The following is a 576716-nucleotide window of genomic DNA, read 5'->3' as shown; positions in this document are numbered from 1 at the left end:
TGATTTCTAGTTTAATTTTATTGTGAGGAGAGAACATAGCTCTACAAATTCAATCATTTAAAATTTACTGGAACTTGCTGATGGTCCAGAATATATTCTATCTTGGTAAATGTATGATGTGCTCTTGAAAAGAACATGTATTCTGCCATTTTAGGATGTAGTGTTCTAGAATATCCATTAGGCCAAGTTGGGTGATAGCATAAAGTAGACTACCTATGTCTTCAGTAATTTTTTGCCAGTTGTTTATATATCTCTTGCTGAGAGAGGTGTTAACATCTCCTACCATTATTATAGAATTGTTGATTCCTGCATTTAGTTCTTTTATTTTTCATAATAAGCATTTATTTATCATGTTCTTGCAGATTGGCTAGGATGGTTTTGCTGACCTCAGCTGGACTTGCTTAAGTGTTTGTGCATAGGCTGCAGGTGGGCTGATCTAGAGTAGGCTTGGCTTGGCTTAGCTGAGTGGCTCTGCTCTGAACTGCAAGTCTCGTGGTCAGCCAAGTCATCCTTCTCTCTGTATCTCTCACTGTATTAGACTAGTGGGCCAGCTAGCTTGTGTTCCACTCATGGGCAAGGCAGAGGCACAAAAGAGCAAGCATGAATAGCTTGAAGAGCAAGCATGCCTGGTAGAGTTTGGGGTTGTATTTAGCACACTGTCTTCTACCTTCATGTTTTTGGTTAAAGCAAGTTGAAGGGCCAGAGCTGAGGTGTGGGGAATTGTATTCAACTCACACCAAGGCCACAGAAAAGTGTGCCTATAAGGGCTCTGCTGTTTTTTTCTTTCTGTTTCTTTACTTTGAAACCCTAATGTTAACATGTTTATGGTTTTATGTCTTCCTAGTGAACTGGTCCTTTGATCATTGTGAGGCATACTTCTTTAACTCTGATAATAATTTTGTCTAGAAGTCTACTTTATCTGATATTAATATGGTTTCTCTAGCCTTCTTATGCTACTATAAATATTGTATCAATATTGTAAATATTTTTCTGTCCATTTACTTTGAATTTAGATGTGTCTTTATATTTAAAGTGCATCTCTTATAGGTAGCATATAGTTGTATCTTACTTTTTTATTCATTCTGATAATCTTTTCCATTTAATTTTAATATTTAGACTGTGAACTTTTATTTTAAAGGATGTTGAGGGCTCAGTATGGGCTAGGTATAGAATAAGAGCTTAATAAACATGAGCACTTATTATATTATTAAAAATTTCACTGAACTTTCATCAATGTATGAGAAAAACAGGGTCATTGGCATTTACCCCCATTGGAGATGCTGTGAGATGTTAATAAAATAAAAGGGTGTAAAGCCCTGACAATTATAAAGAGCCTATATAGACTATTAACATCTGTTTTTATATTTATTTGTTCTAGTGTCTTTTTAAAAAAAATTTAAATTTTATAAAGTATACATCAAGATAAAAATAACAAAAAATTTACCATTTTAACCATTTGCAGTTCAATGGCATTAAATATAATCACGTTGTTGTGGAAACATCACCACCATCCACCTCCAGAACTCTTTTCATCTTGAAACGAAAACTCCCTATCCTTTCCTTCCTCAAGAACCTGGCAATTACCTTTCTACTTTCCATCTCTATGAATTTCACTATTCTAGATACATCATATGAGTGGAAACATACAGTATTTTTTTGTGTGTGTGACTGGCTTATTCCACTTAGCATAATGTCTTCAAGGTTCATCTATGATGAAACAGTGTCAAAATTTCCTTCTTTTTTAGGCTAAATATTCCATTGTATTTATTTACCACATTTTGTTTATTTATTCATCTGCCTTTGGACACTGGGGTTGCTTCCACCATTTGGCTATCATGTACATGGGTGTACGAATATCTATTCATGCCCCTGCTCTCAATTTTTGGGGTGTCATCCAGAAGTAAAATTACTGGATTATATGGTGATTCTACTTCTAATTTTTGGAGGAACCACAGTAATGTTTTCCAAAATGCCCACATGATTTTACATTTTCACCAACATTGCACAAATGTTCCAATTGTCTTACATAAATAGTTACTTTCTGTTTTTTTTTTTTAATAATAGCTATCTTAATGAGTGTGAAGTGATATCTCATTGTAGTTTTGGTTTGCAATTCCCTATTGAATAGTGATATTAAGCATCATTTCATGTGCTTCTTTGCCATTTATATATCTTCTTCGGGAAAAAAGTCTAAGTCCTTTGCCCAAATTTGGTTAGGTTGTTTGATTCTTTGTTGTTGAATTTTAGGATTTCTGTATATATTTTGGATATTAATTTTTAATCAAATATATAACTTGCAAATATTTTCTCATACTAGGTGGATATATTTTTACTTGGTTGATAGTGTCCTTTGATGCACAAAAGTAGCCTATTAACATTTAATATACTTATGAATATGATTAGATTTGGTCTGTAATTTCAATTTTAATATCTTATTTTTCCTTTCCAGATTTTATCTATTTCCTCTTTTCTGCCTTATTTTTAATTATATAAATATTTGTTAGAATTTCATTTTAATTTATTTACTAACTTTTAAACTATAACTCTTTGCATTTTTAAATGGTTAATCTAGGGATTAAAACATACATTCTTAACTTTTTACACTTTATGAAAAGTTAATATAACATTATTCCATGTAAAATGTAGAAATCTTTAAATCCATCTCATTTGCCTATTTTACTGTACTCTATATTGCCATATTTATTACATGCTTATACATTATGAATACCCCAAGATATTTTTTCTTTAAACAGTCATTAATAATTTAAAGAAATTGAGAGAAGTTACTTTTATATTTGCCTAGGCATTTATTATTTTTGATGTTCTTCATTCGTTGCTGAAGTTGTTTCACACTGATATTACATCTCTTCAGCCTGAAAAACTTCTTTAGCATTTCTTATAGTGCAAGCCTGTTAGCAGTGAATTCTCCTGGTTAACATTTTTATTTGAACACACATTTCTTTTGCCTTTATTCTGGGAGCATATTTCTGCTGCACACAGATTTCCAGGTGTATAGTTCTTATTCTTCTTTCAGCCCTTCAAAATATTTTACTTCCATTCTAGCCTCCATGGTTCCTAGTGAAAACTCCTTGGTTTTTGCATTTTAATTCCCCTCTTCGTAATGTATTGCTTTTCTCTGGTATTCAAATCATTTTTCTGTATGTATTGTGTCATTTTTTTTAACTGCTTCACAATTTTTGACTAATCTTTTTAGCAATTTGACTATGATGTGCCTGTGCATGGTTTTCCTTGTATTTATTCTGTTTGGAGTTCGATGAGATTCTTTTTTTTTTTTTTTAAATATACTACTTTTATTCTGCAAATAATTTTGAACACCTACTCATGTTTTAGATACTGGAGCCACAACTTTTAACAAGATAGTCACTGATCTTATTTTTATAAAAAATATTATTTAAGAAAGGAGAAAAATACAAATAAGTAAACGAATGAATAATGAAGACAACAGCAGCTTCTTGTTATTGATTTAATTTAGGGGTGATTGATAGCAATGACCAAAAAAGCAGAAAATTTTCTAACTCCTTACTATTAACTAGAATGTAGAAAGAAACAAAGATTATGAAGGTGTTGAATAGATTGAGTGTAACAGATGAACTATTATTGCTGTTGTTCAGCTGCAATAAGAAAAAGCCAATGATATTTAATTAAGATAAATGTTCATTTTTCTCTCAAATAAAATGAAGTCAGGAGTTCAAGATACCAGGCACCTTTATGATATTATCTTGACTTTACGAAGTCATTCGCTATTTGGGGGAATATTTTGATCAATATTCCATTTAATCATTATTCTGGTTCATTCCCTCTCCATTTCTATCTGGAACTCCAATTATACATGTTTGAAACTTTTAGTATTGCTTCTTTTTTTTAAAAGCGTATTTTATTGATTATACTATTACAGTTGTCACATTTTTTTCTCCCCTTTATCCCCCCTCCGTCCTGCACCCTCCCACCCTCCAGGACCACCCCCCCCCCAAACTTAGTTCATGTCCATGGGTTGTACATACAAGTTCTTTGAATTCTCTATTTCCCATGCTATTCTTAACCTCCCCCTGTCTAGTTTATGATTACAAATTATGCTTCTTATTCCCCATACATCCCCCCGCATTCTTTCCCTCCCTCTCCCCACTGAATAACCCTCCATGTGATCTCCACTTCTGTGATTCTGTTCCTGTTCCAGTTGTTTGCTTGATTTTAGTTTCTGTTTTTTAGGTTCAGGTGTTGATAGTTATGAGTTTGTTGTCATTTTATTGTTCATAGTTTTTGATTTTCTTCTATTTCTTAGGTAAGTCCCTTTAACATTTCACATAATAAGGGCTTGGTGATGATGAACTCCTTTAACTTGACCTTATCTGGGAAGCACTCTCTCTGCCCTTCCATTCTAAATGATAGCTGTGCTGGATAGAGTGATCTTGGACGTAGTTCTTTGCCTTTCATGACTTTGAATACTTCTTTCCAGCCCCTTCCTATTTGTAAGGTTTCTTTGGAGAAATCAGCTGATCGTCTTTTGGGAACTCCTTTGCAGATAACTGTCTCCTTTTCTCTTGCTGCTTTTAAGATTCTTTTCTTATCTTTAATATTGGGTAATTTAATTATGATATATCTTAGTGTGTTCCTCCTTGGGCCCAACTTTGGGACTCTCTGGGCTTCCTGCACTTTCTGGAAGTCTATTTCCTTTGCCAGACTGGGAAGATCTCCTTCATTATTTTTTCAAATAAGTTTTCAATTACTTTCTCTTCCTTTTCTCTTCTAAGAAAAATAAAGCCATCACTTCTTTATTTTGTGACTGTACTCAATCATTTCTGTGAACATCCTGATTACCGGTGTTTTGAACTCTGCATCTGATAGATTGGCTATCTCCTCGTTACTTAGTTTTTTTTCTGGAGCTTTGACCTGTTCTTTCACTTGGGCCATACTTCTTTGTCTTGGCACACCTGTTATGTTGTAAGAGGTGGAGCCTTAGGTATTCACCAGGGCAGAGCAACTCATGTCACTACATTGTGGCACTGTGTGCGGGTGAGGGGTCAGGGAGGGAACAATGCCGCTTGCTCAGCTCTCATCCCACTTTCAGTCACTTCCCAATTGCTCTCAAATGAATTGGGCCCTTCTGGTGCTGATTCCCAGGTGGGTGGGTTTGTGTAAATTCCAAGACTCCACGGGTCACTCCAAGGGACTCTCCTGTGAGACTGGGAGTATCTCCCACTGCTGCAACCCCTAAAGGTTTTTGCAACCAGAGGTTTTAAAGCTTTATTTCCCTGTGTTGGAATCCTTGCACAGTCTGTCTCACTCCACAGTTGTTCCTCTTGGTTTATCCACATGCGAATGTGGGACTCCCTGGTCTCCACCTGTCACCTTCCTGTGTGTTCTCTCTGCCCTGGCTGCCCATCTCTATCCCTCCTACCAGTCTGGATAAATGTTTCTTCTTTAACTCCTTGGTTGTTGGATTCCCCTAAAGTTTGATTTTCTGGTTTGTTTTTTTTTTTAATTGGTTGCTGTCCTTCTTTTGGTTATGCGAGGAGGCAAAGCATATCTACCTATGCCTCCCTCTTGACCAGAAGCTGCAATGTCTCTTTCCTTTGAGTCTAAATGATGGCTTTTCTAGGTAGAATAATTTTGGTTGTAGGTCCTTGCTTTTCATCACTTTGAATATTTCATGCCAATTCCTTCTGGTTTGCGAAGTTTCTTTTGAGAAATCAGCAGTCTTATGGGTGCTTCTTTAGAGGTAACTGTCTTTCTCTTGCTCCTTTTAATATTCTTTCTTTGTCTTTAACCTTGGCATTTTAATTATAATGTGTCTTGGTGTCGGCTTTTTTGGGTTCATCTTGTTTTGGGCTTTCTCCATTTCCTGGACTTGTATGACTATTTCTTTCACTGGATTCTGGAAGTTTTCCGTCGTTATTTCAATAGGTTTCAATTCTTTGCTCTCTCTCTTCTCCTTTTGGTAGTCCTATGATGCCAATGTTGGCACACTTGATGTCCTAGAGGTACCTTAACTCTCCTCATTAAATTTTTTTCTACTTTTATTGTTCTTTTGTTTTTAAGTTTTTATTTATTTTTTAAAATATATATTTTATTGATTGTGCTATTACAGTTGTCCCTTTTTTTCTCCCCATTATTCCCCTCCACCCCACACTGCCCCTCCCTCCCCAGTATTCCTCTCTGCCCTTAGTTCATGTCCATGGTTTGTACATACAAGTTTCTTGCCTTCTTCATCTATACTATTCCTAACCTCCCCTTGCCTATTCTGTACCTACTGTTTATGCTGCTTATTCCCTGTACCTTTCCCCCCAATTTCCCCCTCCCCCTCCCCTCTGATCTCCATTTTGGTTATTCTGTTCCTGTTTTAGTTGTTTGCTTAGTTTTCTTTTGTTTTTTTTTAGGTTCAGTTCTTAATAGCTGTGAGTTTGTTGTCACTTTACTGCTCACAGTGTCTGATCGTCTTCCCCTTCCTAGATAAGTCCCTTTAGCATTTCATACAACAAGGGCTTGGTGATGATGAACTCCCCTAACTTAACCTTACCTGGGAAGCACTCCATCTGCCCCTCCACTCCAAATGATAGCCCTGCTGGACAGAATAACCCTGAGTACAGGTCCCCATCCCTCACAACCCCAAATACCTCTTGCTAGCCCCCTCCTGCCTACAAGGCTTTTTCCAAGAAATCAGCTGACAGTCCCATGGGAACTCTGCTGGAGGTAATGATCTCTCCACCCTCCCACTGCCTCCAAGATTCTCTTCTTATCTTGAACCTTGGGAAATTCAATTATGATGTGCCTTGGTGTGTGCTTCCCTGGGTCCAACTCCTTTGGGACTTTTTGAGCCTCCTGGATCTCCTAGAAGTCTATCCTTGGCCAGACTGGAGAAGTTCTCCTTCATCACTTTTTCAAATAAGTTTTCAATTTCCTGCTCTTCTTCTGGCACCCTTATGATCTGGATGTTGGAATGTTTAAAGTTGTCCCAAAAGTTCCTCAGCCTCTCCTCATTTTTTAAAATTCTTGTTTCTTCATTCTGTTCCAGTTGGATGTTTATCTCTTCCTTCTGCTCAAAATTGTTGATTTGAGTCCTGGGAGTTGAGGGTTTCCTTCTCTTCACTGTTTGTTCCATGTGTATTTTTCTTTATTTTTCTTTGCATAGCCTTCAGTTTTTCCTCTGTTCTGTGACCATACTCAATCAATTCAGTGAGCATCCAAATTACCAGTGTTTTGAAGTGTGCACCTGATACATTGGCTGTCTCTTCTTGGCTTAGTTCTATTTTTGTAGCTTTGATCTGCTCTTTCATTTGGGCCATATTTCTTTATCTCAGCATGCCTGTTATGTTGTAAGGGGTGGAGCCTTAGGTAGTCACCAGGGTGGAGCAGCTCAGGTCAATGCAGTTATGATGCTGTGTGTGGGGGAGGCATCTGAGAGGGAACAATGTCGCTTGCTCTGCTCTCAGTTGGCTTTTAGTCACTTCCCCACTACCCACAAGCAACTTGGGCCCTTCTGGTGCTGATTCCTGGGTGGGTGGGTCTGTGTATGTTCTAGGACGCTGTGTGTCTCTCCAAGGAACTCTTCTGTGAGGCTGAGAGTTTCTCTTGCTGCTGCAACCCCCACAGGTTTTTACCTCAGAGGTTTTTGAGGCTTTCTTTTCCCACACTGGAACTTTCGATTGTGTGGTCTGTCTCACTTGCCAGGTCCTCCTCATGGTTTATCTTCATACAAATGTGGGACCATGTGGTCCGCCAGATGCTGCCTTGCCCACCAGGTTCTCCAGCTGCTGCCTTTCCTCATATCCTCTTCACCCTGGCTGTCCATCTCTGCCCTTCCTATTGGTCTGGATGAATGTTTCCTCTTTAGCTCCTTGGTTGTCCGGCTTACATACAGTTCTATTTTCTGGCAATTCTGGTTATTTTTTGTTTTTAAATTGGTTGTTGTCCTTTTTTGGTTGTGAGAGGAAGCAAAGTGTCTACTTTTGTTGTTCTGATTGGGTGTTTTCTGCTGCCTTATTTTTCAAATTGCTGATTTGATCTTTTGCTGATCTAATCTACTGTTGATTTCCTCTAATGTATTCATTTCAGTTATTGTATTCTTCATTTTTTTAATCCTCACCTGAGGGCATGCTTATTGATTTGAGAGACGGGAAAGGGAAGGAGAGAGAGAGGGAGAGAAACATCAATGTGATAGAGAAACATTGATCGGTTGCCTCTCATACATGCCCTGACCAAGGATCACACCTACAACCTAGGTATGATCCCTGAACTGAGATTGAACCTATGACCTTTCAGTTTATGGGACAATGCTCCAACCAACTGAGCCACACCAACCAGGGCTGTATTATTCATTTCTGACAGGTTCTTTTTATGTTTTCTATCTCCATTTTTATGTTTTCTATTTTTTTGTTTAAGATAGAGCAGGTCATATTTTCTAACCCTAATTTCATTGAACATCCTTATAACCAGTATTTTGAACTTTGTAGGTGTAGATTGCTTGTCTCCATTTTGTTTAGTTTCTTTTTCAAGTTTTGTTTTGTTATTTCATTTGGGACATGTTTCTTTGTCTCCTCACTTTGGCTGCCTCCCTCCCTCAGTTAACCATTGCTCAGTTGCCTCTCTTTGCTTATCTGTAAAATGGGCATATGAATATCAATTCTTAGGATAGTTATGAGAATAAAACAAAATCAAATCTGTAGCTTCTAGAAGAATTTCAGACACATAATAGACATGCCATAAATGTTAATAACCCTGTCAGTGAAACAGGGTGTTTCATGTGAAGGCTCTATCACTCTTTACTCTTTTACCACTCCTCCCCACAATCTGTCTCTTTGCAGGTTCCCAGTCTTCCTCACTGGGGTCAAAATAATTCTATTGCTGAGGGAAGCAGCCTGGGAGTCATAGATTACATTTCTTAGCTTCTCCCATAGCAAAAAAATCTACTCAGACAGAGAATTTGGTGATGAGTAAACAAAGCCCGTATAGGGGTTTTCCTGTTGACATGGCAACCTGACTACCAGCTGTCACACAGTTAGGGTACTTCACCACCAGGACCTGATTAACAATTCTCAGCTGGGGGAAGGGAGTGGTGGATATATAAAAGCACTTCTTCTAGGGGGTCCTTAAACACCCTCCTCAGCTTCACCAAACAAAGTCCCTCTTTGAAGCTTGACTTAGAATATTATCCTCCCCCACCTCAGCAGCTGCTTAACCAAGGGCTGCAAATAATACTTGCTTTAAGGCTTTTTGTCTTCTAGTTTTCCCCTGACTGGCTTTCAAAAGCTTTCCCAGCCAATGCTTCAGCCCATCTTTTGCAGGAATATTCAATATGTAGAACTACAGGAATACACAATAAACAAGAAACAGCCAGTTTTCCAAAGCACAAATGACACAGAGACAGAAATCACTTCCTTAGGGAGCAAGTTTTTGCCCTGGAGTTAGGGACAAATAGTTTGGAGCCCAGTTACTCTGAACACACAGCACAAAGGGACCTAGGCTGTCAGATACAAGTAGATTCAATCTCTTTTTATTCCTTAAACTTCAGACAAAGGGTCTTATTTCTTTTCTGGAGGACCACACAGTTGTCTCAGGATAGCTTTGCATGGTGGTACAGGTTGTACACTGCACAAAGTCACTTGACAGAAGAGCACATTAGGACCTGAAGTCCACAGCAGTTGACAGAGATGGCATAACCTGAAAAGCCTAAAGTATTTACTATCTGGCCTTTTACAGAAAAAGTTTGCAAAACCCTGGAATAAAAGGAATTGTCTAGTTTCAAAAAGTGATCAGAATTGCAGGGTGACAAACGGTGAGACCCTCACTTTAAAAAATTATTTATTGATTTTAGAGAGGAAGGGAGAGAGAAAGAGAGAGCTAGAGGTGTTGTTCCACTTATTTATGCATTCATTGGTTGCTTCTTGTATGTACCCTGACCAGTGATTGGACCTGCAACCTTGGCATATTGTGATGACACTCTAACCAACAGAGCTATCTGGTCAGGGCTGGAAGGACCCTCACTTTGTGTGGTGGTGGTACCTCCCAGGGTAGATAGACATCAAAGAGGTGGCTGGACTGAAGACACCAGGGCTTTCTACTTTAGCAAGATTTGTGTGCCCACAGAAGATGAGAGCTTCTGAGAGTGTGGGCAGGAAACCACTGTCAGCTTGGACAGTGAGGAGGTTGGTGATCATAAGGGATGGGCAGTTACAGCCTTTTTTCTGTTGTCTGGGTGCCAGAAAAGTCTTCTGGATTCTAAAGTGACTCCCAGAGATGGTAACTAAGATGGAATTTCTACCCAGTCTGGAGGAAGTGAGGCTTGAAAACTGATTTAAACTGAGTTCAATGAAAACAAAGAAAGAAATTTCTTACACATCTGAGTGTGGAGGCTAAGACTGATCACTACCTGAACTCTGGAGGATTCTTTTGTAGGAGTAGTAATGTCAGAGAACTGCAGAATCAGAGTGCCTGTAGAATTTAAGAAGTGCACCTGAGCCAGGAGGACTGAAGGGTGAGAAGTAGGAGCTGGGTGAGAGAGAAGCACTGCCAATGTCCACAGGCTTGTCTCTCCTCCATCCTCCAGGGACAAGCGCAAACCTGGGTCATAATTAGTACTAAGTAAATGCATCATGAGTAAGTAGGCAAATTATTTTCTTTCTACTTTCTAGCCCCTCAGAAACTGTTATAAACTTAATGTAAATTTAACTAAACTGCTATCCCTCCTAGATATTTGCATTTAAGCCTCACCTGTAATAGTGGGCAAAAAATACTATTTTGTACTTAAAAGGATTCAATCAGCAAATTAGTAGGGAGAGCAGGTGACTCAGGTGACCTTCCAGGGCCCTTGAAGTCAGAATCCCAGCAATGATGCTAATAACTATGGCGCACCCATTAGGTGTCAGCTTCTAAGACAAGTACTTTAAATGAATTGTCTGGGGTCCTCATGAACTGCTGCAAAGTAGGTATTCTTTTATTTTATTTAAAGATTTTATTCATTTTTATTTTTAGAGAGAGAGGAAGGGAGAGAGGAAGAGAAATATCAATGTGTGGTTTCCTCTCACATGCCCCCTACTAGGGATCTGGCCTGCAAGCCAGGCATGTGCCCTGACTGTGAATTGACCCAGCAACACTTTGATTCACAAGCCGGCACTCAATCCACTGAGCCACACCAGCCAGAGTGCAAGGTAGGTATTTTTATTGAACAGATGGTGAAATAAAGTTCAGAGAGACCAGGAGATGAGCTCAAAGTCACACAGCTACCAGGCATTTTTCTCAGACTTCTAAGTCCTGATGGGAGGGTGGTCCTGGAAGGAAATATTTAACCACCATTTCCTAGAACAGTAACAGGCTGCCAGGACTAGTCTCAGTCTTTTCTTCCACATGTTGAATTTCTGAACATTAGCAGTGGCTATGTAACGGAATGCAATCAAGGCCCCCCCAAAGGGTATTTGTATTGGGGTCCAGAAATTGGGGTGTGCAATAAAAATATATTCTTCTTACCCCAAGACCGGCTTCCATGAGGGATGGGAGACCAGGAGCTGGGCCACTGGGAGTTACTTTTTGTATCAGTAACAGACCAGCTTCTTCTCTGAAGTAGAGCAGGGCCTTTGAGAGTCATTTTGCATGCCAATAACAGGATAGCTTCATTCCTCATATGCAAAAAGCATTATTTTACATCTCAACAAGGCTAACCAAGAAGGTCTGAAAAACTTTTTATACAGAATGGAACGGAGAGGAAGGAGGAAAGACAGGGCCTGCAGAAGAGAGAAAGGGACACAGACTCTGGGGAACAATAAGACCATGTTGGAAGAAAGAAGGAAGAAAGCGGACGGTGCTGAGAAGTACGAGAGGCCTGTCTAGCTGAGCCCCGGACTTCTGTTCTTCTTTTTCTGAAGGATGGTACCCCTGACTGACCTACCTGGGCAAACTGGGGAAGGCAGGACGATGTGTGTGCTGGTGGTTGTTTAAAAGGGATTTTGAGGTTAAAGGGTGACATTTAGCTATTAATCAAACCTGTATAACTTTTGAATAAATAGTTCCTTTCCTTTTCACAAAACTCTGCCATTGAGAGCCATAATTCCAAGGGTGGCGAGCAAAAGAGCTACAACCAAGGGACCCCAGGGAAGAGGGGCACATTGTTTCAGTAATAGCATCTGGGCACCCCCTCCACGGGTCCATTGTTTGGTGACAACTCGGTTACAGAAAACATATTTAGCTTTCTCCCAATTTTTTTCCCAAGTTATTTGAAACGGATTTTTTAATCAATCATCTCAGAAGAAACAGATAAATCTCTGCCTCATTAGGTTTCTCTGAAGCCTGAGGAAATTTAAGAGAACATTATTTTGAATTATCAGCTTTCTACCTTAGGATTTCCCTGCATATAAGAACATATGTAGATTAGAGTCCTGTGGGCTTGTCTGGCTCCTTTATACAATATATGTGAAAGTCTGTGTCATGCAGAGTCTTGTTTGGTGATATTCCCAGCAATAAAATGCAGTATGAATTAGGATTTCTTCTCATCCCCATTACCAGACCTACTGCTGAATGGACTTCAATATCCAATTATAATTCATAATGCAATATAACATACTTCCAATTCTCATAACACCTCAGGGACTTTGACAATTTACCTGGGACTTGTTTACATTTGTAACTTCTTGTTTTCATAATGCCAAATACATCTGTTATTTAAAAAGTCTATATTTTGGAAACAGGAAGTGGGATTGCAAACCTAGGTGCCAGGCCACCTGCAGGTCAGGATGAGGAAGGAACTCTGAGTGCCCTCTCATCAAACTCATGCCGCTGCCTTGCACTGTTGCCTCTGAAGAAAAGTCGTAAGACTATGTCGAATATGGAGAAACACCTATTTAACTTGAAATCCGCTGCCAAAGAGCTTAATAGGAATGCCAAGAAATGCAATAGAAAAGAAAAGAATGAAAACGCCAAGATTTAAAAGGCCATTCAGAAAGGAAATACATAAGTTGCAAGAATACATGCTTGGTGTGCCAGACGAACCAAGCAATTAATTCCTTGAGAATGAATGCTAGGGTGGATGCTGTTGCAGCTAGAATTCAAAGTGCAGTAACAATGAGCAAGGTAACCAAGTCCATGGCAGATGTGGCTAAGTCTATGGATGCTACGTTGAGGAGTATAAATCTTGAAGAGATCTCTGCCCTGATGGATAAATTTGAATACCAGTTTGAAACACTGGTTGTTCAAACACAACAAATGGAAGACACAGTGAGTAGCACTACAACCCTAACAACACTACAAAACCAAGTAGATATGCTGCTTCAAGAAATGGCAGATGAAGCTGGCCTTCACCTCAATATGGAGCTTCCACAGGGTCAGACAGGATCTGTTGGCACCAGTGTTGCTTCCATGGAACAGATGAACTATCACAGAGGTTTGCTCATCTACGTGATCAAGTATAATGTAAAGAACTTGTGTTTCTTTTTACTTCACCTGCTTTTTAACTATTTAGCATGTGTATGTAGATAAGTTGCACTCCAGTAACACTAAGAACACTATGTTACAGAATGCTTAAACACTGTTTATATAGAATGCTTTCTTTTGCCATGCTATACTTTCCAATACTTTAAGAAATTCCAGGGAGTTTCCACCTTGAGAGATTTTACAGTTTGTACATTTGTTGAAAAGTGGGGGGGGGACGGGACTTTTTTTTTGTAAATGGCTTTGACTGAGTTGAATTAATTCATTGTATGTGAAACATCTTCCTCAAAAACTGCATCAAAAATCTAGCAACAAAGCACTACAGAAGAAAGTATAGAATAAAGATTTTGGTTTCTTTTTAATTCAAAGTTGTTCTAAGTCTGCATTCACATATTATGCACAAAAATAAAAGAGAAAACATGTTTACTTAACATGCTTACATAGCCAAAACACCCCATTTAGTGTCATATGATAGACAATGCTATTTTTTGAGTTTTATGTTCTGTGTTTGTTTTTGCTGTTCGAACACAAATGCAATTGACTTTTATTTTGTGTTCATCAGTTTTTAAATTTACATTATCATCATTGGAATTTTTACTCTGTAATTTGATGACTATTACTTGAATTCCTGAAGTTGAAAAAAAATTTAATTGATAATTTTTCAGTATAACTAGAAAAAATCTACAATGTTAAAGAAATCAAGGTTTGCTCAGTTTTTTAATTTTTTTCTTTGCTAAGTATGACTATTGTTAAGACTCAGAGAAATTTAACCTATAATACTTTCAAATAAAATTGAAACGGATTTTAAATGCTATTTCTACTCTACTCTTGGTACACTGTATTTTAAAAGATTAATTTGCAGGGCTTTAATATCATTTACATTTTCCATAAGCTTGTTGATTGCTTTTTTTGAGAATCTAAGCCTACATATTTAAAGCAACCAAAGAAAAATGACAAAGAAAACAAAACTGAATCAACTCAAGTTACAACTACCATAAGCCCTGGTTAAATGTGTTTGTCCTTTTATCTCAAGCAAAAAATGTTTAATAATTGGAAGAAATGAAGTAGAAATAAATGTTAGAATAAAATGTTTTGCTTAGCTATGCTAATAACTTCCAGACCAAAGGAAGTTAGTGTACAGCATAGGAGGCACAGAAAAGTTCTAAGGCCCAAAAACAGACTGGACTCTGGAAGGTCAGGATCCTTGGGGAAAAACATTTGATGGTCTACTGTACTACTTTCTATCTTCCCAGAAATATCTGTTATACCCACCCAAAATAAACAAATGCCTGCAATTTTCTGCTGTAACAGTCTCAAATGTGGAGAAGTGACAAAGATATATTTTAGCTAGTACACTACTAACACGTTAAGTTGGTAAGATGTTTTTCATTACCTAGTACATGATTGATTCATGAAAGGATGTTAATATTTCATTAGTTCTATTGAAGAGATTTATTTAGAATATTTTTCCATTGTTAAATCATGAAGGCATTCAAAGTGCGATTATGGAGACTTTTTGCTAAGTATTCACAATTCATATGTTTCCTATGATAAATGAGAGTATGCATAAATGAAGATGATTTTCACAGGTAAATAAAATGAGAACTTACACTTTTCCTAAGTTTCAGTTAAAACTACTTAACTTTCTTGGTACTTGACTATATGGTATGACCTTGGTGTGGTAATCTTCCATTTTGTCTACAATGGATGTTTTGTCTTTTTTACTGAAAGTGAAAATTTTTCTATATTGGAACATCCTGGGGAGGCATAGAAGAAATTATTACTGACTAAAATATCTATGAAACATTAATCTTATTTTCCATTGGTGGGAATTGTATCTTTTGTTCTTTCGAATTCAATAAAAAGTATTAATTGTGAATATGGCTTACTTATATCTAGAAATATAAATGGTTCTGATTTGAAAATAACTTCATAGTTTTGTTTAACAACCATATCAGACTTGTTTTTAAAAATATTGTTCTTTGATAGACACCAAGTTTTACCTTTGGATTTATGTACTATCATAAATATAATAAAAAATTTATTTTTTACAATTTGTTCTTAAAAAAAGTCTATATTTTACTGAATCTTTGCTCTTATGCTCCCTGTATTATCAGTTCATGGAAACAAGGAGTTTGTTTTCTGTGAAGGAAAGAAAGTGGTTCTCCTAGCAAAGGTGCTTCTCAGAAGGGAGTTTGTAAGGAGCTTACTTTTTGGTCTTATATTATTTTGGCATTAGTGGGACACATAAGACCCAGACTTTTAGAAAATTAGCCTTTTTCTTTGAGCATAAAAAGCAAAACAAACAAATTTGACAAAAAAATAAAATTCCTATTGTCACACCATTCATATTTGGCATATTTATTTATACATGCAGTGTTTCTTAAGTGCCAAGCAGTATGCTTAGTGTTTTACATGAATCTACTTATTTAATTCTTTCACCCACCTTAAGAGATAAATAATGTTATTATCTATATTTTATAGATGACTGACTGAGCACAGAGAGGTTAAGTAATTTTCAGGAAGTTATCCAGAGGGAATAAGAGCTGGATGTGGGATTCAGTTCCTCCAAAACAGTCTGATGCCAGATCTCAGATTCTTTTAACACCCTGCAAGCTGATATTTTCTTGTAACCATTTTATATTAGTGACTATACATATATCACGTTAATGAAGTTTCTTTTTTTTCTTTTCTTTTTTTTACAGTTGTGCTGCTGCATTTGTCTACTATATGTCTAATATTAACAATTATAAACAGAGCAGTGCAACTAGTATTTGGAACAATCCTTACAGTGTTTGCAGTGTCAGGCACAACATTTCACTTCTCTTTGCACCACTGGCTCTCTTTGAGTACCTGGGCTTCCTCTTCCATAAAGTTGTTTTTGATGTTGAAGGTCTTGCGAATCTCTTCAGGAGTTTTCCCCTTGATCATATGGGCAACAGTCTTGCATGTAACATCAAGCAAACCTTTGATATCTAAATAGTTTGCAGCCAGAATAAGCTCAAAAAGTGTTCCTTGGTCAACTTTCAGGAATTCTTGGTCCCATACAGGGATACCATCAGTTCGTTTTTCTATGTTCTTGTCATCCTCTGGAGGAGGAAGGTCATCCTTGTGGTGGGTGCACCACTGAATGAACTTTTTTTAATATTGCTGCATTAACATTTGGTAGAGGGACTGGGTCATCATCACCTTCATCATCCATTCCCAAATCTTCTAACATGGTCTTGATAGTCACAGATTGTTTGGCAATTTCAACATCAACTTCAAATATTGCTCCATCAGAACTCTGTAACTTAATTGAAGGCATGGTGCTCAGTAGAGAGCGGGCCGGAGGCTGGTGAGAGCAGGGCACTGTCAGTAGAGACAAGAAGGAAAGGCTGAGAACAAGGTACCTCTGAAGTTTCTTATATTGTGCATATAGCTCAGTGTTCCCCCTTTTTTTCTACTTAACATATCATAAACATTTCCTCTTGTATTAAATTGTTAAAAAAACATTTTAAGTTGTGAAAGGCCAATTGGTTATATTTATGGAAAACAAAATATTAATGTATTATCACATTATATTTCAAAATAAATTTCATATGGATTAAAGACTTAAAAGTTCTAAAAATATTAAGAAAATATAAGTGAATCAGGATTACCAGAGTTTGAATCAAAGTCCAGTCATTTATCACCTCTATGACCTGGGTAAGTTACTGAACTTCGTCAAGCCTTTGCTTCTTAATCTGTAAAAATGGAAATTATACAGTTTTTAAGCCAGAAGGCTATTAAAAGGTTAAATAAAGGATTTAGCACTGTGACTGACAATATACTATGTTTTCAGTAAATGTTAGATATTGGTACATTATGTAGGGAGAGACAAAATTTTGTCCTAAATTTCAGATTAGCAGCCCCACCTCCTGCTCCAAAGACTGACACTTAATAACCCATTCTATCTAAATAACCAGATTCTCCTGACATCCACCCCATCTTGATAAGAGAGGTATATTCTAATTTGTATCAAAGGAGAAATTACTTTTATTCTAATATGTGTCTCAGAATGAGTTGAATCAGCTTCAAATTAAGTTCAGAAATGGGAATGTTGTCTTCCTCTCAGTTTATTATTATTATTTTTTTATTAATATAGGACCACAAATAAGAGGTTTGGAGTATGAGTCTCCATATTTAGAAGAGGCACAAATCTGATTTCCATAACCAGTCTCCTCTAGTCCCCAAGGAACAAAGCTAGAATAATTGTTAAGCAAAAACAGTGGGTGAATTCTATTCTGGAAACCCAGGTGAGATTTAGTCCTACCCACTCATCCAAATGAAGCAAGAGTTGTTTGCAATTCAGTATGAAGTTGTGGATACAAACATTTTTATTTTGCTCCTCATTCTGGATTGTGAATCTGTACATAAATCCAGCTATATGCTCAGCATGTTTAGGTCTGGATGATAAAGTTGAATGGCAGCATTTCATCAGAAAGCACCAAACAAAATGTGGGGAAATTAATGAAGCAGTCAGCACTTGAAAGAAACTCGAAAGTGAATATTTCAGCATCAGTGAAGTGTGGTATCCTTGGGTTAAAAATTACCTTGGAGAAATAGACAATTTGAACAACAGACTCTTTTTTCCCCCTTTATTTTTATTGTTGACACTAATACAGATGTTGCCATTCCCAACCCCCCCTTTACCTGTCTCCACCCATCCCTTCCTCCTCCTTCCCTCTGGCCATCATCACACTGTTGTCTGTATCTATGGTTATTCATATATGTTCTTTCTCTTATTCCCTCACCTTTTTTTATCCAGTCCCATTCTCTCTCCCCTCTGACAGCTGTCAATCTGTTCCATGTGTCCATGCCTCTGTTTCTATTTTGTTCCTCAGTTTCAATAACCTGACAGTGTATTTGAGGAACTAGGAGAGTCATTTTTGAGAACAGAATAATGTGACAACAATCTAAAATGTGCAGAATATTTGTGTGACAAGGTATAGAAGAAACAAGCCTAAACAAATTGGGATAGATTTTTTTTTAATGTTATTAGTGAAATATTTGGCTAAGAATATATACATATGAATGTATATCTACACATTATATGTACACGGACATAAGAATATATAACTATTAAATGTAATGTATAAAAATATACCCCGCACTGCCATGTCTTAGTTTTATTAATTTATTTTTTCTTTTTATTTATTTATTTATTTATTTATTTATTTCAAATACATTTGTCTCTGCCTTCCCCCCACCATATTCCCCTGCCCCCTCCCCCCACCCCCCTCAATCCTTACCCTTTGGTTTTGTCCATAAGACCTTGCTACATGTTCCCCGACCCTCCTATTTCCTTCATTTTCCCCTGTCCCCCCCTCCATCCCTCTTCTCTCTGTTCGTTTCTTTTCCTTTCAGTGTTGCTGGTCTTATTTTCCTTGCATCTTTGCATTGTTGATTAGGTTCCCCTTATAGGTGAGATCACATAGTATTTGTCTTCGCCCCCCTGGCTTATTTTGCTTAGCATAATGCTCTGTAGTTCCATCCATGCTGTCACAAAGCTTAGTAGTACTATTTTTCTTTCTGCTCCATAGTATTCCATTGCGTAAATGTACGATGATTTTTGATTCACTCTTCTACTGATGGGCATTTAGGTTGTTTCCAACACTTGGCTATTGTAAATTGTGCTGCTATGAACATTGGGGTGCATAGGTTCTTTTGTATTGGCCTTTTGGGATTCTTAGGGTATAGTCCCAGCAGGGGAATCACTGGATCAAAAGGCGGTTCCATTTTCAGCTTTTTGAGGAAATTCCACACTGCTTTCCACAGTGGCTGCACCAGTCTGCATTCCCACCAGTCTGCATTCCCACCAACAGTGTACTAGTGTTCCCTTTTCTCCACAGCCTTGCCAGCACCTGTTGTCTGTTGATCTGTTTATGATGGCCATTCTGACTGGTGTGAGGTGGTACCTCATGGTGGTTTTGATCTGCATTTCTCTGATGGCTAGTGATGCTGAGCATCCTTTCAAATGTCTCTGGGTCCTCTGTATCTATTCCTTGGAAAAGCATCTGCCCAGGTCCTTTGCCCATTTTTTGATTGGATTGTTTGTCTTCCTGGAGTGGAGTCAAGTGAGTTCTTTATATATTTTGGAGCTCAAATCTCTATCTGATGTATCATTAGCAAATATATTTTCCCATACGGTTGGCTCCCTTTTCATTTTTCTTTAGCTGTTTTTTTTTTAGCTGATGTTTTCTTTAGCTGTGCAGAAACTTCTTATTTTGATGAGGTCCCACTTGTTTATTCTTTCCTTTATGTCCCTTGCTTTAGGAGACATATCAGTGAAAAAATTTCTGTCTGGGATATCTGAGAGTTTCCTGCCAATGTTCTCCTCTAGGATTTTTATGGTGTTGCAACTTATATTGAAGTCTTTTATCCATCTTGAGTTTATTTTTGTGTATGGTGTCAGCTGATGATCCAATTTCAATTTTTTGCATGTAGCCGTCCAGCTCTCCCAACACCATTTGTTGAAGAGGCTATTATGGCTCCATTTTATGCTTCTGCCCCCTTTGTCAAATATTAGATGCCCATAGAGACCTGGGCTTATTTCTGGGCTTTCTATTCTGTTCCACTGTTCTATGGGTCTGTTCTTGTGCCAGTACCAGATTGTTTTGAGTATGGTGGCTTGTAGTAGAGTTTGATGTCCGGTATTGTGATCCCTACTACTTTGTGTTTCTTTCTCAAAATTGCTGCGGCTATTCGGGGTCGTTTATGGTTCCATATAAATTTTTGAAATGTCTGTTCTATTTCTGTGAAATACGTCATTGGTATCTTAATAGGGATTGCGTTGAATCTATAAATTGCTTTGGGTAGTATGGACATTTTGATGATATTAATTCTTCCAATCCATGAACACGGTATATGCTTCCATTTATTTGTGTCTTCCTTAATTTCTTTCTTCAACGTTGTATAGTTTTCTGCATACAGATCTTTTACCTCCTTAGTTAAATTTATTCCTAGGTACTTTATTATTGTTTTTGTTTTCTTAATCGAATGGTATTTTTTTTTCTGATTTCTTCTTCTTCTTCTTCTTCTTCTTCTTCTTCTTCTTCTTCTTCTTCTTCTTCTTCTTCTTCTTCTTCTTCTTTTTTCTTCTTCTTCTTCTTATTTCATTGCTGGTGTACAATAATGCCTTTGATTTCTGAATATTGACTTTGTATCCTGCTGTTTTGCCCAATTCACCTATTAGGTTGAGGAGTTTTTTGGAAGAGTCTACAGGGTTCTCTATGTACACTATCATGTCATCTGCAAACAATGATAGCTTTACTTCCTCCTTTCCTATTTGGATGCCTTTTATCTCTTTCTCTTGTCTGACCGCTGTGGCTAGGACTTCCAATATGATATTGAAAAGAAGCGGTGAGAGCGGACATCCTTGTTGTGTTCACAATCTTAGTGGGAAAGCTTTTAGTTTTTCCCTGTTGAGTATGATGTTGGCTGTAGGTTTTTCATATATGGCCTTTATTATGTTGAGGATTGCCCCATGTATTCCCATTTTGCTGAGTGTTTTGATTTTAAATGGGTGCTGTACCTTATCGAATGCTTTTTCTGCATCTATCGAGATGATCATGTGGTTTTTGTCTTTTCTTTTATTTATGTGGTGTATCACGTTTACTGATTTGTGTATATTGAACCATCCCTGCATCCCTGGGATGAATCTCACTTGATTGTGGTGGATAATCTTTTGAATGTATTGCTGGATGTGGTTTGCCAATATTTTATTAAGGATTTTAGCATCTATGTTCATCAGTGAAATTGGCCTATAGTTTCTTTCTTTGCAGGATCTTTATCTGGTTTTGGGATTAGGGTGATGCTGTCCTCATAAAAAGAGTCTGGGAGTCTTCCTTCATCTTGAATTTTGTGGAATAGTCTGAGAAGGACAGGGGTTAGCTCTTCCTTAAATGTTTTGTAAAATTCTCCTGTGAAATCGTCCGGCCCAGGACTTTTGTGTGTCGGGATTTTCTTGATTACTGCTTCAATTTCCCCAGCTGTTTTCAGTCTGTTCAAGCTTTCTTTTTCTTCCTCATTCAGTGTTGGAACATTATACTTTTCTAGAAATTTGTCCATTTCATCCAGGTTTTCAAATTTCTTGGCATATAATTATTCACAGTAGTTTCTGACAATCCTTTGTATTTCTGTGGTATTAGTTGTTATTTCTCCTCTTTCATTTCTGATATTATTAATTTGGGTCCTCTCCCTTTTGTTCTTGCTGAGTCTGCTTAAAGCCTTGTCAATTTTATTTATCTTTTCAAAGAACCAGCTTCTGGATTGGTTGATCCTCTGAATTGTTCCTTTTGTCTCTATGTCATTCAGTTCTGCTCTAATCTTGACTATTTCCTTCCTTCTACTTGCTCTGGGACTTATTTGTTGTTGTTTCTCCAGTTCTTGAAGTTGTAGTGTTAGGTCTTTTATTTGAAATGTGTCTATCTTTTTCAGGTAAGCCTGTATTGCTATGAACTTCCCTCTCAGGACTGCCTTTGCTGTGTCCCATAGGTTTTGGACTGTTGTCTGTTCATTTTCATTTGTTTCCAGAAATTTTTCAACTTCTTCTCTTATTTCATTATTGACCCATTTATTGTTCAATAGTCTACTGTTCAGTTTCCATGAGTTTACAAGTTTTTGAAATTTCTCTTTGAGGTTGATTTCAAGTTTCAAGGCCTTGTGGTCCAAGAAAAATTTTGGTATTATTTCAATTTTCCTGAATTTGCTGAGGTTTGCTTTGTGTCCTATCATGTGGACTATCTTTGAAAAACTGCCATGAACCTTTGAAAAGAATGTGTATTTTTCTTCTTTGAGATGTAAGGTTCTATATATGTCAGTTAAGTCTATTTGAATAAGTTCATCATTCAGCTCCACAATATCCTTATTGATGTTTTGTTTGGATGATCTGTGCATTTTTGACACTGGAGTGTTGGAATCCTCTACTATCAGTGTGTTGCTGTCTATATCTTTTTTGAAGTCGTCCAAGATTTTCCTTATATATTTTGGAGCCCCTATGTTGGGTGCATATGTTTATAATATTCATGTCTTCTTGATAGATTCTTCCTTTTAGTATTATAAAGTGTCCCTCTGGGTCTCTTTTTATGGCCTTTGTTTTGAAATCTATTTTGTTTGATATAAGTATTGCAACTCCTGCTTTCTTCTCTTGCCCATTTGCCTGGAATAATTTTTTCCATCCCTTTACTTTCAATCTGTGTAGGTCTTTTGCTCTGAGGTGGGTCTCTTGTAGGCAGCATCTTTGTGGGTCACGTTTTCTTATCCATTCAGCTCCCCATGTCTTTTGATGGGGGCATTTAGTCCATTTACGTTGAGAGTTATTAATGATAGAAACCTATTCATTTTTTCTCTTTGTACCTGTGTTTATCTCTTCTTCACTCTTTTCCTTCCTCTTCTTAAACCAATCCCTTTAGCATATCTTGTAGTGCTGGTTTCATAGAGATGTATTCCCTTAGCCTTCTTTTGTCTGGGAAACTTCTTATTTCCCCTTCTATTTTAATTGAGAGCCTTGCTGGGTAAAGCAGCCTTGGCTGTAGGCCCTTGCTTTTCATTACTTGGAATGTTCATTGCCATTCCCTTCTGGCTTGCAGTGTTTCTGTTGCGAAGTCAGCTCCTAGGCGAATTGGGGCCCCCTTGTATGTTACTTTCTCCTTCTCCCTTGCTTCCTTGAGGATTGTGTTTGTCTCTTTGTCTTTGATAGTTGCCATTTTAATGATGATGTGTCTTGGAGTGGACCTCCTTGGGTCCCTCTTCAGTGGTGCCCTCTGTGCCTCCTGGATCCATGAGACCTTTTCTCTCCTCAAATTGGGGAAATTTTCCATCATTACTTTTTCAAAGAGGTTCTCTATCCCTTGCTTCTCTTCTTCTCTTTCTGGTATCCCTATTATGTGGATATTATTGTGTTTCAGGTTGTCCTGCATTTCCCTAAATGCCTCTTCATTCTTTTTGAGTCGTTTTTCCATATCTTGTTCTTTCTGGGAGCTTTTTCCACCTTATCCCCCATCTCACTTATCTAATCCTTGACTTCATCTAGCCAGCATTTGATTCTTTCTACTGTGTTCTTCAGTTCAGAAATGGTATTCTTCATATCCTCTTGTGTCTTCTTGATAGTGTCTATGTCCTTTTCCAGGCTGATATAGTTTGCTGTAAGATCCTGATAGTTTCTCTGCAGTTTCTCATAGTTATCTTTGAGCTGGCTGAGCTCATTGATCTTCCTTAGAGCCATTGTTTTGAATTCAATATCTGATAGTTCCCTTGCCTCTATTTCATTTAGCTCACTCTGTGGGGAGTCCCCTTTCCCACTCATTTGTGGGGAACTTTCTTTTCTTCCCATTTTTGTGAGAGTCTGTTAATTAATTAATTAATTTATTTATTTATTTTTGCTTCTGCTTCAATTGATCCTTCTAGATTTCCTGATTTTGTGGATTAAACTTCTATGGTAGTAGGCAGGTCTTTTTATCTATCTATCTATCTATCTATCTATCTATTTATTTATTTATTCTTGCTGCTTTTATTTTTTTCTATACTTTTCTCCCTGGGCCTGCCTCTGATGATGTCAGTTGTTGACCCTGTATGACCTTGAGTCATTTGTTTGAGCCTTCCAGGAGTCTACGTTCTGTGTCTGACTGCTGCTTTGGGCAGCTCTGTGACCCCTTCGGTCAGGGATCCACTATTTCTGTGGATCGCTCTTCACTCTCACACCGGCTCCTTGAGCGTGCTCCCTGGCCGGCAGGATCCCCCACCTGCTTGGGCTCACCCATGCTTGCCCCAGTTCAGAGGCGTTTATTTGCGAACCTGAGCACTCATCTGGCCCGCTGCCGGGCAGGCACCCTAGCACTCGTCAGTTTAGGGTGATCTATTTTGTGCTTTCTCCGCTTTTAGCTCTTTGGGGGTGTTGCCTGTCCCCCGCAAAATGGTGACTATGGAAATGGGAGGAAGTCAGCTCCAGGACTCTCTGGTTAATCCTGTCTCCAGTTTCTCCTCCCAGGTCTCTGAGCAACTCTGTGCCCCCTTCGGCCCAGGATCCACTATTTCTGTGGACAGCTCTGCACTCGCGGATCCTGTGGGCTGGTTTATACCTGCCCTCGGTGATCTGTGCACTGCCTCGCAGGCCCTGTGGGTGCCATCCTGCGGAATCCCTTGCCAGCCCACGTGGGTCTGTAGACTCGCCAACCCTCACTGGCCACTTGTAATGTGTGTGTGCCCCTGTGAGCCTGCACTGGGTGGTTTTGGGCTGTCTATTGTCTGCTTTTCAGTTTTTGGCTCTTTAGGGATGTGGCCTGTCTGTGCACAATGGAGACTATGGAAAGGAGAAGGAGTTGGGATTCCCTGGTTCCCCCTCTTGTTCTTCCCCCAATGCCTCTGTCTCCAGTCTCTCCTCGAGGATCTCTGGGCAGTTCTGTGACCTCTTCGGCCAGGGATCCACTATTTCTGTGGACCATGTTGTATTCGCAGGCCGTCTGACTCCAGCACGCCTGCTTCTGCCTCTTTGGGAGCGCGTCCTGCCTATGCAAAATGGAGACTATGGAATGGGGAGGGAGTCGGGGCTCCCCGGTTTCTCCTCCCATTCGTTCCCCAATGCCTCCATCTCCAGTCTCTCCTCAAGGCTCTATGCAGCTGCGTGGCCCCTTTGGCCAGGGATCCTCTCTTTCTTCCAGCTTGTCTGCACTTAGCCCCTCAGCTCACATGCGCACAAGCTGTGTGCAGAGCGCACAAAAGGCAGGTTAATTGATTCCCTTATGCCTGAGCGAGATGGTAGTTGCAGAGTGGGAGGTGTGTTATCACCGTGGCTCCCCTGGCCACCATCTCAGTTCTCTTCACAAAGTTTTCCCGGCCAATCTTTTCCCAGGCACCAGCCCACTCTGCTGCCGCCTCTACCCAGAGATCAAAGAGGGCAGCTGCCCCTGCAAATTTTTGTTTTGGCCCTTTAAATGTCTCTTTGCATCCCCAGCCACCTGTCTCTGGCAGAGAGCACCCCTAAGCTTTTGGGGGTTGTGTTTTGTCTGTGTGTTTTCCTGGTTTAAGCTGCTGTAGTCTAGGGGTCCCTGTTTATGGTTCAGACCCTGTTCTTCTCAGGAGGATCCAACTGGCCTTTTCAATGTCCCTCTGGTGCTGGTGCCCAAGGGTGCCCAGCCCACCCTCTTGAGCCTCCACTGCACTTCTTACCAGTTGGGATGTGTGAGAGTCAAATCCACTGTCTGCAGCTCCAAGGCTCCTGTTCTGCTATTGTTCCATTGTTTTCCAGGTGATTTCTTCACTATTTAGTTGCAATTCCAGTTTGGTCTTGGGAGGAAGTCAGTGTGACTCCCATTCACTCCTCCACCATCTTCCTCTCCTCAGTTTTATTTACTTTTAAGAGTATTTTATTGATTATGCTATTACAGTTGTCCCATTTTTTCTCTCCTTTATACCCCTCTGCTCTGCGCCACCCCTCTCTCCAGCATTATGCCCCCTTGTTTCGGGTCCATGGGTTGTACATATAAGCTCTTTGATTTCTCCATTTCCTATACTATTCTTAACCTCCCCCCTGTCTGTTTTGTACTACCATTTATGCTTCTTGTTCCCTCTACCTTATCCCCCCACTCTCCCTCCCCCCTCCCCACTGATAATCCTCCACATGTTCTCCACTTCTGAGGTTCTGCTCTTATAATTGCTTGCTTAGTTTGTTCTTTTAGTTCAGCTGTTGATAGTTATGAGTTTGTTGTCATTTTACTGTTCATAGTTTTTGATTTTCTTCTATTTCTTAGATAAGTCCCTTTAACATTTCACATAATAAGGGCTTGGTGATGATGAACTCGTTTAACTTGACCTTATCTGGGAAGCACTTTCTCTACCCTTTCATTCTAAATGATAGCTGTGCTGGATAGAGTGATCTTGGATGTAGGTCCTTGTCTTTCAGACTTTGAACACCTCTTTCCCACCCTTTCTTGCCTGTAAGGTTTCCTTTGAGAAACCAGCTGATCGTCTTATGGGAACTCCTTTGGAGGTAACTGTCTCCTTCTCTCTTGCTGCTTTTAAGATACTCTCCTTATCTTTAATCTTGGGTAAATTAATCATGATGTGCCTTGGTGTGTGTTTCCTTGGGTCCAACTTCTGTGGGGGACTCTCTGAGCTTCCTGGGCTTCCATTTCCTTTCCCAGGTTGGGATGTTCTCCGTTATTTCTTCAAATAAGTTTCCAATTTCTTGATCTTCCTCTTCTTCTGGCACCCTTGTGATTCAGGTGTTAGAATGTTTAAAGTTGTCCGAAAAGTTCCTCAGCCTCTCCTCATTTTTTTTGAATTCTTGCTTCTTCATTCTGTTCTGGTTGGATGTTTATTTCCTCCTTTTGTTCAAACTGTTGATTTGATTCCTGGTTTCCTTCTCTTCATGGTTGGTTCTCTGTATATTTCCTTTTGTTTCACTTTGCATAATCTTCACTTTTTCTTCTATTTTGTGACCATACTCAGCAATTTCTGTGAGCATCCTGATTACCAGTGTTTTGAACTCTGCGTCTGATACGTGGGCTGTCTCCTTATTGCTGAGTTCTTTTTCTGGAGTTTTGATCTGTTCTTTCATTTGGGCCATATTCCTTTGTCTCGGCATACCTGTTATATTGTAAGGGGCTGAGCCTAAGGTATTCGCCAGGGCAGGGCAACCTACTTCACTGCACTGTGGCACAGTCTGAATGAATGTTTCTTCTTTAATTCCTTGGTTGTCAGACTTCCATACAGTTTTATTTTAAGGCAGTTCTTGTGTTTTTTTTTTTAAATTGGTTGTTATCTTTTTTTGGTTATGTGAGGAAGTGAAGCGTATCAATCAATACCTTCATCTTGGCTGGAACTCCATGTTTTAGTTTTAAATTGGCATCCTTAGTAACCTACCTAATTTGGGGAGTTGTGTCGACTCTTTAGAAATTTGGGGGTCTTGTTTTAGATTTCTGTACAATCTTCGCATTCACTGAGTTTTAAGGTTTCCTGCTTGGACACAATGCAAGTCCTCCCTGTCTTCTTTCTTTTAAGAGGTTTCTGTCTTAGTTTTATGTAATATGCAGATTTAAAAAATGACACTTGTTGTTTCAACAATTACAAATATCAAGTGCAATGGAAAAATAGTAGAAAAATAAGTGAGTAAAAAGACAACACCATTACAAAAATTCCCAACGCAAATATCTAGTTTGTGCATCTGCGGCAAACTGTGTGAACTGTCTCCCAGCATCCATTCACCCCTTGCACTTCAGTAGTAGAACTCACTGACTTTTAATTGGACTCATGGCTTGCTAGAATAAAGAATCCATTTTTTATCCTCCCTTGCAATCAGTGTGCCCATATTTAAGTTCTGTTCAATGGATATTAGGAAATATCTTGGGAGTGGCTTCTGGGATGTGTTCCTCAAGGGAGGGGCCTCTCTTCCTTCTTCCTGTTGGCTGAAATGAGGATATGATGACTAGAACTCAAGTGACCAATGTGGATGAGCAACCACCTGGGATAGCCTGGCTCCCTGATGACTGGGACCTGTCAAGCTAACCCTGGACTTCTCAGTACCACACTTCTCTAGGAAAAAGAGAAGTAAATGTCTGTTTTGTTTAAACCATCTTTATTTGTACTTTCTCTCTTGCACAGTTGGACCAACATATCCTTCTTCCTGCCCTTCTCCTTTCCACCTTTCTTCTCTAACTGAACTATTCCAAGTTTTTGGACCAGTTCAGGGTTTGTCTATTTCTGCACTATTGAAATTTTGGGCTACATAACTCTTTATTGTGGAGACCATTCTGGGCATGGTAGGATGCTTAGCAGCATCTTGGCTTCTACCTACTAAATGCCAGTAGTGCTTGCCACCTGAGGCATCCAAAATATGTATAGATATTGCCTGATTTGGGGGAGGGTTGTGAGGAATTTTTCCGACTGAAAACCACTGGACTAATCCAAGCAGAGAGGGTTGCTCCTGGTATAATTTGAGTCTCTGATGCCTTGACCTGTATCTACAAAGAAGTTTTAAAAACTCATAGAAGCATCCAGTGAGATGGGCAGAGATACATCACCCAGGGAAGACAATCTTAACACTTTGTAAGTGTTAAGTCACTGGGTCTCTGTTTTGTATAATATGATGGGATTGTAAAAACCACTAAAGTCTTTGAATCAATCAATGAGATGTTTTTGTTTTTTTGTTTTTTTTTTTGCCTTAGGAAATGCAAGAAATTCATTTGAATAGTAATGTGCAAAAAATACAAGAGAAGGCAGAAAGTGTTACTCTTCCCTGATTTAACCAATTTTTGGATGACTTTCTTTTTTATTACAAATATGTTCCTTGAATACAGGGCTGTGTCTAATTCACATCTGTAACACCAGTACCATGCACTAGGACATATTCATGGAATGAGTGAATAAATGAATGAGAGAGTGAATGTATAAACCAATGAACTGTCATTTCTTCCACCACATTTTAAGTCTTTGATATGTTTCTCCTCAACTCTTCAAAACATTTTCAACTTTGTATATGAAATAATTTTAATTTTATAGAAAAGGTTTCAGGAAAAGCACAAAGAACTCTTAAATATCATATACTCAGAATCACCAGCTGTTAACATATTACTGCAATTGCTTAATTTGCTCTATGATTTTTTTTCTGAACCAAGAGAATAGTTATATATATCATGCCTCTTTATCCTTAAGTACTTCCTAAAAAAGAATATTCTTTTCCAAAAATCACATTAAAGTTAAAATTTCAATAAATTTTGCATTGACATCTTGTATTTAACCCATCATCCACAATTTCATTTTTGTTAATTCTCTATTAATGCCCTTTGTATTAGTTTCCCCCACAAAGGATCCACTCTAGGAACTGGTAGGTATTACATTTAGGTTACATTTAGTTATTTTAACTCTTCTCCTTTATTTGGAATGACTTTACTCTCCTCTTTATTTGCCTTTTATGACATTGAAATTTTTAAATACAACATGACTCCTTTTAGAATATGATATTCATTATTTTGAGTTGTTTTAGTGTTTCCTCATGATTTGGTTCAGGTTATGCATTCCTGGCTAGAATACTATAGAAGTGATGTCGTGTCTTTTCAAGCATCATATCTGGAGGCACATGATGTCTATTTCTCTTCATTGGTGGAATTACTTTTGAACACTAAGTCAAGGTGTTGTCTGCTTTCTCCACTATATACTTCTTATTTTTATCTTATGCCATTTATCAGCAATCTGTAAGGATTTCTCAACTACAGCACTCCTTCAACATTTATCTGCCAGCTCTGGGGATTCTGTTGTAACTAACAGCTCTCCCTTTCCCCATCCATTACTTTTTATCAGTTTATTTTCATTATGGAGTAAAGCATTCTTACTTTCAATTGTTTATAACTAATAACTAGACTTTATGGTTTTGATGCCTAAATCAAAATCACTGGAGCCCCAGCTAGCTAGCTTCTGTGTCCTTGTGAAATGATCCCATTATTATTTTTTTTTGAGCATTTTCTTTCTTTCTGTCACATGATGTACTGGTTTCGTCTTGTACCTTTCCTGGTTGTGCCCTGCAATCAGCCATTTCTCCTACCAGCCCTAGACTCTTATGCTAATAACTGTTAAATTCTCCAGGGTGGACTTTGAGATGCTTGTTAATGCATTTTTGAGCTTTCTCATTTTACTTGAATCCTTAAAATAATGAGCACACATCTTTTTTCTCCCACAAAAGTCATAAAGATATTAGAAAAAAACAGAATTTCCGGGCAAGATGGAGCCATAGATAGATACACTTTGCCTCCTTGCACAAGTAAAAGAAGGACAACAACAAATTTAAAAACAAAAAACAACCAGAACTGCCAGAAAATAAAACCATATGGAAGTTCAACAACCATATGAAGGAGTTAAAGAAGAAACATTCATCCAGACTGGTAGGAGAGGTAGAGATGGACAGCCAGGGTGGAGAGGACTTGTGGCAAGGTGGCAGCTGGAGGACTGGGCAGGTGAGACAGCAGGTGGTGGTCCCACATTTGTGTGTGAGTAAACCAGGTGGGACAACAGGGAAGCAAGACAGACCACGCAACATGGGGTTCCAGTGAGGGAAAAGAAAGCCTTAAAACCTCCAGATGTAAAAACCTGTTGGGGTTGCAGTGAGTGGAGAAACTCCTAGTCTCACAGGAGTGTTCACTGGAGAGGTTCACAGGGTCCTAGAATGTACACAAACCCACCCAACTGGTAATCAGCACCAGAGGGGACCAATTTGCTACTGGGTAGCAGGGGAGGTGACTGAAAGCCAGCCAAGAGCTGAGCAAGTGGCATTGTTTCCTTTCTGACCACTTCCCCATGTACAGCATCACAACATAGTGAAGTGAGTTGCCCTGCCCTGCCCTGGCCAATACCTAAGGCTCAGCCCCTTACAATATAACAGGTATGCCGAGACAAAGGAATATGGCCCAAATGAAAGAACAGATCAAAACTCCAGAAAAAGAACTCAGCAATAAGGAGACAGCCCACGTATCAGACGCAGAGTTCAAAACACTGGTAATCAGGATGCTCACAGAAATTGCTGAGTATGGTCACAAAATAGAAGAAAAAGTGAAGATTATGCAAAGTGAAACAAAAGGAAATATACAGAGAACCAACCATGAAGAGAAGGAAACCAGGAATCAAATCAACAGTTTGAACAAAAGGAGGAAATAAACATCCAACCAGAACAGAATGAAGAAGCAAGAATTCAAAAAAATGAGGAGAGGCTGAGGAACTTTTCGGACAACTTTAAACATTCTAACACCTGAATCACAAGGGTGCCAGAAGAAGAGGAAGATCAAGAAATTGGAAACTTATTTGAAGAAATAACGGAGAACATCCCAACCTGGGAAAGGAAATGGAAGCCCAGGAAGCTCAGAGAGTCCCCCACAGAAGTTGGACCCAAGGAAACACACACCAAGGCACATCATGATTAATTTACCCAAGATTAAAGATAAGGAGAGTATCTTAAAAGCAGCAAGAGAGAAGGAGACAGTTACCTCCAAAGGAGTTCCCATAAGACGATCAGCTGGTTTCTCAAAGGAAACCTTACAGGCAAGAAAGGGTGGGAAAGAGGTGTTCAAAGTCTGAAAGACAAGGACCTACATCCAAGATCACTCTATCCAGCACAGCTATCATTTAGAATGAAAGGGTAGAGAAAGTGCTTCCCAGATAAGGTCAAGTTAAACGAGTTCATCATCACCAAGCCCTTATTATGTGAAATGTTAAAGGGACTTATCTAAGAAATAGAAGAAAATCAAAAACTATGAACAGTAAAATGACAACAAACTCATAACTATCAACAGCTGAACTAAAAGAACAAACTAAGCAAGCAATTATAAGAGCAGAACCTCAGAAGTGGAGAACATGTGGAGGATTATCAGTGGGGAGGGGGGAGGGAGAGTGGGGGGATAAGGTAGAGGGAACAAGAAGCATAAATGGTAGTACAAAACAGACAGGGGGAGGTTAAGAATAGTATAGGAAATGGAGAAATCAAAGAGCTTATATGTACAACCCATGGACCCGAAACAAGGGGGCATAATGCTGGAGAGAGGGGTGGCGCAGAGCAGAGGGGTATAAAGGAGAGAAAAAATGGGACAACTGTAATAGCATAATCAATAAAATATACTTTAAAAAAAATTAAAAAAGACAAACAACCACTCTGAATCACATTGCTGCTGAGGTGAAGCGTCCAAGTGGTACCATCCCCCCACTTCTCATTCTCCTTTCCTGCAGACTGAACTTTGTAGGATAGGCAGAACCAGTTCCTGTGACTCACAGAAGTCCATCGATATTGGCAACCTCATAGGGAAGTTAACACACTGCAAACATGGAAATATGTGATCTAACAGTTAAATGAAAAGGGACATGTTTCCCCCTTCTCAGCGCTGTTGTGTGCTGTGGAAGCCATTCTTGCTGTGTAGATGGTACACAGAGCTGATCTCTCCAGTAGACCACAGATTAAGAGGGCAGCTTCCCAACCACTGGGAGCTTTGGTTCACCCTCCCACTGAAATTCATCCATATAGCACAAAATATAATTACAACCCTTTTGGTTGAAGGGGTAGGGCTTCGAGTACTATGCAGACTAGAAGTAATGAGGACATCCTCACTTGTTCTTCATCTTAGAGGGAAACTTTTCAGTTTTTCACTGTTGGGTGTGATGTTAATTGTGGGCTTTCCATATACGGCCTTTATTATGCTGAGTTAATTTCTCCCTATTCTAGTTTGTTCAGAGTTTTTATCATGATACGGTATTGAATTTGACCTAACACTTTTTCTGCATCTACTTAGATGACTATGTAATGGTTACTTTTTCTTTTATTAATATAGTATATCACATTGATTGTCATATGTTAAATCATTCTGGTATCCTAGGGATAAATCCCACTTGGTCATAGTGCATGATCCTTTTAAAGTGCTGTTGAATTTTGTTTGTCAGTATTTTGTTGAGCGCTTATATGTATTTTTATACTATGTTTTTATATATTGGAATGCAGTTTTCTTTTTTTGTGGTATCTTTGTCTGGGTTTGATATCAGAGTAATGTTAGCCTCATAAAATAAGTTTGGAAGATTCCCTCCTCTTTAATGATTTTGGAAGAGTTTGAGAAGGATTGCTGTTAATTTTTATTTAAAGTGTTGGTAGAATTCACCAGCAAAGCCTTTTAGTCCTGGGCTTTTCTTTGTTGGGAGGTTACCCTGTATATTTTTTTGATAAATCTGGCAACTCTTAACACCAGTGGAGGAAGGAGGATTGAAAGATTTTCTGGAGAGGAGACACCTGTACAAAGCTGTAGATATATCAATATGTATGTTTGGAACAATAGGTAATAGAGTATGGAGTTCTGGGGAACTTTACCTCCCTCTCACCAGGGTCTGGAAATTTTTATCTCTCAGCCACAAGAAAAAGGTAAGGTTTAAATAGTAATTGTAACTACTCCTGCTGGAATATTTACCATGTTCCAGATATCATTAATTTACAATAAGCATGTTAATTTTCTTTCAACATTTATCTGAATCAGGTGTTCTCATTTTACAGATGAAGAAACTGAGGCTGAGACAGTTTATGTGATTTACCCAAAGTTATTCAGGTTATAAAAGATCCAGGATTCAAATGCAGACGTGTTTGGCTTAGAAGCTGTATGCTCATAAGGTGTTTAGGTTGCTTATGGGCACTACAGATGAACTGGACATTTGGAGGAGTCAGCTTAAATGTCTGCAGCAGTCGGTCTCAGGCTTTTGACCTTCTTTAAGCTTCTGAGTTTGAACTTTATGATCCAAGTGCCACCATATCTTTTAACCCCCAAAGTGCTTCTGAACTAGAGAAGATGCTTCGCTGCTATCCCAGCATGAAACCGTGTGGTTGATCAAGTACCAGACCTGGCATGGGAAGGCAGGAGAGGGAAATAAGCTTAGTCCTGTTTCCTTGATTCAAGAGAGGCAGACTCAAGAGGAGCAAGTCAGGATAGCTGTGTTCTTTCAGGAAGGTAGGGAAATAGAAAGAAAGGTTTAGGGGCCATTCTCATGGTGGACAAGAGCATGAACTTCAGAACCAATGGTTGGTATATATCTTATATATATCATTTCTAGCTGTGTGACTTTGGAGAAGTTACTTGAAATCTCTGAACTTTTACTTTCTTACAAACAACATGGTTTAATAAAACAACTTGCTGTGGTGGTTCTGATGATCTGAGATAATGCTTATAAAGCTATTAAAGGCACAGTGCTTAATAAGTGGTAGCCATCATCATCATCATCATCATCATCATAATTATCATTACTGATGATACTAATGATATATTAATTATCATTAATGATGATGATGATTACTATGATAAAAAAGGTAGGAATATTTGTTCTAGTTCTGTGAAATATGTTGTTGGAATCTTGACAGGATTTGCTTTCAATCTATAGATTGCTTTGGGTAGTAAGGGTATTTTAATTATGTTAGTTTTTCCTATCCATGAACATAGTATGTGCTTCTCTTTATTTGTATCTTCAATTTCTTTCTTCAGTGTCTTATAATTTTCCAAGTACAGGTCTTTTATATCCTTGGTTATGTTTATTCCTAGGTATTTTATTCTTTTTGAAGCAATTGTAAATGTGATTGTTTTCTTAATTTCTTTTTCTGTTAGTTTGTTAGTGGCATATAAAAATCCAACTAATTTCTGGATATTTTGTGTCTGGCTACTTTGCTGAATTCATTGATAAGTTCTAGTAGGTTCTTGGCAGAATCTTTGTGATTCTCTATGTACAGTATCATGCCATCTGCAAATAAAGAGAGTTTTACTTCTTCCTTTCCAATTTGGATGCCTTTTATTTCTTCTTCTTGTATGATTGCTATGGCTGGGACTTCCAGTACTACGTTGAATAAGAGATGAAAACAGGTATTCCCATCTTGTTTCTGATTTTAAGGGGAACATTTGTGGTTTTTGTAGTTGAGTATGATGCTGGCAGTGGGTTTGTCATATATGGCCTTCATTATGTTTAAGTGTATTCCCTCTATTCCCATTTTGCTGAGAGTTTTTATCATAAATAGGTGTTGGATTTTATCAAATGCTTTTTCTGCATCTATCAATATGATCATGTGGTTTTCACCCTTCATTTTTTTAATGTGGTGAATCACATCTTTCAAAAATTTATATGGAACCACAAAAGGGCCTGCATAGCAACAACAATCCTGAGAAAGAACAACAAAGTTGGAGTAATCACACTACCGAATATCACACTGCACCATAAAGCCATAGTAATCAAAAGAGTGTGGTACCAGCATAAAAAGAGACACATAAATGAATGGAACAGAATAGAGAGCCCAGAAATAAACCTACACCTTTATAGTCAATTAATGTTCAACAGAGGAAGCAATCACATAACAATGGGTAAAGATAGTTTATTTAATGAATGGTGTTAGGAAAATTGGACAGAGATGTGCAGAAAAATGAAACTAAACCACATTCTTACACCACACACAAGAATAAATTCAAAATTGATCAAAGATTTAAATGTTAGACTCAAACCATAAAAATCCTAGAAGAATACATAGCCAGCAAAATGTCAGAGATAGACACAGCTCTTAGCAATATTTTATCAGATATATATCCTCTGGCAAGGGAAACAAAAGAAAAAGCAAACAAATGGGACTACATCAAACTAGAAAGTTTTTGCACAGAAAAGGAAAATATCAACAAAATAAAAAGACAACCCACACAATGGGAGAACATATTTGCCAATACATCTGATAAGGAGTTAATATCCAAAATTCCAAATAACTTACAAAACTCAACACCAACAGACATACAACACAAATAAAAAATTGGCAAAAGACATATAAACAAACACTTCTCCAAAGAGGACATATGGATGGTCAATAGACATATGGAAATATGTTCAATGTCACTAATCATCAAAAAAATGCAAATTTAAACTACGATGAGGTATCATTTCATGCCTGTCAGAATGGCCATCATCAATACATTATCAAACAACAAGTGCTGGTGAGGATGTAGAGACTGGAGAACACTTTTGCACTGCTGGTGGGTATACAGATTGGTGCAGCCATTGTGGAAAGCAGTATGGCAATATCTCAAAAAATTAAAAACAGACCTGCCTTTTGACCCAGTGATCCCTCTTCTGGGAATATATCTGAAGGAACACAAAACACTAATTTGAAAGAACATAAGCACACCTATGTACATTGCAACATTATTTATAGTCACCAAGATAAGGAAGCTGCCCAAGTGTCCATCAGTGGATGAGTGAATAAAACAACTATGAGACATTTACACAATGAAATACTACTCAGCCATAATATAAGAAGAAAATTTTACCCTTTCTAACAGTATGGATGGACTTGGAAATCATGCTAAGTGAAATAAGCCAATCAGAGTAAGACAAATATCATATAATTTCACTCATATGTGGAATTTAGAGAACAAACGGAACTAACAAGCAAAATAGAGACAGATTTATAGACAGCAGGATGACAGCTAAGAGGGGGAATGTAGGTGTTGGAGGGATTGAGCAAAAGAGTAAGAGGACTCTTGGACATGGACAACAGCATTGTGATTGAAGGGAGGATATAAGGGGACTAAATGGTTATGAAAAATAAACAAAAACATTTTTAAATGCTGGGAATACTGAACTACTTTACTCTGGAACCCTAACTCTTTGTATTGCTTTCTTTCAACACTTACTAATTACTTACTATTTTGTGTCAATCCCTGAACAAAAAAGAAAAGGAGGAACTGGAGTCTAGAGGAAGAGAACAGCAAAATATCAGACCATAAGGTGTGATAGATAGCCCTGGGGGAGGGATTCAGCGGCAGTGAGAGCCCAGGAGAGCAGTAGTGTAGTGATGAAAGTTTCGATTGGTTCAGGCCAAAACATGACATACTGGCTCACATCACTGAGAGGTATGGGCAGAGTCTGGCTTCATGGGTTGCGGCTCTCCAACAAAGCTGAGGCCAGGTGCTCATACAACATTGCTATGAACCTATCTCTCCACATCTCTCAGGTCTAGCTTCTACTGTGCCACTTTCATTCACAAGTTACATTCCACTAGCCTAAAAACCTTTGCTGAAAGAGAATTTCTTCTACTAGAGAGTGATAGCAACATTTTCAACGTTGACTCTGGCCTGAATTGGATGCAAGTCATCCCTAAACCAATCACTGTGATTGTGGACCCACCTCAGATTCAGGGAGTGTGGTAAGCTCACCCAGTACTGATGAACCACTTAGTTCACATTCCAAAGGAAAAGTGAGGTATGGTCATGAAAGGTGACAATGAACAGTAGGTAAGCAAGGACAAGAAATGTATGTCCCTGGAATGGTGGAAATGAAGCTGGTGAAAAGAAGCTTTTTGAACGAGGGGACCTTGTTTGAAACCATGGAGGCACGTGTGTGTTTTGTTTGAAAAACAGCAAACAGAAAGCAAGAGGGGAGCATGTAGTGAAGGAGGTGACAACAAGGAGATGGGAATGTAAAAGTGCAGTAATATGTTTGGAGAATTTCAGGCTTCTAAGTGCTATAAAATGTTTTCTTCTTTGAGCCCCCCTTGGACCACCTGAGTAGGAGAGTGAAGTTCACTTTTCTTGCCTGTAAATTGTAGACACTTATATCTGCTCTAGTAGTAGTTCCAGTAGCTTCCACTCTCACTAGGTCTGAGGTGATACATCATCTCTTATTGGTTTCTCTTCTCCTGTCCACATTGTTGTAAATAGTCCCTTTGTTGATGTCTCCTCAATTGTTTGAGTGTGTTAGCTGTTGTGCGGGGGCCTCAACTGGTACAGCAGCATTTTCAACAGGCTGGTGTGCAATAGAATTGGTTTCCCGAAACCAGTGTCGCTTTGCGCAGAGCCCAGTCTCAGCTTCTCCCAGCATGTAGAAAGGGGCAGCCAAATCACGGTTATGAGGGTCTTGAAGTGCGTGGGCCAGAAGTCAGCAGCAGAAAGGAATGAATTGCATGCTGTCACCAACAGACTTTCCAGTCAAGTCCCTTCAAGATTTGTAACACAAAGTAGGCTTCAACAAGAAACATTTATTTTAGCTTCATCATTCCCTCTTTCTAATGATGTATACCTTGAAAAACACTTCTCATAATTTTCTTTTTCTTTTTTTTTCATGACTGCATCCTCCTGTCAGTTTCCTTTTTTTTTTTTTGTGCCAAGAACACAAACAGCTCAGTTCCTTACATCCTTATTAGAAATGTGACTCTATTAATTAATCTCTGAAAAGAGACTTCTGAAACTTCACTGTGGAATAACTAAATAAGAACCAGAGAAATGTCGCAGGAGGATGAATGAATGATTTTAACCACATAGATTCTAGGAGTCAGTGTCAAGCCACCTTTCTAACAGCAACGGTCAGAGGCCACTGACTGTACCCATCCATCATTCCTTTTGTCCATCAATCCATTATATATTCACTTGATGCTAGGGCATTATACTGTGCTCTAGAGATACAAGAATGAGCAAGACAGATGTGGTCTCTGCTCATAAGAGTTTATGCAGGAGTTTATCCTGCAAAGGAGAGAAAATTGAATAAATAATTACAGTGCAGTGTGATCTGTTCTAAACATGTAGGTTTAAGACATTACAGGAACATATTAGCTATGGGACCTCCAGTAGTCCAGAAGAGGAGGCCAACGAAGACTCCCTGGGAGAAATAATGTTTCAAAAAAACCCCTGGAGGTAAGGAGGAATTAGCCAGGTGAAGGAGGAAAGTTGTACCAGGCAGTAGGAACTGCATGAACCAAAGCTTCAAGTGGGGGTCTGATACAGACAGCTTTCTGTATCTCTCATTACATTTCCAATAGCACCTCCATCCAGCTGGTCTGCATGTTGACCTGGCTCTGACTAGATCACAACAGTAGCCTCAGAGCCCTTCATCCCTTCCCCAGTTTATCTCCAGTCCATCTCTCCTTCTCACTTTTGTCAGGTCAACTTCTCCCTTATACTTCTCTCATCACATCACAGCTCTGTTCAGACACACTGTGGCTCACAGTCCCACTCTGTAGGTTTAGCCATTCAAAGATGTTCATATTTTGATTGTAATCAACCTTTGTGGTTTAAATCCTGATGCTCTTCGTGCACTCTCTGCTCACAATTCTTGTAACAGCTTTGAGCTTGGTGTATGTGTCTTTGGTTGAACTCTTCTCTTCACTGGCATTTTTGTCCCCTTTATGTCTGTGTTAGTCAGCATCCCAGTGCAGTCCAGATGGTACACTCAAACTAGGTAGCTGAGAAGCATTAAAAAAAGACTCCTTATGTCAGTGTGGGCAGAGTTTAGGGAAACCAACATTAGATAGTCCAGTAGCTGTGGCTATACATTACCACCTCTGGACATTAAGGGGCAAGAGATTAAACAGTTACTAGATAGGGAAAGAATAGCCCTATGGAGAAGGCCACTTGGTTCATGCTTTTCTACCCTCTCATCATCTATATGCTCATTTACCTAATCCAAACAAAAAGACAGAGGGAAGGTTGCCTGTTAATGCAGTCCACACAAGTCAGACCTCCTGGAAACAAAGCAAGGTAGACAAAAGTGCAAAGAAGAGCCCTGGCTGGTGTGGCTCAGAGGATTGAGTGCCAGCTTGCAAATAAAAGGGTCTCTGGTTCTATTCCCAGTCTGGGCACATGCCTAGGTTGTGGGCATATATCTTTTTAAAAAGATACTACATTGAAATAAAAAAGAGTGCAGAGAAGACCTGGAGGGATAAACAAAGAATAAGCACAATACTTCTACTGCTTCCACCATTCATCCTAACCTTTTGAAATAATATCCATTAATCAAAACCCAACCCTAATGCCAACTCATCCAAGATTTCTCCCACCAGTGCCACTCACTGCCCTCTAACTGAAAGCACTTTCCCTCATCTCTCATGTGCCTAGTACTTTCTCAGCATCTCTAACATGGCACTTCGCATTTTGAACTTATCCCTCCAAATTTATATGCATGTGTCTTAGGTTGGGTTCCCTCAAAGCGCACCCAGAAATGAAAATTTCACTGAAAATTTTGGTGTCATCGTGATTCAGTAGGAAATGTTCTCATGAGGAACTGATAGGAAGGTGGGAACTATTGTAAGAAGGAAAGGGAGCCAAGCTAGAGTATGACAATGCTGCGGGGAGGTCTGGGATCAGTACACATCTGGCCTCATACTTGACCCCAGCAGGGTCAATGAGCCAACTAGATGGACTCCCACACAAGTCATTCATTGATGAAGACTGTCAGTTCTCTGAGCTTGCAGATAGAGCAGCTCTGGTAGGCTGAGGTCAGATGCTAACAAAGGGATGGGTATAGGTGCTGGCTGTTGAATGTGGGTACTCACAGGGATCTGATGTGGACAAAAATGGTAAAGGAATTGAAAAGATGGGATGAAGCACTGATGTGTTTTATTACACACATGTCTCCTTTTTTGGAAGTAAGCTTCTCTAGGGCAAGGACTGGTGCCCTTTTTGTAATACCATATATATAACATCCACATCAAACAACAAGGCTGGAATTATGAATGTATAACAGATGCAATTGTATAACACTTAGAAGGACCCCATACTTGGTTTAATAACCTTGCTGTCACCATTTTGAAATTCTTAGTAGTTGTTGAAGAAGGAGTCCTGCATTTATGTTTTGCACTGGGCCCCACCAATTATGTAGCCAGTCCTCTCTAACACAGTGTCTAGCACAAAGTAGTCATTCAATATGTGTTTATAGAACAAAGTAATGAATGCCTGGCATTCCTTGGGTGGTTGATAAAAATAGGCTACATAGACATATCGAGAGGAACTACTCTCCTAATGTCTTCAAGTGCAGGACTAAAGGGGCTGGAGTGTGATCTTGGCATCTAACTCCTCTCCTGCTTCCCCCAGTCCTTACACCTCTCTAGGCCCCTCATTACATGTGGGTAAGACTTGTTTATTTTGAGCTGCTATTATTTTTCTCCTCCTGAGACATGGAAAATTCTTGGCATCAGGTAGCCTCAGGGCAACACTATTTTTATTTCCCCAGCAGAATTATTAAATACAGGGTCAGTTGCTTTTCCACAGCAGAGAGACTGTGGGTAAAATTGGATGAAGAGGCTGTTACAGAAGGCTGGTTGGGATGGGTTTCAGAGAGACTAGGCACATCAGTCTGAAACACATTTGCCATGGATTCACGTGGGGAGGAGGGAACAAAGACTGCTAAGATCAGTCAATGAGATGTTTGTACTCTGTAGATGTCACAGTACAGATGTCAACAACTCCAGATATGTATTACAATCCTAGAGCTGGATGGATCTGTAGGAATGATCTAGAACAAGGGTTAGCAAACTATAGCTCACAGGCCAAATCTGTCCTACTGCCTAGTTCTGTAAATAAAGTTTTATTGGAATATAGCCATAGACATCCATTCACATATTGTTTATGGCTTCTTTCATGATACAACAACAAAGCTGAGCTGTTCCATATGGCCCACAGAGGCAAAATTTATTTATTTATTATCTGGTCCTTTATAGGCAAGGTTTGTTGACTGCTGACTGGAACAAGAACTCCCCAAATATGCTATGTGGACCATATTAGTCCTTCTGAATGCTCTATACAAAGAAGTCAAATGTATTTGGCAAAAGCACAAACTTTCTCTCCCTCTTGGAATCTCACAAACCACATTACTGTTCTGAAGCTGACCCTGCCCATGCCCTGCTCATATACTCTGCACACTCTGCTAACTGCCAGCAGCTGTGGCCCTTGCCCTGGGTTCTTGTTTTTTTTTACTTGTTTTCTTTTCCTCCTGGCCCAGGGAGTACACGTGGTGGCTTTCAGGGAAAACTGGAAGTATCTGAGAGTCAATGACCTTGAAAGAAGACTTCAAGCAATGATGGATAGTGGTAGAAAATTCCACACCTCTCTTGCTTATTGGTTGGGACGCTCTGAGGCATGTTCTCTACTATCTTCCAGAGCTTACCTGTGGGACCAAGGCCTTTGCACAAGACAAAAATAGGTGCTATAATTGATATCCTTCTCAGAGGAGTGACTTTTTTTCTGGGGTGAATTTCCAAAAATCTCTTACTTGGAGCCCAGAGGGTTGGAATGGCTTCAAGATTTCCCATCACACTGTTGGCCAGGGTGTCTTTTTTCCTCCTTCACACAGTTTGTATTAAACCTTTTCATTGGTCAACAAGGTTGCCAGATTCAGCTGCTTGTGACTCTGATGGACACCAGCCTACAGAGTTTTATTTGAGGAACGCCAAATGGTTCTCCAGGGCCCAGCTGGTACCACCCTCTCTTTCACAGTGCCTGAAATGTGCACAGCTATTTTTGTTGAGTTGTAATATTATTGTTTCCAACAAAGTCTAATATTGACAAAATTAGCAATGCCTACAGAAAGGACAGAGAACTCTCTTACCTACCAGTTATATGATTTTGGGAAAATCAAAATTTAGTGCTTCAGTTTTGTTATCTGTAGAATGATAATAATACAAGTTATTAAGGGGTTCAATGAGTTAATATTTGTATAATCCCTAAGATAGTGCCTGGTATACAGTATGAACCTTGCTGAACACACATACATCCTTTTAAAATGGTGAGAAAAGGCAAAGTCTGGACTTTCCCTCACGTGGTATGTGAACACTTTCTGTTTATGGTTTGGAAAGGGGGCAGGTCAAAAGGAATTGGGTCTTGTTGGATTTGGGGGCACTACCAGTTGACATAAAACTTCACCAGAGCAAGGATGAAGGTCTCCATCCTGAAAGTTTTTTAACGTATTCATGTGAGACTTGGAGTATCAGGCAGGGAGAAAAGGGGAGGTGAGGGAGGAAAGTTGGAAAGTTACAGTAATTTTAAAATAAATAAAAGTCTTCATGAAAGTTAGTCTCAAATGTTCAGGCATTGACCTCTGTGTATATGTAAATTCATACGTAGATATAATTTAAACTCAGGAATACATGTGTGACCATAGGGGATGAAGGTCCTTAAGACATGGCCACTTTTAGATCATAATCTCAAGGAGCTGTTGGTTAATTTATGGTCACAGATTACAAGGATATTGGTTTTCTGTTATTTTGGTTTTAAGCCATGTTTATTTAAGAATAATTAACATACAATTCACCATTTTTAGAGTACAGTTTTAAAAGTTTGATAAATGCACACAGTCACAAAACCACCACCACCACAGTAAGATACAGAACATTTCCATCTCCCACTAAAAGTTCTCTCATGCCCATTTGTGGACAACTTTGCTGACCACCTACAGCCCCAGAAAACACTGATCTGTTCTGTTTTCCCCCTATAATTTTGTCTTTTGCAGATTGTCAGTAAAGTTTCTTGACTTTTGAGGCCAGGTCAGGAGGTAACAGCACCGCTAGCATCCTGTAGCCCTTATCACAATTATAATTAAGCTGTATATGCAATTGATTAATACAATAATTGGTGTCTGTTAGACTTCCCCGGACATGTGTGAGGGCAAAGACAGTCTGCAAGTTCATTACTGCATCCCCAGCAATTCCATGGAGTACATGCTCAGCAAATGTCGCTTAATGAACGAATGATGAGAGATTCACTTTAAGGAAAGTGCTCTGTCACTGTTGGCTCAGCAAGAACAATGTGATATTCAGTGGTATAAATATTTCATATTCTAAAACACTATGAGATCATGTTATTCAGAAATTCCTGAAGAGTATGTGTGGAGTTTGGAGTTTTATGGGGACAGTATTAGCAATCAGAACCAACCATGCTATCCCAGATGCATGTCAGGATATCAATTAATTGAAAAAAAAACAGGAGACAATCGTTAATTATTTAATACTGTCTCTGGTCATTATGTTGTCTAACTGCATAGATAAAGCTGTTTAGTTGATCACTTTTACATTCCATATATTTTGTAGCAAATCTGACATTACAGTGACGCTTAACAGTAAGATCATGAAATCCTCAAAATCAAGCTTATTTTCTGTATGCTCATCAAGTTCAGAAAGGAGGTCTTTGTATTTTGGGTTGGTTTCTTGTCCCTGTAAGAATAGAGAAAAAGTACAAACCTAATTTATTGTGCCACCTGGGTTTAACAGATAATAAGCAGTGATAAACTTGTGATTAACTAAAGTAACATGTCAAGTTGCTACAGTGTTACTAGATGAGCACTGTGTTAAATCTTTCTGTGGGCTATATTATTAAATCCTTGCAGCGACTTTAGTGAATATGTACTATCATTATCCCCACTCTACAGGTACAGTATCAGAGACTTGGCAAGAGTTAAGTCACTTGCCCAAAGCTAGGCAGCTACTGGTTTGGAGCAAGACAGAGCCTTGGCTACCTATCCCACTTTTAACTGCTAAGCCATCCTGCCTCTCTACAAACACAGATAGTGTTGTGGTTTCAGATTTTCAAAACATAATCTCTTTGGGAGTTACACAGCATGTGTTCCACTGAACAATTAGATTATCCAGAAATATGGAATAAAATATGCTAAAGAAAAATGTGTGCTTTGGAAGATTGTTCAGCATTTAGTTTGAACACAAATCAAATCCAAGTGCATAGTCCTCATAAATGGATTGAAGGAAGAAAGCATATAAATAGTACATAAATTGGGAGGTTTTTCAGTTTCCAACCACAGCTTGTGAAATATCTTCCAAATGGTATTGAAAATGTTAAGGTCATTTGATTTGCTGTTATACTGAGCTATGTTCGCATTTAGCTCAACCCCAAATGCTCACCCTTGTGCTAGCGGTAAAAAACCATCACAGCAAGGATTGAGGCATGTTAGGAATGATGACACATTCCTTTATAGTCTTAGCCCATTATTGCTTCTCTAAACTCATTCTCCTGAAGAGGTCACACCTATTAGTCAGGATCAAAAGAGGTCTCCCAGCCCCTCCAAGAGAGCTGTAGGCTATGTATCTTAAAACTGACACTTTCTAATGGAATTCATCACCTCCTTTCCACCTTCACCTTACTTTAAATCTGCTGATTCTTCAGTCTTTCTCTTCTCTGGTTATGAGACCACCACCCATTTTTTCCCAAAGTCAGACTGGGATATCATAATTCGCTGCTCATGTCCTTAACTCTCAGAGCCAATGAATGATCAAATCCTGTTCATTCCACCTTCCAAATGTCCCTCGTATTCACCACCCTAGTCCAAACCATCACATCGGCTTCTCTTTGGATTGCTTCCCCACAGGTACTCCTTTCTTTTATGTCCCACCCTCACCCCAATCCCAGTATGATATGCAGTTGTTATAATTTATTCTTCCTGGACTTAGAAACTATTCTTGGCTTCCTTCGGCCCTCAGGTTATGCCTCTGTGATATTTGGCTTCTCTCCACTTCCCCATCCTCACCACACACTGCTTCCTACTTTCTTTCCCTTTCTCACCAGTACTTGATGGCTCTCACAGTTATTTCACATGATTCACGGCACTGCATCTGCTATTCCCTCATCTTGGAATACTATCATCCTTACCCCATGACCCTGACTTGTAACTCTTGTTTGTTGTTTAGATCTCAGCAATACCTTCATTTTCCAGGAGCCCTTCTTTGACCACCCACCCCAAGATAGTCCCTCTGTTTTACTGTTTCATGCATGCCCTACTATTTCATCATCCTTTGAATATTCCCAATTACTTTTCAGCATATCTTTCCAGCTTGCCAGATTGTCAGCTTTTCATCACATTAAGTCCAATGCTTAGCTCACCTTGTGACATATGGTCAGTGATCAATAAATATTTGGTGAATGAATCAACATGATGGGGCCTTGAGCCAGAGTTGTAGGCTCTTGAAATAGCCATTATGGTGTTGTGCCTGTTAATACTCTTACCTCTGTGAAATTCCGAAACTGGGTTTGTAGCAGGTTTTTGGCAGTAGCTTTTTCAAGTTTACCGTCAGGGTCAGAAGAATTTCTGAAAATCAGAGCAATTGTGGCAATGGCTTTTTCCAGATCTGAGCCCTTCCCCAGAGCTGTGGGAGAAGACAAGCACAATGATATAGCCTAAATGAGAAATAATCTTTCCCCAGACATGGGATTATATCCTTCATGGAAACTGTGGGGAAGAGGGCTAGAAAATGTATGTTAACATGACCCTGTTTTTGGGCCATTTGTCCCCGTTCTTGGGCCATTTGTCCCCTACTGGGAGTGGAGACATGGGAGAGTTTGATCCTGGATCTTTAAACAATGGAAACAGAAATTCTTTCAGGAATAATAGAATTAGGATGAGATTTACCATCTGCTTGCCATGTGACCTGGGAAAAAAGCCTCATTTCTCTAAGCCTGGGTTTTCTAATCTGTAAAATATTTATGGAGCACCTACTATGGGCTAGGTTCAGTCCCTGGCATTGATGATTACTCATTGAATAAGACAGAGTCCTGCTCTTGTGGAGTTAATATCAAATAGAGCATCATATCATGCCAGTGTGGTAAAGGGGAATGACATTCAGAACAACCTCTTTGATGTCATGATAGATAAACAATCTCTTTGACTCACTGCCTCAAACACAGTGATCTCCCAGCTGGTTTCTGTGGTTTAAATTTCTTTAAAGCTCACTGCTAACTCACTTCTTTCCAGTGGGTAGCAACATTGAGAACTACACAAGGTACAGTGAAAACCATTCTTAAGCTCTCTCCTCTCTTAGTCCCTAATACAACCCCTATTACAGAACTTACATTACAGATATTGAATGTTTAATTGGTTTTCTCCCCAATTGGAATGCAAGCTCCCTGAGGCCAGGGATCATACATTTATTTATCATTATATTTGTAGGATCAGCATAGATGCCAGGTGTTAGTACATGCTGTTGAATAAATAAATAAGAATTAAAAAAAAGAAAAGCAAAATTCTACAGCTTTCAGCCTATGTTATGTGCAATAATTGTCCATTCAAAGGCTGCTGATCAGTCAGAATAATGTGATTTTTGTATTGAGTAGTCACTGTGCTCTTGGTATTCTCTTAAGGAGCTTAGTACATGGAGGTGACACAATCAGCTGTGGCCTCTGTCCTATATATCTTACAGTCTAGTGGAGATACAAATAATACCAAGAGGAACTGTGTATACATATATATTTGTTATATATATTTGATAATTATTTCTCTAGAGACATATGTAATGTGCATATTTGTGACTTGCAATATATGAAGCAAAGAAGGTGCAGAAACAGAAAAAAATAGAAAATTACAGAGTGAGTCTAGGAGAAAAGCTACTTAGATAGCTAGTCTTAGAGTCCTTCATAAGTATATTAATATTTAAGTTAAGACCCATAGGTTTAGAAGGAGCCTGCTGGGTGAGAGTGTGGGCCAGGCTGAGTGTGGGGTCAGGCTGAGGTTAAAGTTGTGCAGAGCATCCCAGGATCAAGGAGGAATATGTGCAAAAGCTCAAATCAGGGAGCAGTTGGAGCAGCTGAAATGAGATGGTTGTGGCTAGAGTCTAAAAGCTGAAAGGTGTTTGGGAAAGGTAGGCAGAGTTAGACCATGCTTCTCACAGACCATGGAAGGAAACCAATCTTTTCTTTAAAGCATAAAGAAAAAACATTGAAAAGTTTTAAGCATAAATTTTTTTTCAATTAAAGGTGAAAGGAAAGAACAAGAGTTAAGAGAAATGGATGAAGAAAGAAGAATGTGGGCCTTCACAGTTTTTACTGTATCTTTGAGTAGAACTCTAGATAAATGGTGCTGTTATAATTTTTGTGTTTGTAAACATTTATAGACAAACAAAATATAACCACAGGCATGGAAACACAGAACAGACTGACAGTGACCAGAGTGGGGGGCGGGGGAGAGAGAGTGGTGGAAAGAAGAGGAAGGGACTAGTTAAAGAGCATGTATGAATGGCCCCCGGACATGGACAACCGTGTGGGAATTGACTGTGTGAGTCAGGGGTAGGATAGATGGAGGAAGGCAAAGGGAGAAAACTGGAACAACTGTAATAGAATAACAATAAAGAAAGTCTTAAAAAAACCTTCCAAGTATTTTAATTAATGTGTTGGCATCTCTCCAGTCGCATGTGTGCCCTCTGTGTTCCCCCCGGACATTTTCCTTACTATTTAGCCTGAAGCTTGACTCTTTTGGACTTCCTGATCTTGCAAATGGATGACCCTTCTCTTTTCTCATCCCTCAGAGTCTCTCACTTATTTACTCCAAGGTAAAGCAAGTTGAGGGCCATGTGTATGCAGCAACCTGGTTTGGACAGAAAGTTGGAGTTGCAGTATGTTGTGCATTTATTATGTACAATGTACTTTAATAATTTGTACAGTATCTTTAATTCTCATAACAACTATAGGAATTATTATTCCATTTAATGTAGTGGTTTATGATATGAATGTATCATAGTTTGTTTAACCATTCACCTTTGAGGGACATTTGAGTGCTTTATAGTTTTGGCTACTATAAATAAAGCTTGTATGAACATTTGTGTACAAGTTACTATACAAAATATAGTTTTTCTTGTCTCTGGAATAAATGCCCAAGAGTATAATTATTGGGTCATATGATAAGCCCATTTTTTAAAAAAGAAACTACAAACTGTTTTTTACAGTGGAGGTACCATTTTACTGTCCCATTAGCTAAGTGTAAGAGATCAAGTTTCTCTCCATCCTTACCAGTCTTTGTATTGTCACTGTTTATTAGTCAGTGTGATAGGTGTGTGACAGTATCTCAGTGTGGCTTTCATTTGTATATCCTACTGGCTAATGATGCTGGACAGCTTTTCATGAACTTAGTTTCCATCTGTATATCTTCCTTGGTGAAATGTCTATTCAGGTCTGTTCATGGATTTTGCCAATTTTATAATTGAATTTAAAAACAATTCTTTGAGGCTTGAGAGTTCTATATCTATTAATAAGATTCAAGTCCTTCATAGGATATGTGATTTGCAAGTATTTTCTCCCAGTCTATAAAGTGCCTTTTTACTTTCTCAATGAGCTCTTCTGTGGAGGAAATGTTTTTAATTTTTATAAAGTCCAAATATAAGTTTATTCTCTTATGAAAGATTTGTCCTATGCATAATTAAGTTTTAAAACTCAATGTTCTATATATTTTTAAAGATTTTATTTATTTATTTTCAGAGGGAGGTGAAAGGAGGGAGAGAGGGAAAGAAACATCGATGTGTGAGAGAAACATCAATTGGTTGCTTCTTGTTCACTCCCAAATGGAGACCTGGCCCACAACTTAGGCATGTGCCCTGACAAGGAATTGAACCAGCAATTGGTTTTCAGGCTGGCTCTCAATCCATTGAGCAACACCAGCCAGGGCTAATGTTCTATATTTTAATTCATAATCCATTTAATTTCTGTGTAATGTGTGGGAGTTAGGTTGAAGTTCATTTTCTTTTTTACCTGTGATGGCCAACTGCTCCAGCACCAGCTGTTGAAAACTCTGTCCTTTCTTCACTGAATTGCTTTTGCCGCTTTGTCAAGAATCAGTTGGGCATACTTGTGCTGGTAAATTGCTTGGTCCCATCTTCTGTTCCATTGACCTGTGTGTCTAACCCTTTGTCACAGTGTTCTGACTTCTGTAGATATATGGTCTAAGTCTTAATATTAGAAAGAGTGATTCCTGACACTTTATTTTTTCTCAAAATTATTTTGGCTATTTTAGGGCCTTTCTCTTTCCATATAAAGTTTAAGATAAGTTTGACTGTTTTTAAAAAAAAACACCTTAAATTTTGATAGAAATTGCATTAAACCTAGGAAGCAAGTTAGGGAGAGTTGATGTTTTTACTACACTGATTCTTCTAGTCCATGAGCCCAGTTTGTTTCTCCAGCATTATAACATTTTATCAGTGATGAAAGGAGATGATCCTCCTGAAATCACAATACTAGTAAGTGACAAAACTTGAATTTGGATCCATGTTGAAAACATAAGACTCATGAAGACAGGGATTTTTTTTTTTTTTTGCCTGTCTTGTTTTTTGTGGCACATAGTAGGTGCTTCACACATGAATGTCCTACTCCTGGGTTTCTCTCTGGTTTCTGATGCTCAATCTCACCGTGACCTATGGCTTGTGCCTTACATTTTCCACTTCTACATGTGTGCCCAGGGGCTGCCTCTCCATGTAACCTAGAAGCCCACCTTTAGAAAATCCCCTGCTTTATGAATTCCATTTTTAGGTCTTTCTCCCCGCATCACTTTACCTTTGCCCCACCTGGAAACCTGCATTAAAATGGGATTTTCCTAAATTACTCAAGATTTCCCAGCTCATCAAAACACAGGGATATGGGCATATTTCTCTTAACTCATGTTTACCTTTCCTAGAGTGTGTGCATTTGAGATGGTGGGGTGCTGTGTGGTGGTAACTATGAATTTAAGTGGCTAATGTTAAGCTATCTTTATAAATAGTACTACCTTTAAAAAACAAATTGCTTAGAGGAAACACTTTAATTCCTTAGGAAGTAAATATTTCTTCTGTAATTTGGACCAGTTTTCTTCTTCACCAAGAATAATTAGAAAGAGAGCTTAGTATAAGCTGCTTTACTGGGGTCTGAAACTTCTCACAGGGGACAGTAGTCTCTTGTCCTGATGGCTGTGCCCTTCTGGCAAGGAAGCGGTGAATTTCCAAGCTGTGAGTGAACTTGCAAACAATAACAGACACCTTCCTTGCTTACTATGTATTAAGTGCCTTACAAACATAATCTTATTTAATGTTTAGTAAAACCCAGGGAGGTAGGCACTGTTCATGTCTCAATTTTGCACATTGGAAACTAACACAGGGAAGGATTAAGAATTTTAAGAACACATTGCTCAGAAATGACAGAGAAAAGATTTGAAAGTCTGTCTAATTTCAAAGCCCATGGACAGATGTGCCACTTTGGAATATCCCCTCGTAAGGGCATCCCTACAAAAGCTGTGGAGTCCAGGCACTTTTCAACCCTCTGTTGAAGTTCAAGTCTGATTGCTCCGTAGATGATGACTCCATCAGAATAGCCAGCTTTCTTCCTTCTCCATTTTTTTTCACATATAACATGCATTTTTCCCTGACTATAAAATAGCATATGTTCATGGTAAAAACAGAACTAGAAAATATTAAAAATAAAAGTTAACAAGGAGCTCTAGTTACCCAACACTGATGCTACTTTGTTAGGCATTTCAGTTTCCTGTTTTTATGGTTGAGTTCTTCACTTAGTAAACTCAGCGTGTTGCCTCCCAAATCCAGCCCTGTCTGATTCACAGAGTTGTGAGCAAATATGTGAAAGCATGTTGTAAGGGGTTAAGTGCTATTAAAAGTGCAAAGGATTGGTGTTTCTCTTTTGGCAACATTTATTGGCTGTCTCGCCTCTGGAATGAGAGTGTGGAGAGGGCATTAAAACAGGCCACTTCATGTCTACCTCTCTTGTCCTTTCTTATCTCACTCTTTATGCTTTAATAATACTGATCTGTGTGTAGCTCCTTAAACACTCTATTCTCCCAACAAGAATTTATTAGTGTCTCTTTCCTTTTGCCTCATTGCATCACAGAGGGCAAGATGGGTCACCAGCAGCTCTACTGGAGCCATTGGAGAAAATTTGACCAGGATTTTCACTCTTGCTGTGTCTGTTCAAATCAGCATTGCATGATTTGGAAGGAGAGCCTCCATATGTGTCACCAGTGTTTCCATCAGTACGTGAAAGATAAAGCCTTTAATTAGTTGGACTAAGTGAACTTTTATGAATGGGTCATTTGAGACATCTGCCTTATTGCAGAATGGCTATATCTGTACATAAAATAAAATTTAAAAATTCAAAATAAGGACTCCTCATCAAAATGGAGGCATAGGTAAACATGCTTCACCTCTTCACATAACCCCAGAAAGAATTACAACTAGACCTCAAAAAAATAATACCCAGAATTGTCAGAAAATCAAGCTGTATGGAAATCCAACAACCAAGGATTTAAAGAAGCTACCCTTCATGACAGCCTGGAGGGAACTGGAGAGCATTACGCTAAGTGAAATAAATCAGGCAGTGAAAGACAAATACCATATGATCTTACCTATAAGTGGAACCCAATCAACAAAACAAACAAGCAAACAAAATATAACCAGAGACATTGAAATAAAGAACAAACTGACATAACCAGAGGGGAGGACAATAATGGGGAAAGAAGAAGAAGGATCATCCAGGAACATGTATAAAGAAAAGACAAAGACAAAGAAAAGATTGAGGGTGGGAGGTGGGGATGAGTGGGGTGGGAGAAAGTGGTGATGGGAAAAGGGAGACAACTGTACTTAAACAACAATAAAAAAATATAAATATAAAGAAGCAACATTTATCCAGACAAGTAGGAAGGGCAGAGAGTAGAGATGGGAGGAAAGGAGTGGAGACATGGTGTGGTGCAGAGCGGCGGCAGCAGTGGAATGGTGGCCCCATATTCATGTGTAGCAGATAAAAATCAGGAGGGATACCTTAGAAGTGAGCAATCCCAACCCCAGGCCTGACCTGATAGCTTAGGTTTCCAGTGCCAGGAAGCTAAATCCCCATAACTTCTGGTTATAATAACCAATGGGGGTTAAGGTGGTGGAAGAAACTGCTGAATTTTCAGGAGACTTCATTTAAAGGGGCTGCACGGACTTAAAATGTACTCAGAACCACCCCTTCTGGGATTCAGCACCAGCGCAACAGCTTTGAGGGCACCAATTATACAAGGCAAGTACCAGGCAAACCTTCAGAAGCTAAGCAGTAGCACTGTCCCCTCTCTGAGCCCTGCCCCTACACAGAGCCCCAAAGCAGTACAGTGAATTGCGCTGCCCTGGAGATTACCTAAGGCTTTGCCCCAAGCAATTTATAGGTGTCTTTTCTACAATAAGCCATGTTACTAAAACAGGGAGTCAAAGTAGCTCTACCCAATACACAGAAACAAACAGAGGGAGGATGCCAAATTAAGGAGACAAAGAAATATGGCCCAAACGAAAGAACAGAACAAAGCCTGAGAAAAAGAACTAAACGAAACGGAGATAGCCAACCTGTCAGATGCAGAGTTCAAAGCACTGGTGATCAGGATGTTCGGAGAACTAATTGAGTATTGCAACAAAATAAAAAAGACCCAGGAAGAAATGAAGTTTATACTAAGTGAAATAAAGAAAAATCTACAGGGAATCAACACTGGAGAGGATGAAGCCAAGATATAAATCAACAATTTGGAACATAAAGAAGAAATAAACATTCAACACGAACAGCAAGAAGAAAAAATAATTTATAAAAACAAGGATAGTGTATGGAGCTTCTGGGACATCTCCAAATATACCAACATCTGAATCATAGGGATGCCTGAAGGAGAAGAGGAAAAGCAAGAAATTGAAAACTTACTTGAAAAAATAGAAAACTTCCCTAATTTGACAAAGTAAAGAGACACACAGGTCAAGGAAGCACAGAGTTCCAAACAAGATGGACCCAAAGAGGACCACACCAAGACACATAATTAAAATGCCAAAGGTTAGAGATGAAGGGGAATTTTAAAAGCAGCATGAGCAAAGCAGAGAGTTACCCACAAAGGAGTTCCCATAAGACTGTCAGCTGATTTCTCCAGTGAAACTTTGCAGGCTAGAAGGGTATTCAAAGTGATGAAAAGCAAGGATCTGCAACCTAGATTACTCTAGCAAAGCTATCATTTAGAATGGAAGGGCAGATAAAGTGCTTCCCAGACAAGGTAAAGCTAAAGGAGTTCACCATCATCAATTCATTATTGTATGAAATATTAAAGGAACTTATTTAAGAAAAAGAAGATGATCGAAACTGTGAACATTAAAATAGCAACAACTGTACAACTATCAACAACTGAATCTAAAAAAATAAATAAATAAAAGCAAATTAAGCAAACCAGAAGAACAGAAACAGAATCATAGATATGGAGATCATTTGGAGGGTTATCTGCTGGGAGGACGAGAGGGGAGAATGGGGGAAAAGGTACAGAGATTAAGAAGCATTATTGGTAGGCACAAAATGGGGGGGGGTGTTAAGAATAGTACAGGAAATGGAGTAGCCAAAGAACTTATATCCATGACCCAGGGGCATGAACTAAGGGAGGGACTGCTGTAAGGAATGGATGAACTGGGCAGAAGGGAGTAAAAGGGGAAAAATTGGGACAAACATAATAGCATAATCAATAAAATATATTACAAAAATAAAAATTAAAAAAAATAAAGAATTTATTAGCATGTATTTATTGCTAGGCCCCATCATCCTAGTTGTGGAGATAGAGCAGTGAGCAATATCAAGAGAATAATTATTGATTTCCTGGAGCTTGGGTTCTGGCAGACAGTAGTAATGAATGATTATGGAGCTCATTCTCTTTGCCAGCCACTCATCCAGGGCATGTACACAAATTAACCCATTTAAATCTTCTATCAGCCTTCTGAGGTAGGGTTCAGCATCATCCCTACATTATAGAGTGGGAAACCAAGGCACAGAGAGGTTAGGTCATTTGCTTAAGTTCACACAACCAGTCTGGTTCATCACCATGAGCATATTGCCTCTAGATGTGTTTTTCAGGCAGTGTATTCTGTAGAACACTTTCCCAAACACTGACATTTGGCTACATGTCCCTCCTTTGTGCTTCTTACTTCTCTAAACCGAAGCTTATCACAACCCCACACTAAAACACTACTGATATGTCTGAATTACTTCTAGAACAGTGCTGTCCAAAAACAATGTAATGTAAGCCATAATAGTAATTTAAACTTTTCAAGTAGCCACATCAAAAAAGTAAAAATGAAACAGATGAAATTATCAAAACTATCAAATTAACATGTGATCAATACAGATGATTGAAATATCTTACCCTATTCTTACTGTCTTCTAAATCTGTCATATGTTGAATATTTTGTACTTACAGCATGTTTCGATTCAAACTAACCATGGTTTAAGTGTTTGATATCTGCATGTGGCTAGTGGCTATCATATTGGACATGAAGTTCTAGACTGTGTGTCCCTGAGAACAATTAGTGCATCTTGTTTATCTTTGCTCATTTCCATGTTCTGGTGTGTTGTGGAACTCAATATATGTGTGCTGAACTGAGCTGACTTGAACTTCAAAATAATTCTCTGCCTCTTTTTCCTCACCCACTCTGGAGTATGGAACCCTAACCATTAAACATTTGATATAATAAGTTTCTGACACTTTAATAGAAACACAACTCATAGTACAGCAAGCTGTCAGAATCACTACATTTTAGAACTTTTTGTAACATTTGTTATTTTTGGAAATGAAGACCTACAGGAGCAAAGTCAAAGTTCACATGGGTAGTATATGTCAGAACTAAAAACTAAACCTCTGCCTTTTTCTTGCTAGATCAATAGTTTATCCAATTCTCTAGTACTTCTCAAACTTTTCTACTATAAAATGACTTTGAATGCTCTAGGCAAATATGTTATTCTTCATTCCCATCCTCCAAGAGATCAAGGGCATAAGCCCATGAACTAGAAAAAATACGGGTTCATATTGGCTTCTGTTCCATGATTTGCCAATGTCTGATATCAATGAATAACATTTAAAATTACTCACAGTTGAATAAAACATTCTACGAAGCTGAGCCATGGTGATCCTGTTTTCTTAGGGTATGGGAATAAATGTGGCACAAATGTAAAGAATCTGGGAGTAGGAAAAATGAGCCTGTGTGTGAGTTGGGAAGGAGGCAGTGAAGGTGATAGACTTACAATCCCCACTTTAGCCTCTCAGAGGGAGGAAGTATTAGAAATGGCATGAATATTTATCATGTCATGGACATGATATTGTCATAGAAATTATCGAAAGTACCTGAAATTGTGTAAATTATAAAACAGAAATCCTGGGTCTCGTGTTGTGATCGTGTAAAAATAATATTTTCATCAAGATGAAGACTTATTTATATAAAAATAAAAGAATCTCTTTTGGTAACACTGACTATCTAGGAGGAAAAATAACTGCAATATAGTAATATCCAGCTGTGCCCATTTCTCTGCAAACATTTTAAGTCACATATTTTGGAATAAGACAATGATCTAAGTATATGAGAGTTTTTTTCTTATATTCTTATTTCCATGGCAATACTGTTAGGTCTAAAGATATTTTACCTATAAAAATGGAATTCTGAGGACAAATATTTACACTTTGGGAGTTGGCCACACTGTTTTCCCTCAATCAACGGAGGTAGTGGGAAGCTGATTCATCCTGAGTTCCACTGAATATTCACAGATTAGATGTTAATGGTCTTGCTCTGGGCTTTGTGAGGATTCCAGCAATGGAGAGATAGCTGGCCCCGGCAGGAATCACATTGCCTTAGGAGTTGGGATCCATCATAACTTGACCTTTAATGGGCTAAGTTTGGGTGAGCTAATTCCTATCACACTTCCCAAATCTTTAAAAAAAGAATCATGAACAGTTGATGAATTATCCACAGTTCCCTTTGGCTGGAAACTGTTGTCCTGTTATTTTTAACTCTTGGTATACTGTAATAGTAGAGAAGAAACACATGCATCTCACACCTTACCTTTTATTGAAGCCAGTTGTTTGGATGTTGAAATGCTGCCAACAAAATGAAAGAAACATAATGATTCTGGGAGTGTGGGTATTGATATTAGCATCTAAAATAGAGCAATACAATGGCTTAAAGATTAATTATGTTCAATAAATAGTCACTGAGCATTCTGCCAGAACACCCATCGATCTCTCCTTTAAAATTCATTCTTCCCTCAACACATTTAGGTAAAGTGCTTAACAATGGCTGGCCCACATATCCTAGTCATTTGTGTATTTATGTGACCATATGACTAAATCTCCCCCCCCCCAATAGAAAAGAGGTAGGAGAGAAGTGATCACCTTCCATGTAAGCTCTTCCACATTATTTTTCCATTTCCAGCTGATTAAAATACAAATTGTCAGAGATATTTCCACAGCCACATGTTGAAGCCACAAGCCCCATAAGCTTGTGTCCCTGTACAGTTTTATAGAGTAAAATGGAAGTGAATGACAGGGACAGGTCCCTGAACTTTTGGGGGCTTAGAGTCTAGTGTAGAAGATAGACATTAAATAGATAGCTCAGTAAAGAATAGTGGCAGAGCACATATGGAAGGTAGGGAAGGACAAACTCAGTCTACGGGTCAGGGTAATGGCATTTTCTCTGAGCCTAATGAGTCAGTAGGTGAAAAAGGAGGAAGAGTGTTCCAAGCAGAAGAAACAGTGTGCTGAGATTCTGACATGGAACAAAGTGTTGCATGAATGAAGAGCCAAAGGAAGTAGAATGTGGCTGAAACCTGGAGAAGGAAGAGGATAGTGGTGGGATGTGAGGCTGCAGTCAGAGACCAGAGCCAAAACATGACCATGGCTGAGCCTTATGAAGAACTCAGGATGTTATCCTAAGGGCACTGGGAAGGAAGGGAATGACATGATCAGATTCCTAATTTGGGAAGTTATTTCACCTGATATGTGAGAAGGAGATTAGAAAGAGGCCAGATGGGAGGTAGGAAGATGACTCTTACTCCTTTAAAAACACCATATAAGTGTTTGCTTGATATTTCAGCCCCAATGGCGGGAGTGGTTTTGAGAAAGCTAATAAGAACAATAGAACTTGGTCATATCTTTAACATATATCCTTAGTTGTATCATATTCTTAAATGGAACGTTTAGGTTCAAGATCTACTTTTGACATCAACTTGTCAAGAGATCATTTTTCTTATTTAAAAAATTAAGATTTCCAGTCAAGATGGAGGCATAGGTAGATACACTTTGCCTCCTCGCACAACCAAAAGAAGGACAACAACCAATTTAAAAACAACAACAAAAAAATAACCAGAACTGCCAGAAATCAAACTGTATGGAAGTCCAATAATCAAGGAATTAAAGAAGAAACATTCATCCAGACTAGTAGGAGGGGTGGAGATGGGCAGCTGGGATGGAGAGGATACACCATAAGGCTTCAGCTGACAGAGCAAGTGGTCCAACATTTGTGTGTGGATAAACCAGGGGGAACAGCTGAGTAGTGAGACAGACTGCCCAATCCAGGGTTCCAGTGTGGGAAAAGAAAGCTTCAAAACCTGTGGCTGTAAAAACCTGTGGGAGATGAGGCAGTGGAAGAAACTCCCAGGCTCACAGGAGAGTTCATCAGAGTGACCCACAGGGTCCTAGAACATACACAAACCCACCCACCTGAGATTCACCACTAGAAGGGCCCCATTTGCTTGTGGGTAGTTGGGGAAGTGACTGAAAGCTGACAAGAGCCAAGCAAGTGGCGTTGTTCCTTTTCTGACCCCTCCCCCACACACAGCATCACAATGCAGCAAAGTGAGTTGCTCCAACCTGGAGAATCCCTAAGGCTCTTCCCCTTCCAATGGGCACACTGAGAAAAAGAAGTATGGCCCAAATGAAAGAACTGATCAAAACTCCAAAAATAGAACTAAGTGATGAAGAGGTAGCCAACCTATTAGATCCACAGTTCAAAACACTGGTAATCAGGGTGCTCATAGAAATGATTGAGTATGGTTGCAAAATGGAGGAAAAAGTGAAGGCTATGCAAAATGAAATAAAGAAAAATGTACAAGGAATCAAGAGTAAAGGGAAGGAAATTGGGGCTCAAATCAATGATTTGGAGAAGAAGGAAGAAATAAACATTCAACCAGGACAGAATGAAGAAAGAAGAATTCAAAAAAATGAGGAAAGGCTTAGGAACCTCCAGGACAACTTTCAACATTCCAACAGTTGAATCATAGGGGTACCAGAAGAAAAGGAAGAGCAAGAAATTGAAAACTTATTTGAAAATATAACAAAGAAGAACTTCTTCAGTCTGGCAAGGGAAATAGACTTCCAGGAGGTCCAGGAAGCTCAGAGAGTACCACAGAAGTTGGACCCCAGGAGGCACACACTAAGGCACATCATAATTAAATTACCCAAGTTTAAAGATAAGAAGGGAATCTTAAAAGCAGTGTGGGAAAAGGAGACAGTTACCTACAAAAAGGTTCCCATAAGACTATCAACTGGTTTCTCAAAAGAAACATTGCAGGCAAGAAGAAGCTAGAAAGAAGTATTCAAAGTCAAGAAAGGCAAAAACCTACATCCAAGATTACTTCAACCAGCAAAGCTATCATTTAGAATGGAAGGGCAGAGAAAGTGTTTCCCAGATAAAGTCAAGTTATATGACTTCATCATCACCAAGCTGTTATTATATGAAATGTTAAAGGGACTTACCTAAGAAATAAAAGAAGATTAAAGACTATGAACAGTAAAATGATTCAAACTCACAACTATCAACAACCGAACCTAAAAAAATAAAAAGAAAAACAGAAACAAACTAAACAAACAATTAGAATAAGAGCAGAATCACAGAACTGGAGATCACATGGAGATCAGCGGGGAGGAGAAGACAGGGAATGGGGGTATTAGGCACAGGAAACAAGAAGGATACATAGTAGGTACAAAATAGATGGGGAGGTTAAGAATAGTATAAGAAATGGAAAAGCCAAAGAGCTTATATGTACGACCCACGGACATGAACTAAGTGGGGGGATGCTGGTCAGAGCGGGATGCAGGGCAGAGAGGAATAGAGGGGAGAAAAATATGGGACAAATGTAATAGCATAATCAATATAATATATATAAAAAATAAAAAATAATATTAGGAAGCTAGATCCTATGGTATCCTGGACCTATTATGATCTTCTTGGGGAACTCCTCTTGATTTTCTAAAAATTCTGTGCAATTATTATCTCCTTCATAAGATATAGGTTGTGTCATCTTTTCACTTTACACAAGGTGCACTTGCCGCATGACTTGTATTATTTTTTATGCCATGGCCATCTCCTTCATTAGCTCATGAGGGTCTTGAAAGCAAACCTATGCAGGTCATCCCATGTTTTCCCCCTGGGGCTGTATTCAAAAACGGTTTTTGAATTAAAGTAGGCCCTCTAAAAGAAATTACATGAGAAAAAATATCTTTCATTTATTAGTCATAATTTTACATATTTGAATAATATAAACAATTTCCTCTGCCACAGATAATTTAAAAGAATATGTTGTGTAGTTAATATCACCAACAGGTTTCAGGAGAAGATGGCGGAGGAGTGAATGGGAGTCATGCTGACCTCCTCCCAAGACCAAACTGAAATTGCAACTAAATAGTGGAGTAATCACCTGGAAAGCAGTGGAGCGATAGTGGGACAGGAGCCTTGGTGCCACAGACAGTGGATTCGACTCTCACACATCCCAATGGGTGAGAATTCCGGTGGAGGCTCAAGAGGGTGGGCTGGGCACCCTTGGGCACTGGCACCAGAGGGACATTGAAACGGCCAGTTAGCTTCCCCCGAGAAGAACAGGGTCTGAATCATAAACAGGGACCCCTAAACTACAGCAGCTAAAACCAGGAAAATACAGACAAAACGCAACCCGGAAAAGCTTAGGGGCACTCTCTGCCAGAGACAGGTGGCTGGGGATGCAAAGAGACATTTAAAGGGCCAACACAAAAATTTGCAGGGGCAGCTGCCCTCCTTGATCTCTGGGTAGAGACAGCAGTGGGGTGGGTTGGTGCCTGGGAAAAGACTGGTGAGGAAAACTTTGTGAAGAGAACTGACACAGCGGCTGGTGGAGCCCGGGTGATGGCGCACCTCCCACTCTGCAGTTACCATCTCGCTCAGGCATAAGGGAATCAATTAACCTGCCTTTTGTGCGCTCCGCACACAGCTTGTACGCATGTGAGCTGCGGGGCTGGGTGCAGACTGGCTGGGAGAGCCTTGAGGAGAGACTGGAGACAGAGGCATTGGGGAAAGAACAGAAGGAGGAACCAGGGAGCCCTGACTCCCTCCCCTTTCTGTAGTCTCCATTGTGGGCTGGAAAGGTGCGCCCCCAAAGAGGCAGAAGAGGGGCGGGCAGGAACCAGACTGCCTGCGATTGAAACGTAGGCTGCACAGGTGGTGGATCCTTGGCCGAAGGGGTCACAGAACTGCCCAGAGACCCCTGAGGAGAGACTAGAAATGGAGGTGTTGGGGAAAGAACGGGAGGAGGAACCGGGGAGTCCCGACTCCTTCTCCTTGCCCTAGTCTCCATTGCGCCAGAAGAGGCCACACCCACAAAGAACCAAAAGACGAAAAGCACACATAGACACCCCCAAAACATACAGTGCAGGCGTGCACACTTGCGCCGAGTAACCGGCAAGGGTTGGCGAGCGTGTGTGGGACCCGCGCGGGCTGGTGAAAGCTTGCACCGGCTGGCAAGGCCTCCCACAGATTGGCACCTATACGGCCTGTGAGGGAGTGCACAGAGCAGCAAGGGCAGACATAAATTGACCCGCCCACCCGCGATTGTGGAGAGGCGCACAAAATTAGTAGAGCTGCCCAGAGTCCCTGGAGGAGAGACCAGAGACAGGATTAACCGGAGAGTCCTGGAGCTGACTTCCTCCCATTTCCATAGTCCCCATTTGGCGAGGGCAAGCAATGCACCCAAAGAGCCAAAAGCGGGGAAAATACACAATAGAAGACCCTAAACTGACCAGTGCCGCGGAACTCACCGGCTAGGGGGCCAGATGAGTATGCGAGGTCCCAAATAAGCCCCTGGTCTGGGGCAAGCACATGTGAGCCCAGGCAGGCAGGGGATCCTGCAGCGCTGGGAGCATGCTCAAGGAGCCTGCGTGAGAGTGCAGAGAGATCCCAAAAAATAGCCTAGCCCTGACCCAAGGGGTCACAGAGCTGCTCCAAGCAGGAGTCAGACACAGGCATTAGACTCCTGAAAGGCTCAAACAAACAACCCAAGGTCCCATAGGGTCAATAACTGACATCATCAGAGGCAGGCCCAGAAAGAAAAGGACAAAAATACTTAACAGACTCTCACAAAAATAGGAAGAAAAAGAAGTTCCCCCAAAATGAGTGGAAAAGGGAACTCCCCACACAGAGAGCTAAATGAAATAGAGGCAAGGGAACTATCAGATACTGAATTCAAAACAATGGTTCTAAGGAATCTCCATGAGCTTAGCCAGCTCAAAGATAAGTATGAGAAACTGCAGAGAAACTATCAGGATCTTACAGCAAACTATATCAGCCTGGAAAAGGATGTAGAAACTATCAAGAAGACACAAGAGGATATGAAGAATACCATTTCTGAATTGAAGCACACAATAGAAGGAATCCAAAGCAGGCTGGATGAAGCCGAGGATCGAATCAGTGAGCTGGAGGATAAGGTAGAAAGAAGCTCCCAGAAAGAACAAGAAATGAAAACCGACTCAAAAAGAATGAAGAAGCATTTAGGGAAATGCAGGACAACCTGAAATGCAATAATATCCACATAATAGGGATACCAGAAGGAGAAGAAGAGGAACAAGGGATAGAGAACCTTCTCGAAAAAGTAATGATGGAAAATTTCCCCAATTTGAGGAGAGAAAGGCTCTCATGGATCCAGGAGGCACAGAGGACCCCACTCAAGAGGGACTCAAAGAGATCCACTCCAAGACACATCATCATTAAAATGGCAAATGTCAAAGACAAAGAGAGAATCCTCAAGGCAGCAAGGGAGAAGGAGAAAGTAACATGCAAGAGGGCCCCAATACGCCTAGGAGCTGACTTCTCAACAGAAACACTACAAGCCAGAAGGGAATGGCAACAAATATTCCAAGCCATGAAAAGCAAGGGCCTACAGCCAAGGCTGCTCTACCCAGCTAGGCTCTCCATTAAAATGGAAGGGGAAATACAGAGTTTCCCAGACAAGAGAAGACTAAAAGAATACATCTCTACCAAACCAGCACTCCAAGATATGCTAAGGGGATTGGTTTAAGCAAATGAAGGAAAAGAATGAAAGAGAGAGGAACACAGGTACAAAGAGAAAAGATGAGTAAGTTTCTATCAGTAATATCTCTCAATGTGAATGGACTCAATGCCCCAATCAAAAGACACAGGGTAGCTGAATGGATAAGAAAACATGACCCACACATATGCTGCCTACAAGAGAGCCACCTCAGAGCAAGAGACCTACACAGATTGAAAGTAAAGGGATGGAAAAAAATAGTCCGAGCAAATGGACATGAGAAAAAGGCCGGGGTTGCCATACTTGTATCAAAGTAGATTTCAAAACAAAGGCCATAAAGAGAGACCCAGAGGGGCACTTTATAATACTAAAAGGAAGAATCTATCAAGAAGACATCAACATTGTAAACTTATGTGCTCCCAATATAGGAGCCCCCAAGTTTATAAGGAAATGGTTGGATGACTTCAAAAAAGATATAGACAGCAACACACTGATAGTTGGGACTTTCAACACCCCACTGTCAAAAATGGACAGATCTTCCAAACAAAACATTAATAAACATATTGTGGTGCTGAATGACACACGGAATCAAAGAGACTTAACTGACATATATAGAACCTTACATCCCAAAGAAGAAGAATACACATTCTTTTCAAATGCTCATGGCAGTTTTTCAAAGGTAGACCACATGATAGGACACAAAGCAAACCTCAGTAAATTCAGGAAAGTTGAAATAATACCAAACTTTTTCTCGGACCACAAGGGTTTGAAACTCGAAATCAACCTCAAAGACAAACTTCAAAAACTTGCAAACTCAGGGACACTCAACAGTAGACTATTAAACAATGAATGAGTCAATAATGAGATAAGAGAAGAAATCAAAAGATTTCTGGAAACAAATGAAAATGAACAGACAACAGTCCAAAACCTATGGGACACAGCAAAGGCGGTCATGAGAGGGAAGTTCATAGCAATACAGGCTTACCTGAAAAAGATAGAAACATTTCAAATAAAAGACCTAACACTACAACTTCAAGAACTGGAGAAACAACAACAAATAAGTCCCAGAGCAAGTAGAAGGAAAGAAATAGTCAAGATTAGAGCAGAACTGAATGACAACAAATAAGTCCCAGAGCAAGTAGAAGGAAAGAAATAGTCAAGATTAGAGCGGAACTGAACTGAAAAGGAACAATTCAGAGGATCAACCAATCCAGAAGCTGGTTCTTTGAAAAGATAAATAAAATTGACAAGGCTTTAAGCAGACTCATCAAGAACAAAAAGGGAGAGGACCCAAATTAATAATATCAGAAATGAAAGAGGAGAAATAACTGATACCACAGAAATACAAATGATCATCAGAAACTACTACGAAATTTTAAAATCTTGATGAAATGGACAAATTTTTAGAAAAGTATAATCTTCCCACACTGAAGGCGGAAGAAACAGAAAGCTTGATCAGACTGATAACAGCTGGGGAAATTGAAGCAGTAAATAAGAAACTCCTAGAACACAAAAGCCCAGGGCTGGACAGTTTCACAGGAGAATTTTACAAAACATTTAAGGAAGAGCTAACCTGTGTCCTTCTCAGACTATTCCAAAAAATCCAAGAGGAGGGAAGACTCTCAGAATCTTTCTATGAGGCCAGGATCACCCTGATCCCAAAACCAGATAAAGACCCTACAAAGAAAGAAAACGACAGGCCAATTTCACTGATGAACATAGATGCTAAAATCCTCAACAAAATATTGGCAAACCGCATCCGGCAATACATTCAAAAGATTATCCACCACGATATAGTGGGATTCATCCCAGGGATGCAGGGATGGTTCAATATATGCAAATCAGTAAATGTGATACATCACATAAATGAAAGAAAAGGCAAAAACCACATGATCATCTCGATAGATGCAGAAAAAGCATTCGATAAGGTACAGTACCCATATGATCAAAGCACTCAGAAAAATGGGAATAAATGGGGCAATCCTCAGTGTAATGAAGGCCATATATGAAAAACCTACAGCCAACATCATTACTCAATGGGCAAAAACTGAAAGCTTCCCACTAAGATCAGGAACACGACAAGGATGTACGCTCTCACCACTTCTTTTCAACATCATATTGGAAGTCCTAGCCACAGCGGTCAGACAAGAGAAAGAGATAAAAGGCATCCAAATAGGAAAGGAGGAAGTAAAGCTATCATTGTTTGCAGATGACATGATAGTGTACATAGAGAACCCTGTAGACTCTTCCAAAAAACTCCTCAACCTAATAGGTGAATTTGGCAAAACAGCAGGATACAAAGTTAACATTCAGAAATCAAAGGCATTTTTGTACACCAGCAATGCAATAGAAGAAGAAGAAATCAGAAAAAAAATACTATTCGATATAGCAAGAAGAAAAATAAAGTACCTAGGCAGCAATTTAACCAAAGACATAAAAGACCTGTACTCAGGAAACTATACAACATTGAAAAAACAAATTAAGGAAGACACAAATAAATGGAAGCATATACCGTGCTCATGGATTGGAAGAATTAATATCATCAAAATGTCCATACTACCCAAAGCAATTTATAGATTCAACGCAATCCTTATTAAGATACCAATGACGTATTTCACAGAAATAGAACAGACATCTCAAAAATTTATATGGAACCATAAACGACCCCGAATAGCCGCAGCAATTTTGAGAAAGAAACACAAAGTAGGAGGGATCACAATACCGGACATCAAACTCTACGACAAAGCCACCATACTCAAAACAATCTGGGACTGGCACAAGAACAGACCCATAGACCAGTGGAACAGAATAGAAAGCCCAGAAATAAGCCCAGGTCTCTATGGGCATCTAATATTTGACAAAGGGGGCAGAAGCATAAAATGGAGCCATAATAGCCTCTTCAACAAATGGTGTTGGGAGAGCTGGACGGCTACATGCAAAAAATTGAAATTGGATCATTAGCTGACACCATACACAAAAATAAACTCAAGATGGATAGAAGACTTAAATATGAGTCACAACACCATCAAAGTCCTAGAGGAGAACATTGGCAGGAAACTCTCAGATATCCCACGCAGCAATTTTTCACTGATATGTCTCCTAAAGCAAGGGACATAAAGGAAAGAATAACAAGTGGGACCTCATCAAAATAAGAAGCTTCTGCACAGCTAAAGAAAACATCAGTAAAATGAAAAGGGAGCCAACCGTATGGGAAAATATATTTGCTAATGATACATCAGATAGAGGTTTGATCTCCAAGATATATAAAGAACTTACTCGACTCCACTCCAAGAAGACAAACGATCCAATCAAAAAATGGGCAAAGGACCTGGGCAGATGCTTTTCTAAGGAGGAGATACAGAGGGCCCAGAGGCATTTGAAAGGGTGCTCAGCATCACTAGCCATCAGAGAAATGCAGATCAAAACCACCATGAGGTACCACCTCACACTGGTCAGAATGGCCATCATAAACAGATTCACAAACAACAGGTGCTGGCGAGGCTGTGGAGAAAAGGGAACCCTAGTTCACTGTTGGTGGGAATACAGACTGGTGCAGCCACTATGGAAGGCAGTCTGGAGTTTCCTCAAAAAGCTGAAAATGGAACTGCCTTTTGATCCAGTGATTCCCATGCTAGGATTATACCCTAAGAACACCAAAATTCCAATACAAAAGAACCTATGTACCCCAATGTTCATAGCAGCACAATTTACAATAGCCAAGTGTTGGAAGCAACCTAAATGCCCATCAGTAGATGATTGGATCAAAAAATTATGGTACATATACACAATGTAATACGATGGAGTAGAAAGAAAAAAGAACTACTAAACTTCGCGACAGCATGGATGGAACTGGAGAGCATCATGCTAAGTGAAAAAAGCCAGGGGGCGAAAGACAAATACCATATGATCTCACCTATAAGCGGAACCTAACCAACAATATAAAGATGCAAGGAAAATAAGACCAGCAATACTGAAAGGAAAAGAAATCAACAGAGACAAGAGTGTGGGGGGGGGAAGGAAGGGAAGGGGAAAGTCAAGGAACATATAGCAAGGACTCATGGACAAAACCAAAGGGGAAGAGCTGAGGGAGGGAAGGAGGGAGGGGGCAAGGGACAAAGTGGTGGGGGGGGGAGGCAGAGACAAATGTATTTGAAAAAATAAATTAAAATAAAATTTAAAAAAATATATCACCAACAATTTTGATTTGCAATATTGTTCAAGAGCAAAGATATTTGAGTTAATATAATCACACTTACAGTTTGCAATTAAAGGCAAAAATTTGTTTACTTTATTTTTCCAGTTCAATTTAAAGATGAACTGGGGCCCTGACTGGAGTAGCTCAGTTGGTTGGGCATCATTCTGCAAAGCAAAGGGTCACCAGCTCCATTCCTTGTCAGGGCATGTGCCTGGGTTGAGGGTTTCATTCCCAGTCGGGTGCATATGAGAGGCAACAGACTGAAGTTCCTCTCTTTGTCTTTCTGCCTCCCTCTCCCTCTCTCTAAAAATAAATAAATACAATATTTTTTAAAAAGCTGGATTAGGGTGTGTAATAGGTATCAAACCTGCAATATCTTGTATATGGAGTTGTTAACATGAACCTTTTGGAAATACACCTGAAAGCTCAAATGAAACTCAACAAAGGAGATCCATGTGCCACTGACCTTTTGGGCATTTTCTTAGGTGCTAAAGTGGATGTTGGAGCTGCAGAAAAATTGGGATCCCCTTCTAAGTGGAGAGTTTGCTCCTGGGTACTTTGCATACAGCCACACATACTCTGTTTTCCTGTTGTGTGTTGGCCCTTCCTAAGTAACAGTCACTTGCCCACTGTTACTATTGTCATTTACTCCATAACAACCATACAATGGCACTTTTAGAGGAGATTTACCCACTGTTATTATACATAGACATTAAGCCATTCATGCATTCAACAAATATTTGAGTGCTTACTGTGGGCCAGGCACCTTACAAAGTACTGGGGAAAGAACAGTGAGGCAAAATCAAACACGGACTTTGATCTCAGAGAGCTTAGTCAGAAAGATTGGCATTAATCAAATAATCACACAAACAGTGACCTTGTTAATAATGCTAGGCAAGGAGGGTGCCATTGAGATTGGTGTCAATCATAGAGGTCAGGAATACTTCCCTGGGGAAGTGATGTTTGATAACAAATAGAAGGTAAGTACGTGAAAGGGCAAGGGATCCAGTTGTAGGCTGATGGAATAGTTTGGGCTAAATTCAGTGGCCGGAAGAAGTGTGATGAACTGGGGGAACTGAAAGGCCAGTGTGGTTGGACCAGAGAGTGGAGGGGGACTGAGGCTCCAGCTGAGGATGAAGAGGAGGCATGGGGGCTAGACAATGCAAGAACTTGTGGGCTACCATAAGGAATTTTCATTCTATGTCAAAAGAATAGTAAATCATTTGTAAGTATTAAGCAAGGAGGTTAAATAAAGTTAGATGGACATTTTTGGAAAAATGACTCCAGCTTCAATGTGCATAATGGTTTAGAAAGGCAGCCAGAATAAATGCAGCAAGACTGGTAGGGAGGCTACTTCACTTGTGTTAGCTTAGATTTTTCTGTGAAAACTGAGGATGTGCCAACTCAGTCATGTTAGTCTGGGCCAGGGAAGGTATGACAGATGATTATTTAGATCACTGGTAGGATGATGAGTGAGAGGAAGTAGATCTCAAAAGAAGCTAAGACTAGTCATTGTTCAGGCTTCAAGCTGGCTCCAGAGACATGCCATCTTATTACTGCATCACTGGTCATGGTTCCACCATATGGCCGTGTCACTCATTGCTTGCTTTTCTCTATGGGTTTTCTTTTTTTTTTTTCCTCCCCCTACCTCCTGACCAATTTCATTAGTGTTTTTCATTTAAATTTGGGAGCAAGAGTTTCATTTGCCTCACTAACTTATGGTTACCCATACTGATCAGAGTTTTAATGCCAGCATACCCCATTCATTGTCAGTTTGCCTATGCAATTATTCACTTTGGATCAGGTCATGACCTTGAACCAACCAAACTACTCAAGTTAAAATCCGGTGCTGGTTACCTCAGCAGAGGGCTCTGGGTATTTTCCTCGGAATCTGATTTTGTAGCAAAAGGTCCAGGATTCTGACATGGACAGGAGAACTGTGAGTAGGGTAAAAGAAGCTCTGAAGTAGAAAGATCTGAGTTTGCATTTTGACTCCACCACTTATGAATTGTGTTACCTGGGGTAAGATCTTTAAAACTGCCAAGTCTACTTTGCCATCTGTAAAATAATACTTTCCTCATAAGTTATAAGGCTAGAAGTTAATGTTTGTGAAGCACTCAGCACAGCATCTTATCTATGAGGAGCAATTAGTACACAACAGTGGTAGAGAAGGTAATGTTACAAATGACTATCATCAAGGTCCTGCAGGACACAGAATCTAACTAATGGCACCAGAGATATCCATGAAAGTCTGACTCCATGGGCAGGGCTAGGAAACTAAACCTGTGTTGAGGCACCTAGAGACTAGTAACAGTGGGGGACTTACCACCCTTTGTCCTAGAAGGACAAGGAGAGGAAGTTGTATAATGGAGCAGAGTGAGAGCTGGAATCATGGAGCAGGGGCCACTCGACAGAAGCTGAGGGTGAAAGGAGGCAATCATGGCTAGAAATCAGGCAAAGTAAAAAGGGAGTGGGGAAGAAATATCCCATGTTCTAATCTTCAGCCTGTGCCTCCCATTGACTGAACAAATCAAGACACAAGTAGGAATGGTGCCTGGGTGGTGGAATATGTAGGAATCAGCCTCCTGGGATATAGAGAAGGGCAGAAAATGGAATGAGGGGTGAACAAATGGGCAAAAATCAGCATGATGAGGAGGATTATAATGATGATGATGTTGATGATGGAAGCAAAATACTGGGAATCAGGTTTATTGATAATCTTCTTGTCAAAACTGAATCAAAGTTAGCATTTTAAAAAAGACAGTAGCATTCACAGACAGTTTGGTGATAATACATAATTTTTTTCTATACAAGAATCTCACAATATCTTGAACCATTTAGGCTATTTATATACAGTGTTAAGCTATCTGGGAAAAAAAAACATTAAAGACCAAAAATCCATATTTTTAGAGATGGCGGCCAAGTAGGTGGAAGCTGAGTCCACTTGTACTTGCAACACTTGGCTGACTTCCAAAAAATAAACTGAGCATTCAATAAAATCTTAGCTGATATGAAGTTTGGAAGCCAAGGAATACAGAAGAAACTTCACAACAGGCAGTAAGGAAATTTTATACATGGAAGGGGAAATACCCCATGCGTGGTGCCTGCAGTGGCAGAGAACCTGGTCAGAGATCTCAGCTTTGAGGCTCCCTCTCCTTCCAGGAAAGGGAACCCCCAGACCTGGTCTGGGAGTGACTTGGAAATACAGTCAGGGAGATCTAGGCTACACACATACACAGTGAGCAGCACACTTATAGCTGCAGCAGCAAACTCCATCTGGGAGAGTACCAGAAAGAGAGTGGGATTCTATCTGCACCTGGGTCAGGCAGAGGAGGCTGGCCAGCTGTGACTGTGAGAGACTTTTTTGGAGAGGTGGTGTGTACAGCAAGCCAGACAGTAACTCAGTGCTGCAGTAGGAGTGCCCAGAGAGACTTTTTAAAAGGCGGGGGCTAAGTCATGCTGGGCAGGGGCCCATGTGCAGCTGCCCTGCCAGCAAGGGGAAACGATTGAGGATGCAATTTTCTTCTACTCAGTATAGCTGGGCAGAAAGATAAGAAAGATGCACAGTGAGGGGATTTCTCAGCCCCAGCCTGGTGCAGCTGGCAAGGCAGAGGCTGCATAAAATGGAGAGTTCAAAATTCTGTCTGCTGTGAGGGCAGTGGTCTGGGTACTGGAGGGATAGGAGGAGAGCACCTGAGATTATTTGCAGCCAGAAAGAGCCCCCTTCCCTGGAGGAGAGTGAACGTCTGGGAAGAGAAGGTTGCACCCAGCCGCCACCTCCTGCACCATGGAAAGCACCACCAGTGGGGAAGATCTGCAAAACAGGCAGGTCAGGCTCAAGAGCCCCTGCAGAGTATATTTCCAGAAGAGAAAGCCAGAAGGAGGAACACCTAAAGAGCCTATTTTGAAGTTCTCAGGGAGACAAAATACACTGGTTCCTAGGCCTCTATTACACTAAGGCCAGCAAAGTAGGGAGATCAGAAATCGGTGCAGCAACAGGAAAGCAGGGCCTCACCCAGCCTCAGCTCCCACACAGAGTTGCCATCATCACCAAGCAGAAAGACCTGACTTTTACACAGACTGGCTCCTCCCTTGAAACGGACAGCTAGTTCATCAGAAACTATGCATTATTGGAAATAAGCTGCAACAGACCAAGACAGGTGGTGCAGGGGCAGGGGGAACATACCCACGATTTTCCCAGAAGACTGAACAGAGAACCCTCCAAGGGGAGACCCAGGGATCCCACCCTCCCAATCACGACATAAGCTCCCTCTAGAGTCAGGTCCAGGTGATACAGACAGTGCTGGCAGAAGTTGGATAACACATCCCAGGACCTTGAGCTGATAAAAAACCAGAGGTGAATCCAGAAAGTGAAGTCAGAAGGCAAACACCAAACTTCTGAGATGAATTTCACCTTGTTCTTCTTCTGAATATGGGTTTTTTCCTCCTTTCACGTGGCCTTTTAATATTTATTTTTTTCTTCAATTGTATTTCAATTAATTTACTATCCTTTGTCTTTTATTTTTTATTCTTTTATTTTGACTTTATATTATTTTTTATGTTATTGTTATTTCAAATCTCACATTGTACCTATCCTTTTTAATCCTCCATTCTGCCTTCATCCTGCCCTTTCTTATTTTCATTGTGAATCCCACATGCTACACCTTGTTTCTATTCCTTACTCTTAATATTTCTCCCCTCTCTATCCTCTCAAAAGCATTCTTCCTTCATTTAGTCAGCTCCCATTCTTTTTACCCTTCTTATAGTATTCTTATTTTCTTTCCACCTTTATAAATTTTGGCTTGTTTGGAATGGATAATATGGTTATTGCTGTTCTTCTTCAATGGTATTCCTATATGTTCATCATTTTTTAAATTCCAAATTTCATAGATTTCTACTCCATTTAGCCTTCTTACTGCCCTTGCTTATTAGAATTAGGAATTCTATTTTATCTCTTTATTAGCCTGGATTCTATTCCTTATTCTTATTATTTTTCCTTCCCTTATCTGTCCAAAATCATTCGTCTGTACTGTAGACATCTCATATTCTCTTTTTCCTTTTGTATAACATTCTTATTCTCTTTCTAGCAAGGCTAGAAATGGAAGGCAAAATAAAGAGCTTCCCAGACAAAAGAAAGCTAATTGAGTACATCTCCACCAAGCCAGCACTGAAAGACATGCTAAAGGGACTGCTATAAAAAGGAAAAGAAAGAGAGAGATACAGAGAGAGGGAGGGAGAGAGAAACACAAGTATGGAAAAATAGTAATGAATAACTACCTATCAATAATAACCTTAAATGTAAATGGATTAAATGCTCCAATCAAAAGACATAGGATAGCTGAATGGATAAGAAAATACAACCTGCATATATGCTGTCTACAAGTGACCCACCTCAGAACAAAAGATCTACACAGGTTGAAAATGAAAGGATGGAAAAAAATATCCCAAGCAAATAAACATGAAAAGAAAGCTAGAGTAGCATACTTTTATCAGACAAAATAGACTTAAAAACAAAAGCCATAAAAAGAGACAAAGGTCACTATATAATACTTAAAGGAACAGTCCAGCAGGAAAATATAACCATTGTAAAAATATATGCATCTAACATAAGAGAACCTAAATATATAAAGAAAATTTTGGAGTACTTCAAGAAAGATATTGACAACAACACAGTCTTCATAGGGGATTTTAATACCCCACTATCATCAATGGATAGATCTTCCAAGCAAAGAATCGGCAAGGATATTATTGTAGTGAATGACACTCTAAACCAAATGGACTTAATTGATATACATGGGACTTTTACCCTGAAGAAGCAAAATATACATTCTTTTCAAATGCAAATGGAAAATTTTCAAGGACAGACCATATGGGAGGATGTAACACAAGCCTCAAAAAATTCAAGAAAATTGAAATCATATCAAACATATGCTCAGATCACAATGGATTGAAACTAGAAAACAACCTTAAGGAAAAAACTCAGAAACATTCAAATACATGGAGACTGAATAACATGCTGTTAAATAAGAGTGGGTCAACAATGAGATCAATTAAGACATAAAAAAGTATTTGGAAACAAGTGAAAAAGAACACGTGACAACCCAAAACCTATGGAACATAGCGAAGACAGTAACGAGAGGGCAGTTCAAGACAATACAAGTCTACCTAAATAAGATAGAAATATATAAAATAAACAACCTAACCCTACATGTACAGGAAATAGAGGAACAACAAACAATGCCCAAAATGAGTAGAAGGAAGAAAATAATCAAGATCGGGGCAGAATTAAATGACATAGAGACTAGAAAAACAATTCAAAGGATCAATGAATACAGCAGCTTGTTCTTTATCAAGATAAACAAAATTGACAAAACTTTAACAAGACTCATCAAGAAAAAAAAAGAGATGATCCAAATAAATAAAATCAGATATGAAAGAGAAGAAATTACAATCAATACCATAGAAATACAAGAGATTGTAAGAAATTACTATGAACAACTATATGCCAAGAAACTGGACAACCTGGGTGAAATGGACAAATTTATAGAAACATATAATCTTTCAAAACTGAATCAAGAAGCAGCAGAATGGCTGAATAGACTGATAATGACTGTGAAATTGAATCAGTAATCAAAAGACTCCTGGCACATAAAAGCCCTGGGTTGGATGGCTTCACAGGTGACTTGTATCAAACATTTAAGGAAGAATTAACTCCTATCCTTCTCAAGCTATTCCAAAAAGTTCAAGAAGGAAGACTCCCAAACTTTTTTTTACGATGCCAGTATCATCCTGCTTACAAAACCAGGTAAAGACGCAAAAAAGAAAGAAAACTACAGGCCAATATCTCTGGCTAAAATCCTCAAAAAAATACTGGCAAATTGGACTCAGAAATACATTAAAAAGATCATACACCATGATCAGGTGGGATTCATCCCAGAGATTCAAGGATGCTATAATATTCGCAAATCAATAAACATAATAAACCAAATAAACAAAATTAAGGGCAAAAATCACATGATCATATCAATGAATGCTAAAAAAGCATTTGATAAAATCTGGCACCCACTTATGATAAAAAACATTCAGCAAAGTGGGAATGGAGGAAACATACATCAACATAATAAAAGCCATATGTGAGAAACCTACAGCCAACATTATACTCAATGGGCGAAAACTAAAAGCTTTCCCCTTAAGATCAGGTACAAGACAAGGGTGTATGTTTTCACCACTTTTATTCAACATAGTACTGGAAATTTTAGCCACAGCAGTCAGACAAGAAAAAGAAATAAAATATCCAAATTGGAAAGGAGGAAATAAAACTGTCCCTTGCAGATGACATGATAGTGTACATAGAAAACTCTGTAGTCCCAACAAAAAAACTGCTCAACCTAATAAGTGAATTTGGCAAAATAGCAAGACACAAAGTCAATGTTCAGAAAATGAAGACATTTTTGAAATACCAGAAAAAGAAACTAGGTGAAAAAATCCCATATGCTATATCAATAAGAAAAATAAAGTACCTAGAAATAAATGTAACCAAGGAGGTAAAAGAACTGTACTAGGAAAACTATAATACACTGAAGAAGGAATTAAGGAAGATACAAATAAATGGAAGCATATACTATGTTCATGGATTGAAAGAATTAACATCATTAAAATCTCCACACTACCCAAAGCAATCTATAGATTCAATGCAATTCCTATTAAGATACCAATGACATATTTCACAGATCAGGAACAAATATTTCAAAAATTTATATGGAACCAAAAAAGACCCCAGATAGCCTCAGCAATCTTGAGAAAGAGTAATAAAGTTGGAGGCATCACAATACCTGATATTAAACTATACTGTAAGGCCAACATAATCAAAACACTCTCATACTGGAAAAGAACAGACACAGATCAATGGAACAGAACAGAGAATTCAGAAATAAACCCAAGTCTCTATGGTCAATGAATAGTTGACAAAGGGGGCATGAGCAAACAATGGAGTAAAGGTAGAGTCTTTAAAAAATGGTATTGGGAGAACTGGACTGTTACGTGCAAAAAAATTAAACTAGATCACCAACTTATACCATACACCAGAATAAACTCAAAATGGATAAAAGACATAAATATAAGTCATGATACCATAAAAGCCCCAGAGGAAAACATAGGCAGTAAAATTTCAGATATCCCACATAGCAATATTTTTACTGATATATCTCTTAGGGCAGGAAAATAAAGGAAAAAATAAACAAACGAGGCTACATAAATCTAAACAGTTTTTGCACAGCTAAAGCAACCATCATCAAAATGAAAAGAGAATCAACTACAGGGGAAAAAACATTTGCCAATGATACCTTGAACAAGGGTTTAATCTCCAAAATATATAAAGAACACATAGGACTCAACACTAGGAAGACAAAAAATCCAATCAAAAAATGGGCAAAAGACCCAAATAGACACTTCCCCAAGGATGACCCATACAGGCCCATAACCATATGAAAAACATGCTCAACATCACTAGCCATCAGAGAAATGAAAATTAAAACCACAATGACATATCACCTCACACCTGTCAGTACGGCCATTATTAACAAATCAACAAAAAACAAGTGCTGGGGAGGATGTGGAGAAAAGGAAGCCCTAGTGCACTGTTGGTAGAAATGCAAACTGACGCAGCCACTGTGGAAAACAGTACAGAATTTCATTAAAAAAACAAAAATGGAACTGCCTTTTGACCCAGTGATTTCACTGCTGGAAATATATCCCAAGAATTCCAAATCACCAATTCAAAGGAACTTATGCACCCCTATTTTCATAGTGGTACTATTTATAATAACCAAGTGCTGGAAAGAGCCTAGGGTGCCCATCAGTAGATGAGTGGATCAAAAAAACTGTGGTAAATTTACACAATGGAGTACTAGGCAGCAGAAAGAAAGAAGGAACTCCTACCTTTTGCAACAGCAAGAATGGAACTGTAGAACATTTTGCTAAGTGAAATAAGCCAGTTAGTGAAAACAAATACCATATGATCTCACCTATAATTATGAGGAACCTAACGAATAAAATTAAGTAAGGAACAAAATAGAATCAGAGACATGGAAACATAGAACAGACTGAAAGTCACAAGAGGGGATGGAGGTAACAATGATGGAAAGAAGAGGAAGGGACAAGAAAAAGAACAGGTATGAATGACCCATAGACATGGACAACAGTATGGGAATTGCCTGGGGGACTGGGGGGTGGGATGGGCAGAGTAGGGCAAAGGGTGAAAAATTGGGACCACTGTAATAGAATAACAATAAAAATGATTTAATAAAAAACAATAAAATTGCAATCATTCTTACATTATTAAAAATAAGAACAAAAATTCTTAGTCAATCTGGTCCTTTGGCAATATGAGGGGTGGCACTTGAGTATACTGAGGCAGGTATCACTTTGGGGAAAGAAAAGGTGTACATGGCAAGCAGAGAGTTGACAAATAAGTCCATGTGACTATTGACAAGCATATAAGACCCCTGCCCAATGTGGCGCAGGATGATGACAATGTTAATAGTGTTTGAAGTTTGGTAAACTGTTCATGTTAGAAAAAATGTAATCACAGATGAGTGTCTTTACCTGCTTTGCTCTCACACTGGTTCACTGCCCTGCTTCCTAGTTAGCAAAACAAAATAGCAGGTATTAGGAGGGTTGTTCTAAGAGACTTGCCTTTGATGGTTTGCCTTGTGTTTTTTTCTGCTGCTAAGTTCTTCACAGGGGGCTCTGGCAGCTCAGCAGCTCCATGAACTATTTTTTTGGAGTCCTAGAACTTGGAATTATGCAAAAATTTTCACATATGTGTTCATTTCCTCATTTGAAAAAACTGCTGGATTCCTCCAAGTGTTTTATTGTTCCTAGTTCAGGACTGGGCCCTGAAAGGGTCTGCCTCCGGCTGGCCAGTAGTGTGTGGGTTCTCGACTTCATGCAAGAAAGATTTCACAACACAAGTCCAAGTAATTTTGAGAGTACATTTATTAAAGCTGGGGACAGCGAAACTAAGCAAGAGCTTAGGGTAGCAAAAGCAACAGGAGAAAGCCTAGGCAGTGCTCTGCTTTGGCTCCCTGGAAATTTTCAGAAAGATGTAAACCAAGGCAGGGTTGCTGTAAGTTCACTGAAAAGTCAGAGAAAAGGAGGCCTTGGACACAGGGTCAAGCAGTAAAGCAAGGAGGACCTGCCACTGGCCGTTGCTATCATGGTTGCAAATGGGGACCCTCAGAGTTTAGGAGAAAGAAAGTAAAAATTCATGCTTGAGAAAAGTGTGGGCATGCTCCAGAGGGAGCCTGTGCCAGCATCCTTTGTGTTGACGGTTTTTATCTTTCTTCTGCAGGGTGAGAATCTTAGGGGAGGGTTTCAGCAGAATATTCATCAGCTTTCCAGGTGCATTTTTAATATGCTGATGCATCAAAATGAGTGTATAGGGGGGTTTGGGATTATTCTCTGGTTAGCTTCACTGCTTTACTTTTATCTTGGGTTGTCTGGCTCTAGTTGCATTATTTGTTATTTGTTCCTCTGGCTTCCTATCTCCTTGAGCTTGGCTGGCATAAATGGCACTAATTGGGCCTCTGTTCTCTATCTTCCTGACCAGGATGATTTAAGGTATTTATTCTCTGGTTAGGGAGGAGAGGTATAAATGATTTGATCTTAAGTGTCCTTGGTTGGGGAAGATCAGGTCTTGTGATTCACTACCTGTCTGTAAGTTACTCAAATTGTTTGGCCTTTTTGACTCTTGCCGCTTTCCCCATTCCACTTGCCCAGGAATTTTTCCAGCTTCTTATCATCCTTCCTCATTATAACCACTGTAAAAGTCATTGTTGTAGGCAAATGCTGCCATGTTGGTCATGATATTGCCCTTTTGGAAAAAAAACCTCAGCCTCACCCCAAGAGGAACAGTGTGTGTGGACCATTAGTTTCTCAGTTAGTGTGATTGTTAAAACATGTGCAGTGGATAACAGGTATTGTACAAGGCTCGATAAATATTTATTTTTATTCTCAATAACCATTAGAAAAAGTTTACATCATTTTTAAATGATAAACTTGAAGTTTAAAGGGATTAAATTACTTGACCAAAATCCTTTGTCTAATAAATGAGAGAACCTAGGCTGAAATGTAAGGCTGCAGGGTTTCAAACTCAGTGCTCTTTGATGACATCAAGTTGCTCTTTCCTGCAGATTTGATCACTAAAATTACAGCTGCACTTCTTATTTTCTAAGCTGACACCCAACTCTCTATGAATCCTGTGAGAAATCTTACCAGAATTTTCTAGCCCAAACTAATCTCTTCTTTCTCTCCATATCCTCAAAGCACATTCAACCTCTGTACTAACACCTATGATCATCTGTTTTGTATACATAGTTAGTTATGATATGTCTTTTCTCCTCACCAGCATGTGAATATTGTAATCATGACAATAACAATAACAAATGGCAGTGATTAAAAACCTCTTAAGTGCCAGATATTATGCTATGTACTTTACTTGCCCCATCTCATTCAGTTCTTGGGACACTCTTTTGGTGGCATTATTATTATTTGTGTCATGCACACGCTTTACATAGACTAAATCAGGGCTTGAGCACATGGCTAATAAGACTTGAGATTTAAAAAAATAAAATATTTGTTCTCAGTGTAAATGAAATATATGCAATACTCCATGCTATAAAAATAGTTTAATTAATTTCAAGTTTGTTAGCTTGCTGAAGTTCCAGATGAAGTTAAAATAAACTGTTATTTTGTTTTAAAAAAACACTTGGGATTCAAGCACTAGTCTTCCTGTCTCCAAAAATCAAGCTCTCAATCACTGTCTCCTCTGCAGACACTACATCTTACTCATGTTTGTATCTTCCTCTCAGGCTCTAGCATCATGCTTGGAAATGTCTCCCTCTTTGGAAGACTCCTCCTCAATAAAAAAATAAATTAATAAACAAACCACAAATACATACAAAAACATGAATTAATTGCAAAAGCAATGTGTTCAATAAAAAATCCAAACAAAAAAGAATGTGTATGCTGTATGATTCCATCTATATGAAGTTCAAGAACAAGAAAAACTAATCTATGGTTACAGAAGGTAAAATAGAAGTTACCCTCTGGAAGGGACAGTGACTATGAAGCAGCATCAAGAGACTTTTGGGGATAATGAAAATGTTTTATATCTTGATCTGGGAGGTGGTCACATGGGTGTATACATAACCAAGTTTTACTTCAATGAAGTTTATTAAAACTTTTGCCAAATGAGCTCACTCAAAGAATGAAGTTCTGGACGCTTGTATCACATCAGTTTGAGGCCACAATCAAGGAGAGCATTGATTATACATCCCCACCAAACACCACTGTGATCCCCCCAGATAAAAGGAAAAATACCGCTCTGCTCACTGATGTGCTAGTGTTCTGATCTTTTCTTTGAGTACTTTCTTCCATTAGGCAAGGATATCCCTTAATCTCAGGAACTTTCTTCTCCAACTAAGTATGTCTTAATTCTATTAGTAAAGATGCTCCTCCCCTCTCCCATGGGAAATTGATAGGCATAATTTAGTTTTCTGAGCTCTTCCTCAATTTGGTTTCCATAAACTACAAAGTCGGGCTTCGGGCATTAGGGTAACTTTATTGATTTTTTTCCAAGTGCTAATCTAATTGCCATACTATAACCAGTTCTGTCCTTTTTTCTGCAGTAAAATAATTCCAGAAACTTACTCCCTTTCTTGCTGAGACAGGGGACTGGCAACGTAACTTCAGAGGATAGTGTCATTGTAGTCATTGACACTGGCCCTTCCCTGCCATTCACTTTTTTCTTGGTTGATCTTGCCAAACTGGTGCAAAAGAATGAGACCTACTTAGATAGCTTGATCCTCTTTACCCAGCCATAATTGTAGGCAAAGAACATTAGGTTGTCTGACATAAGTTTTGTGCTCTGCCTTTTTAATTTACTACTTAATAAATTTCCGCTTTGGTGCTGATATGGTCCAAGTTGTTCTTTAGTTTAAAAAATGATGTAACATAAAATCATGTAACATAAAATTTATCATATTAATCATTTTTCAGTGTACCATTTAGTGACATTGAATACATTCACATTGTTGTGCAGTCATCACTACCATCCACCTTCAGATCTCTTCATCTTGGGAACTGAAACTCTGTACCCATTGAACAATAATTGTTGATTTTCCTTTCTCGCCATTGTGTGTATAGACCATCTTTTGTTTATCCATTCAATTATTAATGGACACTTGGGTTGCTTCCACCTTTTGGATGTTGTGAATAATGCTACTATAGACATGGTGTACAAATATCTGTTGGAATCCTTTTTTTTTCACTTCTTTTGGGTATATAGCAAGAAGTGAAATTTCTGGAGCATATGGTAATTCTATTTTTAATTTTTTGGCCCACCATAATGTTTTCCATTGCAGCTGCACCATTTTGCATTTCCACCTACAGTGCATAAGTGTTTCTATTTCTCTATTTCCTTCCTTCCTCCCTTTCTCTTTCTTTCTTTCTTTCTTTCTTTCTTTCTTTCTTTCTTTCTTTCTTTCTTTCTTTCTTTCTTTCTTTCTTTCTTTCTTTCTTTCTTTCTTTCTTTCTTTCTTTCTTTCTTTCTTTTCTTTCTTTCTTTCTTTCTTTCTTTCTTTCTTTCTTTCTTTCTTTCTTTCTTTCTTTCCTTCTTTCTCTCTTTTTCTTTCTCCCTTCCCTGCTTCCTCCTTTCCTTTCACTTTTTCTTTCTGATAGCAATTCTACTGAGATGGTATCTCATTGCTGCTTTGGTTGGCATTTCCATAAAGATTAGCAATGCTGAACATCTCTTCATGCTCTTCATATGTCTAGTCATCATTTGTATATCTCCTTTGGAGAAATATTTATTCCAGTTCTTTGTTCATTTTTTAATCAGGTTGTAGGAGTTCTTATATATCCTAGGAAAGTTGTATAACATTGTCTAGTTCAATGCTCATATTAATATGAAATAAAAGTATCATTAAGTCAATTTTACAGCTGAGCACCCTGCAATACACAGAGAAAAATTAACTTATAATTCATTCCCTAAACAAATATTTATTGATCACTCACTATGAATCTGACACTACTGAAAGTAATGACGATACAGCATTGAGAAAAAAAACTGACAAAAATCCCTGCCCTCCTGCAGCATACCTTCTAGTGTGGAGATACACAATAAAAAAGACCATCAAATTCAGAATACATTATGTTTAGAAAGCTTCCTTTAACCATTTTTAAAGAGTAGATTTGCTGGCAACAAATTCTCTTAGCAGGGATGGGAAGAGTAACTCATTACTACCAGGTTTGGGTAGAAGGCCAGGCTCCCCACATGGTCTCAACTAACAATATGATAGGTAGGAGGAATCATTACCACCCTTGAAGGATGAATATCCTGACCTTCTTGTCAGTGCTCTCTGACAACACCTTCATTACTATCTGAAAAATTAAAAATAGAATTACCATATGCTCCAGAAATTTCACTTCTTGCTATATGCCCAAAAGAAGTGAAAAAAAAAAGGATTCCAACAGATATTTGCACACCATGTCTATAGTACCATTATTCACAACATTACTAAGCTTATCATTTGACCTTTGTTGATATGGGTGGGGGTGGGCACAGTTGTTTGTAATGGTATTCAGCTGCAGTAGAGTAGTTATTTTCTAAGTTTTCTATCACAGTCGACTGTCCCTTTTCTGTTCCTTTGACTAGAGAGAACAGGCTTTTTATGTTTGTGTCCTTTGATGTTTCAGATAGGTGGTAACTGCCTGGGATATTTGTGGCAAAAGGAAATTCTAGGGAATTGTCTACCATGTTTAGTCTTGAGGTCCTTCACAGCTTTGACCTCTTTTTATCTGTCTGTTAGACTTATGGTTGTTTGATGTACAATGTCCAGGATTTTCAGTTGTACTTCACAGCAGAATTAGGGAAAATATATCTATTCCATCTTCCTAAAAATGGAAGTTCCTGTGTAATTTTAGGAATAGTAGCTTATCTAAATATTTGCAATATGGCTTCTTAGTAAGATGGTGGAGTAGGTAAATCCTGTGTTTGACTTCTTCCACAATCACATCAGAATTATAACTGAACTACAGAACAACCATTGTTGAGAACCACCTGAAGTCTAGCTGTACAGAACTTCTATAACTAAGGATATACAAGAGAAGTCACACTGAGGCAAAAGTATAGAAAATAAATACACATAAATAAAAGTATTTGCACTCTTTTTATGAACAGACTCAGAGAGCTTAAGTAACTTGCTCAAGAGCCTATGTTCTGACCTAACACCATATAGCTTATATGACCTCACCATGTTTCTTTGCCAATAACAGTACCTGCATTTATGAAACTCCACTGCAGTCCTGTCACTGTCCTGGTTGCCTTCATGTACTGTGTAGTCAGATCCTTACTTATTTATTTTTATTTATCCTCTCTAATAAGTCTTCTATCTACATTTTGCTAACCATGTATGGCCCTGCTGTTGTGATATCGGAATGGTCTGCATTAGAATGATCTTGTTTTTATGATGGGACCTTGCTGTTAATTCCCTGTGCTGACAGCCAACACATGCCATCAGGTGTGTAAAGAATCACGCTTCATGGAAATATCGTTAAAACACAACAGAATTTGACTCTCTGATGTTACATATTTTATACAATATTTTTTTTGTTTGTTTTTAATCAAACAGTAGTTTTGGATTTGTTACCCAGAAGCCAGCAGGTAGTGGGGCCCACACATGTGGACACTCCAGCCCTTCTCCTCTCCTTGGCTGGCAAGTGACAAAACCACTTGGAAAGACTGTGGCTTTGTCATAGGCCCACCCAGTGAAGTGGCCAGCAGGTGGCCTACGGCATTTAACTCCCCATCTGATATAGTGAAAATTAAATTTCTGAATAAGAATGCTCAATATTTTATTAGTTTACAGTACAGTGGAAGAAAAAGAGAGAACCTTTAATTTTCCATTGGTGGCTGTCATTATGGAGACCTTTCTGATGCATGTTTGAGAGGGAGAAAGTAATTTAGTCCTCACTAGAGCAGTTTGCGATTTAACCTGGAGAGACTTGCAATCCCAGAATACTAGCATGATCTATTTTTTTTAAAGATTTTATTTATTTTTAGAGAGAGGAAGAGAAAGAGAATGAGAGAGAAACATCAATATGTGGTTGCATTTCACATGTCCCCTGCTGGGGACCTGGTCTGTGACCCAGGCATGTGCCCTACACTGAGAATTGAACTAGTGACCCTTTGGTTTGCAGGCAAGTGTTCCATCCACTGAACCACACCAGCAAGGGCACAAGATCTATTTTTTTTAAACAACTTTTGTTTTTTCTCTGAAGCACATTCTCACAACAGTGTGCATATGGGGTTTAAAAATATTGTGTTGGTAAAATTGGCCTTTCAACACTCAAAACAGCTGGCAACATGTCTTCCTAGTGGGATGCTTCAAATTGGACAGATTCAAATAAAGATAACCAAGTTGTAAACAGAAATATTCAATCTGGAACCCAGCACAGATATTAATACACAGAAGAATCTATCTGGAGGATTCTAATTTCCCTAACAAAACATATTTCCTCCTGAGCTCTGACTTAGGAAAGTAGGGCATCAGCAAGTTGCCTTGAACTCCTCAGCACCTATCATGATGATAAATTGTTACATGGCACATGTGTTGGAGTAATTTGTACCAATTTGAAGTTGCTAAGCCATTTGCGGGTTTCAGGGAACACAGACTACCCCAAAATAGCATCTAAATAACCTCCCGCTGATTATTATTGACACCATTCACTGAGCAGCAAGAATTCCCACCTCTTTTCATGTACCCTGAGATTTCTTCATTCAAATATTTAATTAAGAATACACCACTCTTGGAAGGAACATGGGAATGTATTTTGGAACAATTTCTTCATAGTTGCGTGAGTTGATGTGTCCCCTTGTGTTCCTTCCAAAAGTGACACGTTCTAAATGAGATATTAGATAGTCAGTAACCAACACTGGCTGGGTGCCAACTGTGTACCAGGCACTGTGTCAAGGGCTGAAGGCTACAGATTGGGTCCCCACCCTCATGATGCTTGCATTTTAGCAGGGGAGACAGACAATAAACAAAAATGGAAATTATTGACTGCGGTAAGGAAATCTGATATGACATCATGGAACAGCATGGGGTGGCAAGTTTTGGTGGGGTGCACATTGAGGCTGAAGGATCAGGGATGGCTTCTCTGATGACATTTGAGCTGATTCCTAAGCAATTAAAGAGTCCTTGACAATCACCTGAAATGTTGGGGGAAGAGCATTCCAGGCAGAGAGGAGAATGTGGTGTGGAAAGGAAGCCCTTGGAACTGGAGTACAATGACAAGAAGCTGAAGGGTGGTCTTATCTGCCATGCCCAGTGGGTTGAGGTTTATCCTGAGGGCCATGGGGAGCTATGACAAAGTTTCAGAAAGTGGAGGGTGGATTATGGTGAAAAATGGATCAGGCTGGTGTGAGGAAAGGCTAGATTAAAGACTGCTGAAAGAGTTGATCTTTGATAAGAATCAGAAGTGGGAGGGGATGAGGGAATGAATTTTATACCCTTCTCTAGAGAGACCTTATAGGATGTGGGGATGCCCCTTCTAAAGAAATGACTAAAATGACTCCTGGATTGTTGGCTTGGCTAACTAACAGTGGAATTGTTAGAGGGTCTCTGCCATTTTTAAAAGCAGAGAAAACAGGAAGAGTAACAGACAAGGTGAGAGATGGGGAAGTGAAGAGGAGAAGGAAAATAGGCAAACCAGGCTGAAAGGCCTCAGGGTCTTTCATGGACACCCCAGGAGGCAGAGGACTAAAAACTTTTGACAGTTTCTCCTGATCTATGCAGGAGGCCTGGGGTGGAGACAGATTTCAGAACTCATTCATTCATTACTTCGGAATTTATTCACCTGACCCATGCTGGGTTTCAGGGATGCTAAGGTGAATAAAGCTTTAGTCCTTTCCATCAGGAAACCCTTGTGTGGAGTAGAGGGCTGAGGGAAATAAACAATGACAGAGGTGTGCAGAATCCACAAAGTTCATTCAAAAGGGCACGCTATTCACTCTCTCTGGGGAGGTCCAGGCTGCTTTGTGGAGGACGTACACTTGCAGTTGGATGTCAGAAGAGGAGTCAGGTTTACCAGACAGGAAAAGGCATTCCAAATAAAAGGAACAGTATTTCCAAAGACACAGAGGTATGGAAGTGTAAGGTGTGACTGGAGTGAGGCATGTGGATAAACTATAGGTCGTGTGTGCGTGCGCTCGCACATATTGGGTAAAGTCCTAGGGAAGTGCCTGGAGATGAATGAAAGGCCTAGAGTAGCTATTATAAGGTCACATGGATCCTGGCACCAGGCAGGCATTGGGTGAATGAGGGACGTGATCTGAGGGGAAGACATAGGGAATGGTGGGGACATCATTAGCCTAGAGACAAAAGTTCCCCTCTAAAGGAAACAGAGCCTTCACAGCTGCACCTAGCTACTGTGAGGGGAAAATGTTGTCAGGACTTCTGAATTTTCTAAAGAGGTCTGAAATGTAAAATCTCCTGAATTTTAAATGTTAACCATTAATTCAAAATCATTCAAAAACAATGTGTGGGCCAGATGAAACACTTCTGTGAGCTGGGGAGATTATAGGAGGAGGATCAACAACCAATGCACTAAGGAAAAAGGGATTGCTTTGGGTCCTTTTCTCAGCCGGGTAGTGTGGAACTAGGTATTGCCTGGTTAATTCAGTGAACCAAGCTACTAGGTTATCTGGTACATTTCCAGGGGCATTAGAGCCCAGAAATTCATCTCCCCAGGTATTAAGTGAATATCTATTGTGTTCTCAGTGCTGTTTTTCCTCAGCTCTTAAAAACGTGCACAAAACTTTGAGTGACTCATTAGAGCTGCATTGTCTCAACACAGTGGCCGCTAACCACATGTGGCTATTTATTTTAAAAAGAACTTTAAATTTCATTTTTTAATTACAGTTTACCTTCAATATTATTTTGTATTAGTTTCAGGTATACAACATAGTGGTTAGGCAATCATTTACTTTACAAAATGTTGCCCCAGACTAAGAACTAAAATTTACTAAAAGTAAAAATTTGGTTCCTTGATCACATTGTTTGCATTTTCAGTGCTTAGTAGACTGTTGACTACCATATTGCCCAGTGCAGATATTTAGTGTCTTTATCATTGTAGACATTTCATTGGACTAGACTGTACTTTCTATATGAATAGAGAATATATCAACTTTGTCTGTTGCTATATTTTGGGTATCAGGCACACAGCTCTCAATAAACATGAATTGATTGATTGTTTAATTGGCTGAGATGCTGTTCTGTAAAGAGAGCCAATGCCATTAAAAAAAATAAACTGAGGCAGTATATTTATGTGCAGACACAAAACACTTTAAAAATGTTCTTATGTGTGTCTTTCTACAAGTCAATTCTACACTGCTTGCATTATTTCAGATGGCAATGATCTGAAACACTTGAAGGATTAAATAGTTTTCATATTTCCTTATGTTGAATGGCTTCCTGTTCATGAATTTCTAAACAATTGCCACCAAGCAAGCAGAAACATTTTCAGGCCTGGAGGCCATGGTTCTGTCCTGTGTATTTGTGGTAATGGATAGAATTGGTACTCTTCCTAAAGCCTTTCAGAGTGAGGAAAGGCATAGCTATTCATCCCATGAGTATAAAATGTTGAATAATCATACATTATTACTAAGGGAAATTGCTTAAGTATTTAAGACCTCTATTCCAGATTGTAAAATTTTGGATTCAAACTGCTGCTTCACTACTTAAAACTGATCGCACCAGAGTCCTCATTTATTTCCCACTGTCACACTATGAGTTCAGCACTATCGTTATCCTCATTTAAAAGAGAAAGGAAACTGAGTCATAGAGGGCTTAAATTACTTTCCCAAGGTCACATAGGTAAAATTATGGTGGAGTTCTGATTCAGACCCAGGTAGTCTAACTCTAAGGTCACTTTTCTTAAGCACAGAACCCTCATGTCTCTGATCTTTGCCAAGTTTGCTTAACTTCTCTGTGCTGCAGTTCCTCCTCTATAAAATAGGGATAATGCTGTCTAGCTTGTATGACTTTTCACAAAGATAAAGCTGTTGACGCAGTACCTGTCAGTCACTATAGATAACAGTGAGAGGTACTTACATACACTGCTAGTGGGGGTACAATTGAGAGAACCTCTGAGGAAACAGTTGTCAGTCTCTATGACAATTAACACATATATCATGTGACCCAAGAAACACACTCCCAGGAATTTGTCTTTTAGATATGTTTGCTAAGGTGCTGAAAGATGTGTGTTCAGGACTAGTCATTGCTGTGTTATGTGTTGTAGTAGAAGATTGATCCAACAGTCTACATGTCCTTTAGTAGAGGATTGACTAAACCAGCCATTATCAATAAGGGCCCAGATAGTAACTATTTTAGGGTTTGTGGCCATAGACAATATATAAACAAATGGTCATGGCTGTGTGCCAATAAAACTTGACTTACAAAATAGGTGGCTGACCAGATTTGGCTTGTGCATTATCAGTTGCTCACGACTGGTCTAAGTAAATAAATAATGTTATGTCCATAAAGGGGAATGGGATTTATGTCCAAAAATCCATTAAATGAATATAGAACAATCTCTAAGATAGACAATGAAGTGGACAAATCACAATGAAGCAAGCATTAAAGAGTGCACGCACCCATAAGTGTTTTCCATGCATTAACTCACTAATATTCATGAGTACCTATCAGGCAGCTGCTACTATTACACCATTTCACAGATGAGAAAACTAAAGCAGGGGCATATCAGTAATTTGGTCCACTTCCTACAACTAGGAAATGGTGGAACCAGGATTCAAACCACTATTTGAAACTCAAGACCAAACTTCACCCCCGGCCCCGCCACCACAGGCTTTCTCATAGAACAGAGCACCAGAACGGTGTGTTTCCATTTATGTCTACAAAAGAGTGGGATGATTTTTCATTAAGAGCTCTTCTAAGGAAATATTTTTAGACATTTTTCTAATGCCTCCCAATGAAATTTTAGTATTACAAATAGAGGATGCATCTGTTTATACTGTACTATCTGTGCTTTATACATGAAAACTAGGGTTTTTTCTGCCTTCCCTCTCTACTATACCAATTTTTGCCCCTTTGGGAGCAACACTGCCCCTGAGAATTAATAGATTTTGTTTATGACATCTTCATGGACCATCTCTGGAAGCATCTGTAAGAAAGTGAAAATAATTGCTGCTTCTGAGGTTACAGTCTCAGAGAGTCAGATGTGGGAGACCTCTGATTATCTTTCTACAAAAAATGAGGATAAAAAGAAAGGCCATTGAGTTACCCAAACAAATATCATGTTGTGAAGGAGGAGAGGCCCAAGTGGGAGTACACCCTGAACTCCCTCCTTTGTCTTGGGCTGGCTGTAGCTGTGGTTCAGGACCAGTAATGAAGCTCTCAGTCCCTATCAGAGGAGGGCTCTCATTTCTTATATTTGGTGGGATGGTTGGTTTGGCCTGTCTCAGTAGTTCAATTGACTGCATCTCTTTCTCTTTTCCACACAAGGGGCTTTCCAGATTCTTTGTTTCCCACAAAAAAACTCCAAATTGGGGAAAAAGAAGTCAACTTTTAGTGATTTATTTAGCTCTTTGGTTAGGATGTACCTTGCCCTGTCTTCTTCTTTCCTGGGACCCAGAAATCCCCTCTCAGGTCATCACAACAAAACATACTTTCCATTTATTCTTGGTTTCACAGCAAACAAAGACTTTGCTTGATGATGCAGTGCATATTGGGGGCAGGGAGAGATAGCAAATAGAATTAGTTAGAACCAGGGGAAGAATCTTCTAGAGTCTAATCTTTGCTTGTCTTTGCTAAACCACACCTCTGATCTAGTGTAAGACCCTGCATGTATGTCATGGAGAATTGGGCCCCCTAATGATCCAGATCAACTATTAGTGACTCAGTGCATGTGAATCAATAGGGAGAGGGAAGACCAGTGTTAAAAAACAAGAAGCTCAATGGAATAGCAGAGAGTTGAATCTGGTAGAAAAGAGTGTGTCCCATGTGGTAAAGGTAAGACGTGGGGTGCAGTGGCAGGGGAACACACCCACCTTCTTTTATGAACAGTGAATAGCACTTGCCAGCATGGAGGGTGATCCAGGGGTCCCACCCTCGTGATCACAACAGAGGTATTCTTTGAAGGCAGGTAGAGGTGGTACATGCAGTGTTTTGGTGGTATATGCATGCTAGATGAACCATCTCTGGGCCTTGTACTTATAAAAAAGCAGCAGGAAAGAACTTAAAGGAGCCGCCAAGGCTGAAGGAGACAGTCATAGATTGTGGGTCACTTGTAGCCTTGAACAGACTGCCTAAAGCTAAGCTGGGACACTAGCTGACATCAGGGATGGATCCTGAAGGAGAAGGCAGTAGGCCAGCAAACACTAGACTCTGCAGAAATGAATTCCTCCCTGTTCTTTTTCATTATTTGTGCTATTTTTTCTCCTGCATAGCTTTTTCACACTGTTTATTTGTCTTCATTTTGTTCTCATTATTTCACTATTTTTATTTTTATTTATATATTTTTAATTATTATTATTTTCTCATTTTTATTTCAGTTTTAATTCCAATCTCATATTTTACTCTTTCCCTCTCATTCTATTTTGCCTCCATCCTTCTTTCTCATTTATTTTATTTTATTTGTTCCTTTTCTATACCTTGTTTCTATTCCTCACTCTTACTATTTCTCCTCCCTCCATCCTCTCAAAACCATCTTTCTTTCCATTAGCCATCTCACATTCTTTTCCCCTGTCTTATAATATCCTTATTGCTGTTTCACCTTTATTAATATATGCTTGGTTGTCACTGATATTGGGGTTGTTGTTGTATTTCTTCAATTTTATCCCTAGTTGTTCACTGTTTTTTTTCTATTTTAAACCTCATATTTTACTATTCTGTCCTACTCCACTTCATCTTCTTCCTGCCCTATCCCAATGAAAAATGAAATTCATTTTAAATTTCATCATCCCCCTTTCTTAGCCTGGTTTCTAACCTTTCCATTTATTATTTCTCCTCTCTTTATCTTCTCAAAAAATCATTTTATTCCTTTAGACATTTTGCAATCATTATTTTCTTATAATATTATTATTCTCTTTCCACCTCCTTGAATATTTGATCCTTTTTTGTGGATATTACTGTGGTTGTTTTTCTTCAGTTTGGTTCCTATTTTTTCACTTTTTAAAAAATCCAAACCTCATATTGTACTCTTCCCTTTTCTTACTCCAGTTTGTCCTATCCTCCTCTATTTATTTATGTTGTAAATTTTAGTTTCTTCTTTCTTTTGCCTTGTTTCTATACTCTACCCTTACTATTTCTTCTCCCCCTACCCTTTCAAAATCTTTTTTCTTTTTGATAGTCACCTCATATTTTTTCCCTTTTGTATGATATTCTTACTCTCTTACCACTCTTATTAATCTTAGCTTATTTATTATTGATATAGTGGAGTGGTTGGAGGGTATATTTGATGGTGTAGGTTTTGTTTGCTAGGTTGTTTTGTTTCATTATGGCAGTTCCTGTACAACAGCATACAAGACATGGTGGGGGTTGTGACTCTCTGTCAGCCAGCTGGAGGGGAGAACCCACCAATAAATTAGACAACAACCACCAAAATCCAGTTACAACAAGAGAGCTCACATGAGCTGCATGAAGGGCATCCCTAGAGTATCCAGCTTGGAAGTTCAAGGAGACTGAAACACTGAGTCCCATAGGACTCCTACCGTAGAAGTTCACCCCATGAAGACAGGAAATCAAAGCTGATGAATCTAATATGCAGAAACAAACAAAAGAGCCACCTAAAATGGGGAAACTAAGACACAACCCCCAAACAAAAAGAAAGGAGGAATTCCCAGAAAAAGTGCTAAATGAAATTGAGACAAACAATTAGTAAGACATAGAGTTCAGAATAATGGTTATAAGGATACTAAAGGAAGTCAGTGAGAACTACAAGGAACTTACTGGGAACTACACCAGCATGAAAAAGAATATAGAAATTATGAATAAGAACCAGGAGGAAATGAAGAATATACTATATGAAATGAAGAATGCACACGAGAGAATTAAAAGCTGGCTAGATAAAGCAGAAGATGAAATTAGCGAGTTGGAAGAAAAGATAGAGAAAAAAAACCCAGTCATAGCAAGAAACAAAACAAAACAAGACTCAAGAAGAGTGAAAGTAGTTGAAGGGAACTGTAGAAAAAACATGAAATATTACAATATTTGTACCTTAGGGATTCCAGAATGAGAAGAAAAAGAGCAAGAAAAGAAACTTGTGTGAAAAAAATAATGACAGAAAACATCCCTGCGTAGGTGAGGGAAAAAGTCATGCAAGTTCAGGAAGCACAGAAGACCCCAGTCAAGATGAACCTAAGAGAACCACTCCAAGACATGTCATAATTTAAAAGGCAAAATTTAAAGACAAAGAAAGAATCTTAAAGACAGCAAAGAAGGAACAGCTTGTAAACATACGAGGGAGCTCTGATAAGACTATCAGCTGATTTCTCAACAGAAATGCTACAGTCGAGAAGGGAATGGCACAAAATATTCCAATTAATGAAAAGTAAAGAACTGCAACCAAGGCTACTCTACCCAGAAAGACTCTCATTTAAATTGGAAGGTGAAATAAGGAACTTCCCAGACCAATAAAAGAGGCTAAAAGAGTATATCTCCATCAAACTAGTATTGCAAGAGATGCTAAAGAAACTGCTTTAAGAAGAGGGAGAGAGAGAGAGAAAGAGAGAGAGGAAAACAGGCACAAAGGGGGAAAATGGCAGTGAATAAGTACCTATCATTAATAATCTAAAATGTAAGTGGATTAAATGCTCCACTCAAAAGACAAAGGATAGCTGAATGGATTTAAAAAAAAAAAAAAAAAGGACCTTCATTTATGCTGTCTACAAGACACCCAGTTAGAACAAAATCTACCCAAGCTGAAAGTGAAGGGATAGTAGGACAAAAACAAACCTCAATAAATTTAAGAAAACTGAAATCACATCAAGTATATGCTCAGATCACAATGGATTGAAACTAGAAACCAACCTCAAGGAAGAAACATTCAAATACATGGAGATTGAATAACATATTACTAAATAATGAATGGGTTAATGATAAGATCAAAGAAGAAATCAAAAAGAACCTGGGCACAAGTGAAAATGAACACAAAACAACCCAAAATCAATCTGACACAGCAAAGTCAGTCCTGAGAGGGAAATTCATAGCAATATAGGCCTACCTAAAGCAAATAGAAAAATCTCAAATAAACAAGCTAACTCTACATCTATAAAACTAGAGGAACAACAACCAACAAAGCCCAGAGAGAGTAGAAGGAAGAAAGTAATCAAGAGCAGAGCAGAATTAAATTACATGAGACTAAAAAAACAATTCAAAGAATCAATGAATGCCGGAGCTAGTTCTTTAACAAGATAAACAAAATTTACAAACTTTTATTGAGACTCATCTGGAAAAAAAAAAAGAGAGAGGACCCAAATAAATAAAATCAGAAACAAAGGAGTAGAAATTACAACCAATACAAAAAAAAAATACAAATGATTGTAAGAAATCACTATGAAAAACTGTATGTCAAGGAATTGGACAACCTGGGTGAAACAAATTTCTAGAAACATACAGTTTTCCAAAACTGAATCAAGAAGTAGGAAGCCTGAATAGACCAATAACGACTAGAAAATAGAAGCAGTAATCTAAAAACTCCTGGCACACAAACACCTTGGATTGGATGGCTTCACAGGCAAATTTTACCAAACATTCAAGAAGAGCTAACTCCTATCTTTCTCAAACTATTCCAAAAAATTCAAGAAGGGGGAAGACTTCTAAGCCAGTATTATCCTAATTCCAAAATGAGGTAAGGACATGACAAAGAATGAAAATTACAGGCCAGTATCTCTGATGAACATAGATGCTAAAATTCAACTAAATATTGACAATTTGGATCCAGCAATACGTTAAAAAGATCATGGCCTGTGATCAAGTGCGATTCATTCCAGGGATGCAAGATTGGTATAATATTTTCAAATCAATAAATATAATACACCACATAAACAAAATGAAGGACAAAAGCCACATGATCATAACAACAGATGCTGAAAAAGCATTTAATAAAATCCAGCACCCACTTATGATAAAAACATTCAGCAAAGTGGGAATGGAGGGAGCATACCTCAACATAATAAAAGCCGTATACGAGAAACCTACTGCCAACATCACATTCAATGGGCAAGAACTAAAACCTTTTCCTTTATGATCATGAACAAGACAAGGGTGCCTGCTTTCACCACTTTTTCAACATAGACTAGAAGTTCTAGCCACAGCAATCAGACAAGAAAAAGAAATAAAAGGTATCCAAGTTGGGAAAAAGGAAGTGACCTGTCATTTTTTCAGATGACATGATAGTGTACACAGAAAATGCTGTAGTCTCCACAAAAAAACTACTTGAACTAATCAGTGAACTTGGCAAAGTAGCAGGATACAAAGTCAATGTACAGAAATTAATGGCATTTTTGTACACCAACAGTGACATATTAGTAAGAGAAACCAGGTGAAAAAAATCCCCTTTGCTAGAACGACAGGAAAAACAAAGTACCTAGGAATAGATTTAACCAAAGAGGTAAAAGACCTGTACTCAGAAAATTATAGAACACTGAATAAAGAAATGGAGGAAGATACAAATAAATGGAACCATATACCCTGTTCATAGAATGGAAGTATTAACATTAAAATGTCCACACTACCCCCAAGAAATCTATTGGTATCATGCAATCCCTGTTAAAATACCAATGGCATATTTCATTGATGTAGAACAAAAGCTCCAAGTTATTTTTATTTAAAAGAAATATATATATATAACAAAAATTGAACCCGAATAGCCTCAGTAATTTTGAGAAAGAAGAATAAAGTTGGCGGCATCACAACACCCGATATCAAACTATACTACAAGGCCACTGTAATCAAAACAATAGTACTGGCATAAGAACAGACACATAGATCAATGGAATAGAATAGAGAACCCAGAAATAAACCCATGTCTCTATGTTTAATTAGTATTTGACAAAAGGAGCATAAGCATTCAATGGAGTAAAAGTAATCTCTTCAATAAACAGTGTTGGAAGAACTGGACTGGTACTTCCAGAAAAATTTAAACGAGACCACCAGATACCAGAATAAACACAAAATGGATGAAAGACTTAAATAAGTCATGATACATGAAAGTCCTGGTAGAAAATAGAGGCAGTAAAATTTCAGATATCCCACACAGCGATATTTTTGCTGACATATATCCTAGGGCAAGGGAAATAAAAGAAAAAATAAGCAAATGGGGCTACATCAAACTAAAAAGCTTCTGCACAGCTAAAGTAACCATCATCAAAATGAAAAGAGAACTAATGGGAAAACACATTTGCCAACGATACCTCTGACAAGGGTTTAGTCTCCAACATATATAAAGAATTCATATGACTCAACACCAGGAAGGCAAAAAATCCAATTAAAAAATGGGCAAAGGACCAGAATACATGCTTCTCCAAAATGGATATACAGATGGACAACTGACATATGAAAAGATGCTCAACATCTCTAGCCATCAGAGAGATGCAAATTAAAAGCACAATGAACTTCAAGATGGTGAAGGAGGGAGTGGAAGTCACACTGACCTCCTCCCAGGACCAATCTGGAATTACAACTAAATTGTGGAGAAAGTACCAGGAAAACAACTGAACAATAATGAGAGAGGAGCCTTAAAACCTTGGACATACAGAGAAATCGACTTTAGCACAACCTAACTGGTAAGGAGTGCGGTAGAGTCTCAAGAAGGTGGAATACGCAACCACAGGTGGCAGTGCCAGAAGGATATTGAAATGGCCAGTAGGATGCCCCTGAGAAGAGCAGGGTCTAAACCATGAACAGTGATCTCCAGCCTACAGTACCAGAGCCCAAAAAGCACACAGATAACAGCCAGCTCCGAAAAGCAGAAGTGTACTCTCTACCACAGACAGGTAGCTAGAGATTGAAAGAGCCATTTAAAAGGACAACGCAAAAATTTGTAATGGCAGCCACTACCCTGGGCTCTGGCAGAGGCCAAGGCAGAGTGTACTGGAGCCACTTGAGGAGAGATTGGAGAAGGAGGCTTTGGGGAAAGAATTGAGAAAGTAGATGGCAGAGTCCCAGTGCTAACTCAACCCTTATTCCGCAGCTGCCATTTTGCTCAGGCAGAAACTCCACCAGCAGCAGCAGCATGAAAAGATGTAATAGCCCTGCCTCCAAGAGGCTTGGCCCCAGCCAGGCGTTGCACAGGCATGGGTGCTGAGTACAGAGTGGCAGTCACAGATAGTAGATCCCTGGGTAAAGAGGACGCAGAGTGGTCTAGAGACACTGGAGGAAAGTTTGGGGACAAAATCATTGAGGAGAGAACTGAGGGAGTAGCTGGGGGATCTGGGTGTTGACCCTTCCCCCGTATGGTAGCTACCATCTTGCACAAGCAGACCATTCACCTGAGTGGCACAAGCATGAAAGGACACAATAGCCCCATCACAGGAAGGACTCTGCCCAGCCCTGACTGCTGAGGGCTGGGTGACTAGATTAACTGGTGGAGACAGACACAGACAGTAGTTTCCTGGAAGTCTCTTAAAGACTGTCTAAGGTCAGACGGGGTCAACAGCTGATGTCATCAGAGGCAGATCGAGAAAAAAAGAAAAAAAAATGAGGTTTCCTACTATAGAATTTCATACCACAAAGTCAGGAACTCCAGATAGATCAATTTAAGAAGCAGAAGCAAAAAAGAAGAGTCTAACAAATAATGGGAAGAAAAAGAAACAACTCCCAATAAAAGGGAAAGAAAGATCTCCCAAAAGAGAACTAAATGAAATAGAGTCAAGTAAATGATCAGATATTGAGTTCAAAACAATGGTCCAAAGGAAGCTCAATGAGCATAGTGAGCTTAAAGAGAATTACCAAAAACTACCAGGAAACTATGAGGAACTTATTGCAAACTATGTCAGCATGAAAAAAAAAGACATGGACACTATCAATAAGAGGCAAGAGGAAATTAATAATACAATTTCTAAATTCAAGAACACAGTAGAAGGAATCAAAAGCAGGCTTGATGAGGCAGAAGATCAAGTCAGTGAGGTGGAAGACAAGGTAGGAAAAAGCTCCCAGAAAGAGCAAGAAAATGAAAAAAGATTAAAAAAGAATGAAGAGGCATTGGGGGAAATGCAGGACAACCTGAAACATAATAATATCCATATAATGAAGATACCAGAAGGAGAAGAGGAACAAGGGATAGAGAACCCGTTTGAAAAGGTAATGATGAAAAACTTCCCTAATTGGAGGAGAGAAAAAATCACACAGGTCCAGAAAGCACAGAGAGTCCCATTCAAGAGGAAGCCAATGAGGCCCACTCCAAGATACATCATCATTAAAATGGCAAATATCAAAGACGAATCCTAAACGCAGCAAGGGAGAAACAGGTAGTAACATACAAGGGAGCCCCAATATGGCTCCCAACTGACTTCCCATCAGAAACACTACAAGCCAGAAGGGAGTGGCAAGAAATATTCCAAGTAATGAAAAGTAAGGGCCTGCAGCCAGGCCACTCTACCCAGCAAGGCTTTCAATTAAAATGGAAGGCAAAGTAAGAAGTTTCCCAGACAAAAGGAAGCTTAAAGAACACACCTCCACCAAACCATCATACAATATATGCTAAAGGGACTGGCTTAAGAAGACAATAAAAAGAGAGTGGGAAAGAGAGGAGCACAGGTACAAAGGAAAAAAATGAATAAGTCTCTATCAATAATAACTTTAAATGTAAATAGATTAAAAACCCCAATCAAAAGACATAGGATAGCTTAATGGATAAGAAAACATGAGCCACACATATGCTGCCTACAAGAGACACACTTCAGAACAAAGGACCTACAAAGACTGATAGTAAAGGGATGGAAAAAATATTCCAAGCAACTGCACAGGGTTAAAAAGTACGGGGAGCAGTACTTATATCAGACAAAATAGATTTCAAAACAAAGGCAATAAAAAGAGACCCAGAAGGACACTTCATAATACTCAAAGAAGACTCCATCAAGAGATATAAACATTGTAAACCTATATTCACCCAATATAGGAGCACCCAAATATATAAGGAAAATCTTGGAGGACTTCAAGGAAGATACAGACAGTAACACACTGATAGTAAGTGATGTTAACACCCCACTGTCAAAAATATATAGATCTTCCAAATAAAACATAAACAAGGATATTGTGGAACTGAAAGACACATTAGATCAAAAGGACTTAAATGACATATATAGAACTTTTCATCTCAAAGAATCAAAATACACAGTTTTTTCAAATGCACATGGAACATTTTCAAAGATATGGCACAAAACAAGCCTCAACAAATTCAGGAAAATCAAACTCATAAGAAGCATTTTCTCAGACCACTAGGGCTTGAAACTAAAAACCAATCTCAAGGAAGAAACTGAAAAACATTCAAATTTATGGAGACGGAAGAGCATGCTATTAAACAATGAATGCGTCAGTAAAAAGATCAAAGGAGAAATCAAAAAGTTTCTGGAAACAAATGAAAATGAACACACAGCAGTCCAAAGTCTATGGGACACAGTAAATGCGGTCCTGATGGAAGTTCATAGCAATACAGGCCTACTTCAAAAACATAGAAACATATCAAATAAAAGGCCTAACCCTACAGCTTCAACAACGGGAGAAACAACAATGAATAAAGCCCAGAATGAGTAGAAGGAAATAATCAAGATCAGAGCAGAATTGAATGACATAGATACTAAAAGAACGATTCAACTAATCCAGGAACTAGTTCTTTGAAAAGATAAACAACATCGACAAGTCTTTAAGAAAACTCATCAAGAAAAAAAAGGGAGAGGACCCAAATAAATAATACCAGAAATGAAAGAGGAGAAATTATAATTGACACCACAGAAATACAAAGGATTGAAAGAAATTACTAAGAACAATATATGCCAAGAAATTTGAAAACCTCAATGAAATGGACAAATTTCTAGAAAAATATAACCTTCCAAAACTGAATGAAGAAGAAGCAGGAAGCCTGAACAGACCAATAACGGTGAAATTGAAGCAGTAACCAAAAAACTCCCAGCACACAAAAGCCTTGTATTGGGCAGTTTCACAGGAGAATTTTACAAAACATTTAAGGAAGAGCTAACCCCTGTCTTTCTCAGACTGGTCTAAAAAATTTGAGAAGAGAGAAGACTCCCAAACTCTTTTTATGAGGCCAGCATCATCCTAATCCTAAAACCAGATAAAGACACAACCAAGAAAGAAAACTATAGGCCAATATCTCTGATGAACATAGACGCTAAAATCCTCAACAACATATTGGCAAACTGCATCCAGGAATACATTAAGAAGATCATCCATCATGATCAAGTGGGATTCATCCCAGGGATGCAAGCATGGTTCAATATTCACAAATCAATAAATGTAATATATCACATAAACAAAAGTAAAGACAAAAACCACAAGATCATATCAATATATTCAAAAAAAGCATTTGATAAGGTATGGCATCCATTTATGATAAAGGCACTCAGCAAAATGGGAGTAAAGGGGCAAAGATCAACATAATAAAGGTCATATATGAAAAACCTACAGCCAACATCATACTCAATGGGCAAAAACTAAAAGCTTTCCCACTAAGATTGGGAACAAGACAAGGATGTCCACTGTCACCACTTCTATTCAACATAGTATTGGAAATCCTAACCACAGCAATCAGACAAGAAAAAGAAGTAAAAGGCATCCAAATTGGAACGGAGGAAGTAAAACTGTCATTGTTTGCAAATGACATGGAAAACCCCATAGACTCCACCAAAAAACTACTGGACCTAATAAGTGAATTTGGTAAAGAAGCAGGATACAAAGTCAATATTCAGAAATAGAAGGCATTTTTATACACCAAAAATGAAATATCAGAATCAGAAATCAGGGAGAAATCCCTTTTGCTGTAGCAACAAGAAAAATAAAGTACCTAGGAATAAACTTACCCAAGGAGGTAAAAGACCTTCACACAGGAAACTATACAACACGGAAGAAAGAAATTAAGGAAGACACAAATAAATGGAAGCATATATTGTGTTCATGGATTGGAAGAATTAAAATCAAGAAAATGTTCATACTACCCAAAGCAATTCACAGATTCAATGCAATCCCTATTAATATACCAATAACATATTCCATAGACATAGAACAAATGTTTAAAAAGTTTATATGGAACCAAAAACAACCCTGAATAGCTGTAGCAATGTTGAGAAAGAAAAACATGTAGGAGGGATCACAATACCTGATATCAAACTCTATTACAAGGTGACTGTAATGAAAACAATCTGGTACTGTCATAAGAAAAGAAACGTAGATTAATGGAACAGAATACAGTGCCCAGAAATAAATCCATGTCTCTATGGTCAATTAATATTTGACAAAGGGAGCAGAAACAAAATGAGTAAAAATAGCCTCTTCAACAAATGGTGTTGGAAGAGCTGGACAGCTACATGCAAAATTTGAAATTGGACCACCAACTTACACCATACACAAAAATAAACTTGAGATGGATAAAAGAATTAAATATAAGTCATGACAGTAAGAGGAGAACATAGGCAGGAAACTCTCAGATATCCCACGCAGCAATATTTTCACCGATATGTCCACTAGAGCAAGGGACATAAAGGAAAAAATAAACAAATGGGAATTCATCAAAATAAGAAGATTCTGCATGGCTAAAGAAAACATCAACAAAATGAAAAGAGAACAAATTGTATGGGAGAATATATTTGCCAATGATACCTAAGACAGGGGTTTGATCTCCAAAATTTTATATATATTTTCCCAAAACTCACTTGACTCCATTCTGGGAAGGCAAACAATCCAATTAAAAAATGGGAAAAGGGCTTGAACAGACACTTCTCCAAGAAGGGCATACACAGGTCCCAGAGACATATGAAAGGATGCTCATCATCATTAGCCATCGGTGAAATGCAAATTAAAACCACAATGAGATACCTCTTCATACTGGTCAAAATGGCCAGCATAAATAAATCTATGAACAAGTGTTGGCGAGATTGTGGAGAAAAGGGAACCCTAGTACACTGCTAGTGGGAATGCAGACTGGTGCAGCCACTGTGGAAAACTGTGAAATTTCTTCAAAGAGCTAAAAATGGAACTGTCTTTTGACCCAACAATTCCACTGCTAGGATTATACCCTAAGAATCCCCAAAACAGCAATTCAAAAGAACCTATGCACCCCAATGTTCATAGCAGCACAATTTACAATAGTCAAGTACCATAAACAACCTAAGTGTCCATCAAAAATTAATTGAATCCAAAAACTATGGTACATTTACACAATGGAATACTATGTAGCAGAAAGTAAGAAAGAGCTACTACCATTTGCAACAGTATGGATGGAACTCGAGAGCATTACACTAAGCAAAATAAGCCAGGCAGTGAAAGACAAATACCATATGATCTCACCTGTAAGTGGAACCTAATCAGCAAAGCAAGCAGGCAAGGAAAATATGACCAGCAACATGGAAAGAAAGAAGAAACCAATGGAGATGGGAGGGAGAGAGGGAGGCAGATAGCAGGGAGTGGAAGGAGAAGGGTCAGATCAAGGAACAGGTGTGAAGGACACATGGATGAAGCCAAAGTAGGGAAGGATTGAGGAGGGGAGGTGGGAGTAGGGAGGGGAAAGTGGTGGCAGGTAAATGGAGACAAATGTATTTGAAAAATTAAAAAAGAAAAAATTAAAGAGCACAATGAGATATCACATCATACTTGTCAGAATGGTTATCATTAATAAATCAACAAACAATGGGCGCTGGCAAGGTTGTGGAGAAAAGGGAACCCTAGTACACTGTTGGTAGGAATGTAGACTGGTGCAGCCACTGTGGAAAACAGTATGGAATTTCCTCAAAAAATTAAAAATGGTACTGCTGTTTGACCTAGTGATTCCACTGCTGAGTATATACCGTAAGAATCCCAAATCACCAATTCAAAAGAACTTATGCACCCCTATGTTCATAGCAGCACTATTTCTAATAGCCAAGTGCTAGAAGCAGCGTAAGTCCCCATCAGTAGGTGAGTGGATCAAAAAACTGTGGTACATTTACACAATGGAACACTACACAGCAGAAAGATAGAGGGAATTCCTACCTTTTATGATAGCATGGATGGAACTGGAGAGCACTATGCAAAGTGAAATAAGCCTGTAGGTGAAAGACAAATACCACATGATCTCACTTATAAAGAAACGTAATGAACAAAATATACTAGCGAGCTAAATAGAACCAGATAAATGGAAACAAGGAACAGACTAGTAGCATCCAGAAGTGAAAGGGAGGGGTATAATGTTGGAAAGAAGGGGGAGGCACTAGTCACAGGACATGTATGAATGATCCATGGACATGGGGAGCAGGTGGTGGAATGGGCTGAGGAGGGCAAAGACGGAAAAGAATAACAGTTGAAAAACTATATGAATTCAGGTTTCTCTGAGTTTGAGCTGATGTTTTCACCTTTTGTTTAGAATTCAGATGATCAATTTACATTGATAAAGCTAGTGACAACATTTACCAGTGACTAAAAGTACAACCCAGTTCTCAATCCCAAGAGAGAGAGATCCGTACCTCAAGTCTCATCTGAAGCTGCTGTCTGTGCTGAAAAATGTGATACTCTTGAGTGAATGTGGCACTGTGCTGCTAAGTCCTGTGGAAGCATGTACCATTACCAACTATGAAATTTTAATAGAAGGTCTAGGAGTTTCAAGAGATCCACATTAACAAAGGACTTCTAAAAAGGACAGTAATACTCAAGGCAATGTGTCAGCTATGGAATGTATCAAATTCTACACATAATGTTGACAATGGAGATCAGTCAGAATGATTTTAAATGTCTGAAAAAAACCAGAAGAGAAAATATCCAGGAAAAATATAAGTTCACAGGAAAAAGAGGAAAATGTTTGAAAAAAGAAAAACTTTTGAGTTTGTATTTTGCTTTTCTTGTGTTCACCAAAATGTCATGAAATCACATAACATATCACATGAAATTATTTCTAAAAACCAAGGAGATGACATTAAGTTCATATGAGCCAGGCCAGTGACTTGTTCACAGCACAAGCCAATTAGACCCTCTTAAGCCACAAGAGGTCAGTAATCAAAATGTGAATAAAAGAACACAGGCTGAAAGACAAACCCTTTCCTAACCACCAGGAAACCTATTAGACTTATTATGACCTCCTTCAGTAAACCAGGGCACAGATAATGGGGACCTGCCCTATAAATGAAAATACTCAGCTAGACTTCAAATATTTTTGACAGAAAAACAAGGCTCCCAGGAAGTCTTGCATCCTCATCTTAGCTTTTTATGTCCAGTGTGCATTATTCATGAGTTGAGTTCCAGTGGGTACTGTAGGAGCCAGGGCCATCTGGGAATGACTTGCTGTCAGCCAACAGGATTTGAAGAATATTCAGCTGAGCCCTAAAACCCAGTGAAGCCTCAGACTCCATGCTAAGCATGTCAAGAAATCATTCTTAGATCAACTGGATCTTTAGCAGTCTTAATGACTTAATTAACTTATACAATGAACTGGGTCTGATTTCATTCTTTTTGGCAAATTGTTCTGACAAAAGCTATCCTTCTATTAGGGACCTGGCTTCACTATGGAAGGTCAAATGAAGCACTTGATGGTCTGGGTCTGTGTTAACTGTGGCAGTGGGGCAGACAAAGCACAGTTGGATTAAAATGCAGTAGGGCTGTAAGGTGGCACTGTTGAGGTTTTAGGAAGAGCAAGGAGATTTGGACACAGAAAGACCTGCATTTGAATTTGGTGTCTGCCTACTTCCAGCTCAGTACCTTTGAGCTGACAGGTTACTCGATCTTTATGAATCTCAGTTTTCTCATCTGCTCAATGAGTATGAAAACAATTTTTATCTTGCATTTCCTGTATGCATTGAATAGGAAAATGGATAAGACCATGATGCACAGAGTAGATAGCAGCAATTTAGAACTATTTTAATTAGTGGAGATGATCACAAAGATTTTTGTCATGATCTAACTTCTCTGAACTTTGATTTTCTAAACTTTTATTTGGAGTAATACTAGCACCTATCTCATAGTGCTGTTGTGATTAAATGCAAAATATTTAACTCAGTGGTGGACATTGTAAGTGCTCATTAAAAGTTATTACTTTATAGTTGTTATGAAAAAATGTCATTTTTGGATAACTACATAAAATCACATGACATATTGAGGTTAAGTCATATTTATATGCTAAGTTAACTGGGAGTTAATGGAAAAAAATCTCTTAGGACTAAAAGGGACTTAAGTTCTAGTCATTTTATTGGGATTAAGTTGGTGAAGCTATTTAACATAGCCAGATCTCAGTGTGACAGACACTATCAGGAACCCATATAACCTCTGAATTCACCCTTGCATTCATGCTGCTCTGATGACTCCCAACTTCCAGTGCTTGCTCCACTGAAACTGTGTCTGCTACACAGCTTGAGGAAGCTTCTTTGTCAGCTACAGTCACCTGGCCCATGCACAGTGGGGTCTAAATCATTACTTCCCCAAAGTAGCCATTCAGAGACTGACCAGAGTTTGTAAATAATACTGCAAGTCCTTTGTCCTTTTTGGGGTTAATTTTGAGTGGTAGGTATTTTGCTCTGTATCTCAGATTCTCCAGGGTTTTGAGCCCCAGTTGCCCACAGCTGTAACCTTCTCCATAACACAAGATTTATTGTCTCACTTCTCTTCCTTGGTTCATATCTCCAGGCTCCTATTGGTACTTGGATTTTTGTCTCAGGGTTTACTTCTGGGACAACTGTTTCAAAGGAGGACAATGGCATCTACCTTTTCACTAAAGTTTTGAGAGGATTGATGAAATCATAGCTGTTATATATTACCTTTGAATACCAAAATTTAATCTTACATATTTTTATGCTTACTTATTTATTGTTTGAGTCTTTCAGTCTTGAGGGTTAACTGCAAGATGTCAAAAGCTGTATTTTGCTCATCTAGAAGTTTGACTTATAAAAATTCAGGCTTATACCTTATCATTCAATAGCCAATTTATATTCATAGGGGGTTGTAAAGTTCATCAGCCTTTCCATACATGATCAGGTCAGTGCATGTCATATCCTATGAAGTGGGATTTCTACATTCCCATTTTACAGACGGAGTGGTAATAATAATGTTCATTGATCACTGGAGGGGGTGATTTTGATACTCTCATTCCTTTCCCTTGGCTAGCCTCTGATTGCAGACACAACTGTGAAGGATCATTCCTGCTTATGTTGATGGTGACACTTTCCTGCATGCACCTTCTTGGGCTCCCCCTTTATCCTTTCTAAGGCTGCTGCTACCAGGAATGGACAAGGGAAGGACAGTGATAGTACTCATGCCTCTTTCCCCAGCCCACTGCCCAATAGTTGTTCAGGCTCAAGGCTTATTTCTCTGAAATTTCAGGAGCCAGCTCACTCTACAGGAAGGTACAAACTACAAATGTGAGAAACTTACCACTCCTGTTGGCAAATCTCTGTCAACATGGGCTGAGGATTGGTAGAAAAATACTTCAGCTCCCAGCCATTGATGGAAAATTACTGGAGCCATTGTGAACACTACTCAGATCCCGATGGAACAGAGCTCCTACGGCCCTCAGTAGCAGCACCTCTGATGCAACCTTTTATCAGTTTTTCCTTGTTCCCTGTCTCACTTTCTCCCTCCCTCACTCGCACCTCCTAGAGTCGTCTTCCCCTGTTTTCAGGAGAACCCAAAATCAGACAGTGCCTACTGTGTGCCAGAAGCTGTTCTCATGACTTTACCTGGCTTAACTTTTCCATCTTGATATCAATCCTACCATGCATATATTACCATTATCTGTATTGCAGAGATGGGGCATCTGAGTGAGTGAGAAGTTAAGGATCTTGCCAAAGTCATTAATTGACCTCCCCACATCCCCCAGTGACTGAGGATGCTCCTGGGTTATCAACTATTCTACATTTCAAGTCTGCATTTGCTTTCAAGCTATGGTTTCAAAAAACTCCCAGGGCTTTGATAAAGGCCTTAAGGATGAAAAAGGAAAATTTAGCAAATGGTAATGCAGAGATTCTAGCCTAGCTGGTCAGATTTCAGGACCACCCTTCTTACTTAGGTGCTTTATCTCCTCCAGAGGACAAAGGCTCAGGAAAGTGAAGTCACACTTAAAGTATATAGCTAGTGAACAGAGAAGCTGCCATTCCAAATTAGGTCTCCTGGATGCACAGAACCAGGCGCTCCTCCTGCACTGATTACTTCTGTTCTTAAAAGGCTAGATCTGTTGCTCTTTTCTTGAAACCAAAAGGAATAAAGCCAGCTTAGGGAAGTCCTGGTTGGGTTGCAGCAGTATGTGAATCTGCAGCAGACTGTGGAAGCATGTCTCTATCTCCACCAAGGCAGGGGGTGCTTTCCATTTGAGAGCCCCAGAGTACTTTGAAATTGCTGGTGTTGGTAAAAGAAACTGCTGGTTATGAGGGATTTTCTGCTTTGGAGATTTTGTGACAGTAAAAGAAACAGAGGCCACTATGTTCCTGGACAGTGCTGAAGGAAGCAGTCAAATCCAGACAGTGTCCCAGAAAATGAGAGAAAATGGGGAGAACTCAGGCTGGTTCCCCTCCTCCCATTCCCAACCCACTGCCCAAAAGATGTTAGGAGTCAAGGCTTGTTTTCTTTACCCATGATGTCCTTTATTCTTGCCCTCTTTCAATTCACCTCTACCCTGCAGCCACTGAGATAATTTCAGAATGCATTGTGTTCCTCCTCTGCTTAAAATCCTTCAATACTCTCCCTTACCTTCTTTAAAAAAAAGACAGAGTTCTGGATCATGGCCTCCAAATAGGTTTCACTTGTGCACTGATCAGCAGCCACTCCTCTCACAAAGCCCCCCTCATTCACTATCCTCTGGCAACCCTACGTATCCATCCTGCTTCCAATCATCTGAGAGGTTCAGAAGGCTGCTAGCTGCCTGGGATGTTTCCCCTCCAACTTTCTCCTTATGGAACTTTGTGCCATCTTCAGGGCTGAAGCTCCTTGACCTCTCCTTAACTAGCTCAGGTTCCTTTGATAAATGTTCTCATGGAATATTGTGCCTCTCTTTGTTGCAAAGAGCATAACTGGGACATGATTATTTTTATGTGTGTCTCTTCAAATAGAGTATAAGTTTTTCAAGGTAGGGCATGTTTCTTCTTTTGCTCACTATCCTATCCCCATTGCATAGTGATGGGTATATAGAAGTTTCTAGAATAGTGGAATGACTGACTGAACACTCTTGTGCTCATGAAACAAGGACAGGGTAAGAGATGGGAAACACTGTGCATTTACTCCTTGTTCTTTCATTGTGAAAGCTAAATCAGGTTTTATGGTTATGATTCTCGATTATCCGGCCAGCACTGTATGCAATAACTTTATTAAGGTAAAAAAAATCACAATACAGATTTATCCAACAGAACCCAGAAACTGGTTACAGGTATCAAGACTGTTTTGTGTTAAAATGCTTCCAACATCACAGATCACACAATGAGTTTATACATTGATATCAACTTTTATCTAGAAGTACAGATGCTCAGCTTTCCCTTATTTTTGGGTCCTGGTGTTTCAATTGAGTTAAAACAAAGAGGCAAAGGTTGGCATTTTCTTGATAATGCATACATTATCCAGCCATCATTGTATGCAATAACTTTATTAAGGTCAAAAAGACATCACAATACAAATTTATCCAACAGGATCCAGAAACTAATTACAGATATCAAGATTGTTTTGTGTTAAAATGCTTCCAACATCACAGATCACACAATGAGTTTATACATCGATACCAACTTTTATCTAGAAGTACAGTTGCTCAGCTTTTCCTCACTGTTTGGCCCTGGCATTTCAATCGAGTTAAAACAAAGAGGCAAAGACTGGCATTTTCTTGATAATGTATACATTTTATGGGGTATTTCATGAGAACCCTTTTTTGGGATATGGAGTGACTCATGGAAGTAATTTTTAATTTATGGGTAACATTCAAATTAGAATTGGTAATTAGTAAGTCGAGGTGACGAGAATTTTTAATAACCGAATTGAGGAGCATATTGATTTTATAAATAAATAGGATTTAAAATTTTAGCTTATAGTCTAGGTTCTACAGATTATTCTTTATAAATTAATATGTCAATACAATAGCTTCTTGAATATGGTGTCTGATATCTTCATGTCTATTATTCTAAGAAAACAGTACTCCATAAACACAAACAGTTATTGGGCCTATTGTTCTTGGTGCATAGGATAAGATCCACAAAATACTATAAAAAATTATAAGAATTTAAATATTTAGCTAAGTAAATGGAATAAATACTGAGAAATTACCATATATTAATACTGGATATCTACTAATAGGGAAAAAAGAACCCCAAACCTTAATTATAATTCATTCAGAACTGGTGAAGCCAGAGAGACAAATTTGCAAGTTACAAAGTATGAATATATTTTTAAATGTACATTTAACAAATTCCTGGTGCATACCAGAAAATTTTCATAAATACCATTGAAATGCGGAAAATGTCTATTCATGCACTAAATTATATAAGCATTGTTTCATCAAATAAAAAAAAATACAGGGTAACTGTCTGAAACAAATAATTATAGACTCATAATCCTATAGGGCCTACAACTAAAAAAGAAATACATGCACACCGTAATGCACCAAATAGTCTTATAGAAATATTAAAATGCCTTTTGCATCAAAATGCATAGGAACACTCAGTGCTATTTAACTTACTTTATGCATATTACACACTAGAGACTTTAAGCTACAAAATGTTTCAACTATTTCAACACACATATGAAACACCATGAAAGTATCTGTGTTTATAACAAGGTATGATATCCAATTAGCCACCTATGATGAATAATATATCTTCTCATGTCATCTCATCTCTAAGTACCATTTACCATGACACAGGCTTTTCTGCTTTAATGTGGATTACATATCTCTAGTTTATATTCAACACTCTCTGCATTAATAAGTGACTGAAACGCTTAAAAAATGCTTCTGCCACTGGAAGGTGGTGAGGCTATCTCTAGCAGACTGCAAATATTACCCTGTTAAATTGGATTGGTAAAGGAGGCAGGGCCACTGGACTGTTGGCCAAATTCATCAGAAGATGGCCCCAAACTTGCCTGCTGGCTGTACCCCCCACTAGACCCATAGCTGTCTTGGTTGTACCTGCCTTGGTTATAGCTGCTTGAATGTTTTTCCATTGGGTCTGAAAGATACCTCTGTCCTGAGGAATGCCAACCAGTCTCCTTGAAAACAAACCAGATGTTTCCAGCCCAGAGAATAAAGTTCAAGAATCCAAACACCTAAAGGGGAACCAAAGCAAATGAGTTGATACAAAGGACAGAAACCCAAAGGGAAAAAAAAATCTCAATTTCAGAAAGATCCTTCACAATACAAAAAGTCACTATTCACTTCACAATACAAAAAGTCAGTATTCAATTTTGAGGATATCTGACTGTTCACTTCTTACTACATGTTAGGTACTGCACAAAAGGGTTTATTTGTATCAGTTTAGCTAGTTTAAGAAGAAGGTGCTATTATTATACCCAAATTAAAGATGTGAAAACTGAGGTTAAACAAGGTTATGAATTTTGTTCAACATCACATGATTTGGTAAGTAGTAGATCTCAGAATTCAAAGCCCTGTTCTGTCTGACTCCATAGCCTGAGTATTCTTCTTGGTGTATAAGTTATCTCTAAGGAGTATAGAGTTATTTTCATTTTAATGATGGTGGATTAATTTACAAGGTTGACTTTCCTTTATAGATAGAGATACTATTTTTCCAGTTATTGTAATGATATATAGAAAATGAGTCCACTCAAAAAGAAGTCTGGAATAAACAATGTATGCAGTTAAGATATGCATGATGGTGGCCAGAGAGGTTGCCTACTCTAAATAATTGTATTTTCTGTGCCTCTCACATTCAGAAGGGAAATACTGAAAAAAAAAAAAAAGATTAGGAATGAAGTGCAGGTTTCAGAGAGGAATGAAGTATTTTCTCTGGAACTGGGGGGTAAGACTTTCCTATGGAAATTCCTTTTATTCTCTGGAAGCATGTCATTGAGTGAGTCAGAGGACCAGGTGTTAAGTGTTGAATGGCAGAAGAAGAGTTTGCTGCTGCCAGAGGCCCAGACAGAACAGTGGTTCTGCCACTTTTCCCAAGGCAGACTGGTTGACCTGGGAATTAACCACAGGCAGACCCGTAGGAGATAGCTAACAAAGTAGTATGATACAAAGCTGTGATGACATTAAAGTACATTTAGGAGTCACTCCAAGTCAAAGTGGACTGGAACCATAGCTCTGGAGTATGGCATTGGAAGTTCCACTGGGTCAGAATTTATCCCTTGGTTACTTAACAATAGGGTGGTCCAGAATGCTCTGGGGGTGGGAGTAGAGGCTAGCATGGTCAACAGGAGTGGCTTTGGGGACTTGCTTGCAGCAGGACCTACTTACCAAGGTATTTCAATATTTTAGCAGCAAGTGGATCAGACTGACTGACTGAATATCAGCCTTGGAGTCGTACCCACAGGCTTTGGAATCACAGTGGCCTGGGCTCTGCAATTTCTTGCTCTATAACCATAGACAAGGCAGTTAGCCTCTGAATCTCAGCATTTTTCCTCATATGAAATGAAAACAATTATTCCTTCCTTTGGGGAAGGACATGCATGAAGCAGCTAGACAGTGACGGGCACATCAGTAAGTGCTCACTGATTGCTAAGTTATGCTCTGAATCACTTTCTAAAACATTTCTGTGAATTATTTTCAGTTGACTCTTTTTCTGCAGCATAAATTGAAGTAAGGTTTTGCCAGTGAGGCCATTTCTTCAAGATGTCAATAACTAAAATTGACTATCTAGGACGCTAATTGATCTTACTGAAGATTGGTTATCTAGACCTCTTTCCTCCCTTTCCTTCTTCCCTCTCTCCTCTTCCGTTCTCTTTCCTTTCTTTAATATAAACTGACATATTTTTAACATTATTTTGTGCTGTGCTCTAGGTTCCTTGCTGAGGGAGATACAAAACTATTACACTAGTATAAGGAACTTATACCAGTTGCATTATCAAAATGAACTGGGTAATCATTGATATAACTGTAATTTACATATAGGGCCTATTAACTATGTGTATAGTAACTAGGATATTTACCATCAAAGGGGACTTCTTGATTAAACTGTACCTCTGTAAGAATATGACAATATTACACATGAGTAGAAAAAATTATCAAGGAATATTTTCATATATAAAGGGATAGCTCTGCCAGGAGCTGTCATTTAATATTTTCTATTCCTTGGTCTCTTTCCCCTGATGCTACTTGGTTTCTAAAAAAAAGGAAGCCCAAGAAGAACCTGGACATTAAGGAAATGCAAATTAAATAAAGAATATAAACAAGGCATTGCCATGTGCGTATTTAAGGAAGAGTGATGTCTTGCTCTATTTTTATCACAGAAATACCAGATCCCATAGTTGGCACATTTTAGGGGTACACAGACCCTGGAATGTTTTCTTGCCATTTTGTTGCAACTGAAATTGGAGTCAGAATTTTGATTCAAGCTCAGATGTGAAGACAACAGAAAGAGAGACTCCACATGGCATGAGAAAGCAGGGGAGGATGAAATCTAGATGATCTGAGAAGATGTGTCAAGATCACCTACTGTAAAACCAGAGAAACAGAAGTAGAAATTATGGATAAAAGGGCAGTGAACTTTTGAAAGGAAAATGGAGAAAAGAAAAATTTTCTTTTCTCTCCTTGTGTGGCTCTAATATTACATGAAATTTAAGGAGATAAATGCATTTTTTTTTGTAGCAGCTTTCCTTGGCAATTTATGGAACATCTGCCATATGTTGGGCACTGTTTTAAGCTAAGTACTTATGTATTATTACAATCAAATCCTTTCAACAGTCTTGTTGTGAGGTCTCTTTTATAATATCCCCATTTCATAGATGATGAAAAACTAGACTTTATAGGTGACGAAACTAAGTTTAGAAAGCTTAATTACTTTGCCTAAGAGCAGTCACTTGCTGAGCAATGGAGCCAGAATTTAAAACCTAAGCAGATTAACTGAAGAACAGAGCCCTTCACCACTTTGAGTGGCAATAGCACTAGGAGAACTTGGCTCTAGTCTGGCACTGCTCTAACTACTTGAGAAACCTTATTCAAATCCTTTTACTGGATGGAGTTCCCTACATCTGAAATATCTGGGTGGTTTGCCTACCAGGGTTATTGTGAAATTATAGATACCAAAGTGCTCTGAAAAAAGTGAATTGTTACCCAGGTAGAACATATCATAGTTGTTGCTTGAACTATTAATTTGTACAGGTTATCTCTTAGGGTGTGTGTCTGGCTCCTTCTCCAAAACCTACTCTTGCCCAGGAGGGTGAGTTCTGTGATGCATGTGTCTATTATACCTTTCCTCTGATCCCTGAGACATAACTGATGAGACCAAGGTACACACCTGGCCCAAGAAGGACTAATGAAATTCTTCCAGAAGCCTGGGATTGGACCTGAGTGGTTTTTGTTCTATCCAAGACATTTCATTAAAAAGAAATAGAAACTCTCAGAAATTGTAGGGTGGCTATCTTCTCTTGTATGAGCAGAAAAAAGAGGGAAAGATCGATCTGATAAGAAGAATAATGTAGCAGACATGCAGACAGAATCAGAGATGAAGGAGGGAGGATGAGAACTGTCAAGTTTCCTTGCCTTGCAGGGTCCTGGCCTTGAGTTCTGCCCTTGGAAGACACATTTTTAGTGGTTTTTTTTCAATTATTTTCACTTTTTGTTAAAAGCTAGCTCAATATGATTTGAAGCCAAATGAATTTGTAATAAAAAAAAAATGGTTTTGTTTTAGCAGATTAAATACTTTCTCTCTGCCTTTGGTGATAAAAATTTGATTTCCTTTGTGGGGTTTAGTTGCAGTCAAGTGACCTGAGCTCTCTCCTGGAACTTTGCATTTTGAGCAGTTATGCAAGGTTAGATACAATTTGCCATTAACAGCAACTTGATGACACCATTTTTCAGTATCTGACATCTAGGACCTTGTCCTGCTTTAGACCCTACTTTTTGTAAGGCCGGTTTCTTCAGGCCTCATCAGTTTTCTGAGGGACTTGATTTTTTTTCCTGATGAAGTTGAAGTCAGTTTCTCTTGCTTGCAACGAGGTGGTCTAATGCATAGAAATGTTGGTGCTAGAGTGGGGGTGCAAAAAAACGGACTTTAAGGATATGAGGATTGTTTTACATTAGCCTGTTTGAGCTGAGTTTTCCTGTCACTAGGAACCTTAACTGATATGATCAGTTAACTATATCTTGATCAATACTGTTCATGAAATAATCAATAACTGTAACAGAACCAGTCCTGCCCTTTTTTACCCTATATTTTTGGCTTCCATTATCCTCAGTTTTGGTTTTAAGAAACATATCACATTATGTCTCATTCAAAAATTCCTATCTCTTAGTCTGAAACTTCATAGAGACATCAGAAAGGAAATTAAAAGGACTATGCAGGCCGTCATGACTTTATATAGAAGATTATTCCTTAAACTAAAAAATACATTTTAGCTTTGTTCTCTGAGATTTTTAGATCATAGTTACATTAACTTTTATCAAGTACTGCATATGAAAAAGCTACAGAAGCAGTGGAATATATTTTAATGTACACCTAAAGTTGTCACCCACAGGTGTGGCCAACAATCAATAAAAATGACTGTGAGACACTAATACATAGTCTATTTCCATGTTCAGTATTTTACACAGGCAAGATTCATAGTCAAATAATCAGGAACTCTCTTTCCCTTTTTATAAACCTTCTCAGATTAAATTTCAGAAAGCTGCAGAAAGATAAGTTAACCTTGAAACAAAGATCATTATGTTCAGGGCTTGTTGAAGAATGTCATTCCTTCAGCAAATATTGCTGAGTCATTTATTCTTTGATAACTTAAAAAAAAAATTTTTTTTGCTGCCATTATAGCTTCTGTCTTTCTCAGACATAGTTTCTTTCTTTGGAATAACATGAGTTTTTACACCCATAAAATAAGAATCCAATTTAGCATCCCTACTGTCTGTCAGATTTTCTGTCTTCCCAAAAGACTTTGTTCACTTGATGATAACATTTGACTTTGTTCAGCTTTTATAGCTCAGCTTTTCTGACATATCAAGTAACTAATCTAGTACCATGGAGAAGACAAAAAATAACCATACCAATTACAAGTGTTTTTGAATACATTGTATTTCTTTCTGCATCCTACTAGGTCTGTGTATTTTTCCTCAAAAAAATCAATGTGATGTATTCTATGTGTGGTTTGAACAATCTTTTCTTTCCAGGAAACCTATATGCCATCAAATATTCATTTTTAACTTCTGGCAGGCTTCAACCTTAAAGTTAAATTTTATATCTTCTTCCTGCTTAGAATTTTGACTTGACTGTCATCCAAGCAACAGCTGCTAATACATGCTGAGTTCTTATTAAGAATTTTGTAATTGGTAGCGTTAAAATCTATGGGTTCTAACAATAGAAACTTCAAGACCAAAGAATCATCTTGCATATGGAGTGAAATATCACCTGTTAGAGTGGCCTAGTTTTGGAGGCAGAAATTTCCAAGACAGCTTCTAAGATATTTTATTCACTTGACTGGCAAACAAAGATTTGGGAGGTAAACATAGGTGAAAACGTACCACAGAAGTGTTTAAGCTGGACATTACGGGGCTGTGGACAGCCATGCATTTGTTGGATGACTGTTTGCAAGCTGATATCAGAGACAATACTTCTTTGGGATCAGTTGCGACCTTGACATCAGAGAGTCCTTTCGCCCAAGCTGATGAACCCACCAACCACAAGAATGAAAAGACTACAGTGACGATGAAGTCCTATAGAAACAAACAGAAAGATAAAACTGTGAAAAAAATGTGAATACTAGAAACAAGTCATTTAGTTCATACAACTATTTGTCATTTGGAAAATTCCAGGAGTGCATAGTATTGAAATGGGGAAAAGTTGAAAAACAAATAAAAGCAAGTTTTGTGATATTATATTTATATTTATATAAAAGAAATAATAATAGTAATATTGATTAAAGGCTTACTATATCCCAGGAATGATGTTAAGTACATATAACTCTCATCTAATTGCTCCAATATCCCAGTAAAGAGATTAGAATTATTATCCCACTTGCACATGGCAAAACTCAGGCAGAATGGTTGAGCAGCCTGTCTGAAATCCCTACAGATGATTAGTAATGGTGTCAGGATTCAAACCCCCAATTCCAGAACCCATGTTCTTAACCATCATGTTATGATGATTTCAAATATTTAGAGAGATTTGCTGATTGGTAAAGATTCCTGGATGGGAATATTTGTTCATTCTTCATTTATTCAACAAACCTATGCATTATCTATAGCATACTTACGACTGTGCTAAGTGGGAAACAATAATAGCTATAATTTTTTGAGTGTTTTATTAAGGGTGAGAGGTTTCATATGAAATTATCCTTAAAATATCATGTTAAATAGCATTTTAATGCCCATTTTAAAGATCAGAAAACTGAGGTCCAAAGATATCAGATAACACATGGAAAGTGGCAGAGCCAGAATTTAAATCCAGATCTGTCTGATGTAGAAAACCACCTGATATTAGTTCAGGGGAAAGAAACTCCTTTATTCACAGCAGACAAAATTACTATGATGTAAGGGGAAGAATATTCTAGAGAAACATCTCCAACTTTCTGATGATGGTGGGGAGATATTTCTCATATCCTCCTTCATGACTCAAAGGTGGCAGGGGGTAGGAGTCACTATCCAATACTTAAGCAGACCATGTTCTAATATAGGATAATTTTTCAGATTTACTCTATTTATGTTTGATTATTTTAAAAATGCTCCATCTTGCTTACCAAGAATATCAAAAGCATTGACCTGGAAAAGATAATATGAAATACATCTATGGAAACAGATTTCTTTTTTATTCTAAATGCTTAGCCCCTCAAGAAAAACTCATATGTGTTTCTTTCCCACCTGAGGCCATGCCATATCTAACCTGCTCTGGTTTGCCTTTGCTCATGTTGTGACTAAATGACTTTTCATCAAGATCCAAGAATCTACACTGAGGGAACTCATTCTCTAAAGATGTCATTGTGAATGACATCTGTTAGGTATGACTTTTGTGAATAATATATTAAAAAGTGCACTATTAAGAGTGGCTGAATCTTCTGAGCAACCAGTTTCTTCATCCAGGGCCTGTTGTAAATTATGTAACTCACTAGCTGACCTTTTCATGTTGGCTCTAAAAATTTAGGGCCAATTTATGATTTAGGCAAATTTAGGGCACTCAGGGTTTTTATTGCATGAGTATTCTAACCTTCTTCCTAACTTTGTTTTGTATACCCATCTTTTTTCTCCCTTGTCTTTCCTTATTTTTAGTTAATTCAATCTTGAGTTTCATATATCCTTGTGAGCCATCTTAAATTGTTTCTGGAATAAGGTGGAGATGTAAACAAATAAGCAAACACATATAAAACTACAGTTGATCCAACATCAATAAGAATATCTGGAATAAAAAGACTCAGATATTTGAGGGCAAGATGGCAAAGGAGTGAATGGAAGTCACACTGACCTCTTCCAAGAACCAATCTAGAATTACAACTACATTGTGGATAAATCACCTGGAACAAACAACTGAACAATAGCAAGAGAGGACCCTTGTAACCTCGGACAGACAGAGGAATCAACTTTGGCACAACCTGACTAGTAACGAGTGTGGTAGAGACTTGAAAAGAAGGGCGGGGTGCCCATGGGCAGCAGCGCCAGAGTGCTATTTAAATGGCCAGTTGGATCTCCCTGAGAAGAGTGGGGTCTAAACCATAAGTGAGGATCTCCAGCCTACAGCAGCAGAGCCCCAAAAGTAAACAGATAATAGCCAGCTACAAAAGTGGCAGGGTTGTTCTCTGCCAGAGATGGGCAGCTGGAGATGCAAAGAGCTGTTTAAAGGGCCAACACATACATTTTTATTTCCAGCCACATACCCTGGGGCCTGGCAAAGGCAGGGGCAGACTGGGCTAGAGATGCCTGAGAAAAAACTGGGGAGGTGACTTTGGGGAGAGAATAGCTGGCGAGATCCCAGTGCTGACTCATCCCGCATATGGCAGCAGCCATTGTGCTCAAACAGACCACTCCCGTGAGTGGCAGCAGCATGAGAGGAAACAATAGCCCAGCCCCCAGGAGGCTCTGCCCTGGCCTGGTTGTGCTTAAGTCTAACTGCTGAGTATAGCATGGCAGCCAGAGATAGTAGATCCCTGGCTGAAGGGGGTGCAGAATGGTCTAGAGATATTTGAGGAGACTCTGGAGACAGAGGCTTTGGGGAGAGAACAGAGAGAGTAGCCAGTGGCATCCTGGTGCTGACTCCTCCCCCATATAGCAGCAGCCATCTTGCTGAGGCAGACCACTGCCCTGAACAGCAGCAAAATGAGAGGACACAGTAGCCCTGGCCCCAGGAGGGACTCTGCACAGCCCTGGGGGGCCAAAGCCTGAATACTGAGTGCAGAGTGATTAGATTAACAACTGAAGGAGACAGCCACAAACAGTAGATCCCTGGAAGTCTCGAACACACTGCCTACGGCCAGACAGAGACAACATCTGACATCATCAGAGGCAGAGCCAGAAAGCAAAAACAGCATTCTCTTGCCATAGAAATTTACACCACAAAGTCAGGAAGTCAAGACAGATCAATTTAAGAAGCAGAAGCAAAAAAGGAGTCTCACAAATAATGGGAAGAAAACAGAAACACCCCTCCCCCCAAAATCAAACAGGAATGAGGAATCCCCACAAAGAGAACTGAATGAAGTAGAGGCAAGTAAACTGTCAGATACTGATTTTAAAACAACAGTTCTAAGGAAGCTCAATGAGCTCAGTGAGATCGGAGAGAATTACAAAAACTATAGGGAAACTATGAACAACTTACTGCAAACTATATCAGCATGAAAAAGGACATAGAAACTATCAAAAAGAGGCAAAAGGAAATGAATAATACAATTTCTGAATTGAAGAACACAGTAGAAGGAATCAAAATAAGGTTAGATGAAACAGAGGGTCGAATCAACGAGCTGGAGGATAAGGTAGAAAAATTTCCCAGAAAGAGCAAGAAAATAAAAAAAAGTCTCAAAAAGAATGAAGAGGTGTTTAGGGAAATTCAGGACAACCTGAAACATAATAATATCTGTATAATGAAGACACCAGAAGTAGAAGAGAAGGAAAGGATAGAGAACCTGTTTGAAAAAGTCATGACGGAAAACTTCCCTCATTGGAGGAGAGAAAAAGTCAGACAAGTCCAGGAAGCACAGAGGGTCCCATTCAAGAGGAACCCAATGAGGCCCACTCCAAGTCACATCATCATGAAAATGGCAAATATCAAAGACAGAGAATCCTAAAGGCAGCAAGGGAGAAACAGGTAGTAACATACAAGGGAGCCCCGATATGGCTAGGAGCTGACTTCTCAACAGAAACACTACAAGTCAGAAGGGGATGGCAAGAAATATTCCAAGTAATGAAAAGCAAAGACCTGCAACCAAGACTGCTCTACCAAGCAAAACTCTCAATTAAAATGGAGGATGAAATAAGGAGTTTCCCAGACAAAAGAAGGATAAAAGAATAGACCTCCACCAAATCAGCATGAAAGATATGCTAAATGGACTGCTTAAGAAGATGATAAAAAAAGAGTAGGAAAGAGAGGAGCACAGGTAAAAACAGTAAAATGAATAAGTACTTATCAGTATAACTTTAAATGTAAATGGATTAAATGCTCCAATCAGAAGACATAGGGTTGCTGGATGGATAAGAAAACATTACCTGCACATATGCACCTCCAAGAGACCCACCTCAGAACAAAGAACCTACACAAACTGAAAGTAAAGGGATGGAAAAATATATTCCAAGCAAATGGACAGAAAAAAAAAGCCAGGGTAGCAATAGTTATATCAGATGAAATAGATTTCAAAACAAAGGCCATAAAAAGAGACCCAGAAGGACACTTCATAATACTCAAAGGAAGAATCCATCAAGAAGACATAAACATTGTAAACCTAGATGTACTCAACATAGGAGCACCCCAATATATAAGGAAAGTCTAAGAGGACTTCAAGAAAGATATAGAAAGCAACACACTAGTATAGGGGATTTTAGCACCCCACTGTCAACAACAGGTAGATCTTCCAAACACAATATCAGCAAGGATACTGTGGAACCCAATGACACATTAGATCAAATGGCCTTAACTGACATATATAGACCCTTTTATCTCAAAGAAGCTAAATACACATTCTTTTCAAATGCACATGGAACATTTTCAAAGATAGACCACATGATAAGACACAAAACAAGCCTCAACAAATTCAGGAAAATCAAAATCATAAGAAGCATTTTCTCAGATCAAAAGGGTTTGGAACTAGACACTAACCTCAAGGAAAAAATTCAAAAATATTCAAACTCATGGAGACAAAATAGCAAGTTATTAAACAATGAATGGCTCAATAATGATCAAAGAAGAAATCAGAAAGTTTCTGGAAACAAATGAAAATGAACACACAACAGTCCGAAGCCTATGGTTCACAGTGAAGGCAGTTCTGAGAGGGAAGTTCATAGCCATACAGGCCTACTTCAAAAAGAGAAACATTTCAAATAAACAACTTAACCGTACATCTTCAGGAACTGGAGAAACTACAACAAACAAAGCCCAGAGTGAGTAGAAGGAAGGAAATAATCAACATCAAACATAACTGAATGACATAGAGACCAAAGGAACAATTGAAAGGATCACTAAATCCAGGAGCTGGTCCTTTGAAAAGATAGACAAAATCGACATCTTTAAGCAGACTCATTCAGAAAAAAATGGAGAGGACCCAAATAAATCAGAAACGAAGGAGGAGAAATAACAACTGATACCACAGAAATACAGAGGATTGTTAGAAATTACTTTGAACAATTTTATGCCAAGAAATTTGAAAATGGGTGAAATGGACAAGTTTCTAGAAAAACATTACCTTCCAACATTGAATGAAGAAGTTGCAGAAAGCCTGAACAGACTGATAACAGTTGGTGAAATTGAAGCAGTAATCAAAAAACTCCCAGCACACAAAAGTGCTGGATCAGACAGTTTCACAAAAGAATTTGATGAAACATTTAAGAGCTAACCTCTGTCCTTCTCAGACCATTCCAAAAAAATCCAAGAAGAGGGAAGACTCCCAGACTCTTTTTATGGAACAGCATCTTCCTAATCCCAAAACCAGATAAAGACATAACAAAGAATGAAAACTACAGGCCAATATTGCTGATGAACATAGACGCCAAAATCCTCAACAACATATTGGCAAACCACATCCAGCAATACATTAAAAAGATCATCCACCATGATCAAGTGGGATTCATCCCAAGGATGTAAGGGTGGTTCAATATTCACAAATCAATAAATATAATACATCACACAAACAAAAGGAAAGACCAAAATCACATGATCATCTCAATAGATGTGGAAAAAGCATTTGATAAGGTACAGCACTCATTTGTGATAAAAACACTCAGCAAAGTGGGAGTAAAGGGGGTAAAGCTCAACATCATAAAGGCCATATCTGAAAAACCTACAGCCAACCTCATATTCAATGGGAAAAAACTAAAAGCTTTCCCACTAAGATCAGGAACAAGACATGCTTGTCTGCTTTCACTACTTCTATTCAACATAGTATTAGAAGTCCTAGCCACACCACTCAGAAAAAAAAGAAATAAAAGGCATCCAATTTGGAAAGGAGGAAGTAAAACTGTCATTGTTTGTAGATGACATGATAGTGTACATAGAAAACCCCATAGACTCCTCCTAAATCTACTCGACCTAATAAGTGAATTTGGCAAAACAGCAGGATACAAAGTCAATATTCAGCAATGGGAGGCATTTTTGTACACCAACAATGAAATACCAGCATCAGAAATCAGGTAAAAAATCCCATTGCTGTAGCATAAAGAAAAATAAAGTACCTAGGAATAAACTTACCCAAAGATATAAAAGATCTGTATTCAGAAAACTACACAATAGCGATGTAATTAAGGAAGACACAAATAAATGGAAGCATATATCATGTCCATGGATTGGAAGAATTAACATCATCAAAATGCCCATACTACCCAAAGCAATTTCTAGATTCAATGCAAACCCTATATAAAAACCAATGATGTATTTCTCAGATATAGAACAAACATTTCAAAAATTTATGTGAAATCATAAATGACCCCGAATAGCTGCAGCAATTTTGAGAAAGAAGAAAAAAGTAGGAGGGATCACAATACATGACATCAAACTATATTACAAGGCCACTGTAATCAAGACAGTCTGGTACTGGCGTAAGAACAGACACATAGACCAATGGAACAGAATAAAGATCCCAGAAATAAAGCCATATTTCTATGGTCAATTAATATTCAACAAAAGGGGCAAAAGCTTAAAATGGAGTAAAAAGAGCCTCTTCAACAAATAGTGTTGAGAGATCAGGACAGCCACGTGCAAAAAATTGAAATTCGACTACCAAGTTACACCATACACAAAAATAAACTTGAGATGGACAAAAGACTTAAATATAAGCCATGACACCATAAAAGTCCTAGAAGAGAACATATGCAGGAAACTCTCAGATATTCCAGGCAGCAGTATTTTCACTGCTATGTCCCCGAGAGCAATGGACGTAAAGGAAAGAATAAACAAATGGGACTTCATCAATACTAGGAGCCTTTGCATGGCTAAAGAAAAACACAGCAAAATGAAAAGGGAATCAACCATATGGGAAAATGCATTTGCCAATGATATCTCAGACAGGGGTTTGATCTCTAAAATTATATATCTATATATAGAACTCACTTGATTCCATTCCAGGAAGACAAACAATTCAATTAAAAAATGGGCAAAGGACCTGAACAGACATTTCTCCAAGGAGGACATACACAGGGCTCAGAGACATATGAAAGGATGCTCATCATCACTAGCCATCAGAGAAATGCAAATTAAAACCACAATGAGATACCACTTTACATCGGTCAGAATGGCCATCATAAACAAATCCACAAACAACAAGTGCTGGGGAGGTTGTGGAGAAAAGGGAACCCTAGTGCACTGTTGGTGGGAATGCAGACTGCTGCAGACATTGTGGAAAACAATGTGGAATTTCCTCAAAAGGCTAAAAATGGAACTACCTTTTGACCCAGCAATTCCACTGCTAGGATTATACCCTAAGAATCTCAAAACACCAATTCAAAAGAACCTATGCATCCCAATGTTCTTGTCACACAATTTACAATAGCCAAGTGCCGGAAGCAACCTAAGTGCCTATCAATAAATGAGTGAATTCAAAAACTATGGTACATTTACACAATGGAATACTATGCAGCAGAAAAAAAGAAAGAGCTACTATTCTTCACAACAGCATGGATGGAACTGGAGAGCATTATGCCAAGTGAAATAAGCCAGGAGGTGAAAGACAAATATCATATGATCTCACCTCTAAGTAGAATCTAATCAACAAAATAAACAAGCAAGAAAAACATAACTAGCAACATTGAAAGAAAAAACAAACCAATAGTAATGAGAGAGAAGGAGGGAGATGGGTACAGGGAAAAGAAGGGAAGTGTCAAATCAAGGAACATGTGTAAAGGACCCATTGACAAAGCCACAGTGGGGAAGGATTGAGGGTGGGAATTGGGGGTGGGTCTGGCATGGGAAAGTGGTGGCAGGAAAATGGAGACAAATGTATTTGAACCATAAAATAAAGTAAAAAAAGACTCATATTTGAATTTGAATTAGAAATTGGAGAAATGCTTACAAATAAATAAGCCAGGTTGACTGTGGCAAATGCAACATTCTGTTAATATTCAGTTTAGTACCTGTTTTATTCATTCATTTAAAAAGTATTTTTTTTTTGCATATTATGCCAGGTATTGTGTGCAAATTATGGAATCTGATTTCTTGGTATTAAATATTGTTAGGGGCCATAGATACCTATAATCAAACTATGAGACTGTAGCTGTCTTTATACTCAAAATCTGAAATAGTATAGTTAAAAGGCCATTAGGAAGGGAAACTTGAGGAAAAAAAATCATGTGAAAACCTCTCACTTGAAAATTGGTGAAAATAATATCAAAACTTTTAGTCTTGGTAAAATAATAATTTGTTGAGCATGTATGTGCAGAGTATCATTCTGAATTTGCATGTATTAACTCAATTAATCCTGACAACATCACTGTGAAATAGGTGTTAATCTTGTCCTCATTTTACAGTTGAGAACACTGAATCATGAAAGAGGTTAAAAAAAATTGCTCAGAATCATGACTTAGGTAAGTGAGGGAATCAGGACTGTAAGCCTGGCTGTCTGTTTCCAGAATTTATGAGCTTGACTATTTTCTACTGTCTCTCCTGTCTGCTGTAAGAAATTTTGATCTTATTTAAATCAAGTACGCTAAAAAAGATAAAAAGTTGACCTTGAGGTCCTGCTTAATTTAAGTATGACAAAATAATAACAAATCACTTTTCATAAGTAAACCTCATGATTGAAGTGAAGAAACTATGTCTCTGGAGTAAATATGTTATTTTGGCGTGTTAACTCAACCTTTTAGCCGTTAGTACCATTTTGTAAAGAAAGATCAGCACAAGGTAACTCTCCTGTAAGTTAAAATTTCAGCTTGCTATCAGGTATCAGGGGTTGAATCCTGACTTTGCTACTTATTAGCTGTGTATCCTTAGGCAATTTGCTTGGCTCTTGAAGCCTCAGGTTAGCTCTCTGTAGATTAGGATAATAACAGAGTCTGTCTCAGAGGGTGGTTGTGAGGAGTGACAAAACAAATTTGCTTGCTTCTTTTTCCTAATTAGCTCTCAGCTCCCTGAGGACAGGAACTCATCTACCTTGCTTATTGCTGGGTCTTAGCAGAATAAGAGCCATTAACATTTGTTGATCGAGAAAATACATGCAAGAAAATGGTCCCAATTTTGTTAAAACATTTATATTTATGTAGACGAAATTGTATAAGAGTTTACCACCTGGTACTGATAAGATTAGAGGTGATTTTTTTTTTTTAATTTTATATAACCTTGTATATTTTTAAACATATTTTATAATTAAACCAAATAAAAACAATGTGGCAAGTGATGAGGACACTAATTGGTTATATCAATGGCTCTCCCAGACAGAAACTTCAGATGGTCCTGTTTGTCCTTACTACAACATGAGTATTTATAATTAGAATAAATTATAAATGTCATTAAAATTGAGAGTTTTTACATTGAAGGGTTTCAAAAAGTAGCCTAAAGCCAAGTTTTCTATAACTATGGAAAGTGTGAACATGGGGAGACTATGTCAAAAATTCTAGATAACACATATGTTAGCCTGGACTTTTCTAGTTTTTGGCTTTGGGTGTCAGGCTGAGTCTAATGCTCCTTGCAAGGATTGAGACAGTGAGACAGGAGCCAATCCCCAACCTCACTTCTCTCCCATCCTTTATCCCCTGGGGAGGCTCCCAGTGTCCAGTGATGTGATCCACCTAGGTCACCTCCGGGGCACAGAGAAAGGGGTGGGGGCAGTGTCCATCAGAAGCTGTCATGAACTAATGGTGTAAAGTCTGTCATAGCAGCAGCAGCTGCCACCCACATTTACTGAGCACTTCTTCTGTGCCAGGCCTCTGCTCAGCACTTACAGACATCATTAACCTCACAGCATGGGTACTTACCGTTAGCCTTGCTTTTCTTATGAGGAAATTGAAGCATAGTCAGAGGAAATGCTTTACTTATAATTAATGCGTGACTTGACTACTGTAGTGTATCATGAGCTTTATGAAAAGCTGGGGGAAAAGACGCTTTTTGGTATATCCTATGTGGATAATTATCTTAGTTAATGTTCTCTAAGTTTTAGTCATTTTGGTACTACCAAAACAATTTTGATGGAATCTGCGTATCTCTTGTTATCATTTGATATTTAATTTAAAGCAATCACCCCTTTTTAAAACATAAATATGGTCATCCCAGAAGGAAATCATACATGTACTATAAATGCTAAATCATACAGCTTGAGAAAGATGGAAGAAAACTGCAAACATAAATGTTATACAGTAAAAACAAAATACCTTAAATTATAGCTGGCAATGTTTGCAAAAGGATTTAGAGCTAGTGATCTTCTTTAAAAGAGGAATTAAGTAGTGTTAGAGGCACTTTGTAAAGTATATGATTATCTAACCATTATACTGTACACCTGAAACTAATACAAAATAATATTGAATATAAACAGTAATTGAAAAATATTTTAAAATTTTCAGAAAAAAGGAATGTTAGAGGGATATTAAACAAATACTGGCATAACTTAATCAGAAAGTTTGAAGTTAAATTGGATGTGGAATAATTTTCTCACTCATGTTTTTTAATGCCCTGTTAATGGTCCCTGTAAGTGACTCTTCTGATAGTGCAGGCAGCAGTCTAGTTGTTTACAAATACTACCCCTTGTCTATCAAACAGAGATAGACTGTGCATGGAAGAAACCCAAGACATAAATTTATAATATTTGCTGTTGGGAACCATCCTGCCTGGTTTCAGGGACTGTAGCCTCGCCAACAGGTAAGAGGGGCCCGAGGCTGGAGCTGAGCAAGGAGGCCTTGGGAAAATAGGCCATTGAGGAGACAAAATCTGTCCCCATGGCAGGGGCACAGCCCCTGCCTCCCTCACATCACTCTGCTTGGCCCCCGGAAGACGACTGGTTAGTCAATGATGGGTTAGGCCCCTCGATGTCAGGAGAAACCTAAGACAGGCACAGTTGCATGGGGGCCATCAAGGAAGGACTTGGAGGACATGGAGAAGGGGCAAAAGACCCTCATCCCTCAGATTTTTCATGGCTGGGAGTCCTCATTTCATCTGAAAGAAATCCATCTCTTGGCTGCTCTGCCTGCTGCCTGACCGGGTCAATGAAACAATACTAAAGGCAGGTACAGCCCTAAACTGGATCAGGCTGTTCCTGGAGATAATTAGGCCTGGAAAAGGAATGCATTAAATCCTATGAAACTTACTTTGCTAAGAATGCCTGTGAGTTAATGAGTACTGATGTTTGAGGTCCATCATAGAATGTGATCAGTTTCCCAGGTTTCAGGGCCAAATGGGAGCCACCCTGTTTACCAGACCTTGACTTGAGGCAAATCTCTGTGTTCCTTCAATTGTTATCTATGTTCTCTATCTGTTTTCTGTAAACATAGCCTTTAGACATTGATTGATAAGCTTTGCTGTATATCCCTGTGCATATCCTTCTCAATAAAAGCCCCTTCAAGAGCAGGGCTCAGGGCATTCTCCACTCCAGGGAATCGCCACCCTCTTCCTGGCAGACCGAGAAGTGTCTGGAATGACTTATTTTATTTTCCTCCATCTGTGGAGACCCAGGGGAACTCTGCATGGGATGCAGTACTCCACTCCCACCCCCACTCCCCCCACCCCCGCTGCCACCAACATATCAATTTGCTGCTAAGCTATCGTGGTGCATAGCTTAACTTTTTGAAGATAACTTCCGGGAGCTTTGCTTGTGTTATTTACTCCCACAGAGTGGAAAGGCTACAATTTGGAAGGTGCTTTGATTTTTAAAAAAAAAAAAACTCTCACACTTGGGATCTCCATAAAACGCCAAGAAGTAGCTAGAGGAAGCATTATTAGTCTTATATTACAGATCGGGAAACTGAGGCCAAGTGGGCTAAGTGATTTGCCCATGGTTCATTAAGTGGTTTATAAAATGTGCTCTGAACTATTGGTCTCACTCTGTACCGAAAGAATATTGACACACTATCCGGTTGTGTTTCTGCCATATGTTGTTAGGTAACTGTTCGATGATCCAAGAAAATGCTTCTGGGGAGGGAACAGCTTGGCTTATAGCTGGCTGGGTGCTTTGTTTCCATTTCATTGTTGGGTGTGTTTTGTTGTCTTCATTTCTCCTAACTTACTGTCAGCAAACTCATTTTTACTAGAATGTAATTTAATATATTAAAGATGCTTTTCCTGGATTATTCTGAAGTATACAGAGGGAGTCATCGTTGGTGACAGAAAACTTAATATTTCAGAACCAGGTAAACCTGTCTCCATTTCTGCCTGGTAGTGGAACACTGCACTTCTACTGGCTAGCAGGGAACACAGCAAAGTTCCCATTTCTATTAGCAAATATTCCCAGTGTTTCAATGCCAATGACTTTGTTATCAGTTTTCTTTACTGGATGGCTTTGCACTTTTTTCTGCAACTGACACCTACACAGAGAGCCTACAACAGGAACTGGGCAGTCCAACCAGTCACCCTCAACCCTCAGTTCATTTTGATATGTCAGCTTTCAGGAATCCTAGCAGAAATTATGAATTAGAAAACAAAGAAATCCAATAGCAAGACAGAGAGGTTCATCTCAAAGCTTTGGACTGCTTTGGAAGAGAGGAGAGCTAAGCAGTGGCTGGATGGAATAACTTTCTGTCCACCCACATGTTTATTTTATTACTTCATTTAAAGGACTAATAATATTGACATCTGAATTCTGCAAAATGGTGACAGTTTTTAACACATGATTGCAGAAAATTATTTGATGTTTACAGTAACCATATTAGGGTGAAGATAATTATACCCATTTCACAGACTTAGGGAAGTTAAGTAACATATCCCAGTTGTCAACAAGTGACTGAGAGTTGAATTCAGGACACTGGCTTCATGTTCAGTGAGTGGTTTTCCAATATGCCCAGGTTTTCTGAAGTTGGGGTCAACTACCATTGTGGGAACACAGGCATGGCAATAGAAAACATTGAGCTACACAGGAAGAAAAACATTCTCTCTCACAATTCTTTCAATCCAGTAGTAAAGGAGAGAAAGTCTCAGCTGGGTGCTAATCTGTCTCTAACACCTATTTAACATCTATTTATTTCTGCCCCCCACCCCAAAAAAGCCTCCAGGCTCAGGTAAAATACAGTACTTTTTATTTTCCATTGATTCATTTCTATGTTTATGTTTTAAGTATTTCAAATAATGCCGGATTTCTATAACCAGTAATGGTACAGGATTTTCTTCAAAAATGCATTTTATTGAAGTTTAAGAAAACAATTTAATTTAAAGGACAATAGTAAATAACTCATGGCCCATGTGACAGATGCGGGACAGAGAATGCCTGCAGCTTGGAAAGGGCTGCATGGTTCCCATGGAGTGAAACACTGAGTCTCTGACCCAGTGCTGTCTAGTAGAAATGGAACGCAAGGCAGATCCAAGAAATTACATATGTAATTTAAGTTTTATGGTAGCCATATTTAGAAAAAGAAAAAATAAACTGGTATAATTAATTATATTAATACATTATATGTATTTCTATAAAACCCAATCTATAAAATATCATTTTATAAAATTATTAATAATTTATTTTACTTTTTGTACTAGCCTCTGAAATCTAGTGTGTATTTTACTTGCAGCACATCTTCAATCATATCAGCCACACTTCAAGTGTCCAATGCCGCTATTGTTACCCTATTGGACAATGTAGCTCTAATCCACAATTAACACATGGAAGTACATTTATGGGGTCTATTCAGAAGGTATCCAGCCATGTAATATGAAAAATAGATACATTTATTGAAGAAGATACAAGATACAAGAAACATTGTACATGGGACAATCATGTCTCAGTCCCCTTCAAAGTAGGCAGCTTAGGACCTCATACAGTTCCCCCAATTGCCAGCAGCTGCCCTGTCATATTTTCCTGAATCTCACTGACAGTTTGAAATCTCTTCCTTTTTAAAGGTGACTTTAGTTTTGGGAAAAGCCAGAAGTCACAGGGTGCCAAATCTGGGCTCTAGGGGGCTAAGTTACCTGGGTGATTTGATGTTTCACCAAAAACTCTGCACAAGACTTGGTGCATGAGCAGGTGTGTGGTTGTGATGAAGCTACCAATTTCCAGTTGCCCATAGCTGCGACTTTCTGAGTCATCTGATTAGTTTTTGCAGTGGAATGTTCAAGCTTAACACAAATTTTATGCACATCCATTGCTCTGCTTGCTCAGTTATTTTGATTGCAATGGCCACATGGTACATATGCTCACTCAATGGCACCTACCACCCCCACTGACTAGTACAGTGAAGTTGTCGTTGTTCACACATACACATTCCAGTCCACTCTCCTTGGCTGCCAGGTTATATCAATGTTGCACAAACTGTTCGTGCTATATTAACAATGGCTGTACTTTTTCCGGACAGACCTTCGTATATGCAAGGTCAAAGGAGAGTGATACTCTTTCTCCTGTTTTTGCTCTTTGATGCCACAATTTCTCTTTGTGTTTGAGTCCAAGGTGGCCCTCATAGCCTTCCCTCAGCTTAACTTTTATAAAGCCAGCCTGCCTTTCCCATCCCTCCTGGCCTGATATGGCAGCCCAATGCATCACTCCAGTGGAGGTCTGAAGGCAGATCAGTGTTAACAAAGGAATGCTTTCTCTTCCTTTGCAGAGCCCAAGAGACGAGATGGGCTCTGCATTTCAGGCTAGACGCAGGGTGAAAGTCTTACTTGACCCCTCTATTCCCAGGACCTGTGCCAGGATGGTTGGCTGGTCAAATCGGATGAAATATGCTGTCCCTTTTACCGATGGGATAAATTACTTAACTCCAGCTTGAAAGAGGCAGAGCTAGGATCTGGACTCAAGAAGTTTGGCTCCAGAATCTGTTTTCTTAATCTATTATAGAAAGCACTCTATTCCTTCCAGGGGCCCATGATTTTATTAGCTCATAATAAAAATTAAGTTGCAATATCAATATTTATGGATATCACTTATGGAGCAGTTGCTGTGTCTCAGACATTGTGTGACATACATTTCTCATTTAATTTTCATAATAACACTTTGAGGTGGCTATTATTGACCTCACTTTATAGATGAGAAAATCAAGGTTCAGAAAGATTGGGTTGCTGGAATTCTCAGAGTCACTAGGTGGTTAAGCTTGCAGAAGTTAAATAAGTAGAGGAATTGGGTACCGAACTCAGGTCTGTTTGACTACAAATCTCACTGATTTCTTTATTTGTCCATCATTATGTCTCTTTCCCAGTCATTCATTCAGTACTTATTATCTTTCCATTATAGACTGGGTACTATTCTAAAAATGGGGTAGGTGCAGGGGGATATCAACCAAAGAGGATTTGTTTTTACTTCTCAGGTGGTTTATATCTTTCCTTTTGCTGCACTGTCTGGGTTGTTTTGTGTTATTATTCTACATACACTACAGTTGCACTGTCAATTAATCAAGATTTTGTAAAAAGATGCAGAGGATGCTACTGCTCTTCTGTTACAAGTCTGGTAATACTCAGTCATCTTGTGTCATACCTGAAGAATCTGGCTTATGCTTAAGAATGAATAAGATTTCATTTCTTTTTCTCTTTAGTCAAATTTGATTGTGATTTACATACTGCATTTTCTCTTTTTGAGTTTGTTCCTAGAGAAATTTATCAATAGATTTGTAGTTGCTCAGCTGTGGACCTGAGGCTTCCGGTTTCTTGTTTTTAACTTTTCTTATGAAAATAAAACTTTAAAAATGATCTTCTGCAGCTCTTCCTTTGGTTCATAGACAATGGGTTTCACATTATTGGTGCAAGAGGTGGGTATTCATGGTTGGTTGGACATTTCAGAATGAATGCAAAGTCTTCATTAGTTTGCCACAATGTAATTATAAATCATATTTTTAAAACATTTCCTTACAATTTGATTCAATTTACAATTGGTCCTGCCTAACCTTTACATTACAAATAGCACAAACCTTTAAAACATGGTATGACATTAGAAAATTAATAACTGTTCAAAAGAAATTAATAGTAATAGTAGCAGTGTTACCAATAACGGCTGTTATTGATTCAGTGTTTCCTATGAGCCAGATACTATGCTAAGACCTTTACATACATTGTTCCACTTAACCTTCAACAAGAATTTGTGAGGTAGATTTTATTATACATAGAGTTTTAGAAGAGAAGGTATTACATAATGGTTGTCTACAGTCTTTACAATCAGGCAGCCTTGGGCTCACATCTCTATTCTTATCATCTAGCTCTTAGATCCTATTAAGCCCCTATTTAAAAAAGGGGTGATAGTGACAAATTTTCACAGGATTTTTGCCAAGGATAAATGAGTTAATTCAATAAAAGGCTTAGCCTGACACATAATAAGCCCTCAATAAAATTTCACATACACAATTTTTTATATAAAAATAGAATATACAACAGAATAGAAGCATATATTGACATTATTCAGTGGACTTTGATGGTCAAACAAATCAGGCAGGTTCATTCATTGATTCATATCTCTAGTAAAATTCAACTAGGTTCCAGATCTTAGGAATATAGCAGTCAGTAAAAGCAGAAATGGTCCCAGTATTCATTCTATTGGAGGAGAGAAACCTTACTCAAGTAATCACAGAAGTGTGTAACTGAAAATGGTGATAGTGGCTTTGCAGGAGGAGGATTTGGTGTTTTGAAAACAAACAAAATGTGTGTGAGCACCGGTGAGTCTAGGGAGACAGGAAATTGCACAGATCAGGATTCATCCAGGATCCTTTTGGATTTGTCCCTTGGGTGGTTTTCAAAGGAGACTCATCTTGAATATTAATCTTCCATATAATAGCTTACCTGGAAGGTCTAAGAATTGGCATCTAAAGGAAGTTTGGTTTTCTCTCTACTACCTGCTTCCAACAAGGATGCTTGTTGACCTTGGTCAGGACCAAAAAGATTCACTGGGCAGAAGTTGTTGTTAGCAGAAGGAAGTGCAAGGAGGGAAAGACTGCTTGTCTCCTGGGAAGATTGGTGGCTCTTGTGTCTGTTGAGGCTATCAGCTACCTGAACTTGCATACCTGTAACCCTCTTCTCTTAGAAAGTGAAACAATAAAGTAAAGAGGCAAGGAGTAAAAAAGTCTGGGTGGATCTGTTTATATTTCAAATGTTGGCAGAAAAGTATTCCTGTCTTTCTGAACCCTTGAACTCTGGAAGCTTGTAAGCCTAGAGAAACAACGAGTGTTGTTCAGTGTTTTCAGGTGAATTCTTAGCTTATGCAGAAAACAGCACTCTTTCCAAGTAATTGGTTATTGGTTTGACACATCCACCACTAATTACAGAAACAAGTAAAGATACCCAAGTCCTAGACCAGAAATGAGGCAACTGTTGAAACCAGTTTAGGTGTCTTAAAGATAACTGGGGGAAAATTGCATTTATAGAGTGAGTCAAGGATGAATCTTGAAATTTGAAGATGCTTATTGAAAATATCAATCTTTTTTTATTTTTATGTATTTGTTAGCATATTTTGGAGGCTGCTATTGAATCAACTAGATGAAAATGCTAAAATTTAGACTATTAACCACCAACTCTGTCTACCTGACATGAAACAGTGGGACATTGTAAACAGAGTAAACATGGAAAATACCAGCTGTCAGGCAGTGTACAAATGAGACAACTGTAGGAAGTGTGGCCCATAGCGGACATGGCAAGAGCCTCAAAGCCATAAACAGACAGATTTGCCCTTCACCTTTCACATGTATCCTGGGCTACAATGTTTTCTCATCATGTGAACAAAATTACTCCATGACAGTTTTTTATACATATAAAACTTGGGAGTTAGAGTATGAGGGGAGACACCCCCCAAAACCCTGGAATTTATTTATTAAAAAATTGTGTATTTGTTCTTACATGTTTAAACTTTAGTCACCTTCAAAGTACTCTCCATTCGATGCAATATACCTATCAAGAATTTTTTCCGCTGCTCAAAAGAGTTTTTGAACTTGTTGATTTTGATGCTTTTTAGTGCTTCTCCCATTTATTGTTTCATTTCTTCCACATTGGCAAAATATTTCCCTTTGAGGGCTTTCTTCATCCAGAAAAACAAAAAATATCACTCAGGGAGAGATCGGGTGAATAGGGAGTTTGGGGCACGGGGATCATGCCGTTTTTGTCAAAAACTGCTGAACACTCAGCACAGTGTGGGCAGGTGCTCTTGTAAATCACCATCATGAAATGGTTAAACACAGTGGGTCTTCAAAAAAATTCACTGAAGCCGAATGTACCTTCTCACAACAACACTAGCTGGTACTCTGATACAGATGGGTTCCTAGAACACTCTGGGGGAAGCCTATACTACAAGGGGCCTGCCATCCAGAAGATAATTCCACTTTTTTGGGTCCTCCCTGGAATATGTGATATAACACATACACACAAATGCACACACACACTTTTTAAGAAAGAGATAACACACAGCTACCTTTTTCTTCCATACAATGGCAAATGGTAAAGCCATGGATAATTAAAATATTAGATAATCCAAAGTCATCCCTTAATTTGTACAAATATTTTTAGGTTGTCCACACCACCAATTTATATTTAAAAATTGATGTAAAATCATTTCAAGTAAGCTACACTGGCAAATTTTGACTCAGAAAATACCAGCAGGCCTTTCAGATGCCACCTTCTGAACCTTGCTCTGTGCTCTCTGGCCATCAACTTCCCTGAAAATGAAAAAAAAAAAAAAAAAAGATGTACACATTCTTCCTCTAGAGTTACATAATCTTAGAGTGGGAAGGAACTGCCAAGATAAGTCCAGGCTGTCAAATACTCCTTCAAAAGCATAATTCTGTTAACTTACTATTCTACACTGCTGATTACCTCACAGATAGGACTGGGAAGAGTTGATATGCATGGCTGGAAATAATCCAATAGAACAAAATTCATCATGGATTTAAAAATTCTCTATTCTTCACTCTTCTCATCTATAACAAGAAACAGGACTGCTTAACTTACAGGATTGCTGTGAAAGTTAAATTTAAATAAAAATGTTAAGCATGGAGACTGGAATTTTTAAGCTGTTGAATTAATGGTTGGGACGATGATGGTGATGAATTTTCAAGTGGCATGGCTTGATTTTCTCATGATCAATGATGTTTGACCATAAATTCAGCTGCAATGACTTAATCTTTTTTCAGTCTTTATTCTGATATCTTTTGAAAATAGATTCATCTGCTGAGGTTAAATTCATATGGCCAAAATTTTGTTAATACAGTCCAAATTATTAGCCAGTAGTTCTCTATAAGTAGAGCTTCAAACCTACTTTGCGACAACAAGGTGTGTGCACTTGTGTGTGTGGATATTTCATCTGGTTGCAGTGCATGATTGGAAAAAACAGAGGTGACTCTGTTAAGACATGCAAGGTCATTTGAAGAAGTTTTGTCTGGGAGACTGAGCCACTGCTATGATCAACAAATGATTTGATCATTGCTACATTCAGAAAGTACAGAGTATGTGCTATTTTAATTCTGTTCACAAGTTGGTCTCATTCACTTGCCTCTACTTTCCTTGGGGGTGGGACAGTCTAAGCACTTGTGTCCCTGGTACCTCGCCAAATATCTGCCATATATACAACTTCTAATTTAGATTCCCTGAATGTGAGAATAAAGTGTAGAGACTTCATATTTGGCTGAGTCATTTAGAGGGAAATATCATCTGGATTTAAAAAATTTGCCTGTTTCCTAAGTTATCTCAAAGATATAAGAAACTCATAATACTGGCTGCCTATTAAAAAATGAAATAGCTGAAAGATAGGGATAGAAGAAGGGTTTGGGGGCTTTGTTTTTATTATTTTTCAATATGCATATCTTTCTCTCCCTGTATACCCCTTTAAATGATTGGATTTGAAAACTTTAGCATAATTTTAGAATAGGGTTATTTTACTGGATTTGACCTTTGGCAATTGTGAGAAATCTTCTGTTTAGAGGAATGATTATGATTATGTTTCACACTTCCCTCCAGCAAACATTTTTTTTTTGCAAGTGAATGAGAGGTGTTAGCTCAGTTCATGCTATTTTTCAGCATTCCTTATGCCTTTCTAGAATTGAAGACCTATTATCCTGTCATATATCAAACCATCTGTCAGCCTGCAACAGATGGTTAAAATGAAGAACTTCTAAAATACTGAGAAAATTATTCTACATTTCACCATCCACAGCTTAAATTTAGTGTGATTTCAAAAAATTCCTTTGCCACTCCCCCACTGATCATACAAAGTGAAAGTGAGGAAAATATTACATTTAAATTACAAATTAGAAACCATTCCTCAAAAAGATGGCTATTGGATGCATAGATGCTGGCTTTACTCTGGCAGTTGTAGGAAAGATAGACCTAAGTTCAAGACTCAGTTATACTGCTCCTTGGCTACATGGTCTTTGACAGTTTATTTGACTTTATTGACCTTTGTTTCATCAAGTTAAATAGTAGAGAATTAATAGCTTGTCTTAGAGAGTTATTGCAAAAATGAAATCAAATGGATAACCTGTGAGACCATATGTTATGCAACCAGGCACTTAATAAATGATAGAGATTATTTTCACCATCAGTTCTTTTTGTTATTATCCCATTTCTTGTTACGTTTATCCACTTCAAAGATTCTGCAGTGTCCCTGGCAGCAAGATTTGGGCAGGTGCATCTGACAGAAGGAAAGCAAACATAAAAAAAAGTGGCCAGGTGTGGATAAAGCTGAGGGTGTGTGTTGGTCTCTCTGCAATGCGTGTTGTATACATAGTGTAACTCACCAAGATGTGTTGTTTTTTGGTGTGTGTATGTGATGAGGATGACGATGATGGATGGGCAGATACAGAACTGAGGTGTCATTCACTCTGGGTGGCAGTGAGTGGGGGTCGGTGGTAGTACATGTTTTTATAAGCCTGGTGGTACCTGGAACTTCTGCCAAAACCCTCCAAAAGAGAGTGATCACATGTTTTCTTGGTTTTCATTTCCAGTTTGGATGAAATAAATATTTGTGATTTTTACCCTGTTTAGGCATAAATATTAGTTGAATCATAACTTATGTTTCACACTTTATTTAGCTGATTCCACTTAGTTTTGTCAGTTCTATCTTATTTTCAATATATAACTGTTAGAATTTAACATTCACAGTTTTTTGCAGTGGGAGTTTTTGGGAGTATCATTTCCCTTCCCAGCATTATTTTTTATAAATGCTGATGTCTATGCTAAGAGGTAGCAGTGAGCCTGAAAAGTTTAAGAAGCAAGATGTGTCTGAGAGCAAGGCATCTCAACTTTATGTGTCACAACTCTCCTGACATTTGTTGAAATGCAGATTCCAAATCAGCAGGCCTGGAGTGGGTCTGAGAGTCTGTATTTCTAAAAAGCTTCTGAGTGATACCAAGGCAGCTGATCCAGAGACAAATTGAGAAGCAAATTCCTCGCCTATGAGGAAATGTCCTCCATATAAACATCCTAGTCTACGTCAGCATCCCCTGCTCTCCTTGGCCCCACCCTCAATGGACCTTCCCACACCACTGTGCATACATTGGCATTCTGCCTCATTTTCATGTAGGTCCATCTCATTTTCCCACTTCAATTTTTAGATTAGTCTCTGGCTACTTTGTCTCTTCTAACATTTATTAAGGAATTTATACATACCAGACACTGCACTAAGCATTATCTTCATTTAATGCTTACTGATAAGGTAGGTAGTGTTACGACCATTGACTAACAGGGAAGGCTATAGAGACACAGAGAGGTCAAGTAAGTTGCCCAAGTTAACCCAACTAGCAAGTGGCAGAACCAGGACACAAATGCAGTTGGACTTCAGAGACTGGGCCCTCAATCATTCAGGCTTAGCTAAGATTATGCCTTCCTGGAATGGTGTCCAATATGTTTTTACAACTCCTGCAATACCTATTCCAGTGTTACATCTAACATACCTAAGCAGATGGAGCAAAAATCCCTTGTGTAAATTAAGAAGAAACAGATATGCTGTTTTTATCTTTCTTTTCCTTTTATTTTCCTGAACTGGCTGCTTAATAAAACTAGTGGAGTTGAGTATATGAGGATTAGCGCTAACAGTATCAGACGAAAGTCCAACAATATGCACTCCTCGAAACTGCATATTTTTAGAATCTGGTTGTGAGTGGTTCTGCTGTGTGGGCACCATTTGACCTATGTTCTATTAAAACCTGTTATAATGAGATCTCATTATACACCATGTTGATGAGAAAAAGAAATTAGCTATTAAAAAAGTAAAGGTTCTACATAAGATATTCTTAATCACAATGAGGACCCTGATTCCACACAAATTTGCAGAAATTAGTCAAAGATGTAATAACGTTGTACCAGAGGGCAGAGATGCCCCGATAAGTGCCGCTCATAATAGCACTCTTTTAAAAAAATATCTTTTTCACTATCATCAAAATGAAACTACATGCAAATTTTTGGGGGGGAGGGCATTGTATATTTTTTGTTTTGCTTCGCTTTTTTTGGTTTTGTTTTTTAGCACAAATAAAGATGTACCTTATTCCAAAGGTAAGTAGGCAACATCCTGGTTCCATATGTCAGGAACCACCCCCATTCTATATATGCACCATGCCAAACAGTATTAACAGTATTAAGTTGAAAAACACCTGGGAAATAAACATATCATAAGTACTTTGTTTTGATGATTTTGAGAGAACACAAAAGCAAAATTATTGTACCTGTTAAGGTAACTGTGTATAACTAAAGTTAAAAGGAAATGTACACTTGTATTAATGATAATTTTTCAAAATGTGTCAGAAATATGAGAATTGAATCATATACAAGTGAAGATGGGTTCTAAAATATCTTATAACGAGAAGGTCACCAAGGGTCTAAATAGCAATTGATAAACATTTCAAGGTCTCCCATAGTGAGCAGTGTCCTTGCTGTTGTGCATACCTCAAGTGTGCGCTTGTGCTTAGGAGCCATGGATGGAATACGCGGATCTCTGCACACTGGAACTGTTTCAGTTCAGGGAGATGCTCTTACTGCGAGAACCACAGACAAGCTGAGAGGGCGCAGGTAGCTGTGCTGATGCTTCTCAGTGGAATTACAGACAGATTGCCTGCAGGCTAGAGATGTTCTCTCTCCGTTTTTCTCTATAACTTTTGTGCGTGTGTTGTTAGTTTTTTCTTTTTTTAATAAACACACATCGTTGAATGATCATGCATCAAATGTACACACAGTGCTATGTTGTTGGTTTGGAATGGCCTTGAGGATTTTTTGTTTGGTTTTGTTTTAGTGACATTCTCCCAGCCCACCTTACAGAAGTTTCAAATTATAGTTCTCAACTTAGTATTGTTCCTTTGAAACAATTTATGACGAGTCAATTTGGAATAGAGGCTGGATGAGTCTTTTTTTTTTTTTTTTTTTTTTAGCATGTAGCTTTTCTGACTGCACTCAGGACAGTGGTAGAAACAGCCATTGGAGATCCCTTCTTTACCACTTCCCCATCATGGTTTAGAAGAGCAGGAGAGCACAGGGGTAATTGCTATAGTTCTGAAGTCAGTTCTGGATTCTTCATCACAAACTGCTTGTGCGACTTCAGCCAAGATCTTTAAATGCTCTCAATCTCAGTTCCCTCATCTGTGAAATGGGAGATAACAACTATCTCACAAATTTGTTCTGAGGATTAAATGAAATGTATAAACACTCATTACATGCCTGGCATATGGCAAATACTCAGCAAACACCAACTGTTAACATTATTATTTCTAGTGCACTAGACACAGGGTAGAACTGTTTAACAATGAGAATTAATCACCAAGAGTGAAATTCCAAAGGAGATCTAGAATGAGAATGACCGACTTGCTTTCAGGACCAGAGACTAAGAGTGGTAACTAAATTTCACCAGCTGTGATACCATGTTAATAAAGTCTAACATTTGCATTAGGTTAATGCTTCAGTTTCTGGAAGCCAAGCAGCATCTGCCCTGCTAAGCTCCGCCCTCTGAGGCATTCTTACCACACTGCGTGCCTGGTTTTTGCGGTACTTCCTCCCACTGTATTTTGATCTACACTGAATTTAACTCCCTACAGACCACGCCTGACTCAGGATTTGTATTGCTATGAACAAAGAATAGTTATTAAAGTATTTTTCTGAGTCATATTTTCAGTTGCCCCAGGTCACTTAATTCCATGCATTTTGGCAAAGAAATAATGTAAGTCACCTACATTTTATCAGAACACATATATTTTGCTCAAGACAAGGGGTACTTTCTCAAAACTGTGAGTTCTATTCTAAAGAGGTTTTAATGAACTTTACTTATAAAAAAGTAATAGAGATCTTTGTTTTTCTAATATTCACCAACTTCTTTTTGTTCTAAATGCAAAATAGATATGCGGACTAATTTCTCATTTGCCATTAGAGAGCTCCTAGCTCAACTGGATCATATTAGCTATTTTAAAGTATGAATGGGAATACCTTTCAAATGAAAATTCATAATTCATTTTTAATAATTTTAAAATAGAACAGTCCTCTACCCCACCCCACTCCTGCCATGCTTGGCATTCAAAACTAAGGTGAAATATCAGAATGTTCTTACTTAAAATGACATGTTTTTTGTTTGTTTGTGTAGTTAGTTATGAGAACAAACCTCAAAAAAAAATGTGAAGTTACTTATGTACTTCAAGTGAGAATTAGAAAAATTCAGCTAGATAATTCAGGATGATAAGAAATGCCAAAAGAAACAAACAAAAAATCAGTAAACATCATTGATCATACATCAGTTTTTACCATGTGTCAAGTGAGCGTCTAGACACTGGGAATATAGCAGTGGACAAAAATGGCAAAAATCCCTACCCTGTAGAATGTACTTTCTTATGGATGAAGTAGACAATGAATAGGTACATAAGTGAAGTAAATAGTGATTTGAATAGTGATAAATGTTGCAGAGAAAAAATAACTCAGGGAAAGGATAGGAACTGATATGATGGGGAAGTGGGTGCTGAAATTCTAGGTTAGGTGACCTTGGAAACCTTATTAAGAAGGTAGGTTTTGGTTAAAGACCTGAAAAACAGGAACCAGCCATTGGATATCTGGATAGAACCTTCCAGGCAGAAGGAAGAGACCACACATCTGGTGGGTTTATCAGCCTATAAAAATGAAAGCTTAATTAATTTGCTTGCAATGACTTCAACAGTGGTTCTTTACATTCAGGGTTAGAGGCCCTTTATAGGATGTGATGACAAATGTACTTATGCAGCTTCAAGGAAGCTGGATTTGGGCAAAGGATGGGGAGAGAGGTAGGAAATGGTTGTCACACTTTCAACAAGGAGTGACAGTAGTCTGGATTATGGAAGTGGCAGCTAGATTGGAGACGGATTTAATGGAGTTTAGTCAGGAATTTGATTTAGAGATGGGGAAAAGGTGCTATAGAAAACACTCAGGTTTTTGTCTGGAAAGATGACAGTTCGTTCACTGGAACCCCAACTCTGAGAATCTGTAACTCCGGGACTTCTGACCACAGCACACTCCAGCGGCTCAGCATGTGGGCTTGGTGGGCCTGCCCCCATGAACTCAAGAGGTTCAGGGACCAGGCAAGCCATGCTCTTGGATGATTAGTTTTTCAAGATACAGTTCTGGGCCCACTAAAACTATGCACATTAAAAAAAGTACCACTGTATTTCTACATCTGCTCTTTGACTAGGAATGGTTAAAGGAAACCTCTCATTTGTTCATTTTAAAATCTTTAGATGGAAGATCTTCCGATGACCAGTACAACTACCTTAGTCCTTCAGAGTTCTCTTTGGGGGCCTCTTTCTTGTTTATCCCTTCAGTATTAGAGCTAATGAAACCATGACTTCTCTTTTACTCCTCCCCTCTCTTACATTCTCATCTACCCCTGTGACCTCATCTAAATTTCAGATCCATACACCACCTCTTGGCTACTATCCCCTCATGAATGTCCCCCACTCCTCCAGTTTAACTTGTTTGAAAAGAACTCCTTGTTTTTCCCTGTAGCCTTATTCCTGCATCTGCAGCTATCAGCTTGGCTGAAATAAAATCTCAGGTTCCACTGGGAGCCTTCTTAAGCTCCACCTCTCTTTCTCAACCTTCCAACTTCCTTGTGGAATAGTGTGAGCTGGAGATTACCAGCCCTGGATCAGACAGATCTGGTTTCATTTCTGGCTAAACCATTCACTAGTCATGTTACTGACCTTGGTCCTCATTTGAAATGGGAATAACAATACTTAGCTAATAGAATTTCTGTGAGCTTTAATGATATAATATATTCAAAGCACTTGGTTTCAGGCCTGGCACATAGTAAGTGCTCACGAAAGAGTTTGTGTAACGATTAGAGTCTTATTGTTCTCTCTTTAGATTATTTCAGTCATCTCCTAATTAGTCCCCTTACCATTATTACCAACAAATTATTTAATTAACATGAACTTTTTAAAACACAGGTTTACTAATACCCTTCTCTAATTGAAGACTTCCAAATAAATAAATAAATAAATAAATAAATAAATAAATAAAATAGGTATTCATCTTACCTTTGAATTTCTTTTCTTTTCTTTTGAGGAGGAAGTAACATCAGAGGTCTTTTATAGAATGTAGATCTATACTACACACTTACGCTCTTCTCACCTTTAATAGGTTCATTTTGTAAGTCCTTCTCCTTTAAATTAAACTCACCTTCACACATTCACACCTTCACTTACACACTCACACCCACCCTCACACATAGAAATACACACACACACACACACACATATACTCTCTCTGTCCTCTTCTGCAACTGATCCCTTATTTAACTTTTTCTTTCCTTTTGGAAGAAGCCTCTCCATGTATTTGCATATAGAAGCCAAACCTTTGTTCTCACATTTGACCATCTGTTTCTAAAACAAAATTATCCCAACTTCTCATGTTGAAATCAATCTCTTGTTCTTTTCTTCCTATACAACTATTTGCTTTTCCCACATTCTGGCCCTTAGCACAGTGAAGCAAATAACCCTAAAGCTAGGGCTCTCTATTATCCAACTTGTTCTGGGCCTCAGAGGGTAGCATAGCATTTTCACATGATGATTTCTTAATAAGTGTTTGTTGAATTCAATTAGGAATATTTCAGTCTCTAAAATCTTAATGTATACATGCAGACAGCATGGAAGCATTGCATTTTCCCAGCCACCTGCTGCTCTGGGGTTCACAGTTTACCTTACAGCTGAGTGTGAGAGTTGTATCTGCAGAGCCATCTGTCTTACAAAGTGCCAGCAGGCCCAGAGTTGCCCAGACTTTACATCACTACACCTTATATTTCTTTTTCCTCACCTTTGAGCCTTCTCAGAGATTTAAAAACAGGTACAACCAATTTGAGAAGTTAAAAATGATGGTATTTAGGGGTAGAGTGAATCTGGAAATGGACTATCAATGGCTCAGTAGGTCTCAGGTCTCTGAGGTCTACCTTTGTTCTGATCAATATGTTTACCAATGATTGGAAGAAGATTTAGATAACACAGTTTCCTTGAATGAAATACTGTGGTCTGGCCTGACATACTGTTAAGCAGAATGATGGCACAGTTTAAAAAAAAAATAAAATAAAAGAGAGCTGGTGAAAAAAAAAAAAAAGAAAATCAGCTACTTCTTGAAACTTGGAAAGTCATTCCAACTGAGAATTCCCTTCCTAACTTTGGGTGGGGGAAATGGCCAAGAATTTTCTAAAATTTGCACGAGTTTTCTTATTCTTAGACACATTACCATCTGGTGTTTCTTCCATCTACTTGCAGAAAGCCAAATGGAATAAAGTATATCAAATACCAGCAACATTTTATTCTGAAAGGTTCACTTGGTATAAAACTCACAAAGTTGTGAAATCTCTACATCTACATACAGGTGGTAGATGAAATAGATCTTGAGTTGAGGAGCATGTTCTCAAACTAGCCTAGGAAGAGACTTTATATTCCAGTCTCAGTTGGGAATTTCTCTGCTACAGCAGTATGTAAGATGGGACTGCAGAATAAAGAAAGTTATTTTACTTAAAATTAAAGATAGTAACTTTATTGTCATTAATATTTGCTCCTAATAAAACTATAAGTTGGATCATAAAGAAATTGGCCTTTATTTTCATAATAACTGCCCTAAAATTGATAAACAATTGGTTTTTACTAAAAGGGAGTTTAGTACAAAAGGAAAATAATGTTAACATGAAGGCTTAGTGTCTCTCTTTCAAGGTCTAGGCTTGGAGAACTCGCAACCATACCCTTCGTCTTTACTCTTTAGCAAATTTCTACATAAGATCTTCCTGACCCCCTAACAAAGTATGCTTGCTGCTGAGTGAAGATAGTTCTACCTACCCAGGCAACATGAGGCCCAGAGCTTCCGTTGTGTTTCTATGGGCTCGATGGTTAAATTTCTTTTGAGTAAACTGATAGTCTGAATATTATTTGCTCCGCAAAGCTTTGCTCACAATCCCAGGGAGAATTAACCCGGCCTTTGGTCTGAAGCCACAGCTCTGCAGAAACCACAAGTGTAGCTCAGGGCTGTGAGAACCATATCGGAAAGATTATTTGTGTTTATAATCTTTAACTGGTTTCTATGAGGGGAGTACCCCTTGGTGTGGATATGCAAGCTGAGATAGTGCTACATCTTTGTGATAAGAAAAAAGAGTATGGAAATGATGGAAGAAGGCAGATCTAAGAGGCTAGAGAGGCTGGTGGGCAGAGGTTCAAGAAGCAGTAGAGAAATTTGGGGACTTTGGAGCACTTAGCAGAGGGTGGGCATGAAATGGAGGCTTAGAATGAAGAACAAACCTTTAACAAAGTTTCAGTTATTTATTCTTATTAACTTTTTACGTTGTGATATGCCATGAAACTTCATCAGCTTCCAGTGAAGTCTTCCAGGTGTCTAGTACCTAGGTCACAGCATGCAGTTGAACCCCATGAAACACTGGCATTTCGTTCTGGTGGGTGTCCAGTCACATGTGGGCTGAAGCCAGCGTTTACCAGAAATATGTCCTGACTTGTATAGAGGAGCCCTGCTGCAGGGTTTCACCTGTTTGCCCTGCCTTAATTATTTGAAAGTGCTCACTTTCCTTTCTGAAAGTGTATCTATTTGAATGATAAAGTCTAAGGCCATACAAAATAGCTTTCATGTTACTGTGCTTTGAAGACCGGACATGTTTTATTACTGACTCACCTGTTTCCCTACCTCCCCCCATGAAATCATGGGCTCCCTGAGGGACAGGATATCATCTTCATTAATTCATTCAACACTATCTACAGTGTTCTGTATTATATATGTTAGGTGCTAGGATAGAGCAAAAAACAAGAAGCTGTTCCTGCTCTCACAGATCTTACAATATGGGCTGGCTGATATGTAACCAGGCAATTGTAAACCAAAGAAATAAGTCTTACAACAGGCTTTCTCCACCCCTGCACTATTGAAATTTTGGACTGAAAAATTCTTTGTTGTGCTGTGGTATCCTGGGACCCTAGAACGTTTAGCAGCATTCCAGGACCCTACCACTAGGTGTCAGTAGTACCACCTCCAGTAGTGACAACCAAAATGTCGCCAGACATGGTCAGATTTCATACCTTACTGCCACCCTGTCCTCCCTGTCCCTGCCATTGACAAACATTATTTCTAGTAAGGCTAGATCCAAGGCGTCATGGCAGGAACCCAGATTTAGGCAGATTCTTGTTAATTCGTCATCCCCAACCCATAGCTGATCCTTAGTAAGTGTTTGATGAGGGAATGGAATGCCTAATATTATGCTGTCCTTTTAGGATTCTTGGAACAAAACCTAGTAAACTAGCAGGACATTTAAGTATGAAGCCATAGGCAGAATTTTGCCAATAAATTTCACTCAGAATCACTGGCCCAAACATACTTCCCAGAAGCATCATATGTAGTCCCAAAGGGACTTGTCCCCAAAATATCACAGTTCAGATTTCCTAGCAATTATTTTCATGTTAATAAACACTGACTGTTAAGTGTTTTGGCAAATATTAGCTTCAATAAATGTTGAATAGTTATTATAAACCCACATAAATATTTTAGATTTAATCATATACAGCAGAGAAAGGAAAGAGCACAAACATTCAACTAATGGTTTCACCAACTGATATATCCACCTGGGAACTGGAAACCTAGTGCATGTTGGAAGTAATTGTTCTTTGCAAAATACAGTTAAATCTGTCCCAGCTTTTGTGGAGACATCCTGTTCCTAAGTCAGCTATTGTTTTGATGTAAATGAAGATAAGAAAATTCCCAGCACAATCCATATATTCCTTTCACCCAACCTCTGCCCTGAACCAGACTGACATAAAATAATGAGACAGCAAGGTGGTAACATGAGACTGATCTACTCGTTGGCCTCTCTTCATATACTTGGGTGTGCTGGATGATAATGGAGCTTTCTGGAACAAGCTGTGTGACTTTATGCAAGTGACAACTTCTCTAGGCCTCTACTGGTAAGATAGAGGGTGAAGAAAGTAATGATTTCAAAGCTGCTCACAGCATGATTTTATCTGTAATTCTATATCCTTAAAGATTCATAGAATTGAGGGTTTTACAGCATTAATTTTTATTTTGGCAGTGGGGAAAATGGCATTCAAAAATCAGCCTCTCAACAATCCAGAACTCCTTCTTTAATAGACTCCCTAAAGTGTGGTTAAACCTCATGGAGCAGAGTTCTGAGGATGGCAGCCATGTGGGATAAATGGGCATGAATACTTGCTCTGTCTAAGCTACTTCCCAGATCTTTCCTCACCTGGCTGGTTTTGTGTTGACCACTACTGCAACTCATCACCTGGAACATGATCCAGCTAGTAGCCCTGGGCTCTGGGTTACCAAATCTTTTGACAATTCTCTGAACACTTCCCAAGCTAAGTATTCCCAGCAACTGCATAGAGACCCAGTGATATTATTTATAAGTTGTCATTACTAATAAGATTATTTCTCCCCAATGAATCAGTTGTCTCCCTTATTGTCAAACCATAATGCTGACTCCCCAGAGGGTCATATTTTTGTAGCATTCTTAAAGCATACCCAAAACCCAGAAGAATGGCTGCTTCTTTGTCTTAATGTTGCTGCTTAGCTTAAAAAAAAACTCCTTCATTTAATTCCTTCAGGAAGTGCCTCATTCTCAATACTTACTAAAAATGAGAGAGCAGTCTGGGAGGCTTCTAGAGGTCTAAGTTCATAAAGTGAATATGTATAAAGGCAGCAGGATATCAAGTTTGTATAATTATACCTTTTCATGCATATGGTTCCTGCAGTGAAATCAGCTTTGATTTGGCCTGATTTAATATTGGCCTTTCTAATTTAAAACTATCCCTTCACTTCTACTTAGCTGTTCAGTTTCAAATGGGAAAAAAAATGGTTCCTATTTCCCACTTTCACAAACCAGTAAAAATTCTGTATAATTCTAAATAAGAGTGATAAGATGACATTTAATTTCTGACCTTTTCCCTTAATTCAAGAGCTTTGGGGGAAGGAAGTCCTTCTGTTTTGAAGAGATAAACTATTACAAGAGAGAGCAGAAAAGGATGGAGAGACACAAATTTAGGCGAATATGCCCACCCTAAGGTCTTACTCAGAGTCAGGAAGCATGTAGCTTTACTGTAAAAATAATGCTTAAGGCAGGAGAGGAGGGTTTGAAAAATCTCATAGCAAAAGAGCTAGTTAAGAGGGTATACAAAAAAAAAGCATAGACAGAAGTGGATTTTGATGAAAATGAAGGCCTGTTAGAGCAATCTGGATCAAGAGGTAGAAAAAAATCAATTGGAAAGATTTTAGGTTGAATTACAGCTGAAAGTGAACATATGGTGTAGCATGAAGATCTCTCGGATATATGTATGATTAGCTTAAACTAAAAGTCTTAATTCTAGTTAACAAGCCATGTACATGCAAATTGGAGCTTGGAGTTCATTCCTTTAATAAGCATTTACTGAATTCCTGTTATTTCCTACTTAGTGCTGGTTCTTCAGAAATAACAAATCCAGACCCATTTTCAAGAAGTTCATTTTCAACATACTGACACAAAAATTGAAGATGTGGCATTGTCCTGGGATCATAGATATGGGTTGGGTAACCTTTTCCAGCAAGGAAAATATTTTCCCTCCAGAAAATTTAATTTGTCTTAGAGAAATAAGTTGACTTATCTTCCATTCACTTCAGGTATCCAGTCATAGATAGTCTATAATAAATTATTTTATATCAGCAAGAGTAAAAATTCATCATTAATTAGCTTTATTTTATTAGGCACAGTAGAAAAAAGGTTTTTCTTCTTTTATATGCATTTATATAACATTACTAGTTCTCTACTTCTATCTGGGGGAAATTCATATTTGGGTCCTTAAGTGAATGGTTCTTATCGAAGGGTAATTCTTTAGTTTTCTGATTACGCATTTACCAAATAACCTCCTGCAACCAGGAAACAGATAGACACACATCAGTAACCAGTGGCTGAAATGATGCTTCAGCAATTTATAAATTTAAATTCACCATGATGAAGCATGATTATAAATATCTCTTTTTAGTGAAAGGTGTGAATTAAAAACAAATTTCACATTGTCGAAGAGAAGCAAAGACTATAAAATGCCATGAGTACTATATTTTGTTTCTATTTCCCTTTTACAAAATAATTGATCAGAACAAAGTGCAAAAAGATACACCTTAATATCCTTTGGTTGGGAAGACTACCTTGTACATTGTAGAATGCATGTTGTAGGTAGTATCTGAGAAGAATTAGGGTCCAACATTTTGATATAACAAACTCAGTTTCTTCTGAGATGAGGCATTGTTTTAACAATATTTATTGGGATTCTTGAAGTCCTGTTGCTTAAGTGTAGCAGTCCCAATATCTATAGATCAAGATGTAGGTACTGCATATTCTATATTTTTGGAAGTTCTTCCTGTGTTTCTTTTGGAATATATATTTGCTATGTATAGCCAGTGCTATCCACAACTCCTGACACACAGTAGGAACTCAACAAATCTGTGTTCAGTGATGCTCATGTATAACCTATTCTGATAACTAGCTTGGAAGGTCATTAATTTCACTCTTAATATTGACTTTAGGAAATTAGAGCTGTGTTAGAAATAGTCCTTGTCTTTCAGATATTTAATGTTTAGTGGTGAATCGGACAAAACCATTTAACTAAAGAACAAGGCAAGAATAGTTTTAATACAAAGACTTCCACACAGAGCTATGGAATTTTCAGGAGGAGAAATTCATATGTCTTCAGAAGTAAGGATGTAGACAGTGAAGAAATTCTTCATGGAACAGATAGCATTTGAGATGGGTCTTTGAGGATGAGTCAAATTTTGATAGGCTGAGATGGGGGAAGGAAGGATGACTTCCAGGTGGCAGGTGCTTAATAATTATGCTGAAATAGAAATGTATGCAGCATGTTTAAGGAATGGTAAGTAGTTCAATTTGGCTAAAACATGGGGATGTGAGGAATAGCCAAAGATGGCTCTGGGGAGTAGGTGAAGGGTCATGGATTTGGAGGGTCTTGAATGCTGGAGTGAGGAGTGAGTCTTTTTTTCTGTAAACCAGAAGTGATATAAATACAGCTGTATCTATGATGGTGGAAAAATAAAAGACAGGGGGTGGGAGAATACTCCATTGAAAATCTCCATAAATCTGACCTAATATGAATCATTTCTTTCCACAGTCCCTCACCCAGCCTGTTCCCTGTAACTTTGCCAATCTTAAAAGTATGTGGGTGTCATAAATCCCAGAATGGGGTCCCAAGCAGTTGGCTCTTTTAATCAGGGACATTAATCCCATGTAGTTTGATCTTGGTTTTTTTCAGTACTGAATCAACAATTTATAGAACAAGTAAAAAAAAAATAGTTAGGAAAGGCTGTGGAATATAGCTTAAGTAGGGTTTGAGAGGAGCAACCTGATTTATGCAGAAGCTCTAGGGAGGCCAATTGCAGCAGCCAGGGCTGGACAAAGACGCCCACAACCATTGCTACTCCCCAGCCATCTGCTGGATTGCTGCATGCAGAGCTGTAGGCATTGGAGACAACCAGGGTGAAACTTAGAAAACATTCCAATATTTTAAAATAATCAACACATGGAATTTCTGTATGTTTTCTTCTTCTGTTTGCGGCCAGAGGAGCAGTTAATGTTCTTGAACTTCACTTACTGAGCCTCAGTGAGAAAAGACACTGCCAAATCTAGGGGCATGCAAAGCCCAGCAGTAGGGCTAAGCTATCGCTGCCATGCAGACCAATGGCTGTCTTGGGGATTTCTCGCTGGTGATTAAAGCCTGTGCTGCTGCATACTTAAACATGGCTCAACTGAATTTTTGATGTCCCCTTAGTATATCAAGTTTCAAAGCAAATGTTTCAGTGGCAGCCTTCTTATAAGTTTTTGAAAACTCATTTTCACCCCAGGGAAGTAAATTCTTTGTAGATCTTTTTTTGGGAGATCTCCTCTCTAATAGCACAAGATTGCAGGGTCTAGATTAGAGTCAAAAGTTGAAATCCAAATTTTTCACTCATATTAGAAGTAATCTGGTAGAGATATATTTTATATGGATTTAAAAACAGAAACTTCTGCTTTAAAAATCAGAAAGACCAACTATCTCTGGGTTTTTATTCTAAAGAAATTATTTAAAATGTGTCAAGATTGAAGTGCAAGACTTATCATAACATTGTTTATGAGAGAGAAAAATTCAAAGCCATAAAAATTCAAAGTGCAATGATAAGAAGTTAACTAAACAGTTTGTGTTATCTCACTATAATGTAATATTATGCAGTCATTACAAATGGAAAAAAAAAACCTAGTGTTAAATAATAATGTAATAATTAAAAAAAGTACTTACCAGAGTCATTCATTTCACCTTATTCTTTTATGGTCTTATGATTAAATAAATAAACTGTTATTAAGAATCTACTTTGGCTTAGCACCTAGCAATCATACTAGAGATTTGTTATTTAATCTTAATAATTGTGCTTTCATATATGGGTGAATCCCATATATGGGTTTTTATAACTTTTTTAAAGAGGAGGTAAGAAAGTATATATGGATGAAGATCATTCCATTTGGAAATTATTAGAAACCCCAATCAAACAAGCAAGCACAAAGACAGATTCAGTAGCTCATGTAACTAGAAAGTCTAGAGTGTATGACCAGGTATGGTCAAATCCAGGTGCTTGCTTTTATCTGGGTTTTTTTTTTTTTGTCTCTATCCAGCTTTTTTCCTGTCCATATCTAGGAACTGTTTATCTCTGCTCAGCTTTATTATACAGAGTCTCTTTCCAGATTGTGCACAATGTGGTCACCAACCAGACCATCTTCCTAGCCTAGCAATTCCAGAGGAAGAAGAAATGTACTCCATAGATAAATCCCAGAGGATTCACAGTCCAGCAGGACTATATGAGAGGGAGATGGTTGGTTATTACAAAGAAGGAAACCAGCAGGCAAAAAAAGTGTCTGCTATTATATTATCCCTCTACCCCCCATTCTTGTTTAAGACCTTCCCCCAGTCAAAAGGTGTTGCTTTCCATCCAGCTAGTTTCTATTCTTTGTTAAGTCTTAGGGACTCCATAAACTTTCTTTGACCATACAAGCCAATTACACAGGTTCTTTCCTGTTGATTCCTACATGATGTCTCTATTACTGGTAATAATAAACGTACTTCTATTGTGCTTTTATACCCTGCCTACATCTTTGTTTTGTGTTATTAACTTGACTATCAGCTCCAGCATGGACACTCTTGGATTTTCATTTTCCTTCTTCCAAGTAAAGATGAGGTGGTGACCCAGCAAGGTGGTGAAGAACATATCTCTGGAGGCTCACTCATTCTGCATCATTGAACAAGTTACTCAGTCTTTGTAAATCTGATCCAATGTCTGTAAAATGGGCATAGAATACCTGCCTTAAAGGTATTTGGAGAATTAAGCAAAATTACTTCTGTTTTATTTAATCTATGACCTGTACAAAGTGTTCAAGAGTAAATGACAGCTGAAACAATGACATTTAAGCCTTCTTTCCCTTAGTCTCAACTGCAACTTTCCTAAATTCTTTATTTCAACTCTGTTGTTTTTTTTTCTAGGTTGTCAATATCTGCATACTTTTCTGCTCTTAGGTTTGGCTAGTCAATTTGCCAGTGAACCATTAGGTCTCAAATAAAACCCACAGCACTTCCGGCTTAGCTGTTTACTTCTTGAGACAGTATATGAATCAATTAGATTTTTTTAGACATTTCAAAACATGGAGGCAGATTCAAAGTTGCCCATCTCAAAGGCAGGTGGTTGAGGGAAGGTGAGATCATATCTTGGCCAAGCTCTCAGGTGTTCCCCAAAACCATGTCCTTCACAAGGAATCCAAGCTAGTTTTACTAGAGTCACTTCCTCCATGTTACCTGGGCACATTTTGAAGCACTTTCTTGTGTGGCTCTGTAGCTGTGAGTTGGGTCCTGCTAATAGACAATGGAACTGAAGATGCCCAGCTGGGAGAAAGGGCCAAGAGGGCTGCAAAAAATCCAGGCTCTGAACTTCATGCCAATTATTTGAAAGTTTTATGAACCATAGGTCTTAGAGCAAGCCATCCTTAAACTGCTGAGGGCCCCAGCAAATCCTAACCTGCATGTGTGAGTGCCTGCTTGTTTTTGAATCAAAGACATAAATGTAGCAAATAGGAAAGGTATTTTTGCCATCATGGGTGGGGGGTGGGGTGAGGAATATCTCACGACTTTCAAAACCTGATAGGAGGAGAGGGAATGTCTGAATCAGTTTCTCAGTTAGATGCCTCCAAATAGTCATATTTTCCAGTTTCTTCCTGTTACACAATTATGATCTTCACACTCTTCTGCTATTTTCAGATTTGCCATTAGATAAGGGACTCAGGTTCCTGTTCTCTGTGGCCTGGTTAATTTAATGAAGCTGTGTTCAGTCCCCTCCTTCCCTAAAGCATGAAATCTGAGTGCTAATATGGGGACATGGGAACTGAAGGGAGGGAACTGAGCGGTGGGGGATGGTGTGAGGGGAAATTAAGGGGATGATTGCATTTGTGTGTAATGACAGCCGTTTATGCTAAGTTTGGAGACTCAAAGAATAAAAAATAATAAGAAAGAGTGTTTGATATTAATGGTGCAACAAGCCTTCCAAAGCATTTCTGAACATGAGAAAGTCAATGGAGTTTGTACTTATCCAATTGTTTTTCAGTCATCATTGGGATCAATAAACATCAGCTACATAAAAAAAAAAGCACAGTATGGACACCGGCGTAGATAATAATATCAGGCTGATGAAACTAATGAAGCCAATAAATGAGCACCTGCTGTGTACCCAGTGTAGTTCTAAGTGCTTTAGGTGCAAAAACTCAGATCTGACCACAAATTTATGTTAGCAACCATTGTTATTTCTATTTCAAAGGCAAAGCCTCTCAGAAATGGAAGCACAGAGTGGTTCTATAACCTGTCCAATGTCACACAGATGATATTTGGACCCAGGTTGTCTGGATACAGAGCCTGAACCCTTAACCATTAGACCCTACTGTTTCTCCATAACAGATTTTGCTCCTCTCCCTGCAAAGGTAATAGGAATAAAGCAGGTCTCATGAGGCCAGAAGCCAGGTCTTATTTTGCTATGTGTTTTTGGTGCCTCGCATAGGACCTGGGCCCAGTAGAGCCTAAGCAGCCATGATCATTCTTCTGGAATCTGAGGAAGAGCTTTGTCTTGTGACCAAAAAGGAAGCACACATAAACTTATTTTTTTGGAAAGCAAAAACTAAGAACGAATAATGTCTGAGGGTACTATAAAGAACAATATAAGATACATTTTTAAAAATTATAGATAGCTATTAATTAAATAAGGAAATATCTTTGCCCCTTTCCTTCCCAACTTGATACCACTTTAGGAGTCTTGCTGAAATGTCTTGTAGCCCTAAGTTTAAATGAGTTCCCTGAATTGCTTGGCAACATTCACATTGGCTCAAATTTCACAATTGAAGATGGAGTCAGGAGTGGTATAGAAGTTTTCAAACTCTCCTGGGAAAATACAAGAGTTCTTTCAGGGGTAATATCTAAAGTTGGTTAAAAAATTGGGGTTGGCCCCATTTCCCTCTCCAGTATGTCAGTTAGATCAGAAAGCAGAGCTTTGGAACACAGGCTACACAACTGAGAGGTTTTGATTGTGTGTGTATGTGGGGGGGGGGCGGGGATAAGGAATGAACAAAGAAGGTGGAGAACATGGGAGGTGAGTAGCTAAGACCCAGATGTGACATACAGAGACCAAGAGAAATAAACACAGTAAGAGGTAGAGAGTTCCCCATAAGTGGAAGAATTCAGAAAAAAATGAAGCAGTTTCTGAAGTTAGGTCAGACAGACCTGAACTGCCTCTGGGGCAAGTAACTTAAGTGTGTTCAGCCTCATTTTCTTCATCTCAAGAATGAGAATTAAACACCAAATTCAGCCCTGACCAGCATGGCTCAGCTGGTTGGGTGTCGTCCTGCAAAGCAAAAGGTCATGGTTTGATTCCCAGTCAGGGCATATGCTTGGGTTACAAGATTGGTCCCCAGTTAGGGCGCATATGAGAAACAACTGATCAATGTTCCTCTCTCACATTGATGTTTATCTTCTTCTCTTTCTCTCTCCCTTCTCCTCCCTCTAAAAAATAAAAATAATAATAATAATAATAAAAACACCAAGTTCAGAAGGTTAACTTAAGGATTTAAAGAGAAGACATGTAAAAAATGTTGTGCAGTGCCTAGCATTCAGTAGGTACTCAATAACCGCTGGTTGTTGGTGCAAATCACAGTTTCTCATCCTCAGAACTGTTGACATTTTGGGCTGGATAATTCTTTGTTGTGGGTGTTCTGTGCACTGTAGAAGGCTTAGCCACATCCCTGGCTTCTACCCACTAAATGCCAGAAATATCTGCCCGGTAGTGACAATCAAAAATGTCTCCAGACATTGCCTGCTAAGTGTTACCACACCAGTTGAGAAACACTGCTTTATGTCAGAAAGGAGGCATGGTTTCTTCTGGGTGCACTAGGTCATGGAGTAGGCACATTTCACTTTCATATTACTTCAAATGAGCAAAGAAACACTGAGGAAAGACACATTTGGGGCTTTGCCAACTTTCCACTAGATCTTGATTTTTTCGGGCTAAATGATGAGTTCCCTGAAATAAGAGGGAATCTGACAAAGACAAATGGAGTTCTGACAGAAACTCTCCGTTCTCCCTCTGAGGCAGGACTCCAATGCAGGATGAGAGGAGTGCCCTGAAGAATCACACTAATCCCATAAGCAGTTCACTACCTTGATTAAGGTTATTGTACTCTCTACAGCATATCTCTCTGTTTAACTAGTTATTTGGAGAAACATGGTACCAAATAGGGTGGGAATTAACCCTCATTTATATTGTAATTAACAATCTGCTCATCATAAGGAATCTGGAAAAGGCTGAGGATGTAAAATCTGACAAAACATGTAGGTGGCTTATTCCGCGTAGCATAATATCCTCAAGTTCCATCCATGCAAACAATGATTTAAAAAAAAAACATGTAGATGGTAAGCTGGGAACACTTTAAATGAATCAGTTTATTTGCCTTCATCTGTGGTGCCAATTTTAGAAAAAAAATGTACTTGCTGATGCAAAATGTATAGTAGTTTAGATTAAAAATTCACTTAAGGTTAAGTCCATATCCTTTTGTAATGACAACAGTTCTTGTTTCGAAGAGTGAGAAGGTGGAAACACACACACACACACACACATCACAAGCCAAGTGTCAGATTCTGAGAGGCATGCATGTCTATGACTAACAAGATATATACTTTGGGGGCTTCAAATGATGTCAGTATTCTTAGCATCAGATACACTTTACCTGGAGCAGAATTTCAAAACCAATTTCCTCCACTCCTGGCCAAGCCTCAGGTGCTCTGGTGTTGTCTTTAGTGTCGATATACCCTCTGGAACCTGGGGAGGGAGCACCCTGGCTTCTGGCAGAGTACACTTCCTCCTCTGGATTACCAGAGCCCATCTACATACTTCTAGTAACAGAGTCATAATTGTTAAATCATCAATGTCTACACATTGCTTGGCCTGTGGAAAACTACTCATCACCTATTAAAATAAAATACAGTTAGACATGAAGTAAAACTGACATGATGAGAGAAAGAGGAAGTGAAAGAGAGAGAAGAAAAAGGAGAGGAGAAGTGGGGAAGAGTTCAGAGGGAGAGGAAAGGGAAAAATTCTTCAACAATTTACAAAAAGCTCAGAGACTACAAAATCTGATTTCCTTCTCTGATCACAGGCAAGTAAAGATGCAGCTGAAAGTTAGAAACTAGCATTTGATTCTTTTAGCATCTTTGTGCCTGCCTCCTTTTTCCTCCCTTAGTGATGGTCTTAGCTTATATTTGAAAATGGGGAGCCTTGTTTTGTTTGGGGAGTTAAAATCCCCCTTCCAATGATCTAATGGAGTGGAGCTCCAAACACAGAAAGGTTAAGTGGGTGCTCAGATTAACAACTGTCATCTTAGAAGTAGTCCTGAGTCAAGTTTATCCTTGCAGAACCTGAGGGAGGAGACACATGGGGTGGAGGGACTGAAGGAGAGAAGAACTATGAGGCATGCACTCAGTTAAAGGAGGGTGGCTATACTTTCCCTCTATGGGGCTAAGGCAGTACCCAGTAGGAGAATAATTAAAATTAATGACAACACTAGTGTTACAATTAAATTCCATTAATTTATCACTTCCTGTGCCTTCCCCTGTGCAAAGTGCTTTGCAGGCATTAACTCTTCCTTTGCTTTTGGCAGCCCTGTGAAGTTTTGTATTATTATCATTAACTTCATTCTACAGATGAAGTAATTGGCCTCCAAATGTTAAATAGTAGGTCATACAGGTGGATTAGAATCCCAGACTCAGAGCTTAGCCACTGCCCTTGAAATCATTAGTCTGAGGGTTTGAGCCCTTGCTCTGTGGTTCACTTGTTCTCTGACCACAAGCAGACTTTCTTATTTCCCAAAGTCTCATTTCCCAATGCCTGTGATCCATAAAGATGGGTTAAAGGAATCTGGGGCTGATTCTAGTGGTTCTCCTGCTCTCTCAGAATTATTCTGAGACTGGACAGGAAAGATGAAAAGATTTGGAATGCACAGGGCATGAAGCAAATGAAGGAAAAAATGTGAGCCACCATATATTGCATCACTGTAAAGATAACCACTTCTTATCCCATAAAATGCCTTTGGTCAGCCCATCTCCTTTATGGGAAAAGCAGAGTTTGAATAACACAGCTCTTTCTTTCTCCACAATATCATAAGGTGAATATTGATTCTCAACTCCTGGAGCAGTTACTTTAAACCAAAACTGTCGTGACTAGGATTCACCAAAATATGGGATGGTATGGTGTTTATTGTATACTCATTCTTAGAGCATTTTGTCAGCCCTGTAAGATATTTTTTTAAAGCCTACTTTTGCCTTCCCCTGTATATGTAGTTTGGTATTCTCTTTGGTTTTTCTTTTATGCTATTAAAGTTATTTTTTAAAAATAAAAAAAACGTAAAGCCTTACAGTGTCACTATTTGATATGAGATCTGAAAACAGCACAGAACATCCTTTCACAGACATCTAGGCAGGAGATTGGCTTTAAAACTGTACTCTAAGGAACAAGACAAAATTATGTAACCAGGTATAACATTTCAGTTTCACAATCATGCACCATTCAGGTGGCCTTTCTGCTTCCTGAGAACTGATATATACTCATGTGTACAAAAGACACTTACTGCAGTATGTACAGTGACTGGCTGATACATTTGGCCTGATTTTCTCACTATTGTGTCATTCAGCATCATTAACATTAACTTACTTCCAATGACATTTAGATTTTTACTTAAAGCATGCAATTTTGTTAAGCATAGTCAGTAGAAAATATATTTAAAAAAGTAACCATTGATAAGCTTGGCCCCAATCTGTCTGTAATTGCTCATAACTGCTTGCAAATGTATAGGAATCAGTCCTTGTAATCTATGATTTATAGTACGCATCAATCCTAGGCTCTTTTAAAGCTTGTTTTCTATCATGGGTGTCTTCCCTGTGCAACACAGTAAATTGTAACACAAGCAGGAAATTTCAGTTATCCTAGCATCATCCATAGCTCCACATGGATTTTGCAGGTGAGTAAAAAAAAAGTATAATCATCAAATGCAAAGAAAAGTGTAGAGGTTATAGGGCTTGGTTTTTCTCTATCTAGAATTAGAGAGCATAGGAGAAGTCCAGGTATATAAATAAATTTGTCTCACCCACCTCCACTTCTCTAACTTCATAGAAGATTGCCTATCAGGATTTTGGACGCTCTTTCATGGTAGTTATGAATTTGGGCCCTGGGTTTGGAGGTACCTCAGTTCTAACTCTTTTCCCCTCTAACTATTAGTGATGGATGTGACCTGGGAGAGTTGGGTAATCTCTCTGAGCCTCCCTTTCCTCATCCATAAATGTGAATAATAATATAAGCTATGGTGTTGTAAGTATTAAATCAGCTTGACACAGTAGAAACTCAATCAATACCAGTTGACATTATTGTTGTTCCATCAACACCATGACTATCCTCATCACTTTCTTACATGTTGATCTTATATGTGCATAGTCCGTAATGTCACATAGAGCCAGATAAGAAATTAATTTTTAGCTTATAATGATACCTACCTTGTTTAAGCTGCTTGTAGTAGTTCATGTTAGCATCTTATGGTAAGTTTGTTGTTTCAGACTAAGTTTATTTGACGTAAGAGAATTCAGGATTACAGAATAAAGAAAAAAATGGGTGTTTTGTTAAAAACAAAGCAACAACAAAAAGGAATAGATGATAACAAGAACAGAAACACCCAAGTAATGATCAGTAGGCATCTTTCTGAATAAATATGATTGGTTCATATTGTTAACATGGGAATCAATGCTTTTCTAGTTTTTAAGAGTGTTCTTATGTATAAACCACCTTCTTCCAATCTTGCTTACACTGTGGATTTGCTTTAACCTACTAACTCATAATTAAAGGTAGATATAAGAGCCAACCCTTACTCCTCCAATTACGACCTCCTCACAGTGGGATTAGAATTGATAAGGCTTGCCCTGTGCAGTTGCAATGACATCACTGGTTCTCCACATTCATTCTGCCTCTATGACCCTTAGGAGTCAGGCTCATTTTTAAACTCACTTTTTTTCTGCTAAGTTTCACTGAGGAGACTGTCTTTTTTAATTACTAGAATTAAAACAAAATCTACCCAATGTAGTACACAATTCAGGATTTCATTTTATTCTGCTTGATGAGGAAGATTATGCAGAGATGAAGTAGCATGGCTTCACAAGATTATTTCATATGAGTAGAATGTAGTTTTATATAAGAGAATAGATCTTCTCCCACTTTATGGGCAAACTATCTGAGTCAACTTCTTTTCTCTGAGAAAATTTAGAATTCTGTGAGAATGTCTACAAGTCTCCAGGAATGGATGCAAGCATGGTAGCTTTATGGTATCTATATATATCTTTCTCTATATCAATCTGTTTTGTGTGTCCATCTGCACAGCATAGGAGGAATGAGCCCAAGAAGGTGACTCTGTTAAAAGTATTTTAAAACCAGTTTGACTATTTATTGGCTCCAACTTAAGAGGAAAACTTTTTTAAAAGACCCCGTCCAAAGGTTTAAGTTATGCTGTGTCACTCTTCCTTTTCCAGGATAACTTATTAAAATGCTGCAAATCTGATTTATTCCAGTCCCTTCAAATTTAACCACAAAGTTTACAAACAGAGATTTCTCCCATTTACACTTCAAAATGTTTTTATTTTAAGGTTCAGGTTTCTATAATATGTAGAATTAAATTAGAGATCTGTAAATTTTTTTTTACTCACATACTACCTAGAAGAATTTTTTAAAACTGCATTCCTACTTGTATAAAGCGGACATCTAAATTTGTTTTTATTGTAAGTCTAAATTGCAAAGGATATAATTTATGGCATATGGTAAGTGTTAATATTTAAAAATATATCCATTGCACCTTGGCCAGGAAGCTCAGTTGGTTAGAGAGCTGTCCTGATACACCAAGGTTGCAGTTTGAGCCCAGGTCAGGGTGCATACAAAAATCAACCAGTGAATGCATAGATAAGTGGAACAACAAATCAACGTTTCTCTCTCTCTCTCTCTCTCTCAAAAAAAAGTTAATAAAATAAAAAATTTCACAAAATAAATAAAAATCAAAATATACCTATTGCATTCATTTAAAAATTAATAGAGTATTTTTGATATTCTCTATCATCTATTAAAATTTAATAAATAAATTCCTTTTTAATAGTTGGAAATTTTACATGTTCCTTTTCTTGTCTTTGAACTTGTATTTTCATTACATTTCCCTCACACAGTTATAGCTTAATATGACATTTTTTATATGGGAAGGCATTTATTCCATCAATATTTCTTTGTAACAAAAATATTTATATAAGCGGAACCTAACCAACAGTACAAAGATGCAAGGAAAATATGATCAGCAACACTGAAAGGAAAAGAAATCAACAGAGACAAGACGGAAGCGGGGGTAGGGAAAAGGAAGGGAAGGGGAAAGTCAAGGAACATAGAGCAAGGACTCATGGACAAAACCAAAGGGGAATAGCTGAGGGAGGGAAGGAGGGAGGGAGCAAGGGAAAGTGGTGGGGGAGAGGCAGAGACAAATGTATTTAAAAAAATAAATAAATAAATAAATGGGGGAAAAAAGAAAGAAAAAAATAAATTTACATGATTTTTTTATTTACCAGTGACCCTAATGCTTTAAGTATCAAAATTTTCTTTTGGGTTGGGTGATTATTATAAATATTACAAATGTACTATTGTCCAAAACAACATAAATGTATTATAAATTTTAATAAATAATTTTAAATTTTTTAAAAATTAAACTTTTATTAGAAATGTATGGAGCTGATTTTACTTCAATTAGTTTATATTTTGGAGGATAAATATCATTTACATTTTGAATGGGACATGATTCAACATAAATTCTATTCTCATTTTATAGATGTGTTGAGAGAGCTTGTTCACATAAATGAATAGATAAGAATGGATGAAATTTTGTTATAAAAACATCATTAATTTCCTTAAATTCCATCTAAGCTGTATGACTCAGGTTACCAAAAATTATTTTAATGATCTATTAGCTGACAAGTAGATTGAGACTTTCATTTTTATTGGAAAAAATAAAAAGAAAACCTACTTGTATGCAAAACAGCACATTACCCAGGCATTAGAATCACTCATTTGCTTTTGTCAGCACCAACACTGATATTTCAAATGGTCCTTCCTCTAGTGCTGCAAATGTTTTGTACCCTAGCAATGCACTGTGTAGTAATGTTTGGGATAAAAAAGACACTTTTCTTTCATAAAGTGGCAATAGGTAATTAAGAAAGAAGGCAGAAAGATATTTTTAAATGTAGGGTATTTTCAGTAAGGTAAATTTTAGGCAAATGTACATGTGAAGGTTGAGAAATTTATATTTTATTTCCTTAAAGTTATCCAGGACCATGTGCCCCTGTGAGAGTTGTTGTGTCTTCCTAAGTGCCTGTGTGTCCCTGTTTGCATACGCTGGACTGTATTGGTTTCACCCATGTGAGTTCTTGAATCACTGAATAAGGAAAAAGCGAATAGGAAGGGTTGGTGGAGGGGAGAGAGTGAGAGAGAAACAGTGAGACAAAGATTCAGAGATGGAGAACTCCATTTTCAATCAAAACGGCTCTATGCCCAGTCTGTCATATATTAAGGGAATATGCAATTCAAATAAGCAGAAGTGAGACAAATGGTTTACTATCGCCATAATGCTGGAATTATAAATAAACCTGCAGCAAGCCTCACCACTCTTCCCTTGACCTCATGAGATTTCCAATCATTTATTTTAGAGGAGTTTTAAACAAGTGTTGTGATACTTTTCCAACACAGGGGTACAAAAGAATGACAGGCATCATGTTTTAGTTTTACATAGAAGAGATCTGGATGGAAAAGAATGTGCTTTCTTTTAAAATACTCATCAAGAGGGCTTGGGTAAATCCAAAGCCCTTCAAGAACTGGAAAAATAAATGAAAGGAGACAGAAAAAAGTTATTGCAAAAAGCAAGCCACTTACAATGAGTGGACCCCGGTTGTTCTCACGATACTTGTTCTGGAAGAAAATGTAAACGACAGTGGCAGCCAAGGAGTACAGGAAGGCAAACACAGCGACGGTGACGAAGAACTCTGCTGAAGATGAAGAGTCGCCAATCAGTGCCAGCTTCTCCCGCTCCTTTCCCTCGCAGGTAGGCACCTCAAATGTCACCTGATGCAACCTAAAGTGCCAGATTTGAGACACTCTGTAAATGCTATCGAGAAAAATGTGGATGCCATGTCTACATGTTCTCTAGAGCAAAGTGGGAAGTGATTCAGGAGTGTTTATGGCATGCCTATGAGACAAGTTCATTAATGAAATGACAGCAATTATAACTGTAAACATGGAAGGAAATGTTGCAGTTAAACATCATGCTATTGGGTTTCACACTAACTGTCATTGGAGAGAGAGGGAAGAGGGAAGGGGAGGGGCACCCGAAGTGATGATGAATTAGAGCATGACATCCTCCTGCTTAAATTCTGCAGGGCTTACCCATATTAACCTGGACTCAAAACTTAACTCATAAATGTGACCCACCTGGTCTTACATCATGGTTCTAGCTTAGGATCTTTTCCCTGACTGTTACCTTTTTAAATGTCTCACGGCACCCTGATATTTCCCATGGCTGGCTTGTTCTTGGCATTCAGGCATGAGTTCAAATGCCTTCTCTTGGGATTGTCTTTTCCTGTCCTTTTATCTAAAATAGCTCCTTTCCCTTAGACATTTCTATCACAACACCCTGTTAAATGTCAGTCTTAGCACTCATCGCCAGCGACACTATCTTGGTAACATATTTAACTACTCATATTTTTCTGTCTCTACTGCCCCCTCCACAATAATGGAGATATTAATTTTCTTCTCTGTGTATTCAAATTCTTGACGTTCATTGGTCACTCACTAACTGGACTTGGATAAGTGAATGAACATTCTTGATTCTGTAAGATAACTGATAGATCCTAATTTTATTGAAATTTTAGAACTTCTACTTTAGGCAATCAGTTCTATCAGGAGAACATCCAGGATCAATATATTACTTAAAAGAGAAAAATAAGATTCTGGAGGAGTCAATACTTCCTGCTTAAAAAATGACACCTTAAGGAAGATGTATTATAATCCGTGGTTTAGCTTATGTGTGAACTAGATGGTAAACTGTAATTCAGTACAGGAGCCCAAATTCTGCTTCTTCAGAAATGAACTCATTATTCCTTGAGGCTGAGGGAAGCACTCATAATAGAAATAAACAGGTTTAGCAATATTAGTAAAGTATGTACCACTTGTAAAATTACCTACAAAAGTAACAATGATAATAAAGCCATTGATGAATCTGTTGAATTGCTAACTTATGCTTAGAAAGAATTTTTCTTGCTGAGCAAAACTCAAGCCCTTTAAAAAAGATTTGTTGAGCACATTCTCTTACAATTTATAAAAAATATAATGATAAAATACTAATAACGATGGCAAGTAACATATTGGAGCATTTCATGCATGCCAGATATTGTGTTTTATATGCATTATTTAATTTTCATGGCAACTGTATAACATAGGCACTTTATTGCCTCCTTCCACCTTCCAGATAAAGAAACAGTCTTATAAAAATTATTTGTCTAAGCTACATGGCTAATAAATTGGGCCACAGATTGAAATTTGAGTCAGATGCCAGAGCTTGATTTTTAATCTCTGAATTAACCTACTTCTGTTAAATAATGAGAGTATTAACTAGGATGATGGTTCTTTCTTTTAAAGTGAGGCCTATGGACCACTTAGCTTCAGCATCATAAGGGGCCTTGTTGAAAATATACATTCCAGGGCCTTGTCCCAGACCCACTAAACTGGAATCTTGAGGGGGGTGTAGCCTAAGTGATTGACAGTCAAAGCGGAAAAGTCCAGTCCCCCTGAGTTCCTTATGTCTCGCAAACCTGTTCTTTTTTATCTACTGCTTGACTTGAAAGAGAACTGTTTATACAGTCCACTTGATTTTGCTTGGTCACTGAGCCTCCTCCTCTTTCTTATCAAACAGAAAGGTGTGCACCTCTGGTAAAAATCAGGAAAGTAGAAGCATATGTCAGTTTTCTTGTACAATAGAACCACTTTTCTCCCATGCCAGAGATAATATAATATTTCTCAACAGTTTAGTCTGTGGGAAAGTCGAAGAATGAAATTGATTTTAAAAGTAATCATGCCAATTATTCTAGTATAGGTGATTTTCAGACAGTGTACGCTTTTTTCCTCATTATTTTATAATATGTCATTCATTCAACCAATTTTTAACAAATTGGTCTATAGTTCACACAATAGCTAGATGCTGGAGATAGAGCAGAAAACAAAAATGAGACAGGATGGTCCCGGGCCAAGTTAAACTTCAAGTTTAGAAGGTAAAGAAAGATTTTCTGAGTTGAGCCCTTGGCTAGTCTAGGGATAGGATGGTCAAGATAAAGTTCTCTATGGAAGTGATTTTTAAGCTGCAGCTTGAAAAATGAGTAGAAATTATTGAGATATTGGGGGTTAAAAGTGCAATGAAATGTGCTTTACATCCGCTTTACATCCACTAAAGTGGACTTTACATCCACTAAGGTGGTTGCATTCAAAATGATTATAAAATGGGAATAACAGGTATTATTAGCCAAATTAGATTTGAATAACATGTTTTAGTTGGAAAATGGGAATTTTAAAAAAATTTAAACAGGTAGAAATGGTGTGGCCATGTTGGAAAACAGTCTGGCAGTTCTTTTTGATAGTTAAATGTAGAGTTATTGTATGATCCAGCAATTCCTCTCCTAGATATTTACCCAAGAGAAATAACATTTTTCTCCATAAAAACTTGCACAAGAATGTTCATGGTAGCCCCAAAGTGGAAACAATCCAAATGTCTATCAACTGATGAATGGATAAATCAAATGTAGTATATCCATAGGATGGAATATTATTTCATGCAACAGCACGAATGAACCTTGAAAACTTTATATTAAGTGAAAGAAACCAGACGCAAAGGATCTTTTTAAGATTACATGCATATGAAATGTTCAGAATAGGCAAATTTATGGAGACATATATAGGTTAGGGCAGGGTACGGGGGAGAGTGGGAGAACTGGGGATAATGGGTAAGTGTTATGGATTGTCTTTGGGCTAATAAGAATGTCCTAGAATTGATTTTAGTGATAGATGCACAACTCCACAAATATACTTAATGAGAATTGTATATTTCAAATGAATGAAATGTGTAGTATGTGAATTACATCTCAATAAAGCTGTTAGTCAATAGGTAGGAAATAGTATGTACCAAGATTCTGCATAGGTAAATTGCAGAGCACGTGGGAGCATGAGATGGAGAAGTAGCCATAAATTTCCACTGTGGGGTCCTGAGGATCAGGTTATAGAAATTGGCCTTTATTTTAAGATAAACACTAGAAACACCTTCTTTCACAACAATGTAAAACAAAAATAGCAGGCAGAGCAGTGTCACCTGCCACAACCATTTAGCGACATACGCACTAGCTTTCCAGCTGCTAGGATGCACTTTATAATCAGCCATGCCATTCAACATGCCAGCTCCCTCAGCTAACATGCACAGACTGGGTCTGCAGTCATGTGTGTTGTGGGGGCAGCACACAGGGGGAGAATAAAATAATTGAGTTTTTTCTATGCAATAAACAGAATATCAACATTTTCCCCATTACTAATTAATTGTGTTGGTTTACAGTAAATATTAATTGTGCTTATAAGTACAAGGCAAAAAAAAAAAACCCACTAACAAATCGCTGTGCTTAATACCAATGATCTATAGTTAGTATTTGGTCCATGAGTCACACTGGGCAGAAATCAGGAGGAAGAGGGGAAATGGGAGTGAAGCTCTAAACTAGTGCCTGTTGTGTGGAAGGAAGGAGGGATTATTTATAAAAGAAGAACACGTCAGCTCAAAATAGTCTAAGCATAATAATCCATATCAGTGACCATTTTGAATGCTGTATGAAAGTATATATTACTAAACACACACACATGCACACACATATGTACATATATATTTAAGAGAAAGATTTGTTTAAGCAAGAGTTTCATACATATGGATAAATACATATGTCTTATTTTGGAGGGAAAGATTTTTCAGACAGCATGTGTTTAGCAGCTGTAATAACTTTGGAAGCAAATATCATTCATTTAGAACCTAAACAAGGGAAAAACTCTTCTGTACAGACAGAGCATATCAGTTGACAGAATCTGGAAGCAAACAGGCCCACCTCTGATCTTGTGAGAAATTAGCCAGGGAGCAATTGCTGAGCCTGCAAAAGGGACCAAATCCAATTTGTTGATTTCTAATGCATAATTCCCTTGTTGGCTGGCCTGACTCAATCAAGGGGTAATTGAATGATGCCAGGTTTCATTGCCTTATGGTGATCAAAAAGAGCCTCCATGTTATAGGTTTTATTTTATTTTATTTTTTTAGCTGATGCTTAAGCACAGTACTTTTAATATTTAACTGCTGCTTCATTTAAACTAAAGGAACTGCTTTGTACCCCACAGTTCTAGGAAAATATTAAGTGAATTAGTGTTTTTTAGTCATAAAAATATTTATGATAACGACCCTCATTTTTCGACCTCCAGGCATTATGCTAGGTTCTTTACCAACAGTTTCTCACTTAGTACTCATAATAACTTTCTTAGGTAGGTATTATTACTATAAAATTATACAGATGAGAAAACTGAGGCTTGGTGTGAGCAGTGAACTTGTCTGAGGTCATGTTGGTAATGAAGTGCAGAGATGAGTCTCAAATGTAAGCAGATTAGGAGGAACCTAGTAACTACTGTATATTTCTGTCTCTCTGTTTCAAAGTTATAGCATCCTTACATTTCCAGCTGAATGTGTGTATAAAAATGACCGACCCAGCTTTTCCATGCCATCTGATCTAAGGATAGACTGACAGGTTTTACTAAATAGGATTCTAAACTAACATTCATTTTGCCTCCACCTTGGACATTGCGCAAGGTACCCAGTAATGACATGTTGGAATCCCTGTAGAAAAACCAGTAGGAAGTCATTAAAAGCTCCCTAGTTTCCAAATTTAATTTTGGGTTATTCTGACATTTGTCTCAGACATGAGAAGAGGACCAATGAACCTGACTGCAGCATGTACTGAAATTGGAATTGTCATAGTCATAGTATCTGTAGTTCTTTATGGAAAGTGAGATACTCGGGGAGGAGCACAAATTCATCTCCAGGTAGCACCACAGCATTATGGGCATTTGGTAATAAGACTTTTGAAATTATTAACAATATCTTTCACCAGATGTGGAAGACAACAGGACTAAAGCTCCTAACAATACATCTGGGGGAGACTCAGTGCAAGACAGTAAGAACATGTCCCAAGGGGGTGGTTCTGAACAGGAGCAAATGTGGGGAGCATTCAGGGTGTTGGGAATCAAGCTTATGTCACTGAATTTCTGACAGCCAGAGTTAAAGTGGCCAAGGGAAGATCAGAGGGGCAGATTGTGGTGCTGAGTATATTTCTCTTTACTTGATCATTTTCTACAGCTCCTGTTTAATCCTTTTTTACCAGTTGATAGAGACTTTAATTCTCTTGCTCCATTTTTTCTCTCTCTTCCCAATATGAAATATTGACATTTGTCTGGTTTCAGATTGCCTTTTCTTTTGCTAGCCATATGTGTGTGTATAATAAATATGTTTATGTGTACACACATACATACACCCCTACTTGCTCAGCCTCTGTAATTCACAACATATACAAATCACTACGAAATCCTGGAAGTTTATAAACATTTTCAGACACTACATTTTATTTTTCCCCCAACCTTCCCCATTTTACAGATGAGGAAGTTGGAGCTCAGTTATCTTGAAAGATTCATCAAAGATCACCAGTTGGCACAGAGAAGAGGCAAACTTAGAACCCAGGCTTTCTGATAATCCCCAGCTATATGATTTTTACTTATGACCCAAATTCCATTTCTAAATTTTTCAGACCACTGAATTCTTGGTTTTTAAATTTTTATTTATTTTTAGAAAGAGGGAAGGGAAGGAGAAAGGGAGAAATACATCAATGTATGAGAGAAATACTGATCGGTTGGCCTTTGCCTCTCACACGCCCCAACCACGGACCAGGATTGCAACCCAGGCATGTGCCCCTACTGGGAATGAATCTAAGACATTTTGCTTTGCGGGACAACACTCAGCCAACTGAGTCACACAAGTTAGGGCCGAATTCTCTACTATGCTCAAGTCCTTCATTCATTTGAGAGGGATTTATTGAGACCATGTGCCAATTATCAGAGAAGCTAAGACAGTAAGGCAATGAATTGTGAGAAATAGAAACAGAGATTATCTAGGAGGTTGAAAAGGACAAGCTTCCCTCTGTCTGCCATTTCCCCTGGTTTTCTTGCTGTACCTGAAGCATGACATTTGGTGATGCTTTTTAGGATAATGCCAGTGATTTCACTTCTACTGGATGGCAATCGCCAACTGGTGTTTATTGAGTACATCGTAGGCCAGGTGCCATGCCAAGAGCTTTCACATATATCTCACTTAGATTTTTAAACTTGATCAAATGGGTAATATTACCCTTATTTTAGGGACAAGGAAAGCGAGAACAGAGCAGTTAAGTGACTTGCTGGAATAACAGCTTTGAAACAGAGCCTATCTGACTCCAAATCTAGCTCTTTCCACCTCTCATATGAAAAAACTTTCCTCCATATTTTTTCTTTATTATAATAATTTCATTTTCAAAATTTTGTTCCTTTATGTACATACTTTTTCACATATTAGGATTTTGTGACTAAAGGTTTTTAGGTTACAATGGAGCAGAACAGCAGCAAATATTGAGACTAACAGTGAACTTTGAAAATTGAGCTGAAATTCATATGAAAGGTAAGGGTATAGAAGACTTTTTAGAAGGCCACATATTTTAGACTAAATTCATTAAACAGAAGTAGAGAGTAGACCAATAACTATAGAGATTTCTAATTCATGTTTTGGATAAGAACGCTTGTTTTGCACTTGGAAGCATAAAGAAAATGCCTGAGAATATCAAGCTATTTGTTGGTCAGGACCCACAACAGGGAGCTAGGACAGTAGATGGGAGTTCTGGAATTTCCAAGAAATCCACATTACTTTTTTGGAATGTTTTGCTATAATTCATCCAAAGGTGGCTACCCAACACACTACTCTTCTTCTCAGAGCTCGTACATCATGTAATGAGATTCATTTTAAGACTTCTGTACAAAAATGCATAAGAATCTTCTTTGGGAGGAAGTGCCCTCCACACAGGGTTTCAGAGTAAGTCCCCTTCTGTCAATGACATCTGACACAGCACAAGTGTGCTATGAGATTTAGTATTTCTGTTAATAGCTTCTTCCAGTGACTCAAGTCTGAGATCCTTCTTTTGTAGTCTATCAATTGATTTCTGGAGTCTATTATTTCTGTATTTATTTACGAATCACACTTTCCCTGACTTCTTACACCATTACTGGCTTTTCTGATGACTCTCTTACAGCCAGCTAGCTTGCCGCTTTCCAGCATTTTTCAATAGGGCAGTGAACGTGTATGTGATGACTGTATGGAGACCATGACCATTTGTTCCATTGCTCCCATGGCTCATGGGTGATTTCAAACTGGTTCTAAAGGCACAAACTGATTAGAAGTAGGTTTTCCTTTATGCCACCAGCAGCTCATAAGATATTTTTTATACTATGGTCAAACTCTAGGGAGAGGTTTTAGATCTATTTGGGAGAAAAGGGTGGAAGATGGGGACAAAGTGGAGACTGAGAGCAGGCCTAGGAAATATGCTGGTGAGAAATGAGAGAAGGCTCCAGTAACTGGACACAAGTTGTTAAGGTTGGAAACAAGTTGGAAGACTTCAGCTTGCAAAGGAGAATAGAGAGAGTTTGTCTGAGACGCAGAACTCACTGACTCTGTGTTGACAAAGATCAGTATACCTGGGATGCCTTGTGACAAAAAGGGTCATTACTCAGCTCTATCCACTGTTAAAGCAAGCAGAAATAGAAAATGCTTCAGTTCACAAACATCCTTCTAAGAGCACCTCACAGATTCTAATGGTGCTGCTTGTTCCCAGGAAGGTCTGTGGACAGTGACATTGTACCTGTACTCCCATCCACTAGATTTAAGACGTGACCTCCTCCTTAGTTATTTTCAGATTAGTGGCATTATTTAGGCAGTCAGAATCACTTTTTCCAGACATTTTTTACTTAACCTTGGTTGAATCAAAACTAGCTTCATCTCCCAGGATGGCAATAACAGCATGCATTCGATGAAAATATTTTCTTAAAAAAATAAACACAACTAAGTGAAAGACAAAATGCTGTACTTTTGCTCTTTAACACAGTAGGAGCATTTCTCCGGCATGTGATTATGTACTAAATGTATTAAAGTTTATTGTCTCCAAAGGAAGAATTTTCCATTACTTTTTTGTGCTCTCTACCTTACTATTAGAGAAGATAAATTTTTAAAGGAAAATAATAATAAGTACCAAGCAGGGGGAACTGATTTAGACATTGGAAAACACAGTCGAGGATTCTGCAAACAATACTGTTCCACATTGTTCCTCATATGTGTACATGAGGATAAGACTGGAAAATGGCTGCCCCTCCCCACCTAGTGCGTCACTTTCATCTCGAAGGGCCAGGAAGATATTTATCCAATTGATTCAAAGTATGTTATGCTGAGAAGGATATTTTCAAATTTCGATCTCCCCATAAGTTTGTATTTATGTGAATAAACATTTTTAAAATAAAAAAGTAGACTTCAATGTGATTACAAAGGAATGGGTTGGTGGAAGCCATGGCATGACATTGAGTCAAACCGAGAGAAGGAAAACTCTAGAAAACCCATGCAATGGCTGCAAAGAAGCATTCCCATTCTCACAATGCTAATAATAATGATTTATTAATTTTAGTTCCTATAAGTAGAATTTGAGATATAGGGAACTCAGACTTCCCCTATATAGTTAAATGCAAATAGATGAGGTCATTATTTGTATGGTTTAGGGAAAATTTTTTTTCCTCTCTTGCTGGTCTTCCCTGAACTGTGGTACTCTACTGAAGTGAATCATGAAAAAAATAAACAGTCTTTGAGTTTTTTCTTTTAAAACTCAAATGTACAGATAACTGCCTATCTGTCTCTTTTATCTAATTAGGAAATGCTTCATCAATAAACTACTTAAAATATTTGACTTAAAGATATTTATCACATTCAAAAACATATACAGGTAGCATGAGAGAGAGGGCAGCAAAAATCTGAGCTCAACCTTTGTTTAGAATTTAGATCAAATTGATTAATTCAGTCAAAATATACTATTTGTAAAAATTCAGTCAATATAAAAAGGTTTGGAGGAAAAAATGTAAGTTTCCTTACAATTCCATCTCCAGTATTAACAACTTAAAAAACAGAAATCAAACAGTGTCTTTAGTCTGCTGTTTACTTTCTAATAATGTGACCAATACATATTTTATTATTTTAGGAAGATCTACCTTATTCTTTTCAACATTCATATAATGTATCTTCAGGATATATGAATTATCATGTTGTGCAGAATGTTCTATATGAACTTCTGTCTCCAAATAAATCACCTCAATTTTCCCAATCCTCAAAAAAAGGCAATTTTATACAGTGTCTACCAAGGATTCATTGTAAAGACTGAACTATGTAGTGAGACCAGTGACACCAACCTATTCCTATAAAGATCAAAAAAGTCTTAAAGTGGAAAATGATATTTAATCATTAGAAAGATTTCAAATAAAATAAAACACCCCTCTATGATGTTTTCCCTTGATTCACAGAATATTTAAAGGGGAAAAAAAAACAGAAACAAAATGCAGCTGCTTCTCCTGATCATTAAAAATCATGGTCTAAATCATGTGAATATATTCTACAAATAAGCATTGCAAGTAATTTTATATTCAATAATTTTGTTTAGCATCCTAGAAATATTTAATGTTTCTGAAAATCCTAGATCAGAGCTTTTCAAACTATGGTTCATAGGCATATCTGAAACCCTTCAATGAGGTCCATGATCAAAATTATTTTCATAATAACACTAATAGGTTATTTGTCATTTTCACTCTCATTCTCTCACAAGTGTGCAGTAAGATTTCTAGAAACATGTGTTGTGGATTGATGCCATATGTATGATGGATAATTGGTGTGTACTTGCCTATTCTTATATTTTATAAATTTTCTAATTTTTATTCCTAATTGTTAAATATTCATAGATATAACCCACATAATAAAAAGTTCTTGTGGTCCTCAGTCATTTTTATAACTGTGGCGGCATCTTGGAACCTAACATTTGAGAATTACTGTTCTAGATATTTTTTACTTTCTCCAAAATATTTCTTCTTTCATTTTTTTTGTGATTGTATGCTTCTTTTTTATTGTTCAAATATATTTGTCTCCATTTTCCCACCACTGCTTCCCCCTGCCCCACCCATTCCCACCTCCCACCCTCAATCCTTCCCCACTTTGACTTTGTCCATGGGTTCTTTATACATCTTCCTTGATTAGACACTTCCCCTTCTTTTCCATGGTTACCCAATCCCACCTCCCCTCTCATTACTGTCACTTTTCAGTGATGCTGGTTATATTTTTCTTGCTTGTTTGTTTTGTTCATTAGGCTCCTCTTATAGGCGAGATCATTCGGTATTTGTATTTTGCTGCTGGGCTCATTTCACTTAACGTAATAGTCTCCAGTTTCATCCATGCTGTTGCAAAGGTAGGAGTTTGTTCTTTCTTTCTGCTGCATAGTATTCCATTGTGTTAATGTACCACAGTTTTTGATGCATTCATTTACTGATGGGCACTTAGGTGGCTTCCAGCACTTGATTATTGTAAATTGTGCTGCTATGGACATTGGGGTGCATAGGTTCTTTTGAATTGGTGTTTTGGGATTCTTAGGGTATAATCCCAGCAGTGGAATTGCTGGGTCAACAGGAAGTTCCATTTTTACCCTTTTGAGGAAATTCCACACTGTTTTCCACAGTGGCTGCACCAGTCTGCATTCCCACCAACAGTGTACTAGGGTTCCCTTTTCTCCAACCTTGCCAGCACCCGTTGTTTATTGATTTATTTATGATGGCCATTTGGACTGGTGTGAAAAGATATCTCATTGTGGTTTTAATTTGCATTTCTCTGATGGCTAGTGATGCTGAGCATCCTTTCATATATTTCTGGGCCCTGTGTATGTCCTCCTTGGACCAGTGTCTATTCAGGTCCTTTGCCCATTTTGTAATTGGATTGCTTGTCTTCCTGGAGTGGAGTTGTGTGAGTTCATATATTTCAGAGGTCAAACCCTTGTCTGAGGTATCATTGGCCGGTATATTTTCCCATACAGTTGGTATCCTTTTCATTTTGCTGATGTTTTCTTCAGCTGTCCAGAAGCTTTTCATTTTGATGAAGTCGAATTTGTTTATTCTTTCCTTTATGACCCTTGCTCTAGGGAACATAGCAGTAAAAATAATGCTGCATGGAATATCTGGGAGTTTCCTGCCTATGTTCTCCTCTAGGACTTTTATGGTTTCACAACTTACATTTAAGTCTTTTATCCATCTTGAGTTTATTTTTGTGTATGGTGGAAGCTGGTGATCAAATTTCATTTTCTTTTGCATGTAGCTGTCCAGATCTCCCAACACTATTTTTTGAAGAGACTGTTTTTACTTGATTATATGTTCTTGCCTCCTTGTCAAATATTAATGTCCATAGAGACATGGGTTGTTTCTAGGCTCTCTATTCTGTTCCATTGATCTATGTGTCTGTTCTATGCTAGTGCCAGACTGTTTTTTATTACAGTTGCCTTGTAATATAGTTTGATGTCAGGTATTGTGATCCCTCCTACTTCACTGTTCTTTCTCAAAATTGCTGCAGCTATTCAGGGTCATTTACGGTTCCATGTAATTTTTTGAAATATTTGTTCTATACCTGTTAAATATGTCATTATTATTTTAATAGTCATTGCATTAAACCTAAAAATTGCTTTGGGTAGTATGAACATTTTGATGATGTTAATTCTTCCAATCCATGAACATGGTGTATGCCTCCATTTACTTGTGTCTTCCTAAATTTCTAACTTCATTATTGTGTAGTTTTCTGAGTACAGGTCTTTTACTTCCTTGGGTAAGTTTATTCCTAGGTACTTTTGTTTTTTGTTCCCATAGAAAATGGGATTTTTTTCCTGATTTCTGATTCCGATAGTTCATTGTTGGTATACAAAAATTACTTCCATTTCTGAATACTGACTTTGTATTCTGCTGTTTTGCCAAATACACTTATTAGCTCGAGTAGGTATTTGGTGGAGTCTATAGAGATTTCTACGTACACTACCATGTCATCTGCAAACAATGACAGTTTTACTTCCTCCTTTCCAAATTGGATGCCTTTTATTTCTTTTTCTTGTACTATTATGGTGGCTAGGACTTCTAATACTATGTTGAATAGAAGTGGTGAAAGCAGACAAGCATGTCTTTTTCCTGTTCTTAGTGGGAAAGCTTTAAGTTTTTGCCCATTGCGTATATGGTTGGCTGTAAGACTTTCATATATGGCCTTTATCATGCTGAGCTTTGCTCCCTTTACTCCCACTTTGCTGAATGATTTTTATCATAAAGGGATGCTGTACCTTATCAAATACTTTTTCCACATCTATTGATATGATCATATGGATTTTGCCTTTCCTTTTGTTTATGTGATGTATTATGTTTATTGATTTGTGAATATTCAACCATCCTTGGAATGAATCCCACTTGATCATAGTGGAAAATCTTTTTAATGTATTGCTGGATGCAGTTTGCCAATATGTTGTTGAGAATTTTAGCGTCTATGTTCATCAGCGATATTGGCCTGTAGTTTTCATTCTTTGTTGTATCTTTATCTGGTTTTGGGATTAGGATTATGCTGGCTTCCTGGAAAGAGTTTGGGAGTCTTTCCTCCACTTGAATTTTTTTGGAATAGTCTGAGAAGGAGAGGGGTTAACCCTTCCTCAAATGATTTCTAAAATTCTCCTGTGAGACCATGTGGTCCAGGGCTTTCATGTGCCAGGAGTTTTTTGATTACTGCTTTAATTTCACCAGCTATTATTGGTCTGTTCAGACTACCTGCTTCCTCTTCATTCTGTATTGGAGGGTTATATTTTTCTAAAAATTTGTCCGTTTCACCCAGGTTTTCAAATTTCTTGGCATATAATTGTTCGGAGTAATTTCTTACAACCCTTTGTACTGCTGTGATATCAGTTGTTATTTCTCCTCCTTCATTTATGATTTTATTTATTTGGGTCTTCTCCCTTTTTTTCCTGATGAGTCAGCTTTAAGACTTGTCAATTTTGTTTATCTTTTTAAAGAAACAGCTCCTGGATTTATTGATCCTTTGAAGTGTTCTTTTAGTCTCTATGTCATTCAATTCTGCTCTGATCTTTATTATTTCCTTCCTTCTACTTGCTCAGGGCTTTGTTCTCCATTCTTGAAGCTGTAAGGTTAGGTTGTTCTTTTGAAATGTTTCTATCTTTTTGAAGTAGGCCTATATTGCTATGAACTTCCATTTCAGGGCTGCCTTTGCTGTGCCCTATAGGCTTTGGACTGATGGTGTGTATTTTTTCATTTGTTTCCAGAAACTTTTTTATTTCTTCTTTGATCTCATTATTGACCCATTCATTGTTTAATAGCATGTTATTCAGTCTCTATGAGTTTGAATATTCTTGAGTTTTTTCCTTGAGGTTGGTTTCTAGTCTAAAGCCCTTGTGATCTGAGAAAATGCTTGTTATGATTTCAGTTTTCTTGAATTTGTGAGGCTTCTGTGTCCTATCATGTGGCCTATCTTTGAAAATGTTCCATGTGCATTTGAAAAGAATGTGTATTTTGCTTATTTGGGATGAAAGCTTCTATATATGCCAGTTAAGTCCATTTGATCTAATGTATCATTCAGTTCCACAATATTCTTGTTAATGTTTTGTTTGGAATATCTATTTATTGTTGACAGTGGGGTGTTAAAATCCCCTACTATCAGTGTATTGCTTTCTATATCTTTCTTGAAGACCTCCAAGATTTTCCTTATATATTGGGGTGCACCTATGTTGGGTGCATATATGTTTACAATGTTTATGTCTTCTTGATGGATTCTTCCTTTGAGCATTATGAAGTGTCCTTCTGGGTCTCTTTTTATGGCCAGTGTTTTGAAATCTACTTTGTCTGATATAAGTATTGCTGTCCCAGCTTTTTTTTTTCTGTGCATTTGCTTGGGATATATTTTTTCCTTCCCTTTAATTTCAGTCTGTGAAGGTCTTTTGTTCTGAGGTCTCTTGTAGGCAGCATATGTGCAAGTAATGTTTTCTAATCCATTCAGCTACCCTATGTCTTTTTATTGGAGCATTTAATCCATTGATATTCAAAGTTATTATTGATAGGTACTTATTCATTTTTTCCATTTGTATCTGTGTTTCTCTCTTTCTTACTCTTTCACTTCTTTTTAAGGCAGCCCCTTCAATGTATCGTGCATGTTGGTTCGGTGGAGATGTATTCTTTTAACCTTTTCTTCCTCTGAGAAACTCCTTATTTTGCCTTTCATTCAAATTGAGAGCCTTGCTAGGTAGAGCAGTCTTGGTTGCAGGCCTTTGCTTTTTGTTAGTTGGAATATTTCTTGCCATTCTCTTCTGTCTTGAAGTGTTTCTGTTGAGTCAGCTGCTAGTCTTATTGGGGCACCCTTGTATGTTACTACCTGTTTCTCCCTTGCTGCCTTTAAGATTCTCCTTTTGTCTTTGATATTTGCCATTTTAATTATAATGTCCCTTGGAGTGGGCCTCATTGGATTCATCTTGAATGGGACCCTCTGTGCTTTCTGGACTTGTATGGCTTTTTCTCTCTTCCAATTAGGGAAGTTTTCCATCATTATTTTTTTCAAACAGGTTTTCTACCCATTCCTCCTCTTTTCCTCCTTCTGGTATCCCTATTATATGGATATTATTACATTTCAGGTTATCCTGCATTTACCTGAATGCCTTTTCATTCTTTTTGAGTTTTTTATCATTTTCTTGCTCTTTCTGGGAGCTTTTTTCTATCTTATCCTACACCTAGCTGATTTGATCCTCTGCTTCATCTGGCCTGCTTTTGATTTCTTCTACTGTGTTCTTCAGTTCAGTAATTGTATTCTTCATTTCCTCTTGTCTCTTGTTCATAGTTTCTATGTCCTTTTTCATGCTGATATAATTTGTAGTAAGTTCCCCATAGTTTCCCTGTAGCTTTTGGTAATTCTCTCTGAGCTCACTGAGCTCATTGAGCTTCCTTATAACCATTGTTCTGAACTCAATGTCTGATAACTTTCTTGCCTCACTTTCTTTTAGTTCTCTTTCTGGGGATTCCTCCTTTCTCTTTGATTGGATTTGTCTCTTTGTCTTCCCATTATTTGTGAGACTCTACTTTTGCTTCTGCTTCTTAAGACGATCTGTCTTGATTTCCCAACTTTGTGGTATGAACTTCTATGGTAGGAGACCTGTGAGACTTAGTGGTGCAGTGTCCTTGATCTCCTGAACTTGATGCTCTTTGGATGCCTTTTAAGCTATTTGTGTTGTCTCTCGCTGTTTTTTCTTTCTGGGTCTGCCCCTGATGATGTTGATCCTGTCTGATCTCAGGCAGTCTGTTTGAGACTTCCAGGAATCTACTGTCTGTGGCTGTCTCCTTCAGTTGTTAATCTAGTCAGTCTTCACTCAGCAGTCATGAGTAGGCACCGCAGGGCCAGGGCAGAGTCTTTCCAGGGCATGGGGCTATTGTTTCCTTTCCTGGTGCTGCCACTGGGGGGAGTGGTCTACTTGAGCAAGATGGCTGCTGCCATAATGGAGAGGAGTCAGCACTGGGATACCGCTGGTTACTCTAAGTTCTTTCTCCAAAGCCTCCATCTCCAGTCTCTCAGGTGTCTCTTGCCCACTCTTCCCTGCCTGTGCTGGAGACCAGGGTAAGTGGCTGCAAATAAAAATGTATGTGTTGGCCCTTTAAATGGCTCTTTGTGTCTCCAATCACCTGTTTATGGCAGAGAGCACTCCTGTGGCTTTTCACAGTTGTTCATTATCTATGTACTTTCTGGGCTCTGGTGCTGTAGGCTGAGGATACCCACTGATGGTTTAGACCCCACTCTTCTCAGGGGGATTGAACTGGCCATTTAAATATACCTCTGGCGCCACTGCCTGTTGGTGCCCAGCCAGCCTTCTCAAGTCTCCACTGCACTCCTTATCAGTCAGGTTGTGCTAAAGCTGATTCTTCCATCTGTCTGAGGTAATAAGGTTTCTCTCTCACTATTGTTCAATTGTTTGTTCCTGGTGATCACAGTTTAGTTGTAATTCCAGATTGGTCCTGGGAGGAGGTCAGTGTGACTTCCATTCACTCCTCCACTATCTTGCCCCCGCAAAATCAGCCCTTGTTTCATTTTTCTTATGTCTATTTTTGGTAACTCACATAATATGGGCATACAAGGCCTCATTCACCATTTACATGGGTTTTCCTTTCATTCACCAGATATTTAATGAGTAGTTATTACATGCAAGCCATTACACTAAGCAGTAGTTTTTACTGTCATCAGTCAGAGTTTAAATCTGCTCCCTGTCCTTGACAAACACTGAATAAAGAGCTCTTGCATCTGAACTGTAAATATTCTCCACCCAGCTAATTGTTTATGCTTGTCCAAAAAGGATAAGCCTTTTTATATCAGGTTCATAAGTGCTCCCTGGTCTTTGAAATTTCACTTCTTGTGGTCTCTTCGGCTAAACATAGTAAAAGAGAGATCAGACCTAGATGTTCCATTAATATGAAATTTAATGAAAACTTAATTGGTTTTTCTTCTTTCTCTTCCTCAGTTCCCCCACTTTGTTTATGCCTCATGGGATCACCTCACACATAAGCTACCTGTGTCCAAGTCTTTGTCTCAGGTCTGCCTTGGGGAACCCCAAATTAAGACAAGTCCTGCCCTTGCTGGCATAGCTTAGTCCTGCCAACCAAAATGTTGCAGGTTCAATTCCCAATCAGGGCGCATGCCTGGGTTGTGGGTCATTTCCCTAGTTGAGGGCCTGCAAGAGTCAACCAATTGATGTATCTTTCACACATTGATATTTCTCTCCCTTGCTTCACCTCTCCTTAAGAATTAAATAAAGAAAATTTTAAAAAAGAGACAGGTCTGTATAGTTTAAATTGTTCAAGTCATTCTTTCAGATACATTCATTTAGAACAGGGCCCATGCCCATTTTGGTAGCTCTACATTGCTTGGCATGTTTTGTGGACTGATATTCAATAACTACTTGCTGAATAAATGACATATTTTGAGAAAATTTATAGTACTTAGATTCAAGAGAGGGAAGTCCTATGATATTTCTCACCACAGCTGATGAAATTAATTTTCTAGTTGCATTCCTAAAAGGTTCAGGTTTGGGATAGTCATACATGAATGCCTGAACTCCTCTTGGAAAATTTAGTCTAGGAATGATAACTTATGAAAAACGAACCATAAATTTGGTTTATTTATAAAGATAACTTCACATTTCACTTGGTGGATTTTACTTTGTTGAGGAATCACATATCTATTGAATGACTCACAATGACACACAAATATACCAAAATATAAGTGACAAGCTACAGAAATGTATATTTTTTTTTTTTAGCAATGCAAAAACTTCAAACTATGGAACTGAAAGATCCTATGTCCTAGTGTAGAGGTGGAAACAGAGGTGAGCAAGAGGGAAAGGACCTTTGCTTTTCTTCAACTAAACAAATGGCTAGAAACAATCAGGAAGCCGGTCAGGTGAGATTTACTCTTTCCAAAATAGATATCTAGGCTTGTTTGTTTTATTGATGATTTACAAACAACCTGCTATTTGTAGAAATGATTTGGCAACTGGAGACTGAATGAACAGTAAAATAATGTTTAAAAAGTGAAAAATGGAAAGGTACACAAATATTGGGTAAGACTAGTATTAAAGACTATCAGTTAACTATTGTCATGATAAGGCAGCATAATAAACAACCTCCAAACTCAGTGGCTTAAAAAAGCCCTCATCTATCCTTGCACTTGTGTCTGTGGGTTGGCCTGAATAGCTCTTTTTTGTGCATGTTAATTCTAGGGCTCAGGATGAAGCAGGAGATCTACATGGACAAGGCCCTCTCTTGCTAATGGCAGAGGTGCAGAAAGGCAAATAGGAATGGCCATGTCCCTTAAAGTCCTCCTCTGGGAAATGACACATTATCACTTATGCTTCCATTCATTAACCAAATAAGTCAGTTGCCAGTGCCAAGGGGCTGGGAAATGAACTTCATCTTTACTGGACCATGGCAAAGGTGGCTTTGCAAAGTACCAGTTGGGGGAAGAGGATGAAGAGTTGTGGCCAGTAAGTCTGTCTACCACAGGGAATAATATTAATTGTTATACTGCTGTCTAATGTTCATTATGCTCGTTACCCTGGGCTTCTTCAATTCGCCAAATACATTCTCTCCTTTACACTAATTATTCTCTCTGCTTGGATTTATTTTCCTTTTATCTCTTCCCCTTGTATCTTCTCCTTCTGGAATGTAAAGTATATACTGGCAATTTTTTTTTAACTGATAGTGGTTTCTTATTTCTCGGAGGCCACCCGCAGCTTTTGGGTTTGTGCATCAAAAAAGTCTTACTGAAAGTTCATTGTAAATACTTGTCTTTTGTCCATGATAATGTTGTTCAGATGTTTCAAACCACAGTGTGCGTAAGTAGTACAATAGAACAGGGAGATACTATTTGGGAAGGACAATAATATGGATAAAATTTATTCACCAGGGGCTCTATTTCCACAAAACACTCATGACTCAACTCTTAAAGCATCTTGGGTTTATTGAAAACCAAGACTAGATGGTCCAATGGAGTGTTTTAGGATCCTACAGTGTAGGCAGTTAATTGTGCAAGAGCATTCCATATGACAAGAAGAATTACTTTTTCCTCTTCAGAGGCTCAGCTTATCCCAGGACACTTGAGGAAAGAGCTAGCATCTCACATTAAGAAGGCAAATATTTATTCATTGTAGCATTGATTTCCACAGGTAATTTGAATTCCACATGCAGAAAGTATTTAAGGTTTAAATACAAGACATTTTCTGTGATCAGAAAATACCTTGACATCATAAAAACCTTCAATAGGAGATACTCTTTAGTTTTCTGTCTTTAAGCATTCCTTTATTCATTCCATTCATTCACTTATTCCATTCAATAAACATTTCTAAATCCCCACAGTGTGCCAGACACTGTACCATACCTCAAAACTCAAAGAGAAATGCCTCAAGGAGCTTCTACATTAGTGGGAATACAGACTAATAAACAGATAACTACCACAGTGTATGATCTGTGTTGGAATGAAATGTCTATAATGTTTAACAAAATCTGCAGATAAATGCAGCTCAAGATTGAACTAACAATTCAGGGAGATTTCCTAGTAGAGATGAAGTTTGAGCTCATCATAAGGGAGGAATAAGAAATTTACAAGGCAGAAAAGGGATAAGAGTGGGGATGGTTAATTAAGTGGAGGTTTGTAGACAAAGGGTAGAGTATGTGGATAGTTACAAAAATGTATGAAAATAGCAAGCTTGGGGAACTGTAAGTCATTCTACAAATTAACCATCTCAGATTGATAATGACTGACTGTGGTTTTTATGGTTAAGCACCAGCTGTATTAAAATATAATTACATTATACTTATTAAATGTAATGCAAATTACATTACACTATATTAATATATGTCTTAAAATTGATCCTTTTAAAGTACGAGGTCTGCCCAGAAGATATCCAGCCATGTAATATGAAAAATAGAGAGTTTTTTGAAAGAGATACAGGAAAAATTGTATGTAAGACAATGATGCTTCGGTCCCCTTCAAAGTAAATACTTTGGGACCTCACACAATTCTCCCAGCATCTCTTAAACAGTTCAAAACATTCTGCAAAATCCTTTGTTGGAATTGCCATCATCTGTCCCGTTGTATTTTCCTGAATCTCATCGACAGTCTGAATCTCTTCCTTTTCAAAGGTGATTTTAGTTTTGGGAAAAGCCAGAAATCACAGGGTGCCAAAGCTGGGCTGTAGGGAGGCTGAATCACCTGGGTGATTTGATGTTTTGCCAAAAAACTCTACATAAGATGTGACGTATGAGTAGGCATGTTGTCATAATGAAGCTGCTAATCACTAGTCGCCCATAGCTGCTGCCTTCTGAATCATCCAAATAGCTTCTGTGGGGGAATGTCCAAGCTTAACACAAAATCTGATGCAGATTCATTTCTCTACTTGCTCAGTCATTTTCAATGTGATGGCTACAATGTATACAGATGCTCACTCAATGGCATCTACTGCCCCCACTGACTAGTATAGTGAAGTTGTCATTGTTTACACATGTGCATTCCAGTCCACTCTCCTTTGCTGACAGGTTACATTGATGTCACGCAAACCATTCTTGTTTTTTCAACAATGGCCGGACTTCTTCCAGACATGCCTCATTGTATATAATTCAGTGGTTTTTAGTGTGTTTACAGAGTTTAGTATATTCACAGACCAACCCACACCACTATCTAATTTAAGAACATTTTTTATCACTCCCCCCAAAAGAAATCTCATATTCATTAGCAGTCATATGCCATTTCTCTATCCTGGAAACTACTAATCCCCTTTGTTTCTATTGATTTGTTTATTGAAGATATTTCATACAAATGGCATCACACAGTATGTGACATTTTGTGACTGGCTTCTATTACTTAACAATGTTTTCAAAGTTCATCCATATTGTTAAATGTGTCAGTACTTCATTCCCTTTATATTGTCAAATAATATTCCACTGTGTAGATATACCACATTTTATTTATCTATTCATCAGTCGATGGATATTTGGGTCCTTTCTAATTTGGGGTTATTGTGAACAATGCTGCTAGAAGCATTCATATATAGGTTTTTGTGTGGACATATGTTTTCATCTCTTAAGTATATATCTAGGAGTAGAACTGCTGGATCATATGGTTTATTATTAATATAATAGTATGTTTAACATTTGGAGAAACTACAAACTGTTTTTCAAAGTGGCTGCACCACTTACAATTCTACTGGTATGTAGGAACGATTCAACTTTTCCACATTCTTGTCAATACTTGTTATTGTCTGTCTTTTTTATTTTAGCCATCCTGGTGGGGCGGTATCTAAGCATGGTTTTAATTTGCATTTTCCTAATGACTAGTGGTGTTGAACATTTTTTCATGTGCTTACTGGCTATTTTTCTGTCTTCTTTGAATAAATATTCATTCAAACTCTTAGGCAACTTTAAAACTGAGTTGTCTTTTTATTGTTAAGTTGTTGGAGTTATTTTTGTAATCATTTTTTAATTTTCAATCACAGTTGACATACATTATCATATTAGTTTCAGGTGTATACCCCAGTGGTTAGACATTACATAACTTAATAAGTGATGATCCTGATAAATCACCCATCCATCTGACACCATACATAGTTATTAGACTATTATTTACTATATTCCCTATGCTAGATTTTACATCCCTATGTCTATCCAGTAACAACCAATTTGAATTTCTTAATAACTTCACCGTTTTTGCTCATCTCTTCGACTCCCTCCCATCCAGCAGCCATCAACACACTCCGTATCTGAGATTCTGTTTCTGTTCTGCTTGTTCACTTATTGTTTTTTAGGTTTAATTGTTGATAGATATATATTTATTGCCATTTTATAATTCATTATTTCCACCGCCACCTCCTTCTCCTTTTTCTCCTTTTCCTTCTCCAAGAAAACCATTTAACATTTCATATAATTCTAGTTTTGTGGTGATGAACTCCTTTAGCTTTTTCTTGTATGGGAAGTTCTTTATTTGCCCTTCAATTCTAAATCATAGCTTTGCTGCGTAGAGTAATCTTGGTTGTAGGTCCTTGCTTTTCATCACATTGAATACTTCTTGCCAGGTTCCTGCTGGCCTGCAAAGTTTCTTTTGAGAAATCAGCTGACAGTCTTATGGGAGCTCCCTTGTAGGTAACTAACTGTTTTTCTCCTGCTGCTTGTAAGGTTCTCTCTTTATCTTTAACCTTTGGCATTTTAATTGTGATGTGTCTTGATTTGCAACTCATTGGGTTCATCTTGTTTGGGATTCTCTGCATTTCCTGGACTTGTATGTCTATTTCCTTGTTTTCTGTCATTATTTTTTTGGATAGGTTTTCAATTTCTTGCTCTCTCTCTTCTCCTTGTGTCAATCCCATGATGAGAATGTTGGTATGCTTGAAGTTGTCCCAGAGGCTTCTTACACTATCCTCATTTTTTTGGATTCTATTTTCTTTAGCTCTTCTGATTGGATGTTTTTTGCTTCCTTATATTCCCAATCACTGATTTGATTCTTGGCTTCATCAACTCTACTGTTGATTCCCTGTAAATTATCCTTTATTTCAATTAGCATATATTTTATTTCTGTCTGGTTCTTTTTTATGTGGTCGAGGTCCTCACTAAGCTCATCGAGCATCCTTATAACCAGTGTTTTGAATTCTGTATCTAGTAGATTGCTTACCTCCATTTTGTTTAGTTCTTTTTCTAAAGATTTGTTTTCATTTGGGCCTTGTTTCTTTGCCCCCTCATTTTGGCAGCTTCCCTGTGTTTGTTTCTATGTATTAGGCTGAACTGCTATGTCTCCCTATCTTGACATCATGACTCAATGTAGTAGGTGTCCCATAGGGTCCAGTGGCACAGCCTACCCTATCACCCAAGCTGGGTACTCAAGATGTGCCCCAGTGTGAGCTGTACCCCTCCTCTTGTAGTTAAACTCTGATTGATGTTGGCACATTAATGGGAAGGATTTTCTCAGACCAGTCAGCTGCAAGGACTGGCTACAACCACTGACTACCAACCTCTGACCTCCTTGGAGGATCAGCTGTGTAGGGGCCCCCTTCACAGAGCAGGACTTCCTTCAGCAGGGCGCTGGTGCCTGCTGAGTTGACTCTTTGAGTGTGTGGCTTGTGGAGATGGTGGGTGGTGGTACTTTGATGTGGCCTGAAGCTTCCCATGGTGTGCACTGGCTCCGGAGCCTCCTGGAAGGTGCAGGCCAAAGTCAGCCACCACCTGTGTCCTGCATGGGGCCACCCGGCATAAGCTACAAAGCACTTTGCAGATGGCTGCTATTTGTGCTGGGCTAGAGATCCCAAGGCAGGGCAAAGCTGTGAACTAAAGCAGACTGCTGCTTGTGCCAGGCCAGGGGTGACTTAATGAGAGGAGAGGAATGGGGTCTACTGAGGCCAGATGCTGCTTGTTTGATGGAATTTAGGGAAATCTGAAGTGTGAGCCAAGATATGCCATTCATGTGGAAAAGCCACTCGAAATAGCTTTGGTGGGATCAAAAGTTGTTTGGAGCAGGGTTTTGAGGAATCACCAGGGTGGGGCAAACAATGTGAGTCAGGTTTATATGAGTCTCAGATATGGCACCTGCCTACAGGCTCCGTGGGAGGAGGGGTCAGCAAAGTAACAATGGCCTCTGCCAGTACTTCTGTCTGGGAGAAAGCTGCCCTCCAGCTCATGCCCTGATGCCAGACATTTCAGTTCCTCCCAATATGTCTCTAATGTCTTTAAAGCTGCTGTCCCCTCACTGGAGCCCAGAGGGAGTGATTCTGAGAGTAAGCCTGTGTGTGGCCCTTTAAGAGGAACTGCCTGGGACTTCAAAAGTTTCTGTCTTCCTCAGCCTTAATCCCCGTTGGTTTTTATAACCAAAAGTTAAGGGGACTTCTCTTTCTGGCACTTGAACCCTGAGCAGGGAGTTCTTGTGTGGGGCTGGAAACCCATCCTCCTTGAAGAGCGCAGGGTCCTCCAAAGGTGAGATATCGCTCCCAATTTTTATCTGCTATATGTGGGTGTGAGGCAAGCCCATTCCATGTCTCTGCCCCTCTTACTAGTTTTCATGTGGTTTCCTCTGTAAATTGTACGGTGTCCTTTCAGCTTGATTTCTGGCTGTTTCTAGAGATGGTAGTTCTGTAGTTTAGTTGTAATTTTAATTTAGTTGTAGGAAGTGGTGAGTACCAATTTACCTATTTTTCCATCTTGTTTGGAAGTCTGGAGTTCTTTTTTTATTAAATATTTTATTTTTGTACTATTGCATTGTCCCAATTTTTCTTCCTTTGCTCCCCTTTTCTCATCCTACCCCCAGCTCCCACAGTCAATTCCCACCCTGCTGTCCATGTCCATGGGTCATTCATACATGTTTTTCGACTAGTCCCTTCCCCTTTTTTCCACCCTTATTCCCCTCCCCCACCAGCCTCCCTTCTGGCTGCTGTCAGTCTGTTCCTTGTTTCCATGCCTTTAGTTCTGTTTTGCTCATTTGTTTGTTTTGTTCACTAGGTTCCTCTTATAGGTGAAATCATATGGTATTTGTCTTTCACTACTGGGCTTATTTCACTTAACATAACAGTCTCCAGTTCTATCCATGCTGTTGCAAAGGTAGGAGTCCCTTCTTTCTTTCTGCTCTGTAGTATTCCATTGTGTAAATGTCCCACTGTTTTCTGATCCACTCATTTACTGATGGGCACTTAAGTTGTTTCCAGCACTTGGCTATTGTAAATTGTGCTGCTATGAACATAGGGGTGCGTAGGCTCTTTTGAATTGATGTTTCAGGATTCTTAGGGTATACCCCCAGCAGTAGAATTGCTGGGTCAAAAGGCAGCTCCATTTTTAGTTTTTTGAGGAAATTCCATACTGTTTTCCACAGTGGTGGCATCAGTCTGCATTCAAGTACATTTTAGGAAATATGATTTTCAAGATTTTTCTCCCATTTTATGAGTTGCCTTTTTACTTTCTTGATAGTGTCTTTTGAAGCATAAATTTTTTTTTAATTTTGATGAAATCTAATGCATCCATTTTTCTCTTCTGTTGCTTATGTTTTTGGTATCGTTTTTAAGAAGCCATTGTCTAATTCAAGACTATATTTAGCTCCTATGTTTTCTTCTAAGAATTTTATAGGTTTAGTTTTTACAGGTTCTGTGACCCATTTTGGTTAATATTTGTATATGGTATGAGGTAGGAGTCCACCTTCATTTCTTTGCCATTGCATATTCCCTGCATCATTTGTTGAGAAAACTATTCTTTTTCCATTAATATGGCTGGTACCTTTGATGAAAATCAATTCACCATAAATGTAGAAGTTTATTTCTGGACTTTCAATTTTATTCCTTGGTCTATATGTCTATCCTTATGCCAATATCACTTTCTCTTGATTGCTCTGATTTTTTTTAAAAGTCAAAAGAAATGCACTCCACCACTGCATTTAATAAGTTATTTAAGAGGCAAACAAACCTAAGAGTTAAAAGAAACTTAGTTATTTTTTTCCTCAATATTTTCTCATACTATAACAACTGAAAATCATTTTCCAAGTTAGTAGCATGAATAACAAATCATTATGTTCTACATCAAAAGATCTTTTATGCTGATGGGTCTTTTCTCTACCCACAAAATTCCTGATAGTCATATTTTTAGAATCATATTATAAAGTCCTACCTTTAACATACATTTATTGAGAGCCCGCCATTTGTAAGAATAATCTATTTGCTACAGAAACTAATTTCTAAAATTAATAAACATGTTTGTAATTATATGCATGATGTATGTGTAATGCACTCATTTTCCACATTGGTATTTTCTGTATTTTACTTTAGTTTTTCCCTTTACTGTTTGTGCAGCCTTGGGCAAGTTATATAAATTCTCTGACTGACAGTTTCCTAATACCAAGAGTAGCTACTCTCATTGGATTCTTATAAATATTAAACAAAAATTCATGTAAAGATCTTAGTAGAGCATATGATACACAGGAGCACTAAAAAAGCTTAGACGATTAGTAGGAGATATGTAATTTTCATGAGTTAATTAGAGTGAGAAGCTGGAAATGGACAACAATGTAATTTTTAGAGTTTTATTTCACTAAATAAATTCATTTGTTCATATTTCCTCCTAGCTGCAAGTAGAGGTTCTATACCCACATAAGACTGTAGAAAAGGGTTGACAGAAATTCAGCTGCCTTAATGTTCTCATTAATTCTAATTCCTTTAAAAATTTTTTTTTATTGTTTTTCAAGTACAGTTGTCTCCGTTTTCCTGCCACCACTTTCCCCTGCTCCAACCATCCCCACCTCCCACATTCAACCCTCCCCCTCACTGGCTCTATCCATGGATCCTTTATACATGTTCCTTGATGACCCTTCTAGTTCTTTCCCCCTGTTATCTCCCTCCCCCTTCCCCTCTGGTTACCATCAGTTTGTTCTTTATTTCAATGTCTCTGGTTATATTTTGCTTGCTTGTTTGTTTTGTTGATTAGGTTTCACTTACAGGTGAGATCATATGGTATTTGTCTTTCACTGTCTGACTTATTTCACTTAGCATAATGCTCTCCAGTTCCATCCATGCTGTCACAAAGGATACATGCTGACACACACATGTTAGCTCCTTTTTTCTTTCTGTTGCATAGTATTCCATTGACAAATGTACCATATTAATTCTAATTTCTAATTTAGTCATTGTTTGGTGGTATCTTCCAAAATTGGTCCTTTAATCTTTTTATAAAGAAGATGGCTTTCTAAACAATTTAACAAGATAAAAAAAAAATCTCCTGATATATGTGGGCAACATGAATAGTTGATAAACTATTTGACAGCATTTGTTGAAATGTGTTGTATTTGAATTTCAAGTCTAATCTACTTAATAAATAATTTTTTAGTGTCTTATCTTTCTCAATAGCTATAAGATTATTTTTCTAATTTGGGTATTTTCCGAGGTAAGACTGGAACAGACATAATAGACATTACCTGTGTTTTTGTTGCCAAGCACTCATTCCCCCTTCTCTTAATTTCTTTTTGGGAACTGTATCTCTTGGGAAATTGCTTCCCCTTTATGGAATGGACATTCTTGAAACTAGAGATATGTATATGACCCAACTTAGACCAGCTAGATTATTTTTGTTTTTTTGGACTTTGAGGGACATGATGTAAGGATGGGATGAAGTGTTGAGTTGAATCATTCCTATAGCAATGCTTGCATTTAACTATGAATTGAAGCCATTGCTTAGTTTTTACTGTATACATGTCTTGAACTGCCCCATTTACTGTATTTTTTTGGGGGGGAGCTCAGTTCTTCAATGTTCCTTTTCATTATGTGAACTTCCCTATATCCTTCCAATGAATGACCTCACTTTTGTTACTTGCAACATTAAAAACTCTTAGTGATATAAAGTCTGTCTCCACCCCTGCCCATTTCCAGACTCTCCAAAAGAAGTAGGGCTATGTGAAGTGAGTTTTCCATGTGCATTTGTTTGTTGACTCATTAAATTTCCCAGAAGTCTTACCCCTAAATTTCTTACTCCTTTTAAGTTCCAGAATTTTTTAAGTGTTCTAGCTCTCCTTAAAAGATCTGATTGAGATCATATATGACTGAAGAAAGTAACACTTGATAATAATAGAGAAAACCACAATATCTTTCTTTCACTTCCATCCTTCAGTTCTCCAATAAAAATCTACTGTGGTCATACCATGCTCTGTCATAAATTCTAGAAATGCAAAAATCACTAGGACAAAATCTGGTTCCTTAGGGAGCTTGGAGTCCAGCAGGGGAGATAAGACATGCAGAAATAATGGTTAATACCTCTAAGATTGTAATAATAACTATAATTGAGGTACAGATCAAGTGCTATAGGAGTACAAAGGAGGGGAGATTAATTCTGTCTGGGAGGCTTGGGGAAGATTTCAGGGGAGGAGATGAAACTTCAAGAAGATTAATCATCCTGTAAGTGCCCAGAGGCCAATTATCTCCAGGAAATGGAGTTTGCAAAATTAAGCCTAACCTGTGTACAATAGTTTATTTTCCCTTAGAACAGCATCTTACAATTTCTAAGGTTTCTACCTTCCTGGGCAATGTACTGAATTGCTTAGGACAGGGCTCAGAAATTAAACACATCAGACCTTGTTGATCTGTGCCTAATATGTCTAGAGCCTGGTGTTTGCCTCTTTTTAGTAAGTGGGACTAAGAGAAAACTGGCTTTCATCTGGATTGGGGCCAGTGTCCTTCTTCACAGTCTTTAAATATGGCTTAAAATTAACTACCAGCTCCAACTAGCCTCTTGGGCTTATTTTGTTCAACTGGAGACAGCAGCCTGGACAGAGACCATGACTGGTTCTCAGCCATGTTGAAAATAGATACTTATTTCACTGTCTTTTATTTCCACATCTTCCTTTTTATTTTCTGCTCACAGAGTGAAGCCAACATCTTCATTTTAGCAGAATGAAGGATGCTCTGAGTTAATCTGGGATGGACAATCAGTCTGTCAGAACGGTCTTGAAAAACTTATTGCTCATGGCCATCCTTGAAGAGGGTTTGCATGAAAAGCTCTTTTCATGTCCATGATCCCTAAGACATTAAGAAGCAGTGTTATTTTGAACATAAGATGTTGTGTACCTAGGTGACAATGAATTCATCTGTCTATCCAAAGAACAAATAATTGAAAGAGAGAAAGCCACTTATTTTTTTAAAGTTCCATTTTTTCAAGAGGATAGTTTAATTTGATAAAATAAGTGGCCTGATGTGCCCCTCCATCAACTACAAAATTAACATTCTGGACAGCGTTTCCATAGTCTTTCACTGAGCAAGAACAAAGGAAAGAATGGAAGGCCATTGCTTTTTACAGAGTCTGGGAAGGAAGACATTTTAAGTCATCATTTTATTGAACCTTGCTGTGTGAACACATTAGGGAGGAGCTGTTGCATAGCATTCCCACAGAGGTAGATAGAAAAGAAAAGAACGTTTCAGTGGAAATTCTAATGCTGCTCTGATTTTCCCAGTATGTGTCATCAATGTGTACTCAGTTCAGTGACCCCGGGATGTCCTAAAGATCTTTCATATTTGGAAAAAGATGAGTATATAAAAAGCAGAAGGTCTTCATACCTATGGCCCCTCATTAGTTCCCAGTGCTCATTGGGAAAAGTCTACTTTTGAAGGGCACAGGAGATTGCTTGGGCCCAGTGAGTACATACAGATTTGCTGTTATGGATTGAATTGTGTTCTGAATAAAAAGATGTGCTGAAGTCCTAACTCCATTTTCCTCAGAATGTAACCTAATTTGTAAATAGAATCATTGCAGATGTAACTAGTTAAGATACTGGAATAAGGTAGGCCCCCAGTCCAGTATAACTGGTACTCTTATAGGAAGGTGGCCATGTGAAAACAGAGACACATAGGGAGAACATCATGTGATGACAAGGGCAGAGACTGGAGTTATGCAGCTGTAAACCAAGGAAGGCCAAGGATTGCTGACAATCCCCCAGAAACTAGAAAGATGCAAACAAGGACTCCCGTAGAGTTTATAGAGTGAGCATGGCCCTACTAACACTCTGAACTCAGACTCTTAGCTCTTCCAGACTGTTGTTTTAATCCACCTAGTTTGTGGTAGTTTGTCATTGTAGTTGTAGCAGTCCTGGGAAATGAATATATTTGCTTAAAACTGCCCTAGACAGCTTTGCTGATGATTATGACACAGATATCCAGGTTCATGGTCCACTATACACCTACCTCCTCCCTTTACCACATCTTAGGCTCTGGGCTCCCTGGGGCCTTGGGCATTGCTTAAGTTTCCCATCTCCTTTCTCACCTCCATGAATATGTTTCCTTCCTGGCATACCCAGAACCCTGGGCTCTAGTCTGCCCAAAGTCTACTCATTAGTCAAAGTAAAAACAAATACCTCCATTAAGCCTGGCAAAGAATAACTTTGTCTTCCAAAGTGATTTGTTTGTACTAGCACTCTGCTTGCCATTGAGCTAGCTAACTGAATGTGCAGTTTCTCTTCATATATTAGCACTCTTGAAAAGTGGAGACTGTGTTTTGTTCATTTTGCATCTCTGAGAGGCTCACTTCTCAAAGTATGGCTCTCAAATTGAGAGCATAAGGTCACAGAATCTCAGTATCCATCCTGGAAATTCTGAATCTGAACCTGCATAGTAACAAGTAAGCTCCTATGGGATTATATACACAGTAAAATTTGAGAAGCACTGCCTAGAGGACCTTGAAATACCAGCCACTATTAATTAAATGCATGTCTCACCTCTGCTACTTAACTGAGTATTTTTACTTACATGATTCAAAATTAGCTATCTCAGTGATTCTATGAACAGCTCTGCAAGGTAGAACTTATCAATCCCATTATACACATGAGAAAACTGGAGTGAAGCTAGATCAAAAACTGCAGGGAATCCTCTTACTTCACCTCCCAGTTGAGCACAGCTCTGTGACTGGCCCATGACTGGCCTGCCCAGTGGTTCAGGAACTCCCCTGGGAACTGCAATTTCAGGGAGACATATGAGCATCTACTACAGAGCTAAGCACCTCCCACCATTTTTTTTTTTTTTTTTTTTTGCTATTTTAACACTAGTTGATGAACTCCTGTCTCTCCAGATATCACATCAAAACAGGGTTCCATAGAAACACTAAATTTGGGAAAAACTACAAAAGACACAGCCCTCTAGAGTACTAACAATGCAGAGCCACCGATTAATAAAGCCCTCACATATGACCTCAGTAAATATACTTAACTTAGCTTTGTTTATCTCAGTTTTCCCTAAAGTTTATTTGACTCCAAATTGAAGTTGCATAACAGCCATTAACATTCTGTGAAACACACTTTAGTTTAAAATGAGATGTTAATGACAAAGGGAGATCAAGACAGAGACTCACTGCATGAATTATTTTTTGATTAGTAAAGGGGAAGAGAAGGGGGAGAGAACAAGTGGGGCTGGGGGAAAGAGAGAGAGAGAGAAAGAGAGAAAGAGAGAGAAAGAGACTGATTCTTTCCTGTAGTTATCGTCCAAGCAGAAGTTTTTTCAAAATCAGATATTGGCATGCAGGAAGGGACTAGGGACCAGTAGGAGCTTCTGAGCCACTGGCAAGGGTAGTTCATTTCTCTATGCATTATTAAATATCATTAAGTCCTCCCTAGAATCTTATGTTCCATGCTGTAACTCAAGACAAAAACCTATGATAAAATTAAGTAGGATGTTAACTCTGAAGTGCTTTGGGAAGATAGATTGCACCATTAAATTATACTAACTTTTAATAAATGAACACTAAAGTCATCAGCTTGACACATGGGGGCACAAAATTGCAAAATAGCAAGATAAGGCCATGTAAAGGACATTAATTACACATCAGGGGGATTCTGAGGAGAAGGAGAGCAGAAATTAAATACTTGGCTATCAGGGGAAATCTCTTTTTTCAAGGATCCCTTTCCCTATTGAGATGAAGAACTTCATTAAGAGATTTCCTTTTTGCCTGAGCTGGACTCTTGATAGTTCTGAGGGCAGATTTATTTGGATTCCTGAGCTGAAGGAGAGTAGTTCTCTGTCCACAGAACTAATCAGGGCTCTGGCAAGCAAGACCACCACTGTTCTCCAGAGTTTTTATCTATGTTTGGCATCCCTTTAATTCAAATCTAGGACGTTGGTTGATTGGTGCCTGCTTGCTTATAATGGAAAAGACAGGATGGGACTTTCCAGATGTTTTATTTGCAGTCAGAAAAAGGAGGGGTTCAGGATTTTTTTTTTCTTTTTGGGAGCAGAGACACATTGAAGCTTGGTGAGGACATGGACACAATCATGTGAAATGCCTTTGGATGATGAATGTGAAGTTCTACAAAGATAGACAAAAGCAGGCATGAGAAGTGCTGCATGCGCTTTCTGCTAAGTCCATACATTTGTTTTCCATAGTATCCTGTGATCTCTTTTTCCCCAAATGATTTGCGGCTTTCCTCCTGCATCTCCTTTGTCTGGAATGCTTTGGCGCCCATTTCTGCCTATTGAAATATTACTATCTTCAAGGCCCCATTCAAACTTCTCTTATGAGAAGAGTTCCAATTGCCTCCAGAGACACAAAAGCTGCTCTTCTGTAGACTCTTTGGGCCTTTCTTATAGCAATGATCACATTTTGTGTTCTGCTATTGTGGTGTCCATGGCTATCTCTGAGGTTCATCCTTTGAATATGGGATTAGATTCTGCATCACATTCTCACCTTTCCCCCACAAACACCACTATGAGTTGATGCTCAGTAAATGTGAGTTGATTTGTATCTCAACACTGCAAAAGCTACAATTGGGGACAGGCAAAGTTCATTACTCAGTATTCTGATTTGGATAACTAGATGGTATTCTCTTTACTTCCAGGCCTATTCTACTGTCTTTATTTCATGACTTGTTTCTCAACCAGCATTTTCCAAATGTCAGTCATTTTCATAACTCTCATGAATACATGACACTTATTCTTCTACTTAATATTTTTCTTTAAATGGGTTTCCTTATCTTATTTAAAAAGCAGACCATTTATGTATAATTAGCATTACTTGCCCTTAATAGAAGATAAACATACATATGAATATGAGAATTAAACCTTATTAAATTCAATAACTTAACAAATACTTATAAGGCATCCATTATACACCAGGCACTGTAGCTGGACGCTGGGGCTGCGGCAATGAACAAGGACATGAACCTTCTCTCTTTGAGTTCATGTTCTATTACAAAAAATGATACTTTAACAGTTAAACTATAAGTGTATGATAAATACTGTCAAGCAAATGAAGCAGGGTAAAGAGATGGAGAGGAATTGGCCTACCATTTATATAAAGAGATCAGGTAGGGCCTTCTGGGAGGTGATATTTGAGCAGACTCTGAAAAGGAAATTCGTGTGATCATCTGGAGGCAGGGGGTTATAGGCTCAGGGAGTGGCAGATATCAGGACCCAGAAAAGGGATTTGCTCTTGGTGATATCTCAAGACCTGTAAGGAGGCAAGTGCGGGTGGAGTATCCTGAGGGTAGGGAAGAGTGCTAGGAAATGAAGTCAGAGTTAGAAGCAAGATCAAGACCATGCCGCAGCTCATGGATTAAGGCAATGCCTCTTGTACTCTAAAAGGGGTGCAATTCTGGGGGACTCCTGGTCAAGATGTAGGCATAGGTAAACAATGGCTTGCTTCCTTACACAACCACAGCAAAAATTACAACTAAATTGCAACACAGCTATCACCCAGAATTGCCAGAAAATCAAGCTGTATGGAAGTCTGACATCCAGGGAATAAAAGAAGTCACATTTATCCAAATGGGTAGGAGGGGTGGAGATGCAGAGACATGAAGATGTGGAACAGGTGGTCCCACATCCATATGTGGTGGATAAAAATTGGGAGTGATACCTCAAGAGCAAGGAATCCCAGCCCCATACCAGGCTACCCATCCCAAGGTTCCAGTGACAAGAAGATAAGTTCCCATAACCTCTGGATGTAAAACCAGCAGTGGATAAGGCAGTGGAAGAAATTGTGGGATTCTCAGGGGTCTCCTCTTAAAAATCCCACAATGGTATTACACAGACTCACCCCCTTTAGGATCCAGCACTGGGGCAGCAGCTGGAAGGGCACCAGTGGCATATGGAGAGAAATTGAAGTGTCTGGCATCAGGGCAAGTGGCAGGAGACAGCTTTACCAAGGACAAAACTCCAGAGGCCAGGCAGTGGTCATTGTCCCTTTTCTGAGCCTTCCCAGACACAGAGCCACAGAACAGCAATACCATATCTGAGACACCATCAACCAGGTTCACATAGGTTGCCCTGCTCTGGTGATAACCTAAGACTCAAACTCATCCAACTTACTGGTGCACTTTTCTACAATAGGCCATGCTCCTAAGACAGAAAGTCAAAGCAGCTCTACCTAACACATAGAAACAAACTTAGGGAGGCTGCCAAAATGAGGAGATAAAGAATGATGGTCCAAAAAAAAAAGAACATATCAAAACTCCAGAAAAAGAGCTAAACAAAATGGAGATAAGCAATCTGTCAGATGTAGACTTCAAAACACTGTTTGTAATGATGCTGAAGGAACTTAGAAAGGACCTCAACAGCATAAAAAAGTTCCAGTCACAAATGAAGGATACATTAATCAAAATAAAGGACAATTTACAGGGAAACAACAGTAAAGTGGGTGAAATCAAGAATCAAGTCAATGATTTGGAGCATAAAGAAGCAAAAAACAACCAATTAGAACAAAAAAAAAAAGAAAAAAGAATTAAAAAAAAATGAGGATGGGGTAAAGAGTCTCTGGGAAAATGTCAAACATACCAACATTTGAATCATAGGGGGGCCAGAAGGAGAAGAGAGAGAGCAGGAAATTGAAAACTTATTTGAAAAAATAATACCAGAACACTTTCCTAATTTAGTGAAGGAAATAGACATACAAGTCCAGAAATCGCAGAGTCCCAAACAAGATGAATGCAAAGAGGACCACACCAAAACACACCATACTTAAAATGCCAAAGGTTAAAGATAAAGAGAGAATCTTACAAGCAGCAAGGGAAAAGGAGAGTTACCTACAAAGGAGTTCCCGAATAAGACTGTCTTTGCTGGCAAGAAGTATACAAAGTGATGCAAAGCAAAGACCTACAACCAAGATTACTCTATCAAGCAAAGCTATCATTTATAATTGAAGGACAGATAAAGTGCTTCCCAGGCAAGGTAAAAATAAAGGAGATCATCATCACCTTTATTATATGAAATGTTAAAGGAATTTATTTAAGAAAAAGATCAAAACTATGAACATTAAAATGGCAATAAATTCACAAGTATCATGAATCTAAAAAACACACTAAGTAAGGAAGCAGAACAGGAACAGAATCATAGATATGGAGATTATTTGGGGGGTTACCAGTTGGGAGAGAGAAGGGGGAGAATGGGAGGAAAATGCAGGGATTAAGAAGTACAAATTGGATAGGTATAGAATAGACAGGGGGTTGTTAAGAACAGTGTAGGAAATGGAGTAGCTAGAGAACTTATATGCATGACCCATGGACATGAACTAAGGGGAGGATTGCTGGAGGGAATGGGGGGTACGAGATGGATGGGGGTAAAGGGGGGAAAATCGAGACAACTCTAGTAGCATAATCAATAAACTATATTGAAATAAAAAATAAAAGGGATGCAATTCTAGAACATGTTATTGCACTTGGGGAAATACCACTGGTTGAGTGAGGATCCAAGGAAAGTCTGCTTTGGGCTTCTAATTAGAACATCCTAGTTGGTTCATGACCAAACCCTGCAGTAAAGCAGTCTTGTCTCCAAGAGATGGTTGCAGTTCAGGGGATCCGAAGGGTATAATGCCAACCATTCTGTTTCCCTAAATTCTGAACCCTTTTGGACAGTGCCTGGCACAGAGTAGACATGCCTTAACTCTTCATGTAATGATGAAACGCATATTGCTTTTGTCTTCCATACTGTCTTGTTATTTTTGACCTGGCTAACCCTGTGCTCCCCAAGTCCTGCTACTCACCCCTGATCTGAGAGCAAGCATGGAGGGAAATATTGTCAGTGAAGAGAACTGCCCTTTCCTTCTCCTTCTAAAGCATCCTTTCTCAATCAACGCTGTCCACTAGGCCAATCTAGGGTGCTTTGTAAAGACCTGATACAGTCTGGGCCCCACCTGCAGATATTTGGGCTTAATTGTTCTGGGGTAAGGACTGGGCATCTGTTGTTTCAAAAGCTCCACAAATGATTCTAATGTGAGCCAGGCTGAAAAACATTGCTCAAAGAAAGTTAGCATTTTTACTCTTATTTTTACAGAAAAAGAAATAAAGAGTTTCACTTTCTAGAATCACATGAAAACTAGTATTGTGATACGCTGTGGATACATGGATGAACACGTAATAGAAACAAACTGAGGTGAGATTCTCTGTTCTAGGCATAGAGATTAAACCATATAGTAGGTGACGTGCTATGAAACAAACAAGGATGCTATCATAGTGAACGAATGCTGAGGTATATCTGTGTGAGGGGGGTGGGGGTAACATGAATTGGGTGGTGAGGGAGAGAACCTTACCAGAGAGATCAGACTATCTCTAAGAAGGGTTATTTGAGCTGAGATGTGAATGACAAAACAGAACCAACTAAGCAAACATCTGAGGAATGAGAAAGTACAAAGGCCCTGAGTCAGTACTGTATTGGAGGAATTGTGACAGGAGAAAATCATAAGAAATGAGGTGATAGAGGCTAATTTGACTGATTCCCTACTTATTTCCTCAGTGAATAAGGTAATTTTTCTTTATAAAATGTAACCTTCTTCATAAAGTCTCTTGAACCATATGCTACTCTCCAGTATGTTCTGCATAGCTGGAATGTCCTTCACCCTTCCTGGTTTATCATACCAAGATTCTTTATATTCTTCAAGGTCTTATTCAATTGCCACCACTTTCAGCAACCCTTCCATGGTTATTCTAAGAGGAAGCAATCACTCTCCTCTCTAAACCAGAAAACCAATTGATTATCATTACTTTTCTAGTGGATGGTAGCTCTTTTTTTCTTATACATTTTCCTTAGCCTATGGTGTTTCCCCTATCACTTGCCTCACTCTGAAGAGTATTTCCAGGTCTTCTTTATCTGACAACCCCTTTCTCCTTGACCTGAATTATGCACAAAACAGGGCTCAAACAATATTTCTGGAAGAGTCAGTTATGTACATTAAATTTTCTTCAGTCAGAATAACAGGAATCCAAAAAATCTAAGGACATACACCCATAATATTTAAAGGAGCAAACAAAACTGTATTCTTTCTCTGCCTCTGAGTGTATTTTTGATTTTCTGGCAATAGTTTCTGATCATTCATCTTTGAAAGAATATACTGCAATTGAAATGAAATATAACAGTCCAAACATTATTGGGAAAGCCAGCTCATTGATCGAATGATCAGCACATCCAGAAATGAAGACCACAAGGAAATCAAATGCCATCAAGATGACCCATTTGAAGAGTCAACTGGGAGCAGTGAAAAAGAGAGAAGTCAGGAAGATAAGAAAAAAGAACAGGTAACAAGCATTAATCAATAATAACTTTAAATGTAAATGGAATAAATGCTCCAGTCAAAAGACATTGGATAGCTGAATGGATAAGAAAAGATGACCCAAACATAGGCTGCCTACAAGAGACCCACCTCAGAACAAAGGACCTACATACACTAAAAGGAAAGGGATGGAAAAAAATATTCCAAGAAAATAGACAGGGGAAAAAAGCCGGGGTAGCAATACTTATATCAGACAAAATCGATTTCAAAACAAAGGACATGAAAAGAGACCCAGAAGGACACTTCATAATACTCAAAGGAAGAATCCATCAAGAAGACATAAACATTGTAAACATATATCCACCCAACATAGGTGCACCCCAATATATAAGGAAAATCTTGGAGGACTTCACAAAAGATATAGACAGCAACACACTCATAGTAGGGGATTTTAACACCCCACTGTCAACAATGGATAGATCCTCCAAACAAAACATCAACAAGGATATTGTGGAACTGAATGATGCATTAGATCAAATGAACTTAACTGACATATATAGGACCTTTCATCCCTAAGAAGCAAAATACATTCTTTTCAAATGAACATGGAACATTTTCAAAGATAGACCACATGATAGGACACAAAACAAGCCTCAACAAAACTGAAATCATAACAAGCATTTTCTTGGACCATAGGACTTGAAACTAGAAACAAACCTCAAGGGAAAAACTAAAAAATATTCAAACTCATGGAGACAAAATAGCATGCTATTAATCAATGAATGGGTCAATAACGAGTTCAAAGAAGAAATCAAAAAGTTTCTGGAAACAAATGAAAAGGAACACACAACAGCCCAAAAGTCTGAAACCTATGGGACGGCAGTCCTGAGAGGGAAATTCATAGCAATACAGGCCTACCTCAAAAAGATAGAAACATTTCAAATAAACGACTTAACCCTCCAGCCTCAAAAACTGGAGAAACAACAATCAAAGACCAGAGTGAGTATGAGGAAGAAAATAATCAAGATCAATTCTTTCAAGATCAAGATCAAGAAAGAATTGAATGACATAGAGACTAAAAGAACAATTCAAAGGATCAACAAATCCAGGAGCTGGTTGTCTGAAAAGATAAACAAACTCGGCAAGCTTTTAAGCAGACTCATCAAGACAAAAAGGGAGAGGACCCAAATAAATAAAATCAGAAATGAAAGAGGAGAAATAACAACTGCTACCACAGAAATACAAAGTATTGTAAGAAATTACTGTGAACCATTGTATGCCAAAAAATTGGAAACCTGGGTGAAATGGACAAATTCCTAGAAAAATATAACCTTCTAACACTGAATGAAGAAGCAAAAAGCCTGAATAGACTGATAACAGCTGGTGAAATTGAAGCCGTAATCAAAAAACTCCCGGAACACAAAAGTCCTGAAGTGGATGGTTTCACAGGAGAATTTTATAAATCATTTAAGGAAGAGTTCACCCTGTCCTCCTCAGACTATTCCAAACAATCCAAGAAGAGGTAAGACTCCCAAACTGTATTCTTGAGGCCAGCATCTCCTAATCCAAAAACCAGATGAAGACACAAGCAAGAAAGGAAACTACAGGCCAATATCACTGATGAACATAGACGCCAAAATCCTTAACAACATATTGGCAAACCTCATCCAGCAATACATTAAAAAGATCATCCACCATGATCAAGTGAGATTCATCCCAAGGATGGTTTAATATTCACAATTCAATAAACATAATACATCACATAAACAAAAGTAAAGAGAAAAACCACATGATCATCTCAATAGATGTGGAAAAAGCATTTGATAAGGTACAGCACCCATATATGATAAAAACATGCAGTGAAGTGGGAATAAAGGGGGCATACCTCAACATAATAAAGGCCATATATGAAAAACCTACAGCCAACATCATACGCAATGGGCAAAAACTAAAAGCTTTCCCACTAAGATCAGAAATAAGACAAGGATGTCCACTTTCACCACTTCTATTCAACATAGTATTGGAAGTCCTAGCCACAGCAATCACACAAGAAATAGAAAGCATCCAAATAGGAAAGGAGGAAGTAAAACTAACATTGTTTGTAGATTATATGATCACGTACATAGAAAACCCTATAGACTCCACCAAAAAACTACTCCACCTAATAAGTGAATTTGGCAAAACAGCAGGATACAGTCAACATTCAGAAATGGAAAGGATTTTTCTACACCAACAATGAAATATTAGAATCAGAAATCAGGAAAATAAAATATCCTTTGCTATAGCAATAAGAAAAATTAAGTACCTAGGAACAAACTTAACCAAGGAGGTATAAAAGACCTGTACACAGAAAACTATACAACACTGAAGAAAGAAATTAAGGAAGACACAAATAAATGGAAGCATATACCGTGTTCATGGATTGGAAGAATTAACATCATCAAAATGTCTATACCACCCAAAGCAATTTATAGATTCAAAGCAATCTGAATTAAAATACTAATAATGTATTTCACAGACATAGAACAAATATTTCAGAAATTTATATGTAAACATAAACAACCCTGAATAGCTGCAGCAATTTTGAGAAAAAAGATGAAAGTAGGAGAGATAACATACCTGACATCAAACTATATTACAAGGCCACTGTAATCAAAACAGTCTGGTACTGGCATAAGATCAGACACATAGATCAACGAAACAGAATAGAGAGCCCAGAAATAAACCCATGTTTCTATGGTCAATTACTATGTGACAAAGGGGGCAGAAGCATACAATGGGGTAAAAATAGCTTCTTTCACAAATGGTGTTGGGAGATCTGGACAGCTACATGCAAAAATTGAAATTCAAACACCAACTTACACCATACACCAAAATAAACTCAAGATGGATAAAAGACTTAAATATAAGTTGCAACACCATAAAAGTCCTAGTCAAGAACATAGGCAGGAAACTCTCAGCTATCCTATGCAACAATACTTTCACCGATGTGTCCCCTAGAGCAAGGGACATAAAGGAAAGAATAAACAAATGTACTTCATCAAAATAAGAAGCTTCTGCACGGCTCAAGAGAACATCAGCAAAATGAAAAGAGAGCCCACCAAATGGGAAAACATATTTGCCAATATCTCAGACAGGGGTTTGATCTCCAAAATATATATAGAACTCACATGACTTCAAGAAGACAAACAATCCAATTAAAAAATGGGCACAGGACCTGAACAGACACTTTTCCAAGGAGGATATACACAGGGTCCAGTAACATATGACAGGTTGCTCAGCATCACTAGTCATCACAGAAATGCAAATTAAAACCACAATGAGATATCTCTTCACACCAGTCAGAATGGCCATCATAAATAAATCAGCAAACAACAGGTGCTGGCCAGGTTGTGAAGAAAAGGGAACCCTAGCACACTGTTGGTGGGAATACAGGCTGGTGGAGCCACTGTGGAAAACACCAATTCAGCTTTCCTCAAAAATCTAAAAATGAAACTCCCTTTAGGCCCAGTGATTCCATTGCTGGGACTGTACCCTAAGAATCCCAAAACACCAATTCAAAAGAATCTATGCACCCCAATGTTCATAACTGCACGATTTACAGTAGCCAACTGCTGGAAGCAACCTAAGTGCCCATCAATAAATGGGCACTTAGTTGTTTGTGTGGATCAAACAACTATGGTACATTTACACAATGGAATACTATGCAGCAGAAAGAAAGAAAGAGCTACTACCCTTCACGACAGCATGGATGGCACTGGAGAACATTATGCTAAGTGAAATGAGCCAGGAGATGAAAGACAAATACTGTATGATCTCACCTATAAGTGGAACCTAATCAGCAAAGCAAGCAGGCAAGAAAAACATGACCAGCGACATTGAAAGAAAGAAGAAAACAACAGAGATGGGAGGGAGGGAGTGAAGGAAGGGGAGAGTGGGGAGGGGAAGGGGAAGGGTCAGATCAAGATATAGGTGTGAAAGACACAGACAAAGCCAAGGTGGGGAAGGATTGAGGGTGGGGTGAGTGGGGCAGGGTCAGTTGTGGCGGGTAGATACAGACAAATGTATTTGAATAATTAAAATTAAATAAATAAATAAATATATATATATTTTTTAAACAAGAATTAGTGGTATGGTGGGTTGATTTGCATGCTGTGGTCAGTGGTATGCACCAATGCACTTTTTGTGGCCAACCTGACTTTTCACATGGCTGTGGATTTTTCCAAAAAGATTCCCTTCCTGAGCAGGACCCTTACTATTTATTGATTGCCAAAATCAATCTTATTCAACTGTACTAATGTCCTCAAGAATGGTCAACATTACTCCAATTTTACAAATGTTGAAACTGATCTGTTGTCTGGAGACACCATGGTCTTGCGAGGATACAGGATTTGGGGCTAGATGCCTTGGGCTCTGTTTCCAGTCTATCCATGCAGTATGTGACCCTGAGTAATATACATGGCAATAGTAATAAATACTTCATCATAGAGCTGTTGTGAGATTAGACTGAGTCTACATATATAAAACACTTAGGACAGTACCATGTATACAGTTGAAACTCAGTAGATGTTAACTCACTATTCAAAAGGGTCAGGTAATTTTTCCAGGCCTGGCAGTTAGTAGGGCTGTGATTTGCATTTAGGTGTATCTAAGTTAAAATACTAAGCTAATGGAGTTGTCAAGGTCCTTGGAAGTGAAGAAATCACACTAATTTTGCTCCTATGCTCACTCAGTCATTATCGAATGGCCAGGCTATTTCCTTAGTCCCTTCCCTTTCTTGCTTGTCCCAGTTAGGACCCCTTGCTGAACAAATATGCTTCCAGGCTTGGGACACAGATTCCTCCATAAATAAGGGGTGTGTGTGAGGAAGAGTGTGTCTATTCCCTTTTCTGGATATTTGGAAGCAAGAATTCAAAAATTTCAAGGCTTGGCATGTCTATCATAGGCATTATAGAATATTATGAGTGAGGTAAAACTTGCCAAGGAGAGGAAAAGTATGTCTCCAGATAAGTTCCCATTGATCCCCTTACCCCCACTTCATCTCTCTCATGTAGAGAAAGAGGATGGACTTAGTGGGAGAGAACATGGGTGATTCCTTAAATTATGTGTAATCTGGGAATTTGACTTTGACTTTGATATATTGAATGCCACAGGGTCATAGAAACTCCAAGATTCTGAAAGGCTATGGCTGTCCTGGTAAAATCAGCCTAAGTAGAAGTTGTTCTCGTGATGTTTTCAGCCCTTGTTCCCCAATTGTATCATGAAGTCATTCCTTTCAGCACCCTTGCCACACTGGACTGTATTTACGTATTTCTCTCTTTGTGTTCCTTTCTATATTATGAGTACTACTGGGTACTCCTATGGCAATGATTGGCATCTTTGTCTTTGTAAGTGGGTATACAAAACTGGAGCCCTGAGTTGGCCATAACCTCTTCCTTCTGACCTTGTTCAGCTAAAAAAGAGTGTCTCTTACTAATTCTAGGTTTTTAGTTGGTTTTAACCTGGTATAGGTGGTGTCCCTGAAATTGCACAATGTGATGTGAGTATGGATACATCTATGGAGAATTCAAGGCTTTATGAAATTATCAAATGAGGGAAAGAAACATGGTTCCAAAAGGAAAAAAAATTCTGTTGTCTTGGGTTAAAATTAAACTTATTAGGTAATTCTGGGATCTTTGTAGCACTTCTTGTAATAAAGAAGGGAATATTTTCCTTGATTTTTACATTAGGAGAGTCAGTTTTTATATCTCTTTTATGCTTTTTCCAGTAAAATTCCCTTGATGTATGGTTTCCTCTCCTTCTTAAGATATATTTTCTTCCATTATCATCCACTGAGATCAAACTCATGTGCAAAGCACTCTGCTAAGCACTTGAAAACACATTATCTCCTTTAAACATCACAGTGATTCCCTGAGTCAGCGTTAGTCTCTCTCCATTACACAGAAAAGGAAACAGACTTAGAAGTAAGTTTGGTTCTAAAGCTGCCTGTGCTTATAACCCCTATGACATATTGTCTTCTTTGCTAGAGCCTTCAGTTTGTGGATATAAACTTGTCCAATCCACTGTTTGGTTCATAACCCCTCTGGGTCTAGAGGTGTCAGAATTCTTCTTAATCATTTAGTCGATATCATATGAAGACAGATCACCCTGAGGACCACAGGTTATGTTCCTTTTAAGTCAGAATGTTAACATCCCTGAACAAATAAGTCTTACTTGTATAAATAGAATTTTCAAGGCAAGTTAAATGACATCCCATATACAATACTATTCAAAGGCTTCATGAATATATATTACATTTTTAGATAAAGAGTAAAGAGAATATTTTAATATTTCAAGGATTCTAATGAATCATGAACATGTAAAACAAGAGATGTTGCTTTCTAACTCTTGGAAATACAAATGCATATCAAATTGAAATTTAAAAAGAAAAAAAGTTGACAACATAAATAGAGGTACGTTAGATGCAGGTGGATCGTGTATTTTGGAACTCTGCTCTGAGAAGTTGCAAAGATGTGCTCCAGAGGAAGTGAAAGGCCATGCATCATCTTCAGCATCAAGTAAACGGATTTGAATCTAGCTCAATAAAAATGAAGGTAAGGCTTCATAACTCTTACAAGATTATCAAAAGAATAGAATGTGAACACTATGTAGGTGGTCAATAAGTATTAATATTCTTTTCTTCCTTCCTTAGAATTCTTCTTCTAATTTAGAATAAAACCAGAGTAACTATTTCCAGTGGTCAGTTCTTTCACAATGAAGAACTTGCTTCTGATACAAAATGATGCCCTGAAGATACCAAAGACTTTGCCAGTGAGTCACGAGTCCCAGAGCATCATTTAAAACCACTTTAAGAACCCAACTGGCATTTCCAAAGCATGTCCAGCCAGAAAGAAGATGAATCCAGTGTTCTTCAAGATGAGCAAAGACTGGGAAAGAGCCTCACTGACAGGGGGTATCCTCTTCTAATCCAAACCAAGATGAGCTCACGAATTAGTTCAAACTTCTGGATGTTTTTCTGAATGCCCAATGATCACTAAAATTTAATATCTTTGAATACCAAATCTAACTTCAGAAATTTTTGTTGAAGAAATAATTTTTAAAAATAAAGTTATGGCTATGTAGAAATGAGGTTCATTGAAGCATTGCTTACATTATTAGTTCAATTAATTATTGGACTGATTGTTAATTGTTCAACTCTATAACACTGGTTAAATACGTTGTGGTCCACCTGTGTAAGAGAGGCTCTGTAGTCATGATAATGTGAAGAAAATTTAACTTAAATGTCCACAGTATATTAAACTGTAAGTTAGAAAATATTATGTTCAAGTTGAGACTAAATAAACGTGAATATAATATATGCTCATATACAAAATTTGGAAGGTGAAAACACATGTGATATATCTTTTCATCTGTGTATCCTTCTGAATTATCCAAATTTTTGATAACAATTTTTGTTGGTTTAGTAATAAAAACAGAAGTCATTCACAGTACACATTATCATGCATATCTTCATGTTCCATGTTGCTTCTCCCAGGCTCAAAGCACATGAGTGTGCCTCAGTTTCCATTAACAGGCAACTTGGGGGGAAATAGCTCAGCTATATTTCTATTTTCCATTTGAGGAAAGACTATGTTCCTATTCACAAGTACCCAATTAGGACAGAGAAAAGAATAAGAGAGAAGAAGATGATTACAGTGATTTGAGGCTTTAAGATATTAATTTTAACAGTCATTTTTTAGCACTAGTGAAGACATCTAGTGTCTTCAAAGCTGTCACAGATATTCTCTAATTAAACCAAGTGAGGAGGACAATGACAAGAGTGGAAGATCTAATCTAAGAAGCATGAGGAGGCCTTTGAACACCAAGGTGATGAAAACAACACTGGACAAAAACAAGAGTGGCCAAATAAGAAATTCAGTGCAAAGTCTGAGATATAATAAGCTCACAGAGGTTTTTGAGGGCTGAAAGCATAAATCATAAATTTAAAAGCCAGATAAGGGGGAGAAAAGAAACTAGTAGAAAAAGAGGGAGGGTAAGATGCTGGAGAACTTAACAAAACCATTTTGTTTCTAGAACCCACATCACTAATCCACTTAACTCCTTCGTAGATATTTGAATATAGAACAATTCCTGTGACCCTAGGACTCACATAATTCCAAAGTCTTAAACATTGGGCCTGCCAATCAGAATTAGTGATGATATTTATCTTTGCAACAACGAAAAAATATTAAACATACATCACAGATGCAGGTTCTTGGAGAGAAGCCTTAGAGGACTGCCATTCCTATCCCATGGTCACATTTAAATGTCTTGAGAAAACAAGCACATGAGAGGCTATCAAAAGAGCTGGTTACAGGTACCCTGAGAATGGAAAGTTATTTAAAAGGAGTTCAGAGGAAATACTAAAATATTTTTTTTAAATGCTAACTTGTGAACCTGCAGTACTTGGTTGATCCAATTCTTGTTAACACTGGTTCACTTCTTCACTCAATTGTTAGCTCCAAGTGTCCTCATCCTACAATACATATAAATTATCCCAATTTAGTCAGACATGTGATATGTTCTGTTGAAGATCTTCCCAGGGTAGAAAGAGGGGAGGTTGCATTGGTTATGGGCTTTGATGAAGGGCAGATAATCCAGGAGAGGTAGTGACAGAAGCCAAGGTCATCTATGGGCTGGAAAGCTGAAAGCTGAACACAGGGCTTTATGTTATGTTCCTATGTTCCAGCATGTATAACATGCAGAGATTTCTCAGAGGTCACTTAGATTTCACTTTCCATGACTTTCCTTGCTTTGCTTCATCTCCTTCAGCAAGTTTGAAGATGTGCAGTGAAACACTACCCATTCTGAAAACAAGCAATTCAACATCTGTTTTTTCCCCCCAAAAACATTCAAGTCTGTAGTGAAAATACATCTGCCAACTGCCAATCATGAGCTTCCTGGCCCAGTGGTGATTCACATATGTCAAAAGCCAGGTGAGAAAAAGTCTAGTGCAGTCAACACACATGTGTACTTTGATTATACCCACATGCTTTATTGCCTTTTTTTTTTTTTTGTCCTTTACTGATCAAAAAAAAAATCAGATTTTTGGTCTCTGCTTAGAATATTGCTCACTACATTTCTGACATGTGACTTGTGGTGGCACTGGTGAGAGTGGGGGAATGGCCAGCTTGTGTTATTATAGTGGACACCAAGCACATTTATGAGCATTGCTAACCGTGTCTATGAATTAAATATAAAAAGTTTCATTTTAGCAAGATGCCCTACTGGGCATTCAAAGTTTCCTCACTTGTCATAATTGTAGTCTATTTTATCTGTTCTCCTTTCCACTCTCCTTCATTTGTTTATTTACTCATTCCTCCAGTGTACAACCACTAAAGATCTTTGATGCTGTGAATCACTGGAGAGGAATATTTCATTAAATCTTCATTTTGCCTTGCTACTAGGATCACACTTGTTCTACCTCTCTTCCATATACCCATTGGGAGCTGCTCTGAAGTGTAAACTAATTTTGTCATTTATTTAAGCAAAATGGCACTAGAAAATAAAAACCACAAAGCACATTCACAAATCAATTGGAAATGACTTCTGTATATGACCCGACCTACCATGTCTCTGTCTTCCCAGGTGATGAGGAGTTGGCCACAAGCCAAAGGAAGGAGTAAGGAGAACCAGTTGTTTGAAAAACCTATTATATTAGTTTCTTAGGGATGCCATAACAAATTACCATAAACTGGGCAGCTTACAACAATAGATATTCTATCTCGCTTCTGCAGGCCAGAAATCAGAAATCAAGGTATCAGCAAGGTTCATTCTTTCTAGAGGCTCTGAGAATCCATTCCATGCCTCTCCCCTAGCTTCTAATGGCTGCCAGCAGTTCTTAACATTCCTTGGCTTTGTAGAGGCATCATTCCAAAACAAAACAAAACAAAACAAAAAACTCCACCTTCATCCTCACAGGGTTTTCCCCTCTGTTTCTCTATGTTCTCCTTTTCTGTAGCTTACAAAGACACTCTTTACTGGATCTAGGACCCATCCTAAATCCAGGATTATTTCTTCAAGACCCTTAATTACATCTGCAAAGACCCCGTTTCCAAATAAGGTATCATTCTCAGGTACCAGGGGTTATGACTTAACATATTTTTATGGTAGGGGGAGGCTTATTCAGCTATATTTGTCCTTTCTTACTCTATTCTCTTTATATTACCAATGTTGAGGAAAAATCAAAATAAGTACTATCACACACAAAGGGATATATCGAAGAACATAAATCTTCTTCATAAGCAAAGGGTAGAAACATCCTAAATATCCATCAACAGGAGACTTGGTTAAATTAATTTGGTTCTTCTATACAATGGAATAACAAGCAGCTACTAAAAAGACAAAGTAGGATTTACACAAACTGAAATGAAAATATCTCCAAAATATGCTGTAAAGAGAATTAAGAAATTATAGAACAAAATGTATGTCACAAACCCATTAAAAAATAAACCATGAACAATAAACCAACACAATCTTCCTTCTGGAGAATTCCTCTGTTCCCACACCAGTTATGTAATCCTGAGGAGGGGGCTGCCATAACAACTATTCTGAGCTAGCCAGGTACAGTATCCTCTTCTGCCAATCATTGCAATGGAATGAGATTGAATTGAAAACCTAGCTAGGCTAGGTAGAAACCTTCCAGGGATTTTTAAAATTTGGATTTTGAAGAGAAAAAGTATCTTGCCTTTTATGTTCTGATTAGTTTTCTATGGCGGCTAGAATAAATTAACACAAACTTGGTGGCTTAAAAGAACACAAATTTATTATCTTTCAGTTGTGTATATCAGAAATCTGGCATGTCTCTAGGGGCTCCTTTTCTTTACCTTTTCCAGTTTCTAAAGGGTATGCACATCCCTTGGCTTTTGGTCCCTTCCTCTATCTTCAAATCCAGCAACAGCAGTTTACAGTCATTTTCACATTATAGCCCTCAGATTTTGCTTCCATCATCACATCTCTTTTATGACTTTAAATCTTCTGCCTATTTGGTTAATTGTTAACCTTGTGATTACTTTGGGCACACCCAGATAATCTAGGATATTATCTCTATTTTAAGGTCGGTTGATTAAAAATTTTAATTCCATCTGCAATCTTAATTCTTCATGTCAGGCAATTTATTTATAGGTTTTGGGTATTACAATGCAGATATCAGGTGAGGGGCATTATTCTGTCCTGAATCTGGAACAAATCCAGGTCTTCAGACAGCTATCCTCTCTAATACAGGGAGAATGCCTACTGAGGAGAGAAAATGAAGCAATGCCAAGAGACAGAAAGATGAGAGAAAGAGAATCTACCCTTATGGAGCTTCTGGATCCATCCTTTCTTGAAGCTAAGGCACCTCACTTCAGAAAGATTATGAAAGCCAAGATTCTTCCCATTTACTTAAAACATTTTTTGGATTGAGTTTCTCTTGTTTACAGGTGAAAGAATCCTAAATAGTGGAGTGTGTGTGTGTGTGTGTGTGTGTGTGTGTGTGTGTGTTCATATGTCTAGAAAAATCTAAAAACAAACAAAAAAACAACAAAAAAACAGTAGGGACAGAGATATCCAAGATAGCAGAGGAGTCAATGGAAGCTTCACAAACCTCCTCCCAGGACGAAACTGGAATTGCAACTAAATTATAGAGAAATCATCCCAAATAACCCACTGAACACTAGCTGTAGAGAAGACTTATAACCAGAACAGGCAGAAGAAACCACCCACTTCACCACAAAGAACAGGTAGGGAGTATAGAGAAAGAACAAGAGGGCTGGCTGGGCTCCCATGGGTGGAAGCTGAAGTTCCAGAGGGATATATCAGTGGCTGGGACAGGAGGTACCCCCTGATAAGTGTGGGGTCTAAACCACAAGCTGGGCTCCCCAGACTACAGCACCAGAGACAGGAAAGGAACCTAACCACATCCAGCTGTGAAAAGCAGCAGGGTTTCTGTCCACCAGGGAGAGATGGCTATAGATGCAGAGAGCTTCTTAACTGGCCAATGCACAAAATTCTGTTTGCAGCCAATTACCCTGGGCTCTGTCAGATGGAAAGCAGAGTGGACTAGTGACACATGAGGAGAGCCTGGGACTGGTGGCTTTGAGGAGAGAACTGGAGAAACAGCCACCAGGATCCTCGTGCTGACTCATTTCCCATATTGCAGAAGCCATCTTTCTCAGCAAGAGCATCCTCCTCTAAGTGGCATTAGCCTGAAGGGAAGCAATAGCCCTGTCCACAGGAATCACTCTGCCCCGCTCTGTGGTGCTTAACCTAGATGGCTGAGTACAGCTTGAGGCTATATCATTAAGTTTAACAAATAGGTGGCTCTCTGGAGGCTCTGAGACTTTAGCTGACACTCCACAAGGATCAGAACTGGAAAAAGCTGGCCTTAGTGCACAGCCTGGTTCTTTCTGCACACAAACAGGCCCAGCAGAGGGAGCTACAGGCTGTGGATCACTGAGAGCTACAAACTGATTGCCGTGGGCCAGTCACAGGCAGTTCCTGATAAAGGCCTACGCTAGTCTTTGCAGATCTACCTAATATATAGAAACAAACAAAAGAGGCAGACAAAGAAATAAGCCCCAAATGAAAGAACAAGAGAATCCTCCAGAAGAAGAACTAAAAGAAAGGGAGGCAAGAAATTTATCAGACATAGAGTCAAGAGCAATGATTATAAGGATAGTCAACAGCATGAAAAAAACACAAAAATTAAAAAAAGACCAGTCAAAAATAAATGCAATATTTGAAATAAATAATACAGTGGAAGGAATAAACAGTAGGTTAGATGAAGCAAAGGAATGCATCAGTGATTTGGGTGACAAGGTAGAAAAAACACACAAGCACAGCAGCAAAAGGAAAAAAGAATTAAGAGAATGAGGAGAGCTTAAGAAATCTTTGGGACAACATGAAGTGTAACAACATCCACATAATGGAAATACCAGAAGGAGAAGAAAGTGAGCAATGGATCAAAAACCTACATGAAGAAATAAAGACTGTAACATCCTTAGTCTGGTAAAATAAAAAGACACACAAGTCCAGGAAGCTCAGGGAGTCCCAAACAAGATGGACCCAAAGAGGTCCACACAAAAACACATACTTAAAATGGCAAAGCTTAAAGACAAGGAGAGAATCCTAAAAACCACAAGAGAAAAGCAAATAGTTACTTAAAAGGGAGCTGCAATTACATTGTCATCTGATTTCTCAACAGAAACATTTCAGGCCCCCAAAAACTGGCATGAAATATCCAGTGTTGAAAAGCAAGGACCTACAGCCAAGTATACATCACCCAGCAAGGCTATCATGTAAAGAGGAAGGATAAATAAAGAGCTTCCCAGACAAGAAAAAGCTAAAGGAGTTTGTTAACACCAAACTGGTAGGGCAACAAATGTTAAAGGGCTTGCTTAGAAAAGAAGAAGAAAAAGAAAAACAGGAAAATGGTTCAAAAATAAAATGACAATAAATACATATCTATTAGTAATCACCTTCAATGTAAATGGCTTAAATGCTACAACCAAATGACATAAGGTAGCTGAATGGATCAGAAAATAAGATCAACATATATGCTGTATATGCAATATATGCTGTCTCCAAGAGACTCACCTCAGATCAAAATATACACACAAACTAAAAGAATAGGTATGGAAAAAGACATTTAATGCAAATGGAAAAGAAAAAAATGCTGGGATAGTAATATTTATTTCTAACAAAACAGACTTTAAAACCACAGCTATAGTAAGACACAGAAGGACACTACATAATGATAAGGGGAACGATCCAACAAGAGGGTATAACCCTAGTAAACATTTATGCACCCAACACGGGAGCACCTAAATGTGTAAAGCAAATCTTGATGGACATAAAAGGAGAGATGGATTCAAATATAGTTATAGTTGGAGATTTTAACACCTCTTTGACTTCAAAGGATCTTTCAGACAGAAAATCAACAAGGAGACAGTAGCCTTAAAGGGCACATTGGATCAAATGGATTTAATTTATATCTTCAGAGCATTTCACACCAAAAGCAGCAGAATATACATTCTTTAAAGTGTACATGGAACATTTTCTAGGATAGACCACATGTTAGGACACAAAATAGTCTCAATAAATTTAAGAAGATTGAAATCATATCAAGCATCTTCTCTGACCACAATGCTATGAAACCAGAAATCAATCACAAGAAGAACAGCAAAAACCATACAAAAACACAGAAGCTAAATAATGTTATTAAACAATGAGTGGGTTAACAATGAGATCAAGAAATCAAAAAATACCTTGAAACAAATAAAATTGAGGGCAACAATCCAAAATCTGTGGGACACTGGGGAAGCAATCCCAGGAGGGAAATCCACAGCATTACAGGCCTATATCAAAAATCAAGAAAAATCTCCAGGAAACAATCAACTTCATACTTAAAGGAACTTGAAAAAAAAAATAGACAAATCCCAAAGTAAATAGAAGGAAAGAAATAATAAATATCAGAGCAGAAATAAATGAAATGGAGTCTAAAAAAATGATACAAAAGATCAATGAATCCAAGGGCTGGTTCTTTGAAAAGATAAACTGAATAGACAAATATTTAACTAGACTCATCAAGAAAAAAAGAGAGGACCCAAATAAATAAAATCAGAAATCAAAGAGAAGAAATAACAACTAACACCAAAGAAATACAAAGAATAGTAAGGAAATATTATGAACAACTATATGATGACAAACTGGACAACCTGGGCAAAATGGATAAATTCCTAGAAACATACCATCTTCCAAAACTAAGTCAGGGAGAATCAGAGAATCTGAATAGACAGAATTACACCTAGTAAAATTGAAGCAGTAATCAAAGAACTCCCCAAAACAAAAACAAAAAAAGAGCCCTGAACTAGATGACTTCACAGGTCAACTATATCAAACAACCAGGAAAAACTAATACCTCTCCTTCCCAAAATATTCAAAAAAGTCAAGAGAAGGGAAAGCTGCCAATATCATTTTATGAGGCCAGTATTATCCTAATTCCAAAACTAGAAAAAAACCTACAATGAATGGGTCAATGATGAGATCAAGAAGAAATCAAGAAGTTTCTGGAAAAAATGAGCATGAACGCACAACAGTCCAAAACCTATGGGATACAGTGAAGGCAGTCCCGAGACAAAAGTTCATAGCAATACAGACCTACCTCAAAAAGATAGAAATATTTCAAATAAACCACCTAACCCGACATATTCAAGAACTGGAGAAACAATAACAAACAAAGCCCAGGTCAAGTAGAAGAAAAGAAATAATCAATATCAGAGCAGAACTGAATGATATAGAGACTAAAAGAACAATTCAAAAGATCAACCAATCCAGGAGCATGCTTCTCTGAAAAGTTAAACAAAATTGACAAGACTTTAAGCAGGCTCATCAAGAAAAAAAAGGGAGAGAACTCAAATAAATAAAATCAGATATGAAAGAGGAGAAACTACAACTGATACCACAGAGATACAAAGGATTGTAAGAAATTACTGTGAACAATTATATACCAATAAATTTGAAAACCTGAGTGAAATGGATAAATTTCTAGAAAAATATAACATTCCAACACTGAATGAAGAAGCAGAAAGCCTGAATAGACTAATAACAGCTGGTGAAATTGAATAATAAAAAAAACTCTCAGCACACAAAAGCCATGGACTGGATGGTTTCACAGGAAAATTTTGCAAAACACTTAAGGAAGAGCTAACCGCTTCCTTCTCAGACCATTCCAAAAAATGCAAGGAGGGGAAGACTCCCAAACTCTATTTATGAAGCCAGCATCATCCTAATCCCAAAATTGGATAAAGACACAAGATACAAAGAAAACCAACAATATTGAAAGAAAAAAGAAACTGATACTAATGAGAGGGAAGGAGGGAGGTTGGTAATGGGAAAAAGATGGAGGAGGGTCAAATCAAGGAACATATATAAAGGACCCATGGACAAAGCCAAAGTGGGGAAGGATTGAAGGTGGAAGGAGGGGTAGGGTGGGGCAGGAGAAAGTGGTGGCGGGAAAATGGAGACAAATGTATTTGAACAATAAAAAAAATTAAATAAGTAAAAATTTAAAAACGAAGAAAACTACAGGCCAATATTGCTGATGAGCAAAGACGCTAAAATCCTCAACAAAATATTGGCAAACCACATCCAGCAATACATTAAAAAGATCATCCACCATGATCAAGTGGGATTCATCCCAGGATGGAAGGAAGGTTCAATATTCAAAAATCAATAAGTGTGATGCAGCACATAAACAAAAGGAAAGACCAAAATCACATAAGTATATCAATAGATGTGGGAAAACATTTGATAAGGTACAGCATCCATATATGATAAAAAACATTTAGTAAAGTGGGAGTAAATGGGGCAAAACTCAACATAATAAAGGCTATATATGAAAACCTTACAGCCAACATCATACTCCATGGGCAAAAACTAAAAGCTTTCCCCCTAAGATCAGGAACAAACAAGGTTGTACTCTTTCACCACTTCTATTCAACATGGTATTGGAACTCCTAGCCAGCATGATGGGACAAGAAAAAGAAACAGAACACATCCAAATTGGAAAGGAGGACATAAAGATGTCATTGTTTGCAGATCACGTGATAGTGTACATAGGATACCCTATAGACTCCACCAACAAACTACTCCACCGAATAAGTGAATTTGGCAAAACAGCAGGATACAAAGTCAATATTCAGGAATGGAAGGCATTTTTGTACAATAACAATGAACTATCAGAATCAGAAATCAGGGGAAAAAATCCCATTTGCTACAGCAATAAGAAAAATTAAGTACTTAGGAATAAACTTGCCCAAGGAGATAAAAGACCTGTACACAGAAAACTACACAACACTGAAAAAGGACATTTAGGAAGACACAAGTAAATTGAAGCATATACTGTGCTCATGGATTGGAAGAATTAACATCATCAGAATGTCTATACTACCCAAAGCAATTTATAGATTTAATGCAATCCCTATTAAAATACCAATGACGTATTTCACCGACATAGAACAAACATTTCAAAAATTTATATGGAACCATTAATGACCCAAATAGTTGCAGCAATTTTGAGAAAAAAGAACAAGGGATCACAGAAGGGATCTGATAGTGATAGAAGGGATCACAATATCTGACATCAAACTATATTTCAAGGCAACTTTAATCAAAACAGTCTGGTACTGGCATAAGGACAGACACATAAATTAATGGAACAGAATAGAGAGCTCAGAAACAAACCCATGTTTCTATGGTAAACTACTATTTGACAAAGGGGGCAGGAGCATGCAATGAAGCAAAAATAGCCTCTTCAACAAATGTTGTTGGGAGATCTGGACAGCTACATGCAAAAAAATTAAATTCGACCACCAACTTACACCATACACAAAAATAAACTCTAGGATAAAAGACTTAAATGCAAGTTGCAACACAATAAAAGTTCTGGTCAAGAACATAAGCAGGAAACTCTCAAATATCCTATGCAGCAATATTTTCACCGATGTGTCCCCTAGAGCAAGGGACATAAAGGAAAGAATAAACAAGTGGGACCTCATCAAAATAAGAAGCTTCTGCACGGCTCAAGAGAACATCAGCAAAATGAAAAGGGAGCCCTCCAAATGGGAAAATATATTTCCAATGATACCTCAGACAGAGGTTTGGTCTCCAAAATATATAAATAACTCTCAACTCCACTCCATGAAGATAAGCAATCCAATTAAAAAATGGGCAAAGGACCTGAACAGACACTTCTTCAAGTAGGACATATACAGGGCCCAGAGACTTTTGAAAGGATTCTCAGCATCACTAGCCATAGAAGAAATGAAAACTAAAACTACAGTGAGATTCCACTTCACACTGGTCAAATGGCCAGCATAAATAAATCAACAAACAAGTATTGGCAAGGTTGTAGAGAAAAGTCTATACACTCTTGTTGGTGGAAACCAAGGTTGTAGAGAAAAATCTATACACTGTTTTTGGTGAAAACCATTTGGAATTTCCTCAAAATGCTAAAAATGGAACTTCCTTTTGATCCAGTGATTCCACTGCTGGGACTCTATCCTAAGATACCAAAACACGAATTCAAAAAATCTATGCACCTCAATGGTCACAGCAGCACAACTGACAATAGCCAAGTGCTGTAAGTAACCTAAGTACCCATCAATAAATTAATGGATCAAAAAATGACGGTACATTTACACAATAGACTACAAAGCAGCAGAAAGAAAGAAAGAGCTACTACCCTTAATGACAGCATGGATGGAACTGGAGAGCATTATGCTAAATGAAATAAGGCAGGAGGTTAAAGACAAATACCATATGATCTCACTTATAAGTGGAACCTAATCAACAATAAAGCAAGAAAAATATAACCAGGAACATTGAAAGAAAAAATAAACCAACAGTAACCAGAGGGGACACAGGAGGTGGGTACCAGGGAAAATAAGGGGAAGGGTCAAGTCAAGGAACGTGTATAAAGGACCCATGGACAAAGCCAAAGTGGGGAAGGATTGAGGGTGGGAGTGGCTAGGGCAGGGGAAAGTTGTGGCAGGAAAATAATGCAAATGTATTTGAACAATAAAGAAATTTTTAATAATTAAAAATAATTTTTTAAAAGCCCCAGAAAGAAAGGAAATTATAGGTCATAGTCCCAAATGACATAGACACTAAAATCCTCAACAAAATATTAGCAAACCTAATATAGTAATGCCTCAAAAAGGTCACACCATGATCAACTGGGATTTATTCTGGGAATGCAAGATTGATAAAACATTTGCAAATTAATACACGTGATTCACCATGTAAACAAAATGAAGGGTTAAAAACCATATGCTCATAACAATAGATGCAGAACTAGCATTTGATAAAATCCAGTACCATTTATGATAAAAACTCTCTGCAAAGTGGGATTAGAGGGAACATATCTAAAGAAAATAAAGGCCATATAAAGAAACCCACTGCCAACATCATACTCAACAGGCAAAAACTACAAGCATTCCCCTTAAGATCGGGAACAAGACAGAATTTCTGTTTTCACTTCTCTTATTCAACATAGTACTTGAAGCCCTAGTCACAGCAATCAGACAAGAAAAAGAAATAAAAGTCACCCAGATTGGAAAGGAAGAAGTAAAACTGTCTTTATTTGCAAATACAATGATACTCTACATAGAGAAATTCAAAGTTTCCACCAAAAAACTACTAGAACTGAAAAATAAATTAAGCAAATTACTGGGATACATAATTAATACCCATAAATTAGTTGCATTTTTACATGCCAATAATGACCTAACACAAAGGGAAATTAAGAAAACAATCACATTCACAATTGCTTCAAAGAGAATAAAATTCCTAGGAATAAATCTAACCAAAGATGTAAAAGATCTGTAATTGGAAAATTGGAAGACACTGAAAAAAAATTGAAGAAGAAACAAGTGGAAGAACATACTGTGATCATGGATAAGAAGAATTAACATCATTAAAATATCCATGCTGCCAAAAATGATCTATAGATTCAGTGCAATTTCTATTAAGATTCCAATGTCGTATTTCACAGAAGTAGAAGAAATATTTCAAATATTTATATGGAACCACAAAATGTCCTGCATAGCAACAGCAATCCTGAGAAAGAAGAACAAAGATGGAGGAATCATGCTACTGAATATTAAACTATACTATAAGGCCATAGTAATCAAAACAGTTTGATACTGGCATAAAAACAGATACATAGATCAATGGAACAGAATAGAGAGCTCAGAAATAAACCCATACCTTTATAGTCAATTAATATTGGACAGCAGAAGCAAGCACCCACAATGGGTAAAGATAGCTTATTCAGTAAATGATGTTGGGAAAATTCAACAAATATGTGCAGAAAAATGACACTAGATCACCTTCTTACACCACACACAAGAATAAATTCAAAATGGATTAAAGACTTAAATATTAGATCCAAAACCATAAAGATCCTAAAAGAAAACATAGGCAATAAAATTTTGGACATTACTCATAGCAATATTTTATTTGATTTATCTCCCCAGGTAAGGGAAACAAAAGAAAAAAATAAACAAATGGAACTACATCAAACTGAAATGTTTTTGCACAGCAAAGGAGACCATCAACAAAATAAAAAGACAACCCATAGAATGGGAGAACATATTCACCAATACATCTGATAAGGGATTAATATCCAAAATTTATAAAGAACTTATAAAACTCAACACCAAAAAAACAAATAATCCAATCAAAAAATGGGCAAAGCATCTCAATAAACACTTCTCTAAAGACAAGATACAGCAGGTGAACAGACATATGAAAAGATACCAAATGTCACTAATCATCAGAGAAAAGCAAATTCAAATGACACTGAGATATCACCTCACACTTGTCAGAATGGCTATCATTAATAAACCAATAAACGTGCTGGGGAAGATGTGGAGAAAAAGGAGCCCTCATACACTGTTGGTGGGAATGCAGACTGGTGTAGCCACTGTAGAGAGCAGTGTGGAGATAATTCAAAAAATTAAGAATGGACCTCCCTTTTGACCCAGCAATCTCACTTCTGGGAATATATCCGAATAAATCCAAAACACTAATTCAAAAGAATATAAGAACTGCTGTGTTCATTGCTGCATTATTTACAATCGCCAAGATATGGAAGCAGCCCAAGTGTTCATCAATAGATGAATGGATAAAACAACTGTGGAATATTTACACAATGGAATACTACTTGTCCATAGAAAAGAAGAAAATTTTACCCTTTGTGACAGCATGAATTGACCTGGAGAACATTATGGTAAGTGAAATAAGCCAGCCAGTCAGGTAAGGATGAATACCGTATGATTTCACTCATATGTGGAATCTAATAAACCACCTGAACTAACAAGCAAAATAGAGACAGACTCATAGATAGAGAGCAGGATGACAGCTATGGTGGAGGGGGCAGAGGTTAGGGGCTAGAGGATCAAGCAAAAAGGAAAAAGGACTTACGGACACAGAAAACAGTGTGGTGATTGCAGGGTGAGGGGGTTATAAGGTGGTTAGGTTATAATGAAAGAAATACAATAAAATATTTTTATGAAAGAACAGCAGGGAATAGGAGTGGCTGGTATGGGGCAGCTTTCATTTTTGGTTTAATTGTGTTATGTGGATATTGTATAAAAGCATGTGTTACTTTGTAATTTGAAAATGAAGAAGAGAGACTACAACACAAAAAGTAAGTTCATCCAGGGCTCCAAGTTCTAGTTTAAGTGGCAAAACCTCATAGGCTTCCTTTTATTTGATATTTTAAAATAGTACATGAGTCCACCTGAGAGTCCATAATTACAAGTTGCTTCTTAGTCCCAGGTAACAGGTATTATCCTTTAATAAAGCTACTTAGGTAGGAACACAGATGATAAAAGGCATAGCCCGTTCAGAGGGACGAAGAACTTGATGGCTCATCCTCCCTGTTCAGGTTCACGTGGTAGGCCTGACAGCACAAGTTTGTTCCAGCTCTCTTTCTTGCCTCCTTGGACTAAAAATACATGTATCATAGGAATCCAAGTTAAAAGAAAAGAAGCAGAAATGCATGCCTGCATTTCCCTTAGCAAACAAAAAGATAAAAGGAGCCTCAACTCCAACTGCATTAAAATACGGGAACAGAACATTTTGTTAAAACATCACAATTAAGAGCTCTGCAGAATCCTCCTGCTGGACTCGGCACAGAGGGTGCAGTAGACTGGATCGGAATACCCTACTTTGCTCCTTGTTATTAGGTTCAATACACGCAGAACCCATCAATATGCAGGGGGCAGCTCAGTGTTACTTCCTCAGGAGAAGCCCTCTGAGCATCCCAACCAATGAGAAGAGGCAACAGGATTCAAATCTGGGCCTTTCTGCTGCCAGGGTCCATGGTTCTTGCTATCCAAAGAACTTAAGAATCACTCAGGAAACTTCTGAACCTCCCAGACTCTCAGGTTTCAACCTTCTCCCAAAGATTTGGATTCTGGAGATTTGGGGCTAGGCACGAGAATCTACATTCCAACGAGTACTTGGCATAATTAGATGCAGAACACACACACACAGTTGTACCTCCACACCTCCACTATTTTAACTTGTTTAAGGTATCTCAGACTCTGAAAAGCAGAAGTACAGGATGCTTACACATATTTCTGACCACCACTCTTTTCTCATATCTCAGAGTATAACAAACTGGGATTAGGAGGTATTTCAATGTGAAGCTATTATTGACCAGAAGTTTAAACAACAATTAAGAAAACTCACACTCTATTACAAGGACAGTACATAAAACTCACAATCCTCTAGAAGTACCTTATTTTGCCATATATAACGCACATCTACATTTTTGTGTGCATTATACATAGGATTATGGAATCATTATATCCATGTATAATGTACATCCTTATTTTCCCCTCAAAAATTTGTGCAAAAAGTATGCATTATACATGGCAAAATATGGTGATCAATTCTTAAAATATGTGAAATCCGCCAGGTTGTAGAAAAATATCAAACATTATCGATCAAACCTTTCTGGACTCATGCAAAGAAATTGCAGTGGCTGCATAAATTCAAAACCGTTTTCTGTTTTGATAGTCTCATCCTCACAAGGCAGCTCATTTTTATTTCTGTTTTGCTTAACTGCAGGGGTGGCTGTTCAGAATGCTATCACCTCCTTCAAACCAGACATTGAAAATGGCAGTCATGTCTATGACAGCTAGACTTGACCTTATTAAATACTAAATAAGTAAAACTAGAGCATTGTTCTTATTTTCCCATTGTTCTCTGTTGGGAAATGGCATCTGGTTTCAGGGACTGTAGCCCCCCGACAGGTAAGAGGGCTCCAAGGCTAGAGATAATCAAGGAGGCCTTGGGAAAACAGGCCACTGAGGAGATGAAACTTGTCCCCCTGGCAGGGGCACAGCCCCTGCCCCCTTCACATCACCCTGCTTGGCCCTTTGATGGTTGGTTAGTCAAAGTTGGGTAAGATTCCTCAAGAGGAGGGACCACCATCCAGACACTGCCAGGATGGGCAGCAGACAAGGATTTGGGGGACATGGAGAGAGGGCAAAGGGGCCTGCACCCCTCTGCTTGGCTTAAAAGTGGCTGAGTCCTCATTCTATTGGAAAGAAGTCTCCTTATCTCTTGGTGGCTCTGCCCTGCCCACCTGGCTCAGGCTTGAAAACAACACTAAAGGCAGGTACAGCCCTAAACTGGATCAGGCGCTTCCCAGGGACAATTAGGCGTGGAGAAGGAATGCATTAAATCCTATGAAACTTACTTTGCTAAGAATGCCCTTGAGTTAATGAGTACTGATGTTTGGGGTTGAGCATAGAATGTGTCAGTTTCCCAGATTTTAGGGCCGAATGGATGCCACCCTGTCTACCAGGCCCTAAACTGAGGCAGAACTATTGTGTTCCTTCAATTGTTACCTATTATTTCTGTCTGTTTTCTGTAAACATAGCCTTTTGACATTGATTGATGAGCTTTGCTGTCTACCCCTGTGCATATGGTTCTCAATAAATGCCTTTGGACATGGGGGTTTGCGGCCTTCCCCACTAGAGGGAAGAGCTATGTCCCCTCTCCTGGCAAACCGAGAAGTGTTTGCAACAACTCGTGTTTATTACCCCCATCCATGACACCCCCGGGACAGGCTCTGCAGGATTCAGAGCCCCGCTCTCTCCTCAGCTGGCTCCGGACAGTAACCCTCAGGTCCAGGAGCCCCACGCTCCACTGTGGCACACCCCGCAACACATTGCTCCCCGTGACAGTTCTCTCCATTCAAAAGAGTCTGTTGAAACTAAAGAATGGAAAGAACCATAATGGAGCCTCAGGTAGTCCGGGTTCGAATATCGGTTCTGCCTCTTTTAGCTTCTATCCCACAGCATACCTGAGTTACCTTACCCAGTTCTGTGCCCCACCCCACCACCAGAGCACATACTATTTCCTACTTACTGTATAATTTACTTCTTTACTATAGCTACTGTTTATGTCAATCACACCCTCTTGAGAATGGGAGTTCAGGAGTTGGAGATTTTTGTCAGTTTTGTGCATAGAACAACACCTGGAATATATAAATGCTCATAAGTGAGTGAAGAAAGGAAAGAGGAGGCTATGGTAAAAAAGAACAAAACCTTCATAGAAAGAAGCAGAAATAAAAGATACAGAGAGAATGTGTCTTGGCGGTGGCGGGGGGGGGGGGGGGGGGGGGGGTCATGCTGTCCAGTATGGGAGCTGCTAGCCACTTGTGGGTACTGAGAAGTAGGAAAGTGGCTAGGTCAAATTGAGGCTGGATTTTTTAGACTTAGGACAAAAAGAATGTAAAATATCTCATTAGTAATTTTCTACATTGATTCCACGTTGAAGTGATAATATTTTAGATATTATTAAAATTAATTCTACCCACTTCATTTTAGTCTTTCATTTGGCTACTAGAACATTTAAAATGGCATTAGTGACTCATATTCATGGCTCACATATATTTCAATTGGCCAGTGCAATATTGCAGTTTCTTAATCTCATTTTAATTTGTTCTTCTGCTATCCTTATTTTTTTTTTAACTATTTATTTTGAACTAATTTTGGACTGACAGAAAATTTTCAAAAAATGGTGTAGAGAGTTCATGTATATTCTTCACCCAACTTTTTCTATTGTTAAAATTTCATGAAATTTTATAGATCAATTTAAACTTCAATATTTTTCCTTTTAATGTCCTTTTTTTATTCTAGAATCTAATCCAAATCCCACATTGCATTTATTTATTATGCCTCTTTAGTCACCTTCAATCTGTGACAGTTCCTGGTTTTTCCTGGTCTTATATTTATGACTATGGCACCTCAGATAGGTACAAGTCAGTTTTACAGAATGTCTCATTCTGGGTTTGCCTAATTTTTTCTCATTATTAGATTAAAGTTATACAATTAATAAAATTATTCTTGTAGCGAGAAGACCACAGAGGACTTTTGTGATCACAATGCATCATATAAGGGGCTCCATAATGCCAATATATCCTAATCCTGGTGACATTAAACTTGATCACTTGATTAAGGTGGTATCTTCTGCATTTCTCCACTGTAAAGTTATTTTTTCCTTTTTCAATTTATAAATATCTTGGAAGAGATACTTTGAAGTTATACAAATATCCAGGTTCTCCTAAAACTTTCCAGCACTATTTGGGCATCTGAGTCTGGTTCTTCATAGAGCTGAGTGGCAATGGCTATCTGTCATTCCTTTTGCACTTGAGTATTTTTATACCCTGCCTGCTTCATTAGCAATGGGACATGCATGGCACTGTTGGTATTTAAGCTTGCAAATCTCCTTGGGATTGGCTCATTGTCTATCAAGCCAAGGTTCTCATAGCCCAGTTATCATGAACTGTCACATAGAGGGTGGGAGAAAAGTAGGTTTACAGTTGTGAGTATGTGAAACACAGAGTTTCTTCTTATATTATAATTTATTAATCACTGTACTATTTTCCATACAAACAACTATAAACCTACTTTTGCCCTACCCTGTATAATGTAATATAGCTTAGATCCCAATCATTATATATAATTCTTTTAAACATCAAATGGGTTCTACAACAGCAACTCTTAATACAACTTTCAACCCTCTTTTGCCCTTGGGAAACATTAATTTGACTGCCTCAGAAGAGCTCAAGCTCATCTTCTTTGTTTTGTCTGCACCATCTTGATCACTATTCATGTTCTGTACTTTCTCTCTTCAGAACATAGAGGAAGGAAGCAAGCCAAGCAGGTATGTTTAGTGCTTTCTTACAGGTGAGGTATTGGGGCATAAGACTGAGAATTCCACTCATTAGGAAATTTTGTCTATCCACATATTCATGAATGAAATATTTACAATTTTTAAAGATGGAGCATGATTAGGACACATACAATTTATAATCTGCTAATTACTTAGTCATCCAAGAAATAAAATTATAGGAGTCATTCTTGACCTTTTCCTCTGCATCCATATTCATATGATCAACATTTCTATCTCATTAGACACTAGCTCTCAGAGCTTTATCTCAGTATTAGATTGTCTAAGTCAAGATATCATATACACACATATTGACTGATGAATGAACATACTACATTTAATTGTGTTAATCCATAAAACATCATTTCTACTTCCATCAAAGGTTAATCCATAAATTGGTAAAATATGTGTTGGAAGCAACATGAGAGTTTTTAATTTTTATTTTTAAATGGTCATTTTAAGAGATGTAGCTCTTCTTTTGCAGTTAGAATAAAAATTTGCCAGTGTCTAATTCAACATTTCCAAAATGTATTCTATGGAAGACTACTTATGGTATATTAGTAAATGTTAGATTTTAAGAAAGTTTCTATGATCAAATGACTTTAGGAAATACTAGGTTAACAAAGATAACAGATTTATCTTATCTATGAGGAACTGTTCAGAGCCTCTACTAATACAATGTACATTGTGAAGGTGGACAGTAAATGGTGTTTTTCAACAGTATTTGAATTCTTTTTTCTCAGTCTCTCAGTATAACATTTATTTTTCATCTTTATTGAGATATAATTGACATATAACACTGTAAGTTTAAGGTGTATAACATGATGAGTTGATATTTTATAAAATGATTATCACAATTAGTTTAATTAATACCTCCATCATCTCAAGTTCCTTTTTGTGTGTGGTGATAATATTTAAGATATATTTTGTTAGCAACTTTGAAGTATACAATAAAGTATTGATGACTATAATCACCATGCTGTACATTAGATCCCATAATTTATTCATCTTGTAACTGGAAATGTGTACCTTTTATCAACGACTCCCCATTTGTCCCACACCTAGCCCCGGCAACCACCAGTTGACTTTGTTTCTATGAATTCCTCTGTTTTAGAGTCCACATAAAAATGAGATCATATAAATTATATTTTCTGACTTATTTCATTTTTCATAATACCCTCAAGGTCCCTCCATGTTGTTGTAAATGATAGGAATTTCTTTTTTATGGCTCAACAATATCCCATTACATTCACACAATTACTTTATCCATTCATCTGTCAATGTCTGGGCTACTGGGAATAAGGCTGCAAATAACATAGGAATCTACATGTCTCTGAGACAGTGTGAATAGTTTCTTAAGAAACAGATGGAAAGGGGAGTCGGCACAGGCAGAAGAGGGTAAAGGGGATAAATGGTGATGGAAGGAGACTAGGCTTTGGGTGATGAATACACAATACAATATACAGATGATGTATTATAGAATTGTACACTTGAAACATATATAATTTTATTAACCAATGTCATCCCAGTAAATTCAATAAAAAGAAATGTTAATAATTACATAGAATAAAAGTAAAAAAATAAAAAGCTTTTCATAGGACTAATGTTTTTAAAAAACCATTTTTCAGGTCACTGGACTAACTCATCTACCTAATGGGGACAAAATAGTTTTTCTCTCAGTATTTTAGAAAGGATACTGGGAGATTTAGTAGCATGCAACATAAATTTTGTTTTTATGGCACACTTCCGGGAAGCAGGAATTGCAAACTTGAAAAGAAACATGTCTCCTCTAACAGCAACCTCAGGCCTGTCTAGGGTATTAAGGCCCTGTTCCATCAGCAATTCCTCCCACAGATTTGCTCTGTAAGACTGAAGCAGGAAGAGGGCAAAACAGAAGAAGGGAGGGAGGAAGAAGGAAGGAAGGAAGGAAGGAAGGAAGGAAGGAAGGAAGGAAGGAAGGAAGGAAGGAAGGAAGGAAGGAAGGAAGAGAGGGAGGGAAGGAAGGAAGGAGGGAAGGAGGAAAGGTCTAAGGTTGAGGACAAGAATGTGTATAGGAATGTCTATGTTTTCTTAATATCCAGCAAGAATGACAAACCCAGAACAGATGAAGGGACATTTATTGATGGGTAGAGGTTTCAGGTCAAGGATGAAATCTTTGGGGACATAAAAATATAAAAACTTAATAAAAGCATCTACAAAGGCTCTTTATAAGACATTAATGTCATCTTTTGAACTCATCTCACTGTTAGAATGCTGTTGACTGACACACAGAGCTGACTGAAATGGAGTAATAGACACTAACTACTCACAACCAGTAAAACCACACTTTTATAGGGTGAGGAGAAATTAAATGTCTACCTTGTATCTAAATCATATTATAGTACATTCACGCTATTTTAGAAATGGCTTTCACGATATGGATTAACTTTTTTATACACATAAAGTATTTAAGATAGACAACTTTCAAGCTACAAATAGCAGACAGAAAAAAAAATGCATTCAAATTATTAGTCCGCCTCTGTACCCAAACCTCTACCTTTCTCTGAAAAGCTACCCACCATTCCTTCTCTGTGGCCACTGTCATTACTACAACGGAGGACCTGCCAGATGCAAGTTTCTGCCATAATGCATTTTCCATCATCCCTGCAGTGCTGTTGACAAGTGAGGAAAGTTGGGGAAAGAATTAGTGTTTTAGAGCCAGATATAGTTGCATTTGATACCTCATTTCAAAATTTACTTGCTCTGTATCCTTGGGCAAGATTTTAGTTTGAAACACATGAAATTGTCAATGTTCACCTAGTTTTGATTAATAAAAATAGCAGTTTCATATAGTTCAATATAAACTTCTGAGCTTTGGTTTTCTCATTTATAAATGGGACTAATAGTGCCTTCAATTGTCATGATTCCTTGTGTGTAAAGTATTCGGCAGAGTCCTGGAACAAAGCGGAGGCTCAGTAAATGGGAGCTACTATTACTGATCACTTAGAGCATGTCCCATATATTCTCTCTCCCTCCTTCTGTTCCAAGTTCATTATTGTCTTTAACTCACACTAAATCTCTTTAATAACCTTCCTTTCTCTCACCTCTTTCTCGATTGTCTCAAAAATCTCTTTGCCATCGCACTCTCTTTCTATCTACTTCCCTACAAATTTCTGTCCACATGAGCCACAAAAGGACCTCATTGTGGCTGACTGTCAGATTAATGAGGAGGACATACTCCTGTCAATGAAAAGACAAACACTCAAAAATACTGCAAGATGCTATATGAAACCTTTGCCATTAACTTCAGTGGTCCTTGAAAGTTCCCAAAGCATTGGGAGTTTTCAGGATGTATACAGAAGTCTCTCCCACCCATATTTTGGTTGCTAATTAAAAACTGCTTTTTTTCAGGCATTGATATTCAAGACACATTTGAAAGATTATGTTTAGTTTTGAAGCAATCTCTTTTAATTACTAATCTTGCATCTGTGTTGTTCATTTAAATGTACACCATTTTAGCAGTACATGGAGTTTTAGTGGGCTAGTCTTGGAACCTAATACTGTTCACACTTCAACAGGAAAATGAGTTTTAGAAATCCAATTCTTTCTGAATTTCTAGGACAGATTGAGAAAAACTTGTAAAACAAAGAAGGAAGATACAGGTGACAGGATCACAGAAACACCAATGCTTCATTTTATAAATTACAAATTCTAAGCTAAAGCAAGTTTGTGTTGAATGTCTCTTTATATGCAGTTACTCGGGGTGCTTCAGAAAGTTTCTGGCCTGCTCTTTCCAAGATCTCCATAAAGCATAACAGTTTCTTTCTACTCTTAGTGGACAAGGGTTCTCCATTTTATTACCTTCTCAAAAGCCTAAATACTCAGACCTATGCATGGCCAAAATACACATGTGCATATAAGATTTAAAACATTACCAACACATTATAAAATATTTTTGAACAAAAATAATTTATTAAAAGTCCCTTTGTTATATATACTATTTGATAGAGGTTTGGGGGATTGCATGTTATATAAGATTTTCAGTAAAAATCCAGTGGATTCATAAGTTAGCATGGAATATTACATAGGACATAGTAATCTACAATTGACATTACAGCTGGGCATCTGGATTTACTGAATGCACTATTCTACTCATATACATTAATCGAAATACTATTGATATCTAAATAATCCATGATTTTTTTCAGGCTAATCACTTAATTTGAGCCATTGACTTTCCTTTAAGATTATTTATAGAAATATAATATTATTGGTTTGTATCAGGTACTTTGGTAAGGGATTGTCATTACTTAATTAAACTTCACAAAAACCTTGCAAAAAAAGTGATTGTGAGGCCCATTTACTTTACTTATTGTACATAAAACTGCAGTCAACCAGGGGCACTAATCTTTGCTCATGCCGCATTATATGTTATAATGTATAGCCTATTTCATAATTAACACATTTGACAAAATAGGGTGCCTTCTCTAGGTATTCCATTATTAAATTGGGAAGATGAGGCTTGCTTGCTATAAATAATTGGAAATTATTCTGAACACAGGTCAAATTATGTGTTTTCTGATAAAAAGTGAAGACAAGTTTAGAGAGGATTAAAAGGAGCTGCAGCATTCTGGAACACAACTCAGAGGAGAAAATTTTTTCTTTTGGTTTTTAAATGCCAGCATTGCCCAGCGGGCATTCACATTAGGAACCCACATATACAGTCATTATAGTCCACAATTGCATTCATCATAAGCACTGCCATTTGCTGAGCACTTTTTCTTTTTTAAAGCATTTGGACATACTCTGGCTTATTTGATCCTTATAATCTCCTTTTAAGGTAGGCAGGGAAGATATATACTAACTTTATTGTTGAAAGGAGATGGCATTCACTCACCCAGGATCCAAAAGTAGGTCTTTGGGGGAACCTGAGTCCAAAGTCAGATTTGGTGAATCTGCATTTTTCTGTCTATGTCAGTGTTTGCAAGAATCTGGTAAGTGTATCTCTAGTTGTCATACGATTTTAGCTGCATGCCAGACTGCTCTTTATTTTCAAAGTCGGTAATTATTTTTATGGATTAAAAATATATAAAAAGTAAACAACCCATTATTTCAGTGTTTTATTGCCCAGGATAAGACTACAGCATGTATTTAAGTTAGAAATGTGAGTTTAATCACATGAAAATATTAAGTCAATAATAATCCAAGTGGTATGCACATATAGTAAAAATAATCAAAATATGGGAAATTCCACCTTATATAATGCAGCATATTTCATAATAGAAATTGTCATTTGTACTTTCCATTACTTGATGCAGATGTTTTTTATTGTTGTTCTATTACAGTTGTCCCAGTATTCCCCCATAGCTCTCCCCTGCCGCACCCACCTGCCACTCCAGAGTCAATCTACAGCCTGTTGTCCATGTCCATGGGATATTTATACTTGTTCTTTAAGTAGACACTTAACCGCCTCTCCTCCCTTATCCCCCTACCTCCTCCCCTCTTGTCCCTGCCAGTTTGTTCCTTGTTTCCATGCCTCTGATTTGTTTTGCTCATTTGTTTGTTTTATTCATTAGGTTACTCTTATAGGGTGAGATCATACGGTATATATCTTTCACCACCTGGCTTATTTTGCTTAGCATAATACTCTCCAGTTCCATCCATTCTGTTGCGAAAGGTATGAGTTCCTTCTTTCTGCTGCATAGCATTCCACTGTGTAAATGTACCACAGTTTTTGGATCCACTCATCTACTGATGGGCACTTAGGCTGTTTCCAGCACTTGGCCATTATAAATTGTGCTGCTATGAACATAGGAGTGAACAAGTTCTTCTGAATTAGTGTTTCAAGATTCTTAGGATATAATCCCAGCAGTGTAATTGCTGGGTCAAAAGATAGTTTGAGGAAATTTCATACTGCTTTCCACAGACGTTGCACCAGTCTGCATTCCCACCTACATGTAGTGCATTAGGGTTCCCTTTTCTCCGCATCCTTGAGAGCACTTGTTGTTTGTTGATTTGTTAATGGTAGCTATTCTGACCAGCATGAGGTGGTATCTCATTGTGATTTTAATTTCCATCTCTGATGGCTAGTGATGTTGACCATCTTCCGTATGCCTATGAGCCCTCTGTATGTCCTCCTTGGAGAATTGTCTGTTCAGGTCCTTTGCCCATTTTTTAATTGGATTGTTTGTCTTCCTGGCATTGAGTCCTATGAGTTCTTTACATATTTTGGAGATCAAACCCTTGTCCAAGGTATCATTGGCAAATATGCTTTCCCAGATGGTTGGTTCCCTTTTCATTTTGCTGTTTAGCTGTGCAGAAGCTTTTCAATTCAATAGAGTCCTATTTGTTTATTCTTTCCTTTATTTCCCTTGTCTTAGAGGATGTATCAGTGAAAATATTGCTGTGTGGGATATCTGAAATTTTACTACCTATATTTTCCTCTAGGGCTAATATTAATATTTGTTTATCAGTGTCAGGGCTAATGTTTAAGCCTTTCACCAATTTTGAGTTTATTCTGGTGTATGGTGTAAGCTGGTGGTCTAGTTTCATTTTTTTGAATGTACCATTCCAGATCTCCCAGCACCATTTGTTGAAGAGGCTATTTTTACTCCATTGTATGCTTCTATCCCCTTTGTCGAATATTAATTGATCATAGAGACACAAGTTTATTTATGGGCTCTCTATTGAGCTCCTTTGATCTATGTGTCTGTTCTTATGCCAGTACCAGACTGTTTTGATTATAATGGCCTTCTAGTATATAGTTTGATATCAGTTATTATGATCCCTCCTACTTTGTTCTTCTCAAGATTTCTGAGGCTGTTTGGGGTCTTTGTTGGTTCCATATAAATTTTTGAAATATTTCTTCTATATCTATGAAATATCACTGGTATTTTAGTAGGGATTGCATTGACTCTATAGATTTCTTTGGGTAGTATGGACAATTTTAATGATGTTGCTTCTTTTGATCAATGAACACAGTATATGCTTCCATTTGTATCTTCCTTGATTTCTTTCATCAGTGTTCTGTAATTTTCTGAGTAGTCTTTTTCCTCCTTGGTTGTTAATTCCTAGGTACTTTATTTTTTTTAGTTGCTATTGTAAATGGGCTCTTTTCCTAATTTCTGTTTCTGATATTTCATTGTAGGTGTACAAAAATGTCTTCCATTTCTAAATGTTGACATTATATCTTGCTGTTTTGCCAAATTCGCTTATTAAGTCGAGTAGTTTTTTGATGGAGCCTATAGGGTTTTCTATATACACTATCATGTCATCTACGAATAATGACAATTTTACTTTCTCCTTTCTAATTTGGGTGCACTTTATTTCTGTTTCTTGTCTGATCACTGTGCTAGAACTTCCAATACTGTGTTGAATAAAAGTGGTGAAAGTGGGAATTCTTGTCTTGTTTCTGATCTTAGGGAGAAAGCTTCCAGTATTTGCCCATTGAGTAGGATGATGGCTGTTGGTTTCTTGTACATGTCCTTTGTTATGTTGACATATGTTCCCACTATTTCCACTTTGCTGAGCATTTTTATCATAAATGGGTGCTGTACTTTGTCAAGTGCTTTTTCAACATCTATTGGTAAGATCATGTGATTTTTTTCATTTTGTTTATGTGAAGTATTGTTTATTGATTTATAAATATTATTCCATCCTTGCATCCCCAGGATGAATCCTACTTGACCATGGTGTATGACCTTTTTAATGTATTGCTGGATCTGCTTTGTCAATATTTGGTTGAGGATTTTAGCATCTATGTTCATCAGTAATGTTGGCCTGTAGTTTTCTTTTTCTGTTATGTTTTTACCTGGTTTTGGAATTAGGAGGATGTTGGCCTCATAAAAAGAGTTTGAGAGCCTTCCCTCTTCTTGAACTTTTGGAATTAGTTTGATAAGGATAGTAGTTAGTTCTTCCCTTAATATTTAGTAAAATTTGCCTGTGAAGCCATCTGGTCTGAGGTTTTTGTGTCAGGGATTTTTTGATTCATGCTTCAATTTCACTAATTGTTATCAATCTATTCAGGCTTTCTGCTTCTTCTTGATTCAGTTTTGGAAGGTGATATCTTTTTAGAAATTTGTCTATTTCACCCGGGTGGTCAAAATTCTTGGCATATAATTGTTCATAGTGATTTCTTACAATGCTCTGTATTTCTGTGGTATTGGTTGTAATTTCTCCTCTTTTGTTTCTGACTTTATTTAATTGTACCCTCTCTCTTTTTCTCTGGATGAGTCTGGTTAAAGGCTTGTTGATTTTGTTTATCTTTTCAAAGAACCACCTCCTGGATTTATTAATCCTTTGAATTGTTCTTTTAGTCCCTATGTCATTCAATTCTGCTCTGACCTTGATTATTTCTTTCCTTCTAAGCTTCCTTCTGAGCTTTGTGTGTTGTTGATCCTCCAGTTCTTTTAGATGTAGGGTTATGTTGTTTATTTGAAATGTTTCTATCTATTTGAGGTAGGCCTGTATTGCTATGAACTTCCCTCTCAGGACTGCCTGTGTTCCATACGTTTTGGATTGCTGTGTTCATTTTCATTTGTTTCCTGGTCCTCTTTGATTTCTTCCTTGATCTCATTGTAAATCCATTCACTATTTAATAGTGTATTAGTCAATCTCCATGAATTTGACTCTCCATGTATTTGAAAGTTTTTTCCTTGAGGTTGGTTTCTAGTTTCAAGCCATTGTGATCCAAAAAGATGCTTTATATGATTTCAGTATTCTTGAGTTTGTTGAAGCTTGTTTTGTGACCTACCATGTGGTCTATCTTTGAAAATGTCCCATGTGCTTTGAGCAGAATGTATATTTTGCCTCTTTGGGGTGAAAGGTCTGTATATATCAATGAAGTCCATTTGATCTAGAGTGCTGTTTTGTTTTTTTTTTCAATGACATAATATCCTTGTTGATTCTTTGCTTGGAAGATCTATCCATTGTTGCCAATGGGGGCTAAAATCCCCTACTATGACTGTTTTGCTGGTGATATCTTTCTTGAAGTCTTCCAAGATTCTCCTTATATACTTAGGTGCTCCTATGTTGGGTGCATATATGTTTACAAGGGTTATATCTTCTTTATGGATTGTTCCCTTAAGTATTATACAGTGTCCTCCTTTATTGTCTCTTTTGATGGCCTTTGTTTTGAAATCTATCTTGGTTACAGGCCTTTGCTTTTCATTACTTGGAATATTTCTTGCCATTCCTTTCTGGCTTGTGGTGTTTCTGGTTGAGTAATCAGCTGATAGCCCTATCAGGGCTACCTTGTATGTTACTAGCTGTTTCTCCCTTGCTGCCTTTAACATTTTCTCTTTGTCTTTAAATTGTGCCATTTTCACTATGATGTATCTTGTAGTGGACTTTTCTGGATTCATCTTGACTGGGACCCTCTGGTCTTCCTGGACTTGCATGACTTATTCTCTCATCAAGTTGGGGAAGTTTTCTGTCATTACGTTTTCAAACAGGTCTTCTATGACTTCTTCCTCTTCTTCTCCTTCTGGTATTCCTATATCTGGATATTACTATGTTTCATGTTGTCCTATAGCTCCCTTAGACACTCTTCATTCTTTTTGAGTCTTTTTTTGTTGTTCTGTTGCTCTGTCTGGGAATTTTTTTCTACCTTGTCCTCCAGCTCACTGATTTGATCCCCTGCTTCATCTAGCCTTCTTTTGATTCTTTCTACTGTGTTCCTCAAATCTGAAATTGAATTCTTATAAGAGTCATTTCTTCCTGACTCTTATTGATAGTTCCTATGTCCTTTTTCATGCTGATGTAGTTTGCAGTAAATTCCTTGTAGCTTCCCTGTAATTCTTTGTAGTTCTCACTGAGCTCATTGAGCTCCCTTATAACTATTATTTTGAACTTAGTGCCCAATAGTTTACTTGCCTGTATTTGATTTAGCACTCTTTCTGGGGATTCTTCCTTTCCTTTCAATTGGGGATTGATTCTTTGTCTCCCCATTTTAGGTACTCTTCTTGTTTGTTTCTGCTTCTTAGATTGATCTGCTTTGACTCCCTGTCTTCATGGTGTGACCCACTATGGTAGGAAACCTGTAGGATTCAGTGATGCAGTCTCCTTGATCTCCCGATTTTGATGCTCTTGGGATGTCCTTTATGATATTTATGTTTGCTCTCTGGTTATAGTTTGGTTTTGATTATTATTGGGTCATTCTTTGGTGAGTCCTTCCCTATGGCTGGCTGACTGAGAGTCGCTCTACCTACCACGTCTTATATGCTATTGTGGAGGTGCACTGTTTTTTTCTTTCTGGGTTTGCCTCTGGTGATGTCAGATGGTGTCCCAGTCTGGCTTTAGGCAGCTTGTTTGAAACTACCAGGGATCCACAGTCTATGACTGCCTCCTACTTGATGTAGATTTTGATGGACAAGTTTTACATTTAATATTTTGTTTGACTACAAAAGAACATATAATACCAATGGCAAATAGTGTTTTAACACCCTTATCATTCCATTTGGACTTTATATAACAATTCTTTGTATTATTATCTTTACTTCTTGGGCTGTGGACTCCTTGGGGACAATGACTTCATCTTCCTCATCTTTGTAGCCTTTAGTGTGTTGAGGTATTTATTTCAATTAGTTTAGTTTATCAGAAAGAAACAGACTCATTTCAGTTACATCAAGAAAAGAGCATATTTTTGGAAGGATTCATATGGACAGTACTAGAAAGTAGGAAAAACAGAGGAAGCTCTAGAAATCAGTAATTCACCTCCACCTTCCTTAACCAACATGCACTCTGAGGACTCCTTGAAATATCTTTACTTCTCTCCATCTGATACTCTCTTTCCTCCGACCAGCTTTTTTTTTTTTTAAATTCAGATCTTCTGCTTCCTTTTAATTTTGGTTCAAAGATAGTTCTTCATGGCCACTCTGACTTTGAATGTATTTCATCTGTGATCTTCTGCAACTCCCTTTCTCTCTCCAGCTTCTTAATGCAAATTCCCACAATATAGAATCTTATAGCGTTCTGTAACAGGTGACTCACTTTTTAAAAAGATTTTATTTATTTATTTTTAGAGAAAAAGTGAGAAAGAGGGAGAGAAACATCAATGTGTGGTTGTTTCTCTCATGCCCCCCACTGGGGACCTGGCCTGCAACCCAGGCACGTGCCCTGACTGGGAATTGAATCAGCAATCCTTAGGTTTGCAGGCCAGCACTCAATCCACTGAGTCACACCAGCCAGGGCGATACATTCGTTTTAGAAAATAAACAATTAATACATCTATTAAGTATCTCAATTTTACATGTCCAGTTGATCCATGTCCCACCAACCTCCCACCATCATCTTCTCAATTCTTGGGCCCCAAATCTTAATTTTCTTTACCTTCTCTCCATATATCCTTTTTGTCATCCAATTCTATGGACCAAACTTTTAAGTATATCTTAAACCTATCCAGGTTTCTCCCTCTCAACCAGTAAGACCCTAATTTAAGGCATCATCATCTCTTGCCAAGATTAAATCATAGTCATTAGACATAGTTATTTCTCCTTGTCCCACTAAAAAAATATTTTTTTCCCAGAGCAGCTAAAATATTCTTAAAATATGTAAATCAGATGCTGTCATTCTCCTACTTATAAGCAAAGAATTTCCATTGCACCTAGAATAAAGCTCAAATGCCTTACATGGCTCATGAGGTCCTGTCTGACACTGGCCTTTGCCTGCCTTGTTGTTTCCCACTCTTCTCCTTATGCTGCATTTTGTTGCACAATTATTCCATCTCTTCCTTAACTGCACCCAGTTCATTCCCATCTTTGCAGATACTATTCTATCTGCACAAATCTCTTTCCAGACCTTTGTGTGGTTTACCTTTCTTGTCATTCAGTTCTCAACGCAAATGTCCCCTCCTAAGGGGCACTTCCTTGCCTACCCCTTTTCCAATTTTTTTTCATCATATCACTATTTAATTTTTCTCATTGCTTCTTTCATTTTCTGACATGATCTTGGTATTTTGCTTATTTCCTTTTTTCCCCTCTGTTCCTTCCCCTTGTTATCACCAGCCTATCTTGTCCTCCACTGGATCTCCAGCTAACAAACAGTTCCTTGCACAGGGTAGGCATTCTAAAAAAATGTGTTAAATGAATGAATGAGTCTTTCTTTGCCCCAGCAACCATTCACAGATTGTTGACCAACTAATAATTTGGCCTAATTAGCAAAAATGGGTGGGAACCCTGGGACATATGGCTGAGTACAGGCTGAATCTGTTGCAGAGGGCAACCACCTTATACTTATCTGTTCATGTGCTTGGCACATTTAGTCATCAAATGAGTAAATGGTTAAGTTCATAAGTTCAATAAGTCTCTGAGGACTCCTGCGTGATGTACAGTGAGATTCTGAAGAAATGGCTGAGTGTGCTTTGCTTTTTTTCACACTGTCTGTATTTCTCTTCCAGAAAGCATTATGAAAAGTGCTAGAGACACACTGTTTATTTGACTAGAGGCATTTGATTTAAAATTGGAGTGAATTTTAAAAACATAGAAACACAGTCATCTGGGCACTAGTGATGAGCCTGAGCTAGAATGTAATTCACACTACATTTTCATGTAGTCCTGCAAACATAAAGCATTTCTGTTCATTTTCTTATATAGCACTTTTTCTTTCAATGTGGGATATTTATTCTTCACATATTTGTTCTGCATAAAGGGAACACTAAACTTTTTTATTCTTTAGACAGCATTCACTCTGTAGAGGGAGTGAATTCCATCTATAAAGACCATGGTAATCAGAGTAATAATTTCAGGTCTAAAAATGGTAAAGATCATGTCAGTCTAAGATGATGACAAAAATATCATATTTAATGGTGCATTATCTGCAGCATTTATTCTTAACAATTATTTGTGGTGACTTGCAAAAAGATTGGAGAAAGCAATCCCTTCTCATTTTGGCGAGGAATAAACTAAACAGAGGGATAAATAAAAGTATATTATTAAAAATTAACCCAAAGTCAAGCTCTTTCATGGTATTTTTTATCTGTGAGGAAATACATATTGGCAAATGAGTTCTCTTTGCAATCACTATTGGGCAGATTGTTCTCAATGTCAACATTTAATGAGGGCTTATTATGATGAGCATCATGATGTAAATTAATTTAGCATATGAATTCTTAAAATATTCTATCACACTATAAATATTAATTTGTTAATTTAGGCAATTTGTTATAGGCCTCCTTTTTATTAGTAGAGATTAATGTCCTCATTCTAGTTATCTGCACTGTGACTCTGTGATGGTCATATTGGATAAGGATTTCAAAGGCATTAGTGCAAATTCCTGTATATGAGGACTTGCTGTGGCTCCTGGATGAGCCATGTAAACTCTCTGTGTCTCAATATCATCAGTGTTTAGTATTCTTTAAAAGTCTAAGCTCTATGGAAAGAGAACTTATTCTCTTTTCATTTTTAAATTTCTGTCATTAATAGGCACAGTACCTGGCACCATACTGCATGTTTGTTGCATCAATTAGTAAATTTCATAGGAGTGCATTGAATAATGCTGATTGAATAAAGCAACTGAGGTGGCAGAAAGTAATAAGGTTCATATGCCAGGGATCAGATATTTTACAAAAAATGAGCATACATTTTTTCTTTTTCTTTTTTGTGAGCAATATAAATGTCTAATGATTGTATAACATGTTCATCCTCACTAATAATCAAGTAAGTGCACTTATAGTATTTCATTTTGGGAAGAATGTGGAGAACTACGCATCTTTATACCCTCCTGGTGGGCATATAAATTGTTTTCTGGGGAGGAATTTGGAAAAGTCTATAAAGATTTAAGGCTTGTATACTTTTTGCCCCAGGAACCTGACTTACAAATGAAGTTATGAACCTATGTTAGTGGTAGCATTGTTTGTAATAGCAAAAAACTGAACAACCTAAATGTCCATCAATAGGTAATTAGCTTAATAAATTATGGTCTAGCTATGTAATTAATTATAGTCTAGTTATGAAGCCAATAAAAACATGGTAGATCCAATAAGATTGACAAGGAAAGCTATCTTTAATTTTGTAAAAAATAAGAATTATTTTCAAAATAATATTTATGCCAGAATCAGTTTGCATTAAAAATGAGTACATGCAAAGGAAAAGTCTGAAATGATATACATCTAAATTTTTGATAGTGATCATCTCAGAGAAATTACATTAAGGGGGATTCTGGCATTTTCCTTCATTTGTTTCTGCATAATGGGATTTTTTAGAATAAAAGTATGTTCTTTTTTCTAATAAAAATGTATTTTAAAAAGTGTAACTGCTTTAGATAATGGGATGTAAGGTGGTGAAATAAATAATGGAAAATTAAATTCTTGGTAGGTATGCTAAAATAAAGCATGAATATAGGTTGTTAAGCTTAATTCTCAGCTAGTACCTAAAGAGCCCAAGAGCTAATCGAGTACATCTCAGAAGTCCCAACTCTGCAATTAGAAAAGTGGTTCACTATACCATCACCTTATTTCTGGTATCTCAGTGCTAGATTTGAGCAACTAAACTAAAGCTCTTTCTAATCAAGTCTCCTGATTAGTACCTGGGACCTCTTGACTCCTCAACTCCTGCTTCCCTCCACAATCCACCCCTTGGCCAGGGAAATGAGGATCTTTTGTAGCGCTAAACCCTTTGGAATAACTTTATTCTTAGAAAACCCTGTAATTTATGTGACTCCTTAACATTCAGCCTCCAAGTGACAGCCTGCTTTGGCATAGAGGCTTTCAAAATAAAAAGTAAAGAGTTCTACAAACTGTATCAGCAACAGCTCATTTATTTCAAATTCTGGGCAGCTGCAAAAAGGAAAAAAGAGGGTGATTGTAAAAGATCAAAGCTAAAATTATTTTTTCTTTTTTTTTTTTAATTTATAAATCATGTTTATTCTATTACAGTTGTCGCAATATTTCCCCCTTTACCCCCTTCTACCCATCACCCTCAACCCCGACTCCCACAGTCAATTCCTACTCTGTTGTCCATGTCCATGTGTCATTCATACATGCTCCTTGTCTAGTCCCCTCCCCTTATTTTCACCATTGCCCTCTTTCTCCCTCCCCTCTGGTCACTTTCAAAAACAAACAAATGCCATATAATTTCACTTATATGTGGAAACTAAAAAACAAAATAAATGAACAAACAAAACAGAAACAAACTCAGAAAAAAATAAAATTATTTTTCCTTCACAGTTTATTGCTGGACTTGGGGAATCAACTGGAAAAGCAATTCTGAGTCCCAAGGAACATGATGTCCCTGAGAACCATTCCCTCAATCCCTCTTGCCTGCTCAGTTTGCCTGCCTGTAGGGAATAGGCTATAAATCTAGGAGCTTATGCAATTGTGGGGGTTTGTCAACTCAAAGACGTCACTGCTGTTCTTTGCAGTTCAATGGTGAAGAGCCTGGTTGTAGCCAGGCTCAGATATTCAAAGTCCAGCATTGCCATCTGTCAGATGCATGACCTTGGGCAAGTCATTCAACTTCGATGAGCCTTAGTTTCCTCACCTGTCAAGTGGAGTTCAGAGAATCTATTTTATGGGGATGTTGTCTCACAGAGCTGTTATAGTGTAATAATGTGTGATATACTTAGCACAATTCTTCTTACGTGGTAAAATTATCAATAAATAGTAGCTTTTATTTGATGATGATGTTGATGATGATAATAAAAATCATCAACGTCGTCATTACCATCATTTTTAGAAGGCAGTTTGGGGTGAAAGTAAACAACTCCATTGAAACACCCAAGGAAGTAAGAAGATTTGGATAGGTTTCCAGGTTTAGAATTTGCTAGCTGTATAACCTTGAGTAAAGTTTAAGTCTCTGTGTGTTGATCTGTATAAAGGGAAATAAAAATACTCTGGTTCTGCTTAGTACAGTGTTGCTGTGGTAAGGGGATAATGACCATATTAATAATTGTCAATTGTTACACACACACACACACACACACACAATGAAAGAATCAACATATTCACCCCACTTTCCAGTTTCTACCCTGATTTCCACTGAGCATAGGGGGAAAGGCAACTACCACTTCCACATTGTGGGGGGACATGCTCTAAAGCACATTATGAGTTGGGAGGGGGGTGGTAAAATTGCTGCAGGTTTGTCATTGCTACCAAATTTAATTTACCATTTGCTTTTTTGCCATTTATTGTTTTGGATTGTAAGAATAATATATGCCCCAACAGAAAATTTTGGAATAACAGAAAATAGAAACATTCATTTACTATTCACATTCTTTTCTTTTTTTATTTTATCATGTTAAGTATAATAAATAAGACAAGTGTTTGCTTAAACAAAAATGTAATCTCAAATGTTTTCAAAAATCCATCAATGTTAAAACACAAAATATCAGATAATTGCAGGTTGAAGTTCTACCTATTTATCCTTAGGTCAACAGATCTCCAACTTCTATGCATCTAAGCATCATTTCGGGACTTTGTTTTTTTAAAAGATAATATTTATTTATTTTTAGACAGAGGGGAAGGGAGGGAGAAAGAGAGGGACAGAAACATCAATGTGTGGTTGTCTCTCATGCACCCCAGACTGGGGACCTGGCCTGCAACCCAGGCATGTGCCCTGACCAGCAATCGAACCAGCAACCCTTTGGTTAGCAGGCCAGCACTCAATCTACTGAGTCACACCAGCCAGGGTCATTTGGGGACTTTAGTAATTGCCAATGCTGGGCCCCAGGGCAGTAATGCTGGCTGGGTAGGTCTGGGGTATTATCTTGGCCTCCCGATTTTTAACAAGCTTTCAATGTGATACAAATGCAGGTATCACATTGGGATAGAGTCTAAAGTGCTGATTCAAGTACAGGCCTCTGAATGCCCACAGCGGCAACCCGGAAGGGGAATTAAGAATGTGAACCCCAGCCTTGCAATTGTCACTTCTTGAACCTCAGGCTCTGAAGCTTTGACTTTTCAGTTCTGACTGGAGCATCTGGCAAGCAAGGCAGCAGGAACACTTAGCTCCTTTTTGTATGACCTATGGCCCCTAGAGAATTAGATCTGCCTCATGGCTGACAAAATGCCATTCTCTCAGGAATAGGTCGGGGTGGGAAAACAGAGGGAACACAGGCCTCTGTCACTCAGTTGACACCAGCTTGATAGCTCTCGGGGACACAAAGAGTTCCAAAATTTCTCTGGTCCCAGAAGAGAAAGAAACAGACATGGTGGTTAATAGGACTGAGGATCAGGCACCTAACAGTTTCAAGGAACAGGACATACATATGGATATGAGTGGGATGCTTCCTTCTGACATTCCTGGGCTGTTTATAAAGCTGAATCCCTTTGTCCTCTTCCAGGCAACTCAAAGTCGGTGTCTCTCTTTCTCTTCCTCCCACACCCCCATTCTACAAATTAAAACATATATATAAAGAAGAATGAATTTTTATAACTTTGAAAAAAAGCAGTGTTTGTAGTCTCTGGGGATGTCAAGTTTCTCCAGGTAATGAGGCTCTGCCCACCACACTCACCCATGCCAGCTCTGTAAAATTTTACAGTGTGCCAGACAACTACATAAAAGGCTCACTCATCACACACTGATTTAATCTCTGTCACTTGCCACCTCCCTATGGGAACTCAACAGAAACAACAGCCTTGGTTACATAACCTACAATCATTTTCAATGTGTCCCAGTCCTGGTCTTTAAGAACCTGTCCAGGTTTTACTTAAATAAAACAAATATCAGAAGAAGCCCTATGAAGTTGAAAGTAATTCTGTTGAATTTTTACATTTCCTTCTGTTCTCTCTGAAGTAGCAGTGGCTAGGGTACTGTCAGACTTTCTGCCCAAGGTGAAATACAACTGTTCCCCTGAAAAAGAAATCTATGTATTCCTGTTTTCATATAATTAGAGGTCTAATTCTCTCTTAAGAAAGCTTCAATACAGTTTTCGCATTTTGTAGATGAGGAAACTGATGTTCAAAGAGGAACTCTGCTGGTCATTGCTTGTTTGTTTTCAATTCTATGCTTTGCTCTGCATCTCTGGGGCCTGGTTCCCTTAACAACTGCTTTTCAGCTAGGTCTCCACAATGGGATGCTCCAATGGGAAGACTGGAAGGCAAAAGCAATGGAGAAGCCAGGTTATTTCTCCTTCTTTCTCTTGCTGCTTTGGGCACCATCTCCAGCGGTGGCTGTATCTTACTTTGTTCCTACTTCTGCCTGCTGGAAGCCTCCTTTCTTCATGGTACCAGCTTCTATCACACAAGCCTCATCTTGTGCTCTAATGGGAGCACCTCCTCCCTTTATTGCCTCTTGCTCAGGAGTCAGTGAACTTATTTTTTTAAGGACTGGATAGTAAATACTTTAGGCTTTATGGGTTCCCACAGTTGCTAACCTCTGGATTGCCTCTTGGTTCCCTTTTCAATCATCAAACTGTCTACTAGGTCCTTCTCTGCAGTACTTTAAAAAATTGAACCACCTATGAACCCTTGACTGACAGAAGCAATGTTGCCAGATTCAGACATCAGGCTTCTGCACCTGCTCCCTCCTCTTCTTGGAATATAACACTCTAAGTCTGTGAAGTGTCTACTCTCCCTCTTCCTCTATCTTATTTCTTGCTGTGCTGTAATGTCACTCCATCAGGGAGATATTCGCTAGTTGGCTTGTGCTCCCCCCACTGGTCCCTTGATCTTCTTAATGTCTTCTCAACATTGCCCATGCCCTTCCCTTTGCTTAGGACATTCTTTCTCTTTCTCTTTTGACTGAGTTAAATGCCAACTCCTCAGGGAGTCCCTACCGGAGCATTTTCTATAACTGGGTATCCTTTAACCCTCGCTACTCCCAACAAACTTATTTTCCATCTCTGAACAATGTTCACCCTGTTAGAAATTACCACTACTCTGAGTATGTGTGTGTGTAACCATCATCTTCCCATCCCCATGTGATTATAAATTTTAGAAGGGAAGGGGTCATGTCCACTTTACTAACCAATATAAATCAAGTGGCTACATAGTTCAGGGCCTTGTTCACTGTAGGTGCTCAATAAATATTTATTGAAAGAATGAAGAAATGATCCAATACGGAGTCATTCACAGACATAGGAAAGATGATTAAAGAGTATCCCCATTGTATTATAGACCATCAGTTGATCACCCATATCTCTCTGGCACTCACCACTTTTGTATAACATGATCTTCTAATATAAGTATCCAAGATCTCTGCCTGAAGGTTTTCTTGGGCTGCAAGCCCACGTTTGGTCTGCATGCAGTGTTGGGGAGTTAATACCTGTAGAAATAGCGTTAGACCAATGGCCACCAGGAGTGGGTACATAATCATCCCAGCTTCATCACATGCCTAGTAGAATTCCTCTGAAGCATACCACTCACAGTTTTGAGAACTCCTGGTTGCCTCAGTTAACTACAGTGGTACCTTGCCCATTAATTCATTCTTTATTGCTTTCCTCCCTTCCCTGTCTTACTCTCTACACCTCACTGGTGCTTCCAGGAATCACCTGTCAAGAAAATTACAAACGATTGTCTCAGGGTATGCTTCTGGGAGCGCACAAACCAAGACATCCTTCACCTATTTTTCCCCTACTACTCTCCTTTTGGAGAAATATTGCAACAAAAGAGTTTCAAACAAGTAGTTACATATGTTGGGTGGGGAACAGTGGAGTGGGGTGAAATAGATTAATTCATCATTCATTACTTTTTTTCCATGCCAGCAGTAATTTTGCCCTATTTCCTGTGATCTCTGCAGAAATTTCCTACAAATTATAGCTCTCCTCTATTCACAGCAGAAATTTCCAAATGGGTCTGTCCTTGTCTTTGGTCTACAGTCATACCGTGGTGCCAGCTCCTTGCACTAGCTTCTATTAATAATACCAACCACCAGGATAATACAACTGAGTAACACTTGACGTGTACCAGACTCTGTGGTACACAATTAACTTATATGACTTAGAATGGTCACAACCATACATTGAGGAGAGTGCTACTACTTTCTTAAAATAAGGAGTGCCAAACGTCGGGAGGTTATAATTTGTTCAACCACTAGGTGGCAGAGCTCGTATTTGAAGCGAGAGGTTTGGCTAGTGCTTTGACTGCACTACCTTCAGATCTCCCCAGCTCTCTGCCCCATAGAATCACCAGGTCTCATCACATATAAAATGTATTTTAAGGCATGACATTAAAATGAAATACTGTAGTAATGAAGTTTCTAAAAGTTTAGCCATAAAGAGTGAAATCCTTTTGTTATGAGAAACAATAAACCAATTGCTCTAGTGTAATTGCAAATGGAATATTTAACACAAGACATAAAAAATTGCAGCCCTTAACATTTTTATTTTCCTCTAATTGGCCCTTATGATAAAAAAATTTTTTTAACTGTTTACTATCCCTGCTCTAAGGAGTGGTTCTTAAGGAAAAAATACTTTCCCCCTGACAGAGCCAGCATTAGTAGATAACGGCCCACACTGCCGGCTTTCGTTGAGTCAGCCTCCACCTGTGCCCACGTCCCAAGCAGGTGGAGGGAAAATCTGACTCAGGGCAAGCAGCCTGAGGCATAAAGAAGGGAACTTCGGGCAGGAGCGCTTAGATAAGCAGTCCCAGCTCGTCTTTCCCTTAATACAGAAGCCCATTCTTTCAATTTTCTGTTTCAAGGATCACAAGGATCAGACTCAAGGGTTTCATTCGCTCATCCCACTCGTTCCAAGTAACCGCGGAAGGGTCATGGTAGTGCCACTAAGCATGCTTCGCCCTGTCACTTTGGGGGACTTTCATTCTCCCACTAGTTTAACAAGAAAAACAACAATGTGCCTGATAATAATACCTTCAAGGACAACCCAAATAAACATTAAAGATAATTAATTAAAGATAAGAGTTAAAAGCAAGTTAATAAATGTAAGACAGTTAAATATGTACACATCTTTTAATGTTTGCATATGGGACAGAGAGGGTTGAGAAACTCCCATTTTGGGTAAAGTATAACATAATAAAGGTTTTTGGGGTTTTCTTGTCTTGAGAATAATTTTGCTATTTAAATATATTATCTTTTTTATGTTTTTAATTTTAATTACCCTTTCTTGATTGCATAAGTAAAAATAATATACCAAAAGAGAACTTACTGAATGCTAGACCTTGGGTGAAACATTTTGCATATATTGCTTGCTTAATATAATACTACCATGAAATAGCTAACATTGTCTCTATTTTACAGATAAGGAAAATAAATGGTAAGCAATTTCTCAACATCACACAGCTAAGCTAGTAAGTAGTAGCACTGTGGGAATTTGCACCAAGGCACTTTGACTGCAGAGTTCAAGCTCTACTCTGTTGCCTCAGTACATTAACAGTGTAAAAAATCTTAACAGCTTATTTTAGAAAATCTGGAAAAACTGTATAAATGTAAAAAGAATATTTGATTCTCTCTTAATATTACCACCTAGAAATAAGTTAACATCTTGATGCAATTTGTTTTTGACAATCTCTCTGCACATGGTTTAGTTTTTGTTGTCTGGGCATTCCAATGGGAAAGGTTTATGTGCTTAACCACCAAATTTGGAGAATATAGTTGAAATAGACTGACTTAAAATATGGGCTATGTCTTATACAAAATTCATTTTGAAGGAAGGTCCCATGGAATATCTTCAAAATCTGAGCAGTTATCTAATTTCAGGAAATTTGAAACTGAGGTTAAAGAACATGTTATTGTCAATTGGAAAAGACCTACCACACACACTACCATGGGCAGAGAAAACCTACTGTGGCTTTATATATGAGACTGCAAGGGGACGTTCTAAACCGAAGGTACTAATTTCCAACCAAGCTGGTTTCACATGGTTTCAACATTCTATAACATGATTTAGAGTGAGAGAAAATAGGGATATCTATCTATCCATCTAGCCATCCATCCATCCACCCACCCTCCCATTCATTCATCCATTTTCTTTAATGCTGGTAATTCAAGCAATGCTAGTGCCTTAGGCTGAATTTCCTAGAAGCAGACCCTAATCTCAAAATTTGAGTGCCATTCTTGGAAGGTCATTTGGAGGGTCATTCTTGGAAATACCAACATGGCAGTGGAGAACTGAGGTGGAAAAGACAAGGTAATAAAAGATTTGCTAATGACCAGTTTTCCACTAAGGGTCGAATTATCTGGCTGGGTATGCTGGAAAATGGTATGGAACATGACTTATATTTGTACCCATGAGGGATAGAGAGGTTGGAATATTTATCCTCCAACTCACATTGGTCATTGAATAAGGGTTTCTCCAGGAAACACTAAGTCTCCAGCATTTCTGGCCTGACACGCATAGAGACCAAGCAAGTTCCTGTGGCTAGAGAAAACCCCTGAACTGTCATAGGGCCTTGGAGTAAAAGGTGAAGGCATGAATCATGAGGGACTGGGAAGTGTGGGCAAAAATGGCAGCATCTGCCTCAGCTAGCTGGCAAAAAAAAAAAAAAAAAAAAAATTGGACTCATTAGATACACAGAGTCTTATATTTTGCTCTTTCACCCAAAACAATGCCAGGAGCATTCCACATATCTTTAAATGTTATTGGAGAAAATGACTTTTAGTGGCTGCGTTGCATTTCATTCTAAAGATATAACACAATTTACTTAATTGATTCCCTATTTGGGGACACTAATTTGTTTCTAATTTTGCAGGATTTAAAATAATTCAACAATAAATACTTTTGTACACACTTCTCTCTATATATATCAAGTTGTTTATTTAGGATAAATTAATTAAAGATAATCTTGCTGATTACCTAAAGCAGTAATTACTAATTCCATATCCACAAGAATATTTTAAATTGATGGGGTCTCCAGACATGCAAATGACATAATATTGGGTTGGCCAAAAAAATCTGTTTAGTTTTTTCAATAAAATAAAAGACACATTTTCCATTTTGACCAATAACTTTATTGATTTGGATATTGTGAGTATGTTGGCTATCTCCAGCATTGTATAACATTCATTGTTCTCAATGTCTTGATTTGATTACTATCACTTTCAAATGATTTGCCTCACTGTGGAGCATTGTCTAGAAATATATATCCAGCTCAAAACTTCACAAACCACTTTTGATACCTTAATCAGCCACAGCACCTTCTCCACACATTGCACAAATATTTTCTTATTTTTGCATTTCAGTTGCATATTTATTTCTTGATATAATAAAGCATAATATACCAAAAAAGTTGCATATTTTCTTTTACCTTCAATATCACAATGGCTGCACAAGGATTTACATTTTGATAAGTTTTTTTAAAGAATATCAAAAAGTCATTGAAAACTTTTTAAAAAAACATTTAGTTTCAACAAATAATAAAGTAACAATTAACATATCATTGTCACAATCAGATTAATAAGTATTAAAAATATTGGTAATATCAAGTATTGGTGACTATGAAAGACACTGGGTATTCATAGACTTTTTCTTCATCTTCTTATAGAAGTCCCTTTAGCATATTTTGCAGGGCTGGTTTGGTGGAGGTGTATTCTTTTAGCCTTCTTTTGTCTGGGAAACTCCTTATTTCACCTACCATTGTAATTGAGAGCATTTCTTTTTTTTTTTTTTTTTTTTTTTTTTTAATTTTATTTTATTTTATTTTTTTAATTTATTTACTTTTTAAATACATTTGTCTCTGCCTTCCCCCCCCCTCTTTCCCTTGCCCCCTCCCACCTTCCCTCCCTCAGCTCTTCCCCTTTGGTTTTGTCCATGAGTCCTTGCTATATGTTCCTTGACTTTCCCCTTCCCTTCCCTTTCCCTGAGTAAAGCAGTCTTAGTTGCAGGCCTTTGCTTTTCGTTACTTGGAATATTTCTTGCCACTTCCTTCTGGCTTGTATTTTCTATTGAGAAGTCAGCTGCTAGCCATATCGAAGCTCCCTTACATGTTACTACCTCTTTCTCCCTTGCTGCTTTTAGGATTCTCTGTTTGTCTTTGATATTTGCCATTTTCATCATAATGTGTCTTGGAGTGGGCCTCATTGGGTTCTTCTTGAATGGGACCCACTGTGCTTCCTGAACTTGTGTGAATTTCTCTCCTCAAATTCTGGAAGTTTTCCATCATTATTTTTTCAAACAGGTTTTCTTTTCCTTCCTCCTCTTCTTCTCCTTCTGGTATCCCCATTATATGGATATTACTACGTTTCAGGTTGTTCTACATTTCCCTAAATGTCTCTTCATTCTTTTTGAGTCTTTTTTCATTTTCTCGCTCTTTCTGGGAGCTTATTTCTACCTTGCCCTCTAGCTCACTGATTCGATCCTCAGCTTCATCTAACCTGCTTTTGATTCCTTCTACTGTGTTCTTCATTCAGAAATTGTATTCATTTCCTCTTGTCTCTTATTAATAGTTTCTATGATCTTTTTTATGTTGATATAGTTTGCAGTAAGTTCCTCGTAGTTTCCCTGTAGTTTTTGGTAATTCTCTCTGAGCTAACTGAGCTCATTGAGCTTCTTTAGAACTGTTGTTTTGAATGCAGTATCTAATACTTTATTTGCCTCTATTTCATTTAGTTCTCTTTCTGGGGATTCCTCCTTTCCCTTTGACTGGGGGGTGTTTCTTTGTCTTCCCATTATTAGTGAGACTCTTCTTTTTTGCTTCTGCTTCTTAAATTGATCTGTCTTGCCTTCCTGACTTTGTGGTGTGAACCTCTATGGTAGGAGACGACTGTTATTTCTTTCTGGATCTGCCTCTGCTGATGTCAGATGTTGACCCCGTCTGACCTTAGGCAGTCTGTTCAAGACTTCCAGGAATCTACTGTCTGTGGCTTCAGATGTTAATCTAGTCACTGTGCACTCATCAAGCCAGCTTAGATACCACAAGGTGGGGCAGAGTCCCTCCAGGGGCATGGTTATTGGCTCTTCTCAAGCTGCTGCTACTCAGGGGAGTGGTCTGCCTGAGCCAGATGGCTGCTGCCATATGGGGAGCAGTCAGCACTGGGATCCCACCAGTTACTCTCTCTGATCTCTCCCCAAAGCCTCTGTCTCCAGTCTCTCCTCAAGTTTCTCTAGACCACTCTGCTCCCCCTTTAGCCAGGGATCTACTCTCTGTGGCTGCTACTCTATACTCAGCATTCAGGCTTTAGCACTACCAGGCTAGGGCCCTGTCCCTCTTGGGGGAGGGGCTATTGTGTCCTCTCACACTATTGCCACTCAGGGGAGTGATCTGCCTGAACAACATGGCTGATACCATATGAAGGATAAGTCAGCACCGGGATCCCTCCAGCTACTCTCTCTGCTCTCTCCTCGAAACTTCCTTCCCCAGTCTCTCTTCAGGTATCTCTAGCCCACTCTGTCCCTGCCTTTGCCAGAGAACAGGTTAAGTGGTTGCAAGTAAAAATTTATGCATTGGCCCTTTAAATGATTCTTGCATCTCTAGCTGCCTGTCTCTGGCAGAGAGCAATCCTGCCTCTTTTCACAGCTGGCTGTTATATGTGTACTTTTTGGGCTCTGGTGCTGTAGCCTGGAGATCCCCACTTATGATTTAGACCCTGCTCATATCAGGGGGATCCAACTGGCCATTTCAATATCCTTCTGATGCTGCCACTTGTGGACACCCTGCCCGCCTTCTTGAGTCTCTGCCACATTCCTTACCAGTTAGGTTGTGCTAAAGCTGATTTTTCTGTCTGTCTCAGGTAATAAGGCTCCTCTCTTACTTTTGTTCAGTTGTTTGTTCTGGGTGATTTCTCCACAATTTAGGTTTAATTCCAGATTGGTCCTGGGAGGAGGTCAGTGTGACTTCCACTCACTCTTCTGCCATCTTGATTCTCTGATAAGTTTTTTTTTTTTTTTAATGCACAGTGATATGACAGCTGTCACAATATGACTAACAAAATTGTTTTGAATGAAGTTAAAAACAACTAAGCACTACTGGAGCCATTTTATGGAAAAAAATCAAAACTTTTGGCCAACCCAATAATGCATTTTTCATTGTGAATCTTCTGTTATTTTCTATATTCAGTTCTCAAATTTGGGAAGATTTTTATACACTGGAAATCTTTATTACTGGTTAGCCAAGATGGTAAGTTTATTATCATGTCATCAAGTTACTTTTACAAAGCCAGAGGTGAATACCTTCTCTACACAAGGGTCATGAGGAAAATTAGTCTCTTTCTCCACAAATATCATTTCATGTAGGCTTAATGTAAGATTGATTAGAGTCCTTAGAATTTTGCATTTAACTTACCTGAGGGGAAACGCCTAATTCTATTTCCCCTTCAACAGTCTGGCATGCTTCTTTTCCTGCTGAAATATCTTACAAAGATCCTTAATAACAATTGTTAATTCTATCCACTGGCTTTTTCTTAGTTTTCACTCTTTTATTTCTTTGAAGCATTGAGTAGTACCACTACTAAAGATTTCTTACTTTCTGTGAAGCCTACTCTCTCCTGATTGTCCCATCTCTTGTCCATTTTGCTCCTCTAGGCCCCTCCTTAGTCACTGCTCTCTTTCATTTCTCATAAGTATGGGCTCCTCTAGCTAAGCCCTGTTCTCCATATGGTTTGACTGGTTCATCCTGTTCCTCCAGTTGTGTTGGCAACCACATTTCTTCCAGGACTTACATTTCACTGCATGAGGATGGCTGTTAGAGCTCTATTCAGTTGCACTCTCTCTCTTTATATGGGGTGTACAATAAAACTTCCTGACAGAAAATATTTCACACTGTATGGGATGAAATCTAAATTTATAGCCTCCATTTCAAAATTATTTTCCTTATTATTCTCTTTTTGTAATCTTTAACTCTTTCTCCCTGTTCAATCATTTAGAAACACATGCTCTTCTAAAATCTTGCCAAAAATTATCTTTTTTGCAAGATAATTTCTTGCAAATTATCACTTTCTTCTTCATATTTTTTTTTGCTCTGTTCACCATACTTCCAACAAACTGAACATGGACCTCTTCTGTTTTTATTCAAATTAATAGAAAATATGAAATCCAAAAGTTTGGATTTGATTTTCTATGTGATGTTGACCAAATTTCTCTCAGCTCAGTCTTCTCAATCAGAATAATAAAAATGTTCTTCACAGAAGCTGTATAATAATTACATAATGTAATATACCTGAAAGTGTCGAGCACAGTGTTTAGCATATTGTGGGCTCCATGCATCAAGTATTATAGCAAACTGTTCTTTGGCATTTTTTGAGTAAGCTTTGTCCAAATATATTAAATTCCTTAAAATAAGAAACTCTACTTCACATTTTCTGTATAAAGTGATAAAAATATTAAATCCAAATTCCCACCCATTATCAAAAAGTTTTTACCAGATTAGTACATTCTAGTAGATGAGAAAACAGCTAAATATTATTTGTTCATTTTAACCACAAATCAAAAGGAAGATCAGGTGACAAAGGTTTCATTCCCATACTAAAATGATAAATGTTGAATGTAAATTCCTTTTGCTATCAGTCAAAAATACATACATGTAGTGGTGTGAAGGAGTTACATACTTTGGCATATTAATTGGAAACAGCACATGAATATTTTAAAAAATTATCCAGCATTTTCTAAATTCACATTCTCCTACAATAAATCTGATAATCTGATTTACACAATGGATACTACACAGCAAAAAAGCAAAAAAGAAAAAGAAAAAGAAGGAACTCCTTCCCTTCATGAAAGCATGAATGGAACTGGGTACATTATGCTAAGTGAAATAAGCCAGGAGGTGAAAGACAAATACCATATGATCTCACCTATAAGTGGAACCTAATCCATGAAACAAACAAGTGAGTGAAATAGAACCAGAGACATTAAAATAGAGAACAAATTGACAGTAACCAGAGCAGAGGCAGGAGGGAGATAACGGAGGAAAGAAGGAAAGCGTGGTCAAAGAACAGGTATAAAGAACTCATGGACAAAGACAACGGGGGTGAGGATTGAATGTGGGAGGTGGGTGTGGGTACGGTGGGGGAGAGTAATGGGAGGTTAATGGGGACAACTGTAATTGAAAAACAAAAACTTAAAAAAAAATTTCTTCCACAAAATAAAAAATAAAATAAAAAGTTAAGTAGCTTCCTTTGATGTTATTTACACACTATAGTAGTTGCCCTTTATCTGAAATTTTGCTTTCCACTTTTCCGTTACCTGTTGTCAACTGATGTCTGAAAATATTAAGGAAAATTCCAGAGATAAATAATGCATAAGTTTTAAATTGCATACTGTTTTAGACAGTGTGATGAAATCCCATGCTATTAGTCTCCATCCTGCTCAGAATGTGAATCATCGCTTTGTCCAGCATCTCCACACTGTAGATGACTCAGTAATTAGACTGACTGAAGCAGGGTCACAGAGTGTGTGCTCATCACTCTTACTTTACTTAATAATGCCTCATTTACCTCCCTTCATCTCATCACACAAGCACGTTTTCATCTCACATCATCATAAGAAGGAGGGTGACTAGAGTGCAACTCATGTAACTTTTATTACAGTGCATTGTTACAATCATTCTGTTTTAGTTTTAGCTATTGTTATTAATCTCTTACTCTGTCTTATTTATAAATTAAACTTTACCATAGGTATGTACATATAGCAAAAACATCGTATTTATAGGGTCTAGGACTATCCAGAATTTCATGCATCCACTGGGGGTCTTGGAATATGTCCTCTGAGGATAAAGGGGGACTGCTATTGTTGTTTTCAAATGACTTAGTATTAGAGTTTATTATCTTCCTTGTGTATGCAATAAACTGAATATTTAGAAGCTGCTGAGTGCTCTTATTTTATTTCCAAGATTATGATCAAATCATTGGCATTGACTTGTGAACATTTGGGAGAAAATAATTTTTTCATTATTTACATTACTAGTATCTTGCTAACCCAACTTCTTCTGAAACTAATGACTTTAAAATAATCTGTATAAATTCTAAATGTCATCGCTTATTACTCAAATCTTCCCTAAGAAGATAATGGCACGACACTTAACAATATCCAAATGTATAATTGAAATTGCAACCCTCGTAAAACTGAGCCTCTTCAGAATGGTATGTATATCTCCTAGGTGGACATTAATGGGACAAAACGACAGCGCACTCAGTGGGGTGAATAGACTCCTGAATAGTAGTCAGTAAATGTTGTGAAGATGTGGTAAGCACTGTGGAAAAAGCTTTCTTGCTTTCTTCTAGAACAGTGGTTTTAAATTACTTCTAGGAGATCTAGGGTTCCGAGATTTTATGGGAGTGGTAGAGAGTGGTGGGGTGGGGTGGGGTGTGGTGAGGGAAGAGGAGGTCACAGGGTGGGGGTAATGCATGTGGCAGGGAGAGGGCTGAGAAAGACCAATTGAATGCTTCAAGCCCTTTTCTTCCTGTACTCCAACTTCTTCAATGACTTATATCTGTTTTCTATACAGAGCTTCTAAGCAAAGTGATGTCTGGAAGAAAAGCTATGCTACCTCCTTCCATCCAAGTACTAACCAGGCCTGACTGTGCTTAGCTTCTGAGATCAGACAAGATTGGGTGCATTCAGGGTGGTATGGCCATAGATGAAAAGTTCTGCTACTGAAAAAAACAGTAGTTGATCATCTATGTTTCAGAACCCAGGTAAAATTCTTTTAAATGAGTGAGCCATTATACTTATAAATGGCAATAAACAATTTCATACAGTTACCTTTAATTGGGCAAGTAATATGTCCTGGAAAGAAAATGAAAAAGCCCAGGGTGAAAAGTATGTTCTTGAAGGATTTTAAAAAATTGTACACTTAGCCCAGGATTGCATGAAGTTAAATATTACTCTGTTCTCCATTGCACCTCAATCAAGACATTGGTTTCCTATCTTGAGAGGTCACTTGATTAGTCTTTTCCAGTATGAGAGCCAGAGAGACATTGTTTAGTGATCTGTTGTTCACACCTTAAAAGTTTGACTTTTAAATCACCTGCTCCTACCACATCTCTTGGTGGGAAATCATTGAGGATGGCAGTGCAGATCTCAGAATTTCTTGACTGTTACTAAGCATCTCACCCCTGCTTCCCAAACATTGGCAATTCTTATCTTCAATCCTAGATTCTGTATGTTGGTCAGTAAGCTTGCATTGGCTTGGCCATTCTCCATTAAAGCCAAGGAGCTCGCCCAGAACTCCAAAGTGTTAAGCACCTCTACCTCCATTTTCAGCAGCACAGAAAGCCCTTCTTACCAAATTACCAGGGATTCTGTGCTTAATATTTGCTTAATTTATTTTTAACTTGCTTAAGTAATTAACCTGAACTTTGGATTCTCTTATTAGTTAGAGTACCTACTTGAGCAGAGGTGCTCCCAACTTTTATTACTTTTACTCTTAAAAACTGTTAAGTAGAAATTGTTTAGTATAAATGCCACTTCCCTGTGATTCATTGACTATGAACTGAGGCACTTGTGTTTTGGATTAGGAAAAATTCCGTAGATCAACATACTAAAGATGTGTTCCATGATACACAAATCCTCTGAGATACTCAGTGAGAAAGTGTTTCTGTGGTCAGGCATAGTTGGGAAGCACTGTGATTCTCTTGGAGTTTCAAAATGTGCATTGGAATGGCAAAGTGCTAAGTAGTTCTTATACTTAGTTGATTATATACTTTTTAAATCCTCCCTCCTGTCCCTTTGCCTTCCCTTCTTCTTTTCTTCTTTCTTTTTAGAAACATTAACTATCTAGGGACCCATGGGAAAGATTTTGGAAAGCACTGCACTTGCCTATTTAAGAAAAGTTTTTTGCGGTCAATTTCTGTTTTTCTTTGTAATTCCAGAGCCAGCACAGTGTCTGGCACAAGGTGATTACTCAATACATGTTTGTTCAATTAAACAAAAGTATATGAATAAGATGCCAAACACTGTGTTGCAAACAAGTTGTTTTAAAAAATCACACCAGTTATTTGGTGCCAGGAATTTGGGAATTTTACAGAAATAAATTATTTCAAAATTAGATTTAATTAATCCATATTGGATCTAGATCAGAATCCCAACATGTTCAATTTGGGACAAGTGCTTGTATGTATTTTATAGACAAGGCAAAAATAAAGATAAGTTATTATCTTTCAGACTGAAGATGTTGAAAGAATTATCTCAAGGAAATTAAGTATAGCAATAGATACATGAGCCCTGGTCTCAACCCAGGTGGGTTCAAACCCCAATTCTGCCATTTACTAGGTGAAAGAATGTGAGCAAATATATTTGTGCCTCAGTTTCCTCATTTTAAATGGTGATGGTTATTGTGCTCCTCTCAAAGGCCATTGTGATGACTAAGTAAGATTAACAAGTAAACAGCAAGTAAAGTGTCTGGCACATGGAAATAACATTAAATATTAATATTATTAAATACATTATCAGCCAAGATTGCATAGTCAATATGAAATTAGAGTCGGCACTAATCCTATTTAGAATTTGGGAGACCTTAAGAATGGAAATATGGATGGGGAGAAAGGAACTGTATAACTGAGGTCTCCATGTGGATAGCCCTCAGTACTGGGCCACTTGCAGCATTTTCTTGGAGGAGAGTCTGTTCTGGTTTGAAGGTACAACTTACAAACCTCCCAGGGAGAGGCAGTAGGTGGAGACATTTTACTTATTTGGGTATTTTGTGGATTCAGGCACAATTCTTTTCATTTACCCAGAAGTCCCAGGGAGCTTGCATTATTTTTTGAGAAATGAGAGAAGGAAGAGAGTGCCCTCTCTGTGAGGCTGTTTGTCCCATGCCTTACCTGAAGGGGTAGGCAAATGCTATGTCAATGCTGAGGTTACTGTCTGTCTTGTTGACGCAGTCCACACTCAGCCGCAGACCTCCAGAATAACCACCACATGTTGCAAATGCAAAAATTGCAAAAAGCTGTGAAGAACAAAAACAGAAGAGAAAGTGGCTATTAAAGTGATGCTAATCAAATAAGTGCTCATCAGTAAATGAGTGGAAAAAAAATATGGTAAATTTACACAATGGAATACTACGCAGCAGGAAAAAAAGATGGAATTCCTACCCTTCACAACAGCATGGATGGAACTGGAGAGCATTATGCTAAGTGAATAAGCCAGGCTGTGAAAGACAAATACCATATGATCTCACCTATAATTGGAACCTAATCAACAAAACAAACAAGTGAGCAAAATAGACCCAGAGACATGGAAATAAAGAACAAACTGACATAACAAGAGGGGAGCAGGGAGGAGAACAATGGGGGAAAGAAGGGGAAGGGTGATCAAGGAACACGTATAAAGGACCCATGGACAAAGCCAAAGTGGAGGTAGGATTGAGGGTGGGAGGTTAGCGAGAGTGAGGCAGGGGAAAGTAGTGGTGGGAAAATGGAGACAACTGTACTTGAACAACAATTAAAAAAAAGAAATATCAATAGGAGTTTAGTAGCTGGATTGAGTGAAGTTACGGTTCTTCTAAAGCACAACAGTAAATTTGTTTCAAGCTGGAAGATGGAAGGCCAGAATGATGGAGGAGAATGGAGAGGTGGCTTCTGAAAAAATAATCTGGCAAGCTGGAGTCATTTTGCTTGGAGATAAATTAAACACAGGGACAAAATATATGTATTTGAGTGTGTAAAGAGCTGTCATGCCTCAGAAGGTAGAGATGTCATCTCACATCAAAGGATCTGGAAATCTACCCACACCACAGGATTAATGATGGATATCTCTAGGTGAGAAGAATTTGAGGTGTCTCCTTGCTGTCTTTTTGTTTCTCTGTATTTGTCTTCAATAAACATGCTTGTCTTTTGAAATAAATGGATTATTAAAAAGGTATGATCATAGAATTTTAGAGCTAAAGGGTTGAGGACAAGTAGGTGAGTATCTAAAACATGATATTTCAGAGCACAAGAGACTCAGTATGCATGAGCTTCAAGCTTCCCTTGGTGGTTACATCACTGTGTGAATTGCTCTTTCTAAGCCAACTATTAAAAGTTTCAACTGGTTACCAAGTAATATCATGGTTTAGCCTGGTACAGACATAGAGCTGTAAAAATTAGGCACTAAAAATGAGAAGCAGAAATTCAAAGGTATTTTTAAGAAAGAAGATACGTCTGGGAGGGTGGGCAGAGCTGAAGATGGAAAAGAAAATGCCAAATTTGTCCACATTGTGTAGCTAAATTCAAAAGAATTTCCTCATTTCCAAAGAAAATTGATCAAGTGCACTTAACACTGGTCCATTCTGTAATATTCCCATTTATTTTATTTTAATATTTGGAATTCAGTTTCTTATAGTAGGTTGGGATACATATTAGGAATACTAGCTCACTTTGCATAGCTAGAGGAGTTACTTATTTCCTTACAATAACTATAAGTGTTTAGGCTCTGGAATGTGATCTTGGTATTGTTACTTAATTTCCCCATGCTTTGGTTCCCACATCAATAAAATAGTATTGATAGCAGGTCCTCTGGGTCATTTTACTGTTCATGATATAAGTCAGACAGTCGCTGTAGACAACAAGGCTGTTGAGCCTTGTTGACAACAAGTCACCAGGCCTGTTCAGAAAGTTCAGAAGGCAAAACAAGCATTGTCCATAACACCTACTGCCTCACTAAATCAGTGGTAGAAGAAGAGCCTCAGAGCTATTTGTCTCAATTGTTTATTTAACTGTAATAATAATAATAATAAAAGACTGGTTAATGATAAGACCTTCACAGGGAAAGCAATATTTGGTGGATCATTTTGGTGTGTGTAGCAGTTTTAAGTTGTTAGTTTTTAAAATCAGTGTTTTAAAAATGAAAGTAACTTGTCTTAAAAATATAGTAGATACGGTAAAAAACGAACTGGGTTTCTATGTGTTAATGTATGTAAAACATTTAGAACAGATCTTGGCACAGAATAAGCACTCAATAAATGTTACTGAATGTTATCACTGAAAATAGATGTGGATGAGCTCCTTGGTAAGATGTTCCAGACCACAAAAAATGACATTTAGGCTTACTCATCCCTAGCCAAGTCTGTATGACCATCAGCCCCAGTGAACCAACATCTATGCCCTCTAGAAAAACTGATCATTTTTGCTTTTTCTGCTTTTCCTAGTTTGACTCACTGATGGGAGGTGAGGAGCCATGCAGAAGCTACTCCAACATACTCTTCAGTGGGGATGATGCACAGAGAATGTCAGGGAAGAAGGGAACCTGATCTTTATCCCTGTGGCATGGATTTGTTTACTTCTCATGACCAAATATTCTTTGTGACAGCTCTTTGTATTGGTAGGAAAAAAGAGGAAGTGATTTCAATTGTTCCATACTTAAATCTAGAAAGCATACAATACTGGATGTCTCAGCCTTTGTGCCATGTCATGATAGCACCATTGGAAAGTCTTCTTCCAAAAGAAGGAATGGAGAAATGGAACCTAGAGCTCTATGGTATGCCAGTGGAGAGAGCTCTTTCCTCACCCAAGCTTCCTCACCTGTCAAACAGGGAAATCCCTGCATCTTTCTGAGTCAATGAGAGAATAAAATGAGATGGGAGTATGTATTCATGTGCAGCCCCCTCTCTCAATTCATGAAGAGATTTGTGTGGTATTTACACACAGGTATCTCTCTGGGGCAAGAGCCAAGTGTGTAATTGGCATTATATTCCTTGAATAAAGATGTAGCAGAATAGCACAGCCTTTGAACAGTTGCATTAAAACAAACTACTTGAAACATTAAAGCAAAGTGAGTAAGAGTAGGGGGCAAAGAAAAATCCTGATAATTTTAGCACTTAATGGCTACAAATAAATTACCCTTGGCATTTCATCTTATTTCAAAGTGTATTATATACAGTAATATATTATTAATACTACCACATCATGAACTTAAGATTGAATGATAATTATATTCAACTGTTCAAACTGTTAGATGCATAGAGTCATCATAGTATTGAAACCACACACATCGTTATTTTTTTTCTTTTAACTTCTATTAAGTTCTGAAAACATGACATTGCTCAGGAATTAAATATCATGCCCATGGGCTTTGTGCTTACCTTTCTCCTTTCCCACAGATTAAAGGGAAATCATACTGTGTGACCAATATCAAATTCAATAATATCATGATGTGAGGATTAAACAGACAATAGCTGTATAACACTGTAAGAGTTAGATCCTGCTGAGCGAATATGTTACAATATAGTTGATTCTGGATTTGGGTGAGTGAAATCAACTCCTTCAGGGCGTATTAGCTAAGAGTCTGTTCCTATAATTAGAATACATTAATATAGAATGGGGAGAGAGGACTGGGAGCTCTTTGGGGGACCAAAATTCTCTTGGTGTTATAGGGAAACGTAGAATGGGAGTAAACTTTGGAAACACTCCCGCTGATTTCCCTCCCAGAAGTTCCTGGAGCAGTTCTGGAATCAGACAGACCTGACCTTGAATCCAATTCCCAGCTGTCTGATGCTGAGCAAGTTATTTAACTTCTCAAACCTCACTTCCTACATCTACCACATCAGGGCACATTCACTGGTTCATTTAGCAGACGTTTAATGGTGTGCACTCTTGGTTCCAGATGACAGGGAACAGAAATGTAAAAAAGTTAGAGAAAAGACAAAGAAGAACCCTGCCCACTATAGAGCTTAATGCTGGATGCAGGAGACAGAATCAACAAGAACATCCAAATGAAGTTATTATAACTTGTGCTACATATTTTGAGGGGATGCTCTTCTAGACTGGGAGCTACAGCTGAGGATGTCACAGTTAAGATTGGGGATGACTGAGAAGAGGCCATGCAGAAAGGGGTTGGGGGTAAAGGAAAGAACTCTGGGCAGAGGGAGCAGCACAAAGGAAAGCCCCAGCAAGGAAAAGTCTGACAAATTCAAAGAACCAGTAGAAGTTCAATGGGGCCATTAGATGGTGAAAGAGGTTGAGAATCATTAATATTTCCTCCCATGTGTTTGTGTCCATTAGCTGACAGAACACGTGTTAACACAGCAGGTTCACAGCCTTCCATAAACATTAAAAATACTAACATACTACTGAAGAAACTGAGAACTAAAGAGAAAAATTCACTTCTCCCAACTCAACTGAATGGAGTCGGAACTAGAATCCTGGTCTCTATACTCCCTGAGTCAGCATTCTTATAGAGTAAGAGAAAGAATAATTTTTGGCCGTGTGGGCAGAAGGTATGTCAAATGGTCCAGCCTTCTTTACCCAAAAACACACCATGGTGCTTCTGTGGCCTGAGGCTCTCCGTGTTTCTCCTGAGTGTCTCACAAACATATACCTGTGAGCTCACTAGCTAAGCAGAATGGGTGCTTCGCCTTCCTTCCTTCCTTCCCTCCTTCCTTCTTTCCTTCCTTCCTTCCCTTCCCTTCCTTCCTTCCTTCCTTCCTTCCTTCCTTCCTTCCTTCCTTCCTTCCTTCCTTCCTTCCTTCCTTCCTTCCCTCCCTCCCTCCCCGCCTCTTCTTTCCTCTTTTGACCCTTGATGAGGTGGAGAATTTTAGGAGGATCTTAGAAGATGTAGCAAAGAGAAACTTCCTTAGTTTGACAATCATTGTTCTGAGAGATCGTTATTATTAGCAAGAGGGAAGTTTGTGTGTCTTGTAGGTGTTTGGCTCAACAAGACTCATGTTTTCCTAAGACAGACCATATCCTTTCCTGGGAGATGGAAGAGATGGGAACACTTTGTTATGCGGCCAGGATGCAATGAGAAATGGGTGTGGGTCTTGGAAAGCAAGAAGGGAGAGGAGCCTGAGGGGACCAGGTATGTGGGGTATAGAGAAAGATCAGAGATTGACTGGGAGAAAAATTGTCATCTAAGGCGGATTCTTTAAACAGCTTGATGAGACATGTAAAGGGAGGTATTTTTTGTGCCCACATGCATACATGTGTTATTTTCTCTTGACTTTGGGCTCCATGTGTTCATCCTCAGCTAACACTGTGCTTTCTTTCTGATAAGGCAGTGCACTCATTCACCCTTCTAGACATTGAGGGCACAACCTAGGGGCAAAAGTCCATCTCCCCAAACAAGTGAAATGGTAAAACCTCTATGTTCCCATCTTTCCTAAAGCTCCCAATTCTCCTCAAACAAAGGAGATACGTCACCTCTAACATATTCTAATATATCAGTTCTATAACCACTGGCCCAATCATTCCCATGCCTTGAGTTCAGGAGAACAAAATAGATCTCCTGCAATAAACTCTCATTTTATTACTGTCTTAAATGATGTATGGCTCTATTCTTAACAACAAAAAAATTACTCTCTAAATGGACAAAATTGGCCAGTGGAGGTATCCCCTGCAAGCAGCCCGATTAGAAATACATTCAGGTGAATTAGAATGGAAGAATTGCCTTGCACTTTCTGGCTTAAAAAGAATCCATAAACCAAAATCACCCATAGTAGGAATATCTTTGCAGTTAATGAAACCAAAGGTTTTCCCCTGACAAGAAGGCAAGCAGCTCCCTCCTTGGAACTGATTGAACCATACAAGCAATATCAATGAAAGCTGCTATTAATCCTCCTGGTTAATTTGCAAGGTATAGTTGAAAGCAATAGATTGGAGGAGGACAAGAAATCAAGCTGATTAATAGCTCTCATAAGAATTTGTGGTCTGCAGTGATGTCAGAGAGGGGACATATTCCAAGGCCTGATACACAACCTCAGGAATGAAAAATGCCTTGGAAGAAGTAAGTGAGAGTAAGGATTCTGGTGGGAAAGGTATTAGTAGATTGGGACCTAGTACTGGTACTAATATTATCATCAAGCTGTGTGTGCAGACAATCAGATCTCCAGAGGACAAAGCTTTCATTTATAGAATTTGCCAATTTCCATGGTGTAAGTACACCCACCATGGCCAGTTCCCAGCTACTAACATAATATCTTTGAGCTTTTGCTTGGGAATAGAACTGTAAAATCAACTGGGCTCCAACAGACCACTGCCACCAAGGGACTTTCCCTGACTCTCCTCTAGGGCAAGAACTCTGAGCTGGTTTCATTGAGTCACTCCTCTCCATCCAGTACAATTTTTCATTCTTTGATTCATTTACCTACTCACTCTCTCATTTACTTATTACAGCAGAAGTTGTTGATGTCTTACCTAGATTCCCTTAGCCCACCCTACAAGGCACCAGTAGCTTTAGGGGTAAAGTCTCCCTACACACCAAAGGTTTTGGCTCAGACACCCAAGCCTCTGTGCTGAGTGCTCTCTCAAGGAGCCGGAATGTGCTCAGCCTGTGACTGAGGCAACAGGGAAGTCCCCAGGCAGCTTCCAATAAATGTGAGATGCAAATTGGTGAATAAAACCCAGGTGTCCTTTCACCTCTGTGGGGAAATTTTCAGGTGTGTTCAATACAGTTTCTCACAGGATCCCGCCAAGGTTCAGCCCTAGTTGTCTGCAGCAACATCTGCTCATTCACATGTCCTTAGTTGGCTTCCCTTCTTTTTCTGTCTCATCTCCCCACTCATCATCATGCTTCCTGGCATTGCCTCACTAATAAACCCCTTCAGTCAAAGTTCTCATCTCAGTATCTGCCTTTGGAAAATGCAATAGAGACAGTTATTGAACACTGACAGGCACTGAAATTGGGCTCTTAAGTTATATTAATAAACGGAGGAGTATCTCCTTATCTCATGTCTTTCAGTGTCTAGCTTACCACATTCTCATCTCTCTAGCTCTCTCTCTCTCTGAATAAGCTGATCTCTTTGTAAATAGGATGTCTCCTTTGACTACACTGTCTAGAGTAGACTTCTGATTCCAGTCCACCCACACCCTGGCCCCACTATTTCCTGCTTTGTTTTGTTTTTACATGAGCAGACTTTTTAATATTTGTATTTAGCATTATTTTTTCATCTGTCTGTTTTGTTTGACCACTTCCCTGAAGAAAGATGACATACTTGTCTTTGTTTCTTACTGGCTCTCTGCCATTATGCATAGTGCTTAGTATGAAGTAGGTGTTCCCAAATACTTGTTGACTAAATAAGTACATATATAGTCCCCACACCTCCAGGGAACTTGCTGTCTATTTGGGGATACAAACAAGTGAATGAATAGGCACCATGACAGTCTTTTACTGTGGTGGGAATATTTGGATCATGTTAGAGGAAAACATGGTACATACTTGCAGAAGACTGGAGGGGACATGATGAATAGCTGTCTGAAGAAAGGAACAGCTAAGCAGAAATCAAGAAAGCATGCAAGCTCTATCCAGGTAAGAGGGAGAAAGAAGAGTATTCTAGGCAGAGAGAGTAGTAAGTCAAAAATAGTCAAGTAAGGAAGTAAGGCATATTTAGACTACACATTTGGTACAAGTGAAACAGATATTTGTAAAGTGGGAAGTAATAAGTGCCTCTGTTCAAGAGGCAGGCAGGGATTTGTCGGGTATGATCTAGCAGGGATCTTAATCTATGGACCTTATGCCCTATTAGCCACATACAATGGTCTATGGCACTTTCATGCTACAATGGTAGAGTTGAGTACTGACAGCAGAGACTCTATGGTTCACAAAGCCAAACGTATTTACTATTGGGCCCTTATAGAAAGTTTGTCAATGTGAAGAAACCTGGGTCTCATGGGGGTGCTGAATGTTCAGCAGGGAGGGGCAATATCAAATTTGCATTTCAGAAAGGTCACACTGGGTCCAGTGAAGAGTTGACCAAAAGAGGGTGCAGCAGGGTGCTGGAAGATGAGCAAGCGTCTGGCTTCCCCAGATGGTCTGCAAACCCTCTGCCAACAGGACAGCACCTCAGTAGTCTTTGTGTCCCTTAGTGTGCTGAAATATCATAGATGATTCATAAATTTTAATCAAGTGAATGAATGTAGGGTGGGGCAAATGTAGTTTACAGTCATTCATATGGAAAATAATACAATTAATAAATAATAACAAGAATAAACACCATGTTTTGTGTTCTCACAGCTGTAAACCTACTTTTGTCCACCTTGCCTATAAATGAATAGGCACTGAAGAATAGAATAATAAACATTGTGATGAGGATGATGACGATGATGACAATGATGATAGTAATAACAAAACAACCACATTTGTTTTTTTGTACCAGTCTCTTCAGTAACTACATTATTTACATGACCTCATTTATTCTTCTCAACACTCCCTCAAAATAGAAGCATATCTTCTCATTTTACAAATGGTGAGAAAAATGAGGTTAAACAGCATGTGAAGGTCACAGGGTTTATTGGTTCATGAACTAGTCATGGTTTGAACTCAGATCTGCTTTTCTCTAAAGGTCATCTTCTTTCTTCTCCACTCTTCCAGGGCTGTGAAGGGGTCTCTCTTGGCTGGAGCATGTTATGGAAAAAGTAATACAGAAATGTCAATTGTGGGCTTGTTAAGGCTTTCTCTGTCACATCAATGCTCAGAAAGCCCATTGCACTAAGTGAAGCATCTGTAAGACAAAGTCCTAATTATATAAATGGATGTTAACGGCAGCCTTTGTGTTTTACATCAGCAGCACCAGCCTTCATTCAGCCTGCAGCATCACAGGCCACCATGGGAGGAGAGTTAGTATCTGACCAGACAGCGACCTTGAAGAAGCCTGATTTAAGTTGGCCATTCCAATTTACAAGTCCTTCCTCCTGCCAGCCACTAACAGTGAAGATAGGGTTGGCTTTCTTGCTTTCATATATCTAAAACATTCAACAGTTTATAGGTTAAAGAGACCCAATTTCTGTCCTACCCCTCTGATAAGCTCCTCTTGTCCCATTTCCTTTTATGATTCATCTTGGGCTGATGAGCCATTTGTCCGTAGCACCCCTGAAGAGCATTTCTGGATACACAGCTGTTTGTAGAAACTGATTACCTCAAAAGTAGCCCTAGAAAACTAAGAAATAATTCCCATAAGGATACTTTCTGGTGCAGAAAGAGTTTTTGATTAACTGTGCCTTCCCTCATGCCCCACTCACTCCCTAGGAGGCCCCCAACCTCTAAAACTTAATGTTCCATTTCTATTCATCTTTGCCCAATTCTCCTCTCATTAAATGTTTCTGCTCCTGCTGATTGGATTGGATTCTTCCAAAGAAATTGACCAAGCCCCATCAGTTTATGGTTATTGCAACACTCTGACCCAAAAGGCTTTTGTGAACAATCCTATAAAACATGCGGTGGGATCATTATATGAAGATTAAAAACTGCAAGTCATCCCTGAAGACAATATAAATGTATCTGATTTGGAGGCATTGAAAACCATTGTCAAGAGCTTTCCCTCATAGAGCCATATGTTTCTCCTATCATTGTATGTCATCACCTTGTTCTTAACCAGTTCCAGTACCTTCCACACTGCATTTTATTTCATTCTACCTGCTAAATCTGGGATACTGTGCTATTCCTGCTGCTTTGTGATTTGTGTTACATCTTCCCAGACAAAAGCAGCTTTACTAAAATACTTCACATCATCACCTGAGTAACTCTAAGCACTTCAGAAAAAGAACTTCAAATTACTTACACAGCAAAAAAATGTTCAATTTTCATTTACTGTACCTGCATCTTGGAGACTGGATCAGTAAAGTGTTTATAGGTAACAGCAAGTTTGACCTGTAGTGGCTTAAACAAGGGATTTGTTTTTCATACATATAGAGAATTACAGAACCAGGTGGCTACTGGTATGGATGATGATGAGACCAACATCTCTTTGGTTATTATGGGCTTTGCCTCATAGTCACAAAATGGCTGCTGTGTCCCTGGATGCCCTTAGATGCATGGGAAACTGGTAAATAAACATTAAGTTTTCCTGGGTTTTAGAGGTAGGCAAAGGCACAAAGCCTGGGAATGGTTGTTGAGTCGGTCAGTCTCCACTGTTTGCCACAGGAACTTATGAAAGAAAGGGGCAGATGTAAAATAAGCATCAATGACATTTTATAAAGTCAAGACAGGGCAGTCAAGCCCATTCAATATCTGGCCATTTCCTTTTCCATGGACAGTACCTAGAAATTCCTGTGGCTTTATATGCAATAGCTAAATTTGGCATTTGCCCATAAACTAAAATGAAAATTTCTGCTCAAATTTTACTTTCTAATGTACAGCCTGACCAAAATCTTTAAAGTAAAATGCATGGTTGAAATAGTAAAAATAAATCAGAAACAATATTCATGTCTATAAAAAATATAGAATAATCAAATTCTAAGGCAACCAATGGAACATTATGCAGTATTTAAAAATAACAGAAATATAGAAAGTTATAATCTTTTATAAAGCAAAAGAGCAATTTGCAAATATACATGCATTGCACTTCTGTAAAAGGAAATATTTGTGCATATACATATGTACATTTTTAATAGACTTGATAAGGTCTACAGAGGTATATTGAAGGACTTTGCAGGCACAATCTATTTACAATTATTTTCATATTATTTCAATTCCTTCCAGTAAGCCTGTATAACCTGTGTAACTCAAAAGAGATTTTCTTAAAAATGAAAATTTAGACAACTACTCAGTGACTTGAGCAAAGTAAATTAAGGCCTGTTGATAGACGGCTGTGCTGTTTTTAACTTTCACTTGAATAAAAATTGTAAAATCAAAAAAAATCCACTCCTTTCCAGAATTATCTTCAAAAGTACCTTTGAATTATTTATATTTGCAGAGAATGTAAAGAGAGTAATATTTTCCCTGTTAATTTATTAAAATAGTTTGGCAAAGTCACTCTTTAGAATCATGGTAAAATATATTTCAAAATATGTCATGGGAACATATGTCAATCATAAGTTGGGTAAAAAGTATGACTTATATTTCATCAGGTTCAATGACAGTAATTATTTTTAAATTAATCAACTCCAGTTCTTTCATATCTGTCATAATGGAATAACAAGAAAAAATAAAAATTCATCAGGGCTTCTTGCCTAGAACTGACAACATTTCTCTGATACCTGATTAGAGACTCTTATGAATTAATTTCTTGCCTATCATACTGTTTTTTAACTTGACATTTTTCTAGGGTAAACTTATGATATGGACTTTCTGAATTTTCTTACCTACCATAACCATTTCTTAGGGCATTGAAGAAAATCACTGATGATAAATATCTTAAGGGCATGCTTCTGCTTGAAAGAAAAATTAGAGCAAGGTAAGTTCATGGAACAGAGCCACTTTCTGTAGGTCAATAATACACATTGAATATGCTGGTATGAACTACTTTTTGCCAGAAGCAAGGTTTTCATAATAATGTAGAACAATTGATCTTTTTTACCTGAAACTAAGTTACAACCCTTAAACCCCATTTTTAATTTTTAAAGAGTACGTCTCAGATCACCATGTCCAGTGTTCGCTGAACAGAAAAAAAGTCAAATGGGATTCTATTATGATTGAATTCAGTGTATTTAACATGTCTTCTTTAAGATTTAAATATTTCAAGAACTAGAGTTGTATTTATATCCACAAAGCAAATTAGAATAACATAAGATTACTTTGGAAAAGAATATTGATCAATAACAAATTGGCCATATTCAATTAATGTCTGTTCACTAGACAGCAAGGGCCACTATACAGAGAAGTTTCTATTGTTCTCTATTCTTTTTTAAAAAGTTTTGTTTTGTTTTAAATTTAGTATTATCTTAATGAAAAACAAACACAGGACCATATGAAAAGAGCAGTAAGAATTAGTCATAACTAACTGGACAAAAGCCACTTTCTCAAGCTCTCTTTCCAGGTCCAGCTGGCTGGACCCCATAAAGCATGACTGACCCTAATTGTTTTATGAGCCTTTATCTTTGGGATTAGAAAATTACTGGAAGTGCCCTGAAGGCTTAGAGGCTCCTGGAACTTATGAAACAGGACATAACAGACCACAATGACCACTGGACCCTGCACCCAAAGATAACATTGAAACAAGTTGTAGCCTAACTGGAACCCTGCTCTACAACTGTTCTATTACCCTGTAAAAACTCACAGCTCCAATCCCTCAGGACTGATGCTGGTGCATATCTCCACACATAGCCCCTTCCCTCCCTTGGGAAAGTAAAAATAGAAACCTTTACTCTCTGTACTTTCTTCTCTTTGTGAATTCTTTCACAGCCAGAGTCACCAATCACCCTAACAATAACTATTTATTGTCAGAAGAATTTTGAAACATGCAGTAGCCATGTATAGAGAGTTGAAGGCCTTTCTATATTCTGCTTCCTTTGAATACTGCATTGCCAAGCAGAATCTCTCCACTGCTCATACTTCAAGATGTTCATGGAGTTGTTTTGATCATTCTTATTCTTGACCTGGAAATCAATGCCTGAATCTCTCAAACATGATGCATCAAATCACCTCTGTAATAACAGGAAACTTGCTACCATATATTATTTGATTATGTAAGAAAAAGAAGCAAACCTAAAACAGGTAGTGTATCATCCATACTGAAGAAATTTCCACAGAAAGTTTTAAGTATATGTTAAAGTAATATTTTCTGATTATAATTCTAATCATAAAACAACAGTTGCTGCTACTTAGTGTGTGTTTTACAGATACCTCTATGAAATCTCATTACTCTGTGAGGTAGGTACCATAACCATCACCATTTCAGAGCCAGGTAAACTATGGCATAGTAGGGCTGAGTGATTTGTCCAAGGAAACATAGACACAGAATGAGAGTTTGAGTTCATGAGATCATGACTATATTGAAAGGAATACTAAACATAAAAATCTATTGGTCACTGTTAGAAGTTACCAGTGAACCCACCCATTATTTTAAAAATTAAAAAATAAGATGGGAGAATCAATTATTTATCTTGCCTTTTCTTTAAGAGTGCTACCAGTGAGTGACCAAAGAGTAGAAGAAAGAAGTGTCCCTTTATACAACTACTCATCCTAATAATAAAAAAGAAATGACAGAATTGGAACCTGTTAAGAGCTGAATGGTCCCCCAAATTCATGTGTTGAGGCCCTAACTCCTCCTTCCTTCCCTGCAGTATGGTGCATATTATTAGAGGCTGTATTTGGGAATGTTGCCTCTAAGGAATTAATTAAGATTAAGCAAGGTCATAAGGGTAGGGCCCTGATCCCATAAGATTAGTGTCCTCATGAGAAGAAACAGCAGAGCTCGCTCCCTCTCTATCTCTCTCTCCCCCTCCATCCCTCCTCCCACCATGTTCACTCACCAAGAAAAGGCCATGTAAGCACACAGCAAGGTGGTAGTCCCCTATAAGGTAAGAAAAGAGGCCTCAGAATGAAACTGTCGATGCCTTGAACTTGAACTTCTCAGCCTCAAGACTGTGAGAAACAAATTTCCATTATGTAAGTTACTGAGTTTGTGGTAATTTGTTATGGAAACCCATGCTGACTTAGACACAATCCTTAATTTAAATTCTGATGACTGATACCGCAAAAACAGAGACACCCAACGAGTATGTGCTTCTCAGGGAAGAAGGCCTCACAAAATTTTAAGCATTCTTGGTCAAAAGAAAAAAGCATTTTAAAAAATTTGACCAAGACCCTATGTCCAACTGTCAATTTATAAAAAAATACAGAAGTGAGAGGACCATATAAAATGATACCACAGAGATGAAATCAGCAAAATCCAGATCATGAGAAACTCTCCAGTGAAAGCATCTTGTTTACTGAAAAACAATAACAAACTACAAAAATATATGAAAGAGGAAAATAAGGGGAGGTTGAAAGATAAGAGTTTACAGATTAAAAAGTTTTATGAGATATAGTAATTCAATGATAGATTTTTAAAAAAAATACAGATTCAAGGAAACTAAAAAATTATGAGATTAAATGAGACATTTATTGCTAATTTTTAGAATGTGTGATTTAGCATTGCACTGTTTTTATTTTAATACCTTTGAGAAATACATACCAATTTATTTACTGGAAAAATGATATGATGCCTGGGGAGAGAGTAAAGATGGAAGTATAGAAGACACAGTGTTTGCTAAGAGTTGATTATTTTTGGAGCTAGGCTATAAGGAAACAGAGGCTTATATTACTCAATGTTTCTTTCTATAGGTTTGAAATTATCCATTATTAAAAGTTCTTAAAAATGGAGGCCATATTATAAACAAATCTAGATAAGAGTATATATGTAGAGACAACATTAAAGACTTTTAATTTAATAAATATGTAAACAGTTTTCATGTTTTTAAAAAGGTATTTAAAATGATCTTAATCAAAATTCCTGAGAGAAACACTTTCTAAAAGAGAGGAAGTCTCATTCTGTTATAACATTATAATACTGCAGGACTTAGAGGTATATTCTCTTTACTTTAACCAAAAATTTCTTTCTTAATAATATTTTATTGATTGTTCTAAGAATCCATTTAGTTATGCCTCATTATGAGAGAGAAGCCTTTTCTCATTATGTTTTAACGAGATGAAAGATCACTATAGCCTAAAAGATTATGCATTTCATGTAAAAGGACATTATTTCTTAGACTGTAAGATAAAGATCCCTACCATCATTTGATAAAACGTTACTTAACATTTATTTTTATATATTTATATATTATTACTTAATATTTAATATATTGGTTTTAGTTTCTGAGTATAATGTTGTCAAGTGGAGAGCATATACACTATCCTGATAAACACAGACATAACTATCTACACCATCAACCCCAGCACAGCAGAAGAGACAAAAAATGTGGAGCCATCTAGTGATTTATAAATAAAAGCAGAGTGACCTTTTAAAAAACTTCTGGCTCTCAAATTAAACTTACACTACTGTTCAACACATCTAGCAAGGTTGAAATACTATCAAAATCACCTTATTTGTTTGTGGGAATTAGAGACAACTATGTAAGAAACAGTGATATCATTCTAAAAGAAAGGATTTGCATGGGATAGAGAAAATTGGAAGGTATAGCAAGAAAAACATAAGTGCAAAATGCCTTGCAAATAGTTGACCAACAAAACTGTGTTTAATGAATATGAGGGACAATTCCTCCTCTAAGAGACAAAAAGGAAGTACTTGATGGGGCAGTGAGTCATGTTGATTTCAAAAGGAGGGAAATTGGGAGCCCTATGTGGAAGGGTCTTAATCATCTCAGTGAATAAAAATGTGAAATCACATAATGAATGAAGTGAAGGAGGAGATTAGGAATTTGAGGAACTAAGGAAAAGTTTACATATCTACTGAGGAGGTGGGAAGAAATTAACTAAAGATGAAACCATTAAGAATTACAACAGGGCATAATGCCACTACATTCTTTGCCTTGCTTGGCTGGAAGCCCTTGGAGGGCACAGCCCATCTCTAACTTATCTCCCATTCCCCTTCCTGCAGGAGTGCTCTCATCACTTCTGCAAATTAGTAATCTCCTCGGTGAGTGTAAGCACATCCAGAGCAAACCTCCAGCATCTCAGAAAGGTTATCTTAAAAAGTAGAAAAAATATTAGAGAAAAAGCTCCTTGATGAAGGTAAATAAAGACCAACATGACAGAACTGTCATTAGGGAAAACAAAATGCTTAGCTAGGAATGGGCATTTGATACTACTTTGCTGAACTAATAGAGGTACATCCCTCATCTCCCTCCAAACAAGGCAGAACCCACAAGTTTATATCAAAGTATTTAAGGGATCTACCAGAAGCGGTCCAGGTAAGAGTCTAAAAGAAAATAAGTTGAATTAGAAGCTAGAAGAAAAGACAATGAGATGAAATTTGAAGCCAAGTAAGGGAAAAAAGGGGAGAAACAGTGATAAAAATAGATACTTAAAAGTTAAAATCATTGAATGACAACATTCCAAGGTGTGAGATTATCTTCTATATTGTTTTGGAAGGAATTTGATAGTGGTCATCTAGGGAACCCTGTTGGGATGAGATGGGGAATATCTGAGGGCTGGTGTTTTAACTAAGTTGACCCTTTGGGGAGCTAGGGAAGCCTATGGACTTATTCCATAAAAAATATTTTCAACTCCATATGTATTTTAAAATTGTCGTACAGATTTGGTGGATTCAGAGACTCCTTATGGCTCTCCATAGACTACACCCACTGATGCAGGGACCTCAGGCTAATGAGGTACCACAGCTGAGGAGAGACCATGCTTCCTTCTTAGATTTAGCCCTCACATTCATTCAGCAGATATTTTTCAGGCAAACTATTTTTTCCAAGGTCCTTTCTAGGTCTAACTCTCACTAAAGTTTCCAATGGAATCCTTGTACTTGTCACATATCACTTTCTTTAGAATTATGTCATTACCTAATAATTTCTTTTTTGTTATTTTAATGTACAACAAAAACTCTGTCAAATATGAAAATTCAGGATCTGGATCTTTTTTTTTTTGAGCTGGGCTACTTCTTACAAGGTGCTACATGAATGAAAATCACTTCAGTGTAAAGGTAAACTATACAATGTTTCACAGTAAAGTAAAAGCCAATGGCTTTATCTTGTTCCCTCAACTCTAGACGAAAGTGGCAGATCCTTCTGTAAAACCTACTGGCACGTGGGAGACCTCAATGACTATGTGTGGTATTGACTTGATTTCTAATGGAATAACCAGTCTCTGAGGAATGTGGGTAGCAACCAGGAGAGCTGAACTGTGTGTCTGCAGAGCAGAGGAGCCTGACAGGAACCATGGAGCCCAGCCTCCACTCATTTTTCTGGTGGCCCTGGGTCTGGATGCCGCATACCAGCACACTTCCCCTTACAGGAAACCAAAAGGCATGCCCAGGAGGCCAATTTGAGAGCATCAGAAACCTTATGATGTTTGACTTAGCAGAGTCGGTTAGCAAATGCATATTTTGATGGATACACAAGAAATATGCAGACAATAATTCCCCAGTCTAATGTTTTTATTTATTCCTTGTCATAATAGATGTGAGAAGATACCATCATTTTAAAGCTCACTTTATAACAATACACAATTTAGGAAGGGCACCTTCTGTGACCTGTGTGATCAATGACTCTAGGAAGTAGATATCCTGTTCTGGAAATAAAGTGTAACTCAATGATCTAAATCAAAGGTGAATGAATAATAATTCATACCACTGAATTCAAGGTTTTATTTGACATATGACACTTCCTGGAATAGTCTTTTTATTCAATGTGATTTTATCAGAGGTAGTGTACACTTCCTTAAAATAAAGAAAAATGAACACCTAAATGTAAATATTCATTGCCTGCCAGAAGTGTAGGTGCAGGAGACAATAGATAAATGATAGATAGATAGATAATAGATACTGCTCTCTTGGAGCTTAAACTATGGTGGGAGCAACAAGCAATAAATGAATGAACAAATTTAAACTTGTAATAAAGAAAATGAAAATATGAGCAGATACAATGGTAGAGAATAACAGGTGGGTCTTAGGTAAGGGGAACAGGGAAGGTTTCTTTGAGGTGGGACATTCAGTCCCAAAAGACCAAAAAGAGCTAACCTTGGAGAAGTTAGCCTTGGGTGCAGATTCTGAGGAGGGCAAGTGCTTGGTATGTCTGAGGAAATGATGGGGAACCCTCGAAGTTGCAGTGGGAGAGTAGGATGATAAATAGCATGTGATATGGTTTGAAGCAGGACCAGTCAAGTCCTTAGGAGGAACCTGAATTTAGCACATGAAATCTCTTTGTTACTTAATTATGAGCCACATTTTAGTACTGTTAATAAAATACTCATAATCCAAAAAATGAGTAATGTTTAGGAAGCATTTACAAATGCCAGGCCTCATTAAAATGTTTTACATGCATTAGCTCAAGTGATCTTCCCAATATGCCTGCAAGATCAGTACTATCTTGGTTGTACATTGCAGAAACTGAGGCTCAGAATGTGGCAACTTTTCTAACATCTCACAGCAAGTAAGTCTTATAGCCAGGATGTGAGCCTTAGGTTTAGACTGTCAGACTTGAGTACTTAACCAAATCCAGAGACACCCCCTTCTTTTGAAACATTTGCAGATGAGCAAAATGTGATTTTGAATGAGACTTACAGAGACCTGGGCTCATTTTGATCTCATTCGGCCTTACCATTGTATTTGGCAGATGCTAGGTTGAAACCCAAAGTGCTAACAGAACCAGAGATCTGTGGGGAGAGGACTAGGAGCAGTGCTTTAACACAAGCCCAGAAAACGGCCAGAACAAAGATGTAAGAAAGCGTTAGCCTTGCTCAAGAAAAAGGAGAAAGCTTCTACATTTGGCTTTTCTGGCTTGATGTGTTCATGTTCCCTGGGAAGAACTGGTAGAGAGAGGCCAGAGGGCCTCTGTAGAAAGAGCTGGGTAATGTAGAGCTTGTTTCAGAGGAAGCATATTTAATTAATGATTATGATTATAATGTTCTCATTTCTTAATGCTACAAGTCCAATGAAATATTGGAAATGAAACAATAAGTGGCATTTGGACACTGGGCTTAATGAGCATTTAAAGGTTTTGCTCCTTTTAAGGTGACTCCTAGACCCCAGGGAGCAGCCTCATTTGAGATAAGCTCAGTCTCTGCCCGTGGTACTCCCTCAGTCCATCACCAAAGTCAAAAACCAGAGAGCCACCTCATATTCCTTTCTCTCTCATCTCATTCATTCAAACAGGCACCTCGCTTTCTTCATTCTGCATTTCTAATTTGGATCATAGCTGTGTTTCTTCCCTATGAACCAGTTACTATGCTGGTCCAGGCCACTGTCATCAGTTGACCAGAGTAATAGTTTGGTCTCTATCAGTTATACATGCCTCCATCTTCGCCCCAAAACCTCCAGGCTCCATTCTGCTGCAAGGGTGATAATCCTAGAATGCAAGTTTGACTGTGCTGCCTCCCTTTCCCCACTTACCACCATTCGATGACCCCACCCCCTTCTGCCTACCAGACAGAGTTTAACTGCCTTAGCATGGCATTCAAGACTTTCTGTCTTCAGACTCACTTTTCTCTCTAGTCTCATCTCTCATTGTCCTCAGTGAACAACAAATTACTTACAACCCTACCTTTCCCCAAGCAATCTTGGCCATTCTTTGCCTGGAAGCCCTCCCATGTGCTGCTGTCTTCTCCCGGAGTGCCTTCTCCATCTTTGTGTTTTAAGACTTAGTTCAATTGCCACTTTCTCTGTGAAACTATTCTTATATCATACCATTATAATTTTGTGGTAGATAGTATCGTGACCTGCCCAAAGATGCCCATGTACTAACCTCCTTCCATGGAAATACTACTTTATATGTAAAATGGACCTGGCAGAAGTAATTAAGTTAAGGACCTTGAGCTGGGGAGATTATTTTGGACTACCTGGGTGCACCCAATACACTTAAAAAGGTCCTTAAAAGAGGCAGGTAGATAGGTCAGAGTCAGAATCAGAGAAAGAGATTTGATGACAGAAGTACATGGTGTGGGCAGAGAGAGTGGATATCAAGAAAGAGAAAAGTAGAGGGCAGTGCTAAATAAATTACATAAATACAAGGAAGACTCAACCTAGTTAGATTTTACTAGACTTCATTAATGCAACAAAAAATTACCTTATTATATATTAAAAGCAAACAAATTTTAGTGCCCCAAATACTCTAATTTTCAAGAAAGGTGCATGTATAACTAAGGTTAGGAAGAGAGAGGCCAAAAAAAAAAAAAGAGTTCTTTTTTTTGAGAGGAGAAAATGGTTCCTAAAAAGTAGGTTGAAAAATTCCACCATGTAGAGTGAACAAAGGCAAGAGGAGAAAATCAATGCCAAATGCATCAGGTCTGATGTTATCAATAACACCTAAAACGTCAGCCAGGAGTACGGTTACTTTGTAACCTTCCATGTGCCAGGCACAAGCCCAGTCCAGGTAGTGGAGACTCCCGCCTTACTGCATCAATGCTTGACAAATATTCAGTGTGTCCCTGATAAGGTTTGAGCTCTGTGGGCCTGTCTACTTCTTCAGGGGACCTTTTCCCTCTTTCTCAGGTAACACAAATTAGAATTTGTGCCACCGAGACTTTTGATCTTTTATTAAGTATAGGAGTTTAATAACTCTTATTCAGCAGCTTTTTTTCACCTTTTCTTGTTTCCTAGATAATAAAGCCAGTTTGTGAGATGTTGAAGTACTTGAAGCTCCCTTCAATCCTCTTTTGACCTAATTACTTTTAGCAGATGTAAGAAACATTACTGAAGAGCTCATTAAAATGTTACTTTCTGTGATGTTCATGCTATGCCTGTTGGTGAGTTCTTAGATGTCCTTTAGTTCTAGAAGAAAAGAATGACCTGTTAGGACCTTAAGGAAGAAAAATGAAATGTAAAAAGGATCATTCTAAGTGAAAATATCCATTTAATAGAACAAGTACATAACTAATTAGAATTGAAAAATATCCTCAGGAAGTCAAAATTTACTCAAAGAGAAAGAACCAACTTTGCCAGGAGACTAATTCTTACCTTAGGAGAGGGAACAAAAGAGGATTCTGGGCATGTCATAGCTTCAAGTAATTCCCAGAGTGGTACTTGGAGGTAAGCTAGAGAAGCTATTCTTAGCTTGGGAAGTGATGTCTCCACATAGGGAGAAAAAGGCAAAGGTTTTGGGCTATAAGCAATCCCCTCTTTAACAGCCAGCTGAACTGCTCTGGCAGGAGAGTCGAGAGTGCACCATTGTGGGGGACACTCAGTAAAGAGAGGAGCTCCCCGAGGTCTACTGATTCTGGCAGAAGATAAAAGGCAGTTTTTATTGGTATTGGTGTTTGGTCTCCAATCTTTATAAAAGCCGAGAGGGGTCTTAGGATGGACTTAAGGGAAAGGACTTCAAAACAAAAGAATAAACAAAAACCTAAAACAAATGAACAAAAAACCCAAAAAGAAATTGACCAGATGCAGTGGTTAAAAGCAAGGATGTTAGATTTGGACCACCAGCAGGAAAAGCTCATATCATCACTGCCTAGTTCTTTGTCCTTGAACAATTTCCAAAACCTGTCAAGACCTTGCAATATCACCTCTGTAAAGTGAGGGTGATATCGCCCATCTTACAGGACTGCTGTGAGAATTCAATGATTAAATGTATCTAACATATTCCTCCTCCTGCCTGGTCCACAGTAAGGGCTTGAAGAAATGAGAGCTGTAATTCTTACCACTCTTCTCCCATTCTTATACCCTACCGATAAATTTCATGAAACTATTTACTCTTCATCTGGCTGGTTGGCCTGAGGAGGCCTGAAGGTACTGATTTAACAGAACGTGCCTTCTAAAAAAGCAAATTCTGTCATTTATTCATTCAACGAACATTTACTTTGAGTCTACTCTAAGCCAAGCGCCAAGTCTTAGACAGCAAAAGGAGGAGAGCCTTGATATTTGAGGTCTATTTCAAATTCAACAACTTAATGGGAACAGGATAACAATTGATATTCAGCATTGAGAATATTTGAAAATACACACACACACACACACACATCAAAAACAAAATGTGAGGGAAATGGGAACACGCTTTTGAGGTTTAATATAACCAATGCTGTATAAGCAAATATACTCAACTGGTAGAGTCAGTAGGGTTTGGCTCTACCAACTTTCCATGGGTATTCAATATGTTCTGGGTATTGACAAATTTTTTAAATTTTTTAATTGAACTTACTAGGATGACATTGGCTAACAAAATAACATGGGTTTCAGGTGCACAAGTCTATAATACATCATCTGAATATTGTAATGTATGTTTACCACCCCAAGTCAAGTCTCCTTCCATCACCATTTTCCCCCATACCTTCCTCTATCTCCCATTAACCCCCTTTCCTTCCAGTAACCACCATATTGTTGTGTCTATGACTGGTTTTTTTTCCTTAATCCCTACACCTTTTTTTACCCAGTCCCACAACCTTCCTCCCTGGACCTGGAGAGCATAAGTGAAATAAGCCAGCCAGAGAAAGATAAGTACCATATGATTTCACTCATACATGGAATCTAAGGAACAAAATAGAAACAGACTCATAGACACAGAGAACAGACAAAAATTTTTTAAATAGAGAGACTAAAGAGCAGTGATTAATCCAACACATACAATGAGTAAGGTTTTCAAAAGAACTTCAATTGGCATTTGCAAATAATAAAATATTATTATTTCCTAATGTCATCAGGTCCCTCTACACTTTGTTCTTAATTGTGGAAAGAGCTGTTAATTTGAGATCTACCCACTTAACAACATTTTAAGTGTCCATTATTATTGTTGACTCTAAGAACAATGTGTATAGCTGGTCTCTCGAGCTTATTCATTTCATTCGGCTGAACCTTTATGCCCAGATCCCTCTACTCTTCATATGTTCTTATTTCTAGCTCCCACTCATCTGCACCCATAATGAGCTATAGCTCTTAGCTTTGAGGACCTGAAAGAATGAGGCTAAATAAGGATGTTTTCAGAATGTGATTACTTTAAAAGTAATGATTGCAGGGGAATTGCCCTTGAATCATTTTATATTATTTATGAACTAATTTCTTTTCAATTGATAATCTTAAATTATACTTAAATTGACACATTTCTGGATAAATATCTGCCATGTCAGGACTATGGGGCCATGTACTTTAGAAAACCATTTGTACTTCATCTTCAGCTGCTTGTAATGTGCCATCAAGGACAGCTGAACATCCTAGGGGTTCCTACTGTTTCCAGACTTTTATATTCCAAATGTAGTTGGGGGAGAAATTTAGCACTGTGTGTGTGTGGATCAGAGGCATGGCCAATTATGATAGTAGAAAAGGTCATTATTTCACTATAAAAAATAATTGTAAATGGACTCTGAACAGTGTAATGTGAATTTCAACCTTCATGTTATAAGATAAGAAAATAAATGAGGCTTTTCTAGAGTCTAGGGGTGGACGCAGCTCCATTGGAGCCCAGTTGTGTTCCAATTGTGCTGGAAGAATTACCATAATAATTGGATGCACTACTGATATTCTTCTCATTTAATATATTGCCTCTAATATTTTGATTATTAGATTCTACTATTCTTTTTGGAATATATAAGAACGCAAAAGAATGAAGAGAAATGTTACATCTTCAAGGTACATCTGGACATTTAATTGGTAGATTTCACTAGGGTACAATTCTAATTTTGACCCAGTAAAAATAAAACTGTTCCTAAATTTAAATCAGAAGGTATTTCTTAAAAAGGTATTTAAAGTAAAATGTCTTAAAGTTCTTTCCTAAAACTTAAAGTTGCTTCGGAAAATTCCATAACAGCCTAACAGTTTTTTTTTTCCTTTTACACACACACACAAACACACACACATAAAATTGTTTAGAAGCTGATGTTCCATACCTCATAAATTCCATTTGTCATTATATTATTTTTTCTGTTTTCATCCTCAGCACCATTATATTTGGACAATGGTATAGTTTAAACCTAAAATAATCTCAAATCTCCACAATGCAAAGCATTAACATTCATTATCCTGGAGTCTTGACCTTTCTTTTACGAGGATTTGTAGGGATTGTCAAGTAAGGGAAAGGTCAACAGTTCAGTCCATGTTGAATTTGGAGAGAGAAGACCTGAGTTTGAGTTGTTGCATCACCACTTACCTGAGGTAAAACTTTGTTAAATTAAAAATGACCTTTCTCAGCCACAGTTTCCTTCCCATTATGCAAAACTCAATATATGAAGAATCTGCCCTGACTTGTGTGGCTCAGTTATTTGGGAGTTGTCCCACAAAGCAAAAGGTCACTGGTTTGATTCCTGGTCAGGGCACATACCTAGACCATGGGTTCAGTCTAGCATTGGGACCAAAGACAGCCAATCAATGTTTCTCTCTCACATCAATGTTTCTCTTCCTTTCTTTGTCCCTCCATTCCCCTCTCTCTAAAAAATAAGTAAATAAACATTATATATATGTTTTTATTTATATATATATGTGCATGTGTGTGTGTTTGTGTGTGTGTATATTTATTTATTTATATTTAACCTGTTTGTTTCCTGGAGATAATATTAGTATTACAGGAACATCCACAAACCTGCAATTGTCAAACATACATTCTGTGAGAAGATGAAAAGGCCATTAAACTTTGAATCAATTTGAATTTTTCAAATGGAGTGATTCTTCATTTTAAAGATAATCTAGAGAGAAAATGCTAAAATTCACAATACAGTGAATTTTACAGTACTTGGTTAACACTTGAAAAACTTTTTGGTAGGTTTCTCTTGATAAATTTGTTGTTAAATTCAATTTATAAGAATAAGAGTTTGAAAGAATGGCCAATCCCTTCTACCTGGTTTACATTTATCCATAGCTCTTACCACTAATATTTTCTTTTATTTATGTATTATCCTCCACCCCCACCCCTCTGAGTAACATATCGCTGCTGCATTCCCAGTGCCTGGGAAAGTTGCATTTAGTAGAATTTTAATAAACATTGGCTAAATGAATGACTGAATGAATGAAATGACAAGATCTATTTGGTAAATTAAATTTTAAAACACCTCTAAAATATTCAAAGTATGGACTTCTGATAAAGATGGCAGCATAGGCAGACCTGGCTCACCTCTTTGCACAACCACATCAAAATTACAACTAAGATATAGAACAACCATTGCTTAGAACCAACAGAAACCAACTTGACTGGAAGTCTGACAACTACTGAATTAAAGAAAATACATCCATCCAGACTAGTACGGAGGGCACAGACATGGAACAGGCTTGTCTCACATCCACATATGGAGAATAAAACTTTGGGATGGATATCTCCAAGTGAGGAGAACCAGCCCCACACCCGGCCCTCCAGCCCAGGGTTCCAGTGTCAGTAGATAAGTCCCCACAACTTCTGGCTACAAACACCAGCAGGGATAATAATGCTGGTGGGAGAAACTCCTGGAGCCCTAAGCAGTTCCTCTTAAAGAACTCACACACGAACTCACCTACTCAGACTCACTCCCTCTGGGATCCAGTGCAGGGGAGGCAGCTTAAGGGGCACCAGTGATGTGCAGAGAGAGGCTGAGGTGTCTGGCATCAAGGTAAGCAAATGTCATTGTTTGTTTGTTTTTTTTCTGGGCCCTCTCCCCATGCAACCAGCAGACTTGTGCTGTATCTAAGATTCCATCAACCTGGCTAACACTGTTTGACCCGCCTTGGAAAAACCCAGAGATTCCACCCTACCCAACTTATGGGCCCACCCAAGCTGCTTTTTCATATGAACAAACAAGCAGCAGCTGGCCTTAGTAAACACTGGGCCCAGAACTAGCAGCCTATATTCATAGCTTGGCTTCACCTAGAAATCCCCAAATCCAGCACAAGTAGCAGCCATCTCAGATTGCTTTATAACTCAAGCAGGATGGCACTAGGCAGAACTCAGATGTGGGCTGAACATGACCTGCACCACCCAGGAAACACCAGGGCCAGTACACCTAGTAGATGGCTACATACCACATTGGAACACCACCATCCTCTCCCTGCATGGCTGATCCTGCGTGGAAGGTGGAGGTTTTTGGTCAGTGGTCACACCTAATCCTTGCAGTTGACTGGCCTCAGTAAATCCCTCCCATTCATCTGCCAAGGGCAACCAAGGCTCAACTACAAGAGGAAAGTATACTCAGCCCACATGAAGGGTATACCTTTAGTACCCAGCTTGGGTGATAGGGGAGGCTGTGCCACTGGACCCTGCAGGACACCTACTACTTTAGGCCACACTACTAAGACATAGAGTCAAAGTAGCTCTACCCAATACATAGAAACAAACACAAGGAGGCTGCCAAAATGAGGAGACAAAGAAACATAGCCCAAACAAAAGGACAGATCAAAGCTCCAGAAAAAAGAGCTAAATGAAATAGAGATAAGCAATCTATCAGATGCAGAGTTCAAAACCCTGGTTATAAGGATGCTTAAGGAACTTAGTGAGGATGCCAACAGTATAAAAAATATCCAGTCAGAAACAAAGGATACGCTAATTGAAATAAAGAAAAATTTACAGGGAAACAATAGTAGGGTGGATGAAGCAGAGAATCAAATCCATGATTTGAAACAAATGGAAACAAAAAACAATGACACAGAGCAACAAGAAGAAAAGAAGATCTAAAAAACATGAGGATAGTGTAAGCAGCCTCTGGGACAAATTCAAGTCTTCCAATATTCAATTCATAGGGATGCCAGAAGGAGAAGAGAAAGAGCAAGAAATTGGAAGTCTATCTGAAAATATAATGAAAGAAAACTTTCCTATTTTGGTGAAGGAAATAGACGTGCAAGTACAGGAAGCACAGAGAGTCCCAAACACGATGGACACAAGGAGGCCCACTCCAAGAAACATCATAATTAAAATGCCAAAGGTTAAAGATAAAGATGGGAGGGGGTTTGTGGGAGAATGGGTGAGAGTAGAGAGGATTAAGAAGTACAAATAGATAGTTACGGAATACCCATGGTGATGTAAAATACAGTATAGGAAAGGGAATAGTCAAAGAACTTACATGAATGACCCATGTAACAAGGGTGGGAAGAGTGCCTGAGGGAGAGGGGGGTGCTTGAGGGAGGGGAGCAGAGGAAGAAAAATCAGGACAACTGTAATAGCATAATCAATAAAATATAATTAAAAAGAGAGAACTTATATCTTCTCACAAACAAAGATAAATATGTGAGGTGATGGATGTGTTAATTAACTAGATGAAGAAAGTCTTTTCTCATATATATATATATCTCAAAGCACCATATCAAATATCTTCCAATTTTCTATGTCAACTACGGGAAAAGCCAATTTTTTAAAAATGAGAACTTATTTGTTTAAGGTCATGGGTCAGAAAACTATAATTTCAAATTTGGGCCCACAAATAAAGTTTAATTGGAGAATACAGAAAAAAATATTCAAAGTAGGTTTCTATTTATAGCAGCTGATCTATAATTTCATGATTATGTCATAATAGTGATAATCTGAGACTAATGATTTTGTGAAATTTCATTGTTTAATAGTTAATAATAATGTTATGATTGATTTAGCATAATACAATGTGCCACATATTTACATACACTACTGAGAACCTTACAACAGACCCTCCCTCCTCTTAATGGTGAGAATACTTTCCTCTTTAGCAGATAAGAAAAATTGGGGTTCAAAATATAAATCACTTAATTAAAAGTCACACATCTAGTGGGCAATGGAAGCCAGAACTGGAGCCAAGGTTGGATGGTGCCAAGGTACACATTCCACAGTGATAGTTCCTCCTTAAAAGAGGATTAGTTAAATGTAAAAGTTAAATGTGATTTAATGTTCATCTAATAATATTTTTATTGTGTCCTTGTTCTGGATAAATACACTAGGAAAAATATTCAATTTTAGTCTGACAGTCATTTTCTTTTGATGTTTGAAAACATTATGATACTATATTTTAACTTTTAGTGGTGTTCTAGAAGGTCTGCTTTTAATTGAAACATCATTTTAAATAAATTCCCCAGGTATTTCTGCTGTAGGTGGTCCAGGGACCACCCTAGGAGGATCTGATTCTGGAGGTAAAAGAAATGCTCAGAGTTTCTATAGAATCTTCCTTCCCAACAGCTCTAGGCTCTTCTGGAGAAACCCTTGATTGCATCCAGGGGGAGGATTGAGGTCATCCCCATGAAAAGGCAGAGCCGAGGAAATCTGTGGAGGTCAAATAACCTGTCAATTAGCATTACAGCCAGAGCTGGAAGCCCAATCTTTTAACTTGTTCTCAACCTGAGCTTCTAACACTTAACTGTGCATGTGAATCAGCTGGAGATCATCCGAATGTAGATTCAGGTATTCAGTAGGTTTGGGTTGCAACAGGAGAGTCTGCATTCCTAGCAAGCTCCCAAATGATGTCAGTGCTTCTAGTTCTCAGCCCCCTCTTTGACTGACAAGCTTTAGAAGAAGTTGGTTGTCTCCCTTGACATATGCTTGAAGGTTAAGAGGTGAGCACTCAGGTCCCACGAAGTTCCATTTTACTCCAATAGGGATCATTATAGCTCTTACTCAGATACACATTAAAATGATCCTCTTTTCCTTCATGCTACCAGTACTTTCCAGAAAATAAACCAAGTAAGATGTGTTCTACTTAACTTTTCACAGGTTAACATAGTGTGTAAGAGCCTGGGCTTGGAGTCATACATGCCAATCAGAATCGTCACTTATGAAATACGGGCCCTTGGACAAGTGGTTCAGACTCTCTACCTTCCCCTTCTACAACCTTAAAATAGTAATAGTGATGCCTCATGGTTTCGTTGTGAAGGTATATACCCTGTGAGGTGCAGAGCACAGTGTCTGGTAAACAGTAAGTGACACATAAATGTCAGTTACCTGAACTCTTAGCATCTTGTCCTGTTTTGTGACCCTCATTCCAGTATTTCTAGACTCATTAAAAGATTCGATGCCCTTCAGGATTTTATGGGTTCCAATCCTTTCCTCTTCTAATTCCCTCAAAGCGTTGTTAGGATTAAATGAATTAATATCCTTCAAACACTTGGTACTTGGTATAGTGCCTATCACATAATTAGTACCCAAAATGGTTTAGCTTTTATTTTTAGCACTTACTACAATAATAATTAAATCACTTTTGGGGATTTTTAAACAGACGGTTCCCTTATTAGACTGCAAATCTTATGAAAGCAGGGACTATATCTGCTTCAGACATCTCTATATGCCAAATCTTTACACTGGGCCTGGGACACTTGCTGCTCAATAATACAGCAGGAAGCATAAGTGAATGAACGGATGGATAGATTAATGACGAAATGAATGAGAAAACATTTTTGCCTTCTAGAAGAGATCCTCAGGAGGAAAAATATGTTTTAGAAACTCTCTCTTAGAAAGTAGAGTCAGTAGGAGAAGGAAAAAAATTATATAGAAGAACTAAAAGGTCTAGGGGAGATTTAGAGACAGAGTCTTCCAAATTTCTCAGAGGATGAGGAGTTTATAAATACCAGTTAGACTGAAGTGGTGAGCCAAGTCTGGGAGAGGACTGCCAGTTGATAATGGCCTTGGAAAAAATGTAAGCTAACCATATTTTCTGAACATTTGTGTCAGGAACTGCTTTGAGGTAAATAAAATATGAGAAATGTGAAACCTTTGAATTCCTGCACCAGAGCTAATGAGGGACCCAGGGCAGGTGGAAAGAGGCTTTCCCTGACCTTCAGTCCTCAGGGAGGAAAAATCAGGATTTGCCAATTCCCCTGAGGAGCTTCTGGGATCACGTGGAGAGAGGAGAGGATTAAGGTCACAGTTTAGAATGTGACAGGCTGAGGTTAGAGGCCATGTCAATCCCCCAGCACAACTAATAGTCTATATGCCTGGACAGATGCAGGAGAAAGGGTTCCAAGGAGCAGAAAGCAAAATTGAGGGGCACTCCTACGATGAGTTGATCATAGGGAATTGCTTTACCCATATTACATTTTTTATTATAGTTGCTCTTCCATGAAGCTAGTGTGTCTCTGAAATTTATAATATTGACTGACTTCAATCTCCCCTTGAGATGGAATTACCCATCAAAGCATTTCCAGACTACTTTAGACCCATCCCGTAACGACGGTAATTTTCCTGGTAGACGAGGGAAACACTTCCCCTGACCTCAGGCACTCATGAGGGCATAGAATGAAATCGGATACCAGAATGGACTTTGACTCCAGAGGGAAGGAAATAATTATACTGTTGTCTAGGCTGGCATGGCCTCTAAAGGGTTTTCCCATATCACCTATGACGTAAGACAGCAATTCTCTCTGTAACTCTAGCATGGGGGTTCATCGTTTCCATTTTACAGACAAAGAGACTGAGACCCAGAGAGGACAAATGAATTGTTTAAGGACATGTATACTTGTAAGTGGCAGAGCCAGGATCTGGACCTATTTCCCCTCATTCCAATTCAGTTCTCTAAAACAATGCAGACAGAAGATAGTTTTCTTAATGGGCATTCTGCCAGAGCCAGAATGCCCTTCCTGCTTGGACAGCCTTTTATGTTGGCAAATACACAAGGGTTTTAATAGTTACAGGTACCTTTTTAAAAAAATTTTTTTAATTTATTTTTAGACAGAGGGGAAGGAAGGGAGAAAGAGAGGGAGAGAAGCATCAATGTGTGGTTGCCTCTCACGCACCCCCTACTGGGGACCTGATCCACAACCCAAGCATGTGTCCTGACTGGGGATTGTACTGGCAGTCCTCTGGTTCGCAGGCTGGCACTCAATCCACTGAGCCACACCAGCCAGGCTAATAGTTACAGATATTTTTTAAGAGCTCACCAGATGAAAGGGGGACCGGGGCTTAGGGGAGGGGGTCATAGAGGGGGGAAAAGGGGACATTTGTAATAGTGTCAACAAGAAAAATGAAGAAAAAAAGTAAGAGCTCACCACATGATCAAGGATTGCTATAGTGGGAAAGCTCTGCATCTACCCAGGCTCACAGGCACATGTGATGAGCACCATTCAAACCACCATCAGCCTTTGATGCGTTCTTCATGCTTACCACTCTTCCAAGATCCCTCAAGAAGCCCCATGTCTCTGTAGCCTCTGCATGCACCCAATTAAAAATCTGGGACTTCTGTCAGGTTCCTACACATCTGGCAATAACACAAAGCATGTACATTTCTGGTATGTGCAGATCGGTAAGTTGTCCTTCCTCCATTTAAAATAATGCCTCAGCTCACTGGACTCAAAGAACATCGAGCCCTGCTTTTGTCTTCCTTCTGTACTGAATTCATCATAAGGACTTGGGAAACTCAACTCAACTCTTGGGGCTTCAATTTTCTGACTCACAGAAATTAAGCTTTAATGTTTTATAGTCAGTAGCAAGAAGTCAGATGGCTTGAGGGTATCATCTATTTCCTGCCGAGATGCTGATATATACAGTAGGTCCACTTGACTTCAAATCTGTGCTCTCTCCACTCTAGTAGATTCATCTCTAGGGTTTCCTGTAGCTTTTGCAATGCATCACTCTATGTTCCCTGAACTACCAAGAAAATTCTAAAAGGTAAGTGGGCTGTTCAGAACCATCCAGCTAATATATACTGAGTAAGGAAGCCTAGTCAGTGGACCTCCTATGCTTTGGCCTCCATCCACTGTTACACTGCCTTCTTTTCCAAAGCAGCCTCAAGAGAAAAGGTATGCTTTAAACATACTGACATTTTTTCCTCATTACATATAATTTTGTATAAAAACATCGCATATTTTAATCAGGACATATGAGTGTGATTCCAGGTTCTACCCATTATTAGTTTCAAAACTTTTTACCATTCTAAATGTCCATTTATTCATCTGTCAAAAAGTTATAATAGTTTATTGTTGTTTCATTTGTTATTGTTGTAATCAAATAAGACACTGGAAGCCAAGTGAATGTGGTAAAGTATTATACAGAAGTAAAGAATAATAGTAAAAAAAAAAAAAAAAAAACCACTTGCATTTGGAGAAGCTTAAAAATCCTGGAGTAAACCATGAGGTAGAATATCTGAAAGTAAGAAAAGTATAAATATGATAGGAAGATTTGCTCAAAGATGGCAGTATTATTAAATTTCTCACTGCAGTTCTATTCCAGGAGTTATTTGGCATTGTCTGGAGAGGATTTTGGTTGTCACAACCTGGGGGGAGGTTGCTACTGACATCTAGTGGGTAGAAGCCAGGGATGCTGCTAAACACATTATAATGCATAAAATAGTACCCTACATTAAGTAATTATCTGGGCCAAAATTGTAATAGTGTCAAGGTTGAAAATTCCTGGCTTATTTTAAGTTTCATTAGTTCAGAAGCAAGTATATCTTATGTATTTCTGTCCTAACATCTAACACTGTACCTGGATTAAAGTGGACACCCAATATATAGGTTGGTTGAATAAAAGGACAAGTGAATGAACGCCCACAGAGACCCAGATAATGCAAGTTAGATCTAATTTGGATTGCCAGTGAAAATCTTAAGGTTCTCTCAATTTACTCTGCTATCTTTTTCGTCCTATTGAAATGCATTCCCTTTCTTTCCTCATCCAACATCTAGCGAGAACGAGACCAGCCTTTCAAATCTGTGAATGGCTATGAGCAATAAATAATGCTTATAATACATGAGCACTGCAAGACTTCTTCCAGCCCCCCTTCAGACCACTCCATTTCACCCAGACAGTAATCACAGTAAATAAATGGCTTCACTCTTGTTTCTTCGTTGAGCATGAAGGTAGGACCAAAAGCACATATTTTCTGCAAATGTCTTACTAGAGCAGTTCAGTTATGGCTATAAGAAGACTCATCCTGGGCCATAAAAACTAGTTTTAGGTGAGGAGATGGAAAATGAAGACACTTAGTTTTGGGAATGCAGATATTATCTGTTCATCACTGTATTTCCCATTCCTAGCATAGTGCCTGGCACATATATCATTAAAGAGCTGATGAACATAAGGATAGCCTGGTGAAGTTAAATGCTCCAACCCTTTTCTCAAATGTAGCCTCTATAAAAACTTTTTTTTGTCTCAACTATTCAAATTCATAGGAAGGCTATTTGAATGCGATGAGTTGTGAAGAGCTTGTATACCTTGTCCTCCCTTTTGGAGATCCAAAGCCAGATAAAGATGTATGGGTTTATCATTGAGAGATGGATATAAATGTAATGAATTATAAACTTCTCATAGTAATAATTCATATTGGATACAACATTCTTAAAGCCACATTTTACCAGAAATAAAATGTCTCTAAAATATTTGTCACATCTTTGTCCAGAAAGTCTCCACTGAGACAATGTATGGTAATTTGGGTGGAATAAAAAATTCTATAAACAGGACTAAAGGAGTCACATGGGGACTGTCAATAGAAGCCTTTTATACTCAATGTAACATGAGTCCCCCCAAGGACTATAATGAGATGACTATACGTGTATATTGGCCATGGCAAAGTACCACATTAAATGGTTGCCCTGTGTTGGGAATAAATTTTCTAGAAACTGTAGTGGAATGTATTTGAAGTTGCCCCAGAGCAATTTTCCATTAGTAATTTAAGCTACAATCTGTGATAAAAAATGATCACTGTAAAATATATATCAATTATGCAGATCCATTAATCTGCAGAGTAGAGAGACTGAGGTGTTTCCATTTGCAACTCATCCCTAATCTTTAAACATTTAAAGATATAGCAATGACTAACAGCCTCTTCTAGAGGAGCAATACCTAATGTGTCCATTCCAGTCCTCACTGATTCTATTTTCTTATACAAGTATGGAATAGGACCACCAGTTCTATTTGTACACCAGTTGAGAATGTTTGATAAATTCAAGACTAGTCCAACTCTAATTATGTCTTAATACTAACTGCTTTCTCCATACTTAATAGACCATTTTTATGCTCTTAATGATCAACATGTTTAAGTACACACATCCACAGACAAACAAAAGTCAGAAGGAGACATAGGTAAGATGAAGTACAATTTTTACTGCTATTTATTTTGGATTTGGTCACCTCTCTGAAGAAAACTGTATCTTGTAGATGGGGATTGAAATATGATGCCTTTTATAAAATTGTCTCTAACTTTAGTTTTATAGGATAGACTATATTTGAAGAACACTGTGGCTGAACACAACATATTTCATTAAAGTAAAAGTGCTTTCTTTATGACTCAATATTTCCATCATAAAAGCTGATGGAAAAAGCGGTTGATTTAAATTCTTTGATATGGCTGACTCTAATATCACACTTTCTAATTAAACCACCCAATTATTTTTTTAAGAACAAGAAAAAATAGAGAATCAATGTTTCCAACCTTGCCACTGACAAACATGACTACCATTTTGGAAACATATTTTATTGTTTCCAAAAGTGTACTGCACTTTGAACCCTTTTTAATTAACAGAATGTCTACACTGGGAGTAGTTCAAAAACTATTGCTTATTGGACAGAAAAGAGTACACCAAGAAATCAATATCATGTCAACACTTCAAAACTTGCCTTTAGTGCTCTCAATTTGTGGTGGACCGTGTTTTTGTTTTTTGGGGTTTTTTGTTGTTGTTAGTTTATTCTGTTAATTCCCCCTGGTGTTCAGTGAAATATAGCAAGGGTGTCCTGAGCAAGGCTCTATCAACTAACAACATTTTCATTTCTCATAATCCTTTCTCTGTGTCTGGAGGGAAGAAAAGGCAGCATTTCACCAACGCACCACGACTGGTATGCTTTGCCTGTCATCTGAAAACTACTAGTTGAGGAGAAATTTCAAACATATTGATTCTATGTCAGTTGCATTTTCCTCCTATAAGATTCATCTGAATTTTATTCACTTAAATGGATTTCAAACGGGGAGCTCGGTGCTCAGGTGCAAAAGAATGCATTTGGGGACACCGCATTTCCACTTTGCCACGCTTCTCAGCATGTTTATCGGCAGCTGTGTTCATTTTTCAATTACCCAGGTGGTGTAGGTGCTTTGCAACTATTCTACCTGAGGTGCCACCTCAGCCTTTTCCAGCTAGTCAAAGAGTGAAAGGAAATCAGGCTGGGGGATAGTAAACACAAGGTGAGAATTCCACAAAGTTCTCCACAAATCCACGAATACATTTCTAACTGCTTTTCATGGTTTGCATCAATGACAAACCAGATACCTTGAGACATTGATATTTCTAAGTTATTGTTACCTCTTTATTTTTCACTCTATTTCTTTCAAAATACTGAAAGTTAAAGGGATGGGTCTCTTTTGATCATTTGAAAAAGCTACCTTAATTTAGCCACTTGTGCATGTATCTCTCCCCAGGTTGGCTCCCTTTGGTCATATCCACATCTTTGTAGCCATACAAGTTGAGTAGAAATAAAACACACATTCTCCAGTTTCAAACCATAATTGGCTTGTTGTCACAAAAGCACAGTCTGAGAAGGTTATGTAGAATCAGAAGGAAGAAAAACTAACAAAAATCTGGTGTGTAATTTTAAGGCCCTAATATTGTTCCAGTCTAGGGGTTGGTTGTAGATTGTCCCAATGAGGGGAAATCCTGACAGAGGGGAGAGAAAAAAGCATGACTTTGAAAGGAGCCTGTTTGGCTGAGTTTCACTGTCATCACTGTGTTGCTTCAAGCATGTTACATACTTGCCCTAGGCCTCCATTGTCTCACCTGTAAACTGAGAAGAAGCCTCTCTTCCTCATGGAATGGTTGTGAAGATGAAAGAAAATAAACCATGTAAAATGTTTAGCACAGTGCCAGGCATATAGTAGGTACTTATTTAAATAAACAGCACTGTTGCCGTCTTCATTTTGCTGAAAATAATAAATGATCTCATTGTGAAATAAAAATTCCCTTTATCTTTTTTTCCCAAGTTGGCACAGAATTTTATTGCTTGGAATAGATTACAAGAGTTTTTTGGCTATGACATTCTGGATTTTTCCAAAGTAATGATTTTAAAGACTGCTGTGCACACTAACCCTAAGTCAAACTAAGGGTCCTGACCATTTTAAGATAAAAATGTTCCATTATACTTCCTGTGTCACTGAGTCTGAACATACTTGGAGATAACACTTTTGTAAGTTGGCAACCTGGAAGAAAATATGATGCTTTCATCCATAGGAGGTCGTCCTCCTTGCATCTTCATTAATTTATGTTACTGAACAGCTTCAGATGATCATAAACTCCCTAATGACCCTGACATAACCTGTTACAGCAGCTGTGAAAGGCGAATGATGGCAAAAAACATTAAGGGATATTGGGGAGGGAAAGGGATGATTAGTATTGTTGAATTCACTCTGCAATAATTGCCAACAACCAAATGATAACAGTTTTGTTTGTTTTTTCAACAAACTACCTGCTAAGGAACTCGTTGTTCTGGGGAGGGTTTATGGCATCTAAGGCTATTATTAGGAACATGCTTATTATGACCAGAATGAGGTAGTATTAATAAGCTCATGTGGATTTGGAGGATTTGTCTACTTTTGAGGCTGAACTAGATTAATCAAGATTCGAAATTCTGTTTGTCAGAACGAATAGTTACATTCTGGCATGCAAAGGATGTGTAAAGGGTGGAATGTCCAGAAGGAAGCAGACCTGAGGATCGACCAGAGCATTCCCAAAGCTCATTACCGTCTCCAGGAGCTGCTCTTAGATTACTTCAAGAGCTGAAAAATTGCTCTTCTGAAAAACACGCTATGTCTGAGAGGTCTAGGCATGTGTGATATTCCCAACTTTACTTTCAAAATCTCTGAAAAATATATAGTCAGGCCTGCTCTTGTTTCTCATTCAACGAAGCCTTTAACTTTCATTATAAATAAATATATAATATATATTCTCTAGTTCAGTTCACCATGAAAAAAACTATGCAGATTTGTTGATTGTGTAAATAAAAAAGAAGAGATTAAAGCATCAGTTTGTTTCCATTAGAGCCATTACTTGATCATCTTATCATCTATCTAGGATAATTATATTAAAAGACTTTCGCCCAGACTTCCGAATTAACAACAAAGAACTCAGACCCTCTAATACTGTCTAGGAAAAAAGAAAAAGAGGCAGTTAACCAGGTAGTGCATTTAAATGTCATTACTAGCAGTGGTGACAAGATAGTCATTTTGTACTATTTGGAATTTAATAACAACTTCTCTCTTAATCAGCTTCCAATACAGAAACACGAGATCCAGGGCTGGGCATCTGACAGATGGTGGCACAAATGCAAAGACAGAAGAGAAGTGACAGCCACTTGTGATTACATCTTTTCACGGAATGCTAGAGATTGACTTTAATGATCGGAATACTGTACATAAATTCAGTTCTTTTAAAGGTGCATGCACCCAATCTTAGAGAAGACTCATCTCACTCATTCTATCTGGGGATAAGACCTTATGGAATTAACACACGCCTGTCAGCAAAGCACAAAATATTTGGTAGCTGCTTATGAAGTTTAAGAAATTCTTGCTCTGACACTAACAAAGAAACTTCAATTAAAACAGGAAGCAGGTTGTAGCACAATGAATATACTCAGGGCATTAAACTCTTCAAAGGGAGGAAGGATAGAATGACATTACATTTTTATAAAGCCAAATATAAGTTTGCTTAGTTTGCTTACTATGTTAAAAGAAAACTGTCACATCCCTCAACAACTAAGGTAAGCACCACGCTATCACAGCACAGCCTCTTCAGTTTAAACACATGAACAAAAGAAGGCACACAAAAAAGATGTGATCGCCAAAGATTCACAAATGGTCTTGGAAAGAAAAGTGACTGTACAGCCCAAATGTATCTATGAGACACACACATGCACACACACAGCCAGATGTAAATCAAGAGAGGTAAGAACTTACCGGAGCAAATATCACCATACACATTTACAAAAGAATTGATAATCCAACTTCCCTTTCCTGAAAGAAAATAGAGGTTTTCTCATACTAAAAATAAAGCTTCTCTGTCCACAGCACCAGCCACTTAGCCCTCTTTTTTTATGAAGCAGAGGGGAACAGAAAAATCAATGAGGAGGGAAAGTGAGATGTTATACCAATCAGGTAGCAGCTTCTGCCTTATTTGCAGAGAGATGGCAAAACAGTCATATTATTAGACAGTGACAACCCACAGCCAAAGTACAGCAACCTGATACCTCCCTCTGGAGAAGGCTGCCTGCTTGGCAGGGAGGTGGTTCCCGTCCTGATGAGCGCCCAGCCTGGGCTCTCTGCTCATCACTGGGGCTGCTTTGCGCAGCAGCTGCATCATGAAGAGAGGCTCATCTCCCCTGTCCTCCGCAAGCCCCTTCCTCCCTCAAACATGGAGCTTAAAAACAAACTGGGAAAGAAAAAGCAGCCAGGGTTGTGTGTGTTGGATGTGCGGGTGGGAAGCAGAGGTTTTATAAAATCCTTAGGAATAGATTTGCATAGATTAGGTAAACGTTTACATGTTTGTTAAAAAAAAATTGCCCTCGTTTTTTATGGCAATGCCTGGGTGCTATATCTGATCCCCATTTGGGAAACTGGTACGCAACCCGTATGTAATCCTAATCCTTTGGGTGACAGTAAGGGAAGATGGGCTTTGGGGGCTCTAGCAACTGTAGAAGGAACAAATTGCAACTTGGTTGTTCATCCCTTACAGGAGTGTTACTTAAAGCCTTCTCCTTCAAAATCTTAAAATTGAAAGGTCTCAGAGGTGTAATGTGACCTGAGTCTGCTATAAATGGGCCTCTTAGGAAGGAGCTGAGCTTGACTCACTCAGGGGGTTGATATCCTGACATCCTAAGGTAACCTGTGTTTGAGAGATTGACATCGAAGCATGGAGAGGCTGCCTATGGGCTGGCTATATGCTCCTCACGCCGGCTTCCCGAGGACAAGTTCTCAACACCCTATACCACAACAAAGGTGGAAGAAATCTGTAAGCCTCTTCTCCCCAAGTTACCCGCTTCAAGACCCCACTGGGTCCAGGAATAGTGTTAAGTGGGCTCAGGTGTGTCTGCTTTCTCTTCTGGGCAGCTGGTGATGGCCCAGCTGAAAGCTCACTTTGGCTGGCCATGTTTTCTTATTTGTGCTTATTAGTTCAGATTTGTCCTTGAGTCTGTTTTGGGATCCCTCTCCCTATCTCTCACATACATACACATGCACCACCGCCACCACCACCACACAAATCATTATTATCACTGTCATCTCCCTTACTCCCTTTCTTCCTTCTCCATACACAGAGCAACAACTCAGAGGAACTGAAGGGTGGGAAATGAGTCAGACAACCTGGGGTCGAACGTAGCTCTTCACTTACTAGCCATGTGACTTTGAAAGTCCCTTAAGATCTCTGGGCCTTAGCTTGTCCTCTGTAAACTGGGCATACTAACATCTCATAGAGCTGCTGGTGGGGAGGCCAGAGGAATAAAAGAGATGACTGAGGTAGTGCTTTCAAAGCCACACTAAACACATGTAAACTGGGCTCCCTCTCATCTGCTTTGCTCCAACCCCCCTCCCCCTCCTTACTCCCCTACCCCTCCTCCATCTCTTCCTCCTCCGATATGCTTGCTCCTCACTCATAACCTTTCAGGGTGCTTATGAAAGCTTCAAACCATTTGTACCCTGTGGCCCCTTTGAAATCCTGATAGGAACCTTATTTCCCCCTCCCCCTCCTCTCACCTGCCAATTGGAACATCACTGCATTTCAAGGGGAAAAGTAACTCAAGGAAGTAAATTAGGCTTGCGAAAAAACAGTTAAACAGGGAAAAAAAGGGGGAGGCTTAGAACCACTAGGTGTTTAGTTAACACTCAGTAAGCATTTGTTGAATAAATGAACAAAGGACTGATAAAAGGAATAATGCTCCTGTGCTGAGGCCACAGCTCTTGCCCAGTGTCTGATAAGGAGCAGGGTTAGAGCAGAGTTAAAGAGGTCATGTCCCAGCCACACACCCATAGCAGGGAACCATATTAATAGTTTCTTTAGGGCGGAGAGTGAGTCATTCTCATCAGTCTTGAATATTAACAGCCCCATTTCCAGTAAAAGAAAAAAATTTTTTCTTTCCACATAATAATAGCAAACTTTCCTTGACTATGTGCTCCGTGCCAGTTACTATTTTAAGTCTTCCTTCCTTCTTTCCTTCTTTCCTTCCTTCCTTCCTTCCTTCCTTCCTTCCTTCCTTCCTTCCTTCCTTCCTTCTTTCCTTCCTTCCTTCCTTCTTTCCTTCCTTCCTTTCTCCTTTCTTTCATATAAGTGAATTACCTTATGTGGGCCTCACACAACTAGAAACAGTTGCTATTTTTAGGTCAGTTTACTGAGGAGGGAACCAAGGCCCAAATGGTGAAGTTACATCCAAACGTACATAGTTGATGATTGGTAAAGCCCAGCTTTGAACTTAGCTAGATGGCAGGCTCCAACCTGTTGCTCACTCCACTCTAGATGCAACATAATGCTACTTACACTTTTATTTATCCAGCCTCCAGGGTACAAGTAATCCACCAATAGATATATGGCCCTGCAATAACTCGACAGCTTTTCCCACTGCGCAGATTCACACAGAGAAACTGGGAACCCCCTAGGGTAGACTGAAGGTTTACCAGGCCAACAAGACCCCATGCCTGGGCTCTGCTGCATTCCTTATGGACTTGGGCACCTTATTTAACACTCTGGATGATGGGGAGTGTGAGGTTCAGTCTTGGGATTGCCAGTGGTCTGTTCAGCGACCCTGAGTGTGTCCCTTAATTTTTCCATGTCTCAGTTTTTCCCATGTTTAAACTGAAGGGTTTCCACTTAGTGACCTCAAAAGGACATTTTGGGTCAACTTTCACTAAATAAGGTTCTAAGGCTAGTCTGATTTTTTTCTGATGGTTGGGTTGGCTCTTCCTGCCTCATATTTTGTCCCAGAGAACATGTTAGCATGCTCTATGTCTCTCCTGCTACCACCCTACACCTATCATCTCCCACCTGGACCCTGAAATTGACCCCATCAGGTCTCCTGGCATATAGTTTTATCCTTAGAAATCATTCTCCAAATTGAGCTGGTTAATATATAAATTAGACCATATCACTCATGTGAGAAATACATTCCAACAGTTGTCTAGTAGCCTTAAAGTAAAATTCAAACTCGTAACTATGCCTTCAAAGCCTTATATGACTTGACTGCATCTACTTTTTTTGTTTTCATCTAATTCCAACCTTCTCCCTCCATATTCTTCAACCACACTGGCCTTCTATGCCTTTGCATTTGCTTTTCCTTCCTTCCAGAACATTGTTTCCACTGATTTTGGCTACTGTCTTTTCCTTTGTGATTCAATTATCAGTGCTATTGTCTGTTCTTCCCAGACCATCAACCCTAAAAAAAATCAGAAAAACCTTTCTCTGCCCAGTGACTGCCTTTCACATTACCCTGTGTTTAGTTGCTGCTGCTGTTGGTGGTGGTAGCTTATTCACTTGTTCATTTAATTATTGCTTGTCTTCCTTCACTAGGAGACAACCTCTAGGAGAGTAGGAATCTAGGTTTGCATAATACCATATCTTCAGTGTTTAAGAGAATACTTGGCACACAGTAGATGCTTAATAATATCTCATGAATGAATCAATCAATCAACACAAAACAAATTAGGCTTGAAGCAGAGGCAAAGAAACCTACATTTATCAATGTAGGAGCTTAGTCTTGAAATGCAGGGCAGGTGAACAAGGGTAATTGATTCATTCACCTAACTGGACAGACTGTTTTTACTTCCTTATTCAGGGTTAAAATAAGGAAAGTTGCATCATATTGATTTAAGTGGAGAACATGTCAGAGATAGTGGGGAGTTCCTATTGTAAATCATACAGACCAAACATTTTATAAGAGCTTGGGTTCCCAGGGTTCAATTCACCTGGGCCCATATAGAACAGGTGGTACTTGCACACCTGACTGAACCTTTGTACAAATAGTCTTGTCAGCTAGCCCCTTAGACTGCCTTGCCCTCCAATTTATCAGACAGTTCAGAGAGGTGGCTACCACTTTCTAATATGCCATTGGAACTGACAAAAATAAAGTAATTTGCCATTATTTGATGGTTCTTGTTTGAAAAATGATGTTAGCATTAAGCCTTAAAAAAAACATTTGTCCATTATTAAACCTTTAAAAATAGAAGTACAGTGTTTTCTAGGTTGAGTATTTATAGAGAAGGTTAAGTAGATTAAAATAATCTGTGAGTCTCTGAAAACCTCATTAGCAATGCTAATTTCCAATATAGTCAGATCTTCAACTCTAATCTTTCAACGGAGCATGGCCTTCGGACAGCTTTAAATGATTATTTTTTTCTCTCTGAACTATAAAGCTTTTCCCCACTTTGGTGGACACTTGTCCTGGTAAATGCCATAGTTCCTTTCTGTTACAGCTTCTATTTCTAAACATGTGGCTTCTCGAAAGGGGTTCTTTTAGGCCTGTCTGCTTAGGGGTTGGACAGTGGGAGGCCTAGCTTTCTAAGCATCTGGCAAAGACTGAGAGGAAAATTCCAGTGCCATGAGGATCTCTCTATTGCTGTGGGGGAAGGGAGGTAATTGAAGACAAAGAGCCTATTCTTACCACACTAATAAATGACCAGTGGAGTTAGCTAAGATTCTTCCATTTTGCTGCAAAAAACAATTTCAACTCTTTCAAGTTATAGCAATGAGAGCACTTACATTCAATCCACTTATGGAACAAGCCTGAAACTTTTAATGGTGCCTTCCTTGCTCTGACTGAGCACAGCTTCTAGCAGGGTAAAATGCAATTTACTTTTATTTTGGTAGGTAGGATATATACAGTCAGGGCAGAACTTTCTAGGCATCTTGTCTTATATTTCCCTCAGAGGAGAAAGAATATTTTTCTCCAACTCTGTCTTTTTTTCAAATACCTCATGAGATAGAACAGTATCAGTATTATTTGAAAATTTATTAGATTATTAGCTATCTCAGTAGAATTCAAGGCTGTCCGAAAGAACCTGAACATAGGGGAGACCTTTGTGGAAACAAGAGAATCTAAGATATATTGGGGAATGAGATTTGAGGGGCATTAGGATATTTGGGTGGAAATGTAGCCCTGCCTGAGAGGAAAAAAGAGACAAAATGGTCGTTAAAATAGCAAATCAAAAATGTTCAAGACACATTCTGTGGAGACAATGAGTCTAAGGTCTTCAAGCACAGGTTATATTTTATTTGTCTCCATGTCCTCAGCCCAGAGCAAAGTCCCTGGCACAGAGCAGACAAGCAAAGAAGATTTGTTTAATAAGGGTTAGAAAAACACATTTGGAGGCAGAATGTGTACAGTTAAGGGCACTCTGCTTTAGGCAGACATTGTTCTGGGCAGCTTCTGTTTGTCCCTCTAGATCCCCTTTCCCATTCTCTCTATTGGAGTCTCAACAGGCTGACCTTTGGAACACAAACACATCATCACATGGGACCATATCAGATGACTCACCTCCCACCTTCCCACCACAGGAAGCATCTCAGTGGGAGGTGCAGCCAATGGGAAATAGTCTGCTAGAAGATCAGAGGGTAGGAGGAGACCAAGGTCTGGATGTTCATTCTCTTTGTCTCTCCTAAAGCATCTGCGAATTTGTTATATACCTCTAGTGAAAGCCATAGGTGCTGTGAAGTTGCCTTCTCCATACAGTTTCTCTGCCTCTGTCTCTCTCTTCCCCAACTTGACGCTTCAGGGGTGGGGCGGTAACAGCTCCCCTGGATTACTATCCCAAGGTACTGGACATGCACTACCCCTTTGTGCTTTATTTAAACCCTGCCCTCCCTGTTTAATCTGCCTCTTTTTATACTCCTTCAATTATTCAGGGTTGAATATGCCAGCTCTTTCCTACCTGACTATCCAAACAGGTGGGTGCAAGTTCCACTTCTATCTCTTCCTGCTTATGTTGTCTTGTCTCATGCCCTCACCTATAAAACTGGGTACTTGTAAAGCAGTGCATACAGATTACTAAATTTATAGTAAGCATCAGGCAAGTAATAATAATATGATCATTCTAATCTTGACAGTGATACTCTTTGTCACCTTGTTTGCTTTATAGAGGAAATATGTGGTTCTTTCATTTTTTCCTGGAGGGAAAAGCTTCTCATGTTTTGGAAAAGAAAGGAAAACCTATGTTTTGTTCAGAAAGATTTAGCATTTTCTCCCCTTATTGGAATATGAGCGAATACAGAAAAGACATTGAGGCATATGACTTAAAGCAAATATTTATTGAAAATGGTTTTGAGTGTTGGAATTTCTGAATATTCATAGTACACTGGTCAATCCACTCAGAGCAGGTCTGTGGGAAGGTGATTCTTTCTGACACTTGGTGGAGGGTGATTTATGGATTCCCAGATGTCTATCTCTGATCCCCTGAACTTCAGGCAGTAAGTCCAGAATTATTACATGCAGGAGGTTAACCTCCTGCTTTCATTACTGCTCTAATTAAATACTGCAAACCAATGCCTTTAAAAACCCCCTTTGTATCCCAGAAAGACTTTGACTCTGGAGAGAAGAAGCTCGTATTTTACATATCTCAGCTGAAGCCTAGTTGGAGGCCCAAGTTCTTGATAGGGAAGAACAGTTCTCAGATCCCTGAGAACTTCGTTAATCTCCTATGTGAAAGGACAATCATTCATTAGCCTAAAATTTCAGTTTAACTACTGTTTAGGGAGTGTGTGATATATGCAGGTATGTGCTAAGTTCTGTGGATACAGCAGAGAAAAATATAAACATGGTCCCTGTCCAAAAAGAACTTAGGATGTTTCTGATGTATTTGCTTATATAAGGCAGGAACCAACCAGGGCCTGGTGTATAAATAATGCTCATTATGTATTTTTTGAATTATTGAATGAATAATACTGAATTACTATAATGTATTTCTTAATTATAAAGGTAAACACATGAACATATTGTAGCCTCACGATTTTAAAATGTAAAATACAACCATAAAATAAATATTTCTACATACACATACGCACTACAATATAGATGACACACTCAAATGACCAAATCATCTCACATCCCAGTATAATAAAAGTTAAAAATGGTCTTTAATATCCTAGAACTTAAGTTGAACACCAGGAATTCCACAGAAATGCTCCTTGGCACACAAAGGAGGTAGGGAGATGTGCTAGAGGCCCCACGCCCTTCTGAGGACTTCACCTCACACCACTCCACTCCACACTTGTATACACCAGGCTTCCCTACATAATGGCACTTGAACAGAAAGTTTTATGTCTTATATGAAAAAGAATGGAGAACCACTGATCTAACAGAGGAATGTGGCAACTGCCATTTCCTCCAGAGGATCTTTCTGATACCAATAATATTTATTCCTGGGTATTATTAGCCTAGGCTCTGTTCATGCATTATCTCATTTGATTATTCAACCCAGTTACTTGGAATCTACTGTTATCTTCATTTTACAAATGAGAAAACTAACATTTAGTGTGGTTCTGTAAGTTGCCCACATTTGAACAACTAAAAGGAGCTAGAACTAGGGTTTAAACCTGGGTTGTGTGACTCCAAAGTCCAGGCTGTAAATCTCCATATTACCAACCTTGCTATTGTGTCCAAGGTGTTGTGCATTACCAGGTGGGCAACTGGGCATCGCCTCTCTAACTGATCTTATAGTTATTGGAAAGCAAAAGCCATGATATATTTCAGTTGCATAATTTTTGGTGATTACATTTGCTGTTCTGGTGTAAGGAGTTAAAAGTGGTTCCACCATAAAACTCTGAGCAGTGGAATCAGTCTTCCTGCTCTCTTGCAAAATACCCAATATTGCTTTGCATATCGTAGGCACTAAATAAGTCTTTGCTAAATAATTAAGGAAGAGAAAGTGAATGAACTTTATAAAGCTCACATTCATAATTCTAATAAAAAAAGCAAAGATAGTTCTCTGTGTTCCTCTTATCATTTTTATAATAGAGCTCTCTCTGCAAGTAGATGGCTTGCAAGTTTGGCTGTTTTTGACACATATTTCTTAAAGACTGTTGTGAAATCAGAGATAAATAGTTATTATTTTATGATTAAGGATGAAGACTTTATGTTAGAAAGAATCCCTAAGATCTATTTTTTACATGAATCTTGTTAGTATTGTAAAGAGAGTGAAAGAAGGAAAACATAGGGCTCATTTTCAATAATTTTGCCCCATACACTGAGAAATGAACAGTAAATTTGATCAAGAACTACACGATTTTTTTCCTGGATCATTTCCCCATGAAGGGATGTGTCATATCCAACTGTATGTACTTGTGTGACCCTTTTAGCCTTTCTAAATTTCAGTTTCATCACCTGTAAAATGGGAGTGATAATGCTGAGTTATATAAATAACAAAAGCCTGATTGTAATTATAACAACACAAGTGACATGCATCCTCTCTCCCTGCTAATATGCTTAAGACAAGATAGATTTAAGAATCAAATACTTGTAAAATGCCTTTCTGGTTTGCCTTTTCTTCCCAACAAATTGTGTTCAAATTCCTGTTACACAAGCATGTCTCGAAAACCCAGACCAAATTATGGCTCTTAATAAAACAGGATGTAGGTGGAAAAGAGAATGAAAGTCTTTTTCCTCCCATTAAATTTACAAACTGTAGAATTTTTATAACATTTGAGTGTTTTCATGGAGTTCCAAGGACTCCAGTCCTGGTCTATTTGGTTATGATTCCGTCTGAAGGCATTCTGCCCACTCAGCTCCTAGCCCTAATCTTAGGGATATGTATAGTGTCTGTGCTGTGTCTCAAGAGAATGGATTCGGTCAAAATGACCTGTGGCATTTTCATTTGAGGGCTCGGAGCCCTCAAATCTTTAAAAAACCTACCTCCTTTGTTTGAGTCTGTCTTATGCCAGAGGCGTCTCTGGATTTCTATGATAAGGGGTTTGGCCATCTGGCTTAAAGGAAATCAATCTTTTTTGGCCAATGAAATACATTTGGCCAATCAATTTGGTCAATAAAATCTCTACAGTTTTACTAACAAAAAAATTCCTCCTATCTGAGGGATGCTTCCTGCATTCTTAATTTACATTTTTCCAAACCCTTGGATTCAGAGCTACAAGGAGAGATGCTGCAGCCTCGGCTATATCCCAGGGCAGCTGTGATGCCAACAAGAGACCGCTCCCGTGAAAGTACTATGAGAAGTGAAATTTGCAATACTAAATAGAGTTCCTATTAGTTTCTGTACTCAGTGTCTCTCTCCACAAACATAAGATACAACCATTCTTCCTCTGATAGCTGATCATTTATTATTGTTGGCCTGCTTAGAACAGTTCAAAATGCCACATGCACTCTCACAGAGAGAAGCCAGTTTTCTCATTTAGCTGTGCGTCTATTTTTAAAATAGAATCCTTTACCAGTGTCTTTCTTAAAATGTTAGTTTCTTCTTAAACCATCACCAAGTTGTTAAATGATACAAATTAAGAGAGTGAATCTGAAGAACAGGACATTCTGATATTTGCAGAATGTCACTTATCTCAGAGCCAAGAGCAACCCTTTTCCCCTTGTCTCTTTTAAAGTGGGGAGACAGAAACTCCCTGTAAAAGGCTAAAACATGATTTGTTCTGACATTAGTTGTAATCTAAAGAGAGTGCACCTTAGAATGTGTTTAGAGCAAAAACATCCACCCTCTCTGTTTTGGCACCAAATCAATGCTCTGTGGATCAATGCCACTTAGCGGCATAGTTCTCAAACCTTGCTGCACATTCTGGGGATCAAAGCCATTTAGCAACACGTTTCTCAAACCTGGCTGCACATCCAAATAACCTGGGAAGCTTATAAAAAACCCAAATTGCCAGTTCCAAACCATGACCACCTGAATGATAATCCGGGAGGATCCCCAACTCCCTCTTCTCACTGTAAATTTGGCAAGGCACAAGTGCATGAGGCCAGTGCTTGGATTAAGTTACAGCCAACAAGGCAACCATGGCTTGTCACACAAGGTGAGCTCCATATTCAACAAAGACTCTAAGTAAAGAAAGGAGTGTCATTTACAAGGAGAAAGGTTGCCTTCTGGAATCTGTGCCATGGAGGTAGAAGATTATAATGAGCCCATACAGCCACCTCTCCTTCTGTCTCTGTTGTGTCTTGGGTTTTCCTCTGCTAGTAAGCATGCTCTCACAAAAAGGAGAGCCCTGGCTGGCGTGGCTCAGTGGGTTAAGCACTGGCATGCCAACTCAGAAGTCACTGGTTTGATTCCCAGTCAGGGCACATGCCTGGATTGCAGGCCATATCCCCAGTGGGGGTGTGCAAGAGGCAACCGATCCATGTTTCTCTTGCACATCAATGTCTCTCTCCCTCTTCTTCTTCCTCCATGGCTAATATTTATGTGCCAGGCCCTTGTTTAAACTCTTTATATCAATTAATTCATTTCATCCTCCTTAAAATACAACTAACTAAAATATCAAAGTCCAAAGACTAACAGAAACATACCTTGAACAACTTCCTAGAATCAGCTTTGATTCTGCTGTCTTGCCTCAAACCAACCCCAACTCTTCCCAAGTCAGCTCATCAACTCTGCTGCTCTGGGTACCACCAGTAGCTTAGGCAATGCTGTCTTCGATTGTCCTCCCTAACAAGTTCTTCTTGAGACAAGATATAAGGGCCAGTAGTTTATCTGGAAGGTGAATCCAAAAAAAGAAAGTGGGGGATTGTGACAGGGAAGTGATGGAAGCTAACGAAAAATGTAAGGGAACTAACAAAAAATGTATGAGTGAGCAGGTTACCACGAGGTACAGGAAGCTGGTGCATTTACCCTCCAACTCCCTCCCCTTCTTGGATCCTGCAAACATGAAATCCTCTACATTTCCTGCCTATACTGCTCGACAGCCCAGGATCCTCAGGCTGAGAGAAATGGCCCCAACAGAAGGACGCTGAAGGCCTGTGCAAGAGCCCTGAGTGCTGAGGGGGAAGGGCACACGCCTGACACAGCGTGCTACAGGTACCTTTGAAAGGCCTATGTCACAGCAGGAAAGGAGGAGAGAGAAGAAGGAAACCATTGCATTTTTTTTTAACCACGACTTTTTCATGAGGGCTCCAAGGAAAGATTATGTTGTCTCTAGCCCTATTTCTCCTGCATGATTTTTTTCTTCGTGCTAGTTTTGTTTTTAAAAGGCTTCGTGGTTCATGTAACAGAGAAGGCTTCTCCCTCCAGCCATTAGCTTTCATGCCTCAGCCCCTTTGCTTATGCTTTTCCCTCCAATAGGATCCCTTCACATTCTCCTTGGATAATCATGACCCTACTGGCTCTTCAAAGACCAAGTAAATTCTCACTGCCATCCATTTTAGTTTTTTCTTGTATTAACCCTATTTCCTTCTCTCTGGGTCATAGTTAGCCATCTTCATGTCTGTCTCCCTTTAACCCAATATTTGGCAAGTGATAGGTGTTCAATAAATGGATGGATTAACCACTACTAAACACGGCTGTCCCCTCTTATCCACAATTTCACTTCCTGCAGTTTTAGTTACCCATGGTCAACCATGGCCCAAAAATATTAAGTAAAAAATTCCAGAAATAAACAGTTCTTAAATTTTAAACTATGCACCATTGTAAGTAGTGTGGCAAAATCTCACAAGTCCTATTCCGTCCTGCCCAGGATGTGAATCATCCCTTTGTCCAGCATATCCACGCTGTACATGTATATGCCACCCACCCATTAAGTCACTTAGTAGCTGTCTCTATTATCAGATTTATTGTCCTGGTATCATAATGTTTGTATTCAAGTAGCCCTTACTTTACTTAATAATGGTCCCAAAGTGCTGGCAATTTGGACATGCTAACGAGAAGTCATAAAGTGCTCCCTTTTATTAAAAAGTTGAGTATAGTACAATATTTTCAGAGGGAGGCCACATTCACATAACTTTTATTACAGTACATTGTTCCATTTTACTTAGTTATTGTTGTTATTCTCTTAATGTGCCTAATGTACAAATTAGACTTTCCCACAGGTATGCATTATAGAAAAAACGTAGTATATATATAGTACGGTACTACATGTGGTTTCAGGCACCTACTGGGGGTCTTGGAAGGTAACCCCTGTGGACAAAGTGAGACAACTATAAGTAGATGTCAAGCTTCTTCAATATGACTTTTCATACTCTGGGCATATGACTGTGGAAAGGAAATATTGTTCTTCCTTGTGCATTTAAAAAATTTTGTTAATTCATTCAGTATTATTGATTTCTAGTGTTTTTCTCTCCTTTATAAGTGCCATATTAGTTTTGATTGCAATAAGGGCTCACATACATTTTATCAGTGAGGTGGTACAGGTGAGTTTGCAGATCCACTAGGAACTGGTATTATTGAAGACAAAGAGAAGTTTTATTGGCTCTGCTGGAGAGGGTCAACAGCCTCTCAAATCATCTTCTATTTTTGGAAGCAAATCTCCACATTTTCTTTGTCAAAAAGCCTCTTTTCCTGTTAGGGGTTTATTATTTGGTTTTAGAACTCCTACTCCTTCTCCAAAACCCAGGTCACTTGTCACCTCTGTAAAAAGGCAAAACAAAAAGAAGCTGACATTTGTGGAACACTTACTCTTTTGCAGGCACTGTGTGAGGCACTTTAATTATATTCTTTTATTTTCTTCCCCTAGCAATGCTGCAAGGCAAGAATTAACCCCAGACCCATTTTTTAGAAAAGAAAAGTGGAGCTAAGTAAAAACCTACCTAAAATGTGATGAAATCAAGATCAAGCAGAGTGCACATACTTTCTGCCAGTCCTTACATATAATTTTTTTATATAATAAACTTTTTAAAAAAGTGCATATGTCATTACTCAGGGTCCTAGTACATCCTTACAATAACCCTGTTAGTTAATTTTATCAACCACATTTTACAGAGACAGAAAGTTCTAGGGGTGGGGGTTCTTTTTTTGCCTCCATTTTCTGTTCTTCCATTATGGCAGACACATCTCAGATACAGTATTTGTACTTATTTTTCACAATTAATGTGCTTATATTTCTATCTTCCAAACATCAGTGTTACTTTCCATGAGAACAGGGTTTCTATCATTGTGTGTGTGTTTGTGTGTATGCATATGCATTCTCAATGTCTGAGTAAATGAATGAAGGTGTGGAATGAAGGAACAAACAAATTCAACCTGCACTCTAACTTATAATGTAAAAATAAGTTAGTACTTTGGAAAAAGTCCATTATTTATTTGACAAACTAACCTTTGACAAAATAGAGTTATGAAATTCTTAATATTCTGAGCACAGTTAGCCCATCTAGAATGTATTTATTCTATTTATTAATTCCGGTCACTCATATCTTTACCTCCTTGACACCTGGTGATGTCAAGGCTTTGGATTCCAACAATCCGGCTCTTATCTGTCTCTGGATATTGGCAAGAATCATAATACAATCGGGCAAAGGATGTGTCACCAAGCTTCCATACACTAAAAGTTATGCACCTAACTCAGATTAGAGGCTCCCTGACCCTTTCTTAGAGCATAGTTACTCTTACTTTATAAATAATTTCAATACAATTTGTCTTTCTAGGATGATAACACATGAGAAGAAGCCAAGTAAAATGAACAGACTGTCAGAGGCAGGCACACTTAGAGCTCGTGGGAGAAGAGAGAGCACAGAAACAATAAATAAGAACTTAAAAATATATCATCTTCAGAAAATTTAATGTAAAGGAAAAAGAAAACCTGCTTTGCTGCGTGGGCTCTGACGAGGTCATTGTGTTATGGCAAAGAACATGGTCAAAAATGATTAAAATGTTTTATATCAACTCTATTTTAAAACACAAGGGCATGAACAACTTATAATTTTAAAGAACGACTTCTATTCAAAATAGTTACAATACTTTTTTTAAAAAAAACTAAAATTTTACTTCTTAGATGGACACTTCAACTACTGAAAATCATGGCTATTAAGTAAGATTGCTCCCTAGGGTTTCCAGAGATTGCTGAAGTTTTACAGCCCTGAGATGATGCCTGGTAATATGCAGAGTGTACATAAGTACTAAGAATTATTGAGTATCTCACGATTAAATTCCACCTGAAATCCAAGGACACTGACTATATCTTAGAGAACTATAGCTTTAGCAATTTGAGAATCTTTCCATTTTTTTCCACCTACACACACTACAGAACAGAACAATATCTTGGTTTATGACATACAAATTATTGATACAATTCTTTCAGTTTAGTGACTAATGGAGTTGTTGATCTTATTCTCGAGATGGTTTCCCTTATTGGGTTTTATTTTTGTTTTTTTGCTTTCAATAATTGTTTATTGCACCAACAATGTTATAGCTATCTCCATGAAATAATAAAGGTTAAAAGAAAAAAAATACCGACAGTCTATTACCCTTAGCCATGCCAACACATCAATTCTTTGCATTTTTATATGCTTTCCAGTTCTTATTCATCTATGTGGTACATTAATTAAAAAAATAAATGGACCTCTTATTCTTTTTCCTATATCCACACTCATTCAATGTGACTTTGCCGCTCTTTTTATGTAAGAAGTAGAGTCTACTTCTGTAGTCCTTGCACTTGGGCTCACCTTATATCTTAGTTTGGGCAACAGAATATAGCACACGTGAACTTGTGTCTGTTTTGAGTCTAGGTCTCAAATTGGCTTGCAGTTTCTGTTCTTTCTTGGAACTTTTCCAAGCAAGTGTGAGAATAAGCTTGTACTAACCTACAAAATGACACTGAAAAAGACACATAGTATGAGTTGAGAGTAAATTTACCTGAAAAATTTTGATACATTTTTAAATTAGAATTGCATTGAATTTATAGACTAATTGGAAGAAAATTTACATCTTTACAATATTCTCATATATCTAACCCATTTTTCTTGTCCTCTTTTAGATCTTATAACATTTGACAGTTTTTTTTTTCTCATAAATGTCTCGCACTTTCTTTGATAGATTTATTCCTAGGCAGATATGGTCTTAAGTTTATGCAAACCATCAGAGCTATTTCCCTAGGAAAGTTATAATGTGAAGAAATCGGAATCACACCAAGTAGGCTACTTTCAAAAAAGAAAATGGACCTATCCCTTCTATTGTTTATGTGCTGATGTCTACAGTGATATTTTATCTATTCTATGATTGGAGAGCAGAGCTCACTGTGGTCCCCAACATGAAAGTTTCACAAGCCTTCCCTGGAAAATCACCTTCAGTAATCTGTATTCAGGATACAGATATTCTACCTCCTCCCTGACCAGCTTACTGGGGCCGGCAGCTACTCAGCTCCAGATCATCACAATGAGGAAATCGGGGGACCAAGGCTGTTAGATCTCTCCATTTTTCAAGAAGAGCTGACTATCCAAATTTTATATGAAATTTTCTGACTTCTAAATATTAACAATTTTTCAAAAACTAACATTTTATTGGCCAAATTAAACAGATTTGAGACCTGCTATGCCATGAGGGCTGCCAGTGTTCAATCTTTGCGATAGTCAGTTCAGGTTCACCACACTCCTTCAGCCTATGAATGTGGGTAGGATAGTAATGATGCGCCTCAGATGTACTTTCTAACTCAAAGTGTCTGGTATCACAAGTGTAAACTATAAAAGATGTTAGAGTTAGTCTAATTCTACTTCAGTTGTGATGGTTGTGGCAATTTTGAAGGTGATATAGGAAAGCAGCTAGCCTAGATTGATGCAATGGCCCAGAGACAAGAGCAGGCCCAGAGTCAGGTAGGCTAAGCCCATATCCAGCAGCTTTGCCATTGCGTACATTGTCTGATTATTTACAGAGGCTTTGGCAGACAAGCTGTGACCCTTTTCACACCTGAAATGAATGAGAATTTTACAGATCAGATACTGTTGAGGTACTGTTCCTTTTTAAGATGAATGTAAAGGGACTCTATAGCAAGAGTAAAGAATGTGTACAGGCACATAAATGTTGACCTCCAAGAGGAAATTAAAATGCATACAAACTATTAAGGCTCTATTAAACCATCTACAGTTATGAACTGCATAAAGATGTTTTGGTCATTGACCAACCACATATCCTGTGGTGATAGAGCTGAAAAATCCCTAGCTTAGTGACATCATAGCCATTGAAACATCACAGTGCAATGCAATACTAATGTGTTATGGTGATGCTGGTGTAAACAAACCTACTGTGCTGCTACTCATATAAAAAGTACAACACACACAATTATGTACGGTACAAAATACTAGATAATAATAACTGTTACTGATTTATGTATTTATCACACCTTTAATTATTATTTTAGAGTGTACTCTTACTACTTACAAAAATAAAAAACGCATTTGCTGTAAAACAGTATGCAGGGTTGAGTGAGCAGGAACCTTATCTAGATCTTTAGTGAGTATTTGGATCACATCATTTTCTCTTGCGCTTGATTTAATCTCATGCTGTTTCGTACAGGTTTATAGTTTAGGGGCAACAGGCTATACCATTAATCCTAGGTGTGCAGTTAGCTATACCATCTGGGTTTGTGTAAGTGCACTCTATGATGTTCAGTCGACGTAATCACCTAACTATGCATTTTTCTAAAATATTCCCATCCTTAAGGGGCACATGATGGTATTATATTAATTCTTAGTGACTCATGAACCTAAAATCTGGGAAATTGTGGCCAGACTTTTCAGATCATTGGGAGAGATTAAGCATAGCAATAACAGTTGTGCTTTAGGCTTGCTTGATACAGATCCTGTGTGTGGGTATGTATTCAATTATATGTGGTTACACATAAGAACACTCATCTAAAGTGGAACAAAATACCACTATCTGTAAGACCAACATTCTTAATGCAGACAGCCATGTGAAACTGCAATGTAACATTCACTGATTCAACAGGGAAGAGGCTCAGCAAAGTTAAATGTGCACACCAAACATTTGGCTTCAGATTACTTAATAAACTGAGTAGGTTGAATGAATGTTTCTGTGGGTCTTGCTTGTAAACTTCCATTGCTTCTTGAGAGTTCCCTGTGTGGCTTACTGATTCAGGCAAATTTCAAGGGCTTTAAAACTACAAAGCATCATTTCACAACTGTGATCACATAATTGACCAATGAGCCTTCAGAGATGGAATTGTCCTTTAATGGAACTGCAAAGTAAATCAAATTATCTGTTGCAACTTGCTGCAGGAAAAGGTCATTGATACTTTAATTCTCTAAGGGCATTGCCTAGATTCAAAGACTATTAATACAGTTATTATCTGTTGATTAGAAGGACATTGGCTAAACACGGACTTAATTATTCCTGTTTAGAACTTACACCAGTGGTTGGAAAGCTATGGCCTGTGGGTCAAATCAGGTCTACATGCTGTTTTTGGGAATGCATTTTTATTGGAACACAGCCAGGTGCATTTGTTTACATATTACCTGTGGCTGCTTTGGAGCTAGAATGGCAGAACTGAGTTGTTCTGACAGACTCTCTGGCCCACAAAGCCTCATATACTTACTACCACCCTTTACAGAAAAGTTTGCCACTTACCACATGTCACATATTTTTCCTTTTTAAAAAAATAACCATTTAAAAATATAAAACATTCTTAATTCTTTGGGATAGAATTTTTCTTTTAGGATGCAGTTTGCCAATGTCTTGCCAATGCCAAGACAATCAATACAAGAAATCAAATTCTGATATGTAGCATTTGTCTATTTCCCTGATGTAAAGACTGACCAATTTCAAGCTACCAACATGCATTGTCAAACAATGTGTTGGGAAGAGATATGCACTGGCATGCTTTTTTGGAGTATTTCTACCATACAGATACATACACCCAAATAACATCAGGGGCGTAGATAACAGCAAGATGTAGTAAAATTATTAAAAGATACTGAATTTTAAGTGTTTATTCTTTTAAATATAACTTATTCAATTGTACATTTATATGTTTTACATTTTAATGATGACCATGTTTAACAACCAGCTAACAAAATCTTTGGAAATTTAACAGCTGGCTCTAGTGAGTCATGTACAAGCCTCCTGTAGCACATCACTGAATTTAAAAACTTTTCACTGCTTAGAGATAGAGGGAAAGTACTTTACTATCAAGCTGTAAGTTCAAAAGTGGTAAATTTCAAAATATGCACATATACTACAGGGGGAAAACATATTAGCTAATTAATTTCAATGTGTGTGCAAATGATATTGGTTGTAACTAGAATATACGTAAGCTGAAAAGTTGAAGTTTATGTAGTTACTCAATAATCAGACTCACATATTCTCCACCAACAAATAAAATCTCTTTTAATTTCAAGAAAAATAAGCTCAGTAGCAGGTAGATTAGATCTCAATTGTGTCAAAATATTTAGTGGAAATGTTTTCCAGTCTTCATTAATGCAGGTTGGTTTTGAATGTTTTTGTGATCATTTGAATGTACACAATATTTCTGAATTGTAGTAATGAAGAGGCAGGGCTACGGGGTTTTTTGCAGCATTGCTGGCATCTCGCTATTATTGTTCCCATGGAGAAGGCTCTTAGTCAATTTGCTATGCAAAGTCTCCTTTTAAATTTCTTACAATTCAATAAACTTGGAACCCAGGCTAAGGTGGAACACTCACAACTTAATAACAATCCAAAGAATAAGGAATTCATCAAATGGGTCTCGTGTCTGTGTGTGTGTGTGTGTGTGTGTGTGCACGCGCGCACGCAAGATACCTAACATTTTATGTTTTTAATAAAAAAGAAACACAAAACTAATTACTGTCAACTACATTTTAAGTTTTCAGCTATCTAGCCAGCAGAAAGCTGTTATTAAACCACTATAAGCTTTCTTTGCTGTTCTTCCCACATAAGGATCATTATTTTATTCACAATATGGGCTTCATAACAGAGGTGTCAATCAAGACATGCAAGAAACAACCAAGAGTCTTTTGTTTAAGATATAGATATATATCTTAATTAATCTATAATTATATATATATAATTATATATAGATATATATCTATATCTTAAACAGATCCACTTAGAGTTTCTTAATCTCACCTCCATTGTTACTAAGAAAATAAATGGAGAACTTCAAGATGGTGGAGAAGTTAGTGGAAGTCATACTGATCTCCTCCCAGGACAAAACTGGAATTGCAACTAAATTGTGGAGAAATTACCTAGAAAACAACAGAACAATAGCAAGAGAGGAGACCTAAAACCTCGGACAGACAGAAGAATTTGCTTTAGCACAAACTAACTGGTAAGGAGTGTGGTACAGGCTCCAGAAGGTGGGCAGGGCACCCACAGGTGGCAGCACCAGAAGGATATTAAAATGGCCAATTTGATCCCCCTGAGAAGAGCGGGGTCTAAACCATAGGCGGGGATCTCCAGCCTGCAGCACCAGAGCCCAAAAAAAGCAAACAGACAATGGCCAGCTGCAAAAAGCGTAGGGGTGCTCCCTGCCAGAGACAGGCAGCTGGAGACGCAAAGAGCTGTTTAAACGCAAAAATTTGTAGAGGCAGCCGCTTACTGTGGGCTCTAGCAAAGGTAGGGGCAGAAAGGGCTGGAGCCACCTGAGGAAATACTGGGTAAGGATGCTGTAGGGAAAAAACTGAGAAAGCGGCTGGTAGGGTCCCAGTGCTGACTCACTCCCAATTCCACAACTGCCATCTTGCTCTGGCAGACCACTCCCCTGAGCAGCAGCAGTGTGAAAGGATATGATAGTTCTGCCCTCAGGAGCTTCTGCCCCTGCCTCGCTTTGCACAGGCTTGGATGTTGAGTACAGAGTGGCAGTCACAGATAGTAGATCCCTGGCCGAAGGGGATGCAGAGTGGTCTAGAGCCACTTGGGGAGAGTCTGGAGACAGAGACGTTGGAGAGAGAACTGAAGAAGAAGCTAGGAAGATCGCAGTGCTGCCTCCCCACCCCCGCATACAGCAGCAGCCATCTTGCTCAGGCAGACTGCTACCCTGAGCAGCACCAGCGTGAAAGGACATGAAAACCCCACCCAAAGGAGGGACTCTACCCCTCCCTGAGGTGCCTAAGTCTGACTGCTGAGGACAGAGTGACTAGATTAGCACCTGGAGGAGACAGACACAAACAGTAGATTCCTGGAAGTCTCTCAAAGACTGCCTGAGGTTAGATGCAATCAACAGCTGACATCATCAGAGGAAGAAACAGAAACTGGAAGAAAAAAAATTGGTCCCGTACCAAAGTTCACACCATAAAGTAAGGAAGACAAGACAGATCAATTTAGAAGCAGAAGCAAAAATGAAGAGTCTCACAAATAATGGGAAGACAAAGAAACACCCCACAATTGAAGGGAAAAAAGGAATCCCCACAAAGAGAATTAAATGAAATAGAAGAAAGTAAACTATTAGATATTGAGTTCAAAATAATGGTTCTAAGGAAGCTCAACGAGCTCAGCAAGCTCAAAGATAATTACCAGAAACTACAGGGAAACTACAAGGAACTTATTACAAACTATATCAGCATGAAAAAGGACATAGAAACTATCCATAAGGGGCAAGGGGAAATGCAGAATAAAATTTCTGAATTGAAGAACACAGTAGAAGGTATCAAAAGCAGGCAAGATGAAGCAGAGGAATGAATCAACGAGCTGGAGGATAAGGTAGAAAAAAGCTCCCAGAAAGAGCAAGAAAATGAAAAATAAAAGACAAAAAAAGAATGAAAAGGTGTTTAGGGAAATGCAGGACAACCTGAAACGTAATAATATCCATATAATAAGGATACCAGAAGGAGAAGAAGAGGAGGAAAGGATAGAGAACTTGTTTGAGAAAGTAATGATAAAAAACTTCCCTAATTGGAGGAGAGAAAAGGTCACATGTGTCCAGGAAGCACAGAGGGTCCCATTCAATAGGAACCAAATGAAGTCCACTCAAAGACACATCATGATGAAAATGGCAAATATCAAAGACAAACAGAGAACTTTAAAGGCAACAAGGGAGAACATGTAGTAACATACAAGTGAGCCCCGATTCGGCTAGCAGCTGATTTCTCAACAGAAACACTACAAGCCAGAAGGGAATGGCAAGAAATTTTTCAAACAGAAAAGCAAAGGCCTGCAACCAAGACTGCTCTACCCAGCAAGGCTCTCAATTCAAATGGAAGGTGAAATAAGGAGTTTCCCAGACAAAAGAAGGCTAAAAGAATACACCTCCACCAAACCAGCACTACAAGATATGCCAAAGGGACTGCTTTATGAAGATGGGGGAAAAAAGTGAGAAGAGGAACAGAGGCAAAAAGGGAAGAAATGGATAAGTACCTATCAATAATAACTTTAAATGTAAATGGATTAAGTGCTCCAATTAAAAGACATAGAGTAGCTGAATGGATTAGAAAGCATGATCTGCACATATGCTGCCTACAAGAGACCCACCTCACAACAATGACCTACACAGACTGAAAGTAAAGGCATGGAAGAAAATATTCCAAGAAAATGGACAGGAGAAAAAACAGGCAGCAATACTTACATCAGACAGAATAGATTTCAAAACAGAGGCCACAAAAAGAGACCCAGAAGGATACTTCATAATACTCAAAGGAAGAATCCATCAAGAAGACATAAACATTGTAAACTTATATGCACCCAACATAGGGACACCCAAATATATAAGGAATATCTTTGAGGACTTCAAGAAAGATATAGAGAGCAACACACTAATATAGGGGATTTTAACACCCCACTGTCAACAATGGATAGATCTTCCAAACAAATCATCAACAAATATATTGTGAAACTGAAAGACACATTAGATCAAATGGACTTAAGTGACATATATAGAACCTTTCATCCCAAAGAAGCAAAATACACATTCTTTTCAAATGCACATGGAATATTATCAAAGATAGACCACATGATAGGACACAAAACAAGCCTCAATAAATTCAGGAAAATCGAAATCATAAGAAGCATTTTCTTGGACCACAAGTCTTGAAACTAGAAACCAACCTCAAGGAAAAAACTAAAAAATATTCAAACTCATGGAGACTGAATAGCATCCTATTAAACAACGAATGGGTCAATAACAAGAGCAAAGAAGAAAACAGGAAGTTTCTGGAGAGAAATGAAAATGAACACACAACAGTCCAAAACCTATGGGATACAGTGAAGGCAGTCCTGAGAAGGAACTTCATAGCAATACAGGCCTACCTCAAAAAAGACAAACATTTCAAATAAATGACCTAATCCTACAGCTTCTAAAACTGGAGAAATAATAACAAACAAAGCCCAGAGCAAGTAGAAGAATGAAAATTACCAAGATAAGAGCAGAACTGAATGACATAGAGACTAAAAGAACAATTCAAGGGATGAACCAAATACATAGGCTGTTTCTGTGAAAACATAAACAAAATCGACAAGCCTCTAAGCAGACACATCAGGATAAAAAGGGAGAGGACCCAAATAAATAATACCAGAATCAAAAGAGGAGAAATTATAAATGATACCACAGAAATAAAAAACATTTTAAGAAATCACTATGAACAATCACATGCTCAAAATTTGAAAAGCTCAATGAAATGGACAAATTTCCTGAAAAATATAACCTTCCAACAATGAAAGAAGAAGAAACAGAAAGCCTGAACAGACCAATAACAGCTGGTGAAATTGAAGCAGTAATCAAAAAACTCCCAGCACACAAAAGCCCTGGACTAGATGATTTCACAGGAGAATTTTAAAAAAACACTTAAGGAAGAGCTAACCCCTGTACTTCTCAGATTATTCCAAAAAAATCCAAGAAGAAGGAAGATTCTCAAACTTTTTTTATGAGGCCAGCATCATCCTAATCTCAAAACCAGATAAAGACACAACCAAGAAAGAAAACTACAGGCCAATATTGCTGATGAACATAGACACTAAAATCCTCAGCAAAATATTGGCAAACTGCATCCAGCAGTACATTCATAAGATCACCCACCATGACCAAGTGGGATTCATCCCAACGATCCAAGGATGGGTCAATATTTGCAAATCAATAAACGTGATACATCATATAAACAAAAGGAAAGACAAAAACCACATGATCATATCAATAGATGCAAAAAAAGTTTGATAAGGTACAGCACCTATTTATGATCAAAACACTCAGCAAAGTGGGAATAAAGGGGGCATACCTCAACATAATAAAGGCCATATATGAAAAACCTACAGCCAACATCATACTAAATGGGCAAAAACTAAAAGCTTCCTCACTAAGATCTGTAAAAAGACATGATTGCCTGCTCTCACCCCTTCTATTTAACATAGTATTTTAAGTCCTAGCCACCATGATAGGACAAGAAAATGAAATAAAAGGCATCCACATTCGAAAGGAGGAAGTAAAACTGTTATTGTTAGCAGATGACATCATAGTGTACATAGAAAACTCCATGGACTCCACCAAGAAACTACTCGACCATAAGTGAATTTGGCAAAAACAGCAGGATACAAAGTCAATATTCAGAAGTTGAATGTGTATACTAAAAATGAAGTATCAGAATTAGAAATCAGGAAAAAAATCCGATTTGCTATAGCAACTAGTAAAATAAAGTACCTATGAATACATTTAACCAAAGAGGTAAAAGACCTGTATGCAGAAAACTACAGAACACTGAAGAAAGAAATTAAGGAAGACACAAGTCAATGGAAACATATATCATGCTCATGGATTGGAAGAATTAATATCACCAAAATTTCCCTACTGCCCAAAACAATTTACAGATTCAACACAATCCCTATTAAAATGCCAATGGCATATTTCACAGACATAGAACAAATATTTTAAAAATTTACATGGAACCATAAATGACCCTGAAGAGCCACAGCAATTTTGAGAAAGAAAATAAAAATAAGTAGGAGGGATCACAATACCTGAGATCAAACTATATTACAAGGCCACTTTAATCAAAACAGTCTGGTACTGGCATAAGGACATACACATAGATCAATGGAACAGAATAGAGAGCCCAGAAATAAACCCATGCCTTCTTTGTCAATTAATATTCGGCAAATGGTGCAGAAGCATAAAGTGGAGTAAAAATAGCCTCTTCAACAAATGGTGTTGGGAGAGCTGGACAGCTACATGCAAAAAATTGAAATTTGACCACCACCTTACACTACATACAAAAATAAACGCAAGATGCATAACAAACTTAAATATAAGTTGTGACACCATGAAAGTCCTAGAGGAGAACATAGGCAGTAAACTCAGATATCCCATGCAGCAGTATTTTCACTGATATGTCCCCTAGGGCTAGGGATATAAAAGAAAAAATAAACAAATGGGACTTCATCAAAATAAGAAGCTTCTTCACAGCTGAAGATAACATCAGCAAAATGAAAAGCTAACCAACCAACTGTATGGGAAAATATATTTGCCAGTGATAGCTCAGACAGGAGTTTTATCTCCAAAATACATGAAGAACTCACATGACTCTATTCCAGGAAGACAAACAATCCAGTTAAAAAGTGGGCAAAGGACCTGAACAGACACTTCTCTAAGGAGGGCATACACAGTACCCAGAAATATATGGAAGGATGCTCATCATCACTAGCCATCAGAGAAATGCAAATTAAAAACACAATGAGATACCACTTTACACCAGTCAGAATGGCCATCACAAAGAAGTCAACAAACAACGGGTGCTGGCGAAGTTGTAGAGAAAAGGAAACCCTAGTACATTGTTGGTGGGAATACAGACCGGTGCAGCCACTGTGGAAAACAATGTGGAATTTCCTCAAGAGATTAAAAATGGAACTGCCTTTTGGCTCAGTGATTCCACTGCTGGAACTATACCCTAAGAATCCCAAAACACCAATTCAAAAGAACCTATGCACCCCAATGTTCATAGCAGCACAATTTACAACAGCCAAGTGCTAGAAACAACCTAAGTGTCCATAGTAAATTAGTGGATCAAAAAACTGTGGTACATACACACAGTGGAATACTACACAGCAGAAAAAAGAAAGAGCTATTACCCTTCACAACAGGATGGATGGAACTGGAGAGCATTATGCTAAGTGAAATAAGCCAGGGGTGAAAGATAACTACCATATGACCTCGCCTATAAGTGGAACCTAGTCAACAAAATTAACAAGCACGGAAAATACAGCCAGCAACATTGAAAAAAAAAAAGAAAACAACAGAAACAAGAGAGAAGGAGGGAGGGCGGTAGCGGGGAAAAGAAGGGGAATGGTCAGATCCAGAAATATGTATAAAGGACCCATGGACAATGCCAAGGTGGGGAGGGATTGAGGAAGGGAGGTGGGGGTGGAAGGGCCCTGGGGAAAGTGGTGGCAGGTAAATGGAGACAAATGTATTTGAACAATAAAAATATAAAATTTTTTTAAAAATCAAATAAAAAAAGAAAAGAAATAGAGAAAATTTCCCTATTTGATGAAACCACAGCTCTTAGCTTTCAGATTATTTCTTTTGTTTAAGTTCAACTCACCCATTATTCTTCCATAGCACTGAAAACTTTAGCATCTGGGAAATATTGAAAACAGAGTTGATGGGGATTTTCCTTCCCATTCTCTCTTTCCCAAGCAACCATCACCATTAACAGTGGCTGCCAGCAACTTACACCTAACAGACAATAACTCAGAGTGATTTTGAATAGGGTGAGCCAAAATCATCTAGAGTACCGCTATTTAAAGTTCTAGCTTAGTATAACTGTTCCCTGTGAAGTAGTACTTAGGGCTCTATTTGATCCAAGGATCTTGCCTTAATTTTTTCCTCATCACCTTTATTAATGAAGGAAAATAAAGTGGCTTTAGTCTAACTAGCAAAACTTAATTTTCTATCTTATATTATTTGTGGACCAATACACCATTATATAAGTAAGCCTCAGGGACACTTTTTTAGATTTCTTTCTCAGTTATTTAGTCATTATCTAAATTAAGACCAAACAAACCAAAACTTCTACCTCAACATTCTCATTGACAGTGACTTTCTGAGCCTTTGACAAATTGTGGCAGAAAGATAGAAACCATTTTAGTACAAGTCACCTATAGTTAAGACATGGTGAATCATGGAATATGGCTGAAGGTAATATATATTAATTAAAGAGAGATTAAAGACACACTGTACCTATTCCAAATTTGCTTTGTCATAGGAAAATGCTTCCTTAATGAGGAAGGTTATTTTATGGCTTCCAACAAGTGAGCAAACCAATGCCACTTTGTGATCATTATCTAATTTAACCATGAATGCGTAAAGTGTAATAGCACACTGATCTGTAGCATTTTCCACTGCTGTGCGTCAAAGGGCATAAGATAATGACATGAACACTTGGAACCCTAAAGGCACTAGTAAAGGTAAAATTCACTTATTAAAAATATGCAGATATCAAGTTTGGATATTGGAAATTGATTTCTCATTAAAGCCATCTACCATAACTCTGGCAGAGATATCTATATAAGCACAAATCTGATTCTATTATGTCATGCATAAAATACTTCAGTGACTCCTGAAAATCTTTTTTTCTAATTTAAAGTTTTCAGTTACAGTTGACATTCAATATTATATTAATTTCAGACATTTATACACTTAAGAAGTGATTTCCTAAGAAGTCAAGTATTCACCTATCACCATACCTAGTTATTACAATGCTATTGACTATATTATCTATGCTTTATGCACTTTACATAATAGGGATACCAGAAAGAGAAAACAGGGAGCAAGGGATAGAAAACCTGTTTGAAAAAACAGTGACTAAAAACTTCCCACACTTGGCAAGAAAATAGACATATAAGTCCAGGAAGCACAGGGAGTCACAATCAAGGTGAATCCAAAGTGACCCACTCCAAGACACATCATAACTGAAATGCCAAAGGTTAAAAACAGAGAGAGAATCTTAAAAGCAGCAAGAGAAAAGCAGCTGTATGCCTACAAGGGAGATGATTTCTCAACTGATACTCTGCAGGCCAGAAGGGAAAAGCACTAAATATTCCTGGCAATTTTTAAGTTAAAATTCAAAATGCTTATAGGATTGCCAATCCAGCCTTCTGCCTAAATCTGCAGCTTCATCAACTACTGCCCAGTTCCCAATTCCCTGGCTTCAGCCATATTTAATATTGGTGATTCCTTGTGAACAATGTACTGTTCCATACTGCCCCTAAGCTTTGACGGTACTGCCCCTGCTTCCTAGAACACAATTAACATCTGTACCTCAATCTTAAAATACACCCACCAAAATATGCCTTTTAAAAGAGTCCCAAACATAGCCCCATTGCTTGCAATTTATTCTGTTTGTGTATTCCTCAGCTACACTATAAGCTCCTCTTGGTCAGTGTCCCCTTCTTGACTCTGTATCCCTGGAGTTTGGTGCTAGGTATACATGTGATGAAACTGCATTGAATAAATGGATGAATGCACCAAATTTGGGCTTTTCGGTCTGAATTTAGTCAGATCCCAGCTTCATAAAATTCACTTTTAAGATCAACAGAGGGAAACCTCTAACACAAAACTCTCCATGGAGCTTCAGACCCTCATAACCAACTGTCTACTTATTATCTTCTCTTAAATGCTACAGAGACACCCCAATCTCAGAATGTACAAGACTGAATACATTACCCCCACTTTTTTGTTGCCTAGTTTGATATTATTCCAATGGTCCCTGCATAAGTTGCCCAAGTCAGAGAAGTTGGTGTCACCACACATTCCATATTTTACCTGTGAAGTTCACTGATTTTCCTCCTCTCCATTCTTTCTCATCATACTACTCTCCTTCATCTCTCCTGCCAATGCACCAGTCTGATCTAGCAATCCACTTGTGCCTAGACTCTTGGAACAGCCTCCTAATTCATTTTCTTGTATTCATTCCACTCTCCTACCCCATCCACTGACTCCACTGTAGTTAGCATGGCATTTCAGAATGCAAATCTAACAGTAATTGCCAGGCTTAAAATTATTCAATGATCTTCTATTGATTATAGGGAAAAAATCAAAATCCTTAATAGAGCTCCCAAGCTCTGCATGAGCTTCCCTGACTCCAATTACCCCTGCAGCCTTATTACACTCCATTCTCATCTTTTCTCTTCACTTCAATCTCATCAGCTTTACAGTTCTTTAAATGTGCTGTGTTCACTGTCAGGTCTTTGCACATGCTGTTCACGTCTCCTGGTCTCCAGTACGTGCACATGCTGTTTATGTCACCTGGAAATACTCTTCTGCTCTCTTCCAGCCCCTGCTTCTTTTTCCCCTTCAGTATCAGTTCCAAAACCACTTCCTTAGGAAGGCTTTCCTGATCTCCCACACTTGTTCATGTCATTCTATTATATGCATTTAGAATATGACTTTCTTTTATTATCAATTTGGAATATGTATTTGTTCATTACTGTGATCATTTGATTATGGTAAGACTTTCCATTACATAAAACTACTGCAAGTATGTCTAGCTTATCATTATATCCCCCATGGCTTAGTCTGGGGCCAGGCACACAGTAGGTGCTCTATAAATATCTGTTAATGATTGAGCAAACAGATCTAACAGGACAAGGGCCTGAAGATACATGCTGCCAACACCAATATGTCCAAGGTGGTACTGAAGCTCACCTTCTTCTCAATGCTACTACCTTTGATTTCAGGTTTCCCAGACTTTAATTCTCGACCCATCCACTCACCAACACACACCCCTTTAGATTAGACATTTGCTGTTCTTTTTTCTCAAGATCTGGCTCAAAACTTTCCTGACTCAGATTCTACATTCCATCAGTTGGGGTTCTTACTGGCAAGAAGCAGAACTGACTGTGGGTGGTGAAACAGAAAACATGTTCATTAAAGGAGAGTGGGTAGCTCACAGAATTATTGGAGGTTTAGAGAACTGGGCTTAATGCCAAATTTCCAGGAATAATCCCCAAATCATGTTCTAAAACTAGCCTGATGAGAAGAATGCTGCTCTCTCCCAGCACTGGTACTATTGAACAAGCTACTTTTAACACTACAGCCTCATTACAGATGCCACATGCTTGCCAGGCACTCAGCTCTGCCATCACTGTCCTCCTTAGAGCCAAGGGCCTCTGCTTTCCCTACTAGCTAACGGCACTCAACAGTAAGCCTTTTCCCTCTCATTGCTCATTTCTGAACTGCAGTCTGATCAGCGGAGAGTGGTCACTTCCTGTGCTTAGCTGCAAAGGAGGGTGGAAGTGAGTTTTCAGACTTCCACACTGAGGAAGGAAAACTTATCAAGTGGAAAAATCCTGCAAACATAACAGGGTATTTTAAAATGCTGGGCATCCAGACAACATAAATGAAGCCCATGACTAAAATCATTGCCAACATTTTGGCATCTTGTTTAACCTCTTTTTGGTGGTGAGGCTCAGCCAAGAATCATTGCCCAGTCACAACTGGACTGACAACTCATAAGAAATTTAGCCTGCTATGTTGTCTGAGACAGACCAGATGTAGAACATGCAAGATTTTTAAAACCATTTTAAACTATTCTAGAAATCTCTATTTGAGATCATAGAGTACAGAGTTTCAGAACACAAACTCTGAAATCCAATGGTCTGAATTTCAAAGCTGATTCCATGCACTTTACTTAAGTGCATGATTTTGGCAGACAAGTTACCAGAGGCTTTAAAGACACATATAATGACTTGCTGTTATATTACCTGGTCCACATCTGGTGCATAGCAGATATTTAATAATTATTTGTTGAATAAATAAATGAATAAGTGATTTTATGAGTGAGTGACTTCCGTATTAATTGGAATGAGCAAGGTTAAGCTGTACTAACAAAGCATCAAAACCTGGTGGCTTAAAACAAAGCTTTCTTTCTTGCATGGTGCTACCTGTCCACGAAAGGATGGAAGGGCCTCTGCTCTATGCCACCCTTATTCAAGGATGAAAGCAAATGGAGTATTCAGTATCTGGGACATTACTGAAACACAGGGAAAAAGAGCATGGTGAATTCTGCATTGGTTTTCAGAGCTTCCACCCAGAAGACATGTATCACTTCTACTCACTTTCTTCTACTATCAGTTACTTTGATTTTATTTATCAAAGCAAATTATATGGGCACACAATTCCAAGGGGGCATCAGTGCTGAAAGAGGGAGCTTGAAATATATGATAAATAGCAAATATGACAGCCCCAACTTTTCAGAATCTCAGTTTCCTCATCTGTAATATAAAGACAATAATAACATCTACCTCATTAGGTCATCGTGAAGACTAAATGAGACACACATAGTAAGCACCCAATACACATCTTAGGAACAGTATTGAAACTTTAGAAAACTCATGCAAAGCCCTATGACAGGAAGAATGAGTGTGTTTTTCAGGAGAAGCTCACCAGCACACTCTTCACTTTACACCTTCATAGGGGCAAGACAGAAAGCCCAGGGATCAATGCCAGCAATGAGTTGAGGATAGGAGCCAAGTTGCAAAAACTTTAAAGTAGAATTCACAATGAATGGATGTGATACAAGATATGATCTTGAAGTGTCAACCTTTGTGCTTCTGTTCCTTCTTTGATTAGGACTCTTGCTCCTGTCAGTCAGAAGCACCACGTTGCCTCAAGGAGAACTGGTATGGTTGGTTATAGCAGAAATGTAAAGAGAACAGTAAAATCAACGTTTTGTTATTCTGAATTCCAAAATATGTTGTGGAAGTCCACAACAATAGCTTTGATACCCATGGCCTTTGGTTCATCAGGCAGTTTTTAAAGAAATGAAAGGGCATTTGAGAATCGAAGTGGAAGATCCTGAGGAATAAATGAGGGATTTAGGGTTTATGCTATGATCATATGAGGTCAAGAAGGGGGAAAGCTGCAGGCTGATCAATCTGTAGGGATCAAGCTGTAGATTCACTTACATAATCTGTAGGGAGAAAAGACCAGGATTACCTGGCTCTGTGAGGGCTATAAGAAAGGAAGAGAGTAGGGAGGCTCAAAATCTTGAGGGAGTTTGATTGGGTCAGAGAGGAGAGACCTCATAAAGTGGGGCAGAGGGCAGAGTCCACGTGATTATGAAGGCTCTCTGTGGGCAGCCAAGGAAAAGCCAAACCGAAACCTGAGGACTTAAACTGCCATTTGGGTGAGCACTACATTTTGACATACCAAGGAGATATGTTAGTCATCTAAAGACACCTGTGAATTAATCAATAGAAAGGTGCCTTTTGTATGTCCAGTATTTTTGACGAGCCCCAACCTAGTGGGCATTCTCACTCCTTAAAAATTGGAGACACTCCCTCTGCGTTACAATCTAACTTCTGAGTACTTTTTCTACTCACCCCACTATTTGTCTTTCTCCAAAGAAAGATTGGATTTCACCTCTGGTTCCACTAATCAAAGGAATGATTTCTGGATGGGTATTCTTTTTTCTCTTGAGCAAAGATGTCTTTGGAAAATAATGAGGTAAGACACTTTGTAGGTTATTAATGCTGGTAGGTAAGTAGCAGCTAACACTTATAGAGCACTTACTATACATCAGCCTCTATTAAGTAATTTAAATGGAATATCTTACAATAATATTATCTCCATTTTATATATGAAGAAATTGAAGTTAAGAGAGCTAAATGCAAATATGTAGCTAGGATGATTTGAACCCAGCAGACTGAGCTCAACATTCATAGGCTTGACCACTATACTATATTGCCCCTGCCCCTTTATTATACACAAATGTTTTGCTCATAAGTCTTGTTATCTTTCATTTGTTCAAGCATTTTTTGAGAGTTTACTATAAATTAGACACTGTGTTAATCACAGGGGTAAAGAAGCCAATTGGACACAGTATTATTACTCTGGAACCACTCCTGATCTATCCTGCAATGGCCCATTGTTGCCATAGTCCTAAACTATTCTTGTGATTTCTCCATGAAAAACCAAGATGCAATGGAAATAACTCTGTAAACTTTACTACCAGTACATGTGGGACTCTAGGCAAGTAACTAAATCATTTAAACTGCTTCTGCTTTGTTACCTGATAGATATTTTCAGTCCTCCAATTACATGGTTCTGGGACTATGACAGATGGACTGAGTCCAAGGTATCATCTATCCCAGGAAAATTCAGATGCCAACTAACATTGCTTGGAGTCTCAATTACTCAACATGGACTGATCTGTGATAATCCAAAGAGCAAGAAATCACTTCTACCAATAAAAATATCTAGACTGGAACTTATGTTCTGGTCCTGGCTTCTAATTGTTGTGGAGTTCAAATTGGGGCACTAAAGATAATCAAACGCATTCCTACTAATAATGAACTTGAGGCAATGTGAAGAGAAGAGACTTCTGTTATTCTAATGAAACCTGCTTGTAAGGTTGCCTAGCTCCAAATTTTACACTCAGTGAAGATTTCCTTCTTCTTTCCCACTTTTGAAATCCTGTTTCTTTGTGCCTGAGCACGTGTACCTGCCTTAGGCATCTTTACTTTCCTCTTTATGAGCAGCAGCAGTGCGTTATGGAAAAAAAGCAGGAGCAAGGTTGGGCTCTGCCCAGTCTTAATGAATGACCTTGGGCATCAAGCTAAATCTCGCTCCATCTCAGGTTCTGAATACATCAAATGGAACCATGCCACCTGCCTCCTAGATGATTGGGAGATAAAAAAAAACAATAATAATACATTCCCTGCACACAGCAGGTGAGGAATAAAAATAAAGCACCTAGGAGAGTGTCTGGTATAGAGAAGACACAGGGCAACTCATGATTTTCTGTGAATTATTTTATCACTTCCTACTTTTGTCCCTTTTTACCCCACAACTGTGTTTTCTTGACAGCAAAAGGAACAAATCTCACTGAAAATCTCAGGTGTATGTTGGTCCTGACAAATACACAGTATTTTGGTGATAAAAAGCTGTACTCTTAACCCACACACCTCAAGACTCAGATTCCATGTGAATCCCATTGTTGTCCCCCAACATTCATTTCCAGCAGGAACATGGGCTCCAGGATCAGACTTCCAAGTCTCAGCTTTGCCACCCACTAGCAGTGCGATCCTGGGCAAAAAAATCCAACTTCTCTGATTCCCAGTTTTCTCTATATAAGGCAGTAAGAATAACATGTATATGTCTAATTCATGATGGTGTTGTGCAGATGAAATAGAAGTGCTGATCAAGTGCCTATCTAGAGTAAACATGCAATAAGTGCTATTATTTTGATTGCTGTTATTGTGTTGTTATTGAAAACTGCACATTGAAATGTTCTCCATTAGCACAGAATTCAAGCCACAAAAAAACCACAAAGTATTGTAGATTCTATTACTTAACCTTCTGTTCAATTCCATTTATTCTTTTCTGTCTCCTAGCACAAACCACCCCCATCTCTTACCTTGACTCTTTTTTTTAATTTAATTTTAATTTATTTTTTCAAATACATTTGTCTCTGCCTAGCCCCCACCACTTTCCCTTGCCCCCTCCCTCCTTCCCTCCCTCAGCTCTTCCCCTTTGGTTTTGTCCATGAGTCCTTGCTATATGTTCCTTGATTTTCCCTTACCATGACTCTTACAGAAGGTAGAATCCCAACCACTCTCCCTGCAGCCACTGTCCACATGGCAGCCTGAAGGATCCTTCTCATAGTGTAATCTAATCATTTCACTCTCTTGCTCAATACCCTTTATCTGCTTATGATTGCTTTTACAATAATGTCCTGTGTTTAACATGGTCCACAGGCCCTGAACTGATTTAAATTCAACACTAATTCTACGTATAACCTAAACACTACATACAGTCTTCTCCATCCTTTATGATCCAGCCATACAAAACTATTTACCCTTCCTTGAATGTGTGCTGTACTCTTTTGCCTTCAGCACTCCGCATCTGTTGTTGACTTGTGCCTTACCTCTGCATTTGGTACCATCTTCCTATCAGATTATATGACACTTCTTCTGAGAGGTTTCCCTTAACTTGTGTTGCGTGCTTCCCTAACTAATATGAACTCACAGCTTCATATAGTATTTCTTCTGTTTGATGATCCATCACAATGTTTACTATTTGCCCAATGAACACTAAAGACCTCGCATAGAAAGCTGTGAACAGGGACTGAGCCTATTTTGTTCACCATTGCATGTCAACCAATTTTCTTTTTTGTTGTTGTTATTGTTACAGTTGTTCCGATTTTTGCCCCTTTGCCCTCCTCCACCCAACCCACCCCCAACTCCTGCAGTCAATCCCCAAACCATTGTCCCTGGGTCATTCATACTTGATCTTTGACTAGTCCCTTCCCCTTCTGTCCACCATTATCCCCCTCCCCATCCCCTCTGGCCACTATCCGTCTGTTCAATGTTTCCATGTCTCTGGTTCTGTTTTGCTCAATAGTTTATTTTGTTCACTAGATTCCTCTTATAAGTGAGATCATCTGGTATTTGTCTTTCACCACCTGGCTTATTTCACTTAGCATAATGCTGTCCAGTTCCATCCATGCTGTCAACAAAGGTAGGAGTTCCTTCTTTCTTTCTGCTGCATAGGGTTCCACTGTGTAAATGTACCACAGTTTTTTGGTCCACTCATTTACTGATGGGCACTTAGGCTGTTTCTAGCACTTGGATATAATAAATAGTACTGCTATGAAGACAGGGGTGTGTAAGTTCTTCTGAATTTGTGTTTCAGGATTCATAGGGTATACTCCCAGCAGTGGAATCACTGGGTCAAAAAGCAGTTCCATTTTTCCTTTTTTGAGGAAATCCCATACTGTTTTCCACAGTGGCTGCACCAATCTGCATTCCCACCAACAGTGCACTATGGTTCCCTTTTCTCCACATCCTTGCCAGTACCTGACGTTTGCTGATTTATTAATGATGGCCATTCTGACAGGAGTGAAGTGACATCTCTTTGTGGTTTTAATTTGATCTCTCTGGTGGCTAGTGATATTGAGCATCTTTTCATATGTCTATGGGCCATCTGTATGTCCTCATTGAAGAAGCATATATTCAGATCCTTTGCCTACCTTTTAATTGGATTGTTTTTCTTCCTGATGTTGAGTCCTATGAGTTCTTTACATAGTTTGGAGACTAAACCATTGTCCAATGTGTCATTAGCAAATAAGTCCTCCCATACAGTCAGTTCCCATTTCATTTTCATGATGGTTTCCTTAACCATGCATAAGCTTTTAAATTTGATGTAGTCCCATTTGTTTATTTTTTCCTTCATTTTCCTTACCCTAGGAGAAATGTCAACAAAAATATTGCTGCATGAGATATCTGATATTCTATGGCCTATGTTTTCCTCTAGGACTTTCATGGTGTTATGACATATTTAAGTCTTTTATCCATTTTTAGTTTTTCTGGTGTATGGTACAAGTTGGTGGTCTAGTTTCCTTTTTAGTTTTTTATGTTCTCCCAACATAAATTATTGAAAAGACTACTGTTACTCCATTGCATTCTTGTGCCCCCTTTGTCAAATATTAATTGACCATAGAGTCATGGGTTTATTTCTGGGCTCTCTATTCTGTTCTGTTGATATATGATGATTGTTCTTATATCAGTACCAGACTATTTTGATTACAATGGACTTGTACTATAGTTTGATATCAGGAATTGTAATCCCTCCAACTTTGTTACCCTTCTTTAAGATTGCTGAGACTATTCAGAGTCTTTTCTTGTTCCATGTAAATTTTTGAAATATTTGCTCTAGATCTGTGAAATATGCTACTGGTATTTTAATAGGAATTGTACTGAACCTATAGATTGCTTTGGGTAGTATGGACATTTTAATAATGTTAATTCTTCCAACCCATGCATATAGTATATGCTTCCATTTATTTGTATCTTCCTTGATGTCTTTCTTCTGTGTTCTATAATTTTCTGAGTACAGGTCTTTTACTTCCTTGGTTAAATTTATTGTTAGATGCTTTATTTTTCTTGTTGCTATATAGTAAATGGAATTTTTTTTCCTAGTTTCTCTGATAGCTCATTATTGAGCTATCATTTTGTTCAGTATACAAAAGTGCCATTGATTTCTAAATACTGACTTTGTATCCTGCTATTTTGCCAAATTCACTTATTAGGTCAAGTAGTTTTTTAGTAAAGATTATAGTGTTTTTTATGTACACTATCATGTTATCTGCAAATAATGACAATTTTACTTCCTTCTTTCCAATTTGGATGCCTTTTATTTCTTTTCCTTGTCTGATTGCTGTGACTAGAACTTCCAGTACTATGTTGAATAAGAGTAGTGAAAGCAGACACCCTTGCTTTGTTCCTGATCTTGAGGGGAAAGCTTTTAGTATTTGTCCATTGAGTATGATGTTGGCAGTAGGTTTCTCATGTATGGCCTTTATTATGTTGAGGTATGCTCCCTCTATTTCCACTCAGATGAGTGTTTTCATGGTAAATGAATGCTGAGTTTTATTAACTGCTTTTTCTGCATCTATTCTTAGGATCATGTGGTTTTTGTCCTTCATTTTGTTTATGTATTGTATTATATTTATTGATTTGCAAATATTGTACCATTTTTGTATCCCTGGGATATATACCACTTGATGATGGTGCATGATCTTTTTAATGTATTGCAGGATCCAAATTGTCAATATTTTGTTGAGGGTATTAGCATTTATATTCATCAGAAATACTGGCCTGTAATTTTATATTTTTGTCGTGTCTTTACCTGGTTATGGAATTAGAGTAGTACTGGACTTGTAAAAAAAAAGTCTGGGAGTCTTTCCACTTCTTGAATTTTTTGAAATAGTTTGAGAATAGGACTTAGTTCATTTTGAATGTTTGGTAAAATTCTCCTATGAAGCTGCATGGTCCAAGGTTTTTGTTTGCTAGGAGTTTCTTGATTACTGCTTTGATTTTGCTAACTTTTACTGCTACAATTTTGCTAGTTGTTATTGGTCTATTCAGCCTTTCTGTTTCTTTTTGATTCAGGTTTGGAAGATTGTTTCTAGGAATTTATCCATTTTGCCCAGGTTGTTCAATTTCTTGGCATGTAGTTGTTGATAGTAATTCCTTACAATCCTTTGTATTTCTGTGGTATCAGTTACAGCTTCTCCTCTTTCTTATTTTATTTATCTGGGTTCCCTCTCTTTTTTCATAATGAGTTTGGTTAAAGGTTTGTCAATTTGGTATATCTTTTCAAAGAACCACCTCCTGGATTCTTTGATCCTTTGAATTTTTTTCAGTCCCTATGTCATTTAATTCTACTCTAATCTTGATTATTTACTTCCTTCTATTCACTTTGAGCTTTGTTTGCTGTTGTTCCTCTAGTTCTTGTTGAGTTAGGTTGTATATTTGAGATTTTTCTATCTCCTTTAGGTAGGCCTGTATTGCTATGAACTTTCCTCTAAGAACTGCTTTCACTGTGTCCCATAGGTTTTAGGTTGTTGCGTGTTCCTTTTCATTTGTTTCCAGGAACTTTTTGATATCTTCCTTGATCACATTGTTAACCCATTTATTATTTAATAATGTTATTTAACAACATGTTATTTGAACATTTTTGAGTTTTTTCCTTGAGTTGGTTTTCTATTTTCAAGCCATTATATTCTGAAGAGATGGTTGATATGATTTCAATTTTCTTGAATTTGTTGAGGGTTTTTTGTGTCCTACCACGTGGTCTATCTTTGAAAATGATCCATGTGCATTTGAAAAGACTGTATATTTTGCACCTTTGGGGTGAAATGTTCTGTAAATATCAATTAAGTCCATCTGATCTAGAGTGATGCTCAATGCCATAATGGCCTTGTCGGTTTTTGTTTGGGTGACCTATCCATTTGTCAGAAGATCACCTGAAAATCCATGTTGGGGGCAGAAGAAAGTGCCTCAACTTCCACCCACTTAGCCACCGTCTTCTCTCTTCCTATCAGCCACATTTCTCAGCTGGGCCGGGGGTCAGAAGAGACCACCTGCGCTACAGTGATTGAGGCAGGGAGTCCTAAATACTGATAGAAATATGTCCTTTTTTTAAAGAAGGTCACCAAATAATGGTGTGGATCACTGCCCACTCATCTCATGATATGTGACACATGGTAGATGCTCAATAAATATTTGCTGAATGAATGATTAAATAAACACTAGTATGTTCATGTACACTACTCACTTGTATTTTGTGACTACAAAGAGTTAGTGTAATGCCTCTCCTTCCTGTATATTTTTCAATGCTGGCTTAAGAGGGAAGGATAATCTTGTCTTACCCCTGAGTTTCCATTAAATATGTTAAATACATGAAACAGATGCTCTATTTAGAAGAATCATATGAGTTTTTTATAAAATGAATGGCTCCTTCAATATAAAAAAAGGATAAATATCTGTCTTCAACACTGATACTCCAAATTGTGTCTATTATTATTAAAAAATATATTCAATAAAAATGTCTCATGAAGTACATGATCATACAAATTACTACAGTACCACAGTCCCTGTAATAAATAAAATGCATGTAATTAAAATATCATTAAAATGATAGGTTTATAAAAGCTCTTATCTGACCCAACTCTAAGAAAAATAAGATATTTACATACTAATTCAGTGAAACCTTGAGGCAAAAGTATAAGACAGCTAGTTTTATTTTAAATAAGAGATGCTGTCTCAAAAATTTTTCCATAATTTTCCTCAATCTATATTATATATTTAGGTGTGACTATTATCATTTTTAAGAAACCTATTTTGCTATAATAACTTTATTCACTATAGTTTCCTTAGTAACAGGCTGCTATTTTTTCTTTTAAAAAACTATTAAAATGTCATTCACATCACATTCTAGATGGGAATCCAGCTATTACCAATAGCTATTCAAAAAACATAATCACCATAATTACTGTTGACATCTAATTAACATTCAGCTTCCTTTCTACAGCATCTACAGCTGGACAAACCATCTATTTCAGGATAAAAACTAATGCTCTGTCACCTTTTCTTCAAAAGTTAAAGAAACAAGGATGCTAAAACACCTGGGCTCAGTGTTTTTGTTCTCTTTGTAAATGGTGACTGGAGGTAGAACAGCTACTATGAACAATTCTCTAAATTGTATCAACTGATAAATTGGACCTGGTCACAAGAAATTAAGTCCATCCTATGGTTTATGGGATCACATTTGTTAATTTCCACTTTAAGAACTGTGGTCAATTAAGGATCAGTCCCAGACTTTGCTTATGTGTGGCCAGCTTTTCCCTGATCTGGCTCCTTTCTATCTGACTTACTTCATCACTCATCCTACCCTCTTCTTTATATGCTTTGTATAACACATATTGGACTCCTTCTAGGTTCCCAACCTCATGTTCTCTCTCACCTCTGGGACATTAACCATGCTATTCCTCTGTCTTTCTTCACTAGTGTAATGGTTAGGGGCATTGGTTCTAATACCAGGACATCCTATTTCATACATGGGCTCTCCATACTATGCACAGTATGACCTTGAGCAAGTTAGCTTAGCCTCTGGGTATCTGTGTCTTCCCATTTCTTAAATAGTAAAAGTAATGGTGTTAAATAACAATCCAACAATTTACCCACTTTATGGGGTTATTTTGAGGACTAAATCGGTTAACATATACATTAATAGCATATATGTATGTATGTGTATGTGTGTGTGTGCATATACTCATTGCTTCTCCTGGCCAGAAACTTCTGGTCTCAATTTGAGGCCATTTTTTCCTAGAAAAGCTTCCTTCATGTTCTGGGACAGTTTAGGTTTGCATGCTGTGTGCTCCCATAGCCCCTGTACTTCCACATTCGCACTTCTGTCCCAGTTGTAATGGTTATGTCAAGCACACCATATTTTGTTCATTTGTATAACAAATATTCCTTGAGTTGCCACTACAGCAATGAATGAAAAGGATTAGATCCTTGCCCCAGTTGGGCTCATACTCTGGTGAGTGTCTGGAGATAAAAAATAAGCATGTGCTCAAATTAAGAAAACAAATCAAGAGCTTAATTACTGTAAAGAAAATGTAATAGTATAATGGCATAAGCGTGACTGAGGGGATACACTGTCTTCAGTTGGGTGGTTTCTGAAATAGCAACATTTCAACTGGGCCCTGTTTGATTAAGAAAATAAAAAACAACTAGCCATATCCATATCTGAGGAAAGACAGCTCCAGGCAGAGTGCATGGCTAGAGCAAAGACTTCAAGGTGGGACTGACCTCAGCCTGTGTCCCTACTTGTTCCCTTCTCCTTCAGTGAATGCGCAGTCCACACCCCCACCTGCTTCCACAATCTCAGTTACAATTGGGAAGTGTCTCCCCCAGCTAGGCCCACAAATAGACTGGCCCTTTTTCTCATTAAGGTTTGCCACAAAGAGGGGTGGTAATACACATAAAATGGTAAAAGAACATAATTTTTAGAATCTTTCAAAGTTCTTATCATCATGCTTACTGAGTTATAAAATACTACCTTATATTTTAGAGAAAAATTGGAACTCATGTTGGATTTCTACTCTGTTATTTTTATCATCTAGAGCAGTAGTTATCAACTGAAGGATTCTAAACCATTCCTGCTCCCACATTAGGAAATTTGACAGTGTTTGCAGACATTTTATTGTCACAGAAATCTAGTACCGAGAGAGTAAGATGCTGCTAAATATCCCACAATGCACAGGACAGCTCCCTATTACAAAGAACTATCCAGCCCTAAATGTCAAGATGACCTGATCTAGAAAGTGGTCTTCTTCCAACACCTCCCCCTACTTCTGATTCCATCTTCAATGGGGACAGCAGGGGCCACTTCTTCTGCGATAATATTCTTCCTTTGTGAGCAGATAAGTGTGGATATATGAAATTAAGGAAGAAAAGCAGGAACCTCTTTGTTTTTAGGGAGCAATGTTTGTCTCTAAGGATCAACAAACTGTAGAATACTTTGTTCTCTAAGTGCCCCCTTGCCAAGGACATTGCTTTCCTTCATTTCCTGCTGGCCAAGAATTCCTCAGCCTTCAGAGACTGACCCTAGGAAGGGCAAATTGGGCTCACCCTGTACTATAGCTCTGACCCACTGGTAGCAGATATTTGGAGCTCCATTTTGATTCCCATAAGGATTACCAAGGCTATCTTCAGACTTTGCAAGAATGTGCAGCCAACTAGTGATGTCCACATGAACATAGACACACCAGTTATGTGCTGTCCTTCGTAATAGAATAGCTTTTGTTCTGTAATTAATCTGTAGCACAGTTTGTCTTCTCCTCTGGGCTGGATCATGACTCTCTAAAAATTTGCAGTTAATGATACTCAGTCTTTGCTTTTCACAGAAAAACTGGCTAAATAGTACTCAGATAACAACGCTTCATTGCATTTTCTCCCTACCCTCTTGCTATTTGTCTTTAGGCCAGTTTACCTGCAATATGGTGGGAGATACAAAGCAGATACCTCCATGATACAATTCTACTTGGCAGTAAACATTATGAGCATCACCATCCTTTTCTTCTTACTTCTCAGTGACAAAGATGATTGCATGCTCTCAACTGAATGGCGCTCATCAAGCATTTATTTGATCTGTGGCCATTCTATTGACTGCACACCTGCAGGCCACTCATCAGGAAGTCCAATTATCTTCTTTTGAGCTTGCTTTTCTATTTTACTTGTAGCTCCCTTCATAGATTTCCTCATTATACCTTTATGAGTACATGAATTCCATCTCTCTCTTCCTTTATCCACCTGCATTACAGGTTTCAAAGCACTATGGGTTTTATAAACCTCTGCCTCTCAAACTGGAGCCTTTTCAGGCAGCATTATAATTAAACCTTTTGTGTGTACTATGTCTGGTTTCTGTACCTCCACCTTGTCTCTGCCATTGGTCACTCTGCTGCCAGTTTTGCTCTCCTTCTGGACAATCTTAGCAGCTCTTCCATCATATGCATCAAGCCATTCTGTCTTACTCTAGCTCTTGTACACATTGGCCCTAGTTATTTCCCTTGGGTCATACCAAATGATTTTAAGCCCACTTTATATGACATTTCATGTGGATATTTCTTTTTTTTGTATTTATTTTATTTCGGTTTTTTGACTATTCTGCTTCTACTTTTTCAGCATTTTATTTGGGAAAATTACTCAAGTATGTTACTGGGGGCAATTCCATTATTTTATTTTGGGAAACTACCTTCCCCCCCCATTTTATTCAACTCAAATGATCAATTAATTTAGTACCTCCCTGTAGTGGTTTTAAAATATGCTCATGCATTCTTTAATACTCTTACTTTTGAATGATAGGCCCCAATTCTCCTTCCCTTAAGTGTAAGCTAAACTTAGTGACTCTCTTCAAATGAATAGAAGGTTGCAACAGTGATGGTGTGTGACTTCCCAGGCTATCTCATCAAAGGCACTGGAGCTGCTTCCTTGATCTCTCTCTAATGAAATCTCTTGCTGTGGTCCTGTGGGGGATGCCATCTGCAATATCATGAGGGCACAGAGGCAGTCTGAGGGAGAAGCCCACATGGCAAGGGAATGAGGCATTCAGTCGACAGTTCCTACTTGCCATTCAGTTCCTAAAAGTCATTTGGAAGTGAATTATCCAGCCCTTCAGGTAATCACAGCCCTGGCTGACATCTTGGCTGTGGCCTCATGTGAAACTCCAAAGCAGAACTTCTTAGCTAAGCTGCTTCTGGATTCTTGACCCACAGAAACTGTGAAACATAATAAATACAGGGTGGGGCAATATAAGGTTTACAGTTGCTCCTATGGAAAATACTATAATAATTAATACATAATAATATAAGAATAAACTCTCATGTATTCACAACTGTAAACCTAATTTTGCTGTACCCTATTGTTTTAAGCTTTTAATTTTTACAGTAATTGGTTATGCAACAATAGACAACTAATACACTGCATCTCTTTATGAAAACAAGCTAATGCTGTGTAAGAGCCCCCAAGATCTTATTCACATTTAAATATTAGCATTCCTTTCCTCATACATCTACTGGTCAGTTGGGATGGCTCTGATGATCTTGGCTGAGCTCTCTCATTCTTCTACAGAAATGAGTTGATGGTGGGAATAACTATATGGTTCTGCTTCATGTGACTCATTTCCGTTGAAAAACAGAGTGGCTTAGGAATTTTCTTTTCATGAAAATGGCAGAAGCACAAAAGAATGAGCAAAAATATGAAAAACCTTTTAAGACCTAGACTAAGAACTGATACACTTTCACTTCTATCTCATTTGGCCAAAGCAAATTACATAGTTGAATACAAAACCATGATGCATATATACATATATATAAACTTTAGTGAGAAGAATTACAAAGTCAGATGGCAGAGCCTGTGGATGTATAATTCCATTATCGGGGAGTTGATGAATGGTTGGCACGATAATCTAGTCCACCACAGCTAGATCCTTTTTACTCAACAATGCAGCAGGTTTTGTGCTAAGCTCACCCATTCAAATAGTCTTCTCCAGAGCTCTAAATCTCCGGATGAATGGTGCTAGGTTGGAGAAAATTTCTCCAACATTTTGTATCTCATTCTGGCTGATGATCTTGACAAAACTTTTCTTTCCATGAGAGCAGTCACACGTTTCTATTAGCTAACATTAAGCATCTTAGTTTCTTCCTTGCTTCCTAGCTTGGGTCTCCACACCCTTCAAACATTCCTCCTAGACTCTGTTTTTAATTCCCTCCTCACTTAGTAGCTATCATCTGATAGATTCCTCTGAAAGTATACTCTAAAGTGGTCAGGGTCAAATATATTTCTTTGTGTGCGCTTCGCGTAGCAGAAAGGAGAGAGCTTATCTCTCTGTGATAAAGATCAGACTTCTGTTAATGGAGACTAAGATTCCATTTACTTTTACTACTAACTCAAAATCTGTTTTTAAGGCACTTCTCCTAAGATACTGAACCCAGACTTCATTCATTAAGTCACTTTATTAGCTTTGGAACTGTAGAATCCTTCTATGTTTGGGAGTTGAATTTATTCAAAGATGAACAATCAAATTTGGGGTGAATCATATTCCCAAAAGCAAATTGGCCATTTGATTAGTTTCTTTCCCAGGTTTTTCTAAGAAAACTTTCACCTCTCCTCTTCATGACACCCCCTCAGGATAGTGAAACACTCCTCCCTCCTCCACCCATCTGCAAGAATAATTGCAGATTCTGTTTTCCATTATGTTATGAGTATGCTATATACCCCCAAATAATTTCTTTGCTGAAGCTATCTAAATGCCCATCTCAATGTCGCTTTTTATTTTCTTCAGAGGCAATTCTTGCAACACAGTAGAGAATTAATACCTCTTGTACATTGTTCATGGGCTATTACCATATTCAGAGGAAACTATCATCTTCCTCAAGATGAGAAAAGAATTTTTGTAAAAAGATAACTGTCTTGTCCAAAGTCATGTAGCTAGTCAGAGGCTGAGCTTGGACTGAAAACCAAGTCTACCTAACTTGCCAGCTGATGATCTTTTTTCTTCTGCATGCTAGATGGCCTAGTGCTGACCCGGCTTCTCATACCATAGATCTTCATAATTAGTAGGAATTGCTGAAAGCAGTGATTTTGTAACTGTGATCCTTGGGGCCCAAGTGTTCTTTAAAGGTGCCTCAGAAACATCTAGAAAGAGAATGGGGAAGGGGCTGGAGGGGAAGAATGGATGGGGAGAAATAAGTGAAATGGAGGCCAAGTAGGTAGTGTTTTGAGCTCCTCAGTTCTATTTTAATCAGAGCAGCTCAATATCTATCTCTTTTATACATCAGAGTTTCAACGAAGATTTCTTAAAAGGGCTCTATTGCATTAAGAAGTTTAAAAACTAGCAATTTGAATTAATCCTCTCATTTCCTACACCTGTGATTGTGGAGACAGGTTAGGTGGTTGGCTCCAGGTCTCCATAAGTAGTAGTACCAAGACTCCTACTCCAGCTACCTGGTCACCCAGGAGGGTCTTTCCTCTTCTTTTCCCCCTTTCCAGCCATCCAGAACTAACCTACTCTACCATATTTTCAATGCCAATGTCCTTAAGTCTTCAGACTACTTACTCTCCTTATTCTAGTTCTGGAGAAGCCTGAAATCATAGCAGAGAGTTCCCATAGGAAGTAAAACAAAATAAAGCACAAGTATGAAACATTTAAATTTTACTGCTTGCTTTTTTGTCAGATTTTGAGTATTGATGGTCCCTGAGCTGGATGGAGAACTCAGTCTCCCATGACATGTCTTTTCAAACTAAAGACCTGACAGCCCAGAGACTTACCTGGGAGTGTTATTGACATGTTAAGAAAAAAGGATGTTGGCAATCAGAACTGAAGATATAGGCTGAAAAGTAGGGGATACCTGAACTAATAGAATTTCTGAAAGAGATACTGAAGAGATACTGATTTAGGATATCTTGGAAAGGAGTGATGGAAAACTTCTCCCTCCCTCTCTCCCTCTAGACATTGGATATTGACTTGCCCAGGGTTGGTTTTGTAATTTTCTTCCACAAGTTTTACTTCTATAAACCTTGTTTTGTCAGAAAGGGAGCTCTCAAAGTTTTATTTTTAGGCTAACAGCTTTTCTTAGAAAAAAAGATCTTGAGGAGCCTCATGATATGATTTATCACTGAATTGAAGGGCAATTCATAGGGCACAGTCCTTTCATAGGGCATGCCAGCTCCCGAATTAATCAGTTGTGGAGCTGACATCATATTGTACAAGGGAGGGGCTGTCCAGCGCGCAGGTGTAATCACTCCAAGGAGGGAAGGAGGCAACCAGCAATAAGCTGGTCCTGTCTGCAGAAGTTCAAACATAAATGGTTGGGCATGCTCGTGTGGTTATTATTTATTAGGCGATGGCTATCCTTATTAGACTGGTTAGTATGGTCCAAGAACTGCTCTAATGCTTTATATGCTTTCTACTCATTTAATCCTCACAAGAGATGAGAAAATTGAAGAGAGGTTAAGACAGAGAGCTGGATTTTACATAGATGCAATGCATTTATAGGATTTTATTTCAAGTTGTAAAAAAGAAAGGATGCTCATCTTTACAATTAACAAAAAGAAGTTTTTTAAAAATCCCAACAGATGATTTTGTACCTACTAAATAAGGAAAAAAGGAGAAAAAGAGAAAATTTGAAGTATAACACCCAATGTAGCTAAAGATATAGTGATAAAGCTACATATACTGAAAAATATAATGTGTACATAATATATAAGGGGTGTACATACAATACTTATATACATTAAACAGGAAATACTTGTTATCTGTTGTTGCTAGTTATTACTATTTTTACCTCACATGTAATGGAAAGGAAACACTCATGAGCTGTGTAACCTTTGGCATCTTGCTTAGTCTCTCTGATTCTCTGAATCTCACTATCTCTACCTGGGAATAGGCATAATCATTGTACGTGCTGTGCAGTGTTGTTGTAAGATTCACATAAGAGAATGTGTGTAAAATGTTTAGCACAGTGCTGGGCACACAAAAACCAGTCAAAAAACAGAAGCTAGCCACTTTGTTACTGTTATTATTACTGTGGCATGTATTTTGCCAGTGGCACTGAAAATGTGTGCCACCCTTCTAGAAAAATACTAGAATGAATTCATATATTAAGAGTCATAAAGAGGTTTACTTGTACTTTTGGAAATTTACTGTAAGGAAATAGTTTAACAGAGTCAAGAAGCAATGTGCAAATTGCCGTTGGAAGCATTTTCTCCAATAATTCTGTGGTTTAGGCAAAGAAGGATGGCCATCTATCAACTCTCTGAATCACATGAAAACTAGATCCAGAAACAAGCACCCAGTGTGCTTTTCCCCTCCTGCATCAAAACTGTTTGATAATCAGTGGTCAGTCCCTGAAATGAGCCGATTTAGAGCTTTTAAATCTATTATTATCCACCATGTGGGTTATAATAGCACACTGCTTCTCACATGGTGGAAAAGTCTAATAGATCCATATATTTTGATGGGTGTGCCTATTTATACTGACGATTTTTATTAGATAAATATTACTCATAAATATGAAATAATTGCAAACTATATCTGATTGTAATGTTCAAAATAACTTTAATGGTTAGTAATGGTTTGGGGTTAAAAATTGTTTAAAGCGTGATTTCTTAAGGCATTTTTCCTATTCTCTGAGAGCTAAAATTCTGGAGAAGTGATTCTGAGCAGAGTGAGACTTGGTGTTTCAGCTTATTTGGCTATATGAGGTCTATTCAGAAGAAGTCCAGCCATTGTTAATATAACAAGAATGGTTTGTATGACATCAGTGTTACCTGGCAGCCAAAGAGAGTGGACTGGAATGTGCATGCATGAACAATGACAACTTCACTGTACTACTAGTCAGTGGGGGTGGTAGATGCTGTTGAATAGGCATGTGTACTACTTGGCCATTGCATTCGAAATGACTGAGCTAGTAGAGCAATGAATCTGCATGAAATTCTGTGTTAAGCTTGAACATTCTTCCATGGGAACTATTTGGATGATGCAGAAGGCCTAGTGATTGACAGCTTCATCACAACAACGTGCCCACTCACGCATCATGTACTGTGCAGTTTTTTAGTGAAACATCAAATCACCCAGGTGACTCAGCCCCACTACAGCCTACCTTTGGCACCCTGCGACTCCTGGCTTTTCCCAAAATTAAAATCACCTTTGAAAGGGAAGAAATTTCAGACTGTCAATGAGACTCAGAAAAATGTTACAGGACAGCTGACGGCGAGTGGGAGAGCTGTGTGAGGTCCCAAGGTGCCTATTTTGAAGGGGACTGAGATGTCATTGTCCTATGTACCATGTTTCTTGTATCGTCTTCAATAAATGCCTTTTTCATAGTACATGGCTGGATACTTTCTGGACAGACCTCATATCTTGGCAGTGTGGCCCATAAGCATTTAACATACTTACTACCCAGTGAAATCTGGGAGCATTTTCTCTATGGAGGAAAGATAAATGGCTTCGTTGATCCAGAAAGGTTGAGAATGGTTTGCTTTAAAGGTAAGAGATTTTACCATGATATAGAAAAATTGTAAATGCAATTGCTCAACTTTTAAGAAAGCAAGAATATAAAGTTAAGTACACTTACAATCTTATTTAATACTATCTTCAAGGGCCAAACCAGGAGATCCTCAATGTAACATTGTTTTTCTAGTAATAATCCAGATTTAATAAGAACGGAGTCAAAATAAGATTTTATTTACACCAAATTCTGAGTTAGAATGAATAGAGTTAAAGTTATACTTCAGCATCAAATTTTTAAAAAGGGAAGAATAGACTTACAAAATGTGTTACAGTTAAGAAAATTTAGGCTAAAAGTTTAAGAGTTCTATTCAAAGTCACACTGCTAAGAAAAGGGAAGAAAACACAATCTTAACCTTGGGGAATTACATTCTAACACAGGAAGTAGATATAAGGCAAATAACTATTTAGCATTATCCAGATGCAATGAAGGAAAAGCACACTGTGACATGATGTGGTAAAAGAAGGGACCTCATCTGATCTGGGACATCAAGGATGTCCCTGAGGAGAAGACTATAACATTGGGACATGATGGATGAGAAGAAATTATCTACATTATATTATAGTTCCCCAAATCTGTTTCTATATACACTTAAATAGGTGTTAAAATTATAACTGCTTAGAAAATGTAATATATCAGACAAAAAGTTATCAGCCATTATATGAGAAGAAATTCTATGTCAATATGAAAATGTTTACTAGACAAATAAAGATTATTAACAGAAAGTCTCTCAACAAGGAGACAATAGAATTTCACTTATTATCTATTAAAATAGTAAACATGAAGGAGTTTGGCAATAGTTCCATGGTAATGCAGGGAAACAGTCACTTTCTACGACTAGTGAAAGGAATAAATATAAAATGTGCATCACTTTGGAGACTCATATACTCTGTGACCCAGTGATTATACTTTTTAGTATTTATGTTAAAAAAAACACTCAGAAACGTGCATAAGAAGGCATGTATGAGATTGTTTATTTTAGCCTTATCTATAATATGGGGGGGGGGAATTAAACAATATATTCATCATTAGGTAGATAGATAAAATATAATTTGGTGTATTTGATCCTGTTCAATATCATACACTTTTCCAATGAGGGATGTAGATCTATATATAACTAATAAATAAATTTCCAAGACATATTTTTCAGTAATTTATGGTTGAGTCCAAATTGAAGAATAACATAGAATTCTATCATTTATGCCAAAGACTCCCAACCACACCACTTAGCCTTATAAGGCCATATGCATTTATAGAAAAGCATAAAAAATGTATAGAAGTACCACAATATACTTACTATATTGTTTGGCTCTAAGGAAGGAGAGCAGATGGAAATTGGGGTGTGGGTCAAGAAAAACTGGAGATTTACCTGTGATACTTTAGTAGTTTTTTTCCCCATATAAATGGAAAAATGAAGAATTTCCTACATAATGGAAAGTGGAATTTCTGGCATATAAACTCATTCATAAATAAAAACTAATAAAAATGAAATGTTCCTTACTAAGTGACAGCATTGCCCAATAAGATAATGGAGTTCATCACACTTCCCAGAAAAAAAGAGTTTCCACCTGGGTTGGATATTTTGGCTGAACCATCAGGCACCTGAGGTGTAATTGAATTCCTGGAATATAATAATACCACTTTCCATTTGTTCAGCACTTTGCAGTTTTCAAAGTACTTTTCCCACACATTATTTCCCTGGATTCTCACAACAGCCTTATGAAAATGAAGTTCTATTCCCAAAAGATGCTTAAGAGCACAGGAAATATAACAGATTTCCAAGAGTCCATAAACAGGCATACACATACACAAAATGCTGTTTCCTCAAGGACCATGAATAGGTTTATTTTGGGGGTCCTTTTGTGGATGCAGTCATCCCTCTGGTTGTGCAATTGTGGAACGGAAAATGGTAATTTAGAGAATGTGTCTGCAATAACCTGAGAATCTATTCGATTTTTGCCTCTAAAGCCAGAGAGCAGTATCATTTCTGAAAACTTGGCTCCTTCTGCCTGGAATTAAACAATCTAATACTACACTCTGATTATATTGATGTGAAACCTTGAGAAAGGAGGGACATGTAGTATGATTTCTGGGATTGATTCTTGTGTCTTCTCTTCTCAATAGTAAATTTACCATTACACAAATATTAATTATTTTTTAAAAGATTTTATTTACTTATTTTTTAGAGAGGGGAAGGGAAGGAGAAAGAGAGGGAGAGAAACCTTAATGTGTGGTTGTCTCTCACGTGCTCCTTACTGGGGACCTGGCCTACAACCCAGGTATGTGCCCTGACTGGGAATCAAACCATGACCCTTTGGTTAGCAGGCCGGCATTCAATCCACTGAGACACACCAGCCAGGGCACAAATATTAATTACTGATAGTGAATTTTATTTGGACAATAGAGTTGTTAGTCCAAGGAAGTTGGAGATTCCTTATAGTACAACCTCACACTTGGAAGGCTCTACTCACCACTCATGACTGATAAGAGGCAGCACAGTTTAGAAAAGAGTAACAGCCATGGTCAACAAGGACCAAAGTGCTAGAGTCAGACACACCTTAATTATTATTTTGCCTCTGCTATTTACTAGCCATGAGATTTGGGGTATGTAAAACTACTTCTATAAGTTTCAGTTTCTTCATCTGAAAAATGGAGTTACACAGCATTTAAAAAAGCAGACTCTGAACCCATTCATCTTGGTTCATATCTCAGCTCTCCCATTATCTTCCTATATGATAGTAGACAGGCTACTTAAACTTTCTTGCTTCACTTTTCTCACCTGTATGAGAGGTAATAATTGTGTCACTATATAGGGTTGTTGAGAGAATTAAATGAGGTAATATGTATGTCATATATATAAGAGAAGGTCCCTCTAAAAAAAGGGATTATCTTCTAGAGGGCAGGTGCCTTGTAAGACAAGCTTCCATGGTTAGATGAGTGTTCTAAGAACCCATCTGCATCAGTGTACCAGCTGGCATTGTTGTGAGAGGCTGCATTCAGCTTCAGTGAATTTTTTTTTAAACTCTTCCAACGTGTTTGCCCATTTCATGATGGGCGATTTACAAGCCCACCTGCCCCCACCAGGCCGAGTGTTCAGCAATTTTTGACAAAAAATGGCATGACTCCTGTGTCCAACCCTCCCTATTCATTCAATCTCACCCCAAGAGACTTTTTTTTTTGTTTCCCCAGATGAAAAAGAATCCTCAAAGGGAAAGGTTTTGCAGATGTGGAAGAGGTGAAACAAAAAAAATGGCAGAAGCACTAAAAGGCATCAAAATCGACAAGTTCAAAAACTGTTTTGAGCAGTGGAAGAAAAGTCTCAATAGGTGTGTTGCATCAAATGGAAAAGGTGACCGAAATTGAAACATGTAAGAATAAGTACACAATTTTTATAAATATATTCCAGGTTTTTGGACCTCCCTCATATATAATGTGTCTCACACATAAATTCTTGTGTTAGCAATTATTATTAATGCCTTAATATAGTATGCAGCATATACTAAGTATTCAATAAATGGCAGTGGATCCTAAGGGTGTTATTGATAACTCCCAGAGAGGGACAGAAAAAGATGCATGGTGTTACATTAGACTATTTTTAAGTCCAGTGAGAGCTCTGGATAGAGATGGAGAGAATTTTAGGAAGAAGCATCCTCAAAGTTTTTCTCTATAAGTTAAACAAAGGCTTATTACCAGAAGCAGGTGGTTTGTGATGAAATGCAGTATATTTCATTTTAATGATATAATCCATTCAAAATCTATGGAAGATTAACTATAGCCCAGCACTTTCCTTGACACTGGACATATTATGGGGAGCATAGTCAATATTACCCCTAGTTTTATGGGGCTGGAAGTCTAAGGAGAGACACAAAAACCAGGGCAGAGGGCTCTGAATGAGTACAATGAGTGATAAAGGGCATGATAAAACCCAGGGAGCAGAGAGAATTTCCAAGGAGGAAAAGGTCTTGACTGAGTAGCCAGGAGAAGTTAGAGATGAACATTCCAGGCAAAGGGACATTTTGGAAGAAAGCCCTGGGAAGGGGTACATTTTTTAAAGTTAAAAAATATAATTAGACAGAAGCTAGAGCTTCACTGGGTATGAATGATGAAGATATGATGAATGTGAGGTATAGCGCATTAAATCTTTTTGCCTAAACTCCCAAAACAGGATACTTGCCCTGGTTTGTCTGGACGTAGTCTGCTCCATTTCTTCTCATGTGGTGCTTTTGACACAGTATCCCCACAATGGCAAATGTTCTCAGGAAGCAATAGGCAATGGCACAGTACACTTGTTTAGGGATTAGCCCAGGTCCCTTTCTTTTAGGTATAGTCTCCTTTATCTCTAATGTTTCAGCACTCGCGTCAAAACCCATCATGCTTGAATTTCACAGTCATTCATCCTTTTCTGGGTGCCATTCTGAGGATGTATTTTTGCTTCTCTGATTTGCTAAATGTATCTTCAAGAGAAATGCTTGACTGGAATTCTATCTACTGCTTTTCAAACTTTGTATTAAAATTCAAAATTAGGCTACAAAATACATTTGTTTATCATGATGTTTAGAAAGGACAACTTCCCTGTTGCCAATTAGTGTGCAGTGTAAAAACTGCTGTGATATCCCATGTTTTTGTCATGTCTAGGTCATGGCTGAGACAATATTAAATATCCTACAAAAAGGTGGAAGTCATAGTGCTTGGTCCAATTTAAAGGCTTTCATAGTTTCTTAATTGAAAGTGAGATAATACTTGCAAAAATGCTAGTATAGAGCCCAGAGTGTGTTTATTATTAACTAGAATGATAGTTCTTAATCAGGGAACACCTCCTATGTTTCAAAGAGCTTTTATGTTCTAATATATTAATACTTATCCTTGTATCAATCCTGCCAAGTCAGAATCATCAGCTCCATTTTACATATGAGCAGTGAGGAAAAGAGAACAGAAGTTATGTGAAATGAAAGAGGCAAAGGCAGAAATTTCACTTTGGTCTGAAATGATAATAGATATCACGTGTTTTTGTCTGACATTCATGTATCTGTTTTGTTGTTGCTGTTGACTCCATGCTGATTTTCCTTCAGGGAATCACCCCTACCACCCTACCGTATTCTCAATCCACACCCAGTTCCAGAGGGGCTCATAGGATGTCCAGGCTTCCCATATAACACCCAGGAAGGATACTCTACCACCCAACCACAGTGTTGGTTCAGGATGGGAACATGACCTAAGTGAGGCAATCAGAACCAAAGAGCATCAGTCCCACTGAGCTGGCTGGAACCCTGCTCAGTACAGAAACTGGGATGTAAGCCCAGCCATTATGGAAGAGCTTGACTGCAAATGAAGCCAACCTGATATCATTTGGACTGTGTCCCAGTCATATTGAGTCTAACAATTCCCTCATTCCCTCTTTTTTATGCTTAAGGCATTATTTTGGTTATTTGGAACCAAAAGTAGTTCACTAAAAATGGAGCCCAAACACATTCCATTCACTTAATACACTGTTTCACAATGCATCATGTGCAGGGGCGGGGGGCTCAATAAAACATATTTTTTACTCCTAACTTCTCTGATTGCAGCTCCAAAGAGACCATCATTTTTACTTTTTCTGATCATAATTTGGTAGGAATAAAAACCTAGATCTAGCCAAAATTCATAATCTCCTCATGCAAAGTTCAGAAAAATCTAATTTTGGAGGTCAGAAGAACTGTTTTATTAACATACAATAAAAACCACTTCTTCTTACCCCCGCCCCTTTTTTATTCTGTTTTTTGGAATTTGTGCTGTGTGAGCAGATATTAATTAATAGCTTTGGCAATCTAATATCAAGTTTCTGGGCATAAATCTAGTAACTCCTGGAATCTCATGGGGCTCAGTCTCTACACAGTCACACTTTCAGTGCACCATTAAAAAATATATATATACTGCTTAAAAAGTAACTCAAGCTTTTCTTGGGCTCATTAAACAATATTAAATGGAGTCCAGCTCACAGCACATCCCAAAACCCCATTAGCTCCCACTCTATAAGTCTTTCTTCCTGTTTCCCCCACCCCTCCACTGGCCCAACTCTTTGACAAACCTGACCTCTTTGACTCTGATTGTGTCCCTATCTTCTTTCCCACTCTGTCTTTCTCTACCCACTGCCCAAGTTCTGAAATTGGTAAAGTGGAGTTTTTGGCTGAATGGAGGGATGAGGAATACTTAGGAGGTACATTCAAAGTTGTTTCAATCAAATAGATCAGCAAATTTAAACCAGTGTGCCACGAGTTTTTAAGTGCAGTACCTGACTATTTAGTCAGGGGCACTGTCCTCTTTTCCTTTAGATTGTTAAGTTTAAAAAAATGAAAACAGCCAACAAAACAATAGGCATCTGATATGAATGAATCAAAATTATACCTATGTTTTTGTCAGAATGGCAAAAAATATATTTTTGGTTTGCTGCAGAATTTTAGTCATTAGTTTATGTATGCCATGAGATAAAAAAGGTTGAAAATCACTGACATCATAATGATGGTAAAGCTCTCTTTACATGGCAGTAAACTTCAGCATGGAAGGAGATGGAGGCTGCCCTGACTGGTGGCATTTGAAGATGAGTAAGTTGAAAATGCCAATGGCTTACTCTAAAGATTAAGAGATATGAAGCCCATTTATGTGAAAAATCAGATTTCTACCCTCCCTTCTAAACATTCTGGAGTTCTAACGTAATTGTATAGTAAAAAAGAAATTTACATTTATTTTAAAAACAGAGTGATTGAAAGAAAAAAAGCCATATATAAGGTAATACATGGATGTGGTAAAAGCAAAGATGGTATACAGATAACTAACTTATAGGCAAACCTTTCTTACGGGGTTATTGTGGGGATCAGGTCAGATCACTATGCAAGCATAAAGCTGTGTGTGTGTGTAAGACATTTGTTTTGCTCTGTGAAACACTGCATGATCTACTAACGAATAGTTCTGATTTAAAAAGATGGCAGTTTTCCTAGTAGGACTACCAAGCCAAATAAAACCTGATAGAAGAGAAATGGGCTTGTTGAGGGACAAGGCCTTTTGTTTTGAAAAATCCTAATTATTTGAAAAAAATAGCAGAGGCCACTTGGCAGGATCGCCACTGAATTGTCAAGGGTCTCCTGTAACCCAGGATGTACCACCAGCTGCCGAGGCCAAATGGGTGCTTGGTGGCCTGGCCTGATGGGCTCACCGAGGGCAGCGCTGCACTGTGTGCTACATGAGCAACCTGCGCTCCCACCAGGTTGACATCGGCTGGTTGCTCAGTCACATCCTTGAAGGCTGATCTCAGGTCAGTCACCCAGAAAAGAGGCTCATTGGAACACAGTGAGTCACAGTCAGATTTGCGTGTTTAGGAAAAGAAAGAAAGGAAATAAATATAATCCAACTCTGCTCTTACTCTCACAGAAGATAATTACAACCAAATGAGAAAATTAAATGTCAAAGTGACAGACTATATTATAATTAAGCAAATACTAAGCAGGTTTCAGGAACATTAAGAATGCCATCTAAATGATTCAAACAAAGCTTGTTAACAAAGAAAGCAGACACCTTGTCATTACTCCAGAGCTCGGCACTGCCCCATGCTTTCTGAGATGGCAGGCAGAATGGTATGGTGGACTCCCACAGGGTAGAGGACATTTCTTTCTTTATTTTGGGGGTGAGATAATCAAGTTTAGCAGCTAAGGCAGAAGCTGTGAGGTCAATTAAAACTGGGTTCAAATTGCACTCAGCTACTTAGCATATCTATGTTCTGAGACCCATTTCCTATCTATATATTAAAGATTGAAAATTGACAGTTATGAGAAAGGTGTAAAGCTAAACACCATAGATGCTCATTTGTAGTAAGCACTCTGCATATGTTACTTGTGTGCTACCAAAATATGTAGTACTGATCATAGACCTGCTACATTTATAGGAGCCCAGTTGGTACTGGATGAGATGAAATAAAGGTGAATGAATTTCTAGCCACTTGCAATTCCCAAGATATCATTCAGCATTCAACCAGGAAGGTCTCTAAAAAAAAAAACGATTTATGTAGTTTAAAGAGAGGGGAAAGGAGGGAGAAAAGAGGGAGAGAAACATTGATTGATTGGCTGCCTCTCACACACCTGCAACCAGGGACATGGCTCACAACCCAGGCATGTGCCCTGACTGGGAGTCAAACTGGCAACCTTTCACTTTGCAAAATGATGTCCACCCCACTGAGCTGCATAGTCAGCGCTCATCTAGCAAGGTCTTGACAGGGCGAACATTTGGTCTTGAGTCACTTAGCTTTGATAGTCTGTGCCAAGACTTTTAGCACTGTGAGGTTAAGAACTGTATTTGTTTTTCCTCTGAAGAGTAACTTAAACACAGCATATACTTCAAAACAGCCGTTGACTGACTCCATCACAAAAAGAGTGAAGGGCATATCATATATGTTCCTCCAAATTTGCAACAGAGGGTTTTCTTCTATGTCTCATATTAAGTCTAATAATATAACTTCAGTCCTCTGCCAATTAATCATTTGAAAACCTTTTATAGATAATTTTTAGAAAAATATAAATTAGTCCTAGCCAGGAGAAGAGCTAGAGGTGCTATTAATGTTATAGCCAAATAATGAGTTTATATTTGTTAAGTCTGAAGAGAGGAGTTGTAGAACTTTCCAGTTTATGAGTGATTCCATGTCCATCCTTCTGCTGGGTTTTCAGAAATATTCTTAGAGTTTCAGCCAGTGATTCTTAAATTGTGGGGCACATTCTTAGAATGAGAGGTGATATTAGGTAATATAAAATATTAAATTACATTGAATCACACCATCTAAAAATTAATCCCTTTTCAAGTATTTTTCAATATTTATTACATCCACAAAAAATCTTAGTTGGACCATTGCACTTCCTTAACACCTCTATAATACTTGATAAAAACCTTTGAGAGAGAAAGAAAGTGAGAAAAGAAGGGAGAGGAGGAAGAAAAAAGCCAATGGAATGGTGGGGATCCCACACAGTTGTCGCTTTTAAAGCATTTTGCAGTATAGAGAAAGAACTTAACAATATTGTTTTCTTCATTGTATTGATCCTCATAGTTATCTACTTAAAGAAAAGTATCAAGTGCATATTAAGTAATCATACAGGAGTTATCAATACAATATAGAAACTGAGGGAGTGGTTTTAAGTGACTGAAGCTTATATTTGCACTATGTGTCAGGACATAAAGCTGTAAATCTGAAAGCTGGGGCCAAGGGGTCATCTTAACTCTGTATCTTCTGCTCTTTCTACCTCAAGAATATCTCCTAAATTATTGAATCATTTCAAGGATAAATTTGAGTAGATGTTAAGAGCTCCCCTCTCTAGTTAGGAGGATTTGAAATTGAATCTACCTTCAACACCACTAGCTGTACTTTATTGGATGAATTATTTAATATTTCTAACCCTCAGTCTCTCTCTTTTAGAAAAGAAAATAATAATAGCATCTATCTCATAGGATTGTTTTGGTGTGTCAATGAAAAAAATCAATATCCAGCATTTAGCATGGTCCCACGAACATAGGCGCTCTATAAATGTCTGCTTAAATACGGATTACAAAGCTGGGGGCATCACACTTATTTCAAACTATATTATAAAGCTATAGTAATCAAAACAGGACAGTCAGGCATAAAAATCAACACAGACTAATAAAACAGAATCAAGAGCACAGAAATAAACCAATACATAATGTGGTCGATTAATCTTTGACAAGGGTGCAAAGAACACACGATTAGGGAAAGATAGTCTCTGCAATAACTGGTGTTGGAAAAACTGGATATTCACATGCAAAAGAATGAAAGTGGATTTTTATCTTATACCAATCACAAAAATTAAATAAAAATTCCTACAAATCAGTAGCACAAAAACAACACAATTTAAAAATGGGCAAATGATCTGAATTGACATTTTTTCAAAGCCAATAGGTACATGAAAGGTGCTCAACATCACTAATTATCAGAGAAATACAAATCAAAATCTCAATGAGACATTATCTCACATCTGTTAGGATGGGTATTATCAAAAGGAAAGATATAATAAGTGTTAGGTAAGATGTGGAGAAAGAGGAAACCTTGTGTACTCTTGATGGTAATGTAAATTGGTGCAGCCATTAAGGAAAACAGTATGGAGGTTCCTCAAAAATTACAGGCAGAACTACCATATGATCCAGGAATCCCACTTCTGGATATATATTTAAAGAAAATGAAATCTGTGTCTCAAAGAGATATCTGCACTCCAATACCATTGCCACATTATTCACAATAGGCAAGATGGGGAATCAACTATAGTGTTCATCAGCAGATGGGTAAAGAAACTGCAGTAGATAGAGATAGAAATATTGTTTGGCCATAGAAAAGAAGGAAATCCTGCCATTTGCAATAACATGGATGAACCGGGAAGAGATCATGCTAAGTGAAACAAACCAGACCCATATAAACAAATACTATATGATCTCACATATAGAATTTTTAAAAATTGCACTCAGAACCAAAGAGTAGAATGGTGGTTTCCAGGGGTTTGATGGCTAGGAGAAGTGGGGAGAGGTTAGTCGAAAGGTACAAAATTCCAGTTATAAGATGAATAAGTTATGGGAATCTAATGTACAACATGGTGACTATAATTAATGATACTGTATTGTATACTTGAAGTTTTCTAAGAAAAAGTAACTATTTGAGATATTGGACACAATTAATCATTTTGCTATATATATATTAAGTCATCACACTGTACACTTAAAAAAACAAATTTAAACCTAAATAATATGCAATTTTATTTGTAAATCATAGCTCAATAAACTTGAAAAAAGAAACTATTGAGTGAAAGGCTTAAAATCAGAATTTTCTGAATGCTTGAACACTGTAGTATTATGATTGGTTGTTCTTACCACCTGGTCTCTTAGGACATATTCTTTGTTTCTTTTCTAGGACAAACCCTAACCATGGTTAGGAAATTATATGACTTGTCCCTGAGACTGACTAGTTGAGATACAGGGAACCTGAAATCACACATTTGGGTCAGGCAAAGATATTGTCATACATTGCTAGATTTTGGGGAAGGGGGAGAGGTGAGAAATTGACATCAATTTTTAAATTTATTTTTATTGTTGTTCAATTACAGATGTCCCCATTTTCCTCCCATTACTCTCCTCTGTCCTACCTGACCCCCACCTTCCACTTTCAATCCTCCCCCACCCCGTTGTCCTTGTCCATGGCTCCTTTATACATGTTCCTTGACTTGACCTTTCCCCTTTTTTCCCCCATTATCTTCCCCCTCCTCTCTAGTCACTGTCAGTTTGTTCTTTATTTCTATGTCTCTGGTTGTATTTTGCTCACTTGTTTGTTTTGTTGATTAGGTTCCACTTACAGGTGAGATCATTTGGTATTTGTCTTTCACCATCTGGGTTATTTCACTTAGCATAATACTCTCCAGTTCCATCCATGATATCATGAAGGATAAGCGTTCCTTCTTCAATCACAGCAAAGGATGCTCTAATTAGAAGTAAAAGATCATTTTTTTTTATCCTCATCTGAGGACATTTTTTTCCACTGCTTTTAGAAAGAGGAAAGGTGGGAGGAGAAAGAGAGAGAAATATCAACGTGAAAGAAAAAAAATCGATGGTTGCCTCCCATGTGCTCCCCAACCAGGGATTCAACCTGCAACCTAGATATATGCCCTGACCATTGTGTCTTCATGAAAAGGGTTTGTTTTTTTTTTAAGCATATAAAATGAATCTTAGTTGGTTTGCTTCATCCTTGCTGTTTGATTCCTTAAAATTTTTTTCACCTTTTTTTTATAAGACACTAGAACAAAGACTTATAGACTCAAAGTATGTGATTTCATTAGAGATGATAGGTTGGCATTTCCTTACTCACATTTGTTATTGTCCTCAAGTGATTTCATTGTACCCTTCCAGGCTGTCGGTTTCACTTAAACCTGATAATTATACTTACAAAATAAGACTTCTTTTCTTACCTGAAAGTGAAACTTCTAACATCAGAGCAAGTTGTTTTTTAAACCTAAAATTGTAGTTTGTCTGTTCGTGCCTCAGGAGCCTAGAGAAACACAGGCTGAAAAGCTGGTAATAAAATGCAACATCCTGTTGAAATATTTCAATTAAAAACATTTTCTTCTGGTGCTTGTAAGTAAATTGAATATTTATTTTATCATGTGCTCTTTGCTAAATAAATATTTAACTCCAGTGACAGCAGATGTGTTTCATAAATGCTGTCTTCATAAAGATATGATAATATAGCAACAGAATCTATCAAAACGATTAACATTATTTTTGCCTTGCTTTTTCTTTTAACTTTTATGTTTTCAGTTTAAAAATGAAGCCATCACTATGCAGGAAGCCTCTTGAAAGATGATGATGGCTTGGAGTAGGGTATGAGCAGTGAAGATGGGAAGAAGTGTGTGGATTTGAGATATGTCCAAAAAGTGCTATTGACAGCACTTGTTGATAAATTTAAAAGGGAAGAAAGAGAAGAGGTAAGAAACCAAGGTTGACTCTTAGATTTCCAGCTTGTTTTGTTGGGTGCTTAGTGGTGCTATTTACAGACAGGAGAGGAATCCTGGAGGGGCAGATTTGAAGGTAAAAACCAAATGTTTCTTTTTAGACATGTTAATTTTTAGATGCTTTTAGACATGCAAGTGGACATATCTGCCTTTAGATATCCAAGTGGACATGTCTGGTGGATGAATGTATGCTCAAGTTTGTAGTTTAAAAAGCATATCAGGGCTGGAGACAGGCATTTGGGGCATAATGTGGGTATCTAGGATAATATGTGTTTTAAGCAATACTAAATGAACTAATTATACTGACACTAAATATCATTTCAGGGAGCGTGTATAGAATAGAATTTAACTATAATCCCAAAGCATCAGCAAAACTGATTGTAGGCTTTTCCATTTTCATAAATTATAATCAAAATATTATATAAATTGTCAACTATACTTCAATAATAATAAATTATATATTATATATATTTCATACACATCATATAACTGGAAACCTGAAGGACTTATAGACTCTGTGCTTAAAAGTGTTTTTAATCATACAGTCATAATCAGTTCATTTAAATTCTAATTCCACAATGGGGCTTAGGTGATATTTTCTGAGCTTCTGAATGCACTTTATTTATATAAGAGTCTTTCTTTAACTCAACACTCTAAAATGTTATCAGGTTATCACTCATGAATTCAAAGCTCAACCTGAGAGTATGAAATATAAAATTCCTTCTTATTTTCCCAATGGGGCTGACTAAAATCCAAGCCATCTCTAAACTGCTGGAGAATAAAAGACGTGTTTATTTTGAAACTCAAAAGGCACTATGCCCTGACTCATTGGCTCAGTTGGTTGGAGCACTGTCCCATAAACTGAAAGGTCACCCATTTGATTCTCAATCAGGGCACATGCCTGGGGTGGGGGTTTGTTCCCTGGGGTGTGTGCGGGAGGCAACAGATCGATGTTTCTCTCTCACATCAATGTTTTTCTCCTTCTCTTCCCTCCCTTCTCTTCTCTCTAGAATCAATAAAAGAAAAAAAAGTTGGTTTTTTTTTTTAAACTGATATGGTGAAGTTTTGCCTTTGCTATAGAAACTTCCAGCTCTACCCACAAATCATACACAAAAAACCAACTGATATTGCTCTACTTTAAACACAGTATGAACTGGTTATAGTTATGTAAGTTCCAGGACAATTTTTTTGGATGAGCACAAATTCTGTTTTTAGACCTCTACAAAGGAGAAATTATCAAATACAAAAAGAAAGCACTGAACAGATTCTTTACTGGCACACTAGATATCTTGTCAATATATACACATATATATTTTTAAATTCACCTTGAGGACAATCAAAGGATTAAAGAAATCCCACATAGAGGCAGAGTCAATCCTCTTAGAACACTCTCAAGGGTCTGGTTTTCTAAATGAAAGCTTGTGAAGTATTTTAAAATATTGCTGTTCTCATCCTGGGTTAGATTTGGGAAAAGCTTCTTCCATAGGGCAGGGAACTCAGAGTATAAAGGAGGATTAACACATCCAGGTCCTTTGGACATCTACAAATGTATCACTCATTCACATATCTCCATCTATCTAACCACTTGCCGATTACTTGGACTTTCAAAATTCAGAAAGAATGTGCCTAATCCACAAGGATGGAACCATACAAACTTCTGTCTATTCTCTGCTTTAGAGAGTAAGATTCAAATGAGTTCACTTGAAAAGGTTCATCCATGACCCTCTTCACAAAATAGTCATGTGACAGGAAAGGGATTTAGAGAGGCTCTGAGTTTCTGAATCTTTAGATTCCCTAGGTGGAGAAGGAAATTACTCTTAGTGTTCATTTACCCAAGTCAGTCTCAGTTGTAAAAAACAAGAAGGGAGTCCAGAACTGCTTTAAAGCAAATAAGTAAGATATGGTATTACATGACTGATGATCAATATACCAATTATCATTAAAAAAAAATAATGACATGGAAGGACTTAGGAGCAATAGCTTCTCTGTCCTTCACCTTCACAGCAGTAGGTCGTGATTTATTAAATGAACAACAAACACAAGGCAGCAGAATGGAAAAAGAGATTACACCTTAAGGAGCTTGAACACTGGGTTTTAAATTTCAAAGGATTGAACTGGATATTCAGTGAGAAAAAGCAAATACTGAAATATTTTTAAAAAAGTAAATGAGCAAGAAATATCATGTATGTTAGGTTACTTAGCAATAAGCATTCAATTGCTTCAATTTCTTAACTGACTATACTGTTTTTGTATGTTCATTCTCCCTACACTGTCTGCCCCTCACCACCCTCACCACCACCTCACAGACTGCCTTAGTCAATCCTGGCTGCCATAAGAAAACACCACAAACTGGGGTGTTTAAACAACAGAAATTTAATTTCCTACAGTTCTGGTCAAGGCATTTGCGGGTTTGGTTTTTCCTGAAGCCTTGTTTCTTGGCCTGCAGATGACCACCCTCCTGCTGTCTCTTCACACGGTCACCTTCTGTGCACACACACCCTTGGTGCCTCTTTCGGTTCTTATAAGGACACCTATCATATTGGCTTTGGTCCCCATCTCAATGGCTAATCTTAATTTAATCACCTCTTTAAAGAACTTATTTACTAACATGGTTACATTCTGAGTTACTAAGGTTGGAACATCATGTAAATTCTGGAGGGACACAATTCAGCCCATAACATAAACCGTAAGCATGGATGATTTGTTTTACCTAATCCTGAAAATAATAGCATCATCATGTAAGACTTCTCAACTCTAAGAATCCCCTGGTTCACATCTGATTTGAACATCTGTCAATGAGTGGTCTTCATTTTCTCACTGCAATCACTGCATCAACTCTTTGCAGAATGACCTGAAGTAACACCAATTAACAAAAAAGCTCTCTGTAGATAAACTATTTCAGCCAATTCAAGGACCATTCCCCAATATACTTCCCCTGGTTCTGTACACAGCCCTGGGCATTGTTAGAGCTGTTTCCTTTTCGAAGTGCATTGCTTTCTTGCGGACCATGACTTTACATTCCAGAGGGCTCCTTTCTGGTCCCCTTTTCGATTTTTGCTCCTGTCTCCAGGTTCCAGGCTCACCCTTCTATTCTGTTTTGTTGTCAACTTTCCTTAAGAAAACTCTTCCCAACTTATATGGACCCAACATAGGAGCACCCAACTATATAAGGAAAATCTTAGAGGACTTCAAGAAAGATATAAATAGCAACACACTGATAGTGGGATTTTAACACCCCACTGTCAACAATGGATAGGTTTTCCAAACAAATCATCAATGAGGATATTATGGAACTGAATGACACATTAGATCAAATGGACTTAACTGACATATAAAGAACCTTTCATCCCAAAGAAGCAAAATACACATTCTTTTCAAATGCATATGGAACATTTTCAAAGATTAAACCACATGACAGGACACAAAACAAGCCTCAACAAATTCAAGAAAATTGAAATCAAAACAAGCAATTTCTCAGACCACAAGGGCTTGAAACTAGAAACCAGCCTCAATGAAAAAACTCAAAAACATACAAATGAATGAAGACTGAATAGCATGCTATTAAACAATGAATGAGTCAATAACAAGATCAAAGAAGAAATAAAAAGTTCCTGGACACAAATGAAAATGAACACATAACAGGCCAAAACCTATAGGACACAGCAAAGGCAGTCCTGAGAAGGAAGTTCATAGCAATACAGGCCTACTTCAAAAAGACAAAACATTTCAAATAAACAAACTGACACTAAAGTTTCAAGAACTGGAGAAACAACAACAAACAAAGCCCAGAGTAAGTATAAGGAAGAAAATAATTAAAATAAGAGCAGAATTGAATTACATAGAGACTAAAATAATAATTCAAAGGATCAACCAATCCATAAGCTGGCTCTTTGAAAACATAAACAAAATCAGCAAGCCTTTAAGCAGACTCATCAAGAAAAAAAGGGATAGGACCCAAATAAATAATATCTCAAAAGAGGAGAAATTGCAAATGATACCACAGAAATAGAAAGGATTATAAGAAGTTTCTATGAACAATTATATGCCAAGAAATTTGAAAACCTGGGTGAAATGTGTCGAATCTGCGCCGCCGGCTCTAGGGGACATGCCTCCGTCGGGGAGCGCCGCAGAGAGCGCAGCACTCCCTGAAACCTGAGGGAAACCATCTGGGGCCAGCTGAGGTGGGAGCAGGGCTCTGAAACCCGCAGAGCCCGTCCCAGGGTCATCACAGATGAGGGGGACAAACACAAACATACAAACACTTCTCTGTTTGCCAGGAGAGCAGACGGGGGCACTTCTCTCCTCCCAGAGAAGGCCGTGGCACATGCCCCTAATGGGAAAGGCCCCGTTGTCCCTTTTTCCAAGGCTTTTATTGAAAATCTTATCAGTGGGGTATAACAGGAAAGCATACATATACTCATTACATTCAGAAGATAAGTTTCACAGAGAATAGATACCTTTAGGAAAACAAGTGACAGGAAATCAGTGATTTACATGGGTTTGAGAGGGAACAATAATCAACAGTAGAGACTATCCATAAGGGGGAAGTAGACTTAAAGGTGTCTTAAAGATATAGGGTAAAAGGTGTAAATAAAGCAAATGTCTTGACAAGGAAAGGGATGTAATTAATGTGAATGTCCTTCGCAGTATGAGCTGACCAGAGATTTGAGGGAGGAACGGAGCATACTCTATAGAATTTATTTTCAGGCCTGATTACCCGGGATCCACCAGATCTGATTTAGGGTTGTTTTTCCCCCAGCACTGTTTGAGGCCTGAGCCAGGCGGGAGAAGGAACCACCAAGACAGCTTCTCAGTTGCATTGAGGACTCCAGCCATGTCCAAGCCAAGCCGAGGGGTGTGGGGCCTTTTTGTCCCTTCTCCGTGTCCCCCAATTTCTCACCTGCCAAGATTGGGCCCATGCTTGTCTTAGATTGAAAACCTCAGCATGTCATGGGCTAATTGACCAGCCATGGCAAAGCAGAGAGGCAGGGACTATGCCCCTGCTAGCAGGGGACAGGCCAAGTCTCCTCAGAAGCCTGTTTCTCCAAGGCCTCTTGATTATCTCCAGCCTTGGGGCCCTCCAGCATGTTGGCAGGGTTACAGCTTCTGAAACCAGGCCAGGCGTTTCCCAACAGAAATGGACAAGCTTCTAGAAAAATATAACCTTCCAACATTAAATGAAGAAGATGCAGAAAGCCTGAACAGACCAATAACAGCTGGTGAAATTGAAGCAGTAATCAAAAAACTCCCAGCACACAAAAGCCCTGAACTAGACGGTTTCACAGGAGAATTTAAAAAAAAAAAATTAAGGAAGGGCTAACCCCTGTCCTTCTCAGACTATTCCAAATAATTTGAGAAGAGGAAGACTCCCAAACTCTTTTTATGAGACCAGCATCATCCTAATCCCAAAACCAGATAAAGACACAACGAAGAAAGAAAACTACAGGCCAATATCGCTGATGAACATAGACGCTAAAATCCTCAACAAAATATTGGCAAATGGCATCCAGCAACACATTAAAAATATCACCCACCATGATCAAGTGGGATTCATCTCAAGGATGCAAGGATGGTTCAATATTCACAAATCAATAAGTGTGATACATCACATAAACAAAAGGAAAGACAAAAATCACATGATCATATCAATAGATGTGGAAAAAGCATTTGATAAGGTACAGTACACATTTCTGAGAAAAACACTCAGAAAAGTAGGAGTAAAGGGGGCAAAGCTCAACATAATAAAGGCCATATATGAAAAACCTACAGCCAACATCATACTCAATGGGCAAAAACTAAAAACTTTCCCACTAATGTCAGGAACAAGATAAACTTGTCCTCTTTCACCATTTCTATTCAACATAGTATTAGAAGTCCTAGCCACCATGATAGGACAAGAAAAAGAAATAAAAGACATCCAAATTGGAAAGGAGGAAGTAAAACTATCATTGTTTGCAGATGATATGATAGTGTACATATATAACCCCATGGACTCCACCAAAACACTACTCAACCTAATAAAGTGAATTTGGCAAAACACTAGGATACAAAGTCAATATTCAGAAATGGAAGGCATTTTTGTACACCAACAATGAAATATCAGAATCAGAAATCAGGAAAAAATCTCATTTGCTATAGCAACTAGAAAAATAAAGTACCTAGGTATAAAGTTAACAAGAGAGGTAAAAGACCTGTGCTCAGAAACTCTACAACACTGAAAAAAGAGATTTACAAAGACACAAATAAATGGAAGCATATACTGTGTTCATGGATTGGAAGAATTAACATCATCAAAATGTCCATACTACCCAAAGAAATGTATAGATTCAACACAATCCCTATTAAAATACCAATGATGTGCTTCACAGATATAAAACAAACATTTCTAAAATTTATATGGAAACCAAAACAACTCTGAATAGCTGCAGCAATTTTGAGAAAGAAGGACAAAGTAGTAGGGATCACAATACCTGGCATCAAACTACATTACAAGGCCACTGTAATCAAAACAGTCTGGTACTGGCATAAGAACAGATTCATAGATTAATGGAACAGAATAGAGAGCCCAGAAATAAACCTATGTCTCTATGATCAACTAATATTCAACAAAGGGCATTGAAGCATACAATGGAATAAAAATAGCCTCTTCAACAGATGGTGTGGGAGAGCTGGACAGCTACATGCATAAAAATGAAATTCAACAATCAACATATACCATACACAAAAATAAACTCAAGATGGATAAAAGGCTTAAATATAAGCTGTGACACCATAAAAGTCCTAGAGGAGAACATAGGCAGGAAAGTCTTAGATATCCCATGCAGTAATATTTCCCCCTATGTTCCCTAGAGAAAGGGACATAAAGGAAAGAATAAACAAATGGGACTTCATCAAAATAGGAAGCTTCTGCATGGCAAAAGAAAACATCAGCAAAATGGAAACAGAACCAACTGTATGGGAAAATATATTTGCCAATGATACCTCAGAGATTTGATCTCCAAAATATATAAAGAACTCACATGACTCCACTCCAGGAAGACAAACAATCCAATTAAAAATAGGCAAAAGACCAGAACAGACACTTCTCCAAGGAGGACATACACAGGGCCCAGAGACACATGAAAGAATGCTCAGCATCACTAGCCATCAGAGAAATTCAAATTAAAACCACAATGAGATACCACTTTACACTAAATAGCCAGCATAAACAAATCAACAAACAACAGGTGTTGGCAAGGTTGTGGAAAAAAGGGAACCCTAGTACACTGTTGGTGGGAATGCAGACTGGTGCAGCCACTGTGGAAAACAGTCTGGAATTTCCTCAAAAAGCTAAAAATGGAATTGCCTTTTGACCCAGTAATTTCACTGCTGGGATTACACCTTAAGAATCCCAAAACACCAATTCAAAGGAACCTATGCACGCCAATGTTCATTTTGCAGCACAATTTACAATAGCTAAGTGCTGGAAGTAACCTAATTGTCCATCAATAAATCAGTGGATCAAAAAGCTATGGTACATTTACACAATGGAATACTACTCAGCAGAAAGAAAGAAAGAGCTACTACCCTTTGTGACTACATGGATGGAACTGGAGAGCATTATGCTAAGTGAAATGAACTGGGGTGAAAGACAAACACCATATGGTCTCACCTTTAAGTGGAACCTAATCAACAAATTTAACAAGCAAGAAAAATATAACTAGCAACATTGAAAGAAAAAATAAACCAACAGCAATGATAGTGGAGGCTGAAGGCAGCCACCAGGGAAAAGAAGAAGGGGAAAAGAAGAGGAAAGGTTCAATCAAGGAATATGTATAAAGGACCCACGGACAAAGCCAAAGTGGGAAAGGATTGAGGGTGAGAGGTGGGGGCAGGTGTGGCCAGGGAAAGTGGTAGCAGGAAAATGGAGACAAATGTATTTGAACAATAAAAATATATATAATTTAAAAAATAAGGAAGAGAATAGGGAGTGCGGTATCTCTTTTGCTGTTATGTGCCATTACCTTGCTTTAAGGACAATGACCCCTTTGCTTATGGGTAGAGCCAATCAGAGGTGCAAAGGACTCTGAGAGACCACAATAAAGATGCTCAGAATCAAATGTCAGGGCCCATCGCAGACTGCCCCATGGTATTCCACAATGGTGTATTGATTATTTTGAATTGAAGTTACATAAGAAACTTGCCGTGCAAGAAGAAAGCTATTTCTCAGTTCTCATAAAATCAGGAGGTAAATATTCTGTGTGATAGGTGCCCTCCCTGCTCCTGAGGGCTGAGAGAAAACCTATCACAAGAATTTATAAAATCCAGAGTCAAAAAAGCCTGTATAAACAAACTTTGTAACTCTTTTACCAATGTACACCAGTCCAAACCTTGCTTAGATTTCTTTCTAATGAGCACTAACTTTCTTAATTCTGTCAATTTCTCACAAATGTGTTTGTCTAAAAAGTATAAACAAGTGTCTGGTGGGTCATTTTGTTGAACGTGTTTTATGATCTGAGCATCACAGTGTGGTTCTCCTGTGCATAAGCATTAAACTAGTTATTCTATTAAAAAAGAAAAGAGAAGAGAAGAAAGGAAAAGAGAAAAGAGAAGAAAGAAAAGACAGTACAAGGAAAGACAAGACAAGACAAGACAAGACAAGAAAACTCTTCCACTTGGACTGATTCTACCATCACTGCCTATACGGGTGACTGAACTGCCTGAGAACTGGGTCTCTTTATATTCAATTCCAGGCTCTTCATGTGCAATTTTTCAGCTCAAACTCATCATATGCAAAATCACATTCCTTTTTCTGTCAAATTAGAGCCCTTTTCTGTGCTTTTGCTTCAGTGCAGGACACAGGCTCTAAGTCTGGTGCTATCTCTGGTGATTGATTAATGTATTATATAGTGTCTACAGAGCCCCTGCTGGGAGGCATATGCTGAGCTAAGCAATACAGATGATACCGGTGACTGAAAAAGATAGTCTTAGCCTTGCAATTACTCTTACTCCAGGTGAACTCTCCCTTTCATGTCCCATAGCCTGTCACTAAATCCCATAAATCCTTCCTCCTTCCTCTCTCTCTCTCTCTCTCTCTCTCTCTCTCTCCCCCTCTGTCAAAGCCAAAATCGTGGCATTACATAGATTTTATCCCACTTGGATTGCTGTGATAACCTCCAAACTGAAACCAATCCTATGCCTGCAATCTCTCCACTTCCTCAATCCTTACCACCCCATCTCTCCCAAATACCAATCATTGCAGCCTTAGTCTTTAACTGCCAGCGTTGTTGCTGTCCTTCCTTACAGAAATGGTTCAGTGAGTATACTAGTCCTCTGAAAAATAAAATCTAAACTCCAGAGTTGGAAAGGCTGGAAGAAAATTATAGATGTGAATTCTTGCTTTGTCACTTCAATGCTTGGTGTCCCCAACCAAGTCTTTGCACTTTTTGGACCTGTTTCTCAATGGAAATATTAGGATTAAAGTTGGTAACTCACTCATAGGGTTGTGATGAAAGACATGGACACACACTGTTATTACTGCCACTGCCACCACCTGATCTATGAGCTCAGACACTGGGCACTGTCATTATTGCTTAGTATTCAGTAGCTCATTTAATCCCCACTCTATATACTAGCTGCGTGGCCTTGGGGCAAGTGTCTTAACCACTCCATGGCTCATTTTCTTTTTCAATTTCCAAAATGGTCAGTATGAGGAGTGAATATGATGATAGCTGCAAATTGCAGCACCTAACACAGAGGAAGCACTCAGTAATAATGGTACTGTGACTCTTACTTTGCATCATTCATTGTAACTCCTAAATGGAGATTGTAAAGCTAGGTCTATTACAAAAGCATCCATCTCCTATTTCTTAACCTAAATTGATGACCTTCCACAGAGAAGGAACTCTCTCTTGTTTGCTCTCTCCTGTTTTCCTAACAGGAGCAAACAGTATATTAAAAACAAAAACAAAAACAGAATAGGCCTGAGGCACATGTCACGGTTGCTGGCCAGGTCCCCAGTTGCGGGTGTGTGAGAGGCAACCGAATTGTTCCTCTTGTACATTAATGGTTCTCTCCCTCTCTTTCTCACTCCGTTCCCCTCTCTATAAAAATAAATAAATAAAATCTTTCTTGAAAAAACTATAATAAACAGTTGCTCAACAAATGCAATGACTGAATTTCCAGATAACACTGTTATAAAGATACACAGCCTGTACTTGAAGTTGTGATCCAGATGGTTTCTGAGGATGTCCTTTCTTCTTTGGTTTATATCATATTTAGTCTTTTTCCTTTCACTGCATAGTGAAGTAACTGTGTTCTAGCTCTGTAAGTACAGCAATAGAGATTGTATAAATTTATCTAATACCATAAATATTCCTCTTCTCATCCACCAATGAAACTAGCATTTTAGGAGAAGAACAAATATCTAGGGGAAAAACCCTAAATTTTATCCCTAGAAAATCTTGAAAAGATTTTAATTCTACTTAAATTTAATACATAATCAGTGATCATATATGGGTTAATGAGTACAGAAATAAAGCTAGTTAAGATTCTGTTTCTTTTGTAGAAAATAAAATGGACTCAGCATAATTGTCTTTTATTAATATAATTAAATGCAAATATTTATAAATTGTACAGACAACATTTATTGTCATTTAAAATAGCGAAGAGCTATGTTGCAACAAAGGAAATAAAAAACACACCAAAAACTTCCCGCAAATCATTTGCTCACTGACTTTATGTAAAAAATAATTAGATTGTTAAAATATGAGGTGTGCTCTTATTAATAGACTCATCACACTAGTGGTGCCAAGGTCAAAATGTATGCATTGCTTCTGAGCTGCATAGAAAATGAAATAAAAAATGTTTTTCAATGTGGTGATTGCCAGAGGGGAGCAGGGAGGGGAAAGATAGAGGAAGGTATGTGGGGTATAAATGGTGATGAGGGGAGACTTGACTTAGGGTGGTGAATACACAGTACAGTGTGCACATGACATATTATAGAATTGTAAAAACACGGTTTTGTGTGTGTGTGTGTGTGTGTGTGTATTCTCGTTTGAATAAACAAAGACCCTTTTGCCCTGAGTTTTTCCTCAGATTAATGAAAAGAGCAGTGATATATTGTTCTCTTTTAGCATCTTTTTAAGGAAATGTATCGATCATATTTTTGACAGCAAATTGTAAGACTGCCATACTTTTCAGTAATTCTTCAGTTTTGGTCCCACGTGGTAAATTTTAATCAACCAAATTTAAAGTTAAGTTACCCATATGAACCTCTGTATGGACACCTCAGATGTAAAACAGACGATAGCAGAGCTGCTGGGGTTGGGCTTCCTTCTGGGTAGAGTACTAAGCTCCACTCACCCACCGATGCCCAGTCAGGGAGACTTGCTGTGAAACCCTGGGGACCCACGGAACCCTGCTTGAATACCTCTGGACTAGATGGACTAGGGTTACAGATCACTCTAAGCTGTAAATTCCACTTCTCTATGACATTCTGGTTGTTGAACACAACCTTCAAAGATAGTGGAATCTGCGAGGTGAATTACAAATTATACAGTTCATCACTCATCCTTTTGCCAATACCCTGTGCTTCAGCTCACATTCACTCTGCTGCAAGCTACAGCCTTCTGCTGGTCCATGTTTATTTAGCAGTCAGCTAATTCCCCCTAAATATTTTCTCTAATTACTGATCTGTAACGATCACTCCCCATTAATCTGCTTGTTTAGATGGTTTCAGACCCTCCAAAATAAACCTTACATTTGTCCCTGTTCTTAAAAATGCCATTTCATTAAATTTATTCCCTGTTTCAGTTTATTCAGGTCACTTAATACCATAATTCAGTCACCTGATATATTAGTTTATCCTCCAAATAATGTCATTTACAAACTGATGAAGGTAACTTATGTAAAGTAGAGCATTCCATGTCTCATCTCATGACTAGTGAACTATAATCTCCAATGGCATATTCAAGCTGCCCTATTTTTCCCATGCACCCTGGTGATTTGGATGCTTGGGAACTGCTCCTTGGGGTCTTAATAATTCGTCTGTAGCAGTGCATTGATCAGGACCAAGGACAGAGGCCATCTAAACTGGTTGATTTTAATCCATACTTGACGCTTGACAGTTCAAACATTAAGAATTCACGGACTCTATCCTCTTCTATATTACTTTTATACAAGCTGAAAACAAAAATTTCTTGAGTGATTTTCTGTAAAACCTTATTTATATTTAGATGTATCTTTTCAAAATATTTTTATGATCTGACCCTATGTTTTTTAAAAAAGAGACAGTGACATTTATACTTCTAGTGAGTCTTCTTCCTTTTCTGTGGTCACATACGCCATCTATCTATTTGACACTGGATTGACATCAAGCTCTTGAATCTGTAAGTTTTACTATCTACTGACCCCCCCACCCCCATTTTTTAAAGCATCACCCATATCCAAGCAAAACTGCAATTCATCCAGAACAGGACAAGAGGACTCGTGTAGATTTCTGACACCCTACCTTTAGGTAGCTTCAATATCCTTATCAATGGTGGATTTTACATTTCTAGACTGATGGTCACCTTCTTCGACAAAGAAAATGGGGACAAAAGAACAGGAGCTGAATGTGGGTAAGATTTTGCAGACAGTAACTAATATTATTAGTCAGAATCATTTGTGAACATTTTCTCACCTTTTCAAATCAAGGAACCTGCATCTTCAGGGATAACAGTGGCAATAGTAGTAGTAAAGTAGTGGTGATCAATTTCCTTTTAATATTTAGTGTTTCCCCTGATTATCATGAACAATTTTCATACTCAGCACATCAATGAATCTATGTAGGAGGTTATGCAAAGAGTCTGTGTAGAAGGGAATACTATTATGTGAGCTTTTTAGCACTTTCACTCTTAAATGCAGGTCTGCATGTTCCATAAAAGCAAAGAGTTTCAGGGCTATATTCTGAGTATCTAGACAGGACCTGGACCTGAGAGGGGTTCATTAACATCCAAATGAATAAGTAAATAAATGATTACATGAATGTAAGGCAGTTCATTTTGTTTAGTCCCTACAATAGCCCCATGAATTAGCTGTCATTCTCTACCTCATAGATGTGGAAAATGAAGTTCAGATTGGTTAAGTAACCTGCCTAAGATCACAGTCAGTGTAAGTACAGCAAACCAAGCCCACGTATTTCAACTGCCAAATCAAATACACCTCATCTGTCTCGCTACTGTGGTATCAAGAGAATTGAATTTGCTGTTATGTTCAGTCACCCACTAGCTATAGCCTCTGGGAAAGTCTCAGAAAATTTTAGAGTCACAGTATTCTCATACAAAATAAATATTGCTGGCCCTGCTTACCTTGAAAATACTCAAAGGAAATACCATGTAGTTAAACATGAGAAATTATTATTAGTATTATCATCATCATCATCTCTCAAGTTTTCCCTAGAACAAAATGCTTACATATCTAAATGTGAAAAGGCTGACATTTCTACTGTTACATTGCTGCTGTGCAAAGAAAAACTTTAAAAATTGCAACATCAGATAGCAATAAGACAAGAAATAATTATGGGAAATAATGCTGGTTTCCAATATTTAAGTACACAAGAAAATTATACTTGGAATGGCATAAAAACCAAAAGTTGCATTTGCTACCATGCAGAATAACTACTTACAAATATTATGGACATTATTGTGCTTGCTTACTACTGTGTAGTAGTAAGGGGACTGTTTGGGTAATTCTTTAGGTGTTGACAATCCCTTTCTTCAGGAAGTTTTGGCCCTCTACAAAATTTTGTCTTACTATTCGCCTAGTAAGAAGCTGATGGTATAGAGCGATTTTAGAATAAAGGGGTTGAAAGGAACAGATTTTTACAAGGTAGAATTATTATATTGGCATCTCCGGCTAGAGGCTGAGAAGTCTCTGCTCATTACTTGGGTATCAGCATGAATGTCACCTCCTTATGGAAGCCTTCCTTGATAGTCCCATCCTTTTAACAAAGCAAGGTTGCCCCCCCCACCTCAGAATCTAGTACTTTATCCTCATATTGTTCATCACAATTGTGATAATTTTTTTTTTATTTTTGTGATTATTCCATGTGAGTACCACCAAACTGTAAGGTCCTTAAAGGTAAACACAAATCTATTTATTTACTTCTGCTTTCCCAGCGCTTAACATGGTAGCCTCCTAAATTAGCTTTTTAAAATAAAACCATCCATGAAGCCACAATAGAGAGAAAACTACACTATTTATCTTAGGAAACCTGCTTAACATGGTGCCTGTCACTTAATGGTTGCTCAGATGGTATGAGCAAAAGGAAAGTAAAGATCCCTGTCTGAGTCAGGGTAGACTTGGTTATACTGCAGTAACAAACAACTGCCAAATCTGGTAAGTTTTCAAACAAGAATGGTTGATTCCTTACATATGTTATATGTTCATCATGCACTTAGGGACACAGTCTAATTGTAGCTTCACCATCTGAATCACCCCCCGCTATGGCAGCAGGGGACAATGACAGGGAAAAGCTGTACTGGCCTTTACATGCCTCTGTCACAGGGGCACGCAGCACCTTCACTCACATTTCATTGGCTGTACTGTCCAATGAACTACACCAAAGTTCAAAGGGATAAGGAAAAGAATTCCCCCTGTATGCAATATTAAAGAATTACATATGGGGAACTTTAATAATATCTCATTTACCCCCAAACAATTGTTGAACATATTCTGATAATATTAGCTGTTTTCCTTGAATTGCCCCGTAAGGGCACTAATCTCTTATTTTACAAAACAAAATAAAGTTTGTTATATAAATATGTAAAAGTATAGCTGAAGTGTCAAGTTAGTAGTGCCCCATTATAACCACAACTGCAAACAAAGCTCCTATCCATATGTAACCCTCACAATAATCCTGTGAGGAGGTAATGTGAACCGAACACCTGCTACCCCAGCCTGGTATCTTTTCCACCTTCTCTTGGAAGACCACTCCAATTTATCTTCACAGAGCTGTAAGTCCTTCAGTGCACACAGCCTTGTGGCACAGCTGTAACCAAAGCTTGTCTTCCCATGACCGTAGGATGGGCATACAACCCAGAATAGGCCACTGAGGATCTGGGAGATTTGGAAACCTCCAAGGGATGGAATGGAAAAATGGTTGGAGCTATATACTCCAGCAGAGACACTCTACTGTAGTCATTAATTTATTCTAATACTTAATGAATGCACATTTGTGCCAGGAGGCCTCCTGGTGTTTCCTGTCTTCATGGGGTTTGCAGAAAATACAGTGGAAGTAGAGGAGTCATTTCCCATAGGATAGTCAGTAGTGCTTTGGAAAAGGGTGATCCTGGGCATGAATGAAATAAGGGGATCAGCTATGTGAATATCAGAGGAATGGTGTTCCAGACCAAGTGAAGGTCGCAAGTATCAACACCCCAAGATTGAGATGAACTTAGTCTGCGCAAGGAATATGGAGGAGGCTAATGTGCTAACCAAGGGTAAAATGTTGCACACTGAGTTTAAAGATGGAACCAGTGTCTGGATAATGCTAAGTCTTGTAGGTCAAAGTCAAGACACTGGATTTTATTTTTAATGTAATGGGAAGTCATTAGAAAGTCAAGGAGAATTGACATGTCTTGATTTTGTTTTAAAATAGTTGATCTGACAGCTGTGTATGGAATAGAAGTGGGATGGAGCAAAAAGTAAAATTGGGAGAAAAGAGGTCATTGAAATAGTCCAGTTAAGATAGGAGGGCTTCTTAGTCCATGGGCGATGTGTGGGAGGTAGTCAGAATCAGGATATGTGGCGGGGCGGGGGGAGGCAAAAAATCTGGGATTTATTTATAAAAAATTGTGTATTCATTCTGATATGTTTAAACTTCAATCTCCTTCAAACTACACTCCATTTGATGTAATAAACCTATTGAAACATTTTTTCCACTGCTGGAAACAGTTTTTGAACTCATTGATTTTTATGTATTTTAGTGCTTCTGACCTTTTTTGTTTTACTTCTTCCCCATCTGCAAAATGTTTCCCTTTGAGGACTAATTTCATCCAGGGAAACAAACAAAAAAGTCGCTGAGGGCAAGATTAGGTGAATAGGGAGGGTGGGATGTGGGCCTCATGCCGTTTTTGCTCATAAACTGCTGAACATTCAGCATAGTGTGGGCAGGTGTGCTCGTAAATTACCCATGATGAAATGGACAAACACATTGAAAAGTTAAAAAAAAATTTTGTTGAAACTGAAGGTAGCCTCTCCCAACAATGTCAGCTAGTACACAGATACAGATGGGTTTCTCGAACACTCACCTAGTGGAGGAAGCCTGTACTACGAGGGGCCTGCCATCCAGAAGATAATTCTGGTTTTTGGGAGGGTCCACCTTCATATAGGAATAATTAAGTTTTATTTCATAAATATTAATTTTGAGATGTCTATTACATCTCCAGGTGGAGATGTCACAAGGTAGCTGGATATATGAGTCTGGATTTCAGAATAAGGGTCGGGGTTAGGATGTATACAATTGAGAGTCTGTTGAGAGTGGCTATTTACACCTAATTCATAAATCCCCAGGGCTGTTTGATTCTGCCTCTTTCTCAATATACTTCTTTATATTTTCACTGAATCTACAAGTTACCTCAAAATCTGCAAATAAATTCTTTATCTTGTGTCCCCCAAATAAGTTTCTGTTGCTTACAAATAAAGACTCTGACACATATTATTTTTATTTCCATTCTAAAAGTATGGAGACTGAAGTTCAGAAAGATTAATAAGAAACTTGACTAAGATCACAAGGATAATAAGGGGCAAAACTGGGACTTAAAGCCAGGTGTGTCTGTAAGATACCGCCTCTCTAGAGTCAGCACACAGCTGCTGCCTGTGCAGTCTCATTAGCAAGGAGCCTTCAAAAGCCTGGGGCTCCGGGTGCTGTTCAAAGTGACTTCACAGTGGTGAGGGCAGGCAGGAAAGAGGAACAACTTCAAACAGAAAAGGGCATCTCTGGGAGAGCTGGCAGTTGCCAACCTGAATTTTAGGAGGCATCTCAAAGCAACAGGGAATTTGCTTTTTTTTTTTTTTTTTAGAGCTTACTATGATTTTACACCAGGTCTCTAATGTAATGTGAAAACAGCTGAACTCACAGCTGAGTTCTCCTAACAGTAGAGCAGTGGGCTGACAAGGGGGGGAAAGTTATCACTATGGCCAGATATAGAAATTAAATACATATTTAAATTCTCAGAAGCTGATATACTATCTGGAGAAGTTGCTAAGATTTATCTATGAGGTAGAAAATAAGATCTTGTGGATTTCTTAGGTTATTGGGTTATTACCTAGAAGAGGAAGAGAGGGGCTTCTCTTGCTCATTTGAATGCTCCCCAGAGCACTACAGGGCCTGGCACTCAAGAGAACCTTGAGTTTATTTCAAATAAAAATGTGGAAAATATTGGAACTTCTTAATAAAAGTAGAAGGCTTTAAAAACTCTTAGTATCATAAACAGTTGATGAAAGAGCATTAAATGTATTACAGGAATTGAATCTTAGCCTCTTGGGGAAGAAGAGGTAGACTGTGAAGTGCTTCTGTTCAGTGGCTCTAATGTCCAACAGCCTGGGTGACCATCCCAGCTCTGGCACAAGCCAGCTCTGCCAGGCCGCAGGGCACAAATGGAGATTCCAGACAGGTTGGTACAAGGCCATTAAAATGGGAGGGATTTGGGGTCTCCGGGGGAAGAGCACCACCCCATGGGGCCAGGGAACAGAGATGGTGTGGGAGTCGCAGGCCCATGGTAAAGCGGAGGGCACTCACCCTACAAACACAGCCAGAGACAGAGCCAGGGCACAGGGGCCGGACTCTGCCAAAGCTGGGAAAGGCAACTCCAATTCCAGAAACATGAGAAACTAGGGCGCTGATGCTTAGCCTTTGGGTCAAGTCACAAAGATTCATAATAAGGATTTTTTATAGAATTTGTTTTTTTATGTGAAAAGCACTGTTCTAAGCATTTTTACATGTTAAATTATTTCAATGTTACAACATTGATGCAGGAATATAGATAGTATTATTACTTTCATTTTTCAAATGGGGAATTTGAGGAATTAAGTAAATAAATATTCAATATCTTGCCAACATTCACAGAGCCTGGAGGAAGAGGTAGGATTGGAACACAAACTTTTTTGGTTCTAGGGCCAGCCCGCTTCACCTCCACATTATAACACCTGACTTCTGCTTTGCTCACATTGACTGGTTTTGTTGCTTTGTTTTATTTTCCTTAATCTATTAAGAAAATCTTTCTTTTTCCAGCTCTAAAACAGGTTATGGTTTTATAACAGGACAAATGTATTTCATATTAAATGAACAATAGCTGAGTATCTAATATGTACCAGGAACCTAGACATGGGCACTAGGAAGGTGAGTGGGACCGCATGGCTCTCACAGGCTCATGAGGACAGGGGCAGCAATGACAATGACAAATGCAGTTAAGTCCTCTGGGAGCACAATGAGGAGAGCACTGATCCAGCCTTGGGGATTCAGGGAAGATGCTGTTCCTTACTGACCTTTAACAAATTGTTTAACCTGATTCTCCCATTTGCAACAGAGATACTGACAACAGAAAACCTTCTTAGAGTTATTATGAGGATTAAATGAGATAATGTCTGTATAGCATTTAGCAAAGTGTCTAACATGTAGTGTTTTATAAATGCCATGTTATTGCTGTATTTTTTGAACAAAGTTCCAGGGAATACTGCAGAAGTTAGCCAAAGAGGGCAGAGTGGATAACACAATCTTGCCTTATGATTCCAGTGTCATGTGGTTAAACAAGTGCTGACCAAGCGTCCTCACCAGGCCCTTGCCAGCTGCTGGAGTACGACGAGCATGGCACTCATGACTGAGTTCAAGGAGCTGGCGGACTTCCACAAAATACAGACACTGAACAAAAATGTTACAAGCGTGTAAAGTATCACAGAGGATAAGGATGAGGCACCATAGGACTAGAGATGCCCTGTCCTGTTCTCTGAGGAGAGGGACTTGTGCTGAGACCAAGGATGAGTAGAGGGAATTGGGAGTCCCAAGACAGGTGGTGTGAAGAAATCACAGGCAGAGGAGCACATCAAACCTGTACCAAAGCCCCTAAAGCAGATACTTAGAACCATGCAATTACCAACACAGGGCCACAGCTCTGCCCAGTGCTGTGAGGGCAGGTGGACAGAACTAAGAGAAAGTGTGCAATGAGGAGATGACCTTCAGGGAGGCCAGAGTAGCCTTCCCTGAGGAAGCGGTTCCAGCTTAAATGTGCGAGATGAGTCTAAGCTAACCAGGTGGAGAGCTGGGGGGAAAGCAAGGGAGAAGCCCAGGCCAGTGTTGAGGGGTGGAGGTCCACTTGCAAAGGTCCTGTGTTAGGGAAGGAAACTGGGTGAGGAGCAGGCAGGCCAGGGCTCCAAGAGGGGAATGAAATGGAGCAGTGGCGGATGAAAAGGGGATCAGGGCCTGGAACATCAGAGTCCAGTAGGGTATGTTCAGAACCTTCAGATTTCTGAGAGTAGTAGTGATTTATTGAGGATTTTATGCAAGATGGGAGTACATTCAAAATTGCATTTTTAAAGAATCACCTGGAAAATGAGTATAGACTAGATTGGAGAGCGGGGCCAGTGAAGATGTGTGACAACCAGTGGGGAAGACATTGCCAAAGGCAGTTCTACTAGAAATCCAATGATGTGGGAGGCGGGGACTGGGGTTTGCAGTAGATGTTGGTCTCACTGCAGCAGGCTTGTAAGTCAGACAAACCTTGGGTGAAGTCCATTGTCTGTTGTCCTGTGATTTGTGCTAAGTCACGCTGCATTGGTGAGCTTCTACTTCCTTACCTGCAAAAGGCAAAGTCTACCCACTCCCCAGCTTTGCTCTGAAGGTCAAATTAAATAACAGATACATAAGCACTAAACAAATACTGATAATGGTCCTTATAAACAAACATATCAATAGCTTCTTAAGCAGGCTCCATTCTGTCTCAAGATGCTAGTGATCATTGCAACAATATATCCTAGACTGAGGCAACATTTGGAAAAGAATAATGATAAAACCAAGTACTAATTAAGTATTTACTATGTGTCAGGTGCCTAAGCACTTAACATACATTAATATATTTAATACTCACAATACCCCTGAGTGTTACATTCACTATTTGCTTCTATTCTTCACTCCACCCTATAGCCACTCCTTTGCTATGTGACATTGCAGTTTCTCTCACTAAAGGGGCAGAGAACTTTTCTCTGCTTTTTTACTTTGGGTTTGACCATATGACTTGCTTTGGTCAATAGGACAAGATAGAAATTATGATGTTCCAATTCCAAGCCTATGTCTTCATAGGCCTCATGTGCTTCCACATGCCATTGCCCTCAACCTGAAAAGAGCATCCTCTGCTGGTCTGCAGGTCCAAGGAGAATGAGAGACATGGGAAGCAAATCCTGACCAGCAGGGTGGGGCAGAACCAGCCCAGCCAAGCCCAGCTTGACCCACTGACCTCCAATCTTGTCTATGCAAGCAGTAACAAAGGTCATGGTTTTAAATCTCTGAGTTTTAGGGTGGCTTTTTATGCAGCACTGTTGTGGCAATGGCTAACTGATGCAATCTATAAGATGATTATCATCATCAATGCTCATTTTACAGATGAGCAAACTGAAGCTTAGAGAAGTTTAGCAACTTGCCTAAATTCTTGCAGCTAATTAGTATCAGAGCTCAGATTAGAATCCAGGGAGCCTGACTTCAGAATCTGTGTTCTTACCTTTCATACACACAGCCTCATAAAAAAAAAGCCAAATATTCCAAATTTAGAGTGTCAGCTGGTCTTTCTAAATGTAACACAAAGCATGAAGAGCAAGTAAGTGAAAAATGAGAATCTGATGGCACTATACTTCACACAAATTAGATACCTTCATGCTAAAAAAAGAAAGAAAAAGGAAAAGAAAAAGGAAAAAAAAAGTTTATTCATGGAATCCCATCAGAGCGCCACCCAGCATTAAGCAGCCTGGGGCATCAGTCACCTGGCTGGGTGTGTTAACAGCTCAGAGTGGTGTAGAACTTATGTTTATTAAGCAGAGGAATGGAAGAGGGGGATTGGAATCATCACTGAGTCAGGCAAGAGTGTGACTGCAGAGAGCCTGAATCACCCAGATGATCTGTGTACATTGCGATCCAGCCACCAGCTAATTCCCACATCTCCATCCCAGGGCCTCAGGGGAAAGGCTTCCTAATCCATCAGGGATGTCAGGTAAGCCCAGTGTATGTCAATTATTTCTCAATGAAACTGGAAAAAATAAGCCTGGAATGTACTGCTTAAAACACAGTAGGTTCAAAGCCAAAGTGAGAGATTCCAATTTAGCAGGTAGCCATGGCATTCCTAATTCTAGGCCGTCTCACTAAGGCTCCCTTGCTGTCAAGGAAGATGAATAAGGATGATACATCTTATTCCTGAGGAGGCAGCTTTATCCCCACAGGCCTATAGCACTCTCTAACTCCTCTGAATTCCAATAACCTTGTATTTATACCTTTCTTAACAGGTTATGTTTTCTGAAGATGAAGACCATTTTGTGGATTTTTGTTTCATCTGTAACACCTCGTATATAGTAGATGTTTCATAAATGTTTGCTCAATAAACAAATAATTAAATGTGGAGAGAGGAGGATATTGTTGAAAAAGGGCACAATGATCAGGCCTTTCCTGTCCATCACGGCACCACCCGGGTCCAGCACACTGCCTGGGAGCTCGTGGGCACCAGGCAACTGTGTGGTCATGAATGAGTGCCTCATCTGAGCTGCATGGCAGAAGACCTGGGTTGCAGGTGATCTCTAGATTACAGTGCCTTGAAAAGATTCCCCATTTTTTCCACAAATGTGGTTGCCCAGAACATCTTGGAGCACCTTCATGTTGATGATCAAGTTTTCCTTTGTTCCATTAACTCCTTAGCTGCCTTTCAATACATTCTCTGTTTACTTCAGCTGGCTAGATTTCAATTCTGTCGCTTACAACCATCAAACCCCAACTGGTAAATAAGTATTTTCCCAATATGCGGTCCAAGGACTGCTTACCTCTCTGAACTGTAGAGCCTGGAGATACGGATCCATAGGCTCATCTTAGAAGTGGCCCTGCAGGCCTCATGCTAAATTCTGAATCTGAATTTTTGGCAGAATCTGCCTAATTGACAAACTCCTTGGGAGATTCTTCTGCATGCTTTGAGAACAATGAATGGAATGATTGCCAAGGTCCTTTCAACTTTAAAACTCTACAATTTTCTGAAGCAAAATAGCAGCTCCTTGCCAAGGCCTATAGGCCTTGATTGGCCCCTGAAAAAGGTGACCAACGTTTTTCAGCACATTTCATTCCCTCTCCTCTCAGCCTCACCTCGCTCCAGCTTCAGCGGCACTCTTAGTGTCGTTTCCACCCTAGGACCTTCATACTTGCTGTCCCCTCAGCCGGGGACTCCGTCTCCCAAGTCTTCACATGGCTGGCTCCCTCCTTCCACTCAGGTCAGTTCCAATGCCACCACCTTAGAGAGCACAGTTCCTGTCACCATCTCACCTGTTCCCTCCATCCCATACTGTCTGTCATAGCACCCTAACAGGTACCACGGTCTGAATTGGTCAGCCTTCATTGGTTCAGCTACTAGTTTTATTCCTCCCTTAGAATGTAAGTTCCATGACTGCAGGAACGAGCTTGTTCTTGTCCCTGCAATATCCCCATTGCCTGGAACTTTATCATTTAGCAAGTTCTTAGTATATATTTTTGGTTATACAGAATCCATGAATATTAGATAACTTTCAACACTATTCTACAGATAATATCACTCCGAAAACAGCCTAGGATTAATATAACTAAATGTCACATTTACCTTTAGATACTTGTCATCTCAGATAATATTCCTCAGTGAAACTTCCCCCGCCTCCAAATTTAATTTCTATTGCCTGAAAGCACACACATATAAGTCATTTTTCTACTTTAAATTCTCTTATCTAAGAAAAACCTGGCCTGAACTCCCTTAAAGCAATAAATAAACAGGAATTCCTGTTTCTTCAAAACACTAGAGGGAAGCCAAAGGAAGTATTTCCCATCTACACCTACAAGGCAGGCACGCCTGATTTGAAAAGCACATACGCCCTCTACTGTAAGTATGCAATATTGCAGCTTGAGCTCGAACCGTCAAAAGTATTGTTAGGAACGGAGTGTCCCATTACCCCTGAAACCAGATGAAGTAAGCAAATGAAAAGAGCAATACTCACAACAAATAAATGAACATACTCTTGGTACTTATCTTTTCTGAGAGTTAAATTCACCAGAAACAATCGGGCCGATGACTCAGAATTCTGACCTTTCAGACATTGAGTACATTTCTTCCTGTAACACCAAGAAACATCAAGGATGGCTGGTCACTTTAGGACAATCTAAGAAACAAATAGAGTAAGTAGAGGAAGATGTATGTAAGAAGCAAGCAATGTACCTCAGAGAGGCACAGAGTCAAGAGGGTGAGGATGTGATCTAATGTAAGTCCAGCAGAGGTCAAATTTTTCATTGATAAAATAAGGAGGGACTGAGAAGACAGAATGGCTGCGACTTGAGAAAGGTCAAGCAATCATTGATGGGTTCAGGAGCAGGTTCAAGCTACAGACATAGTTTGGTCTACACAGCGCTGGCTAAACTATTAACCAGGAGAGGCAAGGGCTCTCCAATTTGTCCAGCTCTGTCTGTCTCTTATGCACACACATGCATACTTCTGATCTTCTAGGTGTGATGTCAGTATTGAGTGAGAACGTCATTTCCATTTTGCACACAGGTTCTAACAGCCAGTTGCTTCATGCATTCATGGGACTTGCCTGGCTCACAGGCATTAGATCTTACACTCTTGCCTAATTCCTTTTGAGAGGTTCTGCAACACATCTGTCCTCTTTACACCAACACACACACAAACACACACAGCTTTAGCTTTATGAATTTTCTTTCTCCTTCATGACATACTCTGAAACACCTAGTTGCCAAAAAACACAAAAACAGGGATCCTCTATTCCTGTCTCCCAGCCCCAGCACAGAGCTTGTAGTGAAACCAGCTTGAAAAACTTAGGGTGACCCAAGTGCTCATTGTAAGGAAAAAGCACCCTCTCTACTCAGAAGCTAATTGTGTGTGTGCACATACTGTGCATGTGTGTGCAAGAGGATAAGCCTACATATTTTTCCTTCTTAATATTTGAAAATATTCAGTTTATTGTAATGTGGAAGGTTATCTTTTGATAATTAAGATTCCTTTCCTAAAATGTTGTAGATAGGATACCTAACTGTAGTCATGATATGTTAGTTCTTATCAGTTTCAGTAGGAGGTGACTACAAAAGACCTGCATTTTAGAAATATAATGTAGAGGTATTCACAACAGTTTAACATGCTGAGCTTATTTAAAAGCTTAAATGTAATTGGATATACTCAATGAATTCTTTTTTTTTTTTTTTGCACTTTTACTTATATGAGAAATACAAGAAAAGGAAGCAAAATTAAGCTAAAAGACCAATATTAAAAAGAAGTCAAAACAGCACCATTTGGTACCCAAGACAGGAACAGCTGAACAGTCTATGCTTTCACCACCTAGTGAGCAATTGCTCAGAAAAAACAAGGCAGAAGAGCCTTCCATTCTCAAGTCAACAGAAGAGATCCCAATAGATTCAGCAATAGTGGACTTACAAAGGGAATGGGCGGGTGTGGAATTCAGTCACAGGATAAACAGGTCTTCATAAACTATCTCTAATGGTCTAGAGAGTAGCCTGCCTCCTGCCAAAGTTCAAACTGGAAATGCTGGAGTTTATCCACAGCAACCAGAGGAAATATTTTTCAACCAGACACTTGCATTTCATTATTGCCAAATCACACTGCTAATCAGTTAAGAAGATTGTTCTTTAAGGAAATGAATTATTCAGGGCCATTTAAAAAAAAACATAAATAATTAACATAAACTAAATGAAGTTGAGCACTTATTATGTCCCCAATTTTGTGTTAATTGCATTATTTTTTTCTCAATGATTCTGTGAGGCAAGTACTGGTATTATTTTGTTTCCACAGATGAGGAAACTGCAGTCTACACAGTTTTAGAAGGATATATGCCTAAAGAAAAGAATGTTTCCCTCCACAAAAATCATTCCTGAAGAAAAGAGGTAGCCTTATATTCATATCACTACAAAGTCTCTCAAATGATAGGGTATTCCATCACCAAGTGCCACTTGGGGAAGATGCAACATTTCTGAAGCTGAGGCAGAACAGTAAGAAGCTAGGAAAACTCCTTGGCAAATGGAATATGGAAACTGAAACAGAGAATTAAACAAGTAGTGTGCAGCCATCTAGTGAATCCTGTCTTCCCTAAACAAAGGATACTTAAGAGTCAATGGTTTGCACTTCTCCTCCCCAACAAAAGGGTAAACAGCTGAAATCACCCTACTCAGGGAGGTAAATAGCAGAAATCCAATTAGTGCCATTTGTGCCAACCACACCCAAGGACAAAGTTAAGGAAATATGTCTCATTTTGACACATCAGCATAAAGCAGATGAATATTCTATTGAGATCCTCTCCTAAGACCTCCCCTAAACTTGGAGCCTTTAAAACCCCTCAAAACGAAGGTCCCTACATGCACTCTCTTTCCCAGGAGCATGCCAGTGCCTTTCCCTTCCCCCACAGACATACATTTCCTAAACCCTCAGGGACCCCACACGACTCCAGACTCGACAAGGGAACAGTGGACAGCAGCAGCTCCTCCCAAGCTAACACCCTGACCCTGTCCTCAAGCCCCCTTTGCTCTGACTTCATGGTGAGCTCAGGCAGCCCAGCCTCAGCCCTCCTGTTGCTTCCAATATCCTAAACCCTTCCTTGCTCCACTGTCCCCAGCTTTATTAACATCCTCTAAAAATCACCAGGGCCCATGCTGTGAAATATTTCCTGCAATAAGTTAAGAACCACATGCTACCTGCTAGGCCTAGGCTGACCAGCTCAGGGCTGGGTACTCTTTCTGGTAACAAAGTGATCTCAACTCAATCAATCCTACATTTGGATGCTTTATAAGGGAAGTTGATACATTTGGTCAAAAAAGACACAAAGAATCTAGTATGTATTTCATCACACTTGCTATTAATACGACCTTTCAACTGCAAGCAACAATCACCATTATAAATAATCTTTTAAAATCATCTGAAAACAGTAAGAAGTTATACAGTAAAGTATATAAACATATATATGCAAAAAGAGTGAAAAAATTGTCACAATAATACAGAATGTGTATTTGTGACTTGGGTAAAAAAAAAAAAAATCCAGGAATGGGATCATAGAAAGATTTTTAAATTCTGTATTTAAAAAGTGAAAATGTCTTAAAACTGTATTAAGTGACTCAAAAATAGCTCTAAGTGATGAAAACAAAATTGATGTATGAAAAGAGTTCAAATAAAATAGTTTCAGGAAATGCTTCAGGAGAAAAAGGCAATATTTCAAAATTAATATATTGTTAGGATATACATTTTTAAAACCAGGAACATGTCCCTCCAGAGACATTTCCACCTTTTGGTCCCCTCCCCCTCCCCAGGAGGAGACCTGGATGGACCACACCCATGGGCTCCCTTGGTCTCTGGTTTGGGTTGGATTCAACCAACGGAAACCCAGCAGATCAGAATGGGAGCGGATCAGGGAAAGTGAGGTCAGAGCATTGATTCTTTAGTCTTGTTTCCTACAAAGTCACCTCAGCCAGGCTATGCCCCTCATGGGAGGTCACCCTTCTCTCACGACAGCCCCTCTCTCCAGGTTCCACAGGCGCTCCTTCCTGCCTTCCTATGGGCCCAGGGGTCACAGTGCTCTGCTGGCATTTACCCCAAGGTAACTGGGCTACCTTGTGGTTTTCCAACACCCAACTACACTTTATTAATGTTCTCCTTGTAAATAAACCTTGTTTGAGTATGCATGCTTCCCATTGGGATCCAAATACATTAAATAAGGAGTTGAATTAAATTAAATGTTAACATTACAATATTTAACATTAATAGTGCATATAATTATTTCTCTATATTACTGTGGATAAAAGGGGCCAAACACCGAACCTGACAAGCTTAGGGGAGGCCTGTATGGTGGCCTTACAATTCAGAGACCTAACGTAATCACATATGATAATCTGAACATAAAAAATTCCTAATTAAAAACAAGCCATGGTGGTAGTCACATCCTAGGCCAGTAGCTTCCTTGACAAAGCTCAGTGGTCACCCTAAGTGAGCCTGTCTACTTGTCTTTTTGTATCTAAGATAAGATACCTTTGAAATCTCAGAGTGATCTCCTTTTCCAGGTCCCTCAGGGCACACCCATGTACCAGAGCAGAGACAGCGGGACCCCGCATTGTTACTTTGTTCCCTGAATACCATCTCTATGTGCTGTAAATGTTTATTATTAACTATTCTGTACCCACCAATGTAAAACAAGTACAAGTCTCTCCATCTTTATCTAGCCTCAGAGATTTCCCCAACTTGCTTTCTTCCACCTCCCTAGTCTATCACCAATGGATTTCTCATAAGCCCCTATGTCTCCTCTTTTGATTCTAATATATAAAATAAGCTGCAAAATTGATGGGGGAGCTCTCAAGAGTTAAAAATGTTTTAGCTTAAAGTTACAGTTAATTAACTTAGTAATTAATACATGTGTAAAGCTAATGTTCCAGGAATTGGAGGCATGACCCACCCTGACTCCAGAGACCCATTAACAATTCAACCTTTGTGCCCCAGGAGGACTACAAGTGATCAAGATAGTACCTGAGCCATTGTGCTTCAGGGAGAGATGTCCACAGCGCAGGACACAGTGAAGAATTACCAGTCAACAGATGAAAGGATGCTAGAAAAATCATGGGATTGCAGTTTTTATCTGAATAACCTTTTCCCTGAATTCCAAACCCCTTACCCACACTTTTCTTCTCCTTATAAAAAAGGTCAGTTTGAAATGAGAGGTAAGACAGTCTTTAGGATACATAACCTGGTGTCTTCTCAGATTGCCAGCATCGGAATCAAGCACCCAGATTCAATCCTTGTCTCTCCTTAGGGTTCTGGTGGTGAGAAGCAGCAGAACGCAGACTTTTCTGGTTTCAAAACTATCATTCTCAGGAGTATTTGCTCTGTCCATTGAGATTTTGCTTCCTGGAACTGTCATCAGTTTGGCTCAAATAAACTCTAATAACACTTTTTTCTTAGGATAGATGTTCTTTTTTTGACATTACTAAAAAGTCATATGTTTAAGTAGAGCAGGTTTTAATTTTTATATCAGGAAAAATGAAAAGCTAAAATTTGTGCCCAACAGGGCTTTCTGACTTGTGAGCTCACTTATGCCTCTTAACTAACCATGAAATGGAAGGAAAGAAGAGAGGCTGCCGACAATTGGACAGTTGGATCGGATGAAAGAAGGTGTATTCCACTTCTGAAGGACTGTTGATGTTTTGAGTTTTTTAAATTATTATTAATACCAGCCTTGTTATTACATGCACAATCTGTTGAACACAAGAGGTTTGGCTATTACCCTTTATCAAAGTGTCAAAAGGTCAGGTTTTTAAATGAGCTAGACAATGTGACAGAACAGTGTTCCCATCCACAGAATTTGAAATTGATTGCAAATAAATCGCCTGTGAAGGCAAAGAGAGAAGCTGAGAGCTCTCCTAATGATGTGCATCTGTAGGCTACGCCTGGGGTTTAGCGGCATTTACATCACTATGAACTGCAATTACTGTTCCAGTGTTTCCGGCAGACGCAGAGACTGCATCTCAGCAGCAGGTTTCCTGCCTTGAATTTCTGCCAGGAGCCTGCGTCACAGGCCAGACAGCTGTAGCACATTAAACTGTACTCTTGCTATCTATCAACATGCTGAACAATGGCCCAAACCTCTACAAAACAAGTGGCTGATGCCTTTTCAAGAAACCCTCTAAAGTTAGACAGCGATTCATGAGCCTGCACAAAACTTCTAGGGTAATTTATACAGTAAAAGAAAAGCGAAGATACAGCTGAAATGATTTGTGTAGTCTCAACTTTATTTAAACTTCATGAATTTAGATGGTCTATGCTATAGACTAAATGTTTGTGTCCACCCAAAATGTATACGTTAAATCATAATCCTCAAATGTGATGGGATTTGGAAGTGGGGTCTTTGGAAGGTGATTAGCTCATGACTAGGATTAATTCTCTGAGAGGCCCTATAGAACTTCTCCACCTCTCCTCCCATGTGAGGACATGAAGAGAAGATGGCATGTATAAACCAGGAGGTGGCTCTTACCAGTCACCAGGCTGCTGGTGCCTTGACCTTGGACTTTCCAGTTGCCAGACTATAAAATATACTTCTGTTGTTTATAAGCCACCCAGTCTATGGTGTGTTTGTGGTAGCAACCTCAATGGACTAAGACAGAAGAAAAGTCAAAATATAATTGATTTATTTTAACATAAGATACATTTAAACATGAAGATAATTTTTATAAGTTTATTTGAGCCAAACAAATGACAACTCCTGAGAAGCAAAATCTCAATGGATTGAGAAAATGCTCCAGAGAATGGCTGTTCTGTACTTTATTTTGCACATTAGAATCAAAGGAGGAGGCATAAGGGATTACGTGAAACCCATTGTGGTAGGTTAGGGGCATGGAAGGGAGGAATCAGAGAAGGGGGAGCAAAGCTGAGAAACCTCTGGGATTAGATAAAAAGTAAAAGGAATAAACACGTACTTCTTTTACGTGTGTATAGGATAGTTAGCAGTTAACAATTAACACAATGACAATAACAATGAGGGGGTTTGTGGTCTCTGCTCTGACTGTTGTTCCCTGAGGGGTCCGGAAGTAAAGGAAATTACCCTAACATTCCAAAGGTCTGTTATTTTAGATGCAAAAAGACAATAGGCAGGCTCAGTTAAGGAAAGACTGATCTTTGTCAGGTAAGATACAGGCCTAGGACATGACTACCCGCTGTGACCTGCTTTTAGTTAGAAAATTTTAACGTCAGACCATCCCACACGGTTACTTTAGGTCTCTGAATCTGTAAGGCCTCCATGCTAGTCTCCCCTGAGCTTGTCATGTTTAGTATGTGGCCTCTTTTCATCCACACCGAGGTGGTATTTGATAGTCTGAGTTTCATTTAAACTTCATGGATTTAGATGGTCTAAATAGAAGTTAGTGTGCTGGAAGCTCAAAAAAGGGTGGGGTAGAGTGGTTGTTCTTAATTCTTAAGAGAAACTGAACCTGGTAGAACCAAGAGACATGGGTAGAAACAGTAATCTCACACATGTGTCCACTCTGCTTCCAACTTACTCTCCATCTTCCCTGCTGCGTCTGGAATCCAAGCCACCATCACTTCACAGAGAAAACTGTAAACTCTTCCTCACTTGTCTTCTGATTCTTGAATCTTTTACAATTTATTCTCTACAGAGCAACCATAGTGATCTTTTATAAATGTAGATTCAGGCATGATTTCCTGCTTTAAGCCATCCATTGATGTCTCACTTCCCCAACAATCACATCCAAGCTCCTCCCATGGCCAAATGCACAACATTCTCTGGCCCCTGCTATACTCTCCAGGTTCAGCTCCAAACATTCTCCTTAGCTTTTTCTACTCCAGCTGTTTTTTTCTTCTTCAGACATGCCTAGCTTGTCTCCTCCTCTGGGGCTTTACACAAACTTCTGCCTTTGTCTGAAATGCTCTTTTTCCAATTTTTTCCAAGGTTGGCTCTTTCAGATCTCAGCTCACCTATCACCTCCTGAAAGGCCATTCCTTACCATTTCTGTTTTATTTTGTTCATAGCACTTACTATTATTTAAAAATACATGCAGAAAAATAATCAGGGAATGCTACAAATAACTTTATACTCATAAATTCTACAGCTGAGATAAAATGGACCAATTGCTCTAAAACAACAAACTACCAAAACTCAATTAACATGAAATAAACAATCTGGATAGCACTATAACCATTAAAGAAATTGAATTTGTAATTAAAGAGCTTTCAATAAAGAAATCTCTAGTCCCAGATGGTTTTACTACAAATTCTACCAAACATTTAATAAATAATTAACTCCAACTTTACACAAGCTCTTCCAGAAAAGAGAAGAGGAAGGAACATTTTTCAGATCATTTTAAGAGCTCAGCATTATCCTGATACAAAGACATCAACAAGAAATAAAAACTGCAGACCAATATCTCTCATAAACTGAGTCATGATATCATCAATAAAGCATTAGCAAACTAAGTACAAAAATGTAGAAAAAGAATTATATACTATGAGTAAGTGTATGGCTGGTCATTACTTGATTAGTAGTCATGATCAAGCGCATACCTGGAATTTATTCCAGATATGCAAATTTGGTTTACCTTTCAATGTTTCATCAATATAACTAACCAGACAGAGAAACTAAACAAATAAAACCATATGATCATATCAATCATTGCAGAGGAAGCATTTGACAAGATCCAACTGTCATTGATGATTAGAAATGCTAATCAAAATAGGATTAAAGAGAAACTTCTTCAACTTGCTAAGAACATCTATAGTAATCAACATGGTATGACACAGGACAACAAACAGACAGCTAGATCAATGGAACAGAACAGAAACCCCCAAAACTGGCTGGCATCAGTCAAGTGAAACGATCTTTGACAAAGCAACAAAGGCAATTCAATAGAAAGAGGATAGCGTTTTCAGCAAATGATGCTGGAACAACTAGACACTCATATGCAAAATAAAAAAAAAAAAAGGACTTAAACACAGACCTTATAACTTTCAAAAAATTAAGTTAAAATGGCTCATAAACCTAAACATCAAATGAAAAACTATCATACTTCTAGACGATAACATAGGAGAAACTGTAGGTGACCATGGGTTTGGTGATGGCTTTTAGATGCCCACAACAAAAACATAACCCATGAAAGAAAAAAAGATAAGTTGAAATCCTGCTCTGTGAAAGATACTCTTAAGAAAACAGACATGCCACAGGAGAAAACATTTGCAAAATAATTATTTGATATAGAACTTGTATCCAGACTTATAAAGAACTCTTGAAATCCAACAATACAGAGAAAAAACACCCAATTAAAAACAGGCAGGACATTTCACCAAAGAAGATATCAGATGGCAAACATGCATGTGAAAAAATACTCAATATCAAATGTCATTAGAGAATTACAAATTAAAGTAACAATGAGATACCACTACAAACCTAATGGAGTGGTTAAAATCCAAAACACTGACAAGACCAAATTGCTGGTGAGGATGTGGAGCAACAGGAACTTTCACTCATTGATGGTAGGAATGCAAAATCGTACAGCCACTCTAGAAGACAGTTTGGTGGTTTCATAAAAGCTGAACCTAGTCTACCACATGATGAGGCACACCACATCAATACAAGGTGTCAATTGTAGGGAAAACTATGCACAGGGTGAAGGGGTATAAAGGAACTCTTTATACTATCTGGTCAGTTTTCTGTAAACTTAAAACTTCTCTCAAAAAATAAAGTCTATTAAGTTAAAAATTAATGGTAGAATCTTGGTGATTATATGGATGTTCACTGAAATTTTTCAACATTGCTGTATGCTTGAAACATTTTATAATAAAATATTGAGAGAAAAAACTTATGATCACACAAAACCTATATACAAATGTTCATAGTAGATTCATTCGTAACAGCCATAAACTGAAAAGAGCTTAGATATTTTTCAATGAGTAAATTCTTAGACAAACTGTCTCCATCTGCACTATGGAATATTAATTGGAAACAAAAAAAGACTGAACTATTGATACATAGAACAATTGAGATGAATCTGAAGGAAAGAATCCTGAGTGGATTCTGTTTTTATAACATTCTTGAAAACAAAATTATAGAAAAAGAGGAGAGATTACTGATTGCTGGGACCGAGGACAAGGTGGAAAGCAGGTGAATGCGGTTGGTTATAAAAGGACAACATGAGGGATGTGTGTGGTGATGAAACTGTACCTTGACTTTGGTGGTGGATACATGAGCCCACACATGTGATAAAATTGTATAGAATTAGACACCCACAAGTACAAGTAAAATGGAGAAATCTGAAAATGAGGCGGATTGTGTCAATGTCACCATCCTTATTATCATATACTATAGTTACCCAAGATGTTTGTACTGGGGAAACTAGGTAAAAGGTACATTGGGTCTCTGCATGATGTCTTACAACTGCTTGTGAAGCTACAATTATTCCAATAAAAGCTCAGTTAAAAAATAAATACATTATAATATTTGTTAATTTATTACTGTCTTTTTGCAGTAGAATGCAAGGACCATGTGCCCAGGAAGGCTGCCTCTCTTGTTCACTGCTATGCCCTCATCATGGTACCTGAGACATAGCAGGTGCTCAGTAAAAATGTGCTTAATAAATGACAACAATATGAAAGCACAAAATAACTGACATGATAGTGGTGTTATTCCAAACACTCATTCATTCAACAGAAGTTTTCTGAGCACAATTTAAGCACCAAACAGGGTACCAGATAATCAAGATGAAGCCAAGAAAAGTAGTTGTCTTCAAGGACTTTATAAGCAAAAGCATCAGCCAAGGAGTCTGGAAGAGGGACTGTCTGCTTAACCTTAAAGCATCTGTAGTGTCTCTTTTCGGGGAGAGAATAGGATACCCAGACATTTATTGATGTGGTCACTCCACGTTGGACAGCGATGGAGCTGCAATGCAGAATAGGAGATAAAGAAGGCCAGGTGCACCAGGAAGTGAGTTGGTAGCAGTGCGATGGCTGGATTCCGAAATGTCCTGCCTCTGAGAAGCCTGTCTGAATGGAGTAGAGACTACATTCACCAGTCTCTGTAGCCCCACTGTGTGCTCACCAGTTATGTGGCCTTGACCAAGCTACTCAGACCCCTGGAGCCACACATTTTGCAGTTTTTCTCAGCTATAAAATGGAATTAATAGCATTACCTCTGTGTATATGTAACTCATCAGAACCTCGCTCATAGTATTCTAATAGCTCTTAGACTTCAGGTTGTCAACAGGGATAAACTCAAATCTGGAGCTTCTGAAAAATATTCAGAAGGCATTTGAATCCAAATGCAGCCAGATTTCTACCTGGAGACTTAACTCTACTGCCATCAACTTGATTCTTCATTTGAAGGTGTCCAAAAAAAGGAGACAAGAGAGAGCCAGGAAAGCCAGACACCCCTCCCCATGTACTCCTTTAGTCTTTTGAGAAGACTAGCTATTTAGACTCCAACACTTACAACTTACCTTCTCACAAACACTTCTTATGGGATAGTGACAGAGGAGATGTCAAACTAGTTAGCCTAGTCAGAAAAGAGTCATCAAAGGGTTTATTGGAGGCCAGATTTAAAAAAAAAAAAAACAAAAAAACAGCAACAACCAAGAGACTTTTATTCTTAGAGTTTTAGGTTTACATAAAAATTGAACAGAAAATTTGAAAGCATTTCCTCTCCTAAGCCCCGTCCTCTATCACAAAACACATTTTCCCCCATTGTTAACATTTTGCTTTGGTGTAGACATTTGTTATAATTGATAAACTAATATTGACACATTATTATTCACTAAATCCCATAGATAACATTAGGATTCACTCTTTGTGTGATACATTCTATGGATTTTGTCAAATGCCTAATGTCACATGCACACCACGACAGCACTACACAGAATAGTTCCCTGCCTGAAATATCTCCTATGCTCCACCCATTCATCACTCCCTCCCTCCATCCGTCCAGAAGCCCTGGCAACCACTGATTTTACTTACAGTTTTGCCTTCTCTAGGATGTCGTATAGCTGAAATCACACAGTATGAAGCCTCTTCAGACTGGCTTCTTTCATTTACTAACATATATTTGAAGTTCCTCCATGTCTTTTGTGGCTTGATAGTTCATTTCTTTCTACTGCTGAATAATTCTCCATTGTGTTCAAGTACCACACGTTGTATATCCATTCACCTACTGAAGAACATCTTGGTCGCTTCCAGTTGGGCAATTATAAATAAAGCTGCTCTAAATGTTTATGAGTAGTTTTTTGTTTAGACATGTTTTTAATTATTTTGGGTAAATACCTGGCGGTACACTTGCTTAATCAGATGGTGGACTAGGTGTAGCTTTGTAAGAGACTGGCAAACTGTCTTCCCGAGTGGCTGTACCACCTTACACTCCCACCATCAATTAATCAGAGTTCCTGGTGCTCCACATCCTCACCAGCATTCCATATTGTCAGTATTTTGCATTGGAACCTTTCTAGTAGGTACCTCTTTATTTTCATTTGGCAATTTTCTAATGACATATGACCTTACGTCTCTTTCTATTTTCTACCTGCATATCTTGCTTGGCTAGGTATCTGTACAATTGTTAATTTTATTGTTTTTTCATTGCTGAGTTTTAAGAGTTCTTAATATGTATCTCGTATACAAATCCTTTATCAGATATGTTTTACAAATATTTTCCCCTACTCTATGTTTTGTCTTTTCATTATCTTAACAGTGTCTTTTGCAGAGCAGAGATTTAAATTTTTAAATTTTAATTGAAATCCATCTTACCAACTTTTTTCTTTCTTTGGATTTTATAGTTAAAATTTAAGATCACCTAGATTTCCTTTTGTGTGATCTTCTAGAAGTTATATAATTTGGCATTTTACATTTATGTGTCTAATAAATTGCTGGTTAAATTTTGTGAAAGGCATATGTTATTGTCTAGATTTATAGATTCCTATATTTTTGCATGTGGATGTCTAGCTGTTCCAGCACTATTTGCATAATAGACTATCTTTTGTCTATTGAACTGGCTTGAGGCTAGATTTTATAAATCAAGGTTATAAATAATGCATATTTATGACTACCCAAAGGTGATCACTGTTACCATTTCTTGTGTGTGTGTGTGTGTGTGTGTACGCACGCGCGCGCACGTTATATATTTGGGATCCTATTATGTATGATTTCACTAACCCTCAGTACTTACATGGTACAATTTCTGGTTTCATCCTAAAGCAGTGATTCATTGTTGTGGTAGATGGAAAATACTATGCGTATTCTCCTATGTCATTTTTGCTTACCCAAATATTATTAATTTTTTTCCAAGGAATTTTCTGTCATCATTTTTGTTACTGCATATTATTCCATGATGTATTTAACCATATTCTAATGATCACACATCTAGGTTGTTTATAATATTTCTGGTTGTTGCTAAAAGAGAAGTCATTAAGGACTTGACTATGGTCAGAAAAGTGGCCTTTAAAGAAGACTAGGAAATAGACAAAAGGGTGTGGCAAGAATAGCCCAGACAGAAGATAGAAGGTCAAGATAGTGAGGGCATATTAAAACCACTGAGATCAGAAGAAGCCCTCAAATGAACAGTTTTGCAAAGGTATTACCACTCCTTAACACCAGTTAAACCAGCCCTGGGGAAAATGGAAACCTCGAGGACCTCCAGGTGTGGTGGGTTCTATGGTCCCTGCCCTCCTTCACACCCACTTGCACTTTGTGTTCTTCTTCCATAGCACCAAACCCTACACATATAATCAGGGTCTCCCCCTGGACTCTGTGCCTCCAAGTACAGGGCTGCATATCTGTTGCCTTTATCTCCCAGTGCAGTGTGCATATTAGGGGCCCAGTCCCCTTTCCAGAATTAACTATCTTTCAATAGCAGGTTTTTCAAGCACCTTCTTGTGGAACTCATTTCAGCAGCTACAGGAGTCAAGGAAAATGCTCCTCTGCTGGAGGCTTGGTCAGGCGTGACTGCAACAGAGTATCAATTATCTGTCTGCCCAGGATTCAAAATTTGGGCAGTGATTTGTAAAAGCAACAGAAGCATTTCCCTCTGAGGACATCATTGCATTCTGAGTGCCACTGACAAAGTGGCTTCTAATCACCATCACCTTGCATGCACACACACACACACACACAGACACTTAAGACAGCTGCCTGAAAACTTCAGGCTAAACTCAGCAGAGGAGCTAATGAAAGGCAGCTATGACAATGGCTGTTACTATGTGTACCTAGTTTCTCTTGATTAAATCCTTTGTCACACCAGGCAAGCAGCATTCATCTCCCATCTGCGGGACTCTCCCTCATAGCACCCACATCCAAGCGATAAGCTCCCCACATGGGCCACGATCTACAGGCACCTAAAGTTAACTCTCTGTTTCAGGGAGCCAAAGCAAAGTCCAAATGGAGATCTTATAAGCACATGGATTTGCCTCTGCTCCTTGCTCCTGCCTGCACGAGGCTTTTACATGCGGGAAAGAAAAATGCATTAGCTGCTCTGAATTCCACAGCTAAACCACTTGCAATTATACACTCCTGCCCTCCTCATTAAAACACCTGTGAGCCAAAAATACTTTTATAGTACTTGACTGAAATGGCACAGATTATTCTAAGTAATAATAATAATAACATAACCCTGCTTAAACTCTAAGAATTTTTATGTGGTCCACCACCAGGTGTCACCAATTTCTCTACTGCTATAGACCATCTCTTCATTCTTAATAGAGTTTGTTTAAAAAAATCTTAGCACAACATTTCAGATTTTAAAAAATTCCCACTGCATTCAATGAGAATAAGAATATAAAAATGAATTAGATGGAAAAGAGAAAATTTAGTTGCTGATTTAATTCTAACACTACCTTAGCACTGGTGACTGCTATGAACATGAAAGGGATAATCTGATAGCAAATCAGAAATCTTCCCTTCAGCCTAAGCCGGCACTTGTTCTCTGACCTTCCCTTGAAATCCAAGTTTTTCTTGCTTTTCACGTTCAAAGACAATAACAGGCGGAGGAGGCAGCAGTAGGAACTCACTATTTGTCAAGTTTCTGAAAAATCTAACAAGAGATCTTAGAGTGTAACCAATGAGTAAACCAAGTCTGAAAACTTCCTTAAACTGAATTCAGCAAAGGAATTTCAGGTAAATTTAAGGATTAAAAAAACCCTGTTTTGAGAAAGCATGCATTCTAATCTGCTGTTTTTAGGATGCAGCTTATTACTCTAAGGCAGTGGTTCTCAGCCAGGGATGCCTTTGTCTCCCAGAAGATATTTCAGACCCATATCTGAAAACATTTTTGTTTGTCACGCTAGTGGTGCAGGAAGGTGCTACTGCCATCTGAGTAGAGACCATGGATGCTGTTAAACATCCTACAGTCCATGAAAGAGCCTCCACAACAAAAAATTGCATGGTGTCAAATGTCAACAGAGCCGACACTGATAATCCCTGCCTTGGATAATATAGATTCTAGAAAGAACCTTGGAGTCAGACAGCCTGAGTTCAAACCCTCGATGTATCACATAAGAGATGAGTGACTTTGGGAAAGTTATTAAACCTCTCTGTGCTTTGGCCTCTTATTTATAAAATAGTGATGATGAAATCTATATCTCAGGGAAATGAGAGAATAAAGTTGGGATATCATAAGGGCTCAATAAATGTTGGTCTCATTGTCATAATTATTATTAACTTTAAGACCTTAAGGTGTACACCCTTCTCTCTTCCTCCCTCCCTCCTTTCTTTCCCCAATTACATTGAGTGGATACTCTGACCAAAATCTGCGGATATGACGCGAGAAGTGACAGATATTCTTGACCCTTATGGAGTGTACACTCCAGTCTAAGATATAGTCAGTAAATGATCAGTTACTTCAGAATTGTAGCAAAGTGAGCTCTGCAAAGCCAAACAGTATAAAGGGGACCAAACCTGAGGTAAGGATGAGCAGCAGCCATCAGAGGAGACTTTCCTGAGGAAGAGACATCGAAGCTGAATATAAAGCATGAGTCAGAGTAGTGGGTAAAAACGGGTGTGGAGGAGAAAGCCAAGGTCTGGGAACCATGAGTCTGAGATTTCTGAGACAGGATGAGGCATGAGATTTCATAAAGTCCGACTAGAAAACTCATCTTCTTCTTGCCTTGTTCCCTAGGTCTTGTTTTGAAGCTCTTTATTCTAGATCTATGTGCTGGGCATGTTTTGAAAGGAAGCACACCATGGAGGGGACTGATGCCCAACCCTCAAGGTTGCCAACCAGCAAAAGGTAAATTCAAGATTCAGAGAGTACCTGCTTTTAATCTCATCAAAGTTTCCTGTTTGTCCCACATTAAAAGTATGTGCCAGGGTAGATACACTGGCTTCAGCTTCTCCCAACCTTCAGCTCTATCACACAGCCTGGATTGTAAAAGCTCTGCAGGTATTTGTTGATTTATTGCTAGAAGCCTGAGGGCCCAATTCCATTACTTCCAGCTGTGTGACTTTACAAAAGTCTCTTAACCACTCTGCGTTTCAATTTCCTCATAAAGAAAGGAGGAGAGTGCAGTACTGAGGGTTGCTGAGAAAAGATTCAGGCCCTATAAAGAAAATGTTGAAGTTCTCCAGGTAAATATATTTAACGGGTTTATATTTGAGCCCATAGCCCCTTCTAGAGTTGGTGCAAATATACATGAGCATGAACGAAGAAAAGTTTATAGAATGTTATCACTGCTATGTTGTTAGAGTTTGAAAACCAGAAAGAAAAGGGATAGAACAAGGCAATCATATCAGCAGGAGGAATTGGAGCAGAGATGATAGAATTATTGAAGAATTCTGAGAAATGTGCTTGCTCATGAGCATCCGATGAACTCTGTCATTTATCTAAAAGTCTTTCATTTCAGCTGCGTCAGAGGAATAGTGAAACGTTGGCCTTGAAATTGTCTTTAGAAATCTTTTAATCCTACGCTGGCAACAGGTTTCATTTGAACCTCTAAACTCTGTCCAGTTAGTGAGACTTTCCGAGTTGGTGTGTCGGGAAGACTCCTGAGGCTCATCCAGATTAGTGTGGTGACTGATAAGCAGCAGCTACGGAGGGAACAGTGTGGACCCAATGGTGGCTGTGACACATGTGCTGTGTATTTCTGATCCTCAGTTAGACCAATGCCATTCTCATGATGATGAAGGATCTGAGAGTTCAGTGACCTGTACAAGGTCTAGAGGACAATACAGTTGTCAGTATGCAAAACAGTTTCCTTCTGCATTATTATTAATTACTATATTAGTTCCCATAAGAACTACAAACCTACTTTTGCCCTCACCCCATATTAGTGGAATTCTATTACTGTCAATTTTTTCTCTGAATAGAAAGTTTTGTTTCAGAAGATTGTTTCTTCCTCATCTAGTGGGGCTACGCATCCCATGCCTCTGCGGGACAGTGGAATGTCAGTAGCCTGTGTGCCATCGTTGGGCTCCTGGGTCCAAACAGCAGCATCAACTGCAATCTATATGACCTTGCCTGTTACTTAATCTCGCTGTACAGATAAAATTTCCTTATCTGTAAAACGGAAATAGTGATAATAATAATTTCTTTATTTAAAAAAGCAGTAATTCTTTTGTAGGCCTCATGAAGAGCTTAAATGAATTAATACATGTAAAGTGTTAAACTGTGAATAGCATATAAAAACACTTTTAAGTGTTAACCATCTCCTCTTTCATCCCTAGTTTGGTTAGCACCTTTATTTAAGGATTGAAATGCACCCTGGAAGAGAAGTGGCCTCTCTCTTTCTGAGGTCTCCAGCTTGAAAAGTCACAAAAGTCTGGACCTGCTTGTGATCACTGTGGCTGTGCATGGTGAGACCCTTGTCTATCGATACAGGGAAAAAGAGCAAAAAGATGGCAACAAAGAGACAGATCCCAATGACATCATTTGAAACCCTGACTGCTGCCATACCTGGAGCAGGAATCTGAACTTCGATTTAAAGGTTGTTTGTTTGTTTGCTTGTTTTGTCTAATCCAGTTGGAATGAACCCTGATATTTCACAAGGGACTTTTAACTCCTATGTAGAGGCGTGTCCTTAAAGTCATGTGTTCCAGAAGAATGCACCCAAGGGACCTAGAGAAGACTGACCAGTTCAGTCAGTAAGGACTGACTGGGCCCCAGGACTGCTTTTCCATAAGGGGGACATTTGCTGGATGAAAGGCTCCAGAGGACTGAGAAGCACTTTGGAGCCCAGAAAGGGTCCCTGAGCTTCCTGACAACACCAGGCACAGCTGAGACAACATGTGCCAGATTACAAGATGCTCTCAGACCAGCCAGCTCACATTTACATTAACATAGTTGCAGGGACACGGAAAGCCCTGAGAAAAAGATGTTACATGTCCTCATGCATGCCACCTACCTGGTTTTAGGGGACTATGCTGTGGCTTTTACTTGTCTGCTCTAACACTCTAACAAGAGACAGGTAAGAGACGTGTTTGCTCAGCCAAGCAAGGACCACTTTCACGGGCAAAAGCCATAGGAGTCTGCACAGCTCATTTCTAGCAAGAAGCAGTCTGCTCTTGATCCTGAAAGTCGCCGAGTCCAATGAAGAAATCAGCCTCACCCTTCATCTAGCCTGTATTCTAAACAGCCAAGCTTAGTCGAGAAAGTTTGGACATTTCTGACAAAGGCAAATATGTTCATAGAGTAACCATATAATTTATTGTCCAAAGACATTTTAGTGAGTGGAAAGGGACACCAGCACCCAGAAGTGAACAGGACCGTCTTAAGATATGTGACCAGTTTCACTAGTCACTAGGGAGTGCCTTCCTCTCCTCAAAAAACATAACACATTACATTTTGGAGATTTGATTTGATTCAAGAAATTATTCTGATTAAGAACAGACTCATTTCATTTTCTCCATTCGTAATTACTGGGTCATGATGACTTGGGAAAGGTTAGCAGAACAGGTTGGTTAAAGGACTAGATTATTTTAGATACAGTAATCTATTTTACATGCTGGGTTCCAATCCTGACTGAACTTTGGGTGCCTCACCTCTCTGTGCCTGTTTCAGGACACCTGTTCACAGGACACCTGTGAAATGGGGCTAAGAAAACTAGCTCCCTCATTGGGTTGTTGTGATAATTGAATTATAATATAGGTTTAGTACAGAATTAGTGAGTGTCCATAGTAAACTCTCAATTATTACTACCTGTTTTTTTAAATATTTAATTAACCCTCAGTTGTGAAGTCCTCTGGAAATGGTTTGCTGAATAATAAAAATCTGTCAACTGTTTACTTGAACAGGCAGTGAATTTTCCTAGGTTCATTGATAATAGTTACTATTTTTCTGCTATCTAAGCACATGAGGACTGCCCCTGTTTTCAGAACTGGAATAGCTGAGATTACCTTCAGGCTGGATTTGATTTACAGATTGTATTCAAATCATTCAAATAAGAAATTTACTGTGCACTTGCTATAACATAGGTTTTTTGATAAATGTTGGTGATGTGGCAGTAAATTTGGGAAAATAGGTCTTGGCCTCTCCTGAACATTATAATAAATCAAAGATAGGAAAAAAATGAATTCAGCACTACTGCTCAACTATACAATACCCATGTTTAAACACAAGTCACTAACAAATGTGTCAAGTTTGTTTAATCATAGTAAAGTCAGACACCAGCTCGAGAAACTCAGGTCTTCAGAGGTCACGTGAGGCCTCCAGGCTGAAGCTCATTCTTCATGACCACAGTTCACCAGCTTCCCCGCTAAGCCCCCGAGCACTGCATTCTCCCTGGACAGCTGGCTACTATTCTTAGTCACCAGCAATTTTGCTGTTATGCTCATTCTCTTGTCCATTTTAAAAACACGTGATTGTGAGTCAAAGCCAGGGAGAATAGGCATATTAGTGGAACTGAAGCCTGAAGCTCTCAACCCAGTGATTAAACTCCTAGTTCACGTTGGTACATTTTTAATTCCTTCTTTTAAATATAGACCAGTTTTCATTTAATATGAAATGGGCTGACTCAGGCTAGTCATGCTAAATAGGTCACCTAATAATGGGGAAATGTGCAGCCTGAATAAAAGATTCTGGAAAGACCCAAAGAGGGATATGAGGGCTCTGATCTTCTAGAACCTGGTGATAAAGGGAAATAAGAAATTCTTATTCTGCTTATATCACACTTTTTCTGAAGGTGTGCCATATTTTTTATGGCTTAGCATTGAGCATCATGAATGATATAACTGGTCTTGCGAAAAAATATGAGATTTGTGGAATTTCTTAAAAGTAATGTTAAAAACCCAGTGATGGGACCGCTAGAATCTATTTTAGATTCAGCATATGTGATATTCCACATTTGAATGACATTTTACAGTTTATGCCTAATTGGTTTGTTAACAATATTTAGTTTGTCCCGCTTTTTCCATCTGTACTTCCCTGCTAGTCCTTTACACACACTGCTTTTTCTAAAGCAAATTTCTTGACATATTACATTCATACTGAAAAGTGCAAAACAGCTTTATAACTTTTTACACAGTAAACGCACTTATCTCCTCAGTTCCTAGATCAAGAAATGCAATAAGAAATACTTGTTTACTAGTCTCCTCTTGGACCCATGTAAATCGGTGTGTTCCTGCCATTTGTTTTCTTCAAAGCATCACCCATTCTCTGTGAACATTAACATACTGATGTAATGAGATAACCTGTGCATTCTTGTTACCTAGCCCCACTGATAACCTTTTTAATAAAAGCCTTTGGAAAAAGGGGTTGGGGGTTTCTCGACTAAGAGGAAAGTGCTCCTGCCCTTCTCCTGGCAGAGAAGTGTTTGCAATGACTTGTGTTTATTCCCCCTACCCTTGACACCCTTGGGATGGGCTCTGCGGGATTCAGAGCCCTGATCCCATATCAGCTGGTCCTGGATGGTAACCCTCAGATCCTGGAGTGCCTCGCTCCCGGAAACACGCTCTGTCCCCCCATGCGACAATGCACGTTATACATGGGTATAATGATTACATGACATGGGTATAATAATCGCATGTATAATGTTCACAAAACATGGGTGCACATTATACACAGCAAATTACAATAATTTTAGGTATTAACCAATTTCTCCTTTTATTCTCCCCATCTCATCCCCATTCAGGTGGGGGCACTGGGTCACCATTTATCCTGGGGCTGGATTCCTCAGAAATGGACCAATGAATAAAAATGTCAATTTCTCAGCTTCTCATTCCATCTCAAACAAAAGGCTGTGGAGACAAAATGAATCCCCTTTTATACCCCTAATTATCTCCGAGTCCCAGAGTATTCCCAGGGGTGAGTGGGAAGTGAAAGTTGGCTGAGGAGCAGAAATAGGTGCATGTACTCATACAGGGTCCTGTGGGGGGCGGCGCACAGGAGCCAAGTGTCAAATGTCAGGTGTGTGGGAAGTTTCCACTAAGAATAAGGGGAAGACTGAAGTTCACCTCAATGAATTATCTAAGCCAGGAGTCTACTGGGGACTAATCAGAACTGGCAGAACATCCAGTCTCCATCAGAGGTGCATCAGGTCTTACTAAATAAATTTACACTGAGTGTAGGAGGCCAGCAAAGGGTACGTCTGGTACCAAGAGAGAAACAGACATCCACTCCCTAAAGTGACCAGGTAGACACCTGAGTGATACCTCCCTGGGTGGAAAGGGGAAATAAATTACAGGTTCAATACCCTGTCAGGGCTCATGCAGGAGGAAACCAACTGATGTTTTCTGTCTTTCTTTCTCTCCCCCTTCCTCTCTAAAATCAATAAACATATCCTTAGAAGAGGATTAAGAAAATAAAAATAAAAATAAAATGTTCTTTCTTGTATACTCCAAGTTAGCAATGCTGAGAGTTCAAATGGGAAAATTCCTGGTATGAGTAAATGGCCATCACTATTACCTGGAAGATCTAATTACCATCCTGTCTCTTGTCACCCAAGAATTGAGTTGTAATTGCAGTGTCTGTCTGCCCTGCTACAAATAGTTTCCACCAATGCTGTACTAGCGGAGAATTTCTCAGCTTCTGACCTGCTGAAAAGGCTTTTTGGATATCAGGATATAAATGCAGACAACTAACCAGATGGCCTCATCAAAAAAAAAAAGAAAAGAAAAGAAAAATATATATATATATGAATGATTTGTACAAAGCATTCTTCACCATTATCAGCCTGAGTTAATATAACTGAGACATAAGAAAAAAATACCTTGAGAAATCAGAAATTCGCAAAGCAAATTTTTTGTCTTCATGGAAAGCCATGTGCTATTCCTTTGTAATATCTGTTGTGCTCTCTGAGGTCCACGGAGAACAGCCAGTCACCCATCACCATCTGGCCAAGCTAATTCTGGGTGGCTACAGCTGCAACCCAGTGTCTGCTAATCACAGCTTCAGGTTCTGCCCATACTAAATAGCTAGCTCAAGAGGCTGTCTGGCTAGCAGATCTCACTATGGCAGTCTTCCTCTTTCACAACACATCCAAATTTCAAAGCACCAAAGAGCACACTAATCATTCACAAACCTAAGACCATACAGGTCCTTTCTCTCCCCCTTTGGAATTTATACTGAACTTTCAGGACCCCTCACCTAAACTACATACCTCATCTGGACAGGACCTCTCACACTGGACTGTTACAGCCGTCCAGTAATTGGCCCTATTGTACTGATCTTCCATTCTACAATCTATCTATAATCTATCCAACGACAATTTCAGGTTAATCACCTGAAAGCCTACACATCAAGCTCCATCTCTTCCACGCTCACATGGGTCAGTCTCTAATATTACATTAGGCCCTTTCTTATTTCCTCTGAAGCCAGTTTTGAGCATTTGCCCTCAAGAGAAAGCACTGTTGATTTGACAGCTCTGTTGTTGCTTCAAAAGAAACAAATGTAAAAAGCCCTGCATTGACAAATGCCACAGTCACTCGGCTACTAGGGTTCTACTATTCTCAATGCTTTTGAAGTGATGAAATAGTTTTCCTACTTGGGCTTTTCCTGAATCTTCCCAGAGTCCTCCTCAGGGTTTAAGATCTTATCTCCCATTCCTATCTTTGCAGCAAGCTCTCACTGGATAATCTCCTATCCCTTAAGGGGAGGCTTATTTATGCAGGGGAAATGCCTTGTGGCAAAAATGACCTTTATATGACTGTAGCCTCTTCCATAAAATACCACTCTTAAGGAACTAATAAGTCTTAGGTGAGGATTTGTAAATCTCTTTGTATCTGTGTTCATTCATGACCCTGATGAGCTTCTCAAAGGGAGGGGAGATGTAGGGACTGAGTGAAAAAGACCTTGGCTTTAGGCCCACTCAGATCTAAGCTCCAACACTGAAAAGCTGAGTGATCATGGGCAAGTGCCTCGGTCTCTTGCAACTTTAGTTTTTCATTTGTAAAATGGGAGAAGGGCCACCTAACTCACAGAATCACTTCAAGGATTAAAGACCTAATGACCACTATATGTAAACCTTAGTAATACTCTTCAATAAACTTATATTTGCAGAGGCAGTACAGAATAGTGGTCAAGCACATAGGCTTTTGAGACCAGGCAGACGTGGATTCAATCTTTCTCTTAACCACTTCCAACTGTGTGACCTCAGGAGAGTGCTTCACCTCTCTGAGCCTGTTTCCTCATTTGTAAAGTGGAAATAATACCATTATCTGAAATCAATGCGTTAGAGAAAGAAAAGTGCCTAGCAGAGTCCATATGTGGCACTCAAACGTGTGTTTCCACTTCCTCTGTTTACACGTGTTCATATCTCCAGCAACTATACTGTACTTTACAAATGGTATGCCCAGGACAAACATTTGTGGGTGATCTTATGAAACCCTAGGCACCATAGGCAGGGAATAGCTGGGTATTTCTCCAGCCAGTATTGGGTCTCATACTACTTATTCTCCCACTGGGAAGACTTTCCTAACATTCTGGCCAAGCAGGGACATTGCAAGGCAACTTGGTCCTCACTGACTGTTTTAACAGCTTTAATTGAGTTAGTAACAACAGTGGATACCCTGGTGACAGGACAACTGTAAACACCCTAGGAAAATAGCCACAACTTCAGCCTTCACAGAGCTAAAAAATGCTAATTCCCTACCAGCCAGCCTGACATGCTGCTTTGTAGCTCCCCCTTCAAGGGAAATTTCAGAGGGCTCACTGGGAAATTTCTAATATGGGTGCGAAGAAGACTTCAGTTGATTTTATTCAAGGGGATTTTGCTTTGTGTTCAGATTGGCTACTCACTTGGATGGGTGTGTGGAAGAATAAGCACTTACTGTGAGCTAAGCGATAAACTGGCTAGTTGGACCACAGAGAAATAAAGCACAGTCCTCATTTTTAAGGTACTAGCAAACTTGCAGGGGATTTGCACATACATACCCTCATCCTCCTGGGGCTCAAAATTAATTTCTCCTTTATACTGTGCCCACATAGAGCCTGACTTTCATAACTTTTAAAATAGTAATCACATTAGTTTATTCCAAAAATAGAAACAGGGTCTTAAAGGAAATATTTGATCCTCACAATTCTCAACAAAGCAAGAATAGGAGAGAATAAACACATTTCCCTCTTTTAACTTTTCTCCAGGACTCACATTTTCTACAATTAAATATGTTTTACTTTTATACTAAGACAAAAAAAGAAAACACGTTAATGTATTTAAAGGTCAGAATGGCCTAACTGTTCTGAAGTCATATTTTATCAAAATAAAAATGCTGTGATAAAATATTGGTATTTTCTCAAAATAAGTCCCAAAATATGTAAGTTTTTAAAAAAATATTTGAAAGAAGTATCTAGGGGAGCATGGTATAAGCCTCAAAATTGCAGCCTAAGTAATTAGGTCATTCTGGGCTACGAATCCAATCCACTTCTAGCATGTTTATCAAGCAATGCTCTTTGTTCTCTCTGACTTTTCTGTAATACATATTTTCTAGCACTGTTAATGCTTCTGGCTTTCAAAATTAATAGATTGATTTAATCAGTGGAGAGGGAAAGAGAACGGATTTTGGATTATAATTACATTTTTTTTTGAAATGGCAGAAGTTTCAGGAAAACTAAGTACTACAGCTCCATTTTACAGAGGACTGAGAACAATATCACAGAATATAACAAAAAACATTAAAATTTGTATCTGTCTCTCAAAGTTACAACATTTCCATGAGGAAAGTCAGTAAACAAATTAGGATTCACAGTTCTTGAAAAGCATGGATGGGCTGTTGGGGCCTAAAATTTCTGTTACACCAGTCAGTTAATAATCACTCATTCACTCACTCAGTCATTCACTAGCTATCCCCTAGCTTATTGCTACATGCCAGGCAATTTTCTAAATTCTGTGGACACAGAGTGGGGAGCTATATCTGGTCCCTGCCTTTCTGGTCCCGTGGTACAGAGCTATAGATTAAATTCTTGGATCTCAATGTTCTCTATATTATTTTATTTTTAATAAGGTGCACCTTTATTACAGTGCTCTACTAGAAAATTGAATATAGGTTTCTTTAGCTTAGTCTGCAAATAGCCACTAAAAGAAACAAGAATATTTTTAGAAGAAATGATGGCCATACAATGAGATTCTTTTCCTTCTATTTTTACCTTGACATCCTTTTAGAAGAACTAAGTTTAGTTGTGCTGACTTCCCATTGATTCATTAACTCCACTCTAACAATTTACTATCAAGAAATAATTTTAAAATGTGCATAGAGATGTAGACCTAAAGATATTTACTTTAGCATTATTTATAAGATAGCAAAAGTGAAAATACAACCTAATATCTCTGTAATTAGAAGCTGATTAAATAAACTATGATACAACAATATGTTGTAGGACTATGCCATTAACAAAAGTAACCTTTTAGTAGAATTTCTAATGAAATAGAAATTTTTTCACAATATGATGTGAAAAGAGGTTTTAAAACAGTATATATAGCATAATTTTAATTACATAGGATATATATACACAGTATATTCTAAAAACAGGCATTTCCAACAGGCATTACAGTTATGAGTTATGTTTATTTCCTTTTTGTTTTCCTATATTTTCCAAATTTTAACAGAGATGATCATTTTGGTAATCAAGAAAAAAAGCTGTCTTTTGAATTAAAAATTATGCCAATTTGTTTTCTATAATAAAATTATTTCAGTAAAAGCTAAAAATTTTTAAAAGGAGATGCAAATGACTTAACGACTTAACATTTTTGTAATTCTTCAACTTAAATGTTAGACACCACCCCATCAGTAATTGACAACTATGAGTATTGCATTGCTGTGTGCTAGTGGAACCATGTAAAAAATGTAAATTATGTATTCCTTCTTTATTCAGCAACTGAATTATATGACAGAGATTATTTTGGACATTTTGTGAGTAATGTGTTTTTCAAAAACATTTTTTATTATCAATTTCAATAGACTGGAAAATAAAAATTCTAAAGATAGTAACAGAAATAATATGGCCTTACACAATTAAGTAATTTTTCCCAAACCACAAAATCATGTATCTGTAGAAATGTGATATTTATGACCTCTTGTAATAGGCTGCCACAGGTCTTAACTCTGCAGATCTTTATTCAGTCATCAGAATTTTCCACTGTTGTATCATAATCATAAAATAAGGGAAATTTCATAAGAAAATTATTCCAGCCCTGACTGGTGTGGCTCAGTTGGTTGGGCATCATCCTGCAAAGCAAAAGGTCAGCAGTTCAATTCCTGGTCAGGGCACATGCCTGGGTTGCAAGTTTGGTCCCTGGTGAGGGTGCTTACGAGAGGCAACCAATTAATGTTTCTCTGGCACATCAGTGATTACTCTCCTTCTCTTTCTCCCATCCTTCCTCTTCTATGAAAATAAATAAATAAAGTCTTTAAAAAAAAGAAAGAAAGAAAATTCTTCCACACTGATTTTTTAACACACTAATAAGGAAAAGGACTAAATTCATATAACAAATTAATATGTTTATTCATATCTTATTTTTCATGTGAATCTGTATGTGACAATCACTGGCTATGAGTCAACAGCACACACTGTTCAAAAAGGCCCAGAATAAAATTATGAAGACTTTGAAGCAATACCACGAACTTTAATCTCCAAACATTTGCAAGGTTGGCCCAGATAAAGCATCAAGCCATCTTATCTTCAATTGAAATGGTTTCCCAAGTTAGGAAGGTATTTATTTATTCATTCATTCTTTTATTTAATCAATAAATGAGAACAGTATTTGGTACTCTGCTGGGTCCTGAGGATACTTTAGAGATTAAAACAGAGTTTCTGCTTTTATAAAGTTTCTAAATTTGTGAGAAACAAACAATGGACAGACCAAAAATTGAATAATGTCAATTGTTATCAGTGCTAGTAAAGATAGAATGGTGCTGATGTAGAATCAAGGTGAAGAAACACCAGAGCCTGTAGAGAAGCACTTGTAAAGGAAGGATGTCTAAATGGAGATCTGAAAGATAAGAAGTAGCCAGGCTTGGGAAGAGTGGAGGAAAGAATATTCCAGGAACAAGGACAACAGCAAAAGTCTAGGACAGGAAAGAGGTTGGTCTGTTCAAAGAACTCAAATGAGGCTAGTGGTCCTGGAGTAGGTTGAGCTTCAGGGAGCTCAGCACCACAGAGCTGGATGGGGCCATATCACTCTGGGAGATACAGGGATCCAGGATACAGATGGACAGATCATGAGCAGGACAAGGAACATCCTTCATCATATAAGGAAGGAAAAGTGAAGGACATGCATGAATACAGGAAAGTTATATTAGCATGTTTGGCCAGAGGAAGCTGAAGAAAATGGCTTCTCTGGAAGCAGAAAATGAGTGTATCTGCTTAGAGGGAGGAGAGAGATGGATGCAGCTGTGGCCCAATTTGTGAGAGCTCCTCTGAAGAACAGGAGAGGGAGAGAGAGAGAGAGAAAAAGGCAGTAGACAAAGAAAACAGAGAGATTGAGGGGCAACAGCTAGGTCCCAGATGGTAGAAGGCTGCAAATTTATAGTTTTAATAAAGACAAATGACATGTTTGGCCAGCAGGTTACAGAACAGCAAGTATAGTCAATCTTGTTTATGTAATATGCATATATCTTTAGGTATATAGGCAAAGAAAATGCTAGAAGAAATTTCATCAACATGCCAAACACTACCTACATGTGGGTGATTCTGACATATTTTTTATTGTTTTAAATTACTTACTATGATGTATTTCATCATTTGATTCATTTCATATTTGCACAGCATTGGAATTAATTATATTGCCAATGGGGGAATTTAGAGAATTATGGAATTCTAGATCTGAAAGGGACTATCTTGTCCCACTTTCTTTTAAAGAGGAGGAAAGTGAGGCCCAGTTTACTGGAAGGTTTTCTTTAAAATCTTGTAAGGATTTAACTGCAGAAATGGGGGCATCCCAGACCTCTAACTCTTACTCAAGGGTCTCTCCTATAATAAGTTCAGATAAAGTATGAAATTTAAAATAATGCATATTTTAAATTTCATACTTTATCTGAACTTTTGGAAGGGGAAAGTCAAGGAACATATAGCAAGGACTCATGGACAAAACCAAAGGGGAAGAGCTGAGGGAGGGAAGGAGGGAGGGGGCAAGGGAAAGTGGTGGGGGGTTGGCAGAGACAAATGTATTTGAAAAAATAAATTAAAATTAAATTAAAAATAAAATAAAATAAAATAAGATGCATAGAAGACTGTCTTTACCCTGGACTTTGAAGTTATTTTTTAGATAAGGATATATCCTGTTTGATGACCATATTTCAAAGTATACATATATGTATCTGTGTCTATATTTGTACAGATATATGTACACCCATACACACATACAACTTTAAATCTAGGTTGCATTTTCTACATTACCTACTTTTTTCTTAGAGACATCTTTCTGCAGATGCCACATTGGGCACAGCCACAGAGAAGTCAATCAGGTAAATTCTTCATCACCATCATCCCCACCTTCAGTTAGTGATTGTCGAAAGCACAGATAAAATTTCTTAAACTGACAACTAAGATTCATAAAATATAATTACATCTCATTTCTTTTTAATAGTGAGATGTTAAGGGGAAAAGCAGAAGTTAATTTAAAACACAAAGAAAGTAAAGAGATTTTTAAATAAGACAGCAACAAAAACACTACTACCTTCTCTTGGCTTCTATTCACTTGTGCACATTCGATTTTACACATCTGATTTTTGAAAGAATGTGGGAAGGACACCTGTATAAATGATATTTATGTGTATTCTGGATTGCCTTGCGCTAACTAGGCAAGAGAGTGCAGGGAAGAGCTCATGAGTATCCCCTCTTAACAAGCTGGTCTGAACACATTTAACTAAAAGCATCCAAAGCAAGATACTCTCATGATCTAAGCACATCACATGGACCCCTTTCTGCTTTATCTGGTGGAAACCAGCCCTCCGGACACTCATGCCATGTGGTTCAGGGAGGGCTCCACTGTTTGCTCTGAAAGCTGGAACACAGGCATAAGCCAGCCAGCACTCCACAGTGGCCTCAGGATTGGCTCAGCGTTCAGCACGTGACCTCATGAGAGCCATTGGGCCGGCGTGAACTGTTCGCTGAACCCTTAAGACCGAGCGGAATTGTTTCCACTGATTTTGCATCTGAGAAGACACAGGCTAGGGCTGCGTGGCCATCATGGTGACGTGAACTGAGTATGGCATTTGGGAATGGAGCTGATGCAGGTGAGAGCAGAGTTGAGAGACAGAGACAAAAATTATGAGGATTCCATTTTTGAAAGTCAAATAATTCAACCTAATCAATTTTGATGACCATGAGTTAGACATCTGATCTGAAGCCAATTATAACCCTGGGTTTGGTCACATAAATAATGAATTCCCTTTTTTATAAGCAGGGTTGCAACTTACTTTTCTTAACTGCACAAAATAGTGATTCCATCTTCCTCCTCAAGGCTGAGGTCTTTCTTCTGTGACAGAGCCAAGCAACTAAGAGACTGAGAAGGAAGAGAGAGATGAGACTGTCTCCATCTCAACTACTCCAAGGGAAAAAGACTCTATGGGGCAGTTGAGGAGAGGGAGGTGGGGGCGTGTGCCGACTTGAAAGTAGAGAGCAGGATGGGGTGGGGAGGAGCACCTCCCTAAACCCAGCTGGACAGTGGGTCTCTACTTGAGAAAACATTCATCTAGCAGAGAAGGCCTAAGGGCTGGGAGTGGGAACATATAACAGGGTTTTAAGATAGCCTTTTACCATGCGAATGCCATCTCAGACAGAAAACCAGAAGAAGCAGCTCTCAGGCAGATGAAGGCCACACACAGGCCACACACACTGTATGAGGGTCTAGCAGACCAAAGCCCTTGTGGTTCGCAGGAAAGAACATTGTAAAGAAGAGAGCAGCACTGAGAAAGGTCTGGAGGGAAATCTACAGAGAGTTGTCCTTGAATATTTAGCAGAGTACAAGCCAGTGCAAGCATGTGAGGAGGCTGTCTGTGGCCCAGGAGGGGACCACCTGAAAGGTTAGGGGAAAAGTACCTGATTTTCATATAGGATGAGAATCGTGCCTGAGTCCACCAGATGGAGAGGAAAACCTATAATTCACAAGCATTATGTAGAAGACTCAGAAAGGTCTTGCTTCAGAGTGGGATGTAATTAGCTCTAAACTAAATCCCAACCTAACAAGCCCTAAAAGCAAGATCTCAAAAGATGAAACTGTTTCCAAGCAACTTCATTGATTCCTAGAATAAGGCTCTATAATATTCATAGAAATATTTAAAAAATCAACCATCAAACAAGGTAAAATTCACAAATTTCTGGTATCTTATCAAAGATTACATGCAAACAGATAGGAAAATACAAAACACAATAGGGAAAAAAATTAATTGACATTTATTTAGAAGTGACACCTGGAATTACCAGACAAGGACATTAAAACAGTTATAAGTGCATTACAGACTTTAAAGAAATTAAGTATAGACATGCAAAAAAAATTTTAAAGACCCTAACTGAATTTCAGGTATGAAAATTGCAATGTCTGAAATAAGTATTTAATAGGAATAATGGCAGATTAAATTTGTAAATATTGGTGAACTTGAAGACATAGCAACAGAAGCTGTACAAATGAAATATGAATGGAATAAAAGAATTTTTAAAATGAACAGAGCATCGATCATCTGTGGGACCACGTCAAAAGGCCTAACATAAGAACTGGAGTCCCCAGAGGAAGTCAGAACAGGACAAGAAAAAAATTGAAGAACAATGGTTAAAATTTTTGCAAATTTGATGAAAACTATGGGTTTAAGATGCTTACTAAATCCCCAAGTGCAGTGTACCTGAAGTAAAATACACCAAAGTACATCACAATTAAATTGCTCAAAACACATGATAAAGAGAAAATATTAAATGCAGCTAGGGAAAAAAGACATTATATAAGAGAAATGAAGGTAAGAATTATAAAAAACCTCGTGTTAGAAGAAAAGCAAGCGAAGGGAGTGTGGAGTAGCATCTTTAAAATATTAAAAGCAAAACCCCACACAACCTACAAAATTTCATATCCAGCAAATATATCTTTCAGAAACAAAGGTGACATAAAGACTTTTTCAGAGGGGTTGAGCAAAAGAGAAAAAAGAAAAAAGAAAAACTCATAGACACAAGACAACAGTGTGGTGATTGCCAAAGGGAGAGGGAAGATAGAAGAGGTTGTGGGGGGATAAATAGTGATGGAAGGAGACTTGACTTGGGGCACAGAGCACACAATACATTGTACAGACGATGTGTTGTAGAATCATGAACCTGAAACGTGTATAATTTTGTTAACCAGTGGCACTCCAATAAATTCAATAAAAAGGAAAAAATGACAACAACCAACACACATACACAAAGACTTTTTCAGACATAACAAAGCTGAAAACACTGACATATGAAAACATTAACATGTACCCCTAAAAAATGTCAAAGAAAGTCTTTCAAACAAGAAGAGAAATGATACCAGATGGAAATGTGGATCTGTGTCCAGGAATGAGGAGTATTGGAAATGGTAATTAGATGATTCATTACATGTCCATTATATTTAACTAAGGTATAAAAAATAAAATATGTGTAGGTAAATATAATTTACTTAAGGGAATATTTATTGAACGTTTGCTACGTTTGATATTTTTCTATTCTGAGAATACCAGCATTGATTAGATATATTCTCTGTCCTAGAATGTCTTCCAGACTATGATGAGATGAAACCACAATGAAATTTCTAGTAACTTCAGGAAAAACAAAGACAAAAAAAAATTCTTCTTTATCTCTTAAGTGCCAAAGCAAAATGAAGAATTTAGTTCTACTATTTTCGTATTTAATGGATACTAAGGCCCTCTTTCTTCCTTTTCATTAATATTTCCTAATATTATTGAAGGTAATCTTCTTTTCCTTTTTGTCCTTCAAAGTCCTTTACTTTGGCAAAAACTCTTATTCATTATTTTCTTCTAACTTGAGCAAGATTAAAAGCCATGAGCTGTGTACTTCTCAAGTCTGATATCAGATTTCTATTAGTCCTTTAATACCAACTGCAATTAGACCAGAATCAATGTTTTTTGTCTTGAAAGTGAAGTTTCTAACTAGGCTTCCCCCTAGGAATCTTATCCACACAGGATTTCTCACTTCATCTCAATGCGTGATCTCTTTTAAGACAACTTAATATGTGAAAATCAAATGTATAGAACTTGTAAATTGAAGGCTGATTATCTGCATTAGAAAAGATTTCCAAGAATTCCTTCAACTTAAAAAAAAAGATTATTTGACAAAAAGGCTAAGATGAAGACTAGGCAGGGAATGGAAAGACCACTGCCAACTTCTAATTAAAGGGTGAGAGAGGAGGAGGAGGCATTTTAGAAATGATAACGGCAGTCAATGAGAAAATGTGAATGTATTGGTTCACAACCTCTGCAGAAACAAACATATAGAAGGAATAAAGGAACATCAAGTAAACCTAGAGTTTTGATAATATATTAATCATTTTTGAAGTGATTTTTCAAGGATAAAATTGGTTTTGATAGAAACCTTTTTCTTGTACTTTTTAAAAAACTTTTTATTTTTAAATTATGTTTATTCTATTACAGTTGTCTCAATTTTTCCCCCTTTGCCCACCTCCACCTATCTCACCGTGCCCCGCTCTCCCACAGTCAATTCCCATTCTGTTGTCCATGTCCATGGATCATTCATACATGTTCTTTGTTTAGTCCCTTTTCTTTCTTTCACCATTTTCCTCCTTCCCCATCCCCCTCTGGTCACTTTCAGTCTGCTCCATGTTTCCTTGCCTGTGGTTTATTTTGTTTCTTAGTTTATTTTGTTGAATAGATTCCACTTATAGGTGAGACCATACGGTATTTGTCTTTCACCGACTGGCTTATTGCACTTAGCGTAATATTCTCCAGTTCCATCCATGATGTCGCAAAATATAGGAGTTCCTTCTTTCTTTCCTTTTTTTAAATGCAGATTAATTTTTTTATTTATTTTTTAAATGTTAAGAACCATTACAAAATATTAAAAAATTTAAATCCATTATAAAGTCTCAGCAATTAAAACATGACACCAGCACATAAATAATAAAGTAAATCAACGAAATAAAATGAGCATTCTAGAAACAAATGTATATATCTGTCTAACAATGTAATATATGATTAAACTGATATTTCAAATAAATGAGGAAATAAAGGCTTATTCAACAAATAAGGTGCATGGACCACTATTAATTGAAATAAAACAAATACAAAGCCTTATTTCATACATTATACAAAAAATATTCAGGTGAGTTAAAAATCAATATGTAAAATCTAAGGAGTTTTCAGAGAAAATACAAAATTATATTTTTCTTACCCTGAAGTAACATATTCAAACCAAGAATCTATAAAGTAAAATATTGACAATATGCCTATATTAAACATTTAAGACTATATCATAATATACATATTAAAAAAGTTAAAGGACAAGTAATAAAATAAGAAAGTATTTGCAACACATCTAAAAAAGGCTTAATAGCTTTTATTTTTTTTAGGGCAAAAATTCTACAAACATTCAATCAAAAAATGGATAAAGAATACCAAAAAGTCATTTAAAGCTTTTTTAAAAAAATAGAAATAGGCAAGACATATACAAAAACAAGTTCAGTTTCAACAGATAATGAAGTAACAATTAAAATAACACATCATTGTCACAATCAGATTAATAAGTATTAAAAATATTGGTAACATCAAGTATTGGTGACTGTGAAAGGAACTGGGTATTCATAGACTCTTTTTCTTCATCTTCTTAAGCAGACCCTTTATCATATTTTGCAATGCTGGTTTGGTGGAGAGGTATTCTTTTAGCCTTCTTTTGTCAGGGAAACAAACCCCTTATTTTGCTTTCCGTTTTAATTGAGAGCCTTGCTGGGTAGAGCAGTCTTGGTTGCAGGCCTTTGCTTTTCATTACTTGGAATGTTTCCTGCCACTCCCTTCTGGCTTGCCATGTTTTTGCTGAGAAGTTGGCTGCTAGCTGTATCGGGGCCCCCTTGTATATTACTACCTCTTTCTCCCTTGCTGCCTTTAGAATTCTCTGTCTTTGATATTTTCCATTTTAATGATGATGTGTCTTGGAGTGGGCCTCATTGAGTTCCTCTTGAATGGGACACTATGCTTCCTAGACTTGTGTGACTTTTTCTCTCCTCCAATTAGGGAAGTTTTCCATCATTACTTTTTCAAACAGGTTCTCCATTCCTTCCTCATCCTCTTCTCCTTCTGGTATCCCTATTATATGGATATTATTACGTTTCAGGTTGTTCTGCATTTCCCTAAATGCCTCTTCATTCTTTTTGAGTCTTTTTTGATTTTCTTGCTCTTCCTGGGAACATTTTTCTACCTTATCCTCCAGCTCGCTGATTCGATTCTCTGCTTCATCTAGCCTGCTTTTGATTCCTTCTACTGTGTTCTTCAATTCAGAAATTGTATTATTCATTTCCTCTTGTCTCTTATTGATAGTTTCTATGTCCTTTTTCATGCTGATATAGTTTGCAGTAAGTTCCTCATAGTTTCCCGGTAGTTTTTGGTAATTCTCTCTGAGCTCACTGAGCTCATTGAGCTTTCTTAGAGTTGTTGTTTTAAACTTAATGTCTGATAGTTTACCTGCCTCTATTTCATTTAGTTTTCTTTCTGGGGATTCCTCCTTTCCCTTCAAATGGGGCATATTTCTTTGTCTTCCCATTATTTGTGAGACTCTTCTCTTTTGCTTCTGCTTCTTAAGCTGATTTGTCTTGATTTGCTGACTTTGTGGTGTGAACTTCTATGGTAGGAGACCACTGATTTTTTCTTTTGGATCTGCCTCTGATGATGTCAGATGTTGACCCTGTCTGACCTTAGGCAGTCTGTTGGAGACTTTCAGGAATATTCTGTCTGTGACTGTCTCCTTAACCTGTTAATCTAGTCACTCTACAATCAGCAGGTGGGCTTAGAGACCCCACAGGGTGGGGAAGAGTCCCTCCTGGGGATAATGTTATTGGGTCCTCTCAAGCTCCTGCCACTCAGGGGAGTGGTCTGCCTGAGCCAGATGGCTGCTGCTGTATAACGGAGGAGTCCCGCCAGCTACTCTCCATTCTCTCCCCAAAGCCTCCTTCCCCAGTCTCTCCTCAGGTGTCTCTAGCCCACTCTGCCCCCACCTTTGCCGAAGCCCAGGGTAAGTGGCTACAAATAAAAATTTATGTGTTGGCCCTTTAAAAGACTCTTTGTGTCTCCAGCTGCCCATATCCGTCAGAGAGCAACCTTGCCTCTTTTCACAGCTGGCTGCTATCTGTGTACTTTCTGGTCTCTGGTGCTGTAGGCTGGGGGTTCCCACTTATGGTTTAGACCCTACTCTTCTCCGGGGGATCCAACTGGCCATTCCGATATCCTTCTGGTGTTGCCGCCCGTGGGTGCCCTGTCTGCTTTCTCAAGTCTCTACTGCAGTCCTTACCAATTAGGTTGTGCTAAAGCTGATTCTTTTGTCTGTCCGAGTTTATAAGGCTCCTCTCTCTCTATCATTCAGTTGTTTGTTCCAGGTGATTTCTCCACAATTTAGTTTTAATTCCAGATTGGTCCTAGGAGGAGGTTAGTGTGACTTCCACTCACTCTTCCACCATCATGATTCTCCAGAAACCTATTCTTTAAGAAGGTGGTACGAGTGGTGGGGAACATAATACAGTATTTGTAAACCTGAGATTGGTGGTCAGGCTGCCTGGGTTTGGAGCCGGGCCCTTTCATGAAATGGGTGTGTGACCCTGGTGAGCCACTTAACCTCAGAGCCTCTATCTCTTTCTCTATAGAGTGGAAACAATAGAAATGTCTCATTCTTTGTATTATTGGAAAAACTGAGTTGGATAATACAGTACAACACTGGATAAAGCACAAGATGACTTTAAGTTCACACATGCAGAAAGGAGCATACTGAGAAACCTCGCTAAGAGACATGCTTCACTTAGCACACAGCCTAGTACAGACTAAGTGTTCAATATATGACAACTATAATTATTATTGTCAGACACTCCCTCCAGTTTTTGCCTTCAGCATGGTGAATGTAAATTTTATCATTTAGAAGCACAAATACAGTAAAAATAATAACCATTGAAAAGGAACAAGGGAATGAATTTACCTTCCTCAAATCTAAACCAAGTTGACATCAAAGTCATGATTAAAATCACCTGCCTCCTAAGTGCAGCCTTCCATTTGTATGAAAGCCACCTGAAATTGGGCAAAGAAAACCTACTGTAATTCTTTCCAAAGTTGAAAGAGGGAGAGCTTTTCTTTGCATTCCGAATCCATAAGTAAGCATATTGAGTTTACTACAACTTGATCTTTATCATTATAATAAACTCTTTGGCAAATTTTAATGGGCCATCTACAAACTAATTTTATATTGTTTTTAATCATTGGTAAAAATGATAGAAGATGTTGGGCTAGGTAAGTGAAAGTCCCTGGGAACCTGTCAGTCTGCTCTGTCAGTGAGGAACTAACAGTTGTCAGAAAAGAAGTCATCTGCCTTAGTGGAGTGTCCTACTTATAATGGAAGCCTATTTAGTGTTTCAGTAAGGAATACAAGACTGCCTTAAATTCACACACACTGAAAGGGAACATATTGAGAAACCTTGGTAAAGAGAGGTTCTTTCTCCCTTCCCCCAAAGGCTTGCTCCTCAGGACTGCATCAAGCTGCACCTGAACATGAATTGACACCTCAAATCAAGGAGCCTGGCATTCATCTACGAGATGAATAATGACAGCAGTCCTTGCCTCCAGGATAAAGAGGTACAAACATTACTCTTATAAGATGCTATAAAAAAAAGTGTGTCTTTGAGAATCCAAAGGATCTTAGAATAATGGAGAGAAATATGAAAAGTTGTCTGGGATGGAGAAGAGGCATGTGAACTGGGCCTTCAATGTTGGGTTAGATATTGGTAGGTGGAGATGCAGAAATTGGGGTGAAGAGGTCATCCCAGCAGCAGTGGCTGTCACAAGCAAATGCTAAACAACCAATCATCCCAGTGTATGCAGAACTGCAGGATTTCCCAAGACACAAGCTTCAGTGTTAGAACTGGGGAAGTACATGACCAACCAGGTGAGTTGTCATTGTAGGATATGCAAGTCAGAATGGAGCTAGTTCTGAGAATAACAGCTCAAGTTTGACAAAGGTAGGGTTTATGAAAGGTGGTACATGGGTGGGTGACCTATATCTTATACACCCAGTTTGCAGGTTAAAAAATAAGATGCCCAGTCCCTGCCACTGATTTGCAAAAATCAGAATTTCTGGTGGTGAGGCCTAGCTGTATGTGTTTTAAACAAGTTCTCAAGGTGATTATCAATCTCAATATAAATGGAAAAGGGGTAGAAAACATAGGATTTGTGTAAGGAAAAAAATCTTAAAACACAAATCTCTCATATACTCACTACTTAAATATTCAATAAGCTTTCAATTATCTAGAGTATAAGGGATAAGCTCTTTTCTGGCTGTATAGCAAGTTAGAGTAAAAATTAGCCACTTTAAACAGCAAACATTTATGACCTTACATCACTTCTTAGAGTTAGGAACCCGGGAGAGCTTAGTAGGATGACTCTTGCTCAGGGAGTCTCATAAGATTGCAGTTGAACTGTCATCTAGGTCTATAGTCATCATAGGAGATGGGGAATACACTTTCAAGGTCATTCATTAGCTTGTTTGATGGCCTCATTTCCTCACTGACTGTTGGTTGGAGGCTTCAATTTTCATGGGCCTCATCACTGGGCAGACCAATTCAGATAATGTAGGAGGGGACTGCATACAAATGTGACTACCATGAGGTGGGGGGTCATCGGGGACTATATTGGAGGTTAACCAGTAATACATGTCATTCCCAAGTTGTACCTGTTATACCTACCTAGAAACTGAGGCAGGGTAATGTGGCAGGGTAATGTGGTAATGTGGACCAGCACTGAAATCAAGATCTCTCTAACCCTGAACTTAAAATCTTTTAAGCACCATACTAGTCTTCACAAAAAACAACTAATAAAATTATCATATGAAACCATATTTACTGGGACACTTATTTTTCTTACCACCAAATAATACAATTATACATTTATTACTACATTTAATATTAATTAAAATTCATTAACAAAATTAAATAACATAGATTTAACTTCCCGAAAGGCCAATTCTCATTATAAATCCTTTGCTTTTATTCCAGTGAGATACACATGATGTTTTTTATGAAAAAAAAAGGAATAAAAAGACTGTGATACTTATAGTCCCAAGAAGAAGAAAATGTTGAGTATTTTTCATGTGTCATTCATGGTTCTCACTTGTGATATTTTTAAATCATAGAACTCAAAACGGGAGGCTCTGAGAGAAGGACAAAATCTTCTAAAGAGAAATGAAAAGTTGTAGCATGCCCTATAACTTAGAGGATCAATGTCCTTGGAAGTTATGCCAAATCTCCGGCCTCCTCTTCACTTTGCTCTTGGCAATTCTAATATTGTTTAAAGAGAAAAACTATATCCAGATGACCAATAATTTAAAATTTTTTACGCACACACATACATGCACACACACACCTTTTTTTACTCACCTGATTCTCAAGGTGATTAAAGTTCTTCCTGTTTTGAAGCTGACTGGTATCCATAATGCCTTTCTCTCTCCCCTTAGTTCCCAAATGCTTTTCCCATAAGAGTACCCACTGGCAGAGAAGGATCTGGCAATAGCCATGTACAACACAATATAAAACTAACCCAACTGTTATTTTTTCCAAGAAAATTTGCCATTTAAATGTTATCATTAACTGCAGATGAACAGCTTTTTTGCACAATTCCAGAATAAGAAAGGAGCAAAGAAAAGGCAAAAGCACTCATTGTAGAATACATGTACTGTTTCAAAGTAAAGTTGGAGCAGATTTGTATGCTGCATCAATTGGACGGTCCTTGGCAACAAGACATTTTTGCTCCTCATGCCCAGGATTACACACTGGAAAGGTTTCATTAATTCCATGGGACCCCATTGAGCCATGAACCCAATGACCCTTAACCCTCAAAGTAGATTGTGATGAACAGTGTCTACAGGAAACTCAGTTTTCTCTAGGCAAAAACTCATAAAGGACCATTCTGATTTATAGGAGAAGGCAAAGTAACACCAAACAATGATGTAGCTTCTTTAAAAACCTCATCAGAAATTTCTAGCAGAGTCTTAAAAAAGTCATTTTTGTGAAATGACAATAAGTTTTTAAAATGGGGGAATAGAAGAAACTAAAGTCTATATTCATTTTTTATAATTCTTCATAGTAGCTATCTTGTACTGAATACTTACTGAGAGTCAACCTTCTAAGTATTTTTACATGCATTGTAAAATTTCATGATTGCTTTTCCCAACACCATTTTTTGAAAAAATTATCTTTAGTCCACTGTATGTGTTTGCTTCCTCTATCGAATATTAATTAACTATAAAAGTGTGGGTTTATTTCTGGGCTCTCTATTCTGTTCCATTGCACTATGTGTTTGATTTTATGCTAGTACCATGCTGTTTTGATTATGGTCTTATAGTACAGTGTGATATTAGGTAACATGTTTCCTCCAACTTTGTTCTTCTCTCTCAGGATCATTGTTGCTATGCAGGGCCTTTTGTTGTCCCACATACCATATTTTGCAGAGACTAATGCACTCGTGTGTATAGTGCACACCTACATTTTTGGCCCAAACTTTCAAGATAGAAACCTTTCGTTTTAATTTTTAATTCAATTTTTTATTTATTTATATTTAGAAACAAAAATGACTAATATATTCCAGGGTATTATTTTGCATAGGGGTATTGTTATTTTCTAGAGTTACATTTTTAATGCATAAGCATAAATAAAAGAATTAAAAATATGTTTATAGATACTGAATTAGTACTACCCATGTATAATGGACATCTTTATTTTTCTCTCAAAAATTTGGGCAAAAAAGTGTGCACTAGACATGGCAAAATATGGTAAATTTTTGAAATATTTGTTTTAGTTCTATGAAATACATCACTGGAATCTTGATAGGAATTGCACTGAATCTATACATTACTTTGTGTAGTATGGGCATTTTAATGATGTTAATTGTTCCTATCCATGAACACAGTATATGCTTCCACTTATTTGTATCTTCTTCAATTTCTTTCTTCAGTGTCTTATAATTTTCCAAGTACAGGTTTTTTATATCCTTGGTCAGATTTATTCCTAGGCACTTTAATCTTTTTGTAGCAATTGTGAATGGGATTGTTTTCTTAATTTCCCTTTCTGTTAGTTTGCTATAGGCATATAAGGATGCAACTAATTTGTGGATATTAACTTTGTATCCTCCTACTTTGCTGAATTCATTTGTTAGTTCTATTAGTTTCTTGGTGGAACTTTTTGGGTTCTCTATCATGTTATCTGAAAATAATGACAGTTTTACTTCTTCCTTTCCAATTTGGTTACCTTTTATTTTTTCTTGTCTGATGGCTGTGGCTAGGACATCCAGTCCTATGTTGCCTAAGATAGGTGAAAGCAGATATCACTGTCTTGTCCCTGATCTTAAGGGGACCACTTTTCATTTTTGCCTATTGAGTATGATGCTGGCAGTGTGTCTGTCATATATGGCCTTTATTATGTTTAGGTATGTTTCCTCTAATCCCACTTTGCTGAGAGTTTTTATCCTAAATGGCTGCTGGATTTTATCAAATGCTTTTTCTGCATCTATTGATATGATCATGTGGTTTTTATCCTTCATTTCGTTTATGTGGTCAATCACATTTATTGATTTGTGAATGTTGTATCAATCTTGCATTCCTGGAATAAATCCCACTTGATCACGGTGTATGATCTTTTTGATGCATTGCTGTATTTGATTTGCTTATATTTTGTTGAGGATTTTAGTGTCAATATTCATCAGTTATATTGACTTAATAGTTTTCTTTCTTTGTAATATCTTTTTCTGGTTTTGGAATTACTGTTAGCCTCATAAAATGAGTTTGGGAGGCTTCCTTCCTCTTGAATTTTATGAAATAGTCTGAGGAGAAGTGTTACTTATTCTTGGAATATTTGGTAAAATTCACCTGTGAAGCCTTCTGGCCCAGAGCTTTTGTTTGTTGGGAGCTCTTTTTATTACTGCTTCAATTTCAGTAGGTGTAACCTGTCTATTCAGATTCTCTGATTAGCCTTTATTTGATTTTGGAAGAGTGTATGTTTCAAAGAATTTATCCATTTCATCCAGGTTGTCCAGTTTCTTTATATGGAGTTTTCTTAATATTTTCTTAAAATCCTTTGTATTTCTTTGGTGTCAGTTGTTATTTCTCCTCTTTCATTTCAGATTTTATTTATTTGGGTCCATTCTCTTTTTTCTTGATGAGTCTGGCTAAAGGTTTCTCAATCTCGTTCATCTTTTCAAAGAACCAGATCTTGGATTCATTGGTCTTTTTAATTGTTTTTTATTTTAACTCTATTTCATTTATTTCTGCTCTGGTCTTTATTATTTCCTTCCTCCTACTCACTTTGGGCTTTGTTTGTTGTTCTTCCTTTAAAGTTCTTTTAAGTGTAAAGTTAAATTGTTTATTTGCACTTTTTCTTGCTTTTTGATATAGGCCTGAAATGCTATGAATTTCCCGCTTAGGATGCTTTCCCAGTGTCCCACAGATTACGGATCGTTGTGTCCTCACTTTCATCTGCTTCAAGGTATCTTTTGGTTTCTTCCTTGATCTCACTGCTGACCCATTCATTGTTTAATAACATGTTATTTAGTTTCCATGTCCTTGTGTATTTTTCTTGTAATTGATTTCTAGTTTCATAGCATGGTGGTCAGAGAAAATGTTTGATATGATTTCAATCTTCTTAAATTTATTGAGACTTGTTTTGTGTCCTAACCAGTGATATACCCTAGAAAATGTTCCATGTATACTTAAAAAGTATGTATATTCCGCTGCTTTGGGATGAAATGCTCTGAAGATATCAATTAAATCCATTTGATCTAGTGTGTGGTTTAAGGCTGCTGTCTCCTGTTGACCTTCTGTCTGGAAGATCCATACATTGAACTCAATGGGGTGCTAAAATCCCCGACTATAACTGTATTTCTGTAGTTAATCCCTTTATGTCCATTGAGATTTACTCCACATATTTAGGTGCTCCTATGTTGGGTGCATAAATATTTACTAGGGTTATATCCTCTTTTTGGATTGTTCCCTCTATATTATGTAGTGTCCCTCTTTGTCTCGTACTCTAGCCTTGGTTTTAAAGTCTATTTTGACAGATATAAGTGCTGCTACCCAGCTTTTTATTTCCTTTCCATTTGTGAAACTACACCACCTTCTTCCACCACACACAAGAATGAATTCAAAATGGATTAAAGGCTTAAATATTAGATCTGAAACCATAAAAATCATAGAAGAAAACAGTCAGCAACATCTCAGATATTGCCCATAGCAATATTTTATCGGATATATCTCCCCAGCAAGAGAAACAAAAGAAAAAATAAATAAATGAGACTGCGTCAAACTAAAAATTTTTGGCATGGCAAAGAAAATCATCAACAAAATAAAAACACAACTCACAGAATGGGAGAACATATTTGCTGATACATCTTATAAGGGGTAAATATCCAAAATTTATAAAGAACTTACAAAACTCAACACCAAAAAAACCAAGAACCCAATTTAAAAAATGGGCAAAGGACCTGAATAGACACTTACTCAAAGTGGACATACAAATGGCCAAGAGACATAGGAAAAGATGCTCAACATCACTAATCATCAGAGAAATGAAAATTAAAACCACAATGAGATAGCATCTCACACCTATCAGAATGGCTCTCATCAATAAATTATCAAACAACAACTGCTGGTGAGGTTGTGGAGAAAGGGGATCACTTTTGCACTGTTGGTGGAAATTCAGATTGGTGTAGCCACTGTGGAAAGCAGTATGGAGAGACCTCAAAAAATTAAGAATGGATCTGCCTTTCGACCCAGGGATCCCACTTCTGATAGTATATCCAAAGAAACTCAAAACACCAATTTAAAAGAACTTAAATACCTCTATGTCCATTGCAGCATTATTTACAATTGCCAAGATATGGAAGCAGCCCAAGTGTCCATCAGTAGATGAGTAGATAAAATAACTATGGGACATTTACACAGTGGAATACTACCAGCCATAAAAAAGAAGAAAAGTTTACCCTTTGCAACAGCAGGGATGGGCCGGGAGAAAACTATGCTAAGTGAAATAAGCCAGTCAGAGAAGGACAGATACCATATGATTTCACTCATATGTAGAATCTAATGAACAAACTGAACTAACACGGAAAATGGGGACAGACTCATAGATGGAGAGCAGGATCACAGCTATGGGAACAGGGAGGTTAGGGGGTATAAGGATTTAGCAAAAAGGAAAATGGACTCATGGACATGGACAACAGCATGGTGACTGCTGGGAAGAGGGAAGTCTAAGGGGACTAAATGGTAATGGGAAAAAACACAATAAAATAAATTAAATTAATAAGTAAAAATAAATACATAAAATTTCATGATCTCAAAACATGTATGAACTAGTATATCTATCGCCACTTTATAGGTAAAATTTAAAAACTGTTCCACACTCAAAGTAATTGATCTCAAACTTTGACATGAATCTGTCTGATCCCATAGGATAAATTACGTTCTGTGCATAAAATGAGTTACTGTTTATTAGGCATGTTCACACACATGACTCATATACAATTTGCTCTCTTATATCTGGAAAATGTGCTGTGCAGGTATTAATGTGTTTATTTTGTATCTGGATGCCCTGAAGCTCATACACGGAAGTGGCTTGCCTAGGATCTCAACAGGTAGTAAGTGGCAGAATCAGGACCCAGATCAAGGTCTTTTGATGATTAACCTCAGACCTCTGTCTTAGCACATAGGAAGCCATAAAAATAGCAGTGATGGGTACATGTGACAAGGTTATTTTCAGCATTTTTTTCTGAGTTCATAATTATAGAAAAGATTATTTCCAAAATCATTATTTCTACACTAATGCTTTCAAATTTTTGTAATAATGATCTTCACCTCTGAAAATATACATATATATATACAATGGAATTCTTTATTTTACTTACTGTTAATTTCTAAATTTATTATGACAATCCATTGCATTTGTATGTAGAAATAAAGATCATTTTTATTTTCTTTATTTTTAATTATATTTTATTGATTATGTTATTGTAACTGTCCTAATGTTCCACCTTTGCCCTCCTCCACCCAGCACCCTCACTCCATCAAGCAATCCTCATACCATTATTCATGTCCATGGGTCTTGCATAGGTTCTTTGGCTACTCCATTTCCTATACTGTACTTTATATCCCCATGGCTATTCTGTAACTACCTATTTATACTTCTTAATCCCCTCACCTCTTCACCCATTCCCCCACCACCCCTGCACCTGGTAATCATCAAAATGCTCTCTGTATCCATGATTCTGTGCCTGTTCTTATTTGCTTAGTTTGTTTTTTTTTTTAGATTCAACTGTTGATAGGTTGAATTGGCATGTTTCAACCTATCAACAGGTTGAATAACATGTTTATTGGCATGTTATTGTTCATAGTTATGATCTTTTTTTTCTTAAATATGTCCCTTTAACATTTCATATAATAATGGTTTGGTGATGATGAACTCCTTTAGTTTTCTTGTTTGGCAAGGTCTTTATCTGCCCTTCAATTCTAAATGACATTTTTGCTGCATAGAGCAATCTTGGCTGTAGGTCCCTGCTTTTCATGACTGTAAATATTTCTTGTCAGTCCCTTCTAGCCTGTAAAACTTCTTTTGAGAAATCACTTGACAGACTTATGGGAACTCCCCGGTAGATAACTAACTTCTTTTCTCTTGCTGCTTTTAAAATTCTCTCCTTATGTTTGACCTTTGGCATTTTAATTATGATGTGTCTGAGAGTGGGGCTCTTTGCATCCATCTTGTTTGGGATTCTCTGTGCTTCCTGACCTTGTGTGTCTATTTCCTTCATCAAATTAGGGAAGTTTTCTTTCATTATTTTTCCAATTAGATTTCCAATTTCCTGTTCTTTCTTTTCTCCTTCTGTCACCCCTATGGTGTGAATGTTGGAATGCTTAAAGTTGTCCCAGAGGCTGCTTACATTATCCTCATTTTTTTTTATTCTTTTTTCTTCTTGTTTTTTGCTTTCCTATCTTCCAAATCATTGATTTGATTTTGTGCTTCATCTGCTCTACTGTTGTTTCCCTGTAAATTGTTCTTTAGTTTAATAAGTGTATCTTTTGTTTCTGACTGGATCTATTTTATGCTGTTGAGGTCCTCACTAAGTTCCTTGAGCATCCTCATAACCAGTGCTTTGCACTCTGCATCTGAAAGATTGCTTATCTCCATTTCATTTAGCTCTGTTTCTGGAGTTTTGATCTGTTCTTTCATTTGGACCATGGTTCTTTGTCTCCTCATTTTGGCAGCCTCCCTGGGTTTGTTTCTATGTATTTGATAAAGCTGTTATGACTCCATGTCTTGGTAGCATGGCCTAATGTAGTAGATGTATCATGTAGGGTCCAGTGGCACAGCCTCACCTATCACCCAAGCTGGGTACTCTAGGTCTGCCCTTCATGTGGGCTGAGTACACCCTCCTCTTGTAACTGAGCCTTGATCGCTCTTCACAGGTCAATGGGAGGGATGTACCTGGGCCTGACAGCTGTAAGGACTGGCTGTGACCACTAACCACTAACCTCCACCCTTCTGTGCAGGGGCAAGGTGATGGTGCCCTGACATGATCTGTAGCTGTCCACTGGGTGCACAGGCTCTGGGATTTGTCCTGTGGTACAGGCCAAGGTCAGCCCCTACCTGTGTTTTGCCCGGGGCCACACTACCTGAGTTATAAAGCAATCTGGGATGGTTGCTACTTGTGCTGGGTTTGGAGATTCCCAGGCAAAGCCAAATTCTGAATCTAGGCTGATTTCTGCTACTGCTGGGCCTGGAGCCACTTAGCAAGAGGTATGGGGTCTGCGGCTCACTGAGACCATTTGGTGCTTATTTGAGAAGATTTAGGAAGTTGTGAAACAGGAGCCAAGAGCAGCCATTCATATGGAAAAGCAGCTGTGGTGGGCCTAAAAGTTGAGTGGGATGGAATCTCAGGGATCTCCATGGTGGGGCAAACACTGTTAGACAGGTTGATGGAGACTCAGATATGTCACCAGCCTGCCGTTTCTGTGGCTCTGTGTGGTGAGGATTCAGAAAAAGAACAATGGCTTCTGCCTGCCTCTCTGTCTGGGAGAAAGCTGTCCCCCAGCTCTCACCTGATGTCTGACACTTCAGTTTCTCTCTGTATACCATCTGTGCCTTTCAAGCTGCTATTTTGGTGCTGGAGCTCAGAGAGAGTGAGTGAGTAAGTCCATGCGTGGGTTCTTTAAGAGGAACTGCTTGAGACTCCAGAAGTTTCTTCCAGTGACTCAATTCCCACTGGGTTTTGCAGCGAGAGGTTAAGGGGACTTATCTTCCTGACACTGGACATAATGGTATTTCCAAAACTCAGCTTCTTAATCTATAAAATAACAGCAACCTTACACGTAGTGAGGAAGAGACATAAAGTCTGCCACGTATTGTCTAGCATGAATCAAATGCTCAAACAATTTCCCCTTCCTACTTATCTGTTTGAATGATAACAGGAATAGGTTCCTGCTGGAATGCCTAGTTATACTGGGAAACAGCAGCCTAATTCACCAGGACAGAAAGGGAAACCATGAACCTCCCAAAACAGTGGAAGAAATTTATTTTATGAAAGTTTAAATAAGTGAAGGAATAATCTGGGAGTCTGAGATGGTTCTAGAAGGATGAGTAACATTTTAACAGGGGATAAAATGATTAAACAAGAGATGTTGAAGAATAATGGCATTCCAGATGGGAAAATGACTAATTCATTTATTCATACATCCATGCATCTAGGAAATACTTCGGTGCCTGCCTTGAACACGTGCCACTGTACATAGTGCAATTGTAGAGGTGATGTTGGCAGACAAGTTTATCCTCGTGGAGAATACATTTCAGTAAAGCTTGTGGTAATATTCAATATTAAAGTGAAATCAATTCATTAGACAACAGGTGAGCAATTGAATCTTTCTGGGCTGCTGAAGACAAGATGGAAACATTATAAAATCCAGAAGTGTCAAGATAAGACACAAATTAATGTCATGAGCATCCACCTGTTAGTTACTGCTAAGTTTCTACAGAAACTTTTCTAAAGTAGTTCAACTCTCCTCATTAAATCATATGTACTTAAACACAGACCTGCTATATAGTACACTTAGAAAAACTGTATAAATTACAATATGTCATTTTCAGAAGATTCATATCACAGCCTCAGAACAGAAAGTCATTTACTTTGGTGAAGTAATACTGCAGGAAATTTTAATTATTCATACACTTCAGTATAAAAATAAATATCCCCAAATAGTGAAGGTTGGTATATGCATCAAATACAGTATGAAGTGATAAACAATGCCCTCCACCCATTTCTTCCATTCAAATCCAGCTTTAAAAAATAGCTAAATCCTTGTAGTGAAGATTTTCTAAATTTTGTTCTATGGCTTAAGCTGTCTTCTAAGTTAGCCAAGAGTTACAAACATATGTCTTTTTTAAGTATAAATATTTTTAAATAACTGCTCAAAATTCACAACACCCTCTGAGGGCCCACTGAGCAATTTCATACCTAAAGTTCACCCAAAGCATTATCTAAATATCCAGATTTATTTATACAACTTGCCACAGTAACACTACTGAAAAGAAAGGATATATGTACAAAAGACTGTATCTACAGATTAATGATGGGTAATAAAGGAAAGACTAGTATTCCCATTTTTTCCAAAGAAGGAGCTGAGGCTCAGAAAGAGACCTGTTTAAGGTCACATGGGGGAACAAAGATTCAAGCCTGGATTTTTATATCCAGTTCTCTTTTCAATAAATAATATTGCACTGCATTTAATAGAACTATTTCACAGAAAGAGCATCCTCTCCACAGCTTCCTTTTCCAATGTGCTTTGTGCAAAATAAGGTCTAACTACAGTAGCATCCCTATCTTTGATCAGGTTTCCTAGAGACAGAGCCTGAGACAGAGATTCAGATGCTCTAGATTCATTGGGTAGTGCTCTCCGGGAAACAACAGAGAAAGAGTGAGCAAGGAAAGGAAGCAAAGATATGGTGTCAGCTAGAGGCTAGCTTCAGCCTGATGCCACCAGGTACACCAAAGTGTGAATTGTACCAGCAGTGGTCCCACCTTGAGGCAAAGGAAACAGCCTTGTGTGCCTAGTATTAGACTGTTACAGGCTGGAGGCCTCCCCTGGGACAGAGCATAGGTTTCTGGGTGAGGTGGTTTGCATGCAGTTAAATGCAATTTTCTGGAGAAGATACAGCTCTGACCTGTTAAGAACCAACATTCACAAAAGCTGAGGAAAAGGAGAGGGCTGTGCACTGGCCTGGTAAAGGGGGTCTGAGCAGGGGACCAACAGAGTCCACCAGAATTGCTTTATATTTAAAGAGTATCTGAAGCTTTGCACCAGGCTGGTAAATACCAACAACACGTTACACTTTCTTAACTAAAGCATTTGAGTCAGCAGTTCCATGTTTATACTAACTTAGAATGGAGATAGATAGATGATGATAGATAGATAGATAGATAGATAGATAGATAAATGTGATGTACTTCCTAGAATTCACACTTATCGATCAGAACAGAAGCAGATTTTTAAAAGTGATTCTGAATAACAAAGTGCCAAAGTACAGTTTGCAAGGCATCATTTGAAGGCAAGTCGTATTTCCTCCTTCCCCCTCTCCACATTTCTGTACCCCTACCAGCTCTTCTGTGAAGAGTTCTTCTGAAACTGTCAAGGAAACTTGGAACAATTATCAAAAACATATCCAAATCACTCTTGAGTACCACACATGAAAAACGTATCCCAACTCTGCAATCAAGGGCACTCATCATTTGCTGCTAATTTTAATACCAAACATCTCTAATGATTAATGAATTCAATGATGCTATGTTCAAAACACGGTAATGCCTCATCCTGCTGTACAGGAGATAGAATGAAGATTAGTATCCTTGGTGTCTAAATGACTGTCACCACCCACAGAGCCTCCTCATTTGGGCTAGTTTCTCAATTTTTGTGAAACTACTGCCACCACTGTCCTGGGAGTTTTATTCAGCATTGATTACCATTTGTCTGGGACTCTGATTTCTTATAAACTTTGTATTTTCTCATACTTGAAAAGTTACTATCAGTGAAGTAGAGATAGCAACCATTTTCTCCCCACCCATTGCTCTTTCTAGGAGAACCTCCCTGCCCCCAACATTAGCTAGCCTCTGTATACTGTGTGGGCCTGCTACTCTCTCTAAATATGGCAACAGAACCCAACCTGAACCATTCTACCGGCAGAACTGAGCCAGCCATTCCCTTTCTGGAGAACCTGTGGCAGAGTGTGGGACACTTGAACTGTGAAGTTAGAATCAGGCTTGGGGCAGATATTGTCTTGTTTGAATACAAAAAAAGCAGAGCAAAATATTTACAGTAAAAGCCAGTTTGAATGAGTTACTGTTACTTACAACCAAATGATTTCCACTTATTGATACATTGAAGCATCAGATGGATTCTTTTATTTATTTGTTTGTTTGTTTATTTATTTATTTATTTATTTATTTATTTTTAAAATACATTTGTCTCTGCCTCCCCCCACCACTTTCCCTTGTCCCCTCCCTCCTTCCCTCCCTCAGCTCTTCCCCTTTGGTTTTGTCCATGAGTCCTTGCTATATGATTCTTTTAAAAAAAGTAAGATTGGTCAAAGCAAAGTGGAGAATGTAACAACTATTTTAAGAAAACCTATTGTGTGCCTATGCCAGAGACTGGTAACTCTCTCCAAAATCCACTTTCTCCCTCATCCTTAGTGATAGTTCTGTTGGAGGTAGCAATATGCCCAGCTACAAACTACATTTCCCCACTTCTTTTGCACATAAAAGTAGCCAGGTGACACGATTACAGCCAAGGAGTGTTCTATGCTGGTTCCCAGAGTCTCCAAGTGGGATTAAGCTGCCATTGGCAATCCTGGTAGCACTTTAAATACTGTACTCTATTTTTGCCTTCCATTCCATCCCATTCTCTACCCCTTACCAGTGTTTCCTGGGACTACCTACTTTAGAGGAGCTCAAACTAAGACAGGAGTTAAGTTCCACAAGGCCACTCTTCACCATTGGGGGATGGGAGCCAAAAGGTTACTGTTTCACCCTCATGGTGTTTCACCCGAGGCAGACAGCTCTGAGATACTCTGAATGAGGCTGCTCAGGAAGCCCTATGAGTCTGAGTAACAGTCTCCAGCAGGGATGACCAACTTCATAATATACCCTTCTATTGTTTTTGCATCCTGGTACATCCCCATTTCACTTCCCTCATCCCTCATCCCTGCTCCCTTGGATCACTTCCCAGTACATTACCTGCCCCCACCCCTCAGAGACTGCCTCTGACTTAGGTGTTGCTTGCACGGCAATCCAAACTAAGACACTGCATCACTAGGGCACCTGGGCCATCTCTAAAATTCCATATTCTTTATGGGAGACCAACAGGCCCAGGCATGAAACACATGGGATTGCACATTCCCAGGTGTTGTTTCTAAAGCTGACACACTGACACCACGAGTGTGATGCATCTGTACCATTGTTGCTTTCTTACTCTGATTACCACGTTCTTGTCCCTCTGAAATGTACATTTGCATGCTAATGATACGGCTCATATGGTCACTGTTACTCATTATCATACTTCCTTGCTAATAATAAAATAAATAAGTATCTCAACAAAATTTCCTTGATAACTAAACCTTGAAGAAACCGCAGTTTCTCTATATCACATAATACTGAGCAATTTCTGTTACTTGTAGTTTGCTTTCCAGATAAAATGCTTATCCTCTTTAAAAATGAGTAGCTATTATTATGAGACATTCTTGTGCTAACAAATTAATGCAAGCTTTAACAATTGTCATTTTGTTTTATACTAGGGGCAAATAGAAAAGTTTATTCATTTATTTTATATTTTTATTTCAATGTATAAAATCATCAATAAGTGGAAATTCATAAAACAAATAAAAAGCATAAACTAAGGAACTGTTGAAGTTTGGAGAATTCAGTGACTATTAAGTTTCTGGGCATTGCCTTGAAAAACTCACTTCCACCAACTGGGTGATAAATTGACAATAAATGTAAGAATGAGTATTTTAAAAAAACAGACCACTTCAGTCTCTGTGTAAGTCATTTGCTGAAGTTTAGCACATTGCCCTTGAAAACCAGACAGATGAGCTAACTCTCTGCACTTGTGTTGTCCAATAAGGTAACCACTAGCTATTCAAGTTAATTGATTAAAAATAAGTGAAATTAAAAATTTAGTTCCTCAGTCATAAGTGTTCAATAGCCACATGTGGCTAATGACTACTGTATTGTACAATAAAGATAGAGAACATTTCCATCATTGCAGACTGTTCTGTTGGGCCATCCTACTCCAGATAAATATTCAGAATTCTCCCCTACTAGAACTCATTTATTCATTGATTCTTTAAACTGCAAATAATTAAATTTCACTTTTTTATGAACAGAGTTCTTTGGCATTACGTGAGTTGACTGAGAAATTCAACTTTTCTCAATGCATTATCTGGTAGCCAGAGCTTACCTACAATTTTGCTAATATGAGCCACTGCCTCCATTCCCACTAAAGTTTTGCCCCAAAAAGACATAGTCCCTATATTTCTATGTTTCCTAGATATCTAGTGAAAAACAACTTATCTGAAAAAAAGGCAAAAAAAGACCTATGAACTCACTAATTCCATCATTTCAAAAACCAAGCTACGGTTAATGGAAACTCCAAAGTTCACATTCATCTATCAGACAAACAGCTCCTCAGAATGTTCTGCGCCAGAAGAATTGGGCTAGGTCCTTGGGGTTCAGAGACAAAGTCCCTGAGGGCCAGGACACTGTGGAGTGGTGAGAACAAGTTGGAAACTGTGGGCCATATTCAAAAGTCAGCCATGCTTTGTTTACTCTGCAAAGGATGGGGCTTTACAATGTTTGAAAAATAGAAGACATTTCTTCCAACATCAAAACCGTCCAAGATTAGCATCAAAATCTTTATTTCTGTTTTCTCAAGAAAAATGGATCTATCCAGGTACATTGATTAGCTGGAACAAAAGCATCTGGTCTTATAGGCAGAAATGTCTATTCCAGCATGTCAACACCTCTTATCACCAGTACTGCTTCTTACAGCAGCCTGCTTCCTGTTTCCTGTGTCCTCACACAATATCTGCCTGGCCCCTACTTTGCACTCTCATCCCAACCTCTACCAACCAGATGGTCTTGGGCATGCCATCCAGGTTCTTCCAAGGCAGGCTAACCAAAATGGGACAGGAAACTGAATGTCTCCCAAAGCAAATAAATAAAACAAAAGGATGACCAGCTCAGGGATCTTTGCATTTTCACAAGCAGATGTGGATGGGCTAACGGGTGGCAGAGAAATTACCTACAGACCAAAAGGCAGGGAGCATCCCGTACCATGGCTCTTTCTAAGCATTTTCCCCCATTTGCCTAGGCAACTGTGGTTTTAATTTATACGAATGAAATAACAGTTCAAATCAAGACCATCTTTGCATTCATTGTTTTATCAAGAAGAAGAAATTTCTTTAAAGAAGTACTTGGCTTTGAACTATAAAAAGAACTGAACAATTTTGCTTTGCCTGCCCATGACAGAATTCACTACCTAACTGAGAAAAATAAGTAGGTTCAGTCAAACCACCACCTTGGTGGATTTTGCCCTGATCAGTCCCACTTGTCTGGCTAAATGGCCAACCATTTATGTCCCTCCAGCTATGGACAGAAGGCCTGTTGGCTGGGATGGTTCTTCCCTTAGGAATCCAATCTCTAGGAGAGAATCAGAACTTTAATTCATTTATAAATGTTATATTAGGCACAGTCTTTGTAAAGCACAGAAGACCTAAGCTCAAATATCAGCTCTTTGATTATTGACTGTATACACATTAACATTACTTACTTTTCTAATCTTCAAATTCCTTGCCTGAAGTGGGGGAAACAATGATGTATACATTCTAAGAGAGATGTTATAATTAAATGGCATAACATGTATAAAGCACTTGGCACAGGGCCTGGAGCTCAGTAAGAATACAATAAATGTTGACAACTGTTAATTTACTTCCCAGAGAGGCCAAGGTGCCCCAAAACAGCCATGTGTGAGGCAGAAACAAAGTATATCCATAATGTTGTCTGTGTTAGTAGCAAGCATGGTCGAGAATGTGATCCAAGAATAAGAGGAAATGCTCTTGGCATTGGGCGGCTGCTAAATTATTTTATTTTATTGATAAAGTGTTCCACAATCATGAGCCAGATAAGCCTCGGGCTCTTCAGACGGTATGAGAACACCCCATCTACTACACTTTTCCATCAAAAAATTATTAAAGTTCCCAGTGCAAATGCATCACTACATACATATACACAAGATTCACATTTCAGAAAGGTTTAGAACACTAATGAGACTCATTTAAAGTAAAATAATGAGTTACTTATGATAAATAAGTTTAATATTTAATAATATAATTAAAATACAAATAAATGGATAAATACTACAAAATTATATTATAATAGATTTATAACAATAGTAATTATCTTTGGCATTCTGAAAATTATATAAATCTATTCTTACATAATAATTCAGAGAAAGGAAGACTGAGTACTTGCCTTCCCAAGTCAAAGTACAGCATTGTAAATAATTTCCCAAGCAGTGGAGTAGTATAGTGACCTAGAAAGTTTAAAGCAGCAGCTTATGTAAAAGTCCACACGAACAGCATCAATAAAAGACACGAAGCACATGTCTTTTAAAGTTTAGCAACTGTTGCTTTACCAATCCATTCTGTTCATTAAAATATTTCCAAATGAGAGTAAGAATATAAATAATTTTATGGAAAGAAGTGCAATCTTATTGCAAAGTAAAAAAAAAGTATAAATTCAATCAAGATTTCATTTTTTATCTGTGAAAATGGAAAAAAAAAACCACTTAACTAATAATGCCTATGTTGGTACCTTCTCATTGGAGGCCCATTTGGCATTTGTTTCAAACACCCTAAAAATGCATAATCTTTTGAACTAGCAATTCTATATCTCAAAGCTAAGTAAATAATAATAGAGACACAGTAACCACTTATCGTTAAGGATCCTTTGCAGAGTTTAAAAATAATATAATATACATTTGGAAACCACTTAAATTAGATATTAATTAAATAATTTCCAAGACAGGCATACAGTGTAATAAAATATAGCCATCAAAATTATTGAATTATTTTACCTAGTGGCATGGAAATACAATCATAATGTATTAAGAAGAACAAAGCAGATGACAAAACAATGCTTATTCTAAGAATCAATTTGTTATGAGTTGAATTTTGTCCCCCAGAGATTCATATGTTCAAGTCCTTACTCCTAGAATGTGACCTTATTTGGAAATAGGGTCATTATGAGTGTAATTAGTTAAGATAAAGTTATATTGCAATTGGGTGGGTCCTAATCTAATATACCTGGTGTCATATAAAATTGGGGAAATCTGGACACAAATACACACAGGGTGAACACCAAGTGAAGACGGAAGCAGAAACTGGGGTGCTGCAGTATCTACAAGCTAAGAAACACCAAAAAAAAATGCCAACAAACCACCAGAAGATTGGAGAGAGGCATGGAACAGATCCCTCTCCTACCCCACCAGAGAAACCAAACCTCCCCACACCTTGATCTCAAACTTCTAGCCTTCAGAACTGTGGTATAATATATTCCTGTTGTTTAAGCCACCCAGTTTGTGGTACTTTGTTATGAGAGCCTGAGCATCCAACATATTATTTTTTTCCCTAGGAAAAAAGCTTCATGAGCATAAAAATATCTGAAAATAAGTTTTTCAAACTATTAACCTCAGTAGAAGGTCACTGAGTAATTTTTAAATTTTGCTTTTATTTTTGTTATTTTAAATGAATATCATGTAAACTTATGCATAAAATGGCTCTAAACAGTATATCAAAATACACACATATACTCAGTAGGTTTGGATCAAGGCAGGTGCAGAAGAGGCAAGGGGTCAGAAAGACATGGCTTGAAATCCTGCCTTAATCACTTACTTATCAACTCTGTAACTTTGGGCAAGCAAAGGCCATTTTAAGGAATGAATGAAATTGTGTATATAATGTCGATAGCACTGACATAGCACAGCCTGGCACATAACAAGAGCTCATTAATTTACAGCTATTATAATGAGCTCCCATTATTTATGGGGCTTTACCCTTTATTAAAACAAAGAAGTATGTTATTCACTTCAGGAAACAGCTTCAAAATTCATGGTCATCTTGTCAAATCCTGCAGACAGCCTGGGGCTCCAGTGTGCCTGGGACACTGATCTAGAACTAGACAATCCAGTCTAAGCATTCTTTCCTGCCAACCACACCTGTCAAATCTTGCTGTCTCCCTCAAATTCATTTGGCTTATGTAGACCTGCTCTTTATGGCCATTAGTACAAAGAGGGGGGAGGAGTGTGTATGTGTGTGTGTGTGTGTGTGTGTGTGTGTGTGTAAGAGAGACAGAGAGAGAGAGAGAGAGAGAGAGACAGAGAGAGAGACAGAGACAGGGGAAAATATCTGGAGAAACAAAAGACTTGTGAATTTTCTAATTCATTATTTCCACACATTGATAGTAAAATATATTTTCAGAGTAAGAAAGAAAGGAAATAATCATCTATTGAATGCTTGCCATGTGCCATTACTTTGCAACAGTTATCTCATTTAATGAATACAATAATTCTTCCAGAGAGGTTAAGAAGCATGTCCAAGATCACAGCCGACAACCAAACCCAGGTATCCTTGCTGTTACCAAAAGAGAGAAAGGTAATGAATAAAGTCAGGCATTAAAATTAAACACAGAGCATCCAGAAAATTAAGACAATAAAAAGGAGAGAGAAAGTACAATATTCATTCTCCAAATGTACCTCCTGTTGCTGGTAAACATAGCGTTTTCCTCCAGAATAGATATAGTTTAATGGCACTAAAAATTTCATGTGTATTCTTTGCTTTTTTTAGCCAATGAAGCACATGTCTTTTAAAGTAAATTTCAATTACATATGTAATGATCATACTTAGCTTTCAACTGCTTTATAAATAGAATCTATGATATTATTCTGACAACAAAATTTCTTATATAAATTCCATTGAATGATTCTGAAACATATAAACATGCCCTCTCCCTTTCCTCAAACACCTGTAGTTGTAGATGAACACTAAGGGTAACACCAGGCATTGCTCTTATAGGAAAGATTCCCCAGAGACCTGAGCTTTAGTGTTCTAGACTCAGGAACAGTCAACATTTGTTGAGCCCACTGATGGGAACTTTCATACCTGTTAGTTCATTTTATTCTACAACTGTGTTATAGCTATTGTCCCTATTTTATAGTTCCAGAAGTTGAAAGACAGGAAGACAAAGGGACTTATTTGTTCAGGGTTTTTCAGTCATTAATTCAGTTTTATCATTTAAACTTATCTTTGATTCAGGTGAAATCCCTAAGGAACTCAAGGTTCAGTAAGGTTGATTTGCCCTTGAACATATTCAAGGTCTGTGGCTGAACCCAGGCATGTGGCTCTGAAGCCAGAACATCCCAAATCACATTCATAATCACTACTCATCAAATCACCACTTTTTCTAGATTAAATATCCTCCAAGATCTCCATTCTTCACTCACATCATGAGTGTGTGCCTAGTTATTTTCTGGCATCATTACTTCCTTCATTCTAATCCTTCTGTCTTTTCAATTTTCTGGACATCAGCTCCAAAAAGGATCCCATGGGTAATGTCAACTATCAGGTGCAGGCAAAGCCACCAGGTGAATTATGGGTATGAAAGTACATCCAGGCAGTTGCATCGTAGGCCAGGTGGATGTATGAGCACTTCTTGTTAAAGCCATAGAGGGTATATCTTTTATTTGGCATGCACGTCCTAAAAAATAATAAATCTAAAGAATGGCATCTCTCTCTCTCTCTCTCTCTCTCTCTCTCTCTCTCTCTCTCACACACACACACACACACACGCACGTATGCACGCACTGACTGGGCAGATAAAATTCATTTGTCCCTCCATGATGGAATTTGTATGACTTGAGTAATTTATCAAGCATTCAAAAAGAATTTACATTTAATGTAATTTTCAAATGATGGGCAAGATGGCACAAGCTGGTGAAGCCCCATGTGCCAAAGGGCCCATGGTAAAGCCCCAGAGAACATCATCAGTGTTATTCCACCAATGATCCCCTCATCAGAGAGATCCCAGGAATGCTGTCCCCCAAATCCCAAAGATACTACATCTCCTTGACAAAAGTACCAGCACTACCTTAATGTAAAAAATGTCAGTGAAAAGAATAATTTATTCCTCCACCAGACATGTGAAGCTCTTCTGAGCTTAGTGTGCCCATGACTGGCTCTCCCACTGCTCCCGATGAAAGAACAGTCTAGGGAGCCTGATTTGAATCTCATGACACTCATTATTCAGGCCACAAAAGACAGGACCAGCAGGGGACATCTGATGCATGGGCAAGCAATCCATAGCCTGATGTGGCCTGGGGCTGAGAGTTGTGTCTGAACTGAAAAAATTATCAGCTAAGCCACTCACACAGTTTCTCTTAGGACATGAGCTTAGAATCACAGAAAATATAAGCTAAATGAGAACGGAAAGGAGACACAGAAAGAGGGCATGCAGACAGTAGACAAGCCCTAATCCCAGCAGTACTTCTAAGACCTTTCTGCTCACGGTCTGGAGCTCAGGGTATGGGCACTGGGCCTGTTTCGGGCCTCGCGCTATTGTTTCTGTAAGAGGGCTCCTGCTGTACATGCAATGTGTATGATCTGGCTGCTCTCTCTCCTTGACACTTGAGTCAACCTGGGCGAGTCACTTTCCTCCACAACCAAGAGTATTATTTCCATGGGAGTCCTCACAATTCCTCTCCACAACGGAAATCATGAAAGGGAATTTGCACCGCATCTGATGTGTTCTCAGAGATTCATTTACAAGGGAGGACCCCCAAAAAAGGAATTTGTTTATAAAAAAATGTATTCTGATATGTTTAAACCTTAGTCACCTTCAAAGTACTCTCCATTTGATGCAATACACCTATCAAGACATTTTTTCCACTGCTCAAAACAGTTTTTGAACTCATCAATTTTGATGCCTTTTAGTGCTTCTGCCATTTTCTCTTTCAACTCTTCCTCACTGACAAAACATTTCCCTTTGAGGACTTTTTTCATCTGGAGAACCAAACAAGTCGTTTGCGGTGAGATCTGGTAAACAGGCAGGGTGAGGCATGGAGGTCATGCTATTTTTGGTCAAAAACTGCTGAACATTCAGCACAGTGTGGGCAGGTACACTTATAAACCACCCATCATGAAATCAGTAAACAGTTGAAAGAATCTTCAAAAAAATTCACTGAAGCCAAACCCAGCCTTTCACAACAATACCACCTGGTACACTGATACAGATGGGTTCCCAGGACACTCACCTAGCGGGAGAAGCCTGTACTACAAAGGGCCCACCTCCAGAAGATAATCCCAGATTTGTGGGGGTCTCTCCTTATATTCATTGTTTGTTCTACTTCCTCCTTTCTTTCTTCCCTCACTTTTTCCAGTCTCTTCCTTCACTAAGACCTACCATCTGGGTGATTTGTGAAAGTTGCTGGAATTGTTCCTGCTATGTGGCAGTTAGATAGTTAGAAGGTACTGATGGACAAGACAAATGAGATCCCTGTCCTCACTAAGCATATGGTCTGGTTGAGAAGCCTAAATGTAAACAAGCCATTAAAGAGTGTGCTCTGGGAGCCATTAGACTTCATCTAGTGGCAACCCCTATTCATTGAGGTGCTCCAAAAACAATGACATCTAAGCTGACACCAGAAGGCACCAGAGGAATTTGCCAGTTAAAAGAGAGGGAAATTATTCTAGGCAGAGGAAATAGCGTATGCAAAAGTCCACCAGATAAGCAAGAAACTGGCCCCCAGTCATCTAAGAAATATGAATTGTGTACAGAACAAGAAATAGGCTTCTGTATGAAAGCTGAAAGGGGTGATGGTGAACCTCCCCAAACTTTGATGGTGCACCAGTTTCAACTGGCAGCGTCAGTCTCTCTTGTAGGTTCCAAAGAGACCAAAGAGACTGAGGCAGAGGTTAGAGGGTGGACAGTAATTAGGAAAGACTTAGCCCCTCAGTGAGCAGAGAACAGGCATTTAGACATTAGCCTCATCTTACTCTCCAGGGCAATTATCTTATGGTACTCAGAGGCACTTAGATTGGGAAAAAGAGTGTTTATCATCACCATAATCATGATCACAATGATTTTTTACTTCTCGAGAACATCTAATAGTTTACAAAGTATTTTCCACACTTTATCTCACTTAAAATTTCCAACACTATGGTAGGCAAAGAGTATTATCCCCAATATTCAGGGGAGGAAACTGAGGTTCTCAGAGGAAGACTAAGATAACAGAATGAACAAGAATAATTGTAAATATAACCCAGGCTAAATACAAGTCAACTGAAGATGAAGACTCACAGCAGGTAGTGGTTCCGTAAAAACATTCCTTAGAGACTTTTTAGTATTTTCACTAACACATGATTATTTTTCTTACTTGGATCCAGGAAAAATGAGAATCCTCTGGGGAACAGAAAACTAAGGATGATGCCTCTACTTGAGCATCAGTCCAGGGCTCTGCCCATATTCTAGGAGATTCCCCATTCAGGAGACTCCCAAGGGCCAGGTGCACCAGGGTAGGAGGGTGTGGTTACAAGTGCCCATGGTTGACCCTGTAATGACCTTTATCTGGAGAATTCAGCTGGACACACTATAACTCTTTCAAAGGTAAACCATGTTTATGGATTTAAAGATCAGGAAAATTCTTGCTCTACAAATCAAGAATAAATTTCTAAGAACCAAGTACCTGTAATTCTTCCTCTAGAACTTTTCCTTTAGGCTCAACACTGGCCTCTCAGGAATGTTTCTTGAAGTTAGACTATTTCAGGGAGCAAGTCCTTGGAGTGACTCATGCTACGGTAAAATAACTGTGGCAGCATAAGTTAGAGGTAGAGGAGCTCAAAACAGGTGCTACAAGTGGGAATACAGTTTTTCTGCTTCAGAATTTTGCCAAGGCTCTAATTTGCAACAAGTTAGCCATAATGTTCCAAATTACCCACTGATGGATTTCTACTTCTCTTTTTCCATCATCACCAGAATCCTCCCAATCCTCATTATCATCATCATCTTCTTCATAGCCATTTGTTGAGCACCTATAGCCTAGGCACTGTGCAAGGTTGTTTACTTAGATTAAGTCATTTAATTATTTATAGCAACCCTTTGAAGTGGGAACTATTACCAGTCCCATTTTACAGATGAGAAAAATGAAGCTTAGTGAAGGTTACCACACTAGTGAATAATAAAATTGGGACTCAAATTCATAAGAAATATTTCCCTCTTTTTTTCTGTACTCGTGGGCCCAAATGCCAATTGTCTTAATAAACCCAGAAGACATTAAGTGATGAATCCATTAGCACACTTTGGAGTTGCTATTTTATGATAAATGCATTTATTGATTCACATTCCAATTGCACATAATTTTTGTCATAATTGTGAGGCCAGAAAGTTATAATTAAATTCTCATTAATATAGCTTTGAAATTGCATCAGACCACCATTAGCAGATTGCTGGGCGTAACTTAAATAAGTTGTTGCCCTGACCGGTGTGGCTCAGTGGATTGGGCATCATCCCACAAACCAAAAGGTCTTGGTTTGATTCCCAGTCAGGGCACATGCCTGGTCTGTGGGCCAGATACCCGGTTGTAGGTGTACAAGATGTAACTGATCCGTTTCACTCACACATTGATGTTTCTTTCCTTCTCCCTTCCTCCTCTCTAAAAATAATAAAAGTAAAATCTGTAAATAAGTTATATGTTAGAATTTCCGGTCTTGTTTATACTTCAGAAAAGTAAAACAGTTGTCTGACTCATGCACACAGATTTTTTAAGAAAATAGGAAAAAAAGACCAAAAATAAGATTAAAGTCTCTTACACATATTTAATATGAAAAAAATGCAGTATTTTAATGAGAACCTACTCTATCTTAAATAATTAATACCCAACAGAAAATAAAGCAATGTAAAAGACAATCACTGTCTGTTGAGTTATCTCTAAATACAAACACTGCTTGGCATTTTCAGAGACATCTTCAAATATACATCTTACTGCATAAAATAAACACTATAAAATAGGATACTATCTCCCCTTTAAAGTTTCTTTGAGGAGTAGGAATAAGGTATAGCAGGTGCCTGTCACCTTGAAGGAAGCAGAAGAGTATAGCACTTAAGGAAATACCATTTTGGAGGGAGAAAGCCCAAATCTTGACCTTGCTGTTTTCTCCAATTTTGTCCTTGAGGAGTTATTTAACATCCGTGAGCTTCATGGGGGAAATGTGAATATTAGAGTTATACAGATTCAACATGATATATGGAAAGCATTGAAATATAATGTCTCATCTGAAGTCTGCATGACAAAGGTAGCTTCTTTCATTAGGGGTTTAAAATGTTGGCTATGATGAAATGAGATGAGATGAGATGAGATGAGATGAGATGAGATTACCAAGCTTCACTTTATTACCAATAACATGATTATAAATGCTATTAATATCAGATAAGCATTATGATGTTTGCTTGAAAAATAGCTCAGAATTTAGATTAATAAATGAAGATTATGTAAAGCAGGTGCCTCCATTTAAATCAAGTGGACCTATACCTCATATATCAAACATACTACGTCTCTGGAGTAGCTAGCTGGCCTTCCTTGGAAAGGCAGAAAAGAACGGCACCATGGAGATGTGAAGTCCAAGGGTTGTAGCATAAATAGTATACAGCAAAATTAGGGGTGTATGTCAAGAATAAGAATGAGAAAGGAATCAGGCAAGTTGACTCAGCAGTTAATTCTGTATGATCAGAATCTGGACATATAGCATTGTGTGGGAGGACCATGCCAACCAAGCAAATATCATTTCGAAGATTTGAAGTCCTTTTGATGCCCTAATCATCTGCACCAACTCTGTTCCTGGACAATGTGGATGTGTTGGGGTCCCCTAGATCCATTATGCAAATCTACAAGTGCAGATCCAGAACCTTGTAAATAGTAGGGAAAAAACAGAATATGCTAACAAAAAACATTTAAGAGGGAAAATTCCCACAGATCAAAGTCCTACTGGCAATGTACTCAAGTAACAAAATAAAAAGTCATCAGTGGAAGACAGAATTATACCAACATTGTTTTTTTCAGAGTAAGTCTGAGAAATGGGGTATATTCAATATACATGGTCCAGCACAAATAATATCCCTTTTTATTTCAAAACCATAAGCATATAATTCTGTAACATAACATATCACACTCAAGCGCACCAAATGACATTTTAGGTGAAATGTTCAAATTGCTGTCCATCTCGTGTGAGACATTCACATACCCACCAACCACACTCAAGCAAGCCTTCCTTCTGCTGGACCCTATATGTAGTTATGTGTATACACACACACACACACACACACACACACACACACAAATGATGGTTTAAGAGATTTGCTAGACCTATTTTATCATCAGGGAATAAATGGAACAGCACCAGAGTCAGTGCTGTGTCCTGAATTTTCTATTTGACCCAAAGATATAGTCAGAAGTCCCCTGACCTTATTTAAGTAGAGATTAAGGATTTGGGACTTCCACCTCAAAATCTTTGAAACTGGCTAAAGCTTCTCCTTAAACGCTTGACTTTTATATGTTATATAGACTTTAAATCTACTTTATCCATGAACCCTAAGAAAATAAAAGCGCATTTTCTCCTAAGGTTAGAAATCCAAAAGTGAACGTTGACTTTAAAGCGACAGCACTTTATATGGGCAATCCATAAGAAATAATTGAGAATAGGAAGTTTTTAAGAATTACCCATGTGCGTACTGTCGGCAAGTGATATGCCTACGGTTCTTCCAGCGCACCACTGCTTTCCCTCACCCTCTACTCTTCTCTCCCCTTTATACCTCAGCTTACTTCAGAAAAAATCAATTCGAACAATTCAGTGGTATACATCTATACTTTATGCTTATACAAGTCACACACAAGCACATGAATACAAGCTCCACTGTATTTTTTTCATTTTTACAAAAATAGTATTGTACTCTATGCATTACTTTGAAATCTTATTGAATAGGTTTTCCACATGTTGATTAAAAGAATGAAAATCACTTTTTCCATTTAAAATATTTATCAAACACTAAGAATAAAACTTATTTTTTCTCACTTAATTTTTGTCAAACACAATTACATATATTGACCTCCAGATAAATACTTTTAAGTATTTACTTTTAGGAGTGTTCTATTAATGGACTTCCTAATTGTTTCCTCTACAAATGATGTTGCAGTAAATATCCTGAATATAAATCCTTTACATAAACTGATTTCTACAGCATAAATGCTGAAACAAAAGGACTGTAGTTGAAAGACTAAAGAATACCAACTTGAAAGCTCTATCACAGAATGGGAGAAACTGGAATATTTTTAGTGCTCTGTCACTATAGATTTACATTTTTTGTTGATCACTTACTATTCACCAACCAGCATGAAAAGCACTAATGGGAAACAGAAAAATAGAACAAATTTCCTGACTTCTACGAAATCGTACTCTCATTGCAGTATTTCCTACAGAAAAAAAAAATCTAAGAGTGCTTCCTCATGCCACTTCATGTATGCAAAACATGTGTACTTTCCCTGTCTCCACTGCATTCAACTTCAAGTTTCTCAGCAACTAACCTTCTAGCTCTCTGCTCTCATGTCTCTACCTTAGCTCTTTTAAAGTGCAAATCAACTAACTTACTCATTTTTAAGTTTTTTTTCATTATTCAGGTTCTCTTTCACAAATTAGAAGCTAATAACTGATTTAAAAGCCAAAGCCTTTCCATCTTAGAGCCTTAGAGGCCAAAAGAGACAGGGAAAGGCTACAGATATTTTAAATGTTAATGACGTTTCTCCTATTTCCCCCTCCCTCCCTCTCTCTCTCTTTCTCTCTCTCACAACACCCCCCCAACACAACAACAAAAAACAACTGTAATGCAATGTGATAAATTTTCATGGATGGTTGGATGGATGGATGAATGAAATGTAATGAAAGCTCAAAGACTGGGGTAAATCATTCAGTTTAGAGTAGAGGAGAGGGGAAGGAGCAAATACGACAGAAATTTTCATTGGGGGTTAACATTTTAGCTGAGGTTAAAAGACAAACGTTTTTTTCTAAGCTTGTGGTATGAGGGCATTATACCCAGTATGAACAGAAACAGCAAGTGCTTCAAGGTAAAAAGTGCTTTTGAGTTTGGAGGGAGCTTTGGGCAGTGGTCCTCCAACTTTAATGTGCATGAGAATTATCCAGGGAACTTATTTAAAATGTAGATTCATAGGAAAGCACCCAGTTTTTCAATATTTTTATTGATGTCCAGAAATCTGAATTAAAAAAATCCAGGTTGACCAGCCTTTGAAATATAGTAGCACAGGCTGTGTGGTGAGTCATGGCATAAAATAATATTGCAACAGGATTGAAGAGAATACAAACTGATGTTTCAGGTAAGTGACAATGTGAGACAAGAAGAGATTATATCAGAAAATAATGTCAGGTTTTTGAATGGCTTGGCAATGGAGCTATTCTTTTTATCAAAAACATCACTGTTACACAGGGAACTTTTATGGAGTGGCTGAATGAATGAATGTGGACAGAATTCTGAGAAAGCCAACTGAAAGTTTCCTGTACTGTGAGCACTGTATGGTTAGTTTAACTTGGCTGTAAAGGAAATAGTTTTAGAATAGCCATCCCAGAACCACTAGTTCAAGCTTTCCAAATGCGGTTTTGATATATGTCAAATTTGATATAGTCCTGCATTTTATGCAGATCTGTAAATAAAGAAAATGTGATTATTCTGTAGATCATCCATGTAAACAGGCACTACAGTTTTGCAGCCAGAGACAGATCCTAGCCCTGGGAGGTAAGATCTGGGCAGACAAGGTGTTCTTACATAATTTCCCAGCTAGTAGGTGGTAGGGTCTGTGATTAATGCTACATGACTGGCTTTGAACTTTCCGATCAGATAGGTTCACTTGCCTTTCAGAACTCCTAGCAAGTGGGAATGTGTGACCTGCAGATTTCACTCTGAATAACCATCAGCCAAGCCAACAACACTAACACTGCTCTGTGGCCCTGCGAGTTTCTCTGTCATCGGACTGTCAGAATGTGTGTGGGTTCGTTTTGTTTTATTTTGTTTTGTTTTTTAAGGGACAAGTAATGGAACTTCACAAAGCCCAGTTGGTGAAGAAAGCTACACAAAGGAGGCTGAGGGATCTTTGAAGAAAAATCAAAAGGGGCCTCGAGAAACTAACAGAAGGAAGGAGTCGTGTTCTGTGTGCAGATATAGCCTGGCAGTTTCTCCATCCCTGGAGCTTCCACAGGGCAGTTCACCACAGCGCTTCCAGCGTCCCAGGCCAGGCGAAGAGCTGTCCCCGTGCTGACCAACTTTCCGAGCATGGCCAAGCGCTCCCAGCTGCTCCGCTGAACCCCGAGTAAGCCCAGGTGAGCAGCCAAGTCCAGAGGCAGAGCCTCTGTCTGCGCCCCTCCCATCTCCACCTCCGAGAGAAGGCATCTTCCATGAGCCCCGCGCGTTTGCCAGCACCGAGGTGAGATGACACCTCGGCTAAGCGCCTACAAAATTTCGTCCACACTCCCACCTCCAAGCGGTCCCTGGGTCCTGTCCCCATCATCGGGGAATGGCACCTTGGGAGTGAGGAGGTTTGAAGGGGGTGGGGTTGAACTCCAGGCTTTGAGCTGAGCCGGACCCACCGGACCACTCCTCACCCAATGGCAGGCCTACTGGGCCCCCTCCCCGCACACACACCGCTACTCACCAGTTCCAGGGCTCGCAGGAAGGCAAGGGGCTCCTTCAGCGCCCGGAAGGTGCCTGCTGAGGCCAGCTTTGGACGAAAAAGACACGAGAGAAAGAGACAGCGTGAGGCTGGGGGCGTCTCCGGAGCCGCGGGGTCCCCAGCAACAGCCGCCCTGCCGGTTTGCGTCCTACCTGACTCACAGGGTCCATAGCTGGCTCTGCTCAGTCTACTCCCCCACCGGTTCCCTTTCAGGGGAAGTTCGAGGGACACCGCGGTCTCGTCCTCAGGGCCAACAGCCCCCTCTCGGAAAGGCGAGGAGTGAGGCCGAAGCAGCCCTGGGCAGGCAGGGCCCTAAGAGAGCAAGGTCCCCGGAGCTGGCTCTGCGATCTGCGTTCCGCTAAGCCCGAGCATCGGAGCTTAGTCGAGCAGGCGAAGGCGGGGAGGGAAGGGCTGGGGCGGGAGAGTGGCTGCGGGGAGGGGAGAAAGCCAGCTGCCCCGGGAGGGCTGCCATTGGCCAGCTGCGAGCTCCGCTGGGAGGGCGAGGAGGTGGGCAAGGCAGAGCCACAGACACTGGTGCTGGCTGCCCTGCGCGCCCCGCGCCCCGGGGCAACTTTGGGGATTTTCGTCGGAGAAGGCAGGCTGGCACCGTAAGCCAGAAGGCACCCTGCCTGAAGAAGACAGTTCCAGGTTAAGAGAAAGGCACTTAACACTTTACATGCGGAGTTGTGGTGAGTTCTGGTAACTTCTGAACACCAAAAAAAGATTGTTTACTTGTCCAATTCTCCCAGTCTTCATGGGATGTTCTCCCTGTGACCAGGCAGAGCCAGGTTCTGGGATACAGCAAAGAGCAGAAAGAGCACTGCATCCTCCCCCAAGGGGAAGCAGAGTGTCAGGGCACAGAGAAAGTGGGGCTACAAAGGAGAGGGAAACAAATGAATCTTGAATAAGGCACAATGTGCCAGGCCTCTGGTCCTCATGGCCACTGTGTGAGGTCGGTAGCAAATCATGCCCATTCTAAAAGCAGAGTATAGATTTAGTGAGGCTGAATTAGCCAAGGTAATGCAGCTCCTGAGGGGCTAAACAGGGACTGGAGTTCAAGTTCCTTTAAAACTCATGCTGTTTCTGCTGAGATCGTTTGCCTTAGATACAACCCCAAATGACGCGCCTGAATTCATCGTAAATAGGACTGAGTCCTCCCTCCAAAATGCAGACTCCTTCTCTTCTACTTTGGTCTACTAACCTTGCCAAAAATAATAAATAATAACAAAATACTTGAGTTCTTTCTATGAGTCAGAAATCGTCCTAAGGGCTTGTAAGCATTACTTCATTAACTACTCCCAACCCCCCATGCGTTAGTAGTATTGTTATTCTTATTTTAGAGTTGAAGAAATTGAGGATCATGAAAGGGAAGAGGTCTGCTCAGGAGTGTACAGCTAGCAGACAAGAAGCCAGAGTTCAACTCAAAAGAAGAGTCAGAGGAGGGAAAAGGAATCAAGAGCTGTTAACCACTACACCATGTAACCGATACACCATCCCCTTCCTTCTCTCTCTCTCTTTCTCTCTCTCTCTCTCTCTCTCTTTCTCTCTCTCTCTCTCCTGGATTCTAAGTATGAAGTGATCTCTCGGCAACACAGATAGCCCATCTGTTTACTACAAAAATTTGCCAAAAAGGTTTGGAGTTTGTATATGTGCAGGGGACATGGGAAATAATTAATATTTACAAGGTGGGGAGAGAAAGATGGAAATGAATCACTTGGAGTCTGGGAAGGGGAGGCAGCAGGCCAAAATTAGGTCAGAAAGAGTGTCGGGTGCAGATAGATACCCCTGCCCATTGATTTTGTTAGAGAAAAACTAGAAATTTAGTAAGAATCCCAGAGGGCTGGCTGCACCAACTATGGTCAGCCAATTTTATCCCTACCACACTTCCTATATGCACTTAGAGTCTGAGACAATTAGCAACAGTTGTTTCAAAAATAAGGCATTATGCAACTACAGGGAAGAAAGAGAGAACTGATATTATCAAGTTCAAGTTCTTAGTATGTGCCCTGCAGTTTATGTATAGAATCTCATACTTGAAATTACTTAGTCTTTTCAAAGCCTCAGTTTTGGGGGTTTTTTTTTAATTTTATTTTTTAAATCTGTACAATAGAGCCTTAGCTCCACATCTACCTTAGGTGTTTGCTCTGAGGACTCAGTGAGATTTTGCTGATAATGTTTTCAGGCAATCTCCACGTGTATTAGTTTCATTTCACACACTCACACTTCTACAGTAGCAAAGATGGAGGCCCAGAGGTCCCCAGTAGAGGCACAGTCGATTGTAGCACTCTCCTGCTATTCTCCGCAGTGCTCCTCAAGTTTTAAGACTCTCTCTGTGATTTGGTCCCTTATTTCCTTCTACCATGTTGAATACAATGTCTCACACAGTGGCTACTCTAATAGCCTGGGTGGTTCCCTGCTTAAGGTTGATGTAGAGCAGAGCTGCAACTAAACCTTGATGGAGGTGGAGCTGAGCAAGAAATGCATTTGGGGTTGTAAGCAATGGAGATTTTTGTCTTTTGTTACTACAACACAACGTAGTCCTGGCTGTAAGAGCTAAGAAGTAGCTGAACCAAGTTTGCACCCAGTCCATATCACCTCAGTGATCTTGCATCCTTGCTGTTTCCATTCAGCCAACTAGCGTATAGGGTGTAACATCTCCTGCATGTTTAATAATGATAACAATTATCATAACAACTAATAATTCAGTTTCCACTACATGCCAGGCATTATGCTAAGTGCTTTACATACATCATTTTAGGCATCACCATAATGCACCACCACCCCACCACCGCCCCCCTGCCAACTTTGTGGGTCGTATATAAAGGCTTAGAAAGTCTAAGTAACTTGCCCAAGGTCATCTAAACATTTGTACATCTTTAGACAGAATGATTTATCTAAAATATTTCCCACTTGCATTTCATTTGAGCTGTGAACTTGGCACAGATGAAGTGTGATTACTGAGCCTATTCCCTCAGGTCTCTCTTCACACACAAAGTTCCTCCTTGCTAATATGGTGGCAATTTTTTCCAGTCTTACAAACACTCTGTGAAGGAAGCCAGAATTGTGGCAAATGGCTATGTGATGGTTTAACAACAATTGCAAATTGTTGAAAGATGCTCTTCACGTTCCAGAAATGCATTAGCTTCCAACAGCTGCATTACCAAAATAACCCAGAGTTCCATATCACATTTGCAATGTTAAATATTTTGTAGACTTTGGAATTATAACCTCTATATGCAGACCTCAGAATACTACTGGCTCCCCTAAAGAACTAGGTTGTGAGAAGGAAAAAGGCTGATGTAAATACTGCCACAGTATTACTCTTAGTGTCTGAGGGATGACCCCTTCTCTTCTGCATCAAGATGGCAAAAGATAATTTCCCACTTACTGTAACAAATTGATTGCAATGGCTCAACAATCATGTTAACTTTTGTGGGGTATAAATGACCCATTTTAGTGGCCTATGTTGATTGTTGATTATGTAAGTCAAATAGTTTCCAAATTCTTTTTTTTTGTTCCAGCCAGGGACTTATAATTATGAAGACTTCCTTTGATATGTCAAAGCAATCCATTTATTTACTGCAGTGCCTCTTAATAGAGGATGATTAGGGCCCTTCCCTTCCCCAGGAGTCATTTGGCAATGTCTGGAGACATTTCTAATTGTCACAGCTGGGGTTGGTGATACTGGGACCTACTGGCATCTTGAAAGGAGGGGCCAAGGATCCTGCTCAACATCCTACAATGCAGAGGACAGCTGCCCACACCACAGCAAAGAGTCATTCAGAAAATGTCAGTAGTGGCAAGGCTGAGAAACCCTGACTTAATCAACGAGGAAGGACTGCGTGCTTATTATACGTTGGTACTAGTTCCAAGTACTGTAAACAGCTTGACAAAATTTCTGCCTTCAGACCTTACACTGTAATGGGATATACAATACAAACCCAATTGTTCAAGGTCAGTATTTGTCAAAACAAGCAAACAAAATTCAAATTATAAACACAACCATTTTGAATCTCAGAGTGTTAATATTTAATCAAAACTACAAAAACCAAAGTACCAAGCTGCAGTAGATGGGCTTGCATTGTTTAGGAAAATTAAATCTTGTTTTTGGGAAATAAACATACCTGAGTTTCATCTTCCTATGTCTCTTATGGCAAAGAGAAAAAGATAGAATTTTATTTGTAGCAACTTAATACAGGAAGAAGTACTACTCATATGTCCCATTATGTAAATGGACATAAACATTGAATGGAAGTTATTCAGAATATTACGTAATTAACTCTCTGCTCATGCTGTTAACCTGAACTTTCCAAATCTTTCTTTGACTAGTGAGTATGAAGCAGAAGCCAAGAGCATATCTGTGTAATTATTTGTTTTCTTATTTGGTTTGCATGGGACAGCTGATGCATAGGACATGAGGTGATGTCGAAATATTTTTAATAATTCTAATTGTATAATAAATATAACACTTTCTTTCAACCCAAAGATCAAATAAAGCCATCTGTTTCAACTTAAATGGCCGTCATAAAATGTGCAAATGTGTGTGTTTCATATAAAACTGCATCACAAAATAAGATTTCACAAGCTCCCTATGGAATTTCTAGCATTCAAATAGGATGATTCTTAATTAACAATCACAACTGATACAAAATTCAAATGTGGATGGCCAATATGAACTCATATCATAAAATATTTTTTACTATTTCTATTTCCATCTTTGTTTTAAACAAAAGACATCCGTATAAATTTGGCTTGAATACATGCAAATTAGAGGACCAAAACTCGTGTCAAAAGATTCATCATTGACACCAAGGAATAACAGTTATAACAGTAATCATAAGAAGGATTCTTGCAGTGTATGAAGTATTAAGTAGATGCTGAACAGAATGCTAAGTGCTCCATAGCCATAACTCATTTAATACCTCCATCAACCTCATAATTATGCACTACTGTTTCTCCCCTTGTGCAGATGACAAAAAAAAAAAATGGCTCGAAGAAATTTAAAATCTCAGCTGAGGTTTTATGGATAGTAAGCAGCAAAGTCATGATTTTCCTCCTACCCTGATAACTTAGCAAGAAAAAGATGATACTGTATACAGTTTTCATAGCAAGTTTGAAAATGACACAAGCTTTTGGCAAAAAATATTTTTCTTGCTGAAACAGAAAAAATTTCTCTGACGAAGTAAAGTGAAGGGCACCATTGTCTGCTACTACAAATACTCCTACTCTTATTTCATGAACATACTAACACACAATCACAAAATGCCTCCCCTTCTCAAAGACTCAATCATTCTAATTATTCTTGTTTTTCTTCATTAGTTGTGTTTTCTAAAAACTCATGACTTTTTTTACATTCTCCTTGGATCACTCCACTGTTTTCTGATTCATGGAGCACAACAGTTTGAGTTCATCTCATACCACCCACTGCAATTTTTAAATGAGGTAAAAGAAGCCCAAGAAATGGAGGCATTTTGCTTAAAGTCTCCTTTCCAGGGAAAAGGCCTAGCATAAGAGGTAATGACATAAGTTCCGGGATCAATTTGACTGGGCTCATCATATCCTGGCTCTATCTCTTCATACTTGGGTGGCCTTGAGCAACTCACACTTCCGTCACTCAGTTCGCTTATCTGTAAAATGAAGGTAATAAGTGTACCACCCACATCACTTTGTAAGAAAGAATTAATGAGTGAACACAAGTAAAGCACCCAAAAGAGTATCTGGCACTAGAGACTCTAACAGAAAAAGCTACTAAAAAGCCAAGTAGTATGGTAAGAAAACACTCTATTATGTTCACATTCAAGTGGTTATCACACAAGCACTACTTATGATGAACACTTTTTAAAAATTACGTATTTTCTTCTATTTCTCCTTTCTTTTTAAAATGCTTATTCCCTCCCCGCTCCCCACAATTCTTTTCTCTTAGTCTTCTTTCCTTCATCTCCAAGCCTGACAGTTGATCTTGAGAATTTTCCTTGGAAAATGTAAGAGGTTCTTGGGGGAGGGAGAGCATCCAGATGCACATATGCTTCTTATGAAAATACAATTCAGTATAGAAGTATTTTTTTATTTCTTTGGTGCTTATAAGTAGAGTTTTGGCAGGAGTTTTTACGATTCTCTTAAAAATACCAGTACTTAGCAAAATTTGCAATCTTTAATAATTTTATTCCTATTTTAGGAAAAATATTTATGTATATAAAAACAGATGATGAACCTAGTACAGATCAGATGGAGTCTCCCATATCTTTAATAAAAGTATGTGATTCAAATCGTACTGCCTGTTTTTCACTTTATCGTACTCTCCAGATGGTCTTTAGACCTTGTGCTTCAATGCGGCGCAGTGGCTTTTGCATCTGCTCTGAATGAGGCAAAAGAGAATCTTACCCTGTTCAACAATTGTAAGAACACATTTACATATTCTTTTCTAATCTAAATCTTTCAGTAGAAAACAAACTCAAATTAACTCAAACATGAAACATTAGAAATTTCTCTCCCTTGGCACTTCCTCATCATATTCTCTGCCAGCCTAGGTTCTGTCACACAGCTTGACACCTGCATGAGGACAGCACTGGATTTACTCATACAGAGAGGAGCACAAATTCGGTACCTAAAATTAGGTTTTTACTAAATTATATTACATTGCACTTTTACATCTGCTTGCCAGATAATACCCAGAAAGGTACAATCACATAGGTTCTTTGCCAGAAATAGAAGACAAATTAAAATTTTTAAAACACTAAAAAAAGAGAGAGGAAGAGAGGGAGGGAGGGAGGGAGGAAGGGGAGGGAGAAAGAGCGGAGAGATAATTAAAGAACCCTTTCCCCAAGCCATGGTCAGCACCTGTCATCAACAACGCCATTGAAAGTTACATTTACTTTTATATTGAGAATTTACAATGTGTCAGGCACTGTGGTAAGCTCCTTATAATACTATGAATTAGTTATTAAATTGTCCACATTTTTCAAATAGCAGAACTGACGCATTATAAGTTAATTTCTTGCCCACCATGTTCATACAATTACATGGACGTGAAGCCAAGTTTGAAACCAATAATTCTTGAGAGATCGAACTAACTTTATACCTTCAATTATCCAAGGTATAAAATATACATCTCTGAGATCACAACTGGAAATTGGAGATATGGGTGAGACATTTACTTAGCCACTGACCCCAACCTCTTAACCCAATTAAATATTAAGTTTTAGGGAACTGATCACCCACATTCTCAATCTTTTTGTGGTGTATGTGTCAAGAACCCGCTGCTATCCAGTTTTCCCAGCACCATTACCTGATGAGCCAATCCTTTCCTCATTGTGTATTTTTGACAATCTTGCCAAAAGCCAGTTGATCATATATGCCTGGGCTTATTTCTGGGCTCTTTATTGTTTTCCATTTCTCCATGTCTACTTTAATTTGAAATTAGGATGTGTGATACCTCTAGCTTTGCTCTTCTTCCTCAAAGTTGTTTTGGATATTTGAGGTCTTTGTGATTCCATATGGATATCAGGATTATTTTTTCTATTTTTATAAAAAATGCTATGGTGATCTTGATAAGAATTGCATTGATTGAATATTGATTTGGGTACTATGGGTATTTTTAATATTATTAAGTATTCCAATCTATGAACACAGAAGCCTTTCCATTTATTTATGTCTCCTTTAATTTCTTTCATCAATGTTTTATAGTTTTCAGTATAAAACTTTCATCTCCTTGATTAAGTTTATTCCAAAGTATTCCACTATGCCCTTCAGTTTCCGTCTTACTAATACTGATTTTTGCAACAGCATTTGTTCTTAAGAAAAGCATTCTTTTCATTTATTTTCAAAATATCTAAAGGATTTCTCATTTTAACTTAGTGTTATGAGACATTAAATACTAATGAGGTGACAGGAAAATGTTTTGCTTAATCAAGCTAATACGTGAAGAAAAGACATGGAGGAACCTTAAATACATGTTTAAACATTGGAAGTCAATCTTAAAAGGCTTTATAATGTATCATTCCAGCTACAGGACATTCTGGAAAAGGCAAAACAATGCTGATGATCAAAACAGCAATTGCTGCTAGGGGTTAAGGTAGAGGGCAGGATGAATAGGCTGTGCACAGAGGATTTTTAGGGCAATGAAAATGCACTGTATAATACCATAATGATAGATACACACCACTGTACATAACACTTGTTCAAAACCACATAATGTACAATAGCAAGAGTGACTGTAATCTAAACTATGGATTTTGAGTGATTATGATATATCAATGTAGTTCTATCATTTGTGAAAATTGCACCTCTCAGGTGGTTGTAGGTAGGTTATGCACGTGTTGGGGCCAGGAGTTTATTGGAAATCTCTGTAACTTTGGCACAATTTTGCTGTGAATCTAAAACTAATCTAAAAAATAAAGTCTTAATTTTAAAAAAACACACACATGATTGAGCTAGCAACCCTATGTTGAGTCCTTAAGTTAAAAAAATAGTTAATCACCAGTGCTATTGTTTCCCAGTCAGTGACACATTATGCTCAATTGGAGAATAAGGGAACATGTTTATGAAATAATTCTTCAGGTGAAATAAATGTTGGATTACTTTTTCTTTAGCATAATCTATAAATTAACCAATAGAAAAGTATAATTTTCTCTGCATGGCTTTTATCTGTATATAAAGATAAATTAGAGGTAATATTTTTTTGGTTTAATGAGTATGGGGAAAAATATAAGCGCATTAACATTTTTGGAATTCTTTCTTATCTATTTATTTTGCAATTATTTAAATAGTAATACATATAATATTTCAAACAATCTAGAACTATGTAAGGTAGAACTCCTTGTTCTCCACCTCCAACTTTCATTGCCCAGGGGACCAGTATATAATTTCCTTTATAGAGATATATGGTATTTATATGTGTGTGATATATAACACACATATTATTATATATTTCAAATAGCATATATATGCTTTTTTATAAAAATGAGATAATACCATATAGATTTTTATACAACCTGCTTTTTTCACGTTATATTTTACCAGTTAGTTTTTGCCAGGATACAGTCTACGTCCTTTCTTTTTCTGCAGCTGGAAGTTATATGTGATGACAGGAGCAGGAGCAGCCACCTTTGGATCCAAAAATGAAAGTCATGTCAGCAGAATGATGGTCATATAGCCTTTGATCTATTACAAGGTAGTACTTTGTTTATACAATTACATTTTAGAGTTTGTTTTAGGGTTTGTTAGAGTGCCTTAGACTGTGCCTTAATACAATGTCCCTCAGTGCTAAATTCAAACAGCATTTATTCTGGGAAGGCTTCCAGATTTCTACCTACTTTAGCCATATGCCAGTCAGAACTGGTCACTCTTATCCCAGTGCTCTTTGTATTTTGAAAATGTTTTGTGCAGCACTTAAAATCCTCTCATTTTATTATAGAGATTTTTATTTAGTTCTGTTGTCCAACAAAGAAGCCTTATCTAACTCCCCCAACTAAGTCAGATGCCCCTGTCAAGTGGCCTCATAACACCCTGTACTTCTATGTAACAATTAGGCTTAAATTTGCTTTTTCAATGTTTATCTTCACACTATACTGTGTAAATTCCGCATGAGCAGAGCCTTGGCTGCCTTGTTGGTAACTGTGACTCCAACTCACACAGGAAATCTGGCATATAACAAGCCCACTCATTGCTAACCTCAGTGTCAGCCACCTATTAGGTGGCAAATTACTACAGAATGCAACCAACTGGGTTTGAATGGGATAGTATTGGATAAGATGAGATAGGCTTACATTATCAGTTCTGTAAAGGACACTTGGTTGGTATTTTTGCACAAGCAAACTCTTATTGAAGGCTTATCTAGCAGTGTTCTGATTAGAAAATATTTTGTTATTTTATTAAAATATAACTAACATATAACATATTAGTTTCAGGTATATAATACAATAATTAAATACATAAAGTGATATGATCATCACCATAAGTCTAGTTAAAAATCTGTCATACATAGGCACAAATGTTTTCTTACAATGAGAATTTTTAAAATCTACTCTAATAGCAAATTACAAATATAGTATTATTAACTATAGTCATCATGCTGTACATTATATTCCCATGATTTCTTTACTTTATAACTGAAAGTTTATATTTTCATTAGCAAATATTTTAAAAATTGTTTATAGCTGAAAAATGATTATCAGTAATAGTAATTTTTTACAATAGCAATTGTACTACATAGAATACACTCTGATATTTTTCTTCTATATTTTTAATATTGATTGCAACCACTAAGTTAGTATTTAAAATTTGTAGTCCAATATTTTAAAAAATGTGATATATATAATACTACTATAACTCATTGAACTGGTTTTTAACAGAATGGCAAACTTTATTCATCAAAATTATTCTTTGTTTTTAATGTTTTATTGTTTATGCTATTACAGTTGTCCCAACTTGCCCCCCCTTTATCCTGCCTCCACCCAGCCTGCCACCGCCCCCCACATCCAGTTAATCCCCACACTGTTGTCTATGTCCATTGGTCCTTCCTATAAGTTCTTTAATCCCTCTACCTTCTTTCAATCAGTCCTCACGTCTCCATCCCCTCTTGTAGCAGTCAGTCTATACCATGATTCTGTCTCTGGTTCTGTTTTGCTCATTAGTTTATTTTGTTCATTAGATTCCACTTAGGAGTGAGATCATATGCTATTTGTCTTTCACCAACTGGCTATTTCACTTAGCATAACAGTCATCAGTTACATCCATGGAGTCACAGGGATAGGAGTTCCTTCTTTTTTCCTGCTGCATAGGATTCCATTGTGTAAATGTACCATAGTCATTTTATCCACTCATCTACTGATGGGCCCTTAGGCTGTTTCCAACACTTGGCTATTGTAAATAACAAAGCTATGGACATAAAGGTGCATAAATACTTTTGAATTTGGGTTTCAGGATTCTTAGGGTATAGTCCCAGGAGTGGAATTGCTGGGTGAAAGAGCAGTCCCATTTTTAATTTATTGAGGAAATTCCATACTGTTTTCCACAGTGGCAGCACCAGTCTGCGTTCCCACCAACAGTGCAATAGGACTCCCTTTTCTCTGCATCCTTGCCAGAACATGTTGTTTGTTATCTTATTAATGATAGACGTTTTGGTAGGTGTGAGGTGATAACTCACTGTGGTTTTAATCTGCATCTCTCTGAATCCTAGTATTGTTTAGCATTTTTTCATATGCCTATGGGCCATCTGTATGTTCTTGGAAGTGTCTATTCAGGTCATTTAAAAATATTATTTTTTAAAATTATATTTTCTTATGCTATTACAGTTTTCCCAATTTTTCCCTGTCTCCTCCCCTCCACCCAGCACCCACCACCCCCTCTTCCCTGTAATCACCACACTGTTGTCCATATCCATGAGGTCTTTTTTATGAAATACATTTATTGATTATACAATTACAGTTGTCCCAGTGTTTCCCCCTTTCCTTCCCACTCCCTCAGGCAGTCCCCACACCATTGTCATGCCCACGGGTCATGATATAAGTTCTTTGGTTACTCCATTTCCTATACTGTACTTTACATCACCATGGCTATTCTGTAACTATGTATTTGTGCTTCTTAAACCCTCACCTCTTTACCCATTCCCCCACACCCCCTCCCATCTGGTAATCATTAAAATGCTCTCTGATTCCATGATTCTGTCTCTGTTCTTCCTTTGCTTAGTTTGCTTAGTTTGTTGTTTAGGTTAAATCATTGATACATACATATTTATTGCCAATTTATTGTTCATAGATTTGATCTTCTTTTTCTTGAGTCCATTTAACATTTCATGTAATAATGGATTGGTGATGATGAACTCCTTTAGTTTTCTTGTCAGAGAAGCTCTTCATCTGCTCTTCAACTCTAAATGACATCTTTACTGTGTAGAGCAATCTTGGATGTAGGTCCCTGCTTTTCATGATTATAAATATTTCTTTCCAATCCCTTCTAGCCTGCAAAATTTCTTTTGAGAAATCAGTTGACAAACTTACGGGAACTCCCCAGTAGGCAACTAACTTCTTTTCTCTTGCTGCTTTTAAAATTCTCTCTTTAACCTGTGGCATTTAAAGTATGATGTGTCTGGGAGTGGGCTTCTTTGCATCCATCATATTTGGAACTCTCTGTGCTTCCTGGACTTGTGTGTCTATTTCCTTCACCAAATTAGGGAAGTTTTCTTTCATTATTTTTCCCATTAGATTTCCATTTTTTTGCTTTCTCTTCTCTTCTCACCCTTAGAATGCAAATGCTAGAATGCTTAATGTTGTCCCAGGGGCTGCTTACATTATCCTCATTTTTTGGATTCTTTTTTTTTCTTGTTGTCCTGATTGTTATTTTTTGCTTTCCTATCTTCCAAATCATTGATTTAATTCTTGGCTTCATCCACTCTACTGTTGTTTCCATGCAAATTATTCTTTGTTTCAATTAGTGTGTCTTTCATTCCTGACTGGATCTTTTTTATGCTGTTGAGGTCCTACTAAGTTCCTTGACTATCCTGGTAACCAGTGTTTTGAACTCTGCATCTGAAAGATTGCTTACCTCCATTTTGTTTAGTTCTTTTTCTGGAGTTTTGTTCTGTTCTTTCATTTGGGCCATATTTCTTTTTTCATCATTTTGGCAGCCTCACTGTGGTTGTTTCTCTACATTAGGTAGAGCTGCTATGACTCTCTGTCTTGGCAGCGTGACCTAATGTAGTAGCTGTCCTATAGGGTCCAGTGGCACAGCCTCTCCTATCACCCAAGCTGGACACTTCAGGTGCACCCTTTGTATGGACTGAGTATACCTTTCTCTTGTAGTCAAGCCTTGATTGCTCTTGACAGGGCAATGTGAGACATTTACACTCACACTGGGGAGTCAGCTTCAAGGACTGGCTGTGACCACTGACCACCAACCTCTGCCCTCCGTGGAGAATGAGCTATGCAGGGGCAGGGTGGTGGTGCTCTGATGTGGTCTGTAGCTGTCCACTGGGTACGCAGACTCTGGGGTTTCCCCTGTGGGGCAGGCCAAGTTCAGCCCCCACCTGTGTTCTGCCTGGGGCCACCCTGCCTGAGCTATAAAGCAGTCCGAGATGGCTGTTGCTTGTGTTGGGCCTGGAGATGCCCAGGCGAAACCAAGCTGTGACTCTAAGCTGGCCTTTGTTAGTGCCTGGCCCAAGGCCATTTGGCAAGAGGTATAGAGGCTGTGGGCTCACAGAGGCTATAGAGGTTGTTTGAGAGGATTTAGGACATTGTGAAGAGCAAGCCAAGACCAGCCGTTCCTTTGGAAAAGTCACAGTTGACGGCTTGGGTGGGCCTGTAAGTTGAGTTGGATAGAGTCTCAGGGGATCTCTAGGGCAGGTAAAACTGCACTAGCCATGTTGATGGAGTCTCAGATATGGCACAAGCCTGCCAGCCCTGTGGCTCTGTTGGGGGAGGGCTCAGAAAAGGGACAATGGCCTCTGCTTACCTTTCTGTCTGGGAGAAAACTGTCCTCCAGCTCTCACCTTGATGCCAGATACTTCAAGTCCTCCTTGTTTGCCACTGGTGCCTTTTAAGCTTCTGCTTTGGTGCTGCAACTTAGAGGGGGTGAATCTGAGTAAGTTTGTGTGTGGATTCTTTAAGGGGAACTGCATGAGACTCCAGAAGTTCCTTCCACCGACTCCATCCCTGCTGGTCTGTGCAGCCAAAAGTTATGTGGACTTATCTTCCTTGCACTGGAACCCTGGGCTGGGGTGCCTGGTGTGGGGCTTGTACTTTTAGCTCCTGAGATATTCCTCCCAAGTTTTTATCTGCCACTTCTGGATGTGGGACCAGCCTGTTCTATATCTCCTCCCCTCCTACCAGTCTGGATAGATGTGGTTTCTTTAATTCCGTAGTTTTCAGGCTTCCATTCAAATTGATTTCTGACAGTTCTCAGTGATGGTTGTTCTATAGTGTAGTTGTGATTTTTTATGTGTTTGTGTGAGGAGGCGAACTGTGTTTATCTGCACAGACATCTTGACCAGAAATCTCAAAATTATTTTTTTAAAGGATCTGTTAGGATACAATGCTGGTTTTCAAATGATGCAGTTTTGAAATTGGTCAAGAGTCTCTTTGAGGGGTTAGCCATTGTTTTCTTCAGCGTTTGTTGTACTGTCACATTTTATAGTTATATCACAATATTTTACTGTAAATTTATTACCTAAATTGAGCAATTTCCTTATTTCCATTCTTGACTTGAAAGGGTCTTTAGCTGCTATTAAAATTTAAATTCATACTCAAATGGGTATTATTGGCATCTGTTAGGAAATTCAAAAGAATGTGCCGTAAACTATTAAAGCAATTCCCCAAAGAGGTCTTATTAAGCATTTTTAGTGTCAGAATAACTGTAAGATGACTGAAGAGAACCATTCATATCTGCATATCTAAGTCCTGTTGACATGTGTGACCAAATGCTAGGGCATATGAAAATGTGTGACTGTGTCCAGTTCTTCAAATCATATGTCCTTGTTCTAGTTATTGACACATGTTTAGGAAAGGTTTTTGTAGCTTTGTGGTGAGGAAAGTTATGTGTCCTTTTTAACCAAAATGATGGGGAGAGGGGCATTTTCCTTAAAGGTTCATTGCAACACTAATGAATTCTCTTTGGCAGCTTTACGCTAAACCCAAAAAATATCAAGACATGTTTTGATCCTTTATACTAAAATTATTGAAATAAATGTTACATAAATGTAATTCTAATTCAATTTAATGGATCACTAAATGACATAAGGATGAAAAGGATATTTTATTATATATTATAAAATTAACATATGATCTTGGTTTAAAAGAAGTCTTGCTAAATGGTATAAAATGAAAAGTCTTTGTCTCTGGAGGAAATCACTGTTAAATATTTCTTCTATATCTTTGGAACATTTAGAACATATAACATCTTTATGCAAATGATGTATACTATTCCAATCATTCTTTCCCTTGCCTTTTTAATTTAAAGTTTATGTTGTATATCTTTCACATGGGAGCATATTTACTTGCCTCATTATTTTCCATATATAGATATTACTCGATGGTATGGGAACTGAGAGACTATCTCATTCCACTAACTCAGGTAAGGGAGATGTTCAATTATCTTTATTCTCTTTAATTCAACTTATCTCCAGATTCTGTTCCCTTGGGTGTAAAACTTAATCTTTTCCAACTTAGGGTTTTTCTGCATGGAATTTATCTGAATTCCATTAGGCTTAGGAGATGAGAGGTCACGGGGCATGGGTGTGGCATCTTGTCCTTGGCTGTCTTTCCATGCTGAGCAGTGCTGAGATGCGTTTTGTCCCATCTCCTACTCAGTCACTGCTCCATGGTGATCTTTGCTAATCACCAGTTTCCTACTCCAGCTCCTGCAGACTTTTTGGTTTTCCCTGATGTGTCTATGTAACTCACAGACACAGGGATTAATCTGCCATGCTGGCATTTGGGGAAGATCTTAAGAGCTCTCTTGGCCCTATTTTTTTGTTCCATCTCATAGCTATTTCTCCTCTACTCTTTTAGTAGTATGTCAGGTACTGTCATAACGGAGGTTAGCCATGTTTCCTGTCATTTACAGACATCTACCTAAGAAGCAAAATTTTTTTTCTTTTACACTTAGCTAAATAACATGTATTATTAGCTTTTGTTACTTCCCATCCTTGGATTCAGCCTTAAAAGTAAAGCTCCTTTCTAGTACACATACATGCTCCCCTTCTAGATTCCCTTCTTCCAAGCCAGGACATTTTTATACAGAAGGAAGATAGGTAAATTTCTCTTATTCAGCTCACAAGCTTCTTAATATCAGTGTCTAGGTTTTTGAAATTCAAAAGTCAAACTTTCTCTACTAATTTGTCATTGGCATTCTGATATGTCGTTTACCCCCTGAAGCAAGGCATGTGATACACCAGATGAAAAAGAAATTCAAGGAACATGCCTCCAAAACATACCCCCCTAAACTATTTTGTAACATTTGATAATATTACAAAATGTTATCTTATCACATGTGTATTTGTCCCACTTGTGATTCTTTTTAAGTAGTCATTTAAGTTGTTTCCGTTTTTGTTGTTTTTACTGCTGCAATAAACATCCTTGCCTAGATACCTTAAAAATTTATGTAAGAATGTTGACAAAAACTCTAGCATTGGAATTTTCAGGACAAAGAGTAAGGTCAAGGGTATGTTACACATTGATGGATATCATTACCTTTTCCCTCCAAAAAGGTTACACTACCACAATCTTGTATAGAAGTGCCTGTTTCTCCATAGCTTCATCCACTATGGCTCTATCACATATTTAAATTTTTTTTCATTCTGATAGCTGCAAGTATCATCTCTTGGTTTTCTGATTTTCCATGTCTTTAATTAAAAGAGAGATTAAACATATTCTCAGAGGTGTTCTGGGCTTTTGCATCCTGTGTTCCCTGAATTGTTTAATGACATGTGTCAATGAAAAGATTGAATTAAATAATCATAAAGTGGTTTAAAAAGAATTTTTCAAGTTATATATTTATTTATTTATTGGTTTTGGGAGGCAGATTATGTGGAATTTAAGGCAACTATTTCCCAGTCTCTACTTCAAAAACTTTGTAACTATTACACATAGCATTGTGAAGAAAACAAAACTGAAGAAAAGCTGACTCACCAATGTAGAGCTAATAATTGTGTTTTAAGGTTACATCATCTTACAAATACAGATCTAGTTCTCATCAAAATGACATTTGTCCCAATTGTCACATACATGACAGTAGCCATGAGAGACAGCTAACAAAATCAGTGATATCCCTTGAGCATGTGTAATTATGCAAAGATTTCAGTAACTAATTAGCACAATGGAGTTTGGTCTCAATTCAGGTGTTGCAAAGCATCCATTTCATATGACCTATGTTGTCACTGTTGCAGAGTTTTTGCTATAGCAGATTTGCCTCCAGTAAGAATTCCACAAAGACAAACTAAAAGAGGACACTAGAGAACTTTAGGAGGAATGAAACAAAGATTAGTTGTCAACTCTGATTAATTTTTTCAACACCTTAATTATGTGACACCAAATACCTGACTTATTACTCTTCAAATCTTCTCCATGCCCATTGCTTATATTTCCTGTTTCATACTCACCTATGTCTTATCCAAATTATCATACTGTCTTCCAGTTAGAAAGCACCTTAGAATATGAGTAATCCTTACAATGACCACACTTCCTCTTTATCTTGATGATAATAACTGCTACCATGTTCTGAAGCCATACTATGTGCTAAACAGCCCTGCTAGGAAATTATCATCACTTCCATTTAACAAATAAGTGCTGATGCTAAGAAAGGTTGAAAAACTTGCCCAAAGTCAACATGTAGTACGTTGCAGAATCAACATTAACAGGTTCTGGGCGTCTGATATATTCTGCAAGGAAAAAAGAAGAAGATTTTTAATATGAGCAAATATGGAATTTCTTGGAATAGATCTTGCAGAAACTGATACTTCATAGCTAGCAGTGCCAAAGCTGTCTTGTACATCTTTGCCTCTGGGCCTTCCAATGTCCCTTCAATGCTCTGACTAGTTCTGTTTAATCTCATTTAAACATTTTAAGGATGGGGAGAGAGGCAGATCCAGAAAGTAAAAACAGCAGTCTCCAACCGTAGAAGTTCACACCACAAAGTCAGGAAATCAAGACAAATCCGCTTAAGAAGCAGAAGCAAAAGAGAAGAGTCTCACAAATAATGGGAAGACAAAGAAATAAGCCCCACTTGAAGGGAAAGGAGGAATCCCAGAAAGAAAACTAAATGAAATAGAGGCAGGTAAACTATCAGACACCGAGTTCAAAACAACAGCTCTAAGAAAGCTTAATGAGCTCAGTGAGCACAGAGAGAATTACCAAAAACTACAGAGAAACTATGAGGAACTTACTGCAAACTATATTAGCATGAAAAAGGACATAGAAACTATCAACAAGAGACAAGAGGAAATGAAGGATATAATTTCTGGATTGAAGAACAGAGTAGAAGGAATAAAAGCAGGCTAGATGAAGCCTAGGATCGAATCAGCAAGCTAGAGGTCAAGGTAGAAAAAAGCTCCCAGAAAGAGCAAGAAAATGAAAAAAGACTAAGAAAGAATGAAGAAGCATTGATAGAAATGCAGGACAACCTGAAACGTAATAATATATGTATAATAGGGATAGCAGAAGGAAAAGGGTATGAGGAAGGGATAGAGAATCTATTTGAAAAAGTAATGATGGAAAACTTCCCTAATTTGAGGAAAGAGAAAGTCACACAAGTCCAGGAAGCACAGAGGGTCCCATTCAAGAGGAACTCAATGAGGCCCGCTCCAAGACACATCATCATTAAAATGGCAAGTATTAAAGATAAACAGAGAATCCTAAAGGCAGCAAGGGAGAATCAGGGAGTAACATATGAGGGAACCCCAATATGGCTAGCAGCTGTCTTCTGAGCAGAAACACTGCAAGCCAGAAGGGAGTGGCAAGAAACATTCCAAGCAATGAAAAGCAAAGGCCTGCAACCAAGACTGTTCTACCCAGCAAGGCACTCAATGAAAATGGAAGGAGAAATAAGGAGTTTCCCAGACAAAAGAAGACTAAAAGAATACACCTCCACCAAACCAGCCCTGCAAAATATGCTAAAGGGACTTCTTTAAGATGAAGAAAAAGTTTCTTTGAATACCCAGTTCCTTTCAGAGTTGCTGATACTTGATATTACCAATATTTTTAATACTCATTAATCTGATTGTGACAATGATGTTATTTAATTGTTCCTTTACTATTTGTTGAAACTAAATCTGTTTTTGTATATTTCTTGCCTATTTCTATTATTTTTAATAGCCTTTTTGGTATTCTTTATGAATTTATTGATTGAAGGTTTGTAGTACTTTTTTTCCCTAAGAAAAAAAATTAACCCTTTTTTAGATGTGTTGTAAATACTTTTCTATTCTATTACTTGTCCTTTAACTTTTTTATATGCCTATTAATTACTATATAGTTTTAAATGTTTAATATAGCCATATTGTCAATATCTTTATAGCTTCTGGGTCTGAATATTTTACTTCAGGTCATGAATAATATCAGTTCTATTTTCTTCTAAAACTCTTTAAATTCTACATATTGATTTTTAACTCACCTGAATATATCTTGTGTAATGTGTGAAATAGGGTTCTATATTTGTTTTATTTCGAGTAATAGTGGTCCATGTACCTTATTTGTTGAATAAGCCTTATTTTACCCATTGATTTGAAATATCAACTTAATCATATATTATATTGTTAGACAGATATATACGTTTGTCTCTAGAATGCTCATTATATTTCATTGTTCTGTTTGATTATTTCTTTGCTGGTGTCATGTTGGTTTAATTGCTGAGACTTTATAATGGTTTTAAATTTTTTAATATTTTATAATTAACTTTGACATTTAAAAATAAATTAAATAAATCTGCACTTTAGAAAGAAGAAAGAAAGAAAGAAAGAAAGAAAGAGGAACTCCTACATTTTGTGACAACGTGGATGGAATTGGAGAATATTAAGCTAAGTGAAATAAGCCAGTTGATGAAAGACAAGTACCATATGATCTCACCTATAAGTGGACTCTATTCAACAAAATAAACTAATGAACAAAATAAACCACAGGCATGAAAATATAGAGCAGACTGAAAGTGACCAGAGGGGAGGGGGAAAGAGGACAATGATGGAAAGAAGGGGAAGGACTAGACAAAGAACATGTATGAATGACCCATGGACATGGACAACAGAGTTGAAGTTGACTGTGGGAGTGGGGGGTGGGGGTGGGATGGTGGAGGGGGGCTAAAGGGGGAAAAATAGAGACAACTCTAATAGAATAAACATGATTTATAAATTTAAAATAAATAAAAATGTAAAGAAAACCACAAACATTTTAAGGATTGAGAAGTCAGCCCGTGTTATGTAACCCTCAGACAATTTTTCAAACAAGGAAAAGAAACCCTTATGAGGAATAGACAAGGTTCCTGATTCCCCGGGTCAACTTTTGACCACATTATCTACATGGAAATGGCCCAAGAGGGACCTCATCCTCTGCCACCTGCTCCTTCTTGGACAGGCATTGTCTGTCCACAGTCTTCTGACACTTCATCTCACTATCTTTAGGCTGACTCATGGAAAAAGCTTGGAAAGTGGCTTTCCCTCAAGAGGTAGAAAGGGAAGGAGTGGGATTTGTGAAGAGTTAGCAGAATGTTAACCAAGTAGAAAGGGTCCTCTTGGTAGTAGAGGTGTTGGTTAGTTAGACCTGGATGATGAAGCCCTTTGAAAATATCCCAAGAAAATAGGAGTTTGAGGGAAAGTAATGCTCTTGAGGGAAGTGTAAATTGGGCAACCTTTTGGGATAGCATCTTGACTGGAGGCCACACTCCTAACCAGTGGCTTCAACCCCTGAACTCCATGCTTTATAATTCAGCCCAAAGCAAGGCTGGTAGTCAGTCACTCATGACCTTTATCAAAAGTAAAGGTAGATTTCTTTCTTTCTGTATTTATTTTTGTAAAGGGAGATTTTATCCAGGGGTTTTAAAAGGAGCTAGTAGCTCTTACACTACCTGAACACCAGGCTGAAATGACCGATTTAATTTAACCTCCTTTTTTTTCTCAAAACCTATTGTTTGTAAAAGACAAGTGGCTTGTCCAGGACCACATAGAAAAAGAACGATTTCTGTTCACATTATTTTTTACTACTATTTAGAAGACAGTTTCAGTTCAACATCCATGATCCACTTAATAGGTAAAAGTTGAAGAAAATTCAAGTATCCCTCAGAAGCATTTTTTTCTCCTGTAATAGTTAACATTTATTGAACTTAGCACAATGCAAATTACAATTTTAAACTCTATGCCTTTACTGTGTCACTTAATATTTACAATAACTAAGAAGGAAATTGTATAAATCTCCATTTTATAAGTGAGAAAATAAAGGCTCAGAGATTTCAAATCAGAATTTTATCCAAGTTTTCAAATTCTAAAACTCAATCAAGCTCTTAACTATTGTGTTATGCTGAGCCCCTATACAGTATTTGAAATATTTAAAGGGAATCAAGGGCCCAGCCTCAAAGAGCTTACATGTGCTGTTTCTTCTGAGACAGGATAGTAAGAAGCTAGGAAAATTCCTTGATAAGTGGAATAGGGGAACCGACACAGGTAGCTGAACACAATGGGTAAGCAATTTACTCCCAGGTGCAGATGGTCACCAGAGCAGAAGGCCCCCACCACAGGCCTGGCAGGGTGTCACTGACCAATCAGTGGAGACCATGACCATGAAAGGGCAGACCCTGAGAATTGATGAATATGTTGCTGAAACCCGCCCCCCCAAGCCTTCCCTAAGATTCCAGCCTGCAAGAGAGAGAGGAAAGCCTCAGGACAAAGGAGGCAGTGCATGAACCCTTCACCATTCCCTTTCCCTTCTCTTCTCCAACCCCACTTCTTTCTTCACCAGCATGCCCTCTCCTAAACTCTAATGCAATGGGCAACTGGCGGCTCGTCCCAGAGTAATTCCCTGAATGTGTCCCCCAAAGCCTCCCCTTTCTCTGATTTCCCAGTGAGCTAAGGCAGCCCAGTCTAGGCTCTCCTATTGCTTCTTCTACGTTAAGTTCTTCCTTGTTTTTCTGCCCCCAGCTTTAATAAATGGATCCTCATAGTCGCTTGGACTCATGTTGAGAAATCTTTTTAATACAAAGTCAAGAACCCACACACTACAGCTGACCCTAGGCAGACCCACTCAGGGCCAGCCCCTGTCCAGTAACATTTTCACCTGGAATGCTCTTCCCTGCATATCTACAGGCTTAAAATTCGACTTACCGCATGTCTCTGCTCAAAGGTCACCTTACCAATGAGGACTTTTCTGGCCACTTGATATAAAATATCCACCCACTGTACACCCACACATCTTAGCCCCTTATCCCATCTCATTTTTCTACATAGAGTTTATCATCTGACACATTATGTATGTACTTATGCATTGAACCAGAAATGTAATCTCTGTAAGCTGTGGAATTTGAATCTGTGCCCTATATCATCTAGACCTAAAAGACTGCCTGGCCCACAGTAGATGCTCACTAAATATTTGTAGAATGAATGAGTGAACAAATAAATTAATCAACAAATGCAATCATGTCTATCATCAGCCTCATATGATATCTATCACCTGGGGCTCTGGGGGACTTGAAGGAGACTGATTTTAAAGGTATCTGATTTTATTAAAAAATCCAATCAAATAAAAGAATGTTTAATTATGTAAATGACTGATATTGAAGTATTGAGGGCATACATTTTTCTTCAAGCACTGACAGCTGGGAGAAAAATGTTAAAGTCTGCTCTCCTGGGCTGCCCTTGCTTCTTGCGTAGCTCTATATATTTAACAGTCACTGGGGACACTCATTCTGAGAAATGTAGAAGCAGCACTTTTTTTCCTTTTCACAAGCCAAACACATATTCCCAGTGGGTAACATTTAGCAAGGAAGTGGTTTTTGATTCTAGCACTTATCAGTGTTTCTGAAATATACAGTCTAATTAAATTATTCAGAGGTAGTGCTTTAATCAGGAGCAAATCTGATGAATATTCAAGCTGTTCATTGTTAGGAAATGAGAAAAGATTGTCAGAATATTTTTATTACAGCCTCAAAAGTCATCCAAAAGAGGGTGCTAATGTTCTTCATGAAATATCACACACACACACACACACACACTCAACAAGCTTTCTTATGTAACTATTCAAGTGATACTAACTGTATGCAATGAACATGGAAACTGGGACAGTTTATAAAATCTACCTCAGTTCTGGACAGGTTAGTTAAAAATAAACCGCATCACCACCAAGAATAGTGTATTTTCCGACACCAAAGATGATCACCAGAGTTAATTCTGTGACATTTCAATTAATTTTTAACCTCTAGCAAAGCTAAGAGAAGATGAACAAAAGATAAACATTTTGGCTAAAATTAAATATTATAGATAATGATATATTTTAAATAAAAATTAACACTTCTTTCACTTGATTAATAGCATAGCCTTTATTAAAATTCTTTTCTTTTAAGAGTAAAGATAACTACCAGTTATTGCATAACTGTGATTCAGGAAAAATGATATAGATTCAGGTTGTCTACCCCTAATGAAAACAGAGATTTGACATTGATATTGTCAAATCTGGTTCACCTGGTCAAAAAGAAAAGTTTGAAAAGGATGAAGTTTCTATGCACTAAATAATTCTCAAAATTCCTCTCTACTTGTGCTTTCTCTGGATATAAATTGAAGATAGCCATGACAAAAACATTTTTCTTTTATGTATAAAATGTGCCCTAATTTATCTTCCTTATCCTAGGTTTTCTGAGCTCCTGTCTTTATAATTCAAGCAATTCGTATTTTGATTATTCCTTTGAAGCAGAGCAGTCATGCGGAATGTAAATATTCTCCAGGCCAGATAAATGCAAATAGAGGAAGTTTCTCTGTCTAAATGAATTATTTAGAATACATATAAGAAAAGTCGTGCCTACAGCAAAAACTATTTTTACATTCCACCATTAGCTTCTAGGCATTTGAGATTTCAGAGGATATATCTATTGCCAAAAGCCCCATAGATGGATAGTCTTAAATGAAGTTCCATTTGTAGAACTTATAGAACAGGAGTTGCTTTGGAAAAAAAGCAATATTTGCACTGAAAAGGAATCAGTTTTCCACCCACACACTTTCATGCCAGCATTGACTAGCAAGCCAAAGTGGATGGAAGAGTTAGATACAAAGCAGATATTCAACAGGACTCTGACGCTTAAAACATCTGCCTTAGGCAAAGAGCTGGTTCAGCAACTCTCCTGAATTCATCAGCTGAGTGTGATTTGTGTTAATTTGTTCTCAGATCCATTCTCTATCCTTCTCTGCCCAGCTGTGCATTGTGGGAAACTACACTTTCCAAATTGTCTTGCTTTCTGCTTCTAATGGGTTTAGCTAATGGAATGTTCTGGTGGAAGCAGGAGGGCAAAAGAAGGATAAAGCCAGCATATTCCCACCCATCCCCACTCTGTTTCAGGTGGCATCTCTGGTAGTAGCTGCTATACCTGTGTGGCTCCAACTCCTGGGGGACATCCCCTCCCTCTGTGGTCTCAATTCCCACTGGACAGGCTGACCATGTGACCCTGACTCCTGGGTCTTGAGACTACCACCTCCCGATTTTCTCACTGGAGCCCCAGGCTGGCAGTGACGTCCATGATTTCACTGAATTTAGGGTTGCTTCCTAGTGCAGTTTGGTTGCTTAGCTATTCTATCATCTTAGTAAGCAATTCCCTGTATTAGAATTTTTGAGTCTGGAACTCTTACAGGGCTCCTTTAGTGATACAGAATTCCATCTTTTGTGCTATAGAAATATTTGAAAAGGACTCACTGTCCTAGTTTAACCTGCATAATTTATTCCACAGCTTCTCTAACTCAATCTCATTGGGCAGTAACAACAAAAATTTGGTTAAAAACGTAATATTTTCCACCAGTTTCTACCCTGCTCACCACACATACAAAACAACTGTGCACATAACTATGAAGAACTTAGGACACTTTGACACTTCTGGTTTGATTATATTTAACGTGTCTTCTGTATTATTTTTAAACTCTTTTAAATGTTTATGGATTTAAAAAAAGATTTTATTTATTTATTTTTAGAGAGAGGAGAAGGGAGGAAGAAAGAGACGGGGAGAACTTTGATGTGTGAGAGAAACACGAATTGGCTGCCTCTCGCATGCACAAATCTCTCATGGGGATCTGTGTCCTCTTGGTTCACTGGCTAGTGCTCAGTCCACTGAGCCACACCAGCCAGGGCAGTATTTATGGATTTTTAAATATATCAATCAGGACAGAAATAAACAGCCTCCATGCAATGTTCTTGATGAAGTTTTGGCTAGAGATAGAGTTAACAGTAGAACTGTTTATGTCTCAGCAACGGAATATATTATTCCATTATCTTTTGTTCACTGTTCTATATCTATTTGTGAAACGGGGATAGTAACAGTATCTTTCTCACAGGTGGTTATGAACATTAAATGAGAGATTCTTAAAATAGCACCTGACCCACAGCAGTCACTCAATAAATAATCAGCTGGACTAGAGCTGTTTTGTCAATCTGGCATTCCTTTTCAGGAATACATCTTTTAATCTCTGATAGCATTTAAGAATGTTACTTGTCTTCGATACTCTTCTCCTTAAATTTCAAGATTGATGGGGTCTTTTTTTTCCAATTCTGGAAAATTTTCAACCATTTTCTCTAGTAACATTTAGGTCTCCCATATTTATTTTATCTTGGAATTCCTATCAGATATGTGCTAAGCCCTGTCTCCTTACCTCCCATGTCTCAGTTTCCCTTGTTTTTATTTCTCTGTTCCACACACTCTAAGTCATTTCCTTAGAGTGCATCTGTACTGTTATTCAATGAACTGATTTTTTAAAAATTTCAGTGAGTTTTGATTTTCAATTTAAATATCCATTGTATTCTTTTTATTTTCCAAATCTACTTTTTATACATTTTAGTGCTTTCTTTATCTTTTTTCCTATTTAAACATTTAAAAATAATTATCTTAAAATCTCTTTCAGATAACTTGATTATTTCTTGCACTTAATATGCAAACTCTTCTTCTCCGTGCCCCCAACCCCATCTCACCCTCCATCTCAGTAATTCCCTTCCTTCCATGGTTTGAATCTTCAACTGGAAGCTGATTAGAGAGTGACTTCCATGGTATCTTGGGTTCCCTGAGTGACGGGAATATCCCTATTGAGTTATTTTGGCTTTGCCTCTTCTGAGAGGCCATGGGTTACACTCATTCTGGGTCAATTTTCATGTTGATTCTTTAATTAGGAGCTTCTGCTCCATACTGTTGGTGTGAGTTTGGATCTGCTCATTCACATGATGATGGGTTTGAATTTCCTTGGGTTACATTTTATAACCTCAATCCTGAATATGCAGTGGGTTTTCCTGACGCTTCCCCCAGCTAGGGGGCATGTGGAGTGTCTTGTTCCTGGGATCCCTGGCTTGTAACAGGTATCTCAGCTCTAGTTCCTTGTGTGAATAGGGTGCCTTCTCTGCACAGGTATCCAAATTCCCAAATCCTGATCTTAGGGCTGATACCTGCTTCTCAGAATACTCTAATACATTTTACCCTGAGCTTCTTCCCACCTCTCTGATTTTGAGTTTGCTTTGCATTGCTGGAAACGGGTTTTGAATTTGCATAGGCATTCACCCATCTTTTATTTCTTATTTAATATTTTGTGAATTAAGATTCTAATTAGGGGGTCCTTACCTCAGTTTTATTCTCCATATTGATCATATTGAAATAAAAATGCTAGTTAGTTACAGAAAGATTCTTTTATGATATATATGCAATCTCAGAAACACCTGGGAGGGGATATAGATATAGTGCATTTCTGAAAAGAAAATAACATCACTCTTAGTTGATCATGAATCCACAAGGAGTCCACAAAATGATAAAAAAAATATTTATTTTCCCACCAGGTTATTGATTTAGTGGATATGCTTTTGGCTGAGGTAACAGAAAATGAAACTAAAATTGGCTTAAATAATTAGGAAGATTTATTTTCTTGTGTATCTAAAAGGTAAAAAAACAAGGCCATTTCAGAGTAGGTTACTGAGCAGCTCAATCTCATTATTGTTCTAGGTCAAATTCTTCATGCACCTCAGCTCCCCTTTCATGGTTGTGGGATGAATACAGCAGTTTCAGACACATCAACCTTAATCTTTATCAAGATGTAGCAATGGGGAGGAGAGAATTTATTTCTTCCTTAGGCCTCTATTTTTAAGAGTAAGGACAAATTCCCAGAAGTCCTGGTGGTATAACCTTCACATCTTGTTTATTAGAAATGTGTCCTATGCCCATTCACAAACCAGTCCCTGACAAAGGAAACAGAATTATCACAGATGACAAAAATTAAACTAGACTCACTCTGGGGTTGGCCATGAGTCCAGGCTTTCCTGAAATGCAAGGCTGCCCAATGACTGAACAATATCAGAAATCTATTACCTTGGGAAGCAGGAAAGAACTACTGGTCAAGATCAGGTCACTCAGACAGCATTAGGAGGGAATCTGGGGAGGTCTACTCTCTGGGCTTCTTTCCTCCTCCATTTGCCATCCCTCTTTCCTCCCCCAGCCGCAGCCCTGCTAAGGCACAGCAATCTGGAGACCACCCTCGTTACTATCCCTATGCTGTGAGTGAAGGTGGATCCCAATAGTTGGTACTTCCTTACAGTCTGCGCGCAAGCCTAGATTTTTTTAAACACCTTCATCCTGCTGAGCCATCTATGATATAAATAGGGGCCATACTCATCACTGTCCTGCTTTAGGAACGTGGTCCAGAAGTCCCATGGCATTGTTCAGAGGTACATACAGGAGTATTATTGACTAAGGACAGTATAAAGTCTCGTGGCAGAGTGGGATGCCACCACTCCAGAGCAGTTAGCTGGTGATGGGCCGGCATGAACAAAACAGGGCTTCCTAGAGATACAGACTGGAGTCCCAGTTGGCGCAGGCTGCATGGCTCATATTACGAGTAAAGAGACATTATCACTCACATGAAGGCTATATGAGTGACCGACAATGATTCCAAGACATTGAGGGTCATGAACCTTTTGACAATGTCCTTCTCTGGGTTCACTCACTGGATGTGTCCTGGGTTATGGGACAATACCTTCTTAGACAAGTTCCCTGAAGTGAGGTCACTGGCATTTATCAATCACCTCACTTATTTCCTTACCTTTAGACATATCTCCACACCTTCTTTATCCCTCCACACAAAGAAAATTGTCTACTCTTTTATTTCCTTCTAGACTTGAGTAGACTGTACCTCCAGAGCAAAATCATAAACCACAAGAAAAGTTGTTTCTCTTTTCACAAGTGTGAGGAAAACTGTCTCTCACATTTTCTAGATCGTGAGGGAAAACATTTATTCTTTTTCTTCGAGTGCAGGCTGCAGAGGTGAGTGCCCTCTCAGAATGGATGGATGCTTCTAACACAGGAAAAGTGTGAAAAATATAAAAGAACTAAAGTTTTTGATTATAGTAGTTTGAACATTTTTATCCTCTTAAGTAAATGAATTCTTCTCTTGCCAATATGTATAGCTTTATAAATTATGGTCTTAATATGTTTTATATTGAAAAAATTCTTTTAAAAAACTCACGAGGAGTGAGTGAGGAGGTAACACACAAAATGATAAAAACGATGCAGACACCCTGCCTTATCTCACATATGAACCCAGGCTAATTAAACTGAATTTCCTTAGTTCAGTAGGGGTATAAAGAAATAAATAAGATAATCAAGGACTTAAGTCCATCTCATAACTTACTTCTATCTTACATGTCTTTTAAGCATTAAACAGTTTCTTGATCACGGGAGAATACGGTCATGACACATATCACACTTTCCCGGTCAAGGGGGAGGGAATGTGAATTTTAAAGGCACAGTGCCAGATGATAATGTCAGCAAAGATACATATCAACTTCACATCCATGCAAAGCTGGAAAACAGCACAGCTCACACTCGGTGGACAGAGCCTGTACCTAACAGCCTGAGGAACGTTCAGCCCATAGGAAGACAGAGTTCGTGTTACTGTATTCTCCCAAACAGAATGTTCATTCTTGGTTTTGATCAAACCTACAAACCTTCATAAATCTTTGAACTGTTTAAAGGTACAGAATAATGAAATGTTATGATTAAAAATATAACAAAGGAATGATAATTTTGAAATCTATTTTTTAAAGATAGTACTTTTTTCTCCAAGATATAAATATACTGAATTACTTCTTTACCACACCTCAAAAATCACTTCAATGAAATAACATCCTCACAAGCTTCTGAAAGTGTGCTTCTAAGGCTCTATTTTGTTTTACTTTGATCCACACTGAATACAAATAAGCTTTAAAAATGTTGAAACATATAAGATCCATCAGTCATTAAATGTAAGTGAATGAATGGTAGATCTCTTTTTATTTTAAGCCACAAAAATTCATTGAACAGCATCACAAAACTGCTGGTTCTTAATCCTCCCTGTTTTACAGTCCCCCGTGTATTTGCCATAACAAGAAGACTGCCCTGTTTTGTGTTTCTACAATCTTTTACCTTGGCTTTTTCATGTGTTTGAGAATTACTCCAAAATAGTACCTCAGCAGATGAGAGAGGGATGGGGCTGATGAGGGGAATAGAGGACAGGAAGTGGAAAATACAAAGAAAGAAACTGATGAGCTGAAAAAAAGGGACGAAACCAATATAGCAAATGTTGCCCCTACCCTATGGAGGGTAGACACCGACTCAGACAAAAATATGTTTTAATTATTTGTTCAAACTGAGTTTCTTTCTTCCTTAAATTGAAATAGATTGCCTCCAGTCAGGACAAGACAGTGTAGATGAGTTTTTCCCTGCTTCTCCCCACTGCCACAACTACCTACAGTCAAAAGGGTACAAGAGAAAGCAGCGGAGGTTGCTGAAAGTTTGCAAGATGAAGGTGAGACAGTCTTCTCAGGACTTTAGGGAAACAATGGTGGCAGGCAGGGTATCACCCAACAGAGGAAGGTAACTCAGGATCATCATTTCTCAACTCCTGACCTAACAAGAGAAGGCGGCCCAGATAGGTTCATTCTTTCCCCAGATTGAAAAGGAGTTTCACAGGCCACATCAAGCAAGCCTACCACCACTGGTGAAGATGACCCACTGGGAACTCTGTTGCAAACAGCAGTCAGGGAAGTGATTTCCTTCCTCATCAGGTTTGAGTCTCTCCAACCTTCCCAGAGACATGTGAGGTCAGGCCTGGAGACATCCCTCCTGGGCCCTCAGGCAACACAGCAGGAACCAGTGGGAGGTTAAGGAGCACCATACACACCAAGCAGACTGAAACTATACCACAAAGTCTTTAAAGATTAAACTATCATTGAAATCACAGCTCACAAAAGTAGCCCAAGACCCTAAACAGGTGACTGTCTACTAAAGTAAAAGATTTAAATATGACCTAGAGCCTCCTATCATAATAGAAAAAATGTTCATAATATAATTTAAAATCATTCATCATACCATGAACCAAGAAAACGAGACTTGAATGAGAGAAGACGGTCAGCAGATGCTGATATCCACCAACATAAATCAAATGTTGAAATTATCTAACAAGGATTTTAAAGCAGCCATTATAAAAATATGACAAAAATCAATTATAAATTCTCTTGAAGTAAATGAAAAGGTAGATGACTTCAGCAAAGAAATAAAACTGATTATTGAAAAAGAAAACCAATGAAAATTATAGATCTCAAAAATATGACAATACCAATATAACACTCACTGGATGAGGTCATGAGTAGAGTGGAGTTGTCAGGCTAGAACTGGTGAACTTGAGGACATACTAATAAAATTCATCCAATCAGAACAAGAGTGAAGATAAACTGAAAAAACATGAACAGAATGTCAGGGGCTTATGAGAAAATACCAACAATAACAAAAAACAGTATATATGATATTACCATATCAACAAATTAAAGAAATCATATAATCATAACTGAACCAGAAAAAGCATTTAACAAAATCCAATATCTATCCAAGATAAACACTCTCAGCAACTTAGGAGTAGAAAGGAGTTATTATGATAATAAGCACTTATGAAAAGCTACAATGAACATTATGTTTAGTGGTGAAAGACCCTAATTTTGAGAACAAGGCAAGGATGTCCACTCTCACCACTTTTATTCAACATAGTACTGAAAATTCTAGCTGTGGAAGTAAGGCAAGACAAAGAAATAAAATGTATATACATTGGAAAGGAAGAAATAAAACTGTCCATATTAGCAGCCTACAGGATTGTCTACATTAAATACTCTCAAATGGCCTGCAAAAATACTCCAGAACCTGATAAGAGGGGTTAGCAAACTTTCAGGGTATAAGATCAACACAACATAAATCACATTTCTATATATGAACTATTAACTTAGGGAAATGAAAAATGTAAAACACAATACAATAACAATCACTCCAAATAAAATTAAGCACTTAGGTATACCTTTCACATATGTAGGATCTGTATGCTGAAAATTGCAAAATGCTGATAAAAGAAATCAAAGAAGACTTAATTAAATGGAGAGACATACCACATTCAGGGATTGAAAGAGTGAACATAGTTTAGATGTCAGTTCTCCCCGAACTTACCTACAGGCTCAATGCAATTCCTGTCAAAATCCCAGCAAGGTAGTTTTAGATAGAGACAAGCTTGCTCTAAAATTTATATAGAAAATCACAGGCCCTAGAAGAGCTAAAACAAACTTGACTAAGAAAATGAAGTGGGAACATCACTCTTCCCAATATTAAGGATTACCATATAGATACAGTAATGAGGATAGTATTGTATTAACAGAAAGATAGATGCACAGATGAATAGAACACAATGGAGAATGCAGGTTCAAAGTCATGCATAAATGCCCAACTGACTTTTGACAAAAGAGCAAAAGCAATTCAATGAAAGAAAGATATCCATAGGCAAAAAATAAAATAAAATGTACCTTAACTTAATATGCCTTATACAAAAATTAACTCAATATGGATCATGAAGTTAAATGTAAAATACAAAACTATAAAAAGTTTAGAAAAAGTATGAGAAAATCTTTAGGATCTAGATCTAGGCAAAGAGTTTGTAGACTTGAAAGTTAAAAGCATGATTAATAAAAAGAAAAATCAATCAATCAGACCTCATCAAAACATAAAGCTTTGATTTGGTGTTAAAGCCCATGTGAAGAGGATGAAAAGACAAGCTATAGACTAGAAGAAAATATTTGCAAACCACATATCCAACAAAGGACTAATATTTAGAATATAAAAAACTCTCAAAACAAAATTTTACAAATGGAGATCAAATTTAGCATTTGACAGGGGTTAGTGATAGAGGAGGCATCTGGGGGAAAAAGAGGGGTGGGTGCGGTTATAAATGAGAAACCAGAACATCCTTGTGATGTTGGAACCATTCAATACCTTGAGTGTGGGGTGGACACGGGTGAAAGTTTACTTTGACAAAGAACACCTACACAGTTTATAAAACTACAAAGAACTTAGTCCACACACATATACATCTACAAACACACACAAATGAGTACAAGTAAACCTGGAGAAATCTGAATGAGAGTAGGGGATTATATCAAGGATACTATCCAATATCCTGGCTGTGATATTATTCTATAGTTTTGCACACTTCCTCCACAGGGGAAAACTTGGCAAAGTGTACAGGTCACTGTATTGTTTCTTACAATTACATGTGAATCTACAGTGATCTCAATAAAAACTTCATTAAGAAAGGAAATAACCTCTCACTCTCACATTAATAATTGGCATTTTTACTACTGCATTTAACTAGCTCATCTACCATGTGCAAAACAGCAAGTTTTCCTAGAATCAGGAAGACCTGCACAGACCAACTGGCCTAGAGCAGAACATACTACATTCTATTAACAACGACTCTGGCTACAAGCTAGCCATCATTTGAACAGATATTTTAAAAGCATTTTGGAGCTTAGAAAGTCTACTTCTCTCATCTAACTATGCCACAAAAAGGCAGCTCTATAAAGTTTCTATTAGCTGGGGTCTCTTAGAGGCAACTCTTGCTCATTTGTTAAATTGGGGACTGATAATTTACTAAAGGGCTACAACCCAAGAATATGACTTCTTCCCTTCCATCTTGACACAAAAGAGTGCAAGCCAACAGCTCTTGTTTAGTGTGTCTGCTCTGTAGTCCTAAACCTTCCCTCCAGTGGTACCCAAAGATCTTGGTACAATCTCCAAACAAGCTTTTGTAACAAATAAAGTTGACATTTTGATTTTTGTTTATATTTTCTCTATCTATTTCTCAAGCATTTTTAAACTTAGATAAAGAAGAAAGGGGTGTTAGGTAAGCTGTATGATTGGAAGGGGGAATGGCCATTGGTAGTATGTCTATAGGTTGTCTCCTGTACAACAAATGCACATTAAAATAGTGGTGTATGGAGATAGGCTAGATGAAATGCTTCCTACAGAACAACTCTTGATACTTCTTTTTTTAACATAAACTTCCTGCTGGATTAACCTTTTCAGTTCTATTAGTGGTAACTAAAAATGATGTGGTATTTCCAATCAAATTGAAGTTGGAGGAAGACATATTCCAGACAGAGTGAATAGCCTGTTCAAAAATTCAGATTCAGTTGCACAGATTCTTCAGGGACTCAGAAGAGTTCCCTATTCCATGGTATCAGTGATGCCAACAAGGGGCAGAGGCAGAGAGTAATGAGAAGACCAGAGCCTGGTGGCTGGATGTTAGGATCTGGACCATGAAGGGCCTAAACATACAACTGATAAGGATCTTGTGCTAAGGAACATGATCCTTATTCTGAAGTTGACAGGGACAGACTGAGTATTTACTGTCAACTTGTTTTAAACCTTGGGATGAAAAACAGGGAATTTGAATTTATATCCTTCCTCAATGGTTAGAGATTTGTTTCCTAAATGCACACTAGATTTAGGATTATGCCTACATTCACACCATGCTTCCCAGGAAGCTAGAACACTGGTTTTCAAATTCCAGTTAGCTTAAGAATCAGCAGAATTCTCTGTTAACTAGGCAGATTCCTGGGCCCCACTCTGATAGAGCCTGGTTTAGTTAGTCTTGAGTAGGCTCAAAGAAGCAGAATGTTTAACTACGTAATTCTGATGGATTACCCTTTGAGAAGGACTATAAAGGATTACAATTTAAACAAAACATCCATTATTCCTATTTTAAGGGCAAACGATCTAAATGCACTTCAGATGGAATTAGCAAAAGTAGATTCTAATCTCCACTAGAGGGTAGCAGATCAAAACTTTAAGTTTTAAACAAAACTTGTTTAAATTGTGTAATTTTTTTAAGAATCAGAGAGTATAATTCATTTTTAATGCAGTTATTTCACTGATGTTAAAAGAAAAAAATTGTTTGGAAAAATGGTGTTTCATCTTATTTATTTGTTTGTTTATTTTGGAGTTTAATTAAATGACTAACTCAGATTAAAATGTTTTCTCAATTGCTAACACAATGTCTTTCTATGTGGTACAGTTACAGGATATAGTAATAACAGAGCCCACCTTTCTGTTTTACAGATGAGGGATATGAGCCTCAGCAGGAAATCAGCTCAAGGCCTTTACAGTTAGTAGCCAACTGGGACTGGATCCCAGGTGACCTGTCCATTATTCCAACATTATTTCCAATAAACCATCATTTAAAAAGTTCATAGAATTTTGGCAATGTTGGAGATGGAGAAAGGAATACTGAAATATCAAATTTTAGTTCCTTTTGCTATAGTCCTATAAAAGCCAGACTCTGAAATTTTCATTTGAAACAGTCTTGAGACTGTGTGAACTAACCATTTTTAAAGACTTCATAAATCTGATATATCCTTTACAGATGAAGCTCCTTGTTTTCTTTTTTCCACTGGATTACAAGAATTGTGAGTGATAACTCATTGATTTCTGCCTTTTCATCTTGTGCTTATGTTGTTGTTTTTAAATGGTAGATATGTAGCTGTCCAAATAAGAACAAAATAAATTAAGATTAAGAAGATCAACAACAAAGTACATCTAATTTGATCATCTTGTTGAAAGAAAGAAAACAGGTGTAAAGGCTTCAGTATATAAGCCAGTTTATATTAGAAAATGCCTTGGCTTTGATAAAAAATCTGTGCAAAAGGGTTGAACTTTCTCTTCTTTTCCCTGGCGTGTGGCATTTGTTTCACTGTGTGACTTAACATCTGGTGAAGCCATGTGCTTTTACAGCATGGTTCTCTACCCTTAGAGCTGCTAAAAAAAATAAAATAAAATGACCCTTTCCTAGAAGGTTGTTGACTACTTTGATCTAGGGCCTAGTGTTTGGCAGGCCCAAACAATGGTATTTTATTCCTATGAAGAAGTAACAATAGTATTACCTCCTTCTTCTGGTGGAAGTAATTTCCTGAGATAGAAGACTTAGGAATTTAATTTGGATAGAAGAAAGAGTCACCAGTGGTAGTCTAACATTTCCCCCTTTTTAATGGGAAACCGCCAGTCATTTCATGCCTTTCAAAATTGTATCTATTCCACTTATATATATCATGGGCCATGAAACTCCAAATTCACAAGGTGCAAACCAACCTTACTGTTACAATAAAAACTAAATTTGCCAAACTCCTAATAAGTGTAATGCAGTAAGCTAAGAGGTTTATCCATAATGTCTTATTTATCTTTCATAAAAATCCCATGAGGTAGTTGCTGATCCCAATTTTACAGATGATGAAACTGAAACTCAATTTGGGTAAGGAGCTAATATAAAAAAACTAGAGGTGGATGAGCCTTTACTTAATCCAGGCATTAAAGTACAAGTGCTTGCTCCTAACCACTGTGCTATCCCATGCTTAACTGATATATAGCCCCTAGCAAGGCAACAGACAGAAATGTATCCAGTGAGTGCTTCTGTGAACAACCCTTTTGAGAGTTGAAACATGATGCATATCTATAGTTTCTTTAAGGTTAAGATGTTCATAGAAGGAAAAAATAAAGGTTAATTATTAGCTACACCTTACCTTGCAAAGATAAGCCTGCAAAAGCTGAGATAGGGTTAATGTCTAGAATAAAATTCAAGCCAGACCCGATTTTCATGCTCTATTTACTGTAGCAGACCAGAATCTTTCCTTCAGAATCTCTGGAAACAGAAAGAATAAATAGCAAATACACTGAAAGGACCAGGACCTAGACATGCTGTGTACATTCACACTATAGATAGGTGTTATTTCTCATGTATATTGTTACATCTCTGGGACATCAAGGCATGTGTTTCAATTCATGGTAATTTAAAGCTCCATCTTTAATGATGATGCTGAGCATTCACTGAAATGTACAAAAAAGAAAAGAAAACCACTGGAAAGAAGGAGAAACACTGAAATCCCTACCTCAGAGAGATATTGGGCTGGATGTGATCTGGGTGGTCCACGTACCACTGGCATTATCTGAGATGATTCTAGGTGGTGCATGAATACATTTTAATAGTTGCATATTAATTTAATGGGTATTGGGGGCAGGGAAACTCAGTATCTAAAACCAGTGGTTTTATGGATATTTCTTAGGGCAAGGCTAAGTTTTAAGAAATGAGAAAATTTAAAATTGATTTGAACAAGAGTATTAAGTGAATAATATTAATAGTATAAACAGATACATACAAAACTTTGAAGGTGTTATGCAAGAGTTTGGGAACTTCAGTATGGCTGAATCAGTATATGATAAAGGCTTCAGACACTTGGGTACGATTTCTGGTTCTGAAATGGACCAGTCGTAGGGCCTTGGGTAAACCCTTTCACACCTCTAATCCGGAGCAGTTTTGACTATAATATGAGAGGTTTAGAAAAGACCAGGGGCCCCTTCATGGGACAATGGAAACCTAGAAGACCTTGGAGTATCCCAAAGAATCTGAGGACCCATACACTTGATAAGCATTGACTAAGGATTGAACTAATACATCTTACCAGTAAACATACGACTGATTTACCAAAGCACATAGATGCTGTCATTAATTAAGATTATGAACTTAATTAATTTGAACTAATTTAAGTGAAAGGTCTACTAAATGCATGGGTACTTGAACTAAGTGTACATTTTCCAAAAAACAAGTATAAAGGTAAAATTACGATTGATATTTTTTATATTGGCAAACAGTCATACAGATTTTCCCTATTAATCCAGTTTGAACTCCCACACTGTAGAAAAATTACTACTGCACACATCTCTGAGGATGATCCAAAGGACCACGAATAGAGAAGCTAATTGGTTCTCATATTATGTGGTAGCACTCAGGGGAAAACACCTTTGTTCAATCTTTTCTCTGACCTATAATATCGGCACAAGGAAGAACCAAACTCGTCCTTATGATCTTACATAGCCAGGCCAACTTCAAAAAAGTGAATTTGTAGACAGCTATTTTTGAAAAAATTATACTAATGATAACTGGTAATTCTGATGTTAATCACTCTCATTTATTTAGCACATTATGTGTGCACGTATGTGTTTGGACATCAGATGCTGTGCTCAACACTTTATGTATCTCTAATCATCCAATACCTCTGAAAACTAAAAGTATGAACGCCTCTAATTTGTAGTTGATGAAACTTAAGGTGAAGGGGAATGAAGTTTGGCACGAGGCCACAAATCCATAGGTGGCAATTCTAGGATTCAAATCTAGAACCCTTTGGTTCCAAAATGCCAACTATTTTTTACTGTGCTACCCTGTCTTCTGATATAATAAAAGTGGAGAATTCAAAACAGACATAAGCATAGAAGAAAAATTTGTAAGTATAGGTTCAAAAGAATTTAATTAAGATAAAGGCTCTGAAGTTAAAAGAACCAATGATATAATTACATAAAATCCATTGATGATCACCGTTAGGATTAGGCCAAGATTGAGAGAAAGTTACATTTTCACAGTTAAGCTCCCATCACTGTATTGCCTGTCAATAACTGCAAAAGGTTTTCTCAAAAGTTAAGCTACTGGGATAATCACAGAGTTCCAGTAGCTGTCCCCATACTTACAGAATTGTTCAGGCTTATATTTTCTGAAGCATCTATTGGCAGCAGCCAATAACTTGGCAATGTGACAGGCTCAGCTGGTGTAGAAAGCCTGTGGCTCATGGATTAAATCAAACATAATCATTGGATTTCCATAATTGTTCTCCTATGTCAAGGAAATAGCTATGAGACAAACCTGGTGGGAAAGGAATTAATATTCTGGGTACGTGATCATCTGTATGATTCTCAGATGTGAAATGACACCATTTAGATAGAATGTCCTGCAACATGGTTTATTTTCACTCAAGGCTCTATTAATGGGAAAGGAGAAAAAAAAACTCATACATTCCTTCAAAATATATTTGATGAGTTTCAATCTTATAGAAGTATACTACTATCTAGAGAATGCCAATAAATGATACAGGAATCAGGGTCAGCAAAGTCCTAAATTGTAATTTAGACTTTATCCATCACCCATCCTAAAGACTGACTTGATGCCTGATTTCTTCTGGCCACCGTTGGCTGCTTATGTCAGTGATTTATACTGTAGTTGTCAGGACACTCGACAAAGAGCTAGGAGGAAGTGATCAAGTCCCAATTTTCATGCCTACTAACTGCAGGACCTTGGATAAGTTATGAAAGAAAGCTATCTGGAATACAGTATGTATGGGGTGGGGGGATAAGAATACATCAAATCAAAGAAAGATCTAAAGCAACGATCCTTTCCCTCGTCTTATGAAGACTGATTCCTCTCCTATATACCCAGGATGACCCCAGGGTTTAGAGAAGCTCATGAAATAACAACACTTCAAGACAGCAGCAGTCCAGTTATTATCTGGTTTTCTTCCAGGGACTGGGTGGACAGGAAGCGAAAACAAGTTTTATTTTTTTCTTTGCAATTTCTGAAGTAGCCACTGGGTGGTGCCATAGGGCCTATTTTTGTTTACCAGTAGGCAATCACTTCCAAAAATATATATTTGCTATTTATAAATATTTTCAGTCTGGATTTAAGCCATAAAAAGGTTTGGTGGGAAGGGTCTGAAAATCTTGACTGTGGTAAATGAGGAGAAAATACAAGGTGGGGCAAAAGTAGGTTTACAGTTGTTCATATGGAAAATAATACCATAATTAAGAAATAATAATGCAAGAATAAACTCTGTGTTGCAGGTACTCACAACTGTAAAGGCATTTCTGCCCCACCCTGTAAATAAAGGATAAGTGAAATGAAGAAGAAAGGTGGAAACTATCAAGATAGAGAAAGGAAATAAAGATGATACAAGCAAAGTTTCACAAATGTCAGATTCAGAAACAAATGCAATTGTTTTTAAGTAAAAGAGATGGTTAGTCACTTAGTTTCAACTGTTTTATCTGTAAAATGAAGATAATGATTCCTCACCTGCCCGAAGGTAAGGACAACATGATCGCTTAGGCTAGTTTCTCAAAGCTGCGCTATAGATTCTGTTAATGGGACTAATAAAATTGATTCTATATTTACATGAAGGATCCTCTCTTACCTCCAATCTAAAGTGAAATACATTTATCAATCAAGATGGCAATTACATGTTAAAATTTAGAGAGTCTTCATAAAGCCAATGTCCTCCCCTACCTCCCTCATCTAAGTCACCCATCACTCTTTGACTTTCCTTCTTCCTCTATATAATCCATCCAACTGCCTAAATAAATCATATCACTTCACTTACCTCCTTAAAAACCTTCAGTGGCCACCTGTTGCACGTAAAGTAAAATCCAAATTCCTTCCTGTATTTGACAGAGTCCTGCATGATCTGGTGTCCATCTGTCTGTGGCAGACACTGCTGGTTGACTATCCAATATTATATCAGTATTTCTTTCTTTATTATGAACAGAATTCCAATTTCAGTGTGGTGGCATGAGCTCAGTAACAGACTTGGAACTCTCTGGACTCCTATGAAGTGAAGAATAGCCATATGACCCAGTTCTACTCAATGAAATATAAGTGGAAGACCTGGTGGGGTCCTTGTGGGGAAGCTATGTTTTTAAAAAAAGGACAAAACAGTGTGAAAGGATCTTTTGCCCTTCACTGTCTTCTTCCTGCTTTGACTAGGAATGTAATACTCTCAAGTAGAGTGGCTATTTCATGATTAAGGCTCTTGGCTATTTAATGACCAAGAAGACAAAGCCCAAATGCTAAATACAGAGGAGCAAAAGATAAAAGGATCTTGAAGCCCTGATAGCATGGAATGTGATATCAGCTTCGAATGCCTTACCCTAGAGTTTAGTTAATGTGATTAAAAAAAAAAATACACGTTTTTTTTTTTTGTTTTTTGTTTTTTTTTTTTTTGTTTCTTAGAAGTTTATCCAGTTTTGGGTCTGGTGCTGCTTTCAGTAATTCAGCAGTGGAACTTGGGAGCATAACGAAGTACTTGGCACCACTTCCCTATTACCTAACCCACACCCCTCTGCCCATCCTCAGGTGATTGATCTGTGCCAGTGCCCTTGGAAGGGGATGGTTTGATGTGGCTCCTGCTGCTGGTGTGTTTCAAATGCTACTGAAGACATGGGTTCCGAGCAGTTTTCCTTGAACTGTGTCCAACAGGAAACTGTCCTGTGGGCATCTCTCCGCTGGGCCAGTAGTTCTTTCTCTCATTTTTTCTTTCTTTTCTCCTCATACTTGTAGTAAGGGCTCCACAACATGAAAAGCAGAAGCGTAAGAGGGATGAGAAAGTAGGGGGCATAGACACACATGAGGGTTAGTCGTTCACGGAAAGTCTTGGGTCCTAGTCCTTTGAAACCGCTGGCTTTAGAAAAATCCTCAAATAGAAGTGTGGAGAGAATTGGAATTAGAGTGGTCATGGTGTGAACCGAGTAGATGATTGCAGGGGTGCGGATCCACTTGCAGCCTCCTTTGAAGAAGGCATATGTTGCAATGGGAAAGAAAGTGTATTTTGGTTTCACGGTGCCAAAGTAATTTTATGTAATGTACTATCTCTTTGATTTTATCTTTTATATTTTCTTCTTACTCATCCCACACATTGATAAGCTGTCCTATGCATCCCAGATCCTTCCATTAAAAGTGAAAGACCTATTTTCCTAGCTTTTAGGAAGATTGTTAACTGATAACCTTTAGTTCTTAGACTTCTGGGAGAATTGTCTTAACTTAAAGAGAACACCTTTTCCCAAAATAACACCCCCTTTCTAGGGCAGCCCACATGCAATAACTAAGAGACTTAGGAATATAAATGTCCAGCACCATCCCTTCCCAAAAAGGCACAACCATGAAGGACTATTCCAGTTTCAGGGCTCTTGTTGGGTAGAGGAGGCCTTTGCTGAGACTGCATCATAGCCTAGCTTTACTCTCTTCCCACTTCTGCTCCTCCCCACCCTTCCCCTTTCTTTCACTTCACTTCCCTTCTATTCCCCTTTAAGGGTAACGCTCCCAAAGCACTCTCTGATAAACTTGCTGCATACTAATCATCAACTCAGGGTCTTCTCAGGGAGCCCCATTTTCAAGAGTTAGTACCAGGGATGGTCTGAAAAATAAATGCTAAGATGAGATTCTGCAACTGGATCACCTGCCAGTCAGATGGCAACGAGAATCCCATCACTGCTAGTAAATGAAGCATGAATGGCTCATTGATCATATTAATACTGCATCACCCAGAAGCTGCTACCTTGATAGAGCCATGGAACAACCTGTGGAAAGCCCAGCAGAGACGGCACCTCAGAGACTACCTTCATAATGATGTCCCATTGCTGTCCTTCATGTCAGAGCGTGCACTCTAAATAAGTGACCCTTATTGATGTTGTGTCACTAACACATAGAGTACATGGGTCCCCTGCTTCTGTCACTCCAGTGACCAATGACACATTGGGGGTAAATTATGTTTCACATCCTCCCAACCCTCCCTTTTGTGGGTTTAAAGATATGGTTCCTCAAAATGGAACTCTCTGCCAAGGAACCTACAAGACTCTCACTGGGCAAAACTGAAGGCTATGATCTGGGAACTTCAGAAGCCTCATGCCAAGTGACCAACAGAAAGAACAGACATCACTGTACTGGTAGGGACATCACTGCTACCATGGTGAGGTAGGGCTGGGGCACAGTGGGGATGAAGAGGGCCGTGCTTGTGTCCAGGCAGTCCACCCGAGGACGTCTCAGCATTCCTTTTCTCAATCTGGTGTGCAGTTAGAAGTGCAGCATGCACAGCCGAGGAGGGCATGGCCACCAAGAGCTCAGAGTTTTGGGATGACAATCTGGATCATGCCTCCATGCCATCTTTCTCTGCTATTTCTTCAAAGCTATACATTGCGTAGGGAATAAAGCCCAAACGCATTGATATAGTTGTCGAGGACACCACATGCTCGGCCAGAGTGCTCTAGACTGTGTTGCGGCCACACAGGACACCCTGAAGTTTCTTAAATTTTTCAAGAAATTTCGTGCCTCCATTTTAAAATTCAGACTTTTTCTTTATTTCACCCTTTTTTCTGCCTAACAAAATATTATTTGGTTCAACTGTCATCTACTTACTGAATTATTTATTTTCCCTAATCTTCCTCTCCTAGTAAAAATCAGCCTCATCTCTGTCACACTCCTACAACAGAGGACACTTATTTCTTTTAGTTGTAAACCATAATTAATTCCATACCTAGCTTCCCTAACAGACTCTTTGAGGTCAAGGACTATGACTAAGTTTTTGAAGAAAATCATCTACTCAACAAAAATATATTGAGCACCTACTATAGGCAAGGCACCATAGGTGTGCAAAAATTAACTAATTCACACATGAATTGTGCTCTCAAGGAACTCAGATTAATATCTAATGGAGGACTGCAATTGTATGCATAAAATACTACTGTAGAAAAAAGAGAAAGTGACAGTGTGAGAGAAAATAAAATTCTATAGAAATATAGAGGAGGAGATCGTCCTTTTAGTTGGACAGTCTCTCTTAGCAGAGTACATTTAACATTGTTATGCTAGTCAGGTGCATGGTTGTAGGCAATAGAAACTAGCTCTGATTGATTTAAATTTAAAAAGACATTTTTTTAAAATTTATTGTTCAAATATATTTGTCTCCATTATCCTGCCACCACTTTCCCCTGCCCCCCACCCCCTCCCAACGTCAATCCTTCCCCACTTTGGCTTTGTCCCTGGGTCCTTTATACTTGTTTAAAAATGAATTTTTTTGAAAGGCTATTGGCTGGTTTACAAAATTGCCTGGAAGCCTGGAAAATAAGGCTTGGAAAACAGGCAGGAACAAATAGGACACCAGCCTCAGCCAAAATCACAGTAGCAGCCTGGGGAGAACCCTGCCATGGTCACCATGTATTGTGAGATGCCACAGCTACTACCACACCACTTCCCACTGGCTCATCAGGTGGGAAACTCCAAACATGGGAAAGAGTTCAAGAGGCCCAGTAATCAAAAATCATCACTACCAGGCACAACACAGAGTAGCTTTACAAGAAGTGTTAGATAAATTAATAAATAAATAGGATTTACAAACTGATGTGTGAAATCACCCCAGGATCCTGGCAGACATTGCCGGAGTTGTTCATGTCACTGAGCTCCTTGACTTCCTGGGCCATGGAAGAGCACATTTTCTAAGCACACGGCAGTTAGGCAGGGTGATATGACTAATACCGGCTAACAAAATAGAGCAGAGGGGACCTATGTCTCTTCTAGACTCTCAAACTAGAAGCTCCCTGTGCAATTCTTGAGTCTCTGTCTTCATTTCTGTGAGTGCAGGACTCAGGTGTTGAAATAGTTGGGGATGCAAGATCACTGAGTCACCACATGAAGTACATGCAGGAGTCCAGGCAAGTACCTGATCTGCAGCAGGTTTTGAGTGAGCCAGAAATACATTTTAATGCGTTAACCCACTGAAACTTGGGAGTTGTTACCAATACCTAAAGCTAACCTAGTTGGACTATTACAAGGTTTGGACTACACAAACCCAACAAAAACTTTCTGCCGCTTATTTTTAATGTCTTTTGCTCATCAAGGTGAAAAATAATGTGGCTGTCTCTTTTAAGCCACCTATAAACACCCCATTATACCTGAGTTAAAACTCACAGAAGGAAGTCAGGTGACATTTTTAAAAAGATGAGAATCATTTCAAAATTTGGGGTAGATCTTTTTACTAAAACTCAAGATGTAACACCAGTTCTTACCTCCTCTGGATCAGTTTTTCTAAATTTTCATGATATTCTATTCTTAGGTTCTCTCATTTTTCACCTTCCTTTCGGCTTTGGCTGAGCCATGAATCATTTGGAAACACTGCGGTGCCCCGGATCATGGGTTGACCTCTTTTGTCTCGTCATGGTCACAGCTGTTCATTGCTATTCTCTTTATCAGGAAAAATATTTTGCTTAAAGATCTTCTCTAAAACAGCAGAAGCTTGGCACATAACTTACCATTAAACAAGAAGTTTATATGAAGAAGCCAGTCTCCATTTAGCACTTTGCAAGAAACAAGTGGGTACAGTTTCATACGGAGGCATATAAGATGCTCTCCTACTGCTTTGTCTACTGCCTCAGCTACTGCCATCATCTACCACTTATAGATCATCAACAATGTGTGGGTCCTGTGCTGAGCCTTTGGATATTATTTAATTTATCCCTACAGCATTTTGTGGTACAAATTCTTATATCTATTTTACAAGCAAGGAAACTAAAGCTCATAAAAGCTAAGCTTCTCTAAAATTACAGTTACACAGTGTTAATGGCAGGATTCAAATGTGGTTTTGCTGACTAATGAGCCCATGCATTTGACCACAGAACTCTGCTGACTTCCCACTGGAGAAATGGGAGTCGTAAATGAAGCTCTGCGATGCCCCTCCCCTCTGCCCATCTGTGCATCACCGGGCTGCTTAGTACTTTGCTTAGGGTCACAGAAGGTGCAGCACAGGAGATGCTCTTTATTGTTTTTTTCAAAACAAAAGAATTTATTTTAAATAAAATGAGTTGTATTTAATTTTCATTAAATAGGAAAAGGATTCATTTTTAAAGGCCCTTATTTCAGGGAAGAGAAAGACATTTTGAAGCTAATATATTAGAGTTAAGTTTCCCCTCAATTTCAGTCTTAAGTGGCTCTTGCAAAGATTTCCTGAAAACTTTTTTTCCTACCAGCCAGGTTTTGGCTGACAGATTACATCTTGGCCTGAGAAGACGCGAGGCTAACCCCCCTCACATCAGTGGTCCCTCCTGCCACTGGCGTGTTGTCAGGGATGAGGGTGCAGCCAGCCAGTGTGTCCAGAGAGGCTTAGAAGTGTACAGGTGATCTGCTGGGCTGCTTCAAGGTCCTCTCAAAGACACCCTTTAACACTGGGGTATTATCCAGTGGTCTGAAGAGGAATCTTGCCTCTCTGTAAGACACACTCTGTTGGAGACTGGTGTTCACCTATAGCTTTATTAAACTGTTGGCAAAACTGCAGAGAAGACTTGAGGGCTGTCAGATGGGACTTGGGTAGTCAAGTGGTAGGTAACATCTGCTACTTACACAGCCAGCTGGATGTCTTCACACATCGCATGAGCAGTTCTGCTCACCAGACTCCAGAATCCCTCACGCCAACAAAGAAGGGCAGGATTGGACTGATGTTTCCTAAAACATATTAAATTCTTTCTCACAACAACTGTTGATTCATAATAAATATAAGCACAGTGAATAGCTACTTGATCTTAGGACCCCTTTTTCTTCTCTCTCTAGGACATCTCTTTTAATCTCTTTACATTTTCTCCCTAGAAGGAATCACCAAGCCCTGTGGCTTTAAATACATTCAAAATTCTTGACTTCCCAAATTACTTTTCAAGTTTAACCTTTCTCCTATTGAACTTATTTTCCCAAGTGCCTGCTTGACAGCTCCACTTTCAGTTATCACGGTCATCTCAGCCTTAAGATATTCACATCCACATTCTTCATTTTTTCCCCTCTGCACTCGACCCATGTGTCTTCTAGTCTTTCTCATACTCCTATCAATCAGCTGTAATTGAAAAATGCAAAAAGTTATTTTAAAAAACCTCCTTGTTCTCCCCCTCAGAATGGGTCTCTGGTTCATACACAGGGCCGTGTTCTCTGATTTGCAAATCATGCATGAATAAAACTCTCTTAATTTCTTCTGTGATTTTTTTGTTAATAAGCAGTAACTGAAAAGACCAAAGAATATTCAGTTATCACAGAAGTAGAGGTTGAAGGAACAGTCATCAGCTCTAGGCCTGGAGAACAAAGAGCGAAGGTCAGATTTCATTTGATCTGAAAGCTGACAAGGGTGGGAGCTGTAGAGCTGAAACTCAGATATCTGAGGGGGGCGCCTCCATTAGCTGGTGCTGGTGTATCTGAGTGGAATGCAATGAGGCTGGTTTTGTGAGTGCTGGAAAACTGCACACTGGATTTGGCTTCTGCTGTGGGAAGCAACAGCTTGCTGGGGCGGGAAGAGGGAGTCTGGGGCGACTTTCCCAGGAACAGAGAGCCCACAGTAAGTTACCAGGTAGAACCAAGTGCCCTTTCTTCCTATTCTTCAGTCCATTGCACCCCTGTTGGCAAGAGTCACACAGGGAGCAGCTGGAAAGCAGAACTGATAAAGCAGAACTGATAAAGTGGACTTGAAGCAGGGAGATAATATCCTATATTAGCTATTAAGTACTTTATAACTGAATTATCCTTAGGTGTTTCCTCCTTTTCAACTCCAGCATCAAATCTGTCAGAAAGTTCTATTATTGCTCTCTTCAAAACAGTTCTTAATTTTGTTGAATTTTTTTCTCTTTCTTATCATAAATTTGATCCAAATCTCTGTCACCTCTAAGCTGTATTATGGCAATATCTGTCTTACTGGACTTTTTAATTCCACTCTTCCTCCCCTTCAAATTATACATTCTTTCAACCAATGTTTAATGAGCACCACCATTTGCCAGGCACCGATCTGGACACTGGTTACAACAGTAAACAAAACCTAGGCTTGCAGAACTTCAATTTTAGCCACTCACCTCAATATAAAATCTCTCTTTAAAATATAATTTAAATTGTGTACCTGCTTTAAACCCTTCAAAGGTTTTCCTATTCCAAGTAAAACAAAAGCCAGACTCTCTCTGACATATAAAGCCTGGTGTGCTCTGATGGCCTCCCCCCGCCTCCAGACCCAGTGGCGCACCTCTCCCTCTCACGCAGGCTCTGACATGCTGACCACCTTTCAGTTTCTTGGACTTGTTAAAATCTTTTCCTGCTTGGGCCCTCCATACATTCATTTTTCTTTAGCTAGAAAGATATTCAATTCACTCTGCATATCTTCATCCCACGAATGTGGTCTTTGCTACAATACCAGTTCCTGTTTCTGATCTCCTCATTAATCTCTACCACTTCTTCCTCCTCAGTTTCTTTATAGAACTTTTAAGTTTAAGTAAAAATCTTAATTTAGCATTTGCTGATTAACATACGTCTCTTCCAGTAGACTGATAAATTTAAAAAGAGCAGGGATCAGATTGTATCTATATTCCACCAGACAGTGCAGTGCCACGAGTGCTATAAATATTTGTAGAATGACTTAATCAATTAAAGGGTCTGAGAAGTCAGTTTAATGTTGACTAACCTAGAAATATCTAAATCTATTTGGTAACAGAACTATTCTTACCATAATACCTTTCAACTCATGAAGAACCCATGTTCTCTTTATATACATTGGGAAACACAAGCTTTCAGCAGGGACCACTCTTGCCTCTTGTTTAACTATAGGAAAAACACCTAAGTAGAAGGTAAATAGTCAAGTTATAGTCTCTCAAGAACTAAAGAGCAAAAGATATCCCGATACTTTTTATGAGACCCCAGGAAGCACCCAACGTTAGAGACAAAGATCTGGTCTTTGAATTGTAAAGAGACTGGATTCCAATGCTAACTCATATTGATAAAATTAAGGTTACAATTTCCAACTTTCAGGACTGTTGGGGGAAGATACTGAAATAAACCATACAATGCATTTGATACAATATGCAGCACATGGGTTCTTAATAAACGTTATCTCCCACATTTTTGCCTACTCCTTTGTCCATTTATATTGGAGAAATAAATTGTTTTCACTCTACAGACAATAATGGAGAAATATAGTCAGCATACCCTGGCATGGATTATATTAACTAGTAGTGGACAGAGTCATTAGCCAATGCAATTATTTATGATTTTTCATCTCTACTTTTTTCTCAGCCCTTCAGTAAATATTAGACATGGTCCTGCCCTTGAGAATTGTGGAAAAACAACTGATCCAACTAAAAGAACTAGAGAGAAATATGCTAATAGGCAATAAACTGAAGAATGGAGCCATGGGGATTTAAGTATCTGAGGTTTCTCTCACAAAGGGTAGTTGGGGGAGGGAACCAGGGAGGGGTACACAATTCTTCTTAGGCAGCCTTTCCTAACTGAGCAGATTACCAAATGCTTTTGGGAGGAGCTGGGGAAATCCACCCCAAATAAAATGAAATTATGATTTCATAATTCCAAGATCACAACACATTTTAAGGAGTCTGTCCTTATAAACCCCCAACTCAAGAAAGGTCCAAACTACTTTCTTAAACTTGACTTCTCAGCAGTGCTTCATTATAGACCCTGGGAGCCTTAAATGGCAGGCTAATTTTTCTTCTTCCCCAAAATTGAAAACAGCTTGAGCTCTTGAAAGTCCTTGTCATCTACTAAGGCAGAAAAAACTAAACTAAAAACTAAACTAAAGAAGAAAACAAGCTTATAACAAAATAACAGCAGGATTAACCTGTGGAGAGAGAGTGAGAACTCAAAAAGATTCAAAGAAAAACTGTTTTTGCAAAAGACTATGTGACCTTGTGTCTCCCTGCTGTAGTATGCGAGCATCATCCTAAAGGACGAAGAAAGATTTGAAGTAAAGGAAGAGGCATTGCAATATTTTTCCCACCAGCCTAATTTATCAAAATAATTCTAATTAGATTAGCTGAGTCAGAGGAAGAGGCTGATCTGTAGCAAGAAGAGTTTATTTGTTACATACTGAGTTTGAGGTACCAGTAAAGCACACATAAAGATGTTATATATAAAGTTATTTACAAAAAGTAATATTCATCTATAATTAATATAATATTAAATCAGTTGTTTTTAAAATAGGTTTTGCTGAGCTTTATAATTTATTGAGGGGACAGGGGGAAGAAGAGTGAACAGGCCATATGTCCTGTACCCCTTCGTCAGCCCAGGTAGCTCCCATCTGTCACTTTAATATTTTGACTTTGTGTTTGAAAAATGGGTTTTACTGCTTTAAAAAAAAACAGAAAGCTACAATACTAGGTGATTTATGAGGATTCTGCAGATTCTAAGTGTGAACCCTAAGAGTTGGGAGAGATTCCAATGCAAATCAAACCATGCCCAAGGTGTCCCTAAAAATGGCTCCTCCTGGAATGAGGGCTTTCTTTCTGTGAGGCGGCACCTTTTTCCCATTGCATTTGTTAACTCCTCTCTGACCTACTGACTTGATTGTAACTTTCAATATTGAAAAGAGAAAATTTCACAAGTGATTTGACAGATGACACCTAAAGAAAAAGAATTCTAATGTAATGAGATTGCTAACGATTCACCTTTCACATTCAGTTTTGGGTAGGAAAATATCTTGTGCATACAGACATTTGAGAATCTGCAAAACAGTATTAATATTGTTGAGAGACACCAGCTAAAAGACATTTCAGAAGATCAAAAGGAAAGACAGGGGAAGATGGAAAAAAAGGAAATAAACAAAGAGAAAAAGTAATAGGAAGAAAGGAAGAAAAAGAAGGGGAAAGAAAAGATAAAACCAGTTTATAGAAAATCAATATAGACAGCATAATTTTTTTTACTAACACTAAATGATTTTATCTCCTCTCCATCATTTCTTTTGTCAGCCTTTCTCCTGTTACTCAATTCTCTGGATAGACACATCAAAATGCCAAAGTGGTGATTGTGAGAATGACTGAAAAAGGAAAGGGGAAGAGGATGGAAAATAAGTAAGGTTTGTAGGAGACTGAGCCAACCAAATCTAGTTTGCTTGCAGCAAACATGATTTAGAACGACCTTGCAAACTCTGATGATCCTGAGATAAAGAGAAAAAGGGGGATTAAAAGGAAAGGTCTTGTATAAAACCAGTTTTGTCCACAGTATATTTCACTTAGATTGAATGAAATTTCTTCTAGGCTCTAATCAATCCTATTTTCCATGAGGACTCTGTCAGCCTGTGGTTACCTCCTCCTTGAGAAAAGGGGGGACTGCTAAAATTGACCTTTTCATTATTCTCAGCACCCAGTACTGAGTAGGCCTTGAAGCTGAATTAAATAAAAGTAGTTATCAATTAATGCTGGACAAGGATATATCAGTATAGAAAAGAATCACTTTCATCAGTGAGTAAAAGACACAAGTGAACCGAATCTCTATTTTGATTAAAACTAACACTCTTAATTTCATTAAATACTCAAATGGTCATCGCAATCATGCAGAGACTGTTCTTACCTTGCAAGGACAATGTTCTGTTAGGAAAAAAAAAAGTTTCTGAGCTAATATGGGTTCTATGAATATTTCAAACCCCATTTAATTACAAAATAAGGTCTACATTCATCCAAAAAATATTTATTGAGCACCAACCTGGCACACCATTTTAGGCAGCACTGAGCAAGACTAACACCATCCATGTCTCATGGGGCTTCCAGTCTACAGAAGGCATAGATATTAAGCAACTAATCAATTAACTATTTTATTAAAATTATCATTAATTCTATTATGGGGAAGTTTAGGATTCTAAGAGCTTAGAGACTCAGGAACTTTTTCCTGGGTAATAAATTATGCTTGAACCCATATATGAAGGTTAAGGAAAAGTTAACTAGATGAATAAAGAGAGAAAGAATAGTTTTTCAGACAGCTTGACTGAAGACCCTAAAGTAAGAAAGAGGGAAACATACTGCCTGACAGATCAAAAAGGGCAGTGTGTCAAAACCCTTAGAAAGGGAGATGCCAGGAGAGTCCAAGAGGGTGACAGAGGCTATAAAACAATGAGGAGCTGTCAAGGGTTGTATTTGGTTGTTTAAGCTGGACCCCCAAATTACTCAGAAAAGTTTCTGTACTAAGCCCTTGATTATACATGAAAATTGCCATAGTCTTGAACTTGAGTCACAGCTGATTCTGAGGTATAAGGACTTATGCATTCTAAATTTTTTCCCATTGTTCACCCTTTCCTGAACTTTAAAATATAAAATGATTTGTAGATTTCCAGACTGGACATATACTTTTAAATAATGGATGAGTTTATGCTTTTAAAAATTCATATATTGAAGGGACAAGGTAAAACTTAGAAGAGAATGGAGTGACAATGACCTAGGCCACCATTTCAAATTGTGGTCTGTGGATGTAATATGCTGTTACCTTAAAAAACTTTTGAGTTTTGTGGTCAAACCTGTGGAGGGGCAATAGTAGGTAAAGTAAAGGTAAATAAGTTTCCTTACTGAGGTATTTCTCAGAGCCTTCACTATTCTATCTAGTCATTTTCTTAATAACCTACCATGTGCCAATCTTATTCTGAACCCAGGGACACAGGAAGACTGTGAAAGACATGGCATCTGACTTCTTGAAACTTAGAGTCTGTGCAGCATGGATTGTGACCCTCTGAGAGGGAAATAGAGTTTGCAGGACTTTGCAAATGTATTTGAGTACAAATTCTTCTTCAGCAGATCATCTCACAGTACAATGTTTGAAAAATGCTTGTTAGTCCTATCTAAAAGAATTAGTACTAGGCATCCCTAAAACACTTAAATTGAGTTATATGAAAGCATGCTTTTTAAAATGCCAGACAAGACCTGGTTTCCTGGAGGACAAACCAGATGACATGTGGTAGAATGCCCTTTTGAAATAATGAGAGAGCAGCATCATTAGGAGACCATATGTGCCCCAGAGTGAGAAATGCTAACTCCTTCTATGCCAGATTTGACCGTGCATTAGGGAGTTCTCATGGTGAGTATTGGAAACCCACGTCTTTCCGTACACTGACTCTGGAGACAGATTAGTTCATCTTTCTTAAGCAATTTAAACCTCATGTCTATTAGGCCATAACTGAGACTTGCTGTGCTATTTTGATGCAATTTTAATTCAAAGAAGGGTATCACTGTATGTGTGAGACTAATTAAGACCACCATCTCTTCACTGGGAAAACAAATGAATATTCTGAAAGTTGGTGACTATATGAGTGTGTGTGTGTGTGTGTGTGTGTGTGTGTGTGTGTGTGAGATACCAGTATAAAATTTCTTTTATCTTCCCCAAGAAGATAAAAGCTTATCTTATTATTCATGTAGGTTGTGATCATGAAGCCAGGTTCCCAGACAGACAGCTCAGATCTCTGAGATCAGCTGAATAAAAATGATATAGATTCTATTTTCTAACACCTGTCAAGGGAATAATATAGACATTCTGCAAAGGGACAACACCAATGAGCCTGCGCTCAGAGACAGAGCAGTGTAACAATTATTTCATTCTGTTTTGCAAGAGTCAACTTTTACAATGACAGGAGTTCAATAACAACTCTAAAATGTCAGAGGCACACCTCACTGTGTGTGAGCAGGAGCAGGCCACGCAGACACATGCTGTTCCTCCCACTTCAGGCATGAGGTCACATGTCTTTTGGTGTCCCATGAAAAGGTAGAAGAGAGTTTCTCTGGAATGTCTGTTTCCAAAGTCTTGTAATTTTACTGATTCATTTAGTAATTCATTTGTCTATTCAAAAATCCTATTGTAGAAATACTAAGGCACAGTATTCATTAAGCTGTTCCAGGAACTATATAAAGTGCTAGGGACACAACTGAATGAAAAACTGACATGGCCCTTGTCTATGAGAAAGGAAGATGAGAAAGACAGATGAGAAGACAATAGTCACATATATAATATAAACTTACAAGTGTGGTAAGTGATATGGGAGACATTGTGGGATGCTAGAAAATGTACAATATGGAGAAATGATTCTATCAGAAAGGTCAGAGAATTATAAGAGAGATAAGTAAAGTAATAATTGTAGTTACCAGTTGAGGAATAGCCAGAAAGAGGAATATTTGTAAAGGTTTTGTCATGCAGGGTGTATAGGAGAGATCCAGGTAATTCAAAAACGGTGATGAATCCTGATAAAGAAGAGAGAGCAAGAGTATTTGTTGTTTTCGGTTGAACTGTATCCCTCAAAGAGATGTGTTGAAATCCTACCCCCAGTACCTCAAACTGTGACCTTATCTAGAAATAAAGTCATTGTATATGTAATTGGTTAAGATGAAGTCATACTGGAAGGGGGTAGTTCCTTAATCCAATGTAAGTGGTGTCTTTATAAGAGGAAACAGACACACGGAGAGAAGGTGGCCATGTGAAGATGGAGGCAGAAGTTGGGGTGATGCTGTCATGAGGCTGGGAACACCTGGGGACACGAGAACCTGCAAGCAACAAAAAGGGACTCTCCCATAAAGGCTTTGGATGGAGCATGAAACACTTAGGTTTCCAACTTGTAGCCCCCAGAATTATGAGACAGTAATATGTTTGTTTTAAGCAACCCAGTTTGTGGTAATTTATGACAGTCTCAGGAAGAAGTAAGCCTGGTTATAAAACCATAGAACTGCTTTATCCTCCAACATGGTTTTGCTTCCATGTTGGAGGGTAAAACAGGCCAGACCACATACAGCCTTGAAGATCTTGCTAAAGGTCTTCCTCTTAAGAGTGATGGGAGACAAATAAGTGTTTTGAAACAATGAGACAATATGTCTGGATACTGGGTGACAGGATCAGGTTTGCCTTTTGGTCATCTGGATTTATTCAGTAAATAAATTGCAAAGATGCAAGAATTAAAATTAATAACATTCCAAATCAGTAATTTCATAAAAGCTGCTCAATGAGATCACAGTTTCCTCTCCAACTACCCTAGATTACAGGAATCAAACTTTCCGTACTCACTAATACCAGACAGCTAAAACAAATATTTCCAAACTACATCCCAAGGAATACCAGTTTTGAGAGATATATTTTAGAAAATGTTCTATGGTCAAAGAAGTTTTGGAAATTCTAAGTTTCCTGGGTCATTTCTTCTTTCTTGAAGAGTTATAATATGTGTTAACATATTGAAGCTTCTGGGAAGTTCTGTGTCAAAAAAAGAATTTAAGAGCTGAGGGAGGGAAGGAGGGAGGGGGCAAGGGAAAGTGGTGGGAGGGAGGCAGAGACAAATGTATTTAAAAAGTAAATAAATTAAAAAAAAGAAAGATAAAAAAAGAATTTAACAGAAATTCTCAAATGTGTTTGACTCTGAAATATCTTTGGGCCAAATCAAAACAAAAAAATAGGTGGGAATACCTGTTAACATTTAGAGAAATGCATGTTTAGAAGTGCAGAGAGGTTTTTAAAAATAAACTTTTCATATTCTCACTCCACTTTTGGAAACAGGAAATTCTACCCAGTACAGTTTTTCTTTTCCCTGTGTTCCTGACCCACTGGGAGAATAGCTGCATATAATCTGTGATGTTCCGGCGCCTCTTCTCCTTCTCTCTTTCCATCTGAGCCTCATTCGGGAGATCTTCCCTCAAACAATTCTGCAAGCACAAGGTGTAAAAAAATATTTCTGAGCAAAAGTAATTTTAACGCTTTTTCAAATGGCATGTTCATAGCCTCAAACTTCAAATTGTTAGCCATCATTACTAACACAGAGAATGCTATGTGTGAAAGGAATCTAGGAGTCATGTATTACTAAATGCTCATTATTCTCATAAATAAACTAAGGTTTAGATAGCCAGAGACAGTACCAAATTCACATAGCTGATCAGAGAGGTAGAAAGAGAGCACAGGTATTCACTTCCAAGCCAACTTCTACTGAAATATGTCATCAGAGGCTTTATAAAGTTGTATATAAACTTCTGACAGCCTTTGAATAGAGACAATAATAGCTAATATAAAAAATGTCACCAAAAGGGCAACCTAACTAATCTGAGAATCTTGTCAGGATATACTTGATTTGTGAGTGAAACTAACCAATTTAATAAAACAAGGAAGAAAAATTTACAAATAGTAAAAATAATACCCTACAAAGTTTTATGTTTTAGTTATTCATGTACTGTATAAATGATTTCCTTTAAGTTACCAAAAAGCAATCCTTTTTGACACTTTCTATATTCATTGTATGTTCTCTATCTTGCTGCAGAAATACATATATATTTTTTAAACAAGGAAATATTAAGAAAATGATTCTAAAAAATGTCTTCTTGGCTTTTCTTTTTAATTCTCTCTCCTTCCCTTCTGCAGTCTCTGGTTGTAGCCAAGAAGACATCTTTTCCTCGGTCTGACCCATTTAAGAGAGGACACTCATGTTTTGCTATCTCAGCTTTTTATACATCCAGGAGGGTAAAAAGCCTTATTAATGCACCTATGGAAGGAGATTTCAGCTTGCCCTGTCACTGCTGTCCCACACAGACACGTATTTTGCAGACATGAATGTGCAGCTAAGCCAAAGCTAACAGCATTTTCAGACAATGGGATGGGGCACAGCAGTAAGGAAGATGCCGGCAGTGCAGACAGCTCTGCTCCAGAGTGAGCTGGGGCTGGGAGTCATGCACATGGTGTTTCTCCTGGTGTTCAGGTCTTATGCACACTTAAAAAGAAATAGAGTTCATGCAACACAGTCCCTTCACACAAGCCAGCTGAACTTGTGCTCAACTGAAGAAGCAGTGATTTCTCTAATACTGGAGCATAACCAGGCTAAGCAAACCCTGGAGACAATTATTCAGTTCCCATTTCTCCTTGGGAAATTTTAAGGATAAATTTTACTTGATGTAATTTTCTTTTTACTAGCTAGCTTTAGAACCTCAGAAAACATAAACAGGAAGAAAACATTATACAGGAAACATAAACTTTTGATGTAATTTCATCAAAATTAAATATGAATGCTACCACCTGGACACATTTAGATTTACCTATTTCTACCTGGTCCATTTTCCTGCTTTTGTTGATATCATCGCACTTGAGCCAACCCAGTTCCCAGTGTTTTCCTACTTCAGGAACAGATAAATCTTGAAGGATATCTTCTAAATGGCACCACTCTCTTGAAAATAAATACCACAAAAAAGTTAAAGTCAACATTCCTCTGTAATTCAGACAGCAGCTCACTGTAGGGAAAGACTGAAAAATTAAAGAGAGTTGAATCTAAATCATGGTCCTACTACTAATTTGTCAAGGGACATTGGACAAACTTCTTCATCTTTTTGAGCTTCAGTTTCCATACCCATAAAATAAAAATGAAAATACTTACTCAAAATGTTGAGAAAGCAACTGGGGTATTATAGAGGGACCCTTCACCTGCCCTTCTCTGGCCCCCTTTAATCTCAGTATTCAATCCAAGGTAGCTTCAGCAATCTAATGCCAGCTGTGTATTTAAAAGAAGTTTATTTGTCAAAGTTTAGCCAAAAAGAATCTCTCATACAGAGTATGTCTAATATGTGCAGTTGAATAAAATATCACAAAAATGATGCAATGTGGAAAAATTATAGAACAGACCAATTATAGAAATGGTTTCCACAGAAAGGCATTGTGGGGTTATGTCCATCAGAAGAACCTAAGAAGTAAATGTATTTAGTATATAAGTCATAAGTCATATCAGTTCCACTGTTACCTACAGATAAAAGAGTCTTGAGGATATAGAACATACCCAGAAGGTTATTTAATGTAGTGGCCGACAGCATAAGTACAGAGTCAAATACAACTACATTCCAATCCCAGCTCTGTCACATCCTAGCTGTACTGTCTTAAGCAAACTATTTAACCTCTGTGAGCTTCAATTTTTTTTATCCACAAAAAGGGGATGATATTGCAGGTAGAAGTTAGCAAATTGCAGGAGGAAGATGGGAGGAAGTCCACAGCACTCAAAGAAAAACCTGTAAAACAAATTTGGTTAACTGCCTGCCTCTGGTCACTATCTGTTTCACCATGGTGGCCACATTGCTCACAGAAAAACCGATAAATAATTTCAGTTATTGCCTTAACTTTGATTAACTGCCTCTAGTCACCTATTATCTGTTTTACAACAGATGATAAAGGTGGTCTAGAGCAAGATAAAAATCTGAGTTAATAACCATCCACACACACCTTTGTTTAGGTGGTCAGTCTGTCCCTGGGAGAAGCTGGCACACCTTTATCCACCCTTTCATTTGTAAACCCTTCACTCCCATCTCACTAACTATATAAGTTCTTAATACAAATAACCTGATGCTTTTTTTATGCCCAAGCCTATGCCTCCCATACCCATCTTGGCTAGGCCTGTTCTCTTCTATGAGAACTTATCACTAATAAACATTGCTTGAATGCAAGTAGTCTTGCTGATTTGTAATTATTTTTTTAAAATATATTTTATTGATTATACTATTACATTTGTCCCAATTTTTCCCCTCCCCCCCCCCAACATGGTGCCCCTATTCCATCTAGCAATCTGCCCCTTATTTCATGTCCATGGATCATGCATATAAGTTCTTTGGCTATTCCATTTCCTGTACTGTCTTAATATCCCCTGTCTACTTTGTACCTACCAATTTGTACTTCTTAATCCTTGCACCTTTCCCCACCAATCTTCCCCTTCCTCCTCCTAGCTGATAGCCCTCCAAATGGTCTCCATATTTATGATTCTGTTTCTGTTCTGCTTGTTTGCTTAGTTTGTTTTTTAAATGCAATTGTTGATTTTTGTGAATTTATTGTAATTTTAATGTTTGTATTTTTGAAAAAAGATTATATATATTATTTTTAGAGAGAGGGGAAGGGAGGGAGAAAGAGAGGAAGAGAAACATCAGTGTGTGGTTGCCTCTCATGTGTCCCCTACTGGGGACCTGGCCTGCAATCCAGGTATGTGTCCTGATGGGAAATCAAACTGGTGACCCTTTGGTTCACAGGCCAGCACTCAATCCACTAAGCCAGCCATACCAGTCAGGGCAAATGTTCATAGTTTTCATCTTCTTTTTCTTAAATAAGTCCCTTTAGCATTTCATATAATAATGGCTCAGTGATGATGAACTCTATGTTTTACCTTGTCTGGGAAGCACTTTATCTGCCCTTCCATTCTAAATGATAGCTTTGTTGAATAGAGTAATCTTGGCTGTAGGTACTTGCTTTTCATCACTTCAAGTACTTCTTGCCAGTCCCTTCCAGCCTGCAAAGTTTCTTTTGCAAAATCAGCCGACAATTCTATGGGAACTCCTTTGTAGGTAACTGTCTGTTTTTCTCTTGCTGCTTTATCTTTAACCTTTGGCATTTTAAGTGTGATGTGTCTTGGTGTGGTCCCCTTTGCTTCCATCTTGTCTGGGACTCTCTGTGCTTCCTGGACATGTGTGTCTATTTCCTTCAGCAAATTAGGGCAGTTTTCTTTCATTGTTTTTTCAAATAAATTTTCAATTTTTTGCTCTTTCTCTTCTCCTTCTGGCACTCGTATTATTTGAATATTGGAACATTTGAAGTTGTCCCAGAGGCTCCTTCTCCTGTACTTGTTTTTTCTCAGTTATTTTTTTTCTTCTTGCTGTTTGAGGGAGTTCCTGTCCCACAGAGTCCTTCTGGCTGTAGGGGATGAGAACAAGTTGTTCCAGACACTATTTGGTCTGTCAGGAGAAAGGGTAGCGATTCCCTCTAGTGGAGAATGCCCCGAGTCCTTCTCTGAAGTGGGTTTCATTGAGAATGATATGTACAAGGTTATCCAGGATACATGCATAGCTGACATAGCACTGACATAGCATGGTCAGTGTCAGAGGGCTACAGTTAATGGAAAACAGATATTGTTTACAGATAACAGTAGAAGGAGTGCAGAGATCAGTCTTAGGTTAGTTTATGTTAGACATACTGATGCCAGATGATCATTAAGGCATGGCTCAGGGGCTCAGGAATTCACTCTGTCTTGAAGTTAGATACTTGGTTTTTCATTTATCAGGTCTGTGCAAAGCAGAGCAAGCTTCAGTGGATACAATGCATTCTTTAGGCCAGATTTCCCATGGGAACCCTCAGGGCTATCATTGGGTCTGAGGTATCTCTCCTGACTTTTATATACCACACGTGGGTCTGAGACTGCCCATCCCGCATCTCCTGGTATCCGTGCCTCTCCAAGCATCTCTGCATCTCTGCCTCTCTGCCTCTCCTACCCATCTGGATAAATTTGACTTCTTTAATTCCTTGGTTTTTGGACTTCCATACAGCTCGATTTTCTGATGATTCTGGGTAATACTTGTTTCGTAGTCTAGTTGTAATTTTTTGCTGTAGTTGTGCAAGGAGGTGAACAATTTTTACCCATGCCTTCATCTTTGATCTGTAATTCTTTATTGCATCAGCAAGAACTGAGTTTTCACATAACAATATCATAGTATTCACTTTTGGGGTTGTTTTGTGAATAACAATAAATATTGTAATTAATAGATAGTGAGCAGCACAATGTCAGCCAGGTAGCAAATGTTCAATAAATGATATCAATTATTATTACTCATGTTTTTCTCTGTTTTCTAGACAATTAATGTCAAATCTGATCCACTCATAATCACAGAACTTTAGCCTTCCAATGTTCCAAAATGCAAATGGGAACACAAAGCTTGGGTATAGAAACACAAAGAAAAGGGAAATACTTCTTTCTGATTAATCTTGCTCCATTAAACGGTCAGGAAATAATATAGTGGGTATCAGTAGGGAAACATACATCTGAAGAACTATTTCTAGGCATCAAGAAACAAACAGTAGCTCAGAGTTCATGTTCTAAGGCCATATCACACACAAAATGTGAATTTTATAAAGGTAGCTCATTTTAGCTCAACTGCCAGCTTTTCTTCTATAGAAAAACTAAGGTAGTTAGCCTTGTACCCAGAGAGGAAGCTTTTATCTTCATTCAAGACAATTGGCTGGGGTGATAGCTGAAATAATAGCACTTTTCAATATCTCTTTAGACACTGAGAAAAGACAGAAAATCTAGACCTCAGTGTTAAATGGCAGATATTCAAAGTGATATGCAGCAGATGTACCAATAGTTTTCTAGGTAAGAGCAATGTTTTCAGGAGGATTCTAGGTTTTTGTTTTTGTTTCTTCATGGGACAATTGACAGGAAGTTTAAATAATTATGTTGCCAAGGATTAAACATATCAGCCCCAGTTTAAAGCAGTGCCAGGGTTAATAAATAGGATCAGTCATATAGAACAAAACCAAAGGAAAAAAATTGTGAAATTACTGCTTTCTGTGAATGCCAGTTGGGAAAAGAGCATTGGTAGCAGTGGTAGGGGTGAGGAAGGAGGTCGAATAAATGAGTTCAAAAATCTCAAGTGGATATAGCTCTTGCTGGTCTTGGTGTTTAGAAGTCAACAGCTAAAGACACTTTACTAATTTCATATTTTTAAATAGCAGGTATATATAGATATCCATGTTATTTAAATATAGTGTGCTCACATGTGTGTGTGTACATGTATATATGAGGTGGGTCTGAAAAAAGTCCAGCCATTTTTAATATAATGAGAGAGGTTTGTGCAACATTGATATAACCTTGCTGCCAAGGAGAGTGAAATGGAATGCATATGCACGAACAATGGCAACTTCACTGTACTAGTCAGTGGGCACAGTAGATGCTGTTGAGTTAGCATGTGTACTGTGTGGTTGTTACATTCAAAATGACTGAGCAAGTAGAGCAATGAATCTGCATCAAATTTTGCATTAAGCTTGAACATTTCTCTGTGGAAACTATTCAGATGATTCAGAAGGCCACAGCTATGGGCAACTGGTGATTGGTAGCTTTACCATGACAATGCGCCTGCTTCTGCATCATATGTCCTTCCGAGTTTTTTTGGTGAAACACCAAATCACCCATGTGACTCAACTGCCCTACAGCCCAGATTTGGCACCCTGCAACTTCTGGCTTTTCCCAAAACAAAAATCACCTTTGAAAGGGAAGTGATTTCAGACCATTGATGAGATTCAGGAAAATATAATGGGGCACCTGATGGTGATTGGAAGAACTGTGTGAGGCTCCAAGGTGCCTACTTTGAAGGGGACTGAGGTGTCATTGTACTATGTATAATGTTTCTTGTATCTTCCTTAATAAATGTCTTTATAGTTCATGGCTGGATACCTTCTGGACAGACCTTGTATGTGTCTATGAGTATGCATATAATTTAGCATACTGGGGAGGCCAACATAGCATGTAACTGAGTACTCTGAGATTATGGGATTTATAAAATTCAAATGGGAATGCTTCTGGGGTTTTTTTGTAGAAGTTTTATTTATAATTGACAAAAGATGGAAACAGCCCACCAAGACAAGAGGCAGAAACAGCCCAAATACCATTTAGCTATCTAGTGAATGGATACCCCAAATTTAGCATATTTATACAGTGGAACACTACATAGTAATAAAAAGGAACAAATCGGTAATGCACACAACAACATGGTTGAATCTCAAAAGCATTTTGCTGAGTAAAAGAAACCAGAATCACAAGGATGCATATTCTATACATCTATTTATATAACTTCCTGGAATTGGCACAATTTCAGGGGCAAAAAAAAAAAAACAACAGAAAACTGATCAGTGATTGCCAGTGACAGGGGCGAGAGTAGCAATTATCCACAAACTGGCACAAGAATTCGGAGAGAAGATGTTACATATTTTGACTGTGGTGGTTGTGGTTATAAAAACTCACAGAACCATACACTAAAATGAGTGTTTTACTGTATATAAATTTTATCTCAATACAAATAAAAGAAAAAAATACTTGTGTTTAATAAAATTCCATGGAGGTCTACAGCTCCTCAGACATTGCTATAAGTAGCTGAAGCCTTTTCCTTAGACAACCTAAATGAATAAACAAGGCCTTGAGTTGCAATTAACTACTGGTGGATCAGGCTTTAGATCAGTCCACTACAATGCACAGCCACGAGCCCAGTGAAAGGGAGTAACAATGGCCCACCTGAGATGCTGACTTTCTCCCACCTTGCCTGAGGTGTCCCCACTCCCCATGCCCCAGCTGGTCTCCATGACATGGCTTCTTCCCAGCTTCAGTAGGTTAGTGACTCAGTTCAGATTCTTGGGCACTTTCTCCCCTGAGACTCCTCTTTGTCTTCGTATATCAAAAGTATGGACTACAGAAACCAATGTCCCACAATTGCTCATACTCCTAGACCCCTGCCAGGCCTCAGCCCTGCAAATGTCCCTTGTTTGGCAGGAAAACTATTGCAAAAGATCAGCCTCTTTGCTGGAACTCTTCCAGAATAAATCAAAGGAATAAAAGCAAGCCAGAATTAGGGATCAGGTGTATGAAAAAGATGAATCTCCAAGGCCTCCCATTGACAAGTGTGTGAATTAGGACTTAGTGTTGAGTAACAGGAATCACTGTGAGGTAGAGTGGTAATATTATATATCTCAGTATATTAGTCTGTCTTTTCCTGTATATCCTTCTTCTTCTTGAATGCCAAGGCCATTATCTTCCCTCTCCTAGTCCATACAGAAGAAAAACAGAGACTGAAAGATGCTGTTGTCGCAAGCATGAGATGGAACTACTTAGATGCATGTTTTTAACTTTAATAGTGGCTAGTCAAAAATGAGGTGTGCTGTCAGTGAAAAATACACACCACATACTGTGAAGACTCAGTACAAAATATATAAAATAGTCTATTACTTTTTATATTGATTTTTGTGTTGAAATGGCAATCTTTTGGATATAATAAATTAAATAAAATATAACTTAAAATTAATTTAACTTGTTTATTTTTATACTTTATAATGCGGCTTTAGAAAATTTTTAACTACCTTCATGACTCCCACTGTAGTTCCATTTGGTAGCACAGCTCCATAATCCTAGGTAAATGACTGAATTTCAGTTTTCTCATTTATAAATTGTTGTAAAAATAAAAAAATTAATGAAAGTTAAGCACTTAGAAATGTGCCTGGATCATAAGGGGCTTTCAAAAATGATGGCTATAACTAACACAAAACTATAGGTGTAGGTAATTATTTGCATAGTGTACTAGCATTCAAGAAATGTCAAATTATTAAATGATCACAATATAAAGAAATAAGTTTAAGATAGAGTAAGAGCCAGGTTGTAGAGTTTAATTACCTGCCTTTGTAATTCATTAAAAAGCAAAGTCCTTTTAGAGATGTTATAGGCAAATTGATGTTGTCACCCAAAGACAGTGGTGCTGGTGGTGGGGTTGTATAGAAACATGGAATGGAAAGTTCATTCTCTGGAGTTAGGAAGAATTGAGGCATCATGTGGTTCTAGGAATGCTAGGGACTTGCATCTTACTCTGTGAACTCCCAACAGAACACAGAAATATGAACCTGGAGATCTGCATAAACCAAGGCCCCAGGGAGCTGGGTCTGGGACATGGAGCTTAGGATCTTTGGGAACCTTGTCCCCAACTTGGCACAGAAGATGTGGAGATCAGTATGAGAACACAAGACAAGATGCCCTGGTGGATGGAAGAACGGGGACCCTTCCCCCTATTACTGGATTAAATAAATTCAAACAGTTCCGTATGATTTCAGGGTATAAAAGGAAAATCTCCCCACACCTAAACACCACATATGCGCTTAACATGAGTGACATCAAAATGCCTGAGACAAGATGTTGTACCAACTCTGGCAAGTGACTGAATTCATTTAGAAAAATAATGGAATGTGATATTTTCTGCACTTCAAGTTCTGTTTGATATAGCCATGATGGATTCTTATATATACTTTTGTATACTTATGGGTAAATATTTTGGAATATATATATTCATGTCTTAACATATAATTTGGGAAAAAATGATAAACCCATAGAAGAAGCGTCTCTGTTTGAGCAACCAGTAATGCTTCAAGAACCTTCCCAGATTTAGATTAAGAAATTTTTTGTTATTTCCTGAGGGTTACAGGAGTGTGTCCTCAGGTGTTTGATCTGTAGCTGCTGACTAAGACATCCCCATCTCTGGCACCGCTTTGAGTGCCCCCACTGATGAGGGCATCAGGTGGCCTGGAATGTGAACAGTGGGCCTTCAGCTTCAGAAGTTTCTCTTTGAGGGAAGGAATGTACTTGAGCCCTGTTTGGCTCAAGTAGACCGTTTGGCTTCCATGGCCCTTCAAATAGTGCAGGCATCCAATGCTAGGCCATCTGCTCAGAAATTCTTTTTAGACATTGCCTGCCAGAGTGCATTTCAAGTGTCTGTTGCGTCTCCCTGCACTTCTGACCATATTGGTCTGGGCCAGACACCTGACTCAAAGGAGGGCAGTCTGATTCTCTGTCTTCCAGTGATACATAAATGAGACGAAAAGAATGTTGGTTCCGGAGTCCAAGTGGTCTCAGACTTGCGGACTTAGAACTTAGAGGCAGCAGAAAGAACTAGAAAGCAGAAGTAGAAGAAGGGCAGATGGAAGCTGAGTGAGAAGTGACAGAGACTAGAAAATACATCCTGATGGTTCATCTGTGCCCAGTTCCAGTCTCTGCCCAGGGCCCCATGGTTTTGGGGTTCTATGAAACACCCCTGTACCTTGAAATAATTTCTCTCCTTTTGCTTGTTGACTTAAGAACATATAGCCTACAGAAACATTTTACAAGAGTTTATTTGAGCCAAAATTTTGAAGACATGCCGGGAAGCAAAATCTCAACAGACTGAGAAAGTGTTCCAGAGAACAGCAATGTTGCAGATGTTTTTAATGCATTTAGAATTGAAGAAGAAAACATAAAGGAGGTACATGAAATCCATTTGGTGGTAGATTAAGGAGGTGGGAGAAAGAGAAGCAGAGAAAGCTCTATGATTGGATAAAAATCAAAATGGACAAACAGACTTCTTTTACATTGGTGGGAATAGGATAGTTAACATTTAATATTCACAGTAAATACAGATGATAGGCAGGCAACAAGGTAACAATGAGGGGTTCTGCAGTGTCCTGTTCTGGTGGCCTTGTGTTCTGGTGGCAGCGACTACATCTTTGAGGGGCCTGGAAAAAAATTACTCAAACATTTGAAAGGTATGCTGTTCTAGATGCCTAAAAACAGTGGAGAGGAGTCATTTAAGGCGAATATTGAGTTTTGTTAAGGAAGCAATAGGCCTGGGACGTGACTACCTGCCATGGACTGTCCAGTTAGAAATTTTTCTGTTCAGGTCATCCTGTGTGCTTACTTTTGGTCATTGAGTTTGCAAGCCCTGTCATGCTGCCCTCCCCCCAACCCCTAGCTGCCAGGTTTGGTATATGGCCCCCTTTCCACTCACATGCTCAAATTAAATTTCGTTAGTTTTAGTCACTAAAGAAAAAAATCACAGGCCCAATATGGCATTGTTCATGCTAAAAGCCCAGGATACCAAACCTAGATTTAATACCTGATCTAATTGCAGTTTCAGTCTCTCTCAGAAACATAATCCTAATCAACCAGTCCAGAATTTTCTGGTCCAGCAGTAACCTGTTACATGGTTTCTCTCCATCCTCCATAGAAAGAAGAGGTACTCTGCATGACTGCCCCCCTAGAATAATTCTTTCTTTTCTTCTGTAATAACTCCTTTGCCTCATCCTTCTCCATATAAAAATCTTTCATTTTATACATTCCTTGGAAGCCCTTTCTGGTTGCTAGATGGGATGCACTACAATTCAGGAATCACTTAATAAAGGCAATTTACTCACTTGAATTTTTTTAAAAAACACAATCAAAGGGTCTGAAGGAAGGAAAAAAGGAAGGAGGGAGGGAAAGAAGGAAGGAAGGAAAGAAGGAAGGAAGGAAAGAAGGGGAAAGGAAGGAAAATATTCACCTACACACAGAATTTTGTCATTATTTATGGATCCATAAATATTAGAAAAAAATTGTCTCTACCTTCTCATCTGTTATAAGAGATCATAATACTTTTCTTCGCTGTCAACATTATGAATTTATGGAAAAAACAGACCAAAGATACTTGCTAGAAAAGTCTGATAGTAAGATTATGATGTTTTTACAACCCTGTGTAGACCACCCAGTCAATCTCTTCATCTTTTAGTCCCACTGCCAGTGAGAGCTGTTGCTAACACTACCCCACCTTTATACAAATCTCCTGAAGAATAATAGCATTTTTCAGCCTAAAATAGTTATAATCTGCACTACTACCACCAGGATACAGAAGAGGGCGCCCTAAGAATATCTAAGTAGTGACAATCTATCACACTTTTAAATATTGCAATGAATGCTTTCTCTTAAGCATAGGAAAGCAAAGCATGGTCAATTTTGCAACTAAAATTATTCTAGGTAGCCACATGATTAAGATATAAAGGATGAGAATGCCTAAGTCAGTCTTTGAAGAAAAGGCAAGGCCTAAAATAAAACTTAATATCTGCTGTGGGAGAGGAAAAAATATTTTCCTCTACCCTTTTAGGTTCTTGGCTGAGACAACCCTGTATAATAAAAACAGAGTGATAGGAGTAAGTAAAACAGAAATTTAATAACATGTATACCTCTGTATACATGGGAGATTCTCAGGAAAACTAAGTAACTTCTCAAAATGGCCCATCCTGTCACCATAAATATCATCTGTAGCTAAAGACAAAAGAAGATGTTGGGGTGGGGGAGCAGTTTTGGGAGGTTATCAGGCAAAAGCACATTAAGTAAGAGTAAGGCTGTTAGGCATATTTAAGTTCTTGCCCTCTCCCATTGAAAGAATTTCTAGAGATTTAAAGTCCTTCTTCTCTGAATACATAGTGGCAGATATCCTTACAAATGGAGATTTCCCTTATAAATGTAAATATCTCTTTAAAAAGAGCAACTCCTACTGTTTCAGAGCTTCACAAATGTCTGCTGTTTCTTAAAATTAGCCACTCTCACCCTTGTAGCTCAGTTGGATAGGTGTTATACTGCAGGGGAAGGGTTCCCTGTTAGATTCCTGTCCTGGTCCAGCTAGATTCCTGGTCCAGCACAAGCCAGCGTTGCGGTTTCAGTTCTGGTCAAGTCAAGTACAAGAGGCAACCGATTCTAGTTTCTCACAGCGATATGTCTCTCACATCGATGTCTCTCTCTCCCTCTTTTTCTCCCTCTCTTCCCCATCTCTAAGAATAAATGAACAAAATCTTTTTAAAAAAACTAGCTCAAAGTAATCAATAGGTCAAAGAGGCATATGGGGGTGGGGTCATATTCTTCTACTCTACACTGTAAAACATGTTATATTCCCAAATAATAATCTAATTTATCACAATGGTTCTATAAAAAAGGGTGGTCAAATATATTATTTCTATTTGATAATATTAAAAGAGAGGTTCAGAGAAAGAAATAATAGAACTAACTTCTGTAGAGCCATTTCTATAAGTCAAACGTGTTTGTGAGCATTATTTTATTTACTATCAACTCTAAGAGGAAATCTCCATTAACTAAAGGAGCTCCTGGCCCACACATTTTAACTAGTACCTTTTTCAGATGATCCAAATGGTTTTCTCCAAAATGATAGACCTGAAATAAACAAATAAATTATTTAAGGAATCTATATTGAATTAAGCAGATTGAAAAAGAAAAAAGAGAAGAGAGATGAAAATAAAGAGAAAGTAAGATAAGAGCAAGAGAAGATAAGGAAGGTGAGAGGAGGAAAGATGTAGGAAACAGAGCAGGAAAACAAGGAGGAAGAGAGGGACAGGAAGGGTGGAAGATTGGAAATAAAGCTTTTGAATCTTAAAAAAAGATCTTCCCTTTATTTTTGTACATGCAAACAGCCCAAATATACATATTTCAGAGGCCCCAACAAGACATCAGACAATGTCAACATAGGCTATAATATTCAAGCCTCAGAGTTAATGTTTAGGAGCAGCCAAAAGCAGCTTCTAGTAGGGGGAACAATCCAGGGAGGGGTATTGATTTAGCAAGCTCTGAAAGCAGCCTTCCCGGAAAGGCTTTACCAGTCTCCAGCTGTTCATTAGTTAATGAGTATGAAATATTGACTGAGGGATGGCCCCACAGGTGTTCAAGAAAACAATTTTCATTTCAAACCAGTTGATTGCAACAGCCCATGACCAGCTGGGGTTGGTAGTTGCGGGGGTGGGGAGGGGCGGGAGAGGTGGTGACTGGGAAGGAGACAGTCCTTTCCTCTCCCATCCCCTTCCCAGATCCTCAGGCTAAGGTCAGTCCTTTGTACAAACTAGGTGGGGCAGGTCCCGAAATAAAAACAAAGGGTCACATCTTTCCTGTCCTTTTCATAAATACTTTAGGATAGGGACAAATTGAATCCCACTTTTGGTAACAATGGTGGCCTTTTATTTTTAATTAACTCTCACACATTGATTTTAAAGTGTATTTAAAGAAAAATAAACTTGCACATAAAGCCCTCAATTTCACAAATATTAAAGCCAAGAAGCATTTATATTTCATGAAGTCGATATCAAAACTGAGGGTCCTCCTAATTCTGAGCTGATTTAAACTGTAATTTTGAAAAAATATTTTATTTATTTATTTATTTTTAGAGAGAGGGGAAAGGAGTGAGAGAAGAAGAGAAACATCAATGTGTGGTTGCCTTTTGTATACCCTAAATGGGAACCTAGCCCGCAACCAAAGCATGTGCCCTGACGGGGAATCGAACTGGTGACCTTTTGGTTGGCAGGCCAGGGCTCAATCCACCGAGACACACCAGCCAGGGCTAAACTCTAATTTTAAAACAATCATTTTTTCTTCTCTCTCTCAGTACTTCATTGGCCTGACCTTAGTCTGTCACTTTGATGATCACTGACCCCTGAGGCAGCAGAAGACAATAGCCCAGTACTGATGAATGGTCACAAGCTTTGAGCCCCTAGCAGGCTAAACATAACATCTTAATCAAAGTTATGTTTGAACTCCTAAGCCCTAAGGCAGGTGACCCCCTTGGCTACCTCTTCTTGAAACCTGTTCTGGATGCTGACCTCAGAGTTATTCTCAAGACTTGAAGAAATGATTTATTACCTTTAACTTACCTCTGACAAATCAGCTCCTGACATGACTCTGAATCCCTAACCCATGGTGTCTTATGATTTTGCCCTATGTAATCTGGAACCTACACCCCATTGAGAAGTCTGGTCTTTCATAACACTAATTCACACATCTTCAGATTGGCTGCTTATAATAAACTAATTCCTGTCTTTATTGGAAAACCCTACTCTTTGTTTTGTTGTTGTTGTAACAATATTTTTTTATACTAAAATAAGTGTACAGGTATGTCTATAAACACAGGCTAGAATGTTAGTGGCTGGCGTTTGAGAAAAAATGGATTTAAGACAGAAGAACCAGGAGGGTTAGAAGAGCAGATGGATAGATTGTTGGACAATTGGATGGTTGGATATGTGATAAATCAGGAGTGCCCACTTAAGATATTCCTTAGCGTAATTATTTGCTAACGCAAAGTGGACACTATTGGATTGAAGGAAAATGGAAGTAGAAATGAGTCCATCTTGTTCTCAACCAGTGCACCACAATGAGTAGTTGGGAAATCCATTTACAAGTAAGCTGTCAACTTATGCTAATTTAAATGTTGATTTTTCCTGTGATCTCAGGATCTCACCAAATTGTTAAGAGTATGGGTTCTCATAGTAAATTCTAGCTCTTATTTGTTGTTGACCTTGTAAAACTGCCTTACCTTTGTGTCTAAGACCCTTAACTGTAGAATAAGGCCAATCATAGAACCTACTCTGAAGCGTTGCTGAGAAGGTTACAAATAAAGGCAACCAAAACAATCAACCAATAAACCCAAATTAACATTAATTGATGGAAGATTTTGTTTCACTGGAATTAAACTATGTTGAGCATAATAAAATGGAAAGGTATGTTTTTTAAGTTTCACTAGTCAGACAGAACTTTCAATTTCAGGTTAGCATCATTATCAGTTCTGTATTTTCTATTTTAACCATAAAGTTATTTTTATTCTCTAATCATTAGTTTGACAAGCCATTCAATCTAATTATGTACCCCAAAATACAAGTGAATTTTTAAATAGACATCAAATGAAAAATTTATTTTGACATATGTACTGCTTTAAAAATAACGTTCCTGTAGGCATCCTCTAAAATATTCCCAGTCATCCTTCCCTGAATCCATGCCTCTCTGCCATCCATTCCCCTTGGGTGTGGGCTGAACTCAGTGACTCAGGTATAATGAACAGAATGTGGCAAAGTGATGGGATATCACTTCCATGATTAGGTTACAAAAATTCTGGTCTCTCTTTCTCATCCTTGATCTGGGGGAAGTGAGCTGTCATGTCCTGACTAGTGCTACGGAGAGTTTCACATAGCAAGAACTGATATTGTTACAGAACCCCATCAATGCTGTTCTGAAACAGCTGTGGGGTTCGATTGTCCACCACCAAAAAGCCTGACTCCCAATGTAAGAGTTTGGTAAAAAAAAAAAAAAAAAAAAAAAAAGGGAGATCATTTACTTAAAGGTTATAGAGATTTAGAATAATGGCAGATTCTGCCATTATGTCTCCCTCCCTTTAAAAACATCCAAAAACACATAGCCCTGCCTCCCTTTGTCAAACCAGGCCAGTTTCAGAATAATCCAGTTGGAGGTACCATCTTTCAGAAAACCAGAAGTCTGCAGCTCAGCTTTCCCAGTCACGGATCAGCTTGAAACATCTCTCACAAATCCAGGTGGCTAGGCAGGTCCCATGCATCTCTGTTAGCTTTCCCACTGTCTTCCCCAAGCACACTCGAATCTGGGTGGGTAGGCAGCCCCCCAGCCCCACGCGCATGCTATACCGCCAGCTCTGGCAACTCATTGGACTTCAAACTTTCGTACCTCTTCTCTCTTGCTCCAGATCCATCTTTTACCTCCTTTTGGCTGCCATCTTTAGTCAGGGCAAAAGTTCCCAGCAATACATGGACATCTGAGGTGGGCATCTGCCTACTGCCTCACTTTCAGGCACTGTATTCATATCCCAGATATGTCACAAGTCCCTGAATGTTCTCGGAGTCACGTACACAATTTGTCCTGGGTGGCAGCCCCCTTCCTTTCAGGAAGACATGGCTATTGACTTGCCATTGCAGTATCGTCCACTCCCCTCTTCCCCCAATCAAGGTTGTCAGGGATACACTCTGCACCCTGTTATAGTACCCAAGCTGACCATGGACTGATCATACTCTGGCTGCCTCTTCTAAAACACAGACTCTATGGCTCTAGATTAAATCTAATAAATGTGAATCTTCTCTGGAAGAAATTCGGGAATGTATATTGTTCAAAATTTGTGTAGGTGATTCTTTTGCAGTATATCCACAGACCTGGCTTATAATTCATGAGTATATTCTTTTTGTTACAATTATAAAGTAAATTACTCAAGGTGAAAATAAATTGAGGCCTTTATGGATTTGAAGGGCAGTAAATGAATGAAGTCTTGCATGTGAACAAATAAAATGGAGCTCTCTTTGAAATATACAATAAATATTTATTACTATTACAGCATGTTTAATATTTGTTATTGAATGTACAGCCTACAACACAGGTTTTAATTGAATTCTTTTAAAGTTGTCAGACAATTGAAATGCACCCATCTCAGCAACAAAGAATTAATTATAGAATATCATCTTGGTTGGTTTCATAAATCAATACAGCAGCTTGAGAAGTGGATTAGCCATATATACATAGAGCCTTATAAATGTTTATCATCTTTGCACCAACAATTTTCTCTGCTAAAAAGTTCTGCAAAGGAAGTGATCACAGAAGTGAACAAACATTTGTACTTATATAAAGTGATTTCATTTACAATATCACAAAATTGGAAATAACCAAAATGTATAACTATAGGGGACTGTTTTTAATAAAAGATCATGTATATAGATGACAACATATTATGCAACCATTATAATCACATTGTTAGTGGTAAGGGAGAAAATGTTGCACAATCTAATATTGAAGCAAAAGCTTTAACACTCAAGGGATGCCTAAGGCTGCCAAATATACAGATATAAGATGTCCACAAAGGAGGCTGGATTTTGTTTATTTATGTAGTAAGAGGGGAGAGGAACTAGAGATCAAATGCCAAGAGGTTAAAGAAAACACAATAGGAAATGAGGAATGAAAGGCCTTAGGTGATAGATGGAGCATTCACAGAGACCATCCTCCACCCCCATCCTACCACACACACCATCTAATAGTCTGGGCTAGTGCCTCTTAACCTAGGCTGCACATTGGATTCATCTCAAAAATCTTGCTGCTCAGGATCTATCAAGTCCATCACATCAGAATCTTCAGGAGTCAGGATCCAGATATGAGCATGTTTTTTAAAGCTCCCTAGGTGATTCCAACGTCCAGGAAGTTAAGAACCTGATTAAAGATAGTTAACATCGAATCGAGATCCCACCCTCTGTAGAGTGTAAGGAAGGAGAGGTATTCGGTCATAGCACTTCATGTTTCTTTTCTTCCTCTATCCTCCTGTCCTCTCAATAGAGCTTTGGAAGAGTGCCCTGAACCCACCAGTGAAGAACTACTTAAATTTTTATTAAAACTTTTTGTTCTGGGAAAGACAGGAGTGGCCTTCCCCCTTAGAATCCTCCTCATTGTGGTCCAGGAACTGGATTGAGCCAGGCATATCTTTTATATAGTCTCCTCCCATATGTAGTTCAAGGTTCCAGCTTCAGCCTGCCATTGGGATCACAGCAGCATTGATCAACATTTCCTATCATGTTAGAAGATTTACAAGAATCATTTTATAGTCCTAAGGCTTGTTCCAAGTATATATACACAAGCTTGATGTTCAACTTTTAAACGTCCAGGATAATATATTCATTTTGCCTTTTGCTTTATAGAAAAGCTGGATGTTTTACACAAGGAAAAAAAAAGACCTAGTATCAGCACAAAAAGATATTGGGAAGCTACCTCAGCAATGAAATGAATAAAGGAAAGAAGGAAGGAATTAATGAATGAATAAAATAAAAATAATTTTAAAATAGAGATTCATTGTTTCTCTAAATTAAAATTTGCAAACTGGCATCTCTAAGTATTAAACACACACTTGTTTACAAAAAATTTGAGTCCCTTGAAAAAGGATATTCAGTCTCCAGCTCATTCCATTATAGTCCTCATTACTACATTGAGGCCACATGAAACATTTGTGTCCCATGATTGTTATCAAGAGTTGAGTATTTTGACCACTAAACTCTGTTCCTTGGTACTTTTAATTGAGGATTCTCTCAAAGATTGACATGTAACACTGATCAGTGTTATACTGATTCCATCCAAGAACCACCTTCCCTATCCTCTCCTGGTAAGATCCTAGAGACAAACTTGGAGAAACGATTTTTCAATTCTGCAGAAACTAACCCAAACAAATTGTGGGAGTCACCAAGGACAGGGCCTGTAACTTCATCTGACACCACTTCATCAGAGCACCGGCTATCAAGTTCTGTTTCTGGTCACAGGGCAGCTGGGCAGCACATTATCTACCAGCAGCACGGCTGCTGGCAAGCTGGCCCCCCCGAGTGTGAGAGCCATCCTTTCCCAAGTGAAACCTTTCCCTTTTTCTAACAGAGCTCCACAGTGAAAAGTAACGAATTTCTCCTTATTTAAGTGACACAAAAGATTGTTTGCCCTTTATTCAATAAATAGAATTCAATATAGATATGGTTTACAGAGACAACGTTATCTTCCCACTGGTCCCAGAACACTAATTCATACATAAAAAGAGTTCAGCAAATATTAGCTAAGTGAATGGGAACTCTATAGACGTACCCTCAGGTTAGCTTACATGCTCAGGCAGCATCTGTACCTCAAGGCAGCATCTGAAATGTTCCAGGGTTGTTATAAACTACATATGTTTGATGTAGTTTATATGGGGAAGAAAGGTTCCTTTGTATTAGAAGAGGTTGGAAGAATCTTTAGAGAAAGTGGCATTTTAGCTGTACCCGAAAAGAATGAGGAGAGTCACAACAGGAAGATGTGTAAATCAGCAGGAATGGAAAAGTATAGAATAATTTGAGAGATGAACAAAGACCAAAGGCAATTACTATCTCATAAAGGGAATTTGCATAAAGTGGGAACCAAAATTTCATAAGTTATGCAGGAAAACTTGATTGGAAATTGATCTCAAAAACAAAACAAAAACTGACAAACATAAGTTTAACTTATATTTTATAATTTGTCAATAAAATTACAGAAATATGCGAAGTCTTAAAACAATAGGTTGTGCTGTATATGTGTATGTGTGTTTTATACTTTTGTAAAATTTAATTTTTATTGTGTTTTTTCCATTACTATTGAGTCCCCTTACACCGCTCTCCCCCTAGCAATCACCACACTGTTGTCCATGTCCATGAGTTTTTTTTTTCCTTTTTGCTCAGTCCTTCCATCCCCAAACCTCCCCACCCCCAGCCATTATCCTGCTCTCCACTAATGAATCTGTCCCCATTTTACTTGTTAGTTCAGATTGTTCATTGGATTTCACATATGAGTGAAATCATATGGTATCTATCCTTCTCTGACTGGTGTATTTCACTTAAGATAATGTTATCCAGGCCCATCCATATTGTCCCAAAAGGTAAAATATTCTTTTCTTCTTTTGTATGGCTGAGTAGTATTCCATTGTGTAAATGTCCCATAGTTGTTTTATCCATTCATCTACTGAAGGACACTTGGACTTCTTCCATATCTTGGCAATTGTAAATTATGCTGCAATGAACATAGGGGTGCTTATGTTCTTTCAGATTAGTATTTTGGGTTCCTTAGTATAAATTCCCAGAAGTGGAATAGCTGGGTCTAAAGGCAGATCAATTTTTTATTTTTTGAGGTGTCTCCATACAACTTTCCACAGTGGCTGCACCAGTCTGAATTACCACCGACAGTGCAAAAATGTTCCCTTTTCTCCACAACCTCGCCAGTACTTGTTCATTGATTTATTGATAGCAGCCATTCTGACAGGTGTGAAAAGATAGTTCATTGTGGTTTTAATTTGCATTTCTCTGATGATTAGTGATATTGAGCATCTTTTTGTATGTCTATTGGCCATCTGTATGTCCTCTTTGGGTTAGTGTCTATTCAGGTCCTTTGCCAATTTTTTAGTTGGGTTGTATGTTTTTTTTGCTGTTGAGTTTTGTAAGAACTTTACAAATTTTGGATATTAACCCCTTATTAGATGTATTAGCAAATATGTTCTCACATTCTAGGTGTGGTCTTCTTATTTTGTTGATTTCCTTTGCTGTGCAAAAACTTTTTAGTTTGATGTAGTCCCATTTATTTATTTTTTCTTTTGTTTCCTTTGCCTTGGGAGATATATATGACAAATATTCCTATGAGCAATGTCCAAAATTTTGTAACCTATGTTTTCTTCAGGATTTTTATGGGTTTTGGTCTAATATTTAAGTCTTTAATCCATTTTGAATTTATTCTTGTGTTGTGTAAGAAGGTGGCCTAGTTTCCTTTTCTGCACACATCTGTCCAATTTTCCCAACACCATTTATTGAATAGACTCTCTTTAGCCCATTGTATATGTTTGCTTCTTCTGTTGAATATTAATTGACAATAAAGGCATGGGTTTATTTTTGGACTCTCTATTCTCTTCCATTGATCTATGTGTCTGTTTTTATGCCAGTGCCATGCTGCTTTGATTACTATGGCCTTATAGTGTAGTTTGATATTAAGTGGCATGATTCCTCCAACTTTTTTCTTCTTTCTCAGGATCACTGTTATTATGTGGGGCTGTTTGTAGTTCCATATACATTTTTGAAATATTTGTTCTAGTCCTGTGAAATATGTTATTGGAATCTTGATAGGAATTGCCTTGAATCAATAGAATGTTTTGGGTAGTGTGGACATTTTAATGATGTTAATTCTTTCTATCCATGAACATGGTATGTGCTTCCACTTATTTGTTTCTTCTTTAGTTTCTTTCTTCAGTGTCATAATTTTTTGTGTATAGGTCTTTTACACCCTGGGTTAGGTTTATTCCTAGGTATTTTATTCTTTTTGTAGCAATTGTGAGTGGGATTGTTTTCTTAATTTTCCTTTCTACTAGTTCATTACTGGCCTATAGAAATGCAACTGATCTCTGAATATTAATTTTGTATCATGCTACTTTGCTGAATACATTTATTAGTTCTACCAGTTTCTTGGTGGAATATTTGGAGTTCTCTATGTATACTACCATATCATCTGCAAATAATGACAGTTTTATTTCTTCCTTTACAATTTGGATGTCTTTTATTTCTTCTTCTTGTCTGATCACTATGGCCAGGAGTTCCAGTACTATATTGAATAAGAGAGATGAAAGCAGACATTCTGGTCTTATTTCTGATCTTAAGGAGAACACTTGCCATTTTTGCCCAGTGAGTGATGCTGGCAGTGGGTTTGTCATATATGGCCTTTATTATTTTTAGGTATGTTCCCTCTAATCCCACTTTGCTGAGTTTTTATCATAAATCATTGCTGGATTTTATCAAAGGCTTTTTCTGCATCTATTGATATGACCACGAAGTTTTTATCCTTCATTTTGTTTATGTAGTCAATTGCATTTATTGATTTGCAAATGTTGTAACCACCTTGCATTCCTAGAATAAATCCCACCTGATTACAGTGTATGATCTTTTTGATGTATTGCTGTATTTGGTTTGCTAATATTTTGTTGAGGATTCTAATGTCTATGTTCATTAGGGATATTGGCCTATAATTTTCTTTCTTTGTAGTGTGTTTATATAGTTTTGGAATTAGGATGATGCTGGTCTCATCAAATGAGTTTGGAAAGCTTCACTTTCCTTGAATTTTATGAAATAGCTTGAGAAGGAGAGGCATTAGTTATTCTTGGAATGTTTGGTAAAATTACCTATGAAGCTGTCTGGTCCAGAGCTTTTGTTTGTTGGGGGCTTTTTGATTACTGCTTCAATTCCATTCAGTGTAATCCTATCTATTCAGATCCCCTGACTCTTCCTGATTTAGTTTTGGAAGACTGTGTGTGTCAGAAATTTACCCATTTTGTCCAGGTTGTCCATTTTGTTGGCATATAGTTGTTCATAATATTTTCTTACAATCTTTCATATTTCTTTGGTGTCAGTTGTTATTTCTCCTCTTTCATTTCTGATTTTATTTATTTGGGTCATCTGTCTTTTTTTCTTGATGAGTCTGGTTAAAGGTTTTTCAATCATGTTTATTTTTTCAAAGAACCAGCTCTTGGTTTCATTGATCTTTTGTATCATTTTTAAAGACTATTTTGTTTATTTCTGCTCTGATCTTTATTATTTCCTTCATTCTACTCACTTCGTGCTTTGCTGTTCTTTTCAAGTTCCTTCAAGTATAAAAGTAGATCATTTATTTGAGTTTTTTCTTGCTTTTTGAGATAGGCCTGTAATGCTATGAAATTCCCTCTTAGGATTGCTTTCCCAGTCTTCCGCAGATTTTAGATTGTTGTGTCCTCATTTTCATTTGTTTCAAGGTCTTTGGATTTCTTCCGTGATCTCATTGCTGATGCATTATTTGCCTAATAACATGTTTTTAGCTTCCATATCTTTGGGTGTTTTTCAGTGTTCTTCTTGTGATTGATTTCTAGTTTCATAGCATTGTGTTCAGGGACGGTGTGAGATATGACTTCAATCTTCTTAAATTCATTGAGACGTGTTTTGTGTCCTAACATGTGGTCTATCCTAGAAATTGTCCCATGTGCACCTGAAATGTATGTATATTCTGCTGCTTTGGGGTAAAATGCTCTGAAGCTGTCAATCAAATCAATTTGTTCTAGTGTGTCATTTAAGGCCACTGTCTCCTTGTTGATCTTATGTCTGGACAATCTATCCATTAAAGTCAACGGGGTGTTGAAATCCCTCACTATGACTGTAGATCTCTCCCTTTCTGTCCATCAAGATTTGCTTCACATATTTAGGTGTTCCTATGTTGGATGCGTAAATGTTTACTAGGGTTATTCTCTTGCTATATTGATTGGTGCCTTTATCATTTTGTGGTGTCCTTTGTCTCTTACAAGAGTCTTGGTTTTAGAGTTTATTTTGTCAGATATAAGTGCTGCTATCACAGCTTTTTTTTTTCCTTTTCCATTTGCATGAAATATATTTCTCCATCCCTTCATTTTTTGTCTGCATGTATCTTTCAATCTGAGCTGGGTCTCTTGAAAGCAGCATATATATAGGTCTTATTTTTCTTATCCACGCATCTATCCTATGTCTTTTGGTTGGAATGTTTAAGCCATTTATATGTAAGGTGATTATTGATAGATTCATATTTAGTCCCATTTCATTGTTGGACTACTTTCTTCTGTTTTTTTTTCTTTCTTTTCTCTCTTTCTTCTTCTTGTTCTTGAAGCAAGCCCTTTAACACTTGTTGCAGTCCTGGTTTGGTATTAACAAACTCCTTTTGCTTTTTCTTGTCTGTGAAGCTCCTTATTTCTCCTTTGATTTTAAATGATAGCCTTGCTGGGTAAATTAGCCTTGGTTGTAGGTCCTTGCTTTTTATCACTTTGAATATTGCATGCCGCTCCCTTCTGGCCTGAAATACTTCTATTGAAAAGTCAGATGATAGTTTAAGTGGTGCTCCCTTGTGTGTAACTATATGCTTTTCTCTTGTGGCTTTTGGAATTCTCTCCTTGTCTTTAAGCCTTGTCATTTTAATTATGATGTGTCTTCATGTAGGCCTACTTGGGTCCAACTATTTTGGGATGCTTTGGGCTTGTGTGTTTTTTTTCTTCACCAGATTAATGAAAATTTTGTTCATGATTTCTTCAGATAGGTTCTTGATCCCTTGCTCTTTCTCTTCTCCCGGTATTCCCATGATGTAGATGTTGTTACGCTTCACGTTGTCTAAAATGTTTCTTAAGCTCTTTTCATATTTTTAAATTCTTTTTTGTTTTTTGCTGCTTTGTCTTGGTGTTTTTTTCTACATTGTCCTCCAAAACACTGATTTGATCCTCTGCTTCATCTAACCTACTATTTATTCCTTCCAGTGTATTATGTATTTCAGATATTGTATTCTTTATTTCTGACTTGCCCTTTTTTGGTTTCTATGTCTTTTCTTCATGCCGTTGAGTACCCTTATAATCATTACTCTAAACTGCCTATCTGATAAATTGCTTGAGCCCATTTCATCTAGCGCTTCTTCTGAAGAATTCTCAAATTCTGTTCTTTCATTCAGGGTCTTTGATGTTGTTGTTGTTGTTTTGGTCTTCCCATTTTGGCTGCTTCTTTGTATTTGTTTCTATGTATTCGGTAGATCTGCAAAGACTTTGGTGTAGGCTTTTGTCAGACAGTGCTTGTGACTGGCCTTGGTCAACATGTTTGGAGCTCTCAGTGATCCGCAACATGTGGCTCCCTCTGCTGGGCCTTAGTGTGCAAAGGAATGGGCTTCCTTCCTTATGTTTGCTCTGCTTTTCTCAGTGGTATGGAGGTGACACAACTATAGCAGAAGATCTTATTTTTATTTCCTACCTTTCTTTAGTCCCTTAGGATGTACAGTGGAACAGCATGATTGTTTCCCTGCTGTGGTTGTATACGTTGGCAGAAATATACTATTTAAAAAAAATTGTATTTATTTTTAGAGAAAGGGGAAGGGAGGGAGAGAGAGAGGAAGAGAAACATTGATGTGTGAAAGAAACATCTATCGGTTGCCTCTCACATGTCCCCAACTGCGGACTGACCTACAACCTAGGCATGTGTACTGACAGGGAATTGTATCAGCAACATTTCACTTTGCAGGACGACATTCAGCCACCTGAGCCACACTGGTTAGAATGTGTTTATACATGTTTATAAAATGTGTTTTATACATTTTACACAATTGTATGGTAACATGAAATGACTTCACTTTATACTTGACTTTCACACATTGGCCATGAAGGGATTATACCTGCAAAAGTATAGGGTCTGGCAGAAATAAGTCATGCCTGAGTGTGGTTGGTAGAGTAATAATATAGGTATAATAATTTATAGTTTTAATTTAAGCATTTCACCTAAAATGCTATAAGGTGTGCTTGAATATGATATTGTTGTGTTACAGAATCACATGCTTATGATTTTATAATAAAAGGTTTTTGTAATAAGAACGGGCATTATTTGTGTCACATCCTGTATTTGAGGGCTTCATTAATCTCTTCTACATCATTTTCATCATCCTTATAAAATATTTCATTTTTCATAATATTTACAATTCCATTTGAAGGAAGATGATAGTGACTAACAATCATTGGGAAATGAGGAGATTGACTCATAGGGCAGAGATGTTAGAGGAGGTCCTAAGATTTTAAATGCTCTCTTCATTGGAAATTGTTTTTCCTTATAGCTTTGACTTCCTTTTGGAACACCATCACCATAGAGACTCTGATAAATACTCAGGTAATAAGGATCTTTTATAGTTAACTTTGGCTGGAATATAACACGTACTTTGATTCCTCATTTATCAAGATTCCTCATTTATCAGCTCTTTCTGTCCTCCTTTGACTTCCATTGCAATTGGTGGTGATGCACACTTTCATTTATCTTTATAGAATGAGAACCATTTTTCAGAACCATTTGCATGTTTTAAGCCCACACAGAGACTAATGTGATTGGCAATTTAGAACATATTGTCTTTATTCAGCTCCAGAATCATGCCCGAGGGAAGAAGCGTTAAGTAAGAAGGAAACCAACCCCCTCCATACCCTTTCCCACCTCTATGGAAACTTAAAATTAATTTTTCATCTTGTGTTGTTTACTTTAGAAGGTAAAATAAATGAAAGGTGAGAAGCTAAAGACCCAGTGAAGTCCTTAAGATTAAGAAGAGTTGAGGTCATTTTTAAACCTTCTTTCTAAAGCCATTTATTTAATACAGCTATATGTCATGCTTTTGAAACCTCAGATAAAGTGACATCAGTGATGCAATTTTTCCATAATGTTACATGAAAATATTTAACTAAAGTACTTTAAAAAAGATCTGAATACATCCGCAGTTCCCTTCATTATTTCTATCATATCTTCCTCAGCCCCAGACATGCACACACATACTCACACATCCATGCACACATAGTAGACAGACAATATGTTCCAGTAGAGGGAGGGTAAAGGGAGGGTCAGTAGAAGAAAATTAATGTCATCTAAATAAGAATTTGGGAAGTTATGTTTTCATTCTCTCAGTTGAAGTTTCTGAAATGGGTTTCTCTACTTCCTAAGCAAATGTTAACAATGACCTAAAAAAGGAAGAACAGGGTACTTGGGCCCTTGAAAAAAAAGTTTCAAAGAGTGTTGTTAGGTAGAAGAGCTTTAAGGTTGTTGGTCCACCTCTCACTTTCTAAAGCTTCTGGAGCTGGAGAGCTTGCAATGATTTTTAAAAATTGTCTTCTATCAAGAGCTTCTCTATTATTACAGTCTTGAATTCTATTAACCCCCACTCCTCTCAACATCCTAAGTTGAACATAAAGGTTATTTCATTATTTTTAAGTCAAGTACTTTACTGAAAGTCTCATCCATTCTTTCTTGGCAAGATGATGACAGAAAGCACATTTCTAACCCATGTCCGGCAGGCAACACATGTACTGAGCTCCTACTGGGTGCTGGCAGTGCTCTAACAATAAATAAGGCAGAGAGGTCCCTGATTTCAAAAAAATAACTTTCTTGAGGAAATGCAGAGAAAAGAAAAGAAAAATAATGAATGCAATAAATTCCATTACTACTTAGTGAAATTAACTGATTAAAGCAGGAATATGGGTTGGGGTGGAAGTAGAAGGAGCTGCTTCACCCTGGCTTATCAGAGTAGACCTCTCTGAGGAGGTGACAGTTGAATAGGACTTGACATACACATTTAGACATGAATGCTTATTTGAACTCAAAGTCATACTGAGGGTTAGTCTTTCCAAGACTAAGTCCCTGTTTCAAAAGCTGGTAAAATTTCTGTCATCTTATGGAAGTGTTTCCTTTCCACTTTCATGGAATGGAACAAATAAGGAGCTTGTCCTTTCACAGGTCACTCCCTGAAATAAGAAACTCTCTTATTTATAAGTTTCACAGCCAATGTTAAATAAATGAAAAGTTGTGTGGATTGCAGGGTTTATATACCCATGTTATGGATAAGTGTTGGGAACCGTCTCACCTGGTTTCAGGGACTGTAGCCTCGCCGACAGGTGAGCGGGCCCCAACGCTAGAGCTGAGCAAGGAGGTCTTGGGAAAATAGGCCACGGAGGAGACAAAACCTATCCCCCTGGCAGGGGTACAGCCCCTGCTTCCCTCTCATCGCCCTGCTTGGCCCCAGAGGATGGCTGGTTAGTCAATGATGGGTAAGACCCCTCGATGGCAGGGGCACCTAAGACAGGCACAATTTCATGGAGGAAGGACTTGGGGGACATGGAGAAGGGGCCAAAAACCTTCACTCGTTGACTTTGTCATGGCTGGAGGCCTCATTCTATATGAAAAAAGTCTCCTTATCTCTTGGTTGCTCTGCCCAGCTGCCTGACCGGTCAGTGAAACAATCTAAAGGCAGGTACAGCTCTGAACTGATTCAGGTGGTTCCTGGGGACAATTAGGCCTGGAAAAGGAATGTATTAAATCCTATGAAACTTACTTTGCTAAGAATGACCTAGAGTTAATGAGTACTGATGTGGGGGACCACCTTGTGAGGCATTGGGAACTATAGCACAGCAAAAGAATACATTGTATCTACTGAAGCTTGCTCTGCTTCTCACTGCCCAGATAAGGATAAACCAGGTGTTTTACTTCACAGCAAGGAGATAATTTCTATGCCCCCAAAACTGTTCCTTAATGAGCACCTGGTGCCAACTTGTCTGATGGACCTTTATTTAAGACAAACCTCTGTATTTCTTCAATTTATTATCTATAGTCTTTTGATGTAGATTGGTAGGGTTTTTATGCATGCTGTATACCCCTGCACATATCGTTCTCAATAAAAAAAACACTTCTAGGGAAGGGTTCAGGAGATTCTCCACTAGAGGGAATCGCCAACCCCTTCTCCTGACAGGCAAATTGTGTCTGGTACAGTTTATTTCCCCATCCATGGTGACCCAGAGTGGCTCTGCAGGACAGAGCCCCTCCCCACCCAGATAAGGAAATGGAAGTCAGAAAGGTTAAGTGAGTTAATTGCCAAAGGTCATGTGCATAAAGGTTGAGGAGTCCTGGTGGTTTAGTTCAGTGTTTCTTGAATGTTCAATAAGAATGCTTAAATGTTGGTAATGTATTACTTCTCCATTGCTGCATAATATATTACCCCCAAATTTAGCAGCCTAAAACAACAGACATTGTTTTACAGTTTCCCTGAGGCCTCACCTCTGACTCAGGGTCTCTCACAGGCTGTAGTCATGCATCAGCTGGGCTACATCTACAAAGCTTAACTGGAGGAGGACCCACTTCCACTGTCACGCACAGGGTGGTTGGCAGGTCTCTGGCACTCACGGGCAACTGGCCAGAGATACGATTCTGTAACAACAATGGAAACCACAAAAGGATGTTGATAATCGCCAATGGCAAGTTGACATCCTCAGGACGGGGAGAGTGGAACTACGGAGCTTCCCAGTCGCTGAGAATTTCTCTGCACACCACCTGAGGGCATTGGCTGCCTAAGCACGCCTGGCAGGCAGAAAGGAAATGGGTCTGGGAAGGAGACAGGATCTGAGAAGTGATTTTGTTTAGCTGAAAATTTGCTTGTGAGCACTGTTTGGAATAATGGAGTTGTGTATGATGGTTTTATTTATATGTTTCCAAATTGCCTAGATTTTTCTGGTGATAGCTTTTTGCATGTATAGCCAGTACAATAAGGGCAGTCCTGGATTGGCCCTTAGAGGGAGCCCACTGGGTAGAATTTTGGAGGACTGGAAATGGTACTGCCATTATCCAATGTTCAAGGAGGTATTGCTTTATTACTATAATACTGTTTGGCCTATGTATGTTTTGGACTGTGGGAAAAGGCGGCCCATGGATGGTTCCCTGAATTACTGTACCATTATGCAATTGGAACAGTACTGCTAACAGTTGGACAAATAGGATGAAATCCATTATGTCAAGGCATTTATGTCATTGTGTAATAGGGTTTTGTCAGGGATAGAGAATCACTTAATGGTACAGAGAAGGGAAGTGGCCTTAAAACCTCTTCCTGATGATAAAACATAGGAAGAAAGGGAGGATGAGGAGATAAACCTCACCAATGCTCTGAACTCACGGTACTGAGGATTGGTGGCAGGATTGCTACCACCCTTTCATGAGCAGCCCCTGAAGTGGAGACCACAGAGCCATTGGCTCCACCCTTGTATGACTAGGGAGAGGTTTCCCCACCAAAGACCTGTCAAGGTACCCAATATGGCCAGGGAGCCTCTCAATTTGGAGCAAGACAGTTTCCTTTGAGGCAATAGCCCATAGGTGAAGTAAATGAGGAAGGCCAGCCCACTGACTACTATTGGCCCATACTCCTTTCTCCACTTCAGACTTACGGAACTGGAAGAATTCTAACCCTTCATATGAGGATGATCCTTGAAGATCTTCCTGGAAGATCTTATCACTTCCATTTTTGCCATTCATCATCCAGCATGGCCAGATGTACAGGCTCTCCTCAATATCTTGTTAACAGTGGATGACAGATGATTTGTTATAAATAAGGCTAATGAAGAGGCTCAATGTCTCTACCAAGAGAATCCCAGTGGGACCATCAACCTGGCTGGGGCATTTCCCTTGACAGAGCCTAACTGGAATCCAAATGGTGGGTGCCTAGCTTTCCTGAAATATTACAGAAAGTATATATTAGAAGCGCTTAAGAAGGGGGATCCCAAGTAAAAGAGCCTGATTATGATAAGGGCCCTTCAACAAAAGCCAAAAAAGGACCCTTCTGAATTTTAGAGAGGATCAGTTAGGCCTATTGGAAGCACACTGATGCTGATCCACAGGCCGCGGAGAATGTGCAGATGGTGAACATAACTTTTATTGGGCAAAGTGTCCCAGATATCAGTAAGGAACTCCAGGTACAGTTGACTGTGGGGGAACAAGCCAACTGATTTTCCTGTAGATACAGGAACTACATACTCAGTGTTGAACACAAAATTAACCCCAAAAAGTTCAGATGCAGTAATGGTTACTGGGACGACTGGATAGTTACAAAAACAGGCATTCCTGTAACCTCTGGAATGTCAACTTGGGGATCAAAAGCTGATGCATGGTTTCTTCTATGTGCCAGACTGCCCTGTGCCACCGCTGGGCTGAGATTTACTTTGTAAATTGCATGCACAAATAACTTTTTCTCTTGAGAAGCAGCAGTTATGTGTGGAAGTCCCACTGGAATGTGCCCTCCAGATACAGGCACTCCTGACTTGTTCAGAAGGTCCCAGAGGTGAACTCTTCCCATCTGAGATCTATGAGCAGGTCGATCCAACTGTTTGGGCTGATGGAACCCCAGGTAAAGCAGTTAATGTGCAACCCATAAAAGTTAATCTAAAAGAAGGGGTATAGGTCCCATGAAAGAAGCAGTGCCCCCTCAAGAAGAAGGCTTTAGATGGGATCCAGCCAGTGTTGCAAAAGTTTTAAAATTGGGATTAATTCAGCCATGCCAGTCCCCCTACAACACTCCCATTTTGCCAGTCAAAAAGCCTCACTCTGATAAACATTGGTTTGTACACCAATGGATCTTAGGGCCATAAATGACATTGTTCAGGACATTCATCTTATTGTGCCCAATCCCCACACTCTGTTGACCATGGTGTCTGGGGACAGCAAATGGTTTTCAGTCCTAGACTTGAAGGATGCTTTTTTCTGCATCCCAATAGATGAACAGGCTCAGCTACCATTTGCCTTTGAATGGCAAGGCCCAGAACTAAAAGCCATACTACAATACTGCTGGACCATGCTATTACACAGATATAAGAATTCCTTGACTATTAGGGGAAGTGCTGGCAGAAGACTTAAGGGATGTTCAGTTGAAATCAGTAGTTATTTTGTAGTATGTAGATGACATATTGATAGCTACCAGCACCTATGAGGACTCTGCACAACACCATCACAGTCCTATGTCATTTGGTGAAAAGGAGATATAAGATGTCACCTCATAAGGCCCAGATTTGCAAACAGAAAGTGGTGTACCTAGGATTTCAACTGAAACAAGGTACCAGGAGCTTGATGACAGGTAGAAAGCAAACCATTGCTACATTAATATCCCAGAGAATTGAAGGCAGCTTCATGGGATCTTAGGAATTACTGGGTTCTGCCAAATTTAGATTCCAAGCTTAGGTTATAGCAAAACCACTGTACAATTCCTTAAAAAGACTGGACTCTGAACCCTGCAAATGGACGGGGGATTGTCAGGTGGCATTTGATACCTGGAAGGAAAACCTGGTTTTGACTCTTGTACTTGTATTGCCTAATTTACAGAAGACTTTCAAATTGTATGTTCATGAAAGCAGACGATTGGAGAGACGTTACTAACCCAGACCCTGGGAAACATTCCCAGACCAATAGCCTATCAAAAAAGTTGGATCACACAACAAAGGGGTGGCCACCATGTCTCCAAGCAGTAGCAACTACCTATGACATCTTACAGGAGGCTGAGTTTACTTTGGGACAGTCTACCACAGTATTGGTACCACACCAGGTTCTGACTTTATTGGAAAAAAAGGAGGGTATTGGCTGACGCAGGGCATATGGGGAAATACCAGGCCATTCTGCTGGACAACCCAAATGTTACCCTGCCAACTACCGCAACCCTGAATCCAACCACCCTACTCCCAGATATGGTGGGGGATTCAGCCCTCCAGCATGATCGCTTGAAAATCATTGACCAAGTTTATTCTAGCACGCCAAATCTGCTGGACCAGCCAGTGGCAGCACCAGACTGGGAGCTATATACAGACAGGAGCAACTTCATGGACAATGGCCAGTGATGAGCTGGGTATGTGGTAGTTACCACAGACAGACAAGGTAATAGAAGCTCAAACCTTTGCACCAGGAACCTCAGCACAAAAGGCTGAACTAATAGCCCTCATAATAGCTTTAATACTGTCCCAAGGAAAGAATGTTAACATATACACAGACTCTAAATATGCCTTCATAGTAATCCTTGCCCATGGAGCAATATGGAGAGAGAGAGGACTCTTAACCTTGGGGAACAAGGATGTTAAACATGCAGAGGAGATTTCACAATTACTAGAGGCAGTGAATCTACTGGATCAGGTTGCCATAATGCACTGTCCAGGACACCAAAGGGATGGTTCCCAAATAAATCAGGGAGACCAAATTGCTGATAAAGCAGCAAGATAGGCAGGCAGAGAGCCACCATGCCTCGGGGCTTTAGTCCTCTGTTCAGATGCATTAAAGTTGAAACCTCATTACGCAGAGCAGGATGGAGAATGGGCACCTGAATGGGGATTTTCTAACATTAATCCCAATTCTATGTGGAAGACCAACATTCATGGTATGATCTAACTCCCTGATGCCCTAGTGTATCCCATCCTCAAGTGCCTACATGAAGGGAACCATTATGGAAGGGATGTTTTGATGGACTCCGTTATGCCACATTTGAAAGGCCTTCATTTGCAAAGGACTGTTCAGAGGATCACCCAAGCCTGTCAAATATGTGCCAAGAAAATCCTAAGATAGAGCATGCCCCAACGGATTAGGAAGCACAATATAAAGGGTTGTGCCCATTTGAGGAATGGTAGGTGGACTTCACACCAATGCCTAAAACCAGGAGAAATTTCAAATTTTTGCTTGTCTTTATGGACACTTTTTCTGGATGGATAGAGGCGTGCCCCACTACAACTGAGAAGACAACTGAGGTGCCAAAATTGTTGCTTAAGAAATAATTCCTAGGTTTGGACTTCCTCACAGCATTGAAAGTGACAATGAACCATCATTCACATTGGAGATCTCCGAGGTTGGTTGGGCACTGCAGATATGATGCAATTGCATGCATCTTGGGGACCTCAATCTATGGGAAAGACTGAGAAAATGAAATGCATGATAAAGAAGACCCTGGTAAAAAAAATATACCAGGAAACACATTTAAAATGGGATCAGGTGCTCTCCATTGTTTTGATCCAAATTAGGGTGGCACCCAAAAGAGGGCTTAAATTGAGCCCTTTTGAAATAGTTTATGGTAGACACCCTCCAAGTCTCTGGTTTAGGAAGACTCCCTTTAGATTTGGAGCACAAGGCAAGAATTAAGCAATATGCTCAACTTTTAGGGCAAACACTAACCATTATGCAGAAGTTTGCTCATTGCAGGTTCACCTACCCACCTGATGAGCCCTTGCACCAGTTCCAGCCAGGAAACTGAGTCTTACTAAAGACCTGGGAGACTCAAAGCCCTGAACAGCAGCTGGCTGAACAATGGATTGGTCCTGATGATGTCCTGTTGACAGTCCATTGTTTCCTAAAGCTGATGGGAATAAAGCCCTGGATCCATCACACATAGATAATATGGGGACCACCTAAAGAAGACATAGACCCTTCTTTGGTTGATGCTAAAAGGGAAAGCTGGACCTGCTCTTGGAAGGAGATTTGAAATTCCTTCTCTGGAAAAAGATCATGAACCCCAACACAGGGTGACAATGTTTCTTTTAATACTTTATCATATGCTCCTAAAGCTAGGGATACTCAGTTTAAGCTTCCAGATACTGAGATTGAGTAAGATCTTTCCCAGTGTGGAAAAGAAAAAGGATCGAAAGTGGATTATGGTTAAATCTGAATGAGTAAAGATATATAGAAAGGTTATGAAAGTTTTAAAACTGGAGAAAAAGAAACCTCAGCTCTTGGGTGTGGTTATTCTTTATTTGCTTGTTTTCTGATTTTATGGGGATGTGGTTTGAACTTTGCTCTTTTAGGTGCATTGGGAATCCTGTCTCTGCTTTTTGGCCAGTGAGATCTAGGAGAGGTCATACCTGTGAAACCAGTTGGAGAGAATGCTTTTGCCATGTAAGACCTACGAAGGGTGATGTGGTGCTGGTAGAATCCAATCTGGGGCAAGAAAGCATGTCTCTGCCAAGAGCCTGGTGGTGAGAGGAGAGGTCTCTGCCGAACACCAGTGGACGCACTGGTGTGCGAGAGCATCTCTACCATTGAAGTGTGGTGCCATGGAATGCTGGTCGGTACACCAGTTGGGAGTGAGAAGTTATGTCTCTGCCAGGAAACTGGTAGAGGAGCTAGTAGGTGAGAGGGTGCCTCTAACATTGAGACTTTGGGCCATGAGTGACCTAGTAAAAGTCACCTGTGTGACAAGTTAGTGGGACCAGTGGGAAATGAGACAAGATTCTAAGGCTAATTCTAGTTCCCATTCTCCTTTTGGAACTCTGTGTTTGCTTTGGCTTTTGCTTTGCTTCTGTTCTGGAAGGAAATTGAGGTGTCCCAGGAAGAGTTAAAACTTCACACCAAGTGGGAAACTGAACAAGGGAAAGTATACAGCATTAAGATACAGTTTTAGTGAATATTAGAAGGAAAAGGATTTTCCTTCATGATTCATACTTTTCTCCTTACCTGCTCTCTTTGGAATTTGGCATTCTGAAGGAGTGAGTGATGATATAAGGTTTCTTTGCATAAAACCAATAAGACCAGTTGCCAATGGTGGTTTTATTAATCAAGACTTTGACTGTAATGCCTGAAGGAGACACTCCTGGGCTCTGATTGTTACAAGAAAGCCTTGAGGAACTGGGATTAACTTTCAAAGCTAGCAAAAGCCCAATAGAAAAAGTGCTGGTACTTTGGTTAGTTGTGTGGTTTGTGGTAGTCTTTCCAGGAAAAGAATAAAAGTTGCTTTCCTGAAAGATGGCAGGGAGGAAGCTTAAGGCACAATGAAACCCTCAAGGACTTGAAAGAAGCAGGTGCTACAAGTGAAGCCAGATGGCAGATGTGTGGCTTAGCTTATGTGCCCTGAAGGACAAACTAAAGGGTCAATCTAAAGATTCCTAGTGAGAGTTCCAACAAAGCAGACTTAAAGATCATCTATGACCAGTTGTTGTTCTTATTGTGTTTATGCAAATGAACAGGCAAAATTAAAACCAGGCCTAATGCAGCCTTTTTAATGACAATGAGAATGATCTTAAGGAGAAAAATTGTGATTCAAGTAAAATCACAATGCTTAGTAGTGGATATTAGACTAGTGCAGAAAACTGTCTTCAAAGTTTGTTTTCATTTGAAAGTTGTAACTGGGTTTGTGACATCATCAAAGATGCTAAATTTATAAGCAAGAAGGATCTGTCAAGTTGTCACTGTTAAAAATATCATTCCAGCAAAGGCCTTACAACTGGATGTTTTCCTGAAAGATAGTCTTACAGACTCAAAGACTGGTTTGTGGGTTGTCATGTGATTTAACATGTGTGTCCTTCCTACTGTTTTCATAGGGCATAAACCTATGACCTCATTACCTGAGTGACTGTTTACACAATATAGGCCTCACTTAAGAAGCCCATCTACATCGCCACCTCCTGAGACTCAACAGTTTGGCTGGACTAAGTGGTTGGGTTGGTGAAGTATGGGGCAGTCTATGGGCTTCACTTTAAAACTAGTTTCCTTTTCTGACCTAATGGCTTGGACAGAAAGGGCCTAAAGGTGTTAAAAAGTGAGGGAATCCTAGAATATTACCCTCAACCCAACTAAGTATAGTGGGCAAAAAGGCTTTGGACACGTGTGACATGCTGTGTACACTTTCCTCCAGAGAAACCGCTCTTTTCCTAATGTGGGACATCATATAATTGTCCCTACCTTTGTCATTTAGCGGTTATGGTTTTAATTGTGACTTCTAACACTTTTGCCAAATTTGTTGCCTCCAGAATACAAGGATGTCAACTTGTCCAGTAGTGTCAACCTTTGGATATCAAGCATGCTGCTTCCCAAGAAAGCCAACTGACCTGTACTCTTCAAGGTCTCTCCCCATGCATGAAGACCACCCTCCACTCTGCCCCAACTCTCTTAGGGATCTTTGGGCCCAGGAGTAGGTAGGGCTACAACTGTGGCCAGTGGGAAGTAGCTCCAGAAGATTATGAGACCTTTACTTATTGTCCTTTGTAAGATTACAAAGGATTCAGAGGTCTAGAAGTAGGGATTGTAATGGGGTGCAGAGTGTATCCCCCACAACCTTTGATTGGGGGAGGAGGGCAGTGGATGATATGGCATTTAAATTACCTTGCATAGCAACAGCAAGTTAATAGCCATGCCTTCCTGAAGGGAAGAGGGCTGGCACCCAAGGCAAATAGTGTACTTAACTCTGAGAACATTCAGGGACTTATGACTAGCTGGGATGTATAGCACCTGCAAGAGAGGCAGAAGGAAGATGCCCACCCTGGATGTCTGTGTGTTGCTCGGAACTTTTGCCCTGATTAAATGTGGCAGCCAAAAGAAGTTTTAAAAGATACGGGGGAATTGGCAAAAATTGCGGGCACTAACACATCATAGGAGGGGCCAGTATGAGATCACACAGGAAGTTTGGTGCCAAGCATTTAAATGAGGGTGGACTGAAAGAGAGGATGGAGAAGCCATGGAGTCTGGAGTAATGGAGAGGAGGTCTGAAAGTTAGAAGTTCAGTGAGTTGTCAGAGCTGGCAGTGTGGTGGTGGGCTACTGGCCCAGTCACCCAGATTTGAGTCTGCTTGGAGAGGATGGAGGCAGAGCGGACAGAGCTGCATGGGACCTGCCTAGTCACCTGGATTCATGACAAATGCTTGGAGCTGCGTTGCGACCACGAATGCTGATCTGCAGACTTCTGGTTTCTGAAAGATGGTATCTCTGACTGGCTTATTCCGAAATTTGGCCTGGTTTGACAAAGGGAGGGAGGACTATGTGTTTTTGCATGGTTTTAAAGGGATCGAGACATAGTGGCAGAAATATGCAATTATTCTAAATTTGTATAGCCTTCAAATAAATGATGCCTTTCCTTTTTTTTTTTTAATCAAACTTTTGCATTTGGAGTGAAGCTTCTTGGTGGGGTGCAATCGAACCCCACAGCTGTCCCAGAACAGCATTGACAGAGTTCTGTAACAGAACCACTGTAATGTGTCATTGTGAGAATGTTTTCACAACTCTCATATATGTATCACCATCCTTCTTAAACTTTATACCTCTTATTTGTAGCCAACAATGCAATAATTATTTGACTATAGTACTTTTAAAATAGCAATGGATTGAAGAAACATCAAATGTTTGTGCTTAAAATTAACAAGAAGATTAAAGTAAAATGTTTTTGCTGATGAACTAACTGTGTCAAGAAAGAATTCACCTTTGACCATTCCACTTAATATATAATGAAAATTAAATAATACCACAGATAGGTCAAAATTATAAGGCGTAAGATACATATCAGAGACCAAGTATTATCGATAGGATGGTATACCACTGTGGGGTAAGCTGGTAAGTGACTCAAGCATCAATTTACAGATTCATATATCATGCATTGATGAAATAGATGCAGCCTCTCAGGTTCCTTTTATTCTTGGGAATACACTGCTGTCCAAGCCACTTACCTCTGTTTATTATGATTTACATATTTGTGTGCATCTGTGTGCATGCATACCTATTAGAGAAACTTTATTTTATTTTTGAAGATTTTATTTTAGAAAGATGGGAAGGAAAGGAGAAAGAAAGAGAAAACATCTATGTGCGAGAGATACATCAGTTGGTTGCCTCTTGCACGCCCCCAACTAGGGACCTGGCCCACAATCCAGGGAAGTGCCCTCACTGGGAATCAAATCAGTGACTTTCAGTTCACAGGCTGGCACTCAAATCACTGAGGCATACCAGTCAGGGCTATTAGAGAAACTTTAGAGGAAAAAAAACCAAACAGTGTTGATATCTTACTGTAAAATATCTGTACACACTACAGAGACCATTAGTACTAAGAGATGCAATTTGGGAAATGCTGACTGTCTTAGTTAAGGCATACGCTGTTGCAAATGAAAATATATTCAAACTGACTCACATAACAAAGTTTATACAAAAAACAAAACAAAACAAGAACATCTCACATGAACCAGTGCAGAAATTACAGCAAGGCTTCAGCAGGCCTGACAGTCACTTCCTGGTATGTCTAATGATCTCACATCTGCCTTCCTTGAAATCCAGCATTTTGCTCACTTCACATCTCTTTCAACAAGTCGCCTTCGAGGACAGTGCCTGGCTGCTGTGTATCACAAGTGGCACATCGTAGGTACTAGAGACTCTTGAAAGGAATGTAACCCTGCCAACATCTTAATAAGACCTGTGTCAGACTTTTAAACTCCAGAACTTTAAGGTGATACATTTGTATTGTTTTAAGCCATGAAGTTCATGGTAATCTGTTATAGCAATGATAAAAAATTAATACAGTCTACTCCCAGATTAATATAATCAGTGACCATCTGTTCTTAACTGGTTTTTAATAAGTGTTCCCCTTTAGGGTGAAAGGATGGCCTTAGGGGTCTAATTATACCATGGAGTGTTAGCCACCTCAAGAGGGGCCTTCAATATCACAAAGGGATGTGATTTGGAAGGCTCATAAATATTACGATTTTCCAAGTCTCTCACAGCTTGTTGATAGTGATAATTCTAACCCATTTTTCTGGGTTTCGGCCCATTGCCTTTTACCCCATGATGTTTCCCAAACTCCCAGATATGACCGACTGTAGATGACTCTGCTGAATGGCCAGTAACAGCTTGCTTTGTCTTTGTCATCCTGTGCTAGAAGCTGTGAAAGCCTCTATGTTCCCTTGCACGTGACATGATATGTGGCCCAGTTCTGGCCAATGAATGCAAGTCAGCCAGCAGATCATTTTTCCTCTTTTTTCCACCTTTGATGAAGACACGAAAGCTATATCTCCAACATCCAACTTTCAATAATCAAGAAAAGACCATGAGAATGTGAGAGACATTGGCCTTGACATTATTGAGTCTCTGAACCAATGTCAGATTTCCAGTTATGCAAGAAAAATAAACTATTTGTTTAAGCTAATGTTAATTATTTATTCCATAATTTGTTGCCAGGGCATTCCTAACAGATAGTATCCATCTTCATCCTCACTTAAACCCTGCCCTCTGTCTCTCCTCCACTATAATCCTACCCATCCTTGGTCTACCGCCCTCATGCACCTCCCTTTGCTGTTAGGGTCCATGGCAATCTCCTCCTCCCAACCTCTCCAGCACCATCCAAGTCAACTGATAGATCTTTTATGTTGTATTTTCCTCTGATTTCTTCGTGTGGGCCAGCCTGGCTGCTGCTATCCAAAACAGTGATATTCAATGGAACTTTCTGCTGTCAGAGCCCAGGGCAGACTGCCCCACGGTATCTCACAATGGCATATTGATTAATTCAAGTTAAAATCACTTGAGAAGCAGCAGGAGGGGGAGGAGCTCTCTGACTCTCCTCTATATCACCAAAAATGAAATAAATGATGGGTTGAGAGACAACTTTATGACGAGTTATAAACCCTAGAGTTGAAAAAGCCCGTCTGAACAAAACTTGTGATGCATTTACTCATTAACTACCTAAACCAAACCTTGATTAGGTCCTTTGTAGTGAGCACTGACTTTCTTTGTCTTGTCAGTTTCTCAAAAATTGTGTTTCTTTGTCTAAAAAGTTTAAAAATATGACTTGTTTTATGATCTGAGCATCATACTTTGATCCTCTCATGTGCAGGTATTAAATTGTTTTATTTTTCCTCCTGTTAATCTAGTCTTGTGTCAATTTTATTATTATTTTTTATTAGTTCAGCCACAAGAACAAAAGAAGGGTAGAAGGGGGAAATTCTCCGCCTTCTCAACAACTGCCATGAGGGAAATTTCTATATCTTTGCCATCCAATATAATAGTCACTGGCCACTTGTGGCCATTGAGCATTTGAAATGTGAGTAGTGCACTAAGGAACCCAGCTTTTAATTTTATTTAATTTCATTTTCAGTAGCCAACTATGGGAAGTGGTTACCATCTTGGTCAGCCCAGTAGTAAAATGGTAGTTCCTTAAAGAAAACAACGATTAATAAATTTTTTTTTGCCTCTAACAAAGGGATACATAATAAATCATTCTTAGATGACTGTTAATTAGTCCACATTGCTCACAGCTGTGACTGCCAATACATATCCAACAGGAAATGGAGGAAGGAAAGAAAAGAAGTTTTCTGAGTGCAAGAACAGGGAAAGGTGGGGACTGTAGGAGCTGCCTAAAGGAGGGCAGTGATTTTCAGCCCGAGATGATATTGCCACATTGAGGTGAGAACCAGTATGGCCAAGCACTCCCATTTTTCCCCGAGAAAGTCTGGAAATTGGAACATATTGCTGAAAATTTCAAAATTTTAAAATGTTGACAAATAATTCAAAATTTAAAAGAAAATAGTCCTGGGTAGCACATATAAAAGACATATGTTGGCCAGATGTCCATTAAAGGGCCACCAGTTTGAGGCCTCGCCTGTGACCCCCAAGATAAATTTTTGATTCTTTTCAACCTAGTAAGCTGCTGACATTCCAGGCTGGTCTCCTGCTGTTTCTCCCCCATGTCCTGTGCTCTAGAAATCTGAGACCATGTGCAGTTTCCCAAACACATCCTGCACTTTTACAGCTTTATGCCTCTGTTTCTGCTATTGTCATTGCTTCTACGACATTGTCCCCCTACTCATGTCTCACTCCCTTTGTCTTTATAGAAAAATCCTGTACTTCAGGATTTTATTTTAATTACTTCAGCCATAATAACTAAAGAAGGGTAGAAAGGGGAAATTCTCCGCTCCCCCAACTGCCATGAAGATTTCTGTATCTTTTCAGTCCAATATAGTAGTCACTAGCTATTTGTGGCCATTGAGCACTTGAAATGTGACTAGTGCGCTAAAGAACCAAGCTTTTAATTTGCTCCAGTATGGATGATGCTCTAACCAACTGAGCCAACCAGCCCAAGGGCTCAGTTCAGAAGCCTTTTCTACTATAAAGTCTTCTCTGAATCTGCACAAAATCAAGTCTAACATAGCCTGTTGCACAGATAGCTACTATTTTATTTCTTATATGATATTAGATGAAGTTGCTTACCAACCAGCTTTAATGACAATTACTGCTTGTTTCCAAGCACTGTGTTCAGTGACTTGCACAAATAACTGTGTTAAGGGACTTGTATAACTTACTACCTGTTCTCCCCAGGGTTAAATGGGTCTCTATTTCCTTTTCTGCAAAGGACAGATACTGATAATAACGATGGTGAAAAATAAAAGAGATATTTCATGTCATGTGCTTAGTACAGTAGCTAGAACATGGTAAGCACATGGTGTTTGCCCTCATTGTCATTCCTTACCCTAAAATATGTCATGTAGAGGTCAGATCATTCAACTAACTTAAGATCCAAATTAAGATCTAAATTTGCGGTGGATAATCCACGGAACTGTCTTAACCTGCAGTAGCATGTAGTTAAAACAATTTTGTTCATATGAAGTTTTTCTTTATAGATTTAATATTATGATTTTGTTTTTTAATTCTCACCCTAGAATATTTTTAAAACTGATTTAAGAGAGAGAGGGAGGGAGAGAGAGAGAGAAAGAAAGAGAGCGAGAGAGATGCAAGAGAGAAATATTGATTGGCCATCTCCTGTAAGTGTCCTAACCTGGGATTGAACCTGCAATATTTGGTGCACAGTATGATACTCCAACCAACTGAGCCAACCATCCAGGTCTTAGTACTATGAACTTTATTTTTCAGATTAAAAAAACTGAAACACAAACAGGTGAAGTTGTCTGTCCAAAATCACATGGGTGTTGAAGCAGGGATTTAAACTGAGGTCTGTTTGAAACTGAAGCCCAACCATGCTAAAGCCCAGAAGGTGGACCGATCACCTATTTCCCAGGCAGAGAGGGGGACTAAAATCAAGATTGGCCACATGACTTGGCAACAGTTACAGTGTCAGAGCAGGGACCCAGGTCTCCTGATTCCAGGGTCTTCCATTCTAGCTGGATGCCTCTCTCTGCCTAAGAAACCATTTGCATTATGGCCACCTTAAAGGAGGGATGGGAGCTTGTGAGAGGCCTTTCATTTCCTTAAGACATAGTCTTTTAGGAGAATAGCCTAGAGCATACCCAAGGATTATCCTGCATGGCATTCAAACTCTAAAGATGCCACAGGCTATAACTGCCCCCCATGACAGCCAGGCCAAAGGGGCAAACAGCAGAACTCTTGAAAGACTCAGCTCAGCTCTTTGCTTCTTCCTGGGCCTTTGAAAAAAACCCTAGAATATGCAGAAAAATATGTTTCATGTCAAAGATAGCAGGCCCTGTGTCTCTCAGAAGACTACCTTCACTTCTTAAAAGAATAGCATTCATAATGTGAAGTCTTTGGCTTCTGAGAATTCTGAAGAGTAGGTAGAAAGTCACAATAAATCTTTTTTCTCTTGGTGAAAATGGATTTATTTTATTTTTTATTTTCCATTGTGGTAAGAACCTTTTAACATGAGATCTATTTTCCTAACAAATTTTAAATGCACAGCAGAGTATTCTTAACTGTAGGCACAATGTTGTAATATAGCAGATCTTTAGAATTTTTCATTGTGTATAGCTGAAACTTTATACCATTGAAAAACAACACCCCATTTTGCCCACCCTGCAGCCCCTGGCAACCACGATTTTACTTGCCGTTTCTGTGAGTTTTACTATTTTAAATACTTCATATAAATGGAATCATGCAGCATTTGTCCTTCTGTGACTGACTAATTTCATTTAGCATAATGTCCTACAGGTTCATCCATGATATCTCACATGTTGGAATTTTCTCTTTTTTTATGTATATATCACATTTTCTTTATCAATTTACCTGTTGATGGACATTTAGATTGCTTTCACATCTTGGCTACTGTGAGTAATGCTACAATGAACTGGAAGTGCTATCTCTTCAAGATCCTGGTTTCAATTCTTTTGGACATATATTCAGGAGTAGGCTTGTTGGATCATATGATAGTACTATTTTTTATTTTTTGAGGTACCTAGATACTCTTTTCCATAGTAAGCATACCATTTTACATTCCTACCAATACTATACTGGAGTTCCAATTTCTTCTCATCCTTACTAACACTTATTACGCTTGTTATCTTTTGTTGTTGTTGTTAATTGTTATTTTTAAAAAGGTGAGATGGTATCTCATTGTGATTTTGATTTACACTTCTCTGATGATTAGTGAACATTTTAAAAATATACCTGTTGGCCATTTGTATGTTTTCTTTAGAGAAATATATATTCAAGTCCTTTGACTATTTTTAAATTGAGTTATTTTTTGTGCTATTGAGACATAAGAATTTCTTACATATTTTGGATATTAACACCTTTCAGCTATGTGGTTAGTAAATTCTTTCTCCCATTTCATAGCTTGTGTTTTCACCCCATTGATTGTTCCTTTGCTGTGCAGAGCCTTTCAGTTTGATGTGGTCCCACTTGCCTTTTAAGTTTTCCTTGCTTGTGCTTTTGGCATCACCGTCAAGAAATCATTGTCTAAACTGCCATCCGAGAGCTTTTCCAGATGTTTTCTTCTAGGAATTTTATCAAAAATTTAAACAACGTATTAAAACTTATGGACACAGCAAAAGCAGTACTAAGAAGTTTATAGCAATAAATGCCTACATCAAAAAAAGAAGAAAGAACTGATATAAACAGTTTTATATGTGAAGAAACCAGAGAAAGAAGAAAAAATTAAACATATAGTTATCAGAGAAAAAATAATGAGCCCTGGCTGGGTGGCTTGGTTGGTTGGAGTGTTGTCCCATACACCAAAAGGTTGTGGGTTCAATTCATAGTCAGGGCACATACCTAGGTTACATGTCTGATCTCTGGTCAGGGTGTGGGGGTGGGACAGGCTGATGTCTCTCTTTATTTTCCCTCCTCTCTCCCTTCCTTTCTCTGTAAAATCAATAAACATATCCTCTAGTGAGGATCTAAAAAACTAATGGAGATTAGCCCTAGTTGGTGTGGCTCAGTGGATTGAGTGTGGCCTGTGAACCAGAGGGTCGTTGGTTCGATTCCCTGTGTAGGGCACATGCCTGGGTGGCAGGTCAGGTTACCAACAAGGAGCATGTGTGATGCAACCACATATTGATGTTTCTCTTTCTCCCTCCTTTCCTCTCTCTAAAAATAAATAAAAAAAATATTCTTTAAAAAATTTAAAAATAATGAAGATTAGAACACAAATGAAATAGAGAATTAAAAAAATGCAAAAAAATCAAGAAAGTAAGAGTGTTTTGAAAGATAAAACTTAAATGTTCTTAGTTAACTAAGAAGAATTAAGACAAATAAATAAGATAAAAATTTAAGAGGAAACAGTACAACTGATGCCACAAAAAATAAGTAGGATCATAAGAGACAGTTATGAACAACACGACCAATAAATTGGTTAACCTAGAAGAAATGGGTAAATTTGTAAGACCACATATCCTATCAAGATTAAATGATGAAGAAATAATAAACTAATGAACAAAATAAACCACAGGCACGGAAACATGGAGCAGACTGAAAGTGACCGGAGGGGATGGGGAAGGAGGACAATGGTGGAAAGAAGGGGAAGGGACTAGACAAAGAACATGTATGAATGACCCATGGACATGAACAATGGTGTGGGGATTGATGGTGGGAGAAGGGGGGTAAATAGGGAAAAATTGAGACAAGTGTAATAAGAATTAAAAAAACATTCTTGCTGGGAAAAAAGAGAAAGAAAAACAGTTGTTGCAGTTTTGTTGTTAAAAATGTCATACAGATACATATCTGCTGGAGAAAATAGAACATGCAGAAAAGCACAAATAGAATTTAATCAGCTACTGGTCCCATTACTCAGATTGAATCATGATTAATTTCTTGGTGTTCATATGCCTAGTTTTTAAAAATAAATATTGTATCATTTTCTTGATTTTTTAACTTAAAATATTGTGAACACTTTGCGATGAAACTGTTCTGCACCTTGCATATGATGATAGTCACACAAATCTACACATGTGATAAAATTGCCTAGAATTCAATATAGACACACACACACACATACAACTACATGTAAAAAGGGAGAAATCTGTGTAAAGTTAGTGGAGCATATCAATGTCAGTTTTCTGGTTGTGATATTATACTTTAGCTATATAAGATATTATTATTGGAAAAAACAGGGAAATTGGTGTACTGGATCTCTGTGCATTATCTTATAACTACATGTAAAACTACAGTTATCTTAAAATTAAAAATTTTTTAAATAACTTAAAACATTATAACACCTCTCTTGTCAACAAACATTGTTATACAATATCTTTCTTGGAATTTTTATAGTACCACGTAAATTTTACAAAATACATTAATTTTTTTAGAGCACATTTAAGAGCATAATTGAGCAGAAGGTAGAGATTTCCCATATACTCTGTGCTCCCACACATGTACAGCCTCCCCTATTAATAGTATCAATCACCAGAATGGTGTATTTGTTACTGTTGATAAACGTCCATTAACACATCATGATCAACCAAAGTCCACAGCTTACATTAGGGTTCACTTTTGGTGTTGCACATTGCATGTGTTTGGACAAATGCATAAGGACATGCATCTACCTTCTTATTAGGACAGTGAAACTGCTCTTTATATTACTTATGGTAGATTCAATATCATTTTGAATGGTTTACTTTTTCATTATATGAATATACCATGATTAATTTAACCAATTCTCTAGTAAATTCCCTCTGTATAGGTCTCAGGAACCATAAAAGTTGTTCTTTGTAGACATTGCTCTAAGTTATGGATGGATAAAACCAGGAAAGTTCCTAGTAGTCACCTAATTCTAACACACCATTTTAAAGAAAGGAAGACTAAGGCCCAGAGAGGCAAAGTACTTTGTTTAAGTTCAAAGAAGCAGTTGATGTAAGCCTAGCTTAGAACTTCTGCCTCCAGACGTTCAAGCCTTAGTGTGACATCTCTGAAAAGGTAAAATAAATAAATAAATAAGTTTAATAAATTATAGAGCACTATACAGCCACAAAATACAGTTAAGTAGTGTAATATGTCCTGGCTAGGAAAGAGCAAAATATCTATCATTAAGTAAAAACACCAAGCAGCACAATAGTATGCAGCAGTTTCATTCAAATGCTTACAAGGCAGTCAGTTAATGTAAATGAGCGAAAGTGGCCTGAATGGGTCACAATAAATTGTGGTGAGGTGTACGGAAAAGTGAAGAGACAGCCCTTCAGTAAGTTAACTGTTGATGGATAAGAATGCAAGCCATGTTGCCACAAGGAAATTCGGGTCTTTATGCAAAAATATCGCATCTTTAAAATTGCACAAATTTTTAAAAAAATCAACAAACAGACAAAAGAACTATGTAAGCCAAGCAAAGCATGTTTGTGGGGGTGAACAATTTGTGGGCTACACATATGACAAATCTGTGACTGCTGGAGTGATTCAGTTTATCTGAAATAAAAGAAAATCTAGAGGAATAAGCAGATAACAACCATATCCCTGAAACATGAATATATTGAACATTTGTCTTTTTTTTTTTTTTTATTGTGCAGCACCTAAAACCCATTTTTGTTACTGGGAAAACTACCCACCTTGTTGCAAAGTCTTTTCCCAAAGTTATCTGAACACAATAGTGGATCTGTTAAGTGACTATCGGGCTGCGGGCATCTACATCATGGAGATTCTCGACTAAGGGCTGATTCACGTCCCCCACAATTTCATCACACTACTCAAAATGGTGCAAGATTAAAACTCATGAATTGCTCATGGAATTATTTATTTCTGGAATTTTCCATTTAAAATTTTCAGACTTCATTTGACCATGGGTAACAGAAACTACAGAAAGGAAGGCTACAAATAAGTGAGGGACTACTGTACCTAGAAAATAAAATAGGACCCCAAGTTAAGCTGTAATGGCTTTGAGGAGAATTCAATGGCAAGCACATTGTTTATGTGAGCTGTGATTAAGCAGGTACTTCCCAAAGCATCTCAGACCTTAAGGGCCCTCTTTTGCCTTCATTGGGAATCGCAGTACATCAGAACTGATGAAAACTCAGAGGGTCACATATAATGCTCTCAGTTCACAGATGATCAGAATAAGGTCAAGAAAGAAACCATTTTGTAAAAAAAGATGCAGCAAAGACACACTGGAAAGCATGAAAGTTTGCCTATTAGTTTATGATAAGAACTTTCTTTCCCCCTAAAATAACACCAGATTGCACTATTCTGCTTCTCTGGCCTTTGGTGCTTGGAGAGGCTGTTGACTAAGGAATTTTAAATCTATGAATCTACAAAATGGCCTGATAGACTTTTTCCAAGGAAGAATTGTTTCACATGAAGTGCTGAATTTCCTTGTACTATCTCTCATCAAGCTTTTTTGATCAGCCAGCATTAGATTAAAAAAATATTAATTCATCTATCAATATTCATCCAAACTCTTGTTTGGAGGTAGCAGACACCCTTTAGCTTACATGTTCAATTCAGAGAGATACCTTTTCTTTGAGAAATCATCCTACCCATACTCCACAAGAGTACCACATCCCCACTCCCTAAACCCAAATATTTATATCACGTGACTGTTTCCCTGCTCACAGTTGTCTGGACAAGGGATGATACCTGGCCGAAGCTGGACCAATCAGATTTCTTTTCTATGGATTTTGATATCTGAGAGATTTAGAGAATTAGGCAGTATGGAAGGATTTGCTATGAATATGGATAAGCAAAGAAGGCCTGTTGAAGGAAGAATGACAGAGGGAGAGAATGATAAAGACACAAAAAGAGAAAGAGGCCAATGATGCTGGGGGAGGGAAGGAGCAACAGGGAAAGAAGCAGAAAGAAGCAGAAAGAAACAGAGTGGAATAGAAAGAAACACAGCCAGACAGAGTCAAAGGTAAAGAGAGAGCTAGGGGCAGGAAGAGACAAAGAGAGAGAGAGAGACAGAGAGTTAAGAGATTAAAATTTACCTGAGTTTCAGTTTTCTTTTTCCAGTCATTTGAGAGGCCCAGCTGCTTTGGGGTTCCATGGATAACACAGTGTTGTCTCATAATTCCCCATTTTATAATTTGAGTTGTTGTTTTCTGTTAATTGCCACTAAGAGTTTTAACTCCAAAGAGCTTGGCACTCATTCAAAAAGCAGTTCTGGTGAAAAAGCAAAAAGAAAGTTCACAAGCCAAAAAGGAACACATTATGGATTTTAACACATTTAGACAATGCTTATGCTTCTCTGTATCTACTCAAACACCTAATTATCTAAGGTTAATAACACCTTCACCATCTAAAACAATTTAATTCAGCTCTGAAACTAAACATTCCTTTGATATAATCATATTATGAATGGAGCAAGTTAATGCATCCAAGTTTGAAGGAAACAGAATGAAGCTTTCTGGCATGTTTAGTTAATATGCCAGAGCCCAACCAGAGCTGCTGAAGGCTTCTTTGAGAATGTACCTTTGGAAACCAAAGTGGGAGTGGGAGACATCAGTGGAGCCCAGCCAGGTAGGAGCAGGTGAATAAACACGTTGTATCATAGCTATATATTGTGTGTGGCATCACCTGGCCATGCTTTATGTTGTCTAGTCACTCCCTTGGACTCACCCTTTGCATCGTTACTGCTCAAACACATCATTCATTTTCAAGCTTCTCTCCATTTGTTTCTACCTTTCCTTTTGCCTGCAACGCTCTTACCTAACTCCTCCACATATAAACCCTGTGTATGCTCCTTGAAGCATTGCCTCCTCTGGTGCCTTGCCCAGCCACCCTGGACAAATCCTATCCCCTCTTCCTCTGTTATCACCATAGAATTTAACATGATTATATGCTGGGCACTGCTGTAGATACTGAGAAGAGAGCAATAAGCAAATCCCTTGCTCCACCGGGGTTTGCATTCTACTTTGGGAGAAAGACAGTAGGCAAATAAGCAAATAAATATCTAATTTTCACTACTGATGAATGCTTTCAAAAAAATTAAATTGTATAAGGTTTTGATTGATGGAGGAAAAAATGGGATCTTATTCTAGTAAGTTTCATGTTAGTTGTTCCTGTGTCTATTCAACCATCTATGAGCTCTGAGTAGGCTATTTACCGGGCACATAGCAAGTGCTCAGTGAATTCGAAATAAAATTAGGACATATCAGGACCATCAATTAGTGTTTCACAGTCAACACTATGCTCTCTCAGGTTTTACAGATGGCAGGTGAGCCAGAGTTAACCAACTTCTCAGTGAATGACTGAAATGTATTTTGTTCCCTGAAAAATGTAAGTATCATATTTTCCCGACTTTACCCAGGAATGTAATTAACCAGAAAGCTTTCAGTACTGGTACCAAACATCAATATTCCATTTCTCAGTTTCATAAATAGCTGTGTAGACTTAACTCCACATTCCACTTTCACTGAGTTCAATTATTTAATGCCATGCTTTCTGTCCAAAATCTACTGTTTATAATGTGTGTGGATCGCATTATTTTTTCAGCCACCAACCCAGCTACGTTATAATTTTCAATCCACTACGCCAGGATTTGTTGTCTAACTTCTGTTCCAAATGCTAGTTAATTTGGCTATAGGGAAACTTGGACTGAATTACTAGGCTGAAATAGGATACATTTCACTGAGCAAGAATATCCAGTTCATTTCTAATTACAAGCATAGAGATAGAAGTATAGAAAATGTTCAGTAATTAGAATAGGGACTAGCTAGCAATTGGTTTAAATTTCTATGCTGAAATATAATATTAAGGTGTTCTTGGACAAATCAATTTCAAGTTCCTTCTCTGAAAATAAAGAAAATAGTATCTACTTTGCAGTGTTGCTACAACAACCAAATATGATGTCTGTGAAGCACCTAGCAGAGTATTTCACACATAGTAAGCACCTAAAAAATAAATTACTAATCGACCTCAATCAAAGTGGTCAATATATTCTGAGACCCCTCACATAACTCCATGTTCACACATGAAAAGGTTTGTATAGACTTAGGATCCTCCAATATGGAAAGCTGAGGATTCCTAGGTTTAACTTACACCATAAGTAAACCTTATGTTAATATATTTAAAAATTTTTTCAATTTATTTAAACATTTTGAATCTCTTTTAATCATTAAAAAAACCTTTTTGAAACACTTACTAAAACAATGTTATAAACCCACCATTTCTTATTTCATTATAAAGATCTAATTCAAGTCATAGAATTGAGCCACTGACAATTCTACATTCTCTTTTTTATTAAATTTCTTTTTATTGTTGTTGTGTTTTTTCCATCACCATTTATCTCCCCATGCTCTCTTCTACCTCCAAGCACAAGCTTCCCAACCCCCTGCCCCCTCATCACTACACTGCTGTCCATGTAAATGAGTTCTTTTTTTCCCTCTATCCCTCCACACCCCGCTAACACTGCCAAAAGCTGTCTGCCTGCTCAACATTTTCTTTTTTACTTTACCCTAAACATCTGACTAAGCAACACCTTCTTCTTGGTAGACTCTTCACTTCCTCTTTGTTTATATCCTCAGTCCTAGCCATTTCTCACTAAGTCACTCTTTTGTCAATTGTTTCTCAACTGTCATTCCATATGTTAGTAGAAGGAATAAAGGGAAAGCCCCATTGGTATGTGGGTGTTGGGCAGTCAATTAGATTCATTCGTTAGCTAAGAGACTCACTCTACTTCAGTAGATTTCTTTGGTGGCAGGCAACATAAACAAATTTTGATGACATTAAATAGTAAAAGGAATTTACCTAGAAGAATAAGCAGGATGATCATAGAATAAAAAGGAAAAGCTATAATCAAGTAGTTGAGAGAAAGCCCACAAGTCCTAAAATATTTACTAGCTAGCCCTTTGCAGAAGTTTGATGGTACCTACTTGAAATAATGAGAATAAATGGACAGTATTTTTAGAATATTATGGCAAGGCTAGGTCTTCCTCTATTACTTTCAATCCTTATATCTCTTATTTCAAGATTCAAAATCCTTGGAGAGAAAGTCCAATGGACTAAACATGGGTCACATGCCCAGATCCTTCTCAGGGGAGGGTTGGATTCCTTGACTCACATTCCCACTAAGACAGAATCCACCTGGTGAGGCCTAGTGCCCCAAAGGAAACCCAAGTAGGTGTTACCAAAGAATGGAGAAAAAGTGCCAGGCAGGCAAAAACAACAGATGTGCAGTGTACACACTCCCACACAGCAGTCTTGCAGGCAGATTTAGATTCATGCTTCAATGAAATGAAAATATATAGACACCTGCTATAGTTTTGGAGCTTCAGGTTATTCACAAACAGTCAAAAACAGAAATGATAACTTTGAATTCCAAGAGTTTACTATGGTCCATTTCTCCTAGTCCCAAAGGCATTAGAAATAGCAATGAGGGTAAAACTAAAACAATAGCACCGAGCAGGACTGACACTCATAAGGAAATCATGTCACCTCCCTGAGACTGTTTCCCCAACCTTCTCAGCCTATCTAACAAAACTGTGGTGAAGTTCAGGGTCAGGAATGGACTTGGTAATCCTTAAATATTTGTGAAATGGTTGAGGATTTCATATTAAAAAACAGGCATTATATATGGAAAATCATTAGACAAAAGTAAGGTATGATTAAAAAATCCAAAGAAAGTCATTTATTGCAGGATTTGACTATCTGTAAATGCAATATGCTACAGTTTACAAGAATATCTTTGCTCGTTGATTTATTTTTCTGCAGTCTACAAGTAGTAAGACTCTTTCTTTCTTGGCAGTAGGTAGTGCCTAAAGCTCAGTTCATTGGAGAGTTTTCACAAAAGTTCATACAAGTTTGAATCCTCTGTATATCACCACCCCCTTCATGACACCCTCCCTGGTCAGTATCACCCTCATCATGATAGCAATCCACCTACTTTCACATTACTTAGTGATGGCTGTTAATCAGATGTTTTGGTATTCTTACCAGAACTCCTAAAACCCTGGGATAAGCAGCCCCAAGACTAATCAGTGCTTTGAGCTTCATCTAATGATAATAAACAGCCATAAATCCCTAATGCTGTGCCAAGCATCTTGTTAAGACTGTATATTTAAGACTGTAAAAATAAATTATATATATATATATATAAATTTACTCGGTACAAAGTACTTAGCATCGTTTCACAAAAGGGAAAACTAAGATACAAAGAAATTACACAATGACCTCAAGGTCGCAGAACTTGTAAATGATGGCACTTGGATTCAAAGCCAGGCTGGCTCATACAGCGGTCTTTTTGGGGGCAGTGCTTCATCATCTAAGTCATAAGTAGTATCAAATAGAAGGGCACTAATGTTATATAGATCAGGGGAAAGGTAAACATGGGAAACAATAAAAACTTCACACTTTAAATAAATGTCCTTTTATTCAACACAAAATAAGATGGGAAATAGGAACGCAGAGCATCACCAGGTGACACCAACTGTGGATAGAGACCTGCAGAAATTATAGTTACTTACCACCCCCACATGTAGACTCAGCAGGTGAAATGGGGGAAGTGCTTCTGAAACCTCTGTTTCATGTTTCTGCTTTAGACTGGGTGTTCAGTAGAACTTACTCTAGTCCTGTCTAAATAGCCACTATCTTTACCACTTCTTAACAGTGTTTTGGGGTTTTGAAGGAAGGAAAGGAAAAGTTCTACCAGTTGCCCTCTCCACGAACAGGGCAACACTGTATCTGTCTGAAAACTATGTCCTGCCTTCAGCTCAATGGTGTATGAGTTGAACAGGCTACTTGGATGGGCGTATTTGGGAGAAAATGGGAAAGGCTTGATGCCACCCTAAAAGACAGCCACTTAACCTGCCAGCCACAGGCATGGTGTGACTAAGCTAGGCGGCAGAGCAATGGGAGCTGTAGCTGGCTTTTCACCCAACCTGCTCCAGAGGGCATTTAGAAGCATGATTCTGTGCTTTCATGACTGTCATACTTCTCCAGTCCATTTGAATGTGAACTTCAATATTTCATAATAGTATATTTTATTTCTCTTGAATATTTGTTCTAGTCCCCCCACTTCTGTAAATAGCAGAACCACCTTTCTAATTACTCAAGCCAGAAATCTTGGTGTTCCCTTTTTCTCTTCCCAATTATAATGATGGCATATCCTATCAGTTCCATCTCCAAAATAGACTTGAATGCATGTAATTCCCACTATTTCTCTGCTAGTCCCCTAACCCAAGCCACCTTGTCTCTCCACAGTAGCTTCCTTCTCCCATTTGTGACCTTTGCAAGCCAAGAGAGAGTGATCTTTATAAAGTATGATACTAGTTTCCTCACTCTCCTACTTCAAATCCTTCAGTTACTCCCCAAGGCTCTTAGAATCAAAGCCAAACCCATCGTGGCTGACACAATGCTCACCTTCCATGCCTGTCCCCTTAATCTTCCTGAGGACCCTCTAAGGCAGGCTCACTTGCCTTCCTGGAAGTGCTTTCTGCTTTAAACCTGCCTACGAACCCTCTATCTACTGTCTTCCTTCCATACTACCCTGCAGGTTTAATTTCCCATGCCAGGTAGTTTACCAGGTCAGTGAGCCTTGTTTCTTGCTCTCACAGTGTTCTGTTCTTCATCTTTATAGCACTTACTACAGAGATAGTAGCTGGCTGCTTACTTGTTCAATATACCTCTTCCATCTCAGGCTGCAAGCTCCACAAAGATAGAGGGACCTCACCTGTCTATTTGCCACTGAACTACACCTCTGAAGACAGTATCCAGCTCATATTACACACTCAATAAATATTAAATTAGTAACTAAGGAATGCCTACATCTACCTTTGATTCATGATCACTATTGTTGCATTTATTGCTTTATCATTTCTTTCCCCCATCTGCTTAGAGGTTTATAGTATGCAGAGCCCTTTCATTTTCTTTTCCTCATCTGCAAAGAAAGCAGGGAAGCTGAGCTCATCCTTCCCATGTATCTAAAGAAAATAAAGTTCAGGTGGTTTAAGGGACTTGCTTAAGGCTTAAGAACAGCTAGGTTGGGGCACAACCACAACTAGAACTGGAGATTTCAGAAAGCCTCACTCAATGCATGACTCCTCTGTCCTAAGTGGTTAGTTGTTATCAAAAAATTAAAAATATGCAGAAATATAAGAAAAGGATATTTAAATAGATAAGAAAAAGTATAAACCCTACTTAGCCTTCTATATGCATTGTTTGTCTTTTCAGGTTAACTAGCAAATCAGAGTCATTTATGCATTCTGCTCCAAGCAATGCTAGACAGGATGACCTGTCTCTGGGATTTTATAATTAGAAACTTTTTTCAGGTTTTAGAGAGATTTATTATAAGTGAGGCATTATAGTGGGTAATAAAGCTAGCTTCATTGACTGTAGCAATGATGGAAAGTAATTAAAAAGCTGTGGCCATACTAGATTTTAATTAGTATAATGGACATTTCTAAAATGCAGGAGCTATATCCATTCATTATTCTGTTAGAGGTCCATATTCTCTAAAATATTAATGTATAAAAGTATGCCCCAGGACATAATGGCTACATATAATGGATTATTTTAAACATGAACATTATTTTAAATTTTGTGTGAGGACAGTTAATATTTTCAGAAATATCATCTAGGTAATTTTTCATGGAAAGCTTCTGCTGTCATGGTGCCACACTAGCCCCTTATTTCTCCATTAGCTTTATGCCTTTATAATTTGTAGAAAAGTACATCAGTACCATATTCTGAGCATAGCTATTTAAATATCATGATTAATTGATCCATTCATTTCTTTCTTTGAAATTAAAACAACTTATGTAAAACAAGGTGCCCTCCCCATTTACACTTCTTGACTTATCCAAGAATAATCTAATTTACAAAAACAAATACTTCAGATAAAAAATGTCAGAACAGAATGACCTGGTTTATCTCTCTATAATGATTGAATTATCAACTGTAGCTTATCTGTAGAAATGGACACTAACAATTTCTCCCATCCTTGTATGCACATCTCACTGCTCTCATCATGAGGTGGAACCTACTCTCCCTCTCTTGAATCTAGTCTGGCCCTGTTAGTCACTTTGCCCAAAAGGATGTAACAGAAGTGGAATTATGAATATTTAACAACAGGGCCTTAAGGATTTTAGCAGCTTTTTGTTTTTGTCTTCTTGGGATTTAGTTCCCATGTAAAGGAGCTCAGGTGATGTTACCAAATGATGACAGACCATATGGCGAGAGGGACCGAGCCAGCTGCAGCCTGCCATTTCAGGTGAGGCACCCAGACATGTGAGCAAATCTTAGATGTCCTAGCTCTTGCTGAATTCTCAGCTCAATGACACCACATGTGTGTCCTCAGTCAAGACCACATAAATTAGTGATAAGCTATACCCACTTGCCATGCTCAGATTTCAGAATCATAAAAAAATTGTTAATGTTTTAAATGACTATATTTAGGGGTGTTTTATGAAGCAATAGATAATTGAAGCAATAAGATAATCACATTTATTTCTGCTCCATGTAGACATAAACTGTTGGTTAGTTCAATACACATCTATTGAGCAATTATTGAGTGTTAAAGCTACAAATATGTTTGATAAACAGTTCTGGTCTTTAAAAACATCTTGTTTAAAGGGAGATATAAAAGTAGAATCATAAAATTATATGTTAAGTGCTAACACTGAGCCTGTACAGTTGAGAATATTAAGGCTGAAGTGGGGGACAACTGAGTTGAATCTTAAAGAATAAGTAAGAATTATTCAGATGTAAAAAAAATAGAGGTTATGAAAAACATTTGGGGACCATCTGCCAGTGTGTTGGGGTAAGAGAGTAAGGGACATAGCAGAGGATCTGGAAGAAATTTGGTATGACTAGTGTGACATGAAACAAGGAATGATGAGATGTAAGCCTCGAGAAATGCCAGAATATGGTTAATCTCATGTCATACATAATAAGAAGCTTTGTCTATGTAGTACATGAAATAGAGTGTACATTGGGCATAGATCAGAAGTAATATTTTTTAAGCATCATCAAGGTATGTATATTAATGGGACTCACATCTATCATTATAGGTAGCCTGGACCCTTAGTTGTGATGAAATCTCAATTCAAAGTAAATTAAATGAAAGAGAATGTTTTGGTCCATGTGGTAGAGAAGCAAACAGATAGCTCGTAGAATTGGGAAAAAGAGCAGGAGAAACCTGGGACTCCAAAGAACAGAACCAGAAACCCATAATCACTAGGACACACTCAATATCCCTAAGAGACATTGACTTATCTGTTGATCTCTCCAGGGGCAAATACTTTAAACCCTTTAACTGTTCCTAACCTTATATTTCTAAAAAAAAAAAAAAAAAAAAAAAAATCCTTACTTCCTTTATCTTGAATTTCAAATTTAGACATTGTCCACTTCCTCTTTAGATTTTGGTTCGATCACATTCCATTTTCCTTGTCTCTACTTTTTCCAATATAATTATGTTACAATTTTTGATTAACTGTACATCAGTGCTTTTATTATTATGACCACATATATGTTTCCCACTGCTCAGTGAAGGGGTAAACCATCATCACATTTAATTTCTTATACCATTTTTGTTTTACCTGGAATTAAAATGGACTCCTCTTTTAGTGTTCAGTTTTATATAAATCAATGAACTCTTTTCATACCTTTTAATAACTCAAAATGCTTGTCAATACATTTCTTTCTAATATCAGATTTATAATCTTTGGCTTCCATATTTTCTTGAACACTTTGCTTCTTGAGCCTGTTCTTCTCCAGTCTGGACCTTTATCTCTCTGCCACAACATGAACCCCACTTTTTTTTTTTAGCTACCATTTTGGTAATTCCCTTAGTCTGGGTTGGAGCTCCACTATTCTGGATTTCATTCCTCTATCTTAGTCCATCCTTACAGTTAGTTAGCTGGAACAAAGAAGAAGGTGCATCAAAGGAAAGCATTTTCTTTTTCTTTTTTTAAGTTATTTTATTTATTTTTAGAGAGGGAAAGGGAAGGGGGAGAAAAGAGGGAGGGAAAGATCAATCGGAGAGAAACATCAATAAGCTACCTTCAGTACATGCCCTCCCACAACCCAGGCATGTGCCCTGACCCAGGAGTCCCTAATCCCCAGGCCACAGACTGGTACTGTGCTGCACAGCAGGTGTTGAGTGATGGGCAAGTGAGCAAAGATTCATCTGTATTTGGAGCTGCTACACATCACCACCTGAGCTGCACCTCCTGTCAGATCAGTGGTGGCATCAGCTTCTCATAGGAGCACAAACCCTACTGTGAATTGTGCGTGCAAGGGATCTAGATTGTGTGCTCCTTATGAAAATGTAATGCCCGATGATCTGAGGTGGAGCTGAGGCAGTGATGCTAGCACGAAGAGAGGCTTCAAATACAGATTATCATTAGCAGAGAGGTTTGACTGCACAGAGACCATAATAAATCAATAGCTTGCAGACTCATATCAAAACCCTATTAGTGAGTGGCAAGTGACAACTAGGCAGCATCTGGTGGCAGACTTTATAGTTGAGGAAAACAAGCTCAGGGCTTCTACTGATTCTGCATTATAGTGAGTTATATAATTATTTCATTTTTATATTACAATGTAATAATAATAGAAATAAAGTACACAATAAATGTAATGTGCTTGAATAATCCTGAAACTATGCCCGCTGTCTGTCCCCTAGTCTGTGGAAAAATTTTATTCCACAAAACTGGTCCCTGGTGCCAAAATGTTGGGGACCACTGCCCTAACCAGAATCAAACCAGCAACCTTCCAGTTTGTGGGACAACACATAGCCAACCGAGCCATACCAGCCAAGGTTAAAGGTAAGCATTTTCAAGTGTGTCTACTCTTTACTCTCTGTGTGACTTTGGATAGCTTACTTACCCTCTCTGGGCTTCAGTTTTCTCTGCCAGAAAAAGAAAGTGATTCTAGTGCTTAAGGTATTTGGGAAGATGAACTGGGACTATTTGTGGAAAGTGAGTGGCTTAGGGCCTATACATATGAGGCTAATGCCTGCTAAATTCTTTGTATAGTCGGGTATTTATGTTACTTTAGCTGATGGCCTTTATGTTACCTATGCTCCACTGCTGGAATCCAGAAACTTAATCCTGTTTATTACACAGGACATCAGTTGTCTGTTGAACTGCACCCTCCCATCACCTTCCTTCCCTGTGCCCAATGAGTAAAACCTCATGGAGCATGATCCTTGAAGCCTGAAGTGCTAAAATTTTACAACCTTTACACAACTTGTTGGTGGATGTACCATCTGCTGAGGCAGTTAATAAGGGAGAGAAATGGGGTCATTAGGGCCTTTTTGCATAACCAGGGAAATTTATATTCTGGTTGACTCCAAACATCAGACTTTTATATATAAGCACTGTCCCATTTGACATACATAAGAGGGCCCATAAAGTGGGTATATCACTTGTTATTATTCTCTTTGTACAGAAGGAGAAACAACTTTCTAATCGGTTTAGAATTTCCCCAAGGTCATATTGTGTAATAAAGCTGGAACTAGAAGCCAGTCTTCTAAACCCAAATAACACATAGTAATAACACATACCTATTATTACAAGGACACCTTTGGAACCTTACCTGCCTGTCACATTTAACAACCCCTCCAAAAAAATCTCTGGAAGGAAGATAACATTATCTCTCTTCCATAAATGAAGAAACAGGGGCAGTTGAAAAGTGGCACAGCCAGGATTGGAACTGAGGTTGTGTGATTCCCAAGCCCTCGTCCTGCCCACTAAATTACACAAACTCTGGCTAGAACACTTGGATCCTCTTAACTGCATCAAGGCCTTCAGTAAGATGAGCTCCAGTAAACTAGTACCCAGGGCTGCAAATGAGGTTTTAATGAATTCTTACTGCACACCAACACCCAGTTGGCTGTTCTTTAAACAGAAGTTTTGAGATGTCTGGAAAGAGTGGCAGAGTGAGCAAGCCTTTCATCAGGACTGAGTCAGCCATATCATAAAGATCTGCGAAGACCGAAGTCAGTGTGTGCCCCGCCTCCTTAGTTTTCTGGGTTCCACCTCAGCTTCCAATTATCCTGCCCTGTCCACCCACTCTCAGGACACACCACATGCTGGGCTGCTCTGATTCTTTCCTTCATTTCTTTCTGACCAGAAATGGGCAATGGCAAAACAGCTAACATTGCTGGAGAATTTACCACAACACAGGCACCTTGCAAAACTCTTTACCTTCATTATTTTGTTTAACATTCCTAAGTCTTCTTAGAGATTTTATCAGCTCAATTTTGTCAATGAGAAAACAGATGTGGGAATGCTGTGCAACTTATACAAGGCCACGCAGCACGTAAGTGGTAGGTGTACAGTTTCAACCTTTCAGGCTAATTGCAAATTGCCCGCCCTTTGCCATTTTGCTAAACTGCCTCTTCTTTGGAGAGAATTGAAACCAACATTGAAAACCAACTCATAAGAAACACTTCCTGTCTCTTATCCTCAAACACTGAGGTCTGTAAACCTAGAATGGGGCCAAGCACAGTTTAGATGACTTTGGAAGAATACACTAAGAGTGAATTGGTGATGTTTCTACGAACTTTCCCCCTCCAAAGTCTCCACTTGTATCTTCTGTGAATTGTGATAGCCCAGGGAAGATGCTGGAGATTCATCCATCAAACATCATGCCTTAGGTTTTTAAAAGGCTCACTCTCAGGCTGCCCAGTAAAATGGGAAAAAATGCTTTCCCTTCCAATGACTAATGGCTTCACTTCCCATGACAATCCTTATGTATATTTCTTGCTGGATTATTTTTCTTACAGAGTGTATTTGTATTTGCTGATGAGAAAATTATCACAAACGTGGGGGCTTAAAGCAAAACAAATTTATTATTTTATAATTCTTGAGGTTAGAAGCTTGCAATAAGTTTTACTGAATTAAAATCAAGGTTTCACTAGAACTACATTGTCTTCTGATGTTCTAGCCTCTTCCTGCTTCTAGAGCCAGCCTGCACTCCTTGGCTGTGTCCACTTCCTCCATCTGCAAAGCCAACAAGAGTTGGTCACACCTGTCTTGTAAAGCATCAGTCTGAGACCAGCTCTACTGTAGCCCTTTCCACAGTTAATGTAAGATGATTATCAACTTTATTTCCATCTGCAAATTTCATTTTCTTTGCCATGTAATGTAACAATCAGGAGTTACAGAGACTAAGACATGAGCATGAAGTGTGGAGGGCATTTTTCTATCCAACACACAGAGTTCTTTGTAAAATTTGTAGATTCTTAGTCTTGGGATGGAATCCTTCACAAGTGTACATGGTTAAAAACAAAAATGACAGCCCCAGCTAAAAGAATATGGATCTCAAGATGTGATAGGAAAAATTATCATTAGCAGCATCCATTGTATTCAGAAGCATTTCAGCATTGAGAGCATTGTTGCATGTTAACCCATAATCTGTACTGTGAAACTCTCAGTTGGTGACTAACCACCACATTTTAGGGGTGGGGGATGCAGAGGTTCAGTGGTGACTCTGGAATTTATGCTTAGGCTGCATGCAAACCTAAGAGTTCTGACTCCATGACCTGCTCTCTGTCCACTACTCACAGCTACTCCAAAGAAAGGTTCCACCTTGCAAGGTGCATTTATTGACAAAGACCACCACCTGCTGGGACTGAAAGTATTGATTAACCAAACATGTCTTATGGGTTTGCAGCATATAGGAAGATGTTGGGAAATGTCCCATCTGGTTTCAGGAACTGAAGCCTCATCGAGAGGAGAGAGGGCCCCAAGGCTGGAACTAATCAAGGAGGTCTTGGGAAAATAAGGCACTGAGGAGACAAAACCTGTCCCCCTGGCAGGGGCGCAGTCCCTGCCTCCCTCGCATCACCCTGCTTGACCCTGAAGGATTGCTTGTTAGTCAATGATGGGGAAGACCCTTTGATGGCAGGGGCAACCTAAGACAGGCACAGCCACAGTGGGCATAGGGAAATACTTGGGGGACATGGAGAAAGGGAAAAAAGACCCTCACCCCTTGGCTTTGATATGGCTGGGGTCCTCACTCTATCTGAAAGAAGTCTCCTTATCTCTTGATGGCTCTGATCCCCTGCCTGGCTCAAGTTTGAAACAACACTGGAGACAGTCCTAAATTGGATCAGGCAGTTCCTGGGGGAAATCAGGCCTAGAAGTAAATTCTTTGAAGCATGCTTTGTTCTTCCCTCAAAAGCTATGATAACCAGCTCATGCTGGGAAGGAAATTTACATTATTCACAGACCATGACCCTAAACCCTTCAGCATTATTACGTTTACACTCTCATGTTTACTTGTCTCCTCTCAAAGCCATGTAAATCAGTGTGTTCCTGTCATTTGTTTCCTTCAAAACATCATCTATTCTCTGTAAACATTGACATACTGCTGTAATGAGATCACCTGTACATCCCTACTACCTAGCCCCATTTATAACCCTTTCAATAATAGCCTTTGGAAACAGGGGATTGGGGCTTCTCCACTAGAGGGAAGTGCCACGCCCTCTCTTGGCAGACAGAGAAGTGTCTGGAACAACTTATTTTATTTTCCCCCATCCATGATACATTGGGATGGGCTCAGTGGCACCAGAGTCCATGCTACCTCCTTCAGGAAGAGATGCTCAGGACACCTTCAGCACTGAAACAGCCTCAGGTTCAGTCTTCCAAATTCATCCCATTAATGAATTGCTAAGGCAGCCAGACTTCTCCTTGTTTCTTATCTTCTCCAAATCCTGAAACAAGGTCTGTTCTCTCTGGAGATTGGGAGACATGGTGTCTCTGGCCCCAATTCCCTATTCTTCCTTCTGGTCAAAGACAAACAGTTGTCATAATCTTCCCTTTTGCCACTACCTGTAGAAGTAGGGAGACTAGACAATCTTTCAGTTTTAAAAATAAGAAAGTCTTAGGAAAACTCAGATGTGTCAGTCACCCTAATAGAATGGGAGAAAATATTTTATAAAAATCCTGAATTGGACCCTGGTGTTCTTTCTAAAATTCCCATGGACTTTATTAATTTTTAAATCTTCACTGGAATGAAGGCAGGTATACGTGGACTCTTGTCACATATATCTGGGTCAAAACCCAGCTCTACTGCTTACTAGCTGTATAGCTTCAAACAAGTTGCTCTAAACAACTCTGGCCCTCAGTTTCTTCATCTGTGAAATGAGCATGGCAGTATTTCCATCCTAAAGTCAGTGTGAAGATTAAATGAGACAATGCATGCATATAAGTTTAGCTCTAGGCTCTGAGGAATTGGTAGTAATTACTATTCCTACCTAAATAATTGGCTCAGTAAATTTAAAAATATTCACCAGTAAGAGTGGGCGGGACAGCATGGTGCCAGGAATGTGGCTACCTAGTCACGTAAGTCTTGCTTCAAATCCAAAGTTTTCCATTCCTTGGAAGAATGACCAAGGACACATTTCTCACCCTCACTGAGCCTCCTTTATAAAAAGAGAATGATAGTATCCCTCTCAAATGTTATTATTTTAATAAATAAATGTGATAAGATGATATGAAGGTCCTAGCACATCTCCCAGAATATAATAAATACTTGATGAGATAGATATTATTACTTCTAATAATAAATTAGGAATTTTTGATTGCAGCTAAAATAATCAATGTAGGAATTTTATTGGCTTGTGCCTTGAAAAATCAGGGATAGAGCGGGCCTGATTCACAATGAGTTTTCTAGATGCAAATAGTATCACTTCTGGGAACCTCTCTTGCTAAGTCTGTGTCTTGGCACCATTTCTCCTTTGTGTTGATCTCATTCTCAGACAAATTCTTTCCATCTGATGGAAAGAGCCTAGAAAATGATGAAGAAAGAAAACTGCCGCGAATACAATTTGAGGATTAACTCTCATTGAACCCACGTAATTTTTGCCTAAGAACCAATCACTGTTGGCCAGGGTAATGAAATATGCTAATTTGCCAGGCCTGATCACATGCTTATCTCTGGAACTAGAGGAAAGGGGTTCAAATAACTAGTTCCACTCTGACTACAAGAGGTGACTAGACATTCCCAGGGTTAAATCAGAAGAAAGAAGAATGGATCTTGAACAGGCAAAAATTTCAGATATAGGTCATCATGCATTATTATTACAGTTTGCTAGAATTTTTGTAGATATCAACTCTGGACAAGGAATAAAGAGCTATCAAACTGCCATCTAATGTGACATTTGAATAAACTCCTGTGATAAAATTTAGGGTTTATTCTGCTGGCCTAAATTTCCTGGAGAAAAACACTGCTCCCCTTACTAAGGGAATTTTTAAACCATCAAAGACCAGGACTGTGAAAGTTTTAATATTTGTTTATAAATTACTTGACAAGCTTTCTTTCAAGATGGAGCTTAATTCCATTTCTCCTGAATATTGTTTGGACTTAATGAATCATTGCAAATGAATAGAAAGTGGCTGCAGTGATGATGTGTGACTTCTGAACTAGGTCTTAAAGGGCAACGCAGGGTCCTCTTTGCTCTTCCTCTTGGAAAGCCCATTTTAGGGGAGGTCAGCAGCCATGTTGTAAGGACAATAGAGGAGTCCTATGCTATGGTCCATGTGGCATAGAACTAAGACTGCCTGTCAATTGAAGCCATGACTGACTTGGTCTTAACAATAGCCAATGAAAAACGAAGGCCTCCTGTCAACAACCAAGAGAGCATGCCACCTTGAAAGTGGATCTTTGTATTCTATTCAAGCCTGCCTGACCACACGCCCTGCTGATATTCATGACTGCAACCTCCTGAGAAACTCAGAGACAGAGCTTAACTTCACCCTGGCCCCCAGAAACTGTGGGAAGTTACAAATGTTTGTTAGTATAAGCCACTAAGTGTTAAGATAATATGTTACACAGTAATAGGTAACTAAGACAAGGACACCAGTATAACAGTATGGAATAATTATTAGAGGTGTTCTGAGTCTAAAATTAAGCAGAATATCTTTGCACTAATAAATTATTATTGCGGGGAGTGATGTGCTGGGGCAACATGGTTGGACTCTGGATCTGAGGGTCCCCATACCGGGGGGCCAGCTAAGGTGGGATGCTGGATTCTGATTCCCACGGAGCCTGTCCTGGGGTTGTCATGGATGGTGGGGGTGAATAAACAAAATCATACCAAACACTTCTCTGTTTCTCAGGAGAGGAGGCATGGCTCTTCCTTCTAGTGGAGAAGGCACCTGAACCCCTTTGTCCAAGGGCTTTTATTGAAAGGGTTATCAGTGGTGCTAGGTAATAGGAATGTGCAGGTGATCTTGTTACATCAGTATGTCAACGTTTACAGAGAATAGATGATGTTTTGAAGAAAACAAATGGCAGGAACACACCAACTTACATGGATCCAAGAGTAGACTAGTAAACATGAGAATGTAAACATGAGAGCACCAAAGGGTTTAGGGCTAGGGTTTGTGAATAATGTAAATTTCATGAGCTGGTTATCATAGCTTTTGAGGGAGAAACAAAGCACGCTTTAAAGAATTTACTTCTAGGCTTGATTTCCCTGGGAACGGTGAGATTCGGTTTAGGACTGTCTCCAGTATTGTTTTGAGCCCGAGCCAGGCAGCGGGAAGAAGCCGCCAAGAGACAAGGAGACTTCTTTCAGACAAAATGAGAATCCCAGCCATATTCAAGCTAGGCCGAGGGGTGCAGGCCTTTTTGCCCTTTCTCTGTGTCCCCCAAGTTTTTGTCCTGCTCCCCATTTTGGCTGTGTCTGGCTTAGGTTGTCCCTTCCATCAAGGGATCTTACCCATCATTGACTACCAGCCATCGTAGGGCCAAGCAGGGTGATTTGTGGGAGGCAGGGACTGCACCCTGCCAGGGGGACAGGTTTTGTCTCTTCAGTGGCCTATTTTCCCTAGGCCTCCTTGAGTAGTTCCAGCCTTGGGGATCTCTCACCTGTTGGCGGGGCTACTGTTCCTGAAACCAGACAGGGTGTTTCCCAACAAATTATTTCTTCTAAACCTTAGTTTCTCCAAATGTACACTGGGAGGACAGTATATCCTTGCATATTTCAAAAGTGAAAATCAAACTATATAATGTAGACATAGATTAAGGTAGTAAAAATTAATTTTGCAGTTACCTTATGAATTTCATATAATTCTATCAATTAACATGGAAAAATACTTTAAAATTATTAATTCTATAAAGAATTGGGAATCTTAGAATTGTAAAGGACTTTAATGTTTAAGTTCATTTTCTCCTGTTTTTGGCATTTAAAATCTTCCTTTTACTGACAAGCTCCAAGAAATTTAAATGAAGAGCTCAAGGTCTCATAGAAACAAAATAGGTCTTACAATGCAGCCTTTCTGTCCTTGGTTTCTTTTTCTATCAAATGGGAAAAATAATATACATCTCTGAAGTGCTGTCATGTAATCCTACAGAAGCTGTGACCCACACAATCTGGACTGGGTGTAGCAGTGTGGCCCAAGAACACACTCCAGCAATTGAAAAGTAACTTAAAAATAACAAATTTATTACTTATATTTATATTACTTTATTTAAAATTTATGTTTTCAAGCCACTACAGAAATATGTGTGGGCGAAAATAACCTCTTTGTTTGCACTCTTCAGCTCTCTTCCAAACACCTAGCACTAGGCCTGCAGGACCCCAAATCTTCTCATCCTTCTTTCTTCCCAGCTGCTTCTTCTTGTATGTATTTATGGTAAGAGTGGGACTCTCCCTGGAGAGCAAAGAAAGAAAAAGCTGAGTGGGCAAATTCAGACTCCATTTTGGTGGGCACAGGAAAAGCACGGCTGAGAAAAATTACGTCAGTTATTTTTGCCCATCGTGATGGTCACATGTTAGGTTGTCTTTGGAGCCAACTTTGAGAGAGTTTAACATGTAGGGTGTTTTTAAGGAGGGTCCTTGGGACAAACACTTACAGAGAGAAAGAAAGAAAGCAGGATTGTTCAGAGGGAGAAGTGAAGCTGCCCTGAAGGTCCAGTGTCAGCCTCGGTTGACCTCACAGGGAGTTCTGAAGTCAGAATGGTCCATCCAAACTGTCCTAGCTTGGGCTGAAATGGTCCAGAATTTAGAAATTCACCTTAATAAGTTGGTTGTGAGTCACTGAAAGAAAGGCAAGACCTTGGGGGAGCTCTGTGCAGCAGAGGCAAGTCCTGAGGGGCTGGTGGGAGAAGGCTGTCTGCCCACAGGTTGAGGTGGGATCGGGGTGGCTCATCACTGTGATCAGTCACCGCAACCACATCTGGTGTGTGTGTGTGCCGGGCACCTCATAGTCGATTAATGACTATGAGCCACTGGTTGGCTCTGGCTCTGAGCCTCCTTCTGCTGCATTCCTGTGACCTCTCTTCTTGTAACCATGACACAGCCTCACAATCGGCATCCTCAAACTGCAAAGAACCTAGACTCGAACCCGTGGGCACAGAGTGAGCCTCAGGAAAGCCAGACAATCAGATGAGACTCTGCCCTTTTTATGCAGTAATGTTTACTGGACAGAGAGTCTTGTTTTTAACAGGCCATTTCCAAGAGCTCTAGATCATGATGAGATTTTACTGAACTGCTTGGAATCTGTCCCAGGACAGGAAGCAATAGATGAAGGATGTGCTGCCAGGCCTTGTGCCTTTTCACTCAACTCTTCCTCCTCAGTGTCTACAGTTAGCACAGAGCTCTTTACTGGCAGCATCCAACATCGTCAATGACGGTGCAACTCTCTACGCTGTAGCCAGGAGAGTGGGTGAGGCAGGCTCTCTGTAAGAAAGGACTCAGCCAGCTCCTCCAATGCAGGCAAAGGCAAGCCTGCTAATCATCAGTCGCAACTATGAAGTAGAAATCAGGTCAAATGAGTATCACAGGCAGCCAGGAAGGGAAAAAAATGACCAGAGCTGAGCCTCAGGGAAATGTGAAGGGAGGGAGGACAGTTGATGCCCCTTCCCTGGGAAAAGAGGATTTATGGGCTGGTTACATGGGAACTCATTACTTCTCCTTTTTCTCTGCTTATCTCATGATTGCCAGGAATTTAGGATACAACTAAAGAAATCATTTTGCAACAACTGAGTGGCTGCTTTAGGCATGCCACCATAGCAAGAATTTTCCTTCATTCAGTCACTCAGCTAATACAAATATTTATTACAGGAGTAGATACTGTTGTAGGCCTGGGGTACAGCAGTCAACAAACAAAAGCCTACATTTTTATACACCAAACTATAACATTATAGGTCATCTATCTAGCAACTGAAACTTGAACCCCAAGTTAAGAGCACAGACCTCATGTGTAAAATCTTAACCACCCACCACATCACCTATACACTCTACCTTCCACCATATATCCCCTCCCCTTTCACTCTTATATTTATTTTTTGTTGTTTACAACATCTAAAACCCCAAGGCTTTTGCATGTAGCATTCACTGTAGAAAGATAGGCAATCTTGGAAATTTCTAAGGAAGTAAATGGGCTGCATTGGGTATTTGTTGGAACAGCAGAATTACAAAGCTCCAGTGTTGGAACAGCCATGACACAGCGTGTGATCCAGTCCTCCCTCCCTCCTTGCATCCTCTCTCATGCTTCAGGGTCACCCAGCTGCTTCTACCTACCCTTGTTCATCAGGAGCCTAGTCCATTTTTGGACAGATCTGAGTGCCAGAATTGTATTAGCTACACTTAACTGAACTCTATTTGTTTATCACAGACTGCCTCAATGGTCTGGCTCCTGTTTCATTCCAATCTTTCTACTAAGCTACTGACTTTCTTTCAGGTCCTTAAATGTACCAAGTTCTTTCTATCTTTGTTTTGAGGAAGACATACTTCAGGTCTCAATTTAGATGTTACTTCCTCAGGAAAGCCTTTAAGGAATCATAAAGTTGAATTTCTTTCAAAGTTTGCTGGGTGGATGGGTGAATGGAATGGATAAACTGAGTCATATCCATTGCTTTTGATTCCACCAATAGGTTTTATTTTATAAGCTTGGTTCTGCTTCTTCATGAGATCCCCCTTCCATTATATGTAGAATGAGTTTATACCCTCTTTGGTTTGTGTAGCCTAAACATTCTCAGCTCCTCCTTGTTCCATTTCAAACTAGAGCATGGGTATGGCCTCTGTATTGTTCATAAGGCACCTCTGATGATTATATTTAATTCAAACTGATTCTGAACAAAATGAAATTTAATGCATGGGAGGAAAGAATCCTTGACAGAGGCCAGCTGCGAATGAAGGGATCATTAAATGGGAACAATGACAGGAGATCAATATAGTGATGTTGCCAAGAGCAGCCAAGTACAAAATAACTCACATTTATGCCATTTGTTCCATTTTTGCAAATACCTACAGATGTTTTACCAATCAGTCCTTTCCCTGGGAGGCCCAGTGTTTCTCCTGATATGGATATGAGTCTATATATAAGGCTAACTTACTCTAAATAATAATGGCTTAGAGCTATTTCCAATATCTTTACTTTCAACATTTATAAAAGTGTTGAAATCATATCACCTAGGATCTGCTGGCTTCACTCTTCTTAGATCTGGAACCTTGCTTTAAAGAATCCCTTCATCCCCTTGAGAAACAATTTCCTCATCTGTTAAAAAGAGGATGATAGCACCTGTGTTAGTTGCCCCTAAAAGATCAAATGATATAAAGCAAAAATGCTTTGTAAGCTGCAAAGCACCATACAAATATAAGAAAGATGATTTTACTTAGAGAATAAGATGAGACATTTTTAAATGAACCACAAAATATACCTCTGGCGAGGGTTTAATGTGAACTCTAAGCAGGTCACATTTGACAAATGGGATATTGAGGAATATCTCTAGGGGTGCTGAGATTCGACTTCTTATCATGAAACAAAAGTTTGTGATTTGGTTTCAAAAGACAGCCAGTTTTCTGTAAGATCAGAAAGCAAGAGCCTTAGATCGTGAATTCCAGTTTGTGGAGGCAGACGTCTCACACTCAGAGGTGTGGCTTTTCTGAATGCACACAAAGTCAGATTGGGGCAAGAATTGGGGTATTTCCATGTTGACATAAAAAGCTATATACTCTATAGTTCAAGGGGAAAAAAAAGGATGCAAAATGATCTTTAGGCAATGTATTTAGTAGTTTCAAACAAGCTTTTGAATCAAGTAAATAAAGGTTCCAATTCTAGCTCTGCATCATATAGTGGTATGATATTGGACATGTGCTCAATTATTTAAGCCTAATTTTTCTCATCTGAAAATACAGATATGTAGGTAGATAAATATATAGATATCTATATCATCTATCTATCTATCATATATATCTTCATACAGTACCTGGCATATAGTAGGAGCTCAGTAAATTAGAGTGTTTGTTTTTTTTTTGCTTGGTTGAGACATAAGATCAAAGAAAAAAATCAAAAGTAATTTCAAATATTGAAATATAAAGTAATATTTACTATAAATATCTAACTCATTATACTGCAAAAAAATTAAGATTTAAAATGAGTCTAGAACATAATGACAGAAAACATTTTTAATTTATAATATGAATTCATAGATATTATTTGTTAAAGCTGACCTCAGATGTACTCTGGAATCAATGTCTTATTAGACTTTTAACCTTAGCTGTCATTTGCAGAGCCCGTGAGATACTCTATAGAAATATGACATAGGAAGCATTTAATGTGCTCCACTCCCTCAGGGCCATCCACCCAAAGGCAAATCTTAAGCCTCAGTCTGTTAACTGGTCTCTTCACTTCTCCTCTTTTTGCCCTTACTCATTCCCATGCATCAGTAATGTCATGTACCCTCTCCTCCCACCACCACTGCCAAATTGCTTAACATCCTGCTATGACTTCCTTGCATTTAAAGCATAATGCAAACTCCTCACCATAGCTCATGAATTCTGAATGACTTTCTCACCTGTCCAAAACCATCCTGTGCCACAATTCCCATTGCTCACAGCACTCAAGGCACACTAGAGTTACAACACTTAGAGCAAACCAAGAGTTCCTCTCTACCTGAAACACTCATCCTCCCTTCTCCCCCTCCTACCCTGGTACCTAAAGTTCAGGTCTCAATCTAAATGTCCTCCACCTCATGGAGGCTTTCCTTGACAAGCCTATCTGAAATACTTCCCAACCCCATTATTCTCTATCAAGTTACTGTGTGTCCTTAAATACTTGTTTCAATCTATAATCATTTTTTTAAATTTATACATTCATTGGCTTTTTGTCTATCGCCCCTCCCCAAAATATAAGCTTCATTAAACAGGAACCAGATCTTGTATCCTGAACCCTGAGCATCACAGTATTTGGTGTATAAAAAAGCACTGAGTGAACAGTGTGGCATGGCTAACTGAATGAATTAATCCAAGTTTCAACTGTTTTCCTTTATGGCAGGTCCCTGAAGACAACAGGCTGGCAGATTGATCACCACCTTGGTGGTGTTTATTTTATACTTGCACGGCACAGCCAAGCTTTCTTTGTGAATTAAAAACAAACCAACCAAAACCTGTGCATGCAGCTTATGAGTTGTTACTGGTCTTTCGCAAAGTTAACCTTGATGCTACCAGGTGAATCTCTCCTTCCCCGGCTAAGTCATGAGTGCAGAGGAAGGGGTGGCTCTAGGTTTTGCTATGTGAAACTTATATAGATGAGAGACATGGTGGCCTTGGAGGTGCACCACTCAGACCTCCCTTCCCAAGAAAGTGCTGCAGTACTCTGAAGGGCCCACAGTCTCCAGGTGCAGCACCTTTGTGGTCTCGCTTCTTTCTGGTTGTTCAGCCAATGACTGAGCACAGAAAGGCTCCCAAGTCATACCATTTCTGCTTGGTGCTCTGCTCGTCTAACAAATAATTTTGTTCAAGGACAGCCTATTGACCTGGCCAAGACTTTCAGTAACTTTACTATGTTCTAGGCTCTTCCTACCTAGACCTGATTCTCCTTCCTTCTTTCCCAGTTACAAGCCTTCCTTCTTTCTCTCCCTTCAGAGGGTTATAAGTGCATTGCCATCTAAAGTCTCTTCCCACCTACACTGGTTCCCAGTCCCCTTTCTCCTTCCTCCAATAAACCTTTAAGACATCTAATCTCTTGGTGTCTGCCTCTCAGTGGACCCACACTGATACAAAGAGCTTTATGTGGGAAAAATGAATCAAAATCAAGGCGAATGCAAATTTATTTATTTATTTATTTATCTAGTAAAACAAACAGTATATTTAACTTTAATCCCTTCCCCCACTTTTTAAAAATTTTTAAATCATGTTTATTCTATTACAGTTGTCTCTATTTTTCCCCCTTTCCCCCTCTCCACCTATCCCACCCCCACTCCCCACTCCCACAGTCAGTTCCCACTCTGTTGTCCATGTCCCTGGGTCATTTATACATGTTCTTTGTCTAGTCCCTTCCCTTTCTTTCCACCATTGTCCTCTTTCCCCATCCCCTCTGGTCACTTTCAGTCTGCTCCATGTTTCCATGCTTGTGGTTTATTTTGTTCATTAGTTTATTTGGTTGAATGTGTTCCACTTATAGGTGAGATCATATGGTATTTGTCTTTCATCAACTGGCTTATTTTACTTAGCTTAATATTGTCCAGTTCCATCCATGTTGTTGCAAAAGGTAGGAGTTCCATCTCTCTCTCTCTTTCTTTCCATTGTTCTTTCTTTCTTTACAAAAGCAGATTGATTTTATCTATTTTTTTGAATGTCAGTTAATTATAAAATATTAAAAATTTGTAAATCATCATAAAGTGTCAGTAATTAAACCAACATGACACCAACACAGAAATAATCAAGTAGATCTATGAAATAAAATGAACATTCTAGAGACATACGTATTTTTCTTTATAACAATGTAATATAGATTAAATTGATGTTTCAAATCAATGGGTAAAATAAGGTTCATTCAACAAATGAGGTGCATGGACCACTATTACTTGAAATAAAACAAATGTAGAGCCCTATTTCACACATTATACAAGAAATATTCAGGTGAATTAAAAGTCGATATGTTGAATCTAAGGAGTTTTAGGAGAAAATACAAACTAATATATTTATTACCCTGAAGTAAAATATTCAAACCTAGAAGCTATAAAGTAAATACTGACAGTATGACTATATTAAACATTTAAGAGTATACAGTAATATAAATATAAAAATGTTAAAGGACAAGTAATAGAATAGGAAAGTATTTGCAACATGTTTAAAAAAGGGTTAATGTTTTTTTTTGTTTGTTTGTTTCTTTTTAGGGAAAAAAATTCTACAAACATTTAATCAAAAAATGGATAAAGAATACCAAACAGTCATTTAAAGCTTTTTAAAAATAATAGAAATAGGCAAGAAATATACAAAACAAGTTTAGTTTCAACAAATAGTAAAGGAACAATTAAACAACATTATTGTCACAATCAGATTAATGAGTATTAAAAATATTGGTAATATCAAGTATCAGCAACTCTGAAAGGAACTGGGTATTCAAAGAAACTTTTTCTTCATCTTAAAGAAGTCCCTTTAGCATATTTTGCAGGGCTGGTTTGGTGGAGGTGTATTCTTTTAGTCTTCTTTTGTCTGGGAAACTCCTTATTTCCCCTTCCATTTTCATTGAGTGCCTTGCTGGGTAGAACAGTCTTGGTTGCAGGCCTTTGCTTTTCATTGCTTGGAATGTTTCTTGCCACTCCCTTCCGGCTTGCAGTGTTTCTGCTCAGAAGACAGCTGCTAGCCATATTGGGGTTCCCTCATATGTTATTCCCTGATTCTCCCTTGCTGCCTTTAGGGTTCTCTGTTTATCTTTAATACTTGCCATTTTAATGATGATGTGTCTTGGAGTGGGCCTCATTGAGTTCCTCTTGAATGGGACCCTCTGTGCTTCCTGGACTTGTGTGACTTTCTCTTTCCTCAAATTAGGGAAGTTTTCCATCATTACTTTTTCAAATAGTTTCTCTATCCCTTCCTCATACCCTTTTCCTTCTGCTATCCCTATTATACATATATTATTATGTTTCAGGTTGTCCTGCATTTCTCTCAATGCTTCTTCATTCTTTTTTAGTCTTTTTTCATTTTCTTGCTCTTTCTGGGAGCTTTTTTCTACCTTGACCTCTAGTTTGCTGATTCGATCCTAGGCTTCATCTAGCCTCCTTTTATTCCTTCTACTGTGTTATTCAATTCAGAAATTGTATCCTTCATTTCCTCTTGTCTCTTGTTGATAGTTTCTATGTCCTTTTTCATGCTAATATAGTTTGCAGTAAGCTCCTCGTAGTTGCCTATAGTTTTTGGTAATTCTCTCTGAGCTCACTGAGCTCATTAAGCTTTCTTAGAACCTTTGTTTTGAACTCAATATATGATAGCTTACTTGCCTCTATTTCATTGAATTATCTTTCTGGGGATTCCTCCTTTCCCTTCAAGTGGGAGGTATTTCTTTGTCTTCCTATTATTTGTGAGACTCTTCTTTTTTACTTCTCCTTCTTAAATTGAACTGTCTTGATTTCCTAACTTTGTTTTGTGAACTTCTGTAGATGGAGACTGCTGTTTTTACTTTCTGGATCTGCCTCTGATGATGTCAGATGTTGTCCCTATCTGACCTTAGGCAGTCTGTTCCAGACTTCCAGTAATCTACTGTTTGTAGCTGTCTCCTTCAGCTGTTAATCTATTCATTCTGCTCTCAGCAGGTTGCCTTACACAGCTCAGGGTGGGGCAGAGTTCTTGGGGGGGGCAGGGTTTTTGGGTCCTCTCATGCTGCTGCCATATGGGGGAGGAGTCAGCACTGGGGTCCCGCTGGCTACTCTCTCTGTTCTTTCCACAAAGCCTCCATCCTCAATCTCTCCTCAAGTGTCTCCAGACCTCTCTGTGCCCACTTTAACCAGGGATCTACTATCTGTGGCTGCCACTCTGCACTCAGCAGGTGGCTTAGACAGCACAGGGCAGGGTGGAATCTCACTGAGGCCAGGACTATTGGGTCCTCTGACACTCCTGCGGCCTAGGGAGAGTGGTCTCTGCCTGAGTAAGATGGCTGCTGCTGCATGGGGATGAGTCAGCACCAAGATCCCGCTGGCTACTCTCTCAGTTCTCTCCCTAAAGCCTCCTTCCCCAGTCTCTCCTCAGGTGTCTCTAGCCCACTCTGCCCCTACCTTTGCTGGAGACCAGGATAAGTGGCTGCAAATAAAAATTTATGCGTTCTCCCTTTAAACAGTTCTTTGCGTCTACAGCCACCTATCTCTGGCAGAGAACAACCCAGTTGCTTTTTGCAGCTGGCTGTTTTCTGTGTACTTTTTGGGCTCTGATGCTGTGGGCTAGCGATCCCCACTTTTGGTTTAGACCCCGCTCCTAACAGGAGGATCCAACCGGCTGTTTCAAAACCCTTCTGGTGCTGTCGCCCGTGGGCACCTCACCTGTTTTCTTGAGTCTGTAATGCATTCCTTACCGGTTATATTGCACTAAAGCTGATTCTTCTGTCTCAGAGATTACAAATCTCCTCTCTCCCCATTGTCCAGTTGTTTGTTCCATGTGATTTCTCCACAATTTAGTTCTAATTCCAGGTTGGTCCTGGGGGGAGGTCAGTGTGACTTCCACTCACTCTGCCGCCATCTTGATTTCTCCTCATGTGAATGTAAATTTAAACACATATCCCCAAAAGCAATCTGTGAAGAAATGAGGATCTCAGAGATTGTAAACTTCATTAGTATCATAGCAAATCTGCCTGTGTCAGACGTTCCACCTCTAGGAACCTTGGCTGCACACTGTAATTGCCTAGGGTGCTTTTAAAACACTGATGCCTGTTTCCCACCTTAGTCAGGTGGTGGCTACTGCATCAAGGTTTTCCAAAGCTCCCAGGATGTTCTGACCTTTGCCAGGTTTGAGAACCACAGCTCTTCATGGATACCTGAAGGGACAATTGACCATAAGAATTTGATTCTAGACCTTTTTTGTTTTGTATATATGACAAAATTTTGCTTTAGCATTTCTGCCCCTAATTAGTTATGTGATGCTCAGTAAGACCTGTACTATCTCTGAGGTCTTCAATCCATATCTGAAAAGTAGGAATGTCATTATCTATTACAAAAAATCAAATGAAACAATGAATAGTAAAAGACTTTGAAATTATTTTTGGGTTATTAATGATGGTTAGGCAATATGGACCTTGCCAGATACAAGACTTTAAGAACATGACATGGTAATAGGGATCTTGGGTAGAGATATAAAAAACTTCCTGATCATTTATCTATGAGAACATAAACTGTTAGGAGGCGAGGACCATCTTGTCTGCATGTTTGGTTGTATTAGTAACAGGTAATGACAACACATTATAGGAAAGCAATTAGTTTTTGCTAAAGTGAGCTAGATTGGTATTTTTTAATTTCTTTCTCATACTTCACTTGCATCAGATTCTTTTGGGGATGCTGGTTAAAAGTCAGGTGTCTGTAGTAAGGCATATAAAATACAGATGAGAGAAGGTAAAGGATAGGGAACAGTCTGCATTTATAACAATTATCCCACATAATTCTTATGCAAACAAAGATGCCACCCCACTTCTGGTGTTCTTGGAGTCAGGTTTAGTCCCTAATTAAAATGGCAATGCCCTTCATTCCTCTGTGAAGAATTCATTTCATCACAAACCTATTTTAGCACCAAATCCAGCCCACTTGATAGAACCACTCGATGGCAAATTATTTAATCAGCTGTAGATTTTGCACATTAAAATGAAACCAATTTTTAAGTGGGTTTTAAGAATGCAATCGATATAAAAATAAACACTCAGCAAACATATTTTGGTATTTAAGAACTTAAATTGAAAATTCTTCATTATTTAATAGCATAAATGCAAACAGAATCAGGAAAGTAAAGGAATAACTCGTTTTACTGGCCCAAAGCACAACACACTCAAGTCGACTTAACAGATCTACTTCCTGTTTTCATCATTTCTCACGTGGATCCCAAAATTCCTTCCTAACTGGTGTCTTCCTAAGTCTTCCCTGCCTCCTATGCCTAATATGACCATCCCAGTATAGCAGGGTAACCTTTCTGGAATCCTATATTATTTCCTAACTCATAGTCTTCAATACCCCCTTGTTTAAATTCTTGTTACTCAAAACATGTTCCCAGAAGCATTGGCTTCACCACAGGGCTTGTTAGCAATGAAGTCTCGAGTCCACTCAGGACCTGCAGAATCAGAATCTACATTCAGAATCATCTTCAGGTGATTTGTATATTATCACAATATGAAGAGCCTTAGTCTACACAAAGGGGTGTCGAACCTTTGGCCTGTGGGCCACATGCGGTCCAGGATGGCTATGAATGCAGCCCGATATAAAATCATAAATTTACTTAAAATCTTTTTTTTTTTTTTCTCATCAATTTTTGCTAGTGTTTCTGTATTTAATGTGTGGCCCAAGACAACTCGTCTTCTTCCAGTGTTGCCCAGAGACACCAAAAGGTCTGACGCCCCTGCCACTCTATATAGCATAACGTGCAAACTGCTGAGCCTGGAAGGCAAAGCTCCTTGTGGTTTGGCCCCCATTCCTCCCTCTAGCTCTGCTCCATACTTTATTCTCTTTCCATCTTCTGCAACTGCTAACTATCTGAAGTTCTGCAAACTTACTCTGGTATTCCACTTAACTCACACTTCCACACTTGCTGTTCCCACTGCCTGGAAATTGCCTGGGCATCCCCACTCTGTGAAGCCTCCCCTGGTGCTCCCTGAGTTGTTGACTTTCCCTTCTGAAATGTTTCCGTGTTGGTCTGTTTTGCTAGATTGTGACCATGTAAATCCATTTTTTTATTTTTAATAATATTTTTTGATAAATTGAGTTGAACATAGGAAATATGTTGCTCAAAGGATCAATGAACTGGAAGAGCAGGTTATATAATGTAAACTGTACTGTGACTAGCACCCCCTACTGTTGTGCAGTGTACGCGTGTACATGGAAGAACTGGGAAAGGTTACAGTGGTCTCCATAGTAGTTACATGACAGTGATGATAAGTGGCAGAAACCAACTCAAGCTAGTTTATTCCAAGAATGTGAACCTATTGTAAGAATAAAGGAATGACTTGGAGATTATAACCAGAATTTATGAAAACAAACTACAAACAGAAATTCAAACACTTTTATGACTTTCTCTGCATTTCTTGTGGCTGTTTCCCTTTGCGTATCAGTATTGTCTACAGAAAGGTTCTCTTTGCTCCTTGTCACATATAAATTTTTGGCCACCTCATAGCCCCAAAGTTTAGTCGGTACTGGTTCAGCCACTCACAAAGTTAGGAATAAATTATACAAAATTTTCAGGGAAAATAATCTAATTGGTTTAGCTTGGGTTAGTGTTAATCCCTTGACTAGCCAGCTATTGCTTGGGATGGGGGCTATGAAGTCAAATATGACTGCTAAGGGCATATTTTCATGTATATGGGCTTGGTAGTGGCCCTTGAAAGATGAGATTTATCAACTGGTGATTGGAACCATACTACAAAGGAAATAGTGTCCATTATGGTGTAATTATGTAACAGACTGGCTTTGTCCACTTAATACTAACAGGATTATTGAGGCAGGGGATATGGGCTCCATTCCCATTTGAGTCAGGGAGATTTGCTTGGTCCTTTGCCCACTATCACATTGAGCCCTGAATTGTTGTCTTATAATGCTTAAGAGTATCCCTTTATCTCTTTCCTGGTTCAGCAACCTTAGAGTATAGAGAAGGAATGAGGAATGGGGAGTACAGACTCCATGAAGACAAATAATAAAATATACAGAGAGACTTTGAATTCACTGAGGGCAGGAAATGGATCTTATTTATCTTTGTCTTTCTTTCCCTCCATAGAAACTAAAACACCTCATGGACCATATGAATCTTCTAGTGGATTGCCTTACAATGGATTGGACTAGGCAACTTTTTTATTCCAGACACAGACTGATTAGAAAAGTATTGAAAACAAGGTATAAACAGGGTGTCATGACTTGCTGACTATGGATAATTACATTGTGAGTTTTGACTTCGTGGCTTCCAAATAAATGGGACCTTACTATGTTGTGAATGTAACAGTGGTTTTGGAGTCAGGTGCACTTAGGTTTACATTGGCTTTGCCATGTACTAACTATATGTCTCCAGACAAATTATTTAACCCATCCAAATCTCATTTTCTTCATCTATAAAATGGAGATAATAATACCTACCTTGTAGGATACTTGTGAGGACTGAATGGAGAAAATGTATATATCATGTACTTGGCACAGTACATAGCATACAGTGAACATTCAATAATTGAGAACTATAATAGTTACATATGTGTTTATTTCAAACATTGCTAGCTAAGAAAAATATTGCCAAAACTCTAGGCACCCACATGAGAAGATTAATATTTCTGGGTTACATCATAATCCCAAAACATCCATGATGGCTTGGATGCAATAATAACTCTTTAAACATAGCTAATTTGCCACTAGAGAGCTTACAAAGATAACACTTAATGAGAAAATGTACAACCAATCTGCATGCGTTCTTTTTAGAATTTCCTCAATTCCTAAGGGACAAAAAGTCCAACTCAAAATTAAAATGTTTTGGAGTTCTAAAAATATTGCCAAGTAAAAGAAAATGGCAGAATAATCAGTTTTCTTTCTTCAGGATGTTTCAAGCATCTGTGTCTCTCCCTAATCTCCTCTAAATCACCATGACTAAAACTTTGTCACTGTTTGGATCAGTAGGAAATACATATCATTCTTTGTAATTAGAAACTCTGGTATTCCAGAAATCTTGACAACTACCTTGACTTCTTTTTCAGCATCTATGAGCTGAAAGGTCCTCATTGCTATCTTCAACCTTTTCAATTATATCCCCAGAAGAGGTGATTCAATTGCCAATAGGAATATCTAAAACCAAAAAGCTGCAGTCTGAATGATTTCCATAATAAAGAATGAGTAGGCAGAGAAAAAACTCATTGAACTGAAAGAAAATTCAGTGATAACTGGGTGTCCACTAGGCAATAAGCAAGTTTTGTCCAAAGAGCCAAGTAAATTGGTTTGGGTCAATTTACTGAAGGTATATGAAATATTAACTAGTCAACCACAACAGAGACTGAAGGAATTTACTTAATTCCTCCATTCATGTTCATTCTTTTGTTTGTTTTGTCTGTTTTCTCTACTAGACCTCAAGCTCAATGGGGCAGAAATTACAGGCTTAACCCCAATACCTAGCAAAGTATCTGGCATATAGTGGGCACTCAAGAATGTGTTGAATAAGTATGAATGATTTCATGCCAGTGGGGACATCCATTTCTGTCATGGGTTGTATCTTCTGGAAGTAGATGCTGAGTCAGTGGTTGGGGTGCAAAATTTTTATTAGATATCAACACCTCTGAAAGGAAGGCGGAGGACCAGGTTGGGCAGAAGAGGAATTCAGACTGTGATGCAGGCCTAGCAAGCCTTGATCAACTTGGCAGGAACTCTCTGGAGCAAGCCGTTAAGAGTGTCCTGCATAAGCAAGATAACTGGCTTTTTGTATCACCACCTTGCTGAATCACTCAACGCTGGCTTCCCCAGGAAGGGCATGGCCTTAGGTAAGGAGGCTCTTTGCAAGAGGACAACCTTGAAAGGGCTGAAATCTAGAAGATGTCTGCTGACCCCATTCTCCCAGAGCTGGATAGCAAGTCCTTCTTTGAAGGGGGAACTATGTGGTACATCTTCAGGTATGCCAACACTTCTATTAATTTTCTCTCTGGAAAAGAAAGTTTTCTGTTAGATGAGCCCACTAATGAATCTCTGGATGTGCAAAGAGAGATCCCAAACTGAATTTATAGGTTGACTATAGATGACTATTCTTTATAATAAAATAAAAGGCTTTAAAGAATTCCTGGAGGACAATGAGTAAAGAATAAATAAGAACAGAGAGGTCCAAGAAATTGGGCCGAAGTCTGATGCCTGATATAAGAATTAAAAGAAGTGGTTAAAGGTTTTTTAAGCTTTGAAAAAAATACACATTTAATTTTAAATTACTTGCTACAAACTTGCCATGTCACTTCTCATCCCTCATCCCATGACAGTTGCTCTGTTATTTTATTTTAAAAAATATGCTTCTGATCTATATGTATCTGTTTAGTTCATTGGAGTGCATTCAGAAAGTCAAGCTCTACACATTTTAGCTTAAGAAAACACAATATACTTGGTGTAAAAGATGTGGAGCAAAGATGTAGCCAGAAAACAAGGAAAAGGTATCCATCCAACAGAGATCCTTACAAGTCTACGAAAACAAATCTATCAAGGTAGCAAACTGGGAGCACATACAACTGAACCTGGAAACTATTCAGTCTAACCAAGCTCCATTTAAACTCTCATTTCTAGCATGTGAAGCCCAGGAGACAATGGTTAATGCCATAGTCTCACTTGGACCAAATCAATAAGCCAAGGTTCATATCAATCATGGACTGAATCAATGTGAGCACACATAGCTCATGTCTACCTTTTATTGACTATCTTTGTAGGGTTCATAGTCAGGGAATGCCCTCTGTGTCCATTTGAGCCCCCAACAGTGATTATATGGAATTCAGGCAAGAAAAATGAGTCTCATATGTAAGTGACACATGACAATGAGAGAGACACACACAGGGGGAAGTTCAAGTTAAACATCCATTGAGAGCAGGATATTTCAGTATGGAACCATGAGAAACAATTCCCAGAAGATCTGGGAAAACATGGGATGTCAGTTTTGAGATGACGTTTATGTCATAATATTCTTCAAAGCAAGAACTCAGAAGTCTATTCATTCAAGGAACAATATTTTAAGAATAACATCCTTAGAATGAATATTGGTTGCTAAGAGAAGTCATTTTACTCTTAACAATTTCAGTAATATATACCAATACTTGCAGACATACGACCCATTAAAACATTCATATTGCAAGTATTCAAAAACACAGCTCAAACTGGCTGAACAGTGGTTCTCAAACTGGGAGTGGTTTTGCACCCAAGACCTTTGTCAACATTTTTGGCTGTCACAACTGAGGGGTTAACTGGTATCTAGTAAGTAGGGATCAGGGACCCTGTTAAATAGCCTACGAGTTACAGGACAGCAACCACAACAGAAAATCAGCTGGCTTAAAATTTCAGGAGTGTTGGTGTTGCAAAGCATTGTCTAGAGTGAATTTTGGGGGACATTTATACCTGATAAGTCCAGAGGCAGCAGAGCTTGATTCATCCATCAGCTCAAAGAAAGTTACCAAGGACTTGGGTTCTCCCTGCCTTTTTGTCCTTCTTTTGTGGCCTTAGCAGGCTTTTGTGCCACCCACCAGCTCCAGACACTGCCCTTGTGGCAGCAGAGCTTCCATTGCTGCACCAGTCTACTCAGGAAGAGAAGTCTCTGCTGTAGTTTCCATATAAATTAAAAAATACTTTTGGTCATTTGTTCAATAAGTTCGGAGTCAATCACAGTGGCCTGTGGATCACCCACTCTCAATCCAGTGTTTCTCAAACCACTTGTGTCAGAGTTACTAGGAGGTTTTGCTAAAACAAAGATTTTTGTGGGTACACCTCAGTAGGTCTGGGCCATTTTTTCCTATAAAGGACCAGATGGTAGAACTTTACGCTTTGCAGGCCACATACAAGTTTCTGTTTTTCCTTCATTAATGGTTATTCATGGCAGAAGCCACTGCCTCCTCCGTCTCCTCTACTTCCTCCTTCTTCTTTATCCAACTCTTTAAAAATATTAAATGGCTTTTAGATCACAGGCTGTCTGTAAAGAGGGTCCTGCCAGGATCGGGCCCTGGGGTTATATTTTGTTCACCCTGATGTCCCCCTGTTAATTTATTTTTTAAATTATATTTTGATTATGTTTTTACAGTTGTCTCAATTTTCCTTCCTTTGCACCCCTCCACCCAGCACCGCCACTCCCTCAGGTAATCCCTATGCCTTTGTTCATATCCATGGATCATGTGTATAAGTTCTTTGGCTACTCCATCTCCTATACTGTACTTTTACATTACCATGGCTATTCTGTGACTACCAATTTGTACTTCTTAATCCCCTCACTTCTTCACCCATTCCCATTAACCCCCCTCCAATCTGGCAAACCATCATAATGTTCTTCATATCCATGCTTCTGTCTCTGTTCTTCTTTTT

The 576716-nt window shown here is 38.4% G+C and overlaps 2 protein-coding genes and 2 pseudogenes across 2 annotated transcripts; 1 reads left to right on the top strand and 3 right to left on the bottom strand.

Moving 5' to 3' along the window:
• The first annotated feature begins 12735 nt into the window (after positions 1–12735).
• On the top strand, positions 12736–13412 carry LOC129087964 (charged multivesicular body protein 1B2-like; annotated as a pseudogene).
• Positions 13413–16248: 2836 nt separating this feature from the next.
• LOC129087926 (S-phase kinase-associated protein 1-like) lies at positions 16249–16746 on the bottom strand (annotated as a pseudogene).
• A 26989-nt stretch (positions 16747–43735) lies between these two features.
• On the bottom strand, positions 43736–67302 carry SNTN (sentan, cilia apical structure protein). Its single transcript, XM_054595277.1, has 4 exons — positions 67193–67302; positions 56306–56340; positions 45696–45835; positions 43736–43894 (listed from the first exon to the last, which is right to left on the bottom strand). Exons 1-4 carry the CDS (start codon positions 67300–67302, stop codon positions 43736–43738), a joined length of 444 nt encoding a protein of 147 aa, XP_054451252.1.
• A 38995-nt stretch (positions 67303–106297) lies between these two features.
• On the bottom strand, positions 106298–441163 carry SYNPR (synaptoporin). The gene is made up of 6 exons (XM_054595022.1): positions 440756–441163; positions 440586–440651; positions 253987–254111; positions 159797–159995; positions 113590–113781; positions 106298–108227 (listed from the first exon to the last, which is right to left on the bottom strand). The coding sequence occupies exons 1-6, from the start codon at positions 440771–440773 to the stop codon at positions 107970–107972; spliced, it is 858 nt and encodes a 285-aa protein (XP_054450997.1). The 5' UTR covers positions 440774–441163; the 3' UTR covers positions 106298–107969.
• Positions 441164–576716: the final 135553 nt, after the last annotated feature.

The sequence above is a fragment of the Pteronotus mesoamericanus genome, unplaced genomic scaffold, assembly GCF_021234165.1.
Source record: "Pteronotus mesoamericanus isolate MK-2021 breed Mesoamerican mustached bat unplaced genomic scaffold, CSHL_Meso_final scaffold_54, whole genome shotgun sequence".
Classification (NCBI taxonomy): domain Eukaryota; kingdom Metazoa; phylum Chordata; class Mammalia; order Chiroptera; family Mormoopidae; genus Pteronotus; species Pteronotus mesoamericanus.
The sequence above is the reverse complement of the archived record's forward strand: the minus strand, read 5'-3'. Positions and strand labels throughout refer to the sequence as shown.

What these genes read in the sequence shown, in the direction of transcription:
- SNTN (XM_054595277.1), bottom strand. Translation starts at nt 67,302, where the DNA reads ATGTGTGGCTGTATGCAAAGTACCCAGGAGCAAACTCTCCACTTAGAA. An exon ending in CCTAAGAAAATGCCCAAAAG is followed by an intron (nt 56,341 to 67,192) that starts GTCAGTGGCACA and finishes TTTTGTTGGCAG; the next exon opens with CATTTCAACATCCAAACAAC. An exon ending in AGTTTCGGAATTTCACAGAG is followed by an intron (nt 43,895 to 45,695) that starts GTAAGAGTATTA and finishes CTATTCTTACAG; the next exon opens with GGACAAGAAACCAACCCAAA.
- SYNPR (XM_054595022.1), bottom strand. An exon ending in GCATTTGCCTACCCCTTCAG is followed by an intron (nt 159,996 to 253,986) that starts GTAAGGCATGGG and finishes CTGGCACTTTAG; the next exon opens with GTTGCATCAGGTGACATTTG. An exon ending in ACAACCGGGGTCCACTCATT is followed by an intron (nt 113,782 to 159,796) that starts GTAAGTGGCTTG and finishes TTGTTTCTATAG; the next exon opens with GACTTCATCGTCACTGTAGT.